At 39.2% G+C, this 576,716-nt stretch overlaps 3 protein-coding genes, 2 long non-coding RNA genes and 1 pseudogene across 19 annotated transcripts; 3 read left to right on the top strand and 3 right to left on the bottom strand.

Annotated features, from left to right (window-relative positions):
- Window positions 1-11,242: 11,242 nt before the first annotated feature.
- LOC139364283 (uncharacterized) lies at window positions 11,243-32,664 on the bottom strand. The gene is made up of 5 exons (XR_011625848.1): window positions 32,269-32,664; window positions 31,580-31,638; window positions 27,721-28,740; window positions 25,638-25,789; window positions 11,243-11,937 (listed from the first exon to the last, which is right to left on the bottom strand). It is a non-coding gene; the product is annotated as an uncharacterized lncRNA (long non-coding RNA).
- A 42,594-nt stretch (window positions 32,665-75,258) lies between these two features.
- On the top strand, window positions 75,259-96,736 carry LOC105473608 (N-alpha-acetyltransferase 30, NatC catalytic subunit). The gene is made up of 5 exons (XM_011727464.2): window positions 75,259-75,391; window positions 75,659-76,433; window positions 81,295-81,418; window positions 84,336-84,391; window positions 93,346-96,736. Exons 2-5 carry the CDS (start codon window positions 75,660-75,662, stop codon window positions 93,481-93,483), a joined length of 1,092 nt encoding a protein of 363 aa, XP_011725766.1. The 5' UTR covers window positions 75,259-75,391; window position 75,659; the 3' UTR covers window positions 93,484-96,736.
- A 34,547-nt stretch (window positions 96,737-131,283) lies between these two features.
- On the bottom strand, window positions 131,284-174,538 carry CCDC198 (coiled-coil domain containing 198). 6 transcript variants are annotated; one of them, XM_011727472.3, is made up of 7 exons: window positions 174,152-174,535; window positions 171,580-171,662; window positions 163,561-163,647; window positions 162,048-162,149; window positions 158,733-158,892; window positions 149,505-149,683; window positions 131,395-131,488 (listed from the first exon to the last, which is right to left on the bottom strand). In XM_011727472.3, the coding sequence occupies exons 1-7, from the start codon at window positions 174,372-174,374 to the stop codon at window positions 131,477-131,479; spliced, it is 846 nt and encodes a 281-aa protein (XP_011725774.1). In that variant the 5' UTR covers window positions 174,375-174,535; the 3' UTR covers window positions 131,395-131,476. The 6 variants fall into 6 exon arrangements, with proteins under 6 accessions (XP_070956214.1, XP_011725774.1, XP_011725773.1 ...); XM_071100113.1 differs by lacking the exon at window positions 149,505-149,683 and having other exon boundaries at window positions 131,284-131,488; window positions 174,152-174,538; XM_011727471.3 differs by lacking the exon at window positions 131,395-131,488 and having other exon boundaries at window positions 147,399-149,683; window positions 162,048-162,146.
- LOC105473609 (uncharacterized) lies at window positions 172,341-278,640 on the top strand. 6 transcript variants are annotated; one of them, XR_011625840.1, is made up of 5 exons: window positions 172,341-172,634; window positions 228,318-228,423; window positions 263,782-264,003; window positions 265,821-268,456; window positions 268,811-275,061. It is a non-coding gene; the product is annotated as an uncharacterized lncRNA (long non-coding RNA). The 6 variants fall into 6 exon arrangements; XR_011625845.1 differs by lacking the exons at window positions 172,341-172,634; window positions 228,318-228,423 and adding exons at window positions 275,082-275,177; window positions 276,078-278,640 and having other exon boundaries at window positions 263,873-264,003; window positions 268,811-272,848; XR_011625842.1 differs by lacking the exons at window positions 172,341-172,634; window positions 228,318-228,423 and adding an exon at window positions 262,206-262,725 and having other exon boundaries at window positions 262,930-264,003.
- On the bottom strand, window positions 257,682-546,033 carry LOC105473610 (solute carrier family 35 member F4). 5 transcript variants are annotated; one of them, XM_071100111.1, is made up of 9 exons: window positions 320,679-320,813; window positions 319,810-320,076; window positions 287,848-288,033; window positions 283,066-283,363; window positions 275,055-275,274; window positions 265,877-266,002; window positions 263,756-263,948; window positions 260,467-260,556; window positions 257,684-258,360 (listed from the first exon to the last, which is right to left on the bottom strand). In XM_071100111.1, the coding sequence occupies exons 2-9, from the start codon at window positions 319,883-319,885 to the stop codon at window positions 258,119-258,121; spliced, it is 1,431 nt and encodes a 476-aa protein (XP_070956212.1). In that variant the 5' UTR covers window positions 319,886-320,076; window positions 320,679-320,813; the 3' UTR covers window positions 257,684-258,118. The 5 variants fall into 5 exon arrangements, with proteins under 5 accessions (XP_011725769.1, XP_011725770.1, XP_070956212.1 ...); XM_011727467.3 differs by lacking the exons at window positions 319,810-320,076; window positions 320,679-320,813 and adding an exon at window positions 545,645-546,033 and having other exon boundaries at window positions 257,682-258,360; XM_011727468.3 differs by lacking the exons at window positions 319,810-320,076; window positions 320,679-320,813 and adding an exon at window positions 545,645-546,033 and having other exon boundaries at window positions 257,683-258,360; window positions 283,066-283,360.
- On the top strand, window positions 320,714-321,468 carry LOC139364140 (serine/arginine-rich splicing factor 10 pseudogene; annotated as a pseudogene).
- Window positions 546,034-576,716: the final 30,683 nt, after the last annotated feature.

Raw genomic sequence — 576,716 nt, 5'->3', positions numbered from 1 at the left:
CCATGAGAGAAGTCAGTGATATGACCGTGAGCCAAGGAATGTAGGCAACCTCTAGCAACTGGAAAGGGCAAGGAAATGGCTTCTGCCTCTAGAGCCGCCAGAAATAATGCAGCTCTGCCAACCCACTTTGGGCATCTGACCTCCAGAACTGTGGATAATAATGTTGTGTTGTTTTAAGCTACATTTGTGGTAATTTGTATTGCTATGCAGTAGTAATGGCCACAAGCTATTGGCCACAAACATGGCCACCCAATTGACTAAGTAGGATACTGTCTTAATCCACTTGGGTGGCTATAACAAACTACTGCAGACTGAGTGGCTTACAAACAACACAAATTTATTTCTCACAGTTCTGGAGGCTGGGAAGTCCAAGATCAAGGTGCCAGCAGATTTGGCATCTGGTGAGGGCTGGCTTCCTGGTCCATAGGCAGACATCTTTTCATGTGACATCATGTGGCAGAAGGGAACAGGAGCTCTCTGGGAGTCCCCTTTATAAGGGCACTAATTCCACTCATGCAAAGGTCCCAGCTCCCAACACCATCACACTGGAGGTTAGGATTTCAATGTACGAACTTTGTGGAGAGATATAAACATTCAGTCTATAGCAGACACTAATGCAGCTCCCAACAATTTTACAAAACAAAACTACCATCTCAATTTTAAAGACAGAGAAATTGATATTTCAAGGGATTCAGGTGGCTTGATTCAGCCTTCAAGAGAGAATTTAGGTACACTCAAAAATAGCCACACCTTATGCATTGTGAGAGCAATCAGTCCTTGAAGCAAATAAGTTTTCCCCAGGTCCTGAAAAAGCTGCAAGATGCATAAACTAGCTAACTTACTGACAGAACATTCATTCTTTTGTCTTCAGTCGTCAGACTAGATGACTTTTTAATGAACGTAGCTTTTATTTTTGAAAAATCTGTTAAGTTAGTGAAGATTAATTCAGCATTTCTGAAATCAGAGCTTGCTGTATTGCTTCTTCCATTCTCTCACCATTTTAGTTTGGGCTCTCAAACCATGTATACCTGAGTGAAATAAACAGTCTGTGAGGAAAAAGGGCTTACTGTGTTTCCTGGTATGCAAAATGGCAACTTTAATCAGGTAGGGGCCTAGGAAAAGATGTCATATTCTAGTCTCAACTTTGCAGCCTATGTAAATCGAGAGTGTATTTTTGGATGATTAATGGTCATTTTCCACGTACCTGGCATCTTGCAGTTCACTGAGTTCTGCAGCACGTCTTTAATAAAGATCTGAGCCACCGGGATTTCGGAGGGTTGCTTTAACTTTGAGCCCATTTGGTTCTATAATAGATATAGTGTTCATGGCCCATCACCCCTAGCTTGGGGGAATATCCCTGCCCTTTCTATGTGGTACAGATGAGGACAAGCTAAATGTCCCCATGTGACCTAAGCCTAGCCAATCAAAGTGCTCTACCTTCTGATCATAATGATTGGTTCAGGGATCAGGGATGGGTATATAGCCTAAGATGATCCAGAGTTCTTTTTTGGACTTTATTACCAAAGAAGAAAGATATTTTTTCTTCCTCCTTGGCAATCTATAATAATAGATTGTAGCCACTGTAAGCATGTGACTCATGCATCTTGCAACCATTTTTCCAGAACCTTAGGGGGCAGCCATCTGCTGTAAGAGAATGCAGCCAACACCCTCAAACTGAGAGTTGAGAGTTAGGGAGGAAAGAAAACAAAAGCAAAAGAGTCCTAATTTATCCAGCCATACCTTATGCAGCTAGTCCTGCTCCTGGACTCTTCAAGTACATAGGGCAATACACCACCCTTTTTAAACTTAAGTTATATTTGATATGGATTTGTGATTAAAATAGAATAGGTTTTTTGTTTTATTTGAGACAGAGTTTCACTCTTGTTGCACAGGCTGGAGTGCAATGATGCGATCTCACCTCATTGCAACCTCTGCCTCCCGATTCAAGACATTCTCCTGCCTCAGCCTCCTGAGTAGCTGGGATTACAAGCATGCATCACCATGCCTGGCTAATTTTTTGTGTTTTTAATAGAGATGGGGTTTCACCATGTTGGCCAGGCCTGCCTCAAACTCCTGACCTCAAGTGATCCTCCCGGCCATCTGCCCAGTACCCCACAGGTCATTCCTAATTTTTAAAATGTAACCTTTTAGATTTTCTTAATGCATATATAAGCAAATGGACAAATATGTCTCTATTTTCCTCTATTTTAACACAAAAAGTAGCACAGTAGACATTTTTCCTCACCTTGATTTTTTTCACCTAAGAATATATATTGGCAGTCCTTTCCTATCAATAGATAGAGAGCTTCTTCACTCCTGTATACAGCTATACAGCACTGCAAGATCAGTTCTGATCACAGGCCGGGCGCAGTGGCTCACGCCTGTAATCCCAGCACTTTGGGAGGCCGAGGCAGGCGGATCACGAAGTCAGGAGATCGAGACCATCGTGGCTAACACGGTGAAACCCCGTCTCTACTAAAAATACCAAAAAGTTAGCTGGGCGTGGTGGCGGGCGCCTGTAGTCCCAGCAACTCGGGAGGCTGAGGCAGGAGAATGGCGTGAACCTGGGAGGCGGAGCTTACAGTAAGCTGAGATTGCACCACTGCACTCCAGCCTGGGTGAGAGAGTGAAACTCCTTACCCCTCCCTGCCCTCCCACCAAAAATCAGTTCTGATTAGAAGGACTGTGGAAAAGCAGGCTGGTTTTGAGAAACTGAGTCAACTCTATGTGAAAAAAATAGTATAACTCTTATGGCAAAGAGTATATAGGATTTTTGGCCCGCATTTTTAGTAAGTCAGAATCTCCCATTTTTGCATCCTACTAAGCCTAATATTTCCCAGAGATGAATATTAATCTTTGGCGCTACTTTTGCCATGACAATTACGAATGACCCTATATAATCTTGAAAAATGAATCCAGGGCAAATAGAAGACTATGGCACAGGTTGCAAACTGGAGACCTACAACTCAGCCTGCTTCACAAACACATTTTCTTTGTCCTGCACACTATTTAAAAATATATATATTTAGCTACTTTTTAATGTTTAAAATGTTTTAATTGGGCTATTTCATATTAACATTTTAATATTTTGTTTTATATCTTATTTTAAAATTTCATATTAAAAACACAGATTTCTGGTTTCCCTTGACAACTTGGATTGTTCATTTCCACAAGGCAGCAACAGGTTGAAGTTCAATAGTGAGGACCCTCTTTAAATAGGGCATTCCCTTTTCAGTTCTCCACAGTTCCTATTGCTTTTTGTGGTCCCCCACCTGTAAGGTCAAGGGTCTTCTGACATATATTATGTCTCTTGCTCTATTGCTTCTCTTTATTTACACCCAGGTAACTTCTATGGACATTTGACTGTGTGACCTTAAGTTTATTATATTTGAATCCTGGAGGACAGTAACACCCCTTCAAAGAAGAGTTATTTTCACAAGACTATCTTGGAAATGCTCAGGGGGGAAAAAGAAAGTTTTCCTCTTTTTCATCTTCATTAGTTTTTTGGGTTGAATAGTAAAAGAAAAGAAGAAAAAAATTATTACAACATATAGACATCTCAATACATAAAGTACCTAAGAAAGATTTTCATACTCATTCTAACAGTTATTACACCATGTTTTTTTCCATCTTTGATTTGACCTCGATCATGGGAAAAGTAGCATCTTGAATTACTCAGTCTTTCCTAAGGCCAATTCTAAATTTCAGGTTAAAACTGAGTCGTGACAGTGATTCAGTTTCATGACTTGAGGGAACATCTTATATTCCCCATTGTTCCTAGCACAGTCCAGTCCGTGGTAGGCCCTCTATAAAGATATACTGGATTTCCATCTAAAGATGACAGGTTGCACATATGCATGCCTTCTGTCAGCCTTAACAAAACACACAAAAATAACAGGAAAGGGTTTTTTTCTTTAAAAGAACAAGAAGCACCCTCACGCGGTGGCTCATGCCAGTAATCCCAGCACTTTGGGAGGCCGAGGCAGGCGGATCACCAGAAGTCAGGAGATGCTCAGGTCAGGACAAATAGAAAACATAAGAGCATTTATTCAAAAATTAGAGGAGAAATACAGGAGATTCAAAGGAGATAATCAGATAACAGGGAAAATGGAAAGGGGAAAGGTAGAAATCACCAACAAAAACAGTCATGAGAATTTTCCAAAGTTGAATTAAGAACATGACTTTCTGCATTCAAAGGGCCTGGTATATGTCCAGTCCAATAAATAAAAATACACTTATACATGGCTCATAATTTTGAATTTCAGAACTCAGAGAACAATGAGAAGATCCACAAAGCTTCTAAAGGGAGAAAACATTAGACATAAACAATCAAGATTCAGTATTGGATCAGACTTCTTAAGAGAGCACAGAAAACTAGAAGAAAGTTGAATAATGCTACAAAATTCTGAGGGAAAATAATTTACATTCTAGAATTCTAGGCCCAATCAAAAATCACTTGAATGAGACATTTAGAGATTCAAGTTCTCCAAAATTTGCTTCCTTATGTATTCTTTTCAATGAAACTTCTAAAAGAGGTCCTCCATTAAAAAAAGAGAGAGAGAGAGAAAGCCAGTTTAAAAAAAAAAAAAAAAACTTATAATTCAATAGACCAATAGACTGGGGATGGATCCTACACATTTGAGAGGCAAAGGTAATCCCTAGCACAACAGTAATTACAGGTGCCAGTCCGGGTTATATCAGAATCACAGTTCCAGACTATGCCAGATGAGGCAAATCCATCACATTAACCATTAGCTTAATACAAAACATGGACTTCTTCAAACCCAACTTACAATATGATCACTAATATCCAGAAGGGTGGAAAGCTTTGGGAGTGAGTGTGACGGGGAGGTATTTTTCACAAATCATGTATGCTTTTTGGAGAGATAATTAGTTCTTGTGCCACATTTTCCTATCCTCCAGCTCCAATTTCCCCCCAAACCTATCAAGATCTATGTAACAGAAATGAAATATTAAATACCCTTTCTTTTTTAAACAAATTTTAAAATTTTAGAATAGTTTTTGACTCACAGAAAAGTTGCAATAATAGTACAGAGTTCCCTTATTATACCCCTCACCCAGTTTCTCCTGGCTCATTTGTCACAACTAGGGAGCCAACACCAGTACATTACTATTAACGAACTTCCACAGTTTCTTCAGTTTCACTAATTTTTGTTTTCTATTCCAGGATCATATTTCCAGGATATCACATTATGTATAGTCATCATGTGTTTTGTAAAATGTCTTTCAATTTGGGTTTGTCTGACTTTTTTTTTTTTTATCATGTTTAGTGTATTAGTCCATTCTCACACTGCTATAATGAAATACCCAAGACTGGGTAATTTATAAGAAAAGAGGTTTAATTGGCTCACGGTTCCACAGGCTGTACAGGAAGAGTGGCTGGGAAGGCCACAGGAAACTTAATGATCATGGCGGAAGGCGAAGGGGAAGCAGGCACGTCTTACATGGCCGGAGCAAGAGGAAGAGAGAAGCAGGGAGGTGCCACACACTTTTGAACAACCAGATCTCATGAGAACTCTACCATGAAACAGCATGAGGGGGATGGTGCTAAAACATTAGAAATCACCCTAATGATCCAATCACCTCCCACCAGACCCTACCTCCAACACTGGGGATTATAATTCAACATGAGATTTGGGTGGGGACATAGAGCCAAACCCTATCAGTTAGACTGGGGTTATGAGTATTTGGGAGGAAGACAATGAAGGTAAAGTGCCATTCTCATCATATCAAGAAAGCATGCTATCAACATGACTTTTCACTGATGATATGTTGGAGCCAGATGATATATTTCTCTGCTGTAGTTACTTATTTCCTCTTTCCACATTCTACTTCTCACAAGAAAGTCACTAAGCACAGCTCAAACGCAAGGGGTGGAGAGTTAAACTCTACCTACTTGAGGGGTGGTGTTGAGCTTCTCCTATTTGTTTATTCAAGCTTTGATTCATGAATATTTATTTTATACTTTGGGTTATAATTTAATACTACCTTATTTATTTATTCCAGATTTGTCCACTGGCAGCTTTAGTTTGACTCCTATGTTCCTCTGACATGCCTGATTTATTTTTTGTCTGTTTTTGTGTTTTGAGCACTTTCTTACCCTCTAGTTTTACAAGATGCTCTAGATTCATCTTGCATATTCTCTGCATCAGCTCTCTAATCAGTCATTTTTCTAAGGAGCCTTGCTCCTTTAACTAGAGTCTATCATGTGCCTCTTCTTTATTGCTGTTATTTTTTTAAGGCTTGACTCCTTCTGTAAAGTTAAGAGCTATTTGGATGATCAGGGAAGGAGAAATATATTGATTTCTTTCCTCATGATTAATGTATAATTTATTTTAACATCTTAATCTAGCTTCCTACAAGACAGAGACAATATTAATTGTCACTTATCCTAGGTAAACATTACTAGAAGCTGAAATTTTCATTATTAACCTTATTCCCTTAGAAATATTATTTAACTAGCAATTTACAATCCATCCGAAGAATGCTAATCAGGTATTCTAAGAATTAGATTCTGTGTTACTACGTATCTTAAAAGCAAGGGCCACATAAACATATATGATAATTAATATTCTTTTTTTTTTTTTTTTTTTTTGAGACAGAGTCTTGCTCTGTCGCCCAGGCTGGGGTGCAGTGGCCGGATCTCAGCTCACTGCAAGCTCCGCCTCCCGGGTTTAGACCATTCTCCTGCCTCAGCCTCCGGAGTAGCTGGGACTACAGGCGCCCGCCACCTCGCCCGGCTAGTTTTTTGTATTTTTTAGTAGAGACGGGGTTTCACCGTGTTAGCCAGGATGGTCTCGATCTCCTGACCTCGTGATCCGCCCGTCTCGGCCTCCCAAAGTGCTGGGATTACAGGCTTGAGCCACCGCGCCCGGCCGATAATTAATATTCTTAGTCTTCACATTTTTATTAAGAATATCCAACAGACCAGCCTGGCCAACATGGTAAAAGCCTCTCCTAAATATAGAAAAATTTGCCAGGCATGGTGGCAGGTGCCTTTAGTCCCAGCTACTTGGGAAGAGGCAGGGGAGTCGCTTGAACCCAGGAGGCAGAGGTTGCAGCCAGCTGAGATCACACCACTGCACTCCAACCTGGGTGACAAAGCAAGACCTTGTCTCAAAAAAAAAAAAAAAAAACAACTAACATACTTTACAAATTCAATACTCTGAGTCATTCCGTCTGTACACAGGTATTGTCATTTATTTTTTAACTTATCTTAAGGAAGAAAAGATATCTTCATTCTACACATAAAATGAATGGCCAATACTAGGCCTAAACAATTACTTCGTAAAGGAGCAGTTAAGTTAAATTAATCTGAAATCTATGCTATGTAAATGCAAATTCAAAGTTAATTATATTTTTTCCCAAAAAGCTACATTTGCATTTACAGATACAGGGCTCAACTCAACTGTCTGTGTCAAATGACATAATCTGGTTATTAGACTTATGATGGGATTTAAACATTTTAGTGAGAGGAGAAAAATAAAATATTCTTTTGTTTAAATTAAGTTTGCAATTCAAAGGATTTGTTCATTTGGTTCTCCAAGTTTTACCTTTCAACATGAGAGAGTCTTGAAAGTAGTATCTTTGCTTCAGAGGCTTTTGCTTTCAAATTTAACTTTTACTTTGAAACGAACTGCAAAGAAACTAAGTATATCAGAACCATACCTAATCCCCTAGGAGTCAGCATTGTATCGAGTTTATTAAAATTAAACATTCCTCTTTTTTCCTCTCCTTCCCAAATAGACATCTGGCAATAAAAAGCAAATCAGCTGGGCTAGGATAAAACAGGAAATGTTTTTCCTTCACTAGTTCATTTGGAAAAGTCGCTTTGCTAATTGAGAAAAATTTTAATGAACTTTACTTGTATTAAAATAAAGATGATTGCTTCATGGCAACAATGTACTCATTTGAGAAAGTCATTACATTTATGTAGTGTGTTGTCATGTAAATACTTTTGCCAAAATGTATTAACAAGAAATATAATATTATGGTTCATGGTTCATGTAATATCTGAAGAGAATAATTGTATAACTAATCAGTGAAAACAAAGCAAACGTTCCTCTTGGGTTTGTACAATAAAAATGGAATTAAAATTATTCAGGCTCAAAAATGCAAATATAACACATCTCCACCAGCAGAAAAATAAAATTTTAAAGGCAAAACTTTTATGTTCAGTTCCTCTAAAAGTCTTAGTTTGATTCCTAAGCCTTTCTCATCAAAGTTCACTTCATGCCTTTTTACAAAGTAATCAAATATTTCATTGTTTTAAAAACAATAAAATTATTATTTTTTTTCCTGAACAAGGTCACTGATATTCAGAACACATTCTGGGAAAATTTAACGCTGATCAGTGCAGTGGCAGCAACCAAAATGGCACTTCAATGTATTAAACAGTAGCATAAGATTAAATTCACAGTAAACTTAACAGCAAATAGCCAATATCAATGTAAACACATTAAATCTTGGGAAACGGTAAAGATTAGAAATGATCTGAAGTAATAACCAAATTCTCTTGCAAAGTATAGGCCTTATATTAGACAACAGCACCCCCTACCGGAAGCTTGAGTCTGCAGGGACTGATGGGCCGGGGGAAGGGAATCTGTGAGGCTGGCAGGTGGAGCCACAGTGGAATTCAAGTGCATCAGCAATCCTAGAATCATTTCTTTTCTGTTGTATAACCACAAACTTCAGGTTCATCACCTAGAACTTTAATGATTCCCTCAACTGTAAGTGGGCGAGAAATTGATTCAGAGTGTTTTATTAGTAAATATTTGGTATGTCTTTTTATTTAAGAAGGCTAAAATTCTGTGATAAATACCTGACATTAAAAAAAAGGTATCTGGTCATGCAGTGATCTTGATTAGACTTCCTTGGAATTTCCCCACAGTGCTCAAAATTGTTTCTTTTCTTAGTAGATAATATATTTCTGAGGGTGCTTTGTTCTGATACCCCACAAGCATGCATGGTGGCCATACTTACACATTTATATACAAATATTAGTACATGCAAATACACACATACACACACACACCATATACACACAAGGTGCCACTATGGTTCAAAGTGGAACATAGCAGCCTAGAAGCCTCAGTAAAATGGAAAGTCTTTGCCATCAGTTTACCCTCCAGTGTTTATGGCTTTGTTCTATGATATTGTTTGACTGAGTACACATCCTTAACAATCACTTACAAGAAGAAATATGAATACTTCTGAGAGGTGATAAAAGGCAGTAATTTGACAGATTAGCCATATCTACAAAAATACCCTCTTTAAAATATTAATATAAGCATAGGTGATCTTTAGACTGAAAAAAATACTAACATGATATGCTCAACAGTGTTTTGAATGCAGCAATTAAATAAATCAAATATCTAAACTGGGTTATGGCCTATAACTAAAGGAAACCTCAGTCACGCTGACTTGCTAAACATGTACCTGCCACAAGCAGTAAGCACAGTGATCAGAGAAATAAACTGAGGGAAAAAATCAGGAGGGATCTCTTTTTTAACAGATGTTGCAGATCCATAGAGAGAATGGAAGAAAGAGGAAAACAGAAGCAAGCCTTAAAACCAAGTTGGGCTTGCAGAGCAGTCCATATGACTATGAAAAAAGATGGGAACAGCTCTGAGCTTTGTATTTTACTTTATGAACACCCACCCCACCACCTCCAGCACCACATGCTTTAGTTTCGTGACTTTCATGTGAATGATTTTTATAAAAACACACCAAGGAGACCCAGTACCTAACGAAGGCGATCTGATATCAGACCATGTTCATTCTCCTAGCCAAGTGAGAGGAGAAGCTGACTTTGTTTTCCTTCCTCGAAAGTTTTGGAGTGCACAGAGGAGGCCAGGGGCAGCCAAGTTGGAAGGCACTCTGTTTAACCCTCCTGCTTGAAATACAGAGTAAAATCATTTCAGAGAAAGGTTAAACATCTATTCAAAGTTGTCTACAGGTGGGAGTGTTTGTTTCCTGAGGTTAGAAGCACATCATGGGCCAGGCGCAGTGGTCCATGCCTGTAATCCCAACACTTTGAGAGAGTGAGGTAAGTGAATCACTTGAGCTCAGAGTTCAAGACCAGCCTGGGCAACATGGCAAAACCCGGTCTCCAGCAAAAATACAAAAAATTAACCAGGAATGGTGGCATGCACCTGTGGTCCCAGCTACTCGGGAAGCTGAGGTGGGAAGACCGCTTGAACCCAGGTGGCAGAGGTTACAGTGAGCTGAGATCAAGCCATTGCACTCTAGCCTGAGTGACAGAGTGAGACTCCATTACAAAAAGAAAAGAAGAAGAAGAAGAAGAAGAAGAAGAAGAAGAAGAAGAAGAAGAAGAAGAAGAAGAAGCAGCAGAAGCAGCAGCAGCAGCACTTTATGCATTTCTCAAATAAATACAATCAAAAGTATTTGCAGTTACAGGTATTTGAGGGGCAGCCATGTAGTAGTTAGAAAAAGCATGGAGTCAGGACACAGGAGCCCAGGATCCTGTCCCAGTTTGGCCCCACTGTGCCCCGGCATGTCATTCCACTGTTGTGTGCCTTAGTTTCTTCATCTGTAAAGATGAAGACACTTGACTACATTTCCATCTCAGCCTTTGATGACAAAGAAGTTTCAATGAGGATTTAGTGTTCAGACAAGACATGATCTAACAGTGCTTCATAAAATGATCATGGTGCAAAAAGGGAGAAGCTTCACAGGATCAAAGAACTATAGTTATGATGGATCTTCCGTGGATTCACTCATTCATTTATCCTTCTGTGGGTGTTTATTAAGGGTCTATTATATGTCAGACTTCAAACCAGGCAATAGAATACAAATTTGAATAAGACTCACATCTCTTCTCTCAAAGAACTCACAATTTAATGGGGAAGAAAGACAAATCAATCCGTATTCACAAGACAGGGCAGGGAGTTCTCTACTAGCATATGCGGGAGTGCTGGGGAGCATGTCTGGAGGATCTCAAGCAGGAAGGAAAGGGTGAAAGCTGTCACCAAGGAATGCTTGGAGGAGGCAACCACAAGCCTGATCTTAAAGCATGAACAGGAGTTAGCCAGGAAGAAAAAAGAAAGGAGGGGCATTTTAGGCAAAGGGAGTAGTCTTTGAACTAAAGACTGAACAAAGGAGAAAATGTAGAAGATTCTTGCAACTTCAAGTAGTTCAGTGTGGCTTGACAGCAGGGTGTGTCCTGAGAAGCTGCTTCAGATGGAGTGGAAGTGGAGTCTGAAGTGCTGAAGGAAAAAGCTCATTCTACCCAGCATGGGGGTGGGGACAGGATAGAATAGACTGGAGGTTTTGAAGACTGGTGGCAAGAAGAGCACAGTGGTAGAGATTGTGATAATGATCTGTACCAAGGTCACAGCAGTGGAAATAGAGAGTTGGAAAAGAAATTGCAAAATATTTTAAAAATAGAATTAACATAGTTCAGTGATTGACTGTATCTGAGTGAGGGAGAGGGAGATGTTGAGGATGACTTACTTTCAGATTTCTGGCTTGGATGGCTGGTACTGGGACCAGCAATGCAGGATGGAGATCGGATTGGCTGAGGAAAGATGCAGAATTCTGCCTGGGCCGGGGATTAATGAGACATTCAGATGCAGGTGTCTTTAGGGCTCTGGAGGATAAAAGAGTTTAGAGCAAAGCAACAAATATTCCCAACACCCTTCTACATACCATCCATTAGCTTCTGAATAAGAACTCATTCTCATGACCACATCATGAAAATTTATCATTCTGGAACTCCTCCACTGTTCTTGCAGATCTATACACAGCCTTCTGTCATCTTGCACCTGTCTCCAAAACTCCCAATCTCATACTTGCACTTTACCTAATCTTCAACTTCATCCAGACTCCAGTTTGCAGGTTGCTGCACATTTTCTCAACCCACCAGGCTCCTTCCAGCTGTACTTTCTTCCGTATCTGGAGAAGGGAATCATATTTGGTCTTATTGTGATACCATCTAGGATCACAAGAAACTCTTAGGAGACACCATGACCATACTGAATGATCTCATAGACTCAGACCTCAATATTCACACAGTCCCTAACACGTCCTCCCCCAAAAAACCAGAGTTTAGATGGTGCTCCACTCCCACACAACTACCTCTGCATTGTCCCAGACTAGGTATGGTTTTTGGTTTTTGTTTTTTTTGAGATGGAGTTTTGACCTTATTGCCCAGGCTGGAGTGCAAAGCGCGATCTCGGCTCACTGCAACCTCCACCTCCTGGGTTCAAGCGATTCTCCTGCCTCAGCCTCCTGAGTAGCTGGGATGACAGGCATGTGCCACCACACCCAGCTAATTTTTTGTACTTTTAATACAGATGAGGTTTCACCATATTAGCCAGGCTGGTCTCAAACTCCTGACCTCAGGTGATCCACCCGCCTCGGCCTCCCACAGTATTGGGATTACAGGCGTGAGCCACTACCAAGCATGTTTTAAAGTGGCCTGAGATTGAATTCCTGGGCCAAATCCTCTCCCTTTAGAAAATTCAGAAGCTGCCAGGGAAGATCACCACAATTTTAAAATGGCAGCTTCTCTGAGCCATTAGGCAAATCTCACAGTTGCTAGACTTGATGAGTTACTCTGTTTATTTTTTCAGTTAAGTACTCAGTGAATATTTGTTAAGCAAATGGTATTTTCAAAGTATGTCTGTAGCCTTTAAAATTTGATTCTAGACTGGTGATGGTGGTTTATGCCTGTAATCCCAGCACTTTGGGAAGCTGGGGCAGGAGGGTCGCTTGAGCTCAGGAGTTCAAGACCAACCTGGGCAAGATGGTGAGACCCTGTCTCTATTTTTTTTATTATTCTATAAATATTTTAATAATAAAATACTTAAACCTTTTAGCTGTCTGCCAAAATGCCAACCCAACAGGGACCATTGATAAATATGATGATAAAGAGAAATAAAAGTACCCAGTTAACCCTGGAGAAACTATCGGTATCCACATATAACGAACATGAACAGCCATCTGAGGAAGTAAACCAAGACTTCAATTATAAATATGTGACATAAACCCTTACAATTGGAATCCACACAATTCCAATCAAGATGACCTGGAAAGGGTGTTTAGAAAGGAAAATCTTATGTGGCTAATTATATGGTACCAAGACTGGAGATTGACTATATGAACTGTACTGGAAAGAGAGTAACCTATCTGAATGACAAGGCTGCATACACATTTAAATCATTGTTGATGCTGTCTGTTTGTAAACTTCTGTGTTTTTTTGTTTTTTTTGGGTTTTTTTTGCTAGCTGTTTGACAACAGAAGGGGAAATACTGGTTGTACACATGGAAATGTACCATCTTCCTGGCAGTTATATATCATATTGCCAATTAATAAATTTGTCTTAATTCAGCCATCTCTACTGGGTTTAGTTATGTGAGTTGCCATCTACAAATCCTATGTAGGTGGATACATGTTCTGCAAACTCTAAGGTTTGAAAGCCATAGAAAAGTAAGTTCTACCTTGTGAAACCCTCAGGGACAAGGCTTGCTAACCCCTCCAGCCATATACCTGAATGTGACACCTACAGGGCAACTTCTGTAATATTTGAATGGCAACCCCAATGGATAGTCAACAAACACTTATTGACTTTGCTGCACATATGTGTGGTTGTCAGTAATTATAATAATTCTTATTTCTCAAATGGCTACAATGCGTCAAGAATAGCTCTAGGTCCAATCAAAAGTATGTAAAATTTTTTCCTTTTAATCTATTTTGAGCAATTAATGCTCTCTTGAAAAAAAAATATTATTCATAGCAGTGAAAAACTGGAATCAGCCTAAACATACAACATACCATAATAAAGAGGGATCTCAACTGGTAAAAACACATACATGAAAAGACTAAAGAGCTATACATCAAAAAGTTAACAGAATCAGCTGTCTTTTTCATCATCGGCTTTGTTCTTTTATATATTCACATTTTTTTCTGCACTGAATATGTACTTTATAATTGAGAAGTTTTCATTCACTGCTAATTCACAAAAAGAAACTTCAAAATTATTATATGTCTTCAGAGTCTTCTTTGGGTCTTAGTATTTCAACAGAATGTGGGAGTTCTTAAAAAATTACATGAATTTTTAGATGAAGTACAATTAAATTGTTCCTTTGGTTTACTAAAGAGTTAATCTGCCATTATGCTTGCACATATTTGGCCTCTCATTCAAAGCAAACCCATAGAGCAGTATCAGCCCAGTTTTGCTTCATTACCATAGCAACATAATAATGACAACAGCACACGGCTCCTTCCCTCCCTCTCACACATATGCCCTGTTACTGTTTCTCTTTCACCTATTTCTGTTCATCGCCATTTTCCTCCATCTATTTTTTAATCCTTTTTCCTATGCTGGCTTCCTTCTTCCCAAAAAAGTTTATGTGTGGCACAAAAAAAAAAAAAAAAAAAAAAAAAGTGTATGTTACTAATCCTAACACCCTCAATTCAAAATGCCAGTTTGTTTCTTCTGTTTGCACTCTTCGAGACTCTTGCTAGTCAACCATAGGTAAGGAACAGCTATATTTTTCCTGGGAAACTTCTCTAATCAAATAATTTTGAATACAAATAATTTCAATACTCAGAACTTAATTCAAATGAGCTTTTAGATGGGAGGAAAGAGTGCATACTGGGGGAGCCACTAGCAGTAACTGCATTTAATTGGGCTTCTTCCACTTCCCTTTTCTCGTCTTCACACACGAAAACACAATAAATCCACTATTGATTCTGGCAGTGTGGAGAGATGGGACGGTAACAAGAGCATCACAGTAAACACTTCAATTGCACTTCATGGAATCAGGGACCTGGACACTGCTGCACTCCATACAGAGGGTAAGCAGTGACCATGCCTACCAAATCCACTCTACACCCCTCCTTCTTTCCTGTTTTTTCTGTGTCCTTTACTTCTTCCTAAGAATTCTGACTTCACCCAGGTATCTGCTCTTTTGCTGGAAGTCATATCCTTCAGGAGAGGCTAGTCCCAATTCCAAGCTTAGACTGGGACTCTTGATTGATGTAAGCTAATCATGATGGCACCTACCAGTCCCTTGTCAAGGTTGGCTTAGGCATGGGCATGCAATACTTTGCTGGCCAATAGGGCATAAGGGGGAAGTCTGCCAGTGGCTTCTTGAGAGGTTCAAGAATGTGGCAGTGACAGCTTGTGGTTCCCACTATACATGTTCCACCTATTCCACAGTAGCAGAAAGTTTAGCTGGGTACATGGACATCCAGAATAAAGAATGCATTTCTCAGCCTCTTCTGTTGCCCAGGTGGCCCGATAAGTTCTGGCTAATGAGATGAAAGCAGAATTGTAGTGTGGCAGCTCCTGAGAATCTTCCCTATTGGACAGCTGACAGGTGCTTTTTACCTACTTTTATTTTTTTTCCTGACAGGGTCTTATGCTGTTGTCCAGGCTGGAGTGCAGTGGCATGATCAAAGCTCACTGCAGCCTCAAAGTCCTGGGCTCAAGCAATCCTCCTCCTCAGCCTCCTGTGTAGCTGGGACTACAGGTATGCACCTGGCTAATTTTTGTTGTATTTCTTATAGAGATAGAGTCTTGCTGTTTCCCAAACTGGTTTTGAACTCCTGGCCTCAAGTGATCCTCCTGCTTTGGTCTCCCAAAGCACTGGCATTACAGGTGTGAACCACCACACCTGGACTTTTTCTTTTCTTTTATTCTGCTATGTAGTTGTGGTAGTTGGAGGCAGAACAACCACCTTGGATCATGGATGACCTTAGGAATGGAGACTATGTATGGCAGAACCAAAAAAAAAAGCCACACTTAAGTGGCTGTTATTTTAGGTTTCCTGTCATTTACAGTCAAATCTTATACTAACTAATACAAAGAAAGAGATGGCCCATTTTCAGTTTCTAAATGTTGTTGTATCTAGAAGTTATGTCTGGAATGCTGCATCCATTTTGTAAGTATGAGGAGAACCAGCTCAAGGCCAATGTCAAACGTAAAGATGGCAGGGGATGACATACAGCTAGCATCAAACAGCCCTGCAACCACCTTCCAGAGGATTTTTTATTATGCGAGAAAATATACTTCAATATTGTTAAAGCCATTGAATTGATGATTTCTGTTTCTTGCAGTTGAAAGCACTCTAGTTGTTACAGATATTAATAGTTTCTTTTTTTTTTTTTTTTTTTTGAGATGGAATTTCACTCTTGTTACCCAGGCTGGAGTGCAATGGCGCAATCTCAGCTCACTGCAAACTCTGCCTCCTGGGTTCAAGTGATTCTCCTGCCTCAGCCTCCTGAGTACCCGGGATTACAGGCATGTGCCACCATGCACAGCTAATTTTGTATTTTTAGTAGAGATGGGGTTTCTCCATGTTGGTCAGGCTGGTCTCAAACTCCCAACTTCAGCTGATCCGCCCACCTCCCAAGGTGCTGGGATTACAGGTGTGAGCCACTGCACCCAGCCTTTTTTTTTGTTTTTTCAGGCTGAGTCTCACTCTGTCACCCAGGCTGGAGTGCAATGGTGCAATCTCTGCCCACTGCAACCTCCACCTCTCCGGTTCAAGTAATTCTCCTGCCTCAGCCTCCCAAGTAGCTGAGACTATGGGTATATACATGCCACCATGCCCAGTTAAATTTTTTTTTTTTTTTTTTTTTTGTATTTTTAGTAGAGATGGGTTTTTGCCATGTTGGCCAGGCTGGTCTTGAACTCCTGATCTCAGGTGATCTGCCTGTCTTGGCCTCCCAAAGTGCTGGAATTACAGGCATGAGCCACTGTGCCTGGCCACAGATATTAATAGTTTCTAATGATTATAAACCATAAGCTCCTTCAGAGAAGACTCAGCTAACCAAAGATTTGAAAGAAGCAGGATTAAACAGGAAGGTCTGAGGAAGGTGTGCTATAAAATGTTTAGAAAATAGAAAATGGGGGGAAAAATGACACCAGTGCAAAATAATCATGATGATAATTTTGAATATCGAGTCTTTAAAAAAAAGTATTACATATAACTACACATATTTTTAAATGTAAGTAATCACACTACATGTTTATCTTCATCTGTCCCACTGAATATAGATAAAGACTACAGAATTCAAGAAGCAACTGCCTGGGAACTCTGAGAAGTATAACAAAGCAGTTTGAGGAAGAAATTCAAAACTCAAAGAATGGCTGCGCGAGGTGGCCACACCTATAAGGCGAACACTTTGGAAGGCTAAGGTGGGAGGACTGCTTGAGCCCGGGAGTTTGAGATCAGCCTGGGCAGCATAGAGAGACCTTGTCTCTACCCAAAAAAAAAAAATTTTTTTTTTTTTAATTCACTGGGCCAGGTAGCACATGCTTATGGTCCCAGCTAGTTGGGATGCTAAGACAGGAGGATCGCTTGAGCCCAGGAGGTCAAGACTGCAGTGAGCCGTGATAGCACCATGGCATTCCAGCCTGGGTGACAAAGGGAGATCACCATCTCAAAAATAAATAAATAAATAAAATAAAATAAACACTAGAAGAAAAACCTCAATGGTGTTAGTAATGGTGATCTTTCTTTCTTTGGGGGCAGGCAATTTTTGATTTGGGGCTTTTTGTTTTGTTTTTTTTTTTTTTTGCTTTTACTGGAGGGTGGGTCACATCAGAAAACTGCTCAGCAGATGCAGACAACAAAAACTTTCTGGCCAGAAGACTGGAAAGAAAACCACTGAAAACTGAAGAGTGCAGGGGACGTCCCTGTTTTTCACCTTCCCCTTTTCCCTCTCCCTGACCTGACCTGAGGCCAGTCATGCATCTCTGTGTCATGGCATGCATGTGGTAAAGGGTGTAGAGGGGTCTCCCATTATTTTTCCCTCCACTTTTCTCTCACTCCCGCACTGAGAGTGGGCCCAGTTGTATGGAACTGGGAGTTTCATTAGCACAGAGGTGAAAACTCTTAACGAACCCCATCTCTCCAGCCAGAAGAACCAGGAAAAGAGATCACTGGAAGTTAGACAGTGTGGAGGAAATCTCAGAGAGGAGAGATTTTGAGAATGAACCTAATTCTGTGAATGAACTGACACAAGTCCCAGGCTCATCTCCAAGCTGTACATGGAGGAATACACACACACTCACACACACACACACACACTCACACACACACACACACTCACACACACACACACACACGAGCATGGCAAAGGCTTTATGAACTGAACTAGTATTGGAACTACTGCTCAAAGAGAGAATTTATAATCTAAACCTATGTGGGTTTTTGCCTGCTGAAACAAATAAAATGGATATTCTCCAGAGAATTTTAACAGGACTCAGAGACTCACAACATAATATTTAAAATGTTCAGGATACAATCCAAAATTACTTGATATATAAATAACCTTGAAAATGGGATCAATTCTCAAGAGAATAAACAATCGACTAATGCCAAACCCAATGTATTAGTCAGGATTCTCTAGAGGGACAGAGCTAATGGAATAGATTTATACATAAAGAGGAGTTTATTAAGTATTAACTCACACCGTCACAAGGTCCCACAATAGGCCATCTGCAGGCTGAGGAGCAAGGAGAGCCAGTCAGAGTTCCAAAACTGAAGACCTTGGAGTCCGATGTTCGAGAGCAGGAAGCATCCAGCACAGGAGAGGATGTAGGCGGGGAGGCTAGGCAAGTCTTTTCACATTTTTCTGCCTGCTTATAGTGTAGCCTTGCTGGCAGCTGATTAGATTCTGCCCATGAAGACTAAGAGTGGGTCTGCCTTTCCCAGTCCACTGACTCAGATATTAATCTTCTTTGGCAACACCCTCATAGACACACCCAGGATCAATACTTTGTATCTGTCAATCCAATCAAGTTGACACTCATTTATTAACCATCACAAGTCCACCCCTTGTTAACTTGAACCCATACACATCTTCTGAGATCATATATAATCTTCGAATAAAGACAATAATAAGGTCATAATTACGCCTGATAATACAACTATCCTTCATACAACCAGAAATGCACCCATCCCCAATCCAAATACTGTTACATAAAGTTAACAATACTTAAATGCTGATGTGAAGTCAATAAATCTTATGCCACATGATAAAGGAGAAAGGAAATAAAGTGAAGATATTTTCTTAGTACAAGTGTATACATGCACAAACATGTTTTTAACAAAAGAAGGAGGAAATATTCATGACAATTACAGTCCTCGTTTCTGCAGCTGGTCACATGGTCATAGCTGGTATTGTTGACTACCTTCTTCTACTACCCATTCTGTATTCCCTTTGCATTCAGCAAGCACTTCAGCAGGTTGTGGTTTTTTCTTGGTGGAGCGACCCAAACCTTCATTCCTGAAGGGTCTGGATCATTTGTAGTCCTGCCTGGATTGGGCTGCTGTAGTTTCCCATTGAACTTAATCATAGCGCATGGTAATACTAAGAGATACCCTAATGGATCTCATGTATTCCATACACACTTTTCCTTACCTCCATTGTGAGGTAGTAGACTGATTTCATCTTGATAGTCCAGGTCAATCACCCCAGCCAACACTGTAGCTCCCTTCTGAGCCTGTTGACTTAAAGATAGGAGAAGCCCAAAGTGTCCAGGTGGCAATCTTAACTTCCAGTTTAATGGAATCGTTGTTGTGTCTCCTGGTGGCAGCATTTCTCCCTCTGGAAGTAAGACCTCTAGGCCACAGAACGTAATGTCGCAGGAAAAGGAAGCAAAAATTTTGCTAGTAGATCACTAGGGGGTGATGGTGAGTGGTGCTACTTCCACTTCCACCCCTTGATTCCTGGACCTGTGAATCCTGGCTGTGGGAAAAACAGTACCATATATTGGACACTGATTGAGAGCATACGGGGCCTTCTGGAGAACTTTGCCCCAACCCTGCAAAGTATTGTCACCTAGTTGGCATTGTAATTGTGACTTCAAAAGGCCATTCCACTGTTCTATCAATCCAGCTGCTTCAGGATGACAGGGAACAGGGTAAGACCAGTGAATTCCATAAGCATGAACCACTGCTGCATTTCTTTAGCTGTAAAGTGCGTGCCTTGGTCAGAGGCAATGCTGTTTGGATACCGTGATGGTGGATAAGGCATTCCGTGTGTCCACAGATGGTAGTCTTGGCAGAAGTATTGTGTGCAGAATAGGCAAACCCATATCAGCAGTAAGCATCTATTCCAGTAAGGACAAACCTATGCCCTTTCCATGATGGAAGAGGTCCAATATAATCAACCTGCCACCAGGTAGCTGGCTGATCACCCCGAGGAATGGTGCCATATCAAGGGCTCAGTGTTAGTCTCTGCTGCTGGCAAACTGGGCACTCAGCAGTGGCCATAGCCATGTCAGCCTTGGTGAGTGGAAGTCCATGTTGCTGAGCCCATGTGTAACCTCTGTCCCCACCACCATGGTCACTTTGTTCATGGGCACATTAGGTGATGACAGTGGTGGTGAGGGAAAGAGGCTGAGAGGTGTCCACAGAACAGGTCACCCTATCCACTTGATTATTAAAATCCTCCTCTGCTGAGGTCAGCCACTGGTGAGCACTCACATGGGATACAAATGTCTTCACAGTTTTTGACCACTCAGAGTGGTCCATCCACATACCTCTTCCCCAAATTTCTTTGTCACCAATTTTCCAATCATGCTTCTTCCAAGTCCCTGACCATCCAGCCAAACCTTTGGCTACAGCCCATGAATCAGTACATAATCGCACATCTGGCCATTTCTCTTTCCATGAAAAGTGCATAACCAGGTGCACTGCTCGAATTTCTGCCCACTGGGAAGATTTCCCTTCACTGCTGTCCTTCAGTGATGTCCTAGAAAGGGACTTTAGTGCAGCAGCTGTCCACTTTTGGGTGGTGCTTGCATATCGTGCAGAACCATCTGTGAATCAGGCCCTAGTCTTCTCTTCCTCTGTCAACGGATCATAGGGAACTCCCCATGAAGCCATTGGTGCAGGCTGGGGAAAAGAAGGCAGGGTGGCAGGAGTGGAGACCATGGGGATTTGAGCCACTTCCTCATGTAACTTACTTGTGCCTTCAGGACCTGCTCGAGCCCAATCACATATATACCACTTTCATTTGATGATGGAATGCTGCTGTGCATGAACCATTTTCTGGCTAGATGGGTCAGAAAGCACCCAATTCATGATAGGCAGTTCAGGTCACATGGTGACTTGATGACTCATAGTCAAATGTTCAGTTTCCACCAAAGCTCATTAACGGGCCAAGAACTGTCCTCAAAAGGAGAGTAGTTATCTGCAGAAGATGGCACAACTTTGCTCCAAAATCCTAGAGGTTTCCACTGTGATTTACTTATGGGGGCCTGCCAAAGGCTTTAAATAGCATCCCTATCTGCCACTGACAGCTCAAGCACCATTGGACTTGCTGAGTCATATAGCTCAAGTGGCAGAGCAGCTTGCACAGCAGCCTGGACCTGTTGCAGAGCCTTCTCCTGTTCTGGACCCCACTCAAACTGGCAGCCTTTCAGGTCACTCAATAAATGGGCCAGAGTAACACACCCAAATGAGGAATGTGTTGCCTCCAAAATCCAAATAGACCCACTAGGTGTTGTGCCTCTTTCTTGGTTGTAGGAGGGACCAAATGCAACAACTTATCCTTCACCTTAGAAGGAATATCTCGACAGGCCTCACACCACTGGACCCCTAGAAATTTTACTGAGGTAGAAAGCACCCGAATTTTAGTTGGATTTATTTCACACCCTCTGGCATGCAAATGTCTCACCAATAAGTTCAGTGTGTTTGCTACTTATTGCTTACTAGAACCAGTCAGCATAATGTCATCGATGTAATGGACCTGTTTGATAACTTATGAAAGTGAAAAGAGATCAAGGTCTCTCCAAATAAGATTATGACACAAAGCCAGAGAGTCGATATACTCCTTAGGTAGTACAGTAAAGGTATATTGTTGGTCTTCCCAGCTGAAGGCAAATTGCTTCTGGTGGGCCTTATGAACAGGAATGGAGAAAAAGGTACTTGCCAAGTCAATGGCTGCATACCAGGTACCAGGAGATGTGTTAATTTGCTCAAGCAATGAAACCACATCTGGTACAGCAGCTGCAATTGGAGTCACCACTTGGTTAAGCCTAAGATAACCCACTGTTATTCTCCAAGATCCATCTGTCTTCTGCACAGGCCAAATGGGAGAGTTGAACAGGGATATGGTGAAAATCACCACGTCTGCATCTTTCAAGTCCTTGATAGTGGCACTAGTCTCCGCAATCCCTCCAGAGATGCGATATTGTTTTTGATTTATTATTTTTCTAGGCAGAGGCAGCTCTAATGGCTTTCATTCGGTCTTTCCCACCAAAATAGCCATCAGCCTATCAGTCAGGGAGCCAGTGTGGGGGTTCTGCCAGCTACTAAAAATGTCTATGCCAATTATGCATTCTGGCACTGGAGAAATGACCATAGGATGAGTCCCAGGACCCACTGGACCCACTGTAAGTCAAACCTGAGCTAAAACTCCATTAATTACCTGAATTTCATAAGCCTCCACTTTAACTAGAGGACCACAATGATGTTTGGGGTCCCCTTGAATCAACGTCAGCTCAGAGCCAGTGTCCAGTAGTCCCCGAAATGTCTGATCATTTCCCTTTCCCCAGTGCACAGTTACCCTGGTGAAAGGCCAGAGGTCTCCTTGGGGAAGGATGGGAGATTTACTGCATGAATTGTCAGTAATGTAGTGGGGTCCTTCCTCAAGGGGACCTGGCCTCCCCTTCATTCAAGGGGCTTTGGGTTTATAAACTCACTCAAGTCTGGAAATTGATTGAGGGGCCATGATTCTGCTTTTATAATTCAAATTAGTCTTTTGTCCATTTGAGTTAGAAGTCTTCTGCTTGTATAAATTAAGTAGGAATGCAGTAGGTTTCCTATGAATTTCACTTCTAGGAACACTGTGATGAATTAGCCAATGCCAGAGCTCTACAGAAGTCAGACTATTCTGATTGCCACTTTGCCTCTGCTGTTCATTATGGTATTAGCTACAGCCACCTTGCCTTTGACAGTTGAGTGCCACCACTTGGCCTCTCCCACCTTGGGATCCAATTATTCCCATTGTATTTAAATTTTATAGTTGAGTGACTGTGGTTCCCACTGTTAGATCTGACATACAGAGAAGAGCAATTACAGGGATCTTCAAAAATGCAGGTGCTGCCCTCACAAATCTATTTGGCAAGGCATTGGTCAAGGGTATATCTTCTGGGCCCTCCCAGCTGGGAAGGGTAGGTCTAAAGTGGCTAATCCACTCCACTGTCCCGATCTCCCTAAGCCTTTGGATCCCTTCCTCTACATTAAACCAAGGGAGATCAGGCATTTCCAGCTCATTCACAGTGGGCCATCTTGTAATCCATATTTCAGCTAACCAAGCAAATAAACTATTAGAACTTTTTTGAACTCCCTGAGCTGCAACATTAAATGCAGAGTCCCTACTTAGTGGGCCCAAATCAATAAATTCAGCCTGATCCAACTCTATGTTCCTTCCACCATTATCCCACACCCTTAATATCCATTCCCATGCCTGTTCTTCGGATTTCTGCTTATATAAATCAGAGAACTCAAGCAGTTCTTTTCAAGTGTAGTGCACCTCCTCATAGGTCATATTCTCAACGTCACTTCTAGGGGTCTGCCAGGACTTTAGTCTAGTTGTAGATCTAGAAGCAAACAGGGGTGTTAGGGGTGGCTCCTGATGAGAATCAATAATATCTTGCCTGTTGCCTCAGGCAATGCAAGGTTTATCTCCTCTGACAAAGGTGGAAATGCTGATGGCAGCATGGGTTGGGGAGGGGATGTTGCCACTACTGGGGATGGGGAAGCTGTTTATTCTGGCAAAAAAGGTTTCATCACAGTTTACAAACTCAGTGTCCCCAGTTTCATCAGGGTCCTCCCACACGTCCCCATTCCAAGCTGCAGGGTCCCATTCTTTTCCAATCAAGCCCTCATTTTAACAGTAGACACCTGGTGAGGCTGTGCATGCACCTTTCATGGCAGCTCAGCCACTTGCATGATAAGAGCTTGTATCTATTTTTCCACAATTTCAGCTCTTTCTCTACAGGAGATAAGACTCTCACTCAGGGCAATCTTAGCAGATTTGAGGCTCAGTATCTGCTTCTGAAGCTGGGAGTTAAAATCCCTGAGTTCATCATTTTCTTCCACCACTTCGTCCACTGAACTTAGGAGCAACCAACCAGCTTCATCATGTTTCTTGGTTCTCCACATAGGGTCAAAGTTATTATGTATAGAGTCACTAAACTCCTTGCCTCTCATGAGTGGTGAATCAGGAGTGTCAAATGCATTTATTTTGCATAACTCTCTAAACAGTCCATGCCATGGACTATTAGTGTTCTCCATACTATTAGAAGTAGAATCCTTCACTTTTTTGGGTCTAATTATATTAAGCAGCCAACTCCAGAAACCCCAAAACCAATGAAAGAACTCCATCCTTAATATTCTGTTCCTCTGGAACCACTCCTGGTAGCAAAATCTGTATTAGGGTTCTCTAGAGGGACAGAACTAATGGAATCGCTATATATTCATAAAGGGGAGTTTATTAAGTATTAACTCACATGATCACAGGTCCCAAAATAGGCCACCTGCCGACTGAGGAGTAAGGAGAGCCAGTCTGAGTTCCAAAACTGAGGAACTTGGAGTTTGATGTTTGAGGGCAGGAAGCATCCAGCACGGGAGAAAGATGTAGGCTGGGAGGTTATTTTTCTGCCTGCTTATATTCTAGCCACGCTGGCAGCTGAGAAGATTGTGCCCACCCACATTAAGGGTGGACCTGCCTTTCCCAGCCCACTGACTCAAATGTTAATCTCCTTTGACAACACCCTCACAGACACACCCAAGATCAATACTTTGCGTCCTTCAATCTAATCAAGTTGACACTCACTATTAACCATCACATCCAAGATTATGCAGATGTTGAAATTATAATACAAAGATTTTAAAGCAGCTTTTATAACTGGTCTCTGTGAGATAAAGGTAAAGGCTCTTGAAATGAACGGAGGGACAGATGATCTTAGCAAAGAAGTAGAAAGCATAAAAAAAGAACCAAATGGAAATTTTAGAACTGAAAATATAGGAACTGAAATTAAAAATTTACCAGATGAGCTCAGTAGTAGAATGGCGACGACAGAGAAAAGGGCCAATTAACTTGAAGATAGACCAATATAAATTATCCAATCGGAAGAAAGGGAAAAAACAAAACATGTTAGAGTGTTTTTTGTTTTTGTTTTTGTTTTTCCCCAAGATGCAATCTTGTTCTGTCTCCCAGGCTGGAGTGCAGTGGTGCAATATCGGCTCACTGCAACCTCTACCTCCTGGGTTCAAGTGATTATTGTGCCTCAGCCTCCAGAGTAGCTGGGATTACAGACATGCGCCACCATGCCCGGCTAATTTTTGTATTTTTAGTAGAGATGGGGTTTCACCATGTTGGCTAGGCTGGTCTCGAACTCAGAACCTCAGGTGATCCACCCTCCTTGGCCTCCCAAAGTACTGGGATTACAGGTGTGAGACACCGCACCCAGCCCTCACTGGCAGATTTTGAAGAAAATCTGTGATCTGTGCTATGTAACCCCCATTCTCCACCGTGTATAAATTTCAGTGCAAACTGTAAAGCTCATTAATCCTTTGTAGCATGTGTCTACTTCTAGAAAATAGGGCAAAATGGAGACATACTTCAGCCTTGGGAGGGTGAAACAGAGGCTGTCCTTATGTCCTGTGACTTCTGGCCATGTCTTCCTTCTCTTGACTCTGCTGCTGCTGCTGCTGTTCATTCTCTTTCTGACCTTTCTCTAGCACAGGAGTGAGCAAAATTTCCTGTAGGATGGCTATTTCAAAAAAAATAAAAATAAAAATCCATATTAAAACATTACGCTTTAGATCAAAAACCCTCTAAAACCAAGCTTAGGCATTTCTTTGAAATGTTCCTTTCACTAAAGTTTTTCTCTTTATTCATTTCTTTGTCTTTTCTTTCTTTTGTTTCTTTTTGTTTAAAAATAACACACTTACATATTGCAGTTATGTAGTATACATTGGAATCCCTAATTATACTGTTTCTTATTGAACAAACGTTATTTTGACATGTTTTTGTTGTTCACCCTTCCTTGTTTTGCCTTTTAATCTACAAAAGGCAAATTAGGCCTTTTCTGTCTCACTTAGGCCTCTAAAAATTATGTCTTTTAAATTTAGGAATAGAATGGAAGGAAGGAAAAAATTTTGTTAAGATTGTATCTTTTTTTGGGGGGGGCGGACAGAGTCTTGCTCTGTCGCCAGGCTGGTGTGCAGTGGCGCAATCTCGGCTCACTGCAACCTCCACCTCCTGGGTTCAAGCAATTCCCCTGCCTCAGCCTCCTGAGTAGCTGGGACTACAGGTGCGCACCCCCAAGCCCGGCTAATTTTTTTGTATTTTGTTAGAGATGAGGTTTCACCATGTGGCCAGGATGGTCTCAATCTCCTGATCTTGTGATCCACCTACCTTGGCCTCCCAAAATGCAGGGATTACAGATGTGAGCCACCCGGCCTGGTCAAGATTGTATCTTTTAAGACAAGACATTTTCTTCTTCGTTTTAAACAAGAGGCAAGGTCCGTAGTACCCAAGAAGTACTCTTCAATTAATTTATTTGAAATCATTAACATTATCAGTCATTTTTCTATATTGATAGCATCCACAGCAAGGGTTTCCACTTTAGTTATACCTACATTCAGCCAATTTGGTCTCACAACCAGCAAAAAAATCAGATCCATTGTTTTTCAGGACAGCACAGAAACACTGGTCATTCAATGTAAGAGGTGAACCTGGCTGAGCTTGGCCATCCCTGGGTTATTTTCTCCCTTCTGTAAACCTAAGGCTTCCTGACTGAAGCTAACCATGATGGCCTCACTCTTGTGCAAATGAGCAGAGAACGTGAAGAGAAATAATAACAAAGAAAACGACAATGGGTATGGAGGAAGAAGGCCAGGGTCATCTTTGCAGCTAAATGCTCATTGATGTCAGAGAGGTGGCCTAAGCAAGCAGGAAGCCCAGGCTACTCTGTGGGATGCTTATCTTTTTCCTAGTGGATTTCCTGATAATCACAGCTCAGAAGAGTTTTTCCTTTAAAGTGACAGCATTGGGGTGCTTGTCTATAATCAATCCTAAGTGATGCTTACTTTAAGATTCCACAGTAGCACTGAAAATAAAATTGAAAATACTTTCTGCCTTAAGATGTATACATTATTGGTTTTTGTATGTTTGCTGATTTAAAATAATCATTATTAAAATATGATTTTTAATAAAATAATCAGCATTAAAATATGCTGATTTAAAAATAATCATTTTATCTATAATAAGGCAATTCAGAAAATTCTGATATTTAAATAATTCATGGTTCTTTGCATTCTGTTAGGTGTAAAGCATTTTTTTCTGTTAAAAGTGCAAAACCTTTTTTGTAGACACCAAGTACAATCTTCGTAAATGTAGTTGTCTCAAAACACATCTGTGCAAACAATTCTTAAACTGAATATCCATAATATAGAAATACATATGCATACATAAAACGATTTTAAAACTTCAGTCATAGCAAACTGAAGATTATCTAAGTTTAAAAAAGTTAAAAAAGTTATTTTCAGCCTGTTTGCAAGATTATAGCTTTATGTCTAGCATAAATGTTTCTCCTAGTTTTCTGGAACAGGTAGGCTAGAAAACATTCACAAACAAATAAAAACAAAGAATTTCAGGCAAGAATAAAAGTTAAAAAAGAAAGAATGCTGTTTCCTTTACCAGGCTGGGCGCAGTGTGGTTCATGCCTGTAATCCCAGCACTTTGGGAGGCCGAGGCAGGTGGATCACTTGAAGTCAGGAGTTCGAGACCAGCCTGGACAACATGGTGGAACTCCATCTGTACTAAAAACACAAAAATTAGCCAGGGGTGGTGGCACACGCCTGTAGTCCCAGCTACTCGGGAGGCTAAGGCAGGAGAATCACTTGAATCTGGGAGGTGGAGGTTGCAGTGAGCTGAGATGGTGCCACGGCACTCCAGCCTGGGTGACAGAGCAAGACTCTGTCTCAAAAAACAAAAAACAAAACAAAACGAAAAACTTTTACCAGTTCCAATGCATTCATGCTTACACCACCATAACAAAGTAGTTGAAATGTTTGTTGTGATCAAGAAATTGCAAATAAATGAAAAGCCAGATAGATGAATAGAAATAGTTTACCTGTACTACAATAAGAAGAGGAAACTTACCATCCTGTGCAAAGAGGCAGCATGCAGGGCAGAAGGGCAGGAAGCCGAAGGGAGTCTGCACTCAGAAACATTGAGTTGTCACCTCAGAGAAACATCCATCTCCCTTATTACCCCACGGTGCTTTTCTGCCACACATCAAACACCAGCTGGACAGCCAGCTGTCAGAAAGCATTGTCTGCGTGCCTCATAAATGGGAATACAGTGTGTAGACGGTATCATTTTAGAGTCTTGTACTTTCATGTAGAAGTGCTGGTAAGGCAGCAGGAGCTCAGGGTAGGGGTTACACGTTGCAAAAATGTCCAGAAACATCAAACACTGTGCTCTCTGCAAAAAGGTAGGCTCCAGCTTTAGCTGCTGATTCTTTTGGCTCAAGCTGAGTCAAACAGTACACAAAGAATAGACAAAAGCCTGCAAACGACTGGCAGTCACCATGGGGTTCGCCAAACCAGTGCTGGCCCACTCTAGACATTGTTCTTTCCCTGTGGAAGTGCGGCTGCACCTGCGCCCAGATGGAGCTTGGCCACATCTCCTCTGCCGGACCTCTGGAAAACTCGCCTTTAACGAGAAGACAGGACTCAGGTCATTGAAGGTTTTTGTTTCTGTACAGGGTTGAATGCTTATTCATATGGAGATTTTTATTCCCCAGTCTTCACTTATTTTAAGCTTGAGGGTTTATTTAATTAATCCATTAATTTATTATTATTATTATTATTATTTTGCTGGAGTGGACTGGCGCCATCTTGGCTCACTGCAACCTCTACCTCCCAGGTTCAAGCGATTCTCCTGCCTCAGCTTTCCGAGTAGCTGGGATTACAGGCACCTGCCACCATGGCTGGCTAATTTTTGTACTTTTAGTAGAGACAGGGTTTCACCATGCTGGTCAGGCTGGTCTTTGAGCTTTTTTTTTTTTTTTTAATGAACTATAAAATGAGGTATGACACAACTGTTAAAAACAGTTTCTTCTTCAGCGACCAAACCCCAGTGCAGTTTCCTTTTTCTGGAGGCACATGGAATTAGCCACATCCCTCTAATATTACCACTTATATTGCCCACCCAACCCTCTGACAACTCAAACTACCCACTCATTTTAATCATCTGTTTTATTTTTGCCTTAATACCAATTCTCACAGACCAATTTTTTGAGCGCCTTCTCACCATTGTCAGGGCATATCAACTTTTTTTAAAATTACTTTTTTCTTCAAGAAGTGAAAAGAAAAATCATTTTCTTTCATTTAATAGTATGGGTATCAAGAATAATGTGATATTTATGGATCTTAAGAACTGTCTGCCCATAGGGTTCATTTCTTAAATGACTATTTCTTTTTTTTTCTTTCTTTTTTTTTTTTTTTAGACGGAGTCTCGCTCTGTCACCCAGGCTGGAGTGCAATGGCGCGATCTCGGCTCACTGCAAGCTCCGCCTCCCGGGTTCCCGCCATTCTCCTGCCTTAGCCTCCCGAGTTGCTGGGACTACAGGCGCCCGCCACCTCGCCCAGCTAATTTTTTTTTGTATTTTTTTAGTAGAGACGGGGTTTCACCGTGTTAGCCAGGATGGTCTCGATCTCCCGACCTCGTGATCCACCCGTCTCGGCCTCCCAAAGTGCTGGGATTATAGGCTTGAGCCACCGCGCCCGGCCATTAAATGACTATTTCTTAAATGTGTATAAAATATCCTATTACATGAGCAAGAGCCTCTTATTACTCTTTTCATTTTGTAGAAAAGAAAATTAAGGGCAATTACATGATTTTTTTTAGACAGCGTCTCACTTTGTCACCCAGGCTGGGGTACAGTGGCGCAATCACAGCTCACTGCAGCCTTGAACTCCTGGGTTCAAGCAATCCTCAGTTGTATGATTTCTGCAGAGCTCTACCTTGCAGTGGAGGGAAAAGTTTATAATGAGAAATTTCAGGAATAATGACTGAAGCACTATTGTGTTGTCATTTATCAGTGTAGAAACAGTATCAAGAAATCTGCACATTTCAACCCTTTATAGAATGCAAAGTTGAGGAAAGAAAAAACACTTCTCTCAACACTTCCTTTTTTGGATTTTCTCCTGTATCAGATATAGGATAGGATTGCTGACCAGTGTTCACAACTCCAGTGGGCTCCTGGGTATTTCTGAGACAGAGCCTCTCTGAGCAAGAGATGTCTGGAGGTGGGTGAAGTAGTGGGCACACTGAAAAGGCAGATCTCTCATGTTAGACTTTCTTTCCTATTTGTAGTTATGTGGTTGAAAGATCCTTCTTTTGGTCAAGTATCTGTTTACTTCTACACAAGTATGTGGCTATTGTTATGTTCACACAAAACACTCTGTTCAAAAGTCGACCTTCAAATATCCTTGATGGTAGGAAAGCAAACAAATGTGCCATTGTTCATTTACATGACACAGGGCACCTCCCAATGTTTGCTCTAATCTGCTAATACCCTGTGGCAGGTGGAATCAGTTAAAAGAATTCCCACAAGAGCCATTTTCTCAGTTGAACAAGATGGAAATTGCGCTGGATTAAGTTCAAATATCATTTGTGACTGTAGCACATGAAGACATTAAAGAGGTTTATAACACTGTGATGACTACCATTAATTTCTCTTAACCAGTTTAACCATTACTTTCTCTTAAGATCCACCTCTATAGCCTATTCCCAAAACTTGGTAAGAAAATATAATGTGAAAGAGTGAACAACATAGTTATTTCACAGTAGATCTAGTAATTCATATGTGTTTAGTAATTCATTTAGAGTCTAATTTTAAAAAAAAAGCAGGTAAAAATGACACTGATTATTTCATTCGTGGTCAGTCACAGAATACCCCAGTATGGACCATGACAAGCATCATGAGACATGCAAGGGGCGCCAATATCTATGGTGGAAGCAAAGTCTCTGGAAGATACAAGTCAATCATTTGCCACAAATAATTTCCTTGGCAATTCATAATTGGGTAATTCCCATACAAGATGACTTCAAAAATGAAGTACTAATCTGACCTCTGAGTCTGACTACACAATTGAACATATAAACAGAAAATGCACAAATCTTGAACAACAGGAGCCATAGTACTGATGAGATTATATATTCTTATAACCTGTATAGACAGGCCAATAGATTCAACACCGATGTTCTAAGATTTTATAAAATCAATAATTTTGAAGAAGTAACTGATAATTACTGTTCAGTAGAAACGTCACAAAATTAAGCAAGACTTTAGCTTTGGCAGAGGGGCAAAGGAAAAAGCTAAACGAAGAAGCACAAAAATAAGACATGCTATCATCTTGGGAAGTCTCTGGTTTCATGTCCACTGCTGACACTCATTTTAATGACAATTCAGAAAATAGTATCTTCAGGATATTTCTATGTTAGCAACAAACAATTATTGATAAGTCCATATTGTTACATTTTATACCTGTTTCACTCAAGAAGCAGTTGTGGTGAAACATAAAAACTTCTGGTATTTCTGGTATCCTAAAATAAATTAGAATGAATAGATGTAGCCTTTATTACCTAAGAGACACATTTATTTTAAACTTGTTTCCTTATTAAATCTTTATTATCTTTGCTCTATGTTATATTGTGAATGAAAAGTAGATGCTGGGGAAATATGGAAAATATCCTAAGTAGTATAATATGTCTTGCCTCAAAACATTATGATCATTGTTATAACACATGTACAGAGCTAAAGCCATTAATTAAAGTTTATGATTCTAGTTTTAAAAATACAATGAAGCAACTTATATTTCTTTGAAAATATAAAAGCATATTAATAGTCTATGCACTTGGCAAAAAAATCAATAACAAAATCTGGCCCCATTACAAAATTCAAGAGGTACTATACTTAAAAAAAAATCTATTATTTAAGCAAATTCCATTACTTGAATGTGTTCCAAATAAAGAAGTTAATATTGATGAGAGACAGAACAAATTAAAGTATATTTTAAAACTCATAAAAATAAAATATTGAAAAGAACAGGAAAGAAAGTCTGAATATTTTGGAAATTGTCATTAGGGAAAAGAGTGACAATCCTTGTATTAGTGTTCTATTTCTGTAAGAAACTACCATAAACTTAAAGGCTTAAAACAAAATGCATTTATTACCTCACAGCATCTACAGGTCAGGAGCCTGGGAAAAGCTTTTCTGTGTCCTCAGATCAGGCTTTTACACAGCAGCAATTAAAATGTCACCTGGGCTGCATTCTCATCTGGAGAGTTAATTGGGGAAGAATCCACTTGCAAGCTTATTCAGGTTGTAGGCAGGATTCATTTCTTTCAGCTTTATGACTGAAGGTCCCTTATTCTTTTTTGAGACAGAGTCTAGCTCTGTCACCCAGGCTGGAGTGCAGTGGTGCAATCTTGGTTCACTATAACCTTTACCTCCCAGGTTCAAATGATTCTTCTGCCTCAGCCTTCCAAGTAGCTGGAATTACAGGTGCTCACCACCACACCCAAAATTATACAAAATTATACAAAAATATAATTTTTGTATTTTTAGTAAAGACAGAGTTTCGCCATGTTGGCCAGGCTGGTCTCAAACTCCTGACCTCAAGTGATCTGCCTGCCTTGGCCTCTCAAAGTGCTGGGATTACATGCATGAGCCCATCTCATCCATGAAGGCCCCATATTCTTACTGTCTGTCAGCTAGAGGCCACCCTGAGGTCTTTAAAGATCACCCACAGGTCCTTGTCATGAACCTATCACAACATGAGGCAGCTTACTTTTTCAAGGTCAGTGGGAGAATCTCTCCCACCAGCCTGTTAGACATTGTCTTATATGATAAACATAATTGGAGCAGTGGCATCTCATCACCTCTTCCATGTACTAATAGTATAACCTACTCAAAAGAGTTATACTCCCATTCTTTTGGTTAAAAGCAAGTCACCTACTTCTGCACACAAGAGGAGAAGATTTTTTTTTTTTTTTTTTTTTTTTTTTTTTTTTTTTGAGACGGAGTCTCACGCTGTTGCCCAGGCTGGAGTGCAGTGGCGCGATCTCGGCTCACTGCAAGCTCCGCCTCCCGGGTTCCCGCCATTCTCCTGCCTCAGCCTCCTGAGTAACTGGGACTACAGGCGCCCGCCACCGCGCCCGGCTAATTTTTTTGTATTTTTAGTAGAGACGGGGTTTCACTGTGGTCTCGATCTCCTGACCTTGTGATCCGCCCGCCTCGGCCTCCCAAAGTGCTGGGATTACAGGCTTGAGCCACCGCGCCCGGCCTAGAGGAGAAGATTATACAAGGGTGTGACTCATTGGGAATCACTGGAGGGTGTATCTGCCATAGTCCCTAGCATTTATCATTAGTGCTTCCTTTCTGCAGGGTGCATTAACACTAGATGGTGATTTCTCTACCACCCTCTGGAACAAACATAAACTTTAAAAGATGGTCCCCATGTCCACTTCTGAAAGAAGGAAGTGCAGGCTTAAATAATGTCCACTTCTGAAAGAAGGAAGTGCAGGCTTAAATAATCAGCAATTATTTTGCATTTTAATGTGGCTGTGTTTTAATAATTAGTAGTTAGAATCCATAACATGTGAGAGACATACTTCATATCTCACCTTTTAAAAGGTGGAAATTAAAAAGAGGATATATTTCAATGAGGGGGAATCTGTGAAGGGGAATGTTGTGAAGGAGATGCAAGAATAGAAAATAAAGCTTAACAAAAATAGTAACAAAATCTCCTAAAGAAATTTTCAGAGGAAGTTTGATTTTGTAAAATTGAATTTGAAGGATTTCAAAGAGCAATTTAAAAGATCCTTACAGGTTTAAGAAAAATTGAGACAAAACAAAAATGCTGGTATCTACAAACTTTTAAAGAGAGTAGGAATTTGTCCCCCAAGGAAGGATATGCAGTAGTTACTGAGGAAGGCCTTAAGTGGTCTGTTCAATGGGAGAAGAAAAAGCAAAAGAATCCTGATGGTAAGGATAAAGATTTCCCCAAGGTAGCAGAAGTATTTCAAAGAATAAAACATAAAAATAGAGACAGTGAAACAGGAGGTGGTTTAACAAGCAACATTTGAAAATTAACTTAGGTTAAAAAAAATTGGTAAAAGACATCTGTAGATAATATTCAGTTGGGTTTTTTTTTTTTTTTTTTTTTTTTTGACATTTGAAAGAAAGTTTTAGTTACCGGAATATATGTAAGGCATAAAATAGTTCATTAATTTAAAGTGAGAATAAAGTAATATAATAAATGTGAGAACACTCTGATAAAAATATTCAACTGTAAGTATATTATATTTTGCATTCGTTAAGATGCTTGTCTTGCTGTTGCTTTTGTCAATAATAATGTGATGATGTAGTTTATTGACAATAATGAGGTATGCATATTTAAATATATTTGCCATTGATGTCAAAGTCAATAAAAACTTAATTGTTCTATTTTAATTATTGAATAATATATTCTTTCTTTGTGCATGTTTAGTTATGCACTTATTTAAAGTTTTTTTCTCAAAAAAGTACATTAATTTCAATTAGTCATTTTTAAAAACTATTTTTGGGCTGGGTGCAGTGGCTCATGCTTGTAATGCCAGTTTGGGAGGCAGAGGTGAGAGGGTAGCTTGAGTCCAGGATGTTGAGAACAGCCTAGGCAATATGGCAAGATCCCATATCTACAAAACATGAAAAAGTAAGTTGGACATGATGGCACGCACCTATAGTCCCAGCTGCTTGGGAGGCTGAGGCAGGAAGATCACTTGAGCCTGGGAAGTCAAGGCTGCAATGAGCCATGATCATGCCACTGTACCCCAGCCTGGGTGACAGAGCGAGACCCTATCTCCAAAAAAAAAAGAAAAAAACAACTTTTTTGGCCACCCCACAAAAATGAAACTCTACAACCATAATCTCATTAATTTTCACATAATTCCAGGGAGGTTATCTAGCATAATTTCTTATATCCTCTTTTTACCTTAGGAAAATGAATAAAGGATAATTAGTATAAGTAATCTATGCCTATGAACAGTACCTCTGGCTGGAGCAAAGGAACTAGTTGATCTAGATGGTCATTTGAAAATTCAATATTTAAAAATGCAACTAGCCATCTGGGTGCAGTGGCTCACGCCTGTAATCCCAGCACTTTGGGAGGCCAAGGCAGGTGGATCACTTAAGGTCAGGAGTTCAAAACGAGCCTGGTCAACACGGCAAAACCCTGTCTCTACTAAAAATACAAAAATTAGCCTGACATGGTGCCAGGCGCCTGTAATTCCAGCTACTTGGGAGTCTGAGGCAGGAGAATCTCTTGAACCTGGGAGATGGAGGTTGCAGTGAGCCAAGATTGTGCCACTGCACTCCAGCCTGGGTGACAGAGAGACACTGTCTAAAAATAAAAAAAAATAAAAACTTCAACTAACAAATTAGATAAACCTCATTGATTTAGTTTACTTGATAGAGACACAGGTATTTTTTTTTTTTTACTTTTGAGGTTGGTCTTAATATCATTGCATATTTTACTTCTCTGAGACTCTATGATTTCTTCACCTTATTATTTCTCCAAGAAATAAAAGTATAAGAAATATCTTATATATTAATATACCTTAAATTTCTCATTAGTATGACTCCATTCTAAGCCCCATCTTATAATTTTTTTAATTTATGAAAATAGAGAAACTGTACCACCAAAATATATAATCTTAACACATTTACACTTGCTTTTACTTCCAGGTGAGAAATAAAACAGTATTGCTGAGAAAATTATTAGAAATATGAACTACATCTCAGTTGTGATTACCTTAAAATCAATATTCCTTTATTTGAACAAGCAGCAGCAAAAATCATTAAGATGGGACTCTAGTAATTCAGGTTAAATTACAGCTCAATCATGAATTTGTAAGATCATTTGGACAAATTGTTCCAACAATTTCCATTTCTGCCTCTTGTAAGTATAATAAGCATAATCATCCTTGTTGGATACTATTATTTTGAAACACATGTTCTTGGAAAAATTTTCAAGATTCTTAGATATCTAATATAAGAGAGGAAAGATACTATTACGAAAGTATTATCTGTTAAGGGGTAAGTTTTTTTATCACATATATTTGAAATCGTGTCCTTATTCATCTCCATGTGTGTGGTATGTGTGTTCACATACAACTCAAAGTAACACAGTATTTCACGAAATAAAATCCAGAACAGGCTTTAAAAATTAGTAAGGATCCTGAAGAGTAAAGCAGGTGAATTGGTTTAAATGCCTGAATCCTGAGGATTCTTGTCCATTCTACATAGCATCCAAACATGTCAATGCTGTGGGTTCTTTGTTAATCTTTTTTTTGAATTTCCCAAGTGAAAAACATACCAAAGAAACAAAATTCAATTTAGAACTAGCTGCAGAGGGCCATGGACGTGACTGGCTATGTTAAAACTCCAGCCCACCTCCACTGCATGCACGGGCCACCCAGCTGCCCCTCGTAGCACCCAGTTGTCCCAGTGACGGTGTTTCCATGGCTATCACTACCACTTCTCTGCCCCTGCAGCCTGTTAGACAAACACCCTTTGCTGTTTCTAAGAGTGCTTGCAGATCCACATAATTATCTTTTGTAGCTCCAATTCCCAACGATTTGGCCACTAGCTAAAACAGCCATTTACCTGTTTTCATAAATCTTTTTTTCAGTTTTATTATTTATAATGGTTTTTTGTATTGTTAGAGCCGCCACCTCTTCCTCCACAAGGCACATCCTTTTCCCATTAGCTTTTCTCTAAATCTCTCTTAAATCTCAGCTAACAAGATCTCCTATATATGACTAGCCATTCCTTTTCTTTGAATGTTCTTTAAGACAGACAAATCCCTATGATGACACACAGTTGGCTAAAAGTACATCATCAGGTGATCATACCACAGGTAGCAACTGTTAAGAAATACCAGAGGTTAAAAGAAAAACCTGCTTTTCAGACCCAGTAAACTAAGAACTATCTTACAGTAGCACATAATTAGCAGATTTTAAGCCTCAGGTCATTGCTAGAGGACGTATTCCAAATCAGAGACCTTGGGGATCTCATCAGATCTGCAGGATATCTCAGTTGCTCCATTCTGCCTGGTGTATCCCTAAGAAAACAAATGAAATCGAGTTTAGTTTTAGAACTAAAAGAGATTTGTATATTCACAATGCTTTCCCTGTGTCTAATAGCTTTAAGAAGTAAGTTTTTTTCAAACACTATTGTGGGTGTTCAACAAAGCTAAATATGTTTGTTGTTGTTGTTTTAAAAAGAAAATCAGATTTACTTTTAAAAAGTACAACATGAAGTCTGTGGATTATCAGAGCACTTTTTTTTTTTTTTTTTTTTTTTTTGAGACGGAGTCTTGCTCTGTGCCCCAGGCTGGAGTGCAGTGGCCGGATCTCAGCTCACTGCAAGCTCCGCCTCCCGGGTTCACGCCATTCTCCTGCCTCAGCCTCCCGAGTAGCTGGGACTACAGGCACCCGCCACCTCGCCCGGCTAATTTTCTTGTATTTTTAGTAGAGACGGGGTTTCACCGTGTTAACCAGGATGGTCTCGATCTCCTGACCTCGTGATCCGCCCGTCTCGGCCTCCCAAAGTGCTGGGATTACAGGCTTGAGCCACCGCGCCCGGCCTATCAGAGCACTTTTTAAAAATCAAAGCATTTCTTCTTTTTCTATATTTTAAGTATAAAAAAGCAAATGACTTTTAATTTGTGCCTTCAGCTACTCCTGTTGCATTAATTTAAACTGTATTAAAAAGTCATTTCTACTTTCCAGGTATTAGAAATTGTCATGCTCCTAATAAACAATTTTATATCATAGAAAATGTAATTTCCAAATTGCAATAAATAGCTTCTTTTCTCAGGTCCAGAGTTAAATACTATTTATAAATTTGCATAAGCAGGACTTTTTTAGTCCTGTTGGATTGTTCCTTGACATACATAACACTAGAGGATGAGCAATGAATTTTTCTGATTTATGCAACATTGTCCTAATATTTGTGGAGGATAAAAATACTTATATGAACCAGACACAGTGGCTTACACCCTAACCCCAGCACTTTGGGAGGCCTAGGCAGGCAGATCACTTGAGCCCAGGAGTTGGAGACCAGCCAGGACAACATGGCGAAACCCCATCTCTACTAAAAACAAAAATTAGCCAGGCATGGTGGTGCGTGCCTGTAATTCCAGCTACTTGGGTGTCCGAGGCACGAGAATTGCTTGAACCCAGGAGATGGAGGTTGCAGTGATCCGAGGTTGCACCACTCCAACTTGTATGACAGGGTGGGACTCTGTCTCAAAAAAAAAAAAAAAAAAATTAGCAGGGAGTGGTGGCACATGCCTGTAGTCCCAGCTACTACTTGGGAGGTTGAGACCAAGGATTGCTTGAGCCCAGGAGGTCGAGGCTGCAGTGAGCCGTGATCTCACCACTGCACTCCAGCCTGGGCAACAGAGTGAGACCTTGTCTCCATGAGAAAAAAAAAAAAAAAGGTAAACATAGAATTACCATATAACCCAGAAATTCCATTTGTAGGTGTATATGCAAAATAGTTGAAAACAGGTACTCAAATAAATACTTATACATGAATATTCATAGCAGAACAATTCACAATAGCCAAGAGGTAGAAACAAACTGAGTGTCCATATTATTTTATTTTTCTTGAGACAGAGTCTTGCTCTGTCACAAACCTGGAATGCAGTGTTGCAATCTCAGTTCACTTCAAACTCCACCTCTCAGGTTCAAGCGGTTCTCCTGCCTGAGCCTCCCAAGGAGCTGGGATTACAGACGTACACCACCATGCCCGGTTAATTTTTGTATTATTAGTGGAAATGGGATTTCGCCATGTCGGCCAGACTGGTCTTGAACTCCTGACTTCATGTGATCCACCTGCCTCGGCCTCCCAAAGTGCTGGTATTACAGGTGTGAGTCACTGCGCCTGGCCCAATGAAATATCATTTAGCCATAAAAAAGAATGAAGTGCTGATACCTACTACAACATGGATGAATCTTGAAAACATGTTTACTGAAGGAAGCCAGCCACCAAAGGCCACATATTGTATGATTCTACTTATACGAAGTGTTCAGAAAAGGCAAATCTATAGAGACAGAAAGATTAGTGGTTGTAACGGGCTGGGGGAAGGAGGAGGATGACTGCTAATGGTTTGGGGTTTGTTTTGGGGTTGATGAAAGTGTTTTAGCACCTTGTACTACCCACAAATGTCCTTGCCTCTGTGCCCTAGAATTCTCTGAATCAATTCCAGCTTTCTGCTTCTGATTTGGAAAAGTTCAAATGAAAGTTCAGAAATCTTACAGGCAATCCCTATCTTTTATTAAGCCAGTTCAACCTATAATTGTCCTACGACTTAGAAATTTGAAGTCAAGTGTAGTTCTTTCTGAACCCAATGCTTGAATTATTAAACTGTATTCTCTTCGGTGTAAGCCATGGTCCTCTTTGAAGCTCAAAGGCTATGTACAAAAACAAACAAACTAACTAAATACAGAAAGAATCCAGACTCAGTGGTTAGCAGTATAACCCCAGGTCCCTTCCCTCCTAGACACTAAACAGAGTCATGACGCAGATTACTATTCCTCAGAACACAATGGCTTAAGATGTTGAGACTTTGCTTTTTGTTTTGGTAGGTCTCAAAAGCTTCTTAATGCTCTGGGACCTTAACCCTAAGAAAAGCTAAGAAACTATTGCTACCTCTGCGGATGATAATCTTCATGATACTCATACTCTAATTGATCATGACACTATGTCCCAGATTTGTCCTTAGAATCCTTTTCATCATGCTATGTGCAGCCACTAATTATCAGTTGGATTTGCTACAAAAGAAGCCCATTCAGCACGGTTTGTTCAAATGAGGGAGGGGGCTAGGAGGCTGGGAGGAGGCAGGGGTAAGGGAAGGGACTCATTAACGAGAGGGGACCAGGCACAGAGGCGGAGGGAGTCCTACAGGCATAAAGAATGCTAAATTTGAAAAGAGCAAAGAGTTTTCGACACCATAAGAAAGAAAAGAAAAGAGTTTACCAAATCTGATGGTCTTTTTCTTTTCATAAATATACCAATACTATATGTGGCATACTTAAGAATATGTGCTCTTATAAGAAAAGAACACAATAGACTTGAAGTCTAGAGATGGAATGTTATTCATGTTTTACTTCAACTAACCGCTCTGGTTGACCCGGTACTTTCCTTTGACGTTTTCTTTTGTGTATTTGTTTTACTGTATATTTAAATATATAAATGTGTGTATGTGTGTGTGTATCTGTTCCTGCTAACAAAAGCAATTTATTCTTATTTTGAAATTTCAACTATTAGTAAGACATATAATGGAAAAAATAAATAAAAAATCCCCCATAATATCTCTCCTAGAGAAAAACCACTCAGTGATTTGGTGTCCATTCCTTCATTTTTTTTCTATTAACATTTAGTTTAGCCTTTTTAACAACTGCATAGTATTCTACTATCAGAATGCATCGTATTTAACCACTACTGATGGACTTTTGAGTTGGGGACAGTATTGTCTTATAAATAGTGCTTTAGAAAACATCCTAATACATATGTTTTTGTGCATTTGTACAAGTATTTCTGCAGAGAAAATTTCTATAAGTGAAATTGCAGGATTGGAGAGTATGCACACTTAAAGTTTTATTTTTTAAATTTATTATTATTATTTTTTTGAGACAGGGTCTCCCTCTTTTGCCCAGGCTGGAGTGCAGTGGCACAATCTCAGCTCACTGCAACCTTTGCTTCCTGGGTTCAAGCAATTCTCCTGTCTCCGCCTCCGAGTAGCTGGAATTACAGGTACCGCCACCACGCCTAGCTAATTTTTGTATTTTTAGTAGAGATGGGGTTTCACGATGTTGGCCAGGCTGGTCTCAAACTCCTGACCTCAAGTGATCCACCCACCTTGGCCTCCCAAAGTGCGGGGATTACAGACGTGAGCCACCGCGCCCGGCCTTAAAGTTTTTTTTTTTTGGTTTTTTTTTTTTTTTTGAGACGGAGTCTTGCTCTGTTGCCCAGGCTGGACTGCAGTGGCCGGATCTCAGCTCACTGCAAGCTCCGCCTCCCGGGTTTACGCCATTCTCCTGCCTCAGCCTCCCGAGCAGCTGGGACTAGAGGCGCCCGCCACCTCGCCCGGCTAGATTTTTGTATTTTTTAGTAGAGACGGGGTTTCACCGTGTTAGCCAGGATGGTCTCGATCTCCTGACCTCGTGATCCGCCCGTCTCGGCCTCCCAAAGTGCTGGGATTACAGGCTTGAGCCACCACGCCCGGCAAGTTTTAATAGATCTCCAAATACGTCGTATCAAGGTAGACTCTCAATAGCAGTATATTAGACTGCATATTTCTGGTTTGTTTTTTAAGGAATATAAAAACAGTGAAAGTGTTTAAAGATTAGGTTCGTATATTCTTAGGCCACAGTACTTAGTAGGCAAAAAATAATCCTGTGTCCAAGGGGAGTAATATCACAGCCATGGGTTGTCAGGACATCACAACCAGAAACACATCTCACAATGTACCTTCTTGTACATTTCATTGATTTCTGAGATTCCTCACCATTATTGGAATGGAAGAATAGGATCGTATTTGTATGGTTTCACATTAAAAAGTGAGATAAAAGGAGGAAAGTAAAAATTATTTATGTTGTAATTTTTATTCCTTGCTTCATCTTCAGTTCTAACTCTCAATCTCAAGATCAGGACAGCACATTATTGGTAATAATGTAATATAAAAAATTGGGTACCTAAAAGTGACAACCTATTTTCTTCACCAAATATCAGTGTTTAAGAAAAACAACTAAATAACAAATTTCGGTAGAAAAACACACGCCTCTTTAAAAATTACTTATTGTTTAGTTTAAACACTTACAACACTGCCTAGCTTTATGTGACTTTTGTATAAAATAGTGAGCAAGTGTGGTCTAGTGGACAATATACTAACTAATAGCTAATACTAATAACTAGTACTATTTTTGAGTACTAACACAGGCACTATGTTAAGTGTTTTACAAGAATTATCTCATTTAATCTTCATTATAACCATATGACATAAGAACTATTATTATCCCATTTACAGATACAGCATACAGTTTTTTCCTGATAAACATTTTAAGCACAGTTACAAATACAGACGCTTAAGACAGTGATTTATAATGCTGGAAAGTGCCTTAAAGCTCATCTTCCTCTTATAAATCATTTTTCCCTTGGAAGGTGATGCTGATTGATTACATCTTTACTTTTCCTACCTTGGGTATTGTGATGATTAAACATTACACAAAAATAGGACATGCAATTCATTCTGGATTTACTTGAGAATGAAGGGGAGAATGATGGATCCTCTCAGCTGGAATTGAGCAGGGCTCTGACCCAGCCTCAGAAGACGGAATCCTGCCCATAGGGTGGCCCTGTTTCACTTCCTTGCTAATGCCCAGGTGGGCACAACATGGCTCTACTCTTCAAAAGTTTTCTTAACACAGGAGAGGTCTCAAGCCAGCCCTAAACAAGCAATAGGATAGATCTTTGATGCTCGTCGATAAACCATCATGAGAACAATTTACCTCATTAATGAATTAGTGTTGGGAAATTTATGAGTTGTACCATAATGTGAAAGTGAGGGAGAAGAAAGCCTCAATGTACATTAAACACAGAATTACATTTGGCAGAAAGGGATCCATGTAGGAAAAGAAGCCTGCAAATCTTAGTAGGTACATGCTGGTCACAGCATGGGCAATAACTTTTGAGGTCTGTAGAAGGAAAAAATGGTATCACTAAGATAAAGGAAAAGAAGAGAGAAAATAATGTGAATGCACAAAGAGGGATTAACGTTCATTCCACTTCAATACAAAAGCATATTGTGCTTGTATTGAAATATCAATTTTGCACAATACTTCATCTGCACCCCAGTCTATTTGTAATAAATATGTCCTCCTTGGAGCATAATGAAGGAGTCTCAGAAAGTTAGCAGTTAGAGGGAAGATGATAATCAATCAGCCTTGATGCAATTTGATCAAAAGTAAATGAAAGAGATAGAGAGTAGGCGAGTGTTCTGAGCAGCAAACACTTAAGGAAAGAGCATTAGTTTTTACTGGTGTAACCTCTGGTATTTAATGAATTTACAAATGAGAATCTCATCTCTGCCTGCCATTCTTCCTTTATTTAAATATTGGTTGTTTATTAAACTCAATTCCTGAACAAAGTATTCAGGATCTAGTCATACTTTTATGTAAGAAAAGATTCTCCAAGAAAGACATATTTTAGAAATTGATTTCTGAACTTTAGCTTTCACACTATCATCCCTTTCAGGGCCAGAAAGCAATTAACTTTCTGTCAAACTGGGAAGTTAATCTGGAATGTTTTCAGGATGCTCAAGTTCTTGCAAGCTTTATACCTAAAGCAGATTCGCAGCTGTTCAGAGAACAACCTTTGAAGTTATCATGCTTTGCTAGCATCTCAAATGTTTTACTTTGATCTGCAGGTAGCATTTTTCCTTAGAAAAACCCTTTCTTGTGATTGTCATATTTCTTGTCACCAAGCATTTAAATTCTGCAATGTCCATATTCCTGTGAACCAAGGTTGACATATATGGGCAAATATTTTGCCAGTTGTGTTGTCTTTGGTAATATGGAAGTAAGAGAAACAATATCACTGAAGCTGTGTGTTTTCTTCTAAATTCTCATTAAAATTCATTTTGATTATATAGTAATTTTGTATTTTCCTTTTATGTTCACATACTGGAATTTGAATAAGAAAGATGGAGTCATTTATCTGCAAACTTTATGCACAATGAGAAAAAGAACAAACAATTTCTTAATGAGTTTCATTCCTATCATTGCTACAGCATAGGTTTTTAGGAAGTTTTATATAAAAGTATTTGATAACTAATATGTGTTTAACATTTAATGAAATATTTACTAATTATCTTGCATATTAAATGGTATTTATAAAATGTGATGGGGAAGGAAAAAAGGAAAAGTGAAAAGGAAACAAGCAAGGAAAGGAGAAAAGGAAGAAACTCTAACAAGAGAAGATGGAAATAAAAGAGAAAACAACTAAAATCAGGAAAGAAAATAAAAAGAAAGAAATCAAAGAAAAGGAGGAAGACAAGAAAAAAAGGTAAAATCAAAATGATTTTTCTATAAATTTCATTTTAGTTATTGCTATTAAAATAGTTCTATGTGTATAAATGTATATATACACATATATACATATACTTCTTTAAATAAATGTATTTATTTCCTGAGTACACATAATACTAAGAAAAAGTAGTCCCAAATGGTTTTCTTTCCTATTATTACATTTTAAGGGAAAGAAGATGTTAAAAGGAATATTTCCTAACCTTCTTGAATGCAAGGATAATGCAGCATGGTTATTATTTACAGTTTTTAAAAAGCATTGCTTCTATAAATTTTCCTACCCTGATATTTGTTGTTAAGGCATTCATATATTTGTTTATTTTAAAAGATAATTGAATAGCTTATGGGGTACTTTACCTCCTACCAACGTAAGGTGCTAAAAATGTTGAATAAATGAATAAACTGTAAATTAGTGTCTATAAAAGTCATTTTGATCTTAAAGTCAAATTACTCTCTGAAAAAAACTGGTATCTACTCTTCCAGAGGGAAATGAATACATGCAAGGTTAGAATTTATAACATTGCATTTCAAAAGCGTATTATAATCTAGCATCCCTAATCTTGATACAAACATTTTTAGCTTAGTTTTTATGTTTTGAACTCAGCTTTGATACCAGGACCACCTTGTGATTAGAAATCCTGTTTTGTCAGTTAGAACGTAGAAAGCTTCAGCTTATCTGGTCAATAGCTTTTTGCTCTAGTGTATATCTTGAGCATATGCATCAGCTACAATGTTTACAGGTAGATGTATGGTGTTTGACACAGCACATGGGGTACCTTTAAAACAATTATAGCACCAGGATTTGGATCTGAATGTAAGTTGCCTTGTCAAAGTTTCCTCCTTGTAACACGATAGCCTTTTAAATATTAGGCAGCTACCTGCAACACTGGGCATTCAGGCTAACCCATCAGGCTTAAGGCATCTTGCTCTTCTCGTTCCCTCTCTGTGTGTTGGTACATCATGTTAGGTTTATGCACCAGACATAGATAGGGAGCAAGCCAATTGGCTACAGGGTATTGAAAGTCAATTGCTGAGAATGATAAAGACAAAAGCTTTCTCTGCAAAGAAGTGCTAAGAAGATTCTAAATGTATTCAAGGATCTCGAGAGAAACAGTCCCAGATAGCAACGCTATTTATTCAGTCTTAGACTATGGCTGATACTATACACCTATCCAGCTCCTCTGCTCCTCAGAGCAGAAAACAGAAGATTTTGAAATGAGCACCACCCCGCTCCTGAATACAATGGTACCTTTCATCTATTTCTGGTGACTTTTATTTTCTTTTGTTGCTGGATCCCCTACATAATTGTAAGCATATCGCAGGCAAGCACAATGGTAAACAGTGGGTGGACGCTTCCTCCGCAGATGCAGACAATATCTGCCTGGCCGGCACTGCTTAATTCAGCCATTAACCCACTTTTATACGCTCTTTTGAAGTAAAGGTGCAGAAAAGCTCTTAAGAACTTAAAGGAGAAGACTCTTTTCAAATTTCGTTTTCTGGTTCAAGATGTTTTGGCGAGTCTATCTGAAAATGCTAAGGAAAAAAGCAAAAAGAAAGGCCTTCCAAAGAGTCATAAACAACTCCCGGGTCTCTTTTAGAGCAAGCAACATGCATAACCTTTGGCAACGTGCAACAATGCAACTTATAAAGCAACCCAGTCAGATAAAGAAATATAGGAGTATATTTCGAACAATTCTTCTGATGGGAAAGAGAGATCCATCTGGATTGTGGGAATTTGCAAATCGGAAGCAAGCAGCCCTTTCATGCCCCAGTGGTAGAGGGTCTGAGGATGAAGATGAGTGCACACGTCATAACCCACAGACTAGAAGTTCAAGGTTTGCTGCCTGACCTCTTGGAAGCAGCTACAATAGTTTCCTCTCTGGTGCTCCTGCCTTCACTAGTTACCCCATCCAATCCATCATCCACACAGCGCAGAGTAATATCCTTAAGGCACAGTGATTAAACTATGCACCCCGATTGAAAGTTTCAGTGGTTGCCTGTTCCCCAGAGAGCAAATGGACACAAAGCTGTCTTCCACAGCCCCCTCACTTGCAATATGCTCTTGCTCACAATACTAGACAAAGTACTTGATATTTTCTGGACATGTCCTGTACTTCTTGATAAGTCTTCATCTTATTCTTTTCTCCTAGAATACCTATGCTCCACCAACTGCTCCCTATTCTCTTTTATTGAAATCTTGGCTGGGCACAGTGGCTCCCAGCGCTTTGGGAGGCTGAAATGGGAGAATTGTTTGAGCCTAGGAATTTGAGGCTACAGTCAGCTATGATTATGCCACTTCACTCCAACCTGAGCAACAGAGCAAGACCCTGTCTCAAAAAGAAAAAAATAAAAAATCTTACCCATTGTTACCGGTTGAATTGTGTTCTCCCAGAGATTTGTTGAAGTCTTAACCCCCACTACCTATGAATGTACTTATTTGGAAATCCGGTCTTCACGGATGCTTAAGATGAGGTCACTAGGGAGGGTTCTAATTCAATATGACTGGTGTTCTGATAAAAAGGGGGGAAATTTGGACACAGACACCAACACTCACAGAGGGAAGATGATGTAAAGCCAGCCATCAATGATGGAAGCAGACATTGGACTGATGCAGCAGCAAGTGAAGGAGCAATGAAGATTGACAGCCACCACCAGAAGCTAGGGAGTGGCAAGGAAGGATTCTGCCTCAGAAAGTATGGCCCTGCCAACACGTTGATTTTGGATTTATAGCCTCCAGAACTGTGAGACAATGTTACCAAACTGAACAGGGTCCACTTTCCTGGCACAGTAAAGCCAAACATCCACACTGAGGTTTTGTAGTGTGAGAAAGACAGGAATTTATTCAAGGCACCAAGAAGGAGAATCAGGCAGCTCATGCTTATGACCTGACCTCCTCAATGGCTTACAGGCAAGGGTTTTTAAAGGCAGGAATACATTTTAGGAAAGCAGAAGTTACAGACAAACTTGTAAATCAACACATTGAGGTTATACATTGGTTTGGCCTAACAAGGTGGGACATCTTGAAGCAGGGGTGCTTACAGGTAATAGGTGGATTCAAAGACTGGTTATGGAAGCAAAGTTTTGTCTAAAAACTTGGGGTCAACAGAAAGGAATGTTTAGGTCTGGTCTGTGGGCATGACTTCCTCCAGGCCCCTCAGGAAGGAATTTAAAACAAAGAACAGTGGTCAGAGTTCAGTCCTCAGTTCCCCCTTGTCTGAGATCTACAGGCCGACAGATCCACTTCATGGGGATCTGAGTTTCTGAAAAACAACTCAGGGACATATGTGAAGATGTTATCCTTAGTTTCCATAAGGAACAAAGCATCTCGTGACTACAACTTCTTTAGCTATTGTTTTAAGCTATTGTCACCTTCTCACTTATCAAGTTGTTCATTTACTTCTCAGGGCTAGCTAGATGCCTGCAATTTGCCTTGAAGGAACCCACAATTTTCCTTTATTTCCATGCTTGGGAAGGGGGTACCTGGCAGGCCTCTAAGAGGCATCCCTGCTCCATCTCAACAATAAGTTTCTGCTATTTTAAGTCACCCAGTTTGTGGCATATAGGTTGTTACAACAGCCCTAGAAAACTAATACTCTATCCCTCAAGGACATACTGCACCTACCCTGTTAAGCCTTCCCTGTTCAATCTGTTTAAAGTAATCCCTTGCACCTCTTATGCTCCCCTACAGCTCTTAGAATATTTTAAGAGCATGTCTTTTTGTTTGCATTTTTCCCATTAAATTGTGAGCTCTCAGATAGACCCTTTATCCAGTTAATCTTTTTGTCCCTCCAGAGCCAGAATGTACAGCTCTGCATTTAGAAAGCTTCCCATACATGCTTATTAAGTTAGGGGGAAGGGAATCTGTGTTTTTAAAGATACTAATGACAAATAACTTATAAGAAACGAATTTTAGATAACGTCTTGTTATCCTCTGTTAACTCATTAACCATTTCTGGAAGAATGCTTAGGAAAAAACACAACGTAAAAATGGGAATGGATGGTAACAGTCAGTTTCCAATTTCCAATCTTCCAGTTACAATTTTTCACCTACAGGTAAATTAAAAATCCCAGTTTGATAATATGCCATACTGACATGGATTTAATAAAACTAGCATTCCCTACATTAGTACAGTGAGGATGTAAATTAGTACAATGTCTTTGGTGGGTGATTTGAAACACATCTACCAAAATTTTTAATGCACATACCTTTGGCCTAAAAATTATGCTTTTAGGAATTTATCTAATAGTAATATTCACATGTGTTCAAAGATATATGTACAACTCTATTAAAGGCTGTGCTGCTTAAAATAGCTAAATAATTTTTGTTTTTGTTTTTGTTTTTTTTGAGACAGAGTCTTGCTCTATCTCCCAGGCTGTAACGCAGTGGCGCAATCTCGGCTCACTACAACCTTCCCCTCCTGGGTTCAAGTGATTCTCCTGTCTCTGCCTCCTGAGTAGCTGGGACGACAGGTGCCCACCACCATGCCTGGCTAATTTTTGTATTTTTTAAGTAGAGATGGGGTTTCACCATGGTGGCCAGGGTGGCATCAAACTCCTGACCTCAAGTTATCCGCCCACCTTGGCCTCCCAAAGTGCTGGGATTACAGGCGTGAGCCACTGCACCCAGCCTAAAATAGCTAAATAATTTTGGAAAACATGTGTGTCAATGAACAGGGGACTAATTGAATTATGGTTCATCTATAAAATGGAATATTATGCAGTCAATAGAAAGAATGGAGTGAAACTACATGGATTCATAGGAAAAGAGCTCCAATATATATTATCAAGTGAAAGTAAATAAAAAATACAATGGACTATATAGGATACTTCTATTTGGGTGAAGAATGTATAACATAATATATAGCATACATATGCTTATACATAATACGATTATTTTGAAATGATATGTAAGAAACCAATAACTGCAGTTATCCTTGGGAGGAAGATTGATAATTTTGGTTGGAAGGAAGATTACTTTTAATTCTATACACTTTGGTACTATTGGAAATTTTACCAGATACATGTATAATTATTTACAATTTTTAAAGTTAATACAAATTTATTAGCTGGGTGTGGTGACACATGCCTGGAGTCCTAGCTGCTCAGGAGGCTGAGATGGGAGGATCACTTGAACACAGGAGTTCAAGGCTACAGTGAACTATCATAGCATCACTGTACTCCAGCCTGGGTGACAGAATGAGACCCTGTCCCTAAATAAAAAATTTTTTTTAAAGTTAATAAAAATTTTTCTTGGAGAAAAGCTACAGTTACGTATGTACATACGGATTCCTGGGCAAGATGGCCGAATAAGAACAGCTCCCATCTGCAGCTTCCAGCAAGACCAACACAGAAGGTGGGTGATTTCTGCATTTCCAACTGAGGTACCCAGTTCATCTCACTGGGACTGGTTAGACAGTGGGTGCAGCCAACGGAGGGTGAGCCGAAGCAGGGTGGGTCATTAACTCACCCAGGAAGCTGAAGGGGTCAGGGAACTCCCTCTCCTAGCCAAGGGAAGCTGTGAGGGACTGTCCAGTGAGGAACGGTGCTATCTGGCCCAGATACCACACTTTTCCCATGGTCTTCACAATGCACAGACCAGGAGATTCCCACAGGTGCCTATGGTTCAACATAAAGATTTGTGGAGCTCAACATAAGGATTTGTGGAAACTATTAATAGCTCTTAATAAGATAAAAATTTGGGAAATAATAAAAAAGCATCTAGAAGGACACTCTACAAACTTGTCTTTGGATATTGCAAAATTAAAAGAACAAATATTTAAAGCATCCCAGGCACACCTGACCTTAATGCCAGGAACTGTAGTGCTTGAAGGAGCTGCAGACAGATTAGCAGCTAGTAATCCATTAAAATGGACAAAAACATGTGGAAATGCTGTGATTTCAATAACAATTGTGCTTTTAATCTGTGTTGTTTGTCTTTGTATAGTGTGCAGATGTGGATCCTGACTCCTGCAAGAAGTAGCTCACTATGACAAAGCTGCCTTTGCTTTTATCACTTTACAAATCAAAGAAGGGGGACATGTTGGGAACAGGCCTTCCAAAATCTGGCCATAAACTGGCCCCAAAACTGGCCATAAACAAAATCTCTGCAGCATTGTGACATGTTCGTGATGGCCATGATGCCCATGCTGGAAGGTTGCGGGTTTACCAGAATAAGAGCAAGGAACACCTGGCCCACCCAGGGCAGAAAACCACTTAAAGGCATTCTTAAACCACAAACAATAGCATGAGTGATCTGTGCCTTAAGGACATGCTCCTGCTGCAGATAACTAGCCAAACACATCCCTTTATTTCGGCCCATCCCTTTGTTTTCCATAAGGAATACTTTTAGTTAATCTGTAATCTATAGAAACAATGCTTATCACTGGCTTGCTGTTAATAAATACGTGGGTAAATCTCTGTTCCACGCTCGCAGCTCTGAAAGCTGTGAGACCCCTGATTTCCCACTCCACACCTCTATATTTCTGTGTGTGTGTCTTTAATACCTCTAGTGCTGCTGGGTTAGGGTCTCCCTGACTGAACTGGTCTCGGCCAAAACCAGTGCAAAAAGGCTGAAAATTCCAAAAACCAGAATGACTCTTCTCTTCCAAAGGATCACAACTCCTTGACAGCAAGGGAACAAAACTGGATGGAGAGTGAGTTTGACAAATCAATAGAAGTAGGCTTCAGAAGGTAGGTAATAACAAAGTCCTCTGAGCCAAAGGAGCATGTTCTAACCCAGTGCAAGGAAGCTAAGAACCTTGATAAAAAGTTACAGGAACTGCTAACTAGAATAATCAGTTTAGAGAAGAACATAAATGACTCAGTGGAGCTGAAAAACACAGCACAAAAACATCGTGAAGCCTACACAAGTATCAACAGCTGAATTGATCAAGCAGAAAAAGGATAGCAGAGATTGAAGATCAACTTAATGAAATAAAACAAGAATACAAGATTAGAGAAAAAAGAATGAAAAGGAATGAACAAAGCCTCCAAGAAACATGGGACTATATGAAAAGACCAAACCTACGTTTGATTTGTGTACATGAAAGTGACAGGGAGAATGGTTCCATGGAACCAAGTTGGAAAACACAGTTCAGGGTATTATCCAGGAGAACTTCCCAACCTAGCAAGACAGGTCAACATTCCAATTCAGGAAATACAGAGAACACCACAAAGATACCCCTTGAGAAGAGCAACTGCAAGACACATAATCATCAGATTCAACAAGAAGCTAACTATCCTAAATATATATGCACCCAATACAGGAGCACCCAAATTCATAAAGCAAGTTCTTAAGAGCCCTACAAAGATACTTAGACTCCCAAACAATAATAGTGGGAGACTTTAACGCCCCACTGTCAATATTAGACAGATCAAGGCGACAGAAAATTAACAAGGCTATCTAGGACTTGAACTAAGCTCTGGACCAAGTGGACCTAACAGACATCTATAGAACTCTCCACCCCAAATCAACAGAATATACATACTTCTCAGCACCATGTTGCATTTATTCTAAAATTGACCACATAATTGGAAGTAAAACACTCCTCAGCAAATGCAAAAGAATGGAAATATTAACAGTCTTTCAGACTCCAGTGCAATCGAATTAGAACTCAGGATTCAGAAACTCACTCAAAACCACATAACTACAAGGAAACTGCAACCTACTACTGAATGACTCCTGGGTAAATAATGAAATTAAGGCAGAAATAAATAACTTTTTTGAGCAATAAGAACAAAGACACAACATACCAGAATCTCTGGGACACAGCTAAAGCAGTGTTTAGAGGAAAATTTATAGTACTAAATACAGGAGAAAGCAGGAAAGATCTCTAACTGATACCCTAACATCACAAATAAAATAATTAGAGAAGCAAGAGAAAACAACTTCAAAAGGTAGCAGAAGAGAAGAAATAACTAAGGTCAGAACTGAATTGAAGGAAATAGACCAAAAAACCCTTCAAAAAATTAATGAATCCAGAAGGTGGTTTTTTAAAAAGATTAATAAAATAGACCACTAGCCAGACTAATAAAGAAGAAAGAAAGTAGAATCAAATAGACACAATAAGAAATGATGAACAGGATATCACCACTGATCCCACAGAAATACAAACTACCCTCAGAGAATAGTACAAACACCTCTATGCAAATAAACTAGAAAATCTAGAAGAAATAGATAACTTCCTGGACACATACACCCTCCCAAGACTAAACCAGGAAGAAGTCGAATCCCTGAATAGACCAATAACAAGTTCTGAAATTGAGGCAGTAATTAATAGCCTACCAACCAAAAAAAGCCCAGGACCAGATGGATTCACAGCCAAATTCTACCAGAAGTATGCAGAGGAGCTGGTATCATTCCTTCTGAAACTATTCCAAACAACAGAAAAAGAGGGATTCCTCCCTAACTCATTTTATGAGGCAAGCATCATCCTGATACCAAAACCAGGCAGAGACACAACAAAAAAAGAAAATTTCAGGTCAAAATCCCTGATGAACATCAGTGCGAAAATCCTCAATAAAATACTGGCAAACCAAATCCAGTGGCACATTAAAAAGCTTGTTCACTATGATCAAGTCAGCTTCATCCCTGGAATGCAAGCCTGGTTCAAAATACACAAATCAATAAATGTAACCCATCACATAAACAGAACCAATAACAAAAACCACATGATTATCTCAATAGATGCAGAAAAGGCTTTTGATAAAATTCAACACCCATTCATGCTAAAAACACTCAATAAGCTTGGTATTGATGGAAGGTATCTCAAAATTATAAGAGCTATTTATGACAAAACCACAGCCAATATCATACTGAGTAGGCAAAAGCTGGAAGCATTCCCTTTGAAAAGCAGCACAAGGATACCCTCTCTCACCACTCCTATTCAACATAGTATTGGAAGTTCTGGCTAGGGCAGTCGGGCAAGAGAAAGCAGTAAGTATTCAAACAGGAAGAGAGGAAGTCAAATTATCTCTGTTTGCAGATGACATGACTGTCTATTTAGAAAACCCCATCATCTCAGACCAAAGATTCCTTAAACTGATAAGCAACTTCAGCAAAGTCTGAGGATACAAAATCAATGTGCAAAAACCACAAGCATTCGTATACTCTAATAACAGACAGAGAGCTAAGTCATGAGTGAACTCCCATTCACAATTGCTACGAAGAGAATAAAATACTTAGGAATACAACTTACAAGAGATGTGAAGGACCTCTTCAAGGAGAACTGCAAACCACTGCTGAAGGAAATAAGAGAGGACACAAACAAATGGAAAAACATTCCATGCTTATGGATAGGAAGAATCAATATCGTGAAAATGGCCATACGGCCCAAAGTAACTTATAGATTCAATGCTATTCCCATTAAGCTACCATTGACTTTCAGCACAGAATTAGAAAAAACTACTTCAAATTTCATATGGAACCAAAAAAAGCCCATACAGCCAAGATAATCCTAAGCAAAAAGAACAAAGCTGGAGGTATCACGCTACCTGACTTTAAACTATACTACAAGGCTACAGTAACCAAAACATGATACTGGTACCAAAACAAATATATAGACCAATGGAACAGAACAGAGGCCTCAGAAATAACACCACACATCTACAGCTATCTGATCTTTGACAAACCTGACAAAAACAAGTAACGGGGAAAGGATTCCCTATTTAATAAATGGTGTTGGGAAAACTGACTAGCCATATGCAGAAAACTGAAATTGGATCTCTTCCTTACATGTTATACAAAAATTAAATCAAGATGGATTAAAGATTTATACATAAGACCAAAACCATAAAAACCCATGAAGAAAACCTAGGCAATACCATTCAGGACCTAGGCGTTGGCAATGAGGTCATGATTAAAACACCAAAAGCAATTGCAATAAAAGCCAAAATTGACAAATGGGATCTAATTAAACTAAAGAGCTTCTGCACAGCAAAAGCTGTGCAGAAAAACTATCATCAGAGTGAAGAGGCAACCTACAGAATGGGAGAAAATTTTTGCAATCTATACATCTGACAAAGGGCTAATATCCAGGATCTACAAAGAATTTAAACAAATTTATAAGAAAAAACAAACAACCCTATCAAAAAGTGGGCAAAGGATATGAACAGACACTTTTCAAAAGAAGACATTTATGTGGCCAACAAACATATGAAAAAAAGCTCATCATCACTGGTCATTAGAGAAATGCAAATCAAAACTACAATGAGATAACATTTCATGCCAATTAGAATGGTGATCATTAAAAAGTCAGGAAACAACAGATGCTGGCAAGGATGTGGAGAAATAGGAACTCTTTTACAATGTTTGTGGGAGTGTAAGTTACTTCAACCATTGTGGAAGACAGTGTGGCAATTCCTCAAAGATCTAGAACCAGAAACAGCATTTGACCCAGCAATCCCATTACTGGGTACATACCCAAAGAATTATAAATCATTCTACTATAAAGACATATGCACACGCATGTTTATTGGAGCACTATTCACAATAGCAAAGACTTGGAACCAACCCACATGCCTATCAATGATAGACTGGATAAAGAAAATGTGGCACATACACACTGTGGAATACTATGCAGCCATAAAAAAGATGTGTTCATGTCCTTTGCAGGGACATGGATGAAGCTAGAAACCATCATTCTTATCAAACTAACACAGGAACACAAAACCGCATGTTCTCATCCCCCCTGCAAATGTGCTTTGAACCACCTCCACCCCTGGGTTTGGGGACTCTCGGAGAGGAAAACTATCTGTGCACAAGTTAAATCTTCAGATTCCTGGATTCTTAAGGCAGGTAGGTGCCTGTGGCATTCACCATGTTAATTTAATTTAATGTTAAACACTGAAATTTGAATGAAAATGAGTTGTTAAAAGGCAAAAGTATTTCATAAGTAGGAGCTGAACAATGAGAACATATGGGCACAGACAGGGAAACATCACACACCAGGGCCTGTTGGGGGATTGGGGGCTAGGGGAGGGGTACCATTAGGAGAAATACTTAATGTAGATGACGGGTTGATGGGTGCAGCAAACCACCATGACACATATAGACCTATGTAATAAACCTGCATGTTTTGCACATGTATCCCAGAACTTAAAATATAATGAAAAAAATATATATATGTGCATGAAATACAGCTTAGTGATATCTATGAGACTTATTTTGCTAGCTATAATAAATAATTCATCTAACATGATGTAATTAGTTTTATTTTATACCTGGTAACATTTGTAATTTGCAAATGGATTTAAGCACCTGTTTTAGTATCAGACAGTTTTGAAATAGTTTACAATTGTATTACAAAAGCAATATATGATCACTGAAGAAAAATTAGAAAACAAAGACAAAAACAAATAAACATCCTTAATTTCTAACACCTAGAGATAATCACATCACAATTCAAAGAATATCTTTCCAGAGCCTTTTCCATACTAAAATATGTGCACATAAAAATGACATATGTACTTGAAAATTTTTTACTGATAATATATCATTAACAGATTGCCATGTTTATAAACAGAATTAGACTTTTAGAGCTAGAAGAAACCTTCAAATTAATTTAGAACAGGATAACCAAAAAATGGCCCTACATATCACCACTCCTCCCTTGAATGTCCTTGATATTACTGAGTCATCAGAACGTTTGTTTGTAAAGTTCAGACATAGCCTCAAAATCCTCCTCAACACAATCCTACAGAAAAACCACAACCAAAAGATTAATGTCATCAAATAAGTTGAAACTAATTGATCTTGACTAACTTAATCTAACAATGAGGAGTCAAATATTTCTGGACCATGGTCATACAATTAACAATATAAACTTTTGGCCCACAATGGCCCTTTGATATTTTAGGAATAACTTGGACATAGATCTCTAAACCCCGGTCCCAGTCTAGCTGGTTGAGCAAATGGTGACTTTCCAGAGCCTTTTCTGTAATGAGGATAATAAACATCCCCCCTGCAAATGTGCTTTGAAGTAACTTTTAAAAAGCTAAAATACTGTATTTTATATGTTTTTAAATATTATTTTATGGACTATACCTCAAAATATTAATGTTAAACACTGAAATTGGAATGAAAATGAGTTTTTAAAAGGCAAAAGTATGAAATAATAATAAAGTATAGCTAAATTTCTATATATTCTTTGTGCTTCTCCACATTTATACAATGTGGCCATTCTGTCTCCACTGTAACACACTTCCAAGGAACACAAGTATTTTTCTACTTGATATTTTGAATTTTTATTTTTTTTAAGACAGGGTCCCACTCTGTCTTCCAGGCGGGAAGTGCATTGGCGCGATCTCGGCTCACTGCAACCTCCCCATCCCAGGTTCAAGCGATTCTCCTGCCTCAGCCTCCTGAGTGGCTGGAATTACAGGCATGCACCACCATGCCCAGCTAATTTTTGTATTTTAAGTAGAGATGGGGTTTCACCATATTGGTCAGGCTAGTCTTGAACTCCTGGCCTCATGTGATCTTCCCACCTCAGCCTCCCAAAGTGCTGGGATTACAGACATGAGCCACTGCAGCTGGCCTGTGGCCAGACCTAAATGACCCTTTCCAGACACTTGTTTGTAAAAACCATCCAGGATTCTGAGCTCACGTGAGGCTCATGGTGTGTAGTTTAGAAATCTGACATAGAGGAATGCCACCTCTACCCCTGGCTTTGGGGACTCTCGGAGAGGAAAACTATCTGTGCACAATTTAAATCTTCAGATTCCTGGATTCTTAAGGCAGGTAGGTGCCTGTGGCATTCACCATGCAGTATCTAGTGGTGTCTTCTAGACAATCCAGCTTGACTTATTGCACTAGCAATGAATTGTAGCCTGGAATGCACATCTTGGGACTGAATTCTACCACTGCTACCAATTCAAGATAATAAATACTGCCCAGTAGAGTCAACAATACATAACAAACATTTATTGAGCACTTATTTTGTGCCAAGCTTGTTTTGTGCCAACCTCTGTTTTAAGTTCTGAGGCTACAATGATTAGCCACAGTTCCCAGCCTGTGAAATGGGGAAGAGAGACATAAACGAGATCATTTTTTCTACTCTGGACTTTTTCTATGTTTCGTACTTATCCTGTGGCTAAGGAAATGAGGTAATATTTATAAATCAAATCTGATAATCTAAGTAATAATCTACTTACCCTTCATAATTTAACAAGTAAATTAGTCGGGTGTGGTGGCTCACACCTGTAATCCTAGCACTTTGGAAGGCCAAGGCAGGTGGATCACCTGAGGTCAGGAGTTTGAGACCAGCCTTGTCAACGTGATGAAACCCCATCTCTACTAAAAACACAAAAAATTAGTCTGGCATGGTGGCAGACACCTGTAATCCCAGCTACTCAGAAGGCTGAGGCAGGAGAATCACTTGAACCCCAGAGGCAGAGGTTGCAGTGAGCCAAGATCGCGCCACTGCACTCCAGCCTGGGCAACAAGAGCAAAGCTCCATCTCAAAAAAAAAAAAAAAAAGTAGATTAGAGTAAATTAGCAAGTTTTAAAACTTTTTTTGTTCTTGTTATACTCACAACATGTATTATTCATTTGTTATGTTATTTACTTATTATTTATTTTATTTATATGACCTAGCTAGATAAAATGTGGACCTGGTAACACTGGTTATTTCAGAGAAGAAGTATTGCCTGCAATGGGTCAGAATGGGCCAGAATGGAAAACTTTCATATTTATTTGCTTTTCTTGTTTGATTTTTAAATGAAAATATATTATTTTATAGTTGGGGGGAAGGTTGGGGTTTTTTGCAGGGGGCGCACAAGGTCCCACTCTCATCCAGGCCGGAGTGCAGTGGTGCAATCACGGCTCACTGCAGCCTTGATCTCCAGGCTCAAGTGACCCTCCCACTTCAGTCTCCCGAGTAGCTGGGATTAAAGCCTCATGCAACCATGCCTGGCTAATTTTTTAAATTTATTTTTGTCAAGACAAGGTCTCACTATGTTGCCCAGGGTGGTCTCAAACTCCTGTCCTCAAGTGATCCTCCCACCTTGGCATCCCAAAGTGCTGGGATTACAGGCGTGAGCTCCACACCCACCCTTTTTTTTTAATATATAGTTTTAAATAATAAAAGTATTATAGGTAATTTTCATTATTTCAAGAATAGTGGAGTATTTTCTTAAGATCTTTTAAAATCGTAAAACAAACTCTTTAAGAGATTTGGCTAATGCTGAAACTCATGAATTGGTTTTTTTCTTATAAATCAAAACAGGTCTCCCCCACTCCCAGCATGTAGCATAGTAAGCGTGTTTTGTGGTGATTTAGCTATTTCTACAATGCCAAATAGGTGTTAGAAAAACAAAAAGGCTCGACATATGTTTCTAACAATTTGTTAAAAGGGTTTTGTTGTACTGGACAGACCATCTTTAATCCTGCAGTTAGTTTGTGGAGCTCATCCTATTCCAGGCAACTTCTTGAGGTTCATCTGAGTCTATGTCATCTCTAAGGGGTACAAAACTAGATGAAAAGCCGCAGTTACATCTGATAGTGTCCTGATACACTGAGGACAAAAGCCCAATAGAATCATATAATTATTGTACCATGAGCAGCACTATCCTACCACACTCTCCTTTCATTCATGTTTTTACAGGCTAATACTGGGTACCTCAAACCCTCAATATAAATGGGATACCAGAACAACAACAGCAATAAAAAATTAATAACAATGACAATAATGATAATACTGTATTCCTTACATGCAGAAAATATTGTGGATGACAGTAAAACAACTATAAGGTAGCTGGAAGAGGTAAAAAGATTCAGTGTGGAAAGAAAAAGTTAAAGGAATTTTTTTTAAGGTTTTAGCTTTGTAACTGAAACAATACTGATACACATTTATAATCCACAAGGCATCAGGCATCTAGATGGCTTACAGTATTTTTCCCCAGCTTTTCACTCAGTCTGTGTGTGTGTGTATTTTTTATTTTCATAAGATACACATAACATAAAATGTACCATTTTCACCATTTTTAAGTGTAGGATTCAGCGGCATTAAGTACCTTTACAATGTTGCGCAACCATCACAATTATTCATTTCCCAAACTTTTCCATTATTCCAAAGAGAAATGCTATACCCATAAATAATAACTTTCCATTCCCTTCTCTGCTCAGCCCCTGGTAATCACTATTCTACCTTCTGTCTCTATGACTTTGATTATTCTCATTACCTCATGTCAGTGAAATCATACGATATTTGTCCTTCTGTGTCTGGTTGATTTCACTTAGCACGACATCTGCAAGGGTCATTCATGTAGCATTTTTAAGAACTTCATTCCTTTTAACTCTGAATAATATTCCATAGTACATATATACCACATTTTGTTTATCCATTTGTCTGTTGATGGACATTTGGGCTGTTTCTACCTTTTGGCTATTATAACTAATGCTGCTATACATTTTTATTTTTATTTATATGTCTATTTATCTATTTTTAGAGACAGGGTCTCACTCTGTCACCCAGGCTAGAATGCAGTGGTGGGATCATAGCTTACTGCAACCTGGAACTCCCAGGTTCAAGGGTAATCTTTGGCCTCAACCTCCCATGCAGCTGAGACCACAAGTGTGCACCATCACACCCAGCTAATTTTTAAATTTTTTGTAAAGACCCCCTGTGTTTCCCAGGGTGTCTTGAACTCCAAGGCTCAAGAGATCCTCCTGCCTTGGCCTCCCAAAATTCTGGGATTATGGCCTATAAATGTTTATAACACTGCTGGGTAGCTGTTTCCTGCTACTTCATTTTCAGATTACAGGACTTTGATGAGCGCATACCTTAACTTCCTAGTGGTTTATTTTGTTTTTGCCCGCAGTGTTTGTAGGAGGGCACTAAAGAACCCACAAATTCAGAGACTTTGACTAATGATGTTAATGCCTAGTGAAAGACAGAACTCTCCTAGGCTGAAAGAACACTGTATTTATATATAACTTAATATGTATTATTAGTATATTTAAATAAAGAATGTGTCGAGAGTTGGAAGTGGCCTGTATAAAAGTGTAGAAAAAGTTGAAGTGGAAGATGCAATTTGAAGTTAGAGAACTGTGATACGCAGACTGTAAATTATAAGTCAGTGGAACAGACACATGCATTTTGGAGACAGACACAGAAAATGATTACAGCATGAAAATGCGTATTTAACTAAACAAACAAAAAGGCCAAATTATAAACTTTTTTAACAAGTCTTTCCCAATAATCTGCTTGATGGTCATGCCTCATCATATGTTCTCTATCTCCCACCCAGAACTTTTTTGTTCAGAGTTTAATGTAATAATTAGCTGTACAATTATTTGTTTAATGTTTCTCTCCCTTAAACTCAATGAGGATAGGGATTATGTTTGTCTTTTGCATAGTGCCTGCTACATATAAACATGAGTCTCTTGTAAATTTGGTTGCTCTAATACATTCAGATCACAACCTCGAAATTATGTGCCAGAACCTGGAAAGTTAAAGCTGTCGACTCCAGCTAATCCACCAAAAGAAAATTGTGTTATAGTAAAGTCAATCAGGCAGCCTTCCCCTGTAAAGACTTTCCAGCACACTGGGCTTCTCTCAAACTCCAGTAGAATTCAGGATTGCTCAAGATAGGAAGATACAAAGATATGAAAGAAATTTTCATTGATATTCCAAAATGATCTCTGTAGAAATGTGCACAAGCACTTAATTTACTATAATGATTCCTTCTAGCAAGATATTTCAAGATTTTAACCATTTTATCTTAAGTGGAAACTAAAATATAGATGGAATCATGCAAAACAAAAGTACAACATAGTTGGCAGGGCTCAGTGGCTCATGCCTATAATCCCAGCATTTTGGGAGGCCAAGGCGGGTGAGTCATCTGAGGTCAGGAATTCGACATCAGCCTGGCCAACACGGTGAAACCCAATCTCTACTAAAAATACAAAAAGTTAGCCAGGCGTGGTGGCACACACCTGTAATCCCAGTTACTCAGGAGGCTAAGGCACGAGAATGCTTGAACCCGGAGGCAGAGGTTGCTGTGAGCCAAGATAGCGTCACTGCACTCCAGCCTGGGAAACAGAGTGAGACTCTGTCTCAAAAAAAAAAAAAAAAAAAAAAAGTACAACATAGTTAATAGTTTTTTTAACGACTAATTTACCTTTTCACTCAGATTTTTCAACCAACTTAGAAACCATGATAATAGGGGTGAGAATTTTACCGAAAGAACAAACAGAGAACCCAAAGAACAAAGAGAATCCTTTGCCTGTTCTCAGAAAGTAGCAATGGCAGTTGGAGGAATAGAACTCATACGTCCTGAATTTCCAGTTTCAGGACTGGAATCCTCTCTTTCTTCCTCAAAGAGAGACTGTTTTGTGAACATGAAAGTGACCTGATTGAGCTATTTTCCAGTGCCAGCCATATTCCATATAGCAGAAATAAGCTTCGCTAAGCAACTCTCTGTATTAAGGTGCTGCTTCTCTCTTTTGGCCTCCCAGAAAACCCATATCCTAACTCCACTGTTCAAATAACCATCAGTTCAGATGCTGTCAATAAGAGCTTCAGAGCTCTTTAATGAAGAGTTTTATGAGAATTAAAAGTACTTTAGAATGATTTTTATATATATGTATATGTATATGTGTGTATATATATATATGTATAGTGGAGGAAGAAGCAGTTATGGTTTTCTACATAGTTAACATGAGCAAAATTCTCGCAGCATTCAATAAGTTGCTGTTGGTAATCTTAAATTTCTTTTCTTGAGGGACTGTGGAAAACCCCTGGCCAAGTGTAGCTTGAAAAGGGATGGCTATAATCTGAACTTTTCTTCTTGTAGGTCTAGCTAATGCTCTTTTACATGTCCCACATGGTCCCACACCTGTATTTCATATTCTGATATCTGGGTTCCTATTTCCTTTACAGATTTTCTGAGGCTGCCTTGCACAACAGCAAATATTTACAAAAAGCTTACCTTGTACCAGACGCTGCTCTAAGCATTTATATGTCTCACAACAAACCTTATGAGACAGATACCATTATAATTGCATTACACAGATAAGGAAAATAAGGCACAGAGAGGTTAAGAAACTTTCCCAAAGTCACATAGTTAGTATGTGGCAGAAATTAGTGATTCAAACTCCATGTAGTTAACTACTATGCTATATTACTTTTCTAAGTACCAGGTACTTGATCACAGAATTCTTAAGGCTCACTCTCACCAGTATGCTCAGAAAAAGTCTATTTCTATTACCTTCCTTTTTTATTTCCTATGCTGTTTGGCACAGAAACTCCAAATTCGTTTGAGTTGGGAGAGAGCAATGAGAGATGGTAAGAAAAACTACACAGATACTATCTCGGATACTGCTTTGTGGATTATATCAAGATATATGTGATTTTGCACATACAAAGATGCTTGCAGTTGCCTTAAACCTACTATTTTTTTATGCCTGTAAATTTTAGGACATCCTGAGCTGACTGAAATTACAATTCTATTAAAGTGTCAGGAAATTAAAGCATGTAAAACATCATAAATATTCCCCCAATATAATAATTACACCATGCTCTTCCTTTAGCAAGTTACTATTTATTTAAAAAAAAAAAAAAATTCTCGGCCAGGCACAGTGGGTCATGCCTATAATCCCAGCATTTTGGGAGGCCAAGCCAGGTGGATCACCTGAGGTCAGGAGTTTGAGACCAGCCTGGCTAACATGGTGAAACCTCGTCTCTACTAAAAATAAAAAGATCAGCCAGGTGTGGTGGCATGCACTTGTAATCCCAGCTACTTGGAAGGCTGAGACAGGAGAATCACTTGAACCTGGGAGGTGGAGGTTGCAGTGAGCTGAGACCGTGCCACTGCACTCCAGCCTGGGCAACAGAGCAAGACTCTGTCTCAAAAATAAATAAATAAATAAAATAAAAAATTATCTTTCATTGAAATTTAATGGATCATGCATTCCTAATCAGAAAAAAAATGAAGTTACTTCCATTTTGAAAAATATGTATAGTAAATTCTGGAGAAAAAAAATGGTGTCATCTATTTCCTTATTTTTCCACAAATTAAAACCAGGTGATATACATATTTATATATATATGTATGTATATATACATATAGGATGCCATTTCTCAGTGGAGAATAGATTCACTTTCCAGGATTAAAAAACAAACAAACCACACGCACACAACTCAACTAATGCAAAATTCATTGTGTGAATGTTGACACTAGATTTCCTTGACACTAATTTTTCTTGCAACTATTAATATAACTATTAATAAAAAGATAATACATACTGACAAGACCTTACATTTCTTTTATTGAAAATATCACCGTTGATTAAAAATGTTGAAATTTTTTTCTTATGCAAACATATTTTATTGCTGTGCAAGATTGCCCTCTTGTGTTTTCTCTCGTTAAGTCATTATTTTTTATTGATTTAATATTAGCTTTTAACTTTTCCGTCTAAAATTAACTCATTACTAAACGAACTTCAAAGCCATTTATTCCAAACCACACAGATCAGAAGTTAATGTTAGTGTTATGGTTTGTGGTACATAGTGTACCTTTTTAAAGATGTGAACTAGTTTATAATAAACTACGGCCTAAGGGTAAGAAAAAGCAGAGTCAAACAGAAGTAAATACATAAAGAAAAAATTAGAATAATACCAAGGAATTCTAAAGCCCTGATACTAACTTCCTACATTAATGATACAGCCAATTAGTCTATTAGTATAGGTCTAGCTTAATATCCTTGTGGTCGATTTCTTCCTTTGCTTATTTAATTACTATAGGTACATAAAAACACTATAACATTCTTTATTATTTTGAAATTGCTTCCTTGTGTATTAATTAGCAGTTTCCTTTTAAATATTGGCTAACTAAAACAAGTATTCTCATATGTTGTTAGTGGAAATGTAAATTTGGTACATGCTCTTTGTAAATTAAATCAGCGGCATACATTAAGAACCTTAAAAAAATAATTAGGGGCTGGGCATGGTAGCTCATGCCTGTAATCCCAGCACTTTGGGAGGCTGAAGCAGGTGGATCACTTGAGGCCAGGAGTTCAAGACCAACCTGGCCAACATGGTGAAACCTCGTCTCTACTAAAAATACAAAAATTAATCAGGTGTGGTAGCACGCGCCTATAATCCCAGCTACTCAGGAGGCAGAGCCAGGAGAATTGCTTGAACCCTGGAGGCAGAGGCTGCAGTGAGCCAAGATCATACCACTATACTGCAGCCTGGGCAAGACAGCAAGACTCTGTCTCAAAAAAAAAAAAATTAGGTTTGCTTCTAGGAACTATTATTATTATTATTATTATTATTATTATTATTATTTTTGAGACAGAGTTTTGCTCTGTCACCCAGGCTGGAGTGCAGTGGCATGATCTCCGCTCATTGCAACCTCCACCTCCCGGGTTCAAGCAATTCTCCTGCCTCAGCCTCCCAAGCAGCTGGGACTACAGGCATGTGCCACCATGCCCAGCTAATTTTTAAATTTTTAGTAGAGATGGGGTTTCACCATGTTGGCCAGGATGGTCTCAATCTCTTGACCTCATGATCCACCCACCTGGGCCTCCCAAAGTGCTGGGATTACAAGGAATGAACCACCGCATCCAGCACTTCTAGGAGTTATCTTAAGAGCATAATCCTAAGCATCCAAGCAATTTTATGTCCAAACTGCTCATCATAGCCTTATTTATAGTGCAAACATTAAATAAACATTATAGTGCTGCTTTCCCTTCCAACACTTTGTTATTTGGAGGAAGAACAAAATAGAGTTAGGCGATGAATGCCTCCACCAAAACCTAGGCAAGGTCCTGTATTAGATTAGATTGGAATGCAATCATACAGTGAAATCTTTTGCAATGAATAGAATTTTAAGGTAATATTCAAAACAACACAAACTTTTAAAGTGCTATGATGTTAAGTTTAGAAAAATCAGGATATAAATGTATATGTATATGTGTATGCCTGTGTGTGTATCATAGTAATCTAAAAGCAATCCTCCTGAAACTACACACAAAGACTAAAATGTAATGCCTCAAAATATTACTAGTGGTTGTCCTTTGGTTGTGGCATTATGTTGGGGTTTTCTTCATTTTTCACTTGTCTATATTTTCCATGTTTTTATGTTGAACATGTATTACTGTTATAAGAGATGAAATCCCCATGTTCTTACATTGGCAGAATTGAGGTATTGCGCCTGTTTATACAGATCAGGAATTCTGCAGGCTGTACAAGCTCAGAAAACTTCTCTAAAGAAAACCAAAGCTTCAGGGTGGGCCTGGCCAGGGCTCATGCCTATAATCCCAGCACTTTGGGAGTCCAAGGCAGTAGGATCAGGAGTTCAAGACCAGCCTGGGCAACATAGTGAGACCCTGTTTCTACAAAGAATTACAAAATTAGCTCAGCATGGTGGTGCACACCTATGGTCCTAGCTACTTGAAAGGCTGAGGTAGAAGGATCACTTGAGCCTTGGAGATTGAGGCTGCAGTGAGCCATGATTGTGCCACTGCACTCTAGTCAGCATGAAATGGGTGACACAGTGAGACTATCTCAAAAAAAATAAAGGAGGGAAGGAAGGAAGGAAGGAAGGAAGGAAGGAAGGAAGGAAGGAAGGAAGGAAGGAAGGAACGAAGGAAGGGAGGGAGGGAGGGAGGGAGGGGGGGAGGGAGGGGAGGGGAGGGGAGGGGAGGGGAGGGGAGGGGAGGGAGGGAGGGAGGGAGGGAGGAAGAAAGAGGGAAAGGGAAGGCTAAGCTTCAGCAATTAGCTCAGATACAGCATCCAATTGAATGGCTATAGATAAGTGGGGTGCCCCTACCCCACTAAAAGAGTGGGGAAGGTCCTTTCCCTCCTGAAACTTTCCCTCCTAATACCTTATTATTTGGAGGAAGAGCAAAATAGAGTTAGGTGATGGATTCCTTCACCAAACAAGTAAAAGAGCAAACAAAGCAACGATTTATTAAGTATTAATGCATGCTAGGTTAGTTGAAAAGGGTCAGAAGCTAAATGTGATGAGAGGCTGAACAAAAAGGATGATTACAGAACTTTAGCCATCTTGTAGGACCTCCTCAGCTTGCAATTTTGCAACAATCTTTCCCTTTTTTCTCATCCCCACTGCCAATAGCAATCCCTTTTCCAGACTGCAGTAAGAATGATCTTTTCAAAGAGCAAATCTTCAACAAATTCCAAGGGTACCTTGGAATAAAATTTAACCCCCTTGGGGTGGCTGACAAGGCCCTTCATGATCTGGTTTCAGCTTTCTCATCTTACAAACACATTCTGATCTTCCCAGGCTTCATCTCTGGTGTTCCAGCTTGGAATGACCCACCCTGTATTGTTTGTCTAGCTAACTTCTGCTTACCCTACATGTCTCAGGTTAAATATTGCTTTTATTGGGAAACCTTAGTTGCCCTTGCCATGTGCATCCATTGTAGTCACTATTTTCTCTATCATAGCCCTTTCTGAATGTTACTTAAATCTCCGGTTTAATTGTCCTTCTCCTCATCCTGACTAGGATCTGTGATGGCAAGTGCCGAGTCTGCCCTGTTCCTCATGCTACGTATAATGCCTAGCAGGGGAGCAGCTATTGTTCATTGAATGAATGAATAAGTGGGTGATTAAGTGAGTTAATCTAATCATATTTAATTTCTCAAAAACTTTCTTTGAATAGGTACTCTAATTGATGCAAGTACATATCAAACTAAAGAAGATATCCATTTTGGGATGGTAGTGGTCTTGGGGATGCTGTGAGTACTTCATTCAGCGCTGAAGTCCTAAATTCTGTTCCTTGTTCATGGGTGCATAGTAGTCCCCCTCTATCCACGGTTTCACTTTCCATGGTTTCAGTCAACCACAGTGTGAAAATATTAAGTGCAAAATTCCAGAAATAAGCAGTTCATAAGTTTTAGGTTGCACACTGTTCTGCGTCACCTGATGAAATCTTACACCATCCCACTCTGTCCCACTCAGGATGTGAATCATCCCTTTGTCCAGCATATCCATGCTGTTTGTGCTACATGTCTGTTAGTCACTCAGTAGCCAGTTAGGTTATCAGATTGCGAAAAGAGTATATATAGCGCACTATCCATGGTTTCAGGCATCCCCTGGGGACTTTGGAACATACCCCTGCAGATAAGGGGGGGCTACGACTTGTATTTGTGTTTATAGACTTTAAGGGATTTCTAAAATTAGTTTTTCAAGTCCCTGTGGGAAAAAGTAAACATCCTGATACATTGAATGATTGTTTTTAATCCTTACAGACCTCTTCATCTAACAATAGGGGATATTCATTAAATGTTCATAAAAAATCTTTACAGACACCAGAAAACATTTGTATAATATTAAGGCTTTTAAAAGTAGAAAAAGCTGATCTCTCCTATATAAAAAGAAGTGTACATATATTTACATAATAAAAAGATGGGAAGTACATAAAAGTATATATTGTAATTATTTCTGAGGGTCATCTTGTGTAAAATACTTTGCTTTTTTTTACTCTTTTTAGTTTTTCTCTGTATGAGCACGTATTACTTTTGTTAAAATACCAAGAGTTATGTAAAAAAAAAATCTTTATAGTAAGATGAATTTCTTTAAATGTAGGCAGCAGTTTCAAAAAATGTTTTAAGACTAAAGAAGAGCCTAGAGGCAGTTAACCAATTGCATAGTTACTTGAAGTGAATTAGGGGAGAGGTTAACTTGGGCTGTACCATAGAATTAACTCTTGAAATAGGCCATAAGCAGTAGTTCAGACAGCTGGTCAGGGAATGTCCTGCACCACCTATCTCAATAGATCTAGGAAGTGGCTTTCTCTTTGCTTAACAATAGGTCCAGTGATAAGCAAAACTGCCCTCCTTCAAAGCTCCCTGAAGTGCAAAAAGACTAAGGAAGATCAAAGGAACCATTAGCCACTCCCTGAACTTCAAAGGTTTCTCCTATGGGAACTCTGAGAAGCAGCTGTGTGTTTGTACATTACATAGAAACTTCCATTACTGTGCATAAATATAACATGAGAAATATCTTGGTCACTTTATTCTTTCAATTTCCTTACTATGGTTGCACTTTTGGGTTGACAGTTTTGTAAACACATGAAAATGAGGAATGCATCAAAATATATTAGGAATAGAGATCTACATACCCCAATAAGCATTGTGACACTATTCTACTCTTAGCATATCATTTTGTCCTTTCTAAGCCTTGTTTTTAAATGTCTTTATTGTTTCTATATTTTCTCACTCAGAGACAAAGTAATGAAATAAACATTTTGTTTCACATAACTTGTGTTTTAATGCAATATTCAGGCAAAGTTTACAAAATCATTTTCCTTTCCTGAACTGGCTTCACAGAGTCTGTCCCCACAATGATGGAAAATGTCCCTTCACTAAAACATGTGATGCAGGATGTAGTGAGCTAAAGCTAAAATAATTCAGTCAACCGCGTGTATGTAGACTGTTGTACTGTTATTGAACGCAATGCCTCAAAGTGTTCATTTTAATAATAAAAAATACATCTGGGGCCAGGCGCAGTGGCTCATGCCTGTAATCCCAGCACTTTGGGAGGCCAAGAAGGGTGTATTGCTTGAACTCAGGAGTTCAAGACCAGCCTGGCCAACATGGTGAAACTTTGTCTCTATCAAAAATGTAAAAACTTAGCCAGTTGTGGTGTTGCATGCCTGTGGTCCCAGCTATGGAGGAGACTGAGGTGGGAGAATCACCTGAGCCTGGGAGGTGAAGGTTGCAGTGAGCTGAGATTGTGCCACTGCACTCCAGCCTAACTGATAGAGAAAAACCCTGTCTCAAATAATCATCATCATCATCATCATCATCCTCCTCCTCCTCTGTGATTATTTTAAGTAAAATAACCTTAAGACCCAAGTATATCATATATGTGATGAGAAGTTCTATATAAGTAAATTTAGTTAAAGGTATATACACCAAGAGTGAGATCTACATTCTGAAAAGGTATAGAACAAGATCAATCTCTTATTCTTGTATTCAAAATAATGTATTATGTATATACCAATAAAAAGAGGAATAAGACGTAATTCCTACCCTTAAAAGACTTCCATTCTAGAAGAAGCAACAGACAAACAACGATCACAGAAGTCTGCAGCACTCACAGAGTAGGGAGAAGCCAGTTTTGCAAGAGGTGGGGAGGTGTGTGTGTGTGTGTGTGTGTGTGTGTGTGTGTGTGTGTGTGTCTGTCTGTCTCAGAGAGAGACAGAGAGAGAGAGAGAAGAGAGGGGAGAGGGGTGCATTACGAGGGGTGATGATTCCAGGGACCATCATGTGCTCATGTGCAGCATGAGCACAGACAGAGAGGCCAGAAATCATCTTGTACCTTTCGGCAACTGCAAGTTACTCAATTTAAAGGTCATTCATTTATATATACAATAATTATTAATTGAATATTTTGGGTTGAAGTTGTGAATGGCAAGAAGTAACTGCTGCTTCAAGGTAAGATTGCCAAAAGGGCTTTGTTTATGTAGTGAACTTAAGTGGTTGCTTTACCAGCATCCACTCCACATTCTTCTTCCTAACACAAACCCAATTTTGTTTAGTATACATCCCTTTTCCACACACCCACACACCTCCAAGGAAGCTCGCCTCACTCAGTCCCCTTCCAGTGATTGACTCAGAAATAGTGTGTGATATATTCTAACCAAGAATATAGCCAGAGAAGTTTGCTAGAGATTTCTGGAAAAGTAAATCTGTGAGGGTTACTGAAAGCGTCTCCCTTCTTCTCATTGGGCATGAATAAAGAAGCACTTAGTCCCAAACATTTTGGGCAGCCATATTATAACAATGAAGGAAATCAGCATTAGGATGGAGCTGACTCTGTGAATGGAAGGAGAGAGACAGAAACTTGGGTTCACAATGATATCCTGAAACAACTAATCCTGAACCTCACTCTGCCTCTGACTGTCACATTTCCTTATTTTTTTAAAAGCCAGATTGAGCTTGTGGCCAAAGCACCCTAACCAAAGTTTAGATTTGATTATTAGGCTATGGGAGTCACTGAAGAGATTTAAGCCAGGGAGTGCCATAATACGTTTGTATTTTGTAAGGGTGGCAGTGGTAGAAATGTTGAGGATGGATGGGTGAGATGGGAGACCGGCTAACATTTACGGGGTCTTCCTATATGCTCTGTATTAAACACTTTTCCTATAATAATTCATTTTACCCTTCCAAAACCCTACAAGGCATGTAATATTATCCATATCTGACATGAGGACTCTGAAGCCCAGACACATTAAGTTGTCAGCACCACACAGTCAGTAATTGGCAGAGCCAGGATCTGAACTCCAATTTTATGTAGATACTCCTTCATCCCCCAGCCATATACATCAGGAGAAGCTCACCTCATACTCTACCTCAAGCAGGACTGATTGACATAAGAGTAAATCCAGCCCCTTTCCAGTGTCTGGCTCAGGAATAGGCCAGTGATCCAATTCTGGTCTGACTTCTGACCACCAATTCATAGGGTTATCATAAGAAGTAAATGAGCTATTATTTATAACATGCTTAATACATGGGAAGACCACAATAAATGGTAGCTATTGTTATTATTAAAAGCTTCTATTATCAAGAACAACTGAGAAAGAATGTCCAAAGGAGGGCAAGAGAGAGTGGAGAAGCCAAGGGAAGAGTTTCTGGAAGGGCATGGCAGGATGAAATGCCACGATAGAATAAAGTGATGTGAGAACTGGAAGAGTCTACTTAGGACATAACAGGTGATTTTTTGCCAGAGTGTTGTTTGAAGAAGGACTGAGATTGAAGCCAACCCACCAATGAAGAGTGAAATTGCACCTGAGTAGAGACAGTGGATGGCTATTGCAGATTAGGAGTTTGTGGTGAAAAGGGGGCAGGAAAAGGATGGTAGCGGGAAAAGTCTCTAAAAGGGGCATGTTTATAAACTTTGAGGCAGTAGCTAGCAAACGTAACATGGAAAATTCAGGAGAGAGAAACAATGATGGGACAGGTTCCAAAGCAGACTGAAAGAGACAGCATTAAGCCCACAGGTAGAGGGAGGTATTAGTCATGAAGAATTGACGCATCTTCCACCCTCTTCAGACTGGGGGGGAGGAGGTAAGGGTAAGTTCAGATACAGATGAACTTATAGGCATGGCAGTAGAAGGCGCACCTATGAAATAGTTCACTTTTCTTAGTGAAATGGAGGCAGGGTTATGTGCTGAGGGTGTGAAGCAAGTAGTGGTTGAGGATAGTTGCTGTTGGATGAAGCTGGCCTTGGAGACAAGTTAAAACAATTCTACACAGCTGAAGGCACAGCTAAATTGGAGACCAAAAATTTTCAGTGGCTCTAATATGTAGGAATATATGATTCTCTCCAACATGTCTCACCAGCCCAGGTGTATCTGTGAGAATCATCCTGACCATGTCTTCAGGCATGTTATGAAGAGTTAGTGTGAGGCTGAAAGTAATGGAAATGGAGACCATTTGACCATAACCAACCATCTCTGGTTCTTCATAGTCCTCAGAGGCCTCAGTGCTACACACAAAATTGATGTCTACCTACAATTGGGACTGCCATCCACTACTGGCAAGGGGAAAGAAGGTTAAAGAACAGGCTGCCATTCCCCAAATTCGAAGGGAAGAATCAAACTGTTAGCCCTTTATCTGGACATCTCAGGGTGTTCTAAGATTACAGGTAGTACAACAATATACTAATATTCATCCTTGGGTTAAATTCTTCAGCTCTCAAGTTTGATGTATGTTTTCTTTCATTCAAGATGAAACAAAGTTAAGGACATTGATTTTCAGGGCTTTATGTATAATAGATAGGATTACTGGGATTAAGAACCACATGACATGTAAAATAAAACTACACAAATATTTAAATTATTTAGTATGTGTGCCTATGGCATATAACAATGCCATCCTGCTGTGTCAAGGGAACTTAAAGCATCTTTCCATTATTCATTCCCACAGTTACCTTTCAGGTAGGTACACAGCTAGGTTTTCTCTCTAAACCTAACCAATAAGAGAAAAATGCCTCACTGTTAGAAAGAATTAAAAAGAAATTGTTCTCCTTCCAAGCTGATTTCAAGATATTGCTTTAGGATGTTGTTTTAAAATTGCTGTTGGTTATTTTAATTGATTTAATGAGAAGTTTTTTTTCTTCTAAAAAATTAGGCATGTTCTCTTCTTCCTCAAAAGAGAACAGTAGTAAAAAAAAAAATTACTTGCTTCATAGGATATTACAAAACAATGAAAATATCAACTAACCACACAGAAGAGTATCACTGCCACACTTACCTTGCTCTCAGCCCTTTCTTTCCTACGAAGTATTGCTCATGGAGGTAGTTGTTTTTTCAGTCTCATAATAGTAAATATGTCTAAAGCATTAGAGTGAACTAATCCTATTTCTATGCCTAATATAATGCTATCATCCTATCAAGTAAACATGAATCAAACATAAAAGATTTCATAAGTTATAAAGACAATTTAAGAGAAGTCATCTGATTTAGAAGGCCAACATTGTAGTTTTAATACTGGGATATAAAGAAAAGTCACTGGGGCTGAGACATTAGAATTACCCCACTAGTATTGAGAAGGTCAGAATTTACTTTGTCATTATAAACATTCTAGGTTACTGAATGAGAGACTGGTGTACTTCAGTCAAAAAGCTTAACAATTTCCCTTTTATGTGTTTGATATGTGAATACAAAGTGAATAACATTTACTTCTTGACCTCAGGAAGGTCCTTACAACTCTCAGCTTTCTGAAAACCACTTTGAGACAACATCTGGTCAGCTCCTCAGTCTGACAGAGCTCAATGCCAAGTTGCAACACAGAAAGAACAGGAAGGCCTGCTGCCATTCATTCTCTACAGTGAAGGTACATGGTTTTTAGGAAGGGCTTACATTTCAAAGTGAATGACTGAGAGGTATTTTTCTAAGTAAAATTCACCCTTAAACATTTCTTATGGAATTATCTGGGGCCTCTTGGGCCAGCTTCTCCACCATGATTTGAACAGATCATTGTTTCACTGGCTGACTACCCAGGTTACACTTTGAAACTTTGAAAAATATGTATCTTTAAACAATGGATGCACATTTGGAAACATGGTTTTGTTTTGTGCTTCTTAAGACAGAAATGGGATCACACTGTACTTATACATCTCATTTATATCCCCCACACATCAAGGTGTTTAGGTTTTTCAATGTATCTGTAGCAAGTTATACATTCTGAAAGTGGCCACAGCAGTATTTCTGGTCCCACATGCTCTTTGAGAACCTCGCCTCTCTCCACCAAGAGTAGAGTCTATTTCCCCTCCTCTCAAAACTGGATATAATTTTGTGTCTGCCTAGATATAATGCAGCAGAAGTGTCACTACATAACTTTTTTTTTTTTTTTTTTTCTTGAGAGGGAGTCTCCCTGTGTTGCCCAGGCTGGAGTGCAGTGGAGCAATCTCGGCTTACTGCAACCTCCACCTCCCGGGTTCAAGTGATTCTCCTCAGCCTCCTGAGTAGCTGGGACTACAGGTGTGAGCTACCAAGCCCAGCTAATTTTTGGTATTTTTTGGTAGAGATGACGTTTCACTGTGTTGGCCAGGCTGGTCTCGAACTCCTGGCCTCAAGAGATCCTCCTGCCATGGTCTCCCAAAATGCCGGGATTACAGGCGTGAGCCACCGCACCTGATTAGAGACTACATGACTTCTAAGGCTAGGTCATAAAGGGCAATATGCTTTTGACTGACTTTCTCGCACGATACTTGCCGTTGGAACCCAGCTACCAGGATGTGACAAAGCCCAAACCAATCAATGCTAAAAGACCACCGGGAGAGGTCTACATGGACTAAAACTGAGGCCTCCAGCCTTTAGCCTGCATCAACCACCAGCTGTGAAAGTGAAGTTTTCAAGTAATTCTACTCCTCAGCCTTGGAGTCTTCCAATTGAAGCCCTACGCATAATGGAGTAGAGAAAAGCCATCCCAGCTGTGCTCTGTCTGGATTTCAGAGCCACAGAATCTATGAGCATAATAGTTATTTTATACGTAGAGTTTAGATTATTGCAAAAAGTTGCCAACATGTTCCGTCATAGAATTATATACCGCAAACGTCCATCTGCGGCACACCAAACCAGCTGTATAAATCAGGTTTTTAACACAACCGAATTTGTTCAGTGTGCGGGTTACATACACTGTCTCAGCTCACACCTGCCGGGAGTCAACTGTGGACTAGAGCAGAAGGAGCCCAGTCACAAGCTCAAGTTCTATCCCCTTTGCACTCAATAGGCAGATCCCTTGGGAGGATCAGGCCACCTGTTTACCAGTGAATTCTTCCTAACCTATTTGTGTCACAAGTTTAGGATTGTGCTTCTTAGCCCTGGTCACAGTCTTTCACCATCTCGCTCTAACCCTTCCCCAGGTGTGCTCGCAATTGCCCAACACCTGTCAGTCACTTTTGCCTCCAATTTTACTGGGCGCGAGGAGCAGAGTAAGGAGAGAGAAGAGGGCTGATTCCCTTGCCGCTAAGTGACAAGGGCCAGCTGAACTTAATTCAAACTGCAAACGACCACGTTTCGACAGCCATCCCCATATTTTCACAGCTCAAAGCTTCCTTTCCTTTTCGGTCGGCTTCCCTGATTTGCTCCATTTTTAATCGCTCCTCCCCCATCCTCCTTGCCCCTGGTCAGGGCAAACATTAAACGCTGTGCAGCTTTAAAAAGGCATTTTTAGGTGACTTGTAAACGGCTGGTTCCAGAGGCCCCGAATTGGCGAGATTCGCTACAGCTCCCAGTGCACGGTAGACTTGAAGCAGGGAGCGCCTGCCCGGTCCATCCCTCCCCGGCCCCGCGTGGCAAGCACCACGGGTTGAGGCGCCCCAGAACCGAGGAGAAGGGTTTGGGAGGCTGTGACTCCAAAGCCCTCTGCAACTTCCCGGCCCCAGAGCCCCACCCACTACCACGCGGCCTTCCCCGCAGCCCGCAGGAGACACCTTCGTCCCCGCCCCTCCACAGGTCACCTCCCTCCACGCCCCTCTCTCTTGGCCGGGGCAGCCGGCAGGCAGGGAAGTGTCGTAAAGCCAGGCCCAGGAAACTTTACCCGGGGTAACAGCCGAGGCGCTTTACGGCGACGGCGGCTGAGTGAGAGCCTTGGCGGCTGTGGAGGCGGCCGTGGCTGCGAAGGAGGCGGCCGCAGTGGCTGAGGAAGAGGAGTGGCGGCAGCGGCGGCGGGGACCCGTGCGGGGTGAGCCGCGAGGAGGGGACGGGGAGGGGCCGCGAGTGACAGGGCTGGCGGGTGGGCCTGGGCGGACGGGGACGGTGGCCGGTTGAGCAGCTGGGCGGTGCTGAAGAGCGGGGGGGGGGGTGGCGCGGAATTGGGGGGGCAGCTCCGTGAGGGACGGTTTCTGTCTTTGTTCCCCCCACCTCGGCCGCCCCCCACCCGCCGCCCCCTCTTTTCCGCGCTCTTCGGCCGGGTTTCATGGCCTCCCCTCTCGGTCTGTGTCGCTTCTAGGATGGCGGAGGTACCGCCTGGGCCTAGCAGCCTCCTCCCACCACCAGCACCTCCGGCCCCGGCGGCGGCCGAGCCCCACTGTCCCTTCCCGGCGGGGGCCGCCCTCGCCTGCTGCAGCGAGGACGAGGAGGACGACGAGGAGCACGAAGGCGGCGGCGGCGGCAGGAGCCCGGCGGGCGGGGAGTCGGCGACGGTGGCGACCAAGGGGCATCCGTGCCTCCGCTGCCCTCAGCCGCCGCAGGAGCAGCAGCAGCTCAACGGATTGATTAGCCCCGAACTGCGGCACCTCCGGGCGGCCGCCTCCCTCAAGAGCAAGGTCCTGAGCGTAGCCGAGGTGGCCGCGACCACGGCCACCCCTGACGGAGGCCCCAGAGCGACTGCAACAAAAGGAGCCGGGGTACACTCGGGCGAGAGGCCCCCTCACTCCCTCTCTAATAATGCAAGAACTGCGGTCCCCAGCCCGGCGGAGGCAGCGGCGGCCAGCGATCCCGCGGCGGCCCGCAATGGACTGGCCGAGGGCACCGAGCAGGAGGAAGAGGAGGAAGACGAGCAGGTGCGGCTGCTGTCTTCGTCCCTGACCGCCGACTGCAGCTTAAGAAGCCCTTCGGGCAGGGAGGTTGAGCCTGGAGAGGATCGGACGATACGATATGTCCGATATGAATCCGAGCTACAAATGCCCGATATCATGAGACTGATCACCAAAGATCTGTCCGAACCCTACTCCATTTATACCTATAGATATTTTATCCACAACTGGCCACAGCTGTGCTTCTTGGTAAGTGGATAGAATAAAAAGAGGGTGAACCCAGCAGTGATCCAGACTGTGCGGGGCAGGGAGCGAGGGCCCAGAGTGTGGCAGTGGATATCTCCTGCTGCTTATCATAGTACGTTATATGATGTCAAGTGCGTGTACACATTCCTAGTTATTTAATGAAACTGTTTTGAAGGTAAGACTTCATGACTCGGGTTAACGTGATACTAGTGTAACTGCAGCAAGCCTGTATGGTGGCGTGTTTCACTGGGGTGGGGGTCTTGTGTCTTGTTTACATTAGATTATAATCGTGTTTAACCGTCTTTAATTGCCTGCCCGCATCCTCAAACACTTCACAGTAATTTAATTTGAACATGGTTCTGTTTGGATAGAGGCCTTTTAGTCTCTCAGTTACAACTATAATCAGGGAAGAGTGTATGCATAAACATGTTTTGGTGAACATGAATGTCAGCAAACTTGGTGTGGCCATATTGGAGAATTAAATCTTACAAGCATTTTCAGTAATTATGGAGATGTTTCCCTTTACTTCAACAGGACAATGAACAGTTGTAGCCAGCCTGCTTTCTGGTACTCCATTGCAGAAAGCGCTACTAACACTATTGGTGACTGAAAGACTCCTGAAACTTGAACAAAATACCCTTTTGTGGAATGTAGAAAACTTCAGTGTGAAATTGTTACCGATCTGATTTTATTTTTTTTTAATTTAGAAACTGGTTGAAGATGTGGCCAAACACTAGTAACACTGGCTTGTGTAAATTATAATTGACAATAATATTACACATAAGTGAAAGACTTTGGACAGTTTTTAAAAATTTACGTAGTATTGGCAGTACCAGTAATTTCTTCACAATAATATTGGCCCATTTCAGTCTCTATGAACCCTTTAACTTAACTGTTGACTGCAGGTGTATGCTTTGTATCATGTACTCACAAGCATATTGTTTCTAGATGACATCCATTTAAGGAATATTTTATAATATGTGAAGGGAAAAGCCACCGTTACTTAGTGTTTTAGCATTGGCTTAGTTTCACTTAGTAATTCCCTGCAAGATATTTTGACAATACTTCCCTGTCTTTTTGATTATCTAGCTTGGTGGTAATTTGAAAATGTAACCTGGGTATTGTAGATAATGGTAGTTCTATTTTCTGTCTTAACTTTGCTTAAACTTCAGTACATTTGTTTAAACTGTGGGTACTATTTTATATTCTTGAAAACTGCTCTTTCAGTATTCTAAGCATTGTATCAGAATAGTTCTAAGACATGTCTATGTCAGTGAATATGAGAAAATGATTTATAGCAGTATTATAAATGTCATATCAAATGCCACTGTAATTGCTAAAAATTGTAGATTTAGTTGTAAGTTAACCCACAGAAACAGATGATTGAGTCACATTTCAAATTGAAATAGATGTTTTTCTGTCAATTCCAGGAAATTGTTGTGTATGTAATATTCAGTCAACTTTTGAGTCCTGATGTTTACCTAAGCCTTTCTCAACTTGTCTGCCATTTTAGACTCTGGTCAACAATATTAGTAAACTTTAGTTTTGATTTTATGTAGAACCCTTCCAATTCACCAGCTAATGTGTGTGTTAGCCTTTAGTTGCTCGTTTGTTTAATATTAAATTCTGAATATCTAGAAATTGCAATATGCACAAGTGGTTGACCTATAAGATTTACTAGTGCCAGTATGAATCAGGAGGTATTAAACAATAATAAAACAGTAGTTAAAAAACAACCAGGCCATTTAAAACTGAAACCTTTATCTTGGCATACTTTTACATTTAAGTTTTCCATAGGAACTATTTTTTTAAAAATGCAAATGCGTAAATGTATATGTTTATTTTAAATCATAACCTTTTAGAACTGAAAGGCATCCTAGAGATAATCCAGCCCAACTTAGGTTTTGTTCTGTTTTGGTTTTTGATTGAAAAAAAGAACCAAAGTGACTCAAAATGTTTCAGTCTCCAGATATTTACTGACAGAAGGGTAAAGCTAGAACCCAGTTCTCCTGGCCTCTCATTATGGTAACATAAGAACCTGAAAAATGACATACTCTTGATCCATTCAGTGAAGATTATTGTGTCAGCAAGTTATCCCCACCAAGTGACAGTTGCCCTTACAAACAGCAATCTCAAGAGATTAGAAACCTCCAAAATGTTGCTTTTTTCTATGGATAACCTGTAATGGGTCAATGGACTATTTGGGGTTGAACCTTACAAAATTGCCAATACTTGATTAACAAAAATGGTAGCTTATTATGATTCTTCCTAATTGTGAAAGATGTTAAAAAAAAAAAAAATACAAATGTGAGACACTTTCAGTTACTCTGTACTTAACCATTTTATCTTTACCTCTTTTCATAGTAACATTTTCAGTTGTTGGTACCTTTTTGAAGTTCTTAAACTTTGCTCAGCGATGTAACATAGTACTTCCGTTTATTCTAAATTTAACTTTTTGGCTTCCTCCGGTTTTCTATTTGTAGTGTTCTAGAATTTGGGAATCTCTCACTTCATATTTTTCATAGTTTTATAGACTGACAACCCTTTGGCCTTGTAGTGTTAAGTCTTAATCTTGCCAGGGATTTTTCAGTTCCCATCCTTGAAAAAATACATTTAATAGCGTGAATTCCAAATGTATGTGCAGAGCTTTTATTAGGAAAAATTGACAAGCAATTTAATGATTCCTGTAAATGTACCATATATTCGTGAGTGGTTTATCAGGAAAAAAATGCAGCATTGGTCTTCTTCACTACTAATACCATCTCTATGGTGTATGATATATTAGACTTTTTAGATGATATATACAGCTTGATTTTTGCTCCTACAGATTCTAAATTAGGAAGAAATCAGGTCTTAAGAATGAACTAATACAATATTTTGTTTGCTTATTCCATGCTCAAAGGACAAAGATTTGTTTGAAATTCCTGTTCAGATTGAAAGTACTGTCCAGTTGTATTGTTTTAATTTTTCCTCATTTTTGGATAGTTTATAAGGTGTAGCTGTTCTGAGGTTTATATCATCGATCTAATACAGGTTTTCATTTCGCATGAGCCTGACTTATGAGGTCAGGCCAAAATTTTTTCTGAGCCTTTTAAATATACCATTTGGTCTGTAATAATTTTATGTATGTGTATGTATTTATATGTATTTGTATATACACACATATATTTGAAGTGAGTTATTTTCAGATCAGAAAAAGCTTTCAGAGTTGTTCAAGGCAATTTTTATGCATACTTAAGGTCTTTGTTTAAAAATTTTTTTTAAAAGATATATTGTGAGGGAAAAAAATAGAAATAGCCATTTCAGAGGTTTATTGACCCAAAATAGTTTTGGAATATGTGATAAACCAGAAATGAATTAGCGTGGGTTGTTGAATTTCATATTCCTTCAAAAGAATTTTTCTGACCTAGTTTAGGTTTGCATGAAATGGATTAGAATTTTCTTGCCTAAAAGATTTCTCCACAGTTAAAGGCTTATTAATCAATTTACAGAATGACAGACTAAAAAAGTCACAAATTTAAAATATGTATTAAGTATAAATTGGACATTATTAATTTTTTAACTCATTTCTGCTTTTGTTGAAATAGCTTCTTCTGGAAAACTAATTTATGGAAAACAAACTTCTTACACATTATTTAAACAGTTGGAGATATTGCCCTATTTATAATTACCAGAAATACCTACCATGTTACTAGAACTTTTTATCAGCATTGGAATTTTTGAAAAACATTTTTAATAGTAACACTAGAAATCTTAATGAAAATGGGGGATGATTAGAATTTAACATGTAGCTTTTAATACTCTGGAAAGCTGTACATTTTTATTAAAATAGAAATTTCTGTAAAATTAAAGCTTTTAACATAAAGCTTTGATTTTGAACTATAAGTATTCTGAGAGCTTTATGAGTTATCCACACTGTCAGGAGTATCCTAAAAATGAGACTATGCTATATTTAGATATATTAACAAAAACCTCTTAGGTATGATCTAATCAATACCTTATAAACCGTGCTTTTTCTGAAAATTAAAATTTTTTTTTTCTGATCACAATCTACCATTCAGGTGTAAATATGTATTATATGTAGCTTTCACTAAAACTTCATTAAATTTTTTTCTTTTTTTATTTTATTGAGATGGGGTCTCACTCTGTCACCTAGGCTGGAGTACATTGGCACGATCTCAGCTCACTGTAGCCTCTGCCTCCCCAGCTCAAGCCATCCTCCTATCTCAGCTTTCCAAGTAGCAGGAACTACAGGTACATGCCACCACACCCAGCTAATTTTTGTATTTTTGGTGGAGACAGGGTTTTGCCATGTTGCCCAGGCTGATCTCAAACCCCTGAGCTCAAGCAATCTGCCCTCCCCGGTCTCCCAAAGTGCTGGATTTACAGGTGTGAGCCACTGTGCTTGGCCATTATTACTAAATTTAACTATTTAAAATTATATTCTGCTGATGGGCAAGTTTTACAATATTTTATGTCCTAATAATTTGTTTTTGCATATTTCCTCTTCCAGAAACTTAGGTCTTTGTTGCAAATAATTGTGATTATAAGCACCTCATACGTAATCTTATAAAGTACTTGAATGTTTACCTTGTGGAAATCTGGTCTTTTTTCCCTAGGCTTTAATAGTAAGCATAAATAATTCATGTTTTAAAGAATATTGAGAAATTTTAACACTAGAACATTTAAAGGAGTTAGGGGATTTAGATTTCTGAAACTTCTGTGACTGCTCTCTTGTAAGAGTTCCCGTTATCTCTTCCCCCCCGTCAAAAATGCCTACCAATGGTTGGTTGTTGTTTTCTCTGGATCATTGTGCAGTACCTGATGGCAATGTATTCTTCATAACTGTTTGTTTATTTTTAAGGCCATGGTAGGGGAGGAGTGTGTAGGTGCCATCGTTTGCAAGTTGGATATGCACAAAAAGATGTTCCGCAGAGGTTATATAGCCATGTTAGCCGTGGATTCCAAATACAGGAGAAATGGCATTGGTAAGAAAAATATTATTTCATAGAATGCCTAAGCTAAGCTATTTTCATTTTTGTGTTTTGAAATGAAAGACTTAAATGTAAGTATGTAGAAATGAAAAAACTAAAGGAAGAAAAGGCAGTTTATAATTTTTAATTTCAAAATGGTATTTTTAAAAAGTTCTTAAAATGAATTTTTTCTTTATTAATGTTTTGACAGTTTTTCTTTTTAACAAGTAGCCGATCATCAGTTTTTACCTCCAGATTTTTTTTAAATCACATTCAAAATGCTTTGCATTATACTAAGTAACACAAGAAATACTGCAATTTGTAATTACATTATGATGGTCCTTCATCCCAGCCTTCAAGCACTTGTCTGTATTTGGGTTAAGTGGACCTCAATCAAGCCAAAATTATGGAAAAATTGTTACCATTACTGGTGTTAGTCATGAACCGTATATTGCAGTTCAGAAAAGATCAGGAGATGAGAATTGATTGTTTCTTATAATTCCCAAACTTAATTTTTTGTTGGGTGTACTTTTCCTGACATGTTTAGTTAATCTTACACTCATGATTTATAATGATCCTTAGAATCGTGGGGTGGTTTAAAAACACATATTTAGACCCCTCACCCTGAGACTCTTGTTTGTCTTGTCAGAGGTGGGGCTGAAGCTTCCATGGGTGACTGTGATGTAAGCCTGATTAGGCACCACTCTTCTATCACCGGGTTAGATAACTTTTGTCATTTAAATAACGCCATAAAACTCAATAGGCCTCCGGGTGCGGTGGCTAACACCTGTAATCCCAGCACTTTGGGAGGCCAAGGCAGTTGGATCACTAGGTCAGGAGTTCAAGACCAGCCTGGGCAAGGTGGCAAAACCCTGTCTCTACTAAAAATACAAAAATTAGCTGGGCGCGGTGGTGGGCACCTGTAACCCCAGCTACTCAAAAGGCTGAGGCAGGAGAATCGCTTGAACCCAGGAGGCGGAGGTTGCAGTGAGTGTGCCACTGCACTCTAGCCTGGGTGACAGAGCAAGATTCCGTTTCAAAAAACCACTCTTCTAGTCTCTAGGACCTAGTAGCTCTATGTTCACAGTGGAGGATTGGGTAGACAAGCATTTGTCTAAGCATGTCAAATTTTGTGATGTGCTTTAGCGAGTATTCATAAAAAAATTTTAATACCTGTACCAGTATTTAATCATTAGCAGTTTTGTCACTTACGTTTTTTAAAAACTATTGTTATTGTCCAACTTAAGACTCTCACACAGTCCTAGATATCATGAGAAGTAACTATAAATAGGTTTACTTAATATGTTAGGTTTAGCCAACTTTATTACAGTGTTACAGCTTTCCACTAAGATTTTTAATGAATTGGGCTTGTTTTATGGAGTAAGTTTGAGCCTTTGATGCATTAAAAAACACTGATAAGGACTCATGATAAATTATAGCCAATTGTTTGGCTAGTTTGGAGGGCAGAAACCAGTGGCTTCAGGGTTGCATCCTGGCCTTCAGACATACTTTGTTTGGGCCATAAAATGTACGCATACTTGTATGCATGCTTTGAAAATTAAGAGTTTTTAATTCAATTTTATTATTTTTTGAGACAGAGTCTTGCTCTGTTGCCCAGGCTGGAGTGCAATGGCGTGATCCCGGCTCACTGCAGCCTCTGCCCCCCAGATTCAAGCAATTCTTGTGCCTCAGCCTCCCAAGCACCTGGGACTACAGGCATACCCCACCACACCTGGGCTAATTTTTTGTATTTTTTGTTTTTTTGTTTTTTTGAGATAGAGTCTCACTCTGTTGCCCAGGTTGGAGTGCAGTGGCACTATCTTGGCTCACTGCAACCTCCGCCTCCTGTATTCAAGTGATTTTCCTGCCTCCGCCTCCCGAGTAGCTGGGATTACGGGCACCCGCCACCATGCCTGGCTAATTTGTTATTTTTTAGTAGAGACGGGATTTCATCATGTTGGCCAGGCTGGTCTTGAACTTCTGACCTCCAGTGATCCGCCCACCTGGGCTTCTCAAAGTGCTGGGATTATAGGCTGAGCCACCGCACCCAGCCAGTGTTTTGTATTTGTAATAGAGACGGGGTTTTGCCATGACCTCGGCCTCCAAAGTGCTGGGATTATAGGCGTGAGCCACCATGCCTGGCTAGTTTTTTGTATTTTTGATAGAGACGGGGTTTCACCATGGTGGCCAGGCTGGTCTTGAACTCTTGGCCTCAAGTGATCTGCCTGCCTTGGCTTCTCGAAGTGCTGGGGTTATAGGCGTGTACCACCGCACCCAGCCTAAGAGTTTTTAAATAAAATTTGTCTTCTCTTAAAATCAGATTTGGCAGATTTTTTCCCTTTTAATATACCAGTTATATTTGACCCTAAACTAGGATACATTTTGCTAGACATTTACAGACACACCACTGACATCACTGGGAGTGCCAGACTTCATCGTGCTCACTATAAAGTTTATAGGAACCTACTGTGGGTAACAGCAGTTCTGATGAGGTTGTCTTGTGCCTTGTGTCCAGGGGAGTTTGGAAGATCTTTGGTGAGATCAGCTCGGGTTATGCAGTAAGTTCTGGCCAACTCATGGGGAGTTCCTGGGTTGTTCTGGCCATACCATATCTTGTCTTTTTCTCTTTCCCTTTCCTCCTACTTTCAAACACAATAGAACAAACTCCTGCTTGCGGCGAATAATTATGTCTGAGAAAAAGGAGTATATTGGGAGATAGGTCTTCCAAGAGGAAACGTACTGTTATGTATAGGTTCTATTGGCTTCTCTTAGCTTATAGCTAAAATTTTTCCCACTTAATTTGAGATAATCTGTGTATCTGGATTCAAGATAGAAACTAGCATTTGACATTTCTGTGCTTATGAATATTATAATTTAGGTTATCTTTAAGAAATACATTTTTCCTTCATTAATACTCAGATCTATATTCTAGGTACTAACTTGGTTAAGAAAGCTATATATGCCATGGTTGAGGGAGACTGTGATGAGGTAAGTCTTTAAAAATGTTTAATACTTGTTTTCTGGGCATTATTCTTACTGGGTATTTTTTATAAATATTTTGTAATTTATTGCAGATTTCATTGCAGTTTTACTACACAAATGCAGCTTGTGGGGAAAATTATATTCCATTTAAAAACACATGAATTTTTGACCTAGAACAAATTTTAAAATGGAGCTAAAATTTCTTCAAAATGAGTGGATGGAATCTTAGACATTTTTAGTACACAATTTTGGTATTCAGAGGCTTTATCATCAGTTTTTTAAGGTAGCTCTTATTATAGACTCTGTTATAATTTGCTTACATATTGGCCTTAGTTTCTAACAGTGGGAAAACTATCAGTCTATATGGAGGACATTTCACACTTGAAAATAATCTTTTTGGAATTAAATAATGACAATGTTGCTGGGGGAAGACAACCACTTTTTAAGAGTAGCGCTAGCTGCGCATTAACGTAAGAGCATTTTCTCTCTTCCGCTTGTTTGTAAGGTCTGATGGCAGATATAATTTCTTTGTATCCTACTGCACTGTGTTTCTACATATAGTAGGTGCTTGATAAATACTGGTGATGATTAGGAATGTTAACATTTACTGTTGTACAGTGTGGAAGGGAACAAGTATAAACTAGAGAAGTATAGATGTCTTTAATATAGCAGTGGTGACTGAGGAGGAGCAAAGTTGTACTAGTACTTTTATGAGTAATAGAAGTAGCAATTTTTATTATTAGAGGTCAGATGTGCCTTAGAGAATTCTCAAAATATGTGAAATTGGGTAACTTTTTTCAAAATATTGACCTTAATAATTTGTTTTAGTGACTTAAGTGGATTTTTTTTGTACAAAATTTATACACAGCATATATGATATATGTGCATGTGTTTTTGTTAACAAAGTTCCTTCTGCCATTCTCATGCTTTTCAAGTCTTTATCCATCTTTCCATTGATAGCTACTGTTTTTTTGTTGTCGTTTTTGCTTTTGTTTTGTAGAGATGGGAGTCTTGCTATGTTGTCCAGCTGGAGACCACTCCAGCTCCTGGCCTCAAGTGATCCTTCCACCTCAGCCTCTCAAAGTATGATTATAGGCATGAGCCGCTGCTCCTGGCCTCTTGCTACTGTTAACTGTTTGAAATGCATTCTCTCATTTTTTAAATGCACCTATATGCAAATACCTAGTTTTTAAAAATACAAATGAAGTAATTCTTATTCAGTAATTATTAGCAATAATAATTGCTTTTTTCTTTTAACAACATCTCATGAATACATTTCTGTATTAGAATACAGAGATTTGCTGCTGAGCATTCTCAGGCTTCTTGTTCACACTAGGCTCTATTCTGACGGATCCACTCTTAAGTGGTGGTTATATGAGAAGGCCTCCAGACATAATAGGTGGCACAGTGAAGTCATCCTGGGATTTAAATATATCTAATTTTACTCCAAAGAAATAATTCACAGGTGTCAAAGGATCTCACATTGTTCACAGTTTTTTTTTTTTTTTTTTTTGAGACGGAGTCTCGCTCTGTCGCCCAGGCTGGACTGCAGTGGCCGGATCTCAGCTCACTGCAAGCTCCGCCTCCCGGGTTTACGCCATTCTCCTGCCTCAGCCTCCCGAGTAGGTGGGACTACAGGTGCCCACCACCTCGCCCGGCTAGTTTTTGTATTTTTGAGTAGAGACGGGGTTTCACCGTGTTAGCCAGGATGGTCTCGATCTCCTGACCTCGTGATCCGCCCATCTCGGCCTCCCAAAGTGCTGGGATTACAGGCTTGAGCCACCGCGCCCAGCCTAGTGTTGGCTTTTCATTGGAAGTTCTCAGGAATGATACGAACATTTGTATTGTTTTGGTCTCAAGGTTAAATTTTAAATTAATGATACATTTTATGGTATGCATTTCCAGCCTAAAAAGCTAATGCTGATTCATTCATTTTTTCTTTTGAAACAATGAATATTAGTTAATCTTTAGGCTGACATCAGGGGGATAGCTTTGTGAACTTTTTCCTTTTGTATAATTTTAAATGGATGGTTTTTGCAGTTTGTGAATACCTCTGTCTCTTGATTAGATAACTTTTTCTTGGTATAAGAATTTTGCTTATCTGCGTCCAACGTTATTCAGATCGAATAATTTGCCATATGAACTCTTGTTTACTCTATAAGCTCTGGTAGCTATCTGGTTTTCCTTTCCATGTTAAAATACTTTAGTCTTTAAGACCCGATTCAAATACCAACAACTCCTTTAAGTTTTTCTTGATCTTTCTGGACAGAATCCATTGCACTTTTCTGTTATTTTTGTTACTCTTTTTGTAATACTTATTGCACTTAATTTCACTTGTTCAGTGCCTTAGCACAGTGTAGGACAGAGATGCCTTCTCTTGTTTGTTGAGATATTCTTGGTGCTTAGTGTGACATTTGTGATAGAGTAACTGCTTCATAAATATTTTTTGAATGATTAGTTCTGTGCTTCCAGCATGATATTTGTACCCCTCTCTCTTGTTTAAGCACTTTTAAATTTTGACTTGTATTGCTGTTAACTTATCTTTCTCTCTGCTTTCTGTAAGCTTTCTGAAAACACCAATTGTCTTATTTTTGTTCATAGTAGCATTTTTTTTTAAAAGGCATCTTCAGGGTTAACCAAGTTGTTAAAATGCCTTTGAAATGCTAAATCTCCAAAAATATGGTGATTAATGAAAATGCAATTATGTGCTTTCACTTTCATTAATTTAGACCAACCTTTTAAAGGGTTTAGAAATTTTGACAAATTATCTGAAAATCTGTGAAAGACATTTGAGAAGGGTTTTAAATTAGATTTTCTACTACTTAGGTTATTCTGCTATTTTAAAAATTCTTACAAAGGTAAAGATTTTAAAATCTGTGAACCTTTTAATAGAGGTACATTTAACCAGGCACTGTGGCTCATGCCTGTAATCCCAGCACTTTGGGAGGCCCAAGGCTGGCGGATCAGTTGAGGTCAGGAGTTCGAGATCAGCCTGGCCAACATGGTGAAACCCCATCTCTACTAAAAATACAAAAATTCGCTGGGCGTGGTGGCACACACCTGTAGTCCCAGCTACTCAGGAGGCTGAGGCAGGAGAATCACTTAAACCCTAGAGGCGGAGGTTGCAGTGAGCCAAGATTGCACCGCTGCTCTCCAACCTGGGAGAAAGAGACTTTGTCTCATAAAGAAAGAGATACATTTGGAAATCTCCATGAAACCTTACTGTGCTCTGTGGCAAAAAAAGAAAAAAAAAAAGATACATTTGGAAATCTCTGTGAAACCTTACTGTGCACATCAAACAATTTTCACTTTCTATTCTGTCTACAGAATTTGTGACCTTGAGTCATGTTTATATTGTTGTTTGTTGTTACTAGTCATTTTAAGCTCAGAGTATTCAGCCAGAGTTATTAGTAATCCACAGAATTGAAAGGTAGATAATGTTTTTCTCCAAATAATGCTGCACTGTTCCTGGTCTAGTTGATGTTTTCATTTTGTCTTACTGTGATTTTCCCAACTTTTCATATCAGAATTAGGTATATGTTAAAGCAGTATAGCTAAAATTTTTTTTCATTTTCTATGTATTTGGAGCTGACACAAAAAATTATAGTATCAAAAGAGGAAACAAGTGGATTTGTTACTTCATGAGTAAGAAATACATTACCAGTGTGCTGATCTGGCTTAAATTTGTTTACACCCCCACATGCTCTGGCTGCCAGATGTGTAGCAGCTAGGACAAGTATCTTAGGTTCATGTTTCACAATAGAAGAAAGAATAAGATAAATACATATAGAATGAATGAGTTTTCTATGATGCAGATTTTAAACTAGGATCTGTGTACCTAAAATCAACCTACTTGCTGGCCATTTACATTTATGTACTTTTTTTCCCGAAGTAAATTAGAATTTGGGCAGGTGATTGATCAGTATCAGTATGATGAATAGTGCCTCGATGTTTAAGCCATTGATATCCTTAAAATCTTAATCTCTGAAAACTTCAAGTTGTTTTTTGTTTTTGTTTTTGTTTTTGTTTTAAGAGTTTTAGGCTGGGCGCAATGGCTCATGCCTGTAATCCCAGCACTTTGGGAGGCCGAGGTGGGTGGATCACGAGGTCAGGAGTTCGAAACCAGCCTGGCCAATATGGTAAAACTCCGTTTCTACTAAAAAGATACAAAAATTAGCCAGGTGTGGTGGTGCGTGCCTGTAATCCCAGCTACTGGGGAGGCTGAGGCAGGAGAATTGCTTGAAACCAGGAGGCAGAGGTTGCAGTGAGCCGAGATCGTGCCACTGTGCTCCAGCCTGGGGGACAGAGCAAGATGCCGTCTCACCAAAAAGAAAAAAAAAAAAAAAGAGTTTTAGGTCGATTACTGTGATATGAATAGCCGGAGATAACTGATCAGAATACAGTGGAATTAGGATTTCTTAATGGAATTTAAATTTATAGTATCTTAAAATATTTTCAGTTGAAAATCATGTCATTTTAATTTTTGCTTATTTACATTAAAGACATTTTTTCCATTGAAAAACCATAATGAACATTACAGAAAACTTGAGAAACAGAAGAAGAAAGTTCACTACCTACCCTTCTAGCACGTTGTATTAGTCTGTTTTCACCTTGCTGATAAAGACATACCTCAGACTGGGCAGTTTCCAAAAGAAAGAATATCACATTAGATTGAAGCCTCACAATCCTGGCACAAGGCAAGGGAGGAACAAGTCACATCTTACATGGATGGTGGCAGGCAAAGAGAAAAGAGCTTGTACAGGGGAATTCCTCTTTTTAAAACTATCAGATCTCGTGCGACTTAATTCACTCATGAGAACAGCACGGGAACGACTTGCCCCCATGATTTAGCTACATCCCACCGGGTCCTTCCCACAGCACATGGGAATTCAGGATGAGATTTGGGTGGAGACACAGCCAAACAGTATCACACATCCAATTTGGTGTTTTCTTTCCTTTCTTTTTTTGTTGCATACATTTTTTATTTTTACTAGACAGTTTCTTCTGTAAATAGCATGCTATGTAACTTGTTGCCGACTGTTTACAATCTGCTATTCAAACCCATGACTTTCCCTACAACCTGATTTGCTTGACCTACCTAATGCTATTTATTTCTAGCAATATAAAGGTAATGCAAAAGACATTTTGGTAATTTTTAGACAGATAATCTGGTAGCTGACTGTATTTTGTACAATTAAAAGAATAAAATAGATCACATTAGCACTAATGACTACATTAGATTATTAGGAGCCACAAGGAGATCTAAGTTATTTTTTGAAATAACTTATACTTTTCTAAGTTAGAAAAGTCCAACTTAGAAAAGGTACAGTCATTCTTTTTCCCCCATGATACAAAAGATTACATTTTAGCTTTTTAATTAGACTATTTATTATGTTTATTAAGTATTTACTAATTATATATATGTATATATATAAAAAACATCTTTAGTTTCACTGGAAATATTTTGCTATGTGATAGAGGCTGCAAGGTAAAGAACAGAATACAGTGGGGTTAGCTAAACTGCAAGGATTTTGGGTGAGTAGTTTGGCCTAATAACTGAGTATGAGAAGCCTGGTTTCCGTATTTATCTTCTGTCACTTGGCAGTTCTATGATTGTAGGCAGGCTGTTTAACTTTTTCTGGTCTTTCTCTTTGTCTGTGCAACATGTTATTTCTGATCTTAAAGAGATGTTGTGAAGAGCAGTACTGTTTGTTGTTCATTCAGCAAATAGCAGTGGAAGGGCTTCTAGGTGCCAGACAGTGTGGTAGTGCTAAAGTTCTAGCAATGAACAAGCCTGCCCTCCAGGAGCTTCCAGCCTACAGTATTAAAAAATACTATCTTAAACAGTAATGTTTTGTAATGGTTTGGCTTATCCTGAAAATGGTCTGTTACTGTTGCAAAGAGGATCAGTGGAATTTCACTGTAATTTTTTTTCGCTGTTAAGTAGAATTCAACTCTGTCAAGTTTCTTTAGGACCAAAATAACCTCGTTTTATGGTGAATTTCTAATATAAATCCAGATATTCTTTTAATATGTTTATAAGAATTTGAGAATTAAAAATTAGTTACTTTATCCTGGCATTTTTCTGTTGTGTCAAATAATTTTCTAAAGAAAGAATCACTCTGTTTAGAAAATATGAGTGTGCCAGGAGAATCTTTACATTTTAACTGAGTGAGACCTTGGTGTAATTTTTTCTCTATGTAATTGAGCCTCATTTCATTAATCTATTAGGATGCCAACAAACTTGAACTGAGTTCTTAACCATATCTCAAGTGTGTATTTGTGTAGTGGTGGTAGCCTCAGATGTGTTTGGAATATTTTAGATTGCTGAATATTAATGATGGTGGACTTAGAATCCCTTTCATCTTGTCTTAAGTAGGTTACATTTCCTGGTCACTGTGCTTTACTTTGGGAAATAATCAGGGGAGAGGTACAGTAGGGTAGTTACTATTAAACTTTAGTTCATAATTGGACTCTGTTCTGTCCTTGCTCTATTGGTGGCCTTGAGTTTTATTCATCTGTAAAATGGATAACCACATCAATTTCATAAGGTTATTGTGAAAATAAAGCTACATAATGCATGTAGAATGCTTTACATTGCACATAGTACAGCTCCAATAAATATTAGCTGTCATATTTTAAAATTGTCACTTTTTATTTGAAATCAATTCCAAGTTTTGAGTTGTTGTGACTTTAGTGTTTCTCATATTAAATTGCTTTGATTTAACGTTTTAGCTATAATTAGGTGCTGGACCTAATAACAGAATTGCAGGAATTACCCAAGAGAATTGTTAAAAACTAAAAACTTGTATTGACCAGACTGAGGTGTTACAGACTCTAGTATGACATACCTTACTAGAAATTTAATTGTGTGTGTGTGTATGTGTGAGTATTTTAATTTGTTTTTTGAGACAGTCTCGCTTTGTCGCCCAGGCTAGAGTGCAGTGGTGCACTCACAGCTCACTGCAGCCTCAACCCCTTGGGCTCAAGTGATCCTCCCACCTCTGCCCCGCTAAGTAGCTGAGACTATAAGCACACACCACCAAACCTGGCTAACTTTTAAAGTTTTTGTAGAGATGGGTTTTCACCATGTTGCCTAGGCTGGTCTCAAACTCCTGGGCTCAAGTGATCTGTCTTGGCCTCCCAAAGTGCTGGGATTATAGACATGAGCCACTGCACCTGGCCAAATTGTGTTTTTTTAAGTGCAGAGAGAAATTGACGTTTACTTATCTTAAACCAGTTTATTTCCTGTACAACTTTTATTTTAGGTTTTCTTAGGAGCGTATTTATTTTCTTCATCCTAAACTAATTACTTCATTTTAGATCCTTTAAAGGTTTAGATTTAGCATTGGTCCCTGCTGTTGTTGGGTTTACCAGCTAGGAGAGATGACATACCACTCATCAAATGTTGAATAAGAATGTGTCATAGGAACAGTGCAGAATGCTGCTGGGTGATATAAAAGGAAAGGGGCACTGTCCCCAATCTGGAAGTGACAAGGTAGGGCCAAAAGAGAGGAGGATAGGAAGAGCATGCTTCCAGAGAGAGAACAGTTTATTTGAATGGTCTAAGGTGGGAGAGATCGTGGTGGGTTCCAGAAACTGAAAATTCAGTGCCGAGCATGGAAAGCAAGGAGAGAGAGACCTAAAGCAAAGCTGAGGCCAGTATATTGATGGGCTTTTTATGTCTCTTGATATTGTTTTTAGATTGTGGACTTTCTCTTGAGGACAAGAGGGAATCAATAAATGGTTTTAAGTAGAGAATTAACAAGAGCATCACCCTAACTCTATTTATAGAGAATGGGAGACCTCTTGAGTTAGGAGTTGATGGCGGCTTGCTCTGTGGTATATCGAGCTAAAAAGAGGACTACTTAGAGATTTAAGAGGGAGAATTGACAGTAATCAGTGCTTGGATGCATATAGGTGGTTGGAGAGGAATGAGGTTCAAAAATGACTCTTGGGTTTCAGGTTTGAGGCACTGATGTGGTGGGATGGTGATACTATTTACTGAGATATAGAATTGTGGAGGAAGAGCAGATTATGAGTTCAATTTTGGATATAAGTTGAGGTACTGTCTAGACCAGTGGTTCTCAAAATGTCCCTTGACCAGCAGCAACATCATCATCTGGCAATTTTAAAATGTTGAAAATGCAGATTCTTGTGTCCTACTGCAAACCTACTCATAAACTCTGGGTGTGGGGCTCAGCAATCTATTTTAACAGGCCCTTCAGGTGATTATGAGGCACTCTAACATTTTGAATACCTCTTGTCCGGATTCAGCAAACACTGTTGGTAAAAGGCCCATTAGTAATTATTTTAGGCTTTGTGGACCATAGGTCTTTGTGGCAACTGCTCAGCTCTGCCCTTGTATTGAGAAAACCGCCACAGACATCATGTAAAACAAATAAACGTGGCTGTTTGACTAAAACTTTTATTTACAAAACAGACAGCAGGCGCATTTGGCCCAAAGTCTATAGTTTGCAGACTCTGGTCTAGACTCCAGACAAATATTGTAGTTATTACCAGAATAAATGACATATTAATGAAAATATGGAAGTTGGAAGTCAATATGAATAGCTGCTTATAATAATATAGCTTATTAGTTTAAGGAAATAAACCAGTACTTTTGATTGTTGATTTTATTTTCATCCTTAGTCATTTTACCTTTCCCCACAGGGAAATAATTAATCTTTGTTTTAGTATAAAACATACTCTCATTGCTAAAAATTTCAAACATCACAAAAATCAGTAGAACAGAAGATACATCTCCAGTGGTCCTCCAAGCCCTTGACCCAAATATAATATTACAATTTTGATGACTATTTTTGAGTTCTTTCTGTATATTATTTATTGTTTTCACTATCAATTTTTAAAATAACATGATTTTTGAAAAATTGTTTACTTGGTAAGTGATTTTTCAAATTATGTAATTATAACTTAGTTTTTTTCTCATTTCTTTGAAGGTTGTTTTGGAAACCGAAATAACAAATAAGTCTGCTTTGAAACTTTATGAAAATCTTGGTTTTGTTCGAGATAAGAGGCTGTTCAGATACTATTTAAATGGAGTTGATGCACTGCGACTTAAACTGTGGCTGCGTTGAGAAACCGACATCGAGAAACAACTTTCAACCACACAGAATCGACCTTTGCATGCAATGCAATTTGTACAGAATTGCTTTGCAGGTGGATTTAGTAATTTCCATGCAGCTCTTATCTGTCAGTGTCTCATTGAGTGTCGCACAATATTTGTTGCACTTTGGCATGGCGCATTTGTTCTGAATTAAAAGATTGTTTTAAACTTCAGGAGTTCTTTTGGTACCAACAAGATGTGCCAGTTGATAGCCAAGATTTATGTGTTCATTTGCAAAGTCTGCTGACAATGTTATTTACACAGTGATCATTTTTTCACAGAACCAGTAAGTGGAACATAATTTTTGTTCCTTAAAAAAGCCAATGTGGATTGTAAAAGTCTCTAAGTATACTAACATTTCACACAAAACCTGCCCTAGTTTTCTGAAGGGGGTGAGGGAGAAGATGCTTCAGTTTTAGGTTTAATTTTTTCAATATTAAATTTTCCATTCTTGAATATTGGTACCTCAGTGATTAGTGAATGAAAAAAATGTAGGGTGGGGTATGTCTTACAATGAGTAAAGGTAACAATTAAATTTTGTCTGCCAGTGCCTGTGTAGATAGGTATATTTGTCTTCATCTCTAGTTTTTGAATGCATGCTATCTTTTCCTTTTCTTTAAGGCCTTTGCAAGCAAACTTTTGTTTTTATTTAAATTCTAAATTTGATAATAAATTATTTCAGATTTTTATAATTTGGATACTTTTTTTCAGGTGAATAACAGAATGGTTTACTTTACAAGTCCCTTTTTCCTTACAGTAACAAGTTGAATCTACTTGGAAAATTGAGAAATGGCTCAAAAGAGATAAGAAAAGTTGATGGAGCCGGGAATTGCTGGGTTTTAGATGCACTTTTTCTTTTGAGAGTAAGGGAAGTTTTGGAAAAGAATAGAAAATTAGTGTAAATTGATACAATTTTATTTAATCAAAATTACTGCTACGCTGTGAAGAACAGCTTTTACAAAGTAGCTGAATTTGTTTTTCCCACTTGATTTGGATTCACATTGCTTTCATTTCTTAAAATGTTTCCCTTTAGGTTCTTGGTCTTGGAAATAAATTTCAAGGTGCATTGTATCCATTTCAAGCTGCTTTATTTTATTTTCACTTGTATGAGCAAATTCATAGGGGAGCTTTGCTTTTCTTCTGCCAGAAAAACAAAAGGGGGAAATGAAAATCTTTTTTGGAATGAGTTCTGTGGGTTTTCTTAACCGCCACCATGTTTATTAGTTACATTGTGTTTTGGCCAATCAGTGCAATGTAACAGATTTTAAAGTTAATTGCTTTCAATTGAGTCAGTAAACCTGTGATAGATAATTTATTTAACTGGAAAACCTAGGTACCCATAAGAAAAAAGATTCATTCTCTGTGAAAACTGTAGAAATCTCTTGTTGTTGTTGTTTTCATTTGAATATACTCTACTTCTGCTCTAGTATTTGGTTTGGAATATATTTTGTGGCTCTAATTACTGTATTTTTAAAAACCCTACCTCCATTAACAGTTGGTAAAGGCCCCTTTTCAGGAAAGTTTGTTGCTTTTTTTTTTTTTTTTTTAAAGGAAAGCTGCTCTTTGCTCAGTATAGTGTTTTGAAGGTGAACATAGTAACAAATACTTTAAAAATAAAGATACACAATTTATATTTGAAAATAAAAACTTTCTGCTGGTGGGATTATTTATAGTTCTTTATTTTTAAAGACAATGTTTTCCATTTTATATTGCTCGTGAAAGTTTAATGGGTAGGATACTGGTTATAATAAAAATATGGTAACCACACAGTACTCAGCTTTTCAGTGTTTTTGGTCAAACTTCATTTAGGCACTAGCATTTAGAAGAATACCAACTATAGTGATGCTTTTATTTAATATGAAGGAAATTGAACTAAAACATATTTATGTCATCAAATTTTATTTCACTCCTTTATATTTGACTTGCTGGTTGATGCATAATGGTTGACGAACATATATTTGCTTGAATCATATGGGGATGGTTGTAAAGTAGATAGATGGTAGGTCATTGGTTCAACCATTTTAGTGTTTTTGCCAGATTGTCAATGAAACCATCATACTGACCTTTTCCTTCGAAATTGCCGAATTGACTGAACTGATTGGGTGTTTGTAAACATGACGTTAACTGTGTGACTAAAAAGTCAGATGGTTGCCATATTGTTTGGTGTATGTTAAATGTCAGTGTATGCCTTACGTCTTTAATTGGGTATGCAAAAATTTTTTTACTTAAGTAGATTAAAATTTTTAACCTCTAGCATGAAAACCCAACACCAACACTGAAAGACTCCATTCAGGTTGAAGTAGCCTCAAACAGTAATTTACTTTTTGAAATAGGCTGTTATTTTTCTTAAATAAGCTTAAAATAATTCTATTTGAAATCGATAGCATGGGTTCACTTGGCTAAAACTGAGCAAAATAGGTGCAACTTTCTTTTAATGGGGTGCTGCCTCTTTAGGACTGACTGTACTATCCACTGACACTGGTTTGGCAGTTGGTACTGCTGAACATTTTTATACATGCTACCATGAAGCTATATATGTTAGTATTGAAGAAGCTAACGGGTATACTATCATTTTTGATGTGTGGGCTGATTATAATTTCCTGTACATTGGGATGAAACTACTTTAGCAAAGTCCACAGATCAGAAACCATACAGTAGTTTTTGAAGTTGAAACCAGCAAAATAAGAAAAAATAAAAAGTCAATTTTAATATTTTCTGCCTCTTTCCCAAATTACCCTTCCCACTTGCTCGACAAATCTATGTAAAGCAGTTTGTTTTTCATGTTTTAACTTTACCTTGCCCTGTGTTATGGTACTGGCTGACATGTCTAAGACTGGATGTGTATATTTATTATGGTGTCTAAAAATCATGAAGTTCATCACTTTTCAGGAGTATAGATAAAATCAAATTGGTAGTGCATCAGAGTTACTTTTCAGTGCACCATGACATCACTAAAATGAGTGCTGTAATGTTACAGGGCTTTCAGGTTTGTAAAAACATAACCATAAATTATATTGACGTCAGATATGAGTTGAGTATCTATAAAATATCACGTGTATCTCAAAATATTGGACTGCTGTTTGACTGGATATTGCTGCATAATTTTCTTCTATTGTCCCATATCCTTTTGGAGAGAGATTTAATGGGATTTGAAATGTGCAAGCTGTCTAAATAAGATGCAGTCAAATAAAGTATGGTTAAGTTGTGTTTGCATTTTTCTTTTAGATACAGCTGTGTGCATTTTATGATTGGGTTGTTTTGCTTTTACCCACTAAGTAAAACAGCAACAAGCAATATATTATTTCCCACTTCCTGCCTTTCATCTAAGAGTTACGGGGAGGACGTATTACATAATTGTCATCACTGTTGTGTGTTCTAACAAAGTAAATTTGAAAATAATGTGAACTTGATTTTCCTAAAAGTATTCAGTTAGTCAACTCATATGTCAGATATCAGTACATTTTCCATGTGTTGAGTCAAAAGTTTATCTTTTTAGTCTGTTTCATAGCAGTTTATTTCTAAGACAGTTTTTATTTTAATTTGCTTTTTTGTCTGTACACTGCCACTCTAATGTTCCCCCCGCCCCACCCTTGGTAAGACACCAAAGTAAAATAGAGCAATATCTAAAGAGCCTTTGCCCCTGTCTTGTGAGGAGCTTTAAATAGCTGTGAATACTTCTATATGTCAAGATTTTCAGATTTAAGTGGAAGGATGAAATGATCTGTTTTAATCATTTAACTGCTAAATTACTTTTATCTTGCATGCCAAATCTTTACATTATTCTTTATAGTAATGCTGTAAAAGTATCTGAGGTTGTTTTATTTGGGCCTTATGTGGAACCCTAAATACTTCATAAATTCAGTATAAAGTCTAAAAACCAGAAGGTTGATACCATTTTTTCACACCAATGAACACATCATTATTAACCTGTAGCCCAGAAGTGTTAGATTTATTTATTTTTTGAGACAGAGTCTCACGCTGTCGCCCAGACTGGAGTGTGGTGGCACAATCTTGGCTCACTGTAACCTCTGCCCCCCTGGGTTCAAGCAATTCTTGTTCCTCAGCCTCCCGAGTAGCTGGGACTACAGGCGCATGCCACCACGCTCAGCCAATTTCTTATATTCTTAGTAGAAACGGGGTTTCACCATATTGACCAGGCTGGTCTCGAACTCCTGACCTCAAGTGACCTGCCCATCTCGGCCTCCCAAAGTGTTGGAATTAGAGGTGTGAGCCAGCATGCCCAGCCTATGATACTCTTTTTATAAGCAACTTTTAAAAAGTTTTTAGAATCTCATAAGCATATAGCATGGTTACACTTTCTTCAGATCACCACTGTCTAGTCACACTTCATATGAGGATAGATGTGTCCTTTTCACTCCCCAGTATGGTAGTTACTAGTCACATGTAGCTACTGAGCCCCTGAAGTATGGCTGGGATGATTGAGCTGAATTTGTAGTTTTAATTAAAGTTAGCCACATGTGGCTTGTGGCTACTGTATTGGACAGCAGAGCTTTAGATAATTTAGGCAGTAATAACAGGAGGGGAGTGTTTGTATAGGTTGAAATGTAAAACGGAAGGATCACAATTAGGCCAGATATGGTGGCTCACGCCTGTTACCCCAGCATTTTGGGAGGCTGAGATGTTAGTTTGTGACCAGCGAGGACAGCATAGCAAGACTGTCTCTGAAAAATCTTTTAAAATAACACAACTAAAAATTACCTTTGAGAAAAAGTATAGCTGAACTGTTTATACTGACAATATATTTCATTAATACAGTGTTTGACCACTCTCCACCCCACCAACGACTGCCCTCGTTATGTAGCCTTTCTGAGAAAAGCAGCCCTTTCAGATTTTATTGTTGTAAGTTCCTTGGGTTGCAGAGATGCAGATTCAAGTGCCAAAAGTTGTTTCTGATGAGACTCATCTTTTTAGCCTTAAAATGTTTGTATAGTTGGCCCTAATAGTTTCTCATTTTAGATGAATTTAAAATCATTTCACTTCTAAATGAGATTGGTCATCTCATGAGTGGTGAAGTTGGAACATGGAGGTCTGTCATATTTTTAACCTCCAAGATCCACTTAAGGGATGAGGCCAAAGGCCAGTGTTATTTCTAGAAGAACCAGATTAATTTTGCTGTCTTCCATCACCACGGTGTGTTCCTTGACCCTCGCTGGTCATCTGGTAAGTGTAATTCATCAAAAGAGCAGAAATAGGGATAGTAAACACCTGGATACAAAGACAGTGCCAGGCTTGGTACAACCTGTTAACACTGTTGAGGAAAGAGCTCAAAACACACATTACTTTGGGAGCAAGTCAATGTTTAATCTCAATATGAAACAGACTTAGAAATAACAAAGACCACTGAAGTGCCAAATCTATCTTCTAGTACTACTATTTATGCAATATGGGGGTTATAATGAAATAGTTTTAGTTTAATTATGTAAGGTTTTTATAATGCTAAGAAATAAGCTTATATTTAGATATGGATTTTTATGACTACCTCTTTGCTGTATGAATATCTTAATTTTCTAATACCTCAGTTTCATGAGAACTGTATGTACATTTTTGTAAATAAAATAATTTACCATATGCGAGGAGAAGGACCTGCTTTTAAAGAAATTGTGTAAAGACATTTGTTACTGGATGTGTTACATAGTAAATCAATTTGAAATTTCTTAAAAACGTTTATAAGACTTTTCTGGTCTCCTTGACCGAGGGATTTTAGTAAAAGTATTTAGTGAGATTTGTATTCCAGGAAGTGTGTGCCATCACTTGTTCATTTGCAACTGCAAAGATTTGTATGTCTCCTATGTTTTCCTTTCATGCCAAAGAAACTCACCCTTTTTAAAAGCCAGCAGGTTGCACAAACCAAAAACAAAATATTTTGCCCCTTAAATAGGCATTTTAAGAAGTTTTATTTCCTGGTATTTAAACATTGTATAGAGGGGAATCTAGTTGTAATAATTTGTAAAAATGCATGTATTTTTAGGAATGCGCTAATTCCATTAAGGGAAGTACTGACATTTTTAAGGAACTGTGCTGCATTAAAATCCACAGTTGCATGAAACTTTTAAAAGTTTAAGATATAAAGTAATTGCTAAAATTTGTGAACTGCTCAGAGGATTCAATGCCCTAACACGCAGGGGATTGATCACTGTGATATTTAAGCCAAGATTTCTCATGATTGTATATGGTTATTGATCATTTTTAAGGGGCTGAACCTGCTGCCTTTATACTTTTGACACCTCCTTCCCTCCCTCCCTCCCAACTGTGGCTGTAAACAGTGACTCTGCACAGTCAGCGTTATACTTGATTTCTTTGTGAATGCAAATAAAATAAAATTTGTAAGTCCAAGTATTGACTTAACTAGGTAAATGTAAACTGATTTCAAATTTGTCTTTGGCCAAGTCTGCTTAATAACATGATAATTTGGAAACGAAGGATATCAATATGGATGCGGGCATTGTGTTTAAGTCATTGTGGGATATTTTCTTCGTATTAGGAACTAATAATGAACGTTCAAAGTTTATTTTTATCCTGATGATAGTGGGCAAGTTTCTTAATTTCTCTGGGCTTTTAGTGATAACTACCTGATGAGCTAATTGTGAAGAATAAGTGAGATAATTTATGTACATAAATTACCTTAACAATGCCTAGTAGCCTAGTACATCGTAAGCAAATGGTAGCTATTAATAGTATATATAATATAATTTGCATATAATTTTGTATTTTGCATATTGAGGTTTTTGGTTTTTATTTTTTGTTTTTTGTTTTATGAGACGGAGCCTCTCTCTGTTGCCCAGGCTGGGGTGCAGTGGTGCGGTCCTGGCTCACTGCAACCTCCGCCTCCCAGGTTCAAGCGATTCTCCTGCCTCAGTCTCCCAAGTAGCTGGGACTGCAGGCACGTGCTACCACGCCCAGCTAATTTTTTGTATTTTTAGTAGAGACGGGGTTTCACCATGTTAGCTAAGCTGCTCTCGATCTCCTGACCTTGTGATCCACCAGCCTCGGCCTCCCAAAGTGCTGGGATTACAGGCGTGAGTCACCCTGCCTGGCTGGCTATTAAGTTTTATAGTGTTATTTAAATGACAAAAGTTATCTAAATATTATGTTAGATCTTGCAAGAGTAGCCCAGGCTGTAGCAAATGAAGAGAAAAATCTTTTTTCATTTCTAATACGGAGAATATTAAAATAGGTAGATAGAATAGTATAATGAACTCTCCATATACTTATAAATCAGGCCCAATGCCATGGCTAATCTGGTCCTGTTCATCTCTACCCACCCCATACTATTTTAAAACTAATCCTAGAGATTATATTTTATCCATAAGTATTTCAGTACTCATCTCAAATGGTAAGTCTCATTTTTAAAAAACATAAACCATGATACCATCTCACACTAATCCTTAATCATCATATAACCAGTTAATGTTCCAATTTCTAGGAAATTATTTTTAATAACATTGGGATATATTATGGAGAGTAAATATGAATACAGAGGAGTTACTCTTAAGTATATAAGATAATTAAAGGAAATGATTAAGTGGAAGAGGTGAGGTTGAGAATAGGGGCTGTGTCTTCCATATCCCAAGTGCCTAATGTTTTCCTATGGATATAATAAGGCATTTATTGGTGGAAAAATGGAGCTGATAAATATGGTGAAATTACCAACATTGACTAAAGAATGACTTTTAGGAAAGGGTTTTGAAATATAATCAGCAAGGCATGGCAGAAAAGATAATTGGGTGAGCGGGAGAGAAAAAGGTGGTAATATGTGCACAAAGTTTTAATAGAGATGATTAATCTAGTGAAGACAGTTTAGGTGAAAACCTGAGATGCAGCAAAGATAAACACCCTATCATCAAATACTCCAATTATCATGGTCAGAAAGTAATCAGTGGAGGATAATTCAGAATAAATTTACTACAACCATTATCTGAATTTAAAAAGAAATCCGAAACCATATGGCTGACTAGAGTTGCCAGAAATGAATAAAATTAAGAGATGATTTTATGAGTTCGTTGTACTGCAACTGCACTAAATATATTGAGTTTGAGCCACAGAGTCATTCTCAAACGAGTGAGCCCAGTTTTCTTTTTGTGTACAAGAGCACCCAACTGGAGATGCAGAACACCTTTGTACCACCTAATAGAAAGAGTTCACTGTGGTCTGGTCTGCTTTTATAGGAACCTTGCAGCTATTGGGATATTAGCCCCTCAGTTTGGGGTGGCGAGACCTCTGATGAAGTTTCTCTATTACCAGGAGGGCAGTTGAGTAATAGTAACAAATAGCACACAGATTACCTTCTTACAGTTTTCAAGGTACTTCCACCTACTTTTTTTAACTCAGTCTTTATATGGATCTTTAGAGATGGAAAGATATTTTCATTTTGCAGATTAAAAAACAATACTCAAGGTGTTTAAATGACACCTTTAAGGTCACACATCAGTGATGTGACCTGAACCCAGCCCTCCTGAGTCTCCTAGATCTAGTTTTCTTGCTACCACACATAGTGCTTGATGAAACTCAAAGAAGATAGAGCCCAATATGTTTTGTTGGGTAAATTATAACATTAATGAATCCTATACAGTTAGTTAAATATGGTTTTATTCAGCATAAAATTTAAATGCTCTCAAAATGTTTAATATGTCTAATTTGTAAAATCCATTAAAGGTTTTAGGATTAAGTGATTTTTCTTAACATGTTGGTTTCCAATGATTAGGTCTATAATATCTTTCAAGGAGACTGGGATTTGTTTCTTTTTGAGAACAAACTTTCTTTATATATTGTCTTGTTCTAGAAAGTTGAAATGAATAATCTATATTAATTCACTTATATTTAATTTTAAATTTATAAATATACTCTAGCATGTAACATCATTTTTCAGGTAAAATTTTACTTGGTCAAATTTCAAGTAAGCCCATGGAAATAGGTTTATAAGGGAAAGAAAGGAGTTACATGGTGGGAGTGGGGGGAACCTGTCTTGATTATCACATTTGAAGTCTAATTAAAATATATAACAATACTTAACACTATGCAAAATCAGGTCATATTAATATCTTCTTTCTAATATGCCTATAAACATGAAAACAGGAAATGTGTTTGTGTATATGTGTGTATATATATATTTTAAATTTTTTGTTTGTTCTTTTTAGAGATGGAGTCTCATTCTGTCACCCAAGCTGGAGTGCAGTGACGTGATCTCAGCTCACTGCCACCTCCGCCTCCTGGGTTCAAGCGATTCTCTTGCCTCAGTCTCCCAAATAGCTGAACTACAGGCTTGCGCCACTATGCCCACCCAATTTTTGTGTTTTTAGTAAAGACAGGCTTTTGTCATGTTGGCCGGGCTGGTCTCCAACTCCTGACCTCAAGTGATTCTCCTGCCTCGGCCTCCCAAGGTGCTGGGATTTCTAATCCCACGGTGGCCTGAGCCACCCTGCCCAGCTGTATGTATATATTTTTTAATGGACCCTTTTCCTGTTGGTGAAAACTTGCTTAACATATCAACTGGTATGATACAATGTTAAATGATTGGGTTGGTCTTCTGTAATTATAGTTGACTTCAATTAGAGTAGGCATATGCAAAGCCTGTGCCACTTAACCACTGGATAGGCAGGGATCTCAAGCATACTATGAGAGAAAAACTTTGTCATTTCCCTACTCATAAAAATGAGTGTCAGATCAATATTTGTCTTTTAGTGTAGTGATGTAGATTCGCTGGAGTATAACTCCATGAGAGTAGGGAAATTGTTCATGGCTGTGTTCACTATCTAGAACAGTGCCTGGAATGTATTAGGCATAAAATAAGTACATTGGTTTTATGCAGCCAAAATCATTTTATGATGCAGCACGCTCTTAAGGTGCACAACAGAAAGAAGTTCTTAGACTTAAAATCCTCCAAGGTATCAAAGGTGTTAACTGGCAATCTCCATATTACCCTCCCTTTCTTCCTCCTTCTTTCCCTATGTTATTAATGAACGTATACTACTTCTGCTAATGTTCTTTACCTTTACATCATCAGATCATCAGAGATTATTTTCTGCCATGAGGCAGTTCTGTTCAGTTATTTATTAAACAATTATTGAGTCCCTGCTCTGGACCAGGCATCTGTGCTAGGCACTAAGAAAACAGAACCCGCTGAATGGCTGTTGTGGGGCTCACAGATCTACCTGAAGTTTGATGTGATATGCAGAGGTGATCACTAAATTGTTTTTTAGGATCCTAGAGATGTTGACATGACAGAAACTTGGGAGAATTACTAAGAAAGATATTTTTCTTTCTGAATACTTTTCTGACATTTAAAAAAATTTTGTGACATTTTTAAAAGAAACAAGCAAAGACCCACTGTATTTGTTGTGAATATAAATATTTTAAGAATCATGTCAGACATTTAATTGCTCAGACACATAAAATCCAAATACAGTCAAATAACCCTGATTTATAAAAATTAGACCTAAGAATTTGAATAAAGTTTTACAGAAATTGAGATGTTTAATTTATATATTTTATCCCAAACAAAATCATTTTTTATGAACCTAATGCAGCCAGACACTTTATTTTACAGTTTATTTGTACATATCTTTATGTGGTATAACTTCAGTACTTTAAAACTAACAGTGCTTTTAAAAGTATACAGTGTCCATCCTCAAGTTTTACTAATCTGTAAACTAAATTTTCCCATTCCTTGACCACTCGATACTCCACTTCTGTCTCCCCGACTCAAGGAACCTTGCCAAGTTAGCTATAAAGTTAATTTATTGGCAAAGCCAAGAACATGAACGCATCTTTTCAGTCAGAGCAGCCTACTGATAGCAGGGAGAATCCAGGCCAAAAAGCAGAGACATTTTAAAATGTAGGCAAAGAGAATCCACTAGCTCGGGCTAAGAGTTTGGTTATGTAAACAGGCAGAAAAAGGTGAAGAAATAGTTGCAGAAATTTTGCGAATTGAAGTAGGGACTTCTGAATCTTCATCTAGAATGATTTTATTTTTACAAAAAGCAGTTTTTAAATGTTATAGGTACCTTTTTTGCTAAGTTTAGTTTGCCTTTACCAAGGGAGGATTATCGTTGGGGTCTATGTGTGTGTGTGCTTGACTTTTAATTGCAAAATATTGAATTCTCATTGAACAGTTATGTAACTGTGTAAGCCTCAACTTTTTTTCTTTTCTTCCCCTGGCCTCCCTGCCACCCGCACTCAAGGATTGAACTAAATTAACTTACTATGTGCCAAACTTTACACCTGGCACTGTAGAAGGAAACAGACACCTCCACTCTTGTAGCCTCAAATAGTCTCTGAGGTCCAAGATAGCAGAAGTTTAGGGAAGCAAAGATGAAGTGCTAATTGAAGACCTGTGAGGCCCCAGAGAGAACTGTATTCTTGAGCAGACAGCAGTCCCCGAATTCTCTTGGGAACTTGGGAGCACTTAAATAGGTATTCAGATGTGCAGTGAGTCAGAACTATGGAAGGCAAATTTTGAAAGATGAGTTGGAAAGCAGGGGATAGTTCGTCGTCTTAGTAAGCAGTTTAAAACTTCTTAACGCATAATAAAAGTAATGCGAATGTGATTGGATCTTTTCAGCGGCCTAATTCTCTCTTTTCAGGTCATAGTATTTTGTAGCATGTCTCTGTCCCTTCTCTTAAAAAAGTTCTAAAGGCATTGGTGAGTGCCATGGATTTTACGTGTGTGCGCGCGCGTGTGTGTGTGTGTGTGATCCCCTTGAAATAGTCTGTTTCCCCTTCAGGAATGAAGGCCTTAAAATCTGCCCGCTGCTGGGATGGGAGTGCTACTGGCAGACAATCCTCAGGCATCAGCCCCTTGAGGAAGTACACCAGCCAATGACAGCTGCTTTGCTCAGTGTTATGCCCTTAGTCAAGGCCTGGTTGATGTGGATGTATAAAGGTTCGGCTCACCCAGAATTCTTTTTTTTTCCTTTTATTTTCTTTTATTTTTTTTTTAATTTAAAAGCATTTTATTTAGTTAGTTATTAGTAATTGAACGTTTTGTATTTATTACGTGTTTTTCCTGTGTTAATGGTCTGTTTCTGTCTATCACCCATTTGCTTGGGGTCTTGGAGTTTTCTTTTTTTTATATATATATATTTTTTTATTATACTTAAAGTTCTAGGGTACATGTGCACAACGTGCAGGTTTGTTACACATGCATACATGTGCCATGTTGGTGTGCTGCATTCATTAACTCGTCATTTACATTAGGTATATCTCCTAATGCTATCCCTTCCCCCTCTTCCCTCCCCACAATAGGACCCGGTTTGTGATATTCCCCTTCCTGTGTCCGAGTGATCTCATTGTTCAATTCCCACCTATGAGTGAGAACATGCAGTATTTGGTTTTCTGTTCTTGCGATAGTTTGCTGAGAATGATGGTTTCCAGCGGCATCCATGTCCCTACAAAGGACACAAACTCATCCTTTTTTATGGCTGCATAGTATTCCATGGTGTATATGTGCCACATTTTCTTAATCCAGTCTGTCATTGATGGACATTTGGGTTGATTCCAAGTCTTTGCTATTGTGAATAGTGCTGCAGTAAACATACGTGTGCATGTGTCTTTATAGCGTCATGACTTATAATCCTTGAGGTATATCAGTTAGAATATCAATCATTAAAAAATCAGGAAACAACAGGTGCTGGAGAGGATGTGGAGAAATAGGAACACTTTTACACTGTTGGTGGGACTGTAAACTAGTTCAACCATTGTGGAAAACAGTGTGGCGATTCCTCAAGGATCTAGAACTAGAAATACCATTTGACCCAGCCATCCCATTACTGGGGATATTCCCCCAGAATTCTGAAGTGCCATCCAGTGCCAGAACTCCCCAAGGGATTGGCTGAGCCTTCACTGAGACTACATCTCAGCTCAGCTTCCCTTTCTTCTCTATGCTGTTTCCTATGAGTACTTCCTTACAAAACTAAGTGCATGCTGATCTTCATCTCAGAGTCAACTTCCCAAGGAGCCCCACTTGCACCATATAGCGTACCCAGAAGAGATAAGGGATTTGTAGAGAGGAGGAGGCCCTTTTCACGAATAGCTATCTTTGCATCTCTTCCCGTCAGAGACTGATGGGATATAGGAGGACTGTGGCAGGTAAACTAGAGCTGCCATAGGAAACTAGTGTTGAACAATACTATTACCTAACCCATAGATCTCATTAAAATTTGTCCTAACAATACCTTTTGTAGGTCCAAAATCCAATCTATGGTCATAGGTTACATTAAAATGTCATTTCTCTTTAGTCTCCCTCATTTTTTCCTTATCTTTTATGACATTGACAGTTTTTAAAATTTGCTGTGTAAAACATTCTTCAATTTGAAATGCAAATCAAAACCACAATGAGATACCATCTCACACTAGTCAGAATGGCTGTTATTCAAAAGTCAAAAAACAACAGATGCTGGTGAGGCTGTGGAAAAAAGGGAACACTTATACATTGTTGGTGGGAATGTAAATTATTAGTTCAGCCACTTGGAATGCAGTTTGGAGAGTTCTTAAAACAGACCAAGCGTGGGGACTCACACCTGTAATCCCAGCATTTTGGGAGGCTGAGATAAGAGGATCACTTGAGGCCAGGAGTTCAAGACCAGCCTAACCTAAGCAACAAAGTGAGACCCCCACATCACTTTACAAAAAAAAAAAAATTAACTAGGCATGGTGGCATGCACCTGTAGTCCCCACTACTTGGGAGGCTGAGGTGGGAGGATTGCTTGAGGTCAAGGCTGCAGTGAACCATGATTGCACCACTACACTCCAGCCTGGGCAATAAGACCCTGTCTCAAACAACAACAACAAACAAACAAGCAAACAAAACAGAACTACTGTTCGACTCAGCAATCTCATTACTGGGTATATACCCAAAGGAGTATAAATCCTTCTACCATAAAGAAACTTGCATGCATATGTTCATTGCAGCAGTATTCACAATTGCAAAGACATGGAACCAACTTAGGAGCCTATCAATGGTGGACTGAACCAAGAAAATGTGGTAGACATACACCACAAAATACTATGCTGACATAAAAAAGAGCAAAGTCATGTCCTTTGCAGCAACATGAATCTAGCTGGAGGCCATTATTTTAAGCGAATTAATGCAGGAACAGAAAAGCAAATACTGCATGTTTTTATTTACAAGCGGGAGCTAAACATTGAGTACTCATGGACATAGAGATGGCAAGAGTATAAACTGGGGACTACGGGTGGGGGAGGGAGAGAGAAGAGCAAAGGTTGAAAAACTATTGGGGACTATAATCAGGAGTACCTAGGTGACAGGATCATTGGTACTCCAAACCTCAGCATCTTTCAGTATACCCAGGTATCATACCTGCACATGTACCTGTTGAATCTAAGATAGAAAAAAACAATGGTGGAAATAATAAAAATAAAATATTCCTCAATTTGAGTTTGTCTGATGTTTTCTGATGATTAAATTCAGATTATGCGTTTTTGGCAGAAATACTACAGAAATGATGTGCTCTTCTCAATACACAATATTAGGAGGCACATGATATTCGTCCTCCTACTGTCATTGTTCACATTTATTACTTTGTTAAGGTGATGTCTGCCAAGTTACTCTAATATAAAATTAATTAATAACGATGTACATATTTATTAATAAGCAATGAATAAATATATTGTGGAGAGATTCTTTAAGATTATATAAATATCTTGCCTCTCATCAAATTTTCACGCATTAGTTTTAGCATCCATTGATGATTCCTGACCAAATCAATTATTACCATGAAAGTTGCTAAATGGTAATTTTTTAATTCCTACATTATGATTTGGCATTTTGTTGTAAGGTAGAGTTTTCCTTTTCCTTCCATTTCATTATATTTTCATTCATTTATTTATATAAATATGGACTCATGGATTTTTACTTTGTTCAATGTTTATTACCTGTATTATTATTTATTAGCCTATTCTATCTGGCTTATATGTCCTTTTGACATGTCCCCATCATTCTTTGAGCACTTACTTTCTGGTACAACAGGAAGTTCTAGGCTTATTAGCCATTTCCCTATCAAAGTCCTGGAGTCAGTCATTTCTTTAGAGTTATGGCTCTTTTTAGTGAAGAACTTTATTTATAAGCCATGATCTTGGTGTTCATTGCTATTGGGGTGTCATTGCTTTTAGGTCTTCTCAGAGGACTAGAAAATATGTTTATACATACACACACGCACACACACTCACATACATACACATATACATATCTTTCTGTATCCATCTATCTATCTGTCTTTGTTAACAACTGATACCTTCAATTCCAATCCAACATCACAGGGTTTATCTTAGCCTCTTTTACCTACTTACAACTTCCTGGTTCCACACTGAAAAATCTGGCTCCCGTTAGCCTCAATACATTTATTTAGATGACCCAATTAAGGGAAATGGAAGGGAAAAAGATGGCATATATTTTTTTCTGTAATTGAGCCTGAAATGGAAGTTCTGCTGCTCAGTGTATTGTAAAGTATTTTTCCTACTTAACTCCGACTCAAAGTTCAAAACAGACAAGTAAAACCAAAATGAGATGTTCACATTCAATTGTTATAACTAGTGATTGACTTGGCAAGTGATTATCTACTGTGCTTATTCTTATTATCAGAGACTGATATAATACCTACTCTACTGAAGTCATTAAAGTCAATCATTTTATTGCATAATGGACAGATCTACCTATTTTAGTGCAACCAATGCACTTGATTAATGTGAGTAGTTGTTTGATGACTTGTGATATAGGAAAAAAAAAATTCTTTTTAATGTGGGTAAAGGTCTTTTGCCACCAGTTTACAGTTCTTAGGTTGCACTGCCTTTTTAAAATCATAACTCATATTTGAGAATTAAGCATTTCAATATACTTAAACATTGTCCTGGATGGAAGCATTATCTCTTATATATAGTCCTTGAAGCCTTTAGTGGTTTGGGTGATAACCTTGAATTTGCTCAACCAGCCCTCACTTTTGTGATCATCGAAAAACCTGTAGTGCTTGTTAACAGTGCTGATCTCTGGCCCCACCCCCAGATTCTGATTAAGTAGCTCTGGGGAAAGTCTGCATTTTAATGAGATCCCCTGGAGGTTCAGGAGCAAGTGGCGAAGGGACCACAACAAGAAACACTGGGTTAACATATTTTCAGTCGAATCCAGAAGAGTTCCAAAGCTGTGGCCAGTCATTTTTGGTCATATGCAAGGTTGAATTGGTCATTAAGACCCAATAAAGCTTTTTAAAGTCTAGCAAATCAATGTGTTGACACTTGGCTGCCAAAGCCTGTAATTATAGGACAAATGTGTTGGGTTTGTTCATCAACTTTCATGTGTCAAGGCTGTGCTAGTGTGTCTTGAAGGGGTGGCACCGAAGTTAGACCTCTGGTAAACCAGACAGAGCTAGTAGCAAGCTGTCTCACAGAGTGCCAAAGCTTGAAGGCCAAGCCTTCAAGCAGAAACATATTTGGGTTTGGCTAGCTAGTATGCTTATTAAGTAGGACTGAGAAGTGACTAAGAACAGACTGAGGACATGTGCGCCACAATTTGCTGGTGAAAGTCTATTTTCTTCTTCATAGGATAAGGACAGATGACTGAATAAGTTATACTCTTCCACAGAAAGAAAGCAAATGATTAGTCAGTGCTTATTTCATCGGCCACACTAAGTGCTCTCACAGAGCCAGAGTACTGCATTCGATCGTCATAAATTACCTGGTGGATAGGTGCCTTTATCATCAATCCCACAGATAAGAAAAGGGGATGGTGGAGCAAGATGGCAGAAGAGAAAGCTCCACAGATTGTCCCCCACCCCCTTTGCAAGGACATCAATTTAACAACTACAAACACACACAAAACACCTTTGTCGGAACCAAAAATCAGGTGACCACTCAGTACCTGGTTTTGGTTTGTATCACCGTATGAGGCACTGAAGAGGCCGACGCCACCTCTTCCCCATCCCCTGTGGTGGCAGCATGTGTGGAGAGCATCTCCGGGTACTGGGGAGGGAGAGCACAGCAACTGTGAGGCCTTGAACTCAGTTCTGTCCTGTTAGAGCAAAAAGGAAAACCAGACCAAACTTAGCTGATGCCTGCCCACGGAGGGTGCATTTAAACCAGCCCAAGCCAGGGGGATTTCTGATCCCAATGGTATGAACTTGAGTTCCCACAAACCTTGCCACCAAGGGCTAAGGTGCTTAGGGGCTGTAAATAAACTTGAAAGGCAGTCTGAACCACAAGAACTGCAACTTTTAGATGAGTCCTAGTGCTAAACTGGGCCCAGAGCCAGAGGACTGAGGGGGCACGTGACCTACTGAGACATCAGCTGGGGTGTCTATGGGAGTGCTGGCATCACCCCTCCCCAGCCCCAGGCTGCATAGCTCATGGCTCCGAAAGAGACCCCTTCCTTCTGCCTGAGGAGAGGAGAGGGTAGAGTGGGGAGGACTTTGTCTTGCATCTTGGATGACAGCTGAGCCACAGCAGGATAGGCCCCCATTCCAGGCTCTAGTCCCTGGACTACATTTCTAGACACACCTGGGCCAGAAGAGAACCTGCTGCCTTGAAGGAGAGGACCCAGTTCTGACAGAATTCATCACTTGCTAACTGAATAACCAGCAGCGATACCCGAGTACTACATCGAGGGCCTTTGGTGGGACTCTGAAACTTTCTGGCTTCAGGTGAGACTCAGCACATTCCCAGCTGTGGTGGCTATGGGGCAAGACTCCCTCTGCTTGAGAAAAGCAAAGGGAAAAGTAAAGGGGACTTTGTCTTATACCTTAAGGTACCACATCAGCCACAGCAGGGGAGAGCACCAAGTGGGCTCTTGGGGTCCCCAATTCCAGGCCTAAGCTCTTGGACGGCATTTCTGAACCTGCTCAGGCTTGGAGGGGAGCCCACTGCCTGGAAAGGTGAGTCCCAGGGCAGGCAGCATTCACTACAAGCTGACTGAAGAGCCCATGGGCCTTAAGGGAACATTGGCCTTAGTCTGGCAGTAGTCCTAATGGGCCTGTGGTGGTGGCCAAGGGGTGAGGCTCCTCTACCATTGGAAAGAGGAGGGAAGAGTGGGAAGAACTGTCTTGTGGATTGAGGGCCAGCTCAGCCTCAGTACAATAGAACACCAGTTAGACTTCTAAGGTTTTTGACTCTAGTCCCTGACTCCCAGATGGCATCTCTGGACCTACCCGGGGCCTAGGTGAACTTGCTGTTCTGAAGGGAAGGACACAGACCTGGCTTTGCCATTTGTTGATTGTAGAGTCCTAGGGCCTTGGGCAAACACAGGCAGTAGCCAGAGAGTGGTTACAGCAGGCCTTGGGTGAGACCTGGTGCTGTGCTTGCTTCAGGTCTGACCCAGCACAGTCCCAGTGGTGGTGGCCACAGGGGTGTTACAGCTTCAAGTGGCTCAAAACAAGGGTTAGGAGGGAGAAGGGGGCAGCTTCTTGTCTTGCAGAAAGTAAAGGAAGAGAATAAGAGTCTGCCTGGTAATCCAGAGAAATCTCCCAGATCTTGTTCAAGACTGTCAAGGTGGTACATCTATGAGTCTGTAAGAACCACAGCATTACTGAGCTTGGGGTGCCCCCTAAAGCAAATACAGCTTAGATCACAACACTCAAGTTCTTTCAAATATCTAGAAAGCCTTCCCAAGAAGAACAGGTACAAATAAACCCAGACAGTGAAGACTACAATAAATACCTAACTCTTCAGTGTCAAGACACAGACGGACATCTACAAGAATCATGAGAATCAAGGAAAACACGACCTCACCAAATGAACTAAATAAGGCACCAGGGACCAATTTTGGAGTAACAGAAATATGTGACTTTTCAGACAGAGAATTCAAATAGCCATTTTGAGGAAACTCAAAGAAATTCAAGATACCACAGATGAGGAAAGGGAAATGAGTGTGTGAAGTTTGCATGTGATCACACAGCTAGTAAGTGTCATGAAGAGTTTTGACCCTTGGTCTTTTGTTTTTAAATTCAGTACTTTGTGCAATAAACACTATACTGGGCAACATCTTGTATTTTGACTTTGTTTTTCCTTTCCAGAGGTAGCTATTCAGGAAAACCAAGACACTGTCTTACATGAAAGTGTAAAGCTAGGTAGACCTGTGACATAAGCCTAACAATAGCCTGACTCCTTCTATGACTTTTGCCACAACTTAAATAGAATCCCGTTGAGATATCGATTCACAATATTCTTCTGCCTTGTTTGGGATACAGAGGGACAAGATTGTCTGTAAATTGCATGTATTAAGGCAAAATAGTGATTTATAGATACTACATATATCCTTACATTGCTGCAGAAAAATCATTACATGCCAATAACAGAGGGTCTCAGACTCCAGGTAGGAAGTTCTTCTGAATTAAATTTATATTGAATAAGCTTACTCCATGGGGCCGAGAAGGTGAAATGAGGTAATCCATGTAATATGCTTGGCATCATGGCTGGTACAGACTAAGTAATTGACACTAATATTATCAATAGTAATATTATCAATATCAATGTTAGCCATAATTGTTTTTAACATATTATACATTATTTGGTTTATTAAAATGCTGCTTTTTAATTTTTCATTTTTGTGCATACATAGTAGGTGTATATATTTATGGGGAACATGAGATATTTTGATACAGGCATACAATGCATAATAATCACATCAGGTAAATGGAGTACTCCTCACCTCAAGTATTTATCCTTTGTGTTACAAACAATCCAATTATACTCTTAGTTATTTTAAAATTATTATCGACTATAGCATCCTGTTGTGCTATCAAATACTAATTTACATTCCCAACAACAGTGTATGAGGGTTCCCTTTTCTCCATATTCTTGCCAGCATTTGTTATTGCCTGTCTTTTGGATAAAAGTCACTTTAACTGGGGTGAGATAATATTTCATTGTGGTTTTGATTTGCCATTTCTCTGATGATCAGTGACATTGAGCACCTTTTTATATGCCTGTTTGCCATTTGTGTGTCTTCTGAGAAATGTCTCTTCAGATCTTTTGCCCATTTTTGAATCAGATTATTAGATTTTTTTTTTCTATAGAGCTGTTTGAACCCCTTATATATTCTAGTTATTAATCCCTTGACAGACGGATAGTTTGCATATATTTTCACCCATTCTGTGGGTTGTCTCTTCACTCTGTTGATTGTTTCCTTTACTGTATAGAAGCTTTTTAACTTGATGTGATTGCATTTGTCCATTTTTGCTTTGGTTGCCTTTGCTTGTGGGGTATTACTCAAGAAATCTTTGCCCAATCCAATTTCTTGGAGAGTTTCCCCAATGTTTTCTTGAAAAAGTTTTATAGTTTGAGGCCTTAGATTTAAGTCTTTAATGCATTTTGATTTGATTTTTGTATATAGCCGGAGAATAGGGGTCTAGTTTTATTCTTCTGCATATGGATATCCAACTCTCCTGGCACCATTATTGAAGAGGCTGTCCTCTCCCCAATGTATGTTCTTGGCACTTTTGTCAAAAATGAGTTCACCTTAGATGTATAGATTTGTTTCTCGGTTCTCTATTCTGTTCCATTGGTCTATGTGTCTGTTCCTATGTCAGTACCATGCTGTTTTGATTACTATAGATCTGTAGTACAATTTGAAGTCAGGTAATGTGATTTCTCCAGTTTTGTTCTTTTTGCTCAAGATAGCTTTGGCTATTCTGGGTGTTTTGTGGTTCCATATAAATTTTAGGATTGTTTTATCCATTTCTGTGAAGAATGTCATTGGTATTTTGATATGTGTTGAATCAGTTGATTACTTGGGGTAAAATGGACATTTTAACAATATTGATTCTTCCAATCCATGAACATGGAATATCTTTCCATTTTGTTGTGTCTTCTTCAATTTCTTTCATCATTGTTTTATAGTTTACATTACAGAGATCTTTCGTTTCTTTGGTTAATTCCTAGGTATTTAATTTCATTTGTAGGTCTTGTAAATGGGATTTTAAAATATTTGTTTTTCAGCTTGTTTGCTTTTGGCACATAGAAATGTCACTGATTTTTGTATGTGAATTTTGTATCCTGCAATTTTGCTGAATTTGTCTATTAGTTCTAATAGTTTTTTTTTTGGTGGAGTCTTTAGGTTTTTTCAAATATAGGATTATATCTCCTGCAAACAAGGATAATTTGACTTCTTCCTTTACAATTTGAATGCACTTTATCTCTTTCTCTTGTTGGATTGCTCTAGCTAGGACTTCCAGTATTATGTTGAATAACAGTGGTGAAAAGGAGCATTCTTATTATGTTCCAGATCTTAGAGGAAAGGCTTCTGGTTTTTCCCCGTTTGGTATGATACTAGCTGTGGGTCTGTCATATATGGCTTTTACTCTGTTGAGGTATGTTTCTTCTATACCCAATTTTTTTTTTTTGATGGTTTTATCATGAAGAGATGTTGAATGTTAACAAATGCTTTTTCAGCATTGATTGAAATGATCATATGATTTTTGTCCTTCATTCTGTTGATATGTTGTATCACATTGATTGATTTGCATATGTTGAGCCATCCTTGCATCCCTGGGATAAATCCGACTTGGTCATGATGAACGATCTTTTTAATGTCTTGTTAAATTTAGTTTACTAGTGGTTGCTGAGAATTTTTGCATCAGTGTTTGTCAGGAATATTAGCCTGTAGTTTACTTTTCTTGATGTGTATTTGTCTGGCTTTGGTATCAGGGTAATCCTGTCCTCATAGGACAAGTATGAAAGTATTTCCTCCTCCTGTATCTTTTTAATAGTTTGAGTAGGATTCATATTCTTCTTTAAACATTTGTTGAAATTCAGCAATAAAGCCATCAGATCCTGATCCTGGGTTTGGTTGTGTGTGTGTGTGTGTGTGTGTTTTTTTTTTTTTTTTTTGCTGGGAGACTTTTTATTATGGCTTTGATCTCATTATTTGTTATTGGTCTGTTCAGAGTTTGGATTTCTTCATGGTTCAATCTTAATAAGTTGTATGTGTCTAGGAATTTATCAATTTATTCTTGGTTTTTCAATTTACCGACACATAGTTGCTTGTAGTGGCCTCTAGTGATCTTTTGAATTTTTGCCTTATCAGTTATAATATCTCCTTTTTAACCTGTGATTTTACTTATTTGGGTCTTCTCTCTTTTTTCCTTAGTTGTTTGGGCTAAAGGTTTGTCAATTTATTTATCTTTTTAAAAAACTAACTTTTTGTTTTGTTGATTTTTAATTTTAATTTTATTTATTTCTGCTCTGATCTTTATTATATCTTTTCTTCTATTAATTTTGAGTTTGGTTTGCTTTTGCTTTTCTAGTTCTTTAAGATGCATTGTTCTTTAAGATGTTTATTGGAAGTTGTTTTACATATATATATATATATGCTTACAGCTATAAATTTTCCTCTTAGTAGTGCTTTTGCTTTATCCCATAGATTCTGGTATGTTATGTTTTCATTATCATTTTTTTTCAAGAAAATTTTGTTTTCTTCTTAACTTCTTCATTTACCCACTGGTCATCCAGGAGTATATTGTTTAATTTCCATGTGTTTGTATATTTTTCAAAATTTATTATGTTACTAATTTCTAGTTTTATTCCATTGTGGTCAGAGAAGATACTTGGTATGATTTCAATTTTTTTCTTAATGTTTTAAAACTTGCTTTGTGGCCTAACATGGGCTATCCTTGAGAATGATCCATGTGTTGAGGAGAAGGACATGTATTCTGCAGTCATTGGTTGAAATGTTCTGTAAATATCTATTAGGTCCATTTGGTCTGCAGTGTACATTTAGTCTGATGTTTGTTGATTTTTGGTCTCAATGATCTGTCCAATGCTGCTGAGAGTGGGGTGTTAAAGTTTCTAGGTATTATTGTATTGGGATCTATCTCTCTCTTTAGCTTTAATAATATTTGCTTTATATATCTGGGTGCTCCAGTGTTGAGTGCGTATATATTTATAATTGTTATATCCTCTTGTGGAACTCACCTCTTTATCATTACATAATGTTTGCTTTTATCTCTTTCTACAATTTTTGTCTTGAAATCTATTTCATCTGATATAAGTATAGTTACTCCTGCTCTTTTTTGGTTTCCATTTGCATGGGTTATCTTCTTCCGTTCCTTTATTTTTAGTTTATATGTGTCTTTATAGGTGAATTGTGTTTCTTATAGACAACAGATCATTGGCTCTTATTTTTTAAATCCATTCAGCCACTATATGTCTTTTGATTGGAGAGGTTAGTCCATTTACATTCAATGTTATTGATAAGTAAGGACTTACTCCTGCCATTTTGTTATTTGTTTTTGGATTGTTTCCTAGTCTTATCCTTCTCTCCTTCCTTCCTGTCTTCCTTATAGTGAAGGTGATTTTCTCTGGTGGAATGTTTTAATTTCTCACTTTTTACTTTTTGTGTATTCATTGTATGTGTTTTGATTTGAGATTACTGTGAGGCTCGCACATTATATTTTATAACCCATTATTTTAAACTGATGACAATACTGATTGCATAAACTAATAAAATCTCTACATCTTAACTTCTTCTATCACTTTTTAACTTTTTGTTGTTTGTATTTATAAATTTTGTACTGTTTGTGTTGAAAAGTTGTTGTATTCATTATTTTTGATAGGTTCATCTTTTAGTCTTTCTACTCAAGATATGACTAGTTTACGTACCATAATTACAGTGTTACAATGTTGTGTGATTTTTTTTGTGTGTACTTACTATGACTAATGAGTTTTGTACCTTCAGATGATTTCTTATTGCTCATTTTCTTTCAGAAAAAAGTTTTCTTTCTGAAAAGAAAGAAAAATATTTCTCCTTTTCTTTCAGACTGAATAGCTCCCTTTAGCATTTCTTGCAAGACAGGTCTGATGTTGATGAAATCCCCCTCAGATTTTGTTTGTCTGGGAAAGGCTTTATTTCTTCTTCATGTTTTAAGGATATTTTCACTGGATTTTCTATGCTAGGGTAAAAACAACTTCTTTGCTTCAGCACTTTGTATATGCCATACCACTCTCTCCTGGCCTATAAGGTCTCCACTGAAAAGTCTGCTGCCAGACATACTGAAGCTACACTGCATGTTATTTGTTTCTTTTTTGTGTGTGTGCTTTTAAGATCTTTTTTTTATCCTTGACTTTTAGGAGTTTGATTATTAAATGCCTTGAGGTAGTCTTATTTGGATTCAGTCCACCTAGTGATCTGTAACCTTCTTGTACTTGAATATTGCTATTTTTCTCTAGGTTTGGGAAGTTCTTTGTTACTGTCCCTTTGAATAAACTTTCTACCTTTCTCTCTATTTCTTCTCTAAGGCCAATTACTCTTAGATTTGCCCTTTTGATGCCATTTTCTCAATCTTATAGGCATGTTCCATTCTTTTTTGTTCTTTTATCTTTTGTCTCCACAGATTATGTGTTTTCAAATAGCCTGTCTTCAAGTCACCAATTCTTTCTTCTACTTGATCAATTCTGCTATTAGAGACTCTGATGCATTCTTTAGTATGTCAGTTGCATTTTTCAACTCCAGAATTTCTGCTTGATTGTTTTAATTATTTCAATCTTTTTGTTAAATTTATCTGATAGGATTCTGAATTCCTTCTCTGTATTATTTTAAATTTTGTTGAATTTCCTCAAAATAGCTATTAATTTTTTGGGGGGCGGGGGACAGAGTCTTGCTATGTCACCCAGGCTGGAGTGTAATGGCGCCATCTCAGCTCATTGCAACCTCCACCTCCCTGGTTCAAGTGATTCTCCTGCCTCAGCCTCCTGAGTAGCTGAGATTACAGTTGCATGCCACCACGCCCGGCTAATTTCTATATTTTTAGTAGAGAAGGGGTTTCACCATGTTGGCCTGGCTGGTCTAGGACTTTTGACCTGTGATCCATCCACCTTGGCCTCCCAAAGTGCTGGGATCACAGGCATAAGCCACTGCACCCCATCAAAATAGCTACTTTTGAATTCTCTATCTGAAAAGTCACATATTCCTTTCTCTCCAGGATTGGTCCCTGGTGCCTTATTTAGTTCTTTTGGTAAGGTCATCTTTTCCTGGATGGTCTTGAGGCTTGTGGATGTTCATCAGTGTCTGGAAATTGCAGAATTAGGTATTTATTGTAGTCTTTGTAGTCTGGGGTTGTTTGTATCCATCCTTGTTGGGAAGGCTTTCCAAGTATTTGCAGGAACTTGGGTGTTGTGATCTATGTTTTTGGTCACTGCTGCCACATTTGCATTAGGGGGCACCCCAAGCCCAGTAACACTGTGGCTCTTGCAGACTCTTGCATGTGGTTTTGGATAAGATCTGGATGAATTCTCTGGCTTACCTGGCAGAGACTCTTGTTTTCTTCCCTACTTTCTCCCGGAAAAATGGAGTCCCTCTCTCTCTCTCTGTGCCGAACTGCCTGAAGCTGATTGAGGGATGACACAAGCAACCCTGTGGCCATGATCAGTGGGACTGAGCTGGGTCAGATCTGAAACCAGCACTGCACTGGGTCTTACCCAAGGCCCACTGTAACAACTCTCTGCTTATGTTCACTTAGGGCCCTAGGACTTTACAAACAGCAGATGGTAAAGCCATCCAGGCTTATGTCCTTTCCTTTAGGGTGATGAGTTCCCCTAAGCTCTGGGTGGTCCAGAGATGTTGTCTGAGAGTCAGGGCCTGGAGTTGGATATTTTAGGAATCAATCTGGTGCTCTATTATACTGCAGCTGACACCCAAGCCACAAGCTAAAGTCTTCCCTCCTCTTTCCACAAGCAGAGGCCACCCCTGTGGTCACCACTATCATAGGGCCACGAGGAGTATCGCCAGGCTACTACTGATGTTCACTCAAGGCCCAAGGGCTCTTCAGTCATCTTGTGGTAAATGTTGTGAAGCCTCAGACTCACCCTTCAGGGCAGCGGGCTCCCTTCTGGCTTAGGGCAGGTCCAGCAATGCCACCCAAGAGTCAAGGCCTAGAACTGATGACCCCAAGAGCCCACTTAGTGCTCAAACCCACTGTGGTTCAGCAGGTACCTATGCTGTAAGACAAAGTCCTCTTTACTCCTCCTTCTGCTTTTCTTAAGCAGAGAAATCTCTCCCAATAGTCACCACAGCTGGTAATATGCTGGGTCATGCTTGAAGCAAGCACATCTGAGAATCTTAACCCCAGGCCAACAACATGTACTACCTGGCTTTTGGGGCTGATTACTCAGGGCCCAAGTGTGTTTTCATCACCAGCAGATGATGAATCCTTCCAGGACTGGGATCTTCTATTCAAAGCAGTCGGTTCCCTTATGGCCCAGAATATGTCTAGAAATGTCTTCTGGAACCTAGGGCCTGCCTGTATTGGGTGCCTCAGGACTCTGCCTGGTTCCTTACCCTACCATGGCTGAGCTAGTATCCAAGTTACAACACAGAGCCCTCTTTGCTCTTCCCTCTCCTGAAGCAGAAGGAAGAAGTGTCTTGTGGAGTAGCAAGCTGTTAGCTGTGCTGCCTGGGGTTGAGGGAGGGGTAGCACAAGCGCTCCCTTGGCTGCCCCAGCTGGTGTCTCACTAGGTTGTGTGACCCCAATCCAATGGCTCTGCGCCCAGTACAGCACTAGGATTTGCCTAGGAGTTGCAGTCCTTGTGACCCAGACTGCCTTTCAAGTTTATTTAGGACCCCATTGCACTTTACCCCATGATGGCAAATTCTGGCCACTGGGATGGACAATCTGTCTGGCTAGGTGGTTTAAATGCTCCCTTCAAGGACATTGGCTGAGTTCTGCCTGGTGTTGCTTTCTTCTGTGACAGGGAGGCAATGAGTTCCCATGAAAAGCCCCACAATCACTGTTCTCTCTCTCTTCCAAGTGCACAGATTCTCCATGCCATGTGCCTACTGCTGGGGGATGTGGGAGGGGTGGCATTTGCAATTCACGACTGTCTCTCCTACTCTCTTCAGTGCTATGAAGAGATATGAAGTGATATGAAGTTGAAACTATGTACTTTAGTTGCTTACCTAATTTTTGGTTCTTATAAATATATATATATTTTTTAATGTGTATGTATAGATGTTAAATTTGGTGTTCATGTAAGGAGGATGTAGAGGCTTCTAGTTGGCCATCTTGCTCTGCTTCCTTCTCAGAAAAAATTATGTTTGATTATGTTGTTACATCTATCTTGCTTGGACTCTTTCCCCATTTCCAACTCCACCTCACCTGCCATTTCTTCTCTTTCCACATTTATAGTCATTAGAGAAAACTTAGTAGACTGTTGCTTACTAGAACCCTGGATCTTTCCCTCTATGGGTGGGGAGGTAATCAGGTTTTGGATAGACAAATTTAAAGCAAAGACACTCTTTTGAACATTCTTTACGTTTATACAATAAAAAGGACCATTTGCATGATTTCACAAGAAGAAGGGACCAGCCTTTCCTCAAAGGAGTACTGCAGGGCTCATCACTCCCAGGTGTAAACTGCTCCCACCAGCTTCTTCCCCTCCAGATTTCAGCCCAGGTACCCTATTATAGGAGTCAAGAGTCTCTGTTCATGGTCCTCGAAGGCAGCACTTGAGTTCCCTGACTCAGAAACTTAAAATGACCAATGTCTTTCAGCTTGTAAGAGTCTAAAAGCAAACCGGATCTCTTGACTTCAGAAAAGCCCTCTTTCCTCAGGGGCTGGGCAGTAAGTTGGAACATATATGTGTGTATTGATAGAAGTGGTGAGATGCTAGACAGCTGTCCCAGTTCTCTCCTCACAGTTTTTCCATCTTCATATAAAATACTTAGCTCAGTCTTTCTTTAGGACCAGCTCCTAGTAACTTTTCCTGGCACCCTACAATCAATTCATCAGTCATGTACTGACAAAGCAGCCCCCCAAATGTTAGTGCTTTAAGTGAATATTGCAGAAATAATACTGAGTACAATAAGAAACATGCATACTCATTATCATATCTAATCCATTACCAAGTCAGGTCAATTTTACTGCCAAATATCTCTCCAGTGGTTCACATCTCTCCCTCTCCACTGCCAGCATTCTCATGTAAACCACCATTATCTCTAATGTGGCTACTGCAAGGGTCTCCTAGTCTCCCTCCTTAGTGTACTCTGGTGTCCTCTTTAATACGTTTTCCTTTCTGCAGACTGAGCTCAAGGCCTTCATCTTGACTGCCCTAGAACAGCTCTCCCCAGGTTCCTGTACTTAGTTAACATCCACTTATACTTTAGATCTAAGGGCCACTTCCTTAGGGATGTTGTATTTGCTTCCCAAAATTGTTGTGTCATTTGCCCTTATAGAAATGTCTTCTTTTACTTCCTTCACAGGATTAATCTCAGATGATAACTAAACACTCATCCACATGACCATTAGATTAATGGGTGTCCCCTCCACTAGACTATAAATTCCACAGAAGGGGACACATCTTTTTTGCTCATGTTCTTTGCATCTCACACAGTGCCCAATGTGTAAGAATTTGTTGAAATAATAAATAATGATAAGAGGAATTTAAAAGGACACAGGAAGAAAACTACAGCTAAATTTTGCCTCAAATAGATTGAGACCTTGGGGAAAAATCCAAGGCAAATGCACCCTTGTGTTTGCTTTTTGTTTTTAGACAAAAATCAGTCTCTCTCTTGCTCGCCCCTCAGTTCCTCTCTGTTTCTTTCTACTTTGCTATCTCTCTTACCCTTTTTTTTTTTGAGGTGGAGTCTCGCTCTGTCATCCAGGATGGAGTGCGGTGGCGCGATCTCAGTTCACTGTAACCTCTGCCTCGTGGGTTCAAGCAATTCTCCTGCCTCAGCCTCCTGAGTAGCTGGGATTACAGGCATCCGCCACCATACCCGGCTAATTTTTTTTTGTATTTTTAGTAGAGATGGAGTTTCACCATGTTGACCAGACTGGTCTCAAACTCCTGACATCAAGCGATCCGCCTGCCTTGGCCTCCCAAAGTGCTGGGATTACAGGCATGAGCCACTGTGACCGGCCTCTCCTACCTTTTAAAAAAATAGAAACCCATAAATTTGTTTAAGTTCCTTGTAGATTCTGGATATTAGCCCTTTGTCAGATGGATAGATTGCAGAAATTTTCTCCCATTCTATAGGTTGCCTGTTTACACTGGTAATAGTCTCTTTTGCTGTGCAGAAGCTCTTTAGTTTAATTAGATCCCATTTGTCAATTTTGTCTTTTGTTGCCATTGCTTTTGGTGTTTTAGTCATGAACTCTTTGCCCATGCCTATGTCCTGAATGGTATTGCCTAGGTTTTCTTCTAGGGTTTTTATGGTTTTAGGTCTAACATTTAAGTCTTTAATCCATGTGGATGAAGCTGGAAACCATCATTCTCAGCAAACTAACACAGAAACAGAAAACCAAACACTGCATGTTCTCACTCGTAAGTGGGAGTTGAACAATGAGAACTCATGGACACAGGGAGGGGAACATCACACACTGGGGCCTGTCGGGGGATGGGGGTCTAGGGGAGGGATAGCATTAGGAGAAATACCTAATGTAGATGATGAATTAATGGGTGCAGCAAACCACCATGGCATGTGTATACCTATGTAACAAACCTGCACGTTCTGCACATGTATCCCAGAACTTAAAGTATAATAAAATATATAAACAAATAAAGACAGGAAGATACCCGCCCCCCCGCCCAAAAAAAAAAAAAATAGAAACTCTGTTATCTCAGTGAAAAATGTAACAAAGGGAAATGGAAGTTATTCTCTTTTGAAGGTAAGGCTTTGGAAGATCTGAGATGCTCCACTAGAGTCTGAATTAAAGCAACTCCATCAGGGGCCCTTGGACCCCTATGTTTATAATTAACTTCTCTCACTTTCATTTGGTTCTTTAAACAAATTCTTCTACAGTTTTATTTATTTATGAAACTTTTTAACAGAAAATTTCAAAATTATATAGAAGAAAATAGTATTATAAACTTTTATGTATTAATCACCCAGTTTTAATAATTAATAACATTTTGTAAAGTTTGTTTTATCTTTCTCCTCCTTTGGTTGTTGTTGGTGGTACTAAAGTAATTTCAAGCAAATGTTAATGTCATATTTTATTCATAAATAGTTCAGTAACTAACTTGTACACACAGGATTTTCAAAAACATATAACCCTAATACCATTATAAACCCTTATAATAATAATAATAATATTAATTCTCTCATATAATTTTAATATTACCTGATTCCCTGCCCATGTTATATCTTTTCTTTTGTTTAAAACTTGTCCTAAATTGACTGTTTTAGGTTAGAATCAGACAAAGACTGGACATTGCATTCTCAAGTCTCTTTTAAGCCATAACTGTCCTTTCTTCTCCCATCTTTTTAAATTTCACCTTTTGGATGGAGGAACTGAATCATTTATCCGATACAATTTCTGTTCAAGTTGTTCTTTATCCCCTCCATTTTCTATAAGCTGGTAGCTACATTTCTAGACTTGATTAGATTCAGATTGAGCCTCTTTGGCAAGAACAACCTCTGGGTGGTTATGTGGACTTCTTGTTTCGCACATCAGGAGACATATGATGTCTGGTTGTTCCATTTTTACCAATTTTAAGATTGGTCAGCTGATTAGATCATTAGAAGACAATTCTCCATGGGGATTTTGTGTTTCTCTTGATCTTACAAGACAAGGCTCTAACTGCCTGCTGTCTGTATTGTATTTTCAAAGATGTTTGTATAGTCAATGGTGTTGGAAGAAAGTGGTAGTGTCTCCCTCTGGAGCAAAGGGCAGGCAAGCTTCTTGGAGTATAAAAGTATTAGAATTACCTAAACGCAGAGTTTCTTTGCTCAAATGCAACCCATTACATGTACAAGGTCATCTGTCCCTCTTTGTGTTGCTCTGTTAGAACTGAGTCTTGAGAAACCAGTGCAGAAATTATGATACTCTGGCTACTGCTATTGCTATGAGTAATAAACTGTCTTTGGTCTCTGTATCTTAGTTTGGGTTCTCCAGAAAAGCAGAACCAATAGGATATATCTATATGTATCATATATCTATACCTATGTTCATACCTGTATCTTTTTGTATTATCTATCTATCTATCTATCTATCTATCTATCTATCTATCTATCTAATCTATCTAGAAAGTCAAATATTGTATTTAAAAGTTACTGAAATAATTATTCTTTGTAGTTATGTCACCAATTTGATAGGTTACTTTTTAAATATTTAGTAACTGATTTTTTTAAATTAATAAACTTTATTTTTTTAGAGTGAGTTTAGTTTGCCAGTAAAATTGAGTGGAAAGTAAGCGAGTTCCCATATACCTCCTGTCCCCATACATGCACGACCTCCTCTGCTGCTGACATCCTGCACCACAGTGGTACGTTTACTACAATTGATGAGCCTACATCAGCACATCACTGTCAGCTCAAATCCATAGTTTACATTAGGATTCATTCATGGTGTTGTAAATTCTATGGGCTTGACAAATGTATAATGACGTGTATCCATCATTGTAGTATCATACAGAATAGTTTTATTGCCCTAAAAATCATCTGTGCCTTGTATTATTCATCCTTTCCCCAAGCCCTAGTCCCTGGCAAGCACTTATCTTTTCATTGTGTTTATAGTTTTACCTTTTCTAGAATGTCATATGGTTGGAATTGTACAGCATGTTGCCTTTTCGGATTAGCTTCTTTCACTTAGTAATATGCATTTAAAAGTCTTTCATGGCTTCATAGCTCATTTCTTTTTAGTGCAGAATAATATTTTATTGTCTGGATGAAGCACAATTTATTTTATTTTATTTTAGACAGCATCTTGCTCTGTCAACCAGGCTGGAGTGCAGTGGCATTATTTTGGCTCACTGCAGCCTCGACTTCCCGGGCTGGAGCAGTCCTCCCACCTCAGACTCCTGAGTAGCTGGGACTACAGGTGCGTGCCACCACATCTGGCTAATTTTTTATTTTTATTTTTGTAGAGACAGGGTTTCACCACATTGCCCAGGCTGGTCTCGAACTCCTGGGCTTAAGCGATCCACCCATCTCGGCCTCCCAAAGTGTTGGGGGATTACAGGTGTGAGCCACTGCACCCAGCAAAGCACAGTTTACTTATTTATTTACCTACTGAAGAATGTCTTGATTGCTTACAAGTTTTGGCAATTAAAAATCAAGCTGCCATGAATATCTGTGTGCATATTTTTGTGTAGACATAAGTTTTCAGTTCATTTGGGTAAATACTAAGGAGGGAGACTGCTGGATCGTATGGTAAGAATATGTTTAGTTTTTTTAAAACTGCCAAACTGGCTTACAATGTGTCTGTTCCATTTTGCTTTTTCACCAGTGATGAATGAGACTTTCTATTGTTCTGCATCCTTACAGGCATTTGCTGTTGTCAGTGTTTTGGATTTTGGCTGTTGTAATAGGTGTTTTTAATTTGCAATTCCCTAATGACATATTACACTGAACATCTTTTCATATGCTTACTTGCCATCCATATATCTTCTTTGGTGAAGTGTCTGTAAAGGTTTTTTGCTCACTTATAAATCAAGTTGTTCATTTTCTTATTATTGAGTTTTAAGAGTTCTTTGTATATTTTGGATAATAGCGCTCTATCAGATGTATATTTTTCAAATATTTTCTCCCAGTCTGTGACTTTTCTTCCCATTCACTTGGCATTGTCTTTCAAAGAGCAGAAGTTTTTAATTTGAATGAAGTCCAGCTTATCAATTATTTCTTTTATGGATCATGCCTTTTGTTTTGTATCTAAAAAGTCAATGGCATATCTGGGATCATCTAGATTTTCTCCTATGTTATCTTCTAGGAGTTTTATAGTTTTGCATTTTACATTTAGATCTGTGATCCACTTTGAGTTAATTTTTTGAAGGGTGTAAAATCTGTGTCTAAATTCATTTTGTTGCATGTGGATGTCCAGTTGTTCCAGCACCATTTGTTGAAAAGATTATCTTTGCTTCATTGTATTGCCTTTTCTCCTTTGTCAAAGATCAGTTGACTATATTTAGTTGAATCTATTTCTAATATCTCTATTCTGTTATATTTATTTATTTGTCAATCTATTTTTCTTTTTGCCTATGCCACATTGTTTTGATTACTGTAGTTTTATAATAAGTCTTGAAGTTGGGTAGTGTGAGTCCTCCAACTCTGTTCTTCTTCTGGGATTTTGATTGATATTTTACTGACTCTATAGATCAAGTTTGGAAGAACTGACATCTTGACAATATTGAGTATTACTATTCATGAGCATGAACTATCTCTCCATTTATTTAGTTCTGCTTTGCTATCGTTCAAAAGAATTCTGTCATTTTCCTTGTATAGATCTTGTATATATTTTGTTACATTTATTCCTAAGTATTTCATTTTTGGGGTGCTAATGTAAATAATAATGTTATTTATTTATTCATTTATTTATTTTCTGAGATGGAGTCTCACTCTGTCGTCCAGGCTGGAGTGCAGTGGTGTGATCTCAGCTCACTGCAACCTCTGCCTCCAGGGTTCAAGCAATTCTCCTACCTCAGCTTCCTGAGTAGCTAGGATTACAGGCATGTGTCACCACATCTGGCTAATTTTTGTATTTTTAGTAGAGAAGAGGTTTCACCATGTTGGCCAGGCTGGTCTCAAAATCCTGACCTCGTGATCTGCCTGCCTCGGCCTCCCAAAGTGCTGGGATTACAGGCATGAGCCACTGTGCCTGGCCGATGTTATTTTTATTTCAAATTCCACTTGTTTGTTCCTGGTAAATAGGAATATGATTGACTTTTGTACATTAACCTTGTATCTTGCAATCCTGCTATAATTACTTATGAATTTCAGAAATTTTTAATCAATTCTTTTGGATTTTTTACATTGATGATCATGTCACCTATGAACAAAGACAGTTTTAGTTCTTCCTTCCCAATCTATATACTTTTTCTACATTAGCTAAGATTTCTAATATTATGTTGAAAAGGAATGATGAGAAGGGACATTCTTGCCTTACTCCTAACCTTGGTGGGAAATTACCCTCACACCTTTTTTTTTTTTGAGACAGGCTCTTGCTCTGTTGCCAGGCTGGAGTGCAGTGGTGTGATCTTGGCTCACTGCAGCCTCTGTCTCCCAGGTTCAAGCGATTTTCATGCCTCAGCTTTCCGAGTAGCTGGGACTACAGGTGCCCAACACCACACCTGGCTAGTTTTTGTATTTTTTGTAGAGATGGGGTGGGCCACCACACCCAGCCCCAGGTAGTCTATTTCTTATGTGAGTTTTGACAGATTATGTCTTCAAAGGAATTGGTCCATTTCAGCTAGGCTATCAAATTTGTAGGCATAGAATTGTGTATATTATTTCTTTTTTCTCCTTTTAATGTCCATGATTTGCAGTGATGTCTCCTCTTTTGTTTCTGATAATACTAATCTGTGTCCTCTCTCTCTCTCTCTCTCTGTCTCTCTTTGTTTTTTTTTTTTTTTTTTGCTTAGACCAGCTAAAGGCTTATCAATTTCATTTATTTTTTCAAAGAACTAGCTTTCGGTTTTATTGATTTTCTTTATTGATTTTCTGTTTTTAATTTTAATAATTTTTGCTCTAATTTCTGTTATTTCTTTCCTTCTGCTTACTTTGGATTTAATTTGCTCTTCTTTTTATAGTTTTCTAAAGTGGAAACTTACATCATCGAGTTTAGATTTTTCTCCTTTTCTAACATAGGCTTTTAATGTTAGCAGTTTTCCTCATGGCATCCCCCAAATTTTGAGATGTTGTGTTTTTATTTTTATTTAGTTCAGAATATTTAAAATTTTTTCTTGAAGCATTTTTTCCCCATGTGTTATTTAGAAGTGTGCTGTTTCATCTCCAAGTATTTCAGGATTTTCCAGCTATTGTTTTATCAACTTCTAGTTTAATTCCATATGGTCTGAGAGCATGCATTGTATAATTTCTATCCTTTTAAATTTGTTGTGTTTTATCACCCAGAATGTGTTCTATTTTAGTGAATGTTTCATGTGAGCTTCGGAAGAATATGTATTTTGCTGTTGTTGGATGAAATAATCTTAGATGTCCATTGTATCCTATTGATTTATCATGCCATTGAGTTCAATTATGTCCTTGCTGATTTTCTGCTTCCTGGACCTGTCCATTTATGATAGAGGAGTCCTGACGTCTCCAACTGTAATAGTGGATTAATCTACTTCTTCTTGAAGTTCCATCAGTTTTTGCCTCATGTATTTTCTGTTGTTAGGCAGATACACATTAAGAGTTGTTATGTCTTCTTGAAGAATTGACCCCTTTATCATTATGTGATGCCTTTTTTTGTCCCTGATAAGTTTCCTTGCTCTGCAATTTCCTCTTTCTGAAATTAATATAACTACTACTTTTTAAAATTAATGTTAGCATAGTATATTTTTCTTCATCCATTTACTTTTAATCTATATGTGTCTTTATGTTTAAAGTTTGTTTTATGTAGGCAACATATAATTGCATCTTGTTTTATGATCCACTCTGACAATCTCTGTCTTTTAATTTGTCCATTTCGACCATTGACATTCAAAGTGATTATTGATATAGTTGGATTAAGATATACTATATTGTTACCGTTTTCTATTTGTTGCCATTATTCTTTGTTCCCATTTTTGTCTTCCACTCTTTTTCCAACTTTTGTAGTTTTCCGTTGAGCATTTTATATGATTCTATTTTCTCTTTTTTCTTAGCCGATCAGTTATACCCCTTTTTTCATTATTCAAGTGGTTGCCCTAAAGTTTGCAGTATACATTTATAACTAATCCAAGTCCACTTTAAAATAATACTCCCTACTTCTTCAAATGTATTGAGTATCTTATAATAACAAAATCATTCTAATTCCTTCTTCAAGTCCCATATATCATTACTGTCATTCATTTTACTTACACATACACATACATATGCATATCTATCTATCCAAATAATCAAATACATTGTTGCTCTTATTATTTTGTTTTCATTTAGATTAAGATTAATTAATTAATTTAGATTAATTAAGAATAAGAAAAATAAATGGTTCTGTTTTTTATTCATTCTGTGATGCCCTTGCTTGCTTTATGTAGACCCAAATTTCTGACCTGTACCATTTTTCTTCTCTCTGAAAAACTTTCAAACTTATTTTTGCAAGGTTTGTCTACTGGCAACAAATTCCTTCCAAGTTTGTTGGTGTGAGGTTTTTGTTTCTCCTTAACCTTTGAAGGATAATTTCAGAGTATAGAATTCTAGACTGGTGGTGGTTTTCTCTAAACACTTTAAATATTTCATTCCACTCCCTTCTTCTTTTCATGGCTGCTGAGAAGACATTGGATATAATTCTTATCTATGCTACTCTATAGGTAGGCAAGGTATATTTTTTGTTGGTATAGGGTGTTTTGTTTGTTTGTTTGTGTTTTGTTTTTTGCATTTATTCTGCCTGGTGTTCTCTAAGCTTCCTGAATCTGTGGTTTTGTGTTTGACACTGATTTTGGGGAAAGTCATTATTGCTTCAAATATTGCCCAGTTTCTTTGTCTCTTTCTTCTCCTTTTGGCATTTTCATTACATATACTGACACCCTGTGTAGCTGTTCCACAGTTTTTGGATGCTGTGTTCCATTTTTTTTTTCAGTCCTTTTTCTCTTTGCTTTTCAGTTTAGGAAACTTCTATTGTCATATCCTCAAACTCGGAAATTCTTTCCTTAGCTTTTCAGTTTGCTGATGAATACATCAGAGTCCTTCATTTCTGTTACAGTGATTTTCATCTCTGGCATTCCTTTTTTATTCTTTTTTAGAATTTTCATATTTCTGCTGACATTATCCATCTGGCTTTGCCTATTATTTGCTTTTTCTTTTAAAAGTCTTTGCATGTTAATTATAATCCTCAAAAATTCCTGGTCTAATAATTCTAATTTTCTGCCATATATGACTCTGGTTCTGGATGCTTGTTTAATCTTTTCAAACTGTATTTTTTTACCTTTTAGTATGCCTTTGTAATTTTTGTTGAAAAGCGGACCTGATATAATGGGTGAAAGGAACTGCACTAAATAGGCCGTTAGTAATGTCGTGGTAAGTTGTGGGGGGAGGGAAAGCATTTTCTAGTCCTAACATTAGGTCTCCATCTTTTGGCAAGATTGTATCTCTGGACTGTGAACTTCACCAGCGCTTTGCAGTCCCCTCCACCCCTTATGTGGGACAGGATGTGTGTCCCCCTTAGTTGGCACAGAATGGCTTTAGGAGGCTGGAGTTAAGTATTTCTTTTCCGTAAGGTTGATAAAACCCCATTAGGTTAGCCTCTAGTAAAATAGTTTATCCTAAGAGCAGGCGTTAATGAGAATAACAGAATGCTCTGGTGTATTGAAATACATCAGAAATATATTTTGTAAATGATTACTTTTTCTATCCTCCAACTGGAAACATGAGGAGATTTTTCTCTGATATTTCTTGTGAAGACCTTATGGAGTTTTATAGGTAAAACTCACAAAAATGTGGGTATGTCTTTATGACTGTGTCCCCTCTGGAGTTTTTATCTCTCAGACTTGTCTACACTGAGCCTCCAGCAATTCGTCAATTGTAGTTTAGGTTCTCTTACCCTGGCACTGGTTCCTGCAGAAGTTTCTGCTCTGGTGTCATAAGTTTCTGTATTTATTTTGTCTGTCTCTCCAATTTTCAAGACAATGATTTGTCCTGTGACCTCACTTCTCTGATGGATCCAAGAAAAGTTATTAATATTTCAGTCTCATCAGTGTTTTACTTGTTGTTAGGACAGGGTAAGGAATTCTATGCTCTTTATATGTGAAACTCAAAACCGTAATTCTCAAGATTACATTTTAATTTTGATTTAATTTCATTTTTAAAATATATAAAACAATACAATTTCAAAAGCTTTACCTTATATGCTAAGTTTAATCAAAACTTGAAGTAGCATATTCATACCACATATTCATTCATTCATTTATTCAACAGATATTTGTGAAATACCTGTGCTAGGCCAGTGCTGGGTCTATAATATTGAACCTACAGGACAGAAATCTTCATCCTCATGGAGCTTGCATTTCAGTGGGATGTTTGGACACACAACACTCTTGACAATCTCTGCAGGTCTCCCTTACTCCTTTCCTCTTGTTCCTTTTGGTTTTTCTCCTCTTGTTCATGGACTTCTCTGTGAAGCAGAAGTTAAAATTGGTCTCGGGTGGTTAAGAAAAAGGAAAACTACCTCCAGCGTCTTTTTCTAATTTCTCAATATCCACATTATATTGGTCAAGTTGCTTAATCTCTGAAGCTGATTCTTCACATATTAAAAAGTAGGGGAAATTTTTAGAAATAGAAAAAATAACTACTACTTCAGAGAATTTTGAGAAGTAAATTACATACATGCCACGCCCTGGTATATGTGAGGGGTTGGTTCTAGGACTTCCCCTCTCCTCCCACACATACCTGAATCCTCATATAGTCAAGTCTCTCAGTTGGCCCTGTGGAAGGAGCTTATAGGAAAAATCAGCCCTCAGATACTCTGGTTTTGTATCCTGCAAATACTGTCTTTTCCATCTGCATTTAGTTGAAAAAAATTGTGTGTAAGTGGACCCTTGCAGTTCAAACTTGTGTTGTTCAAGGGTCAACTGTGTATATATTTATATATATGACAAATATATATTAACGTTAAATCTCTGACCAGAGACAGTGGGTTTCTGTTTAGGGTTTCATGTAGTTGTGTTTCATCAAGGATTTCTGTTGCCTTACCATTTAGACTGAGAAACTTTGGCAGAGAATCACCTGTATTCAAAAATTTCTGGCTTTGACAATATTTTTCTTCTCCAAATCTGTTTCTATCTCCCTATTCCTGGCCTATGAGACTCGATGTAGTTTTGCTAATGTAGTTTTATTATTACAATTATACACCTCCACAAGTGATAGTTCTTATAGGCCAATCTTTATTAACTAGGTTTCATTTATCAAAAACCTTTCAACTCATTTATATCTGTGATAATGTTTTAAATAAACTCTACAGTTGGGTTGATTTATCACCATAGAATCAGATGATCACAAAGGATTTCACAAATCCTCTAGTCTTGCCCTTGCCCCACCCTAGTAGTTCTGTTATGACCCCATCCTTGATATATCGAGAGATATTTTAATATTTTCCAATATTTACAGGAAGGATTCTAGCCTACAGGATAAAGTGAAAGAGATGCAGAGTATCCCAACAGATTCTGTAGAGGAAATAGGAAAGGCAAAAAGATTTAAAATGGGAGTAAGGAAGGAAGAATAAGTTGTGGGGATAGACTCTGCTATCAGAATTTAGTAGACAATGTATCTTGTCCTGATACATTCACAACCTAGTCTGTAGAGGATCCCCATGTAATAAGTGGGCATGGCTTTTGGTGCCTACCTCCAATTACTCTATTAGTAATTAGGCATTGTTTTGAAGACTTGGTATGCCTTTTATAGCCTATGTTTCAGACCCCCTGTGAAACATTAAGTCAAGAAATATGTCATAAACTAGGTAACAGGAACTTTGCAAATAATAATGGAAAATTTTGAAGCCAGCTCAGAACTAGACAGGTCAGGGCCAGATTTGCCAAAGTGTTTTCTGAGAAAGGGTGATAAGGAATGCCTGGCATCTGACTCAAACCCCAGGAAAGAAAGCAGGAAGGAAAAGAAATGCTAGAGTAGGGGAGAGAACTAGAAGCAGAAATGTTAGAAAAAATGCATTCACTGTTCCCAAATTTTTGTGATTAATTTTATTATTATTATTTTTTAAAACCTAGAAGCACATATAATGAGAATGATCAGTAGAGGGACTTCAAGTGAATATGAATGCTGTTAAATATTTCATGTAGGATCTTTGAGCTTTTGGTTTTCTTTCATATATATACATATACATATATATACACATATAAATATATATATATACACACACACATATATATAAAGCACTTTGAGTTGCTGTTTTACCTATAGTTTTTTTTTTTAAGAAAAAAGAAAAAATTTACATCTTATTGGAAAATAGTTGCAAAAGGATACAGACCTCAATCTGTGTACTGGCATTGATTTATAATTATTAGCAATATTTCATGGAGAACAAAACACTTCAGCAAAAAGTAGGTGGCAAACTTCTTCAACCCTTAGGTTGAAGAAGGCCTGTAATATGTACTGGGGGTTCTTGTTTCTTTTGGGGTATCAGTGGTGGTTGACTTATGCGTGTGTATGTGTGGTATGTTGCAAAACACACTGAATGAAAAAATAAGTCCTTTTTCAAATAGCTATGAAGACATTTACCAATTAAGTGAAATAAATATGCATTAAAATCAGCTGGTCAATCAATCTTTCTTGAAGATCACATATAAGTGCCTGGTTAGCTCAGTCCCTGTGGAAGGGAGGTTGAAATAGAATCTTCTTAAATTCCTCTTTAGTCCTAGTAATCTGTGATTTGAGGTGTTCCATCTTGATCCTGAGTCTTACTTTTCCTTAATAATCTTCCCAATGCGTTATGAACTGAAAGTAGATTTAGAAGGTTCCCAGCTTTACACTGGTGCGGTAATGCTTGAATTTTATTTTTGGAAGAAATTATTTGGGGAAAATGTTGAAGAATAACAGGAGCATTTGAGTAAGTCCATTGGAGAACAAATATATAATACTGTAAAATCACCTTCTGTGTCTTTACTGAAAACCTAGATTTGACGTTGACATATTTTTTTTTTTTTAATTCAAGGAATCCCAAAACGTAGAGTTTATGCTGATAAATTCTCAGGCAATTCCTCATTTATTCTCTTAGAAAGTAAAATAAATTATCTCCAGAGCTAATAAGCCCTGTAAATGTTCTCCTGTTAATCTCATCCATCATTGTCACATTGTTCTTGGATAGGACCACACCATGACTGTGCTTCACAAGTGTGATGTGTTAGAGAGGTAGCCAGTCCCTTATCCACTTGTTAGTGGACATCTGTCTTTATTCAGTGGCCTTGAATCCCTTCTTTGAGAAATGACCATTCCTAAATCCGTGTGATTCTGGCCAGACTCAATCACGTGGTACCGCCATTGCGAAGGGTTGGGATGTGACTCATCACAGGCATTTATTTTCATGAATACATACATGAAAGATACATGAAATGTATCTTTTATTTCTGTTCTTCCTAAATTGGAAGGATATATAACTTTGGCTGCTAATGACAATCATGCCTGCTATATGCTCTTAAGTCTATTTTATCTAGTTTTAATATGCTCACTGCTGCTTTTTTTTAATTAGTGTTGGCATGTTGTATCTTTTTCTGTTTTTTTTCTTTTAACCTATTTGCATTTTTACATTTAAAGTGTGTTTCTCATAGATCGCATATAGCTGCTTCTTGCTCTTTTTTTTTTCCTATTCAGCCATCTCTGCATTTAAATTGTGTTGTTGACCATTTACATTTAATATGATTATTTAGATAGTTTGGGGTTTTGTTTTATTTTGTTTTAAATTTTTTTATTTTAATAGAGACAGAGTCTTACCATGTTGCCCAGGCTGATCTCGAATTCCTGAGCTCAAGTGATCCTCCTGCCTCGGCTTTCCAAAGTGCTAGGATTATAGGCTGAGCCATTGTGCCTGGCTGATATAGTTGGGTTTAAATCTGTCATCTTACTATTTGGGTTTATTTATTTATTTTTATCTCTTCTCTTTTTTCCACTCTTTTCTGCTTTTTCTGCCTTTTTTTTTTGGATTGAGTATTTTTTATGATTTGATTTTGTCTCCTCTTATTAACGTATTAGTTATTAGCTATGCCTTTTTTAAGTGGTTGCTATAGCATCTGTAGTATACTTCTTTAGTGTGTTACAGTCTATGTTCAAGTAATAGTATATCACTCATGAAAGAGACAACCTGTATAATAGGAGAAAATATTTACAAATATATATCAGATAAGGAGTTAATAGCCAAAATATATAAGGGATGCAATCAATTCAATAGCAAGAAAACAATAACCTGATTAAAAATGAGAAAAGAACATGAGTAGACATTTCTCAGAAGAAGACATGTAAATTGCTAACAGGTATATGAAAAAATGCTCCATATCACAAATCATCAGTGAAATGCAAATTAAAACTAAAATGAGATATTACCCTATACCTGTTAGAAAGGTTATTATCAAAAAGACAAGAGATAACAAGTGGTGGCAAGGATCTGGTGAAAAGGGAACCCTTGCACACTATTGGTGAGAATGTAAATTAGTATAGCCATTATGGAAAACAGTATGGTGGTTCCTCAAAAATTTAAAAATAGAACTACCTTATGATCCAGCAATGCTACTACTGGGTATATATCCAAAGTATCTGAAATCAGTATGTTGAAAAGATATCTGCACTCCTATGTTCACAGCAGAATTATTCACAGTAACCAAAATACAGAATCCACCTAAGTGTTCATCAATGGATAGATGTATAAAGAAAATGTGGTATATATACACAATGGAATACTATTGAATCTCAAAACTGAAGGAAATCCTGAAAAGGCATTATGTTAAGTGAAATAAGCCAAGCACACAGAGACAAACACTGCATGATCTCACTTATATGTGGAATCTAAAAAGGTTAAACTCCTAAAAGCATAGAGTAGAATGGTGGTGGCCAGGGGCTGGGTGGAGAATGGGGGTTGAGGAGATGTTGGACAAAGGATAAAACATTTCAGTTAGATAGGAGGAATAAGTTCAAGAGATCTATTGTACAACATGATGACTACAATTAATAGCAATATACTCTTGAAGATTGCTGATTGTAGGTTTTAAGTGTTCTCACCACAAAAAATGATGTGAGGTAATAATGCATATGTTAATGAGCTTGATTTAGCAATTCCATGTTGTATACATATTTCAAAACATCATGTGTACTCTCTCTCTATATATATATACATTTTTAATTTGTCAATTAAAAAATAAATTTTAAAAAGATTATACTACTGATGTGTGGTATAAAAATCTTACACCAGTATACTTCCATTTCCCTCTTCCTGGCCTTTATGCTATTGACATACATGTTACTTCCACATGTATATTCTAAAACTCATAAGAAATTGTTAGTTTGCTTTACACAGTTAATTAGATTTTACAGAGACTTTCAAAATAAAAAAGTATTTACCCACATATTTATTATTTCTAGCATACTTTACTTTTTCTGATATCATTTTCATTCTGTCTAAAGAACTTTGTGTAACATTATTTCTAATGCTGGTTGGCTGTTGAATTACTTTAGATTTTGTACGTTAAAAAAAGTCTTCACTTTGCCTTCATTTACAAAACATATTTTCTCTATGTGTAAAATTCTAGGTCGACAGTTTCTTTTTTTTTTTTTCAGTACTTTAAGGATATTGCCCTATTGCCTTCTGTCTTGAATTGTTTTGATGAAAAGCCTACTGCCATCATTCTCTTTGTTTTTCTGTACATAATGTCAGTTTTCTAAGGGAGGGAATTATTAGATCAGATTTTCATGGTTTACTCCTTTCAAATTCTTAGAGATTTCCTCAGACAAGTTTTTCAGCTCATTAATTACTCCTTAGTTTACTTCCCCAAAAAGTAAAATTACTCCTGCAATCACCCATCTATCCCTTCATTTAAAACAATAGTAATTGAGTTTATGTTGCGTCTGGCATATGGCAGGAATATCTGTTTTGCTATATCTTTTTTTAATCACTGAATATTACTAATTTTTAAAAGCCATTACGTACTATAGTATTTAATTATTCTCCAATATAGTTCTCTAGGATTTTTATTTTATTCCTTGCATTTAACTCAGTAATTTATTTGGAGTTTGTTTTGCAAGCTGAGATGAAGTTTCTACTTTAAAATTATATTTTTCATTTTCAAAACATCTATTGGTTCTTTTTTGACAAATACATTTGTTAAACTATTTGTGGTTCTTCTAACTCATATTATCATTTTATGCATATAAAAATTCTATTTTACAGTTAGTTATTCTTAGTTTCTTTTTTTTTTGACGAAGTTTCACTCTTGTTGCCCAGGCTGGAGTGCAATGGCGCCATCTCGGCTCCCTGCAACCTCCACCTCCCGGGTTCAAGTGATTATCCTGCCTCAGCCTCCTGAGTAAGCTGGGAGTACAGGTGCTTGCCACCACACCCAGCTAATTTTGTATTTTTAGTAGAAACAGGGTTTCTCCATGTTGGTTAGGCCTGGTCTCAAACTCCTGACCTCAGATGATCCGCCAGCCTTGGCCTCCCAAAGTGTTGGGATTACAGGCGTGAGCCACCACACCAAGCCAGTTATTCCTAGTATTAAGCTATCTTTTAGTTCTTGTCTTAATATCAAAAATTATTTTCATTAATTCATTTAAAATTATTTTGTCTTATGCACAGGCAATTACTGCACATGATACAAAACTCAAAGGCACAGAAGGATTTAGTATGAAAACATAATCTCCCTCCTTCTCCCCTGACTTCCCAGTTTTCCTCCTTGGAGCCAATCACTGTTATCATTTTCTTGTATATTCCTTCGGGGAAATTCTGTGTGTAAACAACCATATATGTCATGTATTTTATAGATCATATAGATTATTTCTCTTTTCCTCTTTCTTTTATGCAAAAGTATATACTATATCATATATATTCTCTGCATGTTGTTGTTTCACTCAAAAATATCTTTGCTCATCTGCATTGTTTTATTTTTCATGGCTGTATTGTATTCCATTGTATAGTTGTTTATTTAACTTGTTTCCTATTGACAGATATTAGGATTATTACCAATATTTTATGATTACAAAAAATACTGCAACACATATCTTTGAATAAATGTCATTTTGTTCATGTGGATATATCCGTAGGACAAATTCCAAAAGCAGAATTACTGGGGCAAAGAGTAATTGCCCTTAAAATTTTGAGAGCTATTTCAAAATATTTTCCCCTAGAGGATTAACACATTTATGTAGTTCCAATAGGTAGGTCAGTCCCCTCATCATTATTTCTTTCTATAATGTTTTTATTAATCTACCTGTATATGCTCCTAGATAAATTCAGAATTCTTTTTTTTCAAGCTTCACCCTCTCTCCAGTCCCACTGGGAATTAATATCCTGCAAATATTCTAAATTTCAAAACCCAGGAACTAGTTTTTCCTTTCATTTATTTTAATATTTATTTGTCTTTCTTAACAATGTTTTGTAGGTTTCTTCACATAGGTTTTATACATTTTTGTTAGGATCAGTCCTAAAAAGTTTGTGTTCTTTGTTGTTATTATGTAGGATGTATTTTATGCTTTTTTTTCTTTTGAGACAGAGTCTCACTCTGTCACCCAGGCTGGAGTGCAGTGGTCTGATCTCAGCTCACTGCAACCTCCACCTCCCGGGTTCAAGTGATTCTCCTGCCTCAGCCTCCCGAGTCACTGAGACTACAGATGTGCGCCACTACACCCAGCTATTTTTTTTTTTGGATTTTTAGTAGAGATGGGGTTTCACCATGTTGGCCAGGCTGGTCTTGATCTCCTGACCTCATGATCCACCCACCTTGGCCTCCCAAAGTGCTAGTATTACAGATGTGAACCACCACACCTGGCCATTTTATGCTTTTTTATATGACTGATTATTGTGGGCCATTTTTGTGCATCTTTTTGCTATCTTATGCATTGGAAATTCAGACACATCTGTCTTTGAGATGGTTACTTGATTTGTGGGCTTGTGTTCAGTCCAAACCTAAGTGCCCATCAGTGGATGAATGGATAAAGAAAATATGGTATATATACACAATGGAATACTATTCAGCCATGAAAAGAAGTAAATTCTGTCATTTTGCAGCAACATGTATAGGACTGGAAGACGTTATGTTAAGTGCAATAAGCCAGGCTTAGAAAAACAAATATTGTATGTGTTCACTCATAGGTGGAAGTTTAAAAAGTTGATCTCATGGAGGCTGAGAGTAGAATGGTGGTTACCAGAGACTAGGAAAGGTGGGAGGGGGATGAAGAGAGTCTGGTTAATGGGTACAAAATTACAGTTAGACAGAAGAAACAAGTTCTAGTGTTTGATAGCACAGTAGGGTGATTATTAGATAACAATAATTTATTGTATATTTCAAAATAGCCAGAAGAGAAAATTTAGAATGATCATGACACAAAGAAATAACAAGTGTGTAAGCTAATGAATATCCCAGTTACTTTGATTTGACCACTGCACGTTGTATGGATATATCAAAGTATCATGTGTACCCCATAAATATGTACAACTTTTATTTATCAATAAAAAAGTTGAATTGACTTTATTGAGGTGCTATAGTATATATATCCTATCATTTTTCAATCATTGCTATAGGTTACCATTAACGTTACTTCAAATTTTATGCTGCTGTAATTAACTTGCAACCCTAGTTTCCAATAACAAAATTCAGGCTCTTGAGAGAGAAGGAGGCTTTTACATTTTAAAACCTTCTCTTTAGATATTAAGAGCCACAGCCTGGAAGTCTGAGAACACAGAGGACATAGTGTTTATGTTCTGACATAGGGCCAAGAGGTGGCAAGATGATGACTCAGGAACAGATTTCCTACCACACCAAGAAGAAATGATTTCTTCTTGGGTTGGAAGAAACTGAGAGAAGAAAGCAAGAGAGCTTTAAAACGAATGTGGAACCTTCTTCCTGGTCTTTCCTTTGGTTCAAAGTCCAAGAGGAGGAGCATATCCTGATTCAGTAAGTTAGGTTTAAAGGACCATGCTGGAGCCATTGATTGGTTGCTGCCCATGCTATGAGCATAAATATTTTGACTATCACTCCTGCCCTCAGGAATATTTGTTGATCTAACAGCAGAAAAGTTTATGTCTCTGACTGCAAGATGGACAGAAACATATGTTTTTGAGTGTCTTCTTTAAGAAAAAGTGTAGGCCAGGCATGATGACTCATGCTTGTAGTCCCAGCACTTTGGAAGGCTGAGGCAGGATTGCTTGAGCCCAGGGGTTCAAGACTAGCCTGGGCAACATAGTGAGACCCCCATCTCTACAAGAGTAAAAAAAAAAAAAAAAGGAAAAAAGAATAAAAATTCTGAATATAAAATTAGAACTGAAAGCAAGTATTTATTATGAGAAAAAAGTTTTAATTATAAATTTTGCGAAGTTGACAAATACCACAAATGTCACAGAAAGCAGAAAAACAATATAGTATTTCTATTAATTAACTGCCCGATGTACCACAGACTGACTAGCTTTTGGCATATGTAAAACTTCATCTCCCCTCCACTACTTCCATACTTCCAGTTCCAGATGCTGCGGGGTACATTCATATTGCAACACAACCCCTGGTCTCACATCTCTGGGTGAGTCAGTGGGCAGCTGGGGTGTGCCTCCAAGCCATTCCTTCATCACAATGGTTACAGATAACAACTACACATGGAAGGGACTGGGAATCACATAATATAACCCACTATACCCCAACTGAGTATAGCCCCAACTGGACTTCCCTTTGGCCAGATTCTGAGAGCTGCTGGTACTTTTCACATACTACCCAAGCGGGGGGAAGTGTGACAGAGGGGAAATTGGAGGGGAAAACATGACAGCCTTTATAAACTAAAAATTTTTATTTTTATTAGACTTTTTTTGGAGTAGTTTTGGTTTTATAGAAAATTTGAGACAAAGATACAGAGATTTCCCAAATATCCCTGCCCCCACATATATACAGCCTCCCCTGTTACCAACATCTCCCACCAGAGTGGAATATTGGTTACAACTGATGAGCCTATGTTGACACATAATGCTCACCCAAAGTCCATAGTTTACATTAGGGCTCACTCTTAGTGTTGTGCGTTCTATGGGTTTTTGACAAATATATAATGACATGTTTCCACCATTGTAGTATCTTCCAGAGTAGTTTCATTGCTCTAAAAATCCTCTGTGTTCCACCTATTCATCTCTTTCTCTCCCCTAATCCCTGACAACCACTGATTTTTTTTTTTTTTTTTTTTTTTTGAGATGAAGTCTTGCTCTGTCACCCAGGCTGGAGTGCAGTGGCGCAATCTTGGCTCACTGCAAGCTCCTCCTCCCGGGTTCACGCTATTCTCCTGCCTCAGCCTCCAGAGTAGCTGGCACTACAGACTACAGGTGCCCGCCACCATGCCTGGCTAACTTTTTTGTATTTTTAGTAGAGACAGGGTTTCATTGTGTTAGCTAGGATGGTCTCCATCTCCTGACCTCATGATCTGTCTGCCTTGGCCTCCCAAAGTGCTGGAATTACAGGTGTGAGCCACTGTGCCCGGCCACTTTTGCACATTTTACAAAAACATGTAACCAAGTTGTAGTAAGCTCTTGGTGCCCCATCCATATCCCCACAGGCCTTAATTTGGCTTGGTTTTTACCAGCGTCTGGATCTCTGAGCCTGAGAACTTCTCTCCGCAGATAGACCTGAGGACACACGGCATTTAAGAAGTACCAGAGAATTAATTCTTCTTCCCTGGTGCTCCAGCAGCCACCAACCAATGATTGGTGGTGACTAAAGGTGGTGTATCAGACCCCAGCATACTTCCTCTGCAGATGAGATAACTTTGAGGCACAGAATTCCCCAACAGGATTAAGCCTGGTACCCAGAATAGTAACTTCCCTGATTATGCCCCTTGATTGGCAGCTTTCCCTGTCTCACTTTACTCCCCTACTGGTATTTCGTGGCATCGGCTCCAACATAAACTGCTTGCATTTCATCCTTGTCTGCTCCTGGAGAACTGTAATGAAAACTCATGTAAATGATTTGCTGGTGCCCCTCCCAGGGCAGGGGGCTGTGTGCATGAGGGGCCTTGAAGCTTAAGCTTTCTGAGCTTCATGGTACATTGCCTCCACCCGTTTGCTACATCAGGAGGGCAACATCTGTGGACTGCAGCACAGTAATAATGGCAGCAAGACATGTTTTGGTAGAAAGTGCCTGAGATAGACCCCCCACCTCCCCACCCCATAGGTTATGGAGAATATTTAAGAAGTTTCCAAGGCTTCCAAAGCAGAGTAGGGGGAGGGGAGCTGAGAATTGAGAGCCATGGGGATTTCTTAGCGCGGCGTGAGGCATGGACAGCCTACCCTAGGGACTGCATAGAAGATATAGTTGATTACTGAAGGACGAGTCCCACCCTCTAGACTGAGGTGGTGACCACCTCAGCAGGAGAAAACCACTGGGCTTCTTCCTGAGCAATCATTAAACGAGGCTAGTGCTGAGAGTATGGTGGGAAGTGACAGCAGCCAGGGAGGTGGGGGTAGATGCTCAGGAGAGGAAGGCTGATGCCCAAGATCATCAAGATGGGGATCATTCAGTCAAGGCCAGCTTGGACAAAGGATGGCGCCAATGAGCTATTCCCCACATGCCCCCAGGATAGCACCATAATCAAGGCCTGTGTGTCTTCCCCCAGACATGGACCCTGGCTGGGGAGGAAAAAGGGAGAGTGGGAGAGAATCCTGAGGGTGCACTTTAAGCCAGGAGTGACAAACATACCTTGGATTGGCAAAAGGACAGTTTTGAATAGTAATGGAAAGGGGAGCTTGAGATCTGGAGTTACAGAGAAAGAATATTCCAAGATAGTGTACCCTGAGGCATCTCCCTTGTGATCGGTGAACTCACTCTTACCCTTGAGCGTTTGTCTTTGCGCAGTGGTATTTTTATTCTGTTGGATAAATTCTGAGAAATGGTTTGCAAAAGCTGATGATTTTAAAATGTATTTCTTTTATCCAACACCCATTTAATTCCATTATTAATTCAAAAAATATTTCGGTTGATTCCCTTGGGTAGTTCAGCCATATAATTACTTCCTCTGCTAATTGTGATGCATTTATTTTCATGGTTCCATAGTTATGTACTTCTGGCTTTTGTTCCATGTCTTGTTGAACTGATTAGACTTCGAGAACCACTTTCACACACAAAATCTTATTTTATTCCTGATGTCAATGGTAATAACATTGTTTGGTAACTAGCGTGTATTGAACAGTTATTATGTGTCAGGCATTGTTCTAAGCACTTTGTGTGTGTTATCTTATTTCATTGCCACAACACGCTGTGAGGTAGGCATTATCCTAATCCCCATTTTACAGTGAGGGTGCTGGTCAGACAAGTGAAATAACTACCTAAGAGAGGGAGTGGCCAAGCTGGGATGTGACCTCTGGCTCCAGAGCCTGGTGGGCCTTACTTCTAGCCAGGTGTGTCAGTAAATGCTTAATATCAACTCTGAAAAAAACCCTGATCTGCAACTTTCACTAATTTTCCTGGTGTAAATGTTCCCACCATGGCCGGCATGGCATCACGGAACACAGATTTGGAAGAGATCCTTATAGTTCCTTTTGAGAGCCCGTGCTGAACACTCATGAGGATTCCGGCACACCACAGCCTCTGGTGTTGTGCCACGAGGCAAGGTGGTGGCTGCTGCTTAAGATATCTACGTTTTTTTTTTGAGACAGAGTCTCACTCTGTCGCCCATTCTGGAGTGCAGTGGCCCACTCTCGGCTCACTGCAAGCTCCGCCTCCCGGGTTCACGCCATTCTCCTGCCTCAGCCTCCCAAGTAGCTGGGACTACAGGCGCCCGCCACCACGCCGGGCTAATTTTTTGTATTTTTAGTAGAGACAGGGTTTCACCGTGTTAGCCAGGATGGTCTCGATTTCCTGACCTCGTGATCCACCTGCCTCGGCCTCCCAAAGTGCTGTTATTACAGGCATGAGCCACCGCGCCCGAAGTTGTTTGATTTTAAGAACCAGAAATCAGTTGGAGCTGGCCCAAGCAGAAACTGCAATTTATGATAGGGATACAGTCTCAGAATGAAGGGCAGGAGGCAGCAGGGCCTTGGGCAGGGCTGGGAATGAGGAACAGATGTACTGTCAGGCCTCAATGGGTCTCTGGTTCTTCATCTGCTACAGGTCAGCATTCTCTGCATCTCTGGCCTACAGGGCAGAGCACTGCCACCCATTGCTACTGAGCTTCCTTGCTGAACTTCCTGCCACCAGCAGAAACCAATGCCCTCTCTGATTAGCTCAGTGGGTCCAGGGTCAGCCCCAGGTCAGCTAGCTATAGCCATATGACTTTAGTGGGTCTGTTTACCTTTGTTCATGACCATATTGGAGCTATCAGTCTAGACCACGAGTACTCCCTTCTGACTCTAAAACTGTACTACACTTCAAACCCATTGTCATACTGTGCTCCTCTGGGCTCCTGACATCTGGGCCCTGTCCAGCTTTCTGACATCATCCCTGTTTGTCTCTCCTTTGGTCGCTCTGTCGTTCTGGCCTTCTTGTTGGCCCTTGAACCTTATAAGCTCATTCTCGTCTCAGGACCTTTGCACCTGCTCTTCTGGTGTTTGGAAAGCCTGTTCCATGGATCTTCTCGTGGTTCACACCTTCCCTTCGTTCATGGTTCTTCCTCAGAGTGCCTCCCTGAGCATCCTGCCTCAAGCAGTTCACTCCATCCCCGCCTACCCTGTTACCTGCTTTATTTTTCTTAATCATGCTTAACATTACATGTAGTTGTATTATCTTGTACTTGACTATCTGCTCGTGATCTCCCCCACTGGAATGTAACCCATGGGTGCAGGGACTTTGTCTTGTTTATGGCTGTATTCTCAGCATCTGCAACAGTACTTGGCATGTAGGAGATACTCACACCCACTCGTTGAATGCATGATTAAATGATGAATGAATGAATGAATTGCAGACTTTTTATAAAGTGTGTATCTTAAAAAATCCTTAACTATTGACTTAGTTTCCAATTGTGTTATTGTGTATTCTGTACTTGAATGAAATAGCATTTCTCTTAAAATGAGATGTAATTCAGAGTTTTAATGGTCTGACCTTCCATAATCTACCCTTTAGCATACTTTCTCTGAAGACTTCCCTGTAGCATTCTAAATTGGTGAGGTTTTGCAGTAATATGTGGAAATAGGCTTTTATTGTTTATTCCAGGCAAGAAATAGTTGATGTTAATTATAATATGATGACCATTATGTTTCTGTGGTAAGAAAGAGAGGGGCACAAAGAGCTGGGGTTCTATTTTCCGTTTTTAAAGTCTCTATGTAAGCAGCAAACATTATCCATTTGTTCAAAAGGCTATGTCATAGGTGACTCCTACAAAAGTTATCTTTAACTAAACCCCAGTACAGTAACTCTGAATTATCATCAAAATAAGTATGTGATGAAAAACAGTGCTCTTCTTGAAAAAAAATTGAGAAAAATATATTTCCAAAAGTATTGAAGGAAAAAAAGATATTTCTCTTTCTCATGAAAAATTCAGAGCAAGAACGAAAATATTATTTTCACAAGAGAAAGTATGCTTCTCGTCCCAGACAAGCTTTTTTTCTTTCCAAAGCTGGAGTTTCAGCTGAAGAAAATTGACAACTTAGCCTCCAGGCTGAATTTTATAGTTTTTATCAACAACAGCTGTGTTTATGATGGCCGTACATTGCCCTGAACAAATTCAAGATTAACTGTAGGATTGATGTTCTCAGAAAATTACTTACAAAATGAACATTTCTCTTACTGTTTTGTGACGCTCCAGGCCTAATGTCCTTAACCTTAAAAAATTACCTCAGAAGTTCTTTCTTTTATAGATAGAAGGTGATACAATCTGGTGAAATAGAATGTTCATATTACTAAAGCTGTAATTTTCTGCCTTAGCTGCGTGATAGATTCATCTGGAAGCTTAAAAACAAAAACCAAAAAAAACTCCAACAACCCAATGCCAGAGCTCTACTCCAGCCCAATTAAATCAAAAGCTGGGGACCAGAAATCTTGGTTGTTAGTAGTTTTTGATCCTTTGACAGGTGATTCTAACCTGTCACCAGCATTGAGAACCGCTACCCTTGAGTCCTTCTCACAGTGTGCAGCTGATCCACCCTGGATCGGGCTTTCTGGTGGGGATGCTCACCTATGCTGCCCCCCGGCCAGGGGTCTCCAACCCCTGGGCCATGGACAGGTGCTGGTCCGGTCCATGACCTGTTAGGAACTGGGCCATACACAAGAGGTGAGTGGTGGGCGAGGGAACATTACTGCCTGAGCTGTCCCTCCTGTCAGGTCAGCAGAGGCATTAGATTCTCACAGGAGTGTGAACCCTATTGTGCACTACTCAGGCAAGGGATCGACGCTGCATGCTCCTTATGGGAATCGAATGCCTGATGATCTGAGGTGGAACAGTTTCGTCCAGAAACCATCCCCCGCCTCACCCAGCTGTGGAAAAATTGTCTTCCACAAAACTGGTCCCTGGTGCCGAAAGGTTGGGGACTGATTCCCTAGGCCGAATTGGGAAGACAGTTAAGGTTTCCTTTACTCTCTCATCTGCCTTTATCCTGTGCTTTTATCCTCCGTTTGCCTGCAGTTCGGCTATCAGTTAAGCTAGTCCTTGCTAAAACATAATTCCACAAAGCTCTCACCCTTTCTAGTGAACTATTACCTCTTCCCTGCTCCTCCCAAAAGGAATCACACCATGTGATGCAAAAGAAATACAGAGTGACGTGTAATGTAGCTGGTGAGTTGGAAGTAAAATTGAGGAAAGGAGGGAAGAGTCCTTGGCTTCTATCAGGTCACTTTTGGTAAACAATCGTCTACTCCAAAGGGAAGTTCTGCTAAGTGACTCCGGCAACTTACTTAACCTTTCTGTGACCCAGTTTCCTCATCTTTAAGATGGGGATGATATTAATACTGACCTACAAAATCACTGTGAGGATTACATAGATAAAAGAGTACCTGGCCCACAATAAACAGACCATGCATGTTGGCAATTATTACTATAATTGTTACTCCTTTAAAATCCTTGAATTCATAACTGCATTATAAGGAGTTCTACATGGAACTGGCAAACAGAGAAGGCATTAGGATGGATTTTCTTTTGAAGCTAACACACTCTGATAGTTTCAAAAAGTATTTTGAGCTATGGCATCCTTATTGGCATATACACATAGTTCCTGTATCGCAAGGCAATGCTTAATTTTGGCCATTCATTTAGATGTATAAATGCCAACAGCTTTTGGAAGAAAAAGCCATTTTCTTTACTGTATAATCAACCTTGTCTATCCAAGACTCCTGGGAAATGATGGAAATGAGGGTGAGCAAGTGCATAGCTGGAGAGAAACAAGTGTTTCTCTAATTGACTAGTCAACTCAACACATTCATTAATTCCAAAAAATATTTAATGATAAACTCTTTGCCAGTTGTCATGCTAGGAAGCAGGAATACCATAGGAAGAAGACATAGTTTGTGCCCTCATGTAGCTCACAGTTCATTAAGCTTATGGAAGCGGGTTTCGTGAAATTGAATTTCAAGTCACAGAGGAGAATGGTGAAGATGTACCTTTGGCTCCACTAGTTTTAGTGTTCAAAGTTGTCCATCCCACTTTTTGTGTTTTAAGCCTTTCAGATTGACCACAATAGGCGAGGACACCATGAATAGATTGGATTTGTTTATCCTCTCAAGGATCTCATTTTTTCTAGAAGGCTGGCTAGTCAAACAATGTATGTATTCTTTTGGTGGAAATATGCTTCTTACCTACCACAGAAAAAGTAAGAAGAGTACTCACAAAGAACTGGGAGTAGATATGGCCAGGGACAATCTAATAGCCTTCTGTCCTTGGAAGAAACATGAATTTTTATCACCTGACATTTCAGGCTTGTTATCTTCTTAGTTCCTGATGTGAATGCATTGAATGTCAAATTGAAGTGGTGTTTTCCTCTATTTTTTTCCCTTTTTGGAAGCTTCCCGTATAAGGCATAAAAGGGTCTTTTTGTTTTGCTTTGTTTTAAAGCTTTACTAAATTCTTGAAAGATTCTGGATTGCTTAAAATTATTTTTAGATTATGCTAAACATGGAGCTGCATTGTACATGAAGGTTCTTAAAAATTGTCCCAAAAGCTAATTTTTCTAAGTGGAATAACTTTTGATTTGAACATTTATAAGATTCCTTTTATTTTTTAAGGAGCTTTAAAATCTGCATCATAATCTAAGAAGTCTTAATTTTGAACTTTAACTCACAATGATCTTCTACACTTGACATTATTTCACCTGTATCCTGTAGGCTTTCTGTTATGGTTAGCTTAGAAAGTGACCTAAGTGAGCTTAGTGTTTAATGTAGTATTACTGTGACTTTCCTTTAGAAATTCACTTTTATTTGTCTCTAGTCTACTTTTTCGTGTATTTGTTTTTGGTTTTTTATTTTTTACTTTTGAGACAGAGTCTCATTCTGTTGCCCAGGCTGGAGTACAGTGGAGTGGTCTCGGCTTACTGCAACCTCTGTCTCCCGGGTTCAAGCAATTCTCTTTCCTCCGCCTCCCCACCAAGTAGCTGGGATTATAGATGAACGAACGCCACAATGCCCGGCTAATTTTTGTATTTTTAGTAGAGACGGGGTCTCACCATGTTGGCTAGGTTGGTCTTGAACTCCTGACCTCAAGTGATCTGCCCACCTCGGCCTCCCAAAGTGCTGGGAGTACGGGTGTGAGCCACCACACCCAGCCCATCTATTTGTTTTATATAATCTAATTTTCTTTTTATAAACATGGTGAGGTGGAAAGTCTCAAAGATGAACCCCAAAGGACCACACTTTGGCATTCATGCCCTCATGTAATCCTCTTCTGCATTAACTCCAAGCTGGCTTATGACTTTAACCAACAGAACATAGTGGAAGTGATGCAAAGCCAGTTCTATGACTAGCTTTTAAGAAGACTGGCAACTTCTGTTTCCTCCTCTTGGGGCAATTGCTTTTGGGAGTCCTGGGCTCATATGAGAGAAATCTCTTCAGTGTCCTGCTGAAGAGATCATGTGAAGATGCTCTGAGACTATATGGATAGGGGGCAAGCTCCCCCTGTCTCAGTGTCCTAATGGGGCCTCCAGATGACTCCAGTCCTAGTAGTCTAAACGTAGTCCAATTTCAATGACATGAAGGATTTCAAAAGGGAACAGCAGAAGAATCACCTAGCTGAACTCAACAACCCACAGGAAAGTGAGACAATAAAATGGCTGTTGGTTAGCCCCTGTGTTTTGAGGCATTTAGTTATGCAGCAATAGTTAACAGCACATATGATAGACTTGTTAATCATAAGACTCTAAATATATCATTTCTTTTTACCAAAGTGATTTGCTTCTTCAAAGTACTTCATATATCAGTTTGAAAGATTTCTAGAGTAAAACAAGCTTTCAGTGCACTCAATATCTAGGTTAGTGAATAGTATTCTTATTCTCAATCAAAAAACTCATCAAAAAGTGGGATTCTCTCTGTCCTGGTCCTCACCAGTGCTCGTGGCTTCTTCTCATCTTTTCCCAACTCATCTGAGTCAGAGCTGGAACTGTCCCAGAGATGCTGTCTCTGGGCCGCTTGTTCATGAAGCCATGTTTCCATTGTGCCAATTTTCCAGGGACAGTAGTTATTCACTGCTTGATGTTTCAAAAATTCTGTATTCTGTGAATTACCTACAAAAAAAATTAAGTTTCTTTAATTTAATTTTTTCCTTTAGCAATGATTTATTTGTTTATTAAGTGCCTAGCTTAATAAACAATCTGGTTGGTAATTTTTCAAACTATGTATATATAGTAATATATATGTAACTTGAGGTATATATAAATATATACATTATATATAAATGTATAAATATATATATAAATATATATATATATAAATTTCAACTGGTATCTCTGTAAGGATTAAACTTTTTTTTAGTTGTTATTTTTTAGTCTATTTATTTATTTTTTTGAGGCGGAGTCTTGCTCTGTAGCCCAGGCTGGAGTGCAGTGGCGCCATCTCAGCTCACTGCAAGCTCCACCTCCCAGGTTCACGCCATTCTCCTACCTCAGCCTCCCGAGTAGCTGGGATTACAGTCACCTGCCACCATGCCTGGCTAATTTTTTGTATTTTTAGTAGAGACAGGGTTTCACCATGTTAGCCAGGATGGTCTCGATCTTCTGACCTTGTGATCCACCTGCCTTGGCCTCCCAAAGTGCTGGGATTACAGGTGTGAGCCACCACGCCCGGCCTAGTTGTTATTTTTAAAATGATTTAAATCTTCCAAAAGTCACAATAATGCAACACACACCTATATACCACATCCATCAACATTTTGCCACAATATTGCTTACATCATATATATGCATCTGTCTATCCATCTATCTCTCTATCAATCATCTATCTATCATCTATCTATCTATACATGCTTTTCAGCTGAACCATTTGAAAATTAGTTGCAGAGTCACCTTCCCCCTAAATATATCACTACAAATCTCTTAAGACCAAGAGCATTGTCTCTACGTAACAAAACAATTATTACACTTTAGAAATTTAACATTGATATAATACTATTTTCTAATATATGGTCTATGTTCAAATATTCATGGTTGTCACAATAATGCCCATTATAGCTGCTTTTTATTTTCTGTTTTAGTTTTAATTTTTAGGTCCAGGATCCAATCTAGGATCATACATTGCTTTTTATTTTCTCGTCTCAGTATCCTTTAATTCAAGAATACTCTTCTATGCTTTTCTTCTCTTTCTCTCTCCCACAGTCTCTACACCCCATCACCATTCCTCCTCTTTCTCCTCTTTTGTCTCCTCTTCCATCTTCATTGTCTTTTTCATTTTTCCTAATGTAATGATGACATTTTGAAGAATCCAGGTCAATTATTTTACAGAAAGATCCTAAATTTTAGCTTCCCTTATTATTTCCTTGCAATTAAATTGAGGTTAAACATTTTGGGCAAGAATATTGCACAGGTGCTTTATATTGAACATCTACTATGTGCTAGACACATAATATATACTTCTGACATAGCAGAATCACCTGTTGCAGCCTTTTAGAAACAGATGTTTAAACTGTACTCCAGACCCATAGTACTGGGAAGTTCAATGAATCTGGCATTCTATTTTATTTTATATTTTTTATTAAAAGAGACAATTTAGTTTGGGATTTTATTTATGTGCATATGTATTTACCTTAGCTTTTTATTTAAGCAGTTCCCAGCATTCTTTATAATGCACTCCAGAAAGCAATAGGAGCTTTGTTCAAGGGAAGCTGGCTTTTAAGCAAACAAAATCTTCCCAACCACTTTGTAGCTAAAACAAAAATTTTAGGTCAAAGCCCAGAGTTTCCCACTAGACAGGTTGAAACGACCATAACTTTTGAATGTTATCTTAATGATAATTGTTTATTAAATCTTTTGGCAGTTTATGTAAGCCCTTGATATCTGAAGTTGTGTACTATTATATAAGAAAATCAAATATTTCTTTTTACCTTGTACACCATATTTTTAAAAACTACTTTATTGAACTATGATTGACATACAAAAGCTATACATATTTAATGTATACAGCGTGGTGAGTTGGAAACAAGCGTTTTAATGTGAGAATTCGTGCCTTGTGATTTGTTGGGCCTCTGTGAGAAGCTACCAGTTTTTCCCCTTGAATACTATTATAATGATTGTTGTTGCCTATTTAGATAGCACTGGCAGATAACCATGTTAATTAATGTCTGCAGCCCTGGTCTCTCTCCTAAGCTACAAAGGACGTTTTTGTAAAACTGGACACCTCCACTTTGATATCTACTTGGCAATAATGCAGCCCTACCTTTCTTTCTCTCACAAACCTGCTTCTGCTCCTGGCTACCCTAATTCAGCAAACGGTACTACCTTTACCCCATTGTGTGCCTAATTCGTCAAGAGAAACCCAGGAATCCACCTGGTCTCCTTACCCTCTCCATGCACTCACATCTAACCTATCACCTGATAATTCTGATTATTTTGTCTCCTAACGATCTCATATCTGGCTGCTTCTCTCCATCCTCATTGAGACCCTACTCTCCTGGTCTCAACATCATCCCTCACTTGCGCTTTTGCTCTGTCCTTATAATTGGTCTTCCTTCATCCTTTTACTTTCCCCTCCCACCCATTCTCTACAGTGTAGACAGAGTGATATTTAAAAATATGAACCTGCTTATGCCCCTCTCCTGCCCTATCAGTGGCTTCCCAATGACCTTAAGATAGAGTTTAAAATTCTTACCTAACATGGCTTACAAGACCCCGTGTGATTTGGCCCTGTCCATATCTCCAGAGCCATCTCCAGTTACTCTCTGAATCTCTCATTCGCCTAGAGTCCATCATGTTCCTTCCCCCTGCAGGACTTTTGCACGTACTGGGGTTGATTACCATTTTGAACATTCCAGTACCCATGGCCCTCACACTCGCATGCCCTCCTCCCCACTTCATCCAGCTACTTCTTATCTCGGTTTAAATGTCCCTTCCTCATGGAAACTTTCCCTGACTCCACAGATACCAGGTCTACCCAGTATACTCTCGTTAAACAACTCCTTGTTAAACATCTCTATGCAAGATCCACAAACCAGGAACCATATCTGCCTGGCTCATCACCATACAATGAAACGACCACACAATGCCTGGCACTTGGTATGTGCTAAATAAATATTTGGTGAACAAATAGATGAATAAATGAATAAACAAATGAGCAATCAGAGAATTTTGGGAGATGGGAAGTATTGGTAACTAGGATCTAAAAAAGGCCCCATTCATTGGGGCTCAGGAGTGTCAGTCATCTCTGTTCTGCAAAGTAGTCAAGAACTACCAGAGGCACCACTCAGACTGGGAACAGACATTTTCTAGAACATCCAGCTATCGGCAGGAGATCTGAAACAGAAGGGGAATGATTGTTTGTGTTGGGATCTAATGAAATATTAATGATAGCCTAAGTCCCACAACACCCTTGATGTTATGAAAATTCAGGTCTAATGTTAGTGTATGCGACAAAATTCAAATATTCAGTTTCATCCTTGAAAATCAATCCTTTGTCACTCATAAAGTATTACATATATAGTTTTGTGTATACAGCATTAAAATTTGAGCACTTCTGAGCTAGATTTCTTATTACTTGTTACATTTTTATAAATCCTTGTTTGATTCTCTGTGGTTTATAGACTTTAAAAAATAAAAACACAGTCTTTAAAAACCCAAATGGGTTTCGGGTGAGCAGAGTAAAGGAAAGTGTATCCTACTCCAAAATTAATTTAGGGAGAGAGGAAGGCAACAGCTGTCAGTGGGAAAAATAGGAAGTGATTTAGGTAGTAGAAGAATCACATAAAGCATGAAACCTGTTTGATGGTTGTGTATTTTATAATATGTGTTTCAGAAAACTGTATCACTGCTATGTCAAACCCAGAATTTCACATACAGAGCTATATTGAAAAATAAAACAAAATAAGATTCTTTATAGAAAGAGTGCAGGTGGCCAGATAAGACCAGAATTTTGAAGCTGACATTCAAATAACGGATTCAAAGTGACACATCCCTGAAGCATATGACTGTTTTCACTATAAGACATCAATTCTGGCCGGGTGCGGTTGCTCATGCCTGTAATCCCAATCCCAGCACTATGGGAGGCCGAGGCCGGCGGATCACGAGGTCAGGGTTTCCAGACCAGCTTGGCCAACATGGTGAAACCCTGTCTCTACTGAAAATACAAAAGTTAGCTGGGCGTGGTGGCAGGCGCCTGTAATCCCAGCTAGTTGGGAGTCTGAGGCAGGAGAATCATTTGAACCTGGGAGGCAGGGGTTGTGGTGGGTCGAGATCACACCATTACACTCCAGCCTGGGCAACAAGAGAGAAACTCCATCTTAAAAAAAAAAAAAAAAAAAAAAGACATCGATTATACTCTTCTTCAGTTTTGTCTATATTCCCATACATTTGTATGGTACTTCTTCTTCTATTTTTTTTTTCTTTTTTGAGAAAGAGTCTCTCTCTGTTGACCAGGTTGGAGTGCAGTGGTGTGATCTCGGCTCACTGCAACCTCCGCCTCTCAGGTTCAAGTAATTCTCGTGCCTCAGCCTCCCCTGTAGTTGGGATTACAGGCATGTGCCACCACTCCTGGCTAATTTTTTGTATTTTTAGTAGAGACGGGGTTTTGCCATGTTGGCCAGGCTGGTCTCAAACTCCTGATCTCAAGTGATCCACCCTCCTCAGCCTCCCAAAATGCTGGGATTACAGGCATGAGCTATGGCCTGTAAAGTGCCTGGCCACACTTTACATTTTATGTGTGCTTTTATACATGTTATTTTTTACATAAACTTTATGTGGTATACAATACTTTATTCCCATTTTATAGATGTGGAAACTGAGGTTCCTGGAGGTTAAATAACTAGAATTTAGCTATATTCTTTCTCTCTCTAGAATGAAATTATATAAAAAATAAACAGTTAATATTTATTGAGAGGCTATCATGTGTCAGGTACTATTCTAGGAACAAGAAAAAGTCCTTGCCTTCATGGAGCTTCCATTTAGTAGATGCACTACTGGGACTCAGTGAAGGGCTTTGAGGTCAGTTCCAGTGCTCTTCCCACCCTCTATGTTCATTCATATCACAGCTTCAGCAAAGGGTAGGAGCCACAGAAACACATTAAATCTCATAGACTTGTACACCAAAAAGAGTGACATTCACTATGTGTATGTTATATATAATTTGTGTCATATGATTGTATATGTAATTTATTATATGAATGTATGTAAAATTTATGTAAAGCATGGGAGATTTCATTTTAAAGATGCAGTAGAAAGCAGTGACTGACTTTTATCTCACAAGAGAGCCACAACCCTCATTTCACCTTTCAACAGGGGAACAAGAAAGGTCGAGAATGTCATTAAGTAAGAAGAGACAGCTACAGAGGAACCTTAATGACCAGACCCTGACAGTAGAATGCTTATGTAAGTGTAAGATCTTAGCTACACCCCATTTGTAGGAGAAAGTGAACTACTTTTAGAAGGCGCGGAAAGAAATCAAAGACGCTCTCTGGGAATAAGTGAAAAGGAATCATCGCTAGGACAAATGCTGAGCACAGAGGTGAAGCCTGTCGGCTCAGGAGTCAGGTGCCCTGTAAGTGCATCCCCGAGCAGCTTCACCTCTCACTGGCTGGCTGTGACCTTGCACATGTGACTGGACCTCTCCAGACCCAGTCTCTTCATCTGTAGGAGAGAGGTGGTAATAATTTTCACCTTGTAGAGTTAATATGAGGATTAAATGATGCATTTAAAATTCTTAGAAGCACTTTATAAATGCTAGCTGTATCCATAGTTATCCCAGTATCCTACACTTTTACATGTACAGGGCTGCACAGTGAATACCGAAGCACAGAACAGAATGACACCCTTTGTAGGCATTGTAGTCTCTCCATCATCAAACACATTTCCGGTGATATTTGTCTTACTTCTCTTTCCAACAACTTCAGCAATAGGCAGGTGAGTTGATGCAGACATGTCATTCTAAGAGTCTAGTTAATTATGATATCATTATAATAGGAAGAGTTAGAATTCCCTGTCTATTTCATGCTAGCAAAATCTACATTTTCTAGGCTTATTTTGTCCTGTGTATCTCACACACACACGAGTTGTTACAAAGAAAAAGATTCTCATATGGTTAAAGTGTTGAAAGAGTTCTCAAGGGTTATCTAGTCCATCTAAGTTTGGCTAATGTTCAAAATCACTTGAGGACCTTTTGAAACGTAAAATTCTTTCACCTTCAACCTAGAGATTCAGATTCAGTAGGCTGAAGCTGGGAGACAGGACTAGGTGTTTCTTTTGTTTGTTTTGAGATGGAGTCTTGCTCTGTCGCCCAGGTTGGAGTGCAGTGGCATGATCTTGGCTCACTGCAACCTCTGCTTCCCAGGTTCAAGCGATTCTCTTGCCTCAGCCTCCCAAGTAGCTGGTATTACAGGTGCCCGCTGCTGTGACCGACTAATTTTTGTATTTTTAGTAGAGATGGGGTTTCACCATGTTGGCAAGCTGGTCTTGAACCCCTGACCTCGGGTGATCTGCCCGCCTTGGCCTCCCAAAGTGCTGGGATTACAGACGTGAGCCACCATGATCGGCCCTAGGGCTGAGTGTTCTTGAGAAGCTCCTCAGGTGGTTTTGCTCTTAACTGAGCATTTGTGCACTACTGATGCAGCTACGCCTCCCTGACTGGCACTTGAATTGGTTCCTGCCTGAGTTACTCCTTCTGTTCTCTCTTCTCTACACTCGGTCACTTCCAGGAGAACGTGAGCTCCAAAGTCTGCCAGCTGCTTTAACTTTCCTTTCAGAAGTTGCAGAGTGCGGCCTTCTTTGAAAAATAAGGTCAAGGAGTCACAACCCCTACATTTGCAAACTTTTCCAAAGCTGTCCTTGACAGAGTTCCAAGTCCTTGGTGGTCCTGGTGGGGCTGTGTGAGTGCAGGTCAAAAAGACCTGAACTTGAATCCTGGCTCTGTCACACTGGGGCGAATAGTAGCTCCTACCTTCTAGGTTGTGTAAGAGTTAAAAGAGATAATGCATATTTAAGGCAAACCACAGTACCTGGCTTATAGTAAGCACTCAACAAACCTTAGCTTGAATAAAATGAAGCAGCTTTAAAAAGCATCAGGAGAGCAGAGGACAACTCCTTTCTCCTGTGCCAGTTTCTCCTCGGTCCCCTCCAGCTCTGAGACATCTTCCAAGGACTTGGCCGATGCTGGTTTTTCTTGACGTGCTCTCAGGTGATGACTGTTAAGTGTCTAACTTTAGCTGAGGCTTTTTTCTTGGTTGTTTTGCATATTTTTCAAAAGATATTGTTTAAATGGTAAAAATTGTGTGACTACAAAGGATATTTCATTCTGAGACTTGGGAGTATAGATTAAATAGATGCCTCAAGTAGATTTTCAATTATTCAGCCTTTTCTTATTTAATTAACTTATTGATTAAGCATCTTGTTTCTCCGAGTAGGAGCAGTGTCTCTTTCAGCAGGCGATTTTGCATCTTAGAAGTTCAAGACCTCTAGAGACATAGCCAGCTTTTCTGCAGCTCTCTCCGCGGTGGGTCAGTCCTGGTGATGTGGGGAATTTGGCTCACAGCACAGCAATCTGTGTGTGTGAACAATATTGGAAATTTCAACTGTGGGTTTGCCCTGGGGAAATACAAACAAGGAAAGCTTTATGGGGCTCTAATTGGTGGGGCAATGTAGCGTAGAAGTTGTGGACAAGCCTGTCCATTAGAAAGCATAGAGCGATCTGAGAGCATAAACAATTCGGCCCGGCTGAAATGTGGGGGCTGGGTGCGAGAGTGGCAGAAGGTGAAGCTAGAAAGGCTAGGTGGCAATGACTGGATTCTGAAAGGCTTAGAGTCCCAGGTTGAGTTTATTTTATTGAGACAGGGGGCTTGCTATGTTACCTAGGCTAGGTTTTGAAATCCTGGCCTCAGGTGGACCTCCCACCTCAGCCTCTTGAGTAGCTGGGACTATAGGCATGAGTCACCACACTTAGCTCCATGTTAAGGAGCTTAGACGTTGTCTTCAGGCTGACAGAGAATCACGGAGGATTTTTGTTTTTCTAAGCAGGAGAGTGACATGGTCAGATTTGCATGTTATAGGATTACTCTGATGTTAGTGCAGTGCTTCTAGAACTTCAGTGTGCATGAGAATCATCTGGCAATCTTGATAAAATGCAGATTCTCATTCAGTAGGTCTGGGGTACGACCTCCAATTTTGCCTTTCTTAATAAACTCCCAGGTGATACTGATGATGCTCGTCTGTGGTAATACTTCAATTACTGAGTAGAGTTAGGAATCACTTAAAGTTAAGCTTTTCTTAAACTTTAAGAGCATCACAATCACCTGGAGGGGTGGTTAAACCCAGAGTACTGGGCGTAACCCCTGCAGTTTTTGATTCAGTCACTCTGGGCCCTAACAGGTTCCCAGGTGATGCTGATGCTGGTGGTCTGGTGACCACATGGAGAACCACTGAAGTGAAGTGTTGATGGTTGGAGAGTGAGACCTAATGGGAGGGGCCCAGTCAGGAAGCTGTAGCTGGAACCCTGGTGTAACAGGACCAGGGTCACACCTAAGGCAATACTACCTGGAATGGAAGAGAAAGGGCAGATTTTACTTCTAGGTGACATCAGCAGGGCTTGGTGACCGACCAGCTGTAGGGAGATAGGGAAGAGTGACATTGGAGACCTTGTCCACTGAGCCGGTAGATCAGCAGGAACAGCAAGCTCAGGGTGGGCAGTGATTCATTCTAGAAATTCTGAATGTGCCAAAGAGGGCTGACCTGCGTGGAAAAGGGTGCAGTCGGGGAGATAAGTGTCTGCATATGGTACCAGCCCTGCTGAAGCAAATTTGCCATGTGACTGCAGGCAATATATCTTCATGTGCTTCATTCTCTCTAACCACAAGATGAGGCTATTTTGCCTTTTCTCCTTCTAGGGATGAGGCAAGCCTTGCAATGAAGCATGCAAAGCATATTAAACCCATACAAAGAAAGAGACATTTAATTACCAAGCGGAAGTTTCTGTCTTTTCCTCCCAGCCATCCAAAATTACATGACAACATGCCCACTATATTCTGGGAAGTAAAACTCTCAGCAAGAACTCAAAGCTGTGTGCTGTCTTCTCACCATGCCCCTTCCTTGGTAGTTTATTTGATGAAGTTAAAAAAACTATTTTACTAAAAAATTGTACATGACTCACCGGGACCTCTGTTCAAGATTTCATCAGGCAATATGGTTAGAAGGTCATGGTCATCATTCTTTGGGGTGCTTTGAAGGGTTTTCTTGGCTTTATGGTCCCTTGGACTTCGCTTATTAATTCTTGTCTCTCCGTGAAGACTTTTCTTTAACTCCATTTGGGCCTGAAAATCATCAGCCATAAATGATCAATGTTCTTCCCAAGCTACTTTCACCAGAAGAGAGCAACAGATCAGCCACTTTGCAAGTTGTGTGCTTATCTGTAGACATCTGCAGTCCTCTAAGCAGAACGTGGTTTTCTTTTTCCTACTAGAAGGTATGGGAACTTTCTTTATTCACAAGCTTGTTAGGAGAAAGGTGAGTGTGCCAAGTCTCAAAAGGGTATGGCTCAATTAGGATGAGGCCCCTTACAAAAGCGTGTTTCTGTAGGCTAGCTGATATAATTGGAGTTGCAGAGAGCAGTAACTAAAGGCTTGTTTCCTAGAGGGAGGAATTTGGAATATGACAGTTACAGGCATTACTGGTAAAGGGTTTTCGTTTGTTTTTTTACAAGCAGTCTTTCTTGTTAGATAATTCTATGGCAAGAATTATAGAGAGAGGCCTAGGTATCAGAATAAAGAACAACTCACCCCCTCCTCCTTTCACTAAACCAAGAAAAATGATCTAGCCCCATTTTCCTATGTCCAGAGTGTCATAGGAGCAAACTATTTTTAAAAATGGAGACTTGAGGCACAGATACATCCTTGATAGGACTGAAAACTTAGAAAAGACTCAACAAGGTTATCAGCAGAAGGGAATCTTCCTGATTCTTCTCAGCTTTAGTAGTTGAACTTTTAACCTCAGTGACTAGATTTAAAATGCTAAGTACTGGTTCAACATTCGCAAATCAATAAACATAATCCAGCATATAAACAGAACCAAAGACAAGAACCACATGATTATCTCAATAGATGCAGAAAAGGCTTTTGACAAAATTCAACAGCCCTTCATGCTAAAAACGCTCAATAAATTCGGTATTGATGGAACGTACCTCAAAATAATAACAGCTATTTATGACAAACCCACAGCCAATATCATACTGAATGGGCAAAAACTGGAAAAATTCCCTTTGAAAACTGGCACAAGACAGGGCTGCCCTCTCTCACCACTCCTATTCAACATAGTGTTGGAAGTTCTGGCTAGGGCAATTAGGCAAGAGAAAGAAATCAAGGGTATTCAGTTAGGAAAAGAAGAAGTCAAACTGTCCCTGTTTGCAGATGACATGATTGTATATTTAGAAAACCCCATTGTCTCAGCCCAAAATCTCCTTAAGCTGATAAGCAACTTCAGCAAAGTCTCAGGATACAAAATTAATGTGCAAAAATCACAAGCATTCTTATACACCAGTAACAGACAAACAGAGAGCCAAATCAGGAATGAACTTCCATTCACAATTGCTTCAAAGAGAATCAAATACCTAGGAATCCAACTTACAAGGGATGTAAAGGACCTCTTCAAGGAGAACTACAAACCACTGCTCAGTGAAATAAAAGAGGACACAAACAAATGGAAGAACATACCATGCTCATGGATAGGAAGAATCAATATCGTGAAAATGGCCATACTGCCCAAGGTAATTTGTAGATTCAATGCCATCCCCATCAAGCTACCAATGAGTTTCTTCACAGAATTGGAAAAAACTGCTTTAAAGTTCATATGGAACCAAAAAAGAGCCCGCATCTCCAAGACAATCCTAAGTCAAAAGAACAAAGCTGGAGGCATCACGCTACCTGACTTCAAACTATACTACAAGGCTACAGTAACCAAAACAGCATGGTACTGGTACCAAAACAGAGATATAGACCAATGGAACAGAACAGAGTCCTCAGAAATAATACCACACATCTACAGCCATCTGATCTTTGACAAACCTGAGAGAAACAAGAAATGGGGAAAGGATTCCCTATTTAATAAATGGTGCTGGGAAAATTGGCTAGCCATAAGTAGAAAGCTGAAACTGGATCCTTTCCTTACTCCTTATAGGAAAATTAATTCAAGATGGATTAGAGACTTAAATGTTAGACCTAATACCATAAAAATCCTAGAGGAAAACCTAGGTAGTACCATTCAGGACATAGGCATGGGCAAAGACTTCATGTCTAAAACACCAAAAGCAACGGCAGCAAAAGCCAAAATTGACAAATGGGATCTCATTAAACTAAAGAGCTTCTGCACAGCAAAAGAAACTACCATCAGAGTGAACAGGCAACCTACAGAATGGGAGAAAATTTTTGCAATCTACTCATCTGACAAAGGGCTAATATCCAGAACCTACAAAGAACTCAAACAAATTTACAAGAAAAAAACAAACAACCCCATCAAAAAGTGGGCAAAGGATATGAACAGACATTTCTCAAAAGAAGACATTCATACAGCCAACAGACACATGAAAAAATGCTCATCATCACTGGCCATCAGAGAAATGCAAATCAAAACCACAATGAGATACCATCTCACACCAGTTAGAATGGCGATCATTAAAAAGTCAGGAAACAACAGGTGCTGGAGAGGATGTGGAGAAATAGGAACACTTTTACACTGTTGGTGGGATTGTAAACTAGTTCAACCATTATGGAAAACAGTATGGCGATTCCTCAAGGATCTAGAACTAGATGTACCATATGACCCAGCCATCCCATTACCGGGTATATACCCAAAGGATTATAAATTATGCTGCTATAAAGACACATGCACACGTATGTTTATTGCAGCACTATTCACAATAGCAAAGACTTGGAATCAACCCAAATGTCCATCAGTGACAGATTGGATTAAGAAAATGTGGCACTTATACACCATGGAATACTATGCAGCCATCAAAAAGGATGAGTTCGTGTCCTTTGTAGGGACATGGATGCAGCTGGAAACCATCATTCTTAGCAATCTATCACAAGAACAGAAAACCAAACACCGCATGTTCTCACTCATAGGTGGGAACTGAACAATGAGATCACTTGGACTCAGGAAGGGGAACATCACACACAGGGGCCTGTCATGGGGAGGGGGGAGGGGGGAGGGATTGCATTGGGAGTTATACCTGATGTAAATGACAAGTTGATGGGTGCAGCACACCAACATGGCACAAGTATACATATGTAACAAACCTGCACGTTATGCACATGTACCCTATAACTTAAAGTATAATAATAATAATAAATAAATTAAAAAAAAATGCTAAGTAAAGCCTAGGTATCTATGCTTGATATATTCATGTGGCAGGGCAGTGATTATGTGATGAAAATTTGGTAAATATGACACTCTTTTCTCTTCTCATATTTACCTCTTGTCTTTTACGAATAATTTCCAGCATTTGCATCTTATGCAAATATTGTCTGTTCTCAGAAGTATACATTGGAGTTTGCATTTTCTTTTCTAGTACCTGCTATGAAAGATGACACACTTGTTAGTATGGGGTAATTTGTTACTGACTCTGCAATTCACAAGTTTACATCCTTCTTGAAACAGAGTGAGATCTTAATCAGTCATAACCCGTAGAGATATCTTGTGATGACAAAAGTGGACTATTGTATGTCCCTGACAAGTCCTTTGTGTCACTGTCAATGAATGAAGTGACTCTTTGATATGTATATTTGTAGTTTTTTAGGTTGCTATAGAGTTTTGTAAACCTTAAATGGGAATATTTTTCCACATCTCATTTTTGACAAGATATCACTTCCCTTGTAAACAGATGCTTATTACTACTTATTACTAGTACTATCCCCAGAAATGTGTTCAGTTTGAAGAAACCTTCCTTTTTCTCCCTATCTCTTCTACCACTAATTGACTGGCTATGAAATGAGAGGGAAGCTGCTGAATGGTGAAATGGAACCTATTTCTATAGAGTGCATTTCCATATGTCAGCCTAAGCCTTGGAGAATATTGCAGTTTAGGGAGGATTTGAAGTTGATTATTTGTGACTCTGAACATCTCCCCGCTGGTGCATCATAAACTCCAGTGGGACAGTGCAGACAGTTATTGAGGGCAGCCAGAGGTGAATATACCTTCATTTGTCATTTGCTGTTGCCAGGAAGGGTGATGTGTTTGACAATACCTTTTGTGTTGCCGTGTGGATAGTGACTGTCAGCTGATGTGAACCTCAGGGAAGGGCCATCTCCGCAGATGCTGTCAGCACCACAAACGTGGGCTTGATTCTGATAGCACCTGGACATCTTTACCAAGTCAGCCAGCCACACAGCAGCACCTAGCTAGCTCCAAAACAATTAGGAGTGGAAAGTGTTGAAAATCTGCTTCTGCCTCCCAGCTTTCATTTCTATGTGAGGGGAGTTCTAGTCAACAGAACATTACAAGTGCAAAGCAGGGAAAAGATACACAGAAGACATTTCTCAGGATTAATTTTTGGTGAGGTTGTGGCAAATAAGTCAGGAATAACTTGTAGATAAGATTTCTCCTGCAAACAGAACAAAGAGGATGTTTTAAACTGAGGGGAGGAATGAAAGGGAGGACTTATGCTGAATTTTTCACAGATTTGAAAACTTCAGAATCACCAATTTCTAAGTAAAAGTCTTTTCTCATCTACATTGCCCTGTTTTCAACACAAAACAGAAAAGGGCGCAGAGCTCATGCAAGAGGTAAGAGCCACTGCCAGTTGGAGGCATGCACAGAAGAGAATAAACAGCTTTGAAAAGTTCTCACTCTGAATGACTTAACAGTTTGATTTGTCTTTGAACTCCTCCATGCAGAGAGTGCATGAAAGGACCAGTGTGCTCCAGTGCCCCAATCCTGTGTCGCCCACCCCTAGTGCACCTCCCTGTCAGGTTACTGTTGCAGCTCACCTTTGCTTTGTGCATTGTCCTGGCTTCTCGCTGGCTCAGGAGTCTTCCTGAAGTAATTACTCGTGGCAAGTCGACGGGTTCGAGCTTCTAGAAGTTCAACGTTTAGAGCAGTCAGCATTCCTCATGCCATGAGATGATGAAACACAAAAGCCAGACATTAAACTATCTTAACACTTTGCAAAAGCGGCACTTATTTCTGAGAGCATACAGGAAAGGTGGTTCCAACAGCATTACAGTTATATTAGTGCAAAAGGCTTTTCAACCTATCTGGGTTCTGTATTATTCTAGTGCACTGTAGACAGTGCCTTATTGATCTAAGTACTGGTCAGAGAGTTAGGAGACTAAGAATCCTCTTCTGTCTGCATTGAGGGACCATGTCCAAAATTATCAAACCACCAGGATCTTAGAATATTAGAGATAAAAGAGGCACTAGGAATTTATTTTATTTCACACATTCCTTAGGTACCCAGCTGAACTATTCCAGCCCTTAGGGAAGCAATCTGTTTTTAAGATCTCTAGAGAAGCTCCTTAGTAGTAATCACTGGTGACTATGAGACACATTTAAAATGAAACTGCAGTGTGCTAACACATTTTAGAGATGTCTTTTTCTAGAAGGGGCTTGGCTTGATAGGGGAGATATGTTGGAGTTTCAGGGGGTCACTAAGACTGGGCAGCAATTCATGTCAGCCGGTCTGCCTCCAGCCCTTCTTGCCTTAGAAGCTGAGCACTGAGAAGTGATCAAGCAGGTTTGGGAGACGAAGGGTGGTCTCTTCACATTGACATGCAATGGGGAACGTGGAGGACCACAGAGTTTATCTGTTCCTTCAGTGAGTACTTAATGACTGCTACATGCCAGACATGGGGAGGCAACGGTCAGCAAAAACGGACATGGCCCCTCATGGAGCTTACAATCTATGCGTAATAGATGTGCTTTTGCTTGTGTGATTATTCAAGTGATCATTACAAACTGTGGTCAGTGCTTTGAAGAAAAAATCTGCAGGGCAGAACTATGATGCTACATAACTGAAGGACTCCACCTGAAAAATAATGTGTGTTAGGGGTTGAACTGTGCTACCCCACAAAATTCGTATGTTGAAGCCTAGCCCCTCCATACCTCAGAATGTGAATTTATTTGGAAATAGGGTCATTGCAGATATAATTAGTTAAGATGAAGTCATACTGGAGTAGGGCAAGCCCCTAATTCAATATGATAATGTCCTCATAAAAAAGGGGAAATCTGGACGCAGACACACACACAGGCAGGACACGATGTGAAGATGAAGGGAGAGGTTGGGGTGATGGTTCTTCAAGCCAATGAACAGCACCGAAGAGTGCCAGAAAATTACCTAAAGCTAGAAGAGAGTCATGGAGCAGACCTTCCTCACAGGCTTCAGAGGGAACCAACCCTATGGACACCTTGACCTCAGTCTTCTAGCTTCCAGAACTGGGAGACAATACGTTTGGATCATTTAAGCCACCCAATTTGTGGTACTGTGTTACAGCCTTAGCAATCTAAGGCAGGAGGGAAAGGGCTAGGGAGGCAGTTCAAGAAAGTGCTTTAAGGTAGTACCTTTTCAGTAGAAATGGACAGATTGGGAGTTTTTAGGGGACTAAGGTGTGCCATAGCCCTGAGGTGGGGAGTGATCATGATCTGTTGAAGGAATGGAACGAAGTCAGTTGGCTGCAGTTTAGGTAAGTGAAACAGCAGCTTGGAATGAGCTAGGGAGGTGAGGCAGGGGCCAGGTCATGTAAGGCCTGACAGGCCATCAAGATAGTGGTCCCTTATGAGCAATGAGAAGCCACTGATGTGTTAAGCAAAGAAGTGACATGATTACCTTTGCTTTTTTAAAAAAGGTCACTCTGGCTGCAGTGTGGAAACTAGAAAGGAATAATTATGGATGTGGAGAGATCAGCTAGGAGGACAAAGATGATGGGCTGGGGTTGAAAGAGGGAAACTGATGATCTCTACAAATGTTTAAAGCTGACCAAACGAGATTCATTATGGTTAGTAAATGGGAATAGAGTCCACAGCACAAGGAATGGAGGGTGTTATACCCTGTGATGGGCAATCCAGAGGAAGACCTAGTTTGGCTGGGATGTAGAAGGAAAATACAAAGTTGGTGTGCAGTAGATTGAGTTTGAGACACCTTTGAGACAGGCCAGCGTAGCTGTTGAGTTATACAGGGAGCTTGGGAGGAGAGGTCTGTGCTGGAGACTTTGGGGAATAATCCCAGAGTAGAGCATGAGTGAAGCCGAGGTCATGGTAAAGGTCAGGAGTGAGAAGAGGAGAGCTAAAGACTGCAGACTCCAGGAGTTCCAGTGGTGAGGCTGGTGGCCAGGAATAAGCTGGCCAAGGAGACTGGGAAATGATGGCTCAAGAAGTAGGAGGAAAACCATGAGGACATCATGCTGCAGCAAAGAGTGTGAGCCCTACTCCCACCTTAGTTCACTGCTGAAGGCACACGCTAATTTACTTTAAAATGGTTTAGTTTTGGTGTGATTTGTTGCATTATTAAGAGGTACATTTGGAAGTCAACTTGGCTTTCAAGGTGACCAGGAAAAAAGGAGTGAGTGGACCAAGGAAGACAAATACTGGATATTCAGTACTTGTAATGGGGAGCATGACCTGTGTCCACCACTACTTCCCTGTACAACCACTTCTAGGTCCCTGGTCCCGGACTGGAGAGCACCCAGCAGTCCTTTCTGCTGGAGCACCCCAAAGTAGACCTGGTAAGGAAGAGAAGAAGGGCAAAGAATGTGGAGACAAAGAAGAGACAACAAGGGGAAAGAGCTCATCTTTATGTTAGATATGTGCCAGGTAATAATTTGCATTTGTGGTGGGAAGTGGTTCTCTGTTCCATTCTCACCTCAGAGGAGGAAGTGGGTCTTTTTAACATAACTTAGCAAAGATGTAATGAGAGGAGATCAATCCTAGTAAGAGGAGTTTGTTCCCCTGGCTCTTAACCCTTCAGGACATAAAGATGCAAAGCAAATGGGACCTGCTGGTACGAGAGGCAGCTGCTGATCAAGTCAGAACACTGCAAGAAAAGTGGAAGGAGAGGAAGGGGAGGGGAGGCCAAGGGAGAGGAGCCCCTCAAGGCACCTATGGGAGGAAGAATCAGGAATGACTCAAGGGGGATTTCTGGAAGCTGGGGAGAACAAGTGTTTGTGCCATCCTCTGGACGTGGAGAGTGTTCAGGATTTGGTTCTTTCTTATTAGGTCTATATGCCTTTGCAGCTATTACTGCATGCCATACCCAGGGTTATAAATATGTAATCTCATTCAATCCTCATGTGAACTCCGTGGATAATTATGATGATTCCCCATTTCAGAGAGGTTGCTGACTTGTCTAAGGTTGAACAGTTAGAAAGTGGCATCTCCATGATTCAAGCACAAGTGTGTCCAGCTCCAAATCTAAACCTCTTTTCTGCACTATATGTTCTCCAGAATGGCTTATCTCAGACTTTTCTGGCATTAAAAAAGAAGAAATTCTTGGCCCATTCACTAGAGATTGAGATTCAACAGGTCTGGGGTATATCCTGGAAATAAATATTTTCACAACTCTCCCAGGGATTCTGATGATTTCTTCCTAGGTTGGGGGCCACTGACTTCCACATTGCCTTAAGTGAACAAAGGAATGACATCAAAATAGCCTATGGAGGATCTTTTTTTGTGGAATATTTTTGAAAAATTGAGTCTGAAAAAGCCACGAATATTTAGTTTTATTAAACTCATCTATCCATAAATTCATAGACCAAGTTTTTGCTTTGCTAGTATAAATATGTAGTTATCACAGATCTCTTTCTGCTATTTTCAGTGTTTCTATTTAAACACACAATTCTAATAAGGGTTCAGTGGTAGATATCTGCAAGAACTCTCTCCAGGTTGAGTTTCTCCCTGGCCGTTGAGAAGAGCCTAAGGAATCACACTATTCCTTCACAAAAGCCACTAGATGGCAGCAACTAACATTGCAACTGGGATCTCTTCGTTGAATCATTTACCACTTGATTTGAGAAGCACTGCAGAAAAAATTGTTGGCGAAATTGGCTTCAGCTAAATGAACCAGTCAGATGAAATTGCCTCAGAATTCTGGGTTTATATGCATGTTCCTTTTCCCTGCCCAGGAAGTGAGATGCCTCACTTCATCATCTTCAAAGAGAACACAATGGAAGGAACTACTAGAGAATCGGTTAGAATGACACCTTATTTTCACTTTATAATATAAGTATCATTTGTTTAAAGACTTCTGGATTATTTGACTTCTCAAACAAAACAAATGGTCAGCATAATCAGTTGAAGTGTCTGCTAGGAGATTTGGGAATCTAGTGAAGGGCCAGCGGACTCAAGAGTGCTGACGTGGGGGTTGCAATGTCAATTGATTGGTCGGGGTGAGTCTTATAGGGACAGTGAGATTTGAAGAAATATTTGAAGATCAGGGAGTTATCCAAGGAGATCATCTGAGGACACACTATATGTTGGGGGGGGAAACACCTCCAATATAAGCTAGAAATGGATGCATAAGAAGGTGATCAGGCCAGAGGGGACAGTGCTAATCAACTCTTCAATAAAAAGGCCCATTTGATGCAGAGTTCCCTGGCAGAGGCTCTCAGAGCCTCTCAGCTCTAGGTTGGATAATGCTAGTTCATGACTTGCTCTTTATTTGAGGAGTAGATGTTTAGGAAGTAGAAGGTGCCAAAAATATAACTCAAATAATTTAGCATACAATTAGATTTGGTTTAATAATTAAAAATACTTTTAGAATTTTCTTTGGCAGAAATTAGGCTATTAATTAGCATGTCATGAGGACCCAGCATGTATTATTCTCTCAAAAACTCATTTGTGCTTGAAAATGTGCTGAGCTTCATTTGTGAAGATAATTATAGCTGGTCTCTTTGGGAGTGTCTGCCAAGTTTCTAGTGATTTCCCTCCTCTCTGGGAGCTGACTCCAGAGTCTATAGGGGAGACTCCTCTGCCCACATATCTACTGCATGAGTATATCCTCTGGCCATAGCTCATTGGACCAGAGCTGAAATCATGAGCAAAGATGAGCCAATATCCTTTCTCCTAGGAATCTGGAATTGGAGTCAAGAAGGCCCATCTGTCCATTTGACTGGAACTGTAAGATACAAGCTCAGGGTGGCCATATTTCATGTGTGGCCATATTTCATTCCTGAAGAACAGAGAAAACTCATCTTTGGTGAGAAAGAGTATAGCAAATGCACAGAGAAGAGCTTAGGAATTGAGAGAGCTCTGCATTTCAAGTTCCAAGGTATAATTCTTCCCTGAAGCTTAGGTGTCTCCCAGATCTTTGGTTCAATAAAGCATTCCTATATCCTTCTAATTAATCATGTTAGTTATTTTTGCTAGTCAAGGAGACTTCTAATACAGCCGTGTTACAGTGATGGTACAGACTTCTAATACAGTGATTACAGATCTGCAATAGCAGGGAGTGCACTTTGAGTGCTTTATCCTTCCTCCAGCAGGGATGATGGGTCTCATTGTCATTCATTCACTCATTCATTTTACTCACAAACTTTTGTGGATCTCATATTAAGTATTAATGGCTGAAGACATAAGATTGAATAAGACATAGTATTTGTAACCTACAGAATGGGAGAACATTTTTGCAATCTATCCATCTGACAAAGGTCTAATATTCAGAGTCTGCAAGGAACTTAAACACATTTACAAGAAAAAAACAACCCCGTTAAAAAGTGGGCAAAGGACATGAACAGACACTTCTCAAAAGAAGACATACACGCAGTCAACAAACATATGAAAAAAAGCTCAACATGACCGATCATTAGAGAAATGCAAATCGAAGCCACAATGAGATACTGCCTCACACCAATCAGAATGGCCATATTAAAAAGCCGAAAAACAACAGATGCTGGAGAGGTTGTGGAGAAAAAGGAACGCTTTTACACCATTGGTGGGAGTGTAAATTAGTTCAACCATTGTGGAAGACAATGTGGTGATTGCTCAAAGACCTAGAGGCAGAAATACCATTTGACCCAGCAATTCCATTACAGGGTATATACCCAAAGGAATATAAATCATTCTATTATAAAGATACATGGATGCATATGTTAATTGCAGCACTATTCACAATAGCAAAGACATGGAATTAACCTAAATGCCCATCAATGATAAACTGGATAAAGAAAATGTAGTACATATACACCATGGAATTCTATGCAGCCGTGAAAAGGAATGAGATCATGTTCTTTGCAGGGACATGGATGGAGTCAGAAGCCATTATCCTCAGCAAAACTAACTCAGGAACAGAAAACCAAACACTACATGTTCTCACTTATAAGTGGGAGCTGAACAATAAGAACACATGGACACAGGGAGGGGAACAACACACACTGGGGCCTGTCAGGGTTGGTGGAGAGGGAGAGAATCAGGAAGAACAGCTAATGGATACTGAGCTTAAGACCTAGGTGATAGGATGATCTGTGCAGCAAACCACCATGGCACATATTTATTTATGTAACAAACCTGTACATCCTGCACCTGTATCCCTGAATTTAAAAGTTGAAGAATAAAAAAGGCATAGTCTTTGCACTGAAATAATTCATTTGTCTTGATTCTTTGTTTTTAAGATGGTTGGTTAGGGTGTATGTGTATGGAGGTGGTGGTGCAGTGTTTGACTCTGAAATACCAATGTTCTCTCTTTGACCTTGTTTGACTATTGAGAAAATCAAAACTTAACCTCCTTTGTTTAGGATTGATAGATATAAAAAAGTACTTGTGAGCTATAAAGTACTAGACAAATATTTTTCACTAGTTAGAGTAATATCTTCTATTTGAACTAATCAGCTTAGAGGCTTCACGGAAACATGTATTAAACACACTCCTTTGAAAGGAAGTATTTGATTTAGGAATAAAATATCTTTTAAAACTGTCCTGTTTACTTAGAGGATTTGTAAAAACTTGTAAATTAGATATTAATTTGTTATATTTCATTTTATTTTTCTTTATCTAAAGAATAATTTTGTAGTTTCTAATATTTTGGGAAAAAATACTCTTTTGAGACAAAATGATATAATCACTTCAAATAATGGCTGTGAGCTTCTGCAGAAGACAGGTAAAGAAAAACCAACTGCAACAGAAATAATCCCCAACAAATGAGCTCCAGTACCTCTGGGATTGGTCCAGGCATCTGAGTGAATTGTGTAGCAGGTGGGATTTGGCTTCAAATGTCAGTGATAGATCCTGCTCACAAGAGAGCCCTAAACCCTCCTTCCAATGATGCTCATTTTCAAGGACCACTCCAAACTACCCATTCCCTTTCTAGGTTGAGAGTTCTTAAAATGTATAGCTATCTACAGAGAACCCATTAAATATTTATTAAGGTGAATGTGTTTAAAGCTCTTGCTTTGCTTCCTTGGAATCCAATGTCCTGAATTTAAACAACCAGTTAACATCTAGAACAATAAAAGGTTAAAGATAGAAGGACTATAGAAATTACTTACGCTGATAGTTAGGAGTACAGATTTTGGAGACCTGGTTGCTATCTGACCTCTGTGAGTCTTTGGGGGTAGTTACTGAACTCTCTGACTAGCATATATAAAACAAAGATAATTCTTCCTTTTCATAGATGGCTAAGAAGATTAAATAAATAACAGATTGAATTGCCTGTTATAGTATCTGACTTGTAGTAGGTATAGTAGGTATAATTAAATAGTAGTAGCTGTTATTATTTATTACAAGTTGTTTTCCCATAGTCACCCAACTAATTAGTGCTAGATTCAAGCCTCTTGAGTTGCATCATACCTATGTCCTTGCTACTAAACTTGCTTCTTTCGGTGGCCGGTCTTAAAAGCAAAATCATTGCTAAAGGAAAATCTTAAAGTAATAGAGTATTTGTGACTGATTGCATTTTTCTTTAAGAACATTCTCATTAATAGCTTGGTCATTATCAATGTCCCTCTTTGATGATTATAGTTTAAAAAGGGATGTTACCATTATATCCAAGAAATTCCTTATGAAGCCTTTTAAATTCATCTTACTTGAAGTCTTTGGGGTGGATGCCTTTTAATAATACTTGTTTCTCTGTGTTCCAGTGGGATGTCAAAATCCACATCTCTGGATGCTTGAAGGATTGGAGAAGAAACAAGAATAAAACGTTAAATATAATTTACTATTAGATCAGGTAATCATTAGTTACTAGACTTTATCAACACAATTTTGTACCTTTCCAGTTATATATGTCTAACCTGTAGGTTGAATGTGGAGATGAAACACAGAAAGCAGGGAACCTACATTAGTGCAAATGACACTGTTTTAGTCTAGACTTGGGATTTAATATCTGCTCTCCTAACTTCCTACTCAGGTTCATATTTAGGGGAAGAATTACAAAATTACCAATATGTTGACTGCAAATATTTTTCAAACAGAATTTGGCCTGGAAAATAGAAATTTATTGACTTGTTTTAATTCCATAAAATCTCCTCACCGAAATATAAGACATCAGAAAAATATATAACTTTAAAAAATGAAAATAATCTTCTTAGATGAAATACATGATAGATAGATATATAGGTGATTATACAGAGATGAGACAGAAATGGAGTATGTGTGAACACAATTCAATAGCCCCTTTAGTGAAAAAAATTTCCACAGATTGCCACTATAATACAGCATATCAATATTCTTTCCTGATGAAACAAGCCAGGGATACAGAGTTAAGCCTCTATTAGGAAACAGAGAGGCTCAACAGATCCATTATGGATTTTATTTTCCAGCTTGATTATCCTGAGCTCTTGGGAGTGCTACCATGACCAACGCTGCATGAGTGCAGTTCTTGTCTTTCCCTTTTAATAATCTGGACACATTCTGATTTCTGGATTGTTTCATAGAGTATTTTACAGTCCCACTTTGCATTTTAAATGGAAAAATCCATGGATAATTATGCATCTTTCTCTTTAAGACATGTGAATGACCGCTTTAAGGACTTTGTTCTCTCTGACTTTTAGTGGTATGCAAACTATGTCCTTATTTTCTTTTGAAAAGATGCCAGCATATTGAGCAGGATGGAAACAACAAACATATTGGATTTAAAAATGTAAGTATTTTCAGTTATTTTTTCAGAAATCTTACTAATCCTTATTTTTTTATTTTAGTGATGTTAGTCCATTATTTAATTAGATTCTCCTCAAATGGCATAGGCTGTGTCAGGCATTTATTTTTACCCCTGATTACAAGTGAAAAAAATTGATGAAGTAACTTGCCCAAGGTCGTTCGATTTGGTATTTGATGGAGCTGCGGTGAGAATATGGGAGATCATCATGAGAATCCTCATGATCTCCTTGTTATTTATTTTCAATGTGATTTTGTCACTTCAGACATAAGCATGTTTTCCAGTTGGGACTCTAAAGCACATGAATCAGCTTTCACCATTTATTCAGTTACCTAAATCTTTTTTTTTTTGAAACAGAGTCTCTCTCTATCACCAAAATCTTAAAACTCTCAATGGGGATTTGGATAAAAAGGGAATTCCTCAGTAGGAGCATTGCATACTCTTAGTGCACATTCACGCTCCATTTTTAAAATCGTGTCTTGTCACCTATTCGTCTGTCATAAAAAATTTCCTAAGGGGAAAATTCCCATCTATGTGCTTAAGAACTTGAAGACCATAAAGAACATAAAAATAGGCCATATAGAAACAACCAAAGGTTATCAATTCTGCAGACAGTAGACATGAAAAATCATTCCAGGCAAGATTTGCTAGGTACCAAAAGAGAATGTGAGGCTTTCTGAATGAGGCATCCAATAAGGGAAACTTATTTGTGTTATTGATCCAGTAGGTGAAGGAAAGGGAAAACAATATACATATGCATATATATATATATATATATATATATATAAAATAAACATATATTTTTCTAAGTGAAGATGTCTGTTTAATTATCATTGTGGTCATGATAAAACATTTTACATGGCTTATAAAATATTCCAGGATAATTTATAGCCACTTCAGGCTCAGAGCTTCCAATCATAATGGGAAAGAATTCTGTTAGTTCTGCAGATGACCATGAAGAATGTGGGGTTGGGAAAAGGGTGACTCATCCACTCCAATGTACTGTAATAAATCAATTCTGTTTAGGGTGGTTTCAAAATTCATGTTAGAATTAACTCACTCTTAAAGTGCTGCTTTCAAAACCACAAAGCCCGGTGCCTAAAACTATACTGGAGAGAATGATTTAAATTTAGAATTTAACTGAAATGCGATTGCTATCATTTATCACATTAGTATCTATATAATGTTAATGGTCTGTCAAAGCTAGGTATAAATATTGAAAGCATTACAAACTGAGCTGAAACAAAATGATTTATCCTTCTCATATGGAATGGTGAAAAGCCCTTTGTACAGTTTATACTCCCATTCTAATGCACCCAGAATACTTTCAATTGACATTCAATCCTCTTTGAAAGATTTGTTTGAGTTTTCAAAGATAGCCTAAATTCCTCTACATTTCAGTAATTTAGAAACTTTCTGAGATCATGGAGACAGTCAGATAAATCTATTAATAATGCTCCTTGGTCCAGATACACACATCTCATGCTGGGTTTTATGTTTACCTGCATAGTATCTTCCATACCAGTTTTCTTGTAAAGGTGGCAGCTGCCCTTCCAAGGCTTTATTCTGGTCCTGCAGTCTTGCCAGTGAATGTGAAGTCTTTTCTTCCAAGTTCTGATTGAATGCAAAGTCCACAGGGCCAGCTGAGGGAGTCTCTACCTCTCTGTTTTGCAAAGGTGCTACTTTGATCACCCTCGGGTGAGTCTTAGAGTGACTCAGGCCCATTTCATGTGAAAGACATTCAGAGGAAAGCTGCGAGGAAAGTGGTTTTGGGGTCTTTAATATAGCTTGTTTTAATCAAGGCATTTCAGAAGTTTACCCTGGCTTTACAAAGCAGTCATTTCCTTCATGGCATCCTTCTAGCTCTGTTTCACTGCACACTAACCCTTTTGGCTACTTCCTGGGAGGCTGGTTTCCATGGAGACTTCCCTTCAACTTTGCCATTTCAGACCCAAAGAATCCAGTTAAACATTGACTTAGTTATGCTGCTTTCTGAAATACTCAGTGATAGGAATAGAAGCCACTATTGATCATTAAACAAATATCTAACACCAGGAAGATTATTAACACAGAGAGAGATGTAGAGCAGAGGTTTAGAGAAGTCTTAAACTTGACGCTTTCACTGCAAGCACCTTTGTAAAAAAACTAACAGCTGAGAATAGCTAAGCCATCTTTGCAACTAAGAGGATGCATGCTAATTACCAAGGCTTTGTTAATCTTTAATTTAATTGAAGAATTTATCCTCCAAGTAGGAAAGAAAGCAGCGGAGTGGCTAAAGCGTCATTTGATTTTTCTGTTGATGACTTGAGTTGCCTTTGAAGGGGATGAATACATTGCAGGACAGGAGGATAATAGAAACTTTTTTCCTGGGGATGAGGGGAAAAACTTCTTAAACATAAAAAGATAGCCCATTTACTATGTTTTTAAATTAAATTAAATTCATTTATTTATTTTTGAGACAGAGTCTCACTCTGTCACCCAAGATGGAGTGCAGTGGTATGATCTTGGCTCACCACAACCTCTGCCTCTCCAGTTCAAGTGATTCTCCTGAGTCAGCCACCCAAGTAGCTGGGATTATGGGCACCTACTACCACCACACCCATCTAATTTTTGTATTTTTAATAGAGAAGGGGTTTCACCATGTTGGCCAAGTTGGTCTCAAACTCCTGATCTCAAGTGATCCACCTGTGTTGGCCTCCCAAAGTGTTGGGATTACATGCATGAGCCACAGTGCCCGGCCTATTATGATTTTTAAAGTAGAAAAAAGACTAGAAGGAAATATGCTGAAATATTGAGTAGTGATTTTTGAATGGTGGGATTATGGGTGATTTTTATTTTATTCTTTATACTTAGAAGTGGGACTAACTTTCAAGCTCTAATTGTTCATGACCACAGATTACTTGTGTGTTCATCACATCTCCATAGAGAAATTAAAAGAAAATGTATTTTTCATCTTTGCAGAATCCATTTCCTAAGGGACTAAGGTGGTGTTTGGAAAGTCTTGGTAGACAATCACATTTATCTAAAAAGATGCCTGAATTTAGTTTTTTCCTTATTCTCTTTGCATTTTCCACATCATTTTCTCTGCAGCAGAGAGATTTATAAGTAAAGACTAATATATTAACAGTATCTGCAAACAAAACAACTTTTGGTAAACAGACTAGTTTAATTACAAGGATAAAAATACTTGAACAAGGTCTAGTAAGATTTATTTTTGGGTACAATCAGTTTAATTATTTCTAAGGGCAGAGGAATGTATTACAAACTAACAAATGAACTAGACATTGTGCTGAAAACTGTGGACTTCATGGATCTGGACCAGTAAGAGGGATTCAGCTCTTATGTTTTGTTTTATTATTATTTAATTTTCAGACAATATTTGTGGAGAACATGAGCCTTTGTTGAGGAAATTGGTTAGTCATTGAAGGAATGATTAAAGAAATAAAGATGCATTTCTGTGTTTCTTTCTCTTTTCATTACTAATGACTATCAAGCTTTGTGACTTTCCTGATCTGTGAAATGGGGTTAATAATAATACTTTGTGGGAAATGAACCTGATTCCATTTATAGCACTTAGAATAATACCTGACATGTAGTAAGCTCACAGTAATCATTAACCAGTATCCTCCTCCTCTGAGGAAGTATTGCTACATATCTACATGTGCATAGGATAGTCCTTGTTGCCAACTGGTCAGAAATTAAAACAGACATATTCCTGTCTAAAGGAGTTTGCCCCTAGGTATAGAAAAGGCCAATGAGGGAAGGGTAAATTAATCTGGCCAATGTTACTGGGAAAACCACCATGTCTAAGGATTATCATGAGAAAATATTCATACACTGAAAGGATTTTGTTAAAATGATAGTGAAACATTTAAATTTTATGAAAAGAGAAAAAGGAGAGTTTAATTTCACTTATAGAGTTCGATATAAGATGTAATTTCTTATTGCTAGAGTTGTAAAACATTAAAAAGCTCTCACCCAACTAAAACCTTGACTACTTCCCAAACACTTTATGATACTTTATAATGACCACTCCCTAGTTCAAGAATGACTGTGACTATACATTATTGTGTTTAAAAATGATAAAATATGCTGTTATTTGTAACAGTCAGAATTCATGAACATGGAATGAGAATATTAATTTATAAAACTCTTAAGATGAAGCTCAGAAGGGATTAGCTAAAGTTTTCTAAAGCTGAAGATAGTGTCCAGAGAAAAATGTATTAAGAGAAAGTGGTGAGGCCCCAGAGGAGATGGGGAGGAGCAGGAACTCATAGCCAAGTGTGCTATTTCTGCCAGGAAGAATGAAAGCCCTCAGTCTGGAGCAGCTCCACAGGCAATGTGACCTTGAAGTTCCCGAGAAATAGCCATGTACAAGCTCCAAGTGCTTGGACCTTTCTTGCCTTCTGTAGAAAATGCCTTCCTTCAAGACATGGAGTGAACCAAGCAGGAAGAAGGCAAAATATAATGTCTATTTCAAAATATACATTCATTTTGAAGTTAAGAATCTTAGCTTTTGTTCTGGGTTCACTCCTAACTAGCCTTGGGGGCAAAACTATCAAGCAATCTTGTTTAGTGAATATAAGTTCTATAGAAACTCAGTACAAATTCATTATGAGATGTGTGGATTTTTCTGCTAATAACAGAAAGTTTTACACTTGAATGATGGGAGGCAAGATCCAGGTCTTTAAGTGTGAATTTGGTATCATACTGAAGAGAGTAGGTGTTCTCTAACTTTCCTTACAACCTCCTACAGCTTGATTTACACTGTAATATCCACTCAGAGCCAGCACAAGGAGAGGAGCTTTTCTTCCTGTGTGGAAACATTACCTATCTTTTTCCATCAGATTGTGATGTGATAGCTCTTGCCTTAGTTTTGATGGATTTCTCAGAGTCATCTACAATCTCCTTCCCCATACCTTGGTAAGACGACTACGTGGAGATAAGGAAAATGCCTGGGATGAATAAATTTATCTATTTTCTGCAGGTAGCTTACCAGCTAACAGGAATTCGTGACTGCAGTAGCACTATGTTCTGAGCAGCTACCTAGAGAAAACCATGCAAACGCTCGAGGAATAGTAAATCTTAAAGTTTAAACAACCTAATATTGGACAAATGAGTTTCTTTTTTTAATGAGCTGTGGGTAATTTCATCTGGATGTTTTATATTAAGCAAGTGACGAAGGCTAAGGTGATATTCCTTAGGATTGGATGGTGGTAGTCTGGAGTCGGGTTGGTTAAATTGCCTTTTGATCCTTCAGCATACAGTTTTCTTGGAAAGGCTTCAGAAGGGATTTAAATCAACATGTATATAAATATTCCATACGGTTGGACTTAATTCAGTTAGTGGGGCTTAAATTCTAAATGTTTACAGGGTTCCTAAATTATGCTTCTAATAAAGTTACAGTCTTTTTCTGCAATTGATCTGTAATGGCTAAGCAATCACTGGAGGCTTTTCAGCAGCAATGTGAATTATAGGTTTGGATGCTAACTAAGCAGAGCTAATGTATGACCCGAACCTTAATTTTCCTTCCAGTGATTATTTTCCTCCCTATTTATTTATATATTGATGTAAAGGTGGCAGTGTAATCAGACATACTGGGTTTGGAAGTACTCAAGCAAAACAAATGGGAAAAGTGTGAACTGAAGCGTCTTGTATAAACTCTTACATGAGATCAGTTGCATACGATTTGTATCTTTACCCTTTGAATGCAATCTGCAAGTGCATCATTAAATGAGATGCTAAAATCATGCCTTCATACACTATACTACTCTGAAGACAGCCAGCGCATGGGTTTCTTAAAATGTATTGCCAATGGATTTAACCTAGATAAAATAATATTTGTAGATTATATGTCTAAAAGGAACATCAACCTTTGGTTATCACAATCCTTTATATTTTTAAAATTTTTATTTTTAATAGACAAATACTTGTCAATGTTTATGGGGTATAATGTGATGTTTCAATACATGTATACCTTGGAAGTGATTAAATCAGGGTAATTATATCCATCACCTCAAATATTTATCATGTTTTCTTAGTGAGAACATTTAACGTCTTCTCTTTTAGGTATTTTGAAATATACATTATTAACTGTAGTCACCTTGTTGTACAATGGAACACCAGAACTTATTTCTCCTAACTATAACTTTGTGACCCTTGGCTGATATCTCATCTCTCCCTGTCCATTCCCTATCGCCTCATCCCCCAACTCCACCTCCCCATCCCCAGCCTCCGGCAACCACCATTTTAGTCTCTACTTCTAGGAATTTGACTTTTTAGATTCCACATACAAGTGAGATCATACGGCATTTGCTTTTCTTTCTTTTTCTTTTTCTTTTTTTTTTTTTTTGAGAGTTTCGCACCTGTTGCCCAGGCTGGAGTGCAATGGCGCAATGACCACTCACTGCAACCTCCACCTCCCAGATTGAAGCAATTCTCCTGCCTCAACCTCCCGAGTAGCTGGGATAACAGGCGCCTGCCACCATGTCCAGCTAATTTTTTGTATTTTTAGTAGAGATGGGGTTTCACCGTGTTGGCCAGGCTGGTCTCGAACTCCTGACCTCAGGTCATCCACCTGCCTCGGCCTCCCAAAGTGCTGGGATGACAGGCATGAGCCACTGTGCCCAGCCAGCATTTACCTTTCTATACCTGGCTTATTTCACTAGGTTCATCCACATTGTTGCAGATGACAGAATTTCCTGTTTTTTAAGGCTGAATAGTATCCCATTTTTGTGTGTGTGTGTGTGTGTGTGTGTGTGTGTGTGTATACCATATTTTAAAAATCCACTCATAATAATCCTTTTAAAGGCATCTTTAGAAAATCATTTTCTTTCCTCCCTGCCCTTTCTTAAAACAAGGTTATGTTTTAGCTGTTAGTCCATGAATGTTTGTCTCTAGAATTCACACTGAAATTTAATCTTTAATACATGGTCTCTGTCCGGTCTCAACAGTTACTCGGAATACAGGCCTAAATAGAATTATGTGCATTTTTCCTCTAGGGCAAAACACCTACTCTTACTGATGCCTAGCTTACTAAAAACAAATTTTAGAGTCTTTTTTTTGTTTTGTTTTCCTTTGAGAACTTTAAATTATGGACCCAGAAGCGGATATCTGAGCTTCCAGCTTCCAGGCATCATAAAACCAGGGTGGAGAAGAACATGGTAAATCAGATGTTCCAACGGTCAGGATTAAAGTGGCCGGAGTGAAGCTTCAGCTGGTTTCATTGAACTAAATGCCCGCATGGCCAGTGCTAGAGCCTGAGCTTCAGAAACCTCAGTTTTCAGTTATGTGTTTTACACACAGCAGTTCTGAGTCCAGCCCAAATTAGGATGCCTCTCTGCCCTGGGAAAGTCTGTACTTAGATTTTTTAAAATCGCATTGAGATGAAATTTAGAGGACACCAAATAAAAAGGCCCGTCCAAAAGATTTCCCTTTCTTTTCATTCTTTCTTTATTCCTCCTATTTCCAATCAAATGCAATGCCAAGCAATATCAAGATATCACCCTCACTGCTCTGGCTCTCTGCCTGGCATTACACATTTGTCCAGGTGACCCAGGGCCCTAGACCTGGCTCAGGTCACTAAGCAAAGCAGTGAAGACTTCCTGTTACCTGTGGCTGAGCGTCTGCAGGGCCAGTTGGATGACTGCTCTGGCCCCATTTCTTACTTTCCTCGAGGCCGAAATTATATGACCATGATGACATCCAATTCTAACTCTGTGACCTCTTTTGGAACTCTGTAGGGCAAGTTTCTGCTTGTCTTTGTTGTTTAAACAAAAACGGAAAGCAAATCGGCCTGATTGCTAAACAAAGGAATAGAGTCAAAAGATTTGCTGATCTTAGGCTTACTTCCTTGCTACCAATTTGCATCCTGGTAAAGGACATAGATCTTGGGGTATCTAGCGTTAGAACAACAGAATTACAGAACAATGAGCTCAGTCTGTTTATTTCATCTACTTCTCAGGAGAAGGGAGAGAAGTGTCAGGTATTCTTAGGTATTACTGGGGAGATTTTTCCCAGGTACCTTCCATAAGAATACCAACTTGGACCCATGCCATTTCTGAAGCATGCAAGTACAGTACGCAAAGCCGTGCCAGTGGTGTGGCCAGTTGTCTGATCTTACTTCTTCCTGGCGTGTTGTGGGTCCTCTCAAGCATGCTCATGGGCATGGCTGCTGAAGAGAGACAGAGGGCTTAGGAGTCTCTGTATTAGAGCAGTGCAGTCTTCCACATGTCTTTTTCAGGGCTTTCTCTGTTATCATGTGGGAGGTCGGTCTCCTTGGTGCTGGACTCACAGTGGCCAGACGCTCCCTTAGACCTTCGTCCCTTCTAGATGTAGATGTCTCCTGCTGTTACTGGCATTTTTCGTTCTGCAGGGTTTTACACTTAGACTTCAGACATCTTCAAGCAGAAAGCAACAGTTACTTTCTATTTAATTATTTGCGGCCAACGTGGCTACGATGCTTAGGCTCTGTATAAGCAAGGTCTCTGTGGGTACCTCCAGCTTTCTTGCCTGTGCTCCTGGTGGGAAGGCTGCTGTCGAGGAGAATCTGAAGGCAGCCCCTGGTGCCAAGCACTATGTGGGGAGGAGCTGAGGTGAATGAGACACAGCGCCTACTTTTCTTTACTGGGTTCAAAATTGAGCTCCAATGATGGAAAGGCAAAGGGGGAGGACAGAGTCTAGAATGACATTATTAGCCATGGTTTAACAAGCACTTCAACAGCTTCCCACTGTCCTTAGGGAAAAATCCAAACTCATTTATGTGGTGTCTCAGTTTGGGTTCCCTCAGACATAGCTTTGAGTGCAAATGATTTGTTTGGGAGATCATCCTAGGAGACAGAGGTAGCAGGTGAGGAAGTGATTCAGGGGAAAGAACAAAAGCTGATTAAGGGGTGTCTTCTAGCTTGTTCCACTGTGAGTAGAACTTAATTCCGCTGTAAAATTCTGGGAAACACTATAGAATACACTCTTCAAAGATATCCCACCAGAGGAGTGAGGGAACTTTGAGAGTTTCGCACCTGTTGCCCAGGCTGGAGTGCAATGGCGCAATGACCACTCACTGCAACCTCCACCTCCCAGATTGAAGCAATTCTCCTGCCTCAACCTCCCGAGTAGCTGGGATAACAGGCGCCTGCCACCATGTCCAGCTAATTTTTTGTATTTTTACTGTCCCCAACTCTCAGTGCCTGGCTGAGAACTGCTGAGGGAGGGCGCAGAGCGGTCTGAATTTCCTAACCACATGCATTAGGTCAGAGCAGGCTCTAACAGTCAAAGAAAGTCCTAAGGCAGAGAAATGTGAGTGCTGGCAGTGTGCCCTGAAGTGGGAAGGGCCCAGGAGATCAGGCAGCATCTGCCAAGGGTGCTTTTACATCTTCCTACACAAGCAGGCCTCTGGCTGCTTTTCCAGCCTTAACTCTGGAAGAGGGTGTATATGACGGGGATGTGTGTTGGGGAGATGCTATTTCCCATAGAATAGGTTAGAGATCCTTATGCAGAGAAGCTGGTAGTAGTAAGCAGGAAGGCCGGGACAGCACCAGACCACGCTTTTAGGGACAGGTGCAGCTCGTTCCACAGGTACAGCTTGTTAGGCAGTGGATCTCTAGGGCGATACCAATAGCTGCCATTTATGAGTGCTTGGTATGCACCATGCACTGTGCTGAAGGCTCTCAAGCACTTCTCAGTGGACCTTCACAACAGCCCCCTGAAGCAGAAGGCATTATTCTCTTTCTGCAGGTAAGGAAATAAGGCTCAGAAGTTATGAACCTGAGGCCACATGCCTGTTTTTTGTTGTTGTTGTTGTCTGGGGGAGGGGTTGTTATATTGAAAATGTCAAATCTTTCCATCTCAAGCAATCCTCCCACCTTTTTCATGCCACTAACTTGTTATCTGATGGAATATCCTTTGGTTTTGGCATCTGATGTGGTTTGGCTCTGTGTATGCACCCAAATCGCACCTTGAATTGTGTAATAATCCCCACGTGTCAAGGGAGAGACCAGGTGGAAGGTGATTGAATCATAAGGGCAGTTTCCCCCCGGCTGTTCTCGTGATAGTGAGTGAGTTCTCCTGAGATCTGGTGGTTTTATAAGTGTTTGGCTGTTCCTCCTTCACTTTCTTTCTCACCTTCCGCCATGATGGTAAATTTCCTGAGGCCTCCCCAGCCATCCAGAACTGTGAGTCAATTGAACCTCTTTTCTTTGTAAATTACCCAGTCTCGGGCAGTTCTTTAGAGCAGTGTGAAAATGGACTAATACAGGGTCTTATTAGTTCCTCCTTGTGTCATTTTTTTACCTTGTGTCTCCAGTCCCTAGATTTTCTTAAACTGGAAGGTAGTCTAACTCGAAAGGGCTTCTTAAATGTAGTCATTCACCAATACTACAACCCAGCTGGTGCTGTATGCGTCATATTGCGTGGTGTGAGGAGGCTCGATGCTAAGATTGCTCAGTGGGTTCAGGAAGTAACAGTTGATCCTTCCATTGTTACACTGCACTTTTTCCCCTTTACAGTCAGTGAGTAATCCATGGGGTGATACTGTAAAGCCTGTGCTCTTAACTATAATATACTAGAACTATCTCAACGCCAATGTTTCACAGTAGGTGTGTGTCATGTAATCAGGGTGCCCAGCCCAAGCTGAAAGGGTCTCAGACAGCCTTGGCCTTTTACAAAGACACGAAGAAGCAGCAGGCTGCACATGTCCCCTTAACGTTTCCATAGACCTGGCCATGGTGGAGGTCTTATGATCTTATCTTTTCAGGTTCCATGTGGAGATAACAATTAGGCTCTTGCTGGCTGCAAAGGTTGAGCAACAACGAGGAAAAGACAGGAGATGTTGGCACAGAGCTCTTTACCTGGGGACACTGGCCATTGCTCTCACCTTCTTTCCAAGGCCTGCTAAGTGTTAGGTGCAGCCCCTCCTTTCCTGCACTTACTCAGATTTACACCAGATGTTGCTGGGCCCCTCTTTGGTTCTCATGCCAGCTGCCACAGGTCCCGAACAAGCAAAGAAACTGCCAGCTTCCACTTCCAATTATGTCAAAAGGGCCAATTATGCAATCAACTCTGGTTGAGCCTCAAAATAGACCCCAAAGCACCAAGTGATTTGATGGCATTCATACACACTCTGTTCTCGTTAACCCTTGCCAGGCCTGGTAAGCTGCTCTAGGACACCCAGGTGTGTCCTGGGGTCTAAACTATGCAGGGACAGCCCAGGGCTGAATTGCTGCAGCTGCTTCCCTGGGGACCCTGAAGCAGTGCCTGTCATTTTCCCTGCACCATCACTACATTTCCGTGACATCTAGGTCTAGGGAAACAGTTCACGGACCCCTTCATTTGAAAAAGCAAGATGTAACCAATAATAGTAATTGTGGTTGCCCTAAACAGCAAGCACAGGAGTTTGGAGCATATAAATGCTGGGTCAAGAGATTCCTAATATTTTTTCTCTCTCATCTCTAAACCTTGCTGGGTCATCAAAGGGCACATGGAATCATATCTAAGAGAGAAACACTTTTCTAGACTTTTGGTCAAATTTCTGATCTTATTTTCTTCCTGAAGGGCAGGCCCAGTTCTGCCTAAAAGAGGCAAGTTTTAAATAAAACTTTTGAGGCTAAATGAGAATTCAGTGTGAATAATGAAAAACTGGCATAGGCAGCCCTGTGGTCATAGTAGCAAGGAAACTCCAGGAAGACTGCTTTTGTGTTTGGATGGATGCAAGGCCATAAAGTCAGATGCAGAGCAGACAGAGTGGCCAGCACAAAGACATAGTGGGGTTAGGATGTGTGGTGGTCTAGAAACAGGGCTGGAGTTTAGATATCACGGAAGAGAAGATTAATCCTTATTTTTGGAGAACTTATAGCTATCCTTTCTTTTCAAATGTTTTATAAAACTTCCAATCTTACAGGAGGCCAAATCCCTTCAAAGTTGTGTCTCTATTCAAAGAACTACTTTTCATATTTGTGAATATCCATTATTAACATGATTTTCATCTGTTTTTGGTTATTTATAATAACAAATAGCATACAGTGAGCTCCAACTATGCACTAGGCACTCTACAGAACTTTCAAAATACGTAATTGTTTCATTCTTACAACGCAATGATGGCCGTCCTGTCATTTTTCCCATTTTAATAATAAGGTGATGGAAGCTTAGATTAAGCGATTTGCCCAGAGTTACACAGCATGTATTCACTAGGATATGAACTCAGGCACTCTGACTAGTCTAGAACTCTAGCTCTATCTGTGCCTTATTGTGTAGGAAATCATAATTCCTGAAGCATAGCATTGCATAGTACTCTCATCTTTATACTGTCTCTCACCCCAACCCTCCATACACTTAATGATGAACCTTCTGAAGATGGGCCCCTGTAAGTATTTACTGGAAGAATAGGTATCTTACTCCTACTTCCCCTCTCTTCTGCCTCATGCTCAGGGACAGAACCCTGGGTTTCTAATTAGTGCTAGATCTTTAGAATAACATAAAGAAAAAAAAAATCTTTAAATTCTCATTAAGCTTCTCTTGAGTTTTATTATAGGAACAAACAAAGAGAAGAAAAGTAGTGGCCATTTTGTATCTTGTAGCTGTTAATCTATAATTGTCTTTATTGATGCATACATTGTAAAGATTCAGGTGAAGCCTTTTGAGTACCTGCCTTTGAAGAAAATCTCTTTGGAGGCAGAAGCTGCACTTTAGAATCCATAATACGTGCTGGGGAATTGTGTCATGAAGAACGTGGCACGCTCCTTACCCAGAAAGGTGAAAGCTTCCCATGGTTGGTCCATGCTACGCTGACCTCCTGTAAGTATTTATTGGAAGTATACGCTGCTCCCTGTGATCTTACTGCCATCTTCAGCCCTTGTACTGAGCCTGCTGATGAGGATATCCTTTTGGCAAGGTGAAGAGCTCCTCACTCAGAAGGTGAAAGGGTGCTCCAGTACATTTCACATCCATTAAATGAAGATGATTTCTAGATGCTCTGAGCTGAATGGAACCTAGTGGAACGCCAGCATGGCCTGGACATATTGTATCCTGTTTTTGAATATCCATTGTGAGCTGCTATAAGATGCATGAATCGATAGTGTTGCAACTGGGAAATTGAATTAAAAAACCCTCCATATGACCAGAAAGACTACCAAATGTTGATTCATGATCCCTCTGTGTTATGCAATACTTGGGTTAGCCTAATTCCAGTAGACCAAAAGAGCTCAGAACAAGGTGACCAATACAGCATAGTGTAAAGGAATGAAACTGGGGTCACCAGGAAGCCTGAATTCTAGTGCTGCCTCTTTCTGTAACTAGTAATAAGAGTTCCTTTTTTTCTCACCATTTGCCACATGTACATACTTTACATAAACTAAATTAGAGGTAGTGGATTGAGTGCTGAAGAACTTGGACTCAGAGGCCAGCTTTCTGCTTTGAATCCTGGTTCTGTAACTTTCTATCTGTGTAACTATGTCCCTCTATGCCTCAGTTTCTGGATCCCAAAAAAGGGAATAACAATAGTTCTTACCCTGTAGAGTTATTTTGAAAATTAAGTGAGTTAATATTTGTGAAGAACTTTGAAGAGTGATTGGCATGGTAGAGTTTTGAGTTCATTAACAACAACAATAATAACAGAAATAAAACCTAACAACTCTATGAAGTAGTCAGCTTTCACTCCTGTTTCAAAGATGAGGAAATAGTGGTTCAAAGCAGTTTCTAAGCTACTAAGAGATAGAGTCTGGATTCAAAACCATGATCTTACACACAACACTTCCCTGGCCTCAGTTTACTCAAGTGTAAAATGGGACAAGGTGGGCTCTGAGATTCCTTACAAATCCAAACATTCTACAAACTGTCCTCTATCTCTGCCCTCTCCATGACATCTATTACTTATCTTTCTTCAAGGGCTTTTTCCCTTTCAGCTTCAAATATACCCGGATCTCCCTTACTGTAATAATTGTTCATTGTACCTTTTAGGCTGTGCCAGCTTTGATATTCCTCTATCTTTAAAGTCCAAGTTATAGGCATAGAGACCACTCCCACCAATCTCCCATCATCTTCCTGCCTCTGCAATGTTTTTCTCACCTCGGCTCCTCAGCTGGGAGTCCTTTCCTGAAGATCAGATGACTTTCTTCTAACCAAATCCGTTTGCCTTGTCTTAGTTTTCTTGACTCAATATCTTTGCCATATGCAACGTGTCAAAATGTAATGATGTGTAATGGTCTTCCAGGTCCCTCTCCTCCAGAACACTTCTGCATTGGCAGGTCTCTTTCTCTCTCCCTGTTGTTCATCCCTCTCAAAAACATAAACTGTTTCATATAGTTTATAATATAATATAGATATCGAGCCATTTTTCTCACTCAATTCAACATTATGTATTGGAGATCTTCCCATATTAATCACTGAAAACTACCTCATCCTTTTGCATGGCTATGGATTATTTCAGTATGGATACACATAATTATTCCCCTATGGATGGACATTAACGTTGTTTTCAATTCTTTGATTGCAAACAATGCTGCCATGAACATCCTTGCATACACTTCTTGTGCAAGGTGTAAGTATTTTCCTATGATTAATACCAAGATGGGCTTTCACCTTTTAGCTCAGTCGAGCTCAAATCTAAGACGAAGGCACCTTCCTGGATAGGGAAGATATTATGAGATCCTACTTCAGTTTATGACTTATCAAAAGCAAATTTTGCTGGTGCCTGGCCTCTGCCCATAGTAATTCATTTGTCTGAGCTTCTGCTTTTGTTTGTTTCCTTTTCTGCCTCTGGTTTATCCTGACTTTCTCTGTGCCAATGTTTCTGAATCTTATATCTGTACCTCTGAGATATCCAATATCTACCTGTTGGAATCTCCACCAATTACTCCTCTTCTTTCTTTCCCCATCACACTGACCTGGATAGACTCCATCAGCTCTTGGTCTCTGCTCTGACCTTGACTTGCAGGCTTCTAATCCCACCTGTCCTTTTCCGTTACTCTGGTGTATTGGTGTCACAGATCCCATTAGAGTCCATATTCCCCAGCTCCAGATGTGAGATCAGCAACCTAAAATGGCCCATTTTGAACTTCCTGCTTTATCGTGAGGTTCTGTCTGGGCTTAGCCACTTCTTGATCTGCTGGCTGCCCAAGCTCACACACTATTAGGGGTTCCATATTGTCACACAGTACTGATTATCTTTCATCTCTAACCATATATCTGGATTTTTCCCTGGTAAAAACACTTTCTTTCTATTTCTTTTTCTTATTCCTTGATGTTCTTCAAGGCTGAGTCTTTGCCCTGCTGTTTTTTTAAGCACTCACTTCTTTAATATTTACCTAATCTTACTTACCTTAATAGACTCAATGTAGTCTATTTCCAAATCTACATATCCAGCCTTCACCATTCCCTGCGTTCCATCACTGCATTTCCAATTGTCTCCATAATGCCTCCATTGGGATATTTCCAATCACTTCAGTTTCAGTATGTCTAAATGCAACAGAACCATCTGCTACCATCCCATCCCATCTGTTCCTTTTCCAGTTTTCCCTATCTCTATAAGTGACACCACATTTTCCTAATAACCCAGACTAGAAATCTTGGAATAATATCTAATTTATTTCTCTCTTTTACCTCTTATATACAATCCATCATTGAATCTTGCTTATTTTTTTTCCTTTTAAAAATAATGTAAGTTACTTCTGGTTGAAAAGTGGATTGTGTACATGCCTTTATCTCTGCTTCTTTCTAAAAAGTCACTAAGATGGCAGTAAAGATATATTTTTAAAGGCAAAAATCTGTGTAAGAAAGGGAAACGAGAAAAACTCAAGTTGGAAAGTAGATGGATGAGCAATAATTGATTTAGGAAACTTGAAAAAGCTAAACTATAAGCTAAGAACAAAAAATCTTAGGACCATCCCAATTTTTACATCTCTGAATAACTCAATGGCCTAGAAATTGAAGACACTTTTATGTGGGGGTACCTTAAGAAGTGGGAGTAAAGAAAGAGCTAATGAGAAGGAGAATTGGAAAATCTTTTTAAAAGAAGTTAGAATGTAGTTATCCTTCCACAGTCCTTCCCATTCCAGAAAAAGACTAGAGGTTTATTCTCCAGAACAGTGGATTTCTGGCCTGGGAATATCAGTAGCTGTTTCAGTTGGATGCTGATCACCAAATATGGCGTGATCAATTATAAGTTTGTATACTGCGTGCTGAGACCTTTGGTTCTCTTTCCCCACTATGCCCCAGAGCTCAAGATTCTCTGAGGCAGGAAATGTTTGGGGACTCTGGCTAAAAGACCTGGAGATGCTGATATCAGAGACAATAGCTTGGAAAAACAGAGGCCATGCAGGAAGAAGAAAACTGGGGGAAAAAAATCTCAACCTTGTATTAACATTCTCAAAGATCTAGGAGAATATTTTATACCTATGAAACAAGAATACAGATACTATGTTAAAAAAAGAACATTCAGAAACGTAAAAGAGTTGCTGTTAGAAATTAAAGATAACATAGGAGAAATTTTTAAAAGCTCAATAGAAATTTTAGAAAATAAATTTCTGAAAAAGAAAAAGAAGCAGAAAAAGGATAATAGGAAACAACAGCAATTCCAGAAAAGAGAGAGAGAGAGAGTACCAAAAATAAAGAAGAAGAAGTTATCAAAGAAATATTTTTGAAAATTTCCCAGAACTGAGGGACATGAGTTGCCAGACTGAAAGGATCTGCTGAGTGCCACGATGGATTAAAGCACTAAGTCCAGTTACTGTAAACTTTCAGAGCACATGGGACAAAGAAAAGATTTCAAAATCTTTCAAAGAGAAAACTCAAGTTTCAAACACAAAAGTAAGATCCAGGATTGGATGGCACCAAACTTCTCTACAGGAAGCCCAAAGACAATGAAACAATGTCTTAAAAATTCAAAGGAATAGGAATTGCAACCCAGAATGTTATACCTAACCAAACTAGCATAAATTAGTGTGAGAATATAACAAAGACCCTTTAAGGCATGCAATATCTCATATACCCTTTTTAAAGAAGGTCATGGTGTATATAGCCTACCAAAATAAGAGAGTAAATGAAGAAAGATAAAAAACTGAAACCCAGAAAAACGTAATCCAACATAAGAGACAGACAAAAGAAATTCCCAGGATGAAAGAAAAACCCAAGATAACAGTCGTGCACCAAGCATGGAGCAACCAATTCAAACTGGAGCCAATTCAGAAGGCCGAAGGAGAGATTTCTTTAACATGAAATTAATAGCTACTTTCCTACTTCTCTTCCCTATTCTCCTTTCCCCTCTTTTTTCCTTCTTCTCTTTTTTTTCTTGTAAAGTGGTTCCTTTAACATTTTTTTGTCATGTAACATTTTTCCTTTATTTCAAATCACTGTAACAAATCAAAATATTCATAATAGCTAACATTAATTAATGCTTGCTAAGTGTCAATCACCCTTGAGTGCATTATGCATATTGTATCAATCTTTATCCTGACACTGAGGCAGAACTATTTGATCTTTATTTACAAATGAGAGAATGAGGCATATAGAAGTTAAGTAACTTGCCTGGTGACACATATGAGAGGGGGTGGAGTTGGCATTTGAACCAAGTCTAACTCCAGAACCTATGATCTTCATCATTGTGCTGTGTATTAAAGAAAAACTAAAATTCTCCTCATTGCCTCAAATCCATGAGGTGCTCCTTGATGACAGTTCAGTGTGCATCTTGCCATATTTTTTTGCGTGTTCACATGTATATATAAACACGTATATGGGGGACATTTTCTTTTTAAAAAACCCAAACCATCAAACATGTTTTCGTTTTATTTCAACTAACATTTATTGAAGGTACATTTTGTGCTTTTCACTGTGCTAGATACTGGGATAGAATGAAACTTATGTAGTTCCTGCTTATAAGGAACTCCTAGATTATTAAATGTCCTGGTTTATTAAAAGTTATAAAAACATTTTTTTCCAAAGAATTAGAGTATAATTGATGTGAAATTATACTAAATATAAGCTTTCCTTTGATTCAGATACCACTTTACACTCTTGAAATGCCTTTGCCTTTTTAGTGTGAATACCAGTTATCCTTGAATTATACAGCAAAAAAAAATCTGTTTTTGAATTTTCAGGTGTTTGGATGTTAGGGAAGTAGGTCTACACTATGCATTTAATCTGCTTCTCTGCCAACCCATTTCTCTCAAATGTCATCCTCCTTTACACTGTGCCTATTTAATACCAACATTTTCTTGGCCCTTAGCTGGATGCCATGTAAATTAAAAAGAAAAACCTTAGGTAATGTTGTCTAGGTTGTTGGTGTGTCTCACTCTCAGACTAGTGACAAACTTTATGGTCTATTTAGCGAGATTTTGCTTCATCACCTTACTCCTATAAGGATACAATGGTAATAACTAAAAAATAAAGCCTGTTTAATTAAAGACAAATTGTTGGCTCAAGATTATGCTTGTTTGCTAAATGTAGCAAGAAGAAAGTAGAAGTTCTTGCAGCTGATTTGTCTTGAGAACTGCCAAGATTTTTCTTATATGTGTTGGTCAAGTTCAGTGAGAGACAGAGCTTGAGTTGTAGCTATTTTTACTGGAATTCGAACATTGTCTCTTTGGAATGATTTGTCTTGGAGAAAATGAGCCACCTGTACATCTGAATACATTTTCTCATTTGTAACACCCTGCATACCCTTCCTAGGGTTTTGAACTTTGATAACAGAAGAAAAATTATATTGATGTTAAGCTGTATGAGAGAGTAAGATAATAGATCAGTCTCCAGTTCTTTATCTGTAGAATGAAGTATTTTGTTGTGGGTGGTACTGGGCTATGTAAGTTCAGGGAATATATCAAATCCTCCAAACAAGAGTTGAAATATGATCTCTTCAGCGTGACTGATGTTGCGGTGTCTAGGAGCATGTTTACTGGCTACAACAACGTTCCAGAGGCTGCTGCTGAACAACTGTGATTGCAATCCATAAATGATTTGTGAGGAGTGTCTGAGCATGCTAGGATCATAGCAATTTGTTCTGCTTCTTTATTTTTTCCCGATCAAATTTGTTGTGGTGTAGTTTACAAACACAAAATTTGTAAATGTTAAGTGTGCATTTCAACAAGTTTAGACAAATGTATACATCTGTGTAATGGGTACCTCAGTCAATATACAGAATATTTCTAACACCCCAAAGAGTTCCCCTGTGCCCCATCCTAGTCTTTCTTGTCTCCGTCCCACCCACCCCTGGCCAATGTGCTTTTTGTAGTCAGATTTGGATTAGATTTGTTATTACTACAGTCTCATGTAAATGGGACCATATAGTAAATACTCTTTTGTGTTTCTCTTCCATAGCTAAGCATAATGTTTTTGAAATTTATCCATGTTGTATGTGTAGTTTGTTCATTTTTGGTGTTAAGTCATATTTCATTGTCTGAATATACTGTAGTTTATCTGTTCACCTCTTAATGTGGTCATTTGGGTTGTTTCTGATCATGGGCTACTATGACTAGAGCTGCTATGAACATTTGTGTACAAGGTTTTGTGTGAACACAAGTTTCATTTCTCTTGTGTAAATGCCTTAAAGTAGAATTGTTGAGTAATATGTTGAGTGTATGTTTAACTTTTTAAGAAAATGTCAACTGGCTTTTTAGTCATTGTACTATTTTTCATTCCCACTAACAATATAGGAGAGTTACAATTGTTCTACACCCTTGCCAACCTTGGTATTTTCAGCCGTTTAAACTTTAGTCATTCTAGTGGGTGTACAGTGGTATCTCACTGTATTTTTAATTTGCATTTCCATTTGCTTATTTTATATCTATCCCCTCTGGTGGATTATCTTTTCAAATATTTTGCCCATTAAAATTATTTTTGGACTTATTGTTGACTTCTAAGTGTTCTTTATGTATCCTGGATGATAAAAGTCTTTAACCAGGTATATAATTTGCAAATATTTTCTCCCAGTCAGTGGCTTGCCTTTTTTTTAATTTAATTTTATTTTTTTGTTATGCTTTAAGTTCTAGAGTACATGTGCACAACATACAGGTTTGTTACATAGGTATATACATATGCCATGTTGGGTTGCTGCACCCATCAACTTGGCACTTACATTAGGTATTTCTCCTAATGCTATCCCTTCCCCAGGCCCCCACCTCCCGACTGGCCCTAGTATGTCATGTTCCCCGCCCTGTGTCCGTGTGTTCTCATTGTTCAACTACCACCTATGAGTGAGAACATGTGATGTTTGGTTTTCTGTCCTTGTGATAGTTTGCTGAGAATGATGGTTTCCAGCTGCATCCATGTCCCTGCAAAGGACATAAACTCATCCTTTTTTATGGTTGCATAGTATTCCATGGTGTATATGTGCCACATTTTCTTAATCCAGTCTATCATTGATGAACATTTGGGTTAGTTCCAAGTCTTTGCTATTGTGAATAGAGCCGCAATAAACATACATGCGCATGTCTTTATCATAGCATAATTTATCATTCTTTGGGTATATACCCAGTAATGGGATTGCTGGGTCAAATGGTATTTCTAGTTCTAGCTCCTTTAGGAATCGCCTGTCTTTTGTTATGCTTTAAGTTCTAGAGTACATGTGCACAACATACAGGTTTGTTACATAGGTATATACATATGCCATGTTGGGTTGCTGCACCCATCAACTTGGCACTTACATTAGGTATTTCTCCTAATGCTATCCCTTCCCCAGGCCCCCACCTCCCGACTGGCCCTAGTATGTCATGTTCCCCGCCCTGTGTCCGTGTGTTCTCATTGTTCAACAATAGTTGAACTAATTTACACTCCCACAGTGTAAAAGTGTCACTATTTCTTCATATCCTCTCCAGCATCTGTTGTTTCCTGACTTTTTAATGATCGCCATTCTAACTGGTGTGAGATGGTATCTCATTGTGGTTTTGATTTGCATTTCTCTGATGACCAGTGATGGTAAGCATTTTTTCATTTGTCTGTTAGCTGCATAAATGTCGTCTTTTGAGAAGTGTCTGTTCATATCCTTTGCCCACTTTTTGATGGGTTTTTTTCGTGTAACTTCAAGTTCTTTGTAGATTCTGGATATTAGCCCTTTGTCAGATGAGTAGATTGTAAAAATTTTCTCCCATTCTGTAGGTTGCCTGTTTACTTTCAGAGTCTCTTTTGCTGTGCAGAAGCTCTTTAGTTTAATTAGATCCCATTTGTCAATTTTGGCTTTTGTTGCCATTGCTTTTGGTGTTTTAGTCATGAAGTCTTTGCCCATGCCTATGTCCTGAACGGTATTGCCTAGATCCATCTTGAATTAATTTTTGTATAAAGTGGAAGGAAGGGATCCAGTTTCAGCTCTCTACGTATGGCTAGCCAGTTTTCCCAGCACCATTTATTACATAGAGAATCCTTTCCCCATTGGTTGTTTTTGTCAGGTTTGTCAAAAATCAGATGGTTATAGATATGTGGTGTTGTTTCTGAGGGGTCTGTTCTGTTCCATTCGTCTATATATCTGTTTGGTACCAGTACCATCCTGTTCTTGTTTACTGTAGCCTTGTAGTATAGCATGAAGTCAGGTAGTGTGATGCCTCCAGCTCTGTTTTGCTAAGGATTGTCTTGGCTATATGGGCTCTTTTTTGGTCCCATATGAACTTTAATGTAGTTTTTTCCAATTCTGTGAAGAAAGACAGTGGTAGCTTGAAGGGGATAGCACTGAATCTATAAATTACTTTGGGCAGTATAGCCATTTTCATTATATTGATTCTTCCTATCCATGAGCATGGAATGTTCTTCCATTTGTGTCCTCTTTTATTTTGTTGAGCAGTGGTTTGTAGTTCTCCTTGAAGAGGTCCTTCACATCTCCTCTAAGTTGGATTCCTAGGTATTTTATTCTTTTTGTAGTAATTGTGAATGGGATTCACTCATGACTTGGCTCTCTGTTGTATGTTCTTGGTGTATAGGAATGCTTGTGATTCTTTTTGCACATTGATTTTGTATCCTGAGACTTTACTGAAGTTGCTTATCAGCTTAAGGAGATTTTGGGCTGAGACAATGGAGTTTTCTTTTTCTTATGACAATGGGGTTTTCTAAATATACAATCATGTCATCTGCAAACAGACAATTTGACCTCCTCTTTTCCTAATTGAATACCTTTTATTTGTGCAATCATATCATCTGCAAGCAGACAATTTGACTTCCTCTTTTCCTAATTGAATACCTTTTATTTCTTTCTCTTGCTTGATTGCTCTAGCCAGAAATTCCAACACTATGTTGGATAGGAGTGGTGAAAGAGGGCATCCTTGTCTTGTGCTAGTTTTCAAAGGGAGTGCTCCAGTTTTTCTCCTTCAGTACGATATTGGCTGCAGGTTTGTCATAAATAGCTCATATTATTTTGAGATACGTTCCATCAGTACGTAGTTTATTGAGAGTTTTTAGCGTGAGGCAGTGTTGAATTTTGTCAAAGGCCTTTTCTGCATCTATTGAGATAATCATGTGGTTTTTGTCTTTGGTTCTGTTTATGTGATGGATTACGTTTATTGATTTGCATATGTTGAACCAGCCTTGCATCCCAGGGATGAAGCCCACTTGATCATGGTGGATAAGCTTTTTGATGTGCTGCTGGATTCAGTTTGCCAGTATTTTATTGAGGATTTTTGCATTGATGTTCATCAGGGATATTGGCCTAAAATTCTTTGTTTGTTGTGTCTCTACCAGGCTTTGGTATCAGGATGATGCTAGCCTCATACAATGAGTTAGGGAGGATTCCCTCTTTTTCTATTGATTGAAATAGTTTCAGAAGGAATGGTACCAGTTCCTTTTTGTACCTCTGGTAGAATTTGGCTCTGAATCCATCTAGTCCTGAACTTTTTTGGGTTGGTAGGCTATTAATTATTGCCTCAATTTCAGAGCCTGTTATTGGCCTATTCAGATTCAACTTCTGCCTGGTTTAGTCTTGGGAGGGTGTATGTGTCCAGGAATTTATCCATTTCTTCTAGATTTTCTATTTTATTTTCATAGAGGTGTTTATAGTATTCTCTGGTGGTAGTTTGTATTTCTGTGGGGTCGGTGGTGATATCCCCTTTATCATTTTTTATTGCATCTATTTGATTCTTCTCTCTTTTCTTCCTTATTAGCCTTGTTAGCAATCTATTTTGTTGATCTTTTCAAAAAAACAGCTCCTGGATTCATTGATTTTTTTTGAAGGGTGTTTTGTATCTCTATCTCCTTCAGTTCTGCCCTGATCTTAGTTATTTCTTGCCTTCTGCTTGCTTTCGAATTTGTTTGCTCTTGCTTCTCTAGGTCTTTTAATTGTGATGTTAAGGTGTCGATTTTAGATCTTTCCTGCTTTCTCTTGTGGCTGTTTAGTGCTATAAATTTCCCTCTATGCACTGCTTTAAATGTGTCTCAGAGATTCTGGTACATTGTATCTTTGTTCTCATTGGTTTCAAAGAACATCTTTATTTCTGCCTTCATTTCATTATATACACAGTAGTCATTCAGGAGCAGGTTGTTCAGTGTCCATGTAGTTGTGCAGGTTGTGTGAGTTTATTAATCCTGAGTTCTAATTTCGTTGCACTGTGGTCTGAGAGATGGTTTGTTGTGATTTCTGTTCTTTTACATTTGCTGAGAAGTGTTTTACTACCAATTATGTGGCCAATTTTGGAATAAGTGTGATGTGGTGCTGAGAAGAATGTATATTCGCTCGATTTGGGGTGGAGGTCTACTTAGTGCAGAGCTGAGTTCAAGACCTGGATATCTTTGTTAACCTTCTGACCCAATCTGTCTAATATTGACAGTGGTGTGTTAAAGTGCCCCATTATTATTTTGTGGGAGTCTTAAGTCTCTTTGTGGGTCTCTAAGGACTTGCTTTATGAATCTGGGTGCTCCTGTATTGGGTCCATATATATTTAGGATAGTTAGCTCTTCCTGTTGAATTGATCCCTTTACCATTATGTAGTGGCCTTCTTTGTCTCTTTTGATCTTTGTTGGTTTAAAGTCTGTTTTATCAGAGACTAGGATTGCAACCCCTGCTTGCTTTTTTTTTTTTTTTTGCTTTCCATTTGCTTGGTAAATCTTCCTCCATCCCTTTATTCTGAGCCTATGTGCGGCTTTGCACGTGAGATGGGTCTCCTGAATACAGCACGCTGATAGGTCTTGACTCTTTATCCAATTTGCCAGTCTGTGTCTTTTAATTGGGGCATTTGCCCCATTTACGTTTAAGGTTAATATTGTTATGTGTGAATTTGATCCTGTCATTACGATGCCAACTGGTTATTTTGCCTGTTAGTTGATGCAGATTCTTCCTAGCATCGATGGTCTTTACCATTTGGCATGTTTTTGCAGTGGCTGGTACTGGTTGTTCCTTTCCATGTTTAGTGCTTCCTTCAGGAGCTCTTGTAGGGCAGGCCTGGTGGTGACAAAATCTCTCAGCATTTGCTTTTTGGTAAAGGATTTTATTTCTCTTTCACTTATGAAGCTTAGTTTGGCTGCATATGAGATTCTGGGTTGAAAAATTCTTCTCTTTAAGAATGTTGAATATTGGCCCCCACTCTCTTCTGGCTTGTAGGGTTTCTGTCGAGAGATCTGCTGTTAAGTCTGATGGGCTTCCCTTTGTGGGTAACCCGACCTTTCTCTCTGGCTGCTCATAACATTTTTTCCTTCATTTCAAACTTGGTGAATCTGACAACTATGTGTCTTAGGGTTGCTCTTCTCGAGGAGTATCTTTATGGTGTTCTCTGTATTTCCTGAATTTGACTGTTGACCTGCCTTGCTAGGTTGAGGAAGTTCTCCTGGATAATATCCTGAAGAGTATTTTCTAACTTGGTTCCATTCTCCCCGTCACTTTCTGGTACACCAATCAGACGTAGATTTGGTCTTTTCACATAGTCTCATATTTCTTGGAGGCTTTATTCATTTCTTTTCACTCTTTTTTTTTTTCTCATCTTGTCTTTTCACTTTATTTCATTAATTTGATCTTCAATCACTGATATCCTTTCTTCCACTTGATCGAGTCAGCTATTGAAGCTTGTGTATGTGTAATGGAGTACTTGTGCCATGGTTTTCAGTTCCATCAGGTCAGTTAAGGACTTCTCTAAACTGTTTATTCTAGTTAGTCATCTGTCTAACCTTTTCTCAAGGTTTTTAGCTTCCTTGCAATGGGTTAGAACATGCTCCTTTAGCTCGGAGGAGTTTGTTATTACTGACTTTCTGAAGCCTGCTTCTGTCAACTTGTCAAACTCATTCTTCGTCCAGTTTTGTTCCCTTGTTTGTGAGGAGCTGCAATCCTTTAGAGGAGAAGAGGCGCTCTGTTTTTTGGAATTTTCGGCTTTTCTGCTCTGGTTTCTCCCCATCTTCGTGGTGTTATCTACCTTTGGTCTTTGATGTTGGTGACCTACAGATGGGGTTTTGGTGTGCATGTCCTTTTTGTTGATGTTGATGCTATTACTTTCTGTATGTCAGTTTTCTTTCTAACAGTCAGACGCCTCAGCTTCAGGTCTGTTGGAGTTTGCTGGAGGTCCACTTCAGACCCTGTATACCTGGGTATCACCAGCAGAGATTGCAGAACAGCAAATATCGCTGCCTGATCCTCCCTCTGGAAGCTTTGTCCCAGAGTGGCACCCGCCTGTTTGAGGTGTCTGTCGCTCCTGCTGGGAATTGTTTCCCAGTTAGGCTACATGGGGGTCAGGGACCTGCTTGAGGAGGCAGTCTGTCCATTCTCAGAGCTCAGACACCATGCTGAGAGAACCACTGCCCTCTTCAGAGCTGTCAGACAGGAACGTTTAAAAGTCTGCAGAAGCTGTCTGCTGCCTTTTGTTCTACTATGCCCTGCTCCCACAGGTCGAATCTATAGAGGCTGTAGGCCTTGCTGAACTGCAGTGGGCTCTGCCCAGTTCGTGCTTCCAGGCCTCTTTGTGTACAATGTGAGCTACTCAAGCCTCACAAGGGCAGATGCCCCTCCCCCCATCCAGCTGCAGCATCCCAGATCAATCTCAGACTGCTGAGCTAGCAGTGAGCAAGGCTCTGTGGGTGTGGGACCCACTGAGCCAGGTCCAGGGGGGTATCTCCTGGTCCAGTGGTTGCTAAGACTGTGGGAATAGCATAGTATTTGTTCAGGAGTATACTGTTTCTCCAGATACAGTCTGTCACGGCTTTCCTTGGCTAGGAAAGGGAAATCCCCCAACCTCTTGCACTTTCTGGGTGAGGCAATGCCCTGCCCTGCTTCAGCTCACCCTCCATGGGTCGCACCCACTGTCCAACCAGTCCCAATGAGATGAACCAGGTACCTCAGTTGGAAATGCAGAAATCACCCATCTTTTGCATCAGTCTCGCTGGGAGCTGCAGACCGGAGCTGTTCCTATTTGGCCATCTTGGAAGCCTCAGTGGCTTGCCTTTTTATCTTCCTAAGAGTATCCTTGGAAAAGCAACAGTTTTTAAACTTTGATAAAGTAATTTTTATACTTGTGTGTCATATATAGCACATATTTTTTTTTGGTATTGTGAGAAATCTTTGCTTTTTTCACTAAAGTATTTTATTGATCAAAATCTATTATTCGCAGATGAAATGACTCTGTGCCTAAAAATAAAGCAATCAACTTAACAATTATAAGAGCTAATGAGAAAATTAAATAAGGGGACAGAATAAGATTCAGATCTCAACTTTTTTTTTTTTTTTTAATCCTTGACCAGGGCAATTATTCATGTTCTCATCTTTATATATTTTTATTTATTTTATTTTTTAAATTTTATTTTGTTTCATTTTATTTCAATAGTGTTTTAGGGGAACAGATGGTGTTTGGTTACATGGATAAGCTCTTTAGTTGGTGATTTCTGAGATTTTGGTACACCCATTACCTGAGACATGTATACTGTACCCAATGTGCAATCTTTTATCTGTCACTCCCTTTCCCTCTTCTCCCCACTGAGTCCCTAAAGTCCAGTATATCATTTTTATGCCTTTGCATCCTCATAGCTTAGCTTCCACATATAAGTGAGAACATACAATGTTTGGTTTTCCATTCTTGAGTTATTTCACTTACAATAATGGTCTCCAACTCTGTCCAGGTTGCTGTAATTCCCATTATTTCATTCCTTTTTATGGCTGAGTAGTATTCCATGGTGTGTGCATGTATGTGTGTGTATATAGTGTGTGTGTATATATATATATATAGTGTATATAGTGTGTGTATATATATACACAGTGTGTATATATATATCACATTTTCTTTTTCTTTAAGTTGTGGGATACATATGCTGAATATGCAGGTAATACATGTGCCTTGGTGCTTTGCTGCATCTATCAACCCATCATCTAGGTTTTAAGCTCTGCATGCATTAGGTATTTGTCCTAATGCTATCCCTCCCATTTCCCCCCACCCCCAACAGGCCCCAGTGTGTGATGTTCCCCTCCCTGTGTCCATGTGTTCTTATTGTTCAGCTCCCACTTATGAGTGAGAACATGTGGTGTTTGGTTTTCTTTTCCTATGTTAGTTTGTTGAGGATTATGGTTTCTAGCTTCAACTGTGTCACTGCAAAGGAAATGAACTCATTCCTTTTTATGGCTGCTTTGTATTCCATGGTGTATATGTGCCATAGTTTCTTTATCCAGTCTATCATTGATGGGCACTTGGGTTGGTTCCAAGTCTTTGCTGTTGTAAATAGTGCTGCAATAAACATACGTGTGCATGTTTCTTTATAGTAAAATGATTTATAATCCTTTGGGTACATACCCAGTAATGGGATTGCTGGGTCAAATGGTATTTCTGGTGCTAGATCTTTGAGGAATTACCAACTGTCTTCCACAATGGTTGAACTAATTTACACTCCCACAAACAGAGTAAAAGAGTCCCTATTTCTCCACATCCTCGCCAGCATGTTTCCTGACTTTTTAATGATCGCCATTCTAACTGGTGTGAAAGGGTATCTCATTGTGGTTTTGATTTGCATTTCTCTAATGATCCGTGATGATGAGCTTTTTTTCATATGTTTGTTGGCTGTATAAATGTCATCTTTTGAGAAGTGTCTGTTCATGTAATTTGCCCACTCTTTGATGGGGTTGTTTGTTTTTCTCTTGTAAATTTGTTTCAGTTTCTTGTAGACACTGGATATTAGTCCTTTGTCAGATGGATAGATTGCAAACATTTTCTCCCATTCTGTAGGTTGCCTGTTCACTCTGATGACAGTTTCTTTTGCTGAGCAGAAGGTCTTTAGTTTTATTAAATACCACTTGCCAATTTTGGCTTTTGTTGCCATTGCTTTTGGTGTTTTAGTCATGAAGTCTTTGCCCATGTCCATGTCCTGAATGGTATTAGCCTAGGTTTTCTTCTAGGGCTTTTGTGGTTTTAGGTTTTATGTTTAATTCTTTAATCCATCTTGAGTTAATTTTTGTATAAGGTGTAAGGAAGGGGTCCAGTTTCTATTTTCTGCATATGGCTAGCCAGTTTTCACAGCACCATTTATTGACTAGGGAATCCTTTCCCCATTACTTGTTTTTGTCAGGTTTGTCAAAGATCAGATTGTTGTAGATGTGTGGTATACACCACATTTTCTTTATCCACTCATTGATTGATGGGCATTTGGGCTGGTTCCTTATTTTGCAATTGTGAATTGTGTTGCTATAAACATGCATGTGCACGTGTCTTTTTCATATAATGACTTCTTTTCCTCTGGGTAGATACCCTATAGTGGGATTGCTGGATCAAATGGTAAATCTACTTTTAGTTTTTTAAGGAACCTCCACACTGTTTTCCATTATGGTTATACTAGTTTACATTCCCATTAGAGGTGTAAAAGTGTTCCCTTTTCACAGCATCTATTATTTTTTTATTTTTAAATTATGGCCATTCTTGCAGGGGTAAGTTGGTATTGCACTGTGGCTTTGATTTGCATTTCCCTGATAATTAATAATGATGAGCATATTTTTGTATGCTTGTTTGCCATTTGTATATCTTCTTTTGGAAATTGTCTATTCATGTCCTTAAGCCCACTTTTTGATGGGATCATTTGTTTTTTTCTTGCTAATTTGTTTGAGCTCCTTGTAAATACTGAATGTTGGTCCTTTGTTGGATTCATAGTTTGCGAAGATTTTTTTCCCACTCTGTGGGTTGTCTGTTTTATGCTGCTGATTTTATTTTTATTTTTGTTTTTGCTGTGCAGAAGCTTTTTATTTTAAGTCCCATCTATTTATCTTTGTTTTTGTTGAGTTTACTTTTGCGTTCTTGGTCATGAAGTCTTTGCCTAAGTCAATGTCTAGAAGGGTTTTTCTGATGCTATCTTCTAGAATTTTTATGATTTCAGGTCTTAGATTTAAGTCTTTGATCCACTTTGAGTTGATTTTTGTATAATGTGAGAGATGAGCCAGTTTCATTCTTCTACATGTGATTTACCAATTATCCCAGCACCTTTTGCTAAATAGGGTGTCTTTTCCCCACTTTATGTTTTTGTTGGCTTTGTCGAAGATCAGTTGGCTATAATTATTTGGGTTTATTTCTGGGTTCTCTGTTTTTTTCCATTGGTCTACGTGCCTATTTTTATACCAGTACCATGCTGTTTTGGTGACCATAGTCTTATAGTATAGTTTGAAGTTGAGTAATGTGATGTCTCCAGATTTCTTTTTGCTTAGTCTTGCTTTGGCTATGTGGGTTATTTTCTGGTTCCGTATGAATTTTAGAATTATTTTTTCTAGTTCTGTGAAGAATGGTGGTAGTATTTTGATGGGAATTACATTTAATTTGTAGATTGCTTTTCCCAGTATGGTCATTTTCACAATATTAATTCTACCCATCCATGAGCATGAAATGTGTTTCCATTTGCTTGTCATCTATAATTTCTTTCAGCAGTGTTTTGTAGTTTTCCTTGTAGAGGCCTTTCTATTGTAAAAGGAGTTGAATTCTTTATTTGATGCTCAGCTTGGTCGTTGTTGGTGTATAGCAGAGCTACTGATTTGTGTATATTGATTTTGTATCCTGAAACTTTATTGAATTCATTCGTCAGATCTAGGAGCTTTTTAGATGAGACTTTAGGATTTTCTCGGTATACAATCCTATTATTAGCAAACATTGACAGTTTGACTTCCTCGTTACTGATCTGGATGCCCTTTATTTCTTTCTCTTGTCTGATTGCTCTGGATAGAACTTCTAGAACTATGTTGAATAGAAGTGGTAAGAGTGGGCATCATTGTCTTGTTCCAATTCTCAGGGGGAATGCTTTCAACTTTTCCTCATTCAGTGTAATGTTGGTTGTGGGTTTGTCATAGATGGCTTTTACTCCCTTAAGATATGTCCCTTCTATGCTGATTTTGCTGAGGGTTTTAATCATAAAGAGATGCTGCATTTTGTTAAATGCTTCTATTTGGATGATGTGATTTTTGTTTTGATTCTTTTTATTGACTTGCATATGTTAAGCCATCCTTACATCCCTAATATAAAACCTACTTGATTATGGTGGATTTTTTTTTTTAATATGCTCTTGGATTCAGTTAGCTAGTATTTTGTTGAGGGTTTTTGCATCTATGTTCATTGGTCTATAGGTTTCTTTTTTTGTTGTGTCCTTTTCTGGCTTGGGTATTAGGGTGATACTGGCTTCATAGAATGACTTAGGGAGGATTTTTCTATATTTTTTGGAATAGTTTCAATAGGATTGATACCAATTCTTTTTTGAATGTCTGTTAGACTTCAGCTGTGAATCCATCTGGTCCTGGACTTTTTTGGGGGTTGCAACTTTTAAATTACCATTTCAGTCTTGCTGCTTGTTATTCATCTGTTCAGAGTTTCTATATCTTCCTAGTTTAATCTAGTAGGGTTGTGTGTTTCCAGGAATTTATCCATCTCCTCTAGGTTTGCTAGTTTGTGTAAAGGTGTTCATAGTAGCCTTGAATGATCTTTTCTATTTCTGTTATATTGGTTGTGATATCTCCTGTTTTGTTTCTAATTGAGTTTATTTGGATCTTCTCTCTTCTTTTCTTGGTTAATCTTGCTAATAGTCTATTAAGTTTGTTTATCTTTTTCAATAACCAGCTTTTTGTTTCATTTATCCTATGTATTTTTTTTGTTTTAATTTCATTTAGTTCTGCTCTGATCTTTGTTATTTATTTTGCTGGGTTTGGGTTTGGTTTGTTCTTCATTCTCTAGTCCCTTGAAGTGTGACCTTAAATTGCCTATTTGTGTTCTTTCAGACTTTTTGATGTAGGCATTTAATGCCATGAACTTTCTTCTTAGCACCAATTTTGCTGTATCCCAGAGGTTTTGATAGGTTGTGTCACTGTTATTCAGTTCAAAACATTTTTAAATTTTCCTCTGGATTTCATTGTTGGCCCAATGATCATTCAGGAGTAGATTATTTAATTTCCATGTATTTGCATGGTTTTGAGGGTTCCTTTTGTAGTTGATTTCCAATTTTATTCCACTGTGGTCTGAGAGAGTGCTTGATATGATTTCAATTTTTTAAAATTTGTGGCCTATTGTATGGCCTATCTTGGAGAATGTTCCATGTGTTGATGAATAGAATGTATATTCTCCAGTTGTTGGGTAGAATGTTCTGTAAATATCTGTTAAGTCCATTTGTTCTAGGGTATAGTTTAAGTCTATTGTTTCTTTGTTGACTTTGTGTCTTGATGACCTGTCTAGTGCTTTCAGTGGAGTATTGAAGTCCCCCACTATTATTGTGTTGCCGTCTATCTCATTTCTTAGGTCTAGCAGTAATTTTATATATTTGGGAGCTCCACGGTTAGGTGCATATATATTTAAGATTGTGATATTTTTCTGTTGGACTAGTCCTTTTATCATTATATAATGTTCATCTTTGTCTTTTGTTTAAACTGTTGTTGCTTTAAAGTCTGTTTTGTCTGATATAAGAATAGCTACTCCTGCTCATTTTTGGTGTCCATTTGCATGGAATATCTTTTTACACCTCTTTACCCTAAGTTTGTGTGAGTCCTTATGTGTTGGGTGAGTCTCTTGAAGACAGCAGATACTTGGTTGGTGAATTCTTATCCATTCTGCCATTCTGTGCCTTTTAAGTGGAACATTTAGGCCATATACTTTCAATGTTCATGTTGAGATGTGAGGTACTATTCTCTTCATCTTGCTAGTTGTTACCTAAATACCTTGTGTTTGTTTTTCATTGTGTTATTGTTTTATAGGCCTTGAGGGATTTATGCTTTAAGGAGGTTCTATTTTGGTGTATTTTGAGGTTTTATTTCGAGATTTAGAACTCCTTTGAGCAGTTCTTGTAGTGCTGGCTTGGCAGTGGTGAATTCTCTCAGCATTTATTTGTCTGAAAAAGGCTTTATCTTTGCTTCATTTATGAAGCTTAGTTTCACTGGATACTGTTTTGTTTAGTGAGGCTAAAAATAGGACCCAACTCTCTTCTAGCTTGTAGGGTATCTGCTGGGAAATCTGCTGTTTATATGATAGGTTTCCCTTTATAGGTTACCCAATGCTCTTGTCTCACAACTCTAAATTTAGATTCTTTTCTTCATCTTGACTTTAGATAACCCAACTACTATGTGTCTTGGTGATAATCTCTTTGCTATGAATTCCCCAGGTGTTCTTTGTGTTTCTTGTATTTGGATGTCTAGATCTCTAGCAAGGCCAGGGAAGTTTTCCTCAATTATTACCTCAAATAGATTTTCCAAACCTTTAGATTTATCTTCTTCCTTGGGAACAACAATTATTCTTAGGTTTGGTCATTTAACATAATCCCAAACTTCTTGGAGGCTTTGTTTGTTTGTTTTTTAATTAATTTTTTTTGTCTTTGTTGGATTGGATTAATTCAAAAGCCTTGTCTTAGAGGTCTGAAGTTGCTTCTTCTACTTGTTTGATTTTTTGTTGAAACTTTCCACTGTATTTTGTGTTTCTCTAAGTTTGTTTTTTATTTCCAAAAGTTTTGATTATTTTTTATTGATGCTATCTATTTCTCTGGATATTTTTTGTCCATCTCCTGTATTATTTTTAAAATTTCTTTAAATTGCTTTTCACCTTTCTGTGGTGCCTCCATGAGTGGCTTAATAATCCACATTCTGAATTCTTTATTTTCAATTTTTTAATTTCCATAGGTTGACCTTCTGAATTATTTTTCTGGCAATTCAGAGATTTCTTGTTGGTTTGGACCCATTGCTGGTGAGCTAGTATCTTTTTGGAGTGTTAAAAAACCTTGCTTTGTCATTACCAGAACTGGTTCCTTCTCATTTGAGTAGACACTGTCAGGGGAAAGATCTGGGGTTCAGCAGCTGCCATTCAGATTCTTTTGTCCCATGGGGTGATCCCTTGATGTGGTGCTCTTCCCCTTCCCCTTCCCCTAAGGATGGGGCTTCCTAAGAGCCGGACTGCAGTGATTGTTATTGCTCTTCTGGGTCTAGCCTCCCAGTGAAGCTACTGGGCTCCAGGCTGGTACTGGGGAGTGTCTGTAAAGAGTCCTGTGACATGATTTGTCTTAAGGTCTCTCAGCTGTGGATACTAGCACCTGCTCCAGTGGAGGTACCAGGACAGTGAAATGAATTCTCTGAGGGTTCTTGGTTGTAGTTTTGTTTGGTGCACTGTTTTTTTTTTTTTTTTAATGCTGGTTGTGTTAGCAGTGAAGTTGTCATGTGGACAGATTCAGGACCTCTGGTTAGCCAGGATGTTACAGGCGGTGGAATTAGCTGTTTTCTCTTTTCTTGGAGAAGTGTTGTTCTGTTACGAGTTTCTGTAGTGACTTGAGTTAGTTGGCCCTTAGCCAGGAGGTGGCGCTTTCAAGAGAACATCAGCTGTGGTAGCATAAGGGGATACAAACTTGCCTTAAGGTCACCTGGACAAGTATTCGGGTTTCTAAGGTGGAGTCATAGAGCTCCCAAGAGATTCTGTCTTTTGTCTTTGGCTACAAGGGTGGGTAGAGAAGGACCATCACGTCAGGGCAGGGTTATGTGTGTCTGAGTTCAGACTCTCCTTGGGTGGAGCTTGCTGTGGCCACTGTGGGGGATGAAGGTGTGGTTTTCAGGCCAATGGTGTTATATTCCCAGGGGAAATATGGCTGCCTCTGCTGCATCATCCAGGTCACCATGGAAGTGGAGGGAAATTGGCAGTGACAGGCTTCACCCAGTTCCCATGCAGCCAGCAAGGCTAATCTGACTCCATCACCAGCATCAAGTTTATATCCAGGCAGCCAGTGAGCAGGGCTGAGATCTTGTCCCAGGTTACAAACCTCACCACTGAGAAAGCAAGCAGGGCTTTCAGTCCCCACCCTTCCCTGCCTGCTGCAGCTTCTGTACTTGTGTCTGCACTTCCCATTCTTTCCTGGGCAGAATCTCCCCTCACCCCAGAATTCTGCCCAGGGAAGACTGCATTTGGTCGAAATTATTACAAAGTTCAGCTGGAAGTTTCCTTCTCCCTGTGGTCCTTCCCCAATTCCACTAGCAGCCCTCCCCAAGGACCTTTGTGAGACAAAGTCAGAAATGGCTTTCCTGGGAATTGGGAGTGCCCACAGGGCTCTTCCTGCTACTTCTTCTACCTTTATATTTTGCTTGAATCTCTAAATTCACTTCAGCTCTAGGTAAGGTAAACCTTTCTCCCACGATATGGAATTTCCAGGTTCCCCAGTGAGGATGTGTGTTTGGAGGCAGACCTTCCCCCCTCACGCTTTGGGCACTCAGTTTTTTTTGTCTGTCTCATGGAGCTGGCAGCAGCAAACCACTTTTTTCAAAGGGTCTGTGAATTCTTTTGGTTTTCCTGGTATGTTCCTGTGGTCGTTCTTGGAGCAGAAGTTCACGGTGTGAGCCTCCACACGCTCTTCCATCTGTCTGAGTGGGAGCTTCAAGTTAGTCCTGCCTCCTAGCAAACCATTTTTCTTGGAAATCCTCAACTTTCTTGTATGTGTATTAGTCAGGGAATTGGGCAGCATAGCCCACATATTCAAAAGGAGTGACTAAAGACAGTGTGATGAAGGGACTATTCACACAGGGGTGGGCAGGGTTAACCACTCTAACAATAGCAGGAAGCCATTACTAATTCTAGGCCTGAAGGGTTAGAGTAAAGACCTCTCCTATAGGAGAGGTCCACCTGAGAGGAGCTTTTCAGGCTTTGGTAGAGGAATACGGCCACCACCAACCCATGACCAAGCAGAGAGGGGGAGATAGGGGAACAAATACCTCAATCTCTCTCTCCGTCTATCCTTTGACTCTCTGTCGGTTCCTTCCATTAGCCAAACTCACCTGGAAGCCAAATGGCAAGGAAGCCCATCTAATGCAATCCGTAAAGATCAGCCTCTCAGAGCTGACTGTTGGCTCATTGGCATGAGGAACCCAAATTGACTAAGTGGAAGTCTCAGCTTCCCATTTAATGGAACATTGACTGTATTTACTGGTGAAACTATATTGTCCTGGGGCAGGATGTCTTACAGAACCATTAAGTCTAAAGTTGCAGCATTAACATAAGCAGCAAAAATTCCTTATATGGGTTATTAAATCTAATAGTGAGAGTAGTCACTCCCATTTCCACCTCTTGCTTCCCAGATAAAGAGCATTCTCTTATGAGGAGATGGCACTATTTATTGACCTCTGGGTTAGTACATTTAGGAAGGCACCCTACCTGCAGTATTAGCCTTTAGGCTTGGCTCTCAGAAGTCTCAGCCCTGGGTTATAGGAGATATGGTGTCTTTCAGAGCAGTTATATACGTTTTCTGACAACCTATACAGGTCTTTAGCTGGAAATGTAGAGCCCTAAACTCATCATTTTTTTTTTTCTTGAAGCTCTCTAGCTATCTTAGAAGCAACCAACCAACCCTATAGTCCTTAGATTAGATTTCCACTAAAATGTGCAATAGCACCAAATACTTGGCCACCCTCAGTCTTCCTTTCTATAGAGACTTGACTTCAAGTGACTAGATTCAGAAATTTACCAATGCAAACATGACCACTGATACTTTTAAATCTTAAAAGATTGGAGAACCAGTTCGATTCCTGTCCTTATCATTCTGTTCTCTTGGAACCATTTCTGGTATCAATAACTTTCAATCAAGATTTAGGAAGGAGAACAGAGTCCCTTGAAAATGATGGGACAAGTGATTTCTTATAGGAATTAGACCTTACATAATTATGGGGGAGATACAGAAATTCAGGTGTGGAAGGATCAGAGAATGATCACCAACCAGGCAACATTGAGAAGTCAAATACTTCCAGCTGCCAAAGGAGGCCATGAGCAGACAGTGCACAGAGAGGTCTGTGGGAGGCAGTTGCCTCTGTCTAGCTATTCCCTCTGCAGGTCTGTCGCCAAGCATTTGGTAGTAGTGGGTCTGGGGTCACTATTGGTCAGGAGAGCCATCAGGTGGGAAGAATAATTGGATGTGTAAAGCAAGGATAGGAGGGAACCTGCTGGGCACCTCTGTGTCTGTACACACACCTGACCAAAAAATACATAGGAGAATGACTGCAGTTTTACTTCTGCCTTCTGAATTTCACATGTATTTTTCTTTTTTCCAACTCTAAACTGAAGCCATATAAGGAAGAGCCTTTTGGGAAATGTAATTCCCAAACAGATCAAGTTGCCATAGCCAGTGATCATCAGACTTTTGGTTTTCCAGATCAGTAATGTATTTTTAAAATTGGTGGTAGGAGGAGGGTGGAGAATCATGAAAACCTTCTATTATTTTATAAAAGACAGATATTGTTAGTGCTAAAATTAATGGAGGCCAAATCAAAACATAAAATAATCTTTTAAATGGGAAAGTATATATAGATTTGTGAAACATTCACTACTATTCTATTTATTTTTATTATTTTATAACAAAACTTCATTTCAGACCAGTCTAAGGGCATTGCTTAGGCAACGTCAGGGATTTTTCTTGCCCAGTCCCAAACCAAAAACGGGTTCAGTAATATTTCTGCCTTTCAAGAAGATCATTTCTTCAGCCCATGGCTTTCCCAGTTAGGGTAATCTATCTGAACTCATCTGTGTGATGTTAATGTTTCCATCTTTGGAGCAGTGGTGACACTTCTCCTTGAACTAGGGAAGGGCACTGGCAAGCAGACATGATGGACAAACTCAACACGAAACTACTCCAGAGCGTGTGATTATGTGGTTTTGTTGCCCAAAGCTACTCAAGGTTACAGGACTGGGGCATTTGAGTGGGAACTTCTTTTTCCATGGTTGCTGACACCATTGTTCCCTCCTTGACTGATCTAAGTCAGGATTTCTAACTTTACTATTATTAACCTCTTTTTCTGGGTAATACATTATGGGGGATTGTCTTGTGCATTCTGAGATGTTTAGCAACATTCCTGCTCTCTACCTACTAAATCTCAGGAGTGCCTTCCCCCCAATTGTGACAACCAGATCATAGATCCAGGCATTGCCAAATGTTCACTAGAGAGTAAAACCACATCCTTTCCCACATTGAGAACCAGTGATCTAACTGTAAGCTAAACGTAAATATAAAAACATAAGGGATACAGAAGTGTCCTGGATAAAGCTAGGAGAAATCCCTTTGGGCTGCTAGGCTTAGAGAAAGCAAGCATTGAATGATAGGGAAAGAGTAAACACGTGCTTATGTAGCAGACACCTAGATACCCTCCATTGCAGCCCCTGGCCACATCTGATTTTGATGGCAACTGCAGTGAACAGTTTTCTGTGAATGCCGAGTCACCTTGCACTGATTCCATTACCAGGGGAACCTGCTGGGCCAGTGCACAAGCATAGCCTATAAGTACTATGTCCTGCAGGTGTGTGTGTGTGTGTATGTGTGTATGTGTGTGTGTTGGAAGAAGGATGTTAACACCCTTGGGGGCAGGCAACTAATAGAGATAGAACTCAGGGGGTAAACTCTGTTTCCCCTTTTTCGAGGCAGACCATTCTGGGAGGAATTCAGAATGATTCTCTGAAGGGCCCTATGGAATTGAGACCTAATTGTTCACAGTGGGGACCTCAGTGTTGTATCTTAATATCAGCTTTCCCTCTTTGCCACCTCATTCTCCTCATCCCTCGTCACCAAACCACTGAAGTGTTTAACCCAAGCTCTGTTTCAGGAAAACCCAAACTAAGACATCAGCCTCTCCAATTTTACAAGAAGTTATATCTACCATCTGCAAACACATTGCGTGCAATATCCATTCAGAAGAAATGGTATTTTGTTGCTTTTCAGTTTGTTTCCACAGCAAAATTAAAAGACCCTATCAATGAGATAAAAGGACATTGTTTTTGTTTTCTCTTTAGACCTGCTACATGTTATTGAATCTGTTCATTCATTAACAAATATTTCTTAGGCACTTTCTGGTCTTGGAGCTGGAGGATATACATTACTAAATAAATAGCCAAAAATCCATGCCTTATATGGAGCTTTTAATTTTAATAAGGGAAGACTATACACTAAGTAATTCAGTTGTTATAGTAGGTTAGAAGACGAAGGCAAGTGCCTATTGGTTCCAGGATAGGCCTGGAACCCAAATCCCCAAATTGGATGTTTCTGCATCTGACTTTGTTTGCTTGCCACAGCCTTGCCCGACCTCCTGGACATGCCTTGTCTTTTGCTGTCCCCCAACATAACTCTAGCAAATAAATCCTTTCTCTTTATTTTTCCAACAAGCCTTTCTTTCTTGAAAATTAAGCATCCCCACTCCTGCAGCAGTTGCAGTGTTTCCTACCTCCAGTCACTCCCAGTGCCTCCCTGAAGCCGTCCTCTTTGACTGTGGGTTGTGATGTGTTCTTGGCCTAAGCTTTCAGCCTCTTGTATTCCTGAGACCTGTCCTCCTGCTACTAGACCCCATCTGCCTCTCCCACATGCACACAGCATTGGTGGTACAGCCATTGTTTCTGATCCTGACTTGCAAATTTACATTTCCCATGGGGTGAATCTTAGGGTGAGTGAAGTGAAGCAATAATATCTCACTCAACAAAAACATGTGTCAGGTTTCTGGGGCACAAAGAATGTGCACAGTTGGGAAGTAGAAATGGGAATGGCTGCAGAAGTAGACTGAAGTGAGGGCAGGGGGATGATCTGCATGGGGAAGTCACATATTTTCCCTTGGAGAAATTAGTGCATCTCATCCCACAAGATTTGGTTATTAATTCTGACTTGGAAACAAAGGGTGATTGTCAGGGTACAGATCAAACACCCTTTTCTCCTTGCCTGGAGAAACTGATGTTTTCTGGCTCCTGGGACAAGGACAAGCTCTGTCATGGTTTTGAAATACAGGTCTTAGGAACCACACTTCTCATGTCCCAGGGCCTATGATGGTGATAGATAGGTGCTCTATGTGTGTCTGCAAAGTCCTAGAAGCAGTGCATGGCCCAAATCTTTGGAACCCACTGTGAAGCCTGGAATTAAGCCTTATGTCTTCTCTAACCTTGATACCCAGGGCAATTAGGGGCTAACACTCCCTCAAGAGTGCACCAGTGTGGAGTAGAGTGTGGCACTGAGTCGGTGTGGAACTGACTCAGGCCTCATGACTGCCTTACCTCTTCCAGCTCCCAGCTCATCCTCAGCACTTCTAATACTTGCTATGGGAACCCAGGGAAAGGCTCCAAGGTAAGGCCTCCAGACTCATGCTTGCTTTTGAGTAATCTCTAGCCTGATTGTCACAATAGAGGCAAATCTCAAATCCAAGTTAACTCGAAAATTCTCCTGGGAGTCCTAAGTAAGCAGTGAAAGTCATAAGCACAGGCAACATTTCTATTAGTAGTTGCTGTAAATATCTGTGGGGCGCTTTTAGCTAGTTTGTAAAGCACTTGCATAATTCAGCCCTGGGAAGGTCTACCAGATGAGAAATAAGCTCAAAGAGGTCATACAATAAATATATGTAGGATTCAAGACTTAGATTCAGTTATTTTGGCATCAAAACCTGTGCTTTCTATACCATATTACATTTTGCCTAAATATTTGTCAACCATTTCTTCTGGGACTACTATTTTTCACTAAATTAAAACTCATGAGCCTTGAATTCAAGTCCCAGTTTGGCCACTAGATGGCTGTGTGACCCTGAGCCATCTCCTTAACTTCTCTGGCCTTAGGTTCTGTTAAACAACGAGCTCACACTTGGTGCTATATTGATACTGTTTTACAGCTCTCAAACTCTCAGGTGAATACCACTCTAAATGGATGGTGGGACTACCTATTAGGTGCCACTGAAGACAGCCTTTCCAAAAAATGAGCTCCAATTCTGAGTGCTCCTTTAGGGCTTCACTTTTTAAAAAAATTTTTTATATTTCAACATTTAAGTTCAGGGATACATGTACAGGTTTGTTACATAGGTAAACTTGTGTCTTGCGGGGTTTGTTGTACACATTATTTCATCAACAAAGTACTAAGTCCAGTACTCATTAGTTATTTTTCCTGATCCCCTGCCTCCTCCCGTGCTCTACCCTCTGATGTCCTCAGTGTGAGTTGTTCCCCTCTATGTGTCCATTTTTTCTCATCACTTAGCTCCCACTTGTAAGTGAGAATATGAAGTATTTGGTTTTCTGTTCCTGTGTTAGTTCGCTATGGATAATGGCCTCTAGCTCCATCCATGTCCCTGCAAAAAACATGATATTCTTTTTGATGGCTGCGTGGTATTCCATGGTATATATGTACCACAGTTTCTTTATCCAGTCTATCTTGATGAACATTTAGATTGATTCCATGTCTTTGCTATTGTGAAGTACTGCAATGAACATACATATGCATGTGTCTTTATGATAGAACAATTTATATTCTTTTGGGTATAGAGTAATGAGATTGCTGGGTCAAATGATAACTTTGTCTTTATGTCTTTGAGGAATTGCCACACTGTCATTCACAATGGTTGAACTAATCTACACTCCCGTCAATAGTGTATAAGCATTCCTTTTTCTCCACAATGCTGTAGAGTTTGACTTTTATGAAGTCACAGATTTAGCCTAAGAATCCTATAGTTCTGACTGACCATAACCTTGTGTCTCTGTTTTAGTTATCTACTACTATGTAACCTAAAAGTAGAGGCTTAAGACAATCAGAATTTAATATTTCTTGCAACTCTGTGTTGGGTGGGTTCAGCTAGGCAGTTTTTCTGCTTTCTCTGGAGTCACTCAATGTGTCTATATAAAGCTGGAAACTAGTTGGGTCTAGAATGTTCAAGATAGCCTCACTGATGTACTGGGGTCTAGATTTTAGCTGTTGACTGGTGATCTCAGCTCTCCTTAACTTGTCTCTCCAGCAGGACAGCTTGGACTTCTTTACATGGCAGCTTAGAGCTTTGAAGAAGGTGAAAATGCAAGCTGCAAGGCCTCTTAAGGCCTAGACTTAGAAGTCATACAGTATCACTTAAAAAAAAATTTTTACTTTAAGTTCTGGGACACATGTGCTGAATGTGCAGGTTTGTTACACAGGTTTACATGTGCCATGGTGGTTTGCTGCACTTACCAACCCATCATCTAGGTTTTAATCCCAGCATTCATTAGGTATTTGTGCTAATGCTCTCCCTCCCCTTACCCCTCACCTGCCCCGCAACCCGACAGGCCCCAGTGTATGATGTTCCCTTCCCTGTGTCCATGTGTTCTAATTGTTCAACTCCCACTTATGAGTGAGAACATACAGTGTTTGGTAAGGACCACCCAAGATTCAAGGAAGAGAGAAAATGGTGGCATTTCCTCTTGGTGGAAGTAGTGGCAATGACCAATTGCAACTGCGTAAGCAGTAGGTCATCTTTAGAAACAATCTGCAAAAGGAGAAGGAAAGCATCTATGGAAGAACTGGTAATTCAAGAAAGTGGCATGAGCAGAAGACTTGGGGTCCCTGGGTGTGCTCTTATCTCTCAGGGGTCTCCTTAGATTGCACTGTCACTTCCTGAGGAAATCATGGGCTTCTGGAGGGGCATTTGTAGAATGGACTGACTATTACCAGTTGTCTGCCTTCAGCCATCACCGTCCTCCCACAGGGTCCTTCCCCTCTCTTCACTCTCTGCTCTTCCCTGCATCAATCCCCTGACTCTCACCTCCCACTCTTACTGGCTCTCCAAACCCTGTATTTGAACTACATAATTTTTCTCGGAAACAAGAGTCTGGTTGAGAGTCTTCTTCATCTGCAACTTAAATGTATGTACACATAAACATTCACGGCTGTACCTTTTATGAATCATTAGAGTGTATGTCATCCAGGAGCCCCTATTTGGCTATCATAGGTGTTTTTTTTTATAATTTGGATTTTTGTTTGTTTTTGTACAAAAGCTTGCATTCCCCAATTGTGCCATGGGCCCCAAGAAACTACTGCTTTCCACCAAGGCTATTTCTCTTTTACTTGTTCCTTTTATCTGCCAGGCTCCTGAGGGAAATTGTTTGCATCCTTGACCTAGTACAATACCTCCAATTAGTTAAGGAAATAAGGTCCAGAGAGTTGGGATGATTGACTTTTCTAAACAAAACAAAATGAAAGGAGCCACCCAACCACTGTTTTCTTGTTTATTATGTTTTCATCTTTTTTTTTTCTTTGAGACAGAATTTCACTCTTGTTGCCCAGGCTGGAGTGCAATGGTGCGATCTCGGCTCACTGCAAACTCCACCTCCCAGGTTCAAGTGATTTTCCTGCCTTGGCCTCCCGAGTAGCTGGGACTACAGGCATGCACCACCATGCCCAGCTAATTTTGTATTTTTAGTAGAGACTGGGTTTCTCCATGTTGGTCAGGCTGGTTTCCCTACCTCAGGTGATCCACCTGCCTCGGCCTCCCAAAGTTCTGGGATTACAGGCATGACCCATCGCGTCCAGCCTGTATTCATCTTTTTGACAACACAGTAGTAGAGTTCATAGATGTGGAAGTCGATATTTGGGGTGTTAAAAATGGCCTACATCCTAGATCTCCTGGTTCCGCTTCCAGGATACTTTTCCATACAGCATCTGGGGTTGGCCTGGAGCATAAAGAAATGTGTGTTTGCTGTTCCTTATGTTAGACCAGCATTTTCCTAGGATTCTATAGCATCATCTTGATTCTCCCTACGCTCAGCCCCTAAGTACAGAGCAGACTTCATTTTCTGTCCTTGAATAGCCCTATGCAAATGAAGTTGTTTATAGATTCCCCATGAATCATTTATTTATCTATTACTTCATTTATTTTTTGAGACAGGGTCTCCCTCTGTTGCCCAGGCTGGAGTGCAGTGACACAGTCTCAGCTCACTGCAGCCTCTAACTCCAGGCTCAGGCAATCCTCCCATCTCAGCCTCCCGAGTAGCTGGGACTACAGGCATGTGTGACCATGCCCAGCTAACTTTTGTCTTTTTTTGTAGAGATGAGGTCTCACAATGTCGCCCAGGCTAATCTCAAACTTCTGGACTCAATTGGTCCACCTGCTTCAACCTCCCAAAGTACTGGGATTATAGGCATGAGCCACCACACCTGGCCTTCATTTATATGTTAAAGCAAATAAAAAAAAGCAAATGTGAAACTCAAGTGAGCAATATCACCTTGTGCAAACACTGCAAGAATGTGTCTTTCATCTTGCATTGTAGACTTCTATAGAGTAGGAGTCAAGTCACTCATTTGCTCAGCATCCAGGACAAAGAGAAGAAAATAGTCAGTGTTCAATAAATAGTTGAAGGCACGAATGAATTTTTAGGGGGTACTGTAAGTGAGCCTCCTTTGCTTTCTCCATGGATACGTAGTTAGAGACTTAGAAGAGGACTGACCTCTTCCTCTAACTGGCTCCATAATCTGATGCAAACAGTTTTACCCTCCTTCAGCTTCACTTTTCTCACCTCTAAGATGAGAAGATTAGAAAACATAAACTCTTGTGCTTCTATTTCAGAACGCTGTAACTGTTTCATATAATATTGGTTCAGGAAACGGGAAAGGTACTTTGACCAAATATTTTATAAGTTTCAGTATCAGTTTCTCATTTTCTGAATTCTGAAGTTTAAACCCTCCTACTTAAAGAAGATGAAGCAGTGATTCGTAAGAGACATCCTTGGGAAGTTGCACTTGAGTTGAAGAAATACATTGCCTCATCCTACGTTGCTATTGAGTGTGGGTCCGCGTGGTTCATTTTTAAAAAATTATACTTTAAGTTCTGGGGTACATATGCAGGACGTGCAGTTTTGTTACATGGGTATACACGTGCCATGGTGATTTGCTGCACCCATCAACATGTCACTACATTAGGTATTTCACCTAATACTATCCCTCCGCTAGCCTCCCCACCCCCGACAGGCACTGGTATGTGATGCTTCCCTCGCTGTGTCCATGTGTTCTCATTGTTCAACTCCCATTACGAGTGAGAACATGCAGTGTTTGATTTTCTGTTCCTGTGTTAGTTTGCTGAGAGTGATGATTTCCAGCTTCATCCATGTCTCTGCAAAGGACATGAATTCATCTTTTATGGCTGCATGGTATTCCATGGTGTATATGTGCCGTAATTTCTTTCTTTTATTTTTTATTGTACTTTAAGTTCTAGGATAGATGTGCACAACATGCAGGTTTGATACAAAGGTATACATGTGCCATGTTGGTTTGCTGAACCCATCAACTCGTCATTTACATTAGGTATTTCTCCTAATGCTAAGCCTCCCACAGCCCCCCACCCCTCCCACAGGCCCTGGTGTGGGATGTTCCCTACCCTGTGTCCAAGTGTTCTCATTGTTCAATTCCCATCTGTGAGTGAGAACATGTGATGTTTGGATTTCTGTCTTTGTGATAGTTTGCTGAGAATGATGGTTTCCAGTTTCATCTGTGCCTCTGCAAAGGACAGGAACTCATCCTTTTTTATGCCTGCATAGAATTCTGTAGTGTATAGTACCATAGTTTCTTTATCCCATCTGTCATTGATGGGCATTTGGGTTGGTTCCAGGTGTTTGCTCTTGTGAAGAGTGCCATGATAAACATACATGCGCATGTGTCTTTATAGTAGAATGATTTATATGACCCAATAATGGGATTGTTGGGTCAAATGGTATTTCTAGTTCTAGATCCTTGAGGAATTGCCATACTGTCTTCCACAATAGTTGAACTAATTTACACTCTCACCAAAGGTGTAAAAGATTTCCTATTTCTCCACATCTTCTCCAGCATCTGTTGTTTCCTGACTTTTTAATGATCACCATTCTAACTGGCGTGAGATGGTATCTCATTGTGGTTTTGATTTGCATTTCTCTAATGACCAGTGATGATCCTTTTTTTTCATGTTTGTTGGCTGCATAAATGTCTTCTTTGGAGAAATGTCTGTTCATATCCTTCGCCCACTTTTTGATGGGGCTGTTTGTTTTTTTTCTTGTAAATTTGTTTAAGTTCTTTGTAGATTTGGGATATTAGCACTTTGTCAGATGGATAGATTGCAAAATTTTTCTCCCATTCTATAGGTTACCTGTTCACTCTGATGATAGTTTCTTTTGCGGTGCAGAAGGTCTTTAGTTTAATTATATCCCATTTGTCAATTTTGGCTTTTGTTGACATTGCTTTTGGTGTTTCAGATGTGAAGTCTTTGCCCATGCCTATGTCCTGAATGGTATTGCCTAGGTTTTCTTCTGGATTTTTATGGTTTTAGGTCTTACATTTAAGTCTTTAATCCATCTTGAGTTAATTTTTCTATAAAGTGTAAGGAAGGGGTCCAGTTTCAGTTTTCTACGTATGGCTTGCCAGTTTTCCCAATACCTCTTATTAAATAGGGAATCCTTTCCCCATTGCTTGTTTTTGCCAGATTTGTCAAAGATCAGATGGTTATAGATGTGTGGTGTTATTTCTGAGGCCTCTGTTCTGTTCCATTGGTCTGTATCTCTGTTTTGGTACCAGTACCATGCTGTTTTGGTTACTGTAGCCTTGTGGTATAGTTTAAAGTCAGGTATCATGATGCCTCCAGCCTTGTTCTTTTTGCTTAGGACTGTATTGGCTATGCAGGCTCTTTTTAGGTTTCATATGAAGTTTAAAGTAGTTTTTTCTAATTCTGTGAAGAAAGTCAATGGTAGCTTGATGGGGATAGCATTGAATCTGTAAATTACTTTGGGCAGTATGGCCATTTTCACGTTATTGATTCTTCCTATCCATGAGCATGGAATGTTCTTCCATTTGTTTGTGTCCTCTCTTATTTCCTTGAGCAGTGGTTTGTAGTTCTCCTTCAAGAGGTCCTTCCCATCCCTTGTAAGTTGTATTTCTAGGTATTTTATTCTCTTTGTAGCAATTATGAATGGAAGTTCATTCATGATTTGGCTCTCTGTTTGTCTGTTCTTGGTGTATAGGAATGCTTGTGATTTTTACACATTGATTTTGTATCCTGAGACTGTGCTGAAGTTGCTTATCAGCTTAAGAAGATTTTGGGCTGAGATGATGGGGTTTTCTAGATATACAATCATGTCGTCTACAAACAGAGACAATTTGACTTCTTCTTTTCCTTTTTGAATATGATTTATTTCTTTCTCTTGCCTGGTTGCCCTGGCCAGAAGTTAGAACAATACTATGTTGAATAGGAGTGGTGAGAGAGGGCATCCTTGTCTTGTGCCGATTTTCAAAGGGAATGCTTCCAGGTTTTGCCCATTCAGTATGTTATTGGCTGTGGATTTGTCATAAATAGCTCTTATAATTTTGAGATATGTTCCATCAATACCCAGTTTATTGAGAGCTTTTAGAATGAAGGGCTACTGAATTTTGTCAAAGGCCTTTTCTGCATCTATTGAGAGAATCATGTGGTTTTTGTCATTAGTTCTGTTTATGTGATGGATTACATTTATTGATTTGCATATTTTGAACCAGCCTTGCATCCCAGGGATGAAGCCAACTTGATCGTGATGGATAAGCTTTTTGATGTGCTCCTGAATTAGGTTTGTGGGTATTTTATTGAGGATTTTCACATCAATGTTCATCAGGGATATTGGCCTGAAATTTCCTTTTTTTGTCATGTCTCTGCCAGGTTTTGGTATCAGGATGATGCTGGCCTCATACAATGAGTTAGGGAGGAGTCTCTCTTTTTCTATTGTTTGGAATAGTTTCAGAAGGAATGGTACCAGCTCCTCTTTGTGTCTCTGGTAGAATTCAGCTGTGAATCCGTCTGGTCCTGGAGTTTTTTTGGTTGGTAAGCTATTAATTCCTGCCTCAGTTTCAGAACTTGTTATTGATATATTCAGGAATTCACCTTCCTCGTGGTATAGTTTTGGGAGGGGGTATGTGTCCAGGAATTTATGCATGTCTTCTAGATTTTCTGGTTGATTCGCATAGAGGTGTTTATAGTATTCTCTGTGGGATCAGTGGTGATATCCCCTTTATCATTTTTTACTGTGTCTATTTGATTCTTTTCTCTCTTCTTCTTTATTAGTCTGGCTATTTTTTTAATCTTTTCAAAAAACCAACTCCTGGATTCATTGAATTTTTTGAAGGGTTCGTCATGTCTCTATCTCGTTCAGTTCTGCTCTGATCTTAGTTATTTCTTGTCTTCTGCTAGCTTTTGAATTTGTTTGCTCTTGCTTCTCTAGTTCTTTTAATTGTGATGTTAAGGTGTTGATTTTAGATCTTTCCTGCTTTCTCTTGTGGGCATTTATTGCTATAAATTTCCCTCTAAACACTGCTTTGGCTGTGTCCCAGATATTCTGGTATGTTGTATCTTTGTTCTGATTGGTTCAAAGAACATCTTTGTTTCTGCCTTAATTTTGTTACTTACCCAGTAGTCAATCAGGAGCAGGTTGTTCAATTTCAATGTCGTTTTGTGGTTTTGAGTGAGTTTCTTAATCCTGAGTTCTAATTTGATTGCATTGTGGTCTGAGGGACTGTTATTTCCATTCTTTTGGATTTGATGAGGGGTGTTTTACTTCCAATTATGTGGTCGATTTTAGAATAAGTGTGATGTGGTGCTGAGAAGAATGTATTTTCTGTTGATTTGGGTGGAGAGTTCTGTAGATGTGTATTAGGTTCACTTGGTCCAGAGCTGGGTTCAAATCTTGAATATCTTTGTTAATTTTCTGTCTTGTTAATCTGTCTAATATTGACAGTGTGGTGTTAAAGTCTCCCACTATCATTGTTAGGAGTCTAAGAGTCTTTGTAGGTCTCCAAGAACTTGATTTGTGAATCTGGGTGTTCCTGTATTGGGTGCATATAGTTAGCTCTTCTCATTACATTGATCCCTTTACCATTATGTAATGCCCTTCTTTTTCTCTTTTGATCTTTGTTGGTTTAAAGTCTGTTTTATCAGAGACTAGGATTGCAACCCCTGCTTTTTTTTTCTTTACATTTGCTTGGTAAATATTCCTCCATCCTTTTATTTTGAGCCTATGTTTTTCTTTGCACATGAGACGGGTTTTCTGCATACAGCACACTGATGGGTCTTGATTCTTTATCCAATTTGCCAGTCTGTGTCTTTTAATTGGGGCATTTAGCCCATTTACATTTAAGATTAATATTATATGTGAATTTGATCCTGTCATTATGATGCCAGCTGGTTATTTTGCCCATTAGTTAATGCAGTTTCTTCATAGTGTCAATGGTCTTTACAATTTGGTATGTTCTTGCAGTTCTGGTACTATTTTTTTCCTTTCCATGTTTAGTGCTTCCTTCAGGAGCTCTTGTAAGGCAGGCCTGGTGACTACAAAATCTCTCAGCATTTGCTTGTCTATAAAGGATTTTATGTCTCTTTCACTTATGAAGCTTAGTTTGGCTGGATATGAAATTCTGGGTTGAAAATTCTTTAGGAATGTTGAATATTGGCCCCCACCTCTTTTGGCTTCTGGGGTTTCTGCAGAGAGATCCGCTGTTAGTCTGATGGGCTTCATTTCGTGGGTATCCTGACCTTTCTCTCTGGCTGCCCTTAACATTTTTTCCTTCATTTCAACCTTGGGGAATCTGATGTGTATTGAGGTTGCTCTTCTCGAGTAGTGTCTTTGTGGTGTTCTCTGTATTTCCTGAAGTTCAATGTTGGCTTGCCTTGCTAGGTTGGGGAAGTTCTCCTGAATAATATCCTGAAGAGCGTTTTCCAACTTGGTTCCATTCTCCCTGTCACTGTAAAGTATACCAATCAAACATAGATTTGTTGTTTTCACATAGTCCCATATTTCTTCGCATCTTTGTTCATTCCTTTTCATTCTTTTTTCTCTTGTTTTCTTTCATTAAGTTGATCTTCAATCTCTGATATCCTTTCTTCTGCTTGATTGATTCAGCTATTGATACTTTTGTATGCTTCACAAAGTTCTTCTCATGCTGTGTTTTTCAGCTTCATTGGGTCATTCATGTTCTTCTCTAAACTGGTTATTCTCGTTATCAATTCCTCTAACCTTTTTTCAAGGTTCTTAACTCCCTTGCATTGGGTTAGAACATGCTCCTTTAGCTTGGATGTGTTTATTACCCACCTTCTGAAGCCTACTTCTGTGAATTCATCAAACTCATTCTCTGTCCAGTTTTGTTCCCTTGATGGCAAGGAGTGGTGATCCTTTGGAGGAGAAGGGGTATTCTGGTTTTTGGAATTTTCAGCCTTTTTTTGCTGGTTTCTCTCCACATTCATGGATTTATCTACCTTTGGTCTTTGATGTTGGTGATCTTTGAATGGGGTCTCTGAATGGACATGCTATTCCTTTTTGTTCTTTAGTTGTCCTTCTAACAGGCCCCTCTGCTGCAGGTCTGCTGGAATTTGCTGGAGGTCCACTCCAGACCGTGTTTGCCTGGGCATCACCAGTGGAGGCTGCAGTACAACAAATAATGCTGCCTGTTGTTTCCTCTGGAAACTTAGTCCCAGAGAGGCACCCAATAGATGCCAGCCAGAGCTCTCCTGTATGAGGTGTCTGTCAGCCCCTACTGGGAGGTGTCTCCTAGTCAGGATACATGGGGGTCAGGGACCCACTTGAGGAGGCAGTCTGACCCTTAGCAGTGCTCTAGTGTTGTGCTGGGAGATCTGCTGCTCTCTTCAGAGCCTTCAGGCAGGGACGTTTTAAGTTGGCTGGAGCTGAGCCCACAGCTGCCCCTTTCTCAAGGTGCTCTGTCTTAGGGAGATGGAGGTGTTATCTGTAAGCCTCTGACCGGGGCTGCTGCCTTTTTTCCCAGAGATCCCCTGCCTAGAGAGGAGGAATCTAGAGAGGCAATCTGGCCTCAGCAGCCTTGCTGAGCTGCACTGGGCGCTGCCCAGTTTGAACTTCCTGGCAGCTTTGTTTACTGCCTCCTCAAGCCTCAGCAAGGGCGGATGCCCCTCCCCCCACCAAGCTTGAGCATCCCAGGTTGACCTCAGATTGCTGCTCTGATGGCAGCGAGAATTTCAAGCCAGTGGATCTTAGTTTGCTGGGCTCCATGGGGGTGGGACCCGCCAAACCATACCACTTGGCTCCCTGGCTTCAGCCCCCTTTCCATGGGAGTGAATGGTTCTGTCTCGCTGGCATTCCAGGCACCACTGGGGTATGGGGCGGGGGGGAAACCTCCTGCAGCTAACTTGGTGGCTACCCAAATTGCCACCCAGTTTTGTGCCTGAAACCCAGGGCTCTGGTGGCATAGAGGGAATCTCCTGGTCTGCAGGTTGCAAAGACCATGGGAAAAGTGCAATATCTGGGCTGGAGTGCACCATTCCTCAGGCACAGTCCCTCATCGCTTCCCTTGGGTAAGGGAGAGAATTCCCGCACCCCTTGAGCTTCCCAGGTGGGATGACACCCCACCATGCTTCAGCTCACCCTCCATGGGCTGTACCCACATCCAAGCAGTCCCAATGAGATGAGCTGGGTACCTCAGTTGGAAATGCAGATATCACCCTCCTTCTGCATTGATCTTGCTGGGAGCTGCACACTGGAGCTGTTCCTATTCAGCCATCTTGCCAGCCCCTTCTGGTTCATTTTTATTTTACACAATTAAACCTTGGAACTAATGAGAGTTTTGGGAAGGAGAAAGTCAGAATGGCCTATGAGTTTATAGACTAGGTTAACAATGAAAAATACTGTTCATTTGACAAGAAGAACTGTCAAATTGATGAAAGGATGACAAGATACACAAAGAGACTTACAAACTAGGAGAAAATTGTTTCTAATTATTCCTGGAGTAGGGAAACAGGCATTTACTGAATATTCTACTATGAATATGAACAGGGACATCGTACCTGGGCTCTAACTGATACTCAATAAAACTCTGCTAAGTGAGTGAATGCATGAATCAGTGAATGACTTGTTGACTCATTCTTCTTTTCTATCTAAACAGGACTGAATTCATTCTCTTTTTTTCCTCTCTTCTGGTTTGAAAGTTGTACATACTTTTTATATTCATTTAGTGGTTGCCCTTACCTTTGATTTACCTTAGATACAGGAAAATATGTCTCCTTAAATTTGATTCCAAGTATCCATTATTCCTTACCCCTACCCCTAAAGAGGATGCCACTGTAACAATCTTATTTTTCCCTAAGATAGGTAGATTTTTCTATGATGCAAATGAGGCTGAAGTTCAGGGCCCCTTACTTGCATGCTCCAACATTTTAGTACGTATTTACCAAGTATGAAGTTAATTATTTTTTCCATCCACCTTTCATGAGGAGGTGCAATATACATGTAAAGAACTATGATTTTTTTCCATTTATATAGGTAGAAATCTGGAAAATATACATGGGAATGGATATTGAGAGTATGTGATTAAGGTAGAAGAAATATGAAATTTAAAAATCATTGAAAGCAGAGCTGAGGTTTCTGAAAGAGAGGGAGGGCGGGAGAAAGAGAAAGTGAGAGGACAGGGACGAAGGGAAGGGGGGACCAGAAGGGAGGAGGAGAGGAGAGAATGCCACTGTGGATAACCACTTTGCCCATGCCCATCGGTTCCAGCCTACTCTGATCTTCCCTTTCTTTCCTATGGATTTCAACCTTGCTTAGCCAGACCCCACAATGTGTAAGCCCATTCCTTGTTTCTTTAAAACGAAGCTCTTAATATGTTATTTCCTACTGGTTCTGTTTCTTGAGTTGAACCCTACTATTCAACCTGTCACCTTATTTCAAAGCACAGTTTTTCATACTGTTTCACACTGTTTCATTCGCCTTATGGTTCTCTTCTATTCTTTGATTTTTCTCTTTGAACATGTTGAAAGTCTTTATTTGGGAGTTTCTCAAAAACTATTCCCTTATTGAGAGTTTTTTTTTTTTATTGCAAATTCTCTCATTTGCTGAATCAATACCTCCTTTTTGGTGTAGTGTGTAAGTTTTGAGTATGAACTCGGCAGCAGTTTTTCTCAGCTGGGCTACAGTGGCATCCTTTTATTTAATTGTCTCTACACAGAAGTTTAACCAGGGGACCAATGAGTTGTCACCAGCTCAGGACCACTTTTTATTGGCCTTGAATGCTTGCGTTTTGCAGGGGGTGTGAATTCAGATTACTCACTCATGTGAGATGCAAACTTGGTTTCCAATATTTATGATGACTCTCATTTCATTCACAGAGTCCCAGGCAAATGGAAATATTCCTTTTTGTTTGGACCAGTAGACAGAGTATTTCTATTTGGCATTTCTGAATGGAGTGCCCACTTAGTGACTCCCAGTTTTATTCGGGTAGCTTGGTTCTAGGTCCAAGCATACATGGAAACTGGGACTGGAATCCCCTTCTCAGATCTTTTAAGATCTCAGCCCAGGTTATGAGCTAATATGATAGTTGGTGAGCTGTTTGGATCCAACTTTTTTTTTTCACACCTTTAACTTTTAGTTCATTATTTCTGGCATCTGAAGATTTCTCTTTCTTGGTTTCAAGCCTATTGCAATGTAGTGTTGGAAGGATAGGGAGAGTTCCCACCTCAATTTAATCTACCATATCAGCTAGAAATGGCCCTAAGTGTAGTTTAAGGAAAATTACAATACTACCTTTTTTTTTTTTGAAAAGAAAGAAAAAAGACTTCTGCCAGCTCAGAATTGTATATATGACTCCAACACATCCTTAATACAGTTAATGTTCTTTTACATCTAGAGTCTAGAAATAGATAATATCCCATTTATCTTACTTTTTCTTTTTTTTTTTTGAGAAGGAGTCTCACTGTGTCACTCAGGCTGGAATGCAGTGATAAGATCACGGTTTATTGCATCCTCAACCTCCTGAACTCAAGCAATCCTTCTGCCTCAGTCTCCCAAATAGCTGGGGGACCAGAGGCACATGCCATCATGGCCAGCTAATTCTAAAATTTTCTTTATTTTGAAATATCATTTTAAAGATTTCCTTGGGGAAACCTCTCCTTATTCTCATGGAGAGTCTGCCTCCTTCTCCTCACACAGCATTCTTTTCATCCAGAATTTACTCATTACCCTCAGACAATAAAAAATAAGGATTTTTTTCTGTAGTGAGTATAATCTTTCTCTTGCTTCTAGTGCCCATTCTCTTTGAAACTATGAATGAGAGGGGTCAGTGTTCTGGGAATTTGAAGAACTTTTGATCAATTTTATCCTTACTGGGGAGGTCAATTTTGATTCAATTTCACCCTTTGAGTACCTTGTAGTCTAATTTTCTTTCTTTTTCTCTTTGCTTATAAAGGCAATGGCAGGGGAGCGGATGTTGAGAAAACTAGAGATTATGACAGGAGCTGCTTCTATTTCTTACCCCCTATAGAACCCTTCCCTCTGTACTTACCTGGAAATGAATCCTCTCTTGCTGAATGCAGCTTATCAAGATATGAGTGAATCAGTAGCCTTGAGTCTTGGAGATTTTTTGTGTCTTCTGTTTGTCCCCAAAAACCATCACTTACAAAGCCCATGGTGTTAGGTGAACCCTTAGACTGCAGCACAATGCTAGGAAGGAGATACTCTTGGTAAAATGAATTGTACAGGGTATGCTGGCTAAGGTTTAACCATCATAGCTAAAAAGGGCCAGTTGTCTTTCAGACGCTTCATCTGAGGGCTTCTCATCTCTCCTTTACTATAGTAAGGACATGAATCGACCCCTCCCCTTTCTATACACTGATGGGTCCCAGAGAAAGACACCAGATGACTTATAACTCATATGAAGGTAAGACACAGGAGTGGCAGAACCTAGAAGAGGAGGAAAAGGGGTTAAAAGGGTCGGGGATCTGGGGGTCGTTGGGGAGGTAGACGGTATGAGGGGGAGGGAAGAAGGAGAATCTTATGATGGGAGTTAGCTGAAAGGGTATCCTCAAGAGACTAGGACCGAGATCCTGTACCAAGCAGAGAGCTTGGAAACATACTGAACAGACTAGAGATCATCCTGTGGCCTTGACATAGTTAGGAAATTTTTATTGGATTAGAAGTAAAGACGGCCTGAATGTTCTCTAGGAGTGTGTGTATGCTTAACTGGCTGGCAGTAAGACTTTTGTTTTAGGTTTAATTACCTCTCCTTTTACACTAAAGAACATAGTAGCAGAATTATAGTTGAAATGTCATATATCAGAGTAAAAACAGCTATAGAGCTGGAAGGTTCTAAGTCAATCACACTGCTTCTGATATCAAGTCCACTTGATTCTCTCTAGCCCTACCATCAACCACAACAAGACAGGTTTCATGGATATGAGCAACTAGAATGGAGCCATTCTCATGCTTTATTAACTCGCTGCACCTCCTAGCAGTGTCATGAATAATTTGTGCTTACTTAACACACAAGAGAAAAAATGCAACAGCTTATTTTCAATCAGCCAAACCCAAAAATGACTTTTGGCCAGTCAGCTATTATTTGATCCATTGACCCCTCAGTTAAACATGCACTTGGGTTAAAAGATAATTGATGGCGAAATCAAATTGGAATGTTTCATGAATCAAGGCATCCACATGAATGAAAAATGACTTTTTTGGCCAGTCAGCTATTATTTGATCAATTGACCCCTCAGTTAAACATGCACTTGGGTTAAAAGATAATTGATGGCGAAATCAAATTGGAATGTTTCATGAATCAAGGCATCCACACTGATGAAAAACATTTGCTTCACAAATTGCAAAACTTTCATAAATTGCTACTGTGCAAATGAGTACTTTAAAAATGGTGCTGTGGATTCTAGACAAATTCTCAACTTTTCTGTATTTTAGTTTTATAAGTGGTGTGCTTTTGTAGGGAAATGGTGCTTCACTTACATTGCTGGGCATGGAATTTCCTTGGTTTATCTGTAAAGCAAACTCTTGTTCTACTTTCTCATCCAGTTAAGAAAAAAGGCAGTAAAAGAACAATGATCAGAGGGAAAATAACCAGGATATCTGCTTATCAATTTGCCACTTTTTAGAAACACTGGCCCTTAAATTCAATAACGACATGATTCACTAATTTTGGAAGAGAGAACAAATACTTATCTATATCTTTTGTGAAAAGTAATGCCCTTGCTCAGGATGAGGTGAAAAGTTAACTCAAAGGAAAAGAGAAGTGGATCAGGAGTCAGCCTGGGTTTAGCCCAAAGACTGACCACAAGTTAATGCACAATCTCGGGCAGACCACTTAACTCCTGTGGGTTTAGACTTTCTCACATGTAAGGTAAGGCGGCTGGCTCAGATAAGGTCTGAGATCCTTTCCCACTCTGACATTTTATAGTACCTTACCAATGATGCCCCTGATCTTTCTCAACACTCAAAGCTGTGAGTCTGGGAGTAGACTCTGTGTTTGTGTGTGTGTGTGTGTGTGTGTGTACCCTTCATGACAAGATGGCATAACCTCACTGTGACAGGCAGTTTTTAAGATAATCCCTGGTGATCTCTGCCTCCTGATGTCCACATTCTTGTATCATACACCCCCTGCCTTGAGTGTGGGCTGCACTTACTGAGTCATTTCTAACAAACAGAATGCAGTAAAAATAATGGGATACACTTTTTGAGATTAGGTTACCAAAAAACTGTGGCTTCTGTCTTTCTTATCTTTCTTTCTCACTGGCTCTGAGAAAAGCCAACTAGCATGTTGTTAGCTGCCCTAGGAGAGATTCATATGTGACAAGAAACCAATGTCTCTCTCCAACAGACAGTAAGAACATGAGGTCAACCGGCAACCATGTGAGAGAACTTGGAGGCAGATTCTCTGAAGCCACACCAGGATTCCTGACCACAAAGTCTCTGACATGAGAAATGTATGTGTTTTTTGTTGTTGTTGTTGTTTGTTTGTTTTGTACTATAAGTTCTGGGATATATGTGCAGAACGTACAGATCTGTTACATAGTATACACAGGCCATGGTGGCTTGCCGCACCCATTAACCAGTAGTCTACATTAGGTATTTCTCCTAATGCTATCCCTCCCCTAGTACCCCATCCACTAACAGGCCCCAGTGTGTGATGTTCCCCTCCTTGTGTCCATGTGTTCTCATTGTTCAACTCCCAATTATGAGTGAGAACACGCGGTGTTTGATTTTCTGTTCCTGTGTTAGTTTGCTGAGAGTGATGATTTCCAGCTTCATCCATGTCCCTGCAAAGGACAGGAACTCATCCTTTTTTATGGCTGCTTAGTATTCCATGGTGTATATGTGCCACATTTTCTTTATCCAGTCTATCATTGATGGGCATTTGGGTTGGTTCCAAGTCTTTGCTATTGTGAATAGTGCCACAGTAAATATACATGTGCATGTGTCTTTATAGTAGAATGAGTTATAATCCTTTGGGTATATACCCAATAATAGGATGACTGGGTCAAATGGTATTTCTAGTTCTAAATCCTTGAGGAATCACCACACTGTCTTTCACAATAGTTGAACTAATTTACATTCCCACCAACAGTGTAAAAGCATTCCTATTTCTCCACATCCTCTCCAGCATCTGTTGTTTCCTGACTTTTTAATGATCCTCATTCTAACTGGCGTGAGATGGTATCTCATTGTGGTTTTGATTTGCATTTCTCTAATGACCAGTGATGATCTTTTTTCATACGTTTGTTGGCTGCATAAATGTCTTCTTTTGAGAAGTGTCTGGTCATATCTTTTGCTCAGTTTTTGATGGAGTTGTTTTTTTTTTTCTTGTTAATTTGTTTAAGGTTGTTGTAGATTTGGGATATTAGCACTTTGTCAGATGGACAGATTGAAAAAATTTTCTCCCATTCTGTAGGTTGCCTGTTCACTCTGATGATAGCTTCTTTTGCTGTGCAGAAGATCTTTAGTTTAATTATATCCCATTTGTCAATTTTGGCTTTTGTTACCATTGCTTTTGGTATTTTAGTCATGAAATCTTTACCCATGCCTATGTCCTGAATGGTATTGCCCAGGGTTTCTTCTGGAATTTTATGGTTTTATGTCTTATGTTTAAGTCATTAATCCATCTTGAGTTAATTTTTGTTTAAGGTGTAAGGAAGGGGTCCAGATTCAGTTTTCTGCATATGGCTAGTCAGTTTTCCCAACACCATTTATTAAATAGGGAATCCTTTTCCCCATAGCTTGTCTTTTTCAGGTTTGTCAAAGATCAGATAGTTGTAGATATGTGGTGTTATTTCTATTCCATTGGTCTATATGTCTGTTTTGGTACCAGTACCATGCTGTTTTGGTTACTGTAGACTTGTAGTATAGTTTGAAGTCAGGTAGCGTGATGTCTCCAGCCTTGTTCTTTTTGCTTAGGATTGTCTTGGCCATATGGGCTCTTTTTTATTTCCATATGAAATTTAAAGTAGTTTTTTCCAATTCTGTGAAGAAAGTCAGTGGTAGCTTGATGGAGATAGCATTGAATCTATAAATTACTTTGGGCAATGTGGCCATTTTCACTATATTGATTCTTTCTATCCAGCAGCATGGAATGTTTTTCCATTTGTTTGTGCCCTCTCTTATTTCCTTGAGCAGTGGTTTGTAGTTCTCCTTCGAGAGGTCCTTCACATCCCATGTAAGTTGTATTTCTAGGTATTTTATTCTCTTTGTAGAAATTGTTAATGGGAGTTCACTCATGATTTGGCTCTCTGTTTGTCTGTTCTTGGTGTATAGGAATGCTTGTGATTTTTGTACATTGATTTTATATCCTGAGACTTTGCTGAAGTTGCTTATCTACTTAAGGAGTTTTGGGCTGAGATGATGGGATTTTCTAAATATACAATCATGTCATCTGCAAACAGAGACAATTTGACTTCTACTAGTCCTATTTGAATATGATTTATTTCTTTCTCTTGCCTGATTGCCCTGGCCAGAACTTCCAATAGTATGTTGAATAGCAGTGGTGAGAGAGGGCATTCTTGTGTTGTGCTGGTTTTCAAAGGGAATGCTTCCAGCTTTTGCCCATTCAATATGTTATTGGCTGTGGGTTTGTCATAAATAGCTCTTATTATTTTGAGATACATTCCATCAATACTTAGTTTATTGAGAGTTTTTAGCATGAAGGGGTGTTGAATTTTGTCAAAGGCCTTTTCTGCATCTATTGAGAGAATCATGTGGTTTTTGTCATTGGTTCTGTTTATGCGATGGATTACATTTATTGATTTGCATATGTGGGATGAAGCCAAGTTGATTGTGGTGAATAAGCTTTTTGGTGTGCTGCTGAATTAGGTTTGCCAGTATTTTATTGAGGATTTTTGCATCAAAGTTCATCAGGAATATTGGCCTGAAATTTTATTTTTTTGTTTTGTCTCTGCCAGGTTTTGGTATCAGGATATTGCTGGCCTCATACAATGAGTTAGGGAGGAGTCTCTTTTTTTCTATTGTTTGGAATAGTTTCAGAAGGAATGGTACCAGCTCCTCTTTGTGTCTCTGGTAGAATTCAGCTGTGAAGCCATCTGATCCTGGGCTTTTTTGTTGGTAGACCATTAATTAGTGCCTCAATTTCAGAACTTATTATTGGTCTATTCACTGATCCAACTTCTTTGTGATTTAGTGTTAGGGGAGGGTAGATGTGTCCATAGTTTATCCATTTCTTCTAGATTTTTTAGTTGATTTGCATAGACGTGTTTATAGTGTTCTCTGATGGTGGTTTGTGGGATCAGTGGTGATATCCCCTTTATCTTTTTTTTATTGTTTCTATTTGATTCTTCTCTCTTTTCTTCTTAGTCTGGGTAATGGTCTATTTCGTTGATCTTTTCAGAAAAACAGCTCCTGGGTTCACTGGTTTTCTTGAAGGGTCTTTTGTGTCTCTATATCCTTCAATTCTGCTCTGATCTTAGTTACTTCTTGTCTTCTGTTAGCTTTTGAATTTGTTTGCTCTTGCTTCTCTGATTCTTTTAATTGCAATGTTAGGGTGTTGATTTTAGATCTGTCTTGCTTTCTCTTATGGGCATTTAGTACCATAAATTTCCCTCTAAACACTGCTTTGGCTGTGTCCCAGAGATTCTGGTACATTGTAACTTTGTTCTCATTGGTTTCAAGGAACTTATTTATTTCTGCCTTCATTTCGTTATTTACTCAGTAGTCACTCAGGAGCAGGTTGTTCCGTTTCCATGTAGTTGTATGGTTTTGAGTAAGTTTCTTAACCCTGAGTTCTAATTTGATTGCACTGTGGTCTGAGAGAGCGTTAGGATTTCTTTTCTTTTGCATTTGCTGAGGAGTGTTTTACTTCCAATTATGTGGTCAGTTTTAGAATAAGTGTGATGTGGTTCTGAGAAGAATGTATATTCTGTTGATTTGGGGTGGAGAGTTCTGTAGATGTCTATTAGGTCCACTTGGTCGAGAGCTGAGTTAAAGTCTTGGATATCCTTGTTAATTTTCTGTCTCTTTGTCTAATATTGACAGTGGGTGTTAAAGTCCCCCACTGTTATTGTTAGGAGTCTACGTGTCTTTGTAGGTCTCTGAGAACTTGCTTTGTGAATCTGGGTGCTCCTGTATTGGGTGCATATATATTTAGTATAGTTAGCTCTTCTTGTTACATTGATCCCTTTAACATTATGTAATGCCCTTCTTTGTCTCTTTTGATCTTTCTTGGTTTAAAGTCTGTTTTATCAGAAACTTGGGTTGCCACCCCTGCTTTTGTTTTTGCTTTCCATTTGCTTGGTAAATATTCCTCTATCCCTTTAATTTGAACCTATATATCTTTGCACATGAGATGTGTCTCTTGAATACAGCACATCAATGGGTCTTCACTCTTTATCCAATTGGCCTGTCTGTGCTTTTAATTGGGGCATTTAGCCTGTTTATGTTTAAGGTTAATATTGTTGGGTGTGAATTTGATCCTGTCATTATGATGCTAGCTGGTGTGATGACCATTAGTTGATGCAGTTTCTTTATAGTGTTGATCTTTACAATTTGGTATGTTTTCACAGTGGCTGGTACCTTTTTTTTTTTTTCTATGTTTAGTGCTTCCTTCAGGAACTCTTGTAAGGCAGGCCTGGGGGTGACAAAATATCTCTGTGTTTGCTTGTCTATAAATGATTTTAGTTCTCCTTTGCTTATGAAACTTAGTTTGGCTTGATATGAAATTCTGGTTTGAAAATTTTTTTCTTTAAGAATGTGAATATTGACTCTCACTCTCTTCTGGCTTGTAGGGTTTCTGCAGAGAGATGCACTGTTGGTCTGATGGGCTTTCTTTTATGGGTAACCTGACCTTTCTCTCTGGCTTCCCTTAACATTTTTTCCTTCATTTTAACCTTGGTGTATCTGATGATTATGTGTCTTGAGGTTGCTCTTCTCGAGAAGTGTCTTTTTGGTGTTCTCTGTATTTCCTAAATTTGAATGTTGGCCTGTATTGCTAGGTTGGAGAAGTTTCCTGGATGATATCCTGAAGAATGTTTTCCAGCTTAGTTCCATCTTCCCCGTCACTTTCGGGTACACCAATCAAACATAGGCTTGGTGTTTTCACATAGTCCTATATTTCTTGGAGGCTTTGTTCATTCCATTTCATTTCTCTAATCTTGCCTTTATGCTTTATTTCATTAAGTTGATCTTCAATCTCTGATATCCTTTCTTCTGCTTGATCATTTCGGCTATTGATACTTGTGTATGCTTCATGAAGTTCTGGTGCTGTGTTTTTCATCTCCATCAGGCTATTTATGTTCTCTCTACTGGTTATTCTAGTTAGCAATTTGTCTAACCCTTTTTCTTGGTTCTTAGCTTCCTTGCATCTGGTTAGAACATGCTCCTTTAGCTTGGAAGAGTTTCTTATTACCCATCTACTTTTGTCTGTTCATCAAACTAATTCTCCATCCAGTTTTGTTCCCTCGTCTGGGAGGATTTGTGATGCTTTGGAGGAGAAGAGGCATTCTGGTTTTTTGAATTTTCAGCCTTTTTGCACTGTTTTTTCCTCATCTTCATGGGCTTATCTACCTTTGCTTTTTCATGTTGGTGACCTTCGGATGGGGTTTCTGTGTGGACGTTCTTTTTGTTGATGTTGATGCTATTCCTTTTTGTTTGTTAGTTTTCCTTCTAACAATCAGGTTCCTCTGCTGCAAGTCAGCTGGAGGTCCACTCCAGACCCTATTTGTCTGGGTATCACCAGTGGAGGCTACAGAACAGCAAAGATTGCTGCCTGTTCCTTCCTTTGAAAGCTTCATCCTAGAGGGGCACCCGCCAGATGCCAGCTGGAGCTCCTCTGTATGAAGTGTCTGTCTACCCCTGCTGGGAGGTGTCCTCCAGTCTGGAGGTATGGGGGTCAGGAATGCACTTGAGGAGGCAGTCTGTTCCTTAGCGGAGCTCTAGTGCTGTGCTGGGAGATCTGCTGCTCTCTTCAGACCTGGCAGGCAGGAACATTTAAGTCCGCTGAAGCTGCGCCCACAGCCACCCCTTCCCCCAGGTGCTCTGTCCCAGGGAGATGGGAATTTTATCTATAAGCCCCTGACTGGGGCTTCTGCCTTTTTCTCAGAGATGCCCTGTCCAGAGAGGAGGAATCTAGAGGGGCAGTCTGGCTACAGTAGCTTTGCTGAGCTTCAGTTGGCTCTGCTGAGTCCGAACTACCCAGAGGCTTTGTTTACACTGTGAGGGGAATACTGCTTACTCAAGCCTCAGTAATGGCGGACGCCCCTCCCCTCACCAAACTCAAGCATCCCAGGTCAACTTCAGACTGCTGTGCTGGCAGCAAGAATTTCAAGCCAGTGGATCTTAGCTTGTTGGGCTCCGTGTGTGTGTGATCTGCTGAGCTAGACCACTTGGCTCCCTGGCTTCAGCCCCTTTTCCAGGGTAGGGAACAGTTCTGTCTCTCTGGTGTTCCAGGTGCCACTGGGGTATGAAAAAAAAAACTCCTGCAGTTAGCTCAGTGTCTGACCAAACCGCCACCCAGTTTTGTGCTTGAAACCCATGGCCCTGTTGGTGTATGCACTGGAGGGAATCTTCTGGTCTGTGGGTTGCCAAGATCATGGGAAAAACATGGTATCTGGGCCAGAACACACCACTCCTCACGGCACAGTCCCTCTCAGCTTCCCTTGGCTAGGGGAGGGAGTTCCCTGACCCCTTGCACTTCCTGGGTGAGGTGACACCCTACTCTGCTTTGGTTTGCCCTCCATGGGCTGCACCCACTGTCTAATCAGTCCCAGTGAGATGAGCTGAGTACGTCACTTGAAAATGCAGAAAACACCTGCCTTTTGCATTGATCTCACTGGGAGCTGCAGACCGGAGCTCTTCCTATTCGGCCATCTCAGCAACTATTCTTCCCCCAGATCAAATATATGTTGTTTTAAGCCACTAAGTTTTGGAGTGATTTGTTTTGAGTCATTAGTCAACTCATATACTCATCAAAGCCTTTGCCTTCTAACTTATGAGCTTCTCTCATTGCCATTACTGAAATTTCATTCTTTATCTTCAAATCGAGTTTATCTGGAGGCTGGGGACAGTGTTAGAAAGGGAAAAATCATTTTCCCTCCTAAATTTTAAATGAGAATAATAAGAGCGAGCTTTTACTAAGCACTTTCTATGTGTTAAGTACTATGTGCTAATACCCATGGCAATTCTTTGAGGATCAGTATTATTATTATCCTCATTTTACAGATGTGGAAATTGAGACTAGTGAAAGACTCTTTTCACACAAAGAAGGCTCATTACCTGGAAGAACTTCAGTAATTACAATTAAGAATTTCAAACAACGAAGAGTTTGAAATGGGATGGGCTATTTCAAACGTCCTATTTCCCTGCTAGGATGCTCAAGGAAAGGCTTGATGTCCGTTCTCTGGGACAACTGAGAAGAGACTTGGGCACTGGGCAGGGCTGGAATGGATGTTCACTGAGGACCAGTCCTACTGAGATTCTGTCTTTATGGACATTTATGTGAATTTGATGAGCTCAAACCCAAAGGAGAGTCATGAAGAAGTGCAGCTCATCCTCTGGGCCATCACCCAAGTGAATTACTATTCCGTTCCTCATTTTCATGCCTATCACTGCACTCTTATTGAAGTGGATGAACAAAATACCCTATCTAAAACCAAATTTTGTCTGTGGTCTGGGCTGGTTCACAAGCCATGGCTCTGGTACAAAAGTAGGATGGGTGTCTACACAGAGATCCAGAGGAGTGTTCCTCTCCTCGTGAAGTGGCCTGGGCCACTTTAGCAACATTCAGGGGGTCATTGACCTATTTTACTTTTATTTTTTAAAGTCAGTATTTTTAATCTCTCTCTTTCCCAGACATGCCAGACTTTACCAACACAATGGGAGATGGATTTCTAATAACTATAAAATATACCAATAAGTATTTGTTTAATAAATGAATAAATCTTTACTGTGGCAGGACTCAGATTCCTTTCCTTTCTTTTTTCCTTTCTTCCATCTCCCTTTATCCCACTGTGTATCTACTGTGAGCTATTGCTGAGCATGCAAAGATGAACAGGACAGTCTCTGTTCTCAAAACCTCACAAACACTTTCTTTACTTATTTCTGTAATTTTTTAATGTTCTAAATTGATACATAATAGAGGTACATATTTTCAGGGTTCATGTGATATATGTTCATAAAAAGTACAAAGATCAGATCAGGGTAATTGGGATGTCCATCATCTTAAATATATATCTTTTTAATGCTAGGAACATTATTAATGCTAGAATTATTCTCTTACAGCTACTTTGAAATGGATTATAGGTTATTGTTAACTGTAGTCACCCTGCTGATCTGTCAAACACTAGGTCTTCTTTCCTCTATTTAATGGTATATTTGTACTCATGCATAAGCCTCTCATCCCCTTCTCCCTTCACCCTTTGTAGCCTCTGGTAACTACCAGTCTACACCCTATCATTATTAGATGCACGTTTTTAGTCCTCAGATGAGTGGAAACATCCAATATTTGCCTTTCTGTGCTTGGCTTATTTCACTTAACATAATGACCTACAGTTTCATCCATGTTGCCACAAATGACAGGATTTTATTCTTTTTTATGGCAGAATAATATTCCACCCGTATACACACCATACCACATTTTAAAAACTTACTCATCCATTGATGGATTGATTCCATATTTTAACTACTGTGGATAGTGCTGCATGAGAGTGTGTATATCTCTTATATACCTTAATTTCTTTTCTTTTGGATATATGCATAGTAGTGAAATTGCTAGATCGTATGGTAGCTCTATTTTTAGTTTTTTGAGGAACTGCCATACTGTTTTCCATTGTGGCTGTACTAATTTACATTCTCACCAACAGCATATGAAGGTTCCCCCTTCTCTACACATTAACCAGCATCCCCTTTCCCTATCTTTTTGATCAAAGCCATTTTAACTGGAGTAAGATGGTATCTCATTGTGGCTTTAATTGGCCTTCGTCTGATTAGCAATTATGAGCATTTTTTCAAATACCTGTTGGCCGTTTATATGTTTTGAGAAATGTTTCTTCAGATCATTTGCCCATTAGTAATTGGATTATTTGTTTTACTATTGAATTATTTGAGCTTATATATATTCTGGTTATTAAGTCCTTGTCAGATGGATAGTTTGCAAATATTTTCTCTTTTCTGTGATTTGTCTCTTTATACTGTTGACTGTTTCCTGTGCAGTTCAGAACCTCTTTAAAAATATAATCCTATTTTTCTATTTTTGCTTTTGTTGCCTGTGCTTTGAGGTCTTATACAAAAAATTTATGCCCAGACCAATATCCTGGAGTGTTTCCCCAATATTTTCTTCTAGTAATTTCATTGTTTCAGGTCTTATATTTGAAACTCTAATCCATTTTGAGTTGATTTTTATATACGATGAGAGATAGAGGTCTAGTTTCATTCGAGTATATGGTTATCTAGTTTCTCCAGTACCATTTGTTGAAGAACTGTTCTTTCCCCAATGTATATGCTTGCTGCCTCTGTCAAAAATGAGTTGGTGGTAAATGCACAGATTTATATCTAGATTCTTTATTTTCTTCCATTGGTCTATGTATCTGATACTGGTGTATCAGTGCCTTGGTGATTTGGTTATTATAGCTTTGTAGTTTTTTTGGAGTCAGGTAGTGTGATGATTCCAGCTTTTCTCTTTTTGCTTATGATTGCTGTATTAGTCTGTATTCATACTGCTGTTAAGAAATACCTGAGACTGGGTAATTTATAAAGAAAAAGCGATTTAATGGACTCAAAGTTCACATGGCTGGGGAGGCTTCACAATCATGGTGGAAGGTGAAGGAGAAGGAGATGCAAAGGCACATCTTACATGGTAGCAGGCAAGAGGGCATGGGCAGGGGAGCTGCCCTTGATGAAACAATCAGATCTCATGAGACTTATTCACTATCATGAGAACAGCATGGGAAAAACTTGCCCTCATGATTCAATTACCTCCCACTGGCTCCCTCCTATGACATGTGGGAATTATGGGAGCTACAGTTCAAGATGAGATTTGGGTAGGGATGCAGCCAAGCCATATCGTTCCACTCCAGCCCCTCCCAAATCTCATGTCCTCACGTTTCAAAACCAATCATGCCTTCCCAACAGTTTTAACTCATTTCAACATTAACTCAACAGTCCACAGTCCAAAGTCTCATCTGAGACAAGCCCCTTCTGCCTATAGCCTGTGAAATAAAAGCAAGTTAGTTACTTCCTAGATACAGAGGAGGTACAGGCAGTGGATAAATATACCTGTTCCAAATGGGAGAAATTCGCTAAAGCAGAGAGGCTGTGGGCCCCCCATGCAAGTCTGAAATCCAGCAGTGCAGTCAAATCTTAAAGCTCTAAAATGATCTTTTTTGGCTCCATGTTTCACATCCAGGTTACACTGATGCAAGAGGTGGATTCCCATGGTCTTGGGCAGCTCTGCCCCTGTAGCTTTGCAGGGCACAGGCCCCCTTCTGGTTGCTTTCATGGGCTGGCATTGAATGTTTGCAGCTTTTCTAGGTGCATGGTGCTATCTGTCAGTGGATCTATCATTCTGGGGTCTGGAGTTCAATGGCATTCTTCTCACAGCTCTGCTAGCCAGTGTCCCAATGGGGACTCTGTGTGGGGGTTCGTACCGCACTTTTCACTACTGCACTACCCCAACAGAGGTTCTCTATGAGGGCTCCAATCCTGCAGAAAACTTCTGCCTGGACATCCAGGCATTTCCATACATCCTGTGAAATATAGGCAGAGGTTCCCAAACCTCAATTCTTAACTTCTGTGTACCCACAGGCACAATACCACATATAAACTGCCAAGGCTTGGGGCCTGCACCCTTTGAAGCAACAGCCTGAGCTGTACATTGGCCTCTTTTAGCTGTGGTTGGGATGCAGGGCACCAAGTCCCAAGACTGAACAAAGCAGTAAGGCCCTGGTCCCTGATCATGAAATCCATTTTTTTCCCTTAGGTCCCTAGACCTGTGATGGGAGGGGCTGCTATGAAGAGCTCCAACGTACCCTGGAGACATTTTCCCCATTGTCCTGGTGATTAAGATTTGGCTTCTTATTACTTATGCAATTTTTTGCAGCTGACTTGAAATTCTCCTCAGAAAATCAGTTTTTCTTTTCCTCTTCATCGGGCTGAAAATTTTCCCAACTTTTATCTTCTGCTTCCCTTTTAAACATAAGTTCCAATTCCAAACCATATCTCTGTGAATGAATAAAACTGAATGCTTTTAATAAAAGAGTACCCAAGCCACATCTTGAACACTTTAGTGCTTAGAAACTTTTTCCACCAGATACTGTAAATCATCTCTCTCAAGTTCAAAGTTTCACAGATCTCTAGGGCAGGGGCAAAATGCTGCCATTCTCTTTGCTAATGTATAGCAAGAATCACCTTTGCTCTAGTTCCCAATAAGTACCTCATCTCTATCTAGAACCACCTCAGCTTCAACTTTATTGTCCATATCACTACTAGCATTTTGGTCAAAACCATTCAACAAATCTTTAGGAAGCTCCAAACTTTCCCACATCTTCCTGTTTTCTGAACCCTCCAAGTCTCTAGGAAGTTCCAAACTTTCCCACATTTTCCTAATTTCTTCTGAGCCCTCCAAACTGTACCAACCTCTGTTTGTTACCCAATTCCAAAGTTGCTTCCATATTTTTAGCTATCCTTATAATAGTACCCCACTCTACTGGTACCAATTTACTCTATTAGTCCATTCTCATGCTGCCATAAGGCCATACCCGAGACTAGGTAATTTATTAAGAAAAAGAGTTTTAATGTACTCACAATTCCACATGACTAGGGAGACCTCACAATCATGGTGGAAGGTGAAGGAAGAACAAAGGCACATCTTACATGGCAGCAGGCAAGACAGCATGTGCAGGGGAACTGCCCTTTAGAAAACCACCAGATCTCAGCCAGGGATGGTGGCTCACACCCGTAATCCTAGCACTTTAGGAAGCTGAGGTAGGTGGATTGCCTGAGCTCAGGAGTTCGAGACCAGCCTGGGCAACATGGTGAAACCCTGTCTTTACTAAAATACAAAAAATTAGCCAGGTGTGCTGGCATGCACCTATAGTCCCAGCTACTCAGGAGGCTGAGGCAAGAGAATTGCTTGAACCCAGGAGGTGGAGGTTGCAGTGAGCCAAGATCGTGCCACTGCACTCCAGCCTGGGTGACAGAGTGAAACTCTCCAAAAAAAAAAAAAAAAAAAAAAAAAAAACCAAAAAAGAAAAACACCAAACAAACAAAAAAACTCCATCAGATCTCATGAGACATATTCACTACCTTCACCATCATGAGAATAGCATGGGAAAATTGCCCCCATTATTTAATTACCTCCCACCAGCTCCCTCCCATGAGATACAAGGATTATGGGAGCTACAATTCAAGATGAGATTTGGGTGGGGACACAGCAAAACTATATTATTTGCCATGGCTATTTGTGATCTTTTGTGGTTCCATATAAATTTTAGGACTTTTTTTTTTTTCTATTTCTGTGAAGGATGTCATTGGTATTTTGTTGTTTTTATTTTAAATTTTTAAATTTTTTTATTTATATAAATTCATGGGGTACAATTTCAGTTTTGTTACATACGTAGACTCAGACTACAATGACCACGATACCAACTATAGTCTCAAGTGTGTTCTTTCACGAAGGTTACTTCACAACATGTTTAATTATCTCATAATATTTAGGGAGTAGGAAGAGAAGGAGCATCTAAGAAAGGAGGAACTGGTACACAATATTTACTCCAAGATACCTCACACATGACTTGCAGTGCATGCCCCTATTTGAACTCTGATGTTGAAATATATATATATATATATATATAAATTTATGGGGTATAAGTGCAATTTTGTTACATGTGTAGTGGTCAGGTCAGGGGTTTTAGGGCATCCATCACCTGAACAACATATATGGTACCCATTAAGTAATTTCTCATCATCTCCTTTCCCTGCTCCCTCTCTGAGTCTTCATTATCTAGAATATCATTCCACACTCTGCATTCACATGTATACCTTTTGTAACACCTACTTGTAGTGAGAACATGTGATATTTGTCTTTCTGTGTCTGACTTCTTTCATTTAAAGTGATTACCTCCAGTTCCATCTACATTGCTGCAAAAAACATGATTTCATTCTTTTTTATGGCCAAATAATATCCCATTGTGTATATATACACCATGTTTTCTTTTCTTTTTTTTTTTTTTTTTTTTTGAGTCTGATCATCCATTGATGGACATTTAGGTTGATTCCTTATCTTAGCTGTTGTGAATAGTGCTGTGATAAGCATGCAAGAGCAGGTATCTTTTTGGTATACTGATTTCTTTTCCTTTTGGAAGATACCCAGTAGTGGAATTGCTGGGTCTAATGATAGTTCTATTTTTAGTTCTTTGAAATATCTCCATACCATTTTCCATAGAGGTTGTACTAATTTACATTCCTATCAACAGTGTTTAAGAGTTTTCTCATCTCCACATCCTCGCCAACATCTGTTATTTTTTGACTTTTTAATAGTAGCCGTTCTGACTGGTGTAAGATGATATTACATTGTGGTTTTAATTTGCATTTCTCTAGTGATTAGTGATGTAGAGTATTTTAAAAATATATCTGTTGCCTATTTGTCGTCTTTTGAAAAATGTTTATATCCTTTGCTCACTTTTTTAAAAAATTTAAATTTTAAGTTTCAGGATACATGTGCAGGACGTGCAGGTTTGTTGCATAGTAAACATGTGCCATGGTGGTTTGCTGCACCTATCAACCCATCACCCAGGTATTAAGCCCTGCATGCATTAGCTATTTATCCTGATGCTCTCCCTCCTGCAAACACTGAAAGGCCCCAGTGTGTGTTGTTCCCTTCCCTGTGTTCATGTATTCTCATTGTTCAGCTCCTACTTATAAGTAAGAACATGTGGTGTTTGGTTTTCTGTTCCTGCGTTAGTTTTTGCCACTTTATTTATTTATTTAATTATTATTATACTTTAAGTTCTAGGGTACATGTGCATAACGTGCAGGTTTGTTACATATGTATACTTGTGCCATGTTGGTGTACTGCACCCATCAACTCGTCATTTACATCAGGTATAACTCCCAATGCAATCCCTCCCTCTTCCCCCCTCCTCATGATAGGCTCTGGTGTGTGATGTTCCCCTTCCTGAGTCCAAGTGATCTCATTGTTCAGTTCCCACCTATGAGTGAGAACATGTAGTGTTTGGTTTTCTGTTCTTGTGATAGTTTGCTGAGAATGATGGTTTCCAGCTGCATCCATGTCTCTACAAAGGACACAAACTCATCCTTTTATTTTATTTTATTTTTTTTTTAAGAAAAGCCAAATAACATTTTTAATGTTTCACAGTTAGGAAGTGGGAGAATCAGTACTTGAATTGTAGCCCATCTGGCTTCAAATCCCAGCAGCTTTCTTTCCTCTGTGTTAAAATCCTCCCTAGTGAATGTCTTATGCAACTGTAAAGAGGTAGAATGGAAAAAATTTTTCCTATTCCCCAAATCTAACTTTGAGGATGTGTGTGTGTGTGTGTGTGTGTGTGTGTGTGATGTTCTTTTTTTTTTTTTTTTTAATTATTATTATACTTTAAGTTCTAGGGTACATGTGCATAACGTGCAGGTTTGTTACGTATGTATACTTGTGTCATGTTGGTGTGCTGCACCCATCAACTCGTCAGCACCCATCAACTAGTCATTTACATCAGGTATAACTCCCAATGCAATCCCTCCCCCCTCCCCCCTCCCCATGATAGGCCCCGGTGTGTGATGTTCCCCTTCCCGAGTCCAAGTGATCTCATTGTTCAGTTCCCACCTATGAGTGAGAACATGCGGTGTTTGGTTTTCTGTTCTTGTGATAGTTTGCTAAGAATGATGGTTTCCAGCTGCATCCATGTCCCTACAAAGGACACAAACTCATCCTTTTTGATGGCTGCATAGTATTCCATGGTGTATAAGTGCCACATTTTCTTAATCCAGTCTGTCACTGATGGACATTTGGGTTGATTCCAAGTCTTTGCTATTGTGAATAGTGCCGTAATAAACATACGTGTGCATGTGTCTTTATAGCAGCATGATTTATAATCCTTTGGGTATATACCCAGTAATGGGATGGCTGGGTCATATGGTACTTCTAGTTCTAGATCCTTGAGGAATTGCCATACTGTTTTCCATAATTGTTGAACTAGTTTACAATCCCACCAACAGTGTAAAAGTGTTCCTATTTCTCCACATCCTCTCCAGCACCTGTTTTTTCCTGACTTTTTAATGATTGCCCTTCTAACTGGTGTGAGATAGTATCTCATTGTGGTTTTGATTTGCATTTCTCTGATGGCCAGTGATGATGAGCATTTTTTCATGTGTCTGTTGGCTGTATGAATGTCTTCTTTTGAGAAATGTCTGTTCATATCCTTTGGCCACTTTTAGATGGGGTTGTTTGTTTTTTTCTTGTAAATTTGTTTGAATTCTTTGTAGGTTCTGGATATTAGCCCTTTGTCAGATGAGTAGATTGCCAAAATTTTCTCCCATTCTGTAGGTTACCTGTTCACTCTGATGTTAGTTTCTTTTACTGTGCAGAAGCTCTTCAGTTTAATTAGATCCCATTTGTCAATTTTGGCTTTTTTTTGCCGCTGCTTTTGGTGTTTTAGACATGAAGTCCTTGCTCATGCCTATGTCCTGAATGGTATTACCTAGGTTTTCTTCTAGAGTTTTTATGGTATTAGGTCTAACATTTAAGTCTCTAATCCATCTTGAATTAATTTTTGTATAAGGAGTAAGGAGAGGATCCAGTTTCAGCTTTCTACTTATGGCTAGCCAATTTTCCCAGCACCATTTATTAAATAGGGAATCCTTTCCCCATTTATTGTTTTTGTCAGGTTTGTCAAAGATCAGATGGCTCTAGATGTGTGGTATTATTTCTGAGTACTCTGTTCTTTGCCCACTTTTTAATAGGATTATTTGTCTTCTGTTTTTGTTGACTTGCTTGAGTTCCTTGTATATTCTGGGTATTAGACTCTTGTTGGATGTGTATTTTGCAAATATTTCCTCCCGTTCTACAGGTTGTCTGTTCACTCTGTTATTTTTTTGCTGTGCAGAAGCCTTTTAATTTAAGTCCCATTTGTCTACTCTTGTTTTTGTTGCCTATACTTTTGAGGTTTAGTCATGAATTCTTTGCGTAGACCACATTGTTGTTGGAATTTTGTAGAATGCTTTCTGGCATCTATTTAAAGGACCATATAGTTTTTGTTCTTGGTTCTGTTATTGTGATGTATCACATTTATTGATTTGTGTATGTTAAACTACCCTTGCATCCCTGGGGTGAATCCCACTTAATTGTTGTGAATGATCTTTTTAGTGTTGTTGAATTTGATTTGCTAGTATTTTGTTGATAATTTTTGCATCTATGTTCATCAGGGATATTGGTAGATAGTGTTCTTTTTTTGTCGTACTCTTGTCTGGGTTTGACATCAGGGTGACGCTGGCCCCATGGAATGAGTTTAGAAATATTCACTTTGCTTCAATTTTCTTTGAAGAGTTTGAGTAGAATTGGTATTAGTTATTTAAATGTTTGGTAGAATTCAGCAGTGAGGCCATTACATTGTGGGCTTTTCATAAATAGAAGACTCTTTTTTTTTACAAGTTCAGTCTCATAACTCACTATTGATTTGTTGAGGTTTTCTATTTTTTCATAAACCATGAATCTTGGTAGGTTTTATGTGTCCAGGAATTCACCCACTTCTTCTAGGTTTTCTAATTTTGTTAGTGTATAATTGTTTATAATAATCTGTAATGATTCTTTGTATGTCTGTGGTCTCAATTGTCATGTTTTCTTTTTTTAAGCCTGATTTTATTTACTTAGGTCTTTTTTTTTTCTTAGTCTAGCTAAGGATTTGTAAATTTTGTTTTTCTTGCCAAAAAAACAACTTTTTGTTTTGTTGATCTTCTGTATTCTTTTTAGCCTCAATTTCATTTTTTTTTTCTGCTCTGATCTTTATGATTTCTTTCCTTCTACAAATTTTGGATTTAGTTTGTTATTGCTTTTCTAGCTCCTTGAGGGGCATCATTAGGTTGTTTATTTGAAATCTTTCTACTTTTTTGATACAGGCATTTATTCCTATACATTTTTCTCTTAGTACTGCTTTTGCTGTATACCATAGATTTGGGTATGTTGTATTTCCATTTTTATTTGTTTTAAGAAATTTAAAAATTTCCTTTGTAATTTCTTCATTGATTCCTTCAAGAGTACGTTGCTTAATTTCCATGTGTTTATGTAGTTTCTGAGGTTTCTCTTGTATTGATTTCTAGTTTTATTTCATTGTGGTTACAAAAGATACTTGATATGATTTCTACTGTTTTGAATTTGTTGAGGCTTGTTTTGTGGCCTAAGATATGGCCTAGTTTGGAGAATGTTTTATATGCTGATGAATAGAATGTGTATTCTGCTTCAGTGGGCAAAATGGTATAAATGTCAATTAGGACTATTTGGTTTAGTATGTAGTTTAACTTTGATGGTTCTTTATTGATATTTTTGTATGGATAACCTGTCCATTACTGAGAGAAGGGTGTTGAAGTCTCCTACTATTATCGTATTGCAGTCTATTTCTCCCTTAGGTCTTTTAATTTTTGCTTATATACTTCAGTGCTCAAATGTTGGGCACACAGATATTTATAATTGTTATATCTTCTTGCTGAATTGACCCCTTTATTATTATATAGTGACCTTCATTGTCTTTTTGTGGTCTCTGACTTGTAGTCTATTTTTATATTATACGAACTCCTGCTCTTTACGGTTTCTACATACACGGAATATCTTTTTCTCTCCCTTCACTTTCAGTCTATGTGTTTCTTTATAGGTGAAGTGGGTTTCTTGTAGGCAGCATATAGTTAGGTCTTGTTTCTTCATCCATTCAGCCACTCAATGTCTTTTAATTAGATAATTGAGTCCATTTGCATTTAGTGTTATTGATAAGTAAAGACTTACTACTGCCATTTTGTTGCTTGTTTTATAATTGTTTTTATAACTTATTTCTTCTATTCTTACTGTCTTCTTTTATGGTTAAGTGATTTTCTCTGGAAATTTTGTTTTATTGCTTTTTATGGAGTCTAAGATAGGTTTTTGCATTGTGGTTACCATGAGAATTACAAAAGCAGCTTATAGATATAGCAAGTTATTTTAAAGAGATGACAACCTAACTTAGATCATAAATTAAAAAAAAAATCAAAAAAATTTAAAAAAACCATCTACACCAGAGGTGTCCAATCTTTTGGCTTCACTGGGGAAGAATTGTCTTGAGCTACACATAAAATACACTAACACCGATAGCTGATTATCTAAAAAAGAAAAGTCACAAAAAAAATCCCATAATGTTTTAAGAAAGTTTACAAATTTGTGCTGGGCTGTATTCAAAGCTGTCCTGAGTTGCATGCAGCCTGTGGGCCACAGGTTGTACAAGCTTGATCTACACCTTAACTCCATCCCCTGCATTTTGAATTTTTGTTGTTTTAATGTACATATTTTTATATTGCCTATATCTTAACAGGTTGATGTAGCTTTTATTGTTTTTTGATAGAATTACCTTTTAGGTTTTATACTAGAGTTATGAATGGATTGCATACCACCTTTAAAGTATTAGAGCATTCTGAGTTTTTCCGTGTACTTATTTTTACCAGTGGGTTTTATACCTTAAAATTTTTTTTTGCATGTTAATTTTTGTTTTTAGGTTGAAGTGCTTCCTTTGGTATGTCTAACAAGACAGGTCTGCTTGTGGTGAATTCTCTCAGCTTTTATTTGTCTAGGAAAGACTTTATCTCTTCTTCATATTTGAAGGATAGCTTTGCTGCATGCAGCATTCTTAGATGGCAAAGTTCTTTTCTTGAGCACTTTGAAAATGTCATCCCACTCACTTTTTATTGTGGTTTCTGTTGAGAAGTCTGGTGCCAGATGAATTGGAAGTGCTTCATTGTTATTTGCTTTCTTTTGTTTGCTGCTTTTAGGATGCTCTCTTCGTCCTTGCCTTTTTAGGGTTTGCTTATTATATTCCTTTGGGTAGTCTTTTTTTTTTTTTTTTTTTTTAGATGGAGTTGTTTTTTTTTTTTGCCCAGACTAGAGTGCAATGGCATGATCTTTGGCTCACTGCAACCTCTGCCTCCTGGGTTCAAGTGACTCTCCTGTCTTGGCCTCCCAAGTAGCTGGGACTACAAGTGCATGCCACAACAGCTGGCTAATTTTTGTGTTTTTAGTAGAGACAGAGTTTCACCATGTTGGCGAGGCTGGTCTTGAACTCCTGACCTCAGGTGATCTGCCTGCCTTGGCCTTCCAAAGAGCTGGGATTACAGGTGTGAGACTGTGCCCAACTGGGGTAGTCTTATTTGGATCAAATCTGTTTGGTTTTCTTTCTGATCTTCCTATACCTGGATATTAATATCTCTTCCAAATTTTGGAAAATTTTGAATAAGCTTTCTACCCCTTGTTCTTTCTCTCTTTTGAACATTAATACTTCTTAGATCTGGTCTTTTAAGTTAATTTTCTATATCTTGTAGGTGTTCATTTATTTTTATTCTGTCTTCTCTTTTCTCCTCTGTGTGTTTTCAAATAGCCTGTCTTCAAGCTCACCAATTCTTTCCTCTACTTGATCTATTCTTCTGTTGAAACCCTCTAATGATTTTTTCAGTTTAGTAAGTATATTTCTCAGTTCCAAGATTTCTGTTTGATTTTTTAAATTACTTTAATCCTTTGTTAAATTTCTCTAATAAATTTCTGGATTGCTTTCCTGCATTATCTTGAAGATCACTGAGTTTTGTTAAATGTTATATTTTCATTCTTGGTCAAAGAGCTCATATATCACCATCTTGTTAGGGTTAGTCACTGGTTCCTTGATTTGTCCATTTGGGTAGGTCATGGTTCCCTGTTTGCTGTTGTATGTTGTGGATGCACATCTATGTCTTTGCATTGACAAATTAGTTATTTATTCTAGCCGCCTCTCTCTGACTTGTTTTGTTTTTTATTGGACATGTTTGCCTAGAGATTCTTTGTTATTTATCTGTTAAATCTGTTAAATTTAATTCTTTTCTTTTCTTTTTTTTTTGATTTTTGTTTTTCCAGGCTGATGCCTCTTTTTTGGTACTAGATGATATTTTAAGCACAGGTTTGATTGGCTTTAGTAACTGGAACACTGACCATCTCAAACTGGGGAGGTCCCAGGGGAGATAACGCAGCAGTGTGGGAAGGCTGACTAGGGATTTGTGCCTCGGAGACCTGTGGCGTGAACCTCCTATAGCATGGAGCTGCTGAACAGCCACTCTAATTTGGTGTATCCTTTGGCTGATTACAGAGCAAAGTTTCCAGGGCTGGAAATTAGAGTAGTCTCACTTCTCCTTTCTCCTCTGGCTGTCCTTGGGGATATTTCTCCATCCTGGAACTCATGGAACTTCCTGTAGGTTGAGGAAGGATGAGGTCTCCTGCCAGGAAATCCAAGATGGTGGAGGAGTTGGTTGTCAACCGCAGTCTCAATTTTTCCAGTGTAGAAACCATGAGTTTGAGGAAAATTTTCCATGTGCTTGCTACAAGGCAGATTGCAGTGTGAGGCATTGTGGATATGGAAGTCCAATTCTCTTACCATCCGTTTTTTGTTTTTTGTTTTTTGTTTTTTTGTTTTTTTTTACTTCTCTGTGGCCCCAGGAACTGTCTCATCCTCATATTTGAGTTCTGGGATATTGCTGGTGCTGATCTCAGTGCTTTTGGCTTTCTGTGGGTGGGGAAAGTAAAACCAGCTTGCTTCTTGGCTGCCATTTTGGAACCAGAAGTCTCTCATAAGATTTTGACTAATTAGGCCAGGTATGGTGGCTCACACCTATAATCCCAGCACTTCAGGTGGCTGAGGCAGGCGGATCACTTGAGGTGAGGAGTTGAAGATCAGCCTGGTGAACATTGTGAAATCCTGTCTTTACTAAAAATACAAAAATTAGCCTAGCGTGGTGGTGGCCACCTGTAATCCCAGCTACCTGGGAGGTTGAGGCAGGAGAATGCTTGAACCTGGGAGATGGAGGTTACAGTGAGCTGAGATCATGCCACTGCACCCCAGCCTGGTTGAAACAGCGAGACTCCATCTCAAAAAAAAAAAAAAAAAAAAAAAGAGTTTGACTGTCAGTAGATACCAGAAATTATATTATGACTATTTGACAAAGTAACTAAATGACTATGATATATTCTATAATTAGAACATAAGCTGTCATTTTAGTGGATCACGAATAGATTATTTTCATTAAATAAATATTCTAGTTAACATTTGGCTCTTGTTTGGAAGAGCAGGATTGCAAGTTTTCTAAGAATCATACTCAATTCAAATATACCAATTCCAAAACCATATTGAACAGTAGTTTTCCTCGATTCAGAAGAAATTTTAGAACATGTAGACTCATAGCTTCACCATTATAAATGTGGACTTTTATATTGCTGGAGATATAAAGAGAGGGGATAAAAATGAAAAGGAGATACAGATATGTCAGAGAAGCCCTTGGAAAACTGAGAGTTAAGCGATAAAAATCAACACAATTAGTAAGATTAGGTAATAAAAATAGCGTCTAGGCCAGGAGTAGAAAGAGCCTCAAAGTTCAACTTAAATATAATCAATTATGTTAACATTTCTAGGAGAAGAAATCTATCAATTAGAAGAGAGTGATCAACGTGAAACAGAACACACCACAGTGTCTATTCAGCACTGCTCAGATCATATGTAGAGGTTATTGAAGGGCAAACTTTCAGATGAAAGAGGATTTTTCTGGTGATAGTTGACAGCAATAGAATTATTATACAAAAAAATATAAGTAGCCGGGCGCGGTGGCTCAAGCCTGTAATCCCAGCACTTTGGGAGGCCGAGACGGGCGGATCACAAGGTCAGGAGATCGAGACCATCCTGGCTAACACGGTGAAACCCCGTCTCTACTAAAAAATACAAAAAGCTAGCCGGGCGAGGTGGCGGGCGCCTGTAGTCCCAGCTACTCGGGAGGCTGAGGCAGGAGAATGGCGTGAACCCGGGAGGCGGAGCTTGCAGTGAGCTGAGATCCGGCCACTGCACTCCAGCCCAGGTGACAGAGCGAGACTCCGTCTCAAAAAAAAAAAAAAAAAAAAAAAAAAAAAAAAATATATATATATATATATATATATATATAAGTAAAGTTTAAAAATTACAAGTCATAAGATTACCTCATGCTCTCACTTATATGTGGGATCTAAAAAAGCCGAACTCATAGAAGCAGAGAGTAGACTAATAGTTTCCAGAGGTTGGGCTAGGGGTGGGAGTGGGGATTAGGGAGATGGTCAAAGGATACAAAATTTCGGTCAGGTACAAGGAATAATTCTAAGAGATCTATGGAACAACATGATGACTATAGTTAATAACAATGGATTCTATTCTTGAAAATTTCTGAGAGTAGATTTTAAGTGTTCTTACCAGGTAAGTATATGAGGTAATACATATGTTAATTACCCTGATTCAGCTATTCCACAGTGTATACATATTTCAAAATAACATGTTGTATCCTATATTCATTGATATAGTCAATTTAAGAAATAAATGGATGTTTAAAAATTATAATTGGATTTTCTAGGAGGCTTTATCAAAGAAAATGAAAACTGGAAATATTTTAATATTAATATGGGTTAATGCAAATAAAAATATAACAAGGTGGAAATTTTAGCTATATATGCCCAGATATATTACATAGCCAATAAGATAGAGAAGATAGAGAGTACCTTGTTTCTGCATTCTTGGGATTTTAGGAGTGGAAGAGCCAAGGGCACTGAAGGAAATAATGTAGAGATCTTAGTTTCAGTGCATCACTTTCAGTTTTCTAGGTAAATGTAACACCTATTATATCTGAACAGGAATTATATTTAAGGGAAGTAATCAGTGTATCATGTATACTTGGACTGTTTTGGTCATAACCAGTGTCTAGAAATCAAGTGTTGGCAACTCTATGATGTCTGCTTGTTAATGTCTTTTGCTCAGGGGAAGTTCAAACTAGGATTTGCTGGGATACGTTCTTCTAGTGGACTTTGTAATTGGCTTGGCATGGGAGCAATTGTACCAGTCATTCTTGATTCTTCTCTTCACTGCTGGCTATTGTCCAGCAGAATAAGTCCATCCCCACAAGGGAGTAGAAGTTGAAATGGAAATGAAAAATAGAAATGAAGCATACATCTGATTCTCATTCTTTAATTTCAGGTTCACCAAGCAACCTTTTCATTAATGTTCAGCTTCCCAGGCAGATTTGGCTCTTAGGGAAAGATTATACTAGTCTTACTAATGTGAGAGTTTTAGTCCACATGACAATACAGTTTATGATTATTGATGAATTCATTTTATATTTGTAGCATAGTGGTCATTAATCTAGTGACTTTCAAATTTTAGCAGGTTTTCAGATCACCTGCATTATCTGAGTGTGTGCTTGGTTAATATCAAGCAAGTCTTGTTAAAACCAGATTGCTGGACTTTATCCCTAGAAATTCTGCTTCACTAGGTCTGGGATGAACCTGAAGAATTTGCATTTATACCAAATTCCCAGATGCTGCTGATGCTGCTGATTAAGGAACCACAATTTGAGAATCACTGGGGTAGTTTTTAAAACATTGACAAGACTTAGTTTCTGGCCCCACAGTGCGGGGGACCAGATCCAAAACATTGGTAACTTCTCCTGGGTAGATACCATCTTATGAATATTCCTGATGGCTAGTTAACTAACCTGTCCCTGGACACTGTTCTATCTTGGGGAATTTCTTCTAACCATTGATGAGAGTTAAGTTATTTATATTATCAATCAGCCAAATCTATCCTGTCTTATTAATATCAGAAACTGTTTAATAAATTCCTGATTTTCACCTTTATTACTTGCTGTTTAATGCCATAAGAGTAGGCAATTCTATTACTTTCTGAAAAATACAATCTAGCTTTTTTTCCACAAGTTAATTACAACGTCTAAAATTATAAGTGGTCTTTTCCAAAATAATGCCTTTCTTTCCACTTGAATTCTCATCAGTCTTTTGACTTTCCAGCATTCAAAGCAGATGCTATCACTTTTGCATCAATAAGAGCTGGTATCAGATGAAAGTTCCTTGCCCATTTCAACTCACTTTTTTTTCCAGATCTTCACAAAGTTTTCCAATTGGTTGCAATTTTAAAATGCTGTCCTTGTCTCTATTTCTTGGCTCTCCTTGCTGGCAGTTCTTGCTTGCCTGACATAAGCAATACTCAGTATATTTTGTCTTGACAGAATCTGACCGAATAATTGTCTCTTTCCAAAGCTGGTTTGTCCTCCCAAATTTCTTTCACTGTTCTCTATCCCTTTGCTGTGGTCTGAATGTCTGTGTTTTCCCAAAATTTATATGTTAAAATTTTAACCCCCAAGGTGATGGTATTAAGAGGTGGGCCTTCTGAGAGGTGATAAGGTCACGAGAGCCCACTCTCATGAATGTGATTAGTACTTTTTAAAAAGAGACTTAAAGGAGCTTATTCACTCCTTCTGTCATGTGAGGCCACATCCAGAAGGGGCCTTCTAAGAGCCAGGAAGCGGGTCCTCAACAGACACCAAATCTCCCAGCTCCTTGATCCTGTATTTCCCAGCCTCCAGTACTGTGAGAAGTAAATGTTTGTCTTTTGAAGCCGCCCAGTCTAAGCTGTTTTGTTATAGCAGCCTAAATGGACTAAGGACGTTCTTCAAGCAAGTGATTCTTAACCTGTTACAGCGGTGCTGTCCCATATATAATTTGAGCCACAAATGCAAGCCACTTATATATTAATTAAAAATTTTCTAGTAGTTACATTAAAAGCTAAAAAGAAACATGTTAAAATGATTTTATAATACATTTTATTTAACCCAACATATCCAAAACATTCTAATTTCAATATGTAATAAATATGGAGCTATTAATATAATAGCTTACTTTTTTCATACTAAGCCATCAAATTTTGGTGTGTTTGACACAGCACATCTTCATTTGTACTAGCCACATTTCAATAGCCACATGTGGCTGGTGGCTTACGTGTAGGATAGTGGGGTTTTAGAGCCTCTGCATTCTCAGACTTTATTCCTCCAGAGTAAAGCGATGAAGTTCACAGTATTTGATAAACTCTGTCAGGGGGTTCTTGGGACAGCCCCTGAAGCCCATTCTTGGAGCTCTGGTGAAGATTTCTTGCTCTTAAGATCCCTCAGGCTCCAGAAGGATATGATGCTTCTGTCTCCAGCAAACAACAATAAAGTAGCCTTTGCTTTTGTGGAACACATGTGGAGCGTCCTGGTCAATGAGAGCATTGAAGCGTGATGCTTCTCCTCCTGCCTCTGGGGTCTCAGTGCTAGCACCCCCACACCGTTACCCCCTACACTCTCCCTGTTCTTACCTCACCTACAATTGCTACAGATGTGGAGGAAAAAAGAAAAAAAAAAGAATAAAAATAATTAGGATGAATAGAGACTTCTTGTTCTAGCCTGCCAGATTAACTGGCCTGGCCTGTGCTAGGTGTTCTTTGTATTTGCGACAGGGGTTTATGGATAAGTAAGAAAGAGGATTTGTACTTAAATATCAGAAATATTCTAATGCTTGGCCGGTTATACCGTTCATGCTTTTATCTCTTACATTGTCCTCCAAATCATTTGTCCTCTGGTGAATCTTGACAAAGCGCCTGCACAAAATTAACAGGCATGCAAAGCCTGGATGAGCAAAATTGATTTGCCTATAATCTGTTTGTGAAGAGATCAGGACGTGGTTGAAGTGATTTTAATTTCAGAGCCCAAGTTGCTAGTCTGTCTTTTTGTCAGGCAATTAGTTCCACTGACTGGGCAAGAATGCCATGATGCAGAGTACCCAGGGGAACCAGGCAGATGGAAAAGGCATATCCTTTTTTCATTCCTTGGAGCATTCCTCGTGCCAGGCTTCTTTTGTCTCTCTCGTTTATTTTGGGTAAAATTCCCTGCTTGGCACCAGGCTCCGTGACTTTGCTGGGGCACAGGGCTGTGAAATAAGTTGACCAAAAAGACAGGCCTAAGGGCCAAATCTGTAGGTGAAAGTTCTAGATGAGGACCTCAAGGGAGGTGAGCAGTGGAGGAAATTCTGACAATAGTTACTGCTTCTGGCCTGTCTGGCTGTGCATTCAGATCTTCACCCATGGTATTTCATTTTATTTTTTCAACAATCCCAAATGATACTAATATCCTCATTTTGCTGCTAATGAAAGTGAGGGGCAGAGAGAGGTTAGTCATTTGCCAAAGTTCCATCTCTAAGAAGGGCAGAGTCAAGGTTGAAGCATGGTGCTCTTCGTCCCTGGACTGTGCTGGCCACTCAGGAACCTACAGAAGCCATCGCTTCCTGGACTTTGGGAAGGGGAAAGGTGTGGATAAAGAGGCAGGATAACAGTAACAACACGGTACTCCCACCCACTAGCGCAGGGTCTTTGTCTTCCTCCCTTAATTATTCTTCATACCTAACTGAATGTGGCTCATCTAAGGCACAACATAGGCACATAAGAGGCACAACCTTATTTACCGGTGACTGACCTACATTATCCTGATTCTCATAATGACCATGAGCAATAACAAGGAAAGGTATTATTATCTTTATTCATGACTACTTTACCTGAATTAAAGGGACTATCTCACATTCCCAAAGCTGATTTAAATAAATTTCTGAGTTGTTTTAATTGTCAGGGTGACAGCTTACCTATAAAGGTTGCAGGCTCTTGGAAGCAGGGATCATTCCTATACACTTTTGTATCTCTCCCCACAGCACAGAGAACATTTCTATGAGCACAGAAAGTTCTATAAGAGAGTGCTACTCTAGAGGCCAGCAAGAGCCAATTGGTAACAGTTTAACACACTACCCTACTTCAAAGCCAGAGGTTTGAAGTTAATAATTTTTGAATGAATAAATGAATGAATACCATAATGAAAGTGTTCTCTTAATATAGACTGAGCTAACTACCGTGATCAGTCATAGGCCGAATTAGTGCTTTCCAGGGTAGCTGACTCCATTTTTCAAAATGAATCATCAAAAAGAACAAAACAACTCTTTTCTTAAAGATGTCAAAGTGCAATTTTAAATGTCATGTTAAGTAATGGCAAGATGCTAGAGTGGGTTAGCAGTGATTACTACTATTTAACAGCCATTTAAAAACAAGGCAAGTGTAATGTTTGCACCAATATGGCATTTAAATAGTCAAAACTACTCTACTTTGATAATGAATTAATTCATAATTACTAATATATTTCATTGACTTTATCTCATTTTTCATAAAGCTTAAACTATATCATTGTTATTATTTTAGTTAATATCATGTTATCTATCTATGCCAAGAGACTGGCATTGCCTTTTAAAGAAAAATGACAGAGAAATCAAAGGCCTGACACATTAAGGTTTTCATTTACCATGATGCCCAGACAGTGATATTCTGTGATATTCTGAGCTGTCTTTTCTTACCTTGTGATTGTCTCAGCAACACTTCTAGGGACACTCGAATAAAAACAAATAGCAAGGTAGATGCCACAAAGGCTAGGCTTCTTGCACTAGATTTCCCACAGAGTGCAGAATATCTTAACTTGCTAGATGCTCTACCCAGCCTCTTAGGGAAGAAGTTCATCAGTTCAGCATATTGGTGTTTTATGGAAACATGAGAAAGGCTGTGATACATCTAGCTCCTTTCAGTCCTTCCTTTAACCAGTCTCATCTATAAGAATGCCTGTCCTTAACTAAGACTGAGCTAATACAGTTTGGGTCAGGGGCCATATCTCCAGTGTAAAGCCACCCATTCATTCATTTACCATGTGTCTAGAAGTGCTAGGCACTAGGAACACAGTGATGAATGCCACACAGCCCCTGTTCTCAAGCAGCTCACGGTCTACTGGTAACTCAGACCAGTAGATCAGCAACCACCATGGAGGGTGATCAGCACTCAGTGGGGGTAAGCAGAGACTGCCAAAGAAACCACGTTGTACAGCATGGGAGCTAAGAAAAGACTTCCCAGAAAAATAGCAACAAATAATGTCATGAAGCCTAGATAAAGGCTTTCCAGATGGTGGCAGGGGGAGAGAGAGAGAACAAGAAAGAGAATGTGGCTTGATTGAGCCTGTGGAGAGAAGTATAGTGTCATTGAAGCATAGAGATTTCAGGAGGCCACAAAGGGTAGTGTGGTAGAATGAGGCTCTAGAGCTGTGCAGTCCGGTGTAGTAGCCAAGAGCCATATTTGGCTACTTATTTATTTTAGAGATAGGGTCTTGTCCTGTTGCCTGGACAACTTGGCTGGAATTCAGTGCCACAGTCATAGCTCACTGCAGTCTCGAGCTCCTGGGCTCAAGTGATCCTCCTGCCATGGCTTCCCAAAGCACTGGAATTACCGGTGTGAGTCTGACTGTACATTTGGCTCTTTGAGAGAATGAAAATTAAATACAAATAGAAATGTGGTTCCTCAATTGTACTAGCCACATTGAATCTGCTCAGTAGCCACTTGTGGCTACTATATTGGACCACACAGATATGAAATATTTCCATAATCACAGAGAGTTCTACTAGACATTGCTGCTCTAGAGCCTGGCAGGGGCCAATGAGGAACTTTGAATGACATACCAAGGTGTTTGGACCTTATCCTGAGGATAATAAGACCACACTGAAGCATTTTATATAAGGGAGTAGAATGATTAAATCTATGTGTTAGAAAAGTCACTCTATAGGTCACATAAGAAATTACAGAGAGGCAAGTCTAGGAATTAGAGATATCAGTGAAGAAAGTATTGGATTAAGCAGAGCAAGAGATGATGGGGGCCTTGGATGGGTAGAATAGGAGAGAAGTACATGGACTCAATAAATTTTAAGAAATAGAGTCAAGACATATTAAACAATATGGAACAATATCTAAACAGATGTGCAGGATGAGAAGGCAGAGGTGAGGTTGATCTCCAGCTTAGGCAGCTAGTAAATAATGGTATCATTAACATAGACAGGGAACAGGCAGAGGAAAGGAACAGGTCTGGGGAGGAGTGATGATAAATTCAACTTTGTTTTTGCTATATTTGAGGTATACAAGGAGGCGTCCAAGTGAGCTGCAGAAGACATTTGAAGAGTCAGAGCTAAAGCTCAAAGGACAAATCTAGGCTGGAGATTAAGATTTTTATGTCATCACCATATGGATGACAGTTGAAGCCATGGGAGTAGAGGAGTTCCCCAAGGGAGAGAGTGTGGAATGAGATACTAAGAAGGCCAAGGTCTAAACTTAGAGAACCCTGATGGTGATAAGATCAGCCTAGGAAAAAAAGCCAAGGTAAGCAACCAGAGAGGTAGAAATAGAACCAAAAGAAAGTAGTGGGATTCAAGCAAAGAGAGAGTATTTAGGAAAAAGGAGTGGTCATTGTGTCATATGTGTCAGAGGGCACAATAAGGTAAGGGTTGAAATATATCAATATGATTTTGCAAGAGAGAGGTTGATCATCGGGGAAAGCACTTCCAGAGAACTGATGAGGGCAGAAGGTGCATTGCAGTGGGCTGAAAAGTGAATGGGAGTTGAAGAAGTGAAAGCAAATATAAACAACTCTTTCAGGATAGCTCATTCCCGTCCATATCCACTGTGCCATTTTCAAATGTCCACCTCATAGTAAAGATATTTGTGAACTGTCTTATCCTCCAAACCATTCTAAGCTCATCAGAAGTACAAATGGGTATTCTATATTTTTATTCCTCATTGTTTCTACTGTGGGTTTTACATATAGAAAATGCTCTGTTTAAATCTGTAATACATTTCCCCGGCTTTCAAGTATGTATTTTCATGTGTTATTCTCTTAGACAACTTTTTTTGATTGAGTAGGAAGAACTCAGTTTCAGTTGAGAAAAAGATAAGTCCATAATTTAATTGACTCTTATAGTTTCAGGAAATTTTGTGAGTCAGGGGAGGGGAAATTTTAAAAAATCAGAAAACAGAACAAGGACAAATGTGTTTTAATAAAAAAACTATTATGATTATTTACACCAATTCCTTGATAAGCATATAAATGTAAACTTTTATTGTTGGCATTATTTCACATATGATTTATCCAAATTCAGAGTTAATACTGTCATTTGAGTGTACAGGTAGTGAGAAAATTTTGTTATATTCACAGAATATACATACACGTGCATTCAAAATGTGTCCCTCTCTAAGCCAGTGGTATAGACACTGTCCCATTGGCTCTGCCTCTGCCTCGCAGGTGTACGCTGGGATCAGTCACATCATCCATATGCTCCTCACTCTTCTTTTCCTTCAGGCTGTTGATGAACCGCAGGGTGATTTCATCCCATTCTTCAGGCAACAGCATCAGCAGAAACCCAATGCAGATGATGATGGTAGCAGCCAGGCGGACGACATTGAATATCACCTCCTGCTTTAGGAGATCCACAGCTAGGAAAGAAAAATCAAGTCATGCATTGCATATGCCTGTTTCTAAGCTTTGAAAACAAGTCACCAAAGTCTATGTTACTTCTAGAGAATTCCAAGAGTCGTCTTTATTCTTCCAAGTTAGTGTTTCCTTTTTCCACATTGCTAGGTTTGCTTTCCATTGCTTGTCTCTAAATCATGCTTATCTTTCAAGGCTTAGCTCAAATTCCATGTAATCTGACTTACTTTCCTCCCCAGTTTTCTCTCAGTACTTTTCCTCTGTACCCCTTTACCCGTCTCCAGTTTCATTGGACCATTGGAGATTTTTCAAATGAGCCAAACTTTTTAGTGTCTAAGACTTCTGCAGGCTGTTCTTTTAAAAATGTAATTGAGGTGAAATTCATGTAATATAAAATTAACCATTTTAAAGTGGACTTAGTGGCACTTAGTATATTCACAATATTATGCAGCCACCACCTCTCTCTGGCCCCCAAATATCTCCATCACTTCAAAATAAAAGCCCATACCGATTAACTCCTTAGCTTCTTACCCCCACTCCCCAGCCCTCAGCAACCACCAATGTACTTTTTTTTCCCCCTATAGGTTTGCCTATTCTAGTTATTTTATATAAATGGAGTCACATCCTCTGTCCTTTTGTGACTGGCTTCTTTCACTTAGCAAAATATTTTTGAGGTCCATCCATATTGCAGCATGTGTCAGCACCTCATTCTTTCTTATGGCTGAATAATATTTCATTGCATCATAATTTGGTTAGTCATTCAACTGCTGATGGACATTTAGGCTTCTCTACCATTTTGCTATTGGGAATAGGGCTACTATGAACATTTGTGTATGAGGATTTTTTAAATCTGTTTTCACTTTTCTGGGGTATGCAGTCAGCAGTGGAGTTGTTGGCCACACATGTGCTATTCTTTTTGCACGAGCTACCCTTCACTCCTCATATCTCACTTCATCCAGCTAAACCTCTCCTTAGATCTCTTCCCTTAGGCTTCTCGCAGGAAGCCTTTTGGATGCTCCTCCTACGCACCCTTGCAGCATTCAGCACATACCTCTATTAAAGCAATTCTATGTTGTAATTACTCAATTTTTTTCTTTTTGTCTCCCTCTCAATGCTACATGGTCCTGAGGGCAGAGACTGTGCCTTATTCAGGACCTGTCACTAGTGTTAGGAAAGTTCCTGGCGTACACTAATTGCTCAGAAATTATTTGTCAGATGAATGAATGAACTTCCTTGACAACTCCACTCAGATATTTCTTTCCTCTGAATGTCTTATAGCCACTGGAGTCTGTCTCACACAATTTGGCATTTAATAATAAATTATTTTGTAGAGTCCCAAGTTGTTTCATGTAGGTTGGCCTTCTTTTACAAATTCAGTCATAAACATCTTAAGAGAATAATAATGTAATTTTTTTTTCATTTTTGCAGTCCTGATCACATGACAAATGTTCAATAAACATTTGCTGATTGTCGTGGAGGACAGAAAAGTGGCTGCTCAAGACTTGAAATTATAAAATTTTAAAGTTAAAAGGACTATACAATCATCCAGATAATCCATTTGTATTTCTTGTTTCACTGGCAGGTTTCTCTAGAAATATTATCCTGGAAAAATAGCTTCTCTTGTCCCTGAGGTGAATAAAATTGTTTTTTCCTTATATCTATCCCAGAGGGCCACCTGCTCTGCCCCAGGAGAGCCTTCTGTGGCTCCCCATGGATTGTCTGAGGAGAAGCCAACCCCATGTACATCCTCTACACTTTCATTAGTGACAGTTACTTGAAAGTCCTATGCTGGGATGCCTTTTGTTTCCATAGGACTTTCTCTAAAAATACCACAAAATTAGGTTGTCAGGGAGATTACATGAAACCCAAATGATACATTTGGTATTTAATTCTAAAAGCACAACCAAGTAAAAACAGTGTTTTTTAGCTGCAAATTTTAAATCTGCTGCATAGTTATTCTGTTGTCTGCCACCTTCACGATATTTAAAAACATCTTCCCAGGCAAGGAACATAATTCACAATTTCTAGAAGGAACAACTCAGGACACAGAACAAACACAAACAAGAGACTTGTAGTGGCCAGGATCTGCACATGTCACATGGTACCTGTACCTGCATTTCCAGGAACACTGAGCACTGTCCCAATGGAGATTAGGATTGGGTATGTCAGCACCACCCCAACATTCACCAGGATGTTGAAGGCTGTAAAATAGAGGAGGAAATACAAGATAAAGGAGAAATAATATGCTGGACTTTTTTCTTCTCAAAGTAAATGAATCAATGTCTTTGCTACATGTGCCTTTTAAACTGTCTATACCTTTGATCCTCTAATTTTGGAGATGGAAGATGGATGCATGTGTATTCTACCTGAATTAGTCATTTTTTTCTTTCCTCCTCTGCCACTCTGTTTAGCTGAATCTTGCCAATAGGCTGGCAAAAGGCATATAGAGCAAATACAAAGAGGTAAAATAGATTCACAGCACTGCTTATTGGCACTATAAAGGTAGGTTGGGGCCAGCCAGAGGTTAAAAGCAGGTGATTGATTGAAGATGGTGCCTCATCTCTTTATTGCTATGCTATTTTGTGCCACATTCCTGGACATTAAATGGCTCCAGTGTTACTGCCTAAAGGAAGGTCTATCCAATGATAGCCTATGCTGTTTTATCCCCTCTCTCTGGAGGTCAGCATCATGCGGGCAAACAAGGGTGGGTTTAAATGTAATTCACTGAATTCCAGAGACTGTCTCCATATCCTGATTTGTGTACAGATAATCAGAGAGCAGATCCACAGAACCAACTGAAGGTGTAGCTTCATGCTCTTCAATGAATACCTTTTGGAACTCTTTGGTTAAATATAAAATTAGTTACAATAATCATTTATTCACTTTAAAACTTATCAAAAACACATTTTCAAAAAGAAATTATAAATTACAAAACATTATTCTAATAGAATCCACTCAAATGTTTGTTTCAGGGGATAGAGAGATGAGTGCTATCTCCATGACAATGAGGGAAGCATGTTGCCTATATCTCTGTAGAACCAAAAAAAGTTCTAGAACCATTCCAATTAGGATGATGTATGTTCTTCTATTGTCATCTGTAATTCCCGCTTTAGGCCCACTGGGTCACTTGTGCTTGATAGTTAGAAACAGTGAGTTTGACTTTTACACGACTTGGGCTCCTTTTTGTTGTTCATACAATAGTAGTGGCAAGCAAGGCAGAGGGTCTTCCTAAGCTAATAACTGCTCCTCATTCCTGACAAAGCTGCAACATGAATGAATATTCCAGCACTTTGATGCTCTCCTCAGACTTAGGGAGTCCAACATGGCAAATTCTTACAAATCAGGAATTTATGAAATACAGCACAGGCTCTGCTGAACTCCATAGTATGGGGCCTAGCCTGAGTTTAAGTGCAATTCAGACATGCTAGGTGAAGGGAGGAGGCTGACTTGCATTTGGGATAACGCATTTCTGGAAAGGTAGGTCAACCTGAGAGGATTGAGGCAAAGTAAATGTAAGCAAACAAGAAACCATAACTACAGGAAATGTGGGGTAGTTCAGGGTGCAGACTGATGTGTATCTCTCAGACCTGTGTCAGCCTAACCTCAGCCAGATCATGTCTGATTTCTATGGAGAAAAGAGGGATGGCAATAAACACTTAGAAATAGGAGCACTGAAGACCGTAAGATCCTGGGTGTGTAACAGCCAGGAGGGAAGCTATCTCCTCAATTGTCACAGCACAACTTTGGCACAGTGAGCTCTGCAGTGCACTGGGGTGGGCCTGGTGGAGCAGCTGCAGTGCTGCTTAGCACTGCAGCCAGTGGAGTGTGGAGCTCATACTGCTTGGTGGCGAATGCCAGTGTTTAGCTAGCACAGGTGGCATCCAGCCTCTGCAGGCTTGCTTAGGAACATGTATTGGATATGCCAAGGAGTATATGTTGGTGGAGGGCTACTTTGCAGCAAGGTGGAAATCATGTGTGCAATGAGGAGGCTAAAGGTCATTAAAATTTTAATTAGGATTGTTCCCATTTATGTTGTTTTTGGCCAGAAAATAATCTAGGTGCTTTTAATGAGGATGTTTTGGTCTTACGGAAATATCGCTATTGATTTCTACTCAACTTAGCAGAAGTTATGAGAGGTGCTAACCATATAATTTTGGCATCGAAAAGTAGAACTCAAGGGACCAACAATTAATATTTGATCCTTCTCTTGAGTGTTTTCTGTCTAAGACCTCCCCTGAGTCTGAGGGACTGAGCCAGCATAGAAAAAGATGACCCAATCAATACTCTTGCAGGGATGAAAATAAGAACATGTTGCTCCCAGGAATTGCAGTGCTGCTACTATTTCAAATTATGTCACCTCAATAAAGAAGGTCAGTTGAGGGTTGATAGATGTTCTGCAGGCCGAGTATTGTGGGAAAATGAGGAGTGGGCAGAGGGAGTTGACCTCCGAGTGGCGTGTGGAAATGGGAGCGGCATGAAAAGGATTTGATTCTGAGTAAACAAACACCAAGTCATTGGGTTGTTGCTATTTTTTGACTGCTTGGTGAGAGAAGAGCAACCTTGTTATTTTACAGGCTCCTCTCACATCAAGTGACAACAGCAGCACAGCTTAAAAGTCGGATCCCGGAGCTCAGGTGAGGCAGCCAGCCTCAGAGTTATAGGAAGTTAGCAGTGAGGACATTACAAAGACTCCAGGTGATTTTTTCTTGGCCATTAACTAGGCACTGTCTACCCAGCCAGGATCACCAAGCCCAGTGCATGCTGCTGTCTCTTTACTGGCAATGTCTTCCTATCACAAATCCATCCTCCATTCTCAGTCAGAGTGAGCTGTTTCATATGCAGATATGAGCCTATCACCAACCTGCTTAAAGATTATTAAGTGAACTTTAAATCCAAACACCTCAAAATGGCTTTCCAGGCTCTTCCCAACCTGCTTCCTTCTTAAATAGCATCTCCCTCCCTTCCTTCCTCCCTCCCTCCCTCCCGAACTCAGTGCTCCCACCAGTTTGAACCACTCTGAGTTCTTTGAATGCATCATCTACTCCCTAACCTCTGCTCAACACACCATGGCACACATGGAACATTATAACGCGATACAGTGCATTAGAAAGAACGAATGAGGCTGAAGAAGAATGGATTGAAGGCCAGTGGTATACAGAGAGGCCTGGGCCTCCATTGCACACCTTAACTCATGGGAGGCATACTAGTTAGATAGCTTGAACCTAATCAACCAGCAGCTTGCAAAGAACCTTCTAAACATGACCAATGATGTTGAACAACATACGTTTGGGAACTAGAGCACAGAGTTACCCAAGGAAATAATCCTATGATGATAATCTAACTAGCCAAAGAAAGATTGAGTGATATAGGGAATGGAAGGCAAAACCCGAGGCCACTTACCCAGCCACAGCCCTGCCATCCCACAGAGACAGCCCCACGGCAGAGCTGCAAAAGAGGACCAGTGCTCCACCTTGGTGAAATACAAGATGACTGGGGTGAAGGAGATGAAGATCAAATTGAAGAAACCCAAGGTGGAGACAAAGTGTGCGGCTTCCCCAAAGTTGGCACTTCCAAGAAACATTTTAAACAAGACCTGGAATGAGAAAAAAAACTCTACAGCCACACAGAGACTTAGCTAGAACAGAAAGGTAAGTCTTATGATTCTGTACTGTGAGCTAACTGGCCCAGAGTTTATTCTCCATTTCTTCTTGCCCTGACATCTTCACAGCACTAGATGGGCTGTTGAGATAAGGAATTAAAATACTCTATAGCCTTCATATGAAATTGCAAATGTCATAAAATGAATTTCTTATGATGCTGAAAACTGCTGGGTACTGTACATTGTGTTTAGTGCCACCATCAGTGATGGGTATCAGGCAAATGATAAATAAGAGTCCAGACAAGCCCAGAAAAATCTTCTAGGACTGACTGCCATTAATCCTTACCTTAAAGCATGGGATTTGTTTTATCCTTATTTTGATAGATACTGAAAAGTAAATTGGATGGAGAGACCCTGTCATTATGTTGAGAGAAATAATATTTATGCCTTGGATTTATACGCAATTTTCTTTGTGAGCTTAAAATGACTTCACAAATATGGTGCTTGTTCCCCAGATTAAAAAAGTTTTTATATATTATAAACCTGTGTGCAGAGGAAGATGGCAAGGAGAAGCAAATAGCTAAGATAAAATCACACAACAGGTCAGGGAGAAAGCCAAGTGTAGAGTCCATATTTCTTAGCTTCTTAAGCCCACCACTCCCTATACTAATCCTGTAACAACATAGAGTGAGGCAGATCTCTTCTGCCTGGAATTATATTATGGTGCAGACATGATTTGGTACATGTCAGCAAATATTACCACTCTCAGAATGAATACATTCTGTAACCTGGTCAGGGGAAATCCCTCTGCAAGAGAGCCATTCTGGTCATAGAGCAACCCCAGGTACTGTTTCTAATTTCAACTGAACTAATGATTTTTTTCTGCTGAAAGACTTAATCAAAAGAATTTGAGCACGTGGTAGTCTTTGGTCACATCAGACATCTTGGTGAATCTCACTTGGGGAGCAAGTTAGACACTAATGGCCGTTGAGTGAACATTTGTCAAGCTTGTCACACAGAATCAATGGGCCAAGAAATGTCAATATGGAAATAGACTTCATGCCCTCTGAGCCACAGTGTTGGTTAATAATCAGAAAAGGCTTCCAGGAGGGATGAAAAGGGTATTTGCTGCCTTTCAGAGAGTGTTTTCTCATTGAAACACCAAGAGAGGTGAAATTGGAACAGTTCTTTAATACATCCAGAAAGTTGACTTTTAAAAGTAGAGCTTTGGGGAATAACCTTTTAGATCTGCTCTCTTAGTTCTCACTTCTGAAGTCAGGTGCAATGAATCTGAATAGAATTTTCTTTGATGACAGGGAACTCCAGTGGAGAAAAAAATGTTGTGTACATACAGCCGACTTACAGCATCCATCAGAGAAAAAAAGAGGTTCTTCATTTTGCTAGTAACATGAGCTCCTGTGGCATGGGGTTAATATGTGCCAAACAGCTCTCTAGTGATAGCTTATTTCTAACATCTCTTTTGAATTAAAATAATGACCATAGATAATTAAATTAAAGAAACATAGGGAGAGAAGATGACTTTCTAATGTTCCTGCTATAACTGCCTGCTAAATGAGGGATTAGGGCATAGCACATGGGCTTAGAAGTGGGCTAGTCCAGAGTTTAAGTCTTGGTTCTATCACTATTTGGCTGTATGATTTGAGGCAAGTTATTGAATCTTTCAAAGCTTCAGTTTCCTCACCTGGAAAGTGGAAATAAATATGTATGCCTCATAAGGTTGTATTAAAACAGGCAAAATTTTCAGGCAGGTACCCATCACATAACGAGTACTTAATTTACTTACTATCATTTCAACACATCTATTTTCTTTCTAATCAATGTTTTCATCTTACTTTCTTACTTTAGTGCTCAAGTCTAAGTTATGAGTGACAGTTGCTTACAAAAGAAAATGCCAAACATACCTTATATAATGCAGATGTAGAGGCTGAGCCCACTGCAAATGCCACTCCTACGATGGAATCAGCGTGGAAATTATCTGCATACGCCATCATGACAATGCCGGTAATTGCCATTATTGCAGCAACTATCTGTCAAATAGGATGCAAAGAAACAGAAAAGCAATGAAACAAAGAAACAGAAAAGCAGTGATGCCTCTGGATCCTAGATCAGGCAATTCAAGACTTTATAAAACTGCTAAGTAATTCCTTAAACCTAATTACCTTTTGTACATCACTTTTTAAATGTAGGAAGGCTCAGTATTAGAAATAAATCAGTATGTTCATGAGATATCCAGGCACAGAATATAAAAGCTGTTCACATTATAATTAATAGTAATTTTATTATTTTTAATATATTTTTACTTTTTTAGGCCTAATAATTTCAATTTTTTAGCTCAAGCTTTCTAGAGATTAACATTTGTACTGCTGAAATAAATTTAATAGAAAGTCACTTCTAAGTGTTTTCATATCTTCTGTATTTCATCTATTCTTTTTCCTCCAATTTAGTATACATTTTAATCAGCTCCTTGGATCAATGTATGTTTCTGAAGCTCTCCATCTAATCAGGACCTGATTAGCAAGACATGATATTGATACAGCTAAGAGGCAAAATTTAGGCCAATGGGAAGAAAGAAAGAAAATAAATTCTCATAGAGATTTATAGAGGAGCAAGCTGAGTCTGCACTGTCGCTTGGAATGTCAAATGGAAGCCAGTACTTCCTTTTGTTCACATGAAAATTCATTTTTCAGAAAAAACACTGAAAGATAATTTCATTTAATTATTCTAGAGCATTAACTGCATAAAGTGAAATATTCATAATTCAACTGAAGTCATCATGGTTTACTGTAAATTGACATGATTCTTGCTATATTCAAAACAGGAGTCTACTCCCTTAGTGAAATGGTTTGTGTCATCTCTTTAATTATCTTGAACCAGTTCTACTGGAAAGCAGTTCAGAGCTACAGCAAACAGCAAAATAATGCTGGAACAGGTGACAATATGTCATTTCCTTGTGAAATGGTTTCACTGACTTTAAAATCCAGATGAAAATTTGTGAGAAATTTAAACCTACATGGTAATTAATTTTGTTAAGCTTCAGTTCTGAGTATTCCCAAGTAAAGAAATTCCCAAGTAAAAATAGCTTTTTCACATATGTGATTTTCGGGGGCCCTTTTGAACACTATTAGTGAATTATTTTTTATAACATGTAGATTTTTAACATGTAATTATTGACTCGCTTGAGACCAGTGCAAAGTATGTTCCCAATGACATAGAATTCAGACGCTGCCAAAGCATGTCTTTTGTTAATGGTCACCAAAAACAGGGGCCCACTTGGTTTCAGAGTAGCTCCATATTAAAGTGTCCTTAATGAAAAACAGCAGGAGTACTTAAGAACAGACGTAGACATGTCAGCAGTGAAAAATCATCTTCATTAAACATTATCAGGAGGCTGCTTGATGGGAGGTGGTTTTCTTGCTGAGTGAATATCATATTCTCTAAAGCTGCCGGGTGTGTGTTCTGGTTAGATTCGTCCTTAAACTATAGGGAATAGAATTTAATACACACACCACAAGGTGTCAAGGAGATTTCCTAAACAAGAAGTAACAGACTCATCAATAAACACAGTGAGGGGGTTATCAAGACCTGGAAATTCTATGAGGGTTATCATTTTCCTTGATTTGGGGATTTGCAATAGTTCTTTGGGGGATCTGATTTCAGGGAAATAAAAAGGCACATTAGATATTGGCATATCCTGACTTGGTTTTGTGTTTAAATAATGTTCACTGGCTAGTGTTCATGAGCACAAATAGATTTCCTTCATAAGACTGAATTAGCAGGAGAATACATTTGAGTTAATATTTGTTTTCTTTTAGCTAAGTGTTGCATTTTCTTGGTCAAATAAACAAGTGGTTACTTCAAGACAAGACTAACAAAACAGTGTAAATCCTAACAAACTTTCACATGATGTGCTATTCTATATTTTAAATTATTAAAAGCATTCTGTAATACATAACACATGGGTTTAGGTAATTACACACTGTAGTATGTAATTCTGGATTTAGAAAATTGTGAAAACCAATTAAAAAACCCCAAAGCAAAAAACAAAATGCTGTCTAGAAAAGGACAGGCAGTTGGCATCATTATCCCCAAGATATGACCACAGGTAGGAACTCTTCCTTTTCTGAGTTAGCCACTAGTAAAAATAGATATGCATAAACTTCCTATTATGTTTCCTCAAGATAGGAATTGAATGTGGGTAAAGATTACATAACTCTGTAGCAATTCAAAATTATAACCATAGTGAGCCTCTTAAAGATCTTCATTACTTGTTATATTCAAGTCCTTGTGAAAATATTAGCCTGGACCACTTAAATTGACATATCAATTACAGCAGTGTCTCTTTCAATTGCCTTCACAGAGAGAAGCATTTTTCACTTCAGGGGGCCAGACAATGCTGTTAAGTTCTGAAAGAATGAAAATCTGAGTATCTGAAATGTTAGAAAAATTCTCCATGATATGAGCAGTAATTCATAAGTTATACAGTAGGTTCTTGGGGCAGGGTGCGGGTGGAGGGTGTAGTGGGAATAGATAAATTATTTGCCACATTTTAATTTAAATTTCATAAATATCTGATAGGTCAAATTCTCTATGGCTATATTTTAAGAAATTTTAAATATATTTCTTATCTATATGGTTGTAAGTGAAGGAAGAGATCTCAGCTAATCTTGAAAATGAGGAAAAGTTGTGGAGTGGTTGTTAAACCACTGGTTTAACTTTAGAGAGTAAATACTCTTCAGATGTCCGGAGAACAAATATCCTAAGCACGTGTCAGTCACACGCATTTTCAGAATCCATCAGTCATCAAAAAGGGATTAATAATCTTTTCTTCTCAACAGAAAAACACAAAATGACTCTTCTTGGCCTCAGCTTTCTGGAAATGTGTCTGCAGGAAGCCAGCGCCTAAAAATGCTCATATGTGTTCATTAACATGATGACAACCACTGAAGTGCTCCTGGGACACATTAACATCCATAAGAGGAATTCTGCTGAAAATACACCATCTAGTGGTGCCACCTGCTCGGCTTCTGAAAAATGTGGGTCTCTTGACAATCTATTCCGGTTCCAGCCTCTTAACCAAGCAGAAGTGTCTAAATAAGATGTAAAACTAGGCCAGGCACAGTGGCTCATGCCTGTAATCCCAGCACTTTGGGAGGCCCAGGTGGGTGGATCACATGAGGTCAGGAGTTTGAGACCAGCCTGGCCAACTGGCGAGACCCCGTCTCTACTAAAAATACAAAAATTAGTCGTGCTTTGTTGGCACATGCCTGTAATACCAGCTACTCAGGAGGTTGAGGCAGGAGAATCGCTTGAATCTCGGAGGTGAGGGTTGCAGTGAGCTGAGATCACATCACTGCACTCCAGCCTGGGCAACAGAATGAGACCCTGTCTCAAAAACAAACAAAAAAGATGGGGGGCGGGGGAAAAAACCCTTACCATTACCATTATCTGAACCTGGCTTAGGTTAGAATGTTAGTAACCATAGTGACCATAAAACTGCCAGCTCCTCCATTTAAAATTTTTAAACCTCTCTGCCCTCACACATTGTGGTGTGCCCACCTGGGGTGAGTCATTGAAGGAAGAGGATTTATTTAGCCCATTATCTCAGCATGCCAGTTGAGTGGCATGGCCTCCTGAGCCACCTATCTTCCTCTGCATGCTGGGGCCCTCAGAGAGCTCTCTGCACCAATTTTCAGAGCCAATCAGAGGGGATCTGTGTGGTCATTTGAGCCTGTTCCTAAAGCCCAAAGAGGGCTTTACCAGTGGACATTTGGTGATCTCACTATACTAAATGCCACCTGTGACCCTGCATGGAGGTTGTTTCTTTTATCTTTCAAATAATTAGTTTGTACAGATAAAGCCTAAAGAAATATCTGGCTTTGGCTGTTTTTGTTTTCTTCTATATTTTTTTCTTTTTCTCTTTTGGCTCAGGCCATCAAAAGCCCACAAAGGTTTGGTCCTTCTCTGCATCTCCAAGAGGGTTTATCAACCTTATCCCATTCACTATGGTTCCCATTCACAGATGGTTTTCACAATTCTTATTTGCATAACAGTACCAGCTCCTTCAGGGTCCAAGGCATTGGATGAACCTTTAGTTGCTTCTCTTCCTACAGTGTTCCTTTAAGATTTTAAAGGTCAAAATGAGTAATTATAATCCAAACATGTTTCCTTACTTTGCCTTGAGGCTAGTTCTGTTTCTTGAAGCTAGGTGCGTATGAAGCAGCTGGTTCACAAATCAACCCTTGAATTCCAAAGCCTACAGCAGCCCCAAAAATGCAGATCTCAGACCACACTGCTGGCAGCTGCTGTACTCAAGTTGAAAACTAAAGGTCAGTAGTTGAGTTTGGGACACACGTTAATAGTTTGACCGATGAGAAACAGGCTGATGATTATCTCTCTGGGTAAATTTAGATAGAGTTGATTTTCAAGGAACTATGGCTATACAGAATCCTTAAACTTCTGCATATGTTATATTTAAGGTTCTATGAAAAACTATCTTTTTTACTCAGATTCTATTAAACTGAACAAGTGCTGAAGTGTGAAAAATAAGAGGTGTGGCAATCTAGAGCTGTCCAGATGCTGTGTGTGAGACGGGCAGTGGCGGTATCTTGGATAGCAGCACACCCAAGGGATGCTGGCCCTCTGAACTCCCCCTCTCCCTACACGCGTGGATTTTTATATGAATAAAATCCATTTGAAAATGATCTCAAAGGGAGACCTGGATGTCAAAGATGTAAAGAAATCCCGTGAGGAAAGAGTGAAGGATATATGTGGAGGGTAGACACATTGACTGTACCTTGTTGAAGGGGTTACAGATTCCTTGTGGGTGTAAAATCGGACAGCCAGCACAACCCAGCTGTCTCCTCTCTTGGCTGTATTCGTAAGTCATTGTCCTGCCAAGATAGGGATAAGAGGGAGGATGACTCCCACCGTCCATCCTCCACTGCCTCTTCTAGGAAGCATGGGAGTTCTGGGTAGAGAATTCTGCGTTGCACATGAATCAAGAGTAACCAAAGGCAAGATGGAAACAAATTGTCAAGTTATGTGTCATCCTAATTCTTATCTTAATATCAGCATAAATCAGTAGGCGCTCAGCTCTCATGTACTGTTTTAGAGCATTCTGGGGCCCAATTTGAATTCAAAGAAGTACCTGCTATACAATGAAAGATTCAGTTTAACTGATGTACTTCAGTCAGTTTTTGGTAGATCCTGGAAAGTCTTTGAAATAGCCATAGTTTGGGAAGCTAACTGCATAGGGACCCAAATATGGCTGGAAAATATGTGGGTCCCAACCCAGAGGGACACTAATTCATTTCATAATCTGCTAAGACAGTTGGAATCTGCTGAACCATCCACCAACCACCAATATTCTCCATATCTTCAAGGAAATTGGAAAATGTAAGAAAAATTTGAATGATTAATATAAAAAAATAAGAGAGGGACAAAATCTGAAAGACAGTTTCTACCATTGTAGTCTGGCATCTTCTTTTCATTGGTGTAAAACAGATACCAACAGCAGAGAAGAAAGCTACCAGCCAGTGGCACATTCCCCTTGGAAAGAACCTTTTTTTTTTTCTTTTTTTTTTCTTTTTTTTTGAAGGTGGTTTCTCTGGTTCTTATGAATTTAAGAACTCTAGCTAAACATAAGGTCTGAGAGACAGGAAAACACCTATTTTCAAAGCTGCAAGAGCTGGATTATCACTTTCTAACATTTTTGCAATCACAAAATTATCTTTTAAAGAAGTTTACTAATTTTCATGGGATGATCACAGATTAGCTGCAAGCAATTACTAATGAAAGGGCTTTTAAACAAACCATAGATTACCAATAAATTGGCTGAAATGACTTCATACTAAATGTAAAACAGATTACCTTTCTATCTATAATTCAGTGTTCAAAAGAAAATATTAGCAAGTTATTCATAATATGTAATTCATTTTTATGGGAGCATCAGTAATTCTGGCCTACTGGTGGTCCAGATAAACCCACATTTATGATGTTGTAACTTCAAGTGTCTTTTCATGGTGTTCTTTTTACAAAAAAAAAAAATTAGAAGTAGGGAAGGTCAAAGCTTCTCATTTTAAATGTGCTCATTCCTGGGGCTAAGCATATGAGAATTATAATCCAACAAACATCTGTTTCTAAACTACTGATGCTTTAGCATGAACCAGAAATACAAATTTTAATCTGATGACTGAAAGCATCCCTTTAACTGTTTTTTTTTTTTTTTTTTGAGTAGTCCAGTGGGATGACATCTGGAGGAGCTATGCTTTAGATTATTTATAGATGTGGACAGTAAGAGCCACATTTATGTTGTCAGTGCTGTTTGCCCTCCTTTAATTTCTCAAATGACCTAATTATATGTGTTCTCGATATGTCTTGGGAGGAAAATAATTGCTGATACTCTCAAAGGCAAAATGCTGAATACGTTTCTGTGCTTCTCACATTCCATGGCCTGACTGTGGGCATCATTAAAGTTACACTTTACCACTCTTCTGGAATGTGGCATTGAACATGTCCTAATGTCTCACAGTGAGAAGTGAAACACTTCCTCTTACTGAAAAGAAAAATATCTGATGTTTTACAGGATGCCTGACACTAATGCTTACTATTCTGCTATCTCTGATGTCTTCACTTATGGATATATTCATTAACAAGTACTTATTAACTATTTAACATTTCTTCTACTGAGTGTTATTAATTACAGATGCTGTATTAGTTTCCTAAGTCTGCTGTAACAAATTACCACAAACTTGGTGACTTAAAACAACAGAAATTTATTCTCTCACGGTTCTGGAGACCAGAAGTTCAAAATACAGCTGGGACCAAAGGCATCTCTAGGGAAGGATACAGTCCTTGCTGCTTCCAGGGTTCTGGTGAGTGTCCTGGCATTCCTGGCTGGTGACCACATCACTCCAGTCTCTGTGTCTGTGATCACATCGCTGCAGCCTCCTCTTCTGTGTATGTCTCTTTTGTGAGTCTCTCATAAGGACACTTGTTATTGGATTTAGGTCCTACTCTGATAATCCAAGATGATGCCCCCTTTTCAAGATCCTTAAGTTAATAATATCTGCAAAGACCCTTTATCCAAATAAGGTCACAGTGACAGATTTGGGAGATTAAGATGTGGACAGATCTTTTTTGGAGTCACCACGCAACCCACTGCAGATGGCAAATTTAAACTGGCAATGGTTGGTAGCCTCTAGGCAGATTTTTGATTTTTAAAATCTGCTATTTAAAGATAAGTTACACAGTTGTTTTCTTTTTTTCTAAAATACCTCAAATAAACACTGTACCTTTTTGGATGTAACCTCTTGCATCAGTGAGGTCCATGGTTAAATGTGTTCATTCACTCTAATACAGTGGATTTTATTGCTGGTAAATCTAGTGGTGAAAACATGGATTTAATGTTGGTGTTTGCATGCCACTAAAAGAACAGAAGAGCCTCCAAATCTCTCTTCTCCCCTCTTCTGACAAGACTCTCCAGGTTCTTATGGGTGACCCATGGTCCATGGTAGTGAAAGACAGTGAAAAGAAAGATCTCAGAAGTATGAATTCATTTACTATATCCTCAAGTATCAATTGAGCCTCTACTTTGTGTCCTGCAATATTCTAGACATTGGAAAGAGAGACAGCTGACTTCCTAGGGGATGACCTATGTCGATACATAGGGCCCCGTGCTTGGAAGGTCCCCACCCTTGGTTTAATGCTCTGTTGTTATCTTAATAGTTTTTAACAGGGCCCCTGCATTTTCATTTTGCACTGGGCCCCATGGATTATGTAGCACATCTTGAAAAGAACAGTGGACAATATAGGAAACCTTCCAGCTCTCAAGGGCTTGTCAGGGTATCTGATGGTAGACAGCCAGCACCAGTGCCCCAGGCATAAATATGTGATGCTGAGCCCTTTGGGGTCAAATCTAAGGTAAGACAGTAAATAACGTAGTATCACATTTGGATATATTGTAATGGTACCATGGACTGACTCACAGTTTCTGATTTTGTCTTCTATCAAAGCTTTCTACTTATTATTAATATCAAGCTTCATTTCTAAATTTCAGAGCAGCATCTCCCAAGATACAATCAGAATTGTCGAACTTTTTAAAATTTTTTTTTAAGAAAAGCTTTCAGGGTTAATGACCATCATAAACCCTCTCTCGAATATAGGCATTAGTTTCAGCATTTGGGAGGGGGAAAGGACCTTGGAATCATTGCCAATAAGAGCAATGTTTTGATAACAAAATATTTCAAATTATATCTTGGACATCTCAGAGAAGATAAGTTGTGTAATACTGATGTTCATTTGTACCTCCTTCTAAAGAAGTGTTGTCTCAATATTTTCATCATAGTGGCATGCCGGACTATATGAATGAGATTTGGCTCCTTAAGTCTTCAAGGCTTCCAAGCAATCTATTTTTAACATAGAACAAGCATATAAATATATATGTTTTTAATCCATATTACTCCTGAAAGGAATAAACTCAGAACTGAAGTTGTTGGTGGAAGTTTAATGCAGTTCAACTAAGGATTTGTATCCAAAAGAAGTTGTTGCTTGTACTTCCATTGCTGCATTAGTCACACTAGATATATAGTCACTTTTAACAGCATTGTGCCATTACCAGTGACTTTAATTATTGTTTGGTAATCTTATCTACTTACACCGATATTAATTAAATCCATCTGGTGGGGGGAATGGGGGTCATCTCAACATACGTTGATTGAAAACTGCAAACCGTAATCTTTATAGTGGCTAATTTTCTCAGACCCTTCATTCCTGAGGACAGAAGGAGTTGATCACACCATTAATTCTAAAAATTGATTCTAAAATAGGAACTTGTTTTCTCTGCCTGTTTTAGTGCCTCCTGTTGGAATCAGCTCACTAACCAGTAGAAACAAACTGTTTATCCTTCCATGATGTTGTAACTGCCTGGGCTTTCTAATGCGTCTTCAGATTTCAGTTTGTACTCAGAACAAGTGAGAAAAGTTTTACAGAAACTCCACGAAACAAAGCAGACAGGCTCTCCTGAAGCCAGGGATTTATGCTAAAGGCAGGCATCACACATTGAATCAAGTATGCCATTACCCTCACTCCCATGAACCTGTCTTTCAGCACAATCCATGACAGCAAGAAGACAAAGGCTTTGTTACAACAGAACAGAGCGGAGACATCAGTGGCCGTCAGCTTCTTTAAAGCCAGTAAATAAAGGTAATTAGTCAAAGTCCATAGAATAGAAAAGGGAGCAGTTCTTTTAAGAAAGAGCTTCAACGTCAGACCATCTTCACCAAAAATCCGACTGCATTCCCTAGGAAAGAAAACAGAAATTAATATCCAGGTACTGATGGTGACACCTCTTGTCTTATCTGACTCATCGCAGCCATTTTCAGGGAAGAGCACAAACACTCAATACCCATCCTTCATCTGTGAAGTACACCAAACCCAGTTCTGAAATCTGCAGGCTTCAGGGACTGTATGAGGTTCCTTGGAAAACAGCCCACATGTGCCCAAGCACAGAGCTAGGCCCTCTTCTCCGAGATATTCTCTGGAGGTGGCTTGAAAAAGCCATTCTGTCGTTTTTGAGCATTCTCAGAAGAGCCTGGAGAAATACAGAAATGGATAGTTGCTGAAATCACTAGCTACCAGAAGAGGGAGATTCTTTCCCAGTGGGCAAACGAGAGAGGGTCAAGGCCGCTACTGCTCTGTGAACAGGCTACAGACAACTCCTAGAACCTGGAGGGAAAGGGACTGTCATACGTCTGTGCGGCACACATGTCTTTGGGTTTTATTTCTAAGACACTACGCCTCTTTCTAATATATCTGCCCAATTGACTAATTTTTTTCTTGCTAGCATTTTTAAGGCAGAAAAATGAAGAAAGGCTCTGTGATAACTCCCACATGATAAAAACTAAATAGAAAACTCAGGTTGTACTTAGATACAAACATTTGGCCCTTTTGTGGAGAAATTGTCTGAATTCAGTGTCAGAAAATGGTCACTTCAATTGTTAAATCTTCTATTTGATTTTCAATTAAGTTGGCTACATTTAGCCCCAGGGACCATTTTTTTCCTTTAAGTCCTAGGCCTAAACATGATTTTTTTTTTTTTCCTAGGTCTGGCTCTGTTACCCAGGCTGGAATGCAGTGGCATGATCTTGGTTCACTGCAACCTCCGCCTCCCAGACTCAAGCCATCCTCACACCTTCGCCTCCTGAGTAGCTGGGACTACAGGCACGCACCACCATGCCAGGCTAGTTTTTGAAAATTTTTTGTAGAGACAGGACTTCACGCTGTTGCCCAGGCTGGTCTCAAACCCGTAAGCTCAGGTGATCTGCTTGCCTTGGCCTCCCAAAGTGCCGGGATTACAGTCAAAAGCCACCGCACCTGGCTCTGAGGGGCCATTTTAATAAAAATGTTCAAGCTAGTCATACAAACAGGTAGTAATGGAAGTGACACAATGACTGCGCCTATATGACGATGGACTGAAAACAGACTACTGGGAGAATTTTACTTAATTTTTTTCCACTCAATTGTTCACGAACATTCAAGCATTTATGGGGCAACTGTCAGGCATTGTATTTTCATGAGTAGTGTAAGTAATCTTGTTCAAAGCAACACATTATTAATATATGCATATGTTTATAATGAAATCTACTTACAGGACTCTAGTACTGGTACTAGTTTCTTTTCCAGTTTTAAGTGAAATTAGTGTGCCTCAAAGTATTGCAAATCAAAGTAAATTCTAGCCAATGTTTGCTTCACATGAACGTTCACATGAATGATGTAATCCCAAAAAAGGACCATGTAGAGAGGAGGAGTGATAAAGAATTTAGGCACAGGGAGTACAGCCTTAAAGATTAAGTTTCAGAGTAAATGTGACTTTCAACTGGATGAGAATGTTGGGAGTTGCAGGTCAGCAGTTGCAGGAAGGTTAAAGACATGTGTTGCACACACAGAAACTTGTATTGAAATTTGTTTACAAAAAAGGAAGAATTTTTGTAAAATGAAAGTAAGATTTCCCAAAGACAAATTTTAACTTTAAAAAGACAGAACTTCAAAGAAGAGATTAAATAGCCTAAAGCCTTCTGTAAAGTAAACAGAAATTACACACGCTCACATACACACGAAAGTGAACAGTGTCTCTGGAGCCCCACAGCCAATGGGATAGTCTGAATTAGCACCATACATAGAACCAGAGGAAGTTTTCATAGAGCATCCTGGGCACAAAGTTCATATTCTATACTTATAAGGTGATCTGCTCCATGAGGAAGCTGCCATGTAGAGCTGGAGTTGAGAGTCGTGGGTTTATCCTACCATTTAGAACCACTGACTGACTTTTAAAATATGAACACATTTATTAAGAACCACCACAACAAAACCCATTCCTGATTAAAGGATTTCTTTTTCTTATCACTGGCTCTAGCCAGCGATTGTTCTTCAACCAAGAGCCCACCATCATGCTGGGAGGAGTGCTCCTAAGCAAAGATTTTGGACACAGGGAAGACCAACAGATGTGTACTCCAGACAGGCAGAGCCTGACCAGCAAAGCAGCTGGGAAGACGCTGCCGCCAGGCGGAGACTGCTCTCACCTGGTTCATCTTGTCTCCCAGGTGTTCGTTTCCTCATTGTTCCCCTTTCCTTCCCCTTCTCTCATTGCCAACCTTCTCCCCTTTGTCACTGTTGTTGTAGACATTAAAAACGCTCTCCATCCAAATGCCAGGTCACTTGTGTAAAATCTCATACTATTTAAGCATTAAACTCTAAGAAACAAGAAAACTAAAAAAAAATATGGATTTTTATGGGGAAGCAAATAAACAGTGGGTTTCTCTTTGGGATGATGAGATCAGACTTTCTGGGCAAGTGGCATTGACAGGTGGTATAGCTTGAAATGAAGCATAGAAGTTAGAGGACACTAATAATTTAGTTATGCTTATTATTAAAACAGCAGCCACTAGTTATGGAACCCTTTCTATATGTTAAATTGCATCTTAAGCACATTTTATAGGTGCCTGACATAGGCAAATATCTTTGCTCTAGTTTAATGCTTTCTAAAGAATTTTTCCCCTAAGAAAACATCCTTGTTAATAATATGCTATACAATTTTTTCTTCCTAAATTTCAAATTCACCTGAGGCAACTGAATTCTTCTCTAGTATATAAATGATTATCAAAAACTACTTCTAAATAGTCCTCCCCATCTAGATTTGATACTTTATTGAAAATTATTTTGATGTTACTGACAAGAAAAAAAAAACTGGAAATGCTTTCATACCATTCTAGAGAAAATAGTCAGAGGTTCTGCTGTTATGGGACAAATCCTATTTCCAGTCTTATACACTAACTGTTTTCCCCTTGTTCAGTCATGAGAGCTTCGGGAATGACTTCTTGGCAGATGGTATTAATGAGTCTACAGGGAAAAAAAGATCAAGGATCTAAGAATTGTCTGACAATTTTACCTCTCATATGGAGGAGGCCACTGGAGAATATTCCCTTCAAAGATAGTGTTTTCTGCTTGACAATAAAAGCCCGTTGATTCTATTTCAGAAATGGTCAACTTCACTCTACATGCACTATAGGTAGAGTGCTAAATCAGATTTTACTAAGTTCAGAGTTAGTCTGACATGAGAGATGTGAAAAAGATAGTTCATTCCCAAACAACATTTCTGCTAGCAGCAGTCTCTTGTTTTAAATCAGTTATCTTAAATCAAACTGACTTAGCTTGCTTTGAGGTATTCTTGAGGTACTTCTTTTTATACAAAACTTTTGTTGTTTTAAATCAATGTGTTTTTCTAAACCATGGAAGCATTCAAGTAGAACGCACATACTGTATAGGTGCACATAGGTATCTTCAAACAGGGACAATTGTAGTCTGATAATCACATTCCCCCATAATCAAATATTGTTAAAAAAATTTTACAATGCAAGATCATGTCTACTTTGATGAGAATCAAATACAAAATATCTTTAGTAATCTCAAAGAGTTATAGGGCTCTCCCAAGCCAGTAAGCATTTATTCTTTTTGAATTGTTTTTTACTTCTTTCACTATAGCTGAGTTTTCATGGACACATATAGAAAATCAACTCATGGTGAGAATTAATATTCCCAAGCACTTGCAAAGTGGTGATAGGAAATGGAAGTTGAGGCAAGACACATTGGCTTATGCCTGTAATCCCAGCACTTTGGAAGACCAAAAACCACATGATTATCTCAATAGATGCAGAAAAGGCCTTTGACAAAATTCAACAGCCCTTCATGCTAAAAGCTCTCAATAAACTAGGTATCAATGGAACATACCTCAAAATAATAAGACCTGTTTATGACAAACCCACAGCTAATATCATACTGGGCAAAAGCTAGAAGCATTCCCTTTGAAAAAAAACAAAACCGGTGCAAGACAAGAATGCCCTCTCTCACCACTCCTATTCAACAAAGCATTTGGAAGTTCTGGCCAGGGAATCAGGCAAGAGAGAAAAATAAAGGGTAACCAAATAGGAAAAGAGGAAGTCAAATTGTCTCTGTTTGCAGATGACATGATTTTGTATATTTAGAAAACCTTATCGTCTCAGCCCAAAATCTCCTTAAGCTGATAAGCAACTTCAGCAAAGTCTCAGGATACAAAATCAATGTGCAAATATCAGAAGCATTCCTATACACCAGTAATAGCCAGATCATGAGTGAACTCCTATTCACGATTGTTCACAGAGAATAAAATACCTAAGAATCCAGCTTACAAGGGATGTGAAGGACCTCTTCAAGGAGAACTACAAACCCTTGCTCAAGGAAATGAGAGAACACAAACTGATGGGAAAACATTCCATACTCATTGATAGGAAGAATAATTCAATGCTCTTCCCATCAAGCTACCATTGACTTTCTTCACAGAATTAGGAAAAAAACTACTTTAAATTTCATATAGAACCAAAAAAGAGCCCACATAGCCAAGACAATCCTAAGCAAAAAGAACAAAGCTGGAGACATCATGCCACCTGACTTCAAACTAAACTATCCTACAAGGCTACAGTAACCAAAACAGCATGGTACTGATACCAAAACAGAGATATAGACCAATGGAACAGAACAGAGGCCTCAGAAATACCACCACACATCTGATCTTTGACAAGCCTGACAAAAACGAGCAATGGGGAAAGGATTCCCTATTTAATAAATGGTGTTGGGAAAACTGGCCAGCCATATGCAGAAAACTGAAACTGGACCCCTTCCTTATACTTTATATAAAAATTAACTCAAGGTGGATTAAAGACCTAAACATAAGACTTAAAACCATAAAAAACCTGAGAACAAAACCTGGGCAATACCATTCAGGACATAGGCATGGGTAAAGACTTCATGACTAGACCAGGCAGTGGCTCACGCCTGTAATCCCAGCACTTTTGGAGGCCAAGGCAGGTGGATCACGAGGTCAAGAGATCGGGCCCATCCTGGCTAACATGGTGAAACCACGTCTCTGCTAAAAATACAAAAAATTAGCTGGGCGTGGTGGTGGGTGCCGATAGTCCCAGCTACTCGGGAGGATGGGCAGGAGAATGGTGTGAACCTGGGAGGTGGAGCTGTCAGTGAGCTGAGATCGCGCCACTACACTCCAGCCTGGGTGACAGAGTGAGGCTCCATCTCAGAAAAAGGAAAAAAAAAAAGACTTCATGACTAAAACACCAAAAGCAATGGCAACAAAAGCCAAAATTGACAAATGGGATCTAATTAAACTAAGGAGCTTCTGCACAGCAAAAGAAACTACCATCAGAGTGAACAGGCAACCTACAGAATGGGAAAAAGTTTTTGCAATCTATCCTTTTGACAAAGGGCTAATATCCAGAATCTACAAAGAACTTAAACATCAAAAAGTGGGCAAAGGAGGCGAACAGGTACTTCTCAAAAGACATTTATGCAGCCAACAAGCTATGAAAAAAAGCTTATCTTCACTGGTCATTAGAGAAATACAGATCAAAACCACAGTGAGATCCCATCTCAGGCCAGTGAGAATGGTGATCATAAGTCAGGAAACAACAGATGCTGGGGAGGATGTGGAGAAATAGGAACACTTTTACACTGTTGGTGAGAGTGTAAATTAGTTCAACCATTGTGGAAGACAGTGTGACGATTCCTCAAGGATCTAGAACTAGAAATACCATTTGACCCAGCCATCCCATTACTGGGTATATACCCAAAGGATTATAAATCATTCTAAAAACACATGCACACATGTTTATTGCGGCACTGTTCATAATAGCAAAGACTTGGAACCAACCCAAATGCCCATCAATGATAGACTGGATAAAGAAAATGTGGCACATATACACCATGGAATACTATGCAGCCATAAAAAGGGATGAGTTCATGTCCTTTGCAGGGCCATGGATGAAGCTGGAAACCGTTCTCAGCAAACTAACACAAGAACAGAAAACCAAACACTGCATGTTCTCACTCATTAGTGGGAGTTGAACAATGAGAACACATGGACACAGGGAGGGGAACATCCCACACTGGGGCCTGTTGGTGGAGGTGGGGGACTAGGGGAGGGATAGCACTGGGAGAAATACCTAACATAGATGATGGGTGCAGCAAACCACCATGCTACGTGTATACCTGTGTAACAAAACTGTACGTTCTGCACATATATCCCAGAACTTAAAGTATAATAAAAACAGAAAAATCTGCCAAGTCACTGTAAAAGGTGATCACAAATTAAACACTCTTCAAGGCCAAATGAATAAAGAATAATTAGTACATGCACCTTCAAAAGAAAGAAAATGGTAGTTGAGGCCAGGCATGGTGACTCACGCCTGTAATCCCAGCTCTTTGGGAGGCCAAGGTGGTCCGATCACTTGAGACCAGGAGTTCCACAGCAGTCTGGCCAACATGGTGAAACCCACCTCTACTGAAAATACAAAAAAATTAGCTGGGCATAGTGCCACGCGCTTGTAACCCAAGCTACTCAAAAGGCTGAGGCAAGGGGCGAAGGTTATAGTGAACTGAGATCGCGCCACTGCACTCCAGCCTGGGTGACAGAGCAAGACTCTGTCTCAAAAACACAGAAAATAGAATTTGAAGATAGACCCTTCCAAGTTAAGTTTATAAGAAGAGTCTTATAATGTACCAACTGTAATAATTTCTTTTCATTTGGTATAGGGGTAAGAAAGATTTTGGCCCCTGGAAGACAAATTTATTCTGCTAAGGAATAAGTCCATGTGGAGGACTCTTCTTCCATCTGCCGTCTACTGATGTCCTTATTTTTTTTTTTTTCCTGGGTGATTAGAGCAACTTTCCTGGAAGTCACTTCTCAGCATCAGGCTTTTCCCACTTCATGGAGCTGTCCACTAAGCAAAGGTACTTGGACCCAAATGCTGCTTTTGCCTCCCTTGAGTGCCATGCAGCGCTGGGTAACATCAGCCCTGTCAGCTTCCTGAGCTATCCAAGAGGGGGTTACAGAAGCCAGGTTTAGTACAGAACAACCAGTGGAACCATAAGACTTTAAGCCCAACCACCACTGTTCATGGTTAGCAAGGAAACAGACAAAGCCCCCATGTGCATCTAGCCAGCAAAGAGTGGCATCTTTTCAAGTTTCTTAGTCCCAAACTCCCCATTGCATGAAATCAGGCTGTGTCATCTGCTAGGCATCTCAGTGTCAGGAATATTGAGCAAATGTTTGTGTAACAATTAATCTTATTAATACCATTTTTTTTTCTGAGCTTAATGCACTAGGATGTTCTTATAAAACACGACTTTCAGAAATAGATCTAGATTTAAATCTTGGTTTTATTATTTATAAGTGTATAACCTTGGATGAGTCATTCAACCTTTCTGAATTTGTTTCCTCTTGTCTTAGAATGGGGATAACACCACCTTAAAATGTAAATGTTACCACCAGTCATAAGACATGCAAAAGCACCAGTACAGTGCCTCCCATGTTATAGACACATATTTTTAAGGAAGGACTGATTCTGCTTCTAGTGCTCGTCACCAACCTTAGATCTTGCTTCTTCACATACCCCAAAAAACTCAACTCATATTCCCAAGATATAAAAATGGGCATATTTTCATAAAACATTTCAATAATCTCTTATTGGCCAGTTAACATGAAACCTACCTGAATTTTTTCATTGGAGATTGCTTTTCTTGAGCAGTGGCTAGATGACCAGAATAATAGACTGGGAAAAACATAATGTTCCAGTTTGTTGAAAACCAAGTCATGAAAAATGGGCAATAGAAGTTCTTATAAGTAATTTTTACAATCTGTGTAGTTCCAACCCAAGACGATGATACTGACAAGATGATCAAGAGTCCCCAGATGCCCTTCAGAACCATGGACGTGCAGGACAGGCAGCGAGCCTTGATTCTGTTTTCTTGGCTGCTGTTCTCAGAATGAGTCTGTGTCCCATCGTCTGCTGGAAACAGGAAAGGAATACAAATGTGTGGAAAGCAGGTTATGAAACAGCAATCAAATATATCAGCTCCTTAAAAAAGATGGATGAAATCAAAGAGGCAGACAGTAGAATTACCAGTGATTTTCTTTTCTACCATCATTTGAGGAGACTGATAACTTCGGCTCACTTTTTCTCTGGACTCTCTGCTCTACCCAATACAGTAAGCATCTGAGTCCCCATCCAGTCCATGAGGTTGCTCGTGGACTTGATGGATGCTACGCTGTTTTCCAGTGTGCCCTTGCCTTGTAAGAGCAGTACACATCCCAGTCCCCAAAGACTGGTCTTGGCCCCATGCCCCGCTTTCTCCTATCAAATGTGAGAAGATGTGAGGCATAACACCTCCCATAAGAAGCCTTAGGAAGCATCCCAAGCTCTCTTGTTCTTCCCCTCTGTCATTACAATGTAAAACACCAATAGAAACTGTTCTTTCTGTCTGTATGGGGAAATGAGCAGAATGCAGCCCAAGCTGCTCTGTATGCACCAACATGAAAAGGGAGTGAGAAACATGTTTCCATTTTCCTTTTTTTTTTTTTTAAGTTGTAGCAAATGGCCTGGTGGTGTGACTCATGCCTGTCATCTCAGCACTTTGGGAGGCCAAGGCGGGAGGATCACTTGAATTCAGGAGTTCGAGACCAGCTTGGGCAACAAAGCGAGACCTTGTCTATGCAAAAAAAAAAAAAATTTGCAGGGGGGTGGGGCATACACCTTTAGTCCCAGCAACTCCAAAGGCTGAGGTGGGTGAATCCCTTGAGCCCAGGAGTTTGAGGCTGCAGTGAGCAATGATTGTACCACTGCACTCCAGCCTGGGTGACAGAGGGAGACCCGGTCTCTTAAAAAAAAAAAAATGCAGCAGAGATGATTACTAAATTAAAAGTAATGTGTCCCAAGAATAGAGCAAGTCCTGACTACACAGTCATTTCCCACCTCATCACAAATGACTATTTAATATATTTCTGGGAACACAATAAATTCTGCTTTGTACATTTACTAAGAAAATGTAGCAGCAATTTTACAGCACCCTAAAATAGCCAAAACTCTAAAAGTGATAATCATGAAGGCTGTCTCCCTTCATGGAAAAAACAAGTTAACATAATGAATTCATGTACTAAACAGGAACAGAGGTCACTCGGAGTCCCTGAGCTGAGATCCCAGATGATAATTGTCTACGAGATTCTCTTGTGTCTCCAGGGACCCCACTTAAGCACGAGGCCTATGCTGAGGGTTAAAGTCGCGCAGCCCAGAGATTGCCAATGGCAGTGTGTGGGGCCCGCTCACTTTGTGTCTCCAGAACCTGCTGGCTCTGCTGCTGAATGTGTTCCTACTGCTTAATGAGCCAGGTGTGGCTGCCCCACTGTGTTAAAAACCTTTACCTAGTTAAGGCTTTCTGATATAATCACTGGGGGGAAGGGAGAAGAAAGTCTTGAAAGTGAATTCTCCACTGGGGAATATAAACCAAGTAACTATGAACACAGCAACCACTGCATGACTTATAAGCCTTATAAACAGTACTGAATTCTCAGAGCCTCGGCATCCAGAAGATGAAAACTGGCCATCTTTTATTCATTCATTCATTCAACAGAATCTTACGGAGACTCTACCAGGCGCTAGTTAGCTACTTGGATCCTAAGGGTTTGAATATGAAAGACTTGAGCCCACGGTCTAATGGAAAGCCAGAAACATACTCAACACAGTGTGATAAGAGCCAACTCGGACAGATACAAGGCCAGACAAGTACTGTTGAAGAGTCTGGGGGGGATATGATCAGAAAAAACGTCCATGATGCAGTGACACTGAGATGAGTCTGGAAGTGTGAGTTATTCAGCTCCTTCAGCTGTTTACAGACAACACCATCTCTTGATAACAGGTCTGCAAATTTCCTCCATGACCATGTGGCTTATGCAGAGAGTAGAAAGAAAACCAGGATAAATAAGAGGATAGAATGAGAGAATCTTGTGTTGAGAGGCCAAGAAAGGAACACAAACCTGACTTACTAAGTAGGTATTGTCATTCCCACTTTACAGATGAAAAAGCTGAGACTTGTGTTAAGGGTTGTCCAAGGTTGAACCCAACCGAAACTTTATTCTGAGCACCGGCATGGCTAGGACTTCAGCCCTTAGCTTTCCATTCAAGCACAGCAAGTTTCAGACTAGTTTGGGAAAAAAGTTCTGTTTCCTGACAGGAATGGCGCTCCTGCATGAAATTTAAAAAGCGATACTTAAGAGAAAGGTGTACCCTACTACACTTCAGATCTCATGATTCCTAGGGACTGTCTTATAAAGGAGGAATAACTCTACAAAGATTCTGAGGCAATATCTGCCTTTATTGTCACCTTATTTGAAGAATGCATCTGCATCACCACTATACTATGGGTGCGCTTTTGATGACACCAGTAGTCACCTACATCTTTTCATAGTATTGACTCTAGGCTTCTTCTGTTAACTAGATTGACTGTTGCCAATTCTTTAATTTTACAAAGCACAGAAAGATTAGGTATCCAGAACTCTTTTATTTTCTGACCACTTTTAACATGATTTTCTATAGTCCTGCTTAGATTTTGTTATCATAAAATTGGTTTACCAGGATTCTATCCATTTCTGTGTACCTTTATCAAGTCATGCAAATTGACAGTGGAGGCCACTGGAATTTGGAAACATGAAATTAAATCCTAGCCCTGCCATGGTATGGCATTGAGTACATTTTAAAATTCCTTTCTTAGCTTCTTTATCTGTCAAACAGTGATAATAGCTATCTCATAGAATTTATTTTGAGATTAAGTCCCATAATATCCATGAAAGCATGGTGAGCTTCTCTTCAGATTATTCTTTTCTTCTTTTTGGTGCACTGGAATATCCCCAAGTGCTTCCAATAATCACAGAAAGAGTAACTTATGTTCCAGACGATCTTTAATGGTATGGTCTATTGAAATTTGTAATCTGTGTATGATAGATAGGGCATGTCTTTATTAACCAGTGTGTTTAATTAACTGGAACATTTTGTTTTGCAAACAACTGGGATAATAGGAATATTGCAATTTATTAAAGCCAATTAAAACTTTCTGAAAATTTAAGATGCCATTATTTTTCTTTGTTTTAGTTTTAGCCTTGGGGTTCACATAGTGTCTGAGATATCATTTTAAAATACTGTTTTTGAAGAATGTATTTTCTCATAAAAAATACATTCTCAAATGAGTAGGACCCTTGAAGAAGCTTTCACATCTCTCTTCCTCTGTTTACCCTTCCCCCACCCCTAACTGAATCCTCTGAATTGTCTTTTTTTTTTTTAAGGCAGTTTTTCCAAATTTCTAGAGGTTACTTTTGTTGTTGTTGTTCTTTTTACTACCAACTTATTTTGGTGGTGTATTTTGTTGTTTTTGCTGCTGCTATTACTATTTTTGAGGATGAATGAGATTTTAGTATGTTGCCAGCCAAGCTGAAGGAACAAATGGAGAGAACAGAGAGGAAACAAATGGAGAGGAGTAAATGGGCCAGAAGAGATGTAGGTGGGGCGATCATGGACACAGGTGGGGGGGCTAAAATTGGAAAGGTAGAAAGACACACATACCACAAGTCATCCCACAGCGATGGTAACTGGTAAAAGCACAGAGACACTGAAGTAGACAAATGCATTTGTAAGTGTACAACTGTTTGCTCTTTTCAGGAACGTGGAAGTATGGTCGGTCATACAATAAGAGGAAGTGAATATGAACAGGGGACTTGAGTCCATTCCCTGAGGAAGGCAATAAGATATCCACTACCAATAAGTAACAGTACTGGCCAGCAGCCTAGTGGACCCGGCTGCATTTAAAAACTATAAATTTTGCTGGGAAACTCATGAGCATAGTTACAAGATTTATCTAGCAATTCCTGTCAGTAGCCCAGGAGTTGGTGAGTGGTCAGGTGGATGTGAGGAAAAGCTATAGTCTCAACTGATCAGAATATGCTGATCAGGGAAGCCAGTGAAGTTTCCTGCAGAAAGTATAAAACTGGGAAAACTAAAAGGGCTCCAGGGACTAATAGTCCTGATGAGGACAAAAGCAGATTCTGTGATTTTGCTGGTGTTTTCAATCTTTTCAGGATGGGCACATTGTGCTGTTACTGAATCCCCAGGCTGAGATTAAAAGATGCAGGGTTTTGATATTTTGAAGATGAGAAAACTAACTACCTTGTAAACTTCACCAGGAGTCATTGTCTAACCATGTGTTAAGTTACTCAACTACAGGTTTTGGCATTCAGTTTCTCTGCCATACTGTAGAGTATAATAGAGTGCCACTAATAGATTGTATCTATATATTTTCCTTCTTCCTTATCCTTTGGCTTGATAAATCTTCCCCACATGTACTCATAAGAGTCCACCTAACATCTCTGCATTCTGTGACAATGGTGAGGTCTTTCTATTTAGAAGCTTACTAGGATGTACCATTATTTAAGAGGAGGTCATCCACATACCTGATCTGTTCTGTCTCTCAACTCTGTGTCCACAAACTCCTGAGGATCCTCGGTTCTGAAGTTCAAGAATAGGAGCAGAGGAATCTTCGGTGACAGATAGCGGGGACAGTTGTCTACTGATGCCACTGTGTGAACTGGGGCAGTTGGCTCCTGGTTTACATCGAGTGACTGATGATCTGGAGGTACCTGGGAAGACAGAGTACACCAGTTTGAGAACTGCCTGAAGAAAAAACTGGAAGTAGATTTTATGTATTTATTGATTTTTTGGAAACAGGGTCTCACTCTGTCGCCCAGGCTGGAGTGCAGTGGTGTGATCTCGGCTCACTGCAGCCTCTGCCTCCTGGGTTCAAGCAATCCTCCTACCTCAGCCTCCCAAGTAGCTCAAATTACAGCTGTGTATTTTTTTGTAGAGACAGGGTTTCACCATGTTGGCCAGGCTGGCGGAAGTAGATTTTAAAGGCCTGAGCAGTAAAATATATGGTCGCAACAATCACAGTCCTAATGAGCTTATTTCAAATTCTATAAAAGGGGCTCGTAAAAAGAAAATGCTATGGCAAGGTCTGTGCCTATAAGATAAAGACTCTTTTAGATAAATCTATTAGCTAGAAATGAACACTAGAAGATGATGTTTGGATTGGTACTTGTGTTCAGAATTAACACTTAACACAGTCAAATAGCTTAAGGCAAGGAAGGCACAGTGCTCTGTGATTTTCCACTCCACCCTTTTCTTTCTAAGGCTGTCAATTTCCTAACTGGTGAAACAGCCAACAGTGTTTCCAACAAACTGACTATACACTTTTCCATGGGACTGATCACTAAAATTTAATTTCATTGTGTCTTCTCAATCACCACTAGCCTCTATTTGGTGTTATAGATAAAAATCCTCCACAAGCCAACCCCCCTCCCAATTCTGATTAATGGTCCAAGAATCTCCAACCCCAGGTCAGCCTCATGGGTCTGCAGCCAGTATAGTCACACAGGGTGCTGTGCTCAGAGGGCCCATCCTGCCACTTCCCACCCCTCAGCCCCAAGTTTCCTATCCAAATGATGCATCTATCAACATTAAGAGATTAACATTGATACATCACTATTAACCAAATTCCAAACTTCATTTGGATCTCACTAGTTTTATCACAAATGTCCTTTTTCTAGGACCCTATTGAGGGTACCACATTACATTTAATCGTCATGTTCCTTTATCCACCTATGGTCTGAGACAGTTGTTCAGTCTTGTTTATCATGACCTTGACAGTTCCAAAGAGACCTGTTGAAGTATTTTGTAGTCTCTCGATTTGAGTTTGCTAGATATTTTATCTCATGGTTATATTTGGCTCATGGATTTTTCAGGAAGAACACCACAGAGGTAAAGAATCCTTCTCATGTAGTATCAGTCATGACATACTACCAACATGACTTGTTATTGATGATGTTAACTGTGATTACCTGGCTAAGGTCGTGTTGGCCAGGTTTCTCCTCTGTCTTTTTTCCCCTTTCCATGCTCTGTTCTTCGGTAGCCAGTCACTAAGTCCAGCCCACACTCTGGGGTGGGGAAGAGGGGGTGCTAAGCCTCACTTTCTGGAGTGGGGGTGGTCTACATGTAGTATTTGGATTTCTTCTGTAAAGATAATTTGTCCCTTTTCCTCCTTTATTTATTCACAATTTATTTGTATTAGTATAGACTCATGAATATTTACTTTATACTTTGGGTTATGATCAAACCTGCATTGTTTATTATTTCACTCAAATTATTCCAGCTTTGGCCACGGTGAGCTCTTTTAGATGGGCTTCTGAGTACCTTTGATTTGTCCCCATTCTTTTGTGGTTGAGCTCTTCCTTACTTTCTGGCACTGCAAGATGCCCTGGGCTTATCTTATAGTTTCCCTGCCCCGCTCCTGAAATTAATCATTTCCCCAAGGATTTCTATTTCTTCTATTTCTTTTGAATGATGGTTGCCAGAGTCTAGGATGGATAGTGGGTTGAGGGTGGAGGGAGTGGGGACAGTTAATGAGTATAAAAATATAGTTAGAATGAGTAAGATCTAGTATTTGAAAGCACAAAAGGGTGACTACAGTCAACAATAATTGATTGTGGATTGTAAAGTAACTTAGATTGTAATTGAAATGTTTGTAACACAAAGAAATGATAAATGCTTGCGGTGACATACATTGTATGTCTGTATAAAAATATCTCATGTACCCCATAAATATATATACCTACTACACACCCATAAAAATAAAATGTACTATTTAACCTTGGATTTGGAAAATTATAAATTTATAGTTACTCAAAAAGTTAACATTATATACTGACTGCTACACTTAAATTAATGCTATGTTACTATTGTTATTATAAGAGTGTCAAAAATACCTGAGGTTCTTATTTTACATATCCAGAATGTTTATTATACCTTGTACAACTATGTTCCTAACTGGACAATTCAAGTTCAATAAAAACAGACTGTATGAAATTCAGTGAACTCTCAATGATTAATGTTCTTCAAGAGTGGCTGATGCTCAGATACTCCAAGAGTCTTTTAAAATTTATCTTTTGAAATTTATTTTTTATAAGGTATGCCTTCTCCTCTTTTCTCAGGGTAATACTGGGTTTCATTTTCCCAATATTCCATTCCCAATCTCTTGGCAATTATAGGTCAAAAGGAGAAAGTCTAGAAATAGGTCGGGTAGCAAGTTGGGATGGGAATGAGATAAAATATTGTGCATAGTTGCCTAAAAAGTTGGTAACTTGTGTGTAGCTAGCAAGTGTTGAATGTATAAGCCACACCAGTGATTTATCTTCCTTTCTCATTTTCACTAAAATATTATGTCTTGGCTTCCATACCTCCTGTTCCTTATGTGATATACTGCAGAGCCCATTGCTTGCTGCCAGCTGCCTCCCACTGGTCAGTTTGTGGAAGAGATCCAAGAATAGTTCATCACTGTCTTAATGCAAACTTTAAACTTCAGAGCCAGACCTGGAGGCCTGGCCCAAGTCCTGATACAATTATCTCTGATCCTTGAAGCGAAAACATTGTCCCATCCTCTATGGTCTTGTACCATTTAGTTAATCTAAAGGCAACCTTGACAAATATAAACATTCAGAACATCGCCTGGGATGTAGTCAAGTGTTATAAATAAATCATTTCTATTTTCTGTTTTGCATGCAACAATGAGTGCCTTAGTGGAACCAGAGATTGCAAATCCAGTTAGGAAACAGCGTTCTGACTTTACTAAGTATTGTGAATAAACTGTGTTAGGAGTAATGTGTGTGTGGTATCTCATTTGTCACACCAGATGGTCCCCTATCCTTTTTAAAGACATCTGGTCACCTGACCCATAGCAGTGGGACCATCTTGGGCCGTTTTTCTTATTTGGTCCAGAAGGAGAATATGATTTCTTTATATGCACTGGTCAGGATCTGCATGCTCCCAAATGCAATTTGATTCAACAAGTAATTACTAAGCACCTATTATGGGGCAGGTATTGTGTCAGGAGCAGAGATAGACAAATGAAGAATAGTTTGTACCTTCTTGGAACTCTCAGTTAAGCATGATGCAGACATGTAACCAATTAGCCACAGTTTGATGCAGCCAGGGGAGCAGGAAGAAAGGCAGTGAGGGATTCATTCAGAAGCCTGGAGCAGGGAAGGCTGTATGGGAGGTTACATCAAAGGTGTCTGAAGGATGAATAGAACTTAATCAGGCAGAGTTTTAGGTTGGGGAATAGGCAATACAGTCACAGGAAACCGTAGAAGCATAAACAGAGGCATAAGGTGCGTGCTATGAAGCTTAATATTAAGACAATCAGCTCTAAGATGCTGAAATCTCAGTACACAAGAGTATCGGAAATCCCATTCTTTCACCCTCACCTGTTACTTGAAAAGGAACTGTCTAATTGAGATTCAGGCAGTATCCAGTGGCCAAGAAACCAGGCTGTCTAAACCTGGGGAGACCTGGTAAACAAAAATGACTATTGGGGTCATTTATTAAATAGAATATTTGACTTAATATACTAGGAATCCAAACTAAATTGGTTTAAAGCTAAAAGGGGAGTTTTTAGGAGCTTAGTAACCTAAAGAGACAAGAAGGGCTGAGTGTCCTTAAACCTCAGGAACACCTGGGACCAGGGCCCTGGTGCAATCAGTCTCATCTTCTCCATCTCTCCTTGCTGGGTACCAGCTTCATTTCTTCTCAGTTGGCTGCTGCTTACATTTCTCTGCAGAATATTTGGTTGTTTGAAGCTCCCACACTTCCAATCTCACAGCTTTAGCCTTCTGAGAGAAATCTAGCTGCACAGAGTCAAAAATCCTGAGAAAGGGACTTGAATATTATACCGATGACTTGTCCAATTTCTGTGACTAGCTGAGGGAACGTTGCAACAGGCTGAAGCTCCCAGGAAAGGAGGAGTGGAGCTGAGAATAAGGTGCCTTGGGTGTTTAAGAACTTCAAAGCAAAAGAACTATAGCCACTGAGTAAAACAACTGCTTACACAGATTGAGTATAAGACGTGTTCTCAGATAACAACTTGAAAAGCCAAATTGATGAAGGTTAATTAGGAAAAGGTCTTTGGAAAGCACTGGGGGTAAAAAGCAAAGAGTCAAATGTCTCCATGCGAACAAGTGCAAGATGACTTGGAAGATACAGATAGATCAAAGTCCCAGCTATCATTCCAAGTCCTTACTATTGGCTTTTATCTCCTATGGGCACAAAAGGTTAACAAAACATCTGGCTTTACTAAGTACTATACTGAAGCTGAGCCAGAGACCTTATCCCTATTTGCCCCAAATCATGAGGCAAACACCACTGTGTAGATCTGGTGCCTAAACCTAAAGGCAGAAATCATGAATACCCAGAAGCGATTAACACAATCTAGGGAGTGTGTGTGTGTGTGTATAGAAGGGGTAGTTGTGCTATGACAAGAGGCAGCATAATATGTATCCTGGAAAGGCTGCCCTGAAAAGTAGGATACCACTGGCTATGTCACCTCAGATAAATCACTTGACCTCACTTTGCCCACATTATTTCCTTGCTGAAATTAAAGGATTAGACAAAATGATTTCCTAAATTCCCACAGCTTTCTCTTCTTCAACCTGAAGATTTTTCAAACATGTACCTGCAAATTATGCTTAACCATAAGACAACTTGGTATGTTTTCAACTCATTTTTATAGCCACTTATATGGATAGGGTTCCAGAAGGAATATATGGCAAACTCAAAACAGGACAATTTTAGAAAAGATGGTCAAGGTATAGGGCCATAGGGCAGTGGCTCTCTAAGCCTCCCACCCTAGCATCACTTGGGAACTTGTTAGAAATGCAAATTCTCAGTGCCAATATCAGACCCATTGAGTCAAATTCTGCAGTAGGGTAACCTATAGTTTTAGGAGCCTTTCAGGTGATTCCAATGTAAGTTAAATTTTGAGAAACACTGTATGTGAGAAATCATAGAGGGTAGGGCAGTATTCAGGTTTAACTACAGCTCTTACTAAACGTAGGCCTGAAGGGACAGAGTGATTAGAAGAATCTGGGGCTAGGCACGGTGGCTCATGCCTGTAATCCTAGCATTTTGGAAAGATGAGGCTGGTGGTCACCTGAGGTCAGGAGTTTAAGACCAGCCTGGCCAACATGATGAAATCCCGTCTCTACTAAAAATATAAAAATCATGCTGAGGCAGGAGAACCTCTCGAACCCGGGAGGCGGAGGGTGCAGTGAGCTGAGATCATGCCATTGCACTCTAGCCTGGGTGACACAGCAAGACTCTGTCTTGGAAAAAAAAAATTTGGAAGGAGAGGGTTGCTTGACTTGGGTCACGATCTTTAATTAAGGTAGGCACCCAGTTGGGGGTCTTGGGAATACTCCCTTCCTTTGATGTCCCACAGGAACTCCTTGTTGGTTAATAAACCAAAACCAGGAGATAAGACAGCCTCTTTCTTTACAGGTTCAGCTCCCAGAGAAAGTTGGGGGTAAAAAGTGGAAAGAGGATCTGGAAGAGTAAAGAAAAGACGTCCAATATTCTGTTTCTACAACAATGCTATGACACAAAGTCAGGGGTTAGATCATATGATCTCCTAACCCCCTACTAGCTTTATGATTGATTGATAATTCTTCCAAACATGCTCATGTAAATTATATATTGGCCATAAAACTAGTGCTATTTTCAACTCTTCTTTTGTAAGTGTGTTTCTTTTGAAGATCCAAGACCTTTTCCATGACTAAGATATTATAATCACTAAAGAAACGTTGAAGACAGAAATGTAACCCTGGATTTTTCACTTGATGTTGGTTGGCAGCCATAATTATTACTCTGTCATTTGTTCTTACAAAAAGAGATAAAATATCAATAACTCAACAAAATATATGAACAGTTATATTTCGTCTTATTTTAAAACTCATATTCTGTTGATTTCAGTGGCAACAAATATTTCCTTGTAGTAGGATTATTTATTGTCATCAGTTTTGATAGGTTTTTCATAGAAACCCACATGGAATCTGGTTTAAGGGTTACCCTCTTCTTAGGTAAACATATAACCTTGAAATAACTGAAAAGGGTCAGCATGGTGGATAGTCAACGCACAAGCAATAGAAACTTTTCATTTCAATTTATTCTCTGAAAGCCGTAACTCCTCAGCCCAATTCCATTGTACTTATCAGGTATTACTCCTTATAGTTCTAACAGCTGTTAATTCATTTAATAAATAAATATGTTTTTAAAATAACTTGGCTGTTGGTTATATTATTATCTATATTTTTGTGTGCCATATATTTATATTTTAAAAGTTTTTTTCAAGACTTGCTTATTATCTTTTTACAAATGATAATTACATGTATATTATCTGAAAGCTACATTTTTGAGGATGTAAATCTGAATTATTTAGGTAGTTTTACGTGCATATTAAAACAACATGAAAAATACCTTTTAATGTTTTTTCAACTGTTATTTCAGATTCAGAGGACACATGTGCACATTTGTTATCTGGGTACACTGCTTGATTCTGGTTTGGGGTATGAATGATCCCATCACTACTGATCACAGTGCCCAACATTAAGTTTTAACCCTTTCCCACTTCCTCCCTCTAGTAGTCCCCAATGTCTATTGCTGCCATCTTTATGTCTGTGAGTACCCAATATTTAGCTCCCACTTATAAGAGAGAACATGTAGTATTTGAAAAAGCTTTTAATTTCTAATTCATTTTTTATTTAAAATCTATATCTGGAAGAAAGGAGTACTAATGGTTATATTTCTGTTATAAACATCTTATCCCTAAAATAGTAATAATCCATCTAGAATACAATTTATCTTCTCTACCTGTAACCAACTTTGAAATCAAAGGTTATATCACTGCTACCTATTTTTACAAGGTAAAAATAAAAATGCCTACTATTTAATTTAGCACCCACTATGCACAAAAAACCTTATGTATATTATCTCCAGACCTCACAATACTTGTGAGTGTATTTTACTATCCCCATTTTACAGATGAGGAAAGGGAATTTCCAATAGCCTAAGTGTTGATGAAAACTCAGGTGTGTCCAATTCCAAAGCCCATATTCTCTCCAGTGTCTCTCACTGCTCTTCTGTCTCACCTCATCAGTTTTACTGAGCTCCTTCTGGAGGCAAAAATGTTACAATCTTGCTGGGAAGATAACATATATTTCCCCAAATGCTTAAATACATTAATGTGAGCAATTCAGTAGCACACAAAATAAGGATAATTATTATTCAGAAAGTGGAGAGATTAATTTCAGCCTGGAAGGAGGAGAAAAAAAAAAAAACCCTTCATGGAGGACAATGCATTCAAACAAATCAAAAAGCAAAGCAAGGTTTTGATAGGAGGAGAGCCTAGGGCAGCTTCCAGCACAGGAAAGTGTGGATTTTGTCCTTTTAATTGTGGAGAGCAAACAACGTGTTTAAGGTGTTTTGTAGAGGGATGATGGCTTGAAAGCAGAATTTCAGGAAAGCAAAATTGGCAAGAGAGGGTAGGATACTCACTACAGAGAGAACCTGGAGGGAAGATAACTGTTTGGAAGTTGTTAATCCAAAATGTAGTCTTTAGGGGAGCTGGAATGTCCCCTTTAGAAACTTGTCTTGCAGTAGAATCTTTCTTTTCTCTGGCTAGGATCTCGGCATTCACATGATGATGGTAGAAAGAATATTAATAATAGTATTAATAATAATGGTGTTAAGAACATAAACAATGCACAATGGTCATACCTTGTACATGTAAGCCAATTATAATTATTCTTCCCTGTCATAACCTTGTGCAATGCAACTACAGTGCCACTTCCCCTGGGCCTCCAAATGCCAGAGGAGCTCCCCTGTTATACTTGTCAAGCACATGTTTTGGATTCATATACTAAAGAAGTGGTTGGGATCAAGACACATTTTCTCTGGTTCCCTTACTCCAAATAAAATATTATCCTTAACACTTGCTTGTTTCTATCCTTTCGGACCCTGTATCTCCCTCCAGCATCAAGCTTTAACCCTCAGTCCTGCCCAAGAATAACCCCTCTCCCTCAACTGTGGCTCCAAACACACCCAGGTCTTATTAAGTCTAAAGTTGTTTTCCTAATTCCAGCTACCTCTTACCTTGTCCAGACCTAGAACCTGTCTACTCAGCCTTGTTACTCTTTACACCTCTGTCATCTGTAGAATTCGATTGTGGAGTAACTTTGATGATTTCGGCTGAACATTTATAGAAATCTGAAATGGATGTTTAAGTATTCCTAAGATACTTATGAAACATTTTTAAAATCTATTTCGCTGATTCTAGATATGAATCAGCAGAAATACCACAAAATTGCATTTAAAGTTTTCTTTGTGTGTGATAGTCCTGGTCTTTAAGTAATTTCCCACATAACAGAAAGTGCTTTTCATTGCAAAAGAACAAACAACAATTAAAAAAAAATCTCAGCCCAGTTATCAACTCCTTAAATATATTTAATATGGCTATCTTAGACTTCTGTCCTGTGTTTAGCTACCCAGCACCCAACCCTCTTCCTGTTTAGGGGGAGTTCCTCCTCCCTCTTTATATAACTCTTAATGGGAAACAGTGCCCTACATCCTACAATGGAAGCTGAAGGAAGCCAAATAATTCTGCTTGCTCTTGGCAATAAGGTGTAGGTATGACTTGGTTTCAGCCCATCGGATGCTCCTATCCAGTCTTAGAATCTCCTGGAAGCCAGGATGGTTAAAGTCCTACAGTACCAGTAGCAACAGGATGTTGGGTAGTGATGGAAATGGCAGCGTCTCAGCCAGATTGTTACAGCTGTATGGCTTTGAAGGCCACTTGGTTCCTGCACATTTTCCAAGGCTCTGTGACCCTCTCCTCCCAAGGCCAGTCAGTAAATCTCCTTTTTGCTTAACGGCCCTAGGGTAGCATTTCAGTGGCTTGCAACCAAAAGTCCTGTCTGATACCTACTTTATAGGACCTTCCCATGCACCCAACTCTGCAGCCCCTTCCTCATCTATTCCCCTTCTTTCTGATGTCTTCACTCACTAGTTATCTTTGTATTACAGCTATCTCTATGGGTGACAGTTCTCAGACAGGGACCTCTTGAGAGCATTTAGGAAAATTTTCTGGATTTCCCACCAGTTTCCCTGTAAGAGCCCAGTGACAGACATCTTTAAGGGAGTGTAGCTGGCTGTTGCCACTGATGAGCACATGGTGGCAAGTTTTCTTGTGTAAGAGAGCTGGTTGATTCCCAATTGAGGGTAGAGAGAATCTCTTAGATGCACCAACATCACTTCTCTCCCATATCACTCCAGTCACTATGATAATGCCAACAGCAAGTGGAGATTCATTTCTATACGTGAAAAGGCTAGTCTTAATGGTTCTGAAATAATGCAGTTTAACCCAAGAAAACAAAAATAAATTTAAGATTCACTTTAGAACACTTCTCAAAGAGATCAGCCAACTAAATTGAAGTAAAATAGATAAGAAAATACTATGCTGTATTCTAGGAACACAGCAGCAAATCAAGGAGGTGAAAGTTCTCTACAAGGAGAGTTATAAAACACTGCTGAAAGAAATCATAGATGACACAAATGAATGGAGAAACATCCCATGCTCATGGATTGGAAGAATCAATATCATTAAAATGGCCATATTGCCCAAAGCAATTTATAGATTCCACGCTATTGCTATCAAACTATCAATGCCATTTTTTCACAATTTGGGAAAAACTATTCTAAAATTTATATGGAACCAAAAAAGAGCCCAAATAGCCAAAGCAAGACTAAACAAAAAGAACAAAATCAGAGGTATCACATTACCTGACTTCAAACTAATGCTACAAGGCTACAGTAAACAAAACAGCATGGTACTGGTACAAAAACAGACACATAGACCAATGGAACACAATAGAGAACCCAGAAATAAAGCTGCACATCTACAACCATCTGACCTTTGACAAAACTGACAAAAATAAGCAACGGGGGAAAGGATCCCTATTCAATAAATGGTGCTAGAATAACTGGCTATCCATATGCAAGAGAATGAAACTGGACCTATACCTATCACCATATACAAAAATTAACTCAAGATGGATCGAACACTGAAATCTAAGACTTCCAACTATAAAAATCCTAGAAGAAAACCTAGGAAATACCCTTCTCAATATTAGCCTAGGCAAAGAAGTTACGGCTAAGTCCCCAAAGGCAATTGAAAAAAAATTGACAAATGAGACCTAATTAAACTGAAGAGCTTCTACACAGAAAGAAAACCTATTAAGGGAATAAACAGACAGCCTTTAGAAATGGAGAAAATATTCACAAACTATGTATCTGACAAAGGTCTATTATCCAGAATCTATAAGGAACTCAAATCAACAAGAAAGAAGCAAATAACATCATAAAAGATGGGGAAAGGATATGAACAGACACTTCTGAAAAGAAGACATACAAGGAGCCAAGAAATACATGAAAAAATCTTCATCATTGCTAATCATCAAACAAATGCAAATCAAAACCACAGTGACATACCATCTCACATCTGTCAGAATGGCTTTTGTTAAAAAGTCAAGAAATAAGAGATGTTGGTGAGGCTGCAGAAAAAATGAAATACTTACATACCATTGGTGGGAATGTAGATTAGTTCAATCACTGTGGACAGCAACTTGGAGATTTCTCAAAGAACTGAGAGTTGAACTAGAATTCAACCCAGCAATTCCACTACTGAGTATATACCCAAAGGAAAATACATTGTTCTACCAAAAAGATATGTGCATCCATATGTTCATCACAGCACTATTTACAATTGCAAAGACATAGAATCAACTCAAGTGCCCATCAGTAGTGGGTTGGATTAAAAAAAAAAAAAAGGTGGTACAGATACACCATGGATTATACAGCCACAAAAGAGAATGAAATCTCCTCCATTGCAACAACATGGATACAGCTGAAAACCATTACCCTAAGTGGACTGATGCAGAAACAGAAAAACAAATACCACATGTTCTCATTTGTAGGTGGGAGCTAAACATTGTGTAGACATGGTCATAAAAATGGGAACAATAAACACTGGGGAAGACAAGAGGGGGAAGGATGGGAGGGCGATAAGGTTGAAAAAATGACCTATTGGGTACTATGCTCACTACCTGGGTGACAGATTCATTCGTACTCCAAACCTCAGCATCATGCTATATACCTTTGTAACAAACCTGCACATGTATCCCGATTCTAAAATGAAAGTTGAAAAAAGAAAAAAGAAAAGTCTATGCTGTATGAAGAAAACAAAACTAAAAGTGCTTTTTGGCCTGGAATAAATCTATAGTTTGCTGTTCCCAGAGTATTAAAGAAAGTTCCAAATGTTGTACCTTTGAATAAATATATCTATTTTTTAGGTGGCAAGATGCTGGCATTAAGACTATAAGACTACTTTGCTTTCTATAATACATATCTATTTCTCCAAAAAAACACATACAAATAACTTAATGGCATTTTAAAACTCATTTTAGATGCAGTGGGAGTGCTTATGCTTGAAATAATATCTTACTCAAATAAGCAACTGATTTTAATTTGTTTTCTATTTCTGGATTTTCATATGTTGAGCTTGCTTCCCTGAATCACCCTGTTTGTTTTTATTAAGCTTTCACAGTGACTTTTCTTCTATTTGAACCTTTGTTTCTTTTGCCCCAAATTCTTGGTTTCCTTGTAACTTGAACTAGGTTATTTACCTACATACAAGTGTATACAAAGAGTACTAAAATCCTTGTGAACCTTGTGACATCACCACCATCCTCTTGCAATGTCACCAGCACTCTGACAAGTTTGACAAATACTCCCTATGGACTGTAGAAACTACAGATTCTCTACTTACAAATTCCTCCCTGGTATGCTGCCCTGGAACACCTCTTCCAAATGGCCCTGGTGATTTTCTGGATTGATGCATTTGACAACGCATTAATAAGGCAGTCTTATAACTCATTATAGTTCAAAACTCAATTTAGAATAAATCAAGAAACCTGTGGCTACTGGCCTATTCTGTGATGACTAATTAATTAATAAGTTATGGATGCCTACTGTGTGCCTAGCAGTGCCTGCCCCTCTGCTAAGCACAGGGAAGAACAAGAAGGCATGGTGCTTGCCCTCATTTTTGTATGGTCCAGGAGGGGAAAAGCCAATTATACAAGCAATTTCTATAAAGAGTGCTAAATGCCAAGGGGTGGACAAGCCAGCCTTTACTCTGGGAGGCAATTCACTGCACAGCCCCTTGCCAGTACTAATGGTCCATAAGTATCTTCTCTTTGGGGAAGTGGGCTTTTAAACTGTAACCCTATGGCTCAGTTCACAAAATATTTATGCCTTGTTCATTAGCAGAAAGAAATAAATGGGCAGACGAGCATGCCAGGGTACAGCTAATGCTATTAGCATATAAAAATTTGTCACCCAGGGGAGGAGTGCCAGTCAGGAACTGGCAGAGACAGCTGCTTAGGCAGCTCTGCTGTGATTTAAGCCACAATCTAAATGAAACTATTCGCAAGTTTCCGCCTCTGGGGATATAAGCTAAACAACCAGCATCAGTTTGTTTTCACAATTGTTATGGGTATCCACAACTGCCAGGTAGATGGGCTGAAATAGTTATTGGACCTAAACCCACAATGGTGAGTCCCAGCTCCACACTCATAGAAGCCTCTTCCTCACTTACCAAAGTCCTACCATCCCTTTAAAGTCCAGTTCTAAGCCTAACACCAATCTGGGCCAAAGCCCACTTCCAAGGCACTCACTGCCATTTGAAAGGATTTAAGTAGAGAAGTGGAATCATCGGGTTTGAGTTTTTAGAAGACCACTGTGTAACATGGAGAGTGGACTGAGAGGAAGTAAAACTGGAGGTAAAATGACTTGTTAAGAGAACACTGGATGTCTAGGGGAGAGATTATAGTAGCCTTGAAGAGGTGGCAGGAATGAGGTTGAAGAGAGGTAGGTTGAACAGTATCACAGAGATGGAATGGATATAACTTGGTAAATAATTGAACATGGGTGTAGAAATGAGGGTGAAAGAGGGGTCAAGAATAAGCATCAGTTTCTGTCTTGGACAACTGAATTGATAAAACACCATTCACAGAACTAGAAGGAGGACCTGATTTGTGGGAAGGGTGATGAATGCAGTCTTAGACATGGTGAGTTTAAGTGCATGAAACTCATCCAAGGAGAGATGGTCAGTGGGCAGTTGGACACATGGGTCTAGAGTTCGGAAGACAGATTAGGGCTGGAGACAGATTTGAGGGTCATCAGTATATGGACAAGTCATCGAAGCTATGGGAGGGGTTATACGTTGAATTGTGTTCCACTTTCCCCTCCATCAAATTCACATGTTGAAGTTCTAACCCTCAGTACCTGAGCATGTGACCTTATTTAGAGATAACACCTTTACAGAGGTGATCAAATTAAAATGAGGTCATTAAAGTGGGCCTTCTAAAAAGGGAGAATTTGTGCACACACACTCATGGGGAGAACACCATGTAAAGATGAAGCCAGAGAAAGAATGGATGCTTTTATAAGCCAAGGAATGCCAAAGATTGCCAAAAAACCACTAGAAGCTATGGGGGAGGTGGTGGAACAGACTGCCTCCCACAGGCCTCAGAAGAAAGCAACCCTGTGGATACCTTGACCTCGGACTTCCAGCCTTTGGAACTGTGAGACAAACCATTTCTGTTGTTTCAGCCACCGTGTTTGTGGAACTTTGTTACAGCAGCCCTAGCAAACTCATACAGGAGGGGATATCACCCAGAAGGAAAATGTTGACTGAGAACTGCAGATAACAAGGGCTCAGACTCAAGAAACCCAGTAATTAAAAGGATATGAACCTACTAAAAAAAAAAAAAGCAGCCCAAAAGATGAGGAAAAAAACAGGAAATTATAACAATACAGAAATCAAAGGAAGAGAATGGGAGAAGGTGGCCATGGTACAAGTGTGACTTTAGCGACATGACAGTCATTGCTGACTTTGGAAAGAGCACTGTTGGTGGAGTAGCAGGGGCAAAAGCCAGACTGGCCTTTATTGAGAAACAAGTGGGAGATGAGAAAGTGCATGCAGGAAGTATAGACAGGACACAAATGCAAAGATCAGGGAAACACTTTTCCATGCAGAGATTTTGAAAACACAGAAATTGTGTTAATTTAAGGAGTCGATAAACCATCTCAAATCTGTTATGTGGGAGGTGGGGATGGACATGTATGCAGATGGATGGATGGATGGATGGATGGGAGAAAAGATGGCATATGGAAGATTCAGATAATTCAGGGTAGTTTTATCAGAAAAAAATCTTTTATTCACAGTACAAAAGATTTATAAAAATCAGGCATGGTTTTGTAATTTAATAGAAGAAAATGTAAAGCTTTCATTAAGCTCCTGGAAATCTTGCTACCTTGTGTTCAGGGAAACTGGTTTGGCATGTTTATCACGTCTCTGCTCCCATGATTGTTGCAAATGTTTAATCAAAATCCCCACCATAAGGGTCATTTCTTAGCCAGAGATGAGGAAAAAATGATATGCAAGTATTTGTTCAGTTCCTTTGGTAAGCAAAGGAGAGTAAGTCACCTCCCAGGAGTACCATATTCACCCATGTGAGGCGAATTATGGCAGCTATGCAAGTATTAGAATGCTTAATGTGCTGTTGCTGACAGTTGAGCATAGAATATTTAAAATGTTTCTTGTAGAGGCAGCTCTTGCAGTTTGTTATGCATGCTCTCCTCTCAAAATCCTAAATTTATCTGATAGAGTGAAAGATAATTCTTCTGATGTTCACACTGTCTGGAAGATGACTTAAATTTACTACATGGGCTTTAGAATAAGGTAAAAATGCTGCTGGCATTACCTTCTAAACATTCCTTGAATCTATCTCCTTTTGCCATCCTTACCCCTCCACTTGCCCACATGAGGCCCTTGCTGGCTATTCGTGAATGACTGGCTGCCACATGCTTCCAGCCTCCAGGACTGTAGAGAGGAGCTGCCATGTGAGGATAGAAGTTATCCAATTATCAGAGAAAAACTCTAGGGGAACTTTGACCTGCACATCTATAGCCCAGAGGATAATTTTCTTTGTCACTGTTTGTTTTGGCTAGAGGAGATTTGGCAACACTTATTCATTTATTCATAAGGATTTATTGGGGAGTCTCTATGTTCCAGACATTGAACTAGACCATAAGACTAAGTTTCTGCCTCAGTTCACACTATATTAGGGAAAAGAGACTGGAAAACAGGTAAATTATAACCCAACACGAAATGTGCTAATATAATGACAAATCCTGGGATTAATAAAAATGAGAATCTGCAGGACTCTGAGCCTGGAGGGTGTGAGAAACTGGAAGAGCCCAGAAGTAAGAACAACTCTTATAGGGCAACCGCTTCTTGGGAAAGAGGTCAAAACCAGCAGGAAAACAGCCTGATGACTGCTTGGGGTCTGCGAAGGCAGCAATACCATCTGGACTCAATAATGGTGAAGCTAAGCCTTAATGAGGTTCAATTTGGGCTGTAAGACAAACTTTGGTTTTTCAACTTTAAAAACTCTATAACCACAGAACCTAACCCATTGGTTTCTCTCAGCTCAGAATTCACTTTTTCTCATAACTTTATTTTTCCTTGTTAATTTATGAGCCAAACGTTGTAGGAGCATGGAAGACCATGCTTTATATGCTTGTGTCTCCAGCATCAATGCCTGGCACAGAAAACTTGGGGTGGAAGATCCTCCTGTAGAGAAGAAATGGAGAGTGAGTCTGGTGATGATCTCACTCATGCATCTGACAAATATTTACTGAGTGTATTTACTGAGTATCTCCTATGTGCCAGGCACTGTGATAGGTACCATGCAGACCCGAATTGATAAAACAGACATGGTTTCAGTCTTTGGAAGTTTAAAGTAAGTGAAAAAAACACATAAACGTATGGATAGAGCATGTGTAAGCAAATACATCAGCCAATAATGACAAGTTCTAAGTTCTGTGAAGAACACAAGAGTGAGTAGTGATAGGTAATAGCAGAGTGGTGTCTAGTTACATAAGGTCATGCAAGGACGCTTCTCTGAGGAGATTATGGGCAAACTGGGACTTCAAGGCTGAGGCATAAACAGAGGAAAGGGAGATTCAGGAAGCAGAAACTGCACATGCAAAGACCCTGTGGTGGGGAGAGTTTGGTGTGTTCTAGCAACTAAATGCAGGCTGGTATAGTGTAGACAGAGTTCAGTACATAAAGGAGAGAAGAATATAAGGTTTAAAAAGAAACAGAAGCCAGATCTGTTTTGAGGTGGGCTATCCAGGTACAAATCCCTACTAGGTAGCTGGAGAAATCTAACAAGGGTCTGGGTGAAGAAAACAGGGCTGGTCATACGAAGCGGGGTGTATTCCCATGTAAGAGACAATGCAAGGCAGGGTAAGAAATAAACTCTCTAACGCTGTGAGTGTAGAGAAGATGCCCAGCTGGTCCAGGATGAACAGCCTGGGGAACAGTCCTGGGATATGCTGTTATCAAGAGGCCAGCAAACAAAATAGTGCAGTCATCAAAGGCAAAATCAGAGTCATAGAGCCGAGAGAATCTGAGAGAAGAGTTAAAAAAAAAAAAAAAAAAAAAAAAAGGAGTTGCTGTTTAATCACTTCCACGACTGCCAACAAGACAAGGAGATTGAAAGTGAAAGACATGCCCATTTTCTATGGCAATAAGGACCTCCCAGGTGATTAATGAAATTAGTTTCAGTGGAGAGGAGAAGGAGGTGGAAGGAAGAAGAATGGAGGCAGGGGCTTGAGGAACTGAAAGGTAAATAACATCAAAGTCGAGTGAAGTTAGTCAAGAAATGTGGGAGAGTTCCAGTTAGATGAAGTAACTTGGCCTCCCTCCCACTGTAAACAAAATAAAACTGGACAAAGCATATGAGGCAACTGAGCTCAGGTACTGGTCACTCTGCAGTGCAACAGTGCAGTCCCTAAGATCTTACAAGGTCAGCCTCATAATCTCCAGCTTTTCCTTGAGACAACATCTCAAGTGACACAGTGACAATGCCCTCACTGTGTTGCAGAAAGCTGGAGTCTGAGGTACTACCGCTGAGTAGAGGAGGCAGAGATCAAAGTTTGAGGCCAGATGCAGTGGTTCACACCTATAATCCCAGTAACTTTGGAGGCTGAGGCAGGAAGACCACTTGAACCCAGGAGTTGGAGGCTGCAGTAAGCTATGATTGTGCCACTGACCTTCTCTAAAAAACAAAAAGTTTGGGGAAGGATCTGGCGTTAGTGGGGCAGTCAGAGAGGAGGGAGCTGTAACTTCCCAGGCTATTACAAGCAAGTCTCATGTCTCATGCCTGCCTTTTTCTCTAGCCTGGTTGATGACCGCTTCTCCCTACCCAGCAGTTGAGCCAACATTCTATGAACTCATATTCAAGCTTCAAGACTCAGTTCAAGTGTCACTTACCCATAGGGGCATTCCTTGGCCATTTTCCCTCCTCTGTGCACACTGCACTTAACTAACTACACCATATTCTACTGTAATTTCTGGTTTATTCATTTTTCTTCCTGGCTGTGAGCTTCTTAATAGTCAGGGTTCTGTCTTAGCTATTTCTGTATCTCCAGTATTGGCACTTAGTAGCTTTTCATGAGCATTTGTTGAGCTCTCTGACACTTGGGGAGAAACTAAAGATAACATCTAATTATGCTCTACTGTGTTCAATAACTTTAATGTGCATATGTCTTATCTCCAACTACGCATGCTCAAGAAATATTTAAGTGACTAAATGAATAAATGAACAAGAGTAGCAATACCGTAATTAAGGACAAGGACCAATTTTGAATCTCTTATGCCTCCATGAAAGAATGTTGGGCACACACTAAATATTCAACAAATACTTGAGAAATTGGTAATTAGCAGGAAAGTCAATAAACTCCAGATGCATCAAGAGCTGCCTCACATTTGCATCTTTGAGATGTGAGCATGGGATGGAGACTGTGCTGATGGTAACTTTTAGATCTTTCATGACACCGCATGCCATTAACTCTGAGCTATCATATTTAAGATCTGGGCAGCAGGGGCTGGGTTGTTTTGGAGTCCCTGCTTCTCTGTCTTATGGGAGAGTTGAGAACAACTGCTTACTATCTTGGGAAACTGCCTGAGTTTCCTCCTTCTGGATGGAGACCATTAATAAACATGCTGAGTTGGTCTGATTAGCAGGTGCACGGAATAGATTTAGCTCTCAAGGCTTTCAAGCAAATCTTACTAGAGCATTTATGTAATTTATTGTGTGTTTGACTCCATCAGGGGTTTAGATCAAAGCGAAATATCTGAGGTTTGATGTTGATAAAGAAGTCTTACTGATGGCAAAAGGACAGCCTGTCATACGCTCCCCTGAGAAGATGGCAGTCTGTGCTCCTCCCTATGTCCCCTGTCCTCCCCAAACAATAGGCCACTCACAGTCAGAAACATCAGTCACCCTATCCTCCTGGAGTCCCAGTTGTTCCAACGATACTTTTCAATTTCTTAGTAAGTTGGGATAGCATTCTCTAAGAGGTATTTCTAAGGCAGCAATAGTCCGAGCAAACATTTTTCTACCTGAGATTCAGCACAAATTTCTATTTTTCCCAGAAGCTTCTGACACATAGCTTCCAAAGACTTTTGAAAATACAGCTTGACTTCCTGCATAGTCTCCTTAGAACATAATGACTGCACCACAGCACAGCTGAAAGAGCCCAGACTTGGGAGTCAGGTGACCTGGAAGAGAAAGACAGCTCTGCCTCCCACTAGGATTGTGCTCTTGAGCAAGCTGTCTTTCCTCTCAAAGCCTCAGTTTCTTTATTGGCAAGGAGGAAATTAACATCTACCTAGTAAAGTTGTAAGGAGTAGATGATGTAATGTATCTTTGTGTTATTATGTATTTTATTTGCAGAACATTATAACCCCTGGATTGGTGCCTTTTTACCTGGAAGGCTCTCAAAAAATATTTACTGACTGAATTTTACTTAAACTCAGGGCATATACCATAGGCAGTTTCTGACTTATAAACTGGGGTTTTCCAGCTCTAGATGCATTTCCCCACATAAACAAAGTTATAAATTGTGGTTTGGCTGCAGATTGATACTAACATCCCATTATTGCTAAAATACTGTACACTGGCAGTGGGGAAACACATAAAATAAAACCAGTCATTAAGTAAAACAAGAAAATATTGAATAAAAACGGTTTCATATTTATTTTGAGAGTTAGCGGTTGAGGAAAAACATTTAATTTAAGGAGGAAGAAAAAGTTGTTGGTAATTACTGGAGGGGATCTTCAGGGAAATTTCTGTGTATTTCCAAAAACTCTCAGTGTTGGTGCCCTGGATATTTATTCTGTTTAATTTCCCTTAAATCCTAGAACAGACTTCTTTGGTACAGGTTACCCATTAACATCAATTTCTGTCATCAACAATGACAAATATTTCTTTAAGCTGATACATGGTAAGGTTTCATGAGTAAAGTTGTTATTTCTCAAAGAATAAGAAACAGACAAAAAGGATGAACAAATGACAGAATTTTTAATAATAACTAAGAACAAATTGAGAAAGAATTGGAAGTAAAAAGTCTTAAAAAGGAGGTGTGTGTGTGCATGTCACCATTCCCCCTCAGGCAACTGTTTTAATGAAGGGCCCAGCTGTCACAGTAGAGGGAAATGGCAGACGAGTTCTAGATCTCTGACAGGGCAACAGGGAGTGGTGGGTATGAGATTTCAAACCAGACAGCTCCCCACAATGACTGCTGGGTGGTAGGTCAGCCATCAAGAGAACTTGGTTCCTGTTCTAAACAAGTGCATATGAGGGGTTTGTAAGACAACATGTAAGGAGAAAGCTGTGTGGCCTTGGGGTGACCTTGGGATGTCACTTAAACTTTTTAGATTTGAGTGTTCCCATCCATAAAATAAAAGGGTGGGACCAGAAATGCTATGAAAATTTCACTGAAGCTTTTCAGATTTGAGTGTTCTTATCCATCAAATAAGGTAGGGCCAGAAATTCTATGAAAATTTCCTTCTAAACTTTTAAAATTTTATGAGGACCTTGTGACTTAATACCAGGTAGGGCGCTCTTTCTAGCTAAGTACAAGTTAAAATCCTAAACTTTGTGAAGCCAATATGATTCTTCACTCTCACCTCCTTTAAAACGTGTCTTTCCTAAGCATCACCATGACAATTGAAAACATTTCACCAAGAAAAGATTTCTCAGAATTATTCCTAGGCACAGGGCAAGACATTTCCAGGAAATATCAATGCATTTGGAACCTTCCCTAGAGCAAAATGTCTTAGTGAGAATCCCTGAAAGAACAAGAAACAAACATTTTTCTTTCTTTTTTTTAAAACTGCACACTTCATTTTTTCATTGTTAACTGCTGCTTTAAGGAGTGTATTTTCCAAGAGCTATTTCAATAGGTTATGTGACAAATTAAATTTATGTACTAGCTTTTACCAAAGGAAATAGTTTAAAAAATCCATGGCCCACAATGTAAAATTTATCATCTTTACAAAACAATATTATGAGGTTTTTAGAACCTCAGTTCTGCATATAGATGGAATAGAGGGTTAGATTTGGAGCTTTTCTGACATTTTCTTTAAAAAAAAATACTGCTCATAATCTTCACTGTTAACTATTGCTTTAAGGAGTGTATTTTTTAAGAGAAATTTCAGTAAGTTATGTGATAAATTAAACTTATGTACTGGCTTTTACCAAAGGATATAGTTTTAAACATCCATGGCATGCAACGTGAAATTGATCATCTTTACAAAACAATATTATGAGGCTTTTAGAACCTCAGCCGTACATATAGATGGGATAGAGGGTTGGATTTGGAGCTTTGCCTGAAAAGAACCTTATACCAAATATTAGGATTCCCAGGGCTCAGTGACTGGTTTAACTACCCTTAACTGAGCACCTGACCCTAGATATTTCTTTTGTTAAGTGCCTCTTGATTTTCTACACTTAAAATTGGAAAATAACTACCATTTCTTTATATCAAGCTCCTATTGCTATTCTCTTATGTTTTTATTGTGGCAAACTGTACATAACATAAAATTTATCATTTTAGCTTTTTTAAGTGTAAAGTCCAGTTGAATTAAGTACATTCATATGGTTGTTCAACCATCACCAATATCTATCTCCAGAACTTTTTCAACTTCTCCAACTTGAAACTTCATACCTAGTCTCTTATTTTAATAGTATTTTTCTTGATCCACTTAGAGAACATCAACCAACAGAATTCTCATAACATATACTACCTTAGTGTGGTAGTAAGGGTATAATTTTCTAGAATTATGAAGGGGAAATTGACCCTTGCACATTGGCTAGTTTGATGTCAAATGTGCTACAAGGCTTATATATTAACTTGTGATGGTTAACTGCCCCCTTGGGTTACAATCAAAGGTGTGAATGTTTGAACTCTGTGATGTACATGCTCTCCTAGTAAAAAGCACAAGAGGATCCTTGCCCCTCTCAGTGAAAAATACTGAGCATCCCCTAAAAAGACTGACAAAGTTAAATATCTCCTGAAGACCAGCCTTCTAGGGAAGTGGATGAATCGGGTGGGCTGGTTGGGTCTTCCCAGTACATTTGAGATTTTCTCCAGGCTCCAGCTCTTTACTGTCTGGTGCCTCCGTCATTGCCTGTTTACTTTGAATTCCACTCTTTTTGTCTATTCCCTTTACTTGTTGCTTTGGATCATCCTTGCTTCCCTGCCTCTCCTTGCCCACATATGTTGAGGGGTCCCTTACTCCTCAACCACAGCCTCACTTTCATCTTAAATAAGGACTAAGTTCTCTTTCGCTCATCCCTTGACATTGTGGGTCAGCCTCCTCCACTCTTCTCCTGGCTATAGCTGACTAAACCTTAGCCCCTCTTCTTCCTCGCCCCATCCCCTTTCTCAAGTCCTCCTTCCTCTCAATCAGAGCCACAGACACTGCATTATACATTATGAAAATGTGGTTTTCTGTTTTGCAAAAACAGCGTGAATATTAAGTCAGATAATTTGACTAAGCCTTAGCTTTTGGATGATGATTTATAGGTTAGACTCTTTCCCATTCATAGGGAAACCCCATATTGGAAATCTGAGCTCAGCTTAACTACTTATTCTTAAAAAGAAAAAAAAAATGACAGAGCTTCCTAATCAGAGATACTTTTATATACATTACACTCATTTGTTTATTCACTCACCCAAGAAACATTACTCAATACCCTGCACGTACTAGGAACTCTCTTAGGTGCTCGTAAAATAGCTGTGAATAATGATGATCTTCACCTCACAAGGTTTAAAGACTTTAGGGAAATACAGACCAGAAAATAGGCAGTTGCAATAGTATGGATAAGCAGTGTGCTAGGAGTGGTAGAGTGGGTCTGTATGAGCCATGGCAGAGGCATTTAACCAGGCTGGGGGCTCAAGCAAGCTTTCCTAGGGAAGTGAAATCTAAGCAGGAACCCAGAGGAGGAGTTAGTCAAGCAATTAATAGGGAACCTGGGACATACTGAATGCCATTTACAGGTCATGATAGTTTAGCTTTTAGTTTTGTTTTTCAAAAATTAACTGTTTCTATTATTCAAAGAAGAAAATAAACTCTCACCTGATACGTAGGCAACAGAAGGGACTTTAAAGATGCCATCTAAATTCAGTAGAGTCGGTTTATTCTTGGGTTAAGTAATGATGGTGTCTTATGATGACAGTTGTTTTCTTTTTGCATTTCAGTAATAAAATCATATCAAGTGGGATCCAAGAGAAGATTTTTAAACTAGCCCTAAGTGTTTCTATCTGACATTTAGGATGTATTATTAGTATATGAGTAAAACAAATTGATCACATGACCAAGATTGTAAAATAAAATGTGAAAAGACCTTGTATGTATATTTGACATAAAGAATCCAGTCATCATGGCAGCTTACTGGCAAGATGTTCGAATAGGAACAGCTCTGGTCTGCAGCTCCCAGCGAGATCGACGCAGAACGCAGGTGATTCCTGCATTTCCAACTGAGGTACCCGGTTCATCTCATGGACTGGTTGGACGGTGGGTGCAGCTCACGGAGGGTGAGCTGAAGCAGGATGGGGCGTTGCCTCACCCAGGAAGCAGAAGGGGTCGGGGGATTTTCCTTCCCTACCCAAGGGAAGCTGGGAGGAACTGTACTGTGAGGAATGCTGCACTCCTGGCCAGATACTGCGCTTTTTCCATGGTCTTCACAACCCATAGACGAGGAGATTCCCTCCGGTGCCTACACCACCAGGGCCCTGGATTTCAAGAACAAAACTGGGTGGCCACTTGGGCAGACACCAAGCTAGCTGAAGGAGTTTTTTATTCATACCCTAGGGGCACCTGGAATGCCAGTGAGACAGAACCACTCACTGCCCTGGAAAGGGGGCTAAGGCCAGGGAACCAGGTGGTCTGGCTTGGCAGGTCCTACCCCCATAGAGCCCAGCAAGCTAAGATCCACTGGCTTGAAATTCTCGCTGCCAGCACAGCAGTCTGAGGTGCACCTGGGATGTTTGAGCTTGGTGGGGGGAGGGGCATCCGCCCTTGCTGAGGCTTGAGTAGGTGGTTTTACTCTCACAGTGTAAACAAAGCTGCTGGGAAGTTCATTCCAACTGGGTGGAGTCCACCACAGCTCAGCAAGGCTGCTGAGGCCACATTGCCTCTCTAGAGTCCTCCTCTCTGGGCAGGGCATCACTGAAAAAAAGGCAGCAGCTTCAGTCAGGGACTTAAAGGTAAAACCCCCATCTCCCTGGGACAGAGAACCTAGGGAAAGGAGCAGCTGTGGGTGCAGCATCAGCAGACTTAAATGTCCCTGCCTGACAACTCTGAAGAGAGCAGCGGATCTCCCAGCACAGCATTTGAGCTCTACTAAGGGTCAGACTGCCTCCTCAAGTGGGTCCCTGACCCCATGTATCCTGACTGGAAGACACCTCCCAGTAGGGGCCGACTGACACCTCATACAGGAGAGCTCTGGCTAGCATCTGGTGGGTGGCTCCCTGGGACAAAGATTCTAGAGAAAGGAACAGGCAGCAATCTTTTCTGTTCTGCAGCCTCCGCTGGTGATACCAAGGCGAACAAGGTCTGGAGTGGACCTCCAACAAACTTCAGCAGACCTGCAGAAGAGGGGCCTGATTGTTAGAAGGAAAACTAACAAACAGAAAGCAATAGCATCAACATCAACAAAAAGGATGTCCACTCAGAGACCCCATGCCAATGTCACCAACATCAGAGACCAAAGACTGATAAATCCATGAAGATGGGGAGAAACCAGTGCAAAAAGGCTAAAAATTCCAAAAACCAGAATACCTCTTCTTCTCCAAAGGATCACAACTCCTCACCAGCAAGGGAACAAAACTGGACGTAGAATGAGTTTGACAAATTGACAGAAGTAGGCTTCAGAAGGTGGGTAATAACAAACCTCCTCCGAGCTAAAGGATCATGTTCTAACTCAATGCAAGCAATCCAAGAACGTTGAAAGAAGGTTAGACAAATTGCTAACTAGAATAACCAGTTTAGAGAAGAACATATATAACCTGATGGAGCTGAAAAACACAGCACAAGAATTTCGTGAAACATATAAAGTAGCAACAGCCGAATCGATAAAGCAGAAGAACAGATATCAGAGACTGAAGATCAACTCAATGAAATACAGCAAGAAGACAAGATTAGTGAAAAAAGAATGAAAAAAAAAACAACAACGAAAAACGTCTCCAAGAAATATGTGACTATGTCCAAATCTACATTTGATTGGTGTACCTGAAACTGATGGGGAGAATGGAACCAAGTTGGAAAACACTCTTCAGGATATTATCCAGGAGAACTTCCCCAACCTAGCAAGACAGTCCAACATTCAAATTCAGGGAATACAGAGAACACCATAAAGATACTCCTTGAGAAAAACAACCCCAAGACATGATTGTCAGATTCACCAAGGTTGAAATGAAGGAAAAAATGTTAAGGGCAGCCAGAGAGAAAGGTCGGGTTACACACAAAGGGAAGCCCATGAGACTAACAGCAAATCTCTCAGCAGAAACCCTACAAGCCAGAAGAGGGTAGGGGCCAATATTCAATATTCTTAAAGAGAAGAATTTTCAACCCAGAATTTCATATCCAGCCAAACTAAGCTTCATAAGCAAAACAGAAATAAAATCCTTTACAGACCAGCAAATGCTGAGAGATTTTGTTACCACCAGGCCTGCCTTACAAGAGCTCCTGAAGGAAGCACTAAACCTGGAAAGGAACAACCGGTACCCACCACTGAAAAAATACACCAAATTGTAAAGACCATCAACACTATGAAGAAACTGCATCAACTAACAGGCAAAATAACTAGCTAACATCATATGACAGGATCAAATTCACACATAACAATATTAGCCTTAAATGTAAATGGGCTAAATGCCCCAATTAAAAGACACAGACTGGCAAATTGGATAAAGAGTCAAGACTTATCAGTGTTCTGTATTCAAGAGGCACATGTCACCTGCAGATCACACACACGCTCAAAAATAAGTGAAGAATATTTAACAAGCAAATGGAAAGAAACAAAACAAAACAAAACAAATAAAACAAACAAACAAACAAAACAGGGGTTGCAATCCTAGTATCTGAAAAAACCCAGATTTTAAACCAACAAAGATCAAAAAAGACAAAGAAGGGCATTACATAATGGTAAAGGGATCAATGCAACAAGAAGAGCTAAATATCCTAAATACATATATACCCAATACAGGAACACTCAGATTCATAAAGCAAGTTCTTACAGACCTACAAAGAGAATTAGACTCCCACACAATAATAGTGGGAGACTTTAACACCCCACTGTCAATATTAGACAGATCAGCGAGAAAGAAAATTAACAAGGATATCCAGGACTTGAACTCAGCTCTAGACCAAGTGGACCTAATTGACATCTATAGATCTCTCTACCCCAAATTAACAGAATATACATTCTTCTCAGCACCACATCATACTTATTCTAAAATTGACCACATAATTGGAAGTAAAACACTCCTCAGCAAATGCAAAAGAATGGAAATCATAACACTCTCTCAGACCACAGTGCAATCAAATTACTACTCCGGATTAAGAAACACACTGAAAACCTCACAACTACATGGAAACTGAACAACCTGCCATGAATGACTACTGGGTAAATAACAAAATTAAGGAAGAAACAAGATGTTCTTTGAAACCAGTGAGAACAAGCTACAAGGTATCAGAATCTCTGGGACACACATAAAGCTGTGTGTAGAGGGAAATTTATAGCACTAAATACCCACAAGAGAAAGCTGGAAAGATCTAAATTCAACAGCCTAAGGTCACGATTAAAAGAACTAGAGAAGCAAGAGCAAACACATTCAAAAGCTAGCAGAAGACAAGAAATAACTAAGGTTAGAGCAGAACTGAAGAAGATAGAGGCACAAAAAACCCTTCAAAAAATCAATGAATCCAGGAGTTGGTTTTTTGAAATGATCAGCAAAATTGATAGACCACTATCCAGACTAATAAAGAAGAAAAGAGAAGAGAATCAAATAGACACAATAAAAAATGATACAGGGGATATCACCACTGATCCCACAGAAATACAAACTACCATCAGAGAATACTATAAGCACCTCTATACAAATAAACTAGAAAATCTAGAAGAAGTGGATAAATTTCTGGACACATACACCCTCCCAAGAAAAAACCAGGAAGAAGTTGAACCCCTGAATAGACCAGTAACAACTTCTGAAATTGAGGCAGTAATTAATAGCCTACCAATCAAAAAAAGTCCAGGACCAGGCGGATTCACAGCTGAATTCTACCAGAGGTACAGAGAGGAGCTGGTACCATTCCTTCTGAAACTATTCCAAACAATAGAAAAAGAGGGATTCCTCCCTAAATTATTTTATGAGGCCAGCATCATCCTGATACCAAAACCTGGGGGAGACACTACAAAAAGGAAAATTTCAGGCCAATATTCCTGATGAACATTGAAGTGAAAATCCTCAATAAAATACTGGCAAACTAAATCCAGCAGAACATCAAAAAGTTTATCCACCATGTTCAAGTCGGCTTCATCTCTGGGATGCAAGATTGGTTCAACATATGCAAATCAATAAACGTAATCCAGCACATAAACAGAACCAATGACAAAAATGACATGATTATCTCAATAGACGCAGAAAAGGCCTTCAACAAAATTCAACACACTCTCAATAAACTAGGTATTGATGGAACATACCTCAAAATAATAAGACCTATTTATGACCAACTCACAGCCAACATCATACTGAATGGGCAAAAGCTAGAAGCATTCCCCTTGAAAACTGGTACAAGACAAGTATGCCCTCTCTCACCACTCCTATTCAATATAGTATTGGAAGTTCTGGCCAGGGCAGTTAGGCAAGAGAAAGAAATAAAGGGTATTCAAATAGAAAAAGAGGAAGTCAAATTGTCTCTGTTTGCAGATAACACGACTGTATATTTAGAAAACCCCATCATCTCAGCCCAAAATCTCCTTAAGCTGATAAGCAACTTCAGCAAAGTCTCAGGATACAAAATCAATGTACAAAAATCACAAGCATTCCTATACACCAAGAACAGACAAACAGAGAGCTAAATCATGAGTGACCTCCCATTCACAATTGCTACAAAGAGAAGAAAATACCTAGGAATATAACTTACAAGGGATTTGAAGGACCTCTTCAAGGAAAACTACAAACCACTGCTCAAGGAAATATGAGAGGACACAAACAAATGCAAAAACATTCCATGCTCTTGGACAGGAAGAATCATTATCATGAAAATGGCCATACTACCCCAAGTAATTCATAGATTCAATGCTATCCTATCAAGCTACCACTGACTTTCTTGAAAGAATTGGAAAAAACTACCTTATATTTCATATGGAACCAAAAAAGAGCTCATATAGCCAAGACAATCCTAAGCAAAAGGAACGAAGCTGGAGGCATCACACTACCTGACTTCAAACTACACTACAAGGCTACAGTAACCAAACAGCATGGTACTTGTACCAAAACAGACATATAGACCAATGGAACAGAACGAGGCCTCAGAAATAACACCACACATCTACAGCCATCTGGTCTTTGATAAACCTGACTAAAACAAGCAATGGAGAAAGGATTCCCTATTTAATAAATGGTGTTGGGAAAACTGGCTAGCCATATGCAGAGAACTGAAACTGGATCCCTTCCTTACACCTTATACAAAAATTAACTCAAGATGGATTAAAGACTCAAATGTAAGACCTGAAACCAAAAAAACCCTAAAAGAAAACTTAGGCAATACCATTCAGGACATGGGTGTGGGCAAAGGCTTCATGACTAAAACACAAAAAGCAATGGTAACAAAAGACAAAATTGACAAATGGGATCTTATTAAACTAAAGAGCTTCTTCACAGCAAAAGAAAATATCATCAGAGTGAACAGGCAACCTACAGAATGGGAAAAAACTTTGCAATCTATCCATCTGACAAAGGGCAAATATCCAGCATCTACAAAGAACTTAAACAAATTTACAATTAAAAAAACCCCATTGAAAAATGGGTAAAGGATATGAACACACACTTCTCAAAAGAAGACATTTATGCAGCCAATAAACTATGAAAAAAAGCTCATCATCACTGGTCATTGGAGAAATGCAAATCAAAGCCACAATGAGATACTACATCATGCCAGTTTGAATGGTGATCATTAAAAAGTCAGGAAACAACAGATGTTGGAGAGGATGTGGAGAAATAGGAATGATTTTACACTGTTGGTAAGAGTGTAAATTAGTTCAACCATTGTGGAAGACAGTGTAGCGATTCCTCAAAGATCTAGAACTAGAAATACCATTTGACCCAGCATTCCCATTACTGGGTATATACCCAAAGGATTATAAATCATTCTACTATAAAGACACATGCACACGTATGTTTATTACTGCACTGTTAACAATAGCAAAGACTTGGAACCAACCCAAATGCCCATCAATGATAGGCTGGATAAAGAAAATGTGGCACATATACACCATGGAATACTAAGCAGCCATAAAAAAGGATCGGTTCATGTCATTTTCAGGGACATGGATGAAGCTGGAAACCATCATTCTCAGCAAACTAACACAAGAACAGAAAATCAAACATCGCATGTTCTCACTCATAAGTGGGAGTATATGAGAACACATGGACACAGGGAGGGGAACATCTCACACCCAGACCTGTTGGGGGGTGGGGGGCTAGGGGAGGAATAACATTAGGAGAAATACCTAATATAAATGACGGATTGATGGGTGCAGCAAACCACCATGGCACGTGTATAACTATGTAATAAACCTGCACGCTTTGCACATGTACCCCAGAACTTAAAGTATATTTTAAAAAGCAAACATAGCAATACTTTTCTTGAGAAATAAATCTGTAAAATGGCAAAAAAAAAAAAAAAAAAAAAAAAAAGTCCAGTCACGTAGAAAGCACCAGCAATGTCTTTTTTTATACAACTCACAAATGGGAAGACGTATGTGCTCTGGTAGGAGTTCTTTACCTGGGATGCAGGGACATCTGGGGACTTCAGAAGGTCCCAAAACACTGTAAAACTATATCAAAAAATTATGTGTACATGCATATTACTGTAGAGATGGTCCATAACTTAAATTGCATACTCAACGAGGAATCCATGTCCCCCAAAAGTTCACGAGCCAGAACTCGATAGCACACAATAATTGCTAAAAAATATTAGAGCTGGAAGGAACTTTAGAGATTCTCTCATTCAAAGTATTAGAAACATGAAGTATTCACTTGTGGATTGGGAAATGGAGGTACAATCCATCATATTCAAACTAAATATGTTCTCAGGCAAGAACATCAAAGTGTGGCAGCACATAGTTTGGTTAACAGAAAGCTAATTTAAAGAAGAAATTCAAAATGGTAATGACTGATAATTAGAGTGATATTTCTAAAGAGGTATGTAGAGTTTTCCCTTTTGGAAAGCGTTTTTTAAGAAAAATCTGAGGTATTATTTACTGTAGTTGAGTTCCTGGTTAAAGGTAAGAGACAATGTGGCACTGTAGCCCTCAAATGCTCCTACTTCTTCTCTTTCCTGGTCTATAGTAACTCCAATAAATGAAATTCACAAGTCTATCCAAGGGCGAAGGCAACATATGATCTTGTATATAAAGTTCACATTTTACATTTAAATTGTATGTTTACTTTTTCAGCCTTGTCAACTAGAAGTAATGGAAGACTTCAGATCCTGTAACTTGTTTTAAGATGAACATAACATAAAGTCCCATTATTTGGGATGGAAGTATTTTATATTTTGTGATCATCTGGACAAAGCCCAGATTGGCATTTATCTTCGTAGTCTCAAAAATGGGTTTGGTAAATGTATTTAGAGTAGAGAAACAAGATTGAGGAAGAATGCTTAACCTGCCAGTCCCTGTTGCAAGCATTAATCTGTGTATCAAACACTAGCGGTTAATATGCTGTCTAGCAAACACATTTATTCCTCGGACCAGGTCTAAACAAAACATTGTTAGCTAATTGCTTATGGAATTGTACTTACTTTAAATAATTCAACCGTGTTTTTAAAAAGTATTATTTAGCTAAAAATTCACATAGCTATGCTGGGCTTTTGGCCTGATTGGTTTGTTTTATTATTATTCATCATAAAAGTCAGATGATCACAGCCTCTTAGATGAACCCAAGAAATAATATAGCAGAAACTACCTGACTATTCATTCTTGAATACAATATTCATAAAGCCACTTGCGGTAAAATTCTAATTTGTTCCTGCATTAAATAAAAATGTTATCAATTTATAAAACCTTATGTTTAAACAAGTGAATGATAGTGTTTTTAAAAAAGAGAAATTTAAATCCTTCCTTTTTTTAATGCTTTAAATGTTTTAGTCTTTAAGATTGAATGTTAGTCAATGTCTCTGAGTCCAAAAGACTGACAATTTCATTCCAATGTTGCTGTTTTCCCCTTTATTCTTTAGAATTGGGCTCAGCCTCAGCTGAGTTGGAATGTCCATTAGGCTGATAAAGATCTCAATTCAGCTATGTAGAAAAATATACATTTTATTCAATTCCTTTTGTGTTCCTTTATTTCCTCAAATGCTTGATTCTTCTATAGAATTCTTTCTTTATATCATTTCCTTGTCTACATACATTTTTGGAGAACAGCAGCTACCTAAATTACTGAAATATTAGCAAAGTCAAAGAGATGGAAACGTCTTAAACACAATAATTAGAGTTTGGGCTCCAAATAAACTACCTGATATGTAAATAAGTCAAATCAAGGCAACTTTTAAAAATTTTTCTCTTTTAGGGACTCTGAAAAATTTCCCTAAAGTAATTTTCATTTCAAAACTGCCAAGTGTACCAGTAAAAGTCATAATTAGGCAACAGGTCATTTCAGCTGTATCTCATGATTTCCCCAGAGAATAAACAGTGATGATAACAGTGAGCACAAGAAGCATAAAACCAGTCACACGGAGAAGGGCAAATGCCCAGGAAAACAGCAGTTACCATCGGATACAGGTGAGTTTTGTTCAGAGACATGGTCGGATGCTAAGGGCACCACTCTTGCAGAATGTTTCTTCATCTTTTGAAATGATTTGTCTTGTTCTCAGTGCTTCCTTTGACTTTGTTTTGAGTATCCTGTTCTGTAGCACACACTCTGCTGTGGCTGGTGTCTAGATGCTGTTCTGCGAATGTTGCTGAAAGCTGCAAGGACTGGTTTGCTGTCTCCCTGGGAGACTATTTGCCACGCATTCAAACAGTGTTTGACCTCCTCTAAAAATTTAAAAAAAAAAATCAATTGTGAGGCACAGTGGGAAACTGAAAAATGAAAGGAGAAATAAAGACTGTTTTCCACTTAAAGTGCAGCAGAGTTGCTGGACTGAAGCATTGCTTTTCTAAAGATATATATAAATGTAAATGTGACTAACGCACAGAATTTCCATGGTGCAACCAGAAGGAAGAACATACAAAAATATCTTCCAGAAAAATGTTGAGTTTAGTGCACAAATCACATGAAAAGACTGTGATGTCACGGTATACACTGATTTTGATGAAGGGTGATTTAGTCATGCCATATAGAAACTTCAAGGTTAAAATGTGTCCATAAATAGAAAAGAAACAGTTTTCTCATTGAATGGTCACAGAAATTAGCACTATATACACATCAATGTATTCAAGATCAACACACATAGATCTGTATAGTTGCTAGATATGTGGGCACATAAGACAGGAACCCAGGAAGGAGGGACAGAGCTCAGGAGCATGAATGAGAGATTACAACTGTATGATTGTAGATGAGAAGTGGGAGTGGAGGATTTGCAGCTGGAGCTGCAGACAGTTTGCTGAGACTGTTAGTGCTCTAGGCTGAGACTTACACTGCCGCCATGTCCTGCTGCCGGTATCCCTGAACATGTCTCTCTTCTTCGGGAACATGGCCAGTGACACCAGGTATGAAGATTTACAGCATGAACTTGGTCATTATGGTCCTATAGTTGATGTGTATGTTTCGCTTGGTTTCTACATTTGCTGTCCAAGAGGATTTGCTTATGTTCAATTTGGGGATGTTTGTGATGGTGAAGACGCTTTACATAATTATGACAGCAAGTGGATTTGTGGATGGCAGATTAAAATAAAGTTTGCCTAGGGGGATCAGAAGACACTAAATCAGATGAAAGCCAAGGAAGGGAGGAATGTGTACAGTTCTTCATGCAATGATGATTATGACAGATATAGACATTCTAGAAGCCAAAGTTGTGAAAGAAGGAGATCAAGAATCTTCTGATTACAACTATAGAAAGTCGTATAGTCCTAGAAACAGTAGACCGACTGGAAGACCACACGTAGCAGAAGCCATTCTGAATATGATAGATTCAAAACCGAAATCAATCTTTTTCAAGATCTAAATCCAATTCAAGATCACGATCCAAGTCCCAGCCCAAGGAAGAAATGAAGGTTGAATCACATTCTAGGTCTGCATCTCACACCAAAACTAGAGGCACCTCAAAAATAGATTCCAAAACACATTATAAGTCTGGCTCAAGATATGAAAAGGAATTAGGGAAAAAAGAACCACCTAGATCCAAATCTCAGTCGAAGTCACAGTCTATGTCTAGGTCAAAATCTGTATCAAGGTCTTGGACTAGTCCTGTGTTCACTGGCCACTGATAATATAAGCCATAATCATTTTTAGGCGTGTATCATTCACTTATTCATAGTTTGGTTTACCTAAATTATCAGGAATACAGTGTTGCAATTATGATTACAAAGACACTTGTTAGTTTTCCCTGTACCAGGCAATGATCACAATCAAAATGATATGCTATTGAGAAGCCACTCTTAAGAGTCAAGTTTGTTTAATGTTATGGGCCGCTACCAATTTGTGGTGTCTCTATATATTTTTGTAAAGATTCCCATTTTTTATGCTTGAAGTATTTGGTGAAAAGATGTGGTTGACCATAATTTGCAACATTATTTTATTACAAATAAACTTTCATATTTGTATTTGGTAGAATTGTTAACCTAGAAATGTAGCTTGCTAATAAGAATGACAGAAAAGTGAAGTCGTAGCTACAGTACAATACTGACTGCTCAGACACATTTAGGTTCAGGGCGGACCTTTATGTCTTGTCAAGATATCTATGCCCATGATAATTATTTATGATGAAGTGTGGATTAGTTCTTTTGTTAACCCCACTGTCTTAGGGAATCATGCCAACTGGCTTACGTAGTATTTTCAGGGAGACTGAGTTTTTGACTGAAATGTGGAGGCTTCACTGCTTTTTTCTGGTTCCTATGAAGATTTGGAACATAGACAACATCAAAAAAACTCACCTTAAAATGGCAAAAATAATTTTAAAGGGAAAAAATGTTCTTATATATATTATATATAATATATATATAATGTTCTTATGTATATTATAAAGTTTAAGGAGCATTGTTGATCATAATATTGCTTAGTTTTCTTACAGCTGTTGGAAGCAAGCTTTGTGTGTTCATAGTGTAAAAGAACTGAAATTTTGATGCTTACAGCACGGGCCTGTGCATTTCTATCAAAATTTGCCTGCCTTTTTATGAGGGAGGTTTGCTTTTCCCACCTCAGTTTATTTAATATGAGGCAAGTTGAAAGACAACACTCATTCTAGGTGATTCTGTGGTACCATGAAATTTAAAGTAATTTTGGAAAGAGGATTAGTCAGTTTTAAGCAAGAGTCACATCTTCTGAGTTTTTGATTATCAATATAGTAACTGACTAAAAATGAAGAAGTAATATCCTTAACCATTTGTAATTTCTAGTATTTCTCCAAAAGATCATTTTGGGGACAAAAGTGACTTGACATGTCCAATCTCATTTCTGAATAAAAAGCTAAAATTAAAAAAAATCTCGGATTGCTTGCTTACAGATATAAGTAAGAATTATCACAGAGAAACGATTCCTTTTAGAGGATTACTTTTTTCAATTTTGGTTTTAGTAATCTAGGCTTTGCCTACAAAGAACAAAACAATGGTTCTGAAATACTGTTGTGGAATGTGTTTAAAGGATTGATTCTAGAACCTTTGTATATTTGATAGTATTTCTAACTTTCATTTTTTTACTGTTTGTAGTCAGTGTTCATGTTCTGCTAGGTAATCATTTATATGCATGTTTAATTTTTTTTAGATTATCCTGGATGTATAAACAACAAAAAGTCTATTTAAAACTGTAGCAGTAGTTTGCAGTTCTAGCAAAGAGGAAAGTTGTGGGGTTAAATTTTGTATTTTCTCTCTTATAGAAGCTTCTAGAACGGTATTTTTGTACATTCTTTTTAACAAATATTGTGTACAACCTTTAAAACATGAATGTCTGGATCAAAACAGGATCCAGCTTATTTTATGCTTGCTGTAAATTAAGCAAACATGCTATAGTAAAAACAAAATGAGGGAAGAAAAAGAGTAGATGAGGAGTCACAGGGAGAGCTCACAGGAGGTAAAGAAAGGCAGGCCTTCAAGGATCCCTGAAGAATACTAACTTCTTAAAAAATAGACTGTATTTTTTAGAGCAGCTTTAGGTTCACAGCAAAATTGAGAACGTTCGGATATTTCCCACATACTTCCTGCCCCCACACATGCATAGCCTCCCCCATTACCGACATCCCTCCCACAGTGGCATGTTGATTACAATTGATGAACCTACACGGACACTGCATTATCACCCAAGGCCATCGTTCACATTAGGGTTCACTCTTGGTGTCATACATTTCATAGCTGTTTTTTTTTTAATCTTTTTTTTTGACAGTCTCACTCTGTTGCCCAGGCTGGAGCGCAGTGGTGTGATCTTGGCTCACTGCAAACTCCAACTATGGGCTTTGGACAAATTTATAATGACATGTATCCACCATTGGAGTATCATACAGAGTACTTTCACTTCCCTAAAAATCCTCTATGCTTTGCCTCCCTCCCTCTCCATCCCTCCCTCCCTTCAATCTATGACAACCACTCATCTTTTCACTGTCTCAATTACTTTGCCTTTTCCAGAATGTCATATCGTTGGAATCATACTGTATACAGCCTTTTCAGAATTGGCTTTTTTCACTTAGTAATGTGCATTTAAGTTTCCTCTATGTCATTTCATAACCTGATAGCTCATTTCTTTTTAACACTCAATAATATTCCAATGTCTGCATGTACCACAGTTTATCCATTCACCTGTGAGAGGACATCTCGATTGCATCTAAGTCTGGGCAATTATGAAGAAAGCTGCTCTAACTATCCATGTGCAGGATTTTTTGCAGACGTAAGTTTTCAACTCCTTTGAATGAACACCAAGGAGTGAGATTACTGAATTGTAAGGTAAGAGTATATTTAGCTTTGTAAGAAACTGTCAAATTATCTTCCAAAGGTGCTATACCATTTTGCATTTCCACTACAACAATTCAGAATTCCTGTTGCTCCACATGCTCTCCAGCATTTGATGTTGTCAGTGTTCTGATTTGGGCCATTCTAATAGATATGTAGTGGTATCTCATTGCTCTAATTGGTATTTCCCTGATGACAAGTGATGTGAAAGAATACTAACTTTTAAAAAACTTTTTATTTTGAAATAATTTGAGACTCACATAAAAGTTGCAAAACTTGTACAGAGACTTCCCATGTACCCTTCACCCAGAATTTTATCACATATATAGATTTGTGTAACCACCACCATAGTAAGATATAGAACAGTTTCATCACCCCCAAACTCTCTCATGCTTTCTCTTTTTAGTCTCCTTCCTCTGTCCCAGCCCTTGACAACTACCTATCTATTCTCTATCACTATATGTCATTTTGAAACCATTATAGAAATTAAACCACACAGTATGTAACATTTTGAGATTGGCTTTCTTCACTCAGCATAATGCCCTGAGATGTATACAAGTTGTGTGTATCAATCGTTGTTTGTGTTTATTGTGGAGCAGTATTCCACAGTATGAATCTACTATGGATAGAATGCTAACTTTAAGGGACTAAGAGCAGAAAAGGAGCCCGCATATGAGAATGAGAAAGATGGAACCAGAAAAGGGGATGTAGGAGAGTTAGAATCCAGCAGTAGAGGAAGGTAGTGCTTCAAGGAGAATGATGTGCTCAGCTATGTTAAAGTTGTAAAATGAGATAAGGACCAAGAATTTAGCAGCAACAACCACAACCAGCCATGTACTGAGCACCCACCAGGTGCTAGGAATGTGCTAGGCTCTGGGATAAAATGAGACATGTTCCTGCTCTCATGGAGTCTAAAGAGGCAGGTGAAACTAATCACCTATCTCACTAATAAAATGTAAGTGGTGATAAGTACGGTTGAAGGCAAGAGAATAGTGCTACGAAGATGTATAACAGAAGGATGTGGCCTTATCTAGAGTACATCCCCTCCTTCCTTCCTTTATTCTTTCATTAACTGTACCAAATTTGAGTGTCTACTGTGTGCCAGCTCTGTGCTCAGTCATGTAAACACATGTGGGCAAGATTCTTATGTTCATGGTGCTTTAGAGTGTGGGAGTGACGTTTGAACTGAAAGATATGAATGACAAGAAGGAGTGAAGTGGGTGGAGTATGGCAGGTGGCAGCAGCATCATTCATTGGAAAAACTGGGAAGACTCCTGTGTGGCTGGAATTCAGTGAGTGAGCGAGGAATTCACAGGTGAGATAAACCTGTAAAGGCAGGCAGGGGCCAGATGCTGCCTCAGGCCATGGGGTGAGATTCGGATTTTTTCCCCCTAATTCAAAGCTATTGCATGGTTTTGAGCAAGAAACCTGCTGATTTTGTTTGTAGTTTTAAAAGATCACTGTGGTAACTGTGTGGAGAATGGACCAGGATGGAGAAGAGACTTCAGGTGAAAGACAGTGGCTTCACCTAGAGCAGTGAGGTGGAGATGAAGACAAGTAGCTAGAGCTGAAACAGTTTCGGACACAGACGTAACAAGCTTTGATGATGGATTATCCGATCCAAGTCAGGAAAGGGATAGAGGCAGAAGATGAGGGATCAGAAGTGCTAAGAAAACCCCCTTGGCTGCTTGCGGCTTATGCCTGTAACCCCAGGAGGCTGAGGCAGGAGGATCACTTGAGGCCAGGAGTTCAAGACCAACCTGGGCATCATAGTGAAACTCTGTACCCACCAGAAAGAAGTTAGTAAGGTGTGATGGCATGCACCTATCGTCCTAGCTACTTGGGAGGCTAAGGTGGGAGGATTGCTTGAGCTCAGGAGTTTGAGGCTGCAGTGAGTTATGATCATGCCATTGCACTACAGACTGGGTGATAAAGCAAGACTCTTTCTCAAAAAAAAAAAAAAAAAAAAAAAAAAACCCCAAATATCTGGCTTTTGCAACTGGGTGGATATTTTTGTCCTTTCCTGAACAATACGAGAAAAACAACTACGGGAGAGAGAGGAGTACTCACTGAATTGCGGAGAGGGGTGGGAGGGACACTAAGCAGCTCATTTCAGATGTGTTAAGTTTGAGAAATATATTACATCCAAGTGGGGATGTCAAAAAGGCCGTTAGACTGTGCAGTCTGTTGCTCAGAAGATAACACTGGGCTAGAGAAATATGAGAATAGTCAGCTGAGAGATGTTTAATTGTCACAGGGTTGGGTGAGATGAGCTAACACACAGCACTACAAGAGGAACCAGCACTGAGCTCCAAGGCCACCAACATTTAGATGTGAGGTTAAGATGAAGCCAGTAAAGGAGACAGATGCTTAATTAATAAGCATCTGCAAAACTAAAATTCAGGAAGGCCTCAAGAATGGCAACTTAATATGTCAAACTTGAAATGCCACAAGAAATTATTTTCCAGGAATTACAAACATATTCTTGGAAGCTAATGAGCTGTTTTGATTTCTGAGAACAAATTTAAATAAGTTTGAGAAATTGCATCAAACAATTTATGCCAGTGTATGTAATTACGCCAACACATATGGCACCTAAAAACCACTCACTACTTCAACAGCATGTGAAAATGTTAGCAAAGCAAGGGAAAATGGAGCCTTAACTCACAACTTCCTGGCTATACCAGGTGAAGTAAAAGAGCTTTTACTTCCATGCAGGGTCTTACTGTTGATTGGCTGGAGTAGGTTTTGTATGCTGTTAATAGGTGGCTTTAGGAAAATTATCTGGAACTGCCACAGCGATCCAGTGTTTGCTTCACAATCTCCAACTTAGACAATGGAGACATTAAGAGAGCAGGAGAACCAGTAGGAGTTAAACGCAGTTTAATTCTCTGCAGAAACCCAACCAAGCTTAGACACGGGGCGCTGACTCCTCCAGGTGGAAATGGGAACAGCCTGATGGGAACTGTTTTCAGGACACTGGATTTACTTACTAAACGTGTAGGCCTCACTAACATGTTTTTGAAAACTTATGTTCTACTCTTTATTGCAGAGGTTGCACTGAAAATACCATGCACGGTAGCTCTACTCCTTGTGGGGTTTATAACACATTTGCAGCACACTTGTAGACTGCTTTAACAGCCAATAAGGAATGCTCATACACCCCACTCCATGTTATTCTTCCATTAATTAGTGAGGCAGTTACTATTATCTTTTTTTTTTTTTTTGAGACGGAGTCTTGCTCTGTAGCCCGGGCTGGAGTGCAGTGGCCGGATCTCAGCTCACTGCAAGCTCCGCCTCCCGGGTTTAGGCCATTCTCCTGCCTCAGCCTCCGGAGTAGCTGGGACTACAGGCGCCCGCCACCTCGCCCGGCTAGTTTTTTTTTTTTTGTATTTTTAGTAGAGACGGGGTTTCACGGTGTTAGCCAGGATGGTCTCGATCTCCTGACCTCGTGATCCGCCCGTCTCGGCCTCCCAAAGTGCTGGGATTACAGGCTTGAGCCACCGCGCCCGGCCGTTACTATTATCTTTACTTAAGAGATGAGAAAAGCAAAGCTGAAAAAGCTTGATAAAAGCAATTTGTCATATGAACAACAGCTTTCCAAATAGATATTCTGCTGATTGCTTTATTCCAGAATTACGTATTAAACACTTGCTATGGGTCAGGGATTGTACTAAGATTTGGAAATATAAAAATAAGTTAGATAACGATTTCTGCTTGCAGTCTACTGATATTTTTTGATGCATTTACCAGATAAAATCCCATGCTCTATGCCAGATAGACTTAGACTAAAATTATTTGTTGTTCATTTGATTCAAATTTAACTGAGCATACTAGTTTTCTATTTGCAAAATCTGGCAACCCTATACATTATTAGAGACTTTTTAATGAACCACCTAGGCCAACAAAGCCCTCCTTGTTATTTTTACATTGTAAAAAGTGACTCCAAATGCTTTATTTTACAGAAAAATGACAACTGCCAACAAAATGCAAGCCACAGACTAGCGTTTGCTAACCACAGCATTAACCGCAGCAGAACCAGTCACAAGATTCTAGTCAAGGAGAGCTTCATCCCTGAATGAATCATATGTAAAAGCGTTTTTTAGTTTATACAAAGAAGCTTTGCATATGTTATTTCATTGGACCTTAGAGCAATTGATCTTAATTCCAATTTATAGATGAGGAAACCAAGGCTTAGAGTGGCCAAGTGACTTTCTTGGGAGTGAAAAATAAATCCTGGGACTCTGAAACAAGCCAACAACCCGTCAACCTATCGAAAAAAGTGCCTCTTTTTCTATAGGATGCTGGATGCTGATGACAATAACAACAGCTGAAGTAGAATCTTAAGACTGAACTCCTCCTCCTTCAGTTTTGCATTGTGGAGAACAATGCAATCAGTGTCTTGTCCCTTGGATCCTAAAGTCAGAATGCGTCACCTAACCCCACCTGTAAAAGAGACCTCTCTGGAGGAAGCTGTTGCTGTGCTGTTGCCCAGCTCCTTGACCCTGTGGTGGCGATGGGAAGTGCTTCTCCCTGCAGTCTTACATATTTTATAAAGAAACACATGCAAATGGCCAAATACATAAAATGGGATCCTCTCCAAGGAAGGTTTAGCTAGGACTAATGTACTAGAAGCAGGCTCAATCTTCCAGGCTATTTGAAGGAGGTGCTAAAAGTTGCCTCTAAAAGGAATTACCACCATTAGACTGTGCCATTTTACATATTCTAAATTACTGTTTTAATATAATGTAATACAAACATTATTACAAACACTGAGGAGACTAGGGCATGAAGCCACCTGGTTTCATATGAGAACTAAAAATAAAATCCAAAGCCCCTGACTGAATGAGCCCGTCTTGGCAAAAGGGACCCCAAAGAGATTAAAAACTGAGTCTTGGCCATGATGGGACGGGAGGTCAGACACACTTCCTTATACCCCGTCCCTTTTGCAGTTTAGACACAACTGACCAGCATTAATATTAAAATAGAGATTATAAGACAGATGGAATGCACTCTTTGTGGTAATAACAAATTATAAATGAGACCTATGGTCATACCGGGCAGCAGTTAAGCCACCTTCCCCTACATAAGAATAAACTATGTCCTAACTGCCACACGGTTTCTCTTTCTCTAGCAGCTAAACAAGCCTCGGCGTCCTGGTAAGCAATATTGAAACAATTGCAGCTCATCCACTAGCAGACTCTGAATAACTGACACCCTTATTCCACAAGCAATAGCTACAGCTTTGTTTGGATAGGACTGATTTCAGTAACCTTCTCCTGATAAGAGACCACTGACCATATACTGGTTATGGCTGGTTTACTGAGGCTGCACACTGAGTGCCTTTATGTCCCTGTGTCACCTTCTGATGTATAGGGCCTAATCGTAATGCATTTAAAGGTTTAAGTCTCAGCCCCAGAGTGAACGTAGGTTGTATGTAACATGCATGTTTGTTCAGCCCACATATGTTAGGGGCCCCTCCGTGAATATTCATAGCTCTTCTTGTAAGCTGTTGAATACATAAATTTAGCCAATCCATTCAGCATAAATCTCCTGCGGCAACCCTTACTTCTTTGGAATGCTTGCTTCCAGTTTCAGCCAGAGGCCCACTTCCCAAACTGCAGGGTGCACCCTTTAAATATATAAAGTCTCCTTTCAAATTTGTAATTGTGTGATTTTTCAGTCGACATGTGTTTTATGGAACCAAATGGGACTAAAATAAGAATTAGCCCTTCTGACACAAGGAAGGCTACTACAGGAAAGGCAGGTGGCTGGAGGGAACAGATGTTACTCTTATGTGTCCCTAACCCCTTCCTCTGGATGACAGCCATGATTTTCCCACAAGGAACCACCTCTCTTCCACCCTAAATCTATATGGTTTAGGTCAGAGGTCCCCAACTCCTATAGAATGCAAGCCTAGAGTTGGGTTCATCTTTGCCACATACACACAAAATGGAGAGAGACCAAGTGTTCATTCTTTCAAGCCTTACCTGAAGTCAAACATTTCCTGGACTTTTCGGTGTCATAAACCCCAAAATTCTGCCTTTTATTTCTGAGCCCCAGTTTGAGTTAGGAGTCTGTTACCTGTAAGTGAAGGCATTGGAACCATTTTAATGGCCCTAAACAAAAGAGGCTGATGACCTTTGACCTAATCAGCTAATGCCAGTATTTAGAAAACTATTTGAAAAATAACCTCATTAGCTAAGTTAGATTAAGTCAATTACAGAGTCTGAGCTAACAAGAGATAAAGAGAGATGACCCCATATTACTACACTGCCTGTTTTTTGCCCTAAATGTATCCTGCCTCATTAATGACACAAGATATCCCTCTTCTCATTCTTCTTTTGTGAAACCATTTTCTCATCTTCTTATAACTATGTGCATAAATTAAAAACACAGAATATTCATTGAGGATTCCCCATTTTCCCCACCCCTATGTTAGTATAGTGTTTTCTGCTTGGGATCAGCTAAGGTCTATAAAATTTTATGTTGGTTCATTATTATGTTCAGTTTGGGTTTACCAAAACACAAGAGCCATGGGCTCTGTATTCAAATAAAGGTCACATTTATTTGTTTCATTAGTGCCAGATACAATTTTAAAATATCACCAAGTGAAGCTCCCATAATTCCATATCAAAATAATTCCAGGACATTATTGCTTTCTTGGTGAGGGGCCCAGTACTTTATTAGGTGATGTGGCAGAGGACAAGGTATTCACCCCAATTTATCCCATAAATGACAATTGTCTAAGTCTACTAGTCTACTAGTGCATAGGTCTACTAATCGTGAGTCTACTAGTATATCTAACTACTACAATTTATGGAGCAAGACTTCTGCCTTAGAAAGTTGGGCCTCACTGATGTTTGGAATAATAAAGGGAAAACATGGGCTGATCTGTCCAGGATAACCATAAGAAACTCTTTTTAGCTCATGGTGCCCATCAACATCATGGTCATGTGTGACCATTATCTCACTTTTAGCTTCAAGAAACAAACTTTTCTTCAAAGCCAACAAAGACCTCTTCCTTTTTCTATATTAAACATTTTTCCTCTCCTCTCAATACAATATCTTCCTTTGACTATCACAACTTATATCCCGTAATAAATGACCTGGTCCCTAATCTAGAAAGGCAGGCACAAGAGGGAAGAGAGAGTTAAAGTTTCTCTCCGTTGGTCTCTGCTGGTTTCCTTATCTTCTGTAATGTGCTGTAAATGTTCCAGGAGGATCTGTGTGTTCCAACATCTTGACTTTATGGTGTTTCCAACGTACTGGCAACCAAAATTCTGTAAATCCCCACTGAATAGAGGAAAGATAAAGAATCTATCTCTATCCATCTAATTGTTAATCACAAAAAGTACTGACAAAAAAGAGATACAGAATTCCTCCAGACTTTAGAAAAGAAAAAGAAAATGTATAAAAACTTCAAGCCAAGAGAACACATGGGGCTTGAACCAATTGCAGACTTAGAGCTGTTTTCTACCTCTTAAATTGTGACTCAGAGTAACTCCCCTGTATTATTTTGGTACACATCTCCTACACTTAACAAATTCCAGCAACACCTTTTTACATGTGCCAAATAGTACTTCAAGAGCATTGAAAAGGATATTGTATTTGTTACTTATTCAATGAGGCATTATCTCCATTTTATGAATGAAAATACTGAGACTCAGAGAAGGTAAGTAAAATAACTGAGGTTATACAGCAAGTATTGTCACACAGAGCCCTGATATATCATTTTGGATAATATATTTCCATAAGTTTGGTTTATACAGATTATCTCTGTCAAAATAACACTTAGAAAAGATAATCACTTTTTATGTTCAGTCCTTAAAGAAAGCCACTTGAGGTGAGAAAAGAATTAGTTTAAATTTTACAAACAATATTAACATAAAAATAGAACTCAGATCTGATTGAAGGCAATTTATATAGCATGAACTTTATAAAATGATAGAAAATATAAGTTTATGTGAACTATAAATTAATTGATAAATAGTGGCTGACTCTGCACACCAATGTAATGGTTTTCTGGTCTTTTTAACAATTCATTTTTCTTGCTAGAAAGCATTACCACACAAAAGTGAAAATCAATACAATGTTATAAAGAAACAGTTGTTCTATAAACAAATGCTAACTAGCCTTAGAGAGAAAGCAAAGGTAATCATTTATAAAATGTAAACCTTTTTCTATTCAATATCAGAAGCACCTATTGCATCCTAATTATTTACTCAGAGGAAAGATGATCATAAACATGCTAACTTTAAAATAGAGTATTTTTTAAATGAGCCTATGATAAACAACATTGTCTCTCAGTTTCACTGAAAATCTTACCAAAGCCAACAGAGATGGCCCCAGAATAAGATGCCAGAGACTGGGATTTCCAGGTGAACCTAATCCCTTTGGGCCTCAGTTTCCTCATCTTTAAGATGAAAGAGTTAGACTGGATGACCCTAGTCAGCAAAACCCAATAAAACAGAAACACCCCGAAAAATAACAAGAGAGGAAATCTAGATACACCTTCTAGCTGAAGATTTGAAATTAGCCTGTTAAAGTCATGACCTATTTTAAGAAAACTCAAGACTTAAGCCTCCAAAACCACAAAATGGATAAACTGGGAAGTGATTCTATTAGAAAATGATTCATGCTGTAATGCTTTTAAATGTCAATATTTCATAGTACCATTAAAACATGATTTAATTTAGAGTAAAAGGAAACAACATTTACAAAAGTTTTAACACTACAGCTATTACATAGAACAGCTATTACACTGCAGCTATTACCTAGGATACTTTGTATTATTAGGCAATAATTTACCCTTGCACAGACGTATTTATGAAGATAAGCAACACTCACCTGTCTAGATTCACTGATGAATAGCATAGTCTTAAGAGAGGTGTGTATAAATAACTTCTAGGCTTACAAGTCTGTTTTCCTAAAAGCCATTATTTGGGAATTACTAAAGATTGAGTAACTTGGATGTACCATTGGGGACTGCACAATCAACTCTAATCTATAAACACAAATATCCATTGCATTAACACAAATACATAGTCTCTATTTCTGGAATGTCTGCAAATCTGGATTGCTTGACCCTAGAGATTCATTAGAGGTTAATTGCCTTATTTTATTACTTTGTCCCACAGTTGCCCATGAATAAATAAAATAGCAATAAGGCCACTTGCTAAGGTGAGATGGGGAGGTGATTGTTAACCTTATCGAGACAAACTCCTAAGTAGCCATGGTTGCAGTCGCCATTTCTTTCTATGTTTAACTCTTTCCATTGTTGGTGAAGGTATTTACATTGAAGACCGAGTGCTAGTGGAAAAAAAAAAAAACCACAACACTCCTCTTTCAGGGCTGATTTTATATAAACAACAAATTAACTTGTGCTTAGGTGATCATTTTGCTTTTCCACAAGATTATAGTTATTGGAATATAAAAGATTATCTTATTAATGGCAAACACCGTATTTTATAAGATATAGATTTTTTCAAAGTCTAACAACCTCCAAATAAAAATTTGTTTTAGAGCTAACAGTGTCTTACAATCACTGTTAGTCATGTGGCCGTTGTCTTGGAATGCGTGAACTTCACTGTAATTCCTGGTGGCATTACTGGACAACTTCAACCCCTTGATGTTTCAGTCCACAGGGCATTTAGGACTATCTGAGGAAGAAATAGGAATCCTGGTCTTGTCTGAAAAGCTTCCGCTGATACTGAAAAATATTCTTTGCATGAACAAACTTTGGTTAAGTTCTTGAACCTTTTCCTAGACCCATCTGTGTTCTTCCTCATAAAATCCAGTTTTAGAAAGAACCCTGCTAAGTCAGTTTAAGCAGAATCCTCATCCTTCACACCCGATCACCCTCAATATGTAATCGGGTTCCTCATCCTCTACCATCCCCCAGGCGATGTCTGATCACCCCGGCCTGTCCTCAGCAAGAATCCTATTAGGTCAGTTAGCCAGAATCCCCACTACCCTGATCTTTCCTCTTATCAATTTTCCAACCACAGACCCTCTCTCTGTTCCTTGACTTAAAATTTCCACTTGCCCATGCTTTATTCAGAATTGAGCTCAGTTTCATGTGGAAGTCTCTTCCCTTATTGCTGTGGTTCCCAAACAAAACCTCTTTTTAGTGTTTTCACTATTGTGCAGCTCTGATTTCACTTTGACAATAACTTCTGGCAAGACTTTTTAAAATGCCAGCATCAGATATTACACCTCAGGTGTCAAAAACTTGGAAAAAATTCTGAAGGCAATCATAGAGCACTATTTGAAGAAATGATACATCATCATCATTCTTGATGGCACAGAGGATGCCACAGCATGGAAAATATGGACCTCAAAAATGGAATTGATGAGTAACTTGTATGATATGGGCATTTAACTGTTTGTGTATTAACAACAGAGACAGTTAATCTAAAACAAAATAATTTTTAAAAACCAAAAGAGATAGCTGTTAACACTTTATATTTAAAGAAGCCTAAAAGAGCCATTTCAAATAAACAAAAATTCGAAACAATATGAAAACAATATGTCATAGTTTATTGCCATTTTTTTCTTAGAGCTACATAACACATTCATTTGCCTTAAAATCTTAGATTCAATGACATGCAGTGGGTTTCAATTTAGATGCCACATGCAGTGAGTTAGTAGTGGCTGTTTCAAGAATAAGCTTGAAAGTCTCCCCAAAACTATATTCCTCTCCCCTTTTCTTAATTTTTCAGTTAAAACCATAAATATGGATGGTTTATGGACCTTTCTTAAAAAGGAGAAAGGAAACTGAGCTTTTAAGTATGTACAAAGCACATTTGTTTCTTTCTGAAAAATAAAATCTAAGCTTTATGCAAGCTCTCTAGCAACACCCTGCATGATCTGATCTTTGTAGAATCACTCTCCCTCACATTAGCTGTCAGGTAGAATACAGGTAATATATTGCAAAGACTTATACTAGAAATGATTTATTGTTTATTTAAGCTCAAATTTAACTGTGTGCACTGTATTTCTAGGTCCTAAATCTGGCAGCCCTACCACTCACTCACTCTGCTTCAGTTACCCTGGCCTCATCTCTGTCCTTCCTGTCTGCACACTTGCAGTTCACTTCTTTGTCTGCCTACCTATTTCTCGTCTTTCAAGTGGCACTTAAGATCACTCCTCAGGGATGCCTTCCTGATTCCTTAACCTAAATCAGCTCCTCTGTTGAAACTTCTCACACGTTTTCCTTTCCTTCACATCATAGCTTGTGTCCCAATATATAATTACTCCCTTTATTTGTGTGCTAATGTGCTTCACTTTTGCATGAGTTTCCTCTTGCTGCTGTAACAAATTACCAAAACAGAATGGCTTAAAACAACACAGATTTATTATATTGCAGTTTTGGTGGTAGAAGTCTAAAATTGATTGGCAGGGCTACATTACTCCTGGAGGTTCCAGGGGAGAACACTTTCTTTGCTTTTTCCAGTTTCTAGAAGCTGCCTGCCTTGTTTGGTTCATGATCCCCATATCGCCCCTGATTTTGTCCTTACATCTCCATCTCTGACTCTGACCCTCCTGCCTCCTCCTTATAAAGGAAACTTGTGATTACCTTGGGCACATGCAGATAATCTGGAATAATCTCTCCACTTCAAGAGCCTTAATTTATCCACAGCTGCAATGTTCTTCTTGCTATGTAAGGTAACACGTTCACAGGTTTAGGGGATTCCAATGTGAACATCTCTAAGGAGTCATTATTCTGCCTACCACAGCATGTCATAGACTATGGAAATGGGCCACGTCTATTTTTCTCCACTGTATTTCTAGTGGCTGAGATGTGATGGGCACTAGGTAATGTTGGTGAAATGAATGAATATATCTTTCTTGTTGCCCTACTTAAAAGCAAATCACCAAATCCCCCCAAAATTTACCAAAGGGAACTGATGACTCAATACTGAATTTAGAGATTTGATATTTCAAAAGTTTTTCTGGGACAGGTGGGTAAGAAACACTACCTGTGCCCTGCAGCCTCAGATATGCACCCCATGTCTCAATGCCTGCCTTCATCTCCCTTTCCTTTCAGAAGCACTGGGTGTACTGGACCTTTCCCTCATCTTTAAACATTCACCTCTCTTAGCTTCCAGGATGCTATATCCTCCTGGAGTTCCCCCTACTTCCCCAACAGTTCCTTCTTAGTTTGCTTTTCTAATGTGACTCTTCCACCTGATCATTAATGTTGGAGTGCCCGAGGTCTGGTCCAGGGTCCGTTCTCATCTATTCTCACTCATTCCTCTGAGAGATCTCATTCAGGTCTATAGATTTAATATTACCCATAGGCTGATCATTCCAAATTGTCTTTAGCTTTGGCTTTCCCACAGCTCAAAATATCTCACATGCAGCTTCCTACTTGGTACCCTTACGGGAATGCTTTTTTTTTTTTTTTAATTATACTTTAAGTTCTAGGGTACATGTGCACAACGTGCAGGTTACACATGTATACATGTGCCATGTTGGTGTGCTGCACCCATTAACTCGTCATTTACATTAGGTATGTCTCCTAATGCTACCCCTCCCCCCACCCCCTCCCCACAATAGGCCCTGGTGTGTGATGTTCCCCTTCCTGTGTCCAAGTGATCTCATTGTTCAATTCCCACCTATGAGTGAGAACATGCGGTGTTTGGTTTTCTGTTCTTGTGATAGTTTGCTGAGAATGATGGTTTCCAGCTGCATCCATGTCCCTAAAGGACATGAACTCATCCTTTTTTATGGCTGCATAGTATTCCATGGTGTATATGTGCCACATTTTCTTAATCCAGTCTGTCACTGATGGACATTTGGGTTGATTCCAAGTCTTTGCTATTGTGAATAGTGCCGCAATAAACATACGTGTGCATGTGTCTTTATAGCAGCATGACTTATAATCCTTTGGGTATATCCCCAGTAATGGGATGGCTGGGTCAAATGGTATTTCTAGTTCTAGATCTTTGAGGAATCGCCACACTGTTTTCCACGATGGTTGAACTAGTTTACAGTCCCACCAACAGTGTAAAAGTGTTCCTATTTCTCCACATCCTCTCCAGCACCTGTTGTTTCCTGACTTTTTAATGATTGCCATTCTAACTGGTGTGAGATGGTATCTCATTGTGGTTTTGATTTGCATTTCTCTGACGGCGAGTGATGATGAGCATTTTTTCATGTATCTGTTGGCTATATGAATGTCTTCTTTTGAGAAGTGTCTGTTCATATCCTTTGCCCACTTTTTGATGGGGTTGTTTTTTTCTTGTAAATTTGTTTGAATTCTTTATAGGTTCTGGATATTAGCCCTTTGTCAGATGAGTAGATTGAAAAATTTTCTCCCATTTTGTAGGTTGCCTGTTCACTCTGATGTTCGTTTCTTTTGCTGTGCAGAAGCTCTTTAGTTTTAATTAGATCCCATTTGTCAATTTTGGCCTGGAATGTTTAATATCATCCCAAACTTAAAAATGTCTCAAGCAGAAATTATTTTCCTCACTCCCAAATATTTATCTCCTTAGACATTTATATCTCAACAAACAGCATCACCATCCAACCAGTTAGTATTCTTCTCCTGCACCCCCATCACCTAATTCATCAGCAAGTTCTATTGATTCTGCCCAAAACACACCTCAACTATGTCTACTTCCCACCTTCTCTGTGTCCATCACCTAATTCATACGTTTGTCATGTCCAGCCCAGCTCACTACGATAATCTGCTAACGGGTCTCTCTGGCTCCAGACCCTCCTTTCACCTGTACTTCACATAGCAGCCAGAGTGTGGTCTTTAAAAAAATGGCAGTCAGATCATACCATTCTCCTGCTTAGATCCTTTCAGTGGCCTTTGCTATACTTAAATCCAGACTCTTCCCTTAGGCTTATAAAGTCCTCCATGGTCCATCCCCTGCCCACCCCTCCAGGTCAGCCTCATGGCGCTCCTTCTTTCACTCACTGGTTCTGTGTAGTGTTCTCAAACTGGCCAAATTTGTTCATGTATCAAGGCCTTAGAATGTGCTGTTCCCTGTGCCTGGAACCCTTCCTCAGCTCCTGGCTGGCTGGGAACTTGTAATCCTTCGGGTCTCAGACCAAATACCACCTTCTAAGAAAGGCCTTCCCCAAACACCCTATCTGAAGTAGCTATCCCCTCAGTTACACTCCATAACATTACTTCATTTATTTCCTTTAATATTTCAGCTTATATCACAATCCCAAACCATCTTCCTCATCAATGTGTTCACTGATGTAGTGCCTTCTTCTCCCATTAGGATATAAACTCATGAAGACAGAGAGCTTGTCAGTCTTGTTCACTGCTAGATCGGGACCTAACACACAGCTGGTGCTCAAAACATGTCAGTTGACTGGCTGATCAAATGAACAAATGCTTTGACTGGACTAAACGCCCAAAGCTTGCCAAATATATCAACATCAGATGTTTTTACTTTGGTAATGACCTACTGGAGTTTCCAGTGAGGCATTCTGACTGAATTCTGAGAAAATGAGTCATCCTGAAGAGTGAAGAGTGAAGTGGGTCGGTGGTGGGGGTAGATTGCCTCTAGCCCTATGAAGCCCAGCCAGTGCTCCCAGAGCTAGTGATGTCTGATGTCATCCCCTTCCTTGACAGTGCTGGGGACAGGTGAGGCACAGCAGCCGTCACAGATACCGAGAGTCCTCAGTTTCCAAAGAACCACCTCTGAGGAGTAATCACATTAAACAGGCAGCAAGAGGAACCGGGACTGGCCCTTTAAGCATGAGGAGAGCAGTGGCCCTCCTAGAGCCAGGCATGGGGTGGAGCTGATGGAGCACTTTCTAGACTGGTCATTCGAGCTCCATGTCTGTGGCTTGGGAAAATGTCTCTGTGAGTGAGGTGTGTGTGTGTGTGTGTGTGTGTGTGTGAGTGTGAGCTGAGAGCTCTGTTTACCTACAGTTCTGTAGTTCTGAGCTTCCAGGGCTAAGAAGGCTGCAGGGACCAGAGGAGAGTGAAATACTGAGTGAGAAAAGTTTATTCTCCTCTGTCCAATGGGACCCTTACCAGAGGCAGAGCAGTGGGTGGGAGCCCACACGGGATTGCTCAATGTGACTCCACAGCAGCAACAGCCAGAGGGCAGGGAAGCCTCGGTGGGCAGAGCGGGCCTCTTCAGCTTAAGGGGTAATAAAAAGGACTGACCCACCAGATCATGGAGGCATCCTAGGGTACCTGGAGGACCCCCAGGAAAGAAGCTCCAAGAGGAAAGACGGACATCCTGGCAACAGGCAGAAAGGAGTCTCAGCCTCTAACATGAATTTTAAATGGAATATGATCTAACTTCATGTCTTAAGCAGGTAAAATCAAATATGTAAGTAGGGAAAAGACTAGAATTTTCAGAAGCTTTCTGCAAGCTCGATTCTGAACTCCATAGAGCTAGAACTTTAATGACTATCAATAAACCAGAAACAAGAAATAATAAGAAACCCCATGGACAGGCGTGCTAGCTTTCTGAGCTCTTTCTTGGCTCCTCCAGTTTCCCTAGCAATGTTGAAGCCAGTCACCTGCTCATGGTAACTAAGTCCAACCACGACGGGTCCTCATTTTGTCCTGGAGGAATTAAAACATCAGTACTTTTTGGAGCACATTTCTTCTCTCATTCAGATCAGTGGTTCTGACCAAGGGATGATTTTGGCTTTCAGGAGACATTGAGCCATGTTCAGAGATGCTTTTTGGTTGTCATAACTGGGAGGTGGGTGCTGCTGGCATCTAGCACACAGAGGCCAGGGATGCTGCTAAACGGCTCATAATGCACAGGATAGTAACCCCCACATGAAGAACAATCTAACAGGACAATAAACCCCACACAAAGAACAATCTAACAGGACAATAACCCCCACACAAAGAACAATCTAACAGGACATTAACTCCCACACAAAGAACAATCTAACAGGACAATAACCCCCACACAAAGAACAATCTCACAGGACACTAACCCCCACACAAAGAACAATCTAACAGGACAATAACCCCCACACAAAGAGCAATCTAACAGGATAATAATTCCCACACAAAGAACTATCTTGCACAAAATGTCAATAGTGCAGAGTGGGAAAAATGGTGACTTATGCTAAAATGTACACAAATCTCTTCTCTGCAGAGGCTCTGGAAGTATAAGTGTGAGAGGAGGAGGGGAGATGATTGGTGATATTGAACCAAAGTTGATGGTTCATCTTGCAAGCAATTCTAATCCAAAACAGTTTAAGCGGTAATTTCTTTTATTTAGTGCTGATGCCATAGCATGGATGATTCTGCTTGGCTCTTTTCCTCCAGGCATTCTTCTCTCCACTGAGTAACCTCTTTAGGTTACAGGCAACCCCTTCAGAGTGTAGAAGCCTTTGCCTTCAATGAATTAAAAAATCTCAGGTACATATTCCTTTGGAAGTTCAATATCACAAAAGTCACAAGGCATTTACAAGGATTACTTTATAAGACTTTTAATAGTTACTATTAAATAAATTATATGTTCAGTGTATTGGAGCTTCAGAGAAGAAATAAAAGTAGAATCCCTGCCCTGAAGTGCTTGCAATATCTTGCTAGGCCCAATAAAATGAGGCATGAAAGACTACTTCAGGGTACCAAGAACAGTCAGATCTCACTGGGGAAAAAAATTGACAAGGGAGACTATTTCAAAGAGAAGACCCAGGCAAAACCAAGGGTATTTCCACTGCTAAAGAAGCAAGTGCCTGGGGAGTAATGGAGTCTGTGTTATCACTCACTTTACACCAGAGATTACTGTGGAGAGAATCACTGGTGGGAGGGTCAGGGGAGCCCAGGGGCTACTACCCAAGCTGTTGACTCAGTGTCCAACCTTGTAGGAGGAGCAATTCAGCTCTGGGTCTTTGACGTACTTTTTATCACCACCACAAACTTAGATTTTTAAAAAAAAATTGTCAGAAACACAAAATTATTTAGCTTGCCAATCAAGAATGGTTATAGTCCTGAAAATGTTGATCTGAAGTAAGATATGCCAGGGAGCAGGTGGGGTTTGCTGCCACTTTGCAGAGGAGAGACCCTGCAGAGGTGACCACCTTATCAGGGCTGGAGTCTCTCTTGGTTAGCATGTTAGTTTGCTAGCGCTGCTGTAACAAAGCATCATAAACGGAGTGGCTTCAAACAACAGAAATGTATTGCCTCCCACTCCTGGAGACCAGAAGCCCAAGATCAAGGTGTTGATACAGTTGGTTCCTTCTGAGGGCTGTGGGGAAGAATCTATTCCATGCTGCTCCCCTAGCTTCTGGTGGTTTGTTGGCAATCCTTGATCGCAGAAGCATCACCCCCACCCCTGCTTTCATCTTCGCATGGTGCTCTACTTCTGTGCATGCCTGTTTCCAAATTTTCCCTTTATAATGACACCAGTCATATTGCATTAGGTGCCCATTCTACTCATCCAGTATGGCTTTGTTTTACTTATTTTCATAGTTCAAGTATTTTATTTCAATACATTTTGAGGAACAGGTGGTTTTGGGTTACACAAATTAGTTCTTTAGTGGCGATGATTTCTGGGGTTTTTGTGCACCCATCACCCAAGCAGTATACACTGTATCCAATACATAGCCCATTGTATTATTCTTATGCCTTTGCGTCCTCATAGCTTAGCTCTGACTTATAAGTGAGAACATGCAGTATTTGGTTTTCCACCCCTGAGTTACTTCACTTAGAATAATGCTCTTCAACTCCATCCACGTTGCTGCAAAAGACATTGCTTCACTCCTTTTTTATGGCTAAGTGGTATTCCATAGTGTATATATACCACATTTTCTTTATCTACTCGTTGATTGATGGACATTTAAGCTGGTTCCACATTTTTGCGATTGTGAATTGTGCTGCTGTAAACATGCATGTGCAAGTGTCTTTTTAATAAAATTATTTATTTTCCTCTGGGTAGATACCCATAGTGGGATTGCCGGATCAAATAGTATTTCTACTTTTAGTTCTTTAAGGAATCTTCATACTGTTTTCCATAATGGTTGTACTAGTTTACATTCCCACCAGCAATGTAGAATAGTTCTTTTTACCACATCCATGAGTATGGCCTTGTTTTAACTAATTACACATGCAACAACCTAGTTTCCAAGTATGGTTGCATTTTGAGGTGCTAGAAGTTAGGACTTCAACATAGGAACATTGGGGTACATAAATAAACCCATGATAGGAAGCTGGTAAAGAAGGGGGTGTTTCGGGGTGTCCAGCACCCTAGCTTATTTAAAGGTGTGCTGACGAAGCCTCCATGCCTCTAATCAGAGGATATTTTAAGGTGTGTCATAGCTTTTGATTCTGTACTCCAGGGTGGTGTGACTCTTCAGAGCTTCCCTTGAACCATTCTGGAAATATCTCCACCATCTTAGAGTCACCCTGTCAACTAAGTGTGTTCTTTACTGTATATCTGAAGGGTTGAGCTGGTGCTGAACCACCACTCTACTTAGAACTGAGGGCCATCTCATGTTATGGGTCTGTTTATTCTTTTCACCCTACTCAGTCCTTCCTTTTTTTTTAAAAAAAGAAATACAAAGTGAAAAATAAATAAATTATAAATAATCTTTTTCTAGAAGCACATGACATTCACCAAGTGAATGAACGCTCTGTTTGGGGAGGTGGGAGGCACTGCGCCAAGTGCTGTGGAGGAGAACAAGATAGTGTCTGTTCCCATCAAGCTTACTGTGCATAGACTGAGAAAAATACAGAGCAACAAGACATCAGGACGTTTATACTCATGTGGTCTAAGGTACCTAAGTTCGGGCTTTTGTGTCCTCAGAGCTGTGGAGTCTTATCCCACCACTCCCAGAACTATGCAACACAGTGGTGAGGGGCGGGCAGTTAGAGCTGTAGCGGGGTGTGTGTGGTGTCACCCTAGGGGATGCCATTCACAAATGGTGCCCTACAAAGCTTGTGCCTGTACCACCCAGCACTGCGGCTCCATGCTTACCCTCCTGTCCCCTTCTAGGCCTTGTAGTGCCACCTCACCCAGAGCTGTGTTTCTGCCAAGGCTCGTACCTTAGGCTCCCATGACCCTTTCTTAGTTCTCATTGTCATCACCTATAGACTTACACTACTCCAGCAGTTCTCACCTCGGGCTCAAGTGTCATGACTCATGACCAATTACCAACAGTGTAATTTCTCATTTGTCACTCCTAATAAAGTGCCAAAATTTACAAATGACCGTCTTCCTAGATTAGCATGGTTATCCTTTTAGCATCTCTCCTCCCACTCATCTATACCCTGATACGTGTGGCCGTCTAATCTCATAATCCATGAGATGCATTCCTGAGGAATAAAGGAGGAGGCATTATTCCCTGCTGCCGCCAGGATCACAAGACTGGTCCTGTCACCCTCCTGGGCAAGTTTTGGGAACTTGCCCTTCCCTCCAGAGCGAATGCTGCAAGTCCCAGCACAGACTGCCCTAGGCTCTGCTCCATCTCTTCCCTACCCACCCTGCCAGCCCCATCTTCTACTACTCCCCTTACCATCTTGCATATGAACCAAATGAGGCTGCTGGTTTCGTGTGTGTATGTGTGTGTGTGTGTGTACATATCTACCAAAAGGGGAAATGAAGTGCAAAACACACACTTGGAAGCTGGCTCCTATGAGAAAGGAGCCAGGAACCCCCCTACCCCCACACATGCACTCACACATACATGCTCTAAGGACACACATATATATGTATGTGTACACACACACACACACATCCTTAGAGCATTTTTAATATATATATATACACACACACACACACACATATACACACCATATATATACACACATATATGTGCTCTGAGGATATTAAAACCCTAAATTAGGTACCTTAGATTACTTGCATGTAAAAATCCTGATGGCTTGTTACTACGGGAACTCAGAGTTCTACCAGAAATCTCCTCAGATTTTAAGTAGCATGGTAGTTAAGGGTAGAAGTTCTTTAGCTAAAGGATATAGGTTCAAATGCGAGCTCTACCTCTCACTAGCTATGTGCTCGGCATCCCCTCTGTAAAGTGGGGATAACAGGACATAGCTCATCACCTAACAGCAACTGACCCATAGCAACTACACCTATGTAATACACATATATTTATATTTAAACTTTCTATGTCTGTGCCTCTTTTATTACTATCGTTTCTGCTTAACATCCCCTACCCCAGTGACATGTGCCAAATCCTAGTCAATTCTCCCAATAAGAATTTATCCTCCCCCATCTGCCCTTCCGTGATATTCTGAGTGTAAATAATTTAACACAATTGTCACCATCATGACTATATCCATTTGTACATCACGTCTTTGTTATTAGATAGCGTGGACTGTAAGGAACATACATATCTGTTTCCTCCAAGCACCAAGCATAGGCACTTACACATGGCAGGTCTTTAATCAAGGTTCAGTTTAGATGAGACACCAAAGCTGTCAATGAGTCAGAAAACACAAGTTCAGGCATCACCTGGATCTTTTTGACTCAAACGCCTTTTGTTTGCCTTCCTTGACTTCCCCTCTGCCCAGGTCTTTCTCATAAGAGTCAAGTGTATGTTTTGCCCTCTATCCTTCCCATTTTGGGAGATGGAAGAGGAAAGGCCATAAGACTCCCACTGTGGCTTTTTAGTCTTTTTTTTTTTTCTGGGGTTTGATCTTGTTTAGGATGCTGTCTGTGCTAGAATGTGTTGAGCATAACTTTCCAGCACTGATCCTGTACATCCATTTAAGCTTTACATTGGAACTGAGAGCTCTCTCATGCTATGGGGCTGTTTATTCTTTTCATGAACTTCCTATGTTAGCCCAGCACACGGCCATTAGTGATATTTTGTATTTCTGGTGTGACATAATTTACCCTACCACCTCACAGTAAATGTTGCTAGAAAGACTGTCACAATATCATGCATGCATCATTTCCCCCAAAATCTAGGATCCTGTGCTGGCCCTTGCTTTTCTCCACTGTGGCACAAATTGCATCGCACGTGAGATTCTGTGCAGCTGTAGAAAGTTTATACTATGAGGTGAGGCAGATGGTTATTCTCTACACAGACTGCAGCCCCAACCCAGAAATCAGGCCCTGACTAGGATTTACTTAGCACAGTAATACTGGTGGATGACTTATTATTCTGGGGTTTCTAAGCATTTGACATTTCTAAGCATTCTAAAATAATTAGATAAAGAAACCTCGGGTTGGGAAGGTACCTAAAGAGAAAGATTTTAGTTCTGTGTTTGTCACTAGTTTACCACTGATATTACAGTGGTATGAAGTTGGTAAGTTACTGTGTCACTTTGAGGAAATTATTTAACCTCTCTGAGTCTCGATTACTGTGCCTATTCACAGAATAATTTTGAGAATCAAATGAGAATGTGCATAAAACATGTCAACAGTGTGCCTGACACATAGTAAACACCCAGTAAGTAGCTATGATGAGTATGACTATGGAACCTGTCAAGTTGCTTTTCTCCTTGGTGATTTCATTTTTATTCTTCAAAATAGAGAGCACAGTTATGATTTAGTGTCATCTGACACAAGTGTTTGGTAACTTAACATCCATTAAATATACTCAGAGTCTCAGATGAAAGACTCTATAAACAGAAAATTGATGCTATTTTTCAGAGAAGCAGTTAGCTATAATATGAAATATTTATTTTTTGTAATACTTTATTAATAAAACTGATGCCAAATATGTAAGCTTTCTAAATGTTCCAATCCATTATTTTAAGTGCTTCCTTATCAAATGGAAATATCTGTGTTGAAACAACTTTTATTCAGTGCTTGTCACAGTGACAGTGATTTTTGTCAGGTCTACAATAAATTTCTTTCCATGTTTGCATATATTTGAGATGCTCAACAATTAATTAGAGAATGAAGAAGTCCCTTTAGTGAAAATGAAATAGCAGACATAAAAGAGGAGCTATTAATCTGTCAGGTTCCAAGGGACTTTCTGACTGCTCTTTGTTTTTCAATATAGCAGCACATCATGGATTTCCAATTCAAACACCAATTCCTAAACTGAGATCCAGTTTAAAACCAGATATGGCTCTTGTTGCCAAGGTTTTTTGGAGAAATGCTGAAAATCATGACTCAGTAGGCAATGCTCTATAGATATATGGATGTCACCTGTCTAAATCACTCCAGCCCCAAATGCAAAGAAGGCAGGCCAACAAATCCTAAAACGGTATCTAGCACAAAATAGACAATATATATTTCTAGTGAAGGAATAGACTCACTACACCCCTTGTTCCCACATTTGAACATTTTAGGATTATAGATTTAGAAATAGAGTCTTCGAGTAGGAAGAAGTCAGCAAGAACCAAAGAGAAAGAAGAGGAGATAAAGAGAGGGTCCCACAGTCACGCTTAGGAAAGAAAGAAGATAAGGTTAGCTGGGCTCCCAGATATCATTGTCTAGGGAAGCCAAGGCACTATCCCTAGTGGGTCTTACATCAGAAGAATTCAGAAAGATTCCTTCACTTTTCTACTTTCCCAGGCGTGGGACTATTCCCGTTTAATTACCAAGGAAACTCAAAATGAGGAAGAAAGGTATGCCTGGTTTCCAGGACAGCAAAGACTGCAGGCTGCTCATTCTCTAGTTGGGTCACATGTGAAAAGGAATCCCAAGGGACAGAGGAGGTGGTGACAGTGATTAAAGAAAGGAAAGCAGGCTGAGTCGCTGGAGTCTGCAGCAAGGGAAAAAAGAATGCACGCAGATAGCTTAGACCAGGGAAGTGTCCCTGAGGTCTCAGCAGTCAGAGTTTTTAAGTTCCTACGATGAACTAGTTCCTACATCTGTGCCACACAGAGACATCAAAAGGGAGCAGTCAGAATTAAATAGAAATAGAAAATAAATAGAAAGTGACCAGTGCTCTCTGTGTACCAGGTACCTGGTACACAGAGGGATAGTTACTATTAGCATTCCCACTTTATAGATGAGGAAACCAAAGTACAGAGGGTGAAGTGTCTTATCCAAGGTCACATAGATGGTAAATAACAGAGTTAGGATTTGATTCTAGGTGATGTGGTCCCACAGCCCATGTTTTTAATTACGACCTTAATTCTTCCTCTGTAAAGGATATATAGCTGAGGGTTGTACTTCAACTTGAACCATCATTATTTACATAATTTTAAAAAATGACGTGAGGACAAATTACGGTTAGTGTCTTAGCTTAATAAACTTTACCTCCTCAAAATAAACGTAAAATGTTTTGGCAATATAATCATTTTTTTAAAGATTACTTTTATGACAGAGAAGATCTGGTGATAAAATTAAAAGGTAGCTACAAGAAGCCTGCAAAGAAAAATGAAGTTATGAGCTAGCTAGTCGGAAGCACAGTTTTGCAAATTAGCGTCCATCAATTCAATCCCAAATCACCAAAAGACAGGTCCACAAGAAATGTGAGGAGCTGTAGGTCTCTGCTCAGTCATACTAACATGCAAATGCTTGGAAGATATGTGTTGGTTAGACTTGCATATCTATTTGTGAGTGGTTACCAAATATGCTTGAGCATCCTAGAAAAATGAGACTTCAGAGAGGAAACAGGCATGATTTAAAAATAACAGATGAAATGTGATTTACAAAGTGTTTTTGGCTGGTGAACATTTGCGGAAATGCATGTTTATGCACATAGAACTGACCCACAATGTTGCAGTGGTATACAAATAAAACAACAAAATGTAGTATCTGGAATAGATTCAACAGTATCACAATTAGCAAAAAAGCTTTGGCTCTTGACAGGCTTCTGCTGGGTCTACACTTACAGTTCACAGCTGCTCTGACATCTGCATCCATCATGCTTCCTCAAACAATCCATCAGCAGCTACATGCTATACTGTGGTCACCAGCCACCAAGATGACCCCCATAATCTCTGTGTCCCTCTGTGACTACACCAGGGCATGAACACCAGGAGACAGAGGAGGAGACCATGTGAGATGGTCTGCATGACCAACAAAATACGGCAGAAATGATGGCATGGCACTTTTGAGATTAGCTTATAAAAGACACTGTCTTTGTTGCTCAAGCTCTTTATCAGAGCATTGCTCTGTGGGAAGCCAGCTGCCATATTGTGAGCATTCTGAGCAAAGACCCACATGGCAAGGAACTGAAGCCTCTCATCAACAACAGTGGGTCTGAAAGCAGATCCTCCAGCCTAGTCAAGCCTTCAAACATTTTGACTGCAACCTCATGAGAGACCTGGAGCCAGAAACCCTCCAGAAAGCTTACTCCCAAATTCTTGACTCTCAGAAACTGTAAAATCATAAATATTTGTTGTTGTAAGCTACACATTTTGGCAACATTTGTTAAGCGCTATATAAAACTAATGCATTCACTTGACTGACAACACTTGCCAGTTTGGATTGTTCCATTTCTTCTGCAGTGTAGATGAACTTAGACAATAGTTTCACCCAAAATTAAATTAGGTAGACCAATCCTGTGACCACGTGAATAGAGTTATAGAATACTGGAGCAACCCCTTCAGGCCTTCCTTTTTACAGACTCAAATTTACGGAGTCAAATGACTCATCCATGGTAACGCAGTCAGCGTCATAATCCTTGCCCTTTCAGTCACCTCCAAATCAATCACGAGTTGTGGGGCACACAACTAATCATTGGTATTACAGCCTGGGGGCAGCATTGAACAGGAACCCAGAGGAGCCCTTTTATTGCTAAGGGTCTCATTACTGTCTGTGAGGCTCCGCTCCAGTGTCTTCCTTGTGCCTGATGGATCATGCTCTCAAGCTTTAGAGTTCTCAGCACATATTTATCTGAACATTTTTCCAGCTCAACCTAGAGAAGTCAACATTATTGACTTTAGGTTCTACTTCCATCTTTTATAAACCTTTTAGTTTGGTCTTGGCAATGCAATGATTGCAAGCCAATAAATAACTGTAGCAGTAATAAATCAGTAAGAAGCAATCCAACTACTGATTATAGAGGTCAGTTTCCTAAAGGACTTGAGTCATAATATCAAGCTTGTAGCTGCTGTGAAGAAATATGAAGGCTACAGATCTAGAGACGAATGTGCTCTACATGAAGGGGTCATAAGGGTCCCAAATCCTAGAGCTATGATTCTCAAACTTCAGCAAGCATCAGAATCCCCAGAGGGTTTGTGAAAACAATTTGCTTGGCCCCACTTCCAAAGTTTTTGATTCAGGATATCTGAAGTGGACTCTAATAATATGCACTTCTAACAAGTTTCCATGTAATAAAGACCACACACTGAGAACCACTCCTCTGAGGTTTAGATTTAGGGTCACAAACTCAAGAGTGTCCGACAGCCAGACCATAACCTAAAGAACTGAGTGTAGCATTAGGGAATGGTGAGACCTGTGGTGATCTGCAAAATGTGTCCATGATTTAAAACCCATTCAAAACAAAAACATTATTTTAAACATAGTGAAGTAAGGCAGATGTCAGAGAGTGTGTCTCAGGATTTTGCTGCCACCATTCACTCTAACAGTTCCAAATGCATTCTTTGAAAACACGTAGAAATCTCATGATCAGAATTCTATAACTTGGATTCAACCTCTTTTCCCTCTCATTCCTTTTTTAAAGAGGTTATACATTACTAGTTATTGTGGAACGTATCACCTAACGCCCATTGGAAACAAGCTGAAATTGCCACCTGGGAAATGCTGTTATTAGAGCACGCTGTGATTTGAATATAGTTGGCCCCAGCAACACTTATATTGAGGTTTGGTCACAGTATGGCAATACTGAGAGTGGGACATTTAAGAAATGGGGCCTTTAAGAAGTGATTAGGTCTTCAAGATGAATTCATGCATTTCTCGAGAGACTGAGCTCATTCTCATGAGATTAGGTCAGTCCTTGTGAGAGCAGGTTGTTATAAGCCTAGCATCTCATGCTTGCCCTTTGTGCATGCCAATTTCCCCTTTGGCTTCTCTGTCATGTTATGATGCAACACAAGGCTCTCACTAGAAGCCGACCAGAGGCAGCTGCCAGATCTTTAACTTCCCAGCCTCCAAAACCATAAGCCAAAATAAGCCTCTACCCTGTATAAATTATTCAGTCTCAGATATTGTTATAGCAATAGAAAATGGACTAAAACATAGCCTCTCCTAAAAGTTTGCAAGGTGTTCTGGATATTCCCCATTTTCCCCTTCACACTCACTCTCCATCCTTTTCCACCTGTTATTCTACTAGAGGTTGACCTCTGAACACTGAATGAACTGTACTTAATTGCTGGTTGGGATTGGCCATTGTAGGGCACTGAAAGGAGATTGGAGGCAAAAGAGAGGCCACTCCCCTGGGCCATGGTTGACAGTGGTTGTGCTCTACTAAGGCCACAACTCCCATTTGGTGTTCCGCTACTGGAAATGATAGCTGCTTTTTCCTGCAAATCACTTTTTCCCTGATTGCTTCACGTCTAAGAGTGGGAATTGCTCCCTTCTTCACCATTTCTTGTTGGTTTCCCTTAGCCCTGACCAAACCTTCATAGCTAAAACCTTCGTTTCACTCCATTCAATTGCCCCTTTGAGTGTGTCATGTATTCTCTACCTGGACATTACCTGATTCAGTTTTACTGTATAGATGTAGAATATATCTTGTTAGTAATGAAGTTACATAACTAAATTTAGCTGCAACAAAATCATATAGTAGAACAGTGGTCATTCGTTCTTTGGTAAAACTAAATACTAACTGTTGTCTAATTATAGAATTAATATATTTTCCAAGTGCCAGTTGGCATTTCAATTCTAGAGTCCAAGTTCAGATTGTTCAGGAGAGGGCCAGACAACCACAGTATTGACCTTGCCTAGAATTATCCTACTGCCAAAACCTCATAATTGTTTGGTATTGTTACCAAGGGACTCTCTGCTTAGCAGCCTCTGAAAGCACCAGTGGGAGCCACCAAACAAGAGATTTATCTTTATAGCACAGGGACCACAGAGCCAGCATGAAGTTGCACACATCTGATACCTTGACACAATTGTTCATATTTCTCTAGTTAGTCAGTAACACATTTTGGACAAGCATCAACCCTTTAGTTTCATGGAGTTCTGGCAATGGAAAGAGTCACAGGTAACTAAAATCAGAACTTCACAATCCCCACAAATTGGTCTGTTGGTGAAATCACGCTGCTGGGCCCTTGTTAGGAGTGACAGGTCGGTATCACTTCTTAGTCCATGCCAAGAAAATACAAACCATCCTGGGCCACCAGGCAAAGCCATAAGAAAGAGACTGCAAATTGGCAGTTCACAGGTGCTACACAATCTGCAGGCATGTTTCAGTTAGCCCAAATCCTGTTTTTATTTTTTTGAATTGGTTGCCAACATTCAACATTTGGGAAATTTCAAATACAAATTTGGATTTTCAGCTTTCATTGAAAAAAATTCCTTATAGCAGTATAGCACTGTACATAGAGGAGAATATTAATTATATATATTATATATATTAAGGAATGTAATATATATATTAGATATATAATATGAATGTAATATATATTAGATACATAATATATGTTATATATAATATATATTAGCATAGATATATAATATATATGTTATATATATTACATATATTATTAATGAAGTTACATAACTAAATTTAGCTGCAACAAAAGCATATAGTAGAACAGTGGTCATTCGTTCTTTGGTAAACAAACGAATATGGTAAACGAACGTATATATAATATATATGCTATATATCTAATATATATATCTTATATATATATTATATAATACATTCCTTAACTCAGGTCTTCAGACAGCCTACCCAGACTCAGCCCATCCTCCCTGAGACCTGGGTAACATGCACCACAACCCCAAATTTTAATATCTTTAATAGGACAATGAGGATGATTCAGTGTTGCCCATCACCTACAGGGACATTTACTAATCTGCTGATGGCCATGCAGTTACCAGAGACAGATGTGCAGAGAACACACATTTACGTCAGCCTGATGTTCAGCAACTGCATTACTTGTCACTTCAAAATTGCTCAAGAATGACTGTGCCCAAACTATTATCTTCTCTTTTACCATGGAAGACACCCATTTAACAGGTAGCATTGTTATTTGTTACCATAATGCTACCTGTTACATGGATGGGACACTAGAACACTGAGGGCAGAACACTGGGCAGTCCAGTTCTGTTTATTTATTTATTTATTTTTATTTTTGAGACAGAATCTCGCTCTGTCATCCAGGCTGAAGTGCGGTGGCATGATCTCAGCTCACTTCTACCTCTGCCTCCCAGGTTCAAGTGATTTTCCTGCCTCACCCTCCCAAGTAGCTGGGACTGCAGGCACACACCACGATGCCTGGCTAATTTTTTGGCATTTTTAGTAGAGAAGGTGTCTCATCATGTTGACCAGGCTGGTCTCGAACTCCTGACCTTAGGTAATGCACCCGCCTTGGTCTCCCAAAGTGCTGGGATTCCAGGCGTGAGCCACCGTGCCTGGCAGTCCAGTTCTAAACTGCGGATTACACAGGACACAATGAGCATCATGCTTCCTTCCATGAGCATCAATAAATGTATCAACTACTGGGAGTTGCTTCCATGAAAATCAGGCTTTCTGTCCTCCAGGCCTGTCCCAGTGATCTGGAAATACGAATCTACTAAGCCACAGTGAAAGATAAACCACTAGGTTTGAAAACAGAGCCTAACCAAGCAATGAGAGTAAGAAGTGACTTTGGCTTCTCGAGCTTCCCAAGAAGGCAGGTGGGCAGGGGCCATGTGCTCCCCATTTCTGGGTGGGCTGTTTTAACAACATGCTTCCACTTCAGAGTGGGGCTGAACCATTCTAGGGACCTTCCTCCATCTTCCCCTTTCCTTCCCTTTGTCATCCACTCCTCATATTTTCAAACACCAACCACCCCCCCCACCCCACCACCCTGCACACACACACCTTAAAGACTGGGAACAAGCCAAGGCTTATAGAGAAATAGACACCTGTCAGAGTGAAAAATATTACATTCCTTAACTCAGGTCTTCAGACAGCCTACCCAGGCTCAGCCCATCCTCCCTGAGGCCTGGGTAACATGCTCCACAACCCCAAATTTTAAATAACAATAATAATAGCTAATACTTATTGTGCTAGGCATCTCATTATGGGCCAGATATTTGTATGTCACATTATTTAAACATCTTCCTTTACTACTCTTGACAATCCTATGAGGCAAGCACCAGTATTGTCTCAATTTTAAGGATAAGGAGACTAAAGTTCAGGGATGATAAATAACTTGTTCGAGGTCACCCAGACAGGAAGTGGCAGAGCCAGTACTCAAGATTGATTTTGCTAATCATAGAACAGAAGTGATTGAATATACTAAATGTATTTCTTCAAAGATTGTCTACCCTTCAACCCAGCAATCCCATTACTGGGTATATACCCAAGGGAACATAAATCATTCTATCATAAAAACACATGCAGATGTATGTTCACTGTAGCACATTCGCAATAGCAAAGACCTGGAATCAATCTAAATGTCCATCAATGATAGACTGGCTAAAGAAAATGTGGTACATATACACCATGGAATACTGTGCAGCCATAAACAAGAAAGAGATCATGTCTTTTGCATGGACACGGATGGAGCTGGAGGCCATTTGCCTTAGCAAATTAACACAGGAACAGAAAACCAACTGCCACATGTTCTCACTTATAAGTGGGAGCTAAATGATGACAACACATGGACACATAGAAGGGGAACAACACACATTGTGGTCTATTGGAAGGTGGGAGGAAGGAGAGGATCAGAAAAAAATCACTAATAGGTGCCAGGCTCAATGATGATGAAATAATCTGTACAACAGGCCCCTGTGACACAAGTTTACCTGTTTAACAAACCTGCAATGTACTCCTGAACTGAAAATAAAAGTTAAAAATAAACAAAGCTTGTCATAGGAAAGTCCTTTGTTGCATGTACGGACAGAAACTGAGGCAGCAACAGGGTAATCAATTTCCTCAACATCACAGAATCTGCGTGCATATGTGTGAATAGAGAGACCCAGAACTTGAATTTAGGTATTCCTAAGGTTCCAAATAATCAAATACTATCCAGTTTTATTTTCCTCATTGAGCACAATTTCATGTAGACTTCACTGTAGGTATGACTATAAATCAATGACCTTTAGGTTTCCAGGACCTAACAGCCTCCAGCCAGCGAAAAGCCAGGGCTTTCAGTCTTATAACCACAAGGAAATGAGTCCTGCCAACAACCTGAATGAGTTGGGAAGAGAGCTCTTCCCCAAATGAGGTGAGAACATTGCTTAATTAACAGCTTCATTGCAGTCTTGGAAAACTCTGAACATAGAACTCAGTTAAGCTATACCCCAACTCCTGACCTGTAGAAACAGTGAGATAATAAATATATGTTTTTTTAAGTCACTAAGTTTGTGATAATTTGTTACATGGCAATAGAAAACTGATACATAATAAAACAAGCATGATGGCCAAAAAAAGGAATATCTCCGCCCCCCTCCCCGCCCCCGCCAACTAACTGTAGTTACTCAGAGAAGCAAGAGGCAGGCAAGAAAGCTTTCTTTCAGGGCAGTTTCAAAAGGCTTTATTTAATTTGATTTAGTAAGCATTGTGGGGATCTGGTATGCACGTGACAATTAGCTTAGTGGAGGCTGGGCTTGCTAGACAATACAGTACCCCCAACAGTCTTTGCCCCTAGGGAGACAGAGACTACAAACAAGAAACTACAATGCAGAAAGTTCTAGAAAAGCCAAATGCACAGCGTTCTCTGGGGCTAGAATTTGAGCTATGAACTCTTCTGTGTGAGGAAGTGTGGGCAAAGGCATCAGGTATGGGTGACTTTTGACTTAGGCCTTCCCGGAAGAGAAGGTACCTCCTAGGCAGACAGAGGAGAGTAGAGCAGATTACAGAAAACATTAAATTAACCACTAATATGCCCACTCACAGATGCATATGCACTCCTCTATGTTTGTGTGAATATGTGCAAGTATGGGGGAGGGAGAGAAGGAGAAGGAGAGAGGTGTGTTCTGCTGGGTCACACTGCATATACTGCCAAACATTTTTAAAGGGAGTGTCAAAATTAAGACCACCTTACGAAACGTTTTATATTACAGTGGTGAAGGAAACAGGCCTAATTGTGCATTTCCTTTGTGAAGAACAAGCAGATCCAGGGATACCTATCCTATTAATTCATACTGAATGTTTTCTAATCCCAGAAAGACTAGGATGCCACAGAAGCTGTAGAGGACACTGGAGCTGCTTAGTAACTCACTCATTCTTATTTTATTTTATTATTTTATTTTATTTTATTTTATTATTTTATTTTATTTTATTTTGAGATGGAGTCTTGCTCTGTCGCCCCGGCTGGAGTGCAGTGGCACGATCTCAGCTCACTGCAAGCTCCGCCTCCCAGGTTCAAGCGACTATCCTGCCTCAGCCTCCTGAGTAGCTGGGACTACAGGCACACACCACTATGTCCAGCTACTTTTTGTATTTTTAGTAGAGAAGGGGTTTCACTATGTTGGCCAGGATAGCCTCGGTCTCCTGACCTCAACTCACTCATTCTTTCATAGGCTCCAGGTGTCCATCCTCCAGCACCTGTGACCTTCTGAGGTTTGCCCTTGGGCACTGGAACTGCCTCACCCATGCACAGAATGAGAAGTGGTGAGGAGGTGGGGCAGCTAAGGGAGTGCTGGCATCACCCCTCCCTCAATCTCAGGGTGCACCGCTCTCAGCTCCAAAGGAGACCTCTTCCTTTCCACTTGAGGAGAGGGGAGGACTTTGTCTTTCTTCTAGGATACTGCCTCAGCTACAGCAGAATAGAGCAGTGGTCAGAGTTGTGAGGCCCCTGTTTTAGGCCTTAGCTCCCAGAAAACATTTAGATACACCATGGGCCAGAAGGGAACCCACTGCCTTGAAGGGAAGACCCAGTCCTGGCAGCATTCATTATCTGCTAACTGAAGAGCCCTTGGGCCCCAAATAACCAGCAGCAATACCCAGGCACTACATCAACAGCCTTGGGTGGGACTCTGAGATTTGCTGGCTTCAAGTGAGACTCAGCACATAGCCAGCAGTGGCGGCTATGGGGTGAAAGTTCTTCTGCTTGAAGAAAGCAGAGGGAAAAGTAAACGGAAGTGCTTGGGAATTTACTTACCAACCCCTGCATGCCAGTGCCCCTGGCTAGTAGCCAGTGATATGATGAATGATCATGGAAGTACAAATGCCCAGCTTTTTCTCCATGAAGCAGGTCAAGCCCATTGTAGTTGACACTCTATTGACTCTCCCCTTGGAATCAGGCTAAGTATGAGACATTACTTGAAATCACATTTTTTTTCTTGGTTTCTTCCCCTTCCCAGTCTGGCTTCCTGTGCTCCTAAAAGCATTTCCTCAGTAAATCTATTAAACTTGATTCCTTACCTCTGGATTTTTCTAGGAAAACCTAACTTAAGACAAAAGAGAAATAAAAACATCCCATGGCTTCAGACATGTGAAGTTTGGCTGCATGTTATAACTCGATGATTTACTTTACCCATAGAACATATCCAGAACATTTTCTCAGGTGGACTGAGTCACCTCATGATCACTCACAGAGGCCACACACTTCTTTCTAAGTATTCCACTACCTGTTTTCCTGTCACCCCTGTACCACCTTGCAGCTGTGGCAGACTCAGCCGGTCACTGTGGACAAAGATCCTGCAAACATCCCACTTTGCCCTAGACACAGGGCACTATAGCCCAGTGTTGACACCCAGATTTAAAAGTGAAAAATCAAGAATTATAACAATTGATCTCAACAAGAGCTATATTAGGAACAGTAATCTCAATGATCTAACCCAAACTTTGTGCCATGATGACATACATCTTTCTAATGGTTTATTATGGAGGAAAAATTCAGGTGCCTGGTACTTTTTCCTACTAAGCTCACAAAAACATGCTATTGGCCCCTGTGAAGCATGTTACATCAGGACAATATTAACACTACTGCTATATAACTATAAAATAACTCTCCTAAAAAGTGAAAGCTCTTTCCAGTATTATATATATTGCATTCATCTGTGCTTCAAATCTACTTAAGAGAACTTGCTATATGCTTTTTAGAATTGGAAACCAAAGAGAAAAAAAAATTAATGAATAATATATATTCTTGTTTTTTTCCTGATCTAGCATAAGAAAGACCTAGAAGGCAAGTTTTATTTTATTTTTCACTTAGAGTTAGAATAACGTAGTTGAGTTAGAATAACATAGTTGAGTTAGGACAGGAAAGTGAGACACTGGCAAAGTCTGAATCCTTTCATGTGAAACAGAGTTGTTTTATGGTTTTGTTTGTTTGTTTGTTTTGCCACAGTGTCTTCTCCCATCAAGTAGTTTTCACAATTTCACTGTGCTAATTTAAAATTTTATTCAATAAAAAAATAAAATTTGCCGTAATTAGTCCTCTTAGAAAAGGTAGCAAAGGGCTTCAAAACGGAACCAGCAATTTATTGCATGAATCTTGTTATATAAAGATTATGAACCATGGATTTGAATTACTAAATGAATTATTTGAAGATTATGAATCATATTTCAATAGGCCACTTTTTTATGTAAGACAAACCAATTAAGAAGAATCAACAGTACGACTAAAAAGCATCCGAGGATTACAGTGGTAACCGAATAAAATGAGAGTAAGGCTCCATAGTGATGGTACTGATGGCCAGCATAAGTATTGAAGAGTGTAGTAGTGTCAGGGTTAGTGGCATGGTTATCACCACAGTTTTGGAAAGCAGGAAGTTACATGTTTGATTCCCAACTCCAACACGGTGGAGCTGTGTGCCTTTGAGCAAGTTAATTCACCCCTGTGTGTATAATTTCCCAGATCTGTAAAATGGGGCTCATAATACCTTTTCATAGGGTCCAGGTATGGATTAAAGGTGATATGCATACATAATAAGATGGAGAAATATTTATTCACCAGCACTCCAGAAAATTTGAAGAAGATAGGCTGCCCTGATGGGGCTGTTTCTATCCCTATTCCACCCTCATTTCTAAGAGGAGCAGTTGAAAGGTTGAATAATACTTCTCAAAGAAATGACTTCTGTGGCAGGTTCAAGAGGGATGAATGCAGGCTTGGTGGGGTGGGAGGGGTGTTAGAAACACTTTTTGAGGAAAACATGTGAGATTATCTTTGTGAATTGAAGGTAACAAAAAATTTATTGGAGAGGTCACAGCAAACAATAACTATAAACAAAAATTTGATAATTAGATTTCACCAAAATTAAGAACTTCTGCTCATTAAAGTACACCACTAAGAAAATTAATAAGACTGCTAATCTAACAAAGCACTGTTATCAAGGATTTAACAAAGAATACAGTAAACAACCCTCAAAAATAGGCAAAAATTTGAATAAACACTTTATAAAATAAGATATACAAATGACCAGTTAACTCATACAAATATATTAAAGTCACTAAGTAATCAGAGAAATACTTTTTTTTTTTTACTTTTATCTTAAGTTCAGGTGTACATGTGTAGGTTTATTATATAGGTAAACTTATGTCATGGGGGTTCATTGTGCAGATTAGAGAAATGCAAATTAAAACCACAGTAAGATACCACTATAATACCCACCAGAATGGCTAAAATAAAAAATATGGACAACATCAAATATTGGCAAAGTTATAGAGCAATTAGACATCTCATACATATTGTTAGGAATATAAAATAACACAATCCTTTGGGAAAAGTTTTATCAGTTTTAAAAATAACACTGAACATAGGCCTAACCTGTGACCTACCAATTCTACGTCATGATATCTACTTTTACCCCAAAATAAAAACATATATTCACAAAAAGATGTGTACAAGAATTTTCATAGCAGCTTTATTTATAACAGCCAGAAACTGGGCATTGCCCAGGCATCCATCACCAGGAGAGTACAGAAGTAAACTGGTACAACGGAACATTGCTTGGCAATAAAAAGAAAAGTATTACTAGTGAATGCAATAATGTGGGTGGATCTCAGAAACATGCTGCGAGAAAGCAGCTAGGGCACACACTATATGTTAAGAACTGTGAGAGGTCTGAGATTTTACCCTACTTTGAAGCTAAACAGTTAGTCTGCCACCTTTTTGTGGGTGCTGGTAGAAGACATGAGACTCATGGGTCAGAGAAAAATGACTTTATTACTCACAGCTGTACCAGAAGCCAGAGTATCAGCACTTTCTTGAGTGGATTCCCCAAGCCCAGTTCCTGCAGAGTAACACGAAGAGGGCCAGGTGATACCTGCATAGGCAGTGAAGAGGATCCCTAAGCTTAGTGAACCTGCATCTTCTATAGTACTCTTTGCTTCTGAGGAGATACTATCTCTGTATTCCAAAGTCGCTAGCTATACAACGTTTTTGAAAAGAGAGTCTGGAACAAAGGTTTTAAGTGTCTCTGGTAGCAACATGTGGAGAAATGTGAGCAATCCGTGGGGAACTGTATCCCAACACTGTATAATTCCACTTACATAAAATTCTAGCGGCAGCAAAGTCATTTATGGTAGAAAAAAACCAGAACAGTGCTTTCCTCTGGTGGTGGTTACAGGAGGCAGTGGTGGTAGGGAACTTTCTGATAGGGCTTTCAGTTATATAGATGTATATATTTGTCAAAACTCAGTGAAAGTACACTTAAAATATGTGTATTTCATTTTCAGTAAATTTTACATCACACAAAAGACTAAACAAATATTGAACTCCAGTAAATGATATGCATGCTGAGGTATTTACAGGGGACGCATAGCATACTATCTGCAATTTACTTTGACAACATCGAAAGTAAGCTGGATTAGTGGATTGAAAAAGGGATGAGCATTTTTTTGGATGAGTCTTTAGGGTTTTCCAGGTATACGATATCATTGGCAAACAGCAACAGTTTGACTTTCTCTTTTCCAATTTAGATAACCTTTATTTCTTTCTCTCATCTGATTGCTCTAACCAGGACTTCCAGTACTATGTTGACTATAAGTGGTGAAAGTAGACGTCCTTGTCTTGTTCCAGTTCTCAGGGGCAATGCTTTCAGCTTTTCCCCATTCGGCATGATGTTGGCTGTGGGTTTGTCATGTATTGCTTTTATTACTTTGAGGTAAGTCCCTTCTATGACTATTTTGTTGAGGGTTTTTATCATAAAGGGATGCTGGATTTTAGCAAATGTTTTTTCTGCACCTGTTGAGATGATCATATGGTTTTTGTTTTTAATTCTGTTTATGTCATATATCACATTTATTGACTTGTGTATAAAGACTTAAATCAATACCTGAAACCATAAAAATTCTAGAAGATAGCATCAGAAAAACTCTTCTAGACATTGGCTTAGGCAAAGAATTCATGACTAAGACCCCAAAAGCAGATGCAACAACAACACAAAATAAATAAATGGGGTCCAATTAAACTAAAAAGCTCAGCAAAGTAAATAATCAGCAGAGTAAATAGACAACCCACAGAGTGGGAGAAAATGTTCACAAACTATGCATTTGACAAAGGACTAATATGTAGAATCTACAAGGAACTCAAATCAGCAAGAGAAAAACAAGTAAGTCCATCGAAAAGTAGGCAAAGGTTGATTCCATGTCTTTGCTATTGTGAACAGTGCTGCAATGAATATGCGTGTAAAAAAGAAAATGTGGTACATATACACCATGGAATACTATGCAGCCATAAAAAGGAACTAGATCATGTCCTTTGCAGGAACATAGATAAATCTGGAAGCCATTATCCTCAGCAAACTAACACAGGAACAGAAAACCAAACACCACGTGTTCCCACTTATAAGTGGAAGCTGAAAATGAGAACACATGGACACAGGGAAGGGAGTAACACACACTCGGGCCTGTCATGGGGATGCAGGGAGAGAGAGCACCAGGATAAATACCTATGCCTGTGGGGCTTAATACCTAGGTGACAGGTTGATAGGTGCAGCAAACCATAATGGCGCACGTTTACCTATGTAACAAACCTGCTCGTCCTGCACATGTATCCTGGAACTTAAAATTAAATAAAATTAATTTTTTAAAAAAGGAAAGGATATGAATACACAATTCTCAAAAGAAGATACACAAACAGCCAACAAACATATAAAAATACTCTATATCATTAATTATCAGGGAAATTCAAATTAAAACCACAATGAGATACCACCTTACTCCGGCAAGAATGGCCATAATTAAAAAGTCAAAAAACAATAGCTGTTGGCATGGATGTGGTGAAAAGGGAACACTTTTACACTGCTGGTGGGAATGTAAACTAGTACAACCACGATGTAAAAGAGTTCCTTAAAGAACTAAAAACAGGACAACCATTCAAGCCAGCAATTCCACTACTGGGATCTACCCAGAGGAAAATAAGTCATTACATGAAAAACACACTTGCACACACATGTTTATAACAGTACAACTTGCAATTGCAAAAATATGAAAGCAGCCTAAATGCCCATCAACCAACGAGTGGATAAAGAAAATGTGTTATATATACACTCTGGAATACTACTCAGCCATAAAAAGGAGCAAAATGCCTGTTGCTGCAACCCGGGTGGAGCTGGAGGCCATTATTCTAAGTGAAGTAGCTCAGGAATGGAAAACCAAATATCATATGTCCTCACTTATAAGTTGGAGCTAAGCTATGAGGATTCAAAGGCATAAGAATGATATAATGAACTTTGGGGACTTAAGGGAGAGGTTGGGAATGGGGAAAGAGATAAAAGACTACATATTGGGTACCGGGTAAACTGCTTGGGTGCTGGGTGCACCAAAATCTCAGAAATGACCACTAAAGACCTTATCTATGTAACCAAAAACACCCTTTGCCCCCAAAACTATTGAAATAAAAATAAAAATTAATTACTAAAAAAGGAATAAATAGATGGGTAGCTATGCATAAAGCAAGTATAGTAACATGTTAATGATAGACTCTAGATGGTGTGTATATAGGTATTCTATTTAAAGTTAACTTGCTGTTTGAAAGTTTTTATGACTAAAATGTTGAAGAAATAAATGAAAGCATATTAGGATAAGACAAAGACATAGATGAACATGAAAAGACAGTCTTTGAAAAACCATAAAAGGAAACAAATGAGATGAATAATGATTTTTAAACTTGCATATAGGCAAAATGCTCCCCTTCACACACATATATATGCATAAAATGAAAGGGTAAATGATACACTGTGGAAAATAAGTACAACATATCTGATAGTTCAGCTACTAAAACTAAGAGTTCTCAGAAATAAAAAAGAAAATTATTAATACCAATTGAAAAATGGGCAAGGGTCATGAACAGGCAATTCACAAAAAAAGAATATAAAAATTAATAATCTGTTACAAACAAAATAGGCAGCATCACTAGTAATCAAAGAGATGGAAACTAAATTATAAATAAGATGCCATTTGCCTTGCTAGGTTGGGGAAGTTATCCGGGATCAACATTCAAATTCAGGAAATACAGAGAACATCACAAAGATACTCCTCGAGAAGAGCAATCCCAAGACACACAATCGTCAGACACTAAGGTTGAAATGAAGGAAAAAAGAGCAGCCAGAGAGAAAATCAGGTTACCCACAAAGGGAAGCCTATCAGACAAACAGCAGATTTCTCTGCAGAAACCCTACAAGCCAGAATAGAGTGGAGGGCCAATATTAAACATTTTTAAAGAAAAGAATTTTCAACCCAGAATTTCATATCCAGACAAACTAAGCTTCATAAGTGATGGATAAATAAAATCCTTTATAGACAAGGAAATGCTGAGAGATTTTGGCACCACCAGGCCTGCCTTACAAGAGCTCCTGAAGGAAGCACTAAACATGGAAAGAAAAAACTGGTACCAGCCACTGCAAAAACATGACAATTGTAAAGACCATTGACGCTATGAAGACACTAGCATCCTAATGGCAGGATCGAATTAACACATAACAATATTAACCTTAAATGTAAATGGGCTAAATGCCCCAATTAAAAGACACAGACTGGCAAATTAGATAAAAAGTCAAGACCCATTACTGTGCTGTATTCAGGAGACCCATCTCAAGTGCGAAGACAAACACAGGCTCAAAATAAAGGGATGGAGGAATATTTACCAAGCAAATGGAAAGCAAAAAAAAAAAAAGCAGGGTTTGCAATCCTAATTTCTGATAAAACAGACTTTAAACCAACAAAGATCAAAAGAGTCAAAGAAGGGCATTACATAATGGTAAATGGATCAATGTAACAAGAAGAGCTAACTGTCCTAAATATATATGCACCCAATACAGGAGCACCCAGATTCATTAAGCAAGTCCTTAGAGACCTAAAAGAGACTTAGACTCCCACACAATGGAGACTTTAACACCCTGCTGTCAATATTAGACAGATCAATGAGACAGAAAATTAAAAGGATATCCAGGACTTGAACTCAGCTCTGGACCAAGTCGAACCTAATAGACATCTTCAGAACTCTCCACCCCAAGTCAGTAGAATATACATTCTTCTCAGTGCCACATAGCACTTATTCTAAAATTGACCACGTAATTGGAAGTAAAACAATCCTCTGCAAATGCAAAAGAATGAAAATCGTAACAGTCTCTCAGACCACAGTGCAATCAAATTAGAACTCAGAATAAGAAAATCACTCAAAACTGCACAACTACATGGAAACCAAACAACCTGCTTCTGAATGACTACTGGGTAAATAATGAAATGAAGGCAGAAATAAATAAGTTCTTTGAAACCAATGAGAACAAAGACACAACATACCAGAATCTCTGTGATACATTTAAAGCAGTTTATAGAGGGAAGTTTACAGCTGTAAATGCCCACAGAAGAAAGCAGGAAATATCTAAAACTGACACCCTAACATTACAATTAAAAGAACTAGAGAAGCAAGGGCAAACACATTTAAGCTAACAGAAGACAAGAAATAACTAAAATCAGAGCAGAACTGAAGGAGAGAGACATGAAAGACCCTTCAAAAAATCAGTGAATCCAGGAGCTGGTTTTTTGAAAAGATTAACAAAATAGATAGACCACTAACCAGACTAATAAAGAAGAAAAGGAGGAAGACTCAAAGAGATGCAATAAAAAATGATAAAGGGGATATCACCACCGATCTCACAGAAGTACAAACTACCATCAGCGAATACTATAAACACCTCTATGAAAATAAACTAGAAAATCTAGAAGAAATGGACACATTGCTGGACACATACACCCTCCCAAGAATAAACCAGGAAGAAGTCAAATCCCTGAATCAACCAATAACAAGTTCTGAAATTGAGGCAGCAATTAATAGCCTACCAACCAATAAAAGCCCAGGACCAGATGGATTCATAGCCGAATTCTACCAGAGGTGCAAAGAGGAGATGGTACCATTCCTTCTGAAACTATTCCAAACAAAGAAAAGGAGGGAACCCTCCTTAACTCATTTTATGAGACCAGCATCATCCTGATACCAAAACTTGTCAGAGACACAACAAAAAAAGAAAATTTCAGGCCAATATACCTGATGAACATTGACACGAAAATCCTCAATAAAATACTGGCAAACCGAATCCAGTAGCACATCAAAAAGCTTATCCACCATGATCAAGTCAGCTTCGTCTGTGGGATGCAAGTCTAGTTGTACATTAGCAAACCAATAAAAATAATCCATCACATAAACAGAACCAATGACAAAAACCACATGATTATCTCAACAGATGTAGAGAAGGCCTTTGACAAAAATTCAACAGCGCTTCATGCTAAAAACTCTCAACAAACTAAGTGTTGTGGAACATATCTCAAAATAATAAAAGCTATTGATAACAAATCCACAGCCAATATCATACTGAACGGGCAAAAGCTGGAAGCATTCCCTTTGAGAAGCAGCACAAGACAAGGAAGCCCTCTCTCACCACTCCTATTCAACATATTAATGGAAGTTCTGGCCAGGGCAATTAGGCAAGAGAAAGAAATAAAGGGTATTCAAGGAGGAAAAGAGGAAGTCAAATTGTCTCTGTTTGCAGATGACATGATCGTATATTTAGAAAACCCCACCACCTCAGCCCCAAATCTCCTTAAGCTGATAAGCAACTTCAGCAAATTCTCAGGATACAAAATCTATGTACAAAAATCACAGGCATTCCTATACTTCAATAATAGACAAACAGAGAGCCAAATCATGAGTGACCTCCCATTCACAATTGCTATAAAGAGAATAAAATACCTAGGAATATAACTTACAAGGGATGTGAAGGACCTCTTCAAGGAGAACTACAAACCACTGCTCAAGGAAATAAGACAGGACACAAACAGATGGAAAAACATTCCATGCTCATGGATGGGAAAAAGAAGTATCATCAAAATGGCCACACTGCCCAAAGTAATTTATAAATTCAATGTTCTTCCCATCAAGCTACCATTGACTTTCTGCACAGAATTGGAAAAAAAACTACTTTAAATTTCATATGGAACCAAAAAAGAGCCCGCGTAGCCAAGACAATCCTAAGCAAAAAGAACAAAGCTGGAGTCATCATGCCACCTGACTTCAAACTATTCTACAAGGCTACCGTAACCAAAACAGCATGGTACTCATACCAAAACAGACATATAGACCAATGCAACAGAACAGAGGCCTCAGAAATAACACCACACATCTACCACCATCTGATCTTTGACAAACCTGATGAAAACAAGCAATGGGGAAAGGATTCCCAATTTAATAAATGGTGTTGGGAAAACTGGCTAGCCATATGCAGAAAGCTGAAACTGGATCCCTTCCTTACACCTTATACATAAATTAACTCAAGATGGATTAAGGCTTAAAAGTAAGTCCTAAAACCACAAAAACCCTAGAAGAAAACCTAGGCCATAACATTCAGGACATTGGCAAATAACCTTATACAAAATTTACTCAAAATACAAAATTTAACAAAAATTACCTCAAGATGGATTAAATACTTAAACATAATACCTAAAACCCTAAAAACCCTAGAAGAAAACCTAGGGTATACCATTCAGGGCATTGGCATGGGCAAAGACTTCATAACTAAAACACCAAAAGCAATGGCAACAAAACCCAAAATTGACAAATGGGATCTAATTAAACTAAAGAGCTTCTGCATGGCAGAAGTATCATCACAGTGAACAGGCAATCTACAGAATGGAAGAAAATTTTTGCAATCTATCCTTCGACAAAGGGCTAATATCCAGAATCTACAAAGAACTTAAACAGATTTACAAGAAAAAAACAACTCCATCAAAAAGTGGGCAAAGGATATGAACAGACACTTCTCAAAAGAACACATTTATGCAGCCAACAAACATAGGCAAAAAAGCTCATCATTACTGGTCATTAGAGAAATGCAAATCAAAACACAATGAGATACTATCCCACGCCAGTTAGAATGGCAATCATTAAAAAGTTAGGAAGCAACAGATGCTGGTGGGGATATGGAGAAATAAGAACACTTTTACACTGTTGGTGAGAGTGTAAATTAGTTCAACCATTGTGGAAGACAGTGTGGCGATTCCTAAAGGAGCTGGAACTAGAAATACCATTTGACCCAGCCATCCCATTACTGGGTATATACCCAAAGGAGTATAAATCATTCTACTATAAAGACACATGCACACATATGTTTATTGCAGCACTGTTCACAATAGCAAAGACTTGAAACCAACCCAAATGCCCATCAATGATAGACTGGATAAAGAAAATGTGGCACATATTCACAATGGAATACTATGCAGTCATAAAAAAGGATGAGTTCATGTCCTTTGCAGGGACATGGATGACGCTGGAAACCATCATTCTCAGCAAACTAACACAAGAACAGAAAACCAAACGCCACATGTTCTCACTCATAATTGGGAGCTGAACAATGAGAATACATGGACACAGGGAGGGGAACATCACATACTTGTCAGAGGGTGGGGAGCTAGGGGAGGGATAGCATTAGGAGAAATACATAATATAGATGACAGATTGATGGGTGCAGCAAACCACCATGGCATATGTACACCTGTGTAATAAACACGCACGTTCTGCACATGTACTCCAGAACTTAAAGTACAATGAAAAAAAAAAAAGATGCCATTTGCAGTTTTTGCTACTTACTTGGCAAAGAAATTTTAAATTATACTACCTAGTGTTGGTGTGGGTGAAGCTAATTTAACTGGCCAGTGCATGAGTTTGAATCCTAACTCCTCCACTTAACAAGCTGATTGACTTTGGGCAAGGTACTTAATCTCACTGTGTCTCAGTGTCCTCATTTATAATACTGGAAAAATCGTAGTATCTATTAAATTAATGCACTCCATTTCAACAGTGCATTGGTTACAGAAAATAGGGCAACAGTCCAAACCCTACATTCCACTCCCTACCAAAAAATCTCAGTATGTAGACTATTGGGCAGGTAAGAGCAGAGAATTAACAAGGTCTTAATCATGAACTCAATCATGGTGGGAGGGACTCTGTTCTATGGTTAAAAAAAAAATCTCAAGTATTTTTTAGATAAATATATAGCTAACTTGTCATATAAAGATTACCTGGTTGTCTATAAACACATAGCCAATTCATTTTCTGAGTAATCGGAATGTAAAACTTGTGCATTATTATTTTTTCCCCAGAAGTAGAACATTTACTATAGCTAGAAGAAAGGAATGTACATCTTATAGATACTTTCACAAAGTCATTTGAATTTTTGTTTTTTCCTTTAATAAACAAGATAGAACACAAATAAAATTATTTCAGCAAAAGGTTTTTCTACCACTGTGACAAGTTAAGAAAACTGCAATGAAAGAAAGAGAAGACACTTTAAAACTGGGTTAAGTTTTAAATTTAGCAACATCTAAGAGCTGAAGCAATCCTGGAACCATTTTAGGATCGCCTTTTCCCCTTCAATCACAGCAGCTCTGGAATCGTCAATGCCTGCATCTACAGGCTTTTTCTTCCTCCTCGTCTCAGGGCTGGGTATACACCAGGTTGCAGAACCTGAGCATCAACTCCCACTTGAAGTCACAGACATCTCCTCCCTTTCCTGCAAATGCCTGGACATTTTTAAAACACTGCTTTCAAGTACCCTTTCCCCTTCACTACTACTTTGTGACAAATTTCCTGTCACTTTTGATTTTTAAAATTGGTCTACTCCAGTTAAAAATGTCAGCCTAAATACTTGATTCAGCCTATGGCTCCCTCCCTGGTCATAGACTAGACTAGGGGCTCACAGGACTACCAGTAGGAAGGGGGCTATAGGCTGCCTCTGATCTCTCTTCTATCCACCCAAGCCCAACTCCTCTGAGGTTGGGGCAGGAGCTGAACAGAAAGGCAGAATATTCTTACATACGAGTGGCCAGTTGATAGTGGAAGTTGTCTCTGATCTCTTTTCTGGTTCACTTCGGTACCAGGTGATGCTGGTGGGAGGCTTGCATGGCTTCTTGGTGTGGGGTTCATTTGCCATCTAGGTCCCTTCATCAGTGAGCAAGCCTCCCCAGGCTCAGGGGCACTCATGCCTCTCTATAACTCCTCCCCTCCATTATTCTCTGCCTTCTAGGGGAGCCATGAGAATCACAGCTTCTCCCTTTCATACCCTCCCAGTGCCTTAGAGAGTCGAATAGGGTAGGGGATGATATTGCCACCTTCTTCCCAACATCCCACGCCTCTGCTGGCACAGACTGTTCCTCACGCCTCTCTAAACCACAAAGGAGCACCAGTCTCTATGTTTGCAACCCCCACCCCAGGCCCCTGGCACAGCAGTACCCGTACTTTTTGGCACCAGGAGCCAGTTTTTTCCAAGGACAATGGGGTGAAGGGATGGTTTCAGGAGAAACTTCCACCTCAGATCACCAGGCATTAGATTCTCATAAGGAGCATGCAACCTAGATCCCTCCCATGTGCAGTTCACAATAGGGTTCACACTCCTATAAGAATCTAATGCCGCCGCTGATCTGAGAGGAGGCAGAGCTCAGGTGGTAATGCTCACTCTCCTGCTGCTCACCTCCTGCAGTGCAGCCGGGTTCCTAACAGACCACAGACCAGTCCCAGTGTGCAGCCGGGAGGCTGGGGAGCCTGGGGGTTGGGAACCTCTGTCGTAGCGGCTCCTGAAGAGCTCTTCCTGGCCTCCCTCCTGACAGAGACACTAAAATGCATTTGTGGGTTGAGTAAAGCACCATACGCCAGTCTTCTTTTCTAGAAGGCAGGCACCCTCAGTATTGAAGAGTGATTTTCCAGGCATCCCCTCACCTCATTTGGTTCTGACGAAAAGAAAGTTCCTTCTGTCGTCTTTCTCAGGAGTTTCCCCAGAGGGATAGCATTGTAGGTAGATTGTGTAGCTCCTTAGTTAGCTGTCTGAGGAGGGTTTAGCTCCAGTCATGGGTGGCTTAAAGGATAAATTGCCCTTTTTGTTTTGAGCTATGGGTCTTAAGTGTACAGCAGAATACTGAGAAAAGTCTCATTTTATATTACATGTGATGTGTATATTTCTTCCAGAAATTTGGATAAAAGAGTATATAAATATAAATAAATCTATATTTTTTATCAATGCCAGAAGAACCAGATATTCAAAATGTTATGGGAGAAATGGGTTATATCTTTGGTGCAGACAAGGGTAAGCAGTATTATTATTAACTCTGAGCAAAGATAAAGATATTGAATCAGACCTTTAGGCCTCCCATTTCTGGTGGCATCAATTGTGAGATCTTCACTAACCATCAGATGAAAAAGTCCAGGCCATGTATGGAGATCAATCAGGTAAGGCCTTAGAGAAAGGGTAGAGTACTTGACCTGACCATCAGGCAGTAGATCCCAAATTTATTTTGGTTATTTGAAGGTATTTGAAGAAGAGAACAGAAAATGAGGTAATTAAGGAGGCCCTAATCCCTTTGGTTAGAAATGAACAATTACAGTAAATCTTTGGCTTCAGGCATCATTAGCAATGACGGGTGATATTCCCCAAGTGGCACCATTATTACTTTTTTTTCAGTTAATAAAGCTCCTTTCAGTTTTTCCTATTCTATTTTATTTGGATTGAATCTTTTCAGGGCAATGATACGCTTCCTTACAGTCCGAAACAGAGTCTACTGACCACATCACACTCTCCTTAATTGTTCAAGGGTAATTATTACAAATCCTAGTTGGTGTTCAAGAATTTAATACAGAGACATACTCAAAAGTAATTTGACATGAGTAGGCTCTTTGCCCCAGAGACTAAACAACCCTTATATTGGCTGTCTTTTGAGTTTATGTGTTTGTTAGAGACTTTTCTGAAATTTTACTTATGAGCAGTCAAAGGACTCTTCTCACTGCTGCATACTGCCCTACCAGAAGTCTTTATCATATGGTGTTCCTGGTCTTTGGGCTTGGAAACCAGATAATCATATCCATTTGAACTACATGAAAACGATTAGTAAATAAGCTATGAGAGTAGATCTGAGTAGATCTCCAAGAAACAAAGTGCATGACTTTAACACATGTGACATTGAGATTTGCTGCTCAAGGACCTTTTGTAGTTATGTCTTGGTTCTTGGCTGTGTCTGAGATGGGCGAGATTACCAGAAACCTGAGTTCCAAATACGTAATGTTTAACCATAGTTTCTCAGTAGAAAGTAAGGCATTATGGAGGAGGCATTGATTCTTATATCACTGGGTCATTATTTCAATAAAAATCTATTAAGAGATGAAAATAGTTGGCATTTGAAAATGCCTTAATGTTACCTAATGTTACCAAGGAGTCAGTTACTCACTTACCTGGCCCATATTTCGGAATTAATTCCTAAAGCTATTTATACTACTCAAGCTGTCCCTAGAGCCTCTCTTTAAAGGATGCTATTTCCAGCATGAGCTCAGTCGTTTAGGGCAGTATCCTGGGGTTTTCAGTTCAAAAAATCGAATTAGTGCAGCTGGGCCAATTACCAAAAGCCATTAGAAGACTTTGGTTCCCTTTTTAACAGCTCCCTCCTCTCCTGCACTCCTCCTGCCTTGGAAGCTCAGATGTTCAGCATGAGAGCCTTTTTTCTGAATTGCTTTTGGCACAGGCTGCAGGCAGGCAAGCGTGCAGTTAGAAGATTGTCCAAAATTACAGTTATATGACAACATTGATCTTGGCTCCAAAAGTCAAATGGAGAATTCCATTTTGGCACAAGACCTTTTTTTCTAACCCATGTCAAGGATATTCATTTATTTTTCAGGGCTTTTGATAACCTCATATCAATGTTAAAATGTGGATCCCAAAATAATTTTTAAATGATTGTGAAAGTATTTATTAATTCTATTTTTAGATTTCTTAAGAATTATTTTCTTTCTAGGTTTGTTATGACTGAATTATGTTTCCCCCACCCCAAATTTATATGTTGAAGTCCTAACTCTCAGAATCTCAGAATGTGATAGTATTTAGAGATAAGGTCTTTATAGGGATAATTAGGTCAAAATGAGATCATTAAGATGGCCCTTAATTCAATATAACTGGTATCCTTACAAGAAAAGGAGATTAGGACAGACACAGAGAAAAGACTAAGTGAAAACACAGTGAGAAGGTTGCCATCTGCAAGCCTAGGAAAGAGGCCTCAGATGGAACCAACTTGCCAACACCTTGATCTCGGATTTGCAGCCTCCAGAACTGTGAGAAAATAAGTTTCCTTCATTTAAGCTCCCCAGTCTGTGACCTTTGTAGTGGCAGCCCTAGAAGACTAAGGCAAGATTTCGCTGGCTAAAATTCCATATCCTAAACCAAAGAGGTACAAGAAAACTCATAACCATATACAGGAACAATGGTACCATGGGACGTATTGAGTTAAATTTTGAGAGCATCTTTTTGCTCTGTAACTAGACCTGTTTAGATATCTGCTATGTGTATAATTTGGAGTCACCTATGACTGGTCTCCAATAAATAGCTGCTATTTGAACACCGGTGTTCTTTGTCCTATTCCAAACAGGAAACATCTTTCTCACTCTGAACATTTTTCTCATCTTTTAGAGCAGATGAGCTCTTTTGAATTCCAAGCTCCATGTCCTTAGTGAGTCCTCCACAGTCTGTGCATCAGCAGAGCTAACACTTTCCCTCCCCACTATCAGCTAGTTAGCCTCTCTGCCTGCCACCTCCTGTGCCCTTTATTCTTCTATCAAAAGGAGAGACCCTCCTGCAAGACATACAAGAGGCAGGTGCTGCTTTTCAATACCTTGTGGTTTACCTCCTTTACTAAGGAGGTAAGACTAAGGCCTTACCTTAGTCTACCAGGAACTAATGAGCTATTAGTGATAGATTCCTTTATTTGCAAAAAGAAAAATATTCATCAATGTACTAAAATGTAATTTCTGAAGAATATAAACAAGAGAACTCTAATTTGAGAAAAAAAGTTTTCAACATATATGAAGACTGAAGCAGCTGTGCATTCAGGTAAAAATTGTGGTACTGGAAGATGAATTGTCACACTGCAAGATTGTAGAATCATCAATATGGACTTGCTTCCAGAGAGGGATAGTTCTCAATTCCAGTGCACACTAGACTTTCCTGAGGAATGTTTAGAGAATTCTGATAGATATCATTCACAAAGAGCCTGAATTAACTAGTGTGGAGTAAAGCCCATTCCCTGGTATTTCAAAAATAGCCCAGGAATTAAAAGGATGGGTTACTAATGAGGAAAAGAGAGAAAGAAAGCAAAAAAGGGAGAGACAGAGGTCATGAGAGAGAGAGAGAGAGACTGAGAGATAGAGGAAAAAAAGGTATTGGTTAACTTTTTGTTACTGACTACTATGTACAGACATGTAGGACCTAATATTTCCTTTGCAAGTAAAATTCTAGATAAATTAGGTTTGATTGCAGCTAAGAGCATAATATTAAGACCTTGGAAAAACAACTCAAATTGTTGCATTGCAGAATGGATGTTATCTTTAACTATGGCATCACCATAAGACAGCTTTATAAATTACAGGGTGCAATGGGTTATTTTGATGAGATTATGGGTTCTTTATATTGCTTACTCAGACAGGGATAATAACAGAACAGAACCACGTACGTTTATAGTTTCCATTGGAGAACACCTTAAAGATGATCTGGATGAGATGAACAATGATTGCATCTCCAAGGTATGTTTTCTTTATAATGAAGTTGGAACAATCTCTTAATCTGAGCAACCATATTTAGACATCAAGGTGAGAACAATTCTATCTAGATGTAACCAGTGGTCTACCATCTAACTGCAGTCAATCTTTCCCTGCTATTCTTCCTACTAGATCATACTCATTTGTTGATCTTGTGTTCCTTGAGTGGCAAATACTTGAAAATTCAAGCAGGATTGTGCGTTATTACAAAGGGCTCCTCATTTTTTACCATAGTAAATTAATTTGTCATTTACAATTCTAATAGGCAATTAACCTGGTTAAAACAGTGCTGTGACGATATGATGGTTAGTACTAGAGAAAATAACCATGCTTGGGGAAATTACCTGAGATCATGTCAAAGTTACTGTGTACCTATTATTTGTTACGCAACTGCAATAAGAAATCTCTTTATAAAGATATTAAATAAAAACACATCATCAAGAAAACCATGTTTTTTCTCTATCCCCTCTTTCTCCACTGAAATATCCTATAAGTGCTTCAAATTCAGCATTCCACAAAATGAACTAATTGCTCCTCACTTGAAAATATGTTGGCTCTTCCTATATTCTTGCCCTCAGTTAACAGCATCCTCCTCCAATCGAATTAGAAAGCCCTATTCCACCAACTCCTCTCTGTCTTACCCAGGCCATTCACCCTGTCCTGCCAAGTCGATCTCCTAATTTCTTCTGGAGTCCATCCCACCTTTTAGCTCATTGTTGCTGGCTTAATTCAAGTTCACACCATTACCTAGAGGATTCCAAGAGTCGCCCAAGAAAAAGCCATCTCAAATGCTAAACTGCTTTTAGGAATGAGGCAGCTATTCAAACAGCAGCAACCAACAGCAGAGCAGGAAGAACGAAAAAAACCCTGCTCCCAGTCTCACTGTCCACCACCACCCTAGAAGTCATTTTCTATAACATTAATAGAGGCGCTTTTTGAAAATGAAAATTGAATATATCATTCCTTTGCTTAAGAACTTTCAATGGCTACCTATTGCTTTAAAGATACAGCTCAAATTTTGTTTTACCATGTAACCACTTTGTCTTTGCCTAAACTGAGTTCATTTTCTTTTCCGCAAATAAATCACGCTTTCTGCCACCTCTAAATCTTTGCACACTCTTTCTAGAATATTCTTTCATGCTTCCATCTCTACTTCTAAATTCCTTCTGTACTTCGACTTTTAAGCCTAAAATCACATATAATCACTTGGCCAAGTCGGCATCTCATGGAATGAGTTAGCTACTTCTTCCTGTCAATAGCCCTAACACTTTTTACAAATCCCCATGGTAAGCTGTTTATTTGGCAAAAACAATTGAGCACCTACTGTGTGCTAGGTACTATGAAGACAGTAGCAAATAAGAAAGGTAAGGTCTATGTTCTTATGGCACTAATATTATAGTGGGGAGAGATAGTTAATAAATAAACAAAAAGAGCACTACCTTTGGTGAGGTAGGACAAAAATTCAACTGGGATAGATTGAGGAGAGAATAGATAAGAAAGTGGAGACAGCTTAGTACATTTTGAGATTTTCAATTTTTTTTTTCTTGTGTTCTATACCAGCAGTCCCCAGTCTTTTTGGCACCAGGGACTCGTTTCATGAAACACTATTTTTCCATGCATGTGGGGGAGGGTGGTGGTGATGGGGGATGGTTTTGGGATGATTCAAGCACATTACATTTATTGTGCACTTTATTTCACTTCTTATATTGTAATATACAAAAATATAATTATACAACTCTCCATAATGCAGAATCAGTGGGAGCCCTGAGCTTGCTTTCCTGCAACTAGATGGTCCCACCTGGGGGTGATAGGAGACACTGACAAATCATCAGTCATTAGATTCTCATAAGGAGTACACAATCTAGATCCCTGGCGTGCACAGTAGGGTTCATGCTCCTGTGAGAGTGAATGCCACTACTGATCTGACAGGAGGTGCAGCTCAGGCAGTAATGCAAGCAATGAGGACAGCTCTAAATACAGATGAAGCTTTGCTTGCTTGCCCGCTGCTCACCTCCTGCTGTGCGGCCCAGTAACTAACAGTGTTAGTACATAACAGTCTAGAGCAGGGGTCCCCAACCCTGGGTACCATGGTATTGGTTTGTGGCCTGGGGATTGGTGACCCCTGCTCTAGACTGTGACCTACAAAACATGAAGTAATGACATCTTATTTATTAATGTAAATGAGGTCATGGCACAGTGTATGGCTTGTTGGAAGCAATCAACGAATGTTGGATAAAGAAAAAAAGAAAGAAAGGGAGAGAGGGTTGGATGGGAGGAAGTGAAAAGGTGAAACCTCATGCTCACTTTCTGCCAACCAGCTTTTGGGTAACATAGCAAAACAAAGGCAGAAAGATGAAATGCTAGTTAGCATATCATATACTGTAATGGACTGAAACTTAATTTCTTTATATACATTGAAGGTCAAAGGAAACTGCATCTGCAACCAAGGATAGAAGTTCAGTGGTAGTAAAAGATTTTATAGATGTTACAAAATTATATCCAGAACTGGTATCAGGGCACATATAATGGTGGACGTGCTATTTAAGAAAATTAAGAACAGAAGTGCTATCTATAATACTAGCATGTGAATAAATCAACAGAATAATTGAAGCTTAAATAGGCTATGCAAAAGTAATATTAATTGTAGTCATTTATGTGAACTTCCGACCTTTTATGTTTAATTATCTTGCAGCAAAATAATTTTTATGTATATAACATTACATTTCAAAGATGATATTTGTTTTTATGTTTTCTAACTAATATTTATTTAGTGACTGCCATTTAAAGATATTCAGCTGGGGTCTGTTAGGGGATATGAAAAAGCTTGGAAAAGAAGGCCCTTCCCTTAAAAACTTACACTCTAATAGGAGAGATGAGATACTTATATAACATGATAGCAAATGTGACAGATTCTTAATTAGATGAACAATGTTATGGGGGCGGAGGGCCTTACTGATATCAATCTTGAAGGATGTGATAGAAGAGGGTGAGGAGAAAACACATTCCAGAGTGAGCAAAGTTCAGATGTGGAACACGATAACATGTGTGTGCAGGAAGCTGGAGAATATAGTCTGATAGAAAACCATAACATGTAAAAAGGTGAAATAGGAGGTAAGACTGGAAAACTAGATTGTGATGAGATCATGATAGCCAAGTAGAAAACTTACATTTTATTCACTTCCATATAAAAATTTCCAGAGAAGATTCAACAGATTATATTTGAAGTTCTCCATATTGCATCCAATAGGTTTTCTTATTCCCAGTCAAAGCTCCTAGTACGATGAAGTTCTACCATGGAAGGATTTCTAAGGTGCAGCTCATATGTGGTAAATGCATTTTGTTTTCACTCAGTAAAGGGCCAACTAGCCCTTTGTTGGTCTCAATGTCGAATTGCTATTAACTCGTGCTATATATAGATAGTAGTACCCCTTTAAAATGGTCGTATATTTATTTCTATATCTAATTGTCTAATGATTTTTAATTTATAATTATTTTATCTTCCAACAGAGGTTTTGAGACAGTTTATCACCTATTGTTTGGAAAATCAGGCTTGTCTGTCAATAATTAATTTTAGTTCACCACATAATCTGACAAAGTTCCCTGCTCTAAGGAATTAAACGACATTTTCTTTCTATTTCAAGAGATTCCCTGGCACTCTCCTGTGATGCTATTGTAGATGGTATTTAAATTTTTAAATTTTCTGCTTATTGCTGATACAGAATTACAATTACCTAACTGTATATTTCTAACATAGTAGCCTTGATAAATTCTCATGTTAATCTGTAGTGAAGGATCAGTTTCTTTTTGTTCATACATGATCACCAAGAAGGAGACAGAATTTAACTGAAAAACCCTTACTTACAATCCACAAGGCTAAGTAACAGGCCTGTGGTATATAGCAGCTACTCACTTTTTCATATTATTTGTGTGCAAATCTCTACCTAACAGGCCTGTGGTGTACAGCAGCTACTCATTTTGTCATATTATTTGTGTGCAAATCTCTACCTACAGGAGGAGCTAGTGTCCTAAAAAGTCACTGAAATGTAGACAAGTCCGTTGAGATCAGTGCTTCCAGAAGGATCCATCACCTACACAACTGTGTCACACAATTTTTATAAATACCTATTTGAATACTCTAAACATGACAAAAATAAAAAAGTTCCATATGTTTCATAATTCCAATAACTATTTTATTAGCTAAAACTTTTTTCAACAGTGAGTGTGAGAGCCAGTTTTGATTCTTAAAGAGCAGATTATTTCAAGAAAACAAATACAGGCAGTTCTACAGTACTTTCCTTTTCTATTCAAGTCTATTTTACAACATGTATACTTCTCTGTAAAGAGCTAAATTTACCAAATGAGTTGGGCATTAAGACAACATTTATGTAAGGGCAGTATTTTCCAACAATAAAATATTATTTGCTGTTGGGAATAGGTCCACAAAATCTGGCCATAAACTGACCCCAAAACTGGCTATAAACCAAATCTCTGCAGCACTGTGACATATTCGTGATGGCCATGACACCCACACTGCAAGGTTGTGGGTTTACTGGAATGAGGTCAAGGAACACCCAGGGCAGAAAACCGCTTAAAGGGGTTCTTAAACCACAAACAATAGCATGAGCGATCTGTGCCTTAAGGACATGCTCCTGTGGCAGATAACTAGCCAGAGCCCATCCCTTTATTTCTGCCCATCCCTTTGTTTCCCATAAGGAACACTTCTAGTTAATCTATAATCTATAGAAACAATGCTTGTCACTGGCTTGCTGTCAATAAATACGTAGGTAAATCTCTGTTCCATGCTCGCAGCTCTGAAGGCTGTGAGACACCTGATTTCCCACTCCACACCTCTATATTTCTGTGTGTGTGTCTTTAATTCCTGTAGCGCCACTGGGTTAGAGTCTCCCTGACGGAGCTGGTCTTGGCCATTTGTCCCCTAACTTATTTTTTTTGTTTAATCTGTGTAGGTTCTCTGCCCACTCAGCACAGTTGGTTAGCTCCCCAATCAGAATTTGAGCACATATCAGATGAATATATTTTCCCAAGAATTCTAAATCTGGTGTATTTATGATGCTTGAACCTAGTGTCAAACTTCAGAGATGAAAAAATTTCACCCAGTTCAACTCCTTCATTTATTAAAATTCCTTTAGAAAACTGTAAATTATAACATGGATTTAGAAAAGTAAATGAACTGAAGACACAGAATTCAGTCATTTGTAACAAAGTGAACAGCATGTAACCACTTCCCATGTCAAGAAATAGAACACTGGGAGTGCCTGAGATGATCCCTTCATGCCCTCTTGAAATCCTACCTCTACCTGCAAGTATAATTGCATCTTTGGCATTCTTCATAGTTTGACCACCAAAGAATGGATCATTAAACTCTATTGACTAGCTTTGCTTCATTGTTTTCAACATTCAAATAGGTACTTATCATTGTTTTCAATATTTAAATAGGTAATCAAATAGGTATTTATCAAAACTTGTGTGACACAGTTGTATATCCTTTATATAAACAGGATCATAAATCATTTTTTGTGTGCCTTGCTTTTTTCATTTCACATGTTTGTGAGGCTCATAGAAACATTTTCTGTAGCTCTAATGTATTCATTTTTATTGCAGAATATTATTCCCTTGTATGACTATATCACAGTTAATTACATATTTTCATGTTAATAGAAACAGTTTTTCCAGCTTGTAACTATTCAAACTAATGTTGAGAGTTTGATAGAGATTTCACAGAATCTATCCATCAGTTTCGGGAGAACTGACCTCTCTACACTACTGAGTTTTCCAATCTGTGAACATAGCATATCTCTCCATTTTTTTCTGTCTTGTATTTCTGTCTTGTCTCTCAATAATATTTTACAGTTTTCTGTAGAGAGGTCTTAAACATAATTTGTCAGATTTATTCTTACTTGATTTTTGATGCTATTGTAGATGGCATTTCAATTTTTAAATTTTCTGCTTATTGCTGATATAGAATTATAATTACCTAATTGTGTATTTCTAACATAGTAGCCTTGATACATTCTCATATTAATTTAAAACTCCTCTGTAAGTTCTTTTGGATTTTCTATGTACAAAAGAATATCATGTATAAATAATATGGATTTTTTTCTTTCCAGTTCATATATTTAAAATTTTCCCTTTCTCATTGCACTGGCTAGGACCTCTAACACAATGTAAATAGAAATGGTAATAAAGATGTCCTTGTCTAATTCTTAATCTCATGGTAGAAAGAAAGCTTTAAATATTTCACTATTACTATGATGTTTACTGTAGGGTTTTTTGTACAGTGTTTAACTGTTTATGAGTCTTTCATTTCCTATTTCGATAAGTGTTTTTATAAAAAATCATGAATAGATGTTGAATTTTATCAAATAAACTAAATTGGTAGTTAAAATACTTCTCTTAGTACTTCCACACTTTTAAAAAATATAAGGCCTAGACAATTTTACTGGTGAGTTTTATTAACCTTTAAGAAATCGGTACTCCAGGTCTTATACAAGCTGTGTAGGAAATACCAAAAAAGGGGAAGCTATCCACAGTATTTTATGAGACGTGTGTAAAAGTGATACCAAAACTAATCGAGGATAGCATGAGGAAAGTAAAGTATATCCTAACACCATTCTGAAAGATATATGTAAACATTCTAAATATAATTTTAAAACATTGAACTAAAGTATTATATACTTAACATATCTAATATCAAATATCTTCTCAATAGATACAGAAAATATATTCAATAAAATTCATTTCTCATTTGTAATAACATTTTTAAAAAATAACCAACAAGGAACAAAAGAAAATTTCTTAACTTCATAATAGTATATGTCAAAAACTAACAACAATCACCAGCTTAATGGGAAACTTTGGAAGCATTTTCATCAATATCAAGAATGAGGCAAGGATAGTGACTATCTCACTCTTTAACACTATACTGTTGACCCTATTCAATGAAATAAGATAAGGAAAAGAAATGAAAGGAGTATTGAAAGGAGAAATAAGGAGTAAATGAAAGGAGAATTGGGGGAAAAAAGAAGTAGATGCCCTTATTTGTGAATGCCATATAATATTTCAAAAAATCTACAAATAATTAAAATTAATGAGAATTCAGCAAAATTTCTGGTTATAAGATTAAAGAAAATCAATACCTTTCTGCCACAATAAAAAATATAAAACAATTCCCAGATCTTTCTAAATTTCTTTGTGCCCCTTTATAGTCAACCCCTTCTGTAACCTTTAGCCCCTGGAAACCACTGATTTGCTATCTATAATGTTTTTTTCCACAAAGTCATATAAGTGATATCATATAGTAGTTAGTCTTTTGAGTCTGTCTTCTTTGACTTAGCATAATGCGTTTGCAACTCATCCATGTTGTTGCCTATGATAGTTCATTCTTTTTTTATTGCTGAGCAGTAGTCCACTGTATGATGCAGTATGGTTTATCTATTTACCTGATGATGGACATTGGGATAGTTCTAGTTTTGGCAATCATGAATAAAGCTGCTACAAATATTTATGCACAAGTTTTTAGGTAAGCATAAATCTTCATATCTCTTGGGTAAAATTTAGAGGTGAGAGAGCTGACAAACTTTTCAGAAGTGACTGCATCATTTTGCATTCCCATCAGCAACATATGAGAATTCCAGGTACCCTACATCTTCACCAGCACTTGGTATTGTGAATATTTTTTATTTTAGCCATTTTAATAGGTATGTAGTAATGGCCCACCGTGGTTTTAATTTGTATTTCTCTGATGACTAATAATGTTGGTTTGTAGTTTTCTTTTCTTGTAATGTCTTTCGTTTTTGTGTCAGAGTGATCCTGACCTCACAGAATAAATTGTAAAGTGTTCCCCTCTCTTTTGTTTTCTGGAGGAGATTATGTAGAACTGCTATTATTCGTTCCTTAAATGATTAATAGATTTCACCAGTGAAGTAATGTGGGCCTAAAAGTTATTAACTATTTTAACATATGTAAGATGACTTATATTTTCTATTTCTTATTCTGTGAGCTTTGTTAGTTTATATCTTTTCATAAATTTGTCTATTTTATCTGTATTATCAAATTTACTACCATAGCTTGCTTATAATATTCTTTTATTACTTAATGTCTCAGGGTCTACAATGATGTCTCCTTGTTAATTCTGGATACTAATAATTTTTTCAGAAGATATATTCTAGTTTTTCACTTTTTTCAACTTTTATTTTAGAATCAGAATGCACAATGTGCAGATTTGTTATAAAGGTATCTTTCATGATGCTGAGGTTTGAAGTATGAATGAACCTGTCACCTAGGTAGTGAGCATAGTACCCAATAGGTAGTTTTTTTCCAATCTTTATCCCTCTCCCTTTCTTCAGCCTTTTATATTTCCCAGTGTCTATTGTTCCAATTTTTATGACCATGTGTTATTACCATGTGGTTTATAATCAATGCTTAGCTCCCACTTATAAGTGAGAACATATGGTATTTTTTGACAGATCATTGATTTGAGACTTTTATTATTTTCTAATAAAATACAAAAATTAACTCAGGATGGATTAAAGACTTAAATGTGAAACCTAAAACCATAAAAACCCTGGAAGAAAACCTAGGCAATACCATTCAGGACATAAGCATGGGCACAGACTTCATGACTAAAACACCAAAAGCAATGGCAACAAAAGTCAAAATTGACAAATGGGATCTAATTAAACTAAAGAGCTTCTCCACGGCAAAAGAAACTATCAGAGTGAACAGGCAACCTACAGGATGGGAGAAAATTTTTGCAATCTATCCTTCTGACAAAGGACTAATATTCACAATCTACAAGGGACTTAAACAAATTTATAAGAAAAAAACAAACCCATAAAAAACTGAGCAAAGGGTATGAACAGACACTTCTCAAAAGAACACATTTATGCAGCCAACGAACATGAAAAACAGCTCATCATCACTGGTCATTAGAGAAACGCAAATCAAAACCACAATGAGATACCGTCTCACACCAGTTAGAATGGCAATCATTAAAAAGTCGGGAAACAAGAGATGCTGGCGAGGATGTGGAGAAATAGGAATGCTGTTACACTGTTGGTGGGAGTGTAAATTAGCTCAATCATTGTGGAAGACAGTGTAGCAATTCCTTAAGGATCTGGAACTAGAAATACCATTTGACCCAGCAAGCCTGTTACTGGGCATATACCCAAAGGATTATAAATCATTCTGCCTTAAAGACACATGCACATGTATGTTTATCGCAGCATGATTTACAATAGCAAAGACTTGGAACCAATCCAAATGCCCAACAATGATAGACTAGATAAAGAAAATGTGGCATATATACACCATGGAATATTATGCAGCCATAAAAAAGAATGAGTTCATGTCCCTTGCAGGGACATGGATGAAGCTGGAATCCATCATACACAGCAAACTAACACAGGAACAGAAAACCAAACACTGCATGTTCTCACTCATAAGTAGGAACTGAACAATGAGAACACATGGACACAGGGAGGGGAACATCACACACTGGGGCTTGTCAAGGGGCTATGGGGAAAGGCTAGGGAGAGCATTACGACAAATACCTAATGCATATAGGACTTAAAACCTAGATGACGGGTTGATAGGTGCAGCAAACTACCATGGCACACATATACCTATGTAACAAACCTGCATGTTCTGCTCATGTATCCCAGAACTTTAAGTAAAATTTAAAAAAATATATTTTATTATATAAATTGCTCTCTAAGCAGGTTTTAGGTTCATCCAACAAATTTTGATATGTTGTATTTTTATTTTCATTACATTCAAAATATTTCTAATTTCTCATGACTTTCTCTTTGATACATTGGTCATTTACAAGTGTTTTATATAATTCTAAATATTTAGGGATTTTTCAAATGTCTTTTTGTTATTTCTATTTTAACTATGGTCAAAGAGCATAATTAGCATAATTTAAAACAAATTTTTAAAATTTATTAAGGTTGGTTTAATGGCCCTGAATATGATTATTACAGAACATTTAGAAAATTCATGGTCAGGCACAGTGGCTCATGCCTGTAATATCAGCACTTTGGGAGGCTGACGTGGGCAAATTGCTTTGAGCTCAGAAGTTCAAGACAAACCTGGGCAACATGGCAAAACCCCATCTCTACAAAAAGTACAAAAATTAGCCAAGCATGGTGATGTACACCTCTAGTCCCAGCTACTTGGAAGGCTAAGGCTGGAGAATTGCTTGAGCCCAGGAAGCAGAGGTTGCAGTGAACTGTGATTGCGCCACTGCATGCCAGCCTGGGTGACAGACTGAGACTCTGTTTCAAAAACAAAACAAACAAACAAACAAACAAAAAAAGACAAAGACTATTCATATAAGCAAAAATATTTGTTAATATCCATTGCCAGAATAAGTTAACAGTCTGATATTTCCTTTTTATTATTCTCACTATACTCCTATACAGACATACATGTGTATGGGTATGTATATATATATATACACACACACATACTATTACAAATGGAGAATCATACTGTACAATTACTTTGTAATCTACTTTTTGTCTGGAAGGTAAGATAAATAAGTGCTTAAGACATGAGGTCTGAAACAACACTGCTTGGGTCCAAATCCAGATTTCACTATTTATTGGCTACATGATTTGGGGGAATGTTATTAAATTGTTTGTGCTTCAGTTCTTCACATGTAAAATGGGGATAATAATAATAGCACCCATCTCATAGAGATTCTTAAGAGAATTGAGTTAATATAAACTACTTAGAACGACACCGGACATCTTCTTAGATTAGGTAAGTATCTACTAGTTTCTATGATTGCTTTCCCCTATCATGGCTGCAGTGTAAGGATATGTCATAATTTATTTAGATCACACCCTAGTAATGAGCATTTGGATTATTTTCAGTATTTGCTATTACAAACTCACTGTGATAAAGGTCCTTGTTAGGGCACACTTAATGATTATATTCTCCCTTAGGATGAATTCACACAAGTGCAATTGCTATTCTGAAGGATGGACCTATTGTGAAAGGCTCTTAATGCTTTTGCCCAAGTCCCCAGAGAAGGTTTTTGGTTTTGTTTTTTAATTCATTTACAACTCACCACTATATAACAAAGTGTGAAAACATATCATTTTAGAAAGCATTTTTCAAAGTCTTCCAAGATACAAACTTCTTGAGGTTCAAGCATATAATGGAATTAGAACACAAATTGATACGTTAAGTTTCAAAGAGCTACCCTGAGAAAGAATTTTATTCCAGCACCACAGAGCATAAACATGTTACTTTTGTGTGTGTGTTTTTTTTTTTTTTTTTTGACGGAGCCTTGCTCTGTTGCTCAGACTGGAGTGCAGTGACATGCTCTCAGCTCACTGCGACCTGTACCTCCCTGGTTCAAGTGATCATCTTGCCTCAGCCTCTAGAGTAGCTGGGACCACAGGTGCCTGACTAATTTTTGTATTTTTAGTAGAGAAGTGGTTTCACCATCTTGTCCAGGCTGGTCTCAAACTCCTGACCTCAGGAGATCCATGCACCTTGGCCTCCCAAAGTGCTGGGATTACAGGTGTGAGCCACTGTGCCTGGCCATGAACACGTTACTTTTATAAATGAATCCCAGAAGGATGACAGCAGATGCCAACCAAAAAAGGAGAATTTGCTGTTTCATTAAGCATGTTAAGTTGTATTAATTAAATCTGGAAAATTAATGAACTGATTAAGGGAAATTGTATTAAGGCACTTATAGCTCTTTTAAGTAAGATGTAAGGCTGCCTTCTGTGGGAATAGACCACATAGACATTTTATGAAATGAAAATGTTTAATAGCATATAGAGTACATAGAAATAGAAATTTTATAAAGAAGAATGTTGTTTCCAATCATGAACATTTAGCTCTCTGATTTGATAGAAAAGTGTACTTGATACAAAAGAAGAAAAATACAGAGGATTTGGGGACAATATCTTTCATGTTATAGGACTGAAATCCTTAATGGCAATGTTTAGGAAGGTGATGAATATTCACGAAGAGGCCCCCAAGCTTTTATCTTAACATTTTTTTCGGATTAGACTCCATTTCCCCATGTGAATAGCAAATGTTCAAGAAAACTCTGCTGAACAAGTAAATACAACCAAACCCTAGAATCCCTTATGTGCAAGAATTTCTTGTCACCAAGAAGTGTGGATCATGAAACCAGGCCAGACATTCTCACTTATTAAGCCGGGTCTCAAAGGTAAACGGCATGAGGCTTTCTTCTCTCAAATCAAGATTTTTCACGGGATAAATGTAATCATACCAAATGTGCAATCTCTCTGGGAAGCCATCTTACCTTAAGAAAACTACAGCAAAACAAAAAGGCATCCCCTCTTTTGGGTGAAAGAATTGAAGAAATTCTATTTCTTTATAATAAACAAGCCAACTAGTAGAGAATAAACTGATCTACTTTAAGAACACATAGACCCAGGGAACCAGAAAAATGAGGTCCATATAATTATATTCATTTAAAAAGTCTCTAAAAGGAATTACCATTTCTTCTAAATATAAATTCCAAGGTTAACTTTCCTTTGAGTCGAGAGTCTATGGAATTTTTGTGCAAAATTTAAGGTCTAATTGCACAGGATAACTGATTTACTACAGTAGTCTTCCCTTACCTGCAGGGGATACATTCCAAGATCACCAGTGGATGTCTGAAACCACAGATAGTACTGAACCCTATAGGTACTATATTTTTTCTTATATAATCATTTGCTTAATGATGAGGATACTTTCTGAGAAATGCATTGTTAGGTGATTTTGTCATTGTGTCAACATCATAGAGTGTACTTACACAAATCCAGATATATAGCCTACTACATACCCAGGCTATATAGTATAACCTGTCGTTCCTAGGCTACAAACCCCTACAGCATGTTCCCATGCTGAATACTATTTGCAATTGTAACACACCGGTCAGTATTTGTGTATCTGAACATTAAAAGGTGCGGTATAAAAAAAGTGCAGTATAAAAGAAAATGGCACACCTGTTTGGGGCACTTACCATGAAGGAAGTTTACAGGGCTAAGAGTTGCTCTAGGTCAGTGAGCAATTGGTAAGTGGATGTGAAGTCCTAGGACATTACTGTACACTGCTGTAGATTTTACAAACATTGTACATTTAAGCTACTCTAAATGTATATTTTTAAAAATTTTCATCAATAATAACCTTAGTTTGTAACTCTTTTTACGTTATATATTTAAATTTAAAAAATTTGGACTCTTTTATAATGCTTAGCTTAAAACACACATTGCGTACCTGTACAAAAACATTTTCAGGACAGGCATGGTGGTTCATACTTGTAATCCCAGCACTTTGGGAGGCTGGGGCGGGTGGATTGCTTGAGCCCAGGAGTTTGAGACCAGCATGGGCAACACGACAAAACTCTATCTCTACAAGAAATTCAAAAATTTGACAAGGCATAGTGGTGCACACCTGTAGTCCTAGCTACTCAGGAGGCTGAGGTGAGAGGATTGCCTGAACCTAGGGAGGTGGATGTTGCAGTGAGCCAAGATTACATCATTGCACTTCAGCCTGGGTGACAGAGTGAGACCCTGTGTAGAACAAATAAACAAAAAAGCACCCCCCCAAAACAAAAAAATTATTTTTTATATCCTTATTCCATACTTTTATTCTTAGTTTAAATTTGGTTTTGCTTGCTTTCATATATATATTTCATATATATATTTCATATATATTATATATATTTCATATATATTTCATATATATATTTCATATATATTTCATATATATTTCATATATATATTTCATATATATTTCATATATATATTTCATATATGTTTCATATATATTTCATATATATGTTTCATATATATGTTTCATATATATATGTTTCATATATATGTTTCATATATATGTTTCATATACATGTTTCATATATATATACACACACACACACACACACACACACACATAAAAAGACAGGGTCTCACTATATTGTCCAGGTTGGTCTCAAACTCCTGGGTTCAAGCAGTACTCCCACTTTGGCCTCCCAAAGTGCTGGGATTATAGGCATAAGCCACCATGCCTGGCCTATTTTTTTTTTTAACTTTTTACTTTTTTATTATTGTTGTTAAACACTAAGACACACACTTAAGCCTAGACCTACACAGGGTTAAAATCATCAATATCATTATCTTCCACCTCCACATCTTGTTCCACTGGAAGGTTATAAGAGCAATAACATGCATGGAACTTTCATCTATGATAACAATGCCTTCTTCTGAAATACCTCCTGAAAGGCCTGCCTGAGGGTGTTTTACAGTTAAATTGTTTTCAAAAAATGAGTAGAAATAGTACACTCTAAAACAATGATAAAAAGTATAGTTTTAGTAAAAACATAAACTGGTAACATAGTCATTTATTATCATTATCAAGTATTATATACCATACATAATTGTATGTTGTATTTTTGTACAGCTGGCGGCACAGCAGGTTGATTTATACCAGCATCACCACAAACACATGAGTAATACAGTATGCCATGATGTCACTAAGCAATAGGAATTTTTCAGCTCCACTATAATTTCATGGGACCACTGTTGTATATATGGTCAGTCATTGACCTAAATGTCGTTACGTGGCACATGACTGTATAAACATACCTATGATAAAGTTTAACTTATAAATTAGGCACAATAAGAAATTAACAACAATAACTGATGCTGAAGTTGAACAATTATAACAACCTACTATAATAAAAGTTACACGAATGTATTGCCTCTCACACTCAAAATATCTTATCGTATTGTACTCACCCATTTTTCAGACCTCAGTTGACCACAGATAACTGAAACTGTGAAAATAGAAACTGTGGATAATGGGGGACTACTGTATATTTCCAATATTCTAGGAATGGGAAGGAGACTAGACATGCAATAATAATATGAAAGAGACAGCCATGAGAGACAAAGCTGTATTCATAATCTTGATCAGAGAGGGTGGTCTGTTTGGAAAACAGGGTGCTTGAAAGGCCACCAAAATATTACAGGAAAACATACTTCTGCAAGGGCATTTGATCAGCCACTGCCCATCTCGCCCTGGACTGGCATCACCCTTGTTATTCATCCTTATAGCCAAAGATAATTATCTCAAAACAGTGAAGTAATCTTCTTGTATTTTCCCCTTAAAAGCCTTTGTCCTCCTTTACCCCCATGAATACACACAGTTCACTATGGCACACATATTCCCATTGCGATGCCCTATGCCCAAATAAATATCATTTTCTTAAAAAAAAAAAAAAGGAAAACAGGGTGCTTAACTGAAAACTGATATCAAACCTGTGCCTGTTCTGTTCATTTTACTTCCTTCTATTTAAAATAATATTCTGTTACAGTTGTGACTTGATATGTCCTTGCATATGACAGGTCATCATGTAAAAAATCCATTTAACTCTGGCATCTTTAATTTAGTTGAATAAAATATCTCATTCTACAAACTAGTAATGATAGTTTATCAAAATGTTTGCTCTGTGCCTCTGTCATGAGGGTGAATATTAACAGAAACAGTGAAAAATATGTCAACTCCACATCTAATTTAAACATCTGAAGACTAAGAGAGATTTCAAAACTAATTTGTTCTAGGCCAGCAAATTACAGCACCAGCAGCACACTTTCTCTTTTCAAAGTGCTTTCCATTATTAATCACACTTTCTGCACAGTGTTCCTTCCATGAGCTGATTCAGTCTAATCCCCATTTTATGGATGAGTATTTTTGGGTATATGAGGAGAGATGCTAATCTTCCGTACACTATAAAATAAAGGCAGTGGACAGTGGCCATAATCAATGAGGATAATAATTTTCTGAGTTCTGATCCTACATTTTCTGGGTTGTTGGGATACATTGTCTTTGTTTTTAAAAATACACACACATATACGCGTATTCTTTATATCAAGCTACAGTTTAGATTGATTTTGCACACATTAATATAAAATGAACCACCAGCTCTTCTGCTAAGCCAGATGGCACAGCGGAATAATAGGAAACTAGAACTTTAGAGTCAAGCAGACCAATTCAAGCCACCTACCAGCTATATAAACCTGAGTGCCATTTTCCTCCATCAACTTCACCTTCACAGACAGGTAGTGAGATAGAGCAAATGCAAGCAGAGTAACTGGCATGTAACGTGCTTGAATATCTGTTCCCTCCTTCCTTCCCCACATCATCAGAAAATACAGTAGGTAGCAAATTAAATCAGTGTCCTTTACTACTTACCCTGGACAAATGACAATTTGCAAGTTTGCAGTGCGTGGCTTTCAAATAGCACAGGGCAGGGCTAAGTTGGATTGTGCAATCCTTAAACATGCTGCTCCCAAGAGGCCAACAGACAAATGTGAGTAATCCGCTTGTCTTTGCCATCACTTGTGCTGTCCAAAGGGCTAATGGTAGTGGCAACTGCCAACAAGTGGGCAGTGGTAGAGGTGAGCCTTTATGAACAGGGTTAAGCCAATACCCGATTATTATTCCCCAAACAATTAGGGGTCACAGCTGAGTGCAGCAACCTTATCCTTAAGCACGTCTATTTCCCCTGGATGCTAAACTTGACATAATCAAGCTATTCTCATATTCTTTTCACTTATTAGCATTAGGCTCAAAAACTACTCAGGAAATTATTTGTCATTCATCCTAAAGGGACTCACTCTAATAAGCTGAAAATATCAAGATAGCTTTTCAAATCACTTCGACACTGTTTCAATACTCTATCATTATATTTTGCCAGTTTGAAAACAAGTGCCTTAAAGGGCTTCATTTTTTCCTAAAAAACAAAAACAAAAACCAGGCTGTATCCTGTTCTCTGGAAAATGAACCTCTGGGATGATGCAGTGAGCCACAGATCTCCAAAGACCCTTAGAATCCAAGCTGGAATTTTCCACTACTGCCATCCCAGATCCAAAAACTAGAGCCTTGACCCCAAAGTATTTCTCTTCACCTTTTCTATAGCAAAGAACTATTTCTCTAGGCAGGACTTAGAACTAGAGAGTTCAAAACTATTTTATTTTGGTGTGAAGAAACATAGACACCCAAAATTTTATTGCTTGACTTTGAATAAGTGTTCTAACTTCTCAGGGCTCCACAGGAGTTGGAAGCAAGTTTGGCCTCTGTTAACCCCCACTTTGTGGTTTCCTATGTGTAAAAGTCTGGTCGGATGGAAACCTCTGAACCGAGAATTGGAAAGCTGGGGTTCTGGTCCTGATTCTGATAATACCTGTGTGGGACCTGAACTTCTATGGTTTCAGTTTCTCCATTTATATAGTAAGTGTCAATGGCCAGATAGTAATTCTTGCCTTTAAACAGATTCTGATGAAAGTTGGACTGTCTCCTTAGAAAAAAATGTTCATCGTTACAAAGATTGGCATAAAATGTTAGGAGCTGCTCCAGCCCCTTTGAGGACTCTATGGTTACTATACTGGATACCCTGACAAGATATGATATGATAGCCACCCCCTAACAAGAAGGGCTATCTCCTGACACACTGGCCCCTGTTGTGGGAGACAAGGAAGAGTGGATTAAGGAGAAAGATGCATGAGAAGGCCAAGGTGAGATGTAATGACTAGATCAGTAGCTAAGATATACTTTCCCTACACATAAATTTAGGCCTCTGTGCAAAGAAAGAGCTTCACTTCGGTGGCCCTGTGTGCATTTATACAGGAAGTCAACCAAAATGTCTAATTTACTGTTGATGTTACATGCATGAGAGAGCCCCCGGCCTGTAATCACTCCTTTCCTAGCAATACTCAGGCAGAAGCTCATCCTGCATACAAATTGCCCATCAGGGCTTCTTGCAGCAGAGTGGAAGTCAGAAGTGCTCCTTAGTCAGTAGCTCTTTCCCAATTAGGGCCGAATAGCAGAGGCTGCTTACTAGCAATAGAATGTCACCAGGAGTACCTCAGTGCACAAAGAATTAGGATAAAGAGTAATGCATAGTTCTGCATTGGCTACTAACTGGGCAATACTATATCCAGCTCACAAAATTGTTCTGAGAATCAAATGAATTAATATATGTTAAAAAGTTTGAATAGTGGCTGCTACAAAGAGAGCACTAATAAATGCTAGCTAGTAAAATTACTGGAATTCAATCCAGCAGTAGGTTTTGAATCAAACCTACTGCAAATGAAATCAAAAAGATCTTATTTTACTCAATAATTGAACAAAAGTGCCAGAAGATAGAATATATGGTAAGTCCTTAATTCATTTATTTAGAACAATATAAATAGCGATTCGAGTGCACATACGGTTATTATTATAAAATCTAGCACTAATTGTATACTTCCTTTGCTGGTTCTCTGTCTGACGCCACCTTACTCCACTTACTCTTTGCCCTTCTCTGCTCTACTCAACATCCCAGAAACCTGCCCTCTATTGACTTTTATGACATGGGCTTTCTAACTCTCTAACTTTTGACTAGGTCTAGACAAATGGAGGCACCAGCATGAGAAGAAAGCAGATGTGTTCCTCCATGAGTACTCTATTGAGTAGCCCCACTTCCATGACCCCAGCTTGCTCAGGGCTTGGGTATCACCATTCCTTCCCTCTGCTTCTTGAGACCAATGGATGATGACACTTTTCCACTGTGCTTAGACTCTGAATGTTTCACCACCCCTTGCTGGTCCCGTTAACCCTGTACATACCTCTACATATAGTCCATAACACTTTTTAGTTAAAGCCTTTGACTGTCATCTGTTTCCTACTGGGACACTAACATACTGTCTTATTTTCTTATATAGATGTTTCCTTGAAGTTAGTTGTTTTCTCCCTAACTACAGGTTAGAAGAGTTGTCTTCAACTTTTCCCACTTCAAACAGAAAGAACAATGTGTTCGGGCCACATGCCTAGTGCTCCACTCAATCCTGTGTTTCCCCCAAAAGAAGGCACCTTTAAAGAAAGCACCTCTAAAACTTGATGTGCCTATTGCAATGAGTCTTTGTGCTTCCTTAGCTGAGCTGTTCTAGATCAACTGGATCAATCATTCTCCACTGTAATGTCAGCCTCAACAGAGTGCTTGAATCAACTGTGAAGTCTACCACAATGATTGGTTACTAATAATAACTATGCCTGCATATTGTAGAGACTATGTCTATGTCTATGTAAAAAATTTAAGGCAGATTCAAGTTTTTGTCACAAAATGACATCATTGTCCTAGCTTACAGTCTAGTCTTCTCTTTAAAGTGAGAGGGAGAAACGGGTGGAATTACCAATGGAACATCAGGAATTCTATATGAAAAAGCTGAAAATCTAACTTCAATAATTGGACATGTTTATGAGACTGTCATATATTCACTTACTACATGTTTATTGAAGGTGGCCATGTCGCAGGCCTGTGTCAAGCAAGGATGCAGCAGTAAACAACACAGAAATGGTTTCTACCTTCAAGGATCAGGCAGTGTGACTTAAGTTCATAAATATAAGGAATGTCATGAAGAAAAAATTCAGATGCTATTTGAGCATATAACAGGAGTCTCAACTTACCCTGGGTAGTCAAGGAAGGCTCTGTGAGGAAGCAAAGTTCACGCTAAGCCCAGTAAGACTGGCATTTGGCCACATGAGTGGAGAAGGTGGAGTGGGCGAAAGAAGGCTGGAACAGTATGTATCACCAAGAGATGGGAAAGAAGATCATGTGTTCGAGGAGCTGAAATAGGCCACTGTGGCTATAGTAGAATGAATACAAGATGAGGCTGGAGAAGTGGGCTAGATAATGCTGGACTTTGTAACCAAGTTAAGAACATGAATTTTCTCTTAAGGCCAATAGGAAGCTATTGAAGGGCTTTGAGAAGGAGAGAGTCATTACTAGATTCTGAAAAGATCTCTCTGGCTGCAATAGAAAGGTTAGATTAATGAAGGCAAGAATGGATGTGAGGAGACTGGTTTGGAAGCTGGTGTATTTAGTCCAAGCAAAAGATTATGTCAATTTGAATCAAGATGGAGAGAAGTATTTGGATTTAAAAGGTATTGGGAAAAAGAATCAGTAAAACTTTGAAACTGGGGGAATGTGGAGAATAAAGAAGAATGTGCAGTTTTGATAACTCCCACTTATCTGATTTGGGTAGCTGGATGATGAAGATGTTACTTCCTGAGATAAGGTGACACAGAATAAAGACAGAGCTAGAGGCATGATAATATGGTCTGGCTTTGTCCCCACCAAAATCTCATCTTGAATTTTAGTTCCCATAATCCCCACATATCATGGGAGGGACTTGGCGGGAAGTGATTGGATCATGGGTGGTTTCGCCTGCTGTTCTCATGACAGTGAGTGAGTTCTCATGAGATCTGATGGTTTTAAAAGCATCTGGCATTCCCCCTGCTTGCTTCTCTGGCTGCTACCTTGTGAAGAAGGCATCTTGCTTCCTCTTCGCCTTCTGCCATGATTGTAAGTTTCCTGAGGCCTTCCCAAGCACGAAGAACTGTGAGTCAATTAAACCTCTCTCCTTTATAAATTACCCAGTCTTGGGCATTTCTTCATATCAGCAAGAGAGTGGACTAATACAATAAATTGGTACTGAGGTAGTGGGGCATTGCTAGAAGATACCTGAGAATGTGGAAGAGACTTTGGAACTGGGTAATGGGCAGAGGTTGCAACAGTTTGGAGGACTCAGAAAAAGACAGGAAGATTTGGGAAAGCTTGGAACTTCCTAGAGACTTTGAAACTGCCTTTCCAAAATTATAACTGAGGAAATTATGACAGTGAAAGAAATCAGACCTAACTGACTCTCTCTTGCTTCTAAACTATAAGCTGTCCTTGTTCATTCCTTGGCGTAGGCCAAACTAACTTTAGGAAGGAATTCAGTTTATGGCTTGACTCTGAAACAAAATTGATTAATAGCGCTTTCCCAAAAAGACCCCCTTATTGCCTGGGGACCAGTCTGCCTTTGCAGGACTACCAGTTAGCCACAAGATTAGAAATTACAGTTTAGGGATCGTGCAGCCTCTGGCTCCAAGAGTCTGAACCTCCCCCACTTGCTCCTGGGGATAACATCACTATTGTAAAACCTAAGATCAGTGCTTGAGATATTTTGCAGATGCTGCACTTGATGGATCAGTTGATGCCACCCAGACCAGTAACCTGGCTCAACCAGTTGTGCCATCCCAGCCAGGAACAGAAGACAGCAAGAAAATTTCACTTTGACCCCCTATGATTCCATCCCCAACCTGACCAGTCAGCACTCCCCAGTTCCCAAGCCCCTACCCACCAAATTATCTTTAAAAACTCTGATCCCCAAATGCTCAGGGAGACTGATTTGAGTAATAATAAAACTCCGGTCTCCCACACAGCCAGCTCTGTGTGAATTACTCTTTCTCCTTTGTAATTCCCGTCTTGATAAATCAGTTCTGTCTAGGTAGTGGACAAGGTGAACCCATTGGGCAGTTACAACTTGTTGAATGGTTTTGACCAAAATGCTGATAGTGATATGGACAATGAAGTCCAGGCTGAGGTGTTCTCAGTTGGGGATGAGAAACTTGTTGGGAACTGGAATAAAGGTGCTCCTGCTATGCTTTAGCAAAGAGACTGGCAACATTTTGCCCCTGCCCTAGAGATCTGTGAAACTTTGAACTTGAGAGAGATGATTAGATCTCTAAGGTATCTGAGGGTAAGATCTCTTAGATACCCTAAGGTATTTGGTAGAATAAATTTCTAAGCAGCAAAGCATTCAGATGTGACTTGAGTGCTCTTAAAAACATTCAGTTTTATGCATTTACAAAGATATGGTTTGGAATTGGAACTTACGTTTAAAAGGGAAGCAGAACATAAATGTTTGGAGAATTTACAGCCCGATCATGCAATAGAAAAGTAAAACCCATTTTACGAGGAGAAATTCAACCTGGCTGCAGAAATGTGCATAAGTAACAAGGAACCAAATGTTAATCACCAAGACAATGAACAAAATGTCTCCAGGGCATGTCAGAGACCTTTACAGCAGCCCCTCCCATCACAGGCCCAGAGGACTAGGAGGGAAAAATGGTTTCCTGGACTGGAACTCCTGCTCTGTGGAGTCTCGAGACATGGTGTCCTGTATCCCAGCTGCTTCAGCTCCAGCTATGGCTAAAAGGGGCCAAGGCACTGCTCAGGCCATTGCTTCAGAGCGTGCAAGCCCCAAGGCTTCACGGCTTTCATCTGGTGTTGAGCCTGTTTGTGCACAGAAGTCAAGAATTGAGCTTTTGGAACCTCTGCCTAGATTTTAGAGGATGTATGAAAATGCCTGAACATCCAGGTAGAAGTTTGTTGCAGGGGTGGAGCCATCATGGAGAACCTCTGCTAGGGCAGTGCAGAAGAGAAATGTGGGGATGGAACCCCCACACAGAGTCCCTACTAGGGCACTGCCTAGTAGAGCTGTGAGAAAAGGGCCACCATTCTCCAGAATCCAGAATTGTAGATCCATTGACAGCTTCAGCATACACCTTGAAAAGCCACAGATACTCAAAGCAGTCTGTGAAAGCAGCCAGGAGGGGGGCTGTACCCTGCAAAGACATAGAGCCGGAGCAGACCAAGGCCATAGGAGTCAACCTCTTGCACCAGTATGACCTGTATGTGACATGGAGTCAAAGGAGATCATTTTGGAACTTTAAGGTTTAATGACTACCCTATTGCATTTTGGACTTGAATGGGACCTGTAAGCCCCTTAGTTTTGGCCAACTTCTCCTGCTTAGAATGGGGGTATTTAACCAATTCCTGTAACCACATTGTATCTTGGAAGGAAATAATTTGTATTTGATTTTACCTGCTCATATGTGGAAGGGACTTGCCTTGTCTCAGATGAGACTTTAAACTTGGACTTTTGAGTTAATGCTGGAATGAGTTAAGACTTTGGGGGACTGTTGGGAAGGCATGATTGTGTTTTGAAATGTGAGGATATGAGATTTGGGAGGGGCTAGAGTAGAATGATATGGTTTGGCTGTGTGCCTACCCAAATCTCATCTTGAATTTTAGTTCCCATAATCCCCACATATCATGGGAGGTACCAAGTGGATAATGATTGGATCATGGGGTGGTTTCCCCTGCTGTTCTCACGACAGTGAGTGAGTTCTCATGAGATCTGACAGTTTTATAAGCATCTGGCATTTCCCCTGCTTGCACTTCTCCCTGCTGCTACCTTGTGAAGAAGGTACCTTGCTTCCCCTTTGCCTTCCATCATGATTGTAAGTTTCCTGAGGCCTTCCCAGCCATGCAGAACTGTGAGTCAATTAAGTCTCTTTCCTTTATAAATTACCTAGTCTCGAGTATTTCTTCATACCAGCGTCAGAATGGACATGGGATAACTGCCCATCAGGTTTAGAACTAAAAAAAGTGGTTATGACCCACTGAGTTAAACTATGAGTTGAATCATATGAAATTGCCAATATGAGACCATTTTTATGTACAATAATGGACATTTAACTTGGCCCAACCTAATAGCAATAGCACTGGTACAAAAGCCTCTGCTCCAGAATTAACATACTGTTTAAAGAACCACCATTTGTTATGGTGCTCTATCAGACTTTCCTCAAGACTAGGTCAGGAATCTCTATAGTCATAGTCAATAACAAACCACAGAGAGATGGTATAAGGGTCACACGTACACACATATACCAGGAAGCCAAATCAAGATATGAAGAGGCACAGACTTATCAAACCCAAGCGCAGAAAATTAAGCTGCATGCAGCTCTACTACGAGATCAAACAGAACCAATGTACCCCAGAGCTATTTTAGAACTATTGGAAAACACTTATCCAATTAACTTACAGCCTTCAGTGAAGTGAGGGTTTAGAAACTGGTTCACTTATTTACCATAATACCAGGAAAAGCAGGCAAGAAATGCACTGTGTCTGTTTCTAATTTTAAGTAAGAATCCAGGTTTCTCAGTCTGTATATTACTTAGAGAAACAGGTACATAGCATGGCATATGGAGGTTCCATCCTAGAGCTTGGATTATTGTCAATTGTCTCTACTATACATTGAAAGGTTGCAGCTCCTCTTTTATAAATGGAGTGCGAAAGGCTCCACAAACGACAGTAAGGTGTATTAACCAGGGTCTAGCATTCCTCATTGCAGTTTTTGAGAGGAATATTCCACCTTCCCAGGCTGTGTCCTCTGCTACTGAATCCCTATTTATCTTGAAGCCAAATCACAACTGCAACATGAGGTGGCATCATTTGCCTACACAGTGTGAGGTTGTTTTCACTGCACACAGCTTTATCCTGAAGGTCGTTTCAAATTAGTGATTCATTTCACTTTGCTTCTGTCTGGTTTTAGTACATAAGTCATGATTAACAGGGAAATATGCTGCTGCTGAAGGTTAAAATTGCATATTTATAAGAGCCAAACCTAATACATTAGCTACTAGCTCAAGTTATTAGACTAGAGTTTTTCAAGGTATTGACATTAACAAATTGGTATCTCACACATAATGTTTTCTATGTGAAGTCTCATTACCAGGTTTGTTTCAATGTAGCTGTTTTCTTCACTCCCTCTGACCCTAGGGGGGAATTTATACCCCATATTTAATTACCTTCTTCATTTACTGTTATTTCAGAACTGCTTAACAAATAGATTTTTTAAAGTAGAAAAGGAATATTTTTGAATCTACATAACATTTGTTAGTTTCTCTCAAGAAAATAATGCATATTTATATTTCATAATTTTAAAAGAGCTTTTAAATGTCTGCCAAAAGTAAAAGAAGTTATTTATAATCCACTTAATGGGTGATGTAAACAATTTTAAAGATGTATCTGACACTAGTTGGTCACAGTGAGTTAGAGCAGTGATTCCCCACCTTTGAGGAGTTTCAGGACCCGATTGTTCTTGGTTTGGTTTTATATTTTCTGCAACCTCCACCCTCTCAGAAATGGCATTTGCACATCTTCATTTTATAAGTCATCTAAGTCAGAAACTTAAAAAAAATCCTGAATTTCTTTTCCATCATCCAACCCTCTTTCCAGATTCAATCAAGTCACCAAATTCTGCTCGTTCTCCCAATTAAATGTTTGTAGTCTCTCCACATTGCTCCATCCTCACAGCTACTACCTTGGTTTAAGTCTTATAATCTGTCACCTGAACAACTACCAGGGCTCCCCAACTCATTTCCCTGCTTTCAGTTATTTTTCCAGTTCAAGCAGTCCTACACAGTACGACAGCATGATCTTTCTATAACACATATCTGTTTCTTTCTTTCCCATTAAAACCCCTCACTGGCTCTCCCTTGCCCACAGAATAAAATTCAATGCCCTTGATGTGATGTGTTAGACTCTCCATCTGGTGGTTCTTTTCCTCTCTCTCCAGTTTTATTTCCCCTCCCCCATCACATACCCCCTAGTTCAAGCACCAGCCATGACCAAGAACACACACTATGCTAGTTCACACCTTTACACCATCAAACATTTTATTCTCTCCACAGAGAAATTTTTTCTGCCAAATTAAGTTTTTCCCCCTTCGGTGCCAGAACCAATCTGGGTAAGTACTGTATCTCTTTGCTTGCCTTTACTACACTGTACAATAATTTTGTTTCTGTAGCTTCCTTCCTTTGCAGAATGCAAGAAGGGTAAGCAAGTTTTCTTATTCATTTTACCTTTGCCAGTGTCTAGCCTGGTATCTGACCTAGGGTATGTGCTCAATGAATGGATGGAGGGGGTGCCAAATGGAATTTGCTCAATTAAAAAAAAATCAAATGAATGGACATGATTTTGCTGTAAGAATATTGAGAATTCCTTCAGACACATGAAGAAATTGTAAAATGTCCAATCTTCCATCGAACTGTTGTCACTGTAGACCTACCTCCCCCACTCACCATGGGTCAGCTTCTTTCTGCTAAAAATACAGAAAACCTACAATTTCTAACCACACAAATATTTCTGCAGATAATCACTAGGCACAATGTGTTACCCAGAAAGCAAAAAAATTTTATAATACACCTAACACAGGGACAGTAGCAGCCTCTTCATACATGACATGACATTTATTGATCCAAACTTAGCATTTGAAAGGAGAAATGCCTACTCAGAATCAAGGAGTACAAGGAAAACTTTCTTTATAGCAAAACCAACTTACTTTCTAAAAATCATTATTCTTTGACCCATTCCAAAACAAAGTTTCTCCATAATTGGTCAAGTCATAGACCTGACAATAATGCATCCACTCTTTAAGCCAGAAAATAGGAGAGTTTTGTCTCAAAACATAATAAATAAAAATCCCAGGGCCTGAATAACGTTTTATTATTCACTCTTTTAAGATGTTCCACCAGACCAGCTAAAATGGGTTTTTCCATTGGAGTCTTAAAAACAAACTTTAAACTTAGGAATTCTATGAATCCAGTTCCTTTACAGAGCAAAACCATTTTATTTGTTGACTTTCCTACAAGTGAAAGCACACAGTCTCTATTTAGTTTAATTAAACAAGGATATAAATTGCCCTGAAGTGTTTGTTTTTCTTGTTCTTATAAATCAGACCACCAAGAAAGAATGCAAACGATATTGGCTGCCTGTGTGCATTCACTCATTTAGCAAATACCTACTGAAAGTCTTGCTAGGCCCTGAGGCTACTGAGATGAATAATTCACAGTTTTTTCCTTTAAGAGGTTCCCAGCTCAGCGGGGAATGTGACACCTAATCAGGTAATTGTAAAACCCTGTGGGAGATTAGTGATAGAGACATGCACTGGGTTTGGTATAAACCCAGAAGAGGAGGATCTAACCCACAGGTGGCTGAGCAGAAGGACAGACACTTATTTTGGACTTAAAGGACCAAGAATAGGCTTGTTAGAAGTAAATTTGTAGTGAAATGCAAAGAGTGGGAAGATGAGGGAGTTTGCAGCTACAAATCTCAGTTCGTTCAACGGAGGAGGATTCTTGCTCATTTTCTGGGAGAGGAATCAAAGACTGAGTAGAAGGAGCTCTTTTAAAAGTAGTAAAAGTGTGGAATTATTTTTGAGAGGAATAGGAAAGAGGTGAGTAAAGACAGGGAAATGATTGAAGGGTGATTCTGAGGGCTCAGTTAGGGAACTGAATATCTAGATAACCTGGAAGAAAAGGGCAAATGGCAGCACAGTTCCAGGTTGGCAATTTATAGACAATAATGCAGAACAATGCAAGAGGAAGAGGGCCAGCAAGAAATTTGTTCAGATGGCTAACCACAAGTTGAATAGAAAAGGAAAATTACTCAGAAGTCATGATAGCTAATGTGATTATATGTCCCTGTTTGCTCCTCTTGGTATAATTATTACAGCATCCACTTTCACTTGCAAAATAATCTCTTTTGGACAACAAATTATAGGGTCCTCCTAATGATGGCCTGAGAAAAGTAATAAAGGAGAGAATCTCTGTGAGATCAAAGGGCTAGGATGTTGTAACCAGAATGGAATGAAGAAATTACAATTTAAGAAGGGAGGGGTCCTTGACAATGACAAGACAAAGGGTATGATCCTGGGAATGAGTGCCTAAAATGGCATTGAGATGACAGTTTTTGAAGTCAAGGTAGCCCAGGAACTATGGAGCTAACTGGTTGGATGAGTCATTTTCATGGCCATTGAAATGAGCATCTGGCACTTAGTAGATGTTCAGTAAATGCTGGATGATATTGCAGAGATGGAGTGGGAAGAGAGGATATGAATCAGCTCCCAGTGTTACAGACAATAGGAGAGTTAAACTAGAGAAGGAGAGACAAAAGTGAAAAGGGGTTCAAGATGGCATATGTGTATGCCAAGATGTAATATAAAAATGTACTTTTTTTTTTTTTTTTTTTTTTTTTTGAGACGGAGTCTTGCTCTGTCGCCTAGGCTGGAGTGCAGTGGCGCGATCTCGGCTCACTGCAAGCTCCGCCTCCCGAGTTCACGCCATTCTCCTGCCTCAGCCTCCCGAGTAGCTGGGACTACAGGCGCCCGCCACCGCGCCCGGCTAATTTTTTGTATTTTTAGTAGAGACGGGGTTTCACCGTGGTCTCGATCTCCTGACCTTGTGATCCGACCGCCTCGGCCTCCCAAAGTGCTGGGATTACAGGCGTGAGCCACCGCGCCCGGCCAAAAATGTACTTTTAAAAGAGGAAGAGTGATGATCAGACAGCAGTCAGAAGTAGTTTATTGGATGTGGGAAAAGAAGAAGAACCTACAGTGAGAGCTGCAGAAAGTGGTGTCTTCAGGAGAGGGGAATGGGGAACCCCACTGTGTGTGGGTTTTCCTGCCATTCATCTACTGAAGGCAGCAAAGGTGCCGTTAGGGGAGAGGGCATGGACTCCGTCTCAAATTAAGTAAACCCTTCTGAGGTCCAAAAAGGTCCAGAAACCAAATTCCTACCTTAACAAGTAGCTTGAGGGTACCAGGTAATTTCTCATTTTCACTTTTTTTTTTTTTTTTTTTGTCTTGTGTAATACTAACCTATACCTTAACCATTTATGGCAGATGTTGCAATTTTTTGAATTGCAGACATGCGTGAAAAATCAGACCCTGGCAATGACCTTGAGCAGTAGAATATAAATAACTCCCACATGCTTAGCGTTCCAATAATGGAACACTAGGCATAAATGGACAGAGATGATTCACTGTATAATAAAATAAAGATGATTCATTGCTTTAACTTTTCTGGTCTAAATTGTTCATTATGTTACTTTATGCTATTATCAATTCCTCAAAAATCCACTTCCCATATATCTTTTCTAAAAATTTTAATTGGCACATAATAATTGTACATATGTATGGAGTACAGTGTGATATTTCAATACTCACATGCAAATTAGGGGAATCAGCATATTAGTAATCAAATTAGGGGAATCAGCATATTTATCACCTCAAATATTTATTATTTGTTTCGGGAACATTTGAAATCCTCTCTTCTAGCTGAAAATATACAGTATATTACTTCTAATTATAGTCATCCTATAGTGCTATAGAACACTAGCACTGATGCCTCTATCTAGCTGAAATTTCATATCTGTTAACCGACCTCTCCCTATTTCCCTATCTGCTTCCAGCCTCTACTAACCATTATTGTACTCTCTACTTCTATGAGATCAACTTTCTTAGCTTCCACATATGAGTGAGAATATGTGATATTTGTCTTTCTATGCTTGCCTTATTTCACTTAACACAGTGTCCTACAGGCTCATCCATGTTGCCGACAGCATTTTTATATGACTTAATAGTATTCTATTGTGTATTTAAATCACATTTTCATTATCCTTTTATGTTGACGAACCCTTAGGTTAATTTCATATCTTGATTATTGTGAATAGTGCTACGATAAATGTGGGAGTGCAGAAATGTCTTTCACATACTGATTTCGTTGCCTGGATAAATACCCGGTAGTATTTATCATATGATACGATATACTAGATCATATGGTAGTTCTGTTTTTAGTTTTTTGAGGATCCTCATACTGTTTTCCATAACGGCTGCACTAATTCACATTCCTACCAACAGTGTATAAGACTTCTTTTCCCGACTGGGCGCGGTGGCTCTTGCCTGTAATCCCAGCACTTTGGGAGGCCGAGACAGGTAGATCACGAGGTCAGGAGATCGAGACCGTCCTGGCTAACACGGTGAAACTCCATCTCTACTAAAAATACAAAAAAATTAGCCGCTTGTGGTGACAGGAACCTGTAGTCCCAGCTACTCGGGAGGCTGAGGCAGGAGAATGGCGTGAATCCGGGAGGCGGAGCTTGCAGTGAGTCGAGATCGCACCACTGCACTGCAGCCTGAGCAACAGAGCGACCCCATCTCAAAAAAAAAAAAAAAAAAAAAAAAAAAAGTTCTTCACATCACTGACAGCATTATTTTTTGTTTTTCAATTTTTAAAAACTTTTAATTTTTTTATTTTTAATTTTTGTGGGGACATAGTAGGTGTATATATATTTATGGAGTATATGAGATATTTTGCTACAGGCATGCAATGTGTGATAATCATAACATGGAAAATTGGGTATCCATCCCCTCAAGCATTTATCCTTTGTTACAAACAGTCCAATAATACTGTTTTGGTTATTTTAAAATGTACAATTAAATTGTTATTGACTATAGTACTGCTGTTGTGCTATCAAATACTAGGTCTTCCTCACTCTTGTAACTACTTTTTTGTAGTCATTAACCATCCTCCCCTTCCCCCAACACCTACCTCCCAACTACTCTTCCCAGCCTCTGGTAACTACCCTTTATGCTCTATCTCCAAGAATTCAATTGTTTTGATTGTTGGATTACACAAATAAGTGAGAACATGCTATGTTTGTCTTTCTGTGCCTGGCTTATTTCACTTAACATAATGACCTCCAGTTCCATCCATGTTGTTGCAAAGGGCAGTCTCATTCATTTTTATAGCTCAATAGTACTCTATTGTGTATAAATATCACATCTTCTTTATCCATGCATCTGTTGATGGACATGTAGGTTACTTGCAAATCTTAACTATTGTGAATAGTGCTGCAACAAACATGGGAGTGCAGTCATCACTTCAATATACTGATTTCCTTTCTTTTGGGTATTTACCCAGCAGTGGGATTGCTGAATTGTATGGTAGCTCTAATTTTGGTTTTCTGAGGAACCTCCAAACTGTTTCTCCATAGTGGTTGTACTAATTTATATTCTCACCAACAGTATATGAGGATTCTCTTTTATCCACATCCTTATCAGCATTTGTTACTGCCTGACTTTTGGATAATAGTCATTTTAACCGGGCTGAGATGACATCTTTTACTTTTGATTTGCATTCCTCTGATGATCAGTAATGTTGAGCACATTTTCATATGCCTGTTTGCCATTTGCATGCCTTGAGAAATATCTGTTCAAATCTTTTGCCCATTTTAAAATTGGATTATTAGATTTTTTCCTATAGAGTTGTTTGAGCTCCTTATATATTCTGGTTATTAATCCCTAGACATAAGTCATTTGCAAATACTTTCTCCCATTTTGTGGGTTGTCTCTTCCCTTTGTTGATTGTTTCCTTTGCTGTGCAGAAGCTTTTTTTTTTTTTTTTTTTAATGCTTTAAGTTCTAGGGTACATGTGCACAATGTGCAGGTTTGTTACATATGTATACATGTGCCATGTTGGTGTGCTGTACCCATTAACTCGTCATTTACATCAGGTATATCTCCTAATGCTATCCCTCCCCCATATCCCCTCCCTGCAATAGGCCCCGGTGTGTGATGTTCCCCTTCCTGTGTCCAAGTTATCTCATTGTTCAGTTCCCACCTATGAGTGAGAACATGCAGTGTTTGGTTTTCTGTTCTTGCGATAGCTTGCTGAGAATGGTGGTTTCCAGCAGCATCCATGTCCCTACAAAGGACACAAACTCATCCTTTTTCATGGCTGCATAGTATTCCATGGTGTATATGTGCCACATTTTCTTAATCCAGTCTGTCACTGATGGACATTTGGGTTGATTCCAAGTCTTTGCTATTGTGAATAGATAGAAATGATCCCTGAAAGTACAGTCTTGTGCAGAAGCTTTTTAATGTGATGTGATCCCATTTGTCCATTTTTGCTTTCATTGACTGCTCTTGTGGGGTATTCCTCAGGAAACTTTTGCCCAAGAAACTTTTGTCCTGAAGAACTTCCCTAAAATTTTCTGGTTTTTTTTTTTTTTTTTTTTTGAGATGAAGTCATGCTCTGTCCCCCAGGCTGGAGTGCAGTGGCGCAATCTCAGCTCACTGCAAGCTCCTCCTCCTGGGTTCACGCCATTCTCCTGCCTCAGCCTCCCAAGTAGCTGGGACTACAGGCGCCCGCCACCACGCCCAGCTAATTTTTTGTATTTTTAGTAGAGATGGGCTTTCACCATGTTAGCTAGGATGGTCTTGATCTCCTGACCTCCTGATTTGCCCGTCTCAGCCTCCCAAAGTGTTGGGATTACAGGTGTGAGCCACTGCACCCGGACCCCTAAAATTTTCTTGTAGTCATTTCATAGTTTAAGGACTTAGATTTAAGTCTTTAATCCATTTTGATAAGATTTTTGTATAAGGCAAGAGATAGGGGCCAAGTTTCATTCTTAGGCATGTGGATATCTAGTTTTCTCAGCAGTATTGATTGAAAATACTGTCTTTCCCCAGTGTATGTTCTTAGCACTTTTGTCAAAAATGAGTTCACTGTAGATGTGTGACTCTGTTTCTGGGTTCTCTATTCTGCTTCATTGGTTTATGTGTCTGTTTTTATGCTGGTACCATGCTGTTTTGGTTACTATATCTCTGTAGTGTAATTTGAAGTCAGGTAATGGGATTCCTCCAGTTTTGTTATCTTTGGCTATTATGGGTCCTTTGTGATGCCATATGAATTTTAGGATTGTTTTTCCATTTCTGTGAAGACTGTCCTTGGTATTTGCATAGCGATTGCATTGAATCTGTAGATTGCTTTGGGTAGTATGGACATTTTAACAATATTGATTCTTTCAATCCATGAACATGGAATATCTCCCCATTTTTTGGTGTCCTCTTCAATTTCTTTGACCAGTGTTTTATAGTTTGCATTTTAGAGAACTTTCACTTTTTTGGTTAATTTTTAGGTATTTAATTTTATTTGTGGCTATTCTTCCTGTGATTTTTTTTTTTTTTTCAGATTGTTCACTGCTGGCATAAAGAAATGCTACTAATTTTTGTATGTTGACTTTTTATCATGCAACTTTACTAAATTTATTGATCAGTTCTAATCTTTTTTTGGTGGAATCTTTATGTTTTTCCAAATATAAGATGTTATCATCTGCAAACAATGATAATTTGACTCCTTTTTTTCCAATTTGGACATCCTTTCTTTCTCTTGTCTAATTGCTGTAGCTAGGACTTCCAATACTATGTGGAATAACAGTGGTGACAGTAGGCATCCTTGTTGTGCTCCAGATCTAAGAGGAAAGGCTTTCAGTTTTTCCACATTCTGTAAAATAATAGCTGTGAGTCCGTCATATATGGTTTTTATTATGTGGTGGTATGTTCCTTCTATACCCAGTTTTTTGAGGATTTTTATTATGAAGATATGTTAAACTTTTTCAAATGCTTTATCAGCAACAGTTGAAATGATCATATGGTTTTTATCCTTCATTCTGTTGATATATCACATTGATTGAGTTGCATATCAAATCAATGATACACAAATATTATTGAACCTTCCTCACATCCCTGGGATAAATTCCACTTGATCGTGATGAATAATTTTTATAATGTATTGTTGAATTTGGTTTGCTAGTTTGAGAATTTTTGCATCACTATTCATAATATAGGTTGGCCTGCAGTTTTCCTTTTCTAATGTGTCTTTGTCTGGTTTTGGTATCAGGATACTACTCACCTCATAGAGTGAGTTTGGAGTATTCCTTCCTTTTGTATTTTTCAGAACAGTTTGAGTAGGATTAATATTAGTTCTTTCTTAAATATTTGGTAGAATTCAGCAGTGGAGCCATTGGGTTCCAGGCTTTTCTTTACTGGGAGACGTTTTATCAAGGCATTGATCTCATTACTTGTTATTGGTCTGTTCAGGTTTTGGATTTCTTCTTGGGTCAATCTTGGTAGGTTGTATGTATCTAGGAATTTGTCCATTTCTTCTAGACTGTGATGGCTAATACTGAGTGTCAGCTTGACTGGATTGAAGGATGCAAAGTACTGATCTTGGGTGTTTCTGTGAGGGTGTTGCCAAAGGAGATCAGCGTTTGAGTCAGTGGGCTGGGAAAGACAGATCCATCATTAATCTGGATGGGCACCATCTAATCAGCTGCCAGCATGGCTAGAATATAAAGCAGGGAGAAAAGTGTGAAAAGGCTAGACTGGCCTAGCCTCCCAGCCTACATCTTTCTCCCATGCTGGATGCTTCCTGTCCTCAAACATCGGACTTCAAGTTCTTCAGTTTTGGGACTTGGACTGCCTCTTCTTTCTCCTCAACTTGTAGACAGCCTATTGTGCGACCTTGTGATTGTGTGAGTTAATAAACTCCATATATATATATATATATATATATATATATATATATATATATATATATATATATATATCTCCTATTAGTTCTGACCCTCTAGAGAACCATGAGTAATACAGATTTTGGTGCCAGGAGTGGCTCCAGAGGAACAGAATATTAAGGATGGAGTTCTTTCACTGGTTTTGGGTTTTCTGGCATTGGTTGCTTAATATGATTAGAACCAAAATGCTAAGGTCTATACTTCTAATAATATGGAGAACACTGATACTGCTTGGCATGAACTGTTTACAGAGTTATACAAACTAAACGCTTTTGACACTCCTGATTTATCGCTAATGAGAGGCAAGGAGTTTAGTGACTCTATACATAATACCTTTGACCATATGTGGAGAACCAAGGAACATAATGAAGCTGGTTGGTTGCTCCTAAGTTCAGTGGACAAAGTGATGGAAGAAAATGAACTCATGGATTTTAACTCCCAGCTGCAGAAACAGATACTAAGTCTCAAATCTGCTAAGATCACCTGAGTGAGAGTCTTATCTCCTATAGAGAAAGAGCTGAAATTGTGGAAAAACACACACAATCTCTTCTCATGTGAGTGGCAAACCTGCCATGAAAAGTGCATGCACAACGTCACAAGGTGTCTACTGTTAAAGTGAGGAAAATTGGAAAAGAATGGATGAAAAGATTGGAAAAGAATGGGACTCTGAAACTCGGAATGGGGACATGTGGGAGGACCCTGATGAAGCAGGGGACACTGAGTTTGTAAACTCTGATGAACCTTTTTTGCCAGAAGAAACAGCTTCCCCATCCCCAGTAGTGGCAACATCCCCTCCCTGACCCATGCTGCCATCAACCTTTCCGCCTTTGTCTGAGGAGATAAACCCTGTGCCTCCTGAGGCAACAGTGATGGCCTCCCCTGAGGCAGTTGCCAGGCAAGATAATGTTGATTCTCATCAGGAGCCATCCCCAACATTCCTGTTTGCTTCCAGATCTATAACTAAAGTCCCTGTGGGCCTCCAGAGGTGAGGTTGAGAGTGTGACCCAAGAGGAGGTACACTACACTCAAAAAGAACTGCTTGAGTTTTCTGATTTACATATGCAGAAAGCTGGAGAGCAGGGATGGGAATAGATATTAAGGACGGTGGAAGGAACACAGAGTTGGATCAGGCTGAATTTATTGATTTGGTCCCACTAAGTAGGGACTCTGCATTTAATGTTGCAGCTCAGGGAGTTAAAAAAAGGTTCTAATCATTTATTTGGTTAGCTGAAATATGGATTAAGAGATGGCCCACTGTGAGTGAGCTGGAAATGACTTATCTTCCTTCCTTGGTTTAATGTAGAGGAAAAGGATCAAAAGGCTTAGGGAGATTAGGATGGTGGAGTGGATTAGTCACTTTAGACCTACTCATCCCAGCTGGGAGGGTCCAGAAGATATACCCTTGACCAATGCCTTGTGAAACAGATTTGTGATGGCAGCACCTGCATCTTTGAAGAGCCTTGTAATTGCTTTTCTCCGTATGTTAGATCTATCGGTGGGAACTGCAGTCACTCAACTACAAAATTCAACTACAGTGGGAGTAATTGGATCCCAAGGTGCCAGGGGCCAAGTGGTGGCACTCAACCATCAAAGGCAAGGTGGGCATAGCTACCATAATGGACAGCAGAGGCAAAGCAGCAATCAGAATAGTCTGACTTTTGCAGAGCTCTGGCATTGCCTAATCAATCACTGTGTTCCTAGAAGTGAAACTGATAGGAAACCTACTGCATTCCTCCTTAATTTGTATAAGCAGAAAACTTCTAGGTTGAATGGACAAAAGACAAATTTGAATTATGAAAACAGAGAATCATGGACCCTCAATCAGTTTCCAGACTTGAGCCAGTTTACAGACCCAGAATACCTTGAATGAAGGGGAAAGCTGGGTTCCCTTGAGGAAGGACCCCACTGTACTTCTGACAATTTATGCTGTTCATCTTTCTCCTGTCCTTCCCCAAAGAGACCTCCAACCTTTTACCAGGGTAACTGTGCAATGGGAAAAAGGAAAATGCAGACATTTCAGGGACTACTGGACACTGGCTCTGAGCTGACACTGATTCCAGGGGACCCAAAACATAACTGTGGTCCTCCAGTTAAAGTAGGGGCTTATGGAGGTCAGGTAATTAATGGAGTTTTAGCTCAGGTTCGAATTACAATGGGTCCAGTGGGTCCCCAGACTCATCCTGTGGTTATTTCCCTAGTGCCAGAATGCACAATTGGCATAGACATACTTAGCAGCTATCAGAACCCCCACATTGGCTCCCTGACTGGTAGGGTAAGGGCCATTATGGTGGGAAAGGCCAAATGCAAACACTTAGAGCTGCCTCTACCTAGAAAAATAGTAAATCAAAAACAATATTGTATCCCTAGAGGGATTGTGGAGATTAGTGCCACCATCAAGGACTTGAAAGATGCAGGGGTGGCGATTTTCACCACATCTCTGTTCATCTCTCCCATTTGGCCTGTACAGAAGACAGATGGATCTTGGAGAATGACAGTGGGTTATCTTAGGCTTAACCAAGTAGTGACTCCAATTGCGGCTGGTGTACCAGATGTGGTTTTCATTGCTTGAGCAAATTAACACATCTCCTGGTATGTGATGTGCAGCCATTGACTTGGTAAATGCCTTTTTCTCCATTCCTGTCCATAAGGCCCACCAGAAGCAATTTGCCTTTGGCTGGCAAGACCAGCAATATACCTTTACTATCCTACTTCAGGGGTGTATCAACTCTCCATCTTTGTGTCATAATCTTATTTGGAGAGACCTTGATTCCTTTTTGCTTCCACAAGATATCACACTGGTCCATTACATTGATGACATTATGCTGATTGAATCCAGTGAGCAAGAAGTAGCAAACACACTGAACTTATTTGTGAGACATTTGCATGCCAGAGGATGGGAAATAAAACCAACTAAACTTCAGGGATCTTTTACCTGAATAAAATTTCTAGGGGTCAAGTGGTGTGGGGCCTGTTGAGATATTCCTTCTAAGGTGAAGGATAAGTTGTTGCATTTGGCCCCTTCTAAAACCAAAAAAGAGGCACAACGCTTAGTGGGCCTATTTGGATTTTGGAGTGTGGGGAAGGGGTAGTGCTGGTGATTCAAGACTGTCTCGTTTGCTCTCCTCAATGCCTCTGTTGGAAATATGAAGTAAAAACAGGTACTGTTATTTCTAATCTGATTTTTGTTTTTTGTGAAAGTGTTTTTTCTGTGTGCAGATAGTTGTTAAAATTTGGTGTTCCAGCAGGGAATAGGAAGTATGTAGGCTTCTATTCCACCATGTTTCTCCACCTTCTCATTTTTTGTCTTTTTGATAGCCATTCTAACTGGGGTGAGATGATACTTCATTGTGGTTTTGATCTGCACTTCCCTGATGATCAGCGATGCTGAACTTTTTTTTCACATACTTCCTGGCCATTTGTAGATCTTCTTTTGAAAAATACTGATGTAGATGTTTATCTCACTGGCTGTCTACTATGATGTCATGATTTTTCTTTGGGTCAATCCTAGTCTAAATATCAAACAAGATAATAGAAAGATTGTAACTGAGGTCACCAATTGTGTAGAAATAAGAAAGGTGACTTTTATTTTGGCTTGTTCTTATGAGGAACTCTTGTGTGAATAATCTAAACTTAATAAAAATATCACTGTCTGAGCTAGGGGCATCCTTGAAAAATGGTAGCAATACAGTGTGCATTATTTTATTTCTCCCTGTTTCATTATTTAGATTCACATGCTTCTGCAGCGACAGGTACCTACATTTATCTCATAAGTCTGTCAAGGAAGCACTGGAGCTGCAAGTATGGGTTCAGTCAACAGATATAAATAAGGGACCAGTTTCCTTTTAAAAGGATTTTAAATTTCAGATCAAAATGTCTATTACATGGTGAAAGATACATGGCTTCTCAGAATGCTCCCTGTGTTAGGGGCAGTGGTGGCAGTTACAGGTGGAGTTGCCAAGGGAGAATATTATATTTAAGTTAAAGTAACAGTAGAAAATACCTCTAATAATCTAATTCTTAGATTCTAGAAAAGAAGACCTTGAAAAAACAAATGGGATCATTTGATAAAAACCTTATCTTATTGAGGAAAGGATGACAACTCAGAGTTTTTGATTTATTCAAAAACCCACAGCAGAGCCCCGATGAGACCCTGAAAACAAGACACACTAAAGGTGGGTTCAGTGTCTCTACTTCCCCAGAATCTTCTTTAATAAGTGGGTACCAAGTTGTGTCCTCATGTTTGAAAATAACAGGCAGCAGGGCTTTACACTAAAGACTACATGATTATGACAAAAACCTGCCATTATTGATCCCCCAACATTATTTTCTAAAATTCTGATCGCTTTTGTGGAATCACCTCTCACCTACTGAGAGGGTTCTTTATGGGATGGTCATCCAGACACCTGCCCTTTCCACTGTGGAAGCTAGAGCAGACTGGAGTTTCTTTTGCCAGAGCCTTTTTCTTTCATTCTACAGTATCCAGTGGCAGACATATGGTTGTTTTCACTGGTTCAAGCAGCAGATTCAGGCAAGATTGTCAGGTGGTCGGTTCCTACTCCTAAGACTTAGTACCTGTCTCTCCTAAGTCTTTTTGGAGCACTGCCTTTAATCTGAGAATCTTCCTACATCTTTGCAATAAATCTCATTTATTTTAAATTAAAGTCAGAGTTGATTTCTGCTTCTTACAACCTGAAACCTCTTGGAGGAAAAGAATGCAGAAAGAAGTATGAGGGACAGTGAGATTATAACTTATTCTGAAACTAGATACATTAAAGGTAGTCCTTTAATTAAACATCTCTGCTTGTGAAAAATGCAGATAAAAGCTACAAATCTGCAAATATTTGGGTACAAGCAAGTGATGAAGTTTTGATGTTATGCCAATACTATCATGGGGGTTAATATCATTGAACCAAGAGCTTTTTAGAATAAAGCTTCAATTTCAAGATAAAATTTAAGATGAGTTAGAAAGAAGCAATACACATAGTCTGGCTAAGCCAGGGTTGGGTCAAAATTTAAGAGGGAACAGTAAGATCAATGTGAAAAGTCTCATATTTACATTTTACAGTTTTCTCTAAATTTACTTTAATTCACTGTTAGGTAGTTTGATAATATTAAATTTTTCTGTTTTGAGTTTTATTTTTTGAAAAATAACAGAGTGAACAAAATGGTAAAATGGGGAAGAAAAATCTATCTCAGACTATACTTAGTCTGTACTATGCCCATGACTGAAGCACGATCGTCTTTTCTAATTACAGGTTTTATTTCTTTGAATAAATCCTTTGAAAGACTGAACTTACAAACTAAAGTATAAAAACAAGCATAGTAAAGTTATAATTTGTATGCAAACTAGAAAAAAAAATGCATCTTATATGATAGGAAAAGCTTTTTAGTTCCAAAATGCTGTAGGAGTGAAAGTTTGGTTGATGGTAATTAAGACAAGCTAAATGTTCAATCACATTGCTCTATGTGTCAATTTATCATCATAAGATTTATAAATCAATATGTTGAGCCAACAACTCTTTGAAACCAGAAGTTGAGCCCTTCAATTGTAGTAACTGGGCAGATGGCACTACAAATAGAGTTAAAGAGCTTTAGTTGAAGCAACAGGCAGGACCTGCTGTGAGAGATTCTACAAGGAGGGATGAGGAACTCAGACAGAGCTAAACTGAGTTATGGGAATGCAATAAGAAATCTTCTTATTATAGTTGGAAGGAAGATCTATCCACAAAAAGAGTCATCCAGAATATCATACATCAAACTGTTCATACAAGCAGATAGAAGCCGACATGAATTTCTAACACTTTGAAACCATTTTCAAAGACTGCATGCAAAATAAAAGACTTGACTTAAAAATTCACACTGCCTTTTGAAAACAAACCATCTGTTGTTTATGTAAAAAGTGCTAAAGTTTTTGAAGAAAAGGATATGAATTGAGCTTCAGAATTAAAGGTGACAGGAAGGGCAGTGATTCATGTATAAATGTGTAAATATGAAAAAAAAACCAGCCTCCAGATTCCTAGAACATAGATAATTTATCACCAGAAATTGCTAACATGAGGAGCTGTGCTGCTTTGCCTTTGCTACTGTTTAGCTTGGGCACTGGTCCAACTCTCATATTATAGGTTTGTGTAGGCAATGTCAGAAACACTAACTCTTCAGCCTACTGATTTGGAAAGTATGTACTTTGAAAATGCAAGTTTCATATTCAGAAGTCAGGACAGAAATTCGACTATGGATTTTTTTTTCTTTTGTCTCTTGCTGCCTTGTGTAAGAATGGATTTTTAAAGATGCATGTCTGCTACAAGAGAGTCAATTTCCTTAAAAAAAAATAATAGTCCCAGCAAACCAGAAACTGGTCATACTCCTAAAATCAGCTTATATACACAAACTTAAGTAGAAAGATATTTAGTCAACCAATAAATTTAGATATATCCAGAAAAAAACTTCTTTTTCAACCTAGAAGACACAGAGGAAACAAGAGTTATCGTAAAATGTGTAAGTTAATTGGAAAATAAAGGCACCTTACAATTTCGAGAGTGACATGTATTGAAAAGTACTGGTACTTTTTCCACTGATGTATGGACAGCATTAAGAAAAATATTTTATGTTAAAATGCGAAAGCTGAATTTCAAACATTTTAATCTTTTTATTATGGAAAATTTCAAACATATACAAAAGTACAGGGTATAGTGCTTCCAAGTGCCCTTCAACCAGGTTTAGTGATTATCAGTTCATGGCCTAGGCATGTTATAGCCTAGGAATGTGGACAGCAAGCTCAATGTGTTATAAAGGATAATACTTGCCATTTAGTTTCCAAAAGAACGGTTTAGCTTTACTGTATTCCATGGCTACCATCTGTATTTTATTTTTAAATCTAGCTAATTGTAAAATATGAACATGTTTTTGCTATTTTTAGAATGAAAAAGCAGAGACCTTAGTACATTCCATCTATTCAATCACGTCCTCACTCAATTCAAACCCCTTACCCATGATCCCCATATAGTGTAAGGAGAGTCTTTCTGGAAGTAAGAATCACTAAAACTGGGGAGAAAGCTGTCTTATGAAGCAGCAGTTGCCCCATCCCTGGGAACACTGAGATATAGGCTGGAATTAAGCAAACATTTCGCATCATGGTACAGTGGAAAAAGTGTCTGTTTGGAAGACAAACAGTCCAGGTTTGAATCTTGGCTTTCCTACTTGGTAGTTGTGCATTCTTGCTGAGCTTCAACTCTCTTTATGATAGGGTTACTCTTAGGATCCAATAAGTAACATAAAATGTCTAGCAATAGGAGATACTTAATAGGTATCTCTTTCTCTAATCTCCCTTTCCTCCCAAAATAAGTTGCACAAAATGACAGAGAAAGCACACAAAGATATCAAAGCATTTTACCAAATAAAGTCACATACACATATAATTTTCAGTCTCTCATTGTGGAGTAACATATTAAATTGGCAGAGTTTTTCCCATGGCTAGACTTTTCTCCATGCAATCCACATGTAAAAAAGATTGGAGAATATTGTGCATTCTTATCACTATATTAAGCTGGAACTTATCACTATATTAAGCTGGAACAACACAGGGGAAATCACTCCAGGGATTTATAGCAATATATACTGAACCAATGTTTTTCTTTTAGTCATAGTCTATGTCATAGAGAAAATACCACATTTGGAAAAAGAAAAGACTTTTGATAGAAAGGAAGAATACTCTATTAAAAGTAAATGAAAAAAAAAATCCTAAAGCAGATAATATTCTTGATTACTCTTTCTCTCACTAGCTTAATACCCAGGTCCAGTGTCGTATTTCAAGTTAGTGACTTCCAGGTGACTTCACTGCCTATGAAACCTCAGTATAAAATAAGTCCCCATGTAGCCTTATGCCTGTGATCAGCACTTCTCTAGGGGAATGGCTGGTTCTCTCTGACTTCCAATACACACCCTCAATTTGGAAAATTTTTAACAGCTACATGAAGCATCCTGATTATTCTATATGGAACCAGAGCTGTTATTTTTTTCAGACTCCTTCCTAGCAATTCCTGCCACATGACAAGTACTGACATCTGTAGCATACATAATACAACAGGATGAGGCATTTGAGAGTCTCTCTGAATTTTCCCACCTATGATACATAGGGCATTGGTGACTTAGTTGCAGATTTTGTTTTCTTCTTGAATATTGTGTTTCGCTGTTCCTCTTTCCACAGATGTCCTACAGCGTCAAAGTAAAGCTAATCCTATTTTAAAAGCCTAAATATTAAAGTTATTTCTTGAGGGCATTTCAGTTAGCCTATGCTGCATAACAAATCAGCCCTAATTTGTTGGCTTTAAACAATGCTTTGTGATATCTCATAATTCTGCAGGTTGGTGGAGCTGTTCCTCTGCTGGTTTTATTTGAGCTCACTCACACAGCTGCATTCAGCTAGACAGTTGGCAGGGGCAGAAGGTTCCAGATGGCCTTCCTGATGTCTAGCAGTTGATGCCAGCCATCAGCTGGGGTGCCTCAGTTCTCCTCTACTTAGCCACTTAGCCTCCAGCATGCTAGACTAGCTTTCCCACATGACTGCCTCAGGGCAGTGCCCGTGTCTAAAGTAGTCTAAAGTAAAAAGTACAATGTCCTTCAAGGTCTCACCCTGGAAGATGCATAATGTCATTGCCACTGCTTTCTATTGCTCAAAACAAGTTGAAACTCCATCATCGCCACCCCCTTTTGTTTTATTTAAAGACAGGGCTTCACTCTATCACTCAGGCTGGAGTGCAGTCATGCAATCATAGCTCACTGCAGCCTCAAACTCCTGGGCTCAAGCAATTCTCCATCTCGGCCTCCGGAGTAGCTGAGACTACAAGTGTGTCCTGCCACCCCTGGCTAATTTATTTTTATTTTTAGAGATGGGGGTCTCACTATATTGCCCAGGTCAGTCTTCTCCTGGCCTCAAGGGATACTACTATCTCAGTCTCTAGAGTAGCTGGGGTTACAGGCACAAATCACTGTTCCTGGTTAGACTCCACCACTTAATGGGAGAAGTGGCAGTCACAATAAAAAAAGGCTTAGGGAGATAATGTTATAGTCATCTCTGAAAACAATTTACCACAGAAGGTTTTAAATAATGGTGTTGAATAAAGTGTCTTGCCCTCTCAGAAGTAAGCTGGTCGAGTCTAAAGCCCACATGCAGCACAATGCCTCTGGCTGTGATCTTCTAAGAGTCGGAATCTAAGCCTTTTCTTAGAATTGCAACATGTCTCTCAGTGTTCTGGCTGCATTAAAAATCCCTCTACCCCAATAGAAGTTTAAGGAAGAAAGAAAAGGGTTTCCGCCTCCCCGCCACACTGTACATTTTTTTCCCCAAGTGGGAAGAATAATGCAAAAAACAATTTCAGTAATTTACAATACCAGCTGTGATGTGTATTTACTGCATAGGAGGGCCTGTGTGGTAAAATCTTCAAGGTCCACCTGTGGAAAACTTAATTGGGTTAGCACAGTGGTCACTAGCAGTCACAGTGGTCATTAGTGCACGCCCATGATGTTGCAGTGAGCACAGAGCTGTCTCTCCACATATTCAATAGGCCCAGACAAGGGCCAGGAGGCAGCTGATCAGCAACAAGTGGATGGATCATGCCTGGGCTGGCACTCAGAAAGCTGGAGCTCTGAACTCTACTACTACCACAAGTTATTATCTGACCATGAACCTGACCCTTGTGTCTCTCTCTGTATGGCAATATTGCAATTGCCCACAGGAAATGCAGAAAGCCTTTTAGATGTCTCCAATAATGATTTTTCCAAAGCTTTGGCTACTGCTAACCAGTGAGGCATTTTAAGAGATTATAGTGCAAATGAGAACTTACCCTAAGTTTAAAAACATTTCATTTGGAAAAATATAATAAAGTTATATAGAGTTTTGGGAGCTGCAATTTGGTTCCATAGCATCATACTAAATAATGAGAAACACTGTACAGTTTTTTTTCTATAAATCAATGATTAATATCTTCCTTCTTAAAGGATTTTATGCAAGATATCTCAAGGAGTCAGATGCTTACTTCGTGTTTTTGCTAGATTAGCATTTTTCTCTAATAACAGATACAGGAAAATGACATTTTTTTCTATCTTTATATGTGTATGTGTGTATGTGTGTGTGTGTGTTGGGAGAGTGAGAGAGAATGAAAGGGAGAAAGGAGATCTTATGGGCAAGGTACCCCTAAAGTAATAATTCCACTTAATATCCAAAGCAATGTGTGCTTCTATGGATTAGTTGTCAATCTTTCAGACTGGTTCCAGTCAGTGATTAGGAATACCTGGGCTGATATATCACGCCTATAGATCTCTTGTCCTCCAGTCTACTCCCTATTCCTCACCTGCCCAGATTTCTCAGTTTATTTTCTGCCTCCTTTTCTGGGGTGAACAGATGACATGTATTTATTAAGTTGAAAGTACATAAGCTTGCCATCATCTTTTGACTCTTAACTTTGAATTGTGGCATTTGAAGAGTGTACAGTGTCCAGAACAGTGAACATATAACTGGAAAAGGAGTTAATAGCAAGGTTGCAGCAATGGTAAAACAGCCCAGTTAGCTGTCAGAGGTTAAATGTATAAGCTGTGGATATAAGTACTCACCAAAGCCTCCAGTTTTAGAATACTCAGGTCCAGACCTCAGATTCTGACATATTATCCTCTCTCTAAATTCGCCTGTAGTATTATAGTGCACATTTTCTTACTGTAAGCCATGCTACATTGGGCTTTCTCAAAGAGTGATGAAACGCTAACAGCTCCAGCAGAATGTGGCAGAACAAATGGAACAAAACCACAGATGAGCAGAAGCTTGGCACTCACCGCCTCCAAGGGCAGAGCAGTTGAATTAATCCTTTCCAAATGCAACTAATTGGATCTTCAACTCCAAAGTAAATAGAGATAAGGTTTATTAGATTACAATATTTATAAGCAGGGAAGATTCAGCAAGTACCAGGGGTAGGCAGAAAAAAAGCAATTCTATTAGGGCAAAGATTTAAACATGCTAAAACTTTGAGCAAGAAAAAATGTATAACTAATTTTGACATAAAAAATGTTTGAGAGTGTATTATGTCTGCAAATAAAGGGTCAGTAATCTAGGAAGTAAAATGCCCACTCCAGAAATGCTGATACATCTCTGTCTCAGAGATCATTAGGATTCATTTGACTCCAATGGGGGAACCATCTCACCTGTACCCATCTGTTGATTTCACAAACTTTTGTTGAGTGTCTACTTATATGGCTCACATACATCTCAGTATCACAGGGAGTATAAATCTAGACAGAAAGCAAAATGGCCTCTGTCCTAGGAAGAGAAATCACCAATATTATGACTGCTAAGACACCTTTTCTTCTAAGCAGGTGTACCTGACTTCTCTATTCTCATGAACTTCCCAGGCCCTGACCACCTGGACCTGTGTCTCCCATCTGCTTCTTCCTCCATTTGATTCTACTTCCCTGCTGCACATGGGTTCTTGCTGACCTCAGGGTCTGACTCTGGCTGCCAGCTGGTTCCTGCCACATACTGTTGTGGCTTCCCCATGATAGCCCATGTTCTGGTATAGATTATATAATACATGCAAAGATGTTTAAGGGAAAAAAATGAGCAAGCAGATTTAACAAACCTACTTTTCAGCTAAATTAACTTTGTTTTATTTCTCAAAATCATGGGAAGTCTGCCTACTTCCACTAGATGTACCATTCTAAATTTATTAGTACCCATAGAAAGCCTTTATTTCATATTTGAATTTTCATATATATATAGGATATATAAAGACTTTATATATATATGAAATTTAAGCATGCGTGTGCGTGTGTGTGTGTGTGTGTGTGTGTATATATATATATATATCTCCATCCTACCATCAAAAATGTGATTCAGGAGAAATCTAGGAGTTGTTCTGGACAGCTATCCTCCACAGGATACAAGGAAACAATTTTCACTCTCTTTGCAACTTATAAAAGCAATACAAAGTTTCTCTTTTATCCATTTGCTAATGATGACCAGACTTTATGTGTGTGACATCATAACTCTTTATCCAAAGACCCCCATGGGAACATTCATGGCTTATGCATGCTGCCAAGAGCTGTAACTTTTGGTGTCTAAAAACAGGGCTCAGAACAATCTTGGGACAAAGAGTCCTGAGGGTGCCTCCGGGTGGTAAATGGAATCATTTCGACTTCTCTAGGTGTCATAAAATCTCCATGAAACACTTCACCACAATTCACCAGAAGGTCCCACATTTGAGATGCCTCACTCCAGGACTCTTAGGGAATCAGGGAGTAGAAGGAACAACAGCACATCAATGTTTAGCATTTGCGAATTACTTTTCTCTCTTTTCTTGACTGCCGGAAGGTTTCTTTGGGTGATAAGAGTGAAAGAACATAGACTTGGTTTGGGGAATTACTTCTTCTTAATCACAGACTTCCTAGGTGTAACTGTTAAGTGCCGTTTCCATAAGCAACAAGAATAGGTAATATCAAATGCGTGGTTTCTCTTCCTCTTCTTCCTCCTCTTCTTCCTCTTCCTCTTCTTTTAATGCTGGTAAGCAAAAAGCCAGAATCCAAGGATCCTCCCTTCCTGAATCAAACTGCCCTTTGTGGATTGTGTTGCAGAATGGGCCTGGCATCCTTCTTGAGGAGTGAGATTTAGGAGGAGACAGTGTGGGCTCTCAGTCCAGGCCTGGACTTGAAACCTGCCCATGCCATTTATTACATTCCTTATCTCACTGAGTTTCATCTATAAGTCACAAGTAATAATTCCTACCTGACAAGTTCAGGGTGAGGAGAAAATAGAATTGATGGTGGGGCACCTAGCCTAGAGCCAACTCTCAGCAAACAGTGGCTATTGGTTTGTTGTTGTTTTGAGAGTGTCTCACTCTGCTGCCCAGGCTGGAGTGCAGTGGTGTGGTCTTGGCTCACTGAAACCTCTGCCTCTGGGGTTCAAGCATTTCTCCTGCCTCAGCCTCCTGAGTAGCTGGGTTTACAGGCATGGACCACCATACCTGGCTAATTTTTGTATTTCTAGTACAGATGGGGTTTCATCATGTTGGCCAGGCTGGTCTCTAACTTCTGGCCTCAAGTGATCCACCCACGTTGGCCTCACAAAGTGCTGAGATTACAGGCATATTGTCATTTTTAATTTAAAATGCAAGACAATAATAACCTGGCTCTTGGGAGACTAGTGTATCTAATTGGAAGAATGATATAAAAAACCACAGAACTCTATTTTTTTAAGTGATTAAAACCCAAATCTATGATCATTTGTCATATACTTCATTTTCTAAGTACCCACTGACATAATTTGGGCATTTTATTTTAGACTGTGGCTAAGTTACTTAATTGTATTTCTATTTTTCCAATACCATGCATATTTTGTCTCCAAATAGGCTGGAATGCTTAAGCTACTTAAACTTTACCCACAGAAAATTCTCAACGAATGCTTCTTAGAAAAATAACAGAATTTACAGAGGCTGGGAAGGGTATGGGGGAGGGAGGATAAAGAGAACTTAATTAATGTGCAAAAATATACTGTTTGATAGAAGAAATAAGACCTAGTGTTTGAAAGAGCAGTAGGGTGACTGTAGTTTACAAGAACATATTGTAGCTAGAAGAGAAGAATTCAAATATTTCTACCATAGAGAAAAGACAAATACTTATGGTGATGGCTATCCCAAGTACAATGATTTGATATTTACAAATCACATGAACATATTACCACATGTATTCAAAAACTATGTAAACCTGCTATGCACCAATAAAAATGTTTTTAAAAGATCTGAGAATGGACAGCTTGTCTCCTCAAGTGTGTCGCTGATGCCCGAGTAGCCTAACTGGGAGACACCTCCTGGTAGGGGCTGACTGATATCTCAAACAGCCAGGTGCCCCTCTGAGAAAAAGCTTCCAGAGGAAGGTTCAGGCAGCAACATTTGCCATTCTGCAATATTTGCTGTTCTGCAGCCTCCGCTGGTGATACCCAGGCAAACAGGGTCTGGAGTGGACCTCCAGCAAACTCCAACAGATCTGCAGCTAAGGGTCCTGACTGTTGAAAGGAAAACTAACAGAAAGGACATCCACACCAAAACCCTATCTGTACGTCACTATCATCAAAGACCAAAGGTAGATAAAACCACAAATATGGGGAGAAACCAGAGCAGAAAAACTTAAAATTCTAAAAATCAGAGTGCTTCTTCTCCTCCAAAGAATGCAGCTCCTCACCAGCAATGGAACAAAGCTGGATGGAGAATGACTTTGACAAGCTGAGAGAAGGCCTCAGACGATCGGTAATAACAAACTTCTGCAAGCTAAAGGAGGATGTTCAAACCCATTGCAAAGAAGCTAAAAACCTTGAAAAAAAAAAAACAGACGAATGGCCAACTAGAATAAACAGCATAGAGAAGACCTTAAATGACCTGATGGAGCTGAAAACCATGGCACGAGAACTACATGAGGCATGCATAAGCTTCAGTAGCCGATTAGATCAAGTGGAAGAAAGAGTATCAGTGACTGGAGATCAAATGAATGAAATGAAGCGAGAAGAGAAGTTTAGAGAAAAAAAAGAGTAAAAAGAAATGAACAAAGCCTCCAAGAAATATGGAACTATGTGAAAAGACCAAATCTACGTCTGATTGGTGTACCTGAAAGTTACAGGGAGAATGGAACCAAGTTGGAAAACACTCTTCAGGATATTATCCAGGAGAGCTTCTTCAACCTAGCAAGCCAGGCCAACAGTCAAATTCAGGAAATACAGAGAATGCCACAAAGATACTCCTTGAGAAGAGCAACTCCAAAACAAATAATTGTCAGATTTACCAGAGCTGAAATGAAGGAAAAAATGTTAAGGGCAGCCAGAGAGAAAGGTCGGGTTACACACAAAGGGAAGCCCATCAGACTAACAGCAGATCTCTCGACAGAAACCCTATAAGACAGAAGAGAGTGGGGGCCAATATTCAACATTCTTAAAGAGAAGAATTTTCAACCCAGAGTTTCATATCCAGCCAAACTAAGTTTCATAAGTGAAGAAGAAATAAAATCCTTTACAGACAAGCAAATGCTGAGAGATTTTTGTCACCACCAGGCCTGCCTTACAAGAGCTCCTGAGGGAAGCACTAAACATGGAAAGGAACAACCCGTACCAGCCAAAGCAAAAACATGCCAAATTGTAAAGACTATCAATGCTAAGAAGAAACTGCATCAACTAACAAGCAAAATAACCAGCTAATATCATAATGACAAGATCAAATTCACACATAACAATATTAACCTTAAATGTAAATGGCTAAATGCACCAATTAAAAGACACAGACTGGCAAATAGGATAAAGAGTCAAGACTCATCAGTATGCTGTATTCAGGAGACCCATTTCATGTGCAGAGACACACACAGGCTCAAAATAAAGGTATGGAGGAAAGTCTACCAAGCAAATGGAAAACAAAAAAAAGCAAGGGTTGCAATCCTAGTCTCTGACAAAAACAGACTTTAAACCAACAAAGATCAAAAGAGACAAAGAAGGTCATTACATAATGGTAAAGGTATCAATTCAACGAGAAGAGCTAACTATCCTAAATATATATGCAGCCAATACAGGAGCACCCAGATTCATAAAGCAAGTCCTTAGAGACTTACAAAGAGACTTAGACTTCCACACAATAATAATGGGAGACTTTAACACCCCACTGTCAACATTAGACAGATCAATGAGACAGAAAGCTAACAAGGATATCCAGATATTGAACTCAGCTCTGCCCCAAGCGGACCTAATAGACATCTACAGAACTCTCCATCCCAAATCAACAGAATATACATTCTTCTCAGCACTACATCACACTTATTCCAAAACTGACCACACAGTGGGAAGTAAAGCACTCCTCAGCAAATGTAAAAGAACAGAAATTATAACAAACTGTCTCTCAGACCGAAGTGCAATCAAACTAGAACTCAGGACTAAGAAACTTACTCAAAACTGCTCAACTACATGGAAACCAAACAACCTGCTCCTGAATGAATACTGGATACATAACGAAATGAAGACAGAAATAAAGATGTTCTTTGAAACCAATGAGAACAAAGACACAACATACCAGAATTTCTGGGACACATTTAAAGCAGTGTGTAGAGGGAAATTTATAGCACTAAATGCCCACAAGAGAAAGCAGGAAAGATCTAAAGTTGACACCTTAACATCACAATTAAAAGAACTAGAGAAGCAAGAGCAAACACATTCAAATGCTAGCAGAAGGTAAGAAATAACTAAGATCAGAGCAGAACTGAAGGAGATAGAGACACAAAAAACCCTTCAAAAAAATCAATGAATCCAGGAGCTGGTTTTTTGAAAAAGATCAACAAAATTGAGAGACTGCTAGCAAGACTAATAAAGAAGAAAATAGAGAAGACTCAAATAGATGCAATAAAAAATGATAAAGGGGATATCACCACCGAGCTCACAGAAATGCAAAGTACCATCACAGAATACTATAAACACCTCTATGCAAATAAACTAGAAAATCTAGAAGAAATGGACAAATTCCTGGACATATACACCCTTCCAAGACTAAACCAGGAAGAAGTTGAATCCCTGAATAGACCAATAGAAGGCTCTGAAATTGAGGCAATAATTAAGAGCCTACCAACCAAAAAAAGTCCAGAACCAGACGGATTCACAGCTGAATTCTACCAGGGTACAAAGTGAAGCTAGTACCATTCCTTCTGAAGATATTCCAATCAATAGAAAAAGAGGGAATCCTCCCTAACGCATTTTATGAGGCCAGCATCATCCTGATACCAAAGCCTGGCAGAGACACAAGAAAAGAAGAGAATTTTAGACCAATATCCTTGATGAACATCGATGCAAAAATCTTCAATAAAATACTGGCAAACTGAGTCCAGCAGCACATGAAAAAGCTTATCCACCATGATCAAGCAGGCCTCATCCCTGGGATGCAAGGCTGGTTCAACATATGCAAATCAATTAACGTAATCCATCATATCCACAGAAACAAAGACAAAAACCACATGATTATTTATCTCAATAGATGCAGAAAAGGCCTTCAACAAAATTCAACAGCCCTTCTTGCTAAAAACTCTCAATAAACTAGGTACTGATGGGATGTATCTCAAAATAATAAGAGCTATTTATGACAAAACCACAGCTAATATCATACTGAATGGGCAAAAACTGGAAGCATTCCCTTAAAAACCAGCACAAGACAGAGATGTCCTCTCTCACCACTCCTATTCAACACAGTGTTGGAAGTTCTGGCCAGAGCAATCAGGCAGGAGAAAGAAATAAAGGGTATTCAATTAGGAAAAGAGGAAGTCAAATTGTCCCTGTTTGCAGATGACATGATTGTATATTTAGAAAACCCCATCGTCGGCCAGGCACTGTGGCTCACACCTGTAATCCCAGCACTTTGGGAGGCTGCGGCGGGTGGATCATGGGGTCAGGAGATCAAGACCATCCTGGCTAACACAGTGAAACCCCGTCTCTACTAAAAAATACAAAAAATTAGCTGGGCCTGGTGGCAGGTGCCTGTAGTTGCAGCTACTTGGGAGGCTGAGGCAGGAGAATGGCATGAACCTGGGAGGCAGAGCTTGCAGTGAGCTGAGATTACACCACTACGCTCCAGCCTGGGAGACAGCAAGACTCCGTCTCAAAAAATAAAAATAAAACAATAAAAACATAATAAAATAAAATAAAAATAAAACCCCATCATCTCAGCCCAAAATCTCCTTAAGCTGATAAGCAACTTCAGCAAAGTCTCAGGATACAAAATAAATGTGCAAAAATCTTAAGCATTCCTATACACTAATAACAGACAAACAGCCAAATCATGAGTGAATTCCCATTCACACTGCTTCAAAGAGAATCAAATACCTAGGAAACCAACTTACAAGGGATGTGAAGGACCTCTTCAAGGAGAGTTACAAACCACTGCTCAATTAAATAAAAAATGACACAAACAAATGGAAGAACATTCCATGCTCATGGATAGGAAGAATCAATATCGTGAAAATGGCCATACTGCCTAAGGTAATTTATAGATTCAATGCCATCCCCATTAAGCTACCAATGAGTTTCTTCACAGAATTGGAAAAACTATTTTAAAGTTCATATGGAACCAAAAAAAAATCCACATTGCCAAGACAATTCTAAGCCAAAAGATCAAAACTGGAGACATCACGCTGCCTGACTTCAAACTATACTACAAGGCTACAGTAACCAAAACAGCATAGCACTGGTACCAAAACAGAGATATAGACCAATGGAACAGATCATAGCCCTCAGAAATAATACCACACATGTACAATCATCTGATATTTGACAAACCTTACAAAAACAAGAAATAGGGAAAGGATTCCCTATTTAATAAATGGTGGTGGGAAAACTGGTTAGCCATATGTAGAAAGTTGAAAACCAGATCCCTTCCTTACACCTTATACAAAAATTAATTCAAGATGGATTAAAGACTTAAATGTTAGACCTAAAACCATAAAAACCCTAGAAGAAAACCTAGGCAATACCATTCAGGACATAGGCATGGGCAAGGACTTCATGACTAAAACACCAAAAGCAATGGCAACAAAAGCCAAAATTGACAAATGGGATCTAATTAAACTAAAGAGCTTCTACACAGCAAAAGAAACTACCATCAGAGTGAACAGGCAACCTACAGAATGGGAAAATTTTTTTACAATCTACCCATCTGACAAAGGGCTAATATCCAGAATCTACAAAGAACTTAAACAAATTTACAAGAAAAAAATCAAACAACCTCATCCAAAAGTGGGTGAAGGATATGAACACACACTTCTTAAAAGAAGACATTTATGTAGCCAACAGACACATGAAAAAATGCTAATCATCACTGGCCATCGGAGAAATGCAAGTCAAAACCACAATGAGATACCATCTCACACCAATTAAAATGGTGATCATTAAAAAGTCGGGAAACAACAGGTGCTGGAGAGGATGTGGAGAAATAGGAACACTTTTACACTGTTGGTGGGACTGTAAACTAGTTCAACCACTGTGGAAGACAGTGTGGCTATTCCACAAGGATCTAGAACTAGAAATACCATTTGACCCAGCCATCCCGTTACTGGGTATATACCCAAAGGATTATAAATCATGCTGCTATAAAGACACATGCACACGTATGTTTATTGCAGCACTATCCACAATAGCAAAGACTTGGAACCAACCCAAATATCCATCAATGATAGACTGGATTAAGAAAATGTGGCACATATACACCATGGAATACTATGCAGCCATAAAAAAGGATGAGTCCATGTTCTTTGTAGGGACATGGATGAAGCTGGAAACTATCATTCTGAGCAAACTATTACAAGGACGGAAAACCAAATATCACATGTTCTCACTCATAGATGGGAATTGAACAATGAGAACACTTGGACACAGGATGGGGAACATCACACACCAGGGCCCGTCATGGGGTGTGGGGAGAGGGGAGGGATAGCATTAGGAGATATACCTAATGTAAATGACGAGTTAATGGGTGCAGCACACCATCGCGGCACATATATACATACGTAACAAACCTGCATGTTGTGCACATGTACCCTAGAACTTAAAGTATAATAAAAAAAGAAGAAGAAAAAAAGACAGTACTCAGTGATTCACCATTGATTATGATGTTAACTGTAGGGTTAACAGGTTGAGAAAGTTAATCAGGTTGATAAAGTCCCCATATGTTTCTATTTTACTGAGAGTATTTATAATAAATAGTGGTTGAATTTTGTTAATGCTTTCTCTGTATTTTTTGAAATGATCATATTATTTTTCTCTTTGCTAACAATGTGAGTAACATTGAACTGACTTTCTCTGTAAATCAACCTTGTATCTCCAGAAAAAACTCCAATTGATCATGATGTGTTATCCTTTTTATGCATTGCTGTATTCAATTTGGTAATATATTTTTTTGTGTGTCTATTTCATGAGAGATATCAGTATGTAATTGTTTTTTCTTGTCATATCTTTGTTAAAAAGTTTTCAAAAATAGAAAAAAGTGCAAAAAAATGACAAATTGTAGTGATTCTTGTGTTCTGTTGTATTTGGGGTGTGGGTGTGGTTGGTTGGTTGGTTAGTTGTTTTTACCTTCGAAAGCTTTGTACAGTTTCAAAATGACTCAACACCATTTATTAACCAGAAATGCAAAGTTAGAGAAAATGTTTTTTAAAAGACAGAATGGTTGTTATAAAAGGGTGAAGAGTGCAGTTGGGACCACATGTCTGGATTCAAGTCCATTACTAAGGGTTTTGAAGTATGGCCATCTACCTGCCATCTCCTGCCCCACACAGGAAAGGAACCTGGAAGAAATCCTAAGCACAGAGTTTTTGAGATAGTTCATTTTTTCTCATGAACTGAGATTTTTAAAAAATATACACTATCCATTCCACTGGGATATTCAGCATCTTGAGGAACAAAACAAAAAGGAAATAAACATGTAAGCAATAGTGCTCCCTAAAATATTTGGCTTGCTCTTTTGAAGGTTATCTCAGAACAAAGGGATGGGCTGTTATGATACATGCAAATAAAAAGACTTGAGACATAAAGTTGAGAACCTTAGAGGGTGAATGCTTACTGCACTAGGCATTGCTGGGCTTCATGCCATCAGGGACTGATAAGAGACTCAGTGACATATTGAATGAACATGTGAAGTATTGCTGGGTTAGCCTACCTTTGCAATAGGCACAACCAAAACATTGGACTATGTCTTATGTATATTACTAAGGATGTTTCCAATTTTGACTACCTTTTAAAAATATTTTCATATGAAACATTTCAAATAGGATGCAAGAGTAAAGAAAATGGTATTATGAACCCCCAGTATGGTATTGTGAACCCAAATGTACCCATCATCCAGCTCCAACAATTGGCAACTCATGGGCAATCTTGCTCCATCTATTCTGCTATCTACTTCCCTGCTTCTGGATTATTTTGAAGCAAATTTCATTTCATTACATCACTTCAACCATCAATATTTCAGCATATATCTTTAAAAGATTAGAATTCTATTTTTATACCTAGCCACAATACTATTACGCTACCTAAAAACATTTATAGTAATTCCTTGATGTCATTAAATATTCTTCTCCAACTACTTTTTACAAAATTATATACAAGTTAATTGTATAAAAGCTGACATATTCATGTGAAAATGACAGTTGCCAGAGGTAGAGACCTAAAATCCCTGAATGTTCTTAGATTTAAATTATTGATAGAAAAGAGCATCTTGTCTAGGCTTCAATAACAAAAGTCAAGAAAGCGATCCACTTTTAGGAGCATTTACTTTCCCCAGTGTACTTAAACAGCACATTTAATCCATCCACTTAACTAAAAATGATGGAGTGCCTGCACATGGAAAACTGAAAGCATTTTATTTTTAGGTTCAAGTAGTAGAACTCTATACATGACCAAGAAAACATCATAGAAATCTAATGAAGCCAGCTTGACCAAGCTAGCAGTTGGTTAATTTTTGGTTTAATACAGAAAAACTGTCTTGAGTTTTTCACTGGTAGGTTAGAAAAATCAAGAATATAGACTACTGGAGCCCCAAATAACTGCATGCTGAGACTGCTTCCATGGTATATTGACAATCCAGATTGTGTGTGTGTATGTGTGTATTTAGTCTATTCAATTTTGATCACATGTATAGGTTCATACATTTACCACCACAGTCAAGATATAGAACAGTTTCATTACAGAGATCCCTCACACTACCCTTTTATAGCTACAGTGGGTTTTTTTAAAAGGGTATGATTCAGGAACCACCTGCATCAAAACCGTCTCCAAGTGGGGACCAGGTATTGTTTAAAAATTCCAGGGCCTCACTCAACAACAGCTGAGTCATGAGTCAGAGATGCCAAAGACTGGGTCTGGAAATCTGCATTTTAAGAAGATGCCAAAGAAATTTTTATTTATACAGTACTAAGTTTTGAGAACCTTTGTTTTATTTCAGCATTCTGTCTAGAGTGTGTATTTTACTTAAAACTAGGCCTGAAGATATCCAGAACTTTTAAATTAAGATACAATTAGAATTGTTGCATCTAAATATAATGAATCTAGTCCAAACTCAAATGGAAATGCTATTTTGGAATCGGAGGAGAAAAGCAATGTGTATAGTGTATAGAAAAGCCATGTGTATAGCTGCATATAGAGTCAACTAAAATTGCAAAGTTTAGACTGTAATTTCCAAAATGTATGATATCAACCAAACCTCTTTACTAGTTCCTACCTGGGCACCATGCTAGGTACTTTACAAACACAAGGTATTTCACTTTCATCTTAACTCTGTTATGAGTCTGAAGGTTCACATTTTACAGATGAAGATACAAAGGCCCAGAGAAAAACTTATCCAACAGATACAAAGCTGGTAATCAGCTGAGCTTGGGTTCAAATATACCAATAGATGTGCCTGACATCAATATTCACATTCCGCGATGCCAAGAATTGTATATAAAACACAGGACAGTTGAAACAGGTTGGTATGAATACTCTCCAAATGTCCTATTTTTGTTATTGAAATTTTATTCTCATTAAATTTTACTGCCGTTGTCATCCTTTTTGTTTGGGGATAGGATCACGATAGGACAGGACAGTGCCACCCAAAATATCTGTTACCAGACTGCAACTTAAGTATAGAAATTGGGAGTAACCATTCAGAAACTTTCACAGCAATTTGACATTAATGTGACATCCAAGTGAAAGATCAGCGGATTTGTCTCATTAAACAGAACAATGGCCAGTGCAGAATGCCAAACTTGCAGGGTGACTCCCACGTGACTCAATACATAAAGATCATACACAGCAGTACCATGCATGGGTCTGTGACGGGTTTAAAAAAAATGGATCTTTCCCTACAGATAGTTTGAAAAGCACTAGGCTTTGCAGTTGAAAAGTTTAAATGTGTAATAGATGTACTCTGCTTCCCATTTGTCCCTGGTACAGGGCAGATACAAGTTAACCAGCCTCTCAGAAGCTGCCCAAGCCCTATAGAGCCTCCTTTGGTGACTTATCTGGGTGTCCTCAGGCTACAGTGACCATGACACCAACTATACTCTTCTTTCACCAAGGTCGGTTCTCAACATGTTTAATTATCTCATAGAGAGTGGGAATGTAAGGGAAACCTAAGAGGGGAGGAATTAGAACATAAAACTCATTCCTAAGTATCTCACACATGACTTGCAATGGCCATCTCTATTTGAACTCTAATGGTAATTTTAAAATTTATAAAATTTATGGGGTATAAGTGCAATTTGTTACCTGTATAGTGATCAAGTCAGGGATTTTAGGGTATCTATCACCCTAATAACACATATTGTACTCATCAAGTAATTTCTCATCATTCACCCCTCTCATCTCCTCACCCTTCTGAGTCTCCAGTGTCTGTTATCCCACTCTCTATGTCCATATGTACACATTTTTAGCACCCATTGAAGAGTGAAAACACGCAATATTTGTCTTTCAGTGTCTGAGTCATTTTACTTAAGATAATGCCCTCCATTTCCATCCATGTTGCTGCAAAGACAGGATATCATTCTTTTCTAGTGCGAATAGTATTCCATTGTTTATATACATACCACATTTTCTTTATCCAGTCATCTGTTGATGGACGCTTAGGTTGATTCCATATCTTTGCTATTGCAAATAGTGCTGTGGTAAACATATGAGTGCAGGTATCTTTTTGATATATTGATTACTTTTCCTTTGGACAGATACCCAGTAGTGGGATTGTTGGATCAAATGGTACTTCTATTTGAAAAATCTGTATACTGTTTTCTATAGAGGTTGTACTAATTTACATTCCCACCAACAGCGTATAAGAGTTTCCTTCTCTCCATATTCTTGCCAACATCTAATATGTTTGATCTTTGTAGTAACAGCCATTTTAACTGGGGTAAGCTAAACTCATTATGGTTTTCATTTGCATTTCCCTGATGATTAGCAATGTTGAACTTTTTTTCACATATCTGTTGGCCATTTGTATGTCTTCTTTTGAGAAATGTCTATTTGTGTCCTTGGCCTGCTTTTTAATGGGACTATTTGGGTTTGTTGTTGTTGTTGTTGTTGCTGAGTTGTTTGAACTTTTTGTATATTCTGGATATTAGTCCCCTGTCAAATGAATAGTTTCAAATATTTTCTCCAATTCTGTGGTTAATTTATAGGCAGTTTCACTTGTGGTTAATTTATAGGCAGTCACTTTTGTTGTGATGCCTGGTTTCTCCTTTGGCCAAATTTTATTATTAGTCAACAAACCTTTGGATTCAGAATCTGACATCCCTTGTCTCACCTGCTCAGGGTCCTCCGTATCCCTTTATCTAGCACACATTACTTACAGCATCAGCATCATCATTACAGCAGCTACAACACACTGAAAAACAATGTGTCAAATATGGGGCAGGGACTTTACATAAATTATTTCATTTAACTCATAAAAATTACATAAAGTACATATAATTATCCCCATTCTCCATAAGAAGGAACTAAAGCTTAAGGTTATTTTTTCTAGGTGACCTGGTAAATAAGAAGCAGGGCAAAGATTGGATTTCAAACCCTGTGTTCCTAACCACTTCAGGTAAGGAGATATTCAACATTGTTAATATCTCCATGTAGTTGGTAACAAGTATCTCTACTTTAACGATGAGAAAACTGACATACAGAGAAGGTAAGACACCCAGTATTAAGGCAAGTAAGTTCTCCTGACTCAGAATGATGACCTTCCGGCTAAAGCTCACTTAAGAGACTGCTTTTTTCCTTTTGCTACTGTTATCCACAAATGTCCTACGACACTGTTTTTAAGTCATTCATTGTACTGTATACATGGAGATTTACTTGAGCTGAATATCTCAGAAAAGGCAATAACAAAACACATTGATCTACTTTAAGCTGCGAATGCCTAGAGCTTCTAGACTGTGTGGCTTTTACTTTGGTTAACACTTGATTTAGGCTCCTTACAGTTTGAAGGCAAAATGAGATTGTGTACAAAGAAAGAAAACTAAACTACGTTACAAGGAATAGGACAAAAATGGAAGAACGTTAGTTCTCAGAAATTATGGTGGGTATGTTACAAATTCTATGGTCACAATGAAAATATCACATAGCACTTATGAGGGCATAGGCAGTTTTTTGAGGCATAGAATTTGGCCTTTACTACATTTTTAATGTCAGTATGGAATACTGAATCCAAATACTGGGATTCTAAAAATAAGCCCTTAAAAAAAATCTCTCTCTCTCTCTCTCTCTCTCTCTCTCTCTCTCTCTCTCTCTCTCTCTGTGTGTGTGTGTGTGTGTGTGTATTTTTGTCCCACAACCAGATGATTCATTATGTTTTCCAAATATATGGGTAGAGAAAGGAAAATTGCCAATTAGACCTTCCTATTCCAGGCTCCCAGGACAGCTCGTCTCTCTCCTCCCATGGCTTTTGATTTTTCTGTTGGAGCCAAGGTACTTAATGTAGTCCCTAGAAAGTAACTCTATAAAGAGGGATTAAGTTTGTTAGGAGGAGTAGAAGGAAGGGTTTCTCAGAGAATTTCTTACATTTTAATGTTTGTGGTTTTACTGTACTAATTCCTTTATTTTTTTCGTAACAATTCACCAACCTAAGAGTTCACTTGCCTTAAGTCTAAGGTGTCACTTGAATTTGTTCTCCCAAAAGAGGACTCCCCAACCTGATTAACACCCTCCCCACCCTCCCTTGCTCCAGCTCCAGCCGACTGGAAGAAAGTAACTTGAGTCCATCAGTCAGCTCTGCCAGGACACTTGGTGTGGAGATGGAAAGCCCTGAGCTCGTTGTTTGTTTGTTTGAGACGGAGTCTTGCTCTGTCACCAGGTTGGAGTGCAGTGGTGTGATCCTGACTCACTGCAACCTCCGCCTCCTGGGTTCAAGCAATTCTTCTGCCTCAGCCTCCCGAGTAGCTGGGACTACAAGCGCACACTATCATGCCTGGCTAATTTTTTGTATTTTTAGTAGAGATGGGGTTTCACCACGTTGGCCAGGATGATCTCAATCTCCTGACCTCGTGATCCACCCGCCTTGGCCTCCCAAAGTGCTGGGATTACAGGTGTGAGCCACCATGCCCAGCCGGAAAGCCTTGTTTTTTGTAGGGAGCCAAAATGGTCTTCACCCATGAGGGTCTGAAACAGTCATTTCCTATTGTGTTTAAAAACACTGACACCTCAGGAAAGCACAAATGAACCTGCTGTTGCTACAGCAGAAGCAGGAGAGTAGGTGTGTCACTACCTGGGGAAGCAAGTAAAAACGCCTCCATAACAGGTAGTCATGTGACCAGGGCTCACGCTACTCTCTCTCACATTGCTACCGACATTCTCTTCACTCCTCCCTCAGGCTTCAGAATGCTCAGGGGATTGGCTTTAGCACTGAGGACTGCAGGGGAGAGAAGAGAGATTTTTGCTTCCAAGACACAGCTACATGTTCATGCTGGGGTCGTGCCTGGGCCTCATTATGATATGCACTATTTCTGGTGTGTTCTGGTAGCCTTTGGTGAAGTGGTGGTTTCTGCAAAGATGGCATGTATAGTCTTCTTGGGATTGTGTTCAGCTGTACACAAGCCCCACTATCACTAGGACTCCCCCAAAGGAGCTGCCATGTTCTACTTAGGCTGCCCAGTCATTAGATCCTCCTCTGGGTTGGATTCCCCAATACTTGGCCCAGTAGCACCTGGGCAGCCCCATGGCTCAAGGCTGTCCACCAGCTTCCCTGAGCCTTTACAGGGAGTGGTGGGGTCCTCAGAGGCATTCTTCTGTATCCCCTGAGGGCTGAGGAGATGAGTATGGGGGAGGGGTTTCCTAGATATCTCACACCACGGTCTTCTCAAACCCTGTTGGCACAAGCTGCTCTCTCAGGACTTCATACATCTCTAGACCAGACGCAGGTGCTTCTTGCTCTGTTTCCCACAATTCTCAAACTTCTGGGAAACCATGTAAAACTCCCCTCACTCCCGAAGAATTCTCTTACATACCACTTTGAGGGCAGCACCAAGAAGGGACTGTGAGTTCTTCAGCTCAGGGAGCTGCTGCCCTTCTTCCAGGCTACTCAACCTTTTCCTGATTCTCCACCTGTCCCTCTTCTTTAGGGTGGAGGGGAGAGAATAGCTCCTATTTTCCATAAACACTGGCCTCCATCCAGGGTAACTTCCATTTGGCCCTTTTCTTATATTGTCTAGGGTGGGAGGTATCTGTACCAGTTCTATATAATTGGTGCCTGAGCAGCCTTGAAAGGAAGCTGTCTGTCCCCAGATGGGACCGGCTCATGGGCAGTTCCATGGATTGAGAATGTGTGTGACAAAGATTTCCCTCCCCTCTCAGGATTAGGCCAATTACCAGGACAATAGGAAAAGCCCCTCTAAACATCCTCTACACAGAGATAAGATCCTTTACAATGACTAAACCCATGCTTTTTTTTTTTTTTTTTTTTTTTGAGATGGAGTCTCAGTCTGTCACCCAGGCTGGAGTACAGTGGCGCGATCTCAGCTCACTGCAACCTCTGCCTCCCAGGTTCAAGCAATTCTCCTGCCTCAGCCTCCCAAGTATCTGGGACTACACGCACATGCCACCATGCCTGGCTGATTTTTTCGTATCTTTAGTAGAGATTTCTTCGTATTTTTTCGTATTTTTAGTATTTTTAGTTTCACCATGTTGGCCAGTCTGGCCTTGAACTCCTGACCTCAGGTGATCTGTCTGCTTGGCCTCCCAAAGTACTGGGATTACAGACGTGAGCCACTGTGCCTGGCAAACCAATACATTTTAATGTTTGTAACTTAGATGTTTGTTCCCTTGTATCCTTCCTGTGAGGTTTGTCACCCAAGGGTGTAAGAGAGCTCATACTTAGGAAAACTTCACCAAGACCACAGGTTTCACTGAGGAACCAGATTTACTAAATTATTCTAGCTCCCTTTCAAGGCCAGCATTATGAGTGCACAACCAATGCACGGAGCCTCCCAAGATTCTTAATAAGTTCTCAGAAAGGGGCCTTGCCTTTCATCTTGTATCGGGGCTCGTGAATTATGTAGCCTTCCTGCTCCTGTTAGTGTATTCCAACTAGCACAGGCCTCACAGCCTCTGGGTACGGCAAAGATAAGAATCAATGAAAAAAAAAAAAAAGAAAGAAAGAAAAATCCGTATTTTCTGGCCAGAGGAAACCAGGAGGCAGGGGCATGTAGGTGAGCAACCTGACTGATCAGCGGTGTGTCCTGATTTCCCCTTGCTTTCCCTTCTCTGACTGAAGCCCAGACAGGGGAAGGAGCATTAGATTGGTGTGGAGGAGCCAGATGGAAGAGACTGCGATTCTTGGTCCTAATCAGAAATCTGGCAAGAGAGTCAGTCTGCCCCTTCTCAAAGGGGGCCCGGGCCCAGCAATGTAAACTTCGTGGTGTGGAGTGGTTCAGCACAGGGGAGACTTGAAAGCTCTCCAGTGAGCCTGGCTCCTGTCCCATGTGGATTGGAGTCAATTGTTTGCTTGACCCCCAGGAGCAGACCGGAAGGCCTCCAGTGGACCCAATTTAGTGGCCCTCCAATCCACCCTAGGCCCCCCACAGGGCTCACTGCGTTGGCGGGTTCTAGGCCGAGACCCACACAGGACTCCAATCAGGGAGGCTTTTCAGTAGGGGGCCCTGACCAAGGGGCTTCAGTCACCAAAATCTAAATGACAATGCAGGGTGAATCTGAGAACGCTGGTACTCTGCCAGGACAAATTCCCATGAGCCCCACTCCTGTCATAACCCAGAGAGAGGGAACAGAAATAAGAGAGGTAAGCGCCATCTAAAAGGCCTCTTTTAAATGATGGTGTAATTAGTTTAATGTGGGGTTGACAACTACTTCTTTCTCACTCCCTTGTAGGTGGGAGTTTGTGAGGAAGACTGGGTTGATCATAAACAAAAATAATAGAATTAAATTTCTTTTGCACACCTAAGCTCATAACACTGCTATATTTTATGTTGTCCCAAGTGCTCCATTGAAATTTTAATCATGCATTATAAAAGAACACAAAGATGACAGGTGTAAGTAAAATCCACAGCTATAATCCCCAAGCTTCAATTTAATAATTCCAGATTCTCTCTTACCAAACTTTATGCTTCATATTTCACTGCAGTTTTACATAAATTGCTTTCACAAACATTGTCTTATTCGACCTCACAACAATCCTGCAAGGCAGGCAGGAAAAATACCATTGTCCACATTTTGCAGGGCACTCAAAGATGCTACATGACGTGTCTAAGGCTACAAAGCCATTAAGAAGCACTGCCAGCCTCGGAAACCAGGCTAGACTCCATGTGCTCTTCTGTTATACAATGCCACTCATACCTATTCAACACTTTATTACCAGACTGCGACAATGTGACAAATGTAGTGATGCCTTGCTCTTTCTGACTCTGCTAATCCACTTCCCTTCATGGTCAGGGAACATTTCCAGGCAGTTGCCCTGTTTTCCATTTCATTAATTTCTGCTCTGACCTTTATTATTTCCTTCCTTCTGCTTACTTTGATTTCATTTTCTCCTTTTTTTCTAGTCTCTTAAGATGGAAGCTGAGATCTTTGATTATAGCTTTTTTAATATAAGCCTTTAATGCTACAAATTTTCCTCCGAATACTGTTCCAGCAGTGTTCCACACCTTTTGGTGGTATTTTCTTCCATTTCATTTTCATTTCATCCAGTGCAAATTTCAAAGAAGACATTTTTGACCTATGGTTTTCTCTTTTTAGAAGTGTGTTCATTTCCAAATATTGACAAGATTTTCCAGATATGTTTTTGTATCTGGATGTTGGAATGAAATTCCAACTTAATTCCAATGGAAGCAAAAAACATACTCTGTATGACTTAAATCTTTTACAATTTCAGACTTATTTTTATTGCTAGAATATGGTCTAACTTGGTAAATATTCTTTGTGTTTTCTGCTGTTTTGTATATATAAGTGTTAAATAACATATAAATGTTATATAAATATTGATTGGGTCAAGTTTGTTGATAATGTTGTTCAAGTCTTCTATATCCTTACTGACTTTTTATCTACTTGTTCTATTATTTTTATTTTTTGAGACAGGGTCCCACTTCATCACCCAGGCTGGAGTGCAGTGGCATGATCTTAGCTCCCTGCAGCCTTGACCTCCCAAGCTCAAGCAACCCTTTCATCTCAGCCTCCCCAGTAGTTGGGACCACAGGCATGTGCCATCAAACCTGCCTTTTTTTTTTTTTTTTTTTTTAAATTTTTTGTAGAGATAGGTTTTCACCATGTTGCCCAGGCTGATCTCAAACTCCTGAGCTCAAAAGATCCTTGAACCATGGCCTCCCAAAATGTTGGGATTACAGGCATGAGCCACCATACTCAGCCTTGTTCTATCAATTATTTAGAAAGGGATACTAAAATATTTGACTATAATTGTGAATGTTTTGATTTCTCTTTGCAATTCTCTGAGTTTTTCCTTCATGTATTTTGAAGTTCTATTATTAGGTGCATGAACACCTAGGACTTTTATTTCCTCTTGTTGAATTGATCCCATTATCATTATGAAATGACCTGCTTTATCTCTGAAATTTTTGCTTGATATTAATATGGCCAGTGACATGAGTTTTCTGTTGATTAGCATTTTCATGGTTTATGTTTTGCCACATTTTTACTTTTAATCTCTTTGTGCCCAAATATTTGAAGCAGGTTTCCTGTAACAGCATTATATTTAGGTCTTGCATTTGTATCCAACGTGGCAATCTTTCAATTGGGATCTTTACTTACCTTTCACTCTAACATGTTGATATTTGTTTTTATTAGTCCCATCTGTTCTATGTTCTGTTTTTCATTTTTTACTGTCATCTTTTAGATGAAGTTTTTAAAATGATTGTATTTTATTTTCTTTCTTGGCTTATTAACTATAATTCTTTGTTGTTTTACTTATTTGTTTTTATCAGTTTCTTTAGAGTTCATGGTACATGTCTAAAACTTATTATAGTCTACCTTCGAGCAATAATATGACACTTATATGTATACTAAGAACTTTACAATAATATACTTCCATTTATTCTCTCCCAGACTTTATGCAATTTTTATCATCATTCTTACTTCTACTTTTGTTATAAACCCCAGACTATATTGTTATTTTTGCTGTTAACAATTATCTTTTAAAGATATTTAAAACATAAGACACATTTTACGTATTTAGTCACATAGTTACCATTTTCTGTGCTCTTCATTCTTTTATGTAGATTTGGATTTCCATCTAGTATAATTTTTCTTCTGTTAGAGTACCCTGTGGTTCTTCAGTTGATAAATTCCATCGGCTTTGGTATGTGTGATAAAGGCTTTATTTCTCCTTCATTTAGAAATATTCTTTTTTTCTGGGTATAGGATTCTAGGTTCGTGCAGTGTGTGTGTTATTTTAATACTTTTAAAAATGTTGCACCACTGGCTTTTCACTTGCATTATTTCTGGTGAGAAATCTCCAGACACTCTTACTTTGTTCCCTGTAAATAATATGTTTTTTTGTCTCTGGCTGCTTTTAGATTTTCTCTTTATCAATGGTTTTGGACAATTTAATTATGATATGGCTTAATGAAGTTTTCTTCATGTTTCTCAACCTTGAGATTTGTTGAGTTTCCTGATTTGGTATGTGTGAACACTAATTACCCTAATATATGCCTTTTGAAGTTGTTTCACAGTTGAGTAATACTCCATTACTTTATTTTTTCTTAGTCTTTTTTCTCTGTATGTATAATCTGGGATACTTTCTATTGTTATAACTTCAAGTTGATGCATATTTTCTTCTACAATACCTAATTTGCCAATAATCCCATTCACTATGTTTTTTATCCCAGATATTATAGTTTTCTCTATGATTTGATTCTAGATATATATATATATATATATATATATATATATATATATATATATATACCATGTCTCCATGTCTTAACATTGTCAATATTTCTTCTAGCTTTTCAAATATATGGAATATAGTTATAATAACTGTCTTAATGTCCTTGTCTGCTAATTCTAATGTCTGTGTCGATTTTCTTAATGGATTTTTCTCTGTATGATGGGTCATATTTTTTACTTTTTTTAAGTGTGGTAATATTTAACTAGATGCCAGTGTGTTGTAAATTGTTGGATGTTGGATTTTTCTTTTACTGTAACAACCCTTAACATGAGATATACTCATTTAAAAATTCTATATAGAAAATTGCAGTATTGTATAGATGATCTCTAGAACTTATTCTTCTTGCATAACTGAAAGTTTATAATCATTGGACAGGAACTCTCCATTTCTCCCTCCTCCTAACCCTTGGAAACCACCATTCTATGTTCTTTCTATGAGTTTGACTACTATAAACACCTCATGTAAGTGGAATCATGCAGTAATTCTAATTCTATGACTGGTTTATTTCACTTAGCATAATGTCCCTTGGAATCATCCATGTTGTTATATATGTCAGGATTTGCTTCTTTTTTAAGACTGAATAATATTACTTTGTATGTTTATATCATATTTTCTCCATTCATCTATTGATAGACATTTAGGTTGCTTTCACGTCTTGGCAATGGTGAATAAAGCTGTAATAAATATGGGAGTACAGATAATTCTTTGATATCCTTATTTCAGTTATTTTGGTTATATACCCAGAAGTGTAATTGCTGGATCATATGGTAGTTGTATTTTTGATCTTTTGAGGGGCTGGGCATGGCGGCTCACATCTGTAATCCCAGCACTTTGGGAGGGTGATGCGAGTGGATTGCTTGAACCTAGGAGTGCAAGACCAGCCTGGACAACATGGTGAAACCCCATCTCTACACAAAATACAAAAATTAGCTAGGCATGGTGATGCATGCCTGTGATCCCAGCTACTACAGAGACTGAAGTGGGAGGATCACCTGAGTCCAAGAAATCGAGGCTGCCATGAGCTATATTTGTGCCACTGCACTCCAGCCTGGGTGACAGAGCAAAAAAGGAAAAAAAATTTTTTTAGGGAACTGTATACTGTTTTTCATAGTGGTTACACAGAGACATTTTACATTCTCAGTAGCAGTGTACAAGGTTTCCAATTTCTCCATTCTTGCCAACACTTATCTTTTGTTTTGATCAGTGCTACCCTAATCAAAACAAATGTTTTGATCAGTGCTACCCTAATCAAAACAAATGTATAAGGTGATATCTCACTGTGGTTTTGATTTGCATTTCCTGGATGATTAGTAATGTTGAGTATCTTTTTATAAAACTGTTGACTATTTCTATATGTTCTTTGAAGAAATGTCTATTCAAGTTCTTTGACCATTTTAAAATTATGTTACTTGCTCTTTCTTTTTTTGTTAGTTTGTTTGCTTTTTGCTATTGAATTTAAGGAGTTTTCTAATATATTTTGAATATTAATTCTGTATCAGATATATGGCTTGCAGTTCTTTTCATTTCTTTTTACTCTGTTCATTGTTTCCTTTTCTGTGTCACTTTTTAGTTTGATGTGGTCCTGTTTACTTATTTTTGCTTTTGTAGCCTGAGTTTTTGGTGTGATATCCAAAAAATCATGGCCAAGTCCAATGTCAAAGTGCTTTTTCCCAATTGTTATCGTCTAGGAGTTTTATAGTTTCAGGTCTTGCATTTAGGTCTTTTGTTCACTTTGAGTTCATTTTTGCGCATGGTGTAAGATTAGGGTCCAATTTCATTATTTTGCATGTGGAAATCCAGTTTTCCCAACACAATTTGTTGGCAATATTATTTTTTCCTCATCTGTAACCTGGCACCCTTTTTAAGAATAAGTTGACTATATATGCATTGATTTATCTCTGGATTATTTTATTCCATTAGTCTAAATGTCTGTTTTTATGCCAATACCATACTGTTTTTATTACTATACCTTTATAATATATTTCAAAATTAGGAAATATGAGGCTTTGTTCTGGCTATCCAGTGTGTTTTGTGGTTCCATACGAATTTTAGAATTGTTTTATCTGTCTCTATTATGTGCTGGATATTTTTGTGTTGCTACAAATATACTTGAACTTTTTTTCTGAGACATAGTTTAGGTGCTTAAAAACAGTTTATCCTTATTTGGGTCTTGCTTTTAAGATTTGTTAGTCAGTATCAGAATAGCACTCAGTGTAGCAATAATTATTTCCTACTATTCCTACTATTGAAACAAGACCCTAATGAATATTCTCCCAATGCCCCATAAATTATGAGTTTTTTCTGTCCTGCTGGTGTGAATAAGCATTATTTCCAGTACTGTGTGAGCCTCAGATACCAATAATCATGTAAGAAGGCTCTTTCCTTGGAGCTGGGTAGTTTCCTCACATGTTTATAATCATCAATACTTTTTGAATACTCAAGACAGGCACTGGGAAGATTTCTCCATTTCTCTCTCTCCGTATAGTTCTCTCCTCTCTGGCACTCTACCCATTGACATCTGGCCATACTGGTTTTTCTACATTCTTAGCTCTAACTCTTCAGCTCAGGGAATCAGACTCTGTATGAGTCCCCTCTGCTTATGCTGCACACAGGAAACTGTCTCTCCAGGAATAAGCTGGGGTGACTGTGAAACTTGGACCATCTGTTTCCCATCATTCAAAGATCATTGGCCTTCATTGCCTGAAATTCAGTGTCTTAAAAACAGCGGTCGCACATATTTTATCCAATTTTTAGTTGTTTTAGGCAGAAGGATAAAGCTGGTCTCCATGACCTCATCTTGGTCAGAAGTAGGCATCTTTTCTGATCATTCTTGATGTACATATCTGCAAGAGTTCTCTTGGCAGGGGAAACTGGTTACTTTCTAGAATACCTAATATTATTTTTATAATCCTACAAATAGGCAAAATGTAAAGGGATAGTTAAAGATTGATAATGGCTATAACAAGGAAAATTGTAAAAAGACATTATAAAAGTCTAGATAATGAAGACTTAGAACAAAAATTGTGTATGAAGTTAAATTTTAGGAAGAGTAAGTTATTACAATAATTTCGATATGCACTGTTTTGTGAAATATCAAAGCTCCCTACTGTACATTAAACTATTTTGTACAGGTTTTTACACATTCATTGCCACATAAATAATTCTCACACTCACAGAGACATGAAGTCAATAAAGCAAATTTTTAAAAAATAGAAAACAGTATCAGCACATATTCTTAACCAGAGACTAAAGGCATTTTTCCTTAAATAAAGCATAAAATTGATTTAAGATTAGCACAAAAGATCTTGTGAAGGGAACTATTTTAGCAGGAGAATACAATAACATAAATGTTAAATGACCCTGGCAAGTGGGAATACCACTAATATTTAAGTGTTCTTGGTTGTAAGCAACAAAAACCTCCTCATGTTACTTCAAAAAAAAATGGAATTTGTTAAAAAGGTATTGAGAGGCTCACAGAACTGATGTGAAAGCCGTAGTGCCTATCTAGGAAAGCAGGCTGAAAGCAAGGAATCTGGGAGGTTAAAGCTACTGCTAAAGCATTCCATAGGTCACAGCGGGAAAAACCCCTACTCCTGGTGAAATGAATTCAAACCAGTGCTACTTTTTTATATTACTCAATCAAGTTTCAAAGTCTTGGGCAAGAGCATTAAGTTGGATAAATCTAATTCATGTGCCTGCATTCCTGCTGCTGGGGGTTGAGAAAGAACATGAAATGCTGCCTCCCTCCAAAACTCTCTCAGTAATAGATTCCCTGAATAAAGAGAATAGGTTCAGGTGCTGCACAGCATAATAAAACAGCAAGGTCCTCTGTATATATCATTCTGGAACTTTCATTTTGTTCTGTTTGAAAAAATTGTCCAAGACTTGGACAAGAAGCAAAGGGATTAGTGAGAACCCATTCTGTGTAGTGCTAGATGTTATCTAGCAGGCTGATTTTCTAGGGAATTTTACCTTTATTCACCTTGCTACTTGCTATTGATTAGGATATTTTACAACTCTGTAAGGGTAGACATTAATTGTAGAAAACAGAGTGATGCCAATTGCTATGGTTTGAAAGTCTCCATCAAAATTCATGTTGAAATTGCCATTGTGACAGTATTTAGAAGTGGCACCTTTAAGAAATGATTAAGCCATGAGGGCTCTGCCCTTATGAACAGATTAATGCCATTATCATGGGAGTGGTTTAGTTATCATGGGAGTGGGTGCTTGATAAAAGGATGAGTTCAGCGCCTCCCTTTCCTGGTCTTTCTCTTGCATGCTTCCTCACTATATGATGCCTTCCACCATATTATGATGCAGCAAGAAGGCCCTCACCAGATGCAGCCCCTTGACCTTGCCAAATAAGCTTCTTTTTAAATACATTACTCAGTCTGTGATATTCTCTTACAGCAGCAGAGAAAGGACTAAGCAACAAATGATTCTTGTCTTGTAGCAATGTGAAAGAATTGGTTCAGTAATACAAGTAATGTTTATCTAAAAGAAAAGAGAGCCCCAACATTGTAGTTTTACTGTCAAAAAGTTTTACTATTTACTTATAGAACATTAACCACTTTTAAAATCTAAATTATCAATCTTATTCAAACATTGTTTGAGTGAATATAAGCATTTTAGTTTCCCCAGTTCTCTTTGAACTAACCTTCCCATCTTGCTAGTTCCATCATTAATGTGTTAAGCTTTAGTTATGCAATCACTTTATATGTGTAAGAATCATGCCCTTTTGAAACTTTTTGTAATTTATACTTTGATGATGCTTTCTGCCAATATCAATATACTCAGTTCAAGAGATACCCTGATGTTTCAAGTTTCTCTAGCTCAAAAGGTATAAAAAGAAAGAAATTTGTTTTCCTTAGCACAACTAAGACATACTAGAGAATATTTTTAACCCATAAAATCTGACGTAAAAAGAATATCAAATATTCAGAGGCATACTAACACAGTATTTAAGAGTGCAAACTCCAGAGTCAGAATAGTTGATGTTTACTGTTTTTGTAACTTAAGATTACAAGTTACTCAACCATTCTTTGACTCAGTTTCCTCTTCTATAAATTTATGATAATGTCTATGAAGTTGTTTTGAGAATTAAATGACTTGGTGCCGAGAAAGAACTTAAAGTGGTGCCTGAAAGCAGTATACAAGTATAGTTAATATCATTAATGTTTATGCTTCAGGTTTACAAAGCACAGATTTATAATCCTTTAACAGTCAATGGTACCACTTTTCAAACACACAGCTTTTCTGCCATTCCATATTACGGTAGCTTGTATTTTCCAAAGATAGATCCAGTGATATTTCTCATCTCATTTACTGCTTTAGAATGTGAGAGTGGTACACCCTTGCCAAGAAGTGTTATCTGATTAACCTACCCATTAAACCTCAGCAGGCTGTAGTGACTACTTGACCAATAAAATGTGACAGAAGAAACATTCTGTAACTTCCAGGTTAGATCACAAGAAACCTTGCAACTTCATCTGTATCTCTTGAAACACATGCTGTTGGGATGCTCTGTTTTAGAATCCAGCCTCCATTTCCTGAGAAGCCCAAGACACAGTTTCCAGCCAAGAGCCAACATCAACTGTCAGCCATGTGATTGAGTAATTTCATATGTCCACCCCATCTGAGCCTGAAATTTCATGACAGATTCCAAGTAACAGCCTCCCAGCTGAACCTAGCAACCCATAGAACCATGAGAGATAATAGTAAATTGTTGTTTTTAAGCTGTTAGGCTTTAAGATGATTTGTTACACAGTAATAGTCAACTAGCCCACATACTCTTTTGGTCTCCTGCTGTAGGTTCTAAAAAAAAGAGAGCCACTTTAATTTATCTTCTCTGTAAGTTGATCTACCCAAACACTATGTTACAAGAAAAAGCAAACTAAAATTCTAGCTGTGTCAAACTGCCAAGTCTTCTCCGATGTGATCTGGACAGAATATACATTCACAGCTTAGTTACAGTGATTTTCAGCATAAATATTTGAAAATAATTAGGTCTTTCAAGTGGTTCCCAACTTAAGCTCTTCCTTGTCTTCAGGAATTCTAAATTGCCTTTTTATCAAAGTAACTCTGGCTGCTACCGAGCGCCAGGATTTTTAAAATCCTACATGGGTAAAAACAGAATAATGTAACATTTAAACACTGTAAATGGTTTTATGCCACTCTTGGAAAACGTAAATACTGAATTGTGTGTGTGTGTGGCAGATGACCTTGGTTTAGAGCAAGAAAAGCCAGTGGACCTTCAGTTATGCAAAAGTATAACAATGATTCCTTTCTAAAAATATGAAGGTTTGAGGCTGCCGCTCCAAAGAACTGAGCGTTCTGTACAACAATGTAAAGATTTGTCTTACAGGAAAGCAGAGGTATAGCTTTGTAGGTAATATTATCTTTAAAGTAGTGATTTTCAAACTTGAAACCACTTTTAAAATAAAAATTATTGGAAATCCTCAGCACTGTTTTACATTATTATAAAATTATTTAGACATGTACAAACACAAAAGAAATATACATTGAGTGCCAACTTAATCTCAGGCACTGATTTAGGCACTGCTAACAGACTATGTCCCTGAACTCAGGAAGTATAAAATCTGGTGGAACTATGATTATAAATGGACCAGACAACTTACTTTCCACACATCGTTTTATTCAAGACAGGAAAATACAGATTTTGGAAAATGCATTAATGCTGCACTATTACAATCTGATGTCTTTGAAAGGCTAAAGAGCAAGATACCTGGGCAGATAGGAGTGGAGATTCCCTGGGCGAGATAAGATGCTCGTGCAGTGAATTGTCCTGAAAAAGGGCTAAGCCAGGGGTCAGAAATGGGGATTCAGAAAGTAGGACTCACAGGCAAGATAAAGATACCCTCTCTACAGGTTCCTGTCAGTCAGATATGGACTATAAGGCAAAAAGTTGGCCACAAAGCCCATTCTGCACTGAGAACCACAGATACAAGCATTTAAAAAAAAACCAATACAAATGTTAGAAAATTGAAGAAAAATTATTGGTTCCAAAATTTGAAAACTGCTAAATGAATATTAATAGATATTTGATTAAATGCCTACAAAATGTAACATTATGTCAGCAGTATTAATTTTAAAATTTGTATTCATTAAAATTACATTTAAAAATAATTATTGAGTCAGATTATCTCATTTTACAAGAATTCTCAAATACGCACAATAGCCAAGATGTCCTTGCCAATCATAAGTTAAATGAGTTGCCAGATAATTTCCAAAGGAAACATAAATATCCACTCATATAGTCAATATGAAATTAATTTGGGCTATGTGTCAAAGCATTTGATAGGAAGTGGGATATGGTCTCTAAAAGTTTGAGAACTTACGGGCAACAAAGATCTTAAATGTTCAGCAAAGGTCTGATTTCCCGGCGCCCTTTCAGCAATGGTAGCTGCTTCCCTAGCCATGTTGAAGCAGGCCAGGTATTAAGTGAGGAGAGGTATCAATAAGGGGCCACTGAAGCCACTGTAAACCCAGAGTTTGTGTGATTTAGAAGAAGGTGACCCCCTTCAAGTAAATGAAGCCCCAGCCAGGGTACAGCTCTTGAGTTGGGAGTAGAATGGATTTCAGCTCCTATCTGCCTATAGCCCAGGAGGCACATAAAGCTGAAATCCATTCTACTCCCTTCTCATCAAGAGCTGTATCTCTTTATTCAGAATACAACATGTATGAGCACTCAGGATAGCCACGAATAGTATTCTGTGGAAATGTTTCAGTTTGTGTGGTACCTGTCAGTTACCCTGCAGCTCTACTTCCTTCTCATGGTCCTGAAACTTCAGTTCAGCATTCATGGAAAGTTTTGGCCTGGCCACTACTTTGCTGTAGGAAATGGAGGGGAAGGATTTGTTCCACTCTTGGGACAAAAAGAAGAAGAGAAAGATTCCCATCTCTTATGTCAGCACGGTGTAAATGAAGATAGTTGTGTGCAGTAGAGTGAGAATATGGCTCTCATTGTCAGCCAAGGCAGGCTAGGCCAGAGCCTAACAGCATGAAAACCCATTCCTGAGCATAAGACAGCAAACCCTAGAACGCTTAAAGTAACTGGGGGACATTTGTGAGCACAGTGTATGATAGTCAGGTGCTTGGGGCTTGAGCACTATACACTGGGTACTTAAAATGGAATTCAAATTTATTTTATAGTCATAGGCTAGTGCCAAGTCAAAATACTAAGCTATAGCTTCTCTCCTTCACAGAAGCTCTAGTCTAACAAGAAATTCAAGCAGAATTGAAAGTGTTCAATAAAACATAAAAATAAAAACAAACACTGCCTTCTCAACTTAAGCTTTAATATATCAATAATTAACTTAAATGTAAGTAGCCCAAATACACAAATCAAAAGACAGAGACTGACAGAGTATATAATAAAACGCAGCCCATCCAGATGCTGTTTATAAGAAATTCACTTCGAATTCTACAAAAAGGAGTCTATACACTAATATCTAATAAAATGAACTTCAGAAAAAAGAAAATGACAAGAGACAAAGAGGCACATTACTTAATAATAGAAGGACCAATCCATCAGGAAGACAGATGATTCTAAATATGTGCTCACCAAATAACAGAGCCTTAATATACATACAACAAAAAGATGGACCTGAAAGAAGAAATAGAAAAATCCACAGTTAGAGTTGGGGATTTCAACACTCACCTCTCACCAACGGATAGAACTACTAGACAGAAAATCAGCAAGGACATTGGAGACCTGAACAATACAATCAACCAACATGATCTAATTGGCATGTATAAAACTCTCCAGTCAATAACAGCAGATTTCAATTTTTTAAGTTTGTTATATGGCCCTATATTCTGGCCATAAAACAAACCTAACAAATTTAAAGAATTAAAATCATACAGTTTTTTCTGATGAAACTAGAAATGAGTAACAGAAAATGACAATCTCTAAATATGCAGACATTAAACAACATACTCTTACATAATCTATGGATCAGAGATAGTCTCGAAGGAACTTTTAAATTACTTAGAACTGAAATGAAAATACAACATATCAATATCTGTAGGATACAGCTAAAGCAGTGTCAAGAGATAAATTTATTGTACTAAAATGCTTATATTAGGAATGCAGAGAGGTCTCACATCAATCAAGAAACTAGAAAAGGAATAACAAAAAAATCCAAGCAAATATAAAGATGGAAATAAACATAATAGCAGAAACAAATAAAATTGAAAATAGATAAATAATAAGAATCAATTGAAACAATCTTGTTCATTGAAAAAAAACAAGAAAATTAATAAAACTCTAGCAATACTGACAAAAATAGGGAAAAGATACAAATCAACAAGATCAAGTGTGGAACAAAGGATATACTCAAAATCCTGCAGCCAATAAAAGAATAATAAGGGAATCCTACAAAAAACTATATACACATATGTTCAACAACTTAGAAGAAATGAACCAGTCTCTCAAAAACTGTTACAACTCAACCAAGGTGAACTAGATAACATAAATAGTCCTATTACCATTACAGAAACTGAATCCATTATTTAAAAGTTCTTGAAAAAGAAAGTTTTAGGTTGATGTTCACTGGAGAGTTCTAGATGTTTTAAACACCAATTTTCCATAATCTCTTCCAAAAAATAGAAGAGGAGGAAATACTTTCCAACTCACTTTGTGAGGCCAGTGTTATCATGACACCAACACTAGATAAGACAATAAGACAAAAAGATGAAATATGACTTTTTCCAGATTTCCCATTGGTTTTACCTACATCAAAATGCTTTTTTCAGTTTATCCAATAAATATGGGGACGTATTTTTAAAAACGCATTGCCTTCCCAACTTAGACTCCTGGTCCCACTTTTCAGAGGAAACTATTTCTGAGAGAATGCAATGAGCATTCACTTTTTAGTCAAAGAGGTAAGAAAAGAGATGTCTTTCCAAAATGCAACCGTGTTCTCCAAAAGCGTCCTGTGAACAGCAAGGCCCACAGAAGAGTAAGCAGCAAAATATACTGGGGGTGAGACTTCACAAAGTTAATTTCTTCTCTTTGATCAGAAGTCCTCATGGATTCACTAACCAATCCTCCATGAACCCCTCCTACAAATCCAAATTCTCAAAATAATTCTTCCTAAAGAAAACCCTTTGCATTAATAGCAGATTACAATTTCTCTTTATTTGTTTGCATTTGGGGTTGACATAAATCATATATGGAGCGACAGAGGAAAAGAAAACTTAAACGTCCCAGCCATAGGGATACTATTAAAAGAGTCAATCTTGGGTTCCAGGTTTTTCTATTTTTTCTTTTTTTTTTTTTTTTTTTTTTTGAGATGAAGTCTTGCTCTGTCACCAAGGCTAGAGTGCAGTAGCGCGATCTTGGCTTACTGCAATCTCTGCCTCCCAGGTTCAAGCAATCCTCCTGCCTCAGCCTCCTGAGTAGCTGAGACTCCAGGTGTGCACCACCATGCCCAGCTAATTTTTGTATTTTTAGTAGAGATGGGGTTTCACCGTGTTGGCCAGGCTGATCTCAAACTCCCGACCTCAAGTGATTTGCCTGCCTCCACCTTGGTTCCCATTTTTTAGTTGTTCTAAAGAGTCCTGTTTGTAAGGAATTTCCAGAAGGCATCACCCTTAACTTTTGAGAGCAAGGCAGCTAAACTATCCCAGGAATATTAGCATGAGCCCTAATACCTAAAAGCAACCCTAGTAAGAACAATGCACAGCTTTTCCTAATAAGCCATTTTACTGCTCTGCATCGCTACCTTGTTAATAGCCTCCAGCACCCATGCTGGGCTTCCATTAGCAAGAACAGCCACCGGCCCAATTCACTCATGGGTCTGAGCACCCTCCTTTTCAAAATAGCTTTGAGCTCAGCCACAAGACCTAATGTGCATGTTTTCCTTGCAACTGCCTCTGTGTAAAACTAGGTGAATTTATTCTCTGAAAAAAAGACATGCCAGAATGTGAAACAATCTTCCAAAGAAATACAAAGTTGGGGTTTGAATCTGTGCAGATGCAATCAGCCCAAACCTCATAAAATAATGCCACAATTTCAGGGTCACAAATCCATCACGTTAACTGTTTCTTTTAACATTTAATGAATGGAAAACTGCCTTTCTTCTTTTTGAAGATGAATTCATAAATTCTAGTAAAAATTATCATCTCTGAACAGAGGCTGCACAGGCCCACAAAGACAAGCATTCAACGAGAAAAACTTAGTGCTAGAAGAGCCACATCATCCCCTACTACAGGGCCCCTATGGAAAGTATGGAAAAGTGGACAAAGGATACTTTATACAATGTTTCTTGGGTGCTTAGGGATTCTGTAACAGACATGTACTTCAGCTTTTGAAATAAATGAAAATGAATTTTCTGCCTGTTTCTTTATAAGCCTGATATAAGGGTTTTAAATGGATTTTGACCACAATTTTCTTAGCCTGACGGTGAGCATTTTTTGAAAAAGTGGTCATATTTTCAATATTTTACTGATGCTTTACATCAATCATTTAAAATACCATCTGCCTTCTTTGCCAAGAGCCCCAGTTCTGAATTTAGAAGAGAAAGCACAACCAAAACCCCACAGAAACAAAATTTAAACTCTGTTAAAAACACCAACCCAGAGATGCATTCCGTGTACAGTAGAGGAGGGTCCCAGGTAACTCCTCTGGAGCAGTGAGATGGAAGCTGGCTCTCCACTAAGGGAAGAGTCCATTAAAATGCTGTTCACCAGGTGCATGGAAGTGCACTCAGAGGGCCATTCCAACAGAAAAGCACCGAGGTCACGAGGCTCTTCCTGTCCGACAAGTGGTGGCAGTGCCAGGTCGAGGGTTACTAAATGACAGGATATCTGTCTATGGTTTATTTCTGTGTAATTGGTAGTATGCCAACTTGCAGCATTTGAGGTTGTTTTGTGTGTATGTTGTAGGGGTGGGGGAGTTGTTGGGCATAGTTTGTTTTGCTTTCACAATTCAAAGGTCAGAAATACTGTATTTTCAGCTTAATCATCATCACTGAGATAAGGGCTATACTATCTCAATGAACAAGGCTCCCAGAAAAAGAAAGCATAAAATCAAGCATTGTGAGGAGTGGAAAAAAAAGACAAGGGCAGGTCTTAAACTCTTGGATTATTTTTCACCTTAGCCTCTATCTTCCTTGGGAGCTCTCTAAGGACCCTGAACTGTGAAGGGGTTTTTTTCCGGTGCAGGGGTGGGCTACTGGGTTTGCATATTTGTGATTTGCAAGGACCGGCAAGTCAAATTTCATATGTGCCTTTCTCTGTGGCCAGAAAAAGAATATGAGTCTTGGTATTTTTCTAATCCAGTCAATGCTTGGAACTTTCAGGACAATTTATTATCATGTAACTTACAGTATAGAATAGTAAAATCTTGGCTTTGCATTTAAAAGCCTGGGAAAGATTTATACCCAAAACCCTATTTGGTCCTGCATACTTAGGGGATAAGATTTCTTCACTTCAAATATCTTAACGTGAAAAACTGAGGCACTAATAGTTCACATGTCAAAACTTCACTGGCCAATTTTAAATTTCAAATCAAGCCTTCCCCCATGGAATTCTCACAGGAACTCTATGTCTCATAACCAATTTCTGTGTCATTTCAGGGCCTGACTGCTTTTTTAGCATAGATGAATGCTTTTGGAGAGTATAATTTCACCTCATATTCTTCTAAGGACTCTTCTCCTACACCTCTAGTCCCTCCAAGTCCATTAAGTGAGATCCTTTTCCTCACTCTCCACTTATTAATCGTACACTTACCTGACTGAAAATCTCACCTCACCCACTTCACCTCCATTTGTGTTCCTACCTCATAGATCCATTTAATATATCTAAAAACTCATTTCTCATGTGCAGTCTCAAATTTCTCTGCCTTCCATCCATAAGTGGGACTGAAAATATGTTCCATAGGTTACAAATGACTTTGGACCAAAGGTGCTATGAAGCTGTAATCAAATTGCATAAATACTACAGTTACATGAGTAAAGAAACTAGTAGGCGATATTTTCTGTCAACATAAAAGAGAAGGTTAAAACTTAGCTCCATACACATAGAATCTCCTACAAATTGTTTTTGTGAAGTTATAGATTATCGCTTTACAAATTTCTTCAACTCTTTTAAATTATTTATTTATTTTTTGAGACAGCATCTCACTCTGTTGCCCAGGCTGGAGTGCAGTGGTGTAATCACGGCTCACTGCAGCCTTTACCTTCTGGGCTTGAGTGATCCTCCTGTCTTAGCCTCCTGAGTAGCTGGGTCTACAGGCATTTGCCACCACACTAATTTAAAATATATATATATTTTTTTTTTGGAGAAACAGGATCTTTCTATGTTGTCCAGGCTGGCCTTGAATTCCTGGGCTCAAGCACTTTTTCTGCTTTGGCCTCCCAAAGTGCTGGGATTACATGGATGAGCCACCGTGCCTGGTCTCAATACTTTTTTTTTTTTTTTTAGTACAGCTATATTTTGTAGATAAGGGTATCTGTGCTTCACCACATGTTCTCATCGTTAATTTCACTTTGCACAGTATGCGTTATCTTTGGCATTATAATCCCCTTTCAAATCCCTACTTATCCCCGTGTCCTCATGCACAACCACACATCGAAATAGGAAAACACATCTATGAAGCAATATCAAAAAAAATACACTTAAGGCTTAATATGCTGTACTATACATGCGTTTAGTCACTTTTTCACTGTCAAAAAGCAAAATGCCATGACTTAGCCGAAGAGGAGAAATTTTGCTCGAATTTTCTCCTCTGGATAATGGAAGAAAATATAATGACAAATGTCAAACTCAGAGAATAATTCCTGGAATAAAATTCATATAGTGAAACCAGACAATTCACTGCTTCCCTGAAGCCAATGATGTATGCTAAATAGCTTCACTGTTTTTTGTTTGTTCTTTTAGTTTTCATTAGTTTTAGATTCGGGGGTACATGTGCTTGTTTGTTATGTGGGCATATTGCATACTGCTGGGGATTGGGCTTCTAGTGTATTACCCAAATAGTGAACATTGTACCATATAGGTAATTTTTCAACCTTCACCCCACTCTCACTTTTCTCCTTTTGGAGTCCCCAGTGTCTATTATTTCCATCTTTATGTGTACCCATTGTTTAGTTTCCACTTATAAGTGAAGACATGTAGTATTTGGTTTCAGGTTTCTGAGTTAGTTCACTTAAAATAATAGCCTCTAGCTCCATCCATGATGCTGCAAAGGATGATATTTCACGGCTGCATATTATTCTGTGGTTTATATATCACATTTATTTATCCAGTCAACTGCCAATGGACACTTAGGTTGGTTCCATGACTTTGATATTGTGAATAGTGCTGCTGTGAATGTATGAGTACAGGTGTCTTTTTGATATAATCATTTCTTTTCTCTTAGGTAGATAACCAGTAATGGGACTGCCAGATCAAATGGTAGTTCTATTTTTAGTTCTCTGAGAAATCTCTATACTGTTTTCCATAGAGGTTGAACAAATTTACATTCCACCAACAACCTATAAGCATTCCCTTTTCTCCATATCCATGCCAACATCTGTTTTTTTTTTTTTTTTTGACATTTTTAATAGTAACCATTCTGACTGAGGTAAGGTATCTCATAATTTCTCTGATGATCGGTGATGTTGAGCATTTTTTCATGGGTTTGTTGGCTGCTTGTATTTCTTCTTTTGAGAAATGTCTGTTCATGTCTTTTGCCCAGCTTTTAATGGGGTTGTTCGTTTTTATTCTTGCTGAGTTGAGTTCCTTGTTGATTCTGGATATTAATCCTTTGTCAAAGGCATAATTTGCAAATGCACTGGCTAGTTTTTGTTGAGCTGTGTGCTCGGCATATGTACTGTACACATATACATAACTCACCAACTCTACAAGGAAGTTATTAGTGAACCCATCTTATGAATGAGGCAAATAGCATCATCCATTCCATTGAGATCTTATAGTTAATATGGGACAAAGCCAGTAAATAGTGAAGTGTTACATTTAGTACAGAATAAAGTCAGAATTCACACCTAGATCTATCACCAAGGTCTGTGCCATTTCTCTGTCACTGTGAAGAGATATCTTTTATTGGGAAAATTCGCCTACTATATTTGGCTATAACTTTTCTAGTGTAGATCCTGGTCACTCAACTTGAAAAACAACAGGTTGCATAAAAAATAGATTTTTTAAAAGCAGAAATTAGACCAAAAAAGGCTCTAGAAAAACAATTGTTTAACATGACCTGAAACATGAAAATCATTAACAGTTCATCAGTTGCTAACGGCAATTGCCCAGGTACTTCAGGATCCTGTGAAAGTACAGTCACTTCCATGTCATCCCCAGACCTCTAATAAAATCAGAAGTTCATACTAACTCTAGGCCCTGAGAAATTGGTATGCACTAGTCACAGGAGCCCATGTGTTAAATTCGTGCCACAAGAAAAAATATCTCCCAGACCTTGCCTTCCTTTAGGAATACAGGGAGAAAATTATAAAATGTGTAGTGGAGTTTAGAAAACAAAACAATCCAAATTAAGACCAGTACACCTTGGTAATCTTTGATATACCAACCATGTATTAAAAAGTAGTACAAGTGGAAGACTTCTCCGGGGTTGCCTATGAGATACAGCCAGGAGGAACATCTCCAAACAAGGGAGGGGGACGTCGGAATGACTAGCAGGCTACTAGCAGATCTTTAGAGGGAAGGCATTGAGAGTGAACAGAGAGGGAAGACACAGATGCTGGGCTGAAAGGGGAGGAAGCTGGGAACCCTCCATGGGGCTACCACACCCCAGGACTTGTTCCTGGCCCCCAGTGACTTCTGTGGGAGGAGTGAGTTGAACAGGCAAGGAGCAACCCACTCTCACCGTGAGCCTCTGGAATGCCCATGCAGGAGACCTCTTGACCACCATGGACACTTGTGTTGGCAGGGAGAGCTTCTTAGACAAGTGGTAGGGGCAGAACTCCAACTGGTGCAGAGTCCAGAGGGCTTAGTGCAAGAGCATTTGTAGTGGAGCACAACTGGGGATGCCCATCCCCCTAGGCTCGACTTGCTCCCATGGGAGACTTTAGCCCTAGGGGAACTGTGCGACCTGAACCCTGCAAGGTAGTCTTGCCCATGATACTGGACAGTTCAATCTGAGAACCCCATGGTCTGCTGGCCTCTCTCAGGGCCCCCAGCCTGGCCACACCTGCTTGCAGTACAGCCGCTGGGGGCCTGCATCATAGTTCCTGTGCTGGTAGACTGCACCTGACTGGAAGAGGGCTCCAGCAGAATGCCCCTGCAAACACTCACCAGCCCACCTGCTCCCTCCCCCATTGCAGCCTCCCCTGTGCCACTTTGCCTGCAAGCACTTGCCCAGAGCCACATCCTGCATTGCTTTGAAGGCATGTGTGTGCGCCAGTGAATCTTGCCTTCCCTTCCTGCCAGCACATTTGTGCGTGTGCACCATGCCAAGCCACTGCTGCCAGCATAAGTGCGCTCTGCCCTTCTACCCCCCGCCACACCACCACTGTCACTGGAACCTTATCAGGCATGGAGCCTGCCAGCACCACTCCCACCAGCACTCCACCACAGTGTCCACACTGTCACTAGTGCAAAACAAGTGGAGAACAGTGGACCCAACAACCTCCTGCATGAATGTGCACAGAGTGTGCAAACAGTACTGCACCCACCAGCACTCCACCCCTGTGCTAACACCATCACCAGTGCAAATGTGCACGGTAGCAGGCAGGGGTCCCCAAACCCAAGCCATGCTATCACCACCACTGCTGGGAACACCCGCGAGGAGGCCACCCACTAGCACCCTGCTGCAGTCAATGAGTGTGCACCTCACCACGCTGCTGCTGCCACTGCTTCTGGCACCTGTGAAAAAGAACAAATCCTACTGCTACTGCCCTATGAAGTGCTTTGGCTGGCACCAGCCATTGGAGTCTTGTGACCAGTGGTCCAGGAGCACCTCAGCCCCTCCAGTGCAGCAGGTTCCTAACCTGGAGGAGCCACATAGCAAAGCTGAGACCGATATCAGTCCCTCAGAATTACAGTATGCAGTTCAGGAGTTCTGAGCTTAGCCTTGGCCCCTTTAGATTTTCCAGAAATGAAGCCAGTCAGCTGAGCCCATCTTATGCCACAATCAAACCCTCAAGTTCATCAATGGGATAACATAAATAAAACCCATCCAAAGGAAAGCCACTTCAGAGATTGAAAGAATATCTGCTCAAAACGATGAGAAAGAAGCATCACAAAACTCTGACAACTCTAGAAGCCAGAGTGTCTTCTTTTCTCCAAATGATTGCACTAATTCTCCAGCAAGGGTTCTTAACTGGGCTCAGATGGTTGAAATGACAGAAATCTAATTCAGAATATGTATAGAAATGAAGATCATTGAGATTCAGGAGAATACTGAAACCCAACCTAAGGAAGCTAAGAATCACAATAAAATGATACAGAATCTTACAGACAAAATAGCCAGCATAGAAAAGAATGTAACTGACCTGATAGAGCTGAAAAACATGCTACAAGAGTTTCATAATACAATTGCAAGTATTAACAGCAGAATAAACCAAACTGAGGAAAGAATCTCAGAGCTTGAAGACTGGTTTTCTGAAATAAGACAGAAAAGAATAATAAAAAAAAAAGGAATGAACAAAACCTCCAAGAAATGGGATTATGTAAGGAGACCGAATCTATGACTCATTGGTATTCCTGAAAGAGATGGGGTGAATGGAAGCAACTTGGAAAATTTATTTCAAGATATCATCCATGAGAACTTCTCCAACCTAGCTAGAGAGGACAACATTCCAATTCAGGAAATGCAACAAACTCCTGCAAAATACTTTACAAGAAGATCATCCCTAAGACATACAATTATCAGATTTTCTGAGGTCAAAATGAAAGAAAAAAACATTAAAGCCTGGGCGTGGTGGCTCATGCCTGTAATCCCAGCGCTTCGGGAGGCCACAGGCAGATCACGAGGTCAGGAGATCGAGACCATCCTGGTTAACATGGTAAAATCCCTTCTCTACTAAAAATACAAAAAATTAGCCAGGAGTCGTGGCATGCACCTGTAATCCCAGCTACTTGGGAGGCTGAGGCAGGAGAATCGCTTGAACCCAGGAGGTGAAGGTTGCAGTGAGCCAAGATCGTGCCACTGCACTCCAGCTTGGGTGACAGAGCGAGACTCCATCTCAAAAAAAAAATAAAAATGAAAATAAAAATAAATTAAAGGCAGCTAGAAAGGGATACCCATAAGACTAACAGTGGATCTCTCAGCAGAAACTCTATAAGCCAGAAGAGAGAGAGGGCCTATATTCAAGATTCTTAAAGAAAATAAATTCCAACCAAGGATTTCATATCTGGTCAAATTAAGCTTTGGAAACACAGGAGAAATAAGATCCTTTTCAGACAAGCAAATGCTGAGGGACTCTGTTGCCACCAGACCTGCCTTACAAGAGCTCCCAAAAGAAGCACTAAATGTGGGAAGGAAAGACGGTTATCAACCACTACAAAAACACACTTAAGTACACAGATCAGTGACACTATAAAGCAACCACACAAACAAGTCAGCATAAAAACTTACTAACAACACAATGACAGGATAAAGTCCATACATACCAATACTAACCTTGAATATAAATGGGCAAAATCCTCCAAGTAAAGAGAGGATGTGGAGAAATAGGAATGCTTTTACATTGTTGGTGGGAGTGTAAACTAGTTCAACCATTGTGGAAGACAGTGTGGCTATTCCTCAAGGATCTAGAACTAGAAATACCATTTGACCCAGCGATCCATTACTGGGTATATACCCAAAAAATTATAAGTCATGCTGCTATAAGGACCATGCACATGTATGTTTATTGTGGCACTATTCACAATAGCAAAAACTTGGAAACAACCCAAATGTCCATCAATGAGAGACTGGATTAAGATAATGTGGCACATATACACTATGGAATACTATGCAGTCATAAAAAAGGATGCGTTCATGTCTTTTGCAGGGACATGGATGAAGCTGGGAACCATCATTCTAAGCAAACTATCACAAGGACAGAAAACCAAACACTGCATATTCTCACTCATAGGTGGGAGTTGAAAAACGAGAACAAATGGACACAGGGTGGGGAACATCACACACTAAGGCCTGTCAGGGGGTGGGGAGCTGGGGGAGGGATAGCATTAGGAGAAATACCTAATGTAAATGACGAGTTGATGGGTACAGCAAACCAACATGGCACATGTATACCTATGTAACAAACCTGCATGTTGTGCACATGTACCCTAGAAGTTAAAGTATAATTTTTTTTTAAAAAGGCAAACAGTGGCAAGCTGGATAAAAAAGCAAGGCAAGACCCAATGGTATGCCATCTTCAAGAGACCCATCCCACACGAAATGACACTCATAAACTCAAAAAAGAGATGGAGAAAAATCTACAAAGCAAATGGGGAACAGAAAAAAGTAAGGTTGGTGATATGGTTTGGCTGTGTCCTTACCCAAATCTCATCTTGAATTGTAACTCCCACAATTCCCACATGTCATGGGAAGAACCTGGTGGGAGGTGATTGATGATTGAACTATGGGGACAGATCTTTCCTGTGCTATTCTCGTGATAGTAAATGAGTCTAACAAGATCTGATGGGTAAAAAAGAAAAAGGAAGTTTCTCTGCATAAGCGCTCTCTCTTTGTCTGCTGTCATCCACGTAGCATGACTTGCTCCTCCTTGTCTTCTGCCATGATTGTGAGGCTACCTAAGCCACGCGGAACTATAAGCCCAACTAAATCTCTTTCTTTTGTAAATTGCCCAGTCTTGGGTATGTCTTTATCAGCAGCATGAGAAGGGACTAATACAGTTGGAATCCTAATTTCAGATAAAACAGACTAAACCAACAAAGTTCAAAAAAGACAAAGAGGGACATTAACTAGATAAAGAAAAGGGTTCAATTCAACAAGAAGGGCTAACTATCCTAAATATGTATGCACCCAACACAGGAGCATCCAGATTCATAAAGCAAGTTCTTAGAGACCTTCAAAGAGACTTAGACTCCCACATTAAAATAGTGGGAGACTTCAACACCCACTGACAATATTAGATCATTGAGGCAGAAAATCAACAAAATATTCAATACTTCAAATCAATACTGGACCAAATGGACCTAATCTGCAGAACTATACACCCCAAAACAATAGAATATACGTTCTTATTGCCATATGGTACAGACTCTAAAATCAACTACAGAATCAGATATAAAACAATGCTCAGCAAAGTAAAAAAAAAAAAAAAAAAAAAAAACCAAAATTATACCAACCTCACTCTCAGACCACAGCACAACAAAAATAGAAATCAAGACTAAGAAAATCCCTTGTTACCATACAATTACATGGAAATTAAACAAACTGCTCCTGAATGACTTTTGGGTAAGTAATAAAATTAAGGCAGAAATCAAAAAGTTCTTTGAAACTAATGAGAATGATGATACAGAATACCACAACCTTTCGGACACTGCTAAAGCAATGTTAAGAGGGAAATTTATAGCACTAAATGTTCACATCAAAAAGTTAAAAAGATCTCAAGTTAACAACTTAACATCACAACTAAAAGAACTAGAGAAGCAGAACAAACCAACCCCCCAAAGCTAGCAGAAGACAAAAAATAATAATAATAACCAAAATCAGAGTTGAACTGAGGGAGATTGGTATACAAAAACCATTCAATAGATTAGTGAATCCTGGAGTTGGTTTTTTGAAAAAATCCATAAACTAGACAGACTGCTAGCTAGACTAATAAAGAAAACATCAGAAGGTCCAAATAAACACAATTAGAAATGACAAAGGAGATATTAACACTGACCTCACAGAAATACAAATAACTATCAGAGACTATTATGAACATCTCTTTGCAAACAAATTGGAAAATCAAGAAGAAATGACTATATTCCTGGATACATACACCCTCCCAAGACTGAACCAGGAAGAAATTGAATCCCTGAAAAGACGAATTGTAGGGAGACCGCCTGAAACTATTGCTATGGAATAAAAGATGAAATACTCCTGATTATTGTAAATACAAAATTACATGCAGGATTGTGTAAAGACAATGCCAGGTTGGGCTGCCAGAATGAGCCAACAGCACGTGATGTGCTTCCCCCTGCAGAGAGTCTATGAATGGATGTGCAGTCAGGGAGGTTTCACATCACCAAGATTCCTATCCCGGAAAAGCAGATGTTCATAACCCTGGGAATGGAATGCGACCCTTGTGGAGAGCCTATAAACGGATGCCTGGGGGGTCACCTGTCCATATAGATAAGATAGGGCTATAAATGCCCTCATCTTGCCATGGCTCTTCTAGGCCTCTTTAGGGTTAAGGTGTACTCCTTTCTGAGAATTTCTGGTCTAACTGGTTGTCTAGCTTCACATCCTGTTTCTATGGATTCTTTGTAACCAGTTTTTGCTGTAACTGTTACTACTGATTAATATCTTGCTAATCACAGGTTATGGAAAGACTGTGTTCCTGTTTTAAGGCTCTGTTAGAAATTACTGATGCACACATTATATTGTAAATTCTTATGTCTGTATACCATACTTCTACATACAGATGTTATGTTAAAGAACTACTTCATCCCCATGTGACCATCTCACCTCACAATCATATGACCCTAAATCCCTCACTAACCTACCCCCGCCCTCACTAAACTCAATAATAAATGCTGGCATATCCAGTGCATTGTTGGCACCACATGACCAGAAGGCAGTGATCCCCCTGGACCCAGTTTTCACTTGTTTGTGTGTGTCTATTATTTCTCGACCTACCGATCTGCCTGGGAACAAAGAGAGAACCCCGTTGCATTGCAGGCTACTGGTCAGATCCCACAATAACCAATAACAAGCTCTGAAATTAAATCAGTAATAAATGTACCAGATGTACAAAGAAGAACTGATACCATTCCTACTGAAACTGTTCCAAAAAACTGAAGAGGAAGGACTTCTCCCCACCTCATTCTATGAGGCCAGCATCATCCTGATACCAAAATCTGGCAGAGATACAACAAAAAAATGAAACTTCAGGCCAATATCCTTAATGAACATTGATGCAAAAACCTTCAACAAAATACTGGCAAAGCAAATCCAGCAGCACATCAAAAAGCTAATCCACCATGATCAAGCAGGCTTTATCCCTGGGATGCAAGGTTGGTTCAACACTGATAAAATCAATAAATGTGATTCATTGCATAAACAGAACTAAAGACAAAAACCACAAGATCATCTCAATAGATGCAGAAAGCTTTCAATAAAACTCAAAACACCTTCATATTAAAAACTTGACAAACTAGGTATTGATGGAACATACCTCAAAATAATAAGAGCCATTTATAACAAACCCACAGTCAACATCATACTGAATGGAAAAAAGCTAGATGCATTCCCCTTGAAAGCCAGTACAGGACAAGGATGCCCTCTCTCACCACTCCTATTCAACAAAGTATTGGATGTCTTAGCCAGAGCAATTGGGCAAAAGAAAGAAATAAATGACATCCAAATGGAAAGAAAGTAAGTCAAACTATCCCTGTTTGCAGATGACATGATTATATATCTAGAAAATCCCATAGTTGGCCCAAAAGCTCCTTCAGCTGATAAATAACTTCAGCAAAATTTCAGGATGCAAAATCAATGTACAAAAATCATTAGCATTCCTGTACACCAACAACAGCCAAGCCAAGGGCCAAATCAACAATGCAATCCCATTCACAATTGCCACAAAAAGAATCAAATACTTAGGATTACAGCTAACCAAGGAGGGGAAAGATCTCTACAATAAGAATTACAAAACACTACTCAAAAAAAATCAGAGATGACACAAACGAATGGAAAAACATTTCATGTTCACAGATAGAATCAATATTGTTAAAACGGCCAATTGTTAAAATTGCTGCCTGAAGCAATTTACAGATTCAGTGTTGTTCCTATCAAACTACCAGTGACATTCTTCACAGAACTAGAAAGAACTGTTTTAAAATTTCTATGGAACTAGAAAAGAACTCAAATAGCCAAGGCAAAAGAACAAAAAGAAGAAAACAGGAGGCATCACACTACTCGACTTCAAACTATGTTACAGGATTACAGTAACTAAAACAGCATGGTACTGGTATAAAAACAGACACATAGACCAAGGGAACAGAATATAGAGTCCAGAAATAATGCTGCACCACCACAACCATCTGATCTTTGACAAAGCTGACAAAAACAAGCAAGGCCATATGCAGAACACTGAAACTGGACCACTTCCTTGTGCCATGTACAAAAGCCAACTCAAGATGAATTAAAGACTTAAATGTAAAACCCAAAACTATAAAAACCCTGGAAGAAAATCTAGGCAATACCATTCAGGACACAGGAATTGGCAAAGATTTCATGAGGAAGACACCGAAAGTAATTGCAACAAAAGCAAAAATTGACAAGTGAAATCTAATTAAAACAAAGAGCTTCTGCACAGCAAAACAAACTATCAACAGAGTAAACAGACAACCTACAGAATATGGTAAAATATTTGCAAACTATGCATCTGACAAAGGTCTAATATCCAGCATCTATTAGGAACTTAAACAAATTTACAAGAAAAAACCCCACTATATTAAAAAGTGGGCAAAAAAACCATGAACAGACACTTTGCAAAGAATACATACATGTGCCCAACAAGTATATTTTTAAAAGCTTGATATCACAGATCGTTAGAGAAATGCAAATCAAAACAATAATAGGTACCATCTCACACCACTCAAAATGGCTATTACTAAAAAGTCAAGAAATAACAGATACTGGTGAGGCTGCAGAGAAGGGGAATGTTTATACACTGTTGGTAGGAGTGTAAATCAGTTCAACCATTGTAGAAAGCAGTGTGATAATTCCTCGAAGAGCTAAAAGCGGAGCTAATATTTGACCCAGCATCTCATTACTGGGTATATACCCAAAGGAATATAAATCATTCTACCATAAAGACACATGAATGCATATATTCATTATAGTATTATTCACAATAGCAAAGACATGAAATCAACCTAAATGCTCATCAATGGCAGATTGAATAAAGAAAATGTGGTAGATATACATCATGGAATACTATGCAGCCATAAAAAAGAACAAGATCATGTCCTTTGCAGGAAAATGAATGGAGCTGGAGGCCATCATTCTTAGCAAACTGATGCAGGAACAGAAAACCAAATACTTCATATTCTCATTTACAAGTGGGAGTTAAATGATGAGGACAAATGGACACAAAGAGAGGAACAACAGACACTAGAGCCTACCTGAGGGTGCAGGTTTGGAGGAGGGAGAAGAGCAGAAAAAGTAACTATTGGTTACTAGGCTTAATACCTGGTGATAAAGTAATCTGTATATCAAACCCCCATGACACAAGTTTACCTATATAACAAACCTGCACATATACCCCTGAACCTAAAATAAAAGTTTTTTTAAAAAGAAAGTAGTACAAGTAAAAAGTTTATCACCATTACCTTTTAGTTATCAAGGACAGTTTAATGTATTCATCACTAACAGAGTAATCAGTAAGACATATTTTAGAAATGTTATCAGAATTTTATTAGTTGGTTACATTTACTCCAGTGAGTGCAAGTACCGTTGATCCTTGAGCAATAATGAGTTTGAACTGCACACATCCACTTCTACATGGATTTTTTTCAATATCTTGGGAATTTTTTGAACATTTGCAACAATTTGAAAAACTCCCAGAAAAACTGAGTAGCCTAGAAATATCGAAAAAAGAAAAAGGTATGTCATGAATGCATAAAATATATGTAGATACTAGTATATTTGGACATTTACCATAAAACGTACACAAATCTACTATACAAAATTAAAATTTATTAAAACCTATGGGTAAACAGAGACCATACATGGTGGCATTTGCAGTTAAGAGCATGTAAACAAATGTAAAGATAGAGCATTAAACTGTAACTGCATAAAACTAACTTTACTACATACTGTACTACAGTAATGATTTTGTAGCCACCTCTGGTTGCTATTGCCATGAGCTCAAGTGTTGTGAGTATCTGCTTAAAACACGCTGTGTAAGTAGTTTGTCCTCCAGTAAATTGTGTATGACAGTAAAAAACTGATCTCTCCTGGTTCATACATATTTTGCATTGTGATTAGTGCAATACCACAAACTTTGGATAACACCATAAGAACCATACAAAGTGTCACTAGTGATGCTGGAAGTGCTCCCAAGAAGCACAGAAAAGTCACGACGTTACAAAATAAAGTTGAATTGCTTGAAATGTGGCATAAATTGAAGTCTGCAGCTGTGGTTGCCTGCCATCTCAAGATAAATGAATCCTGAATAAGAGCCACTGTAAAAAAAAAAAAAAAAGAAAAGAAAAAGAAAGAAAGAAAAAAAGAGAGAGATAGAAAGGAGACAGAGAAGAGAGAGAGAGAAAGGGAAATGTGTGAAGCTGTTGCTCCAGCTATACCAGCAGCAATGAAAACCTTGCATTTTTTGCAAGATACCTTTTAAAATCATATTTAAAATGCTGCTTTTATGTGGGTGGAGGATTGCTATCAGAAAGGTATACCTGTAGACTCCAACATGACTTGAGAAAAAGTGGTCATTATATGACAACTTAAAGCAAAAGCAAGGTAAAGTATCTAAAGCTGGAGGATTTAATGTCAGCAAAGGATGGTTTAACAATTTTTAAAAATATCAAGCAGCTTCTGTCCACCAAGAGGCAGCAGAGAGTTCCTAGATGACACTAAGAAAATTACTGAAGAAAAAGGATAACTGTCTGAACAAGTTTGTAATGCAGAACAAAAGTGTCCTATTCTGGAAAAAAATGCCACAAAGGGCATTTATTAGTAAGAAAAAGAAGCGAGCGCCAGGATTTAAGGCAGGAAGAAATAGGTTAACTCTACTGTTTTGTGCACATGTAGTTGGGTTTATCATCAGGACACCCCTTATCAATAAAGTTGCTAACTCCAGAAGCTTGAAGGGAAAATATGAACACCAGCAGCCAATCTTTTGTTTGTACAACAAGGCCTGGACAACAAGAACCATTTTTCTGGGTTGCTCCATTGATACTTGGTCTCTGAAGTTAGGAAGCACCTTGCCAGCATGGGACGGCCCTTTAAAATTCTTTTGACCTTGGACGATGGCCCAGCCACCCAGAATCTCATGAGTTCAAAATCAAAGACTGTTGTCTACTTGCCCCTAAACACGACATCTCTAATTCAGCCTTTAGATCAGTGGGTCATAAGAATCATTAAGGCTCATTACACAAGATATTCTATGAAAGACTGTCAACACTATGGAAGAGAACCCTGACAGAAAGAAGACAACACAAATCTAGGATTACATTATAGAAGATGCTGTTGTTGATATAGAAAAAGTTGTGAAAGTCATCAAGCTCAAAACAATAAATTCCTGCTGAAAAAAAATGTCGGATGTTTTGTATGACTCCACAGGATTTATGACAGAGCTAATCAAGGAAATAATGAAAGAGATATGGAAATGGCAAAAAAGTGATTAGTGAAGGGTTTCAAGATGTGGGTATTAGAGAAACTGAAGAGCTAATAGGCATCACACCAGAGAAATTAACTGGAGACGACATGATGGAGATGAGTGCTTCCAAACCCAGTGCTAGATAATGAGAAAGACATAGAAGAAACTGTGCCAGAAAAAAAAAAAAAAAAAAAAAAAAAAAAGATTTTAGACAATCTGGCTAAAGGGTCCCAATTATTCAAGACTGCTTTTAACTTCTTTTACAACATAGACCTTTTGTGTGGTGCAGGCACTGAAACTAAAGTAGATGGTAGAAGAAGGATTAATAACATATAGAAACATTTTTAGGGCTGGGTATACTAGCTCATGCCTGTAATTACAATACTTTGGGAGGCCAAGACAGGTGGATTGCTTGAGGCTAGTAGGTCAAGGCCAGCCTGGGCTACATGGTAAGATCCTGTCTCCATAAAAAAAATTTTTTTTTAAATTAGTCAGGGGCGTGCCTGTAGTCCCAGCTACTTGGGAGGCTGTGCTGGGAGAATCTCTTGAGCCCAAGAGGTTGAGGTTGCAGTGAGCTATGATTTCACCTCTGTACTCTAGCCTGGGCGACAGAGACTCTGTCTCTTCAAACAAAACAAAACAAGAAACATTTTTAGGGAAATGAGAAACAAAAAATCAAACAAAAATTACGATGCATTTTTATAAAGTTACACCGAGTATACCTAACTCTCTTGCCTCCCCTTCCACCTCTGCCACCCATGAGACAGCAATACCAACCCCTCCTTGTTCTCTTCCTCCTCAGCCTACTTAACATAAAGATGATGAGGATTAAAGACCTTTATAATGATCCACTTCCACTTAATGAACAGTGGGATGTTTTCTCTTCCTTATGCTTTTCTAAATAACACTTTTTCTCTACCTTATTTTAAGAATACTCTATATAATACACATAACATATACATTTTATGTTAACTGACCATTCATATTATTGGTAAGGCTTCCAATTAACAGTAGGCTATCAGTGGTTAAGTTTTGAGTAAGTCAAAAGTCATAGATTTTTGACTGCACAGGGAGTTTGTGTCCCTAACCCCTGCAACCTGCGTGACTCAGCAGAGGCAGCCATAATCCTCCTAGGTACACAACTCCACCGACCTAGGAATCTCACTCCCATACCTCACAGCAGGCTCAGCAAGATCCGCCCAATGAGAGTCTGAGCTCAGATATGGCTAGCCCTGCCCCCCACCTGATGGTCCTTCCCTATCCACCCTCGTAGAAGACAAAGGGCATATAATCTTGGGAGTTCTAGGGCCCTGCCCACCGCTGGTCCCTCTCCACACAACTACAGCTTATGCTCTCTGGAAAGTGCCACCTCCTCACAGGAGGCCTACTGGCACAAAAACAGAGCATTAAACCACCAAAGCTAAAAACCCTCATGGAGTCCATTGCACTCCCTTGTCACCTCCACCAGAACAAGTGCTGGTATCCATGACTGAGAGGCCCATAGATGGTTCACATCACAGGACTCTATGCAGACAACGCCCACTACCAGCCCGGAGCCAGGTAGACTCACTGGGTGGCTAGACCCAGAAGAGAGACAATGATCACTGCAGTTCAGCTCACAGGAAGCCTCATACTTAGGAAAAGAAGGAGAGTACTATATCAAGGGAACATTCCGTGGGACAAAATAATCTAAACAACAGCCTTCAGCCCTAGACCTTCCCTCTGACAGAGTCTACCCAAATGAAAAGGAACCAGAAAACCAACCCTGGTTATATGACAAAATAAGGCTCTTCAACACCCCTCAAAAATCATATTAGTTCACCAGCAATGAATCCAAACCAAGAAGAGATCCCAGATTTGCCTGAAAAAGAATTCAGGAGGTTAGTTATTAAGCTAATCAGGGAGGCACCAGAGAAAGGTGAAGCCCAGTACAAGGAAATCCAAAAAACAATACAAAAAGTGAAGGGAGAAATATTCAAGGAAATAGATAGCTTAAAGAAAAAATAAAAAATTCAAGAAACTTTGGATACACTTTTAGAAATGTAAAATACTCTGGAAAATCTCAGCAATAGACTTGAACAAGAAGAAGAAACAAATTCAGAGCTCAAAGACAAGGTCTTCAAATTAACCCAATCCAACAAAGACAAAGAAAAAATAATAAGAAAATATGAACAAAGCCTCTAAGAAGTCTGGGGTTATGTTAAATGACCAAACCTAAGAATAATCAGTGTTCCTGAGGAAGAAGAGAATTCTAAAAGCTTGGAAAACATATTTGGGGGAAAAATTGAGGAAAACATCCCCAGCCTTCTAGAGACCTAGCCATCCAAACACAAGAAGCACAAAGAACACCTGGGAAATTCATCGCAAAAAGATCATTGCCTAGGCACATTGTCATCAGATTATCCAAAGTTAAGACGAAGGAAAGAATCTTAAGAGCTGTGAGACAGAAGCACCAGATAACCTATAAAGGAAAACCTATCAGATTAACATCAGATTTCTCAACAGAAACCCTACAAGCTAGAAGGAATTGGGGCCCTATCTTCAATCTCCTCAAACAAAACAAGTATCAGCCAAGAATTTTGTATCCAGTGAAACTAAGCTTCATATATGAAGGAAAGATACAATCTTTTCTAGACAAACAAATGCTGAGAGAATTCGCTATTACCAAGCCAGGACTACAAAAACTGCAAAAAGGAGCTCTAAATATTGAAACAAATCCCGGAAACACATCAAAACAGAACCTGTTTAAAGCATAAATCACACAGGACCTATAAAACAAAAATACAAGTTAAAAAGCAAAACAAAAAACCAAAGTACACAGGCAACAAAAAGTCAGATGAATGCAATGGTACCTCACATTTCAATACTAACATTGAATGTAAATGGTCTAAATGCTCCACTTAAAAGACACAGAACTGCAGAATGGATAAGAACTCACCAATCAATTATCTGCTCCCTTAGGAGACTCACCTAACACATAAGGACTCACATAAACTTAAAGCAAAGGGGTGGAAAAAGGTTTTTCATGCAAATGGACACCAAAAGTGAGCAGGGGTAGCTATTCTTAGACAAAACAAACTTTAAAGCAACAGCAGTTAAAAGAGACAAAGAGGAACATTATATAATGGTAAAAGGCCTGTCCAACAGGAAAATGTCACAATCCTAGACATATATACACCTAACACTGGAGCTCCAAAATTTATAAAACAATTACTAATAGACCTAAGAAATGAGATAGACAGCAACACAGTAATAGTGGGGGACATCAATACTCCACTGACAGCACTAGACAGGTCGTCAAGACAGAAAGTCAATGAAGAAACAATGGATTTAACTGTACTTTCGAACAAATGGACTTAGCAAATATATACCGAACATTTCATCCAACAACCACAGAATACACATTCTATTAAACAGCACATGGAACTTTCTCCAAGATAGACCATATGATAGGCCACAAAATGAGTCTCAATAAATTTAAGAATATTGAAATCATATCAAGCACTCTCTCAGACCACAGTGGAATAAAACTGGAAATTAACTCCAAAAGGAACTTTTAAAGCTATACAAATACATGGAAATTAAATAATTTGCTCTTGCAGATCGAACAGACATCTACAGAACTCTCAACCCCAAATCAACAGAATATACATTCTTCTGAGCACCACATAGCACTTATTCTAAAGTTGATCACATAATTGGAAGCAAAACGCTCCTCAGCAAATACAAAAGAATGGAAATCAAAACAAACAGTCTCTCAGACCACAGTGTAATCAAATTAAAATTCAGGATCCAGAAACCCACTCAAAACCACACAACTACATGAAAACTGAACAACATGCTCCTGCATGACTACTGGGTAAATAACGAAATTAAAGCAGAAATAAATAAGCTCTTTGAACCCAATGAGAACAAAGATACAATGTACCAGAATCTCTGGGACATAGCTAAAGCAGTGTTTAGAAGGAAACTTATAGCACTAAATGCCTACATGAAAAAGTGGGACAGATCTAAAATCGACAACCTAACATCACAATTAAAAGAACTAGAGCAGCGAGAGCAAAGAAATTCAAAAGCTAGCAGAAAATAAATAAGATCAGAGCAGAAGTGAAGGAGATAGAGACACACAAAACCCTTCAAAAAATCAGTGAATCCAGGAGATGGTTTTTTGAAAAGATTAACAAAATAGACCACTAGCCAGACTAATAAAGAAGAAAAGAGAGGAGAATCAAATTGATGCTATAAAAAATGATAAAGGGGAGATCACCACAGATCCCACAGAAATATAAACTACCATCAGAGAATACTGTAAACATTTCTATGCAAATAAACTAGAAAATCTAGAAGAAATGGATAAATTCCTGGACACATACACCCTCCCAAGACGAAACCAGGAAGAAGTCAAATCCCTGAATAGATCAATAACAAGTTCTGAAATTGAGGCAGTAATTAATAGCCTACCAACCAAAAAAAGCCCAGGGCCAGATGGATTCACAGCCGAATTTTACCAGAAGTACAAAGAGGAGCTGGTACCATTCCTTTTCAAGTTATTCCAAACAACAGAAAAAGAAGGAATCCTCCCTAACTCATTTTATGAGGACAGAATCATTCTGATATCAAAACCTGGCAGAGACACAACCAAAAATAAAATTTCAGACCAATATGCCTGATGAACATCGATGTGAAAATTCTCAATAAAATACTGACAAACAGAATCCAGCAGCACATCAAAAAGCTTATCCACTATGATCAAGTTGGCTTCATCCCTGGGATGCAAGGCTGGTTCAACACACACAAATGAATCAATGTAATCCATTACATAAACAGAACCAATGACAAAAACCATATTATTATCTCCATAGATGCAGAAAAGGCCTTCGATAAAATTTAGCACCGCTTCATGCTAAAAACACTCAAGAAACTAGGTACTGATGAAACACATCTCAAAATAAAAAGAGCCATTTATGACAAACCCACAGCCAATATCATACTGAATGGGCAAAAGTTGAAAGGATTCTGTTTGAAAAGTGGCACAAGACAAGGATGCTTTCTCACCACTCCTATTCAACACAGTATTGGAAGTTCTGGCCAGGGCAATCAGGCAAGAGAAAGAAAAATGGTATTCACATAGGAAGAGAGGAGGTCAAATTGTCCCTGTTTGCGGATGACATGATTGTATATTTAGAAAACCCCATCATCTCAGACCAAAAACTCCTTAAGCTAATAAGCAACTTCAGCAAAATCTCAAAATACAAAATCAATATGCAAAAATCACAAGAATTCCTATACAACAATAATAGACAGAGGAACAAATCATGAGTGAACTCCCATTCACAATTGCTACAAAGAGAATAAAATACCTAGGAATACAACTTACAAGCGATGTGAACGACCTTTTCAAAGGAAACAAGACCTCAAGGAAAACAAGAGAGGACACAAAACAAATGAAAAAACATTTCATGCTCATGGATAGGAAGAATCAATATTGTGAAAAGAGCCATTCTGCCCATAGTAATTTATATATTCAATGCTCTTCCCATTAAGCTACCATTGACTTTCTTCACAGAATTGGAAAAAAACTACTTCAAATTTAATGTGGAACCAAAAAAGAGTCTGCATAGCCAAGAAAATCCTAAGCAAAAAGAACAAAGCTGGAGGGCATCACACTACCTGACTTCAAGGATACTGTATCCACAAGGATACAGTAACCAAAACAGCATGGTACTGGTAACAAAAAAAAGATATGTAGAAGAATGGAACAGAACAGAGGCCTCAAAAATAACACTACACATCTACAACCATCTGATCTTTGACAAACCTGACAAAAACAAGCAATCGGGAAAGGATTCCCAATTTGACAAACGGTGTTAGGAAAACTGGCTAGCCATATGCAGAAGACTGAACTGGACCCATTACTTACACCTTATACAAAAATTAACTCAAAATGGATTAAAGATTTAAACATAAGACCTAAAACCATAAAAACCCTAGAAGAAAAGCTAGGCAACACCATTCAGGACATAGGCATGGGCAAAGACTTCATGACTAAAACACCAAAAGCAATGGCAACAAACGACAAAATTGACAAATGGGATCTAATTAAACTAAAGAGCTTTTGCACAGCTAAAGAAACTATCATCAGAATGAACAGGCAACCTACAGAATGGGAGAGAAATTTTGCAATCTATCCATCTCACAAAGGTCTAATATTCACAATCTACAAGGAAGTTATACAAATTTACAAGAAACAAACAACCCCATCAAAAAGTGGGCAAAGGATATGAACAGACTTTTCAAAAGAAGATATTTATGTGGCCAACAAACACGTGAAAGAAAGCTCATCATCACTGCTCATTAGATAAATGTAAATCAAAACCACAATAAGACACCATCTCACGCCAGTTAGAATGGTGATCATTAGAAAATCAGGAAACAACAGATGCTGGAGAGGATGTGGAGAAACAGGAACACTTTTACACTGTTGGTGGGAGTGTAAATTAGTTCAACCATTGCGGAAGACAGTGTTGTGACTCTTCAAGGATCTAGAACTAAAAATACCATTTGACCCAGCAATCCCCTTACTGGGTAAATACCCAAAGGGTTATAAATCATTCTACTATAAAACACATGCACACATATGTTTACTACAGCACTATTCACAATAGCAAAGACTTGGAGCCACCCCAAATGCCCATTAATGATAGACTGGATAAAGAAAATGTGGCACATATACACCATAGAATACTATGCAGCTATAAAAATAGATGAGTTCATGTCCTTTGCAGGGACATGGATGAAGCTGGAAACCATCATTCTCAGCAAACTGACACAGGAACAGAAAACCAAACACTCCATGTTCTCACTCATAAGTGGGAGTTGAACAATGAGAACAGATGGGTACAGGGAGGGGAACATCACACACTGGGGCTTGTTGGGGGGTGGGGGGCAAGTGGAAGGATAGCATTAGGAGAAATATCTAATGTAAATGATGAGTTGATGGGTGCAGCAAACCACCATGGCACACGTGTACCTATGTAACAAACCTGCACTTTCTGCACATGTATCCCAGAACTTAAAGTATAATATTTTTAAAAAAGGAAGATATATGAATGGCCAGCAAACATATGAAAAAAATGCTCATCTCTAATGATCAGGGAAAAGCAAATCAAAATGACAATGCGATACCACCTCACTCCTGCAAGAATATCTATAATCAAAAAATTAAAAACAGTAGATGTTGGCATGAATGTGGTGATCAGTGAACCCTTCTACACTGCTGGTAGGAATGTAAACTAGTGCAGCCACTATGGAAAACAGTGTGGAGATTCCTGAAATAACTAAAAGTAGAACTACCATTTGATCCATCAATCCCACTACTCCATATCTACCCGGAGGAAAATAAGTCATTACATGAAAAAGACACTTGCACATGCATGTTTATAGCAGCACAATTTGCAACTGCAAAAATTACAGAACCAGCCTAAATGCTGATCAACCAATGAGTGGATAAAGAAAATGTGATACATATATATACACACACGTACCATGGAATACTACTCAGCCATAAAAAGGAATGAAATAATGGCATTGGCAACAACCTGGATGAAGTTGGAGACCATTATTCTAAGTGAAGTAACTCAGATATGGAAAACCAAACATCATGTGTTCTCACTTACAAGTGGGAGTTAAGCTATGAGGACACAAAGGCATAAGAAGGATATAATGGACTCTGGGGACTCAAGGGGAAAGGTGGGAGGGGGGTGAGGGATAAAAAAACTACACATTGGGTGCAGTGTTCATTGCTTGGGTGATGGTTGTACTGAAATCTCAAAAATCACCACTAAAGAACTTATGTAACCACCGGGCGTGGTGGCTCATGCCTGTAATCCCAGCACTTTGGGAGGCCGAGGTGGGCGGATCACAAGGTCAGGAGATCGAGACCATGGTGAAACCCCGTCTCTACTAAAAATAGAAAAAATTAGCCGGGCGCAGGGGCGGGCGCCTGTAGTCCCAGCTACTCGGGAGGCTGAGGCAGGAGAATGGTGTGAAACCGGGAGGCGGAGCTTGCAGTGAGCCGAGATTGCGCCACTGCACTCCAGCCTGGGCGACAGAGCGAGACTCCGTCTCAAAAAAAAAAAAAAAAAAAAAAAAAAGAACTTATGTAACCAAATACCACCTGTACCCCCAAAAACTTGTGGGGAAAATTAAATCATATAAACTTATAATTAAGTGTATTTTATTAAAATGGAAGTAATACATTTAAAAAAATTTAAAAATTAAAAGCCCTCAGCAGAATTAAGGGGTGTAACTCAAAAAACAAAACCAAAAAATTAGAAGCTGGTGTCTGGAAAACAGAGAAGAAAATTCTCCAAAGGCCTGACCTCATCTTATCACAAAACTTAACAAATCCTGAAAATGTGCCCAGGCTCCTCTGAGTAACAGAATGCAAATGAATTAATAGCAAAGGGGTGAACCTGAGAAAATTAACACCTGCTCCACCTTTTTTATGCTCATTTTTTAAAACTTTCATTTTTTTAATTTCAATTGCTTTAGGGGTACAGTGGTTTTTGGATGAAATTGTACAGTGGTGAAGACTGGGCTTTTAGTACACCCATCACCTGAATATTGTACCCAATAGGTAATTTTTTTATCCCTCACCACACTCTTACCCTTCTACCTACTGAGCCTCCAATGTCCATTAAACTGTTCTGTATGCTTTTGTGTACCCATAGCTTAGCTCTCACTTATAAGTAAGAACATTTGGCATTTGGTTTTCTGTTCCTGAGTTGCTTAGGATAATGGCCTCCAGTTCCATCCAAATTGCTGCAAAAGACATTATTGAATTCTTTTTTATGGCTGAGTAGTATTTCATGGCATATATATACCACATTTTCTTCATCTATTCATCTTGTTGATTCCGTATCTTTGCAATTGTCATTTGTGCTGCAATAAACATATGTGTGCAGGTGTCTTTTTGACACAATGACTCCTTTTCCTTTGGGTAGATTTCCCAGTAGTGGAATTGCTGGATTGAATGATAGATCTACTTTTAGTTCTTTGAGAAATCTCCATACTGTTTTCCATAAAGGTTGTACTAATTTACATTCTCTATGTAAACCAGTGTATAAGCATTCACATAGACCAATAGAACAGAATAGAGAACTCACAAATAAAGCCAAATACTTACAATTAACTGATATTCGACAAAGTACACAAAAACACAAATTGAGGAAGGGACATGCTATTCAATAAATGGTGCTGGGGAAATTGTAGAAGAATGCAGAAGAACAAAACTGGATTCCTATCTTTCATTATATAAAAAATTGGCTTGAGATATGTTAAAGACTTAAATCTAAAACCCCAAACCATACAAATTCTAGAAGAAAACCTAGGGAAAACTCTTCTGGACATTGGCATAGGCAAAGAATTTATGACTAAGATCCCAAAAACAAATGCAACAAAAATAAATAAGACCAAACTAAACTAAAAATCTTCTGCACAGCAAAAGAAATATTCAACAGAGTAAACACACAGCCTACAGAATGGGAGAAAATATTTGCAAACTGTACATCTGACAAAGGACTAATATTCAGAATTGATAAGGAACTCAGAGAAATCAGCAAGAAAAAATAATCCCAAGAAAAAGTGGGCAAACAACATGAACAGACATTTCTCAGAAGAAGATATACAAATGGCCAACATATGAAAAAATGTTCAACATCACTGGTCATCAGGGAAATGCAAAAATGACAATGAGATACCACCTTACCCCAGCCAGAATGACCATTAACAAGTCAAAAATTAATAGATAATGGCACAGATGTGGCGAAAAGCAAATTTGTTCTTCTACTTTCTCTTGTATAAGTAGCCTTGACTACTGAATGGGTCTGTGGGCCCATTCCATTCATTTTAATTCACGCTTTGGGTTTGAACTTCTTTTCTGTCATTCTGTCCACTTGACCTGGGGCAAAAGTGCTTTGGGTGTGTTCTATAAATGCTGTGACTGTAGTACCCTGCAAATAATATGTAAATGAAATGACTCGAAAATATGTGCTTCATGTGTCCAAATAAAACATACTTCTGGGAAAAAATGACATTTTGAGCATTCAACTATTATATGTATTGGTATTGGAGATTAATGAAAAGACCAGAAATCTTGAAGATGCTGGTGGAATTCAGAAGATTACGTTGGTATTGGAGATTAATGAAAAGACCAGAAATCTTGAAGATGCTGGTGGAATTCAGAAGGTTGGGTTGGTATTGGAGATTAATGAAAAGACCAGAAATCTTGAAGATGCTGGTGGAATTCAGAAGATTCAGTTTTGAATTCCTGCTCCATCAATTATTAGTTATATAGCCAGGAACAAATTACACCCATCTCTGGAAGCCAAATTTTCCTCATCTGTATATTAGAGATAAAATTAGCTCCCTTCCTCAACAGGTTGTTACTAGGATTTAAATGAGCTCACGTGTGCTTATCACAGATGTTGGGACTTTGCATATGTTCAATAAATGTTGGTTGCTAATATTTTCATTAAATGTAATCATATCCTTTCCTAGTCAGTTTGTATGTACAGACAAAGCAGAATATTTACTAAGTTTGGATCGATGGAAAAATAGAAAAATCTTGGTAAACAAACTTTCATGTTTCATCTGTGACTTTCATGTATGTGCTCAGCCTTCAAGTTTCTCCTTGGTAGTCTAGAAGAAGCTCAAAAGACTTTACTTATTTAGGAACCATTCACTAAGAACCTAATGTGTATAAGGAAGGAAAAAAAATTTCAAGAGCTCGCCACCCAACAACCTAACTGAACATATCAAAGTCAGTCATCAGAATTTCTGGCCAACTTTACATATTCAAATCATTTAGCCAATCTGCTTGATACAATATGATAAAAATTTCTAAATCAGTCATGCTATAGAATTATACATTCAGCTAGAAACTATCATCTATAGGAAAGTCACCCAGAAATCTGATGGACTAGAAGCCAGTAGATGGCAAAAACCCCTTTGAAAAAATAACACAAGGAAATATACAGTTGGTTTCTGAACAGAATTAAATAAATGAAAATGATATATATTCTAGTATAAAAATATTTATATGATGAACTTGTGAATAATTTAAAAATTAATAATCAAAATCTTTCACTTTTTTTTCTTTCCAACCTTTATATTAGGTTTGGGGGTACATATGCAAATTTGTTACCTGGGCGAATTGCATGTTACTAGGGTTTGGTGTACAAATTATTTCATAACTCAGGTAGTAAGCATAGTACCCAATACCTAGTTTTTCAATCCGCACCCACCTCTCACCCTCCACCCTCAAGTAGGCCTCAGTGTCTCTTGTTTCCTTGTGTCCATATGTACTCAATGTTTAGCTCCCACTTATAAGTAAGAACATGCAGTGTTTGGTTTTCTGTTCCTGCATTAATTCAATTAGGATAATGGCCTCCGGCTATATCAATGTTGCTGCAAAGAACATTATTTCATTCTTCTATGTGGCTGCATAGCATTCCACAGTACATATACCTCATTTTATTTACCCAGTCCACCACTGGTGGGCATCTAGGTTGATTCCAAGTCTCTGTCATTGTGAATAGTGCTGTGATGAACATACATGCGCATGTGTCTTTATGAACAACTTTTAGAATGACTTTTCATTCCAAAACTTTCATCCACCCTATATTACAGGTTTTTATATCTGACACATAATCATAATCTATTTTCACCAGATTTTTAGAACTTTGTTTGATTACCTCAGTTAAAGAATAAACTGCATCTAATCTGATCTGTGAATTAAAATTTGTATACAACTTTTTACAGTCACAGTCAAACAACTGGAAGTGTTATCAGGTAACAGGTAGATAACATATTTCTGTTTGTGCAACTTGTTTCAAATATGCATAAGTTTAACACATTAAAAGTCATAAATAAAAGCATTAAGAGCAGAGTAGGTAGTGAAAGGAACTCCTCTAGCAGCAAAAACCAAACATTGAATTTTAGTTCTTCCTCCTAAAAACATTGATTCAAATTCTCATGTAAATAGTGTCATTCTAACATTCTAAAGTACTATACATGCAGAATGAAATAAGTAGGCATAGCTGGCTCCTGGTCATAGCAGATGGAAGGAAACCAATGAAGCAGTTAAACATCAAGCTAAGGAGTTCACATGAGCACACACTTGCACACAAACACACATACACACAAACCCTCAATAAATATTATCCAATGTTAATGAAATACTCAGTTTCACTGGGACTCTCAGATGACAAGTGTCATTAATTAAAATATTAACAATTTTGTAAACACTAACAAGGTGAATGTGCTCTTGCCACTCAGTGAAAATATGCAAGCACATTAATTTGCATTTGCACATGCACAAATCAGCTAAAACTTTCTAATTTCATGGCTCCTTCCTACACAGAACGGCTTTCAGAAGCATGCCCCCAAATGCACACAAAATCTTTTGCTATAACCTCTCGGCAACTTCCAGGATTCATAAAACCGTTTTTAAAAGGCACCCTCAGTAACCTTGACATTCAGAAGATCTGTGAATCTTATCGAGTCTAGCAGTCCCATGTTCCGTCACCTCTGCTAACAGAGGATGGACACTTGCTGCCTGCTGGGCAATTTGCAGGCAGGATTCATTCAGGTTCCCTCTGTCCCAGGTAATTTATGATTCTGTTTTTAGCATTTCCAACATAGGCAGGCCAGCTGGATTCCTCCTGGGAAGTAGCACTAGGATTATTCATGAGGCACAGAATGAGATAGGACATCTGGGTCAAAAGGAAAAGGAACAGTAGAATGTCCTCATCCCCATTTTGCCATTAAAATATATTGTCACTGACTAGCTGTGTATTCTTCTGTCAGTCACCTCATCTCTTTGGACTTCAGTTCCTTATCTGTAAAATAATAGAATTAAAACTCTAAGGTATCTTCCAGCTCAAACATTCTATGAAAAGTAGCTTAGGCATATTCTATGCACCTAAAACTTATATAAATCTATTGAGGAAGAAGGGTCTATGATGAAAAAGGCATTTAAAAATGCACAGAAAAGACCAGATGTCTTATAAAAATGGAAATTAACTGAGAAAAAAATTTGTAAAGTCCAAACAAAACTTAAACACTGGGTGATAAGTAGAATTCTTACTCTCAATTTGTCACTCCCCTGTAGTAGTTTATATCCTTGCATATATCTTGACAGTATGGGGATGTTCTTCCCCATCCCTTAATCTTGGACTTGGCCATGTAACTCGCTATGACCAATAGGATATTAGTGAAAGTAATACAAAGTAGAGACGTAAAATGTGCTTGTGCATTTGGGTTGCTCTCCTAACCTCCTGCCATTGCCAGAGGGTAAATATACAATAGGTTGTCACTCACCAGCCCGAACTCCAGAAAAGACCCATGAAGCAGTCCTGAACCAAGCCTGCAGCCTGGAGCCAACACCAGCTGAGCCTAGGTAAACATCAAACAGCCCATAGACCCATGAGTGCAAATAATAATAACAATTAAAAAATTTTAAAAAATTATTTTTGCGATAGACCACTGAGGTTTAAGGGTCATTACATAGCATTATTACAACAAAAGCTGACAAATGCACTCTTCATGGAAATAACATATTGAAAATGGAGAAAATACCTAGAGGACCTGAGAGGCTAAGCACCTAGTTAGGTATCATAGAACCTGGAATGAAGTAACTCAACATGGTCACAAGTGTGTAAAAACGACAGTGACAATTTTAAAACCATACACTAACAACAACAGGATCCTCTGTACTCAATTTTAAATAAACATAATTAATAACCATATATGGTTAGCTTGATGACCTTAATTAGGCCTTAACTGGGTAGAAGGTAAAACTAGTTTAAAAATCTAAACAATTCTGAAATTTCCTTCAGAACATTTGTTTTCACAAACTACCATGTACTATCCTGTCATATTATCTGAGCCAGGAAATGCTACAGATGTATCTCATAAGTGTGATGTTGTCCAGCACACACCTGCTGAAGAGACAATGTTTCAGTATTTCTCCTAGGATACAGAAGCTACTAAATCTTAACAAATCAACTTTATAGGAAATGTGCACATATCTATTCTGTAATTAAGTGATAAATGTTGCCATTTGATTTTTATGCTTCTCTATTGGAGCCAGCGGCAGGTCCTGCTCAGCCAAATTTAGGGCTTTTACAGTAAATGCAGCAAGGTCTTAGGTTTAGCAGCTTAGTTTTGTTTAAAAACTAGAGAGAAGCAGAGAATAAATGAAGCAGAGAAGCTAAGCTCCAAAAACTCAGTCAGTATCAGAGCACCACTCACGCTAAGAATGAAGTATCTGCTATTTTTACCACTTGATAATAGATTATGTAGCCAATTAAAACAAAGTTTGGGATTGACCCAAGATGTCCAATTAGAAGCAGCCGTGGTCCACAGCGCTCACAGGAATGAAAGGCTGCAAATAAATTCTGCACTTTCAACTGAAATATCCAGGTTCTTGCATTGGGACTGACTAGGCAAACAACTTAACCCACAAAGAACAAAGAAAAGCCAGGGCCCACCCAGGAGCTGCTCGGAGCCAAAGAAACCCCCATCCCCAGCCAAAGGAAGCAGTGATTGTGCAGCTCCACCCAGGAAACCGTGCTTCTCCCACAGATCTTTGCAACCCATGGATCGGGGGAACCCCTGGTAAGCCCATGCCACCAGGGCCTTGGGTCCGATACACAGAGCGCGTGGAGTCTTGGCAGAGCAGACACTCAAACATACACGGAGAGCTAGGAGTTTTACCTACTCTGACCCCAGGATTCCCAGCGAGGTGGCAGACCCGTCTGTACATATCCCTAGGAAGGGGGCTGAATCCAGGGAGCCACACAGCATCGTTCTGCAGGCCCCGCTTCCAAGCACCTCGCAAGTTAAGACCCACGGGCTTGGAATTCCAGCCAGCCAATGGCAACGGGCTGGAATCTGCCTGAGACCAGTGGAGCTCCTAGAGGGAGGGGTGGCCACCATCTCTGTGGTTCAGTAGACTCAGCTGCTTCAGCCCACCAGCTTTGGAGAATACAAATCATCAAAATGAGGAAGGGTCCCCCTCAATGCAGCACAGCTGCCTCGCCAGATCATGGTCAGGATGCTTCTTTAAGCAAGACGCCAATCCATTCCTCGTCACTGGGCAGGACCTTCCTATGGGGGCTTCAGCCACTCCAGCAAAAGTTCTATGGACAGAACTCTGATCTCTCCCTGAGATGGAGCGGAGCTCTGAGGGGGAGGTGCAGACACCATCTCTGCGGTTCAGTCGACTCAGCTTTTCCAGCCTGCCAGCTGTGGAGGATACAAACGGTTCAGACGAGGAAGGGTCCCACATAACCTAGCACAGCTGCCTTGCCAGCAGTGGCCAGACGGCTTCTTTAAGCCGGACCCCAATCCTATTCCTCCTGACTGGGTGAGACCTCCCAACAGGGGTCTCCAGTCACCTCCTACAGGCATGTTTGGGCCAGCAACTTGTGAGTGCCTCACTGTGACAGAGCTTCCAGAGGAAGGATCTGGCTGTCATCTTTGCTGTTTCACAGCCTTCATTGGTAATATCTCCAGGTACAGGAGGAACCAAGGCAACTGGGGTCTGGAGCGGATCCCCAGCAGACTGCAGCAGTCCTACAGCAGAGTGGCCTGACTGTTAAAAGAAAAACGAACAGAAAACAACAACAACATCAACAAAAATGATCCCACAGAAATCTCCTTCAAAGGTCAGCAACTTCAAAGACTGAAGGCAGATAAGCCTACAAAGATGAGGAAGAATCAAGGCAAAAAAGGCTAAAAACTCAACAAGCCAGAGTGCCTCTTCTCCAAATGACCACAACACCTAACCAGCAAGGGCACAGAACTGGACTGAGGCTGAGATGGCTGAATTGACAGAAGTAGGCTTCAGAAGGGGGTTAATAACAAACTTCACTGAGCTAAAGGAGCATGTTGTAACCCAATGCAAAGAAGCTAAGAATCATGATAAAACAATGCAGGAGCTGATAGCCAGAATAACCAGTTTAGAGAGCAACGTAACCAACCTGATGGAACTGAAAAATGCAATGCAAGAACATCACAACGCAATCACAAGTATCAATAGTAAAATGGACCAAGTGGAGGAAAAAAATCTCAGAGCTTGTTGAAGATTATCTGAAATAAGACAGACAGACAAGAATAGAGAAAAAAGAATGAAAAGGAATAAACAAAATCTCCGAGAAATGTGGGATCATGTAAAGAGACTGAACCTATGACTGATTGGGATACCTGAAAGAGACAGGGAGAATGGAACCAAGTTAGAAAACATGTTTCAGGATATCATCCAGAAGAACTTCCCCAACCTAGCAAGACAGGTCAACATTCAAATTCAGAAAATGCAGAGAACCCCAGTAAGATACTCCATGAGAAGATCAGCCCCAAGATACATAATCATCAGATTCTCCAAGGTCAAAATGAAAGGAAAAATATTAAGGGCAGCCAGAAAGCCTGGGCCACCTACAAAGGGAAACCCCCATCAGACTAACAGTGAACCTCTCAGCAGAAACCCTACAAGCCAGAAGAGATTGGAGACCAATATTTAACATTCTTAAAGAAAAGAATTTCCAAACCAGAATTTCATATCCAGCCAAACTAAGCTTCATAAATGAAGGAGAAATAAGATCCTTTTCAGACAAGCAAATACTTAGGGAATTTATCACCACCAGGCCTACCTTGCAAGAGCTCCTGAAGGAAGCACTAAAAATGGAAAGGAAAACCATTACAAAGCCACTACAAAAACACCCTGAAGCACACAAACCAGTGACACTGCAAAGCAACCACATAAACAAGTCTGAAAAATAGCCAGCTAGCGTCATGGTGACAAAAGCACACCTAACAATACCAACTTCAAATGTAAATGGGCTAAATGCCCCCTTTAAAAGACACAGGGTGGCAAGCTGGATACCGCCAAGACCCATCTCATGTGCAAAGACACACATAGGCTCAAAATAAAGGGATGGAGGAAAATTTACCAAGCAACTGGAAAACAGACAAAAGCAGGGGTCACAATCCTAGTTTCTGACAAAACAGATACTAAACCAATAAAAGATCAGAAAAGGCAAAGAAAGGAATTATATAAAGGTAAAGGGTTCAATTCAACGAGAAGAGCCAACTATCCTAAATATATACACACCCAATAGAGAAGCACTCAGATTCATAAAGCAAGTTCTTAGAGACCTACAAACAGACTTAAACTCCCACACAATAATAGTGGGAGGCTTTAACATCTCACTGACAATGTTAGATCAGAGAAACACAAAATTAACAAAAATATCCAGGACCTGAACTCAGCTCTGCATCAAGTGGACCTGATAGATATCCAGAGAACTCTCCACCCAAAAACAACAGAATATACATTCTTCTCATTGCCACATGGAACTTCCTTTAAAATGAATCACATAATTTGAAGTAAAACACTCCTCAGCAAATGCAAAAGAACTGAAATCATAACAAATAGTCTCTCAGACCACAGCACAATTAAATTAGAACTCAATATTAAGAAACTCACTCAAAATCACACAACTACATAAAAATTGAACAACCTACTTCTGAATGATTCGTAGATAAAGAATAAAATTAAGGCAGAAATCAAGAAGTTCTTTGAAACTAATGGAACAAAAAGATAGTGTACCAGAATCTCTGGGATGTAGCCAAAGCAGTGTTAAGAGCGATACTTATAGCACCAAATGACCATATCAAAAAGCTAGAAAGATCTCAACAACCTAACATCTCAACTATAACTAGAGAACCAAGAGCAAACCCCAAAGCTAGCAGAAGACAAGAAATAACCAAGATCAGAGCTGAACTCAAGGAGACAGAGACACAAAAACCCCTTTGGAAAACATCAATGAATCCAGGAGTTGGCTTTTGAAAAAAATTAATAAAATAGACTGCTAGCTAGACTAATAAAGAAGAAAAGAGAGAAGACTCAAATAAACACACTCAGAAATGATAAAGGGGACATTAACACTGACCCCACAGAAATAGAAACAACCATCAGAGAATGCTGTAAATACTTCTATGGACATAAACTAAAAAATCCAAAAGAAATAGACAAATTACTGGACACATACACCCTCCCAAGACTGAGCCAGGAAGAAATGGAATTCCAGAATATACCAATAACAAATTCTGAAATTGAGGCAGTAATAAGTAGTCTACCAAGCAAAAAACGCCCAGGACCAGAAGGATTCACAGCTGAATTCCACCAGAAGTACAAAGAAGAGCTTGTACCATTTCTACTGAAACTATTCCAAAAAGTTGAAAAGGAGGGACTCCTGCTTAACTCATTTGATGAGGCCAGCATCATCCTGATACCAAAACCTGGCAGAGATACAAAAGAAAAAAAAAAAAAAGAAATTCCAGGCCAATATCCTTGATGAACATTGATGCAAAAATCCTCAATAAAATATTGGCAAACAATCCAGCGGCATATCAAAAAGCTTATCCACCACGATCAAGTTGTCTTCATCCCCAGGATTCAAGGTTGTTATAACATACGCAATCAATAAATGTGATTCATCACATAAATATAACTAAAGGCAAAAACCACATGATTATCTCAATAGATGCAGAAAAGGCCTTTGATAAAATCAAGCACCGCTTCATGTTGAAAACTCTCAACAAACTAGGTACTGAAGGAACATAACACAAAATAATAAAAGCCATCTATGACAATCCCACAGTCAATATCATACTGAATGGGCAAAAGCTGGAAGCATTCTCCTTGAAAACTGGCACAAGACAAGGATGCCCTCTCTCACCACTCCTATTCAATGTAGTATTGGAAGTTCTGGCCAGGGCAAGCAGGCAAGAGAAATAAGTAGAGGGTATTCAAATAGGAAGAGAGGAAGTCAATTTATTTTTATTTGCAGATGACATGATCCTATATCTAGAAAACCGCATTGTCTCAGCCCAAAAGCTTCCTTTGTTTTTTTTTGAGATGGACTTTCACTCTTGTCACCCAGACTGGAGTACAATGGCACTATCTCGGCTCACTGCAACTTTTGCCTCCTGGGTTCAAGCAATTCTCCTGCCTCAGCCTCCTGAGTAACTGGGATTACAGGCGCTTGCCACCATGCTTGGCTAATTTTTGTATTTTTAGTGAAGATGGGGTTTCACCACATTGGCCAGGCTGGCCTCGAACTCCTGACCTCAGGTGATCCATCTACTTCAGCCTCCCAAAGCACTAGGATTACAGACGTGGGTCACTGCGCCCAGTCCCAAAAGCTTCTTAAGCTGATAAGCAACTTCAGCAAAGTCTCAGGATACAAAATCATTGTGCAAAAATCACTAGCATTCCTATACACCAACAACAGGCAAGCAAAGCCAAATCATTAATGAACTCCCATTCACAATTGTTACAAAAAGAATAAAATACCTAGGGATACAACTAACAAGGGAAGTGAAGGACTTCTTTGAGGAGAACTACAAACCAGTGCTCAAAGAAATCAGAGAGGACACAAACAAATGGAGAAACATTTCATGCTCGTGGATAGGAAGAATCAATATTGTGAAAATGGCCATACTGCCCAAAGTAATTTACAGATTCAATGTTATTCCCATTAAACGACCATTGACATTCTTCACATAATTACAAAAAAACTATTTAAAAATTCATATGGAACCAGAAAAGAGCCCGGATACCAAAGACAGTCCTAAGCAAAAAGAACAAAGCTGGAGGCATCATGCTACCCAACTTTATACTATACTACAATGCTACAGTAACCAAAACAGCAAGGAACTGGTACAAAAACAGACACATAGACCAATGGAGCAGAATAGAGAACTCAGAAATAAGACCACACACCTACAACCATCTGATCGTCAACAAGCTCACAAAAACAAGCAATGGGGAAAGGACTCCCTATTTAATAAATGACACTGGAAGAGCTGGCTGGCCATATGCAGAAAATTGAAACTGGACCCCTTCCTTACACCTTATATAAAAATTACCTCAAGATGGATTAAGGACTTAAAGGTAAAACCCAAAACTATAAAAACCGTAGAAGAAAACCTAGGCAATACCATTCAGAACATAGGCACAGGCAAAGATTTCATGATGAAAATGCCAAAAGCAATTGCAACAAAAGCAAAAATTGACAAATGGGGTCTAATTAAACTAGAGCTTCTGCACAGCAAAAGAAACTATCATCAGAGTGAACAGACAACCTAAAGAATGGGAGAACATTTTTTGCAATATATCCACTTCACAAAGGTCTAATATCCAGAGTCTACAAGAGAAATTTAAACAAATTTACAAGACAAAAACAAACAACTCCATTAAAAAGTTTGCAATGGACATGAACAGACACTTCTCAAAGGAAGACATACATGTGGCCAACAAACATATGAAAAAAAGCTCAACATCACTGATCATTAGAGAAATGCAAATCAAAATCACAATGAGATACCATCTCACACCAGTCAGAGTGGCTATTATTAAAGTCAAAAAAACAACAGATGTTGGCAAGGTTGTGGAGAAAAAGGAACACTTTTACACTGTTGGTGGAAGTGTAAACTAGTTCAACCATTGTGGAAAACAGTGTGGTAATTCCTCAAAGACCTAGAACCAGAAATACTATGTGACCCAGCAATCCCATTACTGGGTATATACCCAAAGGAATAGAAGTAATTATATTATAAAGATACATGCATGCATATGTTCATTACAGCACGATTTACAATAGGAAAGATATGAAATCAGCCTAAATGCCCATCAATGATAGACTGCATAAAGAAAATGTGGTACATATACACCATGGAATACTATGCAGCCACAAAAAGAACAAGATCTTGTCCTTTGCTGCATGGATGGAGTTGGAAGCCATTATCCTCAGCAAACTAAAGCAGGAATAGAAAACCAAACACCCAATGTTCTTACTTATAAGTGGGAGCCGAATGATGAGAACACATGGACACATGGCTGGGGGAACAACACACACTAGGGCCTGTTGGAGTGGGAAATATGGGGAGAGAGAGTATCAGGAATAGCTAATGGATGCTGGGCTTAATACTTAGGTGATGGGATGATCTGTGCAGCAAACTACCATGGCACACATTTACCTATCTAACAAACCTGCACATCCTGCACGTGTACCCTTGAACTTGAAAGAAAAAAAAAGTTTGTTAAAATTTGCAGTCATCTAAAAATTGCTTATGCTGTAACATTAAATGAAAAAAGCAGCATGCAAAGTAGTATCCAAAGTAAGATCACAACAATGTAAAAAGAAAAGGCACTAGAAAACCAGGTTTTGAATATTCTCAGAATTGTTAACATGTCTTTAAGTGATGAAACACTTGGATGATAAAATATTTTTATTTATATTTTTCCACATTTTTCATATTTTTCATATTGAATATGCACTATTCAAATAAAATACCACTGTAAATTACGTTTCCTAAATGACAAATTTGTTTTTACAAAATGTAGTATTCCATTTTTGTATACCTCCTTTTTCTGTCTTCTCTCACATCCTTACCAAAAAAGGTGAAAAGCAAATGAATATTGCAATAAAGATATCTGATCTTCAAAAGTTTTGTGAATTAGCAACAACACAAATGTTTGTTCCCACAGCTAAAATTACCGCTGCATTTTTAAAGTAAATTGCTAACCAGAGCAATGAAATGTTATAATCTCTACAAAAGAGTTGACATGGCCTTATAGTATAGTCATTAAAAATAAAGGTGCTATTTTATTACTGTAAAACCAAGGACATTTTGACATTAGCAAGGACGTGAAAATATTGTGTCTCAAACACCACCAATCATATCTCCAAATTTTAATTATTTTCAGCCAAATATAGTGGCCTGCCTCAAAAGCTATATTAAAATAAATTGTAAATTTTGTAATCTCAAAAAAAAGTTAGCATGCTCTTTCTGCCAGATAGCTTCAAATAATTTTATTTAATAGAATATCATGATCTTTATTTCTTCAAAGACAAGTAGAGTATAGAAATATGAAATGATTTTCCTAGGGTCACACAGAGTAAAATATAATTTCTGTTAGACACTCACTGACTTATGAATGTTTCTTGGGTTTGTTTGATTTAACAAACATTAAAAGCCTGAAAATATGTTACCACTGGGTTGTGTGGAGAAAATGATTTTTTTAAAATCAAAATTCCTACATTGCAAATGTAATTTTGAATAAATCAATATTTAGTGTTTTTATTTCCAAAGCAAACATTTGGAAATATAAAACTACTTCCAACTTGGCTTTGTGGGGAATTGCTACTAATAACTATTGTTAAACATTCTGCAAAAATATGACATTCAATCCCATTGCCTGATAATAATAAGCTTATCAGAACAAAGCATAAATAAATAACTCTTTGTCTTTTTAGCTTCAGAAAATAACACATACTCTTAATCATTGATAATTTTATGCATTTAAAATCTAGAAACATTTATTAAAAATTAGTAGTAAAAATAGTAGTTTTTCCATTTTCTGCCCATTTTACTTACTCTATTTTGAGGAAGAAGAGTGACAAATAGGATTAGTAAATTCAGGCTGAATGGAAAAGGTATGCTCCAGTTAGCTTGACTGTTCTTCCTCTTGAGAGCATGAGCTATCTCTGCTCCTTTACATCCAAAGCCTTCACCCTCCTCCTTGAGGGGAATTCTGCCCCAGCCAGTGCTACCTAGGTGGGGCCAGGTAGTTCTGCCTAACTCAGAGCTTCCCCTGTTAGCAACCCACAGAGCCAACAGAGCCAAAGCCATTACCTCCCTCCTGCCTCCCAGCAGGAAACAGGCAATTTTCGGCCCTGTCTTTATCCTGTTTTACATCTCAAAACCAAGCCTCTTTGAGCACCACTTTTAGCGAAGTTTTGTTCCAACAGGGCTGTAGCAAAACTCTATACTTGCTCTCAGAGGAAGAGTTTTCATTCAGTACTGATTGATTTGAAAAAACTCCAAGCCACATCTACTGATTGATTTATAAGGAAGCCATCAATCATCACATAAGACAGTGAATTCCATTGAAAAATTTGCTTACCAACATCACAATTTCTGGCCATATCACTCTACCACTTATATTATTATTTATTGCTGTTTTTTTTCTTTTAAAAGGTTCATTTATTTTGACTTGCCAGGCACTGTATTAGTCTGTCCTCATGCTGCTAATAAAGACATACCTGAGACTGGGTAATTTATAAAGAAAAAGAGGTTTATCAATTCACAGTTCTACATGGCCAGGGAGGCCTCACAATCATGGTGGAAGGCAAAGGAGGAGCAAACGCATGTTTTACATGGCAGCAGACAAGAGAACATGTGCAGGGAAACTGCCCTTTATAAAACCATCAGATCTTGTGAGACTTATTCATTATCATGAAAACAGCACAAGAAAACCTGCCCCCATGATTCAGTTACCTCCCACCAGGTCCCTCCCATGACACCTGGGGATAATGGGAACTACAATTCAAGATGAGAGTTGGGTGGTGACACAGCCAAGCCATATTAGGCACAATTATAAATGCTTTATGAATATTAACTCTTTTAATTCTCACAACAATCCTATGAGGTAGGTATTATTATTGCTATAATTTTGGAGATGAGAAAACTGATGCATGGAAAGATTAGCAATTTGGCTCAAAGTCAAACAGCAACTGGAATCTGCTCCACGTGTGCTGGCTCCATGGTCACCTCTGACCCACCACAAATATAGAAAGTGATCACAACAAAGACAGTCAAAGACATGAATGTTATCACATTATAGAAATCAAAATAAAATGCAAAGCATAATACTAATTGATTAACAAAAATTCACACCTGGAAATTCCATTTTTCTTTGTGCCAAAAATAACTGTTAATGATTAGTTGGTAACAAAAATCAAAATTTAAAAATTAAAATGAAATACACAGTGTAATAGCCACTTGATTTATAAAAATATACTCCTGAAAATTCTTTCTCCAGCTTGCGCAACATGGCAAGATCCCATTTCTACAAAAAATTAAATTAAAAAGCCATTATCTGGGTGTGGTGTTGCAAAACTGCAGTGCCAGCTAGTCAAGAGACTGAGGCAAGAGGATCACTTGAGTCCAGGAGGTCAAGGCTGCAGTGAGCCATGATAGCAACCCTGCACTCCAGCCTAGGTGACAGAGCGAGACTCCATCTCAAAAAGAAAATTTTTTCTCATTCAAGAAATTAACTGCTGAAAAGTCAGTATCAACAACTTCATTTTAAGTGGCTTTAAGACTAATTAGAGGGAAGTGCCCTGAAGGGAAAAAGGATTTTACTCCATTTTTCTTCTTTTTTTCTATGTAGTGAGCAGAAATCTACAGGAGGTTGAACAGCCCTGAATCACTGAGTTTATATAGTGGCGTTTTTTGTCCAATCACATTCTTCAGTGTCTTTTTGGTAATGATTTGTATTCCTCCTATGCACCCCCACACCTTTTATCCCACCAGGAACCTGCCTCCAAGTGATCCATGTGGTCAGCAGGAAGTGAATTACAGTTCTTGGCTCTACCACTTCAGTTTCACCTAAGCAATAACACTGTATCTGTGAAACCAAGGCTTTGATGGGCTATTGTTTTCATAAAGTTTGCATGTAAGGGAGGCAGTGTTAAGTGTCTCTCCCTCCCCGCCCCCCCCCCCACCCCCGGTTTCCTGTGCCTCCTAGTCACACAGCTAGGATACATTTCCCAGCTTTCCTTGCAGTTAGGTGGAATCATGTGACTGACTTCTGGCCAATAGACTACCAGTAGAAGTGATTCATGGCACTTGCAGTCCCGGCCCCTAAGTAACTCCATGCCCTCTTTTGCTCTGTGCAGTGGCTAGAAGAAGCAGACTCCAGGACCCAGAAGAACCTAAAGCCCCAAATAGGGGTCTGATTCCCTGACTGACTATGGTACAGAAGATCCACCCCCATCAAAGCCTACAGTAAACCATGGTGTGAGGTGAGAAATCACCTTTTACTGTCTTAACTCACAGATTTTGAGGTTCTCGATTACAGCAGTTTATTCTAATTAATATAATGTCTTATAGCAAATGCTTAACTCTTGATATTTAAAAATTGTTCATCTGTGATTCCCTTAAAATGACCATTATTTGGTAAACACTGTTATCAGAGACAGTGTCCCACACGGCTTGATTATTCTTTCCTTAAAATGTGCTTCCGGAAGCTGACAAAATTAATCAAAGGCTGCATCATACTGAGTCATCTGCCAGCAAACTCTGCTCTATAACTTAATGGGTTTTCTCTTTCTGCCAATCCTTCACTATAACTGGCACATTGAATAAGCAGGACTCATGGGATTTAATCATAAAACTTGTTTTTTTCCACTGTCTCTTTAAACCTGGTCAGGTCCTTCCCTTAACCCTGACTTTTGTGGTCATGCTTAGGTAAAAGAATGATCTACTGTCATTTTAAATCAGTATTGTAGTCTTAACTCAATATTGAAATATGTTTAGTTGAATGCAGTCATCATGAGACCAATCATCATTCAAAGTTGAGATTTCTCCCTGTCACATGCCCCTCCTCCATCCCGAGCCAGCAGCCTGCTAGTCCCCCATCCTAGGGAAGGAGGCATTGTTAACACCTGTACTAACTTCTTGCTCCCCACACTTACCAGCTGTTGTTTCTGACCTGTGTCCCACCCAAGGTTGAAGCTGTGAGGGTGAAGAAGTAAAAGGCCAAGAAAATTCTTATTGGATAGGTACTATAATAAGATAGTACTGTCCTTTCTGGTTCTAAGGAGCATTTGAAGCTTACATTTTCTATTGTGTGTATCCCTGTGGGTTTTCATAATTTTACTTTTTGTTTGTTTACAGCAGTTTAGAAAAGTTGACGGAGATTATGGGACAGGGAGCCCCTCAAAATTATTGCTGACACCATCACTGGCTGTCCTCACTTTTAACCTCTCTTCTCACAGTCCTTAGTATTAACACCTGGTATGTTTCACGCTGGCTCATGTGAGCCCAATCTTCCTGCAACAACGTCTCTAGTGCCTGACAGCTGTCAGATTGTCCATAGTAAGCTGTATAGCCCCTTCTTTGACCTTATCAGTGTCTGCTCATGGCCTATGCAGTATTTCAGAGAATACTATGCAAAAAGGCCAGGCCTTAGCTTAGAGGTTAGAACTCTGAATTGCATAAGTCTCAGCTAGTCTCAAAGAGAAAAGCTCATTGTGCCCCATGTAGAAGTGAAAGTGATCATTCAGACTATACACACCTGGAAGTTGTGGCCCCATCTTACTTCATAATTCCTCTAAGGCAGATGAATGTTTTGTCTAGATTTGTATAGTATTAGGCAATTCTAATATTGTCAGGTGACAAACTGACTTATTAAGGGAAGCTCTGTCCCAAATCCCAGTTTTTGAGACAATAAATAAAACATATTTCTTATAAATATCCTGACTTCAAAGTAGAGGACACTGGGTAACAGAGACCTGTCTGACAGAGGTAAGCAGGAGAGAGGATTCAGTGAAGTTTGATTATGGATCTGGAATTACAACCAAGGCAGCAGCTTCTCTGAACTTAACTACACAATACTTATCACTTGAATAGAATAATTTTTCCTCATTTCCCACCAAAACTGAGCACCATAGTTTAGAAAGGTGGGGAAAGGTAGAGTGGAAAGATGAAGCATTTCAGTGTGAGCTCACGTTCAGAATCTCTACTTACTAGCTGTGTCACATGGGACAAGTTACATAATCTTTCTGAGCCTCAATTGTCTCGGCTCTAGAATAAGCTGAGTAGGTATCGCAGAGGTATTATGAGAATTAAATAAAATGTATACCAAGAGGTCTAAAACAATCAGTGCCTGGCATTTAACAGATACTGAACAAATAGCCCTTCCCCTCGCCACCGTTAAAGGACCACCACAGATGTGGAAGATGTGGTATTCTACAGGTGTTTTCAGTTGGTAAAGTGCTTTTAGCTGTTAAAGCACCTTCACAGCTGTTTTCTTTGTTTTCTAAAGAGAAAAGGAAGATGTGAAGAAAATAAATACAAAAAGAGGAAACTCTGGAAGATGGACAGAACATTGCATAACAAAAATGATGGCTAGCAGACGTGCGATGTGCATGTAGAGTTTTCACGAGGCAAGCGACAGTCAAGTGAGAGTGAGTTAACTCTGCAGTAAACATTCTCCAATTTAAATAGTAAGTTTGAGACCAGCCTGGGCATCGTAGTGAGACTCTGTCTCTACAAAAAAATTTAAAAATTAGCTGGGCGTGGTGGAGCACGCCTATAATCCCAGCTACTTGGGAGGCTAAGGCAGGAGGATCGCTGGAGCCCAGACATTTGAGGCTGCAGTGAGTTATGATCATGCCACTGCACTCCAGCCTGGGTGAGACAGCAAGATTCTGTTTCTAAAAAAAAAAAAAAAAAGTAATAATAAGGTCAAATGTCTGAGTTTGCTATGAATTTGACTTAGAAATTCATTTTTGAGAAGAAAAATGTCTTGCTATTGCAATTGCCCACCAGTGGAGCAGCAGTGACACTAGCTAATCACTGATGTGTATTCCCTGAGGGATACCACAAAGCCAGGCTATTAAAACTTCCTAAATATAGCTTGGGTGGTGTCATGTCTGCTGGGCTGTTTTAGATCTCACATCCAAAGCAAGTGTAAATCTGCACTACAGATAAAGTGTGGCCCAGCTGGAACCCAAACTGTTCCCCTCCCCTCCCACCTCCCTTTCCGAGTCTACTTACATGAGGCCACTCGGTATCCACCAAGATATAAATCATGCTAAAGAAACAGAGCATCTGTCCCCACCCTCCTGGCCCACCAGCACTGTTCTTCTGGCCTCTGACTAAGTCCTGGAAAAGGGCAGCTTAGGGAGATATTTCACAAAATGTATTCACAAGTATCTGAGAGGCCCCCAGGCAGCTAGGCTTTGGGAGTATGTAATAAAGTGGGGCAAGGAGAGGAGGAAAGGAGCTGTCCTATGTCACTGGAGGAAATTGTGGCATTTCACCCAGTGCTCAAGGTCCTGGGGCCCAATGAATTTGGATTTAAATTCATGCTCTGACATTTTCTAAGTGTATGACTTAGGGCAAGTTTGTTAACCTCAGCAGCATCATCTATAGAATGGACAAAGAAAAAAAAAAAAGCATCCTTTAGTCTTCCTGAGACTTAAACTAGACCCATGTAAGAGCAATGCCTTCTGACTTTTCTGAAGTCATGAAAGTCACAGAAAATACTGTATGTACAGTATAATCCTATGACATAATGCAACTGCTTGATCATAGAGATAACAGCATTAGATGTCCTGAGACCACAGGCCCTGACCTTCCTCCCTGAGGGTTGAAGGGATAATAATAACAATGATAGCAAACAGCATCCATGTAGTGATTCCTATGTGCCAGGAGCTGTTCTAAGTGCTTTACTTGATTAACTCATTTGATTCTCAGAGCAATCCTATGATACGGGAGTATTATTATCTCTGTCTCTCAGATGAGGAAACAGGCACAGAGAGGCTAAGGAATGTACCTAAGATTACACAGTCTGTGAGTGTCAGGTCCAACCCAGGCAGTTAGATACAGCATCCTCACTTCCCACCAATTACCCAGTAGGGCCTTTCAATATCATGGCCCAACTCCACCCCAACACCACGCCCTACTGGGGCACTCTGCAGTATGGCCCTTCTCACACAGCAGCTAACTTATAATAGCATTAATACTTATAAAAAGTACTTTTATAGGCCGACTGTGGTGGCTCATGCCTGTAATCCCAGCACTTTGGGAGGCCGAGGCCAGTGGATCACCTGAGGTCAGGAGTTCGAGATCATTCTGGCCAATATGATGAAACCCCATCTCTTCTAAAAATACAAAAATTAGCCAGGCATGGTAGTGTGCGCCTGTAGTCCCAGCTAGTCAGGAAGCTGAGGCAGAATTGCTTGAACCCAGGAGGCGGAGGTTGCAGTGAGCAGACTGAGACTCTGTCTCAAAAAAAATTTTAAAAAGTATTTTTATAAATATTAATGATTTCTTATAAAAAGTATTTTTAGAAGTATTAATTTTGTATAAGATATGGGGTTTTATAAGCATAAAAAGCATTAATACCTATAAAAAGCCGCTCAGTCAAGTGTGTGGATGGATGCACCAACAAGATGCACAGCATCAGTGGGTTTGACAGGACAGTGGGCACTGGCCTGGTTGGTTGTGGTGGGAATCACAGAGACAGGCAGGGCCGGCTCAGCAGCAGGCCACACCACAGGAAGGGAGGAAAAGAGAATGGATTCCTCATGGTGGTGCAAATTCCCTTTGGTGGTCCATGCTCTGAGGTTGTATCACTGTCCAATAAATCATTGTGGGGACACTTTAGGGTCTAGAAGTCTAGCATTAGCAGTGGGAATTAGAGCCAGTCTGTTTTTACCCATAGGCTTACTGTTGCAGTTACCCCTAATCAGGCCTGGCCTGAAAAAGCCCAGGATGCAGCTGTATGATGTGTTGAACTTTAACATGTTCATCTGCTGGTTATAAATAGTAAACTTCTGAAAGGCAGAAAATGTTTCTCTTGCATTTTGATAGCTGCTAGCGTTTGTCAGAGCCCTTTTCACATAGTAGGCCATCAATAAATATGCAATCAAGTTAATTAAACATATTTAATAAAGATTTACTACCTAGGGCTAGCCCTTGAAACAATTACTTCCAACTTCAGAATTTTCTTTTGCAGAGGCAATGGCATCAGTTTTTCTGCTCTAAGTTTAAGGAAGAACAGGAAAACTAGCAAAGACAAACCCAAAGACCTAGTCCAAACTCTGAACACACTTATTCAACACCAACTCTATTCAAGCCTCTCTTTTAACATAAAGCAGTCTTTCTTCTCTGTAGAAAAGGTGACAAATGAAAGATGCTGTGTGCAAACTCAATCCTGACGCTTTCCTTAAATCAAAGAACACATTCCCAACAGTACTTTTCATTATTCATTAATTTATTATGAATACTAATTCTGAATGCATTCAATCAAATGTGATTTGATGGCTTGCTGCCATGAGCCAAGAAAGAAAAGTTGCTGCAATGTGTGCCATTACTCTTTAAGTAAATGGTTTTCAAGTGTATAAATGTGGTTTCAGGTGGGTTTGAAGCACTGGTTGTCATGTCCGAACATTTGGATCCCAGGTGTGGAGATGGAATAGGGACAGAATGTGATGCAGCGAACATAAATTAAATGAGACTGCATTTTCTTGCATGGAACTCTTAGAGATGCTTGCCATGGAAACTGAAACATCTCTGTTTTAAAAATTAAATGTCATTTAGGAGTGCTTTGCCAGATACAAACATCTCAGTGACAATTTAGAACAGGGTTTGGCAAGTTACAGTTCATGGGGCAAATCCAGCCAATCTTCTGTATTTGTAAATAAGATTTCATTGAATACAGTCACACTCATTTGTTCATGTATTGTCTATAACTGCTTTTGCTGCACTACAACTGCAGAGTTAACTAGTTTCAAAAGGCACTAAATGGCCAGCAAAATGAAAAATACTATCTAATCCTCTACAGAAAGTTTGCCAACCCTTTATTTAGAATAACACCCAAAGTCACAGATACCAATGTCTCAGTGACAATTTAAACTGATACCAAAATTCATTTCACCAATTCACAGCCCAACCTCCTAAGACATCTGAATTTAATTAGGGTGTTTTTAAGCATCTGTATAATTGACTCCTTGAATTGTTGACATGATGCTCATTAAAGAGAAGCACATTTTTCCATAAGTTGGTCATAGGGGAAGTAGAAGATATGGGTGGTTCCCTTGATATTGGCAAATTGGCATCTAAGTCATGTACAGAAAATCATATCTGTGGTTCTTATTGCATTTCTTACCATAGGTGAGTGTTTACCTGTCCCCTTAACTTCAAGGGCTGGGACAAACTCTAAAACATTAAGATGTATAAGAAAGAAAAAGAATTGAAAAATCAATCTCTCAATTTTTAATATGTGACCCTTCTTATTTCTACCTCTGATGCTTGCCTAGCTATGACCTAGCTCCTGGCAAGGCAGAATTTGCTTAAGGATTCATCATTGTCCTTTGCAGGAGCCCCCTCCTACTCACACATTATTCCATTTTAGTCCCGCACCCGAAACTCCCCCTAAATAGCGCATCTCCCAGGATGCTTGACTAGCCAAGAAGAACAGTATTACCAACGTCCCCAGGAATAACTTTTCTTACATTCCTCCTCATAGGCACACATTTTTTTAAGTGTGGAAAAAGGGAAATTTAAGAAGTAAAAAAGATAGTGATGAAAAGTCAACATGTAGTAAAGAAAAAGGCTGTTGGAGAAGGGAGAAGAAGCATGCGGGATTACCCCAAAGGCAAAAACCTATTGATAAAGAAGCAAATAGAGAGCCAAGCTGTCAAAAGAGAAGGAAGTAAAAATGTGGTGGTCTGGCCTAATGCAGGGCATTTTCATTTTACCCAGCAACATTGTTCTTTCAAGACACACTTTATATTGTCTCTGAGAGGAGAGTTGCACTTCACGTATCTGCAATCCAGGGAGAATCACAATGATGGTGGCAGATCTCTCTCTTAATTGTCATTGGGTCCCATGCGTGTAAAATCCTATTTTCACAAACTTCATAACACAATGTAATGTCTTTGTTTTTCTTCTCATTAAACAGAGCCAAATGGCTACACTGCAGAGGAGGTTATTGTCTACTGATAGTTATTGGGCAAAAGCAAATCAAGTACTGCAACTCAGGCACCAACACAAAATCCACCCCCATTCTTTCAGCCCTCCCAGTCATGCAGAAAATGAACCTCCTTGTATTCTAAATTTCCACTATTCAGAAACCTTAGCTCAGGGCCTACCTGATTTGGGGTTCATCACTCCAACCCCTGAAGAAACTCAGTTTACTAACCCAGAACCAGAAAACACATACGATCTCTTAACATTTTATAGATGCTAATTTCTTGTGTTGAATTTACTGATGTAGTAACAACAAAAGGTACAATAGGGTCTACCTTATAACACATTGAATGCTGTATATTCATAAGCTGAGAGGCAGAACTGAGATAAGAATGAGGCAAGTCAAGTGACTAAAGCACAAAATTTAAGAAAGTACTTACTGTTGGGATGTATAAGCAGAGTCAACAATCTTTGACCAATGGGGGATGGGAGTTTGTAGATAAATGTTCCACCGTTACCTCCTCTGAGTGCATGATTTGAGTTGCATTCTGTAGACTACACAGAAGGAGGCATGATTGAGTTTCAACTGCCCACAACAGTGACTACTTGATAATAAACCTTTCATTTGCCTTTCCCTCCTCTGTTTTATTCTTTTGAAACTCTCACCCCAGCTCCATGGAATCACCTCTCAACTACCTCCTAAGTGCAAGCCTGTGTCTCAGGCTCCACTTTCTGGCAAAACTCAAGCTAAGAGAGTTAATACAGGAAGTATATGTTCAGAATGGGACTCTGGAACTAGTGACTCACCAGTGACCAGTATCACTATCAAAAGGCCACCTCTAGTAGATGAAAATGAGGTACAGGCGACAGATGAATCCCTGGTTTCTGCAGTTGAACAGTATGGGGGAATGCGAATTATAAGGATTGTTTGGCTGGCCTTAGTTAACTGCAATCGTAGAGCTACAGAAATCTCTAACAGATCTCTTATGTCTAAACCAGTGCCCTGATAAGAGTGGGCTCCTGAGCCTTAGAGGTAGAAAGGCCTGAGAATTTTGAATACCTGGATCCCTTTGAATTCTCCAGCCTGGAAGAAGCAGCATCCTCCCTCTTATTAGAGAATGGCCTCCTTTCCACTGGAGATGCTGCAGGGACTTCACCTGAGGCAGGTGCTTCACGTGAAGAGGCTTTTCATCCCAAGAGCTACTACGCTTCCCCTTATTGCCTCCAGAACAGGCTGCACCACAGCCCATGGAAGGAAATAAAATCTCTGCTGTGGCAGGAACGAGGATATATGCAATGGAACTGCAGGATTCTAATGTGTGCTGCTGGGAACCCGGAGAGTGGAGAATACTTATGAGACAGGTCTTCAGGGTTTTACAGGCAGAAAATACAGTGGGGATAGGGGAGGATTTATTGATGTGCTATGATTTCAGAGCTTAATCTTCTGGCAAGGTCACCTGATTCTGATTCAAAAGTGTGGTTAGAATGGCCTATTAAAAATGGAACATGTCAATGGCCTACAGTGAATGAGGCAGAGATTATGGAATTGTCTCAACGGAGTATTGAGGTAGGAGTCAGAAACCTCTGAGGGGTGAGACTGTTAGAAAGGATTTAAGTGCAGCTGGAGAACTCACCACCTGAATGTATTCTCCAGACGGGTCCAAGGAGAGTTACTTCATTAAAACTATAGGGAATGCACAGGTGAGAGGCATACCAGACCCACTGAGAAGCTAGGCAATAGCTGTCCTCTGCAGGTTAAAATTAACAGTAGCTGATACTGCTGTGGAACTGGGTTCCCAACTTCAACATCAGTATATACATGAGGTTGTGGAATTTGATAATGGCAGAGGCCAGATGTTAGCACTTAATCATCAGAGACAAGGAGGAAGTAATTGCCCCCATGGCATCAAGGCTGGAGGAAAAGTCGGGGGTTCTCCAATAACTAAAATTCATGGGTCTGGAACCAACAGTGAAGTAGGATTGAGCCCTGTCCGCATTCTGCTCAGTGACCCACTTGCTGAATGTGACTTCTTCTCTCCACAGACAGGATCTGTCAACCCCTTGGTTCACAGGGTAGGGAAGGCTTCTACCAGAGGATGCAGTAAGGGGCTTGACCACAAAGCTATAATAATCAATTAATCATACGAGCTCTTCATTCCAGTAGACCACTGGGCAAAGAAAGGATCACTGTAAAGATGGGAGCTATTGACCCTGGTTGCAATCAAGATCTAGGACTGATGCTACACAAGAAGAGCAGAAAGAAGAGTGTCTGTATATCAGGGAATTTACTGGTGTGTTTCATGGTGCTTCTGTGTCCTGTGGTCACATTAAATGTGAAATCTCAGCAACCATGGTCCAACAGGTGTTAAAAAAATAAAATAAACAAAGGCTCAGACCTCTAAGGGATGGAGATCTGGGTCACTGACCAAGCAAACAACTTAGAACTGCTTAAACACAATATAAGCATGAATGAACTCTAGAATGGGTTATAGAAGAGAGTGATAATGAATATCAATTACAGCTTCAGGACCAAGTACAACATGTGGACTAGCTTGTTTCAGTAACCCTGCCGTTGTACATTTGTCATAAGTTGCAGCAATTCTGCCGATAACCTGATAAAGAGACTTTACCAAAAACACGGCAAGCATCACATTGAATGGTACAGCATTAGGAACATTCCTTTTAAATTCGGTTTCAAGACAAGAATCTCTGCTATGGACAGCTAATTAATATCCTGCAGACATCCTAACCAATACATTAAATTTAAAAAATTTTGAGAGGAATAAGAATTAGAAAAGAAGAGACAAAATTGTCCTTGGTTACACACAATATGATTGTCAATGCAGAAAATCTAAGAAAATCTGTAAAGAAATTACTAGCACTGAAAAGAAAATTGACTAGGTTGTGAAATACAAGATCCATATTCTAAAACCAATAACACTCCTTTTTACCCATAATATTGGATTCAAAAATAGAATTTTAAAAATTATTACAATGAAATATATAAAGATATGTCATATGGAGAATATACAACTGTATGGTGAAATTTTAAATATATAAATAGATACACAATGTTTAACAATAAGGAGAATTTCCTAATTAATTCATGAATCAAATCTAATACAAACAAAAATTTCAACGAGGTTGTTCATGAAATTTGACAAGCTGATTCCATAATGCATATGGAAGAGCAAAAGGCCAAGAATGACAGAGACAGTTTTAGAAAACAAGATAGAAGAAATAGGCTGGGTGTGGTGGCTCATGCCTGTAATCCCAGCACTTTGGGGGGCCGAGGCAGGCGGATCATAAGGTCAGGAGTTCGAGACCAGCCTGGCCAACATGGTGAAACCCCATCTGTACTAAAAAAAAAAAATACAAAAATTAGCTGGTCATGGTGGCATGCGCCTGTAATCCCAGCTACTCGGGAGAGTTGTTTGAACCTGGGAGGTGGAGGTCTCAGTGAGCCGAGATAGCCCCATTGCACTCCAGCAAGGGCGACAGAGCAAGACTCCGTCTCAAAAAAAAAAAAAAAAAAAATAGAAGAAGTAGAAGAACTAACCCTACTAAATATCAAGGCTTCTTATAAATCTACAGTACTTAGGACTGTGTGGTATTGAGGGAATTAGAAAGTTGTCTTATGGAATAAAGGATTCCAAAATAGACCCACACCTATATGAAAACCCAATACATGAGAGGGGTGGAATTGAGAATAACTGGGAGAACCGATGGATGAGCAATTCAATAAATATACTGAAACAACTGGTTATCTTTGTGGGAAAAAAATAAATTTGTATGCCTATACCACATCATAAATAAAAATCAATTTTAGGTATTAAAATCCTACACATGAAAAATAAAACTTGAAACATTTAAAAGCAAATATAGATTTTTAATGATCTTTTGCTAGGAAAGGGTTTCTAGAAACACATACACACACAGAAATCATAAAAAAGACTAGCATACCATTCAGCCCAAATGTAAACATCTTTCAATACATGCTTATTATTATTGATTGCTCTAAATAAAAGTACGTAAGAGTAGGCTGAAAAGAGTTTTTAGGGCAGCAACTAAAGGCAAAATGTGAGTCTGGGTAAGAGAAAAATGGTCTACTTTATGCAAGAGTTACAATTCTCCAGTGCACAGAAAGCATGCCACAGTGGAGAAAAATAATGTACAAGCCAATGCAAGACACATTTCTCACCAATGATCAGAGGTGACTCAAAAGCTACATACGTCTCGGTAATTAATGTTTTCTTCTGAACTTCGATGAATTGTTCTCTTCAGAGTATCTATAATGCCACAAACTACATCGTTTAACATTTTATTCTTTTGAAAATGTATTTGATGAGTGAGTGTCAACAGAGAGGAGACAAAACTTCCTTTTTGGTAACAGATAAAACTTCTCAAGGTTTAGAGGATGAACTGAGTAAGCCCCTGAGGATTGTATTTTTAGTGTCAGATCTCATGACAAGGCACTGCTTCTAGAAGGATCATCAGTCTTACAAATTCCAGTTGATTGAAGTAATAAGAATACCTGGCAAAGATGCAGGTATTCTTAGAGAATAGAGAAATGACTGATTTCTAATCATGCCGCTAATGCCTTGGAAGTGTATGTTAACAAAAAGAGAAAGCTTGCTATCACATAAGACATAAAACACCTATTCTTTAATGTGACCTAAATGTTTCAGCTTGATTCACTTTATCAGTTATTAGTACTTTTTTTCATGTTTGCCTTATTTCATACTTGTAAGACAATTCATTCGTGACCCTTAATTGCCATTGTTGCATGTTCTGTCATTGTCCTGTTTTGCTCCTTCTAACAAGCCAAAGGCAAAAACAATGCTAGTTCAGCCACAGCTTCCAAGTCACAAAGACAGCTTCTTCCCAGGCTTTTGGATTTTTGTGATAGTATGGAAAATTATGCTAGAATCCAAAATCTAAAGGTGGCTCTTTTGGCAAATAATGATTACAGTTTCATGTAGAAATTCATTGTGGTATAGAAATTCACTTTGCAGCTAAGGCTACCACTGGGCAAAGGCAAGTTTTAAACTATCGATAGCTTTCCAATGGTAAGAAAAAAGGTGTGCGCATGCAGTATACAAACCATAACAGCAGATAATAAGGGCATTCAGTAAAACTAAAGCAAGATGTTAAGGAGCCTGGATGAACAAGTGCAATAGTAAAGTTCACTTAAGAACTTGTCCATTTAAGTAAAGTTCATCTGTGGACAACCATGAGCACCTCAAGTATAGTCAATTCTTTGCTTTCCACCATGGTTGGGGAAGGTTGGTTAAATCAAATATTCTGGTCAATTACAATGTTAGAAAAATTAATTTGCAGGAAGGGATTTCTAGTAAGTCGAAAGCCTGGTTCTGGTCTAAGCATCCAGGTGACCTCCATTTTACCTGATGCTGAAGTTATCACTAAGAAATATGCTAGAATTGTTCTACATCAGTTCTGAGGAGGCCAACATACAGGAAATCCAGAACAGTTGGGAGAAGCTGGGAGCAGGGCCAGGAATAGGGTTGGGTACGTGAGGCACCTAAGGAGGTGCTCACTTTCAGGCACTGACCCTGCCTGCATGTCCATGTCCCTGAGAGTAGGTGTCTCTTTAGATTTGGTGCTTTAGGCTCTTGACTTCTCTTGCCCTACTCCTGGTCCTGGCCTGGCAAACACAAGGAGGCAAGCAAAACCTCAGTCTGTATCCAGTGGCTGTTCTCTGGCTATGCTGATGCTTCTCTGACAGCTCAGACCTCATGGAAACTTTGGGGACCTGAGAGACTTTACCTTTGTCTTGGAGCACATTACATTGTCTGATTTGTGTAGTTACCTGACTAGAGGTAAGTTTCTGTGTCCTTTGCTTTATATTCTTTATCCTTTTACTGTGTTTCTTGGCACCTTTCCACCAATTACATCATTGTTCTGCAGTATCACCTTTGCAACACTTAACACTAAAATAAGATTCAAGAATCAAAACACAGAAAGAAAATCAAGGTCAGCATTGTGAACAGCAGTGATTATACTGCAGGTGTAAGGAGTTAGCAGACAGTTGCAGACTTATGGGAAGAAGGCAAAGTAAACTAGGTTATTCTCTATAGTCACCTAAAAAATTCTGGTTGTTAGCCATCTGACAGTTCTTAAGGGTTTTTTTTCCTCTTGTTTTCTCGTGGCCTCTTATTGCTTAAAAAACCCGACGTATTACTAGATCCAAATAAAAATGAGTAATTCAAAGACCAATAAACAATACTGCTGTTTATATGCAAAAAAGCAGTGGATCTTCTGCCTTAATACAGCTGACTATAATGTCCAAGGGGTCTCTCCTAGGGTTCTGATTATCTATTGCTCAATAACCTACCCTAAAATTCTGTGGCTTAAAACAACACCCTTGGTTTTTCTGCTACTTTGAGGTCAATTTTTTTCTCCATCACTTTTGTGGCTTTCTCCTCCTATGCCACATTTCTAAAGGCTGGGGTGCCACGGGTGCTAGCGCCTGGAGTGTCCAGGGCCTGCTCTCTTCTGTATCTATAACTTCATCCCCTAAGTGTTCCCAGGCATCAAAAAATCCATATAGTGATACACTCCAAGTTAGTATCTCCAGCTCGAAATTCTCTGGGGGCAACTCCAGGCTTATGTCTGTGGCTGCCTATTCAGTGGCCAGAGAGATCTTAAAACAGAATCAGATCATGACACTCCACTGTTTAAAACCACCCACAGTCCTTCACTGCACTCAGAACACCCTCCACACTCCTCACCACAGCCCTGAGCCCTATGTGAGATGGCCCCAGCTACCTTCTCAGCTGCATTCTCTTGGATTGTGCTCCTTACTCACCACCCTCCAGGTTTCCTAGTCCCCTATCTGTCCCCTTCTGCCTGGAACACTCTTGCTCAGCTACCTCAGCCTCACCCTTCAGGCCCCAGCATAACTGTCATCTCCTCACAATATTGTGATCACCCACCCTATCCTCATAGCTCTCAGCAAATCTCTAATTAGCTCATTTATTGTTTACTTGTCATTGTCTGTATTTCCTTCTAGAAAATCAAGTTTGTGAAATCGGGGTTAGTATTACAACATAGCATATTTGAATCACGCTCCAGGGGAGTGGCATAAATTTGAACCATGCAAAGCCCCTGAGGGGCCCTGCTGTCTTGTTTATAGCTATATCCCTGGTACCTGATATAGTGTCTGGTTCCTAGTTGGTGCTCAATTAATATTTTTCAATGAAGGAATGAACTAATGACTCTGGCTCTATGATTTCAAAAGTCTTGGGAGTCTTGGGCAACTTGCAATCTGACACTACCTCTATTCCGGTCTTAACAGATAGGTGTTTATCACATAGAAATTCAGAGAATACTGTTAAAGCATGATGAATAACATCTTTAATTATTAACAATCAGTTTGGTTTTGTAATCATTTCAATTACTATTTGACTAAGTTATATAAAAATTTTAAATATGGACATGGAAAAAATAAGAAAATAAGGTACCCATAATCTCACCTTTCAGATGAATAATGCATTAAACATATAATTTACTACTTTGTTTTCTTGTACATTTTAAGATTTGTCTATACCCTGTAGACATTTCTCAGAATGGAATTTCAGCTAATTTTATAGCATATTCCCCAAATCAGGAAGTAAAGAACAATATTCTAATATCTGGCAATAATTGATGGAAACCTGGAGGACCATTTTGATGCTTTTAGATGATCTTTACTAGCCTACTGGAATAATGTCACTTAAAAGATTTATAATCCGTTGATCAACAAAACATGACACCTAGAATCCAGAATTCTGTTTGCATGTATCAGAAAAGTTTGATTACTAGGTCAGAAGTCTGAATCACTAGAGTTGAAAGTTAGCACACATGCTTCACACATTCATTTAGTATTTAATCAACAAATGCTAACTGAGCATCTACAGTGTCAGCAATGTTCTAGACCCTGGGCAACACAGCAGTCAGAGCTTGGTCTAATTGGAGGACAAGAGATAGAGAGTAGATGGTAGGTAGGTAGAAGATAGACACATACACACATGCATACATATGTACATACATATATACATAGAAGATAGATGATTGATAGACAAATTGATGATAGACACATGTAATATGTTTGATGATGACAAATGCTTTGGAGAAAAACAGGCAGTAAAGGATGATGGAGAGGGTGCAATTTTAATTTTTCTTTGGGATTATCAAGGAAGGTCTCACTGAGAAGTAAAAGAAGTGAGAGAGCCCAACATAGAGATATCTGGGGGAAGAGTGTTCCAGGCAGAGGAAACACCTATTGCAAAGTTCTGAACTTTGAAAGTCTGATTGGTTTTAGAAAGAGTACAAGGTCAATATGTCTGGAGCTGAGTGAACAAGGGAGAAAGTAGTTGATTGTGTGCTCACAAAAGTGTCAGATTATTCAGGGCCTTAGAGGCTATTGTAAGAATTATGGATTTTACATTGAGTGGAAGAGAAAGCTATGGGAGGAACTGGGGCTTAAAGATGATATCATCTTGATTAATATTAAAAAGATCCCTCTAGCTTCTGCATGAAGAATAGACTGAGAGTGAAGGGCAAAAGGAGGAAAAAGAGTTAAGAGAGTATAGCAATATTCCAGGGTAAAAGAAAGACGTGAACCAGAATGAGAAAGTGCAGGTGGCCAGAAAGGTCAGTTTGAAATATATTTCGATGATAGAACTTGCACTTGGGGAGGATTTGGAGGTGGGGTCTGTATGGACCACGCCAAGGTCTTAGGCCTGAGCCTCTGGAACGGTGGAGCTGCCATTTACAGACAAGGAGAAGACCATGAGAGCAGGAGGTTTCAGGCGAATACTTCAACCATTCAAACAAAAAAGTTTTTTGTTTAAACAGCAAAAATGCTTAAGCCTTAGAAATGTCTGGGAAATAATCGTTTGGCTACATTAAAAGGGAGAAGGTTGAAAGAGTAAATGATGAATGAAGATAAGTGGGGAATTTAAATGCCGGTATGACTAATAAACAAGATACCTTGAGTCTGTTCTAATACTGGGTTTATGTCTTTCAAAAGGGTCTCTAGGCAACCATCAGAAGGATTTGACACTCCCTACCTATGTAGAAAAACTTCTTAGAACTGATCAATTCACCAAGCAATAAAATGCAGTTCTACAAGCTTTAGAACATGTTCAGTAACAAGAAAGTAACTATTTTGCAGATGACATGATCCCATATCTCGGAAAACCCCATTGTCTCAGCCCAAAAGCTTCTTAAGCTGATAAGCAACTTCAACAAAGTCTCAGGATACAAAATCATCATGCAAAAATCACAAGTATTCCTATACACCAACAACAGACAAGCAGAGAGCCAAATCGTGAATGAACTCCCATTCACAATTGCTACAAAGAGAATAAAATACCTAAGAATACAGATAACAAGGGAAGTAAAGGACCTCTTCAAGGAGAACTACAAACCACCAGTCAAAGAAATCAGAGAGGACACAAACAAATGGAGAAATATTTCATGCTCATGGACAGAAAGAATCAATATCATGAAAATGGCCATACTGCCCAAAGTAATTTATAGATTTATTGCTATTCCCATTAAAGTACCACTGACATTCTTCACAGAATTAGAAAAAACTATTTTAAAATTTATATGGAACCAAAAATGAGCCATATAGCCAAGACAATCCTAAGCAAAAAGAACAAAGCTGGAGGCATCATGCTACTTGACTTAAAACTATACGACAATGCTACAGTAACCAAAACGGCATGGTACTGGTACAAAAACAGACACATAAACCAATAGAACAGAATAGAGAACTCAGAAATAAGGCTGCTCACCTACAAGCATCTGATCTTCAAAAAAGCTCACAAAAGCAAGCAATGGGGAAAGGACTCCCTATGTAATAAATGAGGCTGGAAGAGCTGGATGTCCATATGCAGAAAATTGAACTGGATCCCTTCCTTACAACTTATATAAAAATTACCTCAAGATGGATTAAAGACTTAAATGTAAAACCCAAAACTATAAAAACTCTAGAAGAAAACCTAGGCAATACCATTCAGGACATAGGCACAGGCAAAGATTTCATGATGAAAATGCCAAAAGCAATTGCAACAAAAGCAAAAATTGACAAATGGGATCTAATGAAACTAAAGAGCTGCACAGCAAAAGAAACTATCATCAGAGTGAACAGACAACCTAAAGCATGGCAGAAAATTTTTGCAATATATCCATTTCACAAAGGTCTAATATCCAGAGTCTACAAGAGAAATTAAACAAATTTACAAGAAAAAAAAAACCCATTAAGAAGTGGGCAAAGGACATGAACAGACACTTTTCAAAAGAAGACATACATGTGGCCAACAAACGTGGGGAAAAAAAAGCTGAACATCACTAATGATTAAAGAAATGCAAATCAAAACCACAATGAGATGCCGTCTCACACCATGAGAATGGTAGTTCTTAAAAAGAAACAAAAGATGCTGGCAAGGCTGTAGAGAAATAACAACTCTTTTACACGGTTGTTAGGTATGTAAATTAGTTCAGCCATTGAGGAAGACAGTGTGGTAATTCCTCAAAGACCTAGAATCAGAAATACCATTTGACTCAGCAATCCCATTACTGGGTATATACCCAAAGGAATAGAAATCATTCTATTATAAAGATATATACACACGTATGTTCATTGCAGCACTATTCACAATAGCAAAGACATGGAATCAACTAAAATGCCCATCAATAATAGACTGAATAAAGAAAATGTGGTACATATTTACCATGGAATCCTATGCAGCCATGAAAAAGAACAAGACCATGTCCTTTGCAGGGACACGGATGGAGCTGGAAGCCATTATCCTCAGCAAACAAACGCAGGAACAGAAAACCAAATATTGCATGTTGTCACTTATAAGTGGGAGCTGAACAATGAGAACAGGGAAGGGAAGAACACGCACTGGGACCTTTCACTGGGGCTGGGGAGGGAGAGCATCAGGGAAAATAGCTATGCATGCTGGGCTTAATATCTAGGAGATAGGTTGACAGGTGCAGCAAACCACCATGGCACACGTTTACCTATGTCCTATGTAACAAACCTGCACATCCTGCACATGTATCCGGGAACTTAAAATAGTATTAAATTATTTTTTTTAAAAAGTAACTACTAATTTTTCTCTGAAGGAATTTATTTTCTATTCTCATTAAATATTTCTCCAATACCTATAAAGATGGAAGGCAAGAGGACATGGAATTCTGCAGCAAATACTGACCTATTGTCCACTGATAACCATTAAGAGAAAATTAAGTTATATGTGAAATCCCCACAATGGGGCACAATAGAAGCCAATACTTTGGTGATTTTTTTTAAACAACCTTGTTTAATATACAATTATAAGGCAATCCTTCCGTTCACTCCTTATTTTTAAAAAAACAGTAAATAAGTCACTAGTTTAACAGGTACTTATTCATGCTATTTTTCTAAATGCATGAACAATTTCCATAAAGCATGAACCTCAGCTGAAGACATTACCAAGCTTTCAACTAATAACCTGCATCTACACTTGTTTTGGTCATGAAGGAGCCCTAGGATGAATCCCAAACTCTAATTGTCTCTTCTTCCAAGTTTCTTCTCATATAATTTCCATCAAAGGGACCTACAGATGTAATTACTGAGTAAGGCAAAAATTAATATAGCTGCTCACCAACAAGCATGCACTTTGCAATAAGCTACAGTTGAGATCACAGGAACCCATGAGATCAGTGGTCCTCAACTTCAGATGCACGTTTGAATCTTGGGAGAGCTTATTTAAACAAAAAAACCACACCCATGCCCCAGATCCAATGCCAGAGATCTCCATTTGATTGGTCTGGAAAAGGGATGAGGATATTTTCTAAAGCTCTGCATGATGATAATGTTCGCTCAGGACTGAAACCACCACATCAGAAAAAGCTATGAGCGTAGTCAGCATTGCAAGGTATTCCAACGCTAACAGAAAGAGAGTATTATAAATAACAATAATTGGTAATTCAATAGACACACTGGGCCAAATTCTCATGTGACAGAAAAATTCAGGGTGGGAATTTAAAAATTCAGGCAATGGATGTATTTCAATTTTAAATAGATCACTTTTCTGTGGTAGTAGAATATCTATTCTTCACACACCTCTCTCCAGAATCCTTTCAAATTAATTTGCTTTTAAATTTAATATAAACAGCCTGTGCTCTCTGCCAAATTCTTAAATATGTGCAAGAAGTCCATTGTGTCACAGAATGTCACCCAGCACCACTCCTAGTCTCAGTGGCCAGCTCATTCCACACGTGGCTGGTGAAACAGGATAAGAGTTGGACTGTTCTTTCAGAAAACAGCAAACTTTCTGGGCAACCCGAGGTCTGCCATGGGGTGAAGGATTCAGCAATTCTGCCTTAGAAAGAAAGGTGAGCAGAGTTCCCCATGGGTGTCTTGAAAATGGAATAATATTATGCAACAGCAATAATAATTTCTCCATAGCCCAAGCTCACCCACGGGACAATTTTTAGCCATGTTACACAACTGGTTGCTTTTAAACAGCCGTCCTCACTATGCCTCCTTTTAAATTCCCTTTGAGTTAGATTTCTGAGCACTCACTATGCACATGCTTATTAGGTTCCGCAATAGATACAAAATATAATATTTGGGACTGCCTTTAATTGCAGTTTTATTGAATCAGGGATGTTCACACAAAGGTTTTGACATCCAAGCACCAAATGAGCTACACAGACAAATGATGTTAGAGGCATTCAAAACGGGACCACCAGGGGCAGAAGTCATTAAATGAAAATTAAACCAGATCTTGAAATGTAGTTAGGATTTCAGTAGAAGAAGATAGCCAGGCAGCTGGGATTACTGTGAGCAAAAGCACTCTGGCAGGAGAGAGAATGCCTATAGGTCCAGGTGGTGGGGGAGGGGAACTATGCAGTGATGTAGTTCAAAGCTGGAGCAGCTCCCTGTGGAAATGACTCTCAAACAGGTGTGCTGCCGTCATATTTTATTAATGAGAAAAACATAGTTTGCTATACTGCGGAAAGCTATTGTTCTCTCAGTGACAGAATACAAGCTGAAAGAGTTGTACAAAGCAGGTCTAAAACTTGCTGTGACCAAGAGGGCAGGCCAGGTCTACAGGAAAGATGGTGTCACTCTGGAACCTGAAAGGATGCTTCCTCTGAAGTACACAGGAGAGCACGGCCCTGGCACCAGGCTCAACCTGTGTCACAATGCCGAAGAATGGCCAAGAAGAATGAAGGTGCCAAGCTGTGGCTGCTTTCCTGGGTGCTGTGAGACCAATTGCTACTGCAACAGGGGTTGTGGGTAGTGATCGCTGGCTGGTTGTGTGTGATTCTGAGTCTTTTAATCCCTTCAGGCGTGCAGATAAAAATTCTAATATTTCAAAGAAGGCTGTTAATATAAAAAAGAAAAAAATTTGAGAATCTCCAGATAGGGGAGTTGAATTGTATTTTGTAAGCAATGGGAAGTCACTGATGGTTTTTTAACAGGAGAGTGACTTTATGGAAAAAACACAGCAGGAAGAATAATCTTGCAGTTAAATGCAAACTGGAATGAAAAGAGAAGAGAGTGTACAAGCAAGAATAAAACTTATTTCCATTCCTCTACAGTTTTAATTTTGAAAAGTAGAAAAAAGTATATAATTTTCTACTTTACAAAAAAATTCCAATTTATTGTCTCCTACCTACAAAGAAAAAGTAATGGAAGTAAAATCTAGTAAATACTACTCCAAAAGAAAGTGTTTATGTAGCATTGTTTCCTCTTTACCTAAGTTCCCTTTTTGCAGCTTTGTAACATTTCAACTCTGTGGTTTTGATCAAACTGATCAATCTCTGTAATCCTCGGTTTCGTGATCTATAAAACGGAGAAAATGTGGTGCAATGCCACCTCATTGAGTCACTGTGAGGATTAAATGAAATAATGCATGTTAACTACCACTTCCTTTGTAATATCTGAGGAGATTTTTGTTTGGATCTCCCTAGCTTCAGGCAAGAGAAATACTTCTTACAGTCTAACAGTAACTTAGAATATGCCCCACATATGAAGTTACAACCCAATTTTATGTTACGCTATGGAAATCCTAAAAGATATTTCTAGGAAAACCTGAAGTCTAGCATGAGAAAGATAGAAAATTTAAAGAGCCAAGTGATTGGAAACTTACTTATGAAACCTATAACTTAAAAATCTCATAATTAAATGAGCCAATATGGTTCTGGATGTCTCTGCTCATATCTTAGTCTCAGACCACCCATCTTCAACAGGAAAATGGTATCTGCCTGATATATTTTGTAAAATACCAACATTATCTATGAGGAGGGAAGCTGTCACAGGTTACAAAAACAGACCATGGCTGGAGGTGTTGCAAGACAAAGAATCACACACTCCTTTTACACTTTTGGTGTGACCCTAAAATCAAAAACCTAGAGTCACTTCATCAGAAATTCCCCGTCACTGAACACAGTGCTCATTTCTGCACAGACTGCCTGTGGAGCAAGTTCAACGGCATTTGTATAGAGAACACAAGCAAGCACTTATCTGAAGCACTGGGGGTGCAAAAATGAACAGAATGCATCCCTGCTCTCGAATGCTGGTGGGACACGGTATGCATGCTCTGTCAGAATTTATCATCTTCTCTCCCAACTCTGATTTCTTCACTGTGTTCCCATTTCTGTTTCTACACCATTACTCTACACCAATCACTCAGGCCAGCAGAGCAGGGAGGTGATTTTCGATTCCTCCCATTCCTTTCCTGATTTCTTATAGATGCCAAGTTCTACCATTCTCCTTCCACAATATCTCTAGTATCTTTCTCTCCCTGCCATGTGAGAATGTAGTAAGAAGACAGCCTCTGCAAGATGGAAAGAGGGCCTTCACTAGACACAGAGTTTGTTGGTACCTTGATCTTAGACTTCCTAGCCTCCGGAACTGTGAGAAATCAATGTCAATGTTTAAGCCACAGAATCTATGGTATTTTGTGATAGCAGCCCGAGCTGACCAAGACAGTGATAGACGCAGGCATACAGTACAGCCTCTCAGGACAGAGGAGGGTGGAGAAGGGCCAAGGCATGAATCTGGAGGGGCAAACTGAAACAACCCAGTGCAGACAGCTCTTAAGAGAGAAGCAGAATTTGCAGTACAGCAGCAGTCTGTGTTTCACAAACTGCCACAGTAAATAATCTATCCTGTGTTATTGTTTTGTGTGGAATTCTCAAGCAGCAAGAGAGAGTATTACCATGTAATCATTTCCCTTTATTTCAGTAATTTAAAGAGTGAAAACCTTGGAGCTTTTTCTCCTAGAGAGATCAGAGCATATTTGTGGGTCCAATAACACTTTTGCAAACTAGAAGAAACATTAACTGTATCTTTATATTATCCAGGCAGAAGAATGCATTCTAATAAGCAACGAAGTGAAAAACCCTACTGTGACTGGATTTATTTTTCCATAGAAATGCAGGAAATAGTCATGAATGTTTTACTAAAATGCTTCCTAATCGTAAATGTATATGCGTCTCTTCACAAGTCACGATTTTGAGCACTGCAACTCTCCAAGCCAGCAAAGAACTCTGTAAAATTGTCTTTAATCCCTCACAAATGACTCAGGAGTCCCACTGAGGCTTTATCACATATTATTTAATAAATTCATGAATCTACAAACCAGGGGATGTGGAAAAACCATAGCAACCAGGGGCAAGATTGGAGAAGTTGGCCAGGGTTGAAGGACACTAGGAGGCACATACAGCCTTCCTGAGCTCTGAAGCCCTTCCCTCCCAGCCCACCCCACTTCACTTGACCTTGCCTCAGCCACACCTCTGCCTTCCGCAGACTTAGTATGGGAACTTGCAGCAGAATGGGCTTCAAGAGTTTAACTGCTCTAGTCCCCTGCTTTCAGATAAATTATTAACATTTTATACACGAGGAAAATAAGACCCTAAGACTTTTTAAGTGACTTGTCCAGAGTCACAGATTAATACATAGAAGAAGAATATGTAGGATGAACAAACCTAGACTCTCATGTATGACATGAGGACTATAGTTAAGAAAATTATATTGTATTTTTGTTAATAAGTAAATTTTAGCTTTTCTTGTTACAAAAAAAGTAATTATGTGAGATGATAGACATGTTAATTTGCTTTACAATAGTGACTATTTTACTATCTATATGTATCCCATAACATTGTGTTGTAAACCTCAAATATATACAATACAATTTATTAAAAACAAAAAAGAGAGAGTGAAAACTAAAGTCCTGATCTTCCTAGCACAATACTTTTACCAACTCCAATTTTTGCATGGTCTGGTTCTACAAATGAGATGAGGGAAAAGAGAACACAAATTCCCTATACATTTCTGATAGCAGTAAACATAGCAATTGAAAATAGCATGCTGGAACTGAAATTCATGTGTAAAATTACACTCACTGGTAAAAAAATGTTTCACATTATAGTAAATTTGCCCTTGAGAAAACATGATGAAATATTTCAGGTATTATTTTCTGTCAGCCTAGCCAATAGTACCCAGGGTACTTTTATTCTTTCCAAGTCCTCATTATTGCTAGAGAATTTGTTCATTTCTTTAATGATAAATATTGTAAGAACACAAGAGCAGGTGTCCCTGAAATAACATTAATTAGACAAACTAAAATCACATATGCATAAAGAACAGGAACAAAAGTTCTCTATTTGGAGCTAATAAAAGCATGCCTGGTATAAACCTTACTGTCACATTGTCATTGTCATTGTCACCATCATCATCCTTGTTATCATCTAATCGCAAGGCAACCTCACTAACGACAGACAGAATTCTCAAATTATTTCATGGTCTCTAATGAGATTATCTTAACCCTATCCCTAGCTCTGCATGTCCTGTGATATTAAATGATGCTTGTAAAGGACCATCTCTGCTAGATAATTTTGGTATTTTCATTCTTTTCTGAAAATCAGTACAGATTACCCAGGCTTTGCACCCCCAGAGGATCTGAGTCAGTGTTTTGGGATAGAGCCCAGCCATCGGTATGTTGTAAAAGCTCCCCAGGTGATTCTGATGAATCAAAACACAGATGCCTGGGCTGGGTCCCAGAATGACTGACTCAGAATCTCTGGGGTTCGAGGCCTGGGAGACATTCACTTCAAAAAACCTCCCCTGGGTGACTCAGAGGCATATCAGAGAGTGAGAAATGCTCTCCTCAATTGACAGGCATAAATTTATCCACACCATCAGGAGGATACACTGGAGCTACAACCAGTATCAAATGAATATTTGAATACAGACTCCAGCCATGCCAATAGCTAACCTCCCATTGGCTTTCCAATTTGGATAAATGCTAAATTTGCTCATTAGGGTAGCTGTTGGCATATTTAAATATACCATGGAGACTGCAACTCTAGTGCATCGCTTGTGTTTGCATATATTCACAAATCACCTTTATGAAGACTAGCTTCACACAAAATAATTTTTAAAATGCACGTTAAACGAGAACAGAAACCAAGCAACAGCCTCAATTTGAGAAAACATTTAATTTTACCATATGAATCTTTTTGTTCCCTCTCTTCATATGTTAAAAATAAATCTGAGGCTATTTACAAAACCTTGTGCTGAATTAAGTGAAACACAAATGAAACAACCCTCATTATTAAAAGTTTATAAATTAAAATAATAACAAAGGCTGACCCCAAACTCCACCTAAGATGAGAGCAACCTGACATTTCAAGAAGAAACACTTTCCCAGAGAACAAGTCACGAAGCATGACACCTCAAAACTCCAGAGTACGAAATGTCAACACCAAAAGGACTGAGTTGGTAAAAATTGAGAAAGAGTGGGTACTGAGAAGTAAAATCTGTTTCAAACAAAACAAACTAACCACTGCAAGATTTTGCACTTCACTGAATAACTACAGCGCATCGGTGTGTTCATTTTTTTCTTTTTTCTCTACAGATTCATTCCTTCTACTTTGTACAAGCCCTAACAGTAAGCTACAAAAATGTCATAAATTATAGAGTGCAAATAATGTAAAATCTTATGCTCACAAGGAGATCCAAAGTGGTAATCATGCATTCCTCAGTTTTAAATATAAAGAAAAACATGCTTTTTGCATACAAAGTAAAATGATGACAATTGCAAAACATCTCAGTAGAACTGGTACCTAATTTCCGTTGCCAATGAAGGGAGGTGAGATATTAGGACAGGTGTTAGAAAGGACAATGGTATAACTAAACCATCATTCAATTAATGGAAAAATCCCAGTATGATGAAAGAACAATGTTATTTTTAGATCAAATCCTTCCTGTCCAGCATGTCAGTATAAAAATTGCCTCTCAGAGAACCAAAATAGGCAGGGCACAGTGGCTCATGCCTGTAATCATAACACTTTAGGAGGCTGAGGCAGGCGAATCACCTGAGGTCAGGAGTTCGAGACCAGCATGGCCAGCATGGCGAAACCCCATCTCTACTAAAACTACAAAAGTTAGCTGGGTGTGGTGGTGCACGCCTTGAATCTCGCTACTCAGGAGGCTGAGGCAGGAGAATTGCTTGAACCCAGAAGGCAGAGATTGCAGTAAGCCAAGATCATATCACTGCACTCCAGCCTGAGTAACAGAGGGAGACTCTGTCTCAAAAACAAAACAAAACAAAACAAACAGAACCAAATTAGAATGGTTGAAGTGTTAACAGACCAATACAGAAGTTGCTGTTTGCCACAGAAACTTGAAAATAGAACCAGTGTTATTCACTGTGCCCATGGGACAACCTGTGCTTGAAGAAAAGGGCCCCTCCCATCTCCTTCAGATCCTGTAATCATATTGTTCCTCCTCGCTAGACACCAACTCATTTAGAAGGACACAAAGTCCAAGTAGGTCCTATAGTGTGTCTCCAATGAGTCCTTGCAGTTCACAAGCTGTGGTGAAGCCACGTTAATACAGCTACTTCTCAACAATTGGAAGTCAGATAAAATAATGGATGGGAAATTGAGAAGTCAGTCATAATGGAAAAATTTGCATAAATCAACAGTTTCTAACTCTCCTACCCCCAAGATTTTCTCAACACTCCTAAAAAGCAATAAATGACTGATCTGCTTTTCACACCCTCTCCCTTCTTTTGCTCTTTCTCATTGTCAGCAGAACAATACTCTAAATAGGACTGACAAGAAAAACAGGAGCAAAAGATCTCTATCACATTTCTGTCGTGTAATTATCTACTGAGGACTCAAGAGTTGGCTGCAGAGGAATGACCCCTGCCCAGTTTCTGCTGCTTGTATTAATTTGGAGTCCTGGAGGACAGGCTAAACTCAACATGCCTAAAACCGGATTTAGCACTGATCACCCAAGACCACCTCTCTCCCTCCAGCCTCGCCCGTCTGTCAAAGTTGCCATCATTCCACCATTAAAACCTAAGTGTTACCCTTGGCTCCTTCTTATTCTGGCATCAAGCCATGTCTAGTCTCCAAATGATTTCAGCTCTTTCAGAGTTCTCAGAATGTTCCTTTCTTTTCGTTTCCGTTGTTTGGGCTGAGAGTTAAAGAATGCAGGAATTTTCTAAACAACACATTTGGGAAACATTCCAAGAAACAGAACAGTCTGCATCAAGATGCAGGTTATGAGAGGATGGCACGCGAGGAACTGCCGGTGACCTGGTATTATTGCAGTCCAAAGTGGCAAGCAAGGAGGTGAGAAAGGCCTGTAGCAGGAAGGACCTTTGATTTCTCAATGAGAAGTTTGAATGTTTTCCAGCAGCCAGTGTTTTGCAGACTTCAGTAGTTTGACAATGACTTATCACATACCACCCATATTATTCTTATTTACTTAATAGTTTTTCTGTGAACTCACTTATTGTTCCATATCAATTTATTTAACATTGAAATTTTATTTTTTATTTTATTTATTTATTTATTTGAGAGGGAGTCTCACTCTGTCACCAGGCTGGAGTCCAGTGGTGCAATCTTGGCTCACTGCAACCTCCGACTACCTGGTTCAAGTGATTCTCCTGCCTCAGCCTCCCGAGTAGCTGGGACTACAGGCAAGTGACACCACACCCAGCTAATTTTTGTATTTTTAGTAGAGACGGGGTTTCACCATGTTGACCAGGAGGGTCTCGATCTCCTCACCTCATGATCTGCCTGCCTCGACCTCCCAAAGTGCTGGGATTACAGGTGTGAGCCACTGCGCCGGCCTGAAATTTTATTTTAACTAAAACATTTCCTTATGAAAACTTTCAAATATATACAATAGAGAAAATAGTTTAATTAATCTACATGTACTCAGCACAGCAAACATCAGCCCATGACCAATCTTGTTTCCTTTGTACTCCCCTAAGCACCACCGCTACCTCCACCTCCATCAGCACACACACAAGCACATCCTTCCTAAATTACTTTAAGCAGATCACAGACACTGTATCTTTCCATCTATATATAATTTGTATCTCTAAAGGATAATGACTGTAATGCCATCATCACACCTAAAAAAATTAATAACAATTCCTAAATATCATCTAACTTCCAGGACTTTAAAATTTTACATCACTGTCATATATATATAACTGAAATAATTTGCCATACATTTTTAAAAGAAAATGTTATTAACATTATGGCATGATATGCTTGTAATTGGAACACTTAGCTTGAAGGCTGTTCTCCTTATTAAAAATTGAGATTAGAAAATGTTACACTGGTCTTCCACTTATACATCCTCATTGTCAAAAGGAGAAGGATTGAAAGGGAACTTAAAATGAAATAAATTTCTCACTGTGTAATTTAAAATTATTGAACACCATGTCTGAGTACCACCTAAATCTTCTTGCATTTAACCAGGAATATCTGTTTCAAGGGACACTATTACAGGGAATCATCTAAGAATTCTGGGCTTGATCGAATTCCTAATTGCGAAGAATTGTTCTAGCAGCAGAAAGAACAGAAGGGAGCTCTGATGGAGGAACAGACAGCCTCTTACTACGTCCCACAGCTTACTGAGTCACTTTCGAATTTCTTGAAAGTTTGTTTGACTCAAATACGGTAGTTCTCCTAGTGCTCCAAAAGGGAAGCATACAGACTTGCATGCCTTTGACCAAGGATAGACCTCCTCCAATTGGAAAGACCACTTGCTTTGACCAATCTCACAGCTTCTGGGATAGGGACCACACATGCATGTAGGAGAGGAAGGGGACTTAACCTAGCCAACCCAGCTGAATAGAACCTTGCTATCAATGAGGTGATTGATGTCACATCCTGATGACCTTCATATATCATACCATCATTTTTTTAACCATCCCTGTCACCAAGACACCCCCCAACTTCTCCAAAGCCAATCTTCCCAAGAAAGGGGCTTTTGTGCCAGGTTCCAGAGCCTCCTTCCTCGTAAGCACTCTTTTTTGTGAATAAATTGCCACATCTTCAAGAAATGCCAAAATAAGACTTTTTTCAGAATATTGCTCACCTCCCCTTCCCCAGTACATATACATTCGAATATCTTCTATGGCTTCCCTTTCATATAGAGAAAACACCACATTTTTGACATGCTTTTCTGTTTTATGGTTACCATCTTTTTGCCATATCTTGTATCTACGACTTGAATATGAGTCCCTGTGTTTTTACACTGATTCAGTGGTTAATCAGTTCTTCCTATAGGTAAAGTACTATGCCTAATGCCAGTGACAATAACATGATGAAGACAAAATTGATGTCCTTAGCAACACAGAGGCCAGTGGAGAAATAAATGAATAAAGAGAAACAAAGCAATATTTCATAATAAAGGTTCTATGAGCTCAGGTGGAAAAAGAACCCACTCTTCCTGGGCAGGTTCTGGAAAAGTGAAAACAGAGGTGAGGCTTCAAGAGCAAATGGGAGATCCCCAAGAAGGCAAACAGGAAAGAAGGAGAATATATCCTACTTCTCAAAACCTAAAAATTCCCAAATCATAGCTTGTTCCCTAAACAAGCTATGTGCTCAAACTATCTTCTAGTCAGGGGCCAGCAATACATATGTCTGAGTTTCAACAAAAACTTTGTGATCAAAAACCCATGAGGGAGAAAGAAGGAGTCAAAAATATATATAGAGTCAAATCATTTTTTCCCAAATCAACGCATCTTTACTGAACTTTGCTATGTGAAATATAATTTAGTACTGTCTCTGCCTTTGAGGTCCAATGTTTGTTTAAATACAGTCTAGCTGAGGAACTATATATATAAAAGCAAGGAAAGCTCAACAACAATAAAAGGCATGACAGTTCAGTCTCAAAATAGGAAAAAAGACACAAGTAGCACATGATTAAGTGCCAAATAGCCCATGATCAAGTACCAACATAAATGCAACCATGAGAATTTTTTTTACAGAATGATCACTTTACATTGTGGGCCAGGGAGATTATAGGTGTATATAGAGAGGTAAAGAATATTTGTAAAGCAAAAGGCAGGAAAACACAGAATTATTTCAAAGATTAGTAAATCAGTCCATATGGCTGGAATAGAGAATTCATATGAGAATGGCATGAATAAAAAATAGGTAGGGATCATATTTGAGGATGTCCTATGTACTCACACAAAAAAAGCAATAACCACTTGTTGAGCTCACATTGCCATACCAGTACCCATATGTCACCTGAATTCTCAGATAAGGACACAGGGGGCTTAAGGAGGTTAAGTCATTTAATGTCAGTCTAGGGATATCTAGATGCAAAAGACAGATGTGGCCACTGACCTCTGGGGCTTAAAATCTAGTATCCACAGAGTTAGAAAGTGAATTAGCTGAATTCAAACTCTGGATTCCAAAGCCCAGGTTCATTATTCACCAATATTTCTCTGTTCCTGTTCAGCACCAAGATAGGTCAAATGTTAGAAAACTCCACTCCCTCTTCACTTCATATCCTTCAGTTGCTCTTTATGTAACATTAATGGCAGTGATTCTTGACCCAGTCTGCATCAGAGTCACCTGTGGAGCTTTTTAAAAATGTACACACACATATTCACTGTGGAATACTATGCAGTTGTAAAAAGGAATGAGTTCATGACCTTTGCAGAGACATAGATGGAGCTGGAAGCTGTTATCCTCAGCAAACTCACACAGGAACAGAAAACCAAACACTGAATATTCTCGCTTATAAGTAGGAGTTGAATGATGAGAGCATAAGGACACATGAGGGGTAGGAGTGATGGGGGAACAACATACACTGGGGCCTTTTCAGGGAGGCGGGGAGAGAGGGAGAGCATCAGAAAGAATAGCTAAGGGAGGCTGGGCTTAATACATAGGTGAAGGACTGATCTGCGCAGCAAACCACCATGGCACATGTTTACCTATGTAACAAACCTGCACATCCTACACATGCAACCTGAACTTAAAAAAAGTTGCAGAAAAAAATGTACATGCTCAGGACACAGCTCCAGGGACCTGAATTGGAGCCCAGGCATCTGTATTTTGTAAATATTCCACAGGAGATCCTGATGCACAGCCAGAGTTAAGAACTTGATCAACACACTACAGCATGTCCAAAACATGCCCCAGACTTCTTACCTAAGACCTAAACAAAACATGCACACTTCATTCTAGTCTTCTACAAGCAATCCAGATGAGTGATATAATAATGACACTAATAATAATAACATTCATACTTTTTATTGAGTGCCTACTCTGTCCCCAGGCACTGTGCTTACTGTTTTTTACACATATTTTCTGTTTTAATTCTCGCAAAATCCAAGGAGGAGAGAACTTTTAATATTCATATTTTGAAAGTCATAAAGCTAGATAGAAGAGCTGGAAATCAAACTCAAGAGTACATTGATTCAAATTAAATGCTTTTCACAGCCACTCCACTACACTGCCTCCCAAAACAAAGGATAACCATCAATCCTCTGAATATTTGATTGAGTGCCACCTAATGCCAGGCATTGTGCCCTCAGCCATATATAGCATAAACTAATACTCACAGACTTTAAAGTAATGGCATATTTACTTGAGTTCCAATAGATTAAATTTGTCATAGAGACTATATCAAGTAGCTGAAAATAGAGTGAACAACAAGCTTTGTTACCCAGCAACTTAATAAGATAAAGATTTCACTATCAGAAAATTGGGTTTTCTGGAGAAGGAAAAAAGTACAAGCTATACTTGTGGAAACACTCAAATAAGACTTCTAGGAGACGGGCTTTGACATTGATTCCCATGGGTCTAGGCTCTCAAAATGTTAGTACCTCTCATCCTCATTCATTTTAAAGAGCTGAAGGCTAACCATCAGACCATCTCATTATTAATTTCAAAACTGAAACCTTACAACTCATGATTGAAGACCACCTAATTAATTTTTGGTATCAATATTTCTCAATACACGGCTATATAACACCCAAATATCCCCCCCCCAAATAATGAATGTTTTTAAAAGAGCAAATCACATGTTCCTTTCTTACCTATACATTTTAAGCCATGGTTATTAATGTTTTGAGGTCCATGAGTACCACTGAAAATCTAAAGAACCTTATGAAGCATCTCAGAAAAGTGCACATCAATTTATGCACATATTCTTAGATTAAGAATGTCTCATCTGATGCACTATTTTATTTATTCCTTTTTCATTTAATTTTTTAAAATGAGGGCTGACTCTTTCAGACACTGACAGTAGCAAGCCCCTTATCCCCATGGAGCTCATCTACAGTCTAGCAATCTTGTTTATGACTAGATTTTGCAATGGAGAATATGTAGAAAGCTGTATTATCAATTATCAGCAACATGTACACAATGAATGCCTAGCTGTACAGGGCATGGCTAATACCTGTTGGAACACCAATTGGACACCAATTAGAATATAGTGCTAAGCAGGAGATCAAGGGACCTTTGAGCCCCAGGTGATGGGGGATGAGCCCAGAGGGTGAGAAGGTTGTGATCTAGAAAATCTCATAGTAGGTAGTAGAGACTGGGCAAAAGGGGTTTGGATTCATCGGCAGGTCTCTAGTCCCTAAGAAGACCTAGGTTGGACATTAAGACAAAGCACCAGTCCCAGGGGTATGAACCAGAAAACTAAAACAGGGATTGTGGCAGTGGGTTAAGTGGAAATCCAACTTTTTCTGAGAAAGCCCAAACTACTCACTGACAGTAGAGTACAGAAAGAACTTGGTTAAATGGAAACAAGGACGACTCTGTACTTGGAATGGGCACACGATTAGAACCAGACCTTTGACGGGCTAGCAGGGTACTGAATCTGGGATCCACTGGCCTACTGCTCCTCAGTTTCACCCAATTCCAGTGCCCTAAAGGTAGGGAACTGGTGCCAGGGACTATGGTGAAGTGCAGATCTACAGGTGAAGGTCAAATGCTTAAATTCGGCAGTGGAGATTATAAATCTACAGAAACTACAAGCCAAGTAGATCATTACAAGGAGTAAACACATTGCACAAGATATCGCCCATGATCCTAAAAACTTGGTATACGACTCTACCCTCTCCCCCCCCCCCCAAAAAAAGGAAAGCTAGAATAAAAAATTAGCTAAATACTTAAAATTTTATATCTGCTGAATGTCAGACATTGTGGTATTTGGAAATTAAACAATAGAAATTGTTGGAACATGAAGTTATCACTGTGTCACATCAGATATTTGCAGTATAATGATCCCTTTTCTGATTAAAGCAAATTCTTCACAATAGGTAATTCTATATACTGAATTGTTTTCTCATCCTTCTCTCTGTAACAGAAATGCCGGGCTGTATTCAGTTGATGTGGAGAGTGTGGGAAAGGATAGAAAAATAACGAAGTTTTTAAAAAGTAATAAATAGTAAACAAACAACATGGCTGATGGTTCCTCTAGGCTACTAGAAAAAACTCACAAAATATTTTTTCCTTCACATTTTCAGTTCCCATCATATATCAGTTCATAGCAGTTAAGTGAGTTACATGAGGAAATTAGTTATTTCTCCCATGGAAGGGCACTCTGAAATGGGGCAGAGGGTCAAGCCAGCTAAACTTAAAGAGATACCCTCTTGCTGGAGTGCTGGAGATATTCTGTTTGCCTCTCCAGATCCACACCCCAACCTTCTCCATCCTACTCTGTGCCCTAGAAGATAAGCTATGGGGTCTTCAATTATGGGACACCTTGCTCTTTAAAGGATTTCCATGATGTTTGGCCACCCACCAGACATGGGAGGGAGAGAGGAGAATGTTGTGGTGATATCTACACCCCTGAAAGATTATAGCAAACTGCAGACATCCACTGCTTAACACAGATGCTGTCAGGCTGCCCTCACTACACAGCCACCTCTCTCTCCATGTTTTGGGAATCCTCCCTTCCCTTGCACCCTTATAGCCTGCTACTACCAGCTCAAAGGATTGGAATTCTTTGGACTTCCCTATACCCTGCCCTCCTGTGATGGTTAATATTGAGTGTCAATTTAAATGGATTGAAGGATGCAAAGTATTGTTCCTGGGTGTATCTGTGAGGGTGATGCCAAAAGTGATTAACATTTGAGTCAGTGAGCTGGGAGAGGCAGACCCACCCTCAATCTGGTGGGCACCATCTAATCAGCTGCCAGCATGGCTAGAATAAAGCAGGCAGAAGAAGGTAGAAAGAGCAGACTTGCTGAGTCTTCCAGTTTTCATCTTCCTCCCATGCTGGATGCTTCCTGCCCTTGAACATCAGACTCCAAGTTCTTCAGCTTTTGGACTCTTAGACTTACACCAGTGATTTGCCAGGGGTTATTCAACCTTTGGCCACAGACTGAAAGCACTGTCTGCTTCCCTACTTTTAGGTTTTGGGACTCAGTCTGGCTTCCTTGCTCCTCAGCTTGCAGATGGCCTATTGTGGAACTTCACCTTGTGATTATGTGAGTCAATACTCCTTAATAAACTCCCTTTCATATATACACCTATCCTGTTAGTCCTGTCCCTCTAGAGAACCCTGACTAATACACCATCCTTCCTGTAATTGCCCTGTTTGAGTTTGTATCTGTTTCCTGCCAGGATCCTGACTGAATATTGTCATTCCAGAGCCACCCCTCCATGGGCAGGCTATGGGGGTGATGAGGAATGAGGTGACCTTGATGGCAATTCTGTTTGGGCTGGTGGAGGAAAGCTTTAGTCCTAAGAGTGCTGAGAAGGAAGTCTTTCATTTCTACTTGGCGAAGTACCCAAGGGACAGGGCCAGAGCTCCTCTCTCCTAAATCATCTTGACAAGTTGGGAGTGTCTGGGTATTGTGAGGAACAAAAAGATAATCTCACCTAAACTACCATCAACTTTCCAAAACAGGCCAACCAAGAGAAAGTTCTAAAAGGCTGGAGAAGGGTTTTTGAAGCATGGCTTATCCCCATTTGGACTTCTTCTTAATGTTTTCAAAACATTTATCTTAACTTTATAATAAAATAATTTAAACTAAAACTGTACTTCTATTCATCAGATGTTCAAAGTAATATAATGTTCTTGTAGCATACTCAAGATCCCCAAACAATTTTACTATCTCTGCAGGACATTATAACACCCTGGTATCTTCTCTTCAATTCAGTTTTGTTTTTAATTTCCATCAAGTAGCCAGAGTCAAAAGTATATATAGAGAGAGTCATCTTTGGGGCTTTTTAATAGCTCTTTACTGAGCGTTGTACATGAACATGTACTCAGCTCAGCAAATATCAGCCTGTGACCAATCTTGTTTCCCTTGTACTCCCCCAAGCAATTTATGTTCAATTTTTATTGAAGATAGGAATCGTAGGAAAAATTTATTTTGAAAGGTAAATGGTTACCTGCCCAGTAAGCATAAATACAAGAGATTTAACATTTTTAAAAACCCACTGGTCTTATTAATGCCATGTCTGAGGAATTTGGAAAGGCCCAGCTAATGTCAGAAATATCCAGAAATGTCAGGAACAAGCATGGGGGTAAAACCGAGGATCCTCAAACCGCATCTGGAATGAAGCATCACTGCAGTCACACCTGCATTGCCATATGATAGAGGTCTTAATCAAGGCTTGTTGTGGTGTGAATAACATGGGGGCAAGACTGTAAGACCAATGGGGTCAATGTTAAAGCAATGCTGGACTTCTGCTTTTGAAGACAACATCAGCAACACCAGGGTCAGCATTCCAATGATTTAAATCACAGCAAGAGAAATTTCCTTAAATATTAAAAGAAGCACTGGCAGTAACACTGATGTATGATTATAATTCCACAAATATTTTTCTTCTATACTGTGTCAGGCAAAATAACTCAAAATTACAGGCATCTCTACTTGGCCACAGGAGTAGATAACTTCCTCTCTTTCTGTCCCCACATAAGCTTATTTCTTCTTAACTTCCAGATGTAGGAAATAGAGAATTCATCTCAACAGGAAAAGCTGCCTTTTATCAGCAAGATTTCCTCTGTCTGATCAGAAGAATAGTGGCTGAAGATACCCAGGTACCTTGAAGGAGTCAAGTTGGGATCAGGAGCGGGCATCCCCTTGTCCTGGTTCTTCACTGCCCTCTACCCTCTGTCCTTAGAAAACTGTAAGATTCCAGACACCAACTGGACCTTGGTTACTAGTAGAGGGGTCTCTCTATCTCTCTCCTCCCTCTATCTCTCTCTCATCTCTCTCCCTTCCCCCACCCACCATGCATGTACAAAATCTTAAGGCCATCTTGTTCAATCTCTCTTCTTTCTAAAAAGAGCCTTCAGACACAGCATCTGGTTGAAGTAAATTTCAGTCTTGCAGGGAGAAGCAAGTAAGCTCTTTATCAGATCTGCACATTGCAAGTTAAGGGCACCCCGCTGAAAACAAAGTGAAAGTTTATCATCGTCCTCCAGAACTTCAGGAGGAGGAAAAACAACTGAGCTATGGGAGGATCTGAAATGTTATAATTTTGACTGCTTGTTACTCTCTCTAGTGGAATATGGATTTGGGCAGTAGACAGTTCTGGGGTCAGATCCTTGCCCTGACACCTGGGAGCTATGCCCTTGGGCAAGGTAACCTCTCTGAGTCTCAATTTTTTCATCTGTAGCATGGTGATAACACCCACTACACAGAGTGGCTGTGAGTTATAATGGAATCATATATGCTATTGCTTCATCAAGTCTAAAATGCATACCACTGTCAGAGAGAGGTTGTAGCATTCTTCAGAATTTATATCCCGAATCCTTTGTGTGCTATGGCTTATTAGTCAAGCCCCAAACATTACTCTGCAAACAATTCAGGCTCACATTGGTTACAATCCCACTATGACTGTACACAGTGTCTATTTGGGTATAATTTTCTATTGAAAGCCACAGGAAAGTGAATTCTGTTAAGTTTTAGCATAAGCTGAGATTCTCATTCCTGATTTTCTTCCCTAATAAGCTTGTATATGTCAGAAGTTGTGTGTGCTGGGGTTTTACATGCATGATCTTTATATCAAGTGTAAATAGTTTTTTAAAAGACAGAACTCTGAACTCCAAGTATGTTATATGCTTTGCCACCATTTTCCATCCTTTATCAAGCAATCAAACTGGGTTGAGAGACGTACCTAAATCCAAAGTCAAAGGGCATATCCCCTGCTCTTCTCACTTCTTTCCTGGGAGACAGCCCTAAGTCACACTAGGAGAGCCACCATGAAATTCTACACTCCCAGCAAATACAATCAGAATGTGACAGACGTCAAGATGAGTAATAAGGCCATTGAAGACAGCTTTATTAAATACTGCACAAGGCACTGAGAGAGAATTAACATCTGGAATGGCCTTTTATTCTCTAATAAGCATAAGTATGTCATCTCCTCTGAAACAGGTAAGAAAGGAAGGGGGAAAAAACACAAAGAGGTGACTTAGACCAAGGTAATCAGAGAATCTGCTTCAACTAAAATTCTACTGCATCATCATCAAAATAAGGCCCCCCAAAATAAGAGTAACATAATCAAATCAGAACACTCATTCAAACCATTCAGAATTTCTCCCTAGGATGAAGATCCCGCCAATTCTAAACCTCTTTTTCCGTTCCATGAGTCATAAATCTGGTGAGATTCCTTCCACAAGGATAAATTTCCACGTGGCCTGACTGTTGGGCCAAGTGTGTTTCGTTAGCAGATCATTCAGTCCTGAAACAAACCAACCAACCAGGCGGCCTCCATAGGCCCCTGAATGAAATAACAGTTGTTTTTCCGAGATTCTAGCCCAAGTCACAGGACCATTTTCATTGCATTTTAGCATATAGTGCAAAATCATTGAAAACAAAATCAATTTTTGTTCCTGAGAGTCTTTAGTGAATTTTTCCCTGAAATTCACTCATATACACAATTTAAAGTTCATATCCACTACTAAGATACATGAGATCACATGCCAAGACTTTAGTAGCCAAGAATTTTTCTTGAATTAATATGGCTGATGGGAAACAAAACTTGGAAAATGTAAAATAAACTCATGAGTTATTAACAATGATGTTATCCCATGCTTTGAGAGCTCAGAAATGCATCAGAGTGAGATTAAATGTGTTAGGGGGTTTCAGAGAGTCAGTGAAAGTACACACCATAGGCCCCAGCCTACACCCTCCTCAATCTCCAAACAGACTCTTGCAACAGAGAAGGGAGTATATGGATACCCAGCTTGTTCTAGGAAAGGGACAGATTATCCACAGTCAGTGCTACTCAAAGTGCACTCTCCAGTTAGTCCTGGCCATGAACTGTTACCAGTCCATGACAAATGTAGAAATTGAGAGTAATCACTGAGAAATGTTTATAGTAAGTTGACACTACTATAATATTTCAGTGCATAATTATGTTTTCTACTATTTCATTTTTGTTAATTTTGCCAGAGTTTTGGAAATGTAAAAACATAAACTGGCTAGGTAAAGAACCAGAGAGTTTGAGACATGCTGCCCTAGATCCCTCTTCATAGTTTTGGCTGCTCTTTTGGATCTCCTGGGAGCTTTAAAAAGTACTGATGCCTGGGTTTCAATCCCAGCGAGTCTGTTTTAACTCGTATGGAATGCAAGCTGTGCCTTGGGATTTTTTTCACTCCCAGATGTTTCTAATAAGCAGCAACTTGAGAACCACTTTTCTTATATTGGTAAGGGATAGCAGAAGGCATTTAGGGGCTAGTAAACTGGAAACACACACAAAAGTAATGCTTTATCTTCTGTTACTTTGAAAATTCTTTATCTTCTGTTACTTTGAAAATTTGAAAAATATTTTCTTACTTCAAATTAAGTTATAATTCAGTGTTTCATTATAAACAAAGGTAAAATGGGCCAGGATACCATGGTATCCTACGATATAAGGTCATGTAAGGTATAATTTTTAGTGTAAATGTTTTATTACAATATAACATACATACATAAAAGTACATAAATCTTATGTGTACAGCTCGATGACATTTTCATAAACACATCAATGTAACCAACAGATCAAGGAACAGATAATGCACCATATTATTTTCCCCCACCATATTATTTTCCCTCAGCTTCCCACTGAGAGGAAATAAAAATAATGTACTCTGCCACTATGAATATGCCATTTATCTTAGTTTACAGTAAATGTAGTAAAAGTTGGAAGATTCTGAATAATAAAAGCAGAAAGTGCAATGATTCTTTCTGAAAGATGACATATTGAATACAAACATCTGTATTTGCTCATTCAGGAAGTTTCACTAAAATAACAATGAATGTGTTTTAAAGGCATAAATCCATAAAAATGGAAGAATCAGGAAAGAAGATAATTATAAAATTTTAGGAGCTAGGAAGTAGTAAATGACTTGTCAGTCCTGAGAAAACTGAAACCTAAATTGAGGGTAGAGTAAACGGAAATTACTTTAATTTACCATGCAGAATTTCTCCAAGCATTGGAAATTGTGACACCAGTTACTACTGTAAATTAGGCTAAAATCAGCAGTCTTGCTTAAGCCTGTTTAAGGAATATCATGGCTTCTTAATCCCCACCCTCATTCAGCATTTGACTATACCTCCCCTCACCCTGGCAAAGGGCAGAGGTTTATTCTCCGAAGATGCTCAAACAAAACTGTACAGAGACACCAGGCATGGTTGAAGACTGAGGTGCTATACCAAAATCATGGAAGAATTGAGTGAATCTGTATACACTGCTCACTGGGGCTCCCAGGCTTCTTTCCTACTTGACTCTCAGAATGCTGCTGGTAAGCCAGGAGATTCAAAAAGCCTTCTATGAGCCAAGGGAGCAGATCTTAAGAAAACGATATTGGAGTTCCCAAGGAAAAAGTCCAGCTGTTTAACAGTAGGGTCGTAACAGACAAGCTCTGTTGGGAGATGATTCTCCATGAGCCTTTCCTGCATTTCTACATATCATGTGCAGGCACCGACAGCTTTTTGTTCTGAACTATCTCTTCAAGAGCCTATATAAGCAATAGGTTTAAAGGGTAGAAATAAAGTTTCCCTCATAAAACAGAAGGCAGGTTTGTTTGCTAACATCTCTCTCTGGGGGAAGCATTGGGTAGGTTTGTTTGTAGGCCATTATAAATGATGGGCATTTTCTAAGTTCAGTATTCCTCGACTGTGATACAAACCTACTACACATACTGAGGATCCACCTTGGTTACTTCATATTGTCCCCGTGGAACTTGGGGAGCAAGGGAACCAACATAAACATGAAATTCATGCTGCCTGCTGGAGTGTGAGTAATAAAGTCCTTTGAATCTGACCCAAGAGTCTCATGTCTTTTGCCAGCATCTATGAAACTGTAGCATGCTAACTTGATAATTTGAAAGTGGTATATAATACCAGACCCTTCATAGTTCTTGACCACTTCAGCCATTCTCACAGATTATAAACTGTTTTTGAGTCATTCACTCTAGAATATAAGCACATAAACAAGAATCACAACATATCCAAGAATACTGACTAACAATTTTGTTGTTGTTGCCCAGGCTGGAGTGCAGTGGCATGATCTTGGCTCACTGCAACCTCCGGCTCCCGGGTTCAAGTGATCTTCCTGCCTCAGCCCCCCAGTAGCTGGGATTACAGCCATGCGCCACCATGCCCAGCTAATTTTTGTATTTTTAGTAGAGATGGGGTTTCGCCATGTTGGCCAGGCTGGTCTCATACTTCTGACCTCAGGTTATCCACCTGCCTCAGCCTCCCAAAGTGCTGGGATTATAGGCATGAGCCACCAAGCCCAGCCCACAAATTTTTTAAAAAAATTTTAAAACAACTTGGAGGAAACAGACCACTCAGGAGAAGAAAACTTTTTAAAATACAGTATTAAAATCCTTAAGGAGATAAGAGAAGATATTCTATCCATAAAACAAGAATAAGATGCCATATTTTTAAGAGAAATATTCAGAAAACAAAAGAGTTATTAAAACTTTAATAAAACTTGAAGTAAAAAACGTATAGAAGAGTTTAAAAATAAAGTACAACATATAGACAAAGGGATGGAAAACAGGAGAGGAAAGATTAGAACCTACTTCATTACAGCATTAGCCATTACATCAGAAACTATACCTCTCAAATTCATATTGCTTAAGCCAATATAAGCTGAGGTTTCTTTACTTTCTAACTGACCATCACATTCTAAGTGACTGTCAAGCAAAAGAATACACACACACACCCCTGCGGAAACTTTGGAAACCAGTACGTCTTGGTAAAGTATACACTGGTTTGTAGTCTGGAGCCACTGATAAAGATGGAAGCAGTGCCTTTATCAAATAAAATTATCTCCCCAAACCTGCCCAGTTGTCATAATTTGGATGCAAATATTGAAGATACCAGTCACTATGCTATTTCCCCTCAGCAAACAACTGGATATCTCACAATATTTCTAACTCCTGACTTTCTGTATGTGTATATGAATGTCATTGAAAAAGAAAATCTATTCTGTAAGCCTTTTAGGACACATGAAAAGTTGCAATGCCAAGCAAAACTGTACTTGGGGAGAAAAGTAGGTTGTGCTGCTTTGGAAATGAAAGTAGTTTGGCACATTAATATGACTTGCTGCCTTACACATCAGCATGTAGTGGCACCTGAAATATTGTCAATAATCCTACAGGAAACCTATTCTACTGTCTTGAAAGTAAAAGTCAACTCCATCAGAGCCAGGGTCAAAATTATCACCTCCTCAAGAATTTCATTCTTAATCAAGAAAACGTGGAGTTCTCCTTGACTACCTAGAAGCTGCTTTGCTTCTGGAAACCATGACTGAAATCTTTAAATGGCATTTGGGAACACATTTGTATCACCTTTGAGAAAAAAGAAGGAAGCCCATTCATAGAACAATTCAGTAAGGAGAAACTCATTCATAGCTTTTCTTACTTTATGGATATAACATGATACATTTTTTTTCATTCAAAGCTTTACAGTCAGCATTATAATGCAGCTGGAAACCACAAGTTATTTTGGAAACACAGTTTCTCAGGAAACTAAGGATCCAGAGGGACAATGTGTCATAAAATGTCTTCTCTGTAGATCAACAATCCAAGGGTACCTAGATATACTGCAGGATATGTTTGAAGGACAATTCTGCTTGGATGAGCTTAACATTGAAACGGATTCATCATTCTTTTCTTGTAGACAAAGACCACATGGATGGTTTTTGAGGCCTCGTCTCAAAGATGATCTCATTGACTTGAATACTGATGAAATGATGTGACATTAATTCAACTTGCAGGATCAGGAAATCTGGTGTTTCTTGAAACATGTCCACCCTCTTCCTGCAAAAAAAGCTAGTAGATCTCTAATTTCATTTGCTATCTCATATCCTTGTGAGTCAACATTTTTAGAAGGTGTTAAGACTTCCAACACATTGAAGTAAACTGGGTGTCAAAGATGAGCTGCACGTTGTCATGCCTAAGATCACTGCAAAATTTTAGCTTTTTATTAGTCCAACAAGAGCTGTCTCGCTAAAATTTACTTTTGAATAAAACTAAAGTTCACTTTTATTTTAACACATTTAAATTATTTCCATCTTCTAGATATTACCATTAAATTTTGCATACATTATTATGAAATGAAAAAATAGGCCGGGCGCGGTGGCTCAAGCCTGTAATCCCAGCACTTTGGGAGGCCGAGACGGGCGGATCACGAGGTCAGGAGATCGAGACCATCCTGGCTAACACGGTGAAACCCCGTCTCTACTAAAAAATACAAAAAACTAGCCGGGCGAGGTGGCGGGCGCCTGTAGTCCCAGCTACTCGGGAGGCTGAGGCAGGAGAATGGCGTAAACCCGGGAGGCGGAGCTTGCAGTGAGCTGAGATCTGGCCACTGCACTCCAGCCTGGGCAGCAGAGCGAGACTCCGTCTCAAAAAAAAAAAAAAAAAAAAAAGAAAAAATAGACAAAACTCAGTGGAATTATTTTATAGCCTGTATTTGTGAAGTAAATTTCCAATGTAATAAACTGCATGAAAATGTTTGGTGCATATGTGCATTTGGGGGATAGGTGAGTAGTTCATAGATCAGATTTTCAAAGATTTCTGTATCTCCAACATGTTAAACATAGAAATGCTGGAAACCACTGTTATACACTATAAAACAATCTCTAAACTAGTATGCAATTATGATGTCAAGTCAAACATCAATTTAATCCTTAGTCACCTTGAGAACTAGCAGTTAAATTTTCAAATGTGATCTGATCCAAGCCCTAAAATGTGTGCTAGTAAGTTCCTATAAAATTGAACTTTTCAAGTTTAATGCATTAAAAGCCTACCTGAGAGACATGACAAGTAAATGCAATCTGGTACTCTGGATTGAGTCTTAGAACAGAATGAGAACCCTAATCGAAAAACTGGTGAAATCCAAATAAAATCTAGAGTTTAATTAATTATAATGCACCAGTGTTGGTTTCTTCACTTTTGACAAATGTACCATGCTAATGAAAAATGTTAACTAGGTGAGGAAGCTGAGCGAGGGGTTATAGGAACTCTCTGTATTATCACTGCAACTTTTCTGAAAAATTTAAAAATATTCTAAATAAAAATATTATCTTGGAAAAAAGTCTGTTTGACATTTTCAACAGGGCTTAATCACTCATCCAGCCAATTTTATGGAGTGCCCAGGCACTGTTCTTTGTGCTGGTCATACAGTGTTGAACAAAATAGATCCATCCCTACCTATTCTTAGGGATGTAAAAATCTAATGGGCAGAAAAGCATTAAACAGTCACAAAAGTGAACATAAATTGCACTAGCTGCTTGTGGTAAGTGCTATAAAGAAAAAGTACATGAGATGATAGAGGCGCAAAGCTGGAAAGGGCTCTCAGAGGTGGTGGCACTTAATATGAGACCTGAGGAATGTTGAGGGGCCAGACAGGTCACACCACCAGGAAGATGGGAGAGTTTGTTCATCATCTTAGACAAATGAAAGAGCCTGGAACAGGAACCAGTAAAACCAAAACATAATAAGATCATGAAAGTGTGGTGGCAGCTAAAGAACCAGACCTTGTAAGATCTTGTAAGCTGCGTTCAGAGTTTTATAGTTTTCCAAAGAGATACAGGAGGCCACTAACGACTTTAACCAGAGGAATGGCATGATCCAATGAATGCTTCTGAAAGATTATCATGGCTGCTACACAGATGTGGACTAGAAAAGAACAAGACAAGCAGCTCCAGCTTCAAGCACTCACAATTTTCAAAAAGTTCTCAACTTCTAAGCACCTTTGTTCTAAAAAGTCTGTGGGAATAAGAATGTCACTTTAGATGCAGTACTGCTTCTTCAGACCCTGTCACCATAACTCCAGCAGGGAAGCTGTTGCCTCCGTAGCCTCCAGCCCACTGGATTTGGATCTGTCCTCTAGAATGCCTATAACTGAACATGGGTTTCAACAAAAACACAAAATAGATACCAAAGGCACATGACTTGGAGTTTAGTAAGATATTAGCAGGAAAAGCCTGCAGGCTCTAATGGCCTTAGGGATCTCTGCTTCACAAGGCATAAAGAATTCTTATTATGTCTGGTTTTCAGTACCATGAAACCATTATTGACACCTCACTAGTGCCATCTTGGCATTAGCCTAGGTCTAAATAGAACAAATCTCAGACTGCAGGATAGTGTAATGTTCAAACTGTTTAAATATACCATGTTAAATGTCATCCTCAATTACTGTACATTGAATCTGAAAGACCTGGTGTATTGCCCTATCTGACCTAGAAAAAGAACTATGTCTTCCAAACCTGATGTAACCAGTGGCACGTCAATGAAGCTTAAGTAGTCGGCAGTGCTAGATGGGCACTCTTAAACAGAATTCTAAACAGACACATGGATTTTCTGTTTCTAGGATTATACAGTATCTATAAGTTCATTAAATATTATCTAGATTCACTCTAAGGGCTCTCAGGACCAGAAGAAAGAAAAGATGGAATCTTGATTGAAGCCTATAATTTGATATAAAAATGCAATATTCTGTGAACCAAATAGCTATTAAGTTAACTGTCCAACCAATTACTCTGTTTCTCTAAACTATCATCTCTTCCCTCATACAGCCAATAGGGTTACAGGAGAGGGCCTCTGGCAGCCATGATTGGGAAACTTGACCCTGCCCCAAACCACCACCATCAATAGGGTCAAGAGTGTGCATGTCACATAAATTGGGCCAAAATGTCTCTTTCCCCAGGAATCTGGATTTAGAAGTAAGAGATTCTCGCTCAATCTGTCTGCTCTCTTGAATAGAGGACATGTAAACACTGGAACTGCTGGCAGTAGCTATTTTTGACCATTTGGACAAGGAAATAGAGAAAGTCAGCCTGAAGCAAGAGACGAGAATGGGGAGCATGTGCCAGAGAAAAAGAGATGAAAGACAGAGGAAGAAGGCTTCCTGTTTTCCCCACAGCCCTTCAGGACCTGATTTCAGCCTACATCATCTTATCCCTCCCCTTCAAACCCATGAGAGACTCCCCGGTGTCTTTTCAACAGCTCCCATTTTGCTTAAGCCAGTTCAAGTGGAGTCTCGTGACTAGAAACCAAACAAACCATCACTAATACTCCACATCTTTCCATTTTACTTAGTCTCAAATGGCATAGAACCAGCTTGCCAAATTCTGTAAGCCAAGATCTTTGAAAGGAGAATCCAATTCCAGCCTCTCAAAGCAGATAAATGAAAATAAATGAAAAATGCTTATCCTGAAATGTTAGGTGGGAAAAAAAGCAGGACACAAAATTGTATTATAACTAAACTACAGTTTATATTTCTCAATAAATCAAGAAGTGAAGTCCTGTATGCCTTAGGAAAGCTGGAAAGGAATAAACCAAAATAATAGTACTTGTGTTAGGGTAACAAGATCATTTCCATTTTTCTTTATATTTCTCTGTGTCTTGAAGTAGTTAAATGCTTTATACTTTTTAAAAAGTATAACTCCAAAGACTATGTAGAAACATGTAAATATGTTTGTAACATAATGATATATTTTTCAAAGAAGAACATAAAATAGGCTGTCTGTTACATTTGTGGCTACATACATAGCGAAAAAAGAACTGTCTCTTTAACACTCCATGTATGAAAGGAACAATGCTACTTCCAATGGACTATTCCCAAATTAACCCTTAGCCTTCAGTTCCTCCCCACCTGTTTGCCCTCACTATCCCATCTTTACCCCATCCTACCCAAGCTATCCATGTTCAGCTGAGATTCCACCTTTCCCTGCTACCTCTCTCCCAACTTCACCCTTCTTTGGTGCCTGAGTACCTGCATGCATCTGCAGACATGTAGACCCATTCTGTCACTCATGGCTGTCAATATGCCTCATCTCTTTTGGTTCAGCCCATTTGGAATCACCTCATCACAGATGGCTTCCAGCCCATTTTAAATAAGCTATCCCAAGAGGCAATCCAGGTAGAACCACCCCTTTCTGTTTTAGCACCAGACAAGCCAGAAATTGGTAAAGAGTAGAAAGTAACAACCAAAAATAAAAGCCATTGTGAACTTGGACAATTTATACTTGTGTTTAAATTGCTGTAGCATAATTTTTAATAACAACAATTTAAAATACAATTATGGGTATGACCAGAAAATGACTTACCATTTACTTACAAGCAAAACGTGAGCATGGTTCTTTGAAGTCATAAAACTGATTCTGTTCATTTCCTCATAATTATAATAGCTTCCATACATTGAACTGGATGTTGTTCCAGACACTCAATTAATATTATCTTACATAATCCTCCCAACTACCTGTGAGGCAACTATTATCATTCCCATTTTACAGGAACAAAACTGTTGATCTGAGAGGAGGTTAAAGAAACTATCATCAGAGTAAACAGGCAACTGACAGCATGGGAGAAGATTTTTGCAATCTATCCACATGACAAAGGGCTAATATCCAGAATCCACAAAGAACTTAAACAAATTTACAAGAAAAAACAAACAACCCCATCAAAAAGTGGGCAAAGGATATGAACAGACACTTCTCAAAAGAAGACATTTATGTAGCCAACAAACATATGAAAAAATGCTCACCATCACTGGTCATCAGAGAAATGCAAATCAAAACCACAATGAGATACCATCTCACACCAGTTGGAATGGCGATCATTAAAAAGTGAGGAAACAACGGATGCTGGAGAGGATGTGGAGAAATAGGAATGCTTTCACACTGTTGGTGGGACAGTGTGGTCATTCCTCAAGGATCTAGAACTAGAAATACCATTTAACCTAGCAATCCCATTATTGGGTATATACCCAAAGGATTATAAGTCATTCTACTATAAAGACACATGCACATGTATGTTTATTGCAGCACTACTCACATTAGCAAAGACTTGGAACCAACCCAAATGTCCATCAATGATAGACTGGATTAAGAAAATGTGGCACATATACACCATGGAATACTATGCAGCCATCAAAAAGGATGAGTTCATGTCCTTTGCAGGGACATGGATGAAGCTGGAAACTATCATTCTCAGCAAACTATCACAAGAACAGAAAACCAAACACTGCATGTTCTCACTTATAAGTGAGAGTTGAACAATGAGAACACATGGACACAGGGCAGGGAACATCACAACCCAGGGACTGTTGGGGGATGGGGGGCTAGGGGAGGGATAGCATTAGGAGAAATACCTAATGTAGGTAATGGGTTGATGGGTGCAGCAAACCACCATGACACATGTATAGCTATGTAACAAAATTGCACATTCTGCACATGTACCCCAGAACTTAAAGTATATTTTTAAAAATGGCTAGCAAGTAGCATAGCAGGAGTATAGACCTAGGTATTTCTATTGCCAAAGTTTGTGGTCTTTGCATTAGAACTTGTAGCCACAAACCAGGTCTTAGATACGTTTTCAAAATAAAGTACATCTAAAATGTAGTGTTAAATCCAAGTATTAGCTAGTGGAAGTAGTATTTTGCATTACAAACATCCAGTTTATATGTAAATTTATATTTTAAATGCAAAATACACATCAGAATAAACACTGTAAAAACTACCACACTATCTAACATCAATAGCATATACAATGATATTTAGTATTAACATAGATCTTATATGTTCTAATTTAAAACTATATTACAAAATACTTCTCAAAACCACATATTAATGGTACTTATTTGTTACTATTTACAAAACACTTCCTCTCATACATAAAGAAGCACAAATCTTACTCTCAGGATATAAACAGAAAGTGAATAAGGAAAGATATTTATTGCATTTATTTCACTAGTAATAGAGAATTTCATAACTTGTTCCAGTTAAAGTGAATAAGAGTTATACAGTATTAATATTGTACCAGGAAGATCAATACTAACAACTTCAAAAGAAGAAAGAGGAGAAATCACATTTTCTTTCTTATGATTTAGTAACTTTATTCTACTCTGTGGTTTTTAAAAAATTGCCTTTTCCTTGGCCAGGCACCGTGGCTCATGACTGCTATCCCAGCACTTTGGGAGGCCGAGGCAGGTGGATCACCTGAGGTCAGGAGTTTCAGACCAGCTTGGCCAATATGGTGAAACCCTGTCTCTACTAAAAAATACAAAAAATTAGCTGGGCATTGTGGTGCATGCCTGTAATCCCAGTTACTCGGGAGGTGGAGACAGGAGAATCACTTGAACCCAGGAGGCAGAGGTTGCAGTGAGCCAAGATCATGCCATTGAACTCCAGACTGGGCAACACAGCAAGACTCCATCTCAAAAAAAAAATGCCTTTACCCCATTGCAGCACAGAAAATCTTAAGAAGGAAGTAAGGACGCAGAAATGCAGAAGTTACAACCAGGCAGGTAAAATGATCATAAAACACCATTTAGTGTATTCTCATTCTTTAAAGTACATTTATTTGATTCACTCATTGCTGGTAATTTTTTTCTTTTTCTCTAATCACTACTACCATCATGTACTCTTTCTTTTTCTGTGTGAAAATAATTAGCTCTCTAATTTCTTCAAATGGAACTAAATATTTCATTCGTTAGCACAATAAACTTTATTGAGCAACAGAATATACTACTTTGCCTCAGATAAAATAAATAAAGATAAATCCCCAGCTCTCCCCAAGCTCTATGGGTGAGATAGCTTTGTGCAAAGCAAAAAGCCCAAAATAGTGTGTTAAATGCTGGAGCAGAGGTGAATACACAGCATTACAGGAGCACAGAAGGAGGATTAGCCAGCCTGGGGCATTTGGGAAGCTTTACAGAGGACAGCACATTTAAACTGCCCTTCTGAAGATAAATAGGAGCTTTCTGCAGGGTGATGAAGGAGACAGAGAGGGAGCACTGGGGCCAAAGTGCAATAAAGCACTGAGAAGCAAAAGAGCATGGGCACAATAATGTCATTAAAACAATGAGCTGCATGATGAGAGTATGATCACAGTGTCAGAGTGTGCGAAGACCCTATGGGATATAAGATCAAAAAGAAAAGGTGGGCAAATGCAGTAGCTCACACCTGTCATCCCAGTGCTTTGGGAGGCCGAGGTGGGAGGATCACTTGAAGCCAGGAGTTTGAGACCAGCCTGGGCAACCTAGCAAAACCTGGTGTCTACAAAAAATAATAATTAATTAATTAATTAGCTGAGTGTGATGGTGCCCACCTGTAGTCCTACTCAGGAGGCTGAGGTGGGAGGATGGCTTGGGCCCAGGAGTTTGAGGCTGCAGTAAGCTATAATTGCACCACTGCACTACCAGCCTGGGTAACAGAGTAAGACCCTATCTCTTAAAAAGGAAGGGGGCTTGGGGACAGAAAGAGAACGAGAGAGAGCGAGAGAGAGAGAGAGAGCAAGAGAAATAAAAGAAAAAGTTGGACTAAAAATAAACTAGTGATACTTCACCAACTAGTGATTGGTGAAGTAGATTAAAGTGCTTGCATATATGGAAGACTACATGCATAACACGAAAATTTAAGTTATTACAAACAATATAGACCAACGAGATAAATGTTCAGTACAAAATAAAAGCCACTTGCTGTGTCCATGGGCATAAAAAAGACTGAAAGGATATATACGAAAATGTTAACACTAATACCTCTGGTAGTGGAATTATGAGTAATTTTGTTTTAATCTCTCGTTGCTCTCTGCCTTCCAGATTTTCTGCATTAAGCATATATTAGGCAATTAGAGGATTGTGGTGTAAGGGGGAGAAATGTGTGCTAAAATAGAACAATATAAGCTGGGTTCAGATTGTGGCATGCTAAGTAATTTGAACTTCATTTCACAGAAAGTGAAAAATTACTTCACATATTTGATCAGGGGTGTGAGATGAACAGATCTGCACTGTGGAGAAGTAAATATTTTTAAGGTGTGTATGCTGGATTGGAAGGACTTGAGGCTGGGCAAAAGATGTGATGGAAGAAGGCAGTGACTGCAGGACTAGAAAGCACATTATCTGGGGTAGAACGTATAGGATTCATTAACTGATTACAGGGCAAGGGGAAAGGGCAGAAGTTGAGGATAATTCGAAGTTTCTGGCTTGGGCAATTGGTTGGATATAGACATTAGAAGCTGAAATGCATAATAAGGAGGAAAAGGCACATTTTAAGGACAGAATGATGATTTTGGTTTTATGTGTGACATGCCTGGAGGACATTCAGGTAGAATACACCAAGGAATTTTGAAATATGGGTGTGGGTTCAGAAAAAGTGGACCTAGAAATACAGATACACCAAAGATGGTAATGCCGTGGGATTAAAGGAGCTCACTCAGGGAAAGCAGACAGTGAGAGGACACAGATGAAGCTAGAACCTTGGGAAATGCTAAGTCATGGCAGTCATCCAAGCACCCAGAGAACCAAGAAAGCCAGAAGTGGGTAGAGTTCTTTCTGAAGTAGGGATGATACCAGAGCTGGTGTTAAAGTAAAAGAGAAAATATTTACTACAAATTGCAGCTCCCAATAGACAACGATCATAGAAACTGATCACTAATGGGGGATAGCAAAAACAAAAGGCCAACAGGTACAAAGGCACAGAACAAAGAGAGGCAACTGTTTACCAAAGGTAGGTGAAGACAGGTGAAGTAAATATACTCCTTTACTGATACCTTTCCAGGGAAGGTGGGAGTGTTTTGAAAGCTGTCAAAGCTGACCTACTGCATGACTGTTCTAAAACAGTGATTTCAACTCTCTTTTTCACAAACAAAAAAACCAATGTCCACAGAGTGGTGTCCCAGGTCTCAGAGCCAGTTGCTGGCAGGTTTAAGGATATGATCAATTTCCAAACCATTAGGGTTTAATTCAACCATACATCAACGCACTGTTTCCCTATACAAACACACAAAAAAGAATACTCACCCCAAAAATATCAATAATGGAATACAATAAAACATGAATGAATTTATCCTTTTATTTGACTTATGGAAATGAATTAAATTTCTTACAGTATAAAACTCACCACCTCCTACCTTTCCAGCCAACTTCCACTAGTCTTTGATTCTACTGAGACCTCTAATTCATGGAACCTACCATCTGTTCCCTGTTCCTAATTACCTAGATTTCCTCTTCTCTGCTTACCAGGTTTAAATTCCGTGATCAACCATTTTAATAACACAACTATCTTGTATACAACTCTCTTGTCCCTATTTTTAAATATACATTGGATAATCTGCAACTCTGGTTATATACTTATCATTACTTGTTCCACGCCTTTGCTGTGTTAATGAATGAGCCAACATACTGGCTGATCTCACTTTAACTTTGTGACCAAAAACTTTAAATGGATCCTTAAGGCTACCAGACAACCTGAGCACACTTCTCCAGTCCATTCACTCTCCCTATTTAACTGTTCGCACCTTCTCTTTCCTCCAGCCTCTATCACATCCTCCACCATCCTCATTCTCATTTGGTGACTCTCTCTTCCTACTTGGAGAAGACTGCAGCAACCAGAAGAGAACCTCAAAAGACTCCCACCATCTCAGTTATACACTTTCCCAAACCTGCCCCACACAACTTACCCTATATCCATGTTCCTATCTAAGGCAATGTCCCTTCTCTTGTGCACTAGTTTCCATACACTATCTCTCCAACTTCATTAATTTTTCTTTCTCTATTGAATCATTCTCATTTGCATGCAAACATGCTCTTATTTCTCTAATCTTTAAAGAAAGAAAAACTTTCTTGAGCCTGCTTCCTCCATTTCTTCTCTCCCCTTTGCACAAAAATCCTTGCAGAGTCATCTATACTCACAGTTTCCAGTTTCCAATTCTTCCCTCTAACTCTCTCTTATACACATTCTAATCCATTTTACCTATCCTTATGTGCTCTTGTCAACATTCTTGTCAAGATCACCCATGACCTTCAATTGTCAAATTCAGTCGGTCTTCATTTTACTTGACCTTTCAATAGCATTGGACTCAGCTAATCTCTTCCCCTTGAAACTCTTTTTTTACTGGCTTCCAGTGTATCACATGTTCCTGGTTTCCCTCCTATCTCCCTGGATGCTCCTTCTTGGTATCCTTTAATGGGTTTCTTCTTCTCCTGAACCTCTTAATGTCAGAGTGTCTCAACATTCAATCCTGCCTCTTCTCTTCTCTATATGCATTCGTTCCTTGGAGGTCTCATCTAGTCTTAGGCCTTAAATACCACCCAAGTACTGGCAAATCCTTAATTTATATCTCCAATCAGACATCTACTCTGAACTGTAAGCTTACTCTACATCTCCAATTACATTTAGCATCTCTAAAATGTTATCCTTATCCCCTGACAATCCACTCCCCCACCCCTTTCCAAAGCTTCTCTACCTTAAAACCTTCCACATTTCAGCTGATGGCAACCCAAACTTAGTCAAACCAGAAAAGATGCAGTCATTTTTTACTCCTCTCTTTCTTACAGATACAATATCCAATCTATCAGGGTACCCTATTGGCTCTAATTTCAAATATATGCAGACTCTGACCACCTTTCTCTTCCTCTACTGCTACCACTCTGGTTCAAGCCACCATCATGTCTCACCTAAGTTATCACAATAACATACTAATTAGATGTTTTCACCCTGTCCCAGTACAGCAGTGAGACTGATCTTTGTGTAAGATAAGTCAAGTCACATCACTCTTCTCTCAAAACTCTTCAAATGCTCATTTCATTCAGAATACAAGTCAAAGGATTGACAATGACCTCTAAGACCCTCCTTTACCTGCATTCCTGGATCCTCAGTGACTTCATCTCCAACCACTTTCCCAATTGTTCACTGCACTTCAGCCATGCAGGCCTCCCTGCTGTTTTTCCAGCATGCCAGTTGCACTCTACCTCAGAGCTTTACGCTAGCTGTTCCCACTGCCCAGAATGTCTTCTTCTGGATGTCCATATGGCTAACTCCCTGACATCCTTCAGGTCTTTGCTCAATTGTTACTTCCTCAATGAGGACTTCCCTGATGAGCCTATTTAAAATTGTGACAATCTCTACCCCTAGAATATCTTATCCTTTTTATCCTGTTGTAACTTTTCAAAAGGCGCTTATCACCTTGAAATGTACTAAATAATTTATGTACTTGTTTATTTGTTTATTGTCTTGTTTCCTCCCACTAGAACTTAAGTTCTTAAAAGGAAAATACTTTCGTCTGTTTTGCTCATTGATGTACTCCTGACACATAGGCGGTGCTCAATTAACACTTGTTGAATGAATGAATCTATTCCCTACCTAAGTAACCACACTACGCATTAATCATCTTTTTAAAAAAAATGTTTAAATAAATATAGAAACAGTGTCTCACTACATTGGTCAAGTTGGTCTTGAACTCCTGACCTCAAGAATTCCTCCTGCCTTGGCCTACCAAAGTGCTGGGATTACAGACATGAGCCACTGCACCCACCTTTAATCATCTTTGTATCCAGATTTCTTGTTTATATTTACTCAATAACTGTTCATTAATTGAAGAGTATAGATAAAACAAATGCCCTATTGCCCATTAAAGTACCTTCATTTCTCTGAATTCTAATATATTTCTTTTTTTGCATCAGCGCGACTACTAGAATTTTTTCTGGACAAGGTACAAGCAAACAGCAGGATGCATTAACAGAAGGCTTGATCTTCAGTGCATTTTCTTAGATGTAAGTCCCCATCTATCTCCAAAAACATAAATGGCATAGATATCTAGAGATTGTCCCTCATATATGATCAGACAGAAAATGAGAAAGTCACCTTGCTTTCACATATTATATGTTCATCACTGTAGCCTTTTTTTAAGTATATTTTTCCAGACTTCCCGTAAGCTGTTGCTCATTCTCTGTAATAGCCAAATCAATTGACCATATTGTACTGGTTTGCTTCAGTGTTTGTTTACTAGTTGAAGCCTGCATTAGGACAGGATTATTTCATGGTGCTCGGTTCCCTGGCCCTCCTCCAGCTTTCTCCTCTCTCAATCTCTCACTGTGCAAAATAGCAATCTTTCTCTACTTCCAAAAGCATGAGCATCCTGAGATTTATCTGACTATCACTTAATTCTCTCTTCTTGTGAGATTCTCTGCTTTCACTCTTTTAACTCTATGGTCTAAACTTAGGTAGGTAAGTGCCCATCACAAATAACCATGCCAAGTTAATCTTTATCCCTTTTGGCTTCCAGTTATAGCCTTGGCCAGTGCTCTTCCCTGTTTTTGTCCTGTTATTGTATTGCAAATGAAGCATGTGCAGCTATTTGAGCAAGTGCAAAAATATAATATGAACATGTCCTTATCTAAAATGTCACTTTTTCAGTATTCTTTTTGGGTTGTTCATTGTTAGCCAAAGTCCCATTGTCATAAAAATTACAATAATAAACTACCCTGAGTCTTTTAATTTCACACACAGCTTCTACATTCTCTAAGCCACTAGAATCCCATGGTTCCTAATTAAAATATTCAAAGGTGAAAGTCAAGTAATTTCCACAAGGTATATTAGTTCCTTTACTTATGTTTCCAGGGTTAAAAAAGAAATCCTTTGCCAATAAAAAAGGAGAAGTTTTTGAGTGTATAGTACAGGGATTTCAAAGAGCATTCCACAGTGTGTTATTTTCTTTCCAGAAAATTCTAACACTTTATAATTACTTTTGTATGGAAAATGAATAATTTAAGTCCCTAATGCTAAAAACAGCTAGAGAGAAACCATCCAAATCAGATAGGCATTTCCTGAAACCAAATGAAATATCGAACTAGAAAATATCTGTGTGAGAACAGCCCACGGAACAAAGCTCTTGAATTATTATTCAATAGAGAGGAAGCATGGTAGGGGAGAAAGTTACATGAAAAAATGGTGTTTTCTTGTCTTTGTGCCAGAATTTTTGGGGTCCCACGCTTCATAGAAACTGTAATGTTGATTGCACCCCAAATGTCACAGAAAAATACGAATCAGAAATGCTTCTAGGAGCTTCCAAGCTTCTGACAAAAATAATGGCAAAAACATCAATTAAGCTCCATCTGTTGCGACAGAAATGCATTGATAAAGAGAAAAGCAAAAGCCCACCTGCATAGAAACTAAACCGCAGATACTCCTCCAATTTGGAGAAAAATGAGCTGCACTTCAGTCGCTAGCAGAACTAATCCCAGCAAATATAGCTAGTGGGTTTGTGTACTGGGGGAGGGGGACTGCAAGCAGAGCACACCTCATCGCCCTCCCACCAAAACTGGTCCAGAAACGTGAAAGCATCCACGCCGCATGACCTCGCTTAGCTGGAAGAAAGCAGTGGCCGCGACGTGCGGGTGGCCCTGTCTCTTCCCCTTCTCAGACCACCGCCCCCTCCCCCCCCCCCCGCGCCAAGCCCCTAGTCTTCCGCACGGGTCTCTGACTGCAAGCTCTGGGGCTGGAAGACCTGAGCAGGTTCTTTTCGCTGCCCAGGGTGAAGAACCTCCTAAAGATGTTGTAACCAGAGTAACTCCCGCGCTGGCAGCGTCTCAACAGCCCGGAGTGAACGAGCTGACCCCACCAGCGCCGGGACCCACGTCTGGGTCGGCCGCCCCCGCCAGCCCCACCCCGGAGCCTCCTCAGCCTGAGTCCCCAGCGCCCCGCACGCAGTAGGGTCTTTCCGGGCGTGTAGCCCGTAGGGCTGACTTTCCGCTAAGTGAACAGCCATGTTAGCCTCCTCTGGGCGTAAATCCACCAGGGTGAGCCGGCCGACGGCAGTCAGGAGCGCTCACCCGGTCCCCTCCGCACCTCCCCGCAAGGCTACGACTGTTTCCAAACTCCTGGGCGCACCCAGCTGGGTCCCTTGCCCTCTCACGGTTCAGCACCGAGGACAGCGGACATACTTTTCTCCCCCAGGGTCCGCGCCGCCGGGAAGGCGGCTTTGACAGCGCCTGCAGGGCTGCAGGTGTCCGGACCGCGCGCCCGCCCGTCCGCATCCCCGCGGCACCCCTGCGTGCCCACCTCCCTTCCCCGCCTCGCGCAGGGCAGCCCCGCGGCGTCTTACTTTTCTGGCTGGAGTAACCTGGGTAATAGCCATAGTAGCCGGTGATCCGCAGGATCCGGTCCTCGATAGTGGCCACCCCATTGGGGGCCGCCTTGACATCCATAGAGAGCGCGGGGCGGCGGCCCCGGGTGCCGCGGGGCGAAGAGCGCAGCGCGGGGCCCCGGAGCTGGTGCAGGTGCCGCCGCCGCTGGTGCTGATGTTGCAGCTCGTGCTCCCGCGCCCGGGCTCTGACTCCACCGCCCGGCGCAGCACTGGCTCCGCATCACAGCGGCGGCGGCGGCGGCGGCGGCGGTGGCGGCGGCGGCGACCGAGAGGCCCCCACTCGGGCCGGCCTCTCTGTCAGCCTGGCAGCTCTCCCGCGCGCCACCCGGAGCACTGCTGCCCGAATAGCGCCCCCTCACCTCCGACGCCCACCGTGGCCGGGGGCGGGTGTGGGCGCCCCACCTGGTCACCAGCTTTCATCATTAACCCTTGCGCGCTCCTTCCCGAAGAGTAGACAACCCAACCCCACCTGATGAAAGGGATGTTTGGTCTGGGGAGTGCGGGAAGAGAAGAGAAGGTGACGGTGGCCAGGGGCTCAGAGAGGGGTGTTCGGGGTGGGAGAAACCCGAGAGGTACTCATAGCTGTCAATGCGAGGAATTAACGCTGTCGCTCAGGGAGAAGACACTTCTGGGGCTCCCCGGGACTCGGGCCATGCTTGGCGTCTACACCACGTCTGGTCTGCTGATATACAAGCATTTCCCGCCGGTGTTAGTTAGTCCTTGCAACTTGTCTAGAAAACTGGGAATCTTTTTTTATGAAATAACAAGAAAATTAGTTCCTGGCAGGTGGTATATGAAGTGATTATCCAGGTTTTGCAGACGGAAAGACTCATAAGTGTTCAAGCCCTCAAGTCTGACTGTCCATACGGACCTTCCATCCTGCCACTGAAAAATGTCAAAGGCTTGGAAGACTCAGCTGCACACAGCACGCTTATTTTACCAATTCCAAATGCTCTGAGGAGAAATGATTTTCTCTTTATTGCCAAAAATATCAGGAGGGAAGTCCTTCAAACTGTAAATATCTGGACGAGTGAAAGTCTTAGCTACAGTCTAGAGTCTTTCCATTTGAGCAGAACGTCCTTGAAACTCTGTGTTCAGAGCGAACACCCTCTCCTCACGTGTGTGTCTCTTCTGCCTTAGCCAGAGACCCAGTGGGTTAAGGTCAGTGAGCAGTGGAGACAATTCCTCTGTTCATAGTCTGCAGACACAGTTTCCTGCAAAAAAAAAAAAGATAATAATTTTCTAAGTTTCATCTCAGAAATGAAAAGGTGGAGGTGGGGGGTTAGTAGAGAGGAGGGTCAGCTCATCAGCTTAGAGGTCATTTAGGTCCACCTTCCGTACAGAGCTGGCTTAAGACATCCCTGCCAGGTATCATATCACTAAAGCTTAAGGAGAAGAAAAAAAAGAGAAAAATAAGTCGACTTCAATGCTCCTCCCAGAAACCTCCAAAGAACCTATTGCACCATCCTGCCTCCAAGCATTTTCCACATTGTGTGTGGGCCCTTAAGAAGGAAGAAATACGCAAACCTTTTTTCTAAAAGGTAAATTAGGTTTAAGCACATGAAAACGCAATATTAAATTTTACAATATGTTTTGGGTTTTCATCCAAACACAAAGCTTAGCATGGAATCTTCAGAGTGGAGTCAATCTGAGATTATTGTGGCTGGAAGGAGAGTTTATAAAGAAACCAATTTCCTCCTACACCTGTTTTCTGGGCTAGGAAAAACGGAAGGGTGGAAAGAGCTAAAGGTCAGAAGGAACTGAAAGGAAAAACCAACACTAGTGCAATGATGGGGAGCTATCCATTTAAAGCAAAAATGAAAGCATTATGCCTTTACACCCCCCACATGAAATAATATTCAGCACACTTTTTTTAGTTTTATTATTTCTGTGGCAAAATTATATCGAATGCATGTATTACACATGGTAAAATGTGTTCACATATAATTTTAAATATCACTTTTGTTTAAAGTTTCTATAAAAGATAAACTTTCCCATATTACATGTATTATATATTTTGATAATAGCCATCATAATCCGTAGCACATTAATCTATATATCAGTAAGACAGAAATTAGGAAACAAATCAAGCAGAAACCTTCCAGTGTAACAGGAATATATATACACATACATACACACACATATATATGCATAGACTTTAAAAACAAGTGGTTTTGTCCCATTGCTTATAACTTATCTTGCCATAATTAATGTACTTAAATTATAAATAACAATTACTGTGTAAGTCATTGCCTTCTTCCTACTTTTGTTTTATTTTCAGAAATCTCCATAGAAGTAGATAAAAATGTATTTAACTGGATCTGATCATTCATATAAACAGTAAATTCAGCATAAATTTAAATACTACAATGTAAACATACCCACAAGAGTCTATGTTTACTTTTGAAAAAGTAAAAATTTTCAGACTGACCTGGAAATAAATTTTAAAATAGCAAAGCACTTACAAATCTCTCTATAATCATCTGTAATAGGATGACCAAAATAGTAAATGCCAGCAAGTGCTATAATCTAGGACACACTTTTCTTTTAATGGAAGGAACTGAAATCCTACAATTATAAATTGATAAACTGTCAAAGGTAAATTTCTGCTAGTCATGAGCACTCTTTGGCATATATGATAAAAGATGTTTTAATCTTTCAATAGTCATTTTAGACATTATTAACAATTTACAGAAATTATTTTGAAGAACAGATAATTTTTTTTTGAGACAAAGTCTTACTCTGTCACCCAGGCTGGAGTGCAATGGTGCGATCTCGGCTCACTGCAACTTCCACCTCCTGGGTTCAAGTGATTCTCGTGCCTCAGCCTCCTGAGTAGCTAGGATTACAGGCACCCGCCACCACGCCCGGCTAATTTTTTTGTATTTTTGGTAAAGATGGGGTTTCACCATGTTGGCCAGGCTGGTCTCGAACTCCTGACCTCAGGTGATCCACCCACCTCGGCCTCCCAAAGTGCTGGTACTACAGGCGTGAGCCACCACACTCGGCAGAAGGAAGGATAATTTTTAAAGCATTTTTATGTTTGCATGTTTAGTCTACCAGTTTTCACAGACCCAAATATTCAAATTTACAAAATATGAGCTGCAATGTGTGCCTCAAATCTATTCTGAAAGAATAAAGAAAAGACATAACTTAATAAATGAAGATTGAAGGTGGTTATTTGATTCATAAAATAGTTTATCATGATAGCCCTTCACATAGCCAGTTTCCCTAGTAAAATTATAATTCGATTTATTATAAAACAAAATTAGTTTTTTGTGCAGCTTTTCGGGAATTTTTTAATGCATCAAGCACAGGGTATCGATCTGTGATTCCAGATGAGTTTTGTTATATGAGCCATATGTATTTTGATCATCTGATCATATCAGATTAGCTATTTATACTAATTGAGTATACAATGAGTTATTAATGTTGTTTTTTTTGTTTTTTTTTTTTTAAAGTCAAATCATTTGTAACGTAGTTCATGGGATGATCACTTACAGTCCTTGTGTCTGATGCTAGAATAGCTATACCAAGTAATAACATTAAAACTAAATATGATCACTGGGTATAAATTTTATTCAAAAATAAGCAGTCTGAAAATACCACATCAGTCTATATACTTCGGAAGGATTAGAAAAATAAAATCCATGGAATCTAGTCTTCAGTACTTTAATCAGCAGATAGGGATCAGAAAATCTGGGCTTTAGTCCTCTTTTTATGGCACCAAGACACCTAATCTTTCTATTCACCTATTTGAAGTTACCACTGAAAGATGCTGAAAGAAGGGGAAATGATCCTTTTTCCCCTCTGGGAAATTAATATAGTGTACCTATCTCCTTGGGCTAAGAGTAACTTGGCTGCTTGGAGAGCCAAGAATATTTAAGCTTTTATAGTCAAGAGCCAAAGTTACTTTGTACAAACACCAGCACTGTTTACAAAGAGTTGACCCCAAGAAATTTAAACAGTGTTAGTGTTTAAAAGCATCTGGCTTCTAGCCAACCAGGTGATAAGAAATGGCATCTGAGAAGGAAAAAGCATGCTCTTAATATTCCATTTTCAGGGAAGTTGTTTTGAGTATTTAACTGCCAAGTCATCAGCCACCCCATTTGGAATGCTGACACAGCCTTTCTGTTTCAATTGTAGGCAATGGCAGACATTGCTAATTTACCTTTCAGTTCAAAGGGGCTAGGTGTCTGTATGAGAAGTCAGGGCAGAGTCCACTCTCTTCATTGACCTCAGGTGCCAGCCTACAACCCAGGACTAATTTTGAGTCTCGACTCTTTGGAAAGGCACTGAACCTCTTTGGAGAAAGTCTTAAGTAATTTCAACATATGTATTCAAATGTTAGAATTTGTCTTTGATCTGTGTGTGTGTGTGTGTGTGTGTGTGTGTGTGTGTGTGTGTGTGTGTGTGTGTGTGTGTCTGTCTCTGTTTCTCCCTGTGTCTCCCTCTCTCTCAGTCTGTCTGTTTTTCTGTCTTTGTCTTTCTGAGTCTGTGTGTGTCTGTTTGTCTATCTCTCTGTATGTTTCTCTCTGTTTCTGTCTTTCTCTTTCTCCCTCACCCTACAGCATTATACTGTACTCAGCAGTACAGCATAGTGGTTTAAAGCATGGACTTTGGAGCAGACTGCCAGGAGTCATTTCCGACCTCATCATTTTCTAGCTGTGTGACCTTGGGTAAATCTTTTGAAATCTCTATGACTCAATTTTCTCATCTCTAAAATAGAAATATACACCTATTGTACCTATATCGTGGAACTATCATGAGAAGTAAATGAGTTTATATTCATAAAGATCTTATAACTGTGACTGGCATATAGTAAGCATCATAAATATTAGCTATCAGTACTATTTTTTATGCAGACATAGAACCCTTTGAGCTTCAGTTTCCTCCTCTGTAAAATGGGCTTATACTCTACTTCATAGTATTGCTGTGATGGTTAAGTGAGACCACATATTAACATATTTTATGAAGGCCTGGCACGTCGTGTATACACAATAAATATTAATTTTCTTCTCCTAGCCCCACCCCTGCTCTGTCCATTGTTTTTTACTGGAGTTGATTCACACTTTCACTTTTCATTCACACTCTCAGAACTTCACTGTGGCAATTGCTTTTACAGGTCTCCTTTAATTCTTTCAACCATGAGCAATGATCCCATGAGGCAGACCTTGTGTGCCAATGGAATCAGTGGCTTCAGAAGTTCAGTGCTTTGCAGAAAGAGAAGCTGCTCAAGATCAGCAGTTCTTGTCTTTTAAAGAAGCGTGAGCACAGGAAGAGCTGACTTCAGACTGGGAAAGGGACCAAGGCTGTTAGTCCCCAGGGGTGGGAGGCACTCAGGTCCTGCTTGGTGAAGTGGAGCAACCTCAGAGGGATCACAGTGTGATGCTCCATGGGAGGCAGGGCCATTAGCCACTAGGCTTCCCAGCTTCAGCAGATATTCTGGTGCCTCCCACCTTGTCCAGAAGCAGCAGAGTCCCCAGCCCCAGAGGGATCACCTGTGGGCTTGACTATTGCACATTTCAGCAACGCCCAGTGGACTGAAGATCAGACCTCCCTGATGCTGAGCTAAGCCAAATATCTCCCCTGACTATGTAAGTCTGCAGCAGGGGAGCCCCAACAAGACTGAGATTGCATTTCCCACTATTTTTATGAGGAATAGGGACTCAGAGTAAGATTTACAGTAATTTAAAGCAAATAAAGATTCTTTTAAACCCTTTTGAACAGCTGTGTTGGTGGTTATACATTCAAACCTGCTACATATTCATTTTACAAATAAGCCTTTCTGTAACTTAAACGTCTAAAAATGCCATGCACACCACGGCCTCAAACCTGCTGCATATTATTTGTCACACAAGCTTTCTGTAACATTAACTGCTAAAAATGCCAACCCTGCTGTGGTAGTCATTGTTACTGTTTGCCAAGTAGTCATGGTTCTCCCCCATTTTAGGCATACCACAGGACTGCACTTCCTGCCCCCTTGTGGTTGTAGGGGGGCTATGTGACTAATTCTGGTTGTGAACAAAAAAACAATTATCATCTCAGTCAGAGCTAATACGAGACACTCAAGGGTTTTCTCTTTTTCCCTCTGACCCCATGACCATCAGCATTCAGGATGACTCTGATACGTAAAAAGTAACGTTACTAAACACTGTAATTGAAGAGTTTTAATTCCTTCCATAAACACTACATTTAATTTTCAAATTCTATTCTCTTTATCCTTTGTTTTCCAAAGACATACTATGTATGTCTAAGATCACTAGTTCTCGAAGCAATTCATCAATAAATCATACAGAAGACAAAACAAATTGTTGGAAAGAAACATTATGAGTGGCACAGAAAATCAGAGAGAACAGAAAATTTAAAACTCGTTAGAATGCATCCATAAAACAGAGACTCCAGAATACACGTTCAATACATCCACATCTTGAATGACAACTATTGCCAAAAGCAATTTCAGAAATGACTTTGTCTTTAATTTCAAGAACTATCAATCTGCAGGAAATATATTAACAAGGTTTTATTTCATCATTATTTTCAGTATCTGTGATTTCCATCAATAGAACTTGCTCTTTAAATGCCCTGAAATAATACAGAGGTACAAAAGTGGACATTTGTCCTTTTTTTTTTTTTCTTTTTTAGTACCCAGCTGATGCTAGAGGAGGCTCCTAACAGAAAGAGCATACCTTTCAAGAGAGAAGCTAAAAAGATTGCACCAAATAACTTTCATGCTCCAATTCATTTTCTTTTGTCTAACCTTTGCAGTGACCACCCTGTATGGATTGCCATTGATTCACCTAGACGCAGCCTGACAGCACCTCACCTCATGCCAATGCTGGGCACTTCTAACCTCCTGCACCAGCATTTCCTTGTTGGTGCTGAGACATGAAAGTGCATCTGCTTGGCTCAAGCACGAACAACCTGAAAGTGCAGGGGACAGATGTCACAGTGGGCAAACCTGTGACCATGGGAAACAGGAGCTAGGGTATAAATTCTCCATTCCATTCTGAATGGACTTCCCTGAGAAGCTGTCACTTATGCAGCCTCTTGCCCACAAGACTGTACAATTAGTCAGACTGCTCAGTCTTAATGCTAAACTATGGTCAGCTCAGTCACATGCCCTCATATATACACACTAGTACATAAACCCCTGCCTCTGCCTCAGGCTCTCTTTTCCAAAGAGCTCAGGTTAAGATGCCAATTTTCCTAGTCTCACCACTTGGTCACTGGCACATATCCCTGCTCCACCAATCACAGCACCCATTCCAAATTTTTATTTATTTATTTATTTATTTATTTATTTATTTATTTATTGAGATGGAGTCTGGCTTTGTCACCCAGGCTGGAGTGCAGTGGCGCGGTCTCGGCTCACTGCAAGCTCCGCCTTCCGGGTTCACGCCATTCTCCTGCCTCAGCCTCCCCAGTAGCTGGGACTACCGGCGCCCGCCACCACGCCCGGCTAATTTTGTGTATTTTTAGTAGAGATGGGGTTTCACTGTGTTAGCCAGGTTGGTCTCGATCTTCTGACCTCGTGATCCGACCACCTCGGCCTCCCAAAGTGCTGGGATTACAGGTGTGAGCCATCGCGCGCGGTCCCATTCCAAATTTTGAATGGGAAGCCAAGTGGAGAAATCCTGGCCATGTTTGCAATGGATATCAGCAGCTGTAACAGTAGTTGCAGCCACACTTTCCATTGTCCATTTCAGTGATATGGACTGTATAAACCTCGAGTTAAATATTTCCATTGTGGAAATTATGGGTTTGATTCTCCCCTGTTATCCATAAATGTATAACAGAACTTGTTATAGTCCCCCGGGCTACCCCATAGCATTATCCCAGGAAGGGTCAATTGCATTACAGTCTATCTCACTGGAACTTCTCCAGTTGTGCTGTGAAAAAAACAAAGTCCTCTTCTGAATTCCAAAGGGGAAAAGAGCCTCAAGTAACATTTAAAATCTCTACTAGTTCTATATTCCTGTGCCACCCAGGTATTCATCATAGCATCACTGGTAATAATAAAATAATGTAATCAACTCAAATGTCCCAAAAATAGGAAAATGGTTTAGTAAATCACAATGTATCCACTGGGTAGAATACACTTTAGATATTAAAATTATGGCTATTACTATGAAGACTACAAAGTGATGAGAAAAATTTTATGTTCTAATATTAAGTGGTAAAAAAAATCAGAATTCTAGATTGGTTACAGACATCTACTACAATTACATATTTTTAATGCAGGGGAAAAATAGTTAAGATATTCAAAATACAAAAAAATGGTGGTAAGAGGAGTGAAATTATAAGTAATCTTGCATTTTCCAAGTGTTCCGAAATATAATTTACTAATATTAAAATGAATATAAAAACACACATACACACACATGACAAACCCTAAAACCCTTTCCCAGATCTTTATTCACCAGCACGGCTTGTTTTATGTGCAATGTGCTGGAGTGTGCTGCCTGCCTGCACATTCATCTTTTTACTAATTGCAATTATCTCCTTTCCATGGAATGTGATGAAGCCTGACTAAAGGTCTCTAATTCTTCTTTCTTTCCATGTTCTCATAAATAATAAAACAGCGTTCCATGACAACGAGTACATAAAAAGTTTTGTAAAATCTCAAAGTAGCCCTAAAATATTTACATTCTTAAGCTAATAAAGTGCTCTAAGTACACAGTTATTTGGATGTAAGTATTACTTGCTTCTATGCAGTAGAACCAAGTGATAAGAACACCCATGCTTGGATAATCCCTACAAATGCGTCTTCATCTGACTAGCACTGCTCCTCCCTCAGCTGTTTCAAAAGGATTTTCTCCCCTGGGAAGCTTCTCTGCTAACCCCATCCTCCTTCCTGGAGGAGCCAGGTATTTGCTCCAAAATAGTTCTTTCCCTGCTGTGTAATCTTCTCCACACTGCATACTTGAGTTCCTCAAAGTCTGTGACTGTATTTGGTTCACCATGGTATGACCAGTGCTTCTCAGAGTACCTGTCACATACCAGGCAATCAAAACACATTAAAGATTGAAGAAATCTTTGTAACAAACAAAAGTTTTCATCAGAAGCCTAGGATCACTTTCTCAAAGTATGAGCAAGGCACAAACACTCAAGATATGTTGACTTGTCTCAGGACCAGAAATGTAATAACTTGCCCAGTGCAAAGTTTGCAAAGAAGGAAACTGAGGCTAGAGGGCTAAACAGATGGTTCAGAGGCCCCTCGATGAGTCTCTGGCAGCCCTTCTCACTCTCAGTGGATCATCTTTCCCTGACCCTGTGCAATGCCACCTTCTGCTGTGTGACTTTCTAACTGCTCCTTATGTGCAATCAGATCATATCTACTGATGTTCCCAGTCCTCCCCACCACCTTTCCAAATCAGGCCATATGCTTCCCTTCTTCTCCTTCTTTCTATCTTCCTCTGGCTGAGCCCTGGGCTTGGCAGACAGAAGGAATGCCCATCAAGGGTTCTGTTAAATTTAAATCCAAGACGATGTCTGTTTTCCAAAATCTGTGTGAGTTATGTTTCTGGTGTAATCAGTAACTGATTACTTATCCAATCTGTCAACTGTTACTCCTCATCTTTTGGAAGAGGCAGTGGAATAAATAAATAAATAATTTATTTCATGGTGTCTTTACATAACAGTAAATGGATGGAATTATATATATTTTCTTATTATGGAGTTGACATCGTCAACATTCACTGCCATTAACAACATGGGCTCAATTTGACAAATCTTTTGTGAATTCTAATTAATTCAAAGATTTGAATCTCCTCTTTATGTAATCTCCTACTGAAATATTCAGGAGACTTGTTTATTTGTTTCATCATTGGTTCAGGTAAAGAAATCATCAGCTGGGCATGCAAAGGTGATGAGCACATGTTATCTTCTTTCTTTTTCTCTAATTTCCTTCCTTTCTTCATCCTACTCTGCTCTGAAGTTCACTAGGACTTACCACTGCAGTAATGTCAAAATAGTAGTGTTATTGTCTAACTTTTACTGCATACCAAACAATTCCAAACCTTAGTGGCTTAAAAGAACAACCATGGCCGGGCGCGGTGGCTCACGCCTGTAATCCCAGCACTTTGGGAGGCCGAGGCGGGCGGATCACAAGGTCAGGAGATCGAGACCACGGTGAAACCCCGTCTCTACTAAAAATACAAAAAATTAGCCGGGCGCGGTTGTGGGCGCCTGTAGTCCCAGCTACTCGGGAGGCTGAGGCAGGAGAATGGCCTGAACCCGGGAGGCGGAGCTTGCAGTGAGCCGAGATCGCGCCACTGCACTCCAGCCTGGGCGACAGAGCGAGACTCCGTCTCAAAAGAAAAAAAAAAAAAAGAACAACCATTTATTACTTCTCATGAACTATTAGTCACCTGCATGGTTCTACTAATCTGACCAGGCTTGGTTGATCCTGGGTGGGCTTGCTTATGTATTTGTGGTTAGCAGGTAGATCAGCTGGGGACTGAATAGTCTAGGATAGGCTCTTTCACATGTCTAGTGGATGGGAGCTTGGGATAACTGGGCCACATATCTCATGACACAGCAGTTTAGTCCAGGCTTGTTCATGACAGCAGCAAAATTCCAAGAGTAAGATTTAAGAATGCAAAGCTTCTTGAGGCCTAGACTCAGAACTTACTTCTGTCATTTTCTATTGGCCAAAGTAAGTTGCAGGTTAACTCAGATTGATTGGGTGGAGAAATGGATTTTGCCTCGTGGTGAGATTGCTGCAAACAATTGTGGCCATTCTTGGATTCTACTACATCTAACTAATGTAAATCAATGCCAATGTTGTTAAGCAGATTGATCAGAGACTTGATGAGAATGTCCTTTCTGCAGAGTGTGTCTTTTGATAGAATTCCTTGATTCTAGATTAGCAAAGCAATCTTCCAACCATGGGTTAACAGAAGCAATGCGGAAGTAACTTCATTAAGCAAAATCTGGCATTAAAAGTTTACCTGCAACTGTAAGATTTGGTCTGAATAGAAACTGCAGCCTTTTGCATGAAATGTAATTCCAAACCTTTTGACTTCAGAATGGGGAGGAAGGAGTCAGACACCCACACATGCTGGGTCTGCATAATGTTGGTGCAATCAGACATAGAACAAAGCAATGCAGTAAGTTTCACATAGCAGGGCTGTTCCTACAATCAAGATGAAAAGGGAAAGCTGTAAAGTTACAGCATTCTAACTTACCCTTTCTGCTTACCCTTTGTGGGGGCATTTATCATACTACAGAGTGAAGATGTGATTGCCTTCCATCTTTGCTATATTTCTAGTTTCTTAGGGACATGAATACATCTTTTAAATTCATATTTCTTGTATATAATAAAAAACCTGGCTGTTGAAAAAAATGAGAGCACGAGGGAGTTATTTCTGTGACTCAGAAAAAGACTAACCCAATATAACCACATTTATATTTTTAGAATGTCTATTTGCAACCAAATACTCAAAGATTCTGCCATATAAAAATTACAGAATTACTAGGTGAAAATAAGTCACTTCTTATAAAAACAAAAACATTACTATTGAGCTTAAGATTAAAGAATTTGGTTGTGTTCAAGCTATAATCTTGAGAATGGATTGAGAAATGCGTGTTTTTGCTTAATAAGTGAAGAAAAATTCTTAAATTTTCATAAACTTTCATCTAAAATTTCAATTTACAATTAAATACAGCCACAACATTGGATATATACAAAGTATATGCACTTTAGATCAGGGCCCCTTTATTCTTAACTAATCTAAAACCCAGGTTTAAAAACTAGTGGGCTACCTGTCCTTCAGCGAAATCTCTGTAAACGATTATCCCTAATGAGGAACTGTAGACAGTTTCCAATAGGTCTTTTTCTCTCCTTTTACAGCTCCGCTACCCAAGGTCAGGTGACCCGTCTTTTTTTTTCTTCTTTCCAACTTGTATTTTTGGTTCAGTGGGTACATGTGCAGGTTTGTTCCGTTGGTAAACTGTGTGTCACATGGGTTTGCGGTACAGATAATTTTGTTACCCAGGTCATGAGCCTAGTACCTGATAGGTAGTTTTTCAATCCTTACCCTCCTCCCACCCTCCACTCTCAAGCAGGCTCCAGTGTCTATTGTTCTCTTCTTTGTGTCCATGTGTATTCAGTATTTAGCTCCCATTTATAAGTAAGAATATGCAGTACTTGGTTTTATGTTCCTGTGTTAATTCACTTAAGGTAATAGCCTCCATCCATATTGCTGCAAAAGACATAATCTTTTTATTTTTGATGTCTCTGTGGTATTCCATGATACGTATGTACCACATTTTTATTATCCAGTCCACCATTGATTGGCATCTAGGTTTATTCCATGTCTGCTATTGTGAATATTGTTGCAATGAACATACACAAGCATGTGTCTTCATGATAGAACAATTTCTATTCTTTTGGGTATATACCCAGTAATGGGATTGCTTGATCAAATGGTAGTTCTATTTTAAGTTCTTTGAGAAATTGTCAAACTGCTTTCAACCATGGCTTAACTAATTTACATTCCCACCAGTAGTATATAAGTGTTACATTTTTTTCCACAACCTTGCCAGCATCTGTTATTTTTTTACTTTTTTTTTTCTTTTTTGAGATGGAGTCTTGCTCTGTCACCCAGGCTGGAGTACAATGGCACGATCTTGGCTCACTGCAACTTCTGCCTCCTGGGTTCAAGCAATTATCCTGCCTCAGCCTCTTGAGTAGCTCGGACTACAGGCACACACCACCATATCCAGCTACTTTTTGTATTTTTAGTAGAGAAGGGGTTTCACCATGTTGGCCAGGCTCATCTCAAACTCCTGACCTCAGGTGATCCTCCCGCCTCAGCCTCCCAAAGGGCTGGAATTACAAGCGTGAGGCACCATGCCCAGCTATTTTTTGACTTTTTAATAACGATTCTGACTGATATGAGATGATATCTCATCGTGGTTTTGGATTTGCATTTTTCTAATGATTGGTGATGTTGAGCATTTTTTCATATACTTGTTGGCTGCATGTACATCTTCTTCTGAGAAATATCTGTTCCTGTCCTTTGCCCATTTTTAATGGGGCTGTTTTCTTTTTGCTTGTTGATTTGTTTAAGTTCCTTATAAATTCTTGATATTAGACCTTTGTCGGATGCATAGTTTGCAAATATTTTCTTCCATTCTGTAGGTTGATATGACCTTTCTTTTAGCCTGGATTACCATACAGCTTTCTATCTGATCTTTTCCTATTCTGATTTGTTTTTCTAATGATAGCCAACCTGCTTTCTTGAAAACAAACTTCTGCTTTAAACAACTGAATGGTTCAACAGGGCTCTTAGCATGAATCTCGCACCCATAATCATTGACTGCAGACTTTGGTCCCAGTCTACATCTCCAGCCTCAACTCTGTGACTACTCTCCTCATTCTAACATCCTGAATGAACTCCTTTTAGATCTCTGAAAAAGCTATGCACTTTCTCACCTCTGGATTTTTATACATGCTGTTCCCTTTTATCTGGAACACTCTCTCCCTCAACTCTTTGCCCTCTGCCTTGTCTGGGACTTTTCCTTCTCATCTCAACCAAGAAGCTGCTTCATCAAGAAAGTCCTTATTTGTCTGTCTCCCTCTCTAGACTGTAAATACCACAAGGACAACCCCATTTTTTTTGTTTGTTTGTTTTTGTTCACTATTGCATTCCCAGTGTCTAGTGTAGTGCCAGGCACAGAGTAGGCACTTCATAGATATTTCCAAAGTTAATTGATTAATTCATTAATACTGGTTATCAAAGACAAGTCCTTGGAGCCAAATGTTCTACCTCACTACTTCAAGGAAGATCTATTTAGCTTCTTTAAGAAACAACAAGTATAAAGGTATTTTTTTGATGATGTTTTATGAATACTGACTAATCAGCACTCAGGCCCATATTGAAGGACATACTATCTCTACCATCTCCATCCAGGCAGGGCCAAAATTTTCCTCAGATAACAAGTCATGATCCACTTCTAAACAAGAACATATGGGCAATTGCGGCCCCAACATTTTATGCCCTTAGAACATGATCAGAATTTTAGTGCGGGAAAAATTCTAAAGTAGGAACTGCCAAATCTTAGATTTCAAGGAGTTTTGCAAGGTACTTGGCATTGCACTTTTCAAGAAAGTATTTTGAGTTTAAGGATCTCATCCCATTATGCAACAGTAGGAAGTCAGAAAACATAGGTTCTATCCCGCCTTTGTCGCTAAATACACTGCTCTTAGGGGTCATAATAAGACTCATTCCTTTCCCTGGAGCTGAACAACTTAATCCTTCTGCGCTGGGCCTGGCTCTTCCCAGGGTCTAAACCATCAAGCCTGAGCCCTAGGAGTCCCTCAACAACTGCCGCAAATGCAATAGCGTTCTCTGCTGTTACCTCCACCTCAGTCTGAGGATGTCAACTTTGATCTGTCCAACCATATGCTTCAGCCAAGTTGACCAGCTACTCCTGATTGTTTCTCATCTCTTGACTTTGCTGCTCCTTTTGCCTGGAAGAGTCACATTACCCTGACCCCTTTCAACACCACCATATTTCCCTGCCAGGAGAATGTTTTTCAAGTCTCAGTTCAAGCACATCCTCCATTAAAACCTTTAATGAGTTCCCTGCCGGCATGGGAATCACTTTCCTTTGTGTCCTGTTGTGTCTGGTACCTACTTCTCTCACAGTACCTGTGGTGCTCTGTTGCAAGGATTATTCACAGGTCTGTCTTCCTACTGGACAGTAAGCTTTACAAAGCCAGGATTAAGTCTGTATTTTGCTTTATATCCCCATTATAAAACTCTATATTTAGCACAGAGTAAGTGGGGAAGGAAGGGAGGAAAGGAGAGAGGGAGAGAAGGAGTGAGGCAGGGAGGGATTAAAGAAGGAAGGAAGGAGGGAAGAACGGAGGGAAAAAAGGAAGGAGGGAAGGGAAGGGAAGGGAAAGGAAAGGAAATGGAAGGAAGGAAGGAAGGAAGGAAGGAAGGAAGGAAGGAAGGAAGGAAGGAAGGAAGGAAGGAAGGAAGGAAGGAAGGGCAGATCTTTTGAAATATTTTCAGGGCTTCACAGTTTCTAGTTTCCTCATTTGTAAAATGGGAATAAAAACACAACTTACTTCCTAGAATTATCATGAGGCTAAAATGAGATGGTGCACTTAAAGCAATTTGCATTTGTTTGCATGTAGTAAGAACTCAATACATGTAAAATAGTATTATCATATGAAAACTGGAATAAGGACTGAGGGCTTCTCCTCAACTTAAGGGGCATATTCCATTGGTCCCCCTGGCTGTGCGAAGAAGAATGTACTACCTCAAGAAGGAGTAAAATCCCTATCACGGGATAACTCCCAGCCTCATCTGGAGAGTTACCTGGCAATGCTTTTACCAAGAGTTCTTGACCCCAGGTTGAAGTTAATATTTCTCTTGATTTGGAGGTACACTGATGACAAAGTACTCCATTATATTTTACATCTAGACATTGATGTCTAGCACTTTTAAAACAAAGTTTCTCTGAAGATACAACATTTGGGCAGTGACACTAATTTTTCTACATTAAATAAAACAATAAAACATCATTTAAAGTGTTGAAGTTTGTAGCTGTGCTCAGAATGTATTCAGGAGGACACTGGGCAGATTGTCTGGAGATCTCTTTGAGTGGTATTATCTTGGTGTTTCTCTGTGTTTCAGATTTTGATTCTCAACTTTGCAGGTCTAGAAACTTGAATTTGTTGGTACACTAAGAGCACAGCAGACTCCTCGAAGAGGAACTCACATTAAACAAACTCACAATACCCTGATGAATAAGTTGGATTGCTAAAGGATTCATTCATACAGGGAGACATGGTTGACACAAAATGCACAAATTGGCACAGATTCACATAGGAAGTCAAAATATAATCAGAGATTTGTTTGTTTGCTAAACCTAGATTCAAAGCAAAGAAAATCGAATGCTACAAAATTTAATGGAATTATTCTCATAATATCCCTGACACTGTGAACAAATGCCCTCTCTACTCTGACGTGTGTAGAGCCCATGCTGACTGCCTCCTCAATGTCAAACTCACACATTTTTTTCCCTTAAACATACTAATGTCATTGATTAGCTTTAGGGTCAGATCATTATACTTTCAGATTCTGACCCTAGAAACAATTTGTACTTAAGGTGCCTTTTGCACACCTCTGAACTTATCTGTTATGAGTTGATTTTCTCTTGAACTTTCAGATCATGAGGTTGCCTCCTACTCCTTCTATGGATGCCTCCTTCCAGTACTTCCCTCTACCAGGATTTTGTTGTGAAACAAAAGTTGTAAGCAACATACATATTTTAAATAAATGAAGTATTCCATATATGTATATAATAAGGGGCATGGTGTCGATATAGTTGAAATATCTGTTGTGCCTCTTATATGTAAACGATTAAGATAATTCTCCAAAATATGGGCTCCATTTTTTAAAATGGGCATAATAACATTTATCAGAAAGGGTTTTTGTAACAATTAAATAAAGAAAACAAGCCCAATAGAGTGACTGTTAAACAAATATTATTTCCCTTCCCCTTAATAAAATTATGACATTTATTGCATAATAGGGTTGCAAATTTCACTTACACTGCCACTCAGTCCTGCAGAGGAACGTGTTGTTTCTTTATTTTGTGTGTGACTAATCTGGTCTCCTTTTTGAGCCCCTGCTATGTAGATTTGGGGTTTTTAAAAAGTCTAATTAACCCAATCTGGTTTAAAGCTTAATCAAATATATAATTTAAATAGTCCCTATAGGTCCTGTTCATTATTTAGGAGTAATTGCTCATCTTCCTTATTTCCATGCCTCTTTTCCAGTTTCTAAAATAGCATCTGGGCATATGTAAGAAGTTTAGCTTGCATTTCTTGAGAGAGCAGAGATGCAGAGTTCTCTTGGCTTTTGATGGGTCTTCATGTGACCACTGCCGCCCATATGCCCTTCATCCAGACCTGGGCTAAGTAGTCCTCCTGTAGCCCCGGCTGAGGAGACGGGAGTGGTACTCTCCCTCCCTCCCCACTGATGGTTCTGAAAAGGACATGCTAGCTCTGATCTCAGCTTCCTCCCGGATCCATCCCCCTTCCCCCTGGAGAAACTACAGGAACTCCTGAGTCCCTTCCACGCCTAATTACACTGTGCCCCCACTTTGGTGTATTTGCACCTGAGATTGGGGCAGGGCAGCCACTCCAAGACCATTTTCATATTCCAGGTGAAAATCAGGGAGAAGTGTCTCTGCCCCACCCACCTCCCACCACCTGTCTGATACCTCTCCAGAGAGAAGAATCAACACACCTGTCCTAGCTTTGTACTCCTGTCTCTCCCTCATTTTCCCTTTGCCTTGAGATGGAAAACAATGGGCTTTTCCTTTACTTCACTGACATTATATCTAGTTTTAATGAAACCCCATGTTTCATAGCCAAGCTACTATAGGCAGAGAGGCCATCTTCCCTATACTCTGGGAAAATGCTACAATCTGGCATTGTCAGGCCTAGGCTTTGTTTTTCAAAGGGAAATCAACTGAATGAAACAAATTATCTCTCTCCACAAATCATAGTTTTCCAGCCCATTTTCTTGCTGAAGTGATGAAATTTACACCCTCTCCTGCCTTTGGGTGGAAAGCCTCATAGATTTGACTCAGGTGAAAGGTTGCAATAAAACATGATTTTAAGAAGGTGATAGATTAAATTTTTTTGCCCAAATTCTTCACCTCTCCCTGTATCCATGCCCTTTCTCATGTAATACTGCAGCTCAACCCATGAAATGTTGGGCGTTTCTCCCCAACTCTTGACTTCAGGCTTGGCCCTGTGACTTGATTTTGCCAATGGTATGATAAAAGCAGGAGCTTGTGCAATTAGACATATCTTCTTGCAACTCTGCCCTTGGAAGAACAAGGAGAAGGAGGAGGAGGAGGAAGAGGGGAGAGAAGGAAGAGGAGGAGTGGAGGGGAGAAGGAGGAGGAGGGGAAGGGAGAAGGAGGAGGAGGGAAAGGGAGGAGGAGGAAGAGGACAAGGAGGAGGAAGAGAAACAGTAGCAGTGAGCCCACTTATTCCAGAAGAATGCGACATGGAACAGACCCAGACGAAAGCTTGAAGCAAAGCCTGGCACAGATGAGGGCAACCCCCATGTGACTACAGATGTGTGAGAAATAAATGTTTGTAGTTGCATGCCTGTGAGATTTGTTTATTACACAATCTTATTGTGGGCAAGAGCCAGTAGATTGAAGATGGAAGTTGGACAGCATCAGTTTAATATTTGCAGAACATTCCTGTCAAATGACTGCAGCCTTCGGGTGATGAAGACCTCCCGGTGGTAGTCACTCTGCAAGAGGCTCCTCACTCAAAAGCTCCACCACACAAATGAAGTTAACACAGAGCACCACTCTCACCTTAGCATTTACCCTCTACAAATGAAGTACTGTCATCATTTTAAGATTTTTAACCTCTGGGATTGGGAAGGACTTAATTTAGTAAGGATGGATTGGTGTTTAGAAATGAGAAAGAGAAAGAAGCAAATCTTTAACTGTATAATCAAATGTACAATTGAAGGAGATTTACTAATTTAGATATAAGTTTTAATAGGCTCTCTCTATTTTGACTGAATTTCCACCCTATGGAATTTTGGTTTAATTGTCCTTGGGTGGGACTTCATCATCTTAAATCTTCTCTGATAATTCTAATGTCCAAGCAGAGTTGAGATGGCAGAGATGAAAATCAGATTTGTATTAACTTGGTCCGTTCTTTCCTAGATCCTATTGAAGTACTAATATAATTTCACTTCAGCTATTTACCTTCTAGTCTTTCTAGGTCCGTCTGTTTTCTAACAAATATTCCTTTCTAAGGTTTTGTACAGTATTTGATTGTCTGTGTTATTTACAAGCTCCAACTAATTTTAAACTTTAAAATGACAGATGCAAAGAGAAAGGAAACATCTCCAGCTAACAGGTCAGGTGGTGGAGATAATAATAGCCGTGGATAAAAACAGCTTCCAAATTGTAGCCCCAGGTTTTCTTATTATTTAAGCCATACTGTACTAAATTTTCTAAATTTAGCAGCCACTATAGCACTCCCTGGGCCTTTTGATAATATTGACAGATTTTGAATACTTTTGTATCAAAGAACTAACTGCAACTCTTCTAGACACTTCTTATTTTCAGAAATCCAATTAGACAAAGCTGAAGATGATTGGAGCATCTGTTCTTCTTCAACAGACTTTGACTTTTCGTCATGTAAGTAATCACCTTTAATTCAACACAAAATCAAACAGCAGAGTATGTTTAGTTATACAATAAAAAATAAATAAATGTAATCCCACTCCCTCTGGTGGCATAATCTACAAATATCCACTGAGAGTGTAATTTGGTTAAAATATTCAAAATGGATTGGAGGACTCTTCCATATTTAGTTTCTTTTTCATTCAGGAGACATTGATACTAATCCATCTCTCCAAAGGGAATAGTTTATGAGTTTTGTTAAAATACATAACAAAAGAAGAAGCCATTTTTTTCATAGTTTCTAATGTATTACACACCTCATGCCAACGTATACAGAGAGAAACTCTCTGAAACGGGCCTAAGTATCCATTATTTATCTTTGCAAACCAGAAAGTAAGTTCTTAAAGTTTCAAGATTTTATACAGAGATGGTATTATGACTATATTATGTTATTATTATAGATGCTATTATTATAGATGTTATGACTATATTAGTATGATGCTATTATGACTAGTATAAAACAAAAAATAATAACAACTGTGCCCTATGCCATTGACTCCCCAGTTTCATGGAAATAATTATGAAATGACTGATCAAGTTACAGCAAAACACAGAAGATATAAACTTCTGTGTTGGAGAGCCCTATGCTGTGGTACGGATATCATAAACAGTAGGCATATCAAATATTTTTCTAAAGATACAATCACACATAAAAGCATGTTTTCTCAAAAAGAGCTGATGAGATGTGCATACGGCTTTTTATTAATTTGCAACTTTTTTTTTCCACTAGAAGATATTTTATTTCTATAGTATACATAGGCATGGTGGCCTATGGAGAGACACAAAGAGTCTCCTGCCCCCAACATACCTTACAATTCCTTTCTCTTTGTATGAAAATCCATATTATATAGTGAAGTGCTTACTCCAGACCTAGTCTGCCCAGCTCACATAATGGCTAGTTGTGTCATCATGGGCAAGTTCAATTCACCCCACTGTGCCTTTGAATGCAAGTAGTATGTTAGAGGAAGGCAGGTAATGAAAGATCTCACTCATGCAGCTGTTGCAAGGTATAAATAAGTTTTCATATGGCAGAAGCTTAGAACAGTATCTGGCACAGAATAAGTGCTGCACAAGTGTTCAATATTACTGTTGATGTTTGAACAACAGAACTATAATATGTGCAGTTTCAGCTTCAGTCATACTGAACTTTTCTCAGTTGTTTAAATAAAATACATTTTCTCCAGCCTTAGGATACTTTCACATACTTTCCCTCTTCCCTACACTGTCTAATACTGTAGCCACTAGCCACATTTAGCGCTATTTAAATGTAGATGAATTAAAATTAAATGAAATTTAAAAGTCAACCCATTAGTTGCACTGGCCACATTTAAAGTGCTCAATCACCATATGTGGCTAGTGGCTATTGAGCTGGACAGAACCAACACAGAACTTTTTTATCATCACAGAATGTTCTGTCAGAAAGCACTGGTGTAGGCAGGTCTTCCTTTCACTTTAATTCCTATGCAGTCTTCATACTGCTGCTTAAATATCACTTCTTCAGTGAATCCTTCCCTGACCCCAAGTCAATGTTATGTCCCTGTACAAATCTTCCCAGAGCGTGCTGGATATTTCCTTCAGAGATTTCTTATATTTATACATATGTTTAATGAAGTATTCCCACTAGGCTGTAAGGACTTTGAAAAAAGGGATCATATAAACACATAGTAAACACCTGATAAATATTGCAGACTGAATGACTATAATAGGAAATTTATAAAATCACTTAATATTCTAATAGCTAATATATATCACACGCTTACTGTGTGCTGGGCCCTATTCTGAACACCTTTCATATTTTAAGCTATTTAATTCTAACAACTCCATGAGGTATTAGGTGCTTGTGTTCATTATCTATTGCTGCATAATAAGTTACCATAAGCATTGTAGTTTAAAACAACATGCATTATTATCGCACAGTTTCTGTGGGTTAGAGGTCTAGGCGTAGCTTAGCTGAATCCTCTGTTTAGGTCTCACAGGCTGTAATCAAGGTGTTGGGTAGGCTGTGTTCTCATTTGGAAGCTCGACTAGAGAAGAATCTGCTTCCAAGCTCACTTAGGTTGTTGACAGAATTGATTTCCAGAAATAAAGTGGGCAATATCCTAAATAAGATCTGTCTCTCTCCTAAACTTAAGTAGGAATTTTTAAAAGTCAACATCTTAATGTAAGTCAGATGTAGGGGATAAAATTGTATCCCTATTCTTCTAAATAGCAGGAAAGACATAGAAAGAAAGAGAGAATTAATATATTATTCCATCACTCTCCTTTCCTTTACCAAAACTGGTAAAGGAGTTCACCTGAAGAATGTGACTCTTACCATCTTGAGGGAAGAAGATGTGATTTCAAAGTTCCCATTGGTTGTTTGTATAGCTAAAGGTAGAGGCCTCTGCAAAGGCCATGTCTTTTAACAGAGCTCTTTCGTAAGCTTTTGGCAGGAAAAAAAAATGGGTCAATGAACTGGTTTGGAAAGGGGAAAGGAGTTGTGAAAAGCTAAATTAACCAGGCATAAAAAATAAAGAGTACATTTGGATGCCACAAGTTCATCTAGGAAGTGACGAGAAGGAAAGAGAAAGTATCCCTAACAAGGTAGGGAGCCTGAAAAACATCCCATGTGTTTAAGACACGTAACAGTAGCACTATTATTAGTTTCTGCTTTTCCATTTCCAATGTTACTCTGTTCCATGCTATGTTGTACTTTCTCTCCATTCCCTAAAAACCATTGCTAAAGGTCTGTATGCCCAGAGGTCTTCGGTTAAGAAATCTGTGGGGGAATGCAGGAATTAAAGCAGTGAAAGAAATAATCTTTTCCCTGGGGGACTAGCACTGTAGAGCAGGTTAACATGAAGGGAGGCCCACAGTCCTGTAGTCTTGAGCAAAAATCCGGGTAGTGCTGAGATGGTTAAGGGCAAGGTAGCAACCAAGTAGAACAAGCCATCCCTTTAGTCAAGTACAGTAGAGAAGGGTGAGCCTTGAAGGGAGGCAGGCAGACACTTGGGCTGCATTCAAGCTCCGTGGCTCAGAATGTTGTCCTCATGCCTTATCCTTCAGAGGCACACCAGCTCAACTGTTCTACAGGCAATACAGACTGTTCTCTGCAACCATCCCACTGAACCTGATAAATGGGATGTTACGCCATTACCTTGGTAACTGTGCTGTCTGCTAAGACTAAAAAACTGAGAAACAGAGCCCCCTCATCGCCCTCTGACGGAACAACCTTTCTTTGAGTGACGAACGTGACTTGCAGAGGTGTCACTTTGAAGGATGAGCATTCTGTCACCTCAGTGAGGAGTTACACAGGGATGAAAGAGCTGGAATTTTTGGTCCCTTTTCTCTCCTGCTGTCAAGGGAGCTGCTGCTCACAGAGTCCCAGCAATAGAATCCATCCAGGAAAGTGTCAGAGGCAAGGTAAGGATTAGCAGAGCTCCTGTCAGCCTGTGCACAGCCTCTTCTGGGCATTATTCTCAAGAGGGAGCCTCAACACATCACCCTCTCTAGAGCAATACAAAGTCATGCCTAACTGCAAAGTTTGCAGTTTTCTGCTTATTGGGTGTCAGCTGACAGCAACACACACACACACACACACACACACACACACACGCACACACATACGCACATGCATGTCATTCTGCTCCAGATGATTTTTCTGCAGGAAACTACAGCAAGTATCTTCTTCATTGCCTCATGGAGATGATGACGGCGGACTTCTTGGACCCAAGAGATGCGGTAGCCTCTGACATCTCAGTTAAACTCTTTTAAAAGTCCCCCATGGAATTCTTCATTGTAGAAGACCCACTCCACTTCATTAACTCCCCTGGAGACAGTATTATCATCTGTTTTTATACCTACTCAAGACAGAGTTTAAACCAAGAAGAACCTCAGAGAAAGGAGATTTGGGTTATTGGAGTTCAGACCAAACTACTAAGAAACATAAGCCACAGATCTTAATTATTTCCCCTTCAGGAAGGAACTACAAGTTTTCAGCGGTATTTCATAAAACCCACACACTCCTTTCAGCTAGCACTTGATATCCACATGTCTTCCACAGGGTAGTAAAGAGGACTTCTGTCCTGAAATCCCCTTCCATGTTGGGAACATAGTAGTAGAAGATGCAGACTCTGGGACAGAAGGACAGGTTTCATCCTTTGCTATCTAAGAGTCACGGGTTCCTTTGCAAAAGGGTAGTAACAATATGCTGCACTTCACACATTTGTTTTATGAATTAAACGAAACAATGAATGTCAAACAGCACAGTCTGGTGCATAATAAATGCTCACTAATGACTAGATGTTGCTTTTATGTTATTATTATGATTATTACTATCACCATTTTAAGTGATATGATTTACCAAAAAGGGACATTGGGAAAACAGAGAGCCATGATATAGAAGTTAAACGATTTGTACTTTGTTCCAAACTGGAAAAACAAAAACAAGAAAGTCACTTCATTTTTGTTTTGAACTTATTTTACTTCATTCATCAACTACTATATAGTGCTTACTATGTGCCAGTTATGGCTCTAAACAGAGAACTTATTGCATCAAATATTAATTTTAAAGTATCACAAATTTAATAACCTCCATATTATGACATATTGAAAATATACCAAATATAAATAATTTGGAGAATGTGTATGCTTTTCCATTATACATTCAAAGAATAATAACTCAGTATATGCCATGAGCCAGTCCTCATGCTAGTCACTTGGGTGACAATGTTCAACAAGACAGACAAGTTACCTGCCCCAAATTTATAATGTTGAGATATTTGAAATAATCACTCTGGGTTTTTTCCTGCATTGAATGTCAATCTAGACCAAATTGAAGATAGTTTAACCACGTATTTAGCAACCAGTTTTAGAGCTGCCCTCTGTAAACTATTTGGCTTCCTGGGGCAGTTCATCCATGATTCTCAGAAACTGTAGTTAATGTGGGAGGATTACTAACACTGCCAAGCGGTGCAGCAGCAGGTCAGGCTCAGCTTCCTAAACCAGTGCCAGGATCAGCCACAGCAGAGTGACAGGGAAGCATGAGCCATCTTGGCTTATTCTAACTGGGATGGACAGCAGAGACACTTGAAGTACTCCTTACAGCACAGCTCCAAGCCATGTGACCCAGCCGATCAGTGCCAAGGCACAGGGGAAGTTGGCCTGCAGCCATCACTACTGGGTAATTCATGTTTACCAAAAGCTCTGGTCAGACAAGGAGGCCCAGGGGCAGAACAGCTAATTGCCAGGCAGGCTCTATTATCACTGCAAGTCATAGGACACCCTTAGGTTTATCCAGTGTAGAAGGGCCTCCTGGCCATAGTAGTGTCTCTTAAACTGTGCTGATGAGAACACATAGGTAGAACAAATACAAAAGACATGTAATATAGATATAGGAACATATCCATGTGTATATTGGATGTAGTTACCTTAGTACACATTGTGTCATAAGTTTTTAAATATCTTTTATTAAAATGAATGCCTTTGTTATAAGGACTACATCCTATTCTATGACCATTACTACTATTCTTAGTCTGCTATTGCTGGGTCTATATTATGGGCTTCTTTGTTCATTCATTCATTCATCTGACAAATATTCATCAAGCCACTACAAGCCCCATGCCTCAGGGATGCGGTGGTGAGCAAAACAGATAAGTTTTTAAGTGCCCTTGTAAAGTTTGTAGTCTAGTGCGCTGGCTGATCATTTGTATTACTGTTCAGCAAATATTCACTCCCTGCCTCCTCTCACTGTGCATGCAGTATCCTTCTCTACCCCCACTGATATTGCAACTGGATGTGTAACTCGCTTTAACCAAAAGAACATCAGCAGATGCGATGAACGGAGGCCTTCACTGTGCTAGCCTCTTGCATTGCTGCCCTTCTTCATGAGAACAACTTGCTTTAGGTAACCATGGGTCCAATACTGATGGGCAAACATTTGGAGTAGATATGGACCCACTTACATCCTGAAGACAAACAAGCTCAGTTGACCAAAGGCCTAAAATAAAGCTGCCTACTCAATGCCTGCCAAATCTAGCTGAACTGCAGGTCAACCTGCAGACCCATGAGGGTTGAGAATTAAAGCTTATTGTAAGCTTCTGAGTTTGAGGATGGTTTTTTATACAACATAGTTGTTACAGTAACCCTCAAATACAGAAACCAACAAAGCAAGAAAATTTCCATCAAATTTGAAAGTTTGATTTTCTATGAAAGACAAATTATATCCCAGTGGAGACACTTTGAAGAACGTTGAATTTCTTACCCTTTCTTTATGGATGTGAGCCCCTCTCCCCATGCTACACTGCATGGAGCTTCCTCTATCAATATTCTTTTTTCCAAATACCAATAAAAGGGAATCTAGGCCTCTCTGAAACACACAAGCTGTTTTTCCCAGTGTTCTCACCATTGTATGTCTAGCTTGCGCGGATTCATATTTTAAGCAAGCTGTGAGGAAAATTGAGAAGATTTAGAATAAAAATGACAAATGTTATCAAAAGTTTTATAAATGAGGCATAAAACTGAGGGAAAGCGGAGTGCTGGACCCATAATTGAATGTCTGTAGATACTGTTGATTGATGTTAGAAGAAGAAAATGAAAGATTTGAATATAAAACATATTGGCAAACTCATTTTCTTCTGCACTAAGGAGCAAATAAAAATAAGCAAGTTCTTCAGAGCAGGATAGTTTTAGGCTAGATGCAGGAGGAAGGAATATCAGTGAAACAGCTTTCTAGGAAAGGCTTGCTGTCTCTTCGCCTAAAATTGTTTAAGGTAAGGGAGAGTAAGGGATATGAGAGCCTGAGCAGAGTCAGAGGAATGGACTAAATCACTGATTCCTACTTCCAGATTACGGATTTCTTTGACAAGGGAAAAATGCTATAGACTACATCTCGTGTTGGCTCCTGTAAGTATCAAAAAAATATATATTTAAAAAACCTTATGGATCTAATGGCAAAACTAAAGTTGCTTGTGCCTAAAATCTTTAAAAAAAATTCACTCATTCAATGAAATTTCATTAAGCATCTACTCGGTGCGTGGCAGTGTTTTATGCAGTTATAATGCTGCAGAACTAGACAAATCACCTGCCCTCATGGAGTTTACATTATATTCACAAAAGTGAGGGCTCAGTGGTGTGTGCCTGTATCTCAGCTACTCAGGAGGCAGGATTGCTTGGGCCCAGGAGTTGGAGTCCAGATTAGGAAACATAGCGAGACCCTCAAATCTAATATATATATATATATATGTGTATGTATGTATACACACACACACACACATACATATGTATGTGTATATATATACGTATATATATGTATATATATACTTTGAAAAACATTCTATCACAAATGTAGCTAACTCAGATTAGTAAGAATAATATGAGTACAGTAAATTTTAAATTTGACTGATTGCTTAAGACTCTTTCTTGGGCCAGTCACGGTGGCTCACTCCTGTAATCCCAGCACTTTGGGAGGCTGAGGCAGGCATATCACAAGGTCAGGAGATCGAGACCATCCTGGCCAACATGATGAAACCCTGTCTCTACTAAAAATACAAAAATTAGCTGGGCGTGGTGGCAAGCGCCTGTAGTCCCAGCTACTCAGGAGGCTGAGAGAGGAGAATCACTTGAACCCGGGAGGCGGAGGTTGCAGTGAGCCAAGATTGCGCTACTGTACTCCAGCCTGGTGACAGAGCGAGACTCCGCCTCAAACAAAAAAGACTCTTTCTTAAGAGTCAGTCTTAAGAGTCTTTCTGCGTCAGTAGTTCTTAGATTATTATAGAAAAGTTCTATGAATGTATTATTTCTCATACATATTGTTATAAAAGCAAATAATTCCCAGAGTTTTGAAAAGAATTCCAGGAGCTTTGAAAAATAAGAATATAAATATGGGAATCATCTTTCAAAAATTCATATGTTCATTTATTACTCAATCCCCTTATCAGATAAAGTTAGTTTTAGAGGTGTTGCTCACATCCTTGACTAAGTGCATTCTTTTCTATCTCTGCACTTCTAGTCAATGAGGAATGGAATCAGGAAAATATGGCTTGAGCAGATCATTGCAATTCCACAATGCCATATTGCAGGGAGGATCTCAGATTAAATGTGTACACTGGACTTCTGATCTTGTGAAGAACAGAGCCTAGATGCATTAGTCAGATGACATGTTTAGTCTTACAAGAAAGAACCTCCTCAATATCCTTTCCATGTTGTCTCCCAAAAGACTCCAGGAGTGACAATCTGACTGTTCAACTGGAATCAGCCTGCAGAGGGTGTAGCTACGTATTGAGTAAGCCCATTAACACATTACAGCAACTACAAAGTGTGTCTAAAATAATTCCACTCTTTCATCCACAGCTCCCAGAACCACTTTGCAGAAAAGAAATCTACCTGGCAGATACAGGAACAATTCATTTAACGTTTACAAGACCTACAATGCTTATCAATACCCAATCAATCTCTCAAGTGATAAATTAAGCATGGATTATACTTTTTTTGTTTTGCATCTGAAAGACAAAATGATTTGGATTAGCACCTTAATATTAGAGGTAATATCCACAATTGGCACTTTTTACAAAAGTGAAACCGGGTCCTATTTATCCAGTGAATACCATGCATAGAGCCCAGGATCTCTAGGTCATTTTCTTTCTCCACAAATAACCAAAAAAAATAAAATAAAATAAACTTATCTCTGTGCATTCTTCTAAGGTTTTAGCAGCCTGCAAACCTGTGGGGACAAATATGGCTTTCTAAAATTTGACTTGTGAAAAAAGAATCTGTGAGTAGCTCTTATTATAGGTTATATTTAGTTTATATTACCCTATTTCCTGCTTAAAAGAAAGCAAAACACCCAAAGGCTAGAACTGGACATTTTTGAAGATAACAAAAATAGTTATGGCTCTAAATTTTTTTTTATCAGTTGGGAATTCCAGCTTAGACCCCTGCCACATGCTTATGGAAACTTTCTAGAAGCTCTATGGAAGGACAACAGGGAGAAAAAACTAAGGTTTGTTGCCTCTGCCAAGGCCACCTTGGAAAAACATAGAAGGAGCAAATCCCTATACAGTGCCCCCTTTTGGCTAGCCCTCACTGTCTTCATGAAGCTACGGGCCGATGTATTTATTTATCTATGGAAAAATAACAATAGCTATCATACATTAAGCATGTGCTATCTGTCAGGCATTATATACATTGTCTCATTTTAACCTGACAATTGTTCTTTGAGGTATATTTGATTCCCATTTTTCATACTGTTATGTAAAGGTTTAGAGAGGCTAAGAATCTTCTCAAGGTCACATAACTAGTAACTGAAAAAGGCAGGATTCATATCCAGTTCTGTCAGTCTCCCAAGCCCATGCTCTCTACCATTACACCACATTGCCTCCGGAGAAACCATTGAACTTATTTCAGAAGCTTGATCTGCTCTGTAAAATTAGTCAAGATAACATGTGGGCAACTCAGTTTAAGCTCTCTATGTCCAAACACCTGCTTCGGAACTCATGCCCTGGACCACGGGACATTAACAGCCATACCAGCAACAGAGGGATGCCAAGATTTAAAGTTTCAATTCCAACAAACTTGTTTTTTAGGTGCCCTGTTATTCTCTGCTCTTTAAAGAGTTCCATGGAGTTTTCAGTCTAACAGGACCCTTTTCTCCATGGCAACAAAACAAACTAACCCCTCAAAATAGGTTCTGAGTGTATTTCAATTCAAGTATATCACAATTCAAACCCCATCCCAAACCAAACTAATTGCTGGGATTATTTGTACTTTTCATAGAAATTCAAAAGCATTTTTGGTTTAATTTTAAATTCAGATAACTGAACACTATATCTTATACCTACAACCTGAAGTACAGTTAGACCACATCCCTGCATTAATTTGCCAAAGTTACATTAGCCAATTCATAGAAGATAGCAAATGGAGATAGCCCACGTCAAGTTTTTAATACAATTATACTCCTATTAAACAAGCTAAAATAAATTTAAGTGATTAAAACCCTATGTTTAGCATTAGTGTACAGGTTTACATAAGTATTATTCAAGGTGCTATACAACAATATTATAGCAAGCACTATATGCAATTGAGTAAAAAGAGCCTTGAGACAATTCATGACTTTTGGAACTGATAATTTCATGTTCCAAGAAAATAGCTCAGAAGAAAGAATGAAGACAATTGTACAAAATGTCCCTTTGCAGCACTATTTAAATGGCAAAAAGCTGAAAACTCAAGTGCCCAGCGAGGGAAGAAATGGCTTCACAAGCTTTATGATAAGCTTGTAAACATGATAACCTTTGAAAGAGAGGCGCTCAGCCTCTATTAGTATCTAGTTGTAGTAAATAAAATTAAGTGAAAAACTGCATATCAATAAAAATAACAAAAAGCTATGTAATGTATATGTCACTGTTCAACTTTGCACTGGCCTATGCTCTTTATGATAATTTATTGAGCCACATATTTGTGTACTTTTCTATAAATATTTCAATAAACTTCTAAAATGTATTGCTGAATTTTTACAAAATTTGGAGGCAAAACTACTTATATTCATGGAATAATTAACCTTTCACTCATCAAAAACTAGTAACAAAACCAATCAGTAGTTTCAGCTTTTCGAATGGTTGCACTTGGTAAACTTAATGCAATCATAGAGTCTGTCTTCACAGGACCTGAAAAAAAATAATAAAAGGCTATTTGAGAGTTTCAGGGATAGACAAACTTACCCAGCATCATCAGCTAAAGAAAAGTGTCTTATTATATAACTAAGGAGTTGGCGATTTGTCTCTCTTCAACATCTATTTTAAGTATGTAGATAAGCCTCTTCTTACACATCACTGCCAGGACAAACCAAAGAGTATGCATTGAGTGCCTAATTTGTGCAGTGTGCTGAACATAGTTGGAAGCTATAGAGCTGCAGATCCTGCAGATCTCAGAAAGGGAGGCTACCTAGGTACCCAAAGAATGTCACTTGGCAGTACTGCCTTGGTGGGGCTAACAGCACTCAGGATCTGGTTCTCAGCATTTCAGAGCATAAACTTACTCCTGTCCAGGTACACAGAACTGGCCAGGTTCTCAAGGACAGACTCTTACTGGCCAAGCACTTGAAACACCAATCTGTGATCCCAGAAACTCAATGTATTATTGTTTTAGTAATAATGTTCTTGACTGACCTGCTTCTGCCTCCTGTTTAGCACCTTCTTCCAGATATCCAGGTATCTTGGAAGACAGTCAGTAATTAGGTCTCTCAGTAAGTGACATGGTTTGGATTTGTGTCCCTGCCCAAATCTCATGCTGAATTGGAGGAGGGGCCTTGTCAGACACGATCAGATCACAGGGGAAGATTTCTCCCTTGCTGTTCTCGTGATAGTGGATGAGTTCTCACTAGATCTGATGGTTTAAAAGTATATGGCACTTACCCCTTCTCTCTCTCTCTCTCTCTCTCTCTCTCTCTCTGTCCTACTCTGCCATGGCAATACATGCTTGTTTTGCCTTCACCTTCTGCTACGATCATTAAGTTTCCTGAGGCCTCCCAGTCATGCTTTCTGTTAAGCCTATGGAGCTGTGAGTCAATTACACCTCTTTTCTTCATAAATTACCCAGCCTTGGGTAGTTCTTTTCAGCAGTATGAGAACAGACTAATACAGTAAGAATGGACTCAAAGCCAAAGAAGGGAATCCTAAGGCGGGTTTCATGTTCTTTGTGAGCCCCTATACCTGGTGTTCTACTGCTATTAATATACAACCAATCACACTGATAGAAGCTTATAGTTTGTACAATTTTCTTCCTATGAACTTCCTGTGTACTC

Source organism: Macaca nemestrina, chromosome 7, assembly GCF_043159975.1.
Source record: "Macaca nemestrina isolate mMacNem1 chromosome 7, mMacNem.hap1, whole genome shotgun sequence".
In the NCBI taxonomy this organism is placed as follows: domain Eukaryota; kingdom Metazoa; phylum Chordata; class Mammalia; order Primates; family Cercopithecidae; genus Macaca; species Macaca nemestrina.
Note: the sequence above shows the minus strand (reverse complement) of the source record. Positions and strands in the feature narration are given on the sequence as shown.

Coding starts and splice junctions, on each gene's coding strand:
- LOC105473608 (XM_011727464.2), top strand. CDS start 75,660: ATGGCGGAGGTACCGCCTGGGCCTAGCAGCCTCCTCCCACCACCAGCA. Junction 76,434..81,294: donor GGCCACAGCTGTGCTTCTTG/GTAAGTGGATAG, acceptor TTTATTTTTAAG/GCCATGGTAGGGGAGGAGTG. Junction 84,392..93,345: donor TTGAGGGAGACTGTGATGAG/GTAAGTCTTTAA, acceptor ATTTCTTTGAAG/GTTGTTTTGGAAACCGAAAT.
- CCDC198 (XM_011727470.3), bottom strand. CDS start 174,374: ATGGGCCTGAGTCACTCTAAGACTCACCCGAGGGTGATCAAAGTAGCA. Junction 171,663..174,151: donor GTATGGAAGATACTATGCAG/GTAAACATAAAA, acceptor CAATCCTTCAAG/CATCCAGAGATGTGGATTTT. Junction 162,150..163,560: donor GGACAATGCACAAAGCAAAG/GTGAGCTGCAAC, acceptor CATCTTTCATAG/CAGGTACTAGAAAAGAAAAT.
- LOC105473610 (XM_011727467.3), bottom strand. CDS start 545,747: ATGGATGTCAAGGCGGCCCCCAATGGGGTGGCCACTATCGAGGACCGG. Junction 283,364..287,847: donor TGAGAGACAGAACAGATCAG/GTATGTGGATGA, acceptor TCCTGTTTCCAG/CAGACGATGGGACACAGACT. Junction 263,949..265,876: donor CTACATCTGCATTATATAAG/GTATGTTTGGCA, acceptor TTCTCATTCCAG/GTCTTGTTTAAAATGTTTCT.